Genomic DNA, 449,428 nt, shown 5'->3' on the forward strand with positions numbered 1-449,428 from the left:
TACCTGCTTCCTGGGAAACCTGTATGCAGGTAAAGAAGCAACAGTTAGAACCAGACATGGAACAATGGACTGGTCCCAAATCGGAAAAGGAGTACATCCGGTCTGTATAGTGTCACTCTGTTTATTTAACTTATATACACAGTACATCATGCGAAATGCTGGGCTGAATGAAGCCCAAGTTGGACTCAAGATTGCCAGGAGAAATATCAATAATCTCTGATTTGCAGATGACACCACCCTAATGGCAGAAAGTGAAGAGGAACTAAAGAGCCTCTTGATGAAAGTGAAGGAGGAGAGTGGAAAAAGCTGGCGTAAAACTCAACATTCAAAAAACTAAGTCATGGCATCCAGTCCCATCACTTCATGGGAAATAGATGGGCAAAAAGTGGAAACCATGACAGAGTTTACTTTCCTGGGCTCCAAAATCACTGTAGATGGTGACTTCATTGTGGATGGTGACTTCCAAGATGCTTGCTCCTTGGAAGAAAGGCTATGACAAACCTAGACAGGTATTAAAAAGCAGAGACATCACTCTACCAACAAAGGTCTGTATAGTCAAAGCTATGGTTTCTCCAGTAGTCATGTATGAATGTGAGAGTTAGACCAGAAAGAAGGCTGAGAGATGAAGAATTGATGCTTTCAAACTGTGGTGTTAGAGAAGACTCTTGAGAGTCCTTTGTACTGCAAGAAGATCAAATCAGTCAATCATAAAGGAAATCTACCCTGAATATTCATTGGAAGGACTGAAGCCGACTGAAGCTGAAACTCTAATACTTTGGCCACTTAATGTGAAGAGCCAGCTCATTGGAAAAGACCCTGATGCTGGGAGAGATTGAAGGCAGAAGAGAAGGAGATGACAGAGGATGAGATGGTTGGATGGCATCACCGACTCAATGGACATGAGTTTGAGTAAACTCCGGGAGTTGATGAAGGACAGGGAAGCCTGGCGTGCTGCAGTCCATGGTATTGCAAAGAGTCAGCCCGACTGAGCAACCGAACAACAACAGTGCTTTCTTGTTGACTGATAGAAGCCATAGTAGAGTCATTCTACAGTTCACTCAGCCTTTCCTCTTTGGATGGGCATTATCCTTTGTGTCACAGCCGACAGCAGTGTAACAAACTTTCTCAAGTGTGTATAGTCGCCTGTACTAGTGCTTTTATTTCCACGGGCTAGATGACTGGATTTCTGGGTCAAAGTCCCAGATGACTGGATTTCTGGGTCATATAGTTATTTTAATTTCATAGATATTGCCAGATTGCTTTTCAAATTGTTTTACAAAGGTACACTTTTAGCAGCAGTGCTCTAGATTCAAATGCTAGTCTGAGGACAACCACACCTCCAGAAATGTCCATTTAGTAGTCTCTCCATGTACTTTAATAGGTTCATTAATAGGTTTGCCTCCCTGCAGGATCTACCATAAGGGAGGAATAAGGGGCAGGGATTAAGAAAGTCATTCAGTGGGCAGGGATTAAGAAAGTCATTCAGAGACCCTTTCACAAAGGGTCTCTACTTTAGACATTACATGTTATAAAGAGTAATATGTAACAAAGGTACCCTGATAGGACTAAAAAAGAAAATATTTATAATTCAACCTTAAATTTATATTTTGTTATTGATCATCCTCACTGGCAATATTTATATTTTAATAAATTTTTGTCATCAGCACGATTATATTACAATACTGCCATCTGTGATGGAACATTTTAAATTCAGTTAAGTCTATACCTTAGGTATGACATGTGGTCATTATTCAAATGATAAATTAGAATTTTTCAATACTATTTTTCTGTAAAAAAATATCTACCCTTTTTATAAATCAAAAATATTTCAATGTGCTAATGTTTCAATGAACAATGCAAAGAAATAGAGGAAAACAACAGAAAAAGTAAGACTAGAGATCTCTTCAAGAAAATTGGAAATATCAAAGGAACATTTCATCCAAAGATGGGCACAATAAAGGGCAGAAACAGTTAAGACCTAATGGAAGCAGAAGAGGTCAAGAAGAGATGGAAAGAATGTACAGAAGAACTGTATAATAAAGATCTTAAAGACCTGGATAACCACAATGGTGTAGTCTCTCACTCAGCCATTCTGGAATGTGAAGTCAAGAGGACTTTAGGAAGCATTGCTGTCAATAAAGCTAGTGAAGGTGATGGAATTTAAAATACAAAGAGATGATCCTATTGAAGTGCTAAACTCAATGTCAGCAAACTTGGAAAACCCAGCAGTGGCCACAGGACTAGAAAAGGTCAATCCTCATCTCAGTTCCCAAGAAGGGCAGTACTAAAGAATGTTCAAATCACAGGACAGTTGCACTCATCTTCCATGCTAGTAAGGTTATGCTCAAAATCCTCTAAGCTTCAGCATTACGTGAACCAAGAACTTCCATATGTTCAAGCTGGGTTTAGAAAAGGCAGAGGAACTAGAGATCAAATTGCCAGCATTCACTGGATCACAGGGAAAGCATGGGAATTCCAGAAAATCACCTTCCTCTGTTTCAATCTTTGGGCTCCAAAATCACTGCGGATGGTGATTGCAGCCATGAAATTAAAAGATGCTTACTCCTTGGAAGGAAAGTTATGAGCAACCTAGACAGCATATTTAAAAGCACAGACATTACTTTGCCAACAATGGTCCATCTAGTCAAGGCTATAGTTTTTCCAGTAGTCATGTATGGATGTGAGAGTTGGACTATAAAGAAAGCTGAGCGCCAAAGAATTGCTGCTTTTGAACTGTGGTGTTGGAGAAGACTCTTGAGAGTCCCTTGGACTGCAAGGAGATCCAACCAGTCCATCCTAAAGGAGATTAGTCCTGGAAGGACTGATGTTGAAGCTGAAACTCCAATACTTTGGCCAACTGATGCGAAGAGCTGACTCATTTGAAAAGACCCTGATGCTGGAAAAGATTGAGTGCAGGAGGAGAAGGGGACGATAGAGGATGATATGGTTGGATGGCATCACCGACAAAATGGAAATGAGTTTGGGTGGACTCTGGGAGTTGGTGATGGACAGGGAGGCCTGGCATGCTGTGATTCATGGGGTCACAAAGAGTCGGACATGACTGAGTGGCTGAACTGAACTGAAAGCTTTTAACTACATTGATCATAACGAACTGTGGAAAATTCTTAAAGAGATAGAGATGGGAATACCAGACCATCTTACCTGTTTCCTGAGAAACCTGTATGTGGGTCAAGAAGCAAAAGTTAGAATCCTGTATGGAATACTGACTGGTTCAGGACTGAGAAAATATTACAATAAGACTGTTTATTGTCACCCTGTTTATTCAACTCATACATATTTGACTCATACACAGAGCACATCATGGGAAATACCAGGCTGGATGAGTTAAAAGCTGGAATAAGATTGCCAGGAGAAATATCAACAGCCTCAGATATGCAGATGATACCACTCTGATGGCAGAAAGCAAAGAGAAACTAAAGAGTTTTTTGATGAGGGTGAAGGAGGAGAGTGAAAAAGTCAGCTTAAATCTCAACATTCCAAAAACTAAGATCATGGCATCTGGTCCCATCACTTCATGGCAAATAGAAGGGGAAAAGTTGGAAGCATTGACAGATTTCCTCTTCTTGGGCTCTAAAATCACTGTGGATGGTGACTGCAGCCATGAAATCAGAATCTGATTGCTTCTTGGCAGGAAAGCTATGACAAATCTAGATTATGTGTTAAAAAGCAAAGACATCACTTTGCTGACAAAGGTCCATACAGTCAGGGTTATGGTCATTTCAGCATTCACATATGGATGCGAGAGCTGGACAATAAAGAAGGCAGAGCACTGAAGAATTGATGCTTTCGAGCTGTGGTACTGGAGAAGATTTTTGAGAGTCCCGTGGAAAACAAGGACATCAAACCAGTCAATCTTAAAGGAAATCAACCCAGAATATTCTTTGAAAGGACTGATGCTGAAGCTGAAGCTCCAGTACTTTGGCCACTTGATTTATACAGCTGACTCACTGGGAAAGACCATGATGCTAGGAAAGATTGAAGGCAGAAGGAGAAGAGGGTGATAGAGGATGATGGGATGGTTGGATGGCATCACGGATTCACTGGACATGAACCTGGGCAAACTCTGGGAGATTGTTAGGGACATAGAAGCCTGGGGTGCTGTAATCCATGGGGTCGAGAAGAGTTGGACAAGACTAGATGACTGAACAACAACAATTTTCCTGGATAGAGAAACAAGTTAGCACAATACTTGGAGAAGATAATTAAAACTATTTATTTACTAAAAATAACTACTGAATATAGCATATGTTTTATAAGCCTGTACTGGCATTTCTTCATCTTTTCTTCTCTTTTCTATTCTTGGTGCCCTCCCTCCCAGTCTCCCTCCCAGGCTCTCCCTCTCTGCTTTCTTCCCTCTCTCCCTGTCCCTTTCTCTCCCTTCCCTCTACTCCTGACCCTCCCAACATCCCTCTAATCCTTTACAAACACCAGATCTGGCTCCAAGCCCACCAGGTCTCAGGCAGGGGTTACTGCAGATCCATCATTGGCCACTAGGGGTCCCCTGCGCCCCTGGCCTGAGGGAAGAGAAACACCTTGACTCTTTTCCAATTTTCTTAATAGAAATACGTCTCACAGGTATTTTCAAAAGACTGTCCCAGAACAAACCCAGGGAAAATAAAAAGAATAAAGAAAAGATGCTTCAAACAGTAAATGTGGTTTCTGAGTTTAAGCTGTCTAAAACCTACTCTTCTCTGCTTTGCCTACCAAGTCGTGTCTAACCCTAAGCAACCCCCACAGTAGCCTGCCAGGCTTCTCTGTCCATGGAATTTTCCAGGCAAGAATACAGGACCAGGCTGCCACTTCCTCCTCCAGGGGATCTTCCCGACCCAGGGATCAAAGCCAAATCTCTTGTGTCCCCTGCAATGGCAGGCAGATTTTTTACCAATGTGCCACCGGGGAAGCCCCAAAACCTACTCTTAGCTGTCTGATTGAGACAACTGATTGGAACCAGGCTTCATTCCTCTCCTTCCATACTGAGAAAACAGACCAAAGATAAAATTAAATTGACCATGATGTGAAAGTTAGCAGGCAGCTTACTGCCTCCAACACTTCACTCTTAACCATCTCTCTTAGCATGAATTTAGGCGGATCCTCCCTGCTCCTGCCTCTTCATCCTGGGGAGATTTCCCTCTGGAGCAATCCTGATCTCTGACTCTGTCTCCAGTGGCCCAGAGGGAACATCACTGGTCTTGCACCTGCCTCACAGGTGTTTCTTTAGCTCTCTTAGAGGTCACTAGGACTGTCGGCATTGGAAATCTTGGTCCCTTCAACTGCTTCCCTTGCTAGCCTCTGACTTGACTCTTCATCCCATCTCACTGTGAAGACACCACTATCAGCAAGTTGGGGGGCAGAGTCAGGATCAGAACCCAGGTCTTTTGACTCCCAACATGTGGACTGCCATTTACACTATCATATCTCTTTCAAGGGCCATATGTGGAGGTGACATATATATATGTGTGTGTGTCATATATATACACACACACATATATATGACAATGACAATAAGAATAAAAAGGTAAGCATTTAATATTCTAGCAACACTAGTGAATCTTGAGGGTTTTTTATTTTGTTTGGCTTTTGTTGGCCACAAAGACCTTAATTTCCCAACCCAGGATGGAACCCCTGTCCCCTGAAGTGGAAGAACAGAGTCTTAACTACTAGACCACCAAGGAAGTTCCCATCTTGAGTTCTAAAACTGAACAAATTAAGTATGCAGAATAAAATACATCCATGCCTTCTCAGCTAGTTCATATTTTCATTGGGAGAAAAAATAATTTTCTCTACCCTGCAGTGTACTGATTCTCAAAGACTCGTGTTTTAATCTGAGAGGATGCTTTCAGTGTAGTAAGGATTTATATTCCATTGCTGCTGCTGCTGCTGTGTCACTTCATGCTAGCCAAAGCCAATTTTTACGAGGCAACTTGGAATTAGCACTGCAACAAACTGACAGTAAGTGGCTAGAAAACCTACTCAGGGTAAAAATCATAAGGCAGGTGGGAAAATGTTGGTAATGTTCCTAACTTTGTCTCCTATTCTTTGGGGCCTTTTTTCTCAGCTGGCAATCAGCAAAATGAGTAATTATTGCTTTCAGTTTAGCATTGCCAGTTTTTTGTCCTCTTTACCCCTGCTCAGCATCTATCCCCCATCATAATATTATACCAGAATAGTTCTATATGGGGCTTTGTGCTTCTTATTGCATATTGCATCTCATTTTTTATGTGACATTAAGATCAATCAGTTGTCCATCAACCTTTCCCTAATGACTGTGCCCTGAAAGCACCGACTGTCCTGCCACCAGCCCCTCTTCTGAGATGCCTTTTGCACCCCTCCAATTAGGATAATAGTCCCCTCTGCTTTAGGAGCTCCCGTTTCTTTCTCTCCCTTAGTCCCTCCAGGCACCCAGCCATTTGCTCAGATGTGTCCCCTCCCCTCCCACCCCTCCCACCCTTGTAGCCAGCCCAGCTGGATTTGTAAGATACTAGGTTGGTGCACAGTGATTTATTTCTTATAAAACAGGCCCAGCACTGTTGGTTCTATCTAGTGGACACAGATAATGTTACAGATTTTGAAGTGATTAAACGTGCAGACTATGCAAACCAAAAAAAAATTAAATAAAATTCTATCCTTTCTTGGGTATTTATTTGCTGGAATTTTACTATTAAGAAAAACTTCTCTCACCTACTCTTGGGTTAAACTGAAATACAATTCTTACAGAAAAGTAGAATCAGTGTTTGATTTCTTCCTCATATTTATTAATTTTTCAGAGGAATGAGTTGGCTATGTAGAAATCACCAATGGTGACCAATAGATTTAAAAAAAACCTACAAACTCAGACTTTTATATGTTTGGCTATGTTCCAACCCATTGCAATTATTTTTCTTTCTGATGCTCAAACTGTCTCTTTAGATTGACCCTTGTATTTTTTTGAAGCGGGTTTATCAATCTTTGATAGCTCTTTTCTTTTCCTCTTCAAGATGTTCCAGACCCATTTTATACATTATCTGATCCAGAACAGTCATTTCTGCAAAGAGCCTCCAGTTCAGTTCAGTTCAGTTCAGTCACTCAGTCGTGTCTGATTCTTTCTTTTCTGTCTATCACCAACTCCCAAAGCTTGCTCATACTCAAGTCCATTGAGTCAGTGATGCCATCCAACCATCTCATCCCCTGTCGTCCCCTTCTCTTCCTGCCTTCAATCTTTCCCAGCATCAGAGTCTTTTCCAATAAGTCAGCTCTTCACATCAGGTGGCCAAAGTATTGGAGTTTCAGCTTCAGCATCAGTCCTTCCAATGAATATTCAGGACTGATTTCCTTTAGGACTGACTGGTTGGATCTCCTTGCAGTGCAAGGGACTCTCAAGAGTCTTCTCCAACACCACAATTCAAAAGAAGCAGTTCTTTGGCGCTCAGCTATCTTTATAGTCCAACTCTCACATCCATACATAACTACTGGAAGAGCCATAGCTTTGACTATATGGACCTTTGTTGGCAAAGTGATGTCTCTGCTTTTTAATATGCTGTCTAGGTTGGTCATAACTTTTCTCCCAAGGAGCAAGCATCTTTTAATTTCATGGCTGCAAGCACCATCCACAGTGATTTCTGAGCCCAAGAAAATAAAGTCTGTCACTGTTTCCATTTTTTGCCCATTTATTTGCCATGAAGTGATGGGACCAGATGCCAGGATCTTAATTTTTTGAATGTTGAGTTTTAAGCCAGCTTTTTCACTCTTATCTTTCACTTTCATCAAGAGGTTCTTTAGTTCCTCTTCACTTTCTGCCGTAAGGAAGGTGTCATCTGTATATCTGAGGTTATTGATGTTTCTCCAAGCAATCTTGATTCGAATTTGTGATTCTTTCAACCCACTTTTGCATGATGTATTCTGCATATAAGTTAAATAAGCAGGATGACAGTGTACAGCCTTGATGTACTCTTTTCCCAATTTGGAACCAGTCTGTTGTTCCATGTCCAGTTCTAGTTGTTGCTTCTTGACCTGGATACAGACTTCTCAGGAAGCAGGTAAGGCGGTCTGTCATTCCCATTTCTTCAAGAATTTTCTACCATTTGTAATGATCCACACAGTGAATGGCTTTAGGGTAGTCAATGAAAGAAGTTGATGTTTTTCTGGAATTTTCTTGCTTTTCCTATGATCCAATGAATGTTGGCAATTTAATCTCTTGTTCCTCTGCCTTTTCTAATACAGCTTGTACATCTGGAAGTTCTTGGTTCACATACTGTTGAAGCCTAGCTTGGAGAATTTTGAGCATTACTTTGCTAACATGTGAGATGAGTGCAGTTGCACGGTAGTTTGAGCATTCTTTGGCATTGCCATCTTTGGGATTGGAATGAAAACTGACCATTTCCAGTCCTGTGGCTACTGCTGAGATTTCCAAATTTGCTGGCATATCGAGTGCAGCATAGCATCATCTTTTAGGATTTGAAATAGCTCAACTGGAATTCTATCACCTCCACTAGCTTTGTTCCTAGTGATGTTTCCTAAGGCCCACTTGACTTTGCAGTCCTGGATGTCTGGCTCTAAGTGGTTGATCACACCATGAACAGTAAGAAGAGTATGAAAAGGCAAAGAGTGTTAGTTCTCCTTAATGAGGAATGGTATTCTGAGACCCCATCTTGTTGCCAGGGTATTCATTATTCAAAAGTGCTCATTGCTTCTGGGTTGTCAGGGTTTTTTTGCCTTTTGAATAGGAAGAGCTAGAAAATACACCTTTTAAGAGGAAAAAGTTATAAATTCATGCTAACATTTCCAATTAAAGTTGCTCTTTTAAGGTTTTTGCTTAACCTTTTCAAGTTTTTACTTAATCTCTTTCTTTTTATCACTAAAAAATCTCGTTTCATAATATAAACATAATTACTTATTTGCTTTTTCCTACATGATAGGTATAATTGTTTCAAACAATACCAAATTACTATCGACAGAATATGATTAAAGTAAGTTAAATTTTTATAAGATTTTTTTTATCCTTAGAGCTTATCCCACTAGGGAAGTACAGTCAAAATATTCTAAACTCACTTGAAACTCTTTCTCTACTTTGTTGTGGTAGAATTTGAAGGAAGAGGGCTTCACAAAGGTGTCCTGCCATAATCCCTAAGCCTTTGGATATGATAAGATATCATGTCCATGATTATGTTGTTATACGGCACAGGAGACTTTAAAATAGGAATATTATCCAGGTAACCTGACCTAATCAATAAAGGACAGAAATGGTTTGGACCTAACAGAAGCAGAAGATATTAAGAAGAGGTGGCAAGAATACACAGAAGAACTGTGCAAAAAAGATTTTCACGACCCAGATAATCACAAAGGTGTGATCACTCACACTCACCTAAAGCCAGACATCCTAGAATGTGAAGTCAGGTGAGCATTAGGAAGCATCACTACAAGCAAAGCTAGTGGAGTCCGTGGAATTCCAGTTCAGCTATTTCAAGTTCTAAAAGATGATTCTGTGAAAGTGCTGCACTCAATATGTCAGCAAATTTGGAAAACTCAGCAGTGGCCATAGGACTGGAAAAGGTCAGTTTTCATTCCAATCCCAAAGAAAGGCAATGCCAAAGAATGCTCAAACTACCACACAATTGCACTCATCTCACATGCTAGTAAAGTAATGCTCAAAATTCTCCAAGCCAGGCTTCAGCAATATGTGAACCGTGAACTCCTTGATGTTCAAGCTGGTTTTAGAAAAGGCAGAGCAACCAGAGATCAAATTGCCAACATCCGCTGGATCATGGAAAAGGAAGAGAGTTCCAGAAAAACATCTATTTCTGCTTTATTGACTATGCCGAAGCCCTTGACTCTGTGGATCACAATAAACTGTGGAAAATTCTGAAAGAGATGGGAATACCAGACCACCTAACCTGCCTCTTGAGCAAGCTGTATGCAGGTCAGGAAGCAACAGTTAGAACGGAACATGGAACAACAGACTGGTTCCAAATAGGAAAAGGAGTACATCAAGGCTGTACATTGTCACCCTGCTTATTTAACTTACATGCAGAGTACATCATGCGAAATGCCAGGCTGGATGAAGCACAAGCTGGAATCAAGATTGCCGGCAGAAATAATAATAACATCAGATATGCAGATGACACCACCCTTATGGCAGAAAGTGAAGAGGAACTAAAAAGCCTCTTGATGAAAGTGAAAGAGGAGAGTGAAAAGTTTGGCTTAAAGCTCAACATTCAGAAAACGAAGATCATGGCATCTGGTCCCATCACTTCATGGGAAATAGATGGGGAAACAGTGAAAACAGGGGCTGACTTTATTTTTCTGGGCTCCAAAATCACAGCAGATGGTGATTGCAGCCATGAAATTGAATGATGCTTGCTCCTTGGAGGAAGTTATGACCAACCTAGACAGCATATTAAAAAGCAGAAACGTTACTTTGCCAACAATGGTCCATCTAGTCAAGGCTGTGGTTTTTCCAGTAGTCATGTATGGATGTGAGAGTTGGACTGTGAAGAAGGCTGAGCGCCGAAGAATTGATGCTTTTGAACTGTGGTGTTGGAGAAGACTCTTGAGAGTCTTCTTGGACTCTCTTGGAGTCCCTTGGACTGCAAGGAGATCCAACCAGTCCATCCTAAAGGAGATTAGTCCTGGGTGTTCATTGGAAGGACTGATGTTGAAGGTAAAACTCCAGTACTTTGGCCACCTGATGCAGAGAGCTGACTCATCTGAAAAGACCCTGATGCTGAGAAAGATTGAGGACAGGAGAAGAAGGGGACGACAGAGGATGAAATGGTTGGATGGCCTCACTGACACAGTGGACATGGGTTTGGGTAAACTCCAGGAGTTGGTGATGGGCAGGGAGGCCTGGCATGCTGTTGTTCACGGGGTCGCAAAAAGTCGGACATGACTGAGTAATTGAACTGAACTGAACTGAACTGACCTAATCACGTGTGCCCTGAAAAGCAATGATCTGTGTGGCAGAATGGGGTTTAAAGGGATACCTTAGAGTGTGAGGAGGACTTGACATGCCTTGGCTGACTTTAAAGATGCAGGATGCAGGCAGCCTCTGCAAACAAAGTGTGGCGCTTAGTTCACAGCCAGAAAGGAAATGGGGACATGAGTCCCCAAACTATAAGGAGCTGAATTCTGCCAAAAACCTGAATGAGCTTGGAAGCAAATTTTTGCCCAAAGCCTCTAATAGATCCCAACTTAGCTAACATCTTTATCTTGACATTGTGAGCCCATGAGCATAGAAACCAGCTGATTCACCTGTGTTTCTTCCTGAACTGTGAGATAATATATAGGTGTTGTTTTAAGTTGCTAAATGTGTGGTAATCTGTTATGCAATGATTTGTTGAAGGAAGTTCAGTTCAGTTCAGTTCAGTCGCTCAGTCTCATCCTCTGTCGTCCCCTTCTCCTCCTGCCCCCAATCCCTCCCAGCATCAGAGTCTTTTCCAATGAGTCAACTCTTCGCATGAGGTGGCCAAAGTACTGGAATTTCAGCTTTAGCATCATTCCTTCCAAAGAAATTCCAGGGCTGATCTACTTCAGAATGGACTGGTTGGATCTCCTTGCAGTCCAAGGGATTCTCAAGAGTCTTCTCCAACACCACAGTTCAAAAGCATCAATTCTTCGGCATTCAGCCTTCTTCACAGTCCAACTCTCACATCCATACATGACCACTGGAAAAACCATAGCCTTGAGTAGACGGACCTTAGTCGGCAAAGTAATGTCTCTGCTTTTGAATATGCTATCTAGGTTGGTCATAACTTTCCTTCCAAGGAGTAAGTGTCTTTTAATTTCATGGCTGCAGTCATCATCTGCAGTGATTTTGGAGCCCCCCCAAAATAAAGTCTGACACTATTTCCACTGTTTCCCCATCTATTAGCCATGAAGTGATGGGACCAGATGCCATGATCTTCGTTTTCTGAATGTTGAGCTTTAAGCCAACTTTTTCACTCTCCTCTTTCACTTTCATCAAGAGGCTTTTTAGTTCCTCTTCACTTTCTGCCACAATGGTGATGTCATCTTCATATTTGATGTTATTGATATTTCTCCCAGCAATCTTGATTCCAGCTTGTGCTTCTTCCAGCCCAGTGTTTCTCATGATGTACTCTGCATATAAATTAGATAAGCAGGGTGACAATGTACAGCCTTGACGTACTCCTTTTCCTATTTGGAAGCAGTCTGTTGTTCCATGTCCAGTTCTAACTGTTGCTTCCTGACCTGCATACAGCTTGCTCAAGAGGCAGGTCAGGTGGTCTGGTATTCCCATCTCTTTCAGAATTTTCCACAGTTTATCGTGATCCACACAGTCAAAGGCTTTGGCATAGTCAATAAAGAAGAAATAGATGTTTTTCTGGAACTCTCTTGCTTTTCCATGATCCAGCGGATGTTGGCAATTTGATCTCTGGTTGCTCTGCCTTTTCTAAAACCAGTTTGAACATCAGGGAGTTCACGGTTCATGTATTGCTGAAGCCTGGCTTGGAGAATTTTGAGCATTACTTTACTAGCATGTGAGATGAGTGCAATTGTGTGGTAGTTTGAGCATTCTTTGGCATTGCCTTTCTTTGGGATTGGAATGAAAACTGACCTTTTCCAGTCCTGTGGCCACTGCTGAGTTTTCCGAATTTGCTGGCATATTGAATGCAGCACTTTCACAGCGTCATCTTTCAGGATTTGAAACAGCTCAACTGGAATTCCATCACCTCCACTAGCCTTGTTTGTAGCGATGCTTTCCAAGGCCCACTTGACTTCACATTGCTGCCTGCCTACCTACCTAACCTACCTGCCTGGCCTGGGATTCAAACTCCTGACCTACGGACCCTAGCCTGCCTAAAAATACCTGCCTGCCTAATCACTACACTATGGAAGCTTGCTTGTTGAGGAAGAACTCTTCACAAAGGTGTCCTGCCATAATCCCTTAATCTCTGAATATGATAAGATATCATGTCTGTGATTATACTGTTATATGGCACAGCTGACATTAAAATAGGGATACTATTATCCCTTTAAAATAGGCCACTCTGTAATGGTTTATTGAGATTTTCCTCATTCTTTTGTACTGCCAAATCATAACTTATTCAATCAGTCCCCCTATTGACAGACATCCAGAACATTTTGATGTTTAAATGCATCATTTTAAAGGCAACATTTTATATTTTGGCTAGATTCCTTGAAGCGCAACAGTTTTGGCTAGATTCCTTGAAATGGGACTGTTGTAGATCAAAGAGTAAAGTATATGTAATTGAAGGTCTCTCCCCCACCCCAATACCAAATACATGATATCTTTTCCACCACCAACAATTCTCTGATTTTCTGGCTCCAGACTGGGTATCTGAGAATTCAATTCAATGCTGACAGTAACATCTGGACTTAGCCAGATCCTGCAGGATTGCCTTCGCTTCAGACGTAAATGATGTGTCCAGGCCACCTACAGTTCTGTCTAGCAATTATAAATTCAGGGGTTTCCATGATTCTCCTTCAGGTTTGATAATTTGCTATAATACCTCACAGAACTCAGGAAAGTGTTTTCTTACCATTACTGATGTTCAAGCTGGTTTTAGAAAAGGCCGAGGAATCAGAGATCAAATTGCCAATATCCGCTGGATCATTGAAAAAGCAAGAGAGTTCCAGAAAAACATCTATTTCTGCTTTATTGACTATGCCAAAGCATTTGACTGTGTGGATCACAATAAACTGTGGAAAATTCTGAGAGAGATGGGAATACCAGACCACCTAACCTGCCTCTTGAGCAAGCTGTATGCAGGTCAGGAAGCAGCAGTTAGAACTGAACATGGAACAACAGACTGGTTCCAAATAGGAAAAGGAATGCATCAAGGCTGTATATTGTCACCCTGCTTATTTAGCTTATATGCAGAGTACATCATGAGAAACGCTGGACTGGAAGAAACACAAGCTGGAATCAAGTTTGCTGGGAGAAATATCAATAACATCAAATATGAAGATGACACCACCCTTATGGCAGAAAGTGAAGAGGAACTAAAAAGCCTCTTGATGAAAGTGAAAGAGGAGAGCGAAAAAGTTGGCTTAAAGCTCAACATTCAGAAAACGAAGATCATGGCATCTGGTCCCATCACTTCATGGCAAATAGATGGGGAAACAGTGGAAACAGTGTCAGACTTTATTTTTGGGGGCTCCAAAATCACTGCAGATGGTGATTGCAGCCAGGAAATTAAAAGACACTTCCTCCTTGGAAGGAAAGTTATGACCAACCTAGATAGTATATTCAAAAGCAGAGACCTTACTTTGCCGACTAAGGTCTGTCTAGTCAAGGCTATGGTTTTTCCAGTGGTCATGTATGGATGTGAGAGTTGGACTGTGAAGAAGGCTGAATGCCGAAGAATTGATGCTTTTGAACTGTGGTGTTGGAGAAGACTCTTGAGAATCCCTTGGACTACAAGGAGATCCAACCAGCCCGTTCTGAAGGAGATCAGCCCTGGGATTTCTTTGGAAGGAATGATGCTAAAGCTGAAACTCCAGTACTTTGGCCACCTCATGAGAAGAGTTGACTCATTGGAAAACACTCTGATGCTGGGAGGGATTGGGGACAGGAGGAGAAGGGGACGACAGAGGATGAGATGGCTGGATGGCATCACTGACTCTATGGACATGAGTCTGAGTGAACTCCGGGAGTTGGTGATGGACAGGGAGGCCTGGCGTGCTGCGATTCATGGGGTCGCAAAGAGTCAGGCATGACTGAGTGACTGAACTGAACTGAACTCTCATTCCTGCCAGGATCCTGATGGTCACCTATTGGTTTTTATGTGACATGAGTTGCAAATATTTTTTCCCCAGTTTGTCATTCTTTTCTTTGACTTTGCTTACGGTGATTTTTCACACACACAAAGCATTTTTTAAATTCTGTAATAAAATTTATTTTTATTATTATTATTTCTGGATATGGTGTCCTAGGAAAGTTTTTCCTATTATACATAATTATAAAGAAATTAATCCTCATTTTCTTCTAGAATTTATTTGGATTTCATTTCTGACATTTAGATCTCAGATCTATTTGGGATTTTCCCTTTACATAAACTCTTGAATTATTTCCTGGGCAAAAACTTTTTGGTTTGAAAATCCCATGGATGGAGGAGCCTGGTGGGCTGCAGTCCATGGGGTTGCTGAGAGTTGGACATGACTCAGTGACTTAACTTTCACTTTTCACTTTCATGCTTTGGAGAAGGAAATGGCAACCCACTCCAGTGTTCTTGCTCAGAGAACCCCAAGGACGGGGGAGCCTGATGGGCTGCCGTCTATGGGGTCACACAGAATTGGACACGACTAAAGCGACTTAGCAACAGCAGCAGCAGCAGCATATGCTATTTGGGGGGGAGAGTTATAATAATAGTAAGAATTATTGTAATCGTTTATATTCCTGTTCAGTTCTTATAGTTTAAAACAGCTTCTAATATAGCAATAATAATGATAATAAAATAGGTGGTAATAGCTAAGCCTAACAAACTAGTTTTAACTAGCTAGAACTTGCAAAGGCATCTTACAAACATATAATTTAATCCTTAGCACGACTCTGTGAAATAGGTCTTATTATCAAACCCATTTTTCACGGGAGGAAAATAAGGCTGAGGAAGAGTAAAAGGGAGTAACTTGCCCTGATACTCAGTCACTGAATGCTGGTGACGGGGTTTCAACCTAGGTAGTCTAACTCCACAGTTTTCAGGTTTTAAACCACTGTGTGTATGACAACGCTTAACTCCCAGGAGAAATCCTCAAGCTACTTTATTACTATTTCCATATTGCAGTGGAGAAAACTGAAGTGAGGAAACACTAACTAAATTGCCCAAAATTTGCATTTTGTAAATGGGAGCCCAGATTTGGAGCTGAGAAACCTGGGCTTTTTTACCCCTCTACATCGCTGCCTCTCACACCTGTGCAGAATTAGGTCCAGCAGAATCCTTCAGATTTAAGTGGGGCGGGAGTGGTGGCTGGGGAGGGGGAGAGGGCCGGCAGACTGAACAGGGTGGACACAGTTAATCCTGGTTATCTTCAGCAGTTGCCAAAGACTCTCTGGCTGGATCTTAAAGGTCATTTACTGACCGGCAATCTAGAATTCCACTCTACTTGTAACCAGAGTGATGACTGATAACATCTTAATAGGGACTTCCTATGGAAAACTAATGAAATATGTGGCAGAAAAAAATTTTACTTACCAATATGGCGGAAATTTGTCTGAAAGAACAAAAAGACCTCAGCATTTTAAATCAGGATATTCAAGGCGGACGCAGAGTATCCTTAGTAAAAGGGTTCAGAAAATTGATTTGGAATAGAGCTGGGATATACGTATATTATTTGTGTGTTGGTATTGCTATGTGTCCATGTATATGCATATTGGCATATGTTAATACATATAAATATACAAACATACCCGCATATATTAGCATATATGAAATGTTTCATCAGTTTTTTTAATATTCTAAAAATTTCTTTTTTAAAACTCCACCTTTAAATATCTTCAAAATCATGACATATCTTATCTTACATCAGTGACATCTTGGATTTGATGAAATACTTTATATCCACACCTGAATAAAAACAGCTGCCCTGATAGGTCCTGCTTTATTTTTTAAATTCATTTATTTATTTCTGACTGTGCTGGGTCTTTGCTGCTGTGTGGGGGCTTTCTCTAGTTGCAGTGTGCAGGCTTCTCATTTTGGTGGCTTGTTTTGTTGCTGAGCATAGAGTCTGGGGTATGAGAGCCTCATTAGATGTTGTTCAAGGGCTCAGTTCCCCCTGGGCATGTGGGATCTTACCAGACCAGAGAACAAGCCGGTGTCCCCTGCATTGCAAGGTGGATTGTGGATTCTTAACCACTGAACCACCAGGGAAGACCTAGGTCCCACTTTTAATTCCCACTAAAACTCAATTAGTATCCTGAAACTAATTGACTTTTGAGGCTGACCCACAATTATACACCAGAGTGTTTGATCACATACACTCCTGAATGACATTTTTACAACTTCTCATTCTCAGTTTCAGCTTTTTTTTTACCTTGCTTCCTTCTTCATTAAGAAAATTTAATCACTCGGAACAAAATGTCTGTGGACTCTTACCATCACTTCCCACCACTTCCAAGGATGACCCATTCCAGGCATTGCCTAAGTCAATGGATGCCCTGGATCCCATCCCTCCTGCCACTCAAGGATGTTTCTTGAGCAATTCTACCTCTGTCTCCAATATCAGTTTTTTTCATTCTATCTGATTGATTATTCCTATCAATATAAAATATGCTCTTTCTGCTTTATTTAATAAAACAACAGGAAAAAAAACTTTTCTTGAAATCATTTCCCATGTCAAGCAACATGATATCTTTGCTTCAAAACTCTTCAAATGAGTTTCTATACTCATCTAATTTCTCTCCTCCATTTTTCTTGAACTCACTTCAGTCAGGCTTTGGCTCACACACTCCTCCAAAATGCTTTGTCAAGGTCAAGAGGAACCTCTAAGCAATGCACAGATGAATTCTCAAGGCTTCTTGTCCTTGACCTGTGTTCTATTGATTGCTTGACACATGCTTCCTTCTCTTGTCTTTCAAGACATCTCCTATCTCAGACTCCCTGAACAGGTCTCCCATTTCTCAACCCCTCAGTGTTGCAGTGTTCAGTCCTAGGTCCTCTTCTTTTCTATATTGTCACTCACATCCACAGTATAACGGGTTGAATTGCGTTTCCCAAAAGGTATGTCGAAGTCCATTACTTCAGAATGTGACTTTATTTGGAAATAAGGTTCAGTTCAGTTCAGTTCAGTCGCTCAGTCGTGTACGACTCTTGGCGAGCCCATGAATTGCAGCACGCCAGGCCTCCCTGTTCATCACCAACTCCCAGAGTTCACTCAGACTCAAGATCATCTAGTCGGTGATGCCATCCAGCCATCCCATCCTCTGTTGTCCCCTTCTCCTCCTGGCCCCAATCCCTCCTAGCATCAGAGTCTTTTCCAATGAGTCAACTCTTCTCATGAGGTGGCCAAAGTACTGGAGTTTTATCTTTAGCATCATTCCTTCCAAAGAACACCCAGGGCTGATCTCCTTTAGGATGGACTGGTTGGATCGCCTTGCCGTCCAAGGGACTCTCAAGAGTCTTCTCCAACACCACAGTTCAAAAGCATCAATTCTTCGGCATTCAGCCTTCTTCACAATCCAACTCTCACATCCTTACATGACCACTGGAATAACCACAGCTTTGACTAGACAGACCTTAGTCGGCAAAGTAATGTCTCTGCTTTTGAATATGCTATCTAGGTTGGTCATAACTTTCCTTCCAAGGAGTAAGTGTCTTTTAATTTCATGGCTGCAATCACCATCTGCAGTGATTTTGGAGCCCAGAAAAATAAAGCCTGACACTGTTTCCACTGTTTCCCCATCTATTTGCCATGAAGTGATGGGACCAGATGCCATGATCTTCGTTTTCTGAATGTTGAGCTTTAAGCCAACCTTTTCACTCTCCTCTTTCACTTACATCAAGAGGCTTTTTAGTTCCTCTTCACTTTCTGCCATAAGGGTGGAGTCATCTGCATGTCTGATGTTATTGATATTTCTCCCAGCAATCTTGATTCCAGCTTGTGCTTCTTCCAGCCCAGAGTTTCTCATGATGTACTCTGCATATAAGTTAAATAAGCAGGGTGACAGTATACAGCCTTGACGTACTCCTTTTCCTATTTGGAAGCAGTCTGTTGTTCCATGTCCAGTTCTAACTGCTGCTTCCTGACCTGCATACAGGTTTCTCAAGAGGCAGGTCAGGTGGTCTTGTATTCCCATCTCTTTCAGAATTTTCCACAGTTTGTCGTGATCCACACAGTCAAAGGCTTTGGCATAGTCAATAAAGCAGAAATAGATGTTTTTCTGGAACTCTCTTGCTTTTTCAATGATCCAGTGGATATTGGCAATTTGATCTCTGATTCCTCTGCCTTTTCAAAACCAGCTTGAACATCTGGAAGTTCACGGTTCACATATTGCTGAAGCCTGGCTTGGAGAATCTTGAGCATTACTTTACTAGCATGTGCTGCTGCTGCTGCTGCTGCTAAGTCGCTTCAGTCATGTCCGACTCTGTGCGACCCCATAGACAACAGCCCACCAGGCTCCCCCGTCCCTGGGATTCTCCAGGCAAGAACACTGGAGTGGGTTGCCATTTCCTTCTCCAATGCATGAAAGTGAAAGTGAAGTCATTCAGTCGTGTCCGACTCTTCGCGACCCCATGGACTGCAGCCTACCAGGCTCCTCCATCCATGGGATTTTCCAGGCAAGAGTACTGGAGTGGGGTGCCACGTGAGATGAGTGCAATTGTGCGGTAGTTTGAGCATTCTTTGGCATTGCCTTTCTTTGGGATTGGAATGAAAATGGACCTTTTCCAGTCCTGTGACCACTGCTGAGTTTTCCAAATTTCCTGGCATATGGAGTGCAGCACTTTCACAGCATCATCTTTCAGGATTTAAAGTAGCTCAACTGGAATTCCATCACCTCCACTAGCTTTGTTTATAGTGATGCTTTCTAAGGCCCACTTGACTTCACATTCCAGGATGTCTGGCTCACAATCACCATTGTGATTATCTGGGTCGTGAAGAGCTTTTTTGTACAGTTCTTCTGTGTATTCTTGCCACCTCTTCTTAATATCTTCTGCTTCTGTTAGGTCCATACCATTTCTGTCCTTTATCGAGCCCATCTTTGCATGAAATGTTCCCTTGGTATCTCTAATTTTCTTGAAGAGATCTCTAGTCTTTGCCAGTCTGTTGTTTTCTTCTATTTCTTGGATTGACCACTGAAGAAGGCTTTCTTATCTCTCCTTGCTATTCTTTGGAACTCTGCATTCAGATGCTTATATCTTTCCTTTTCTCCGTTGTTTTTCGCTTCTCTTCTTTTATTTCAGATGTAATAAAAAGATCTTCAGTTAAGATGAAGATGAGATCCTGCTAGAATATGGTGGGTCCTTAATTCAATGTGACCATCTTCCTTTGAGGAAGAGAAGAGACATAGAGATAGAGATACCATGGGAGAGAGCATAATGTGATGACATCAGGAGAGATTGAAATGCTGCAGCTGCAAGCCAAGGAATGTCGAGGAGGGCCAGCAAACCCCCAGAAGCTAGGAAGAGGCAAGGAAGCATTCTCCTCTACAGGGGTCACAAAGAACATGGCCTTGCTGACATTTTGTTCAGGGATACCTAACCTCTAAAACTGTGAGTCAACAATTACTTTTTGTTTTAAATCACCCAATTTGTGGCAATTTATCACAACAGACCTAGGAAACTAACATACCCAATCTTGTAGCCCTAAAAACCATCTATATGTGAAGATTTCCAAATTTATGTCTGTGGCTCACACTTCTCTTTAATTGTTAATTTAAAACCCTGTTTGGAAAACCAACAGACATCTCAAACTCAATGTGTCCAGACTGTGTTTCTGGCCTCCATCACTTACCTTCACTTCCAGGCTTCTCCATCTCCATTGATGGCAACTCCATCCTTCCTGCTGCTCAGCACAATAGCCCTAGAGTTAACCTTGACACTTTTTCCTTTTCTTAAACTCTACATCCAATAGATTAAGAATTCATATTACCTCTGCTTATAAAATGGGCTTCCCTGGTGGCTCAGACAGTAAAGAATCTGCCTACCAATGCAGGAGACCTGGGTTCAATCCTTGGATCGGAAAGATCCCCTGGAGAAGGGAATGGCAACCCACTTCAATATTCTTGCCTGGAGAATTTCATGGACAGAGGAGCCTGGTGGGCTACATGTAGTCCATGGGGTCGCAAAGAGTCAGACACAACTGAGCAACTTTCATGTACTACTTATAAAATACAGCCAGAATCCAACTCTTTCTTACTTCCTTCGCTGATAGCATCCTGGTCCAAGACACATCATCCTCTGTTCAGATTTTTCCCAATTTCATTCCTAGTAGAAGTCAAAGTCCTCACCATGAGCTGTGATGTCCTATAAAAATACCTCCTTCTCTTTTATCTCTTTCTTGTCTGACCCTGTCTGCTACTGCTCCCCTGGCTTGCTCAACTTACAATTCTCTGCTAGTCCCGAATAAGCTTGTTTTTGCTGGTAAAATAACCCACTATTTCATTTTTAAGGTCAACAGGTGTATACTCTTCCTGCTCTTCAGACAATAGCAATAAGACTCCTTTTAGTACACATACAAACATGCACACAGACACAAACATGTTTACAAAAAATGGAATCTTACTACTTGTATATTTTCTGGAAGTTTTAAATTTACTACTTGGCATGGGCAACTTCCCATGTCAGCAAAGATAGACTTATTTCCTTGTTTTTGTCTTGTGTATTCTACTACATTGATAGCTAGAGATACTTTTATTGGCTTGTGGAGAGGATTGTTACCTGAAGTTTTATTCTAGCAAAATATCACCAATCTTAAATTGAGATATTTAGCAAAGAGACTGTCCCAGTTTAGCATTATCTATAAATAAATAAATTGTAAAAACAAAAAGATCATTAGTAAATAATATTACTAATGAACAGATAATTCAGAAAATAAGTATTTTAATATTACAATCTAATTAAGGTCATACTAGAGAAGGCTCACTTATTTTGAAACTATATACTATATATTAACCAGAAATCTTTTTTACCATTTACTAAACTGGTTTGGGACTGGAATATCAGAGCTCTTTGGATGCTTCTCTGTTCTACTACACCTGGAGATAGACCCTGTGGATACAGTTTCGACTGAAAGATGCTGAAGCTGCAGAGGCAGCAGGGTGGAACATAGTTCATATAATATTTATTGAGTGGCTGGGAGGTCCAAGATCAAGGTATCAGAAGATCTTGTGTCTATGAGGATCTGCTTTCTGGTTTGCATATGACTATCTTTTTGTATCTTTGCTAGGTGGAGAGGAGAGAGAGAAAGAAGCAAGTTCTCTTGTGTCTCTTTTATAGGGGCACTAATCCCATTCATAAGGGTTCCATCCTCTTGACCTAACTACCTCTCAAAGGCACCACATCCAAATACCATAATATTGAGGGTTGTTGTTCAGTCACTAACTCGTGTCTAACTCTTTTGTGACTTCATGGATTATAGCCCTTCAGCCTCCTCTGTTATGGGATTTCCCACACAAGAATATTGGAGCAGGTTGCCATTTCCTTCTCCAATACTGGCGATTAGGCTCCCACAAATGAATTTTGGGGAACACAAACATTCAGTCCATAGCAGTGTGTGTGAGTGTGTATGCATTTGGATGGCTTCACTCACAGGTAGATGCCACCAGAATAAAGCCTGCCCCTGTGAAACCGATTTCTGGGGACATTTGCTCTCTGTTCCTTTCCTCGCTTTCAGTTTGCTAGAGCTATTTTATCAGTCATATTGTGTTCATGTCTACTTTTGTAAGACTCCTCCAACATTTTCTGTAAGCATACACAATTCAAAGGCAGAAAAGAAAACTACTTACGTATAAGATATCACAAAAGAAGAAGTAAGCTGTAGGTTTGAAGGCTTGTTCCCCAACTTATGGGTCCTACTTGTATGCATCAGGATGACCTGGGGGTATCTGACAAGATATAGAATCCTGGAGTCCAATCCCAGAACTGCCAATTTGTTAGAGGAACATTTCTCAAATCTAACACACCTTTTTACACAAATAACAAATATTTGATTATAACCTTTTAGTATCCTGAAATGAAATTTATAATAACATAATCTACTTACATACAGAATTTTGAAACTTTAAAATGATGCTCTTAATGTTAACAAGAGGGCTTCACTTGTGGCTCAGCTGGTAAAGAATCCGCCTGCAATGCAATAAACCTGGGTTCGATCCCTGGATTGGGACGATCCCCTGGAGAAGGGAAGGGCTACCCATTCCAGTACTCTGGCTTGGAAAATTCCATGAACTGTATAGTCCCAGCAGGTCACAAAGAGTTGGACATGACTGAGCGACTTCCACTTTCATTGTTAACAATGATAATGAGTGATTATATCATATTTCTATCCATAACTTTCCTCACCCAGAGAAAAGCCGAAGCATCTGTAAGATGCTGTGCCATCTGGCCTCCTATTTCCTCTGTGAACTCAGATTCTATTTTTCTACTCTAAATCATGCTTCTCAAGCTACACTAGTCTCACTTTCCTTTTAACCGCCTAAGGATGTTTGCATCTTTAGGGCCTTTGCACTGAAACACTCCATGCCTGAAACACTCTTTCCCAGATGTCCACTTGGCTGACTCCCTCACTTCCTTCAAGTCTTTTTCTCAAGAGATGCCTTCTAAGTGAAATTTTCCATAACCAACTTATTCATGCCCCATCCCTACTCCTGAGACTTCAGTTTCCCTTCTCTGCTTTATTCCCTTTCTGAGCACTTATCATTACTGAAAACAGAATATATTTTATTTTTCTATAGTGTCTTCTCCATCCAAATATTAGCTCCATGAACTCAAGGATTTTTGTCTTTCTTGTTTACTGACATAAAGTGGGTACTCAGAAAACAGTTGTTGAACGAATGAATAAACAAACAACAAAACTCTACTCATTTCAATATGTTAACCCTACTAGATGACGCCATGAAGTGGTCAGACACTTGCAATTATAGATAGGATCTCTGTGAATCTGAGGTACAAAAATGCAGAATTGGTCACCTAACTTGCACTGGTAAACCCAATACCATGAGTAGCAGTGATTTTCCAAACTGATGAAGAAGTCTTGGTGACATCTGAAGAACTCAAAGTACACTCTTCCCTCAACTTACACAGTAATGGTATGTGTGCACGTGTGCTCAGTTGCCTCAGTCGTGTCCGACTCTTTGTAACCCTATGAACTAGAGCCCACCAGGTTCCTCTGTCCATGGAATTCTCCAGGCAAGAATACTGGAGTGGGTTGCTGTGCCCAAGATTCCAAGGGATCTTCCTGCATTTCCTGCAATGCAGGCTGAGCTATGGGGGAGGCGCATACAGTACACCATTTCTGAACAAACTGGTGTATAACAAAACCATGCAAAAACAAAAAAGCAAATACACCTTCATGCTCAGATTAAAATAGTCTAATTCTAGACACAGAAAATGATGTGAAAGAGGTTTTTTTTGGTTTTTTATCATTTGTGGGTCCTTCAAAAATCACAGGTGAGAGGAATTGTTCTTTTTGCCTAGGTTGGTCCCATGTACTGCAAGATGTTTAGTATCCTTGACCCCATTCACTAAATGCCAGGAGTGCCCTCTAATCATTGTGTCAACTCCCAAACGCTCCCATGATTTCTAAAATGTCATATTAAGAACCACATATTGAGTTATATGCTTTTTGTTCCAAGTAACAGAGGAATTTAACCCATATAGACTTAATTAAAAAATATTTATTGGGTCCTGTAAATGATGGGTTCAAGGCTACATCAACTTCAGGGAAGGCCTCATCCAGGATCTAATAGGTTAGTCATGACCTAAATTCTCCTAATTTCTCATCCCTTAGCACATGCTAATCAGTACTCCATTTCCTAAGTTTTGGTTCCACCCGGTATTCTTAGCAAAATGTCCTTGAGGCTTCCTTTTTAGCAAAATGTCCTTGAGGCTTCATTCTGACTGGTCTCCATGCTTGAACCAATCATGTGGTTGAGAAGGATGGAAGTCCACCCCTGGAGCTGGAGGAGAGGTCAATCCTTATATAAAACCCCTGGCTGACCCCAGGAAGAAGCAATGGTTTTCCAAAGGAAATTTGAGGGTATACTGCCTGCAGGAGAGGGACTGGATGCTAAACAGGAAACAGCAGCTACCCACAACTCCTGAAGAGTCTATCTTTGGGAATGCAGCCTGCAACTCAGCAGCTTAACAAATTCCCCAAGGGATTCTTTTGATTTCTAAAAGAGCTTTATTGAGACATAATTTACATACCATAATTTTCATGCATTTAAAATGCAGAATTCACTCTTTTAATATATTCACAGTTTTGCAAGTATCACATGATCAAACTTTAAAACATTTTCATCATCTCCAAAAGATACCTTGAACCCCTTTAGCAGTCACTGCTAAACCACTCCACCTCTAGTCCTAGGCAATAACTAATTTCTTTATCACTTTAGACTTACCTATTTCAGCTATTGCATTTGAATGGAATCACACAATATGTGGCCTTTTGTGTCTGGCTTCTTTCACTTAGCATGTCAGCACTTCATTCCTTGTTATGGCTGAATAATATTCCATTGTATGAATAGGCCACATTCTGTCTATATGTTCATCCATTAACAGACTTTTGGGTTGTTCCCACTTTTTGGCTATTATGAATAATGCTGCTATGAATGTTCATATATTTTTGTGTGGCTGTATGTTTTTATTTATCTTGGTTAGATATCCAGAAGTGAACTTACTGGGTCATAAGGTAACTTCATGTTTACCACCCTGAGGAACAAACTGTTTTCTAAACTGATTGCATCATTTGACAATCCCATCAGTAATGTACAAGTGTTCTAATTTCTCTATATCTTGCACAATACTTATTGTGTTTCTCATCATAGCTATCCTGGTGAGTGGAAGGTGGAAGCTTGATGTTTTGATATTCATTCCCCTAATGACTAATGATGTCCAGTAGCTTTTTATGTGATTATTGACCATTTACATATCTTCTTCAGAGAAATGTAAGTTCTGATGCTTCACCCATTTAAAACATGGATATGTTTACCATCTTATTATTGAGTTGTAGAAGTTCTTTATATATTCTGGATACATGTCCTTTGTTAGATATATGATTTGAAAATAATTTATCCCATTCTGTGAGCTATCTTTTTGTTTTCTTGATGGTGTTCTAGGAAGCATAAAGCTTTAAAATTTTTTTGAAATCCAACATATCAAACTTCTGTCACTTGAGCTTTTGGTGTTGTATAAAAAATCTCCAGGGGATCCTTCCTTATATATCCCAAAGTTTGAGAACCAAGGCCCCTGAAGGCATACTTTATTTTTATTTTTTCATTGATATATTTTAAATGTTTTATTGGGTTAGGCCCTGGTCCTAGAGTGGTAAATAAACAGGTAAATAACAGGGCTCCTGACATCATGGAATTTATGTCTACAAGTGTAGCTATATTATAAACAAATAAGTAGAAATGTATATATATAATAATTGGGATAGATTTTAAATTGTGGCTCTGAGAGCAGAGGTTAGAAAATGTTATTTAGACTGATCAGGAAAGACATTTAAACTGAGATGTCAAGGGTAAAAAGAATTTGGTGTAAAGACTGAGGGAATAATACTCCACATGGAACACACGATATATTTCCCAGTTTTGTTCTGACTAGCTTTATGTAAAGTGCTGTCTTGAAAAAATATTATAAGGACTTCCCTGGAGCTACAGTGGTAAAATATCCACCTTCCAATGCAGGGGACGCACATCTGATCCCTGGATAGGGAACTGAGATCCCACATGCCACCGGGCAGCTAAGCCCATATGTCACAACTTGAGAAGCCTGTGCACCGCAACTAGAGAAATCTGTGCACTACAATGAAGGCCCAGCACAGCCAAAAATAAAAATAAACGAAATTCTATAAAAAAGGAAATTTTATATCATTGATGAGTCATCATAGGTAGATTCTTCAGTCAGCATTTAAGATTCACTTAAATGAGGCCTCTCATTATCTTAGTTCAGAAGTCTTTCAGTTCAGTTCAGTTCAGTTGCTCAGTAGTGTCCGACTCTTTGCGACCCCATGAATCGTAGCACGCCAGGCCTCCCTGTCCATCACCATTTCCCGGAGTTCACTCAGACTCACGTCCACCGAGTCCGTGATGCCATCCAGCCATCTCATCCTCTGTCGTCCCCTTCTCCTCCTGCCCCCAATCCCTCCCAGCATCAGAGTCTTTTCCAATGAGTCAACTCTTCGCATGAGGTGGCCAAAGTACTGGAGCTTCAGCTTTAGCATCATTCCTTCCAAAGAAATCCCAGGGCTGATCTCCTTCAGAATGGACTAGTTGGATCTCCCTGCAGTCCAAGGGACTCTCAAGAGTCTTCTCCAACACCACAGTTCAAAAGCATCAATTCTTCGGCGCTCAGAAGTCTTTGAGGAACCCCAAATGAAATGGCTAATGAAACTGATGGAGGAAGAAAATTATTATATATCTTTTGTTTAAAAATTAATCCTTGCACAAAATCAATGTCATGTTTTTCACATGACTGTAATCTATACAGTGATATATAGTGAAATAATATTTTTTCCATTTTGCTGTGTTTGAATACTGCGAATAGCTCAATATTAGCTTTAGAAGAAGGAAAACATCTTGAGAGAGCAATTGAAAAAATGCATTTGTCAGTAGCAGTTTCTATTCTTGAATGCACAGTAAGTTCTCAGTTTATGAGCTATGGTAGGAAAAGCCTTTGTGATAAATAACATAGTTGATAATGAGCAGCAGGAGAAAAAAACTGTTTTCAGTTGAGAGTTCAAAATGAAATAGAGTAAGTCTGAGAAGGACATCTTTTGCATCATGGGTGGATGCAGAGCTGAAAGAGCCATAACTGTTTCTGATTCTCATTGTCTCCATGCCAGTATATGGCATATATTACCAGATCTTTCTTGAATGCCAACTTTCAAAAGGGTTTAGCTCTCTATAGCACTGAGGATTTACTTCCATTATCTCATTTCGTCTTTCTAACTCTACAGATAGGCAGGTGTGAGTAGGCCTATTTTATATATGATGAATAAGCTGAGAGCTGAGATTCGGGAAGGTTAAATGACTCTCCAGGTCACAGTGCTTAGCCAGTGCCTGAGTCAATGCAAATTAAAAAAATAAACAGGGATTTCAGAATAAAAGTCTAAAATACTCTCAAGAACAGACTGCTTTAAGGTCTTTCAAGCATCTGGCTTGCTGGTGACCTAGATTCTGTGTGGAGTTTCAGCTTCCAGTTTTTGACCAAATAAAGCAGCCGTCCCATAGGAATATTCAGGCATCCATGTGCTTTTTGTGTCCCTATTATCTCCTTTGTCCCTGAAGACAAGCTGGGTGTTTGGCAGGTGTTAGATAGTAAATTATAATTCTAAAATGGTACTCAGTGGCCTAATATTAATAAGGAAGCAGCTCCCACAGTGCCAACTTGTAGACGAGGGAATAACTAATACATTTATCAAAGTGGATGGATTTCAGTTATTTGAATCCTGTTCTGGGCATAGCATCAGTTTTTTGCTGGAGTTTGGTGAACCGGGCTTTATAACTACTTACCTGATTCATTTGCCACCCCTTTCCTCTCCCTTTCGTTTCTTTCTTCCTTCCCTACCTTCATTTTTAAAGCAGTTTTATTGTATGCTTCAACTTTTTGTCCTTTTATTAAGACTGCTGCACAGAAAACGCATGAGGCTAGAGATGCTACAGAACATGGGAACTGAGAAAGGCGGGGCGCGGGGGGGGGGGGGGGGAGGGAACCACATATGAGAAGAACTGTTTTGTCCCCTGAACCGGCAGCGCCCTGGTCTGTGTATTGTAGTTACTGCTCCCTGGCCTTGGCTCAGAGGTAGAGTAGCCTTGAAAAGGTCTGTTTACATTCACCCTCCCACTCTCAGGAGTTGTGGGATCCTCAAAGGCTGGTTTCGCGGGTGGATTCACTGTGATATTCCCAGGGTGCGGGACAGTGCCTGGCAGCAGGCAGATGCTCAGGCACGTTCGCTGGATGAACGAAAGGTGAGCAGGAAAGGCGATGCCAGGAGTCGTCCACGGCGAGGCTGGAGGAGGAGAATGGGACTGTGCGGAGCCTACGGGAAGAATCCGAAAGTATAAGTGCAATGCAGAGAGAATGGCAAAGGCGACGTCCTAACAGCTGGAACTGGGACGGAGGAACGGGATGCAGGGAGGGCCTGAAGAGGGACCACAAAGGTTTACGGGCCGAGAGGGTAGGGGCGAGACAAAGAGCAGCAGCTGAGGCCGACCGTGGGAAGAAATGGAAAAGTGGCCGGGAGGGAGGGCAGAGGCGAAAGGAAGGGGTGTGAGGGATGGGAAGCGGCGGCTCCGGGGCGGGCAGGGGCGGCGGCGCGCGGAGCCCGGGCGGGGCCGTGCGGGGCGCGAGGGATTCGGAGGGCCCGCGGGCGGAGGGGCTCGGGACGGCGGAGAAGGGGCGGGCGGCGCGAGCGCCGCCAAGTTACTCGGTCTGTGCTCTGGCCGGGTACGCGTGCTGGCGGCGGGGCGGCGGGAGGAGCGAAGCGGGGCTCCGCGGGCTGAAACCCGAAACCTCCGGCCCCCGAGCGCGGCCGGGAGGAAGGAAGCTGCTGCCGCGGCGGCGACGGAGGCGGGGAGGCGGCTCGGGCCGACCCGGCCCAGAGCGGCCGCGGCGGCCTCCGGGTGAGGGCCCGCCGGGGCGCGGGCGGGAAGCGGGGCGCTGGCAGGGATGGAGCGGGGCCGAGTTCTCGGTGCCGTGCGGGCGGGCGCGGGGGTGCAGGCCAGACGGGTCTCCGCGCCCCCTGCCCCCACGCCGCCCCGCCCCCACGGCGCTTTTTTTCCCTCCGCGCCCCGTGGAGGTAGGGAGTTATCGTCCCCGCGCACGCCGCTTGCCTTCGAGGATCCGGGACTCTTTGTGGGAAGCTCTTGAGGGCGCGCCCTGCCCTGAGGCCGGGGCTTCTGAGAGGCCCTTCCCACTAGCCCGCCTGGCTTCTGCCTCGCTGCCGGAAGCCCCTTTCTCAGACCCCCGGAAAGGGAGGACGGCGGTGCGGCCCCGTGCGCCCTGGACCGAGGGGCTTGAGGGTCCCCTCCGGGACGGGTGTGCGGGGCGAAGCGGCTTCGACCCTTAGCCGAAATCCGTGAGGACCAGGTGAGCCGCATCCTCGGTCGGGGCTCTGGGCGCTGTCTCCCGAGCTGGGCGGAAGGTGCGCCCAGAGGTCGCCCGGCCCACTTGGGCGCCGCCGGGTAGGCGTCTCTGCTCTCCAGGTCTGCCCGCAGAGATTCGGTTAGTTTGGGGGTACTTGGCCCGCCTTCTGGACCAGAGCTTAGCCCTGGTCCAAACCTTTTGACAGAGGCATGTGGGATAAGAATGTCTACGGGTCTGCTCTGGTAACCACACAGCGATGCGTTATCAGTTTATCTCACATCTTTCAGACTGTTTTGTTTTGTTTTTTTTAATTGTAGCTTTCATCCGTTTTGTCAGTGCTCTCAAGAGCCCTGAAAGCACCTCCTCCCTGTGAAGGTGGTGTGGTTTTGGAGGGAAAGGTTCCTTGATGTATCCAGTTGAGATAATGAGAGCGTTAGTGTTTGAGGGGAGGCTCAAGGTGGTGGCGATGGTGGTGGAGTGAGCATCACTGTGCTTCCTCCCCATCCAGCCAACAGTGACTCAGCCCAGCGTCTTTTCCACCTGTGACCTGGACCCAGAAATGAGCTTTGGAGAGCTGCTGCATCGAAAAATATTAGATGGCTTTCCCTCATAATCCCTCGTGGCTACTGAGATGGGTGAGGAAAGGCATTTCCCAGGCCCCCAGCAGAGAGAGGTGGTGGGAAGTACCTCAGGTCGCACAGACAGGAGCTCTTCATCCAACTCTCTTTAACTGAGATTCAACCACCCATTTCAGTCACTTCTTCCATAGTGCCTCTCTTCTCCTGTCTTAATCTACACTCGTTTTATACTTCTAAGATGCTTCCAAGCACTTTAATACACACTTTTAAATTTCATTCATGTAACAGCCCTCTGGAGTGTTATTAGCAGCTTTTACAGGTGAGGAAACTGAGACTCAAGAAAAGTACTCTGCTCAGCAAGTAAGGAGCCAAGATTGTACTCAGGTCTTTTGACTTAGCAGTACTTTTCACATGGGCTCCAGCACAGGTGGGTCCTTGAACTCAGGATTTTCCTTGCCTTACAACACCACCACCTTGATGGGAAAAATAGGAACTTTTCACAAGGAGGCCTGCTTGGCATTTAGAAACTAAGTCCAAGCCTCAAGTAGTCAAATCATTTTCTTTATGTTGCAGCCCTATGCAGGGGGAGTCAGAAATGAGGCCTGGCCATGTGATTAGAGGGTTGGAGTTCATTGCTTGGGTTCTGTGAAAGACAGAATAGGGTGAACTGGAGCTGATCTAAATCCCACCCAAAGGAGGTACAGTTCTGTGATGTAAACTCTGCTGGGACCAGTCAGGAAGCCTGAGTGCAGAATGGCTATGTGGGGGCTGTGTGTAGAACATACCTGCTGTAAAGAGATAGCAGGTGTGACAAGGTTCTAGCATTTTGCTTAATCTGAATTAGGGGAGGGGGCGGTGGAAAGTTACAAATTTTTAAGGAAGAAAGCTCCATGTTTTTAAAATTGGCAACTAATTCAAAACAGTTTTCAAAGTATGCTGGGCAACTAAATCATGTATGTAAGCTGGTTGTAGCCTGCAGACTGCCAGCTTGCAACCTTAGGAAGTACTTGCTGTCATTCAGAGATGCAATAAAGGGTAACTGGAGGGCAGAAGTGATGTTTTCTTGCTGTGTTTCTTTGAGAGCAACAAACAGCAACAAAGTTGGAGGTAGTGCTACCTGGAATTTGGAGTAAGGATTGACTTTATGACTCAATACTTCATTCATTCAGCCAGTACTAGTACTGATCTCCTCTGTGATTCTAGTCCTGCACCAAAAGAATACTTCCAACTAGTTTTTGTTAGCCAGTTTAACAAACCTGGAAACAGAGGTGAATATGAATGCATAATATATAGTTTATTGATATTATATTATAAAACATGGTAAAGTACTATTTGCATTTCCAACTTTAGGACCAACCTTAGTATATTGGATATGCCTTTAAAAATACATAAATGGGGATCATATATAATTATATGCTCCATGACTTAATTTTTTGACTTAGTAATCAGACTTGGATGTCTTCTAATGCCAATAGCATAGATATACTTCATTCTTTTAAATGACTACATAGTATTTTATAGTATAGATTCACCAGAATTCATTTAAACATTTCCCTATTGAGGGGCTTTGAGATTTTTTTCTAGCTTCATCTATTATCAGTGCTATAGTAGTAAACATATTGAATGGTTTGCCTTGGAGATGAACAGAGATCATTCTGTCCTATGCAGTATTGTTGTTTGCAGCATTGGACTTTACTTCTATCACCAGTCACATCCACAACTGGGCGTTGTTTTGCTTTGGCTCTGCCTCTTTACTTTCTGGGGTTATTTCTCCACTCTTCTCAGGTAGCATATTGGGCACCTACTGACCTGGGGAGTTCATCTTTCAGTATCATATCTTTTTGCCTTTTCATACTGTTCATGGAGTTCTCAAGGCAAGAATACTGAACTGGTTTGCCATTTCAGTCCCTTCTCCAGTGGACCACATTTTGGTCTTCATGACCCAGATCTTCACGAAAAGATCTTTGGGACCCAGATAACCACAATGGCATGATCACTCACCTAGCGCCAGACATCCTGGAATGCGAAGTCAAGTGGGCATAAGGAAGCATCACTAGGAACAAACCTAGTGGAATTCTGGTAGAGCTATTTCAAATCCTAAAAATGATAGTATGGAAGTGCTATATTTAATATGCCAGCAAAATTGGAAAACTCAGCAGTGGCCACAGGACTGGAAAAGGTCAGTTTTCATTCCAATCACAAAGAAAGACAATGCCAAAGAATGTTTAAACCATAGCACAGTTGCAGTCATCTCACATGCTAGCAAAGTAATGCTCATAATTCTCCAAGCCAGACTTCAACAGTACATGAACCGTGAACTTCCAGATGTTCAAGCTCAATTTAGAAAAGGCAGAGGAACCAGAGGTCAAATTGCCAACATCTGTTGGATCATAGAAAGAGCAAAAGAGTTCCAGAAAAGCATCTACTTCTGCTTTATTGGCTATGCGAAAGCCTTTGACTGTGTGGGTCACGACAAACTGTGGAAAATTCTGAGAGAGATGGGAATACCAGACCACCTGACCTACCTCCTGAGAAATCTGTATGTAGGTCAAGAAGCAACAGTTAGAACTGGACATGGAACAAACAGAGTGGTTCCAAATCACGAAAGGAGTACATCAAGGCTGTATATTGTCACCGTGCTTATTTAACTTCTGTGCAGAATACATCATGTGAAATGCCGGGTTGGATGAAGCACAAGCTGGAGTCAAGATGGCCGGAAGAAATATCGATAACCTCAGATACGCAGATGACACCACCATTATGGCAGAAAGTGAAGAAGAACTAAAGAGCCTCTTAATGAAGGTGAAAGAGGAGAGTGAAATAGTTGGCTTATAACTCAGCATTCAGAAAACTAAGATCATGGCATCTGGTCCCATCACTTCATGGCAAATAGGTGGGGAAATGAAACAGTGAGAGACTTTATTTTGGGGGGCTCCAAAATCACCGCAGATGGTGACTGCAGCCATGCAATTAAAAGACTCACTACTTGGAAGCAAAGCTATAACCAACCTATACAGTGTATTAAAATGCAGAGATATTACTTTGCCAACAAAGGTCTGTCTAGTCAAAGCTGTAGTTTTTCAAGTAGTCATTTATGGATGTGAGAGTTGGACTATAAAGAAAGCTGAGTGCCAAAGAATTAATGCTTTTGAACTGTGGTGTTGGAGAAGACTCTTGAGAGTCCCTTGGAGTGCAAGGAGATCCAACCAGTCCATCCCAAAGGAAATCAGTCCTGAATATTCATTGGAAGGACTGATGCTGAAGCTGAAACTCCAATACTTTGGCCACCTGATGCGAAGAGCTTACTCATTTGAAAAGACCCTGATGCTGGGAAAGATTGAAGACAGGAGAAGGGGGTGACAGAGGATGACATGGTTGGATGGCATCACTATCTCGATGGACATGAGTTTGAGCAAGCTCCGAGAGTTGGTGATGGACAGGAAAGCCTGGCGGGCTGCAGTCCATGGGATCACAAAGAATTGGACACGACTGAGTGACTGAACTGATAGTGAACATGCTTATACATAAGGCTCTATGTTTGTAGAGTATTTCTGGATAAAAGTTATTCTTAGAAGTGAAGTTGTTGGGTCAGAGGAAGTATATATTTTAAACATTTATTTAAGCAAAATTCCTTTTGTATATTGGGATCTGGGGATTATGCAGAAAAAGAGATTGAGTTTATTTAATTACTTTTAGGTTTACTTGTTTGGAGATAGATGTATACATAAGACAACAGTTCAGTTCAGTTCAGTTGCTCAGTCGTGTCTGACTCTTTGCGACCCCATGAATGGCAGCACGCCAGGCCTCCCTGTGCATCACCAACTCCCAGAGTTCACTCAGACTCATGTCCATAGAGTCAGTGATGCCATCCAGCCATCTCATCCTCTGTCGTCGCCTTCTCCTCCTGACCCCAGTCCCTCCCAGCATCAGAGTCTTTTCCAATGAGTCAACTCTTCGCATGAGGTGGCCAAAGCACTGGAGTTTCAGCTTTAGCATCACTCCTTCCAAAGAAATCCCAGGGCTGATCTCCTTCAGAATGGACTGGTTGGATCTCCTTGCAGTCCAAGGGACTCTCAAGAGTCTTCTCCAACACCACAGTTCAAAAGCATAAATTCTTCAGTGCTCAGCCTTCTTCACAGTCCAACTCTCCCATCCATACATGACCACTGGAAAAACCATAGCCTTGATTAGACGGACCTTAGTCGGCAGAGTAATGTCTCTGTTTTGAATATACTATCTAGGTTGGTCATAACTTTTCTGCCAAGGAGTAAGTGTCTCTTAATTTCATGGCTGCAGTCACCATCTGCAGTGATTTTGGAGCCCCCAAAAATAAAGTCTGACACTGTTTCCACTGTTTCCCCATCTATTAGCCATGAAGTGATGGGACCAGATGCCATGATCTTCGTTTTCTGAATGTTGAGCTTTAAGCCAACTTTTTCACTCTCCTCTTTCACTTTCATCAAGAGGCTTTTTAGTTCCTCTTCACTTTCTGCCATAATGGTGGTGTCATCTGCATATCTGAGATTATTGATATTTCTCCTGGCAATCTTGATTCCAGCTTGTGTTTCTTCCAGTCCAGCGTTTCTCATGATGTACTCTGCATATAAGTTAAATAAGCAGGGTGACAATGTACAGCCTTGATGTACTCCTTTTCCTATTTGGAACCAGTCTGTTGTTCCATGTCCAGTTCTAACTGTTGCTTCCTGACCTGCATACAGATTTATCAAGAGGCAGGTCAGGTGGTCTAGGTATTCCCATCTCTCTCAGAATTTTCCACAGTTTATTGTGATCCACACAGTCAAAGGCTTTGGCATAGTCAATAAAGCAGAAGTAGATGTTTTTCTGGAACTCTTGCTTTTTCCATGGTCCAGCGGATGTTGGCAATTTGATCTCTGGTTGCTCTGCCTTTTCTAAAACCAGCTTGGACCTCAGGAAGTTCATGGTTCACGTATTGCTGAAGCCTGGCTTGGAGAATTTTGAGCATTACTTTACTAGCATGTGAGATGAGTGCAATTGTGCAGTAGTTTGAGCATTCTTTTGCACTGCCTGCCTTTGGAAATGGAATGAAAACTGATCTTTTCCAGTCCTGTGGCCACTGCTGAGTTTTCCAAATTTGCTGGCATATGGAGTGCAGCACTTTCATAGCATCATCTTTTAGGATTTGAAACAGTTCAACTGGAATTCCATCACCTCCACTAGCTTTGTTCATAGTGATGCTTTCTAAGGCCGACTTGACTTCACATTCCAGGATGTCTGGCTCTAGATGAGTGATCATACCTTTGTGATTATCTGGGTTGTGAAGATCTTTTTTGTACAGTTCTTCCGTGTATTCTTGCCACCTCTTCTTAATATCTTCTGCTTCTGTTAGGTCCAGACCATTTCTGTCCTTTATCGAGCCCATCTTTGCATGAAATGTTCCCTTGGTATCTCTAATTTTCTTGAAGAGATCTCTAGTCTTTCCCATTCTGTTCTTTTCCTCTATTTCTTTGCATTGATTGCTGAAGAAGGCTTTCTTATCCCTTCTTGCTCTCTGAAACTCTGCATTCAGATGCTTATATCTTTCCTTTTCTCCTTTGCTTTTCGCCTTTCTTCTCACAGCTATTTGTAAGGCCTCCCCAGATAGCCATTTTGCTTTTTTGCATTTCTTTTCCATGGGGATGGTCTTGATCCCTGTCTCCTGTACAATGTTATGAACCTCATTCCATACTTCATCAAGCACTCTATCTATCAGATCTACGCCCTTAAATCTATTTCTCATTTCCACTGTGTAATCATAAGGGATTTGATTGAGGTCATACCTGAATGGTCTAGCGGTTTTCCCTACTTTGTTCAATTTGAGTCTGAATTTGGTAATAAGGAGTTCATGATCTGAGCCACAGTCAGCTCCTGGTCTTGTTTTTGTTGACTGTATAGAGCTTCTCTATCTTTGGCTGCAAAGAATATAATCAATCTGATTTTGGTGTTGACCATCTGGTGATGTCCATGTGTAGAGTCTTCTCTTGTGTTGTTGGAAGAGGGTGTTTGCTATGACCAGTGTATTATCTTGGCAAAACTCTACTAGTCTTTGCCCTGCTTCATTCCACATTCCAAGGCCAAATTTGCCTGTTACTCCAGGTGTTTCTTGACTTCCTACTTTTACATTCCAGTCCGCTATAATGAAAAGGACATCTTTTTTGGGTGTTAGTTTTAAAAGGTCTTGTATGTCTTCATAAAACCGTTCAACTTCAGCTTCTTCAGTGTTACTGGTTATGGCATAGACTTGGATTACTGTGATATTGAATGGTTTGCCTTGGAGATGAACAGAGATCATTCTGTCATCTTTGAGATTGCATCCAAGTACTGCATTTTGGATTCTTTTGTTGACCATGATGGCTACTCCATTTCTTCTGAGGGATTCCTGCCCACAGTAGTAGATATAATGGTCATCTGAGTTATATTCACCCATTCCAGTCCATTTTAGTTCGCTGATTCCTAGAATGTCAACGTTCACTCTTGCCATCTCTTGTTTGACCACTTCCAGTTTGCCTTGATTCATGGACCTGACATTCCAGGTTCCTATGCAATATTGCTCTTTACAGCATCGGACCTTGCTTCTATCACCAGTCACATCCACAGCTGGGTATTGTTTTTGCTTTGGCTCCATCTCTTCATTCTTTCTGGAGTTATTTCTCCACTGACCTCCAGTAGCATATTGGGCACCTACTGACCTGGGGAGTTCCTCTTTCAGTATCCTGTCATTTTGCCTTTTCATACTGTACATGGGGTTCTCAAGGCAAGAATACTGAAGTGGTTTGCCATCCATTCCCTTCTCCAGTGGACCACATTCTGTCAGCTCTCTCCACCATGACCCGCCCGTAGGTAGTATTCAAAGGCTATAAATGGTAATACCTCCCTTCTACTCTGGCCCTCTATTTCCCTTTCATGGAAGAACTAATTTTGCCACTTTTTTTGTGTTCTTCTATACACATGCATTTATAGATAAATAAAATATTCAATTTTATTATCAATTTTCTTTCCCTAAAAAAATTATTATAGTAACATACTAAATACCCCATTCTGCTTATAGAATTTTAAAAATTTAATGTATATCTTGGAGACTACTCCATATCAAAGTTGTGTGCATTTTAAATGCTGATAGATTCTTCTTAGTCTACTCTTAAAACACACATTAATGGATTTATACTTCTTCAGATCCCTTAACAATTTTTCCATTCAATTGTTGGTGATTTCATCAATTTGTGAGGGTCTTTTAAAATGTTAATCCTTTTCTTGTTAATAAATCAAGTATCTTGCCTTTTTTGTCTTCCTGGGTTTGCTTATTGTACCTTTGGTTGTTTAATGTTTATGAGTTTGTGTTCAGAGAAGGCACTGGCACCCCACTCCAGTACTCTTGCCTGGAAAATCCCATGGATAGTGGAGCCTGGTGGGCTGCAGTCCATGGGGTCGCTAAGAGTCAGATGCGACTGAGTGACTTCACTTTCACTTTTCACTTTCATGCAATGGAGAAGGAAATGGCAACCCACTCCATTGGTCTTGCCTGGAGACTCGCAGGGACTGGGGAGCCTGGTGGGCTGCTGTCTATGGGGTCGCACAGAGTCAGACACGACTGAAGTGACTTAGCAGCAGCAGCAGCAGCAGCAGCATGAGTTAGTGTTGGTTGCTCAGTTGTGTCTGACTCTTTGTGACCCCATGGACTGTAGCCCACCAGGCTCCTCTGTCCATGGGATTTTTTCAGGCAAGAATACTGGAGTGGGTTGCCATTTCCTTCTCCAGTGTTTATGTGGTTAAGTCTATAAGACTTTTCACTATGGCTTCAAGTTTTCTGTCTTTTAGGAAGCCTTCTCCTATCTCAAAATTAATTTTCCCTAAATTCTCTCTTTCATCTCCATTTTTCTTTGCTTTTTTCATCTAAAATTATTGAAAATTATTGTATCTTTTACTTTTCTTCAGTGTCTTTCCTTTCTGACACCAGGGAGGTCAGGGTTTGAATTTGACATCAAGGTTGAAGGTCAAGGTTTGCTGGTAAGCCTCTTTAGCTAATGTAGCATGTCTGTGAGAAACTCACGTCACCTCTTTGGGCCTTCCAGTCCATCGTCTGTAAAATAACACATTAGAATGAGTTACTTCGAAAGCTTCTTTCAGCTCTCAAGTGTTGGAGATGAGTGAACCTGATCCCTTCTTGACACCTGTTACCACAACCTTGGTCCAAGCTTTTATCTCTCACTAGGGATATAGCAGCAGCCTCAGACTTGTGTCTCTGCCTCCATGCATGGGCCCTATAGTCCGTTCTTCACCCAGCAGCAGAATAACCCTTCTAAAACATGAATCAGATGCATCATTCCAGGGGCCTCTGTTCCCACATGGAGTCTCATCCACACTCCTTACCACGACCCACAGTGCCCTGTGTAATCTGGCCCCTTGCCGTTTCCACAGCCTGCCTCTCCCTCACTCCTCTCCAGCTTCCTTGCTATTCCTCAAGCATCCCAAGCTCATTCTGACTCAGGGACTTTGGAAGGGCTCTTCCCGTGACCTGAAATTCCCTTCCATCATTTTTTGGTCTCTGCTCAAATCCTTAGCTCTTTGGAGAGACTTCGCTGACTCCTCGCTCCCACCTCATCCACCGTTAGTCCATTTTGCTTATCCTTATAGCACCCACCACTCTTTGGCATTATTCTGTGTATTTTTTAATATTTTTATTTGTTTTTTTAATCAAGTTATTTTTTTTCTGTTCCTGTTTTTCCAGATTGATTGAGATATAATTGACATGTAGCACAGTACGAGTTTAAGGTATACAGCATAATGATTTGACTTGCATGCACCATGAAATGATTATCACAATAAGTTTAATGAATGTCCATCATCTCATACAGATTCAAAATTAAAGAAATGAAACAATTTTTTTCCTTGTGCTGAGAACTCAGAATTTACTCTTGACAATTTTCATATATAACATATGGCCATGTTAATTATACTTATTATGTTGGACATTATCCCTAGTATTTATGAACATTATAACTGGAAATTTCTACTATTCATTATTTATTTATTTGCCGTCTATGTCCCCTGTTCCCTGAATGTAAGCTCCAGGAGAGGAGAGGTTTTTAGCATCTTGCTCAGTGCTATGTGCAGCTGCAAAGTCGAGCTTAGCTCTCAATAGGTATGAAGTAAACATTTTTTCGAGGTAGCTGAGGGAGGAATGAGAAGGGGGAAGTTAGGAGTGTCTCGGAACAAGTGGCAGTGTGGTAAGGAAGGAAAGGGGCCTCCTCTGTTCCTCAGGGCTTTATATTATAGCCTATGTCTCAGATACAGTCAGCAGAAAAATATATTCAGAAGGAATACCATTTTAAGCCATAATCTCAGTTTTAGCATTATGAGCTTAGTTTGCTGGGCTTTTAAGATCTTCACGACCCAGATAATCACTATGCTGTGATCACTCATCTAGAACCAGACATCCTGGAATGTGAAGTCAAATGGGCCTTAGGAAGCATCACTATGAACAAAGCTAGTGGAGGTGATGGAATTCCAGTTGAACTGTTTCAAATCCTAAAAGATGATGCTGTGAAAGTGCTGCACTCAATATGCCAGCAAATTTGGAAAACTCAGCAGTGGCCACAGGACTGGAAAAAGTCCGTTTTCATTCCAATCCAAAGAAAGGCAGTACAAAAGAATGCTCAAACTGCCGCACAATTGCACTCATCTCACACGCTAGTAAAGTAATGCTCAAAGTTCTCCAAGCCAGGCTTCAGCAATACGTGAACCATGAACTTCCAGATGTTCAAGCTGGTTTTAGAAAAGGCAGAGGAACCAGAGATGGAACTGCCAACATCCACTGGATCATGGAAAAAGCAAGAGAGTTCCAGAAAAACATCTATTTCTTCTTTATTGACTATGCCAAAGCCTTTGACTGTGTGGATCACAATTAACTGTGGAAAATTCTGAAAGAGATGGGAATACCAGACCACCTGACCTGCCTCTTGAGCAAGCTGTATGCAGGTCAGGAAGCAACAGTTAGAACTGGACATGGAACAACAGACTGCTTCCAAATAGGAAAAGGAGTACGTCAAGGCTGTACATTGTCACCCTGCTTATTTAACTTATATGCAGAATACATCATGAGAAACGCTGGGCTGGAGGAAGCACAGGCTGGAATCAAGATTGCCGGGAGAAATATCAATGACCTCAGATATGCAGATGACACCATCCTTATGGCATAAAGTGAAGAAGAACTAAAGAGCCTCTTGATGAAGGTGAAAGAGGAGAGTGAAAAAGTTGGCTTAAAGCTCAACATTCAGAAAACGAAGATCGTGGCATCTGGTCCTGTCACTTCATGGCTAATAGATGGGGAAACAGTGGAAACAGTATCAGACTTTATTTTTCCGGGCTCCAGAATCACTGCAGATGGTGATTGCAGCCATGAAATTAAAAGACACTTACTCCTTGGAGGAAAAGTTATGACCAACCTAGATAGCATATTGAAAAGCAGAGACATTACTTTGTCAACAAAGGTCTGTCTAGTCAAGGCTATGCTTTTTCCAGTGGTCATGTATGGATGTGAGAGTTGGATTATAAAGAAAGGTGAGTGCTGAAGAATTGATGCTTTTGAACTGTGGTGTTGGAGGAAACTCTTGAGAGTCCCTTGGAGTGCAAGGAGATCCAACCAGTCCATTCTAAAGGAAATCAGTCCTGAATATTCATTGGAAAGACTGATGCTGAAGCTGAAACTCCAATACTTTGGCCACCTGATGCAAAGAGCTGACTCATTTGAAAACCCTGATACTGGGAAGGATTGAGGGGAGGAGGAGAAGGGGACGACAGAGGATGAGATGGCTGGATAGCATCACCAGTTCGATTGACATGGGTTTGAGTGAACTCTGGGAGTTGGTGATGGACAGGGAGGCCTGGTGTGCTGCGGTTCATGGGGTCACAAAGAGTCAGACACGACTGACCGACTGAACTGAACTGGAATGAAGATAATAAGTAAAACAAATAATAAAGGGTAAAACCAATTAGCATAGGAATCATTAGTTATCTTGTGACAGAAGTAATCAACTCAGCCTTATTCTCAACATAGCTTCTGTCTCTTGTCTTCTTGGAGCATGTATGTAAATTTGTTTATGGAGGGAGTTTTATTTTTCTTGATCTGTTCGTTAGTATACGTAGGAACAAGTAGAATGAACCCAGTTACTCCTATAGAACAGGCTTTCCTAACCTCAGCCCCACTGACATATTGGGCTGGATAATTCTTTGTTGGAGGTGAGCAAGAGGCTTCCCAGTGCATTATGGGATGTTTAGCAGCATCTTTGGCCTTAGATGCTAGTAGCATCCCCTGAGATGTGACAACCGAAGACGTCTCCAGAAATTGCCAGATATCCCTTGAAGTGGAAATGGAGGCAAAATCACCCCTCCTTGAGAACCACTCTTGTGAAATATTGGGGTAGTAACTGAGTTTGATTATGATCTAGAGTCTTCTAATTAGACATTTTCAGACCCTCCCAGCCATCTTGACTCTATCTTTAGCTTTAAAAGATGAGATTTGCTCTCTCAGGGAAGGGGTTGTGGCCTGGAATATCAGTACCCCTCACCACAGATGTAGGTAAATTAAAATTGCCTGTTTTTCAGTCAGCTGGTCACCTGGGTGCCTGAGAGCCTGACTCAGCTGGAACTGAGCCTTAGTGGTTACCAAGCAGCTGAGTTCTTGGCTGAGTGCTTTCCTGCTGACTGAGCTGTCAGCCCTGAGCCCCCAGTGGAGTCAGACGTGTTTCCATTTTTCAGTCTTTCTCAACAGCCTTTCTCTCCTCTCTTTTATTCACTTAGTGGTCAAATGAAACCTCTTTGGTTTTAATTAAAATTTGAATGGGAAAAGGAGAATTGCGTTTTCTTTTCATGTCTTAAGTAGCTTTCTTAAACATTTTTTGAAGTCCATCTCCTGACAGTCACTCCACTAGCTGCTTTCACACATGTTATCATATATTCTTGTTGGTAATCATATGAAGTTGGTTAATTCCACTGTTTTGATCTTTTTGGAAAAATTGAGGCTCAGAGAATTAGGAGACAGCATGTAGTCATATGAAATTCAAACCGAGGTTTAGTTAAGATTCTGAAAAACATATTCTTTCTATTGAATATCAGGTCAAAATAGATATTACTATGAGTAGGGGGGATATAAAATCCCACATTCAGAGTACTGTTGGGAATTCAAAGGGGAAACTGAGGAGGATTTATAATCCATCTGCAAGGGAAAGCATACTCACCTAAAATAAAAATTTTTGCTAAGACAAGCATGTCTGAAAAGATAATATTAAAGAACTAGATGTAAAGGGTGATCAGCGTCACTGTGAGGTTGGGATATTCCAGAAAGGCTTCTTGAGACTTTTGCTGCTAAGGTCGATGTAAGCACCCTCAGATGCTGTTTGTATAAATGTCAGCAAGGGCTTATGATAGTGATCACCAAGCTCTGCCAGGCTGTGTGGATCCACCTGTGCTTTTGGTACCACTTCAGTCGGAAAAAAGAAAATGCTTAATTACAGAGAGCTCATGTGAATCAATAACAGTGTAAAAGATGAATTCAAATGTTATTGACCACAATAGCATATTTATTGTGAAGAATTTATTATTGAAGAATAATAGTTCACATATGTGCACAGCATCATTTATTTGGCCTACAGATAGTAACAGCCACCCAGAGTTTGGGAATGCATGACTTAGACAATGTGTGATAGGATAGTTTATAGAGGAAATAAAAATAAGAGGGAAGCAAGGTAACCAAAAAATAATCTCTACCTTGCTATGCAGATCTGTGCAAATATCATCTGCAATATAGCTATAGTCTCTTCAAGAAATTCATGTTTTTTAGATTTTGCCTTTTGGAAAATTCTAATATAAGTCATTCAGTATATAACATTTATCTGCACTTATCTATTTGTCTTTCTGGTGGCATAAAATCCAGTAGGACTTGACAATCTTTTTTAAAAATTCAGCAGTTTCCCTTTTATCATTTTTTAAAATATTAAAGTTAAATGGAAAGCTCTGAGCTATTTCAAGGGCCTTTTTCTTTTGGGGGGGGGCCTTTGTTTTTCTTACTCATTTGGGCCATATAAATACAGTTAGCATGTCACTTATCTGGCAAAATGCTGAGAAGTAGAAAATCGACCTTCCCCAAAGGTGCAGAAGGGAATGGCATCTGTCTGACAGAAGCCATACCTGGAGAACTTTGCACTGAGGCTCTTCCTCAATATATCAGCTTCTAGTTTACATAGACCTTTAATAAGCTTGACAAGAAAAGCTACAGGTAAATAGTCTCTGTATAGGGAAAACGGCAGCCAAAGTTTGAATAAATTACAGAGAAAGTTTCAAAAGGAAACAGAATATGCAAGGCACACTTGGTACTGAGTTGACCAAAAAGTTCATTCTAGGGGACTTCCCTGGGGGTCCAGTCATTAAGAATCCATCTTGCAGTGAAGGGGTCACAAATTGGAACCATGGTCAGGGAACTAAGAACCCTCATGCCACAGAGCAGCTAAGCCCTTGTGCCACAACTAGAGAATCTGTGTGCCGCAGCGGAGATCCCATGTGCCAAAACTAAGACCCGACTCAGCCAAATAAGTTTGTTGCTGTTCATTTGTTCTGTCTTGTGACTTTTTGTGACCCCACAAAAAGGCTACAGTCTGGACTGCAGCACACCAGGCTTCCTTGTCCTTTACTGTCTCCCAAAGTTTGCTCAAACTCATGTCCACTGAATTGACAATGCCATCCAACCATCTCCTCCATCACCCTCTTCTGCTGCCCTCAGTCTTTCACAGCATCAGGGTCTTTTTCAAAGAGGTGGCTCTTCGTATCAGGTGGCCAAAGTATTGGAGCTTCAGCTTCAGCATCAGTCCTTCCAGTGAATATTCAGGACTGATTTCCTTTAGGATTGACTGGTTTGATTTCCTTGAAGTCCTGTCAAGAGTCTTCTCCTTCTCTGACACCGCAGTTCGAAAGCATCAGTTCTTTGGTGCTCAGCCTTCTTTATGGTCCAGCTCTCATATCCGGACATGACTACTGGAGAAACCATAGCTTTGGCTGTACGGATCTTTGTCGACAGAGTGATGTCTCTGCTTTTTAATATGCTGTATAGGTTTATCATAGCTTTTCTTCCAAGGAGCAAGCAGCTTTTAATATGGCTACAGTCACCATCCGCAGTGATTTTTAGAGCCCCCCAAAATAAAGTCTGTCATTGTCTCCATTGTTTCTCCATCTATTTGCCATGAAGTGATGAGACAGAATGACATGATTTTAGTTTTCTGAATGTTGAGTTTTAAGCCAACTTTTTCATTCTCCTCTTTCACTTTCATCAAGAGGCTTTTTAGTTCTTCTTCACTTTCTGCCATAGGGTGGTGTCATCTGCATATCTGAGGTTATTGATATTTCTCCTGGCAATCTTGATTCCAGCTTGTGCTTCATCCAGCCCAGCATTTCTCATAATATACTCTGCATATAAGTTAAATAAGCAGGGTGACAATATATATATAGCCTTGATATACTCCTTTCCTGATTTGGAACTAGTCTACTGTTCCACGTCCAGTTCTGACTGTTGCTTCTTGACTTGCATTCAGATTTCTCAGGAGGCAGGTCAGGTGGTCTGGTATTCTCATCTGCTGAAGAATTTTCCACAGTTTGTTGTGGTCCACACAGTCAAAGGCTTTGGCATAGTCAATAAACAGAAGTAGATGTTTTTCTGGAACTCTCTTGCTTTTTCGATGATCCAAAGGATGTTGGCAATTTGATTTCTGGTTCCTCTGCCTTTTCTAAATCCAGCTTGAACATCTCGAAGTTCATGGTTCATGTACAGCCTTGATGTGCTCCTTTCCCAATCTTGAACCAGTTCATTGTTCCACGTCCTATTGGGATTGTTGCTTCTTGACCTACATACAGATTTCTTAGGATGCCGATAAGATGGTCTGGTATTCCCATCGCTTTAAGCCAAATAAATAAATTGATTAAAAGAGATTTGTTTTTGTTTTTTTTTAAGTTCAGGTTTTTCTGTAAGATGTTTTGAAAAAAGCTGAACAGACTTTTTGGCCAACCCAATATAAAAGGAAATCACATTGCCCTTACCCAGCTTGAGGGAATCAACTGTGTTTTCAATTATGTAATAAAGATTCACAGGGATAAACCCATAGCTGAGTAACTGGGAAGCTGAGCAGTCTTCTCTAAAATTTCTAAAGAGAGCATTCCATTAGCACTGAAATCTGAGGTCAGAATTCCATTTATCTTGGTATTTAATGACTTTGAGTCATGATGAAAATCATTATGATCTGTATACCTTATTTTCAAATATAGGAAAATGTGTGATAGATTTTCATGAATTTTGCCTAAAAAGGTTTGAAACAGAGGTTTGACATTTTAAGGTGATAAAACCCCACCAACTCATAAAACTCATGTTTCTAGAATGAGGCATTTCCAAGGATCAGCTTGGGTTGTGGTGCATTTTTGAAGGGGAAATTGTTACTGGAGGTCCTGTCTCTCTCGCTCTTTTTTTTGTGAGTATGTGTGCATTTTAAAAAAAATTGAAGTCAAGCTGATTTACAATATTGTGTTAGTTTCAGGCGTATAGCAAAGTGGTTCAGTTATACAGACATGTTTTGCGTCTTCCCTGCAAAAAGTTGTTGAGATGCTCAGAGAAGTGGTAGTCAGTTGGTGAGAGATCAGGTGAATATGGTGAGTGAGGCAAAAGTTCCTAGCCCAATTCAGTCAACTTTCCGAGTGTTGGTTGTGAGACCTGCAGTCCGGTGTTGTGGGGAAGGACGGGCCCTTCCTGTTGACCAGTGCTGGCTGAGGGTGTTGCAGTTTTCGGTGCATCGCATCAATTTGCTGAACTGATGTCATGGTTTCTCTGGGATTCAGAAAGTTGTAGTGGATCAGATGGGCAGCAGACCACCAAACAGTGACCATGAGCTGTTTTGGGGGCAATTTTGGCTTTGGGAAGTGCGTTGGAGCTTCTTCTCAGTTGAATCACTGAGCTGGTCTTTGTATACAAGCTACTTTTCATCGCACATCACAACCCAGTAGAGAAAGGGTTCATTGTTGCGTAGAATAAGAGAAGACAGCCCTTCAAAAAGAACAGCTTTTTTCATTTGAGGTCCATTCCCCTCCTCATTTGAGGAGGGCATGGTAACCCACTCCAGTATTCTTGCCCTGGAGAATCCCATGGACAGAGGAGCCTGGCAGGCTACAGTCGCTAGGGTCACACAGAGCTGGACATGGCTGAAGCAACGGAGCTTGCATGTGCAGCTCAGGAGGCACCCACTTGTTGAGCTCTTTCCCCTTTCCAGTTTGCTTCGAACACTGAGCAACTGTAAAACGGTCGACGTTGACTTCTTCGACAACTTCTCGTGTAGCTGTACGAGGATCAGCTTCGATGGTCCTCTCGGTTGTTGTCAACTTCTGGTGGCTGGCCACTGTGCTTCTCGTCTTCAAGCCTCTTGTCTCCTTTGCAAAACTTCTTGTACCACCACTGCACTGTGCATTCATTAGCAGTTCCTGGGCCAAATATGTTGTTGATGTGAGTTTTCTCTGCCGCTTTATGACCCATTTTGAACTCAAATAAGAAAATCCTTCAAATTTGTTTTTTGTTTAACATGAGTTCCATAGTCTAAAATAAAGATAAAATCATCAGCAACTGATAAGTCATTAGCAAAAAAAAAAGAAAGATAAAAGCACATTAAAATCATGTATAATATGACTTATTTAGAATGTATTTTAATATCAAAAGATACATTTTAACAATGCAAAAACCACAATTACTTTTGCATCAAACTAATAGTACACCACATCAAGTCAGGCATCTGTTGACAGGAGAAAGGGGAGGATGGTTATTGACTGGATAATGAATAGTGTTTGCCACATCTGCAAAAGTAATTCTCTAAAGGTAAGATAACGCGTTGTGTGCAAAGGTGTCCAGTGTTCCACTGTTAATTCACACTTTCATTTATCACATATATTGGGCACCTGTCATTTGGCAGGTGCTGTTCTAGGTGCTGACCCAAAAATGTACAGACCCAAGATTTCTTACTGTCTTGGAGCATACAGTCTGGTGTGAGAGAGATACAGTAACGAGATAAGTAAATAAGTACATACACGTGCAGTAAGGAGGAAAAGTAAAGAAAAGGAATGGGGCCGTGAAATGTTAGAGAGGGGTATGAAATGTTAGGTTGTGTGGATGGGGAAGGTTTTGCTGAAAAGGTGGCTTGAAGACTGAAAGGAAGTGAGAGAGCAACCTACAATGATACCTTGGATAAAGGCAGGCGTTCCAGACATAGGAAGCAGCAAGTGCAAAGGCCCTTAGGTGGACACATGCTTGATATGTTTGACAAATAGTAATAGCAGTTAAAAAGTAATTTTTATTATGAAATTGGACCAGTAGTGGAGAGCCAGATGATGCAGGGCCTATTCTAAGTGATAGGGGAATACTTTTGGGGTTTTGAATAAGCAGTGACTTGTTCATGTGTTTTGACTTCCATTTTAACAGGCTTACTCTGGTTGCTGTGTTGAGGGTGGGGACAATGGCGGATGCAGATGCTTTCTCTTTAGTGAGAAAGTGATTTTAATAATGCAGAGAAGACATAACGTAACCTGGACTAGAGTGATGGTAGCAGAGATAGAAAGACAGAGTTGAATACTAGATACATTGCAAAAGTAGATCCATTAGCCAGTAGATTTGCCAATGGATCAGGCAGGAGATGTGAGAGAAAGTAAGGAGTCAGGAGTGAACTCAGAGTTTAGGGTCTGAGCAACTGGAAGGATGAAGATACCACAACTTGAGTTGAAGAGACATGGGAAGAACAGATTTGAGAGGCAAAGGATTTGAAGTCTGATTTTGGACATGTTAGGCTTGTGGTACCTGTGCCACTCCAGTAGAGATATTGAGTAACCAGTCAGGAACTCCAGGGAGCGGTATTGGCTTCTCTCTGCCTGAGACCCAGCTCCTGACCAGAGCCTTGGTCCATTTGCCCTGGGAATCACCACGGGAACATCTAGCAGCAGCATCAGGTTGACTTGGACCAAGTTGAGCAGGCCTGACCTGACCTGACCCAGCTTTGCCCTTGGGGTTTGCTGGGGTCCCAGCTCCAGGCAGGATGGCCTTGGCCAGCATCTGTGGAGGCTTTCCTGAGCCTGCCCTGGGAAAGCTGGCATTTCTGCTCTTCTGCCACCTGGGGAAGTAGTGTGGTCCAGGCTGGGTGTCCAGCTCAGAAAGCTATTTCCGTAGTGAGGTCTTGCTTGACCTTCAGTCTGCTAAGGCCTCCCCAGAGAGCTGTGGTCAACCCGCCACTGGTTTCTCTCCCTTTTCCTAAAGCGCCTTTCTGTTGTCTTCATCATGACTTCAGCTGGTTGTTTGTGGATTTTCTGCGAGGCTGAAGTGAACCCTCCCCATCTGTGTTGGCCAGCATACACGAGGACGATGATGGCCGCTTTCAGTGTTGCTGGGGCAGGCTTGGGAGGGAGGCCAGTGGCCCTTTGAAAACATTCAACAGTCCATGGCTCAGAGTCCAGCTTGGCTTAGTACTGAGTGTTGCTCACATTCTCTAACATGCGTAACAAAAACTGCACCAGAGAAGCTTGATGAACAAACAGTGAGTTTTGCTTTATGTGATCTGGGGACAGTGCAACATGATGAATTGTTTCACTCAGTGAGTTTACCTTGGAAGTCGCTGCTGGACTCGTTCCTAGTGAGGAATAATATGGTGCAGACATAGCTTGTGTTTCCTCCTCTACTGCAGGAGCAGTTTATATACTGTCTGAAGTTCTTTTCATCAGTGGTTGAGACATCAGGAAGATAGCCGACTTCCTTCATTTCATGACTCTCTAAATCCCATGAGGAGAGAAGTTAAAAAGAAGATACCCTGGTATATTTTTTCCAACTTTTTAATAGCTGTAAAATAAATATACCTAACATAATTAATGTATCATCTGAGCCATTTTTAAGTGTACAGTTCAGTAATACTGGGGGCTTCCCTGGTGGCTCAGAGGGTAAAGCATCTGCCTGCAATGCAGGAGACCGGGGTTTGATCCCTGGGTCAGGAAGATCCCCTGGAGGAGGAAATGGCTACCCCTCCAGTATTCTTGCCTGGAGAATCCCAAAGATGGAAGAGCCTGGTAGGCTACAGTCCATGGGGTCGCAAAGAGTCGGACACGACTGAGTGACTTCACTTTTCACTTTCTTTCAGTAGTATTTAGTACATTTATATGGCATAGTCATTGTCACCATCTATCTCCAGAACACTTTTCACCTTACAAAACTAAACCCATTAAACAACTCTCCTGTCTCCCTCTTACCAGCCCCTGGCAACCACCATTCTACTTTCTGTCTCTGTGATTCTGACTACTCTTAAGTACCTCATACTAGTAGAATCATACAATATTTGTCTTTTTGTGGCTGGTTTATTTCACTTAGCATAATGTCCTCAAAGTTTATCCATGTCGTAGCATACGTCAAAGTTTCTCTCCTCTTTAAGGCTGAATAATGTTCTTTTCTGTGGATATGCCATATTATGCTTATCATTTCACTGTCAGTGGACACTTGGATTTCTTCCACATTTTAGCTACCACGAATAATGCTGCTATGAACCATGGTGTACAGATATCTCTGAGGTCTTTTTACAATGAGTCGCTTTTTCTGTTTGTTTGTATATTTATTTGGGGCTGCAGTGCATGTCTGTGCAGCCTTTCTCTAGTGGTGGTCTGTGGGCTTCTCCTGGTGGTGGCTTCTGTGTCACAGAGCGCGGGATTAGGGCTCCTGGGCTTACTTGCCCCACGGCATGTGGGGTCTTCCGAAACCAGGGATCAAACCCATGTCCCCTGCATTGGCAGGCAGATTCTTAACTACTGGACCACCAGCGGAGTCCCTCTCTTTGAGATCTTGCTTTCAGTTATTTGGGGTATATATCCAGAAGCAGAATTGCTGGATCATATGGTAATTCTGTGTTTATTTTTTTAAGAAATTGCTGTAATGTTTTCCGCAGTAGCTGTACCATTTTGCATTCCCGTCAACAGTCTACAAGGGTTCTGGATTCTCTACATTCTCATCAGCACTTATTATTTTCTGGGTTTTGTTTGGACAGTAGCCATTCTAATGAGTGTGAGGTGATACCTCATAGTTTTGCTTTGCTTTTGCTAAGGATCAGTGAAGTTGAGCATCTTGTCATGTGCTTATTGGCTAGTCATGTATCTTTTTTGAATATGGAGACTTTTGTTGTTGAATTTCAGAAGTTCTTAATATATGCTGAATATTAATTTATAGTCCTATATATGATTTGCAAATATTTTCTCTCAACCTGTATGTTGCTCTGTCCCTGGTATCTTTTTCTTTCTTTTTTTTTTTAATTTAAATTTTATTTTTTTACTTTACAGTACTGTATTGGTTTTGCCATACATTGACATGAATCCACCACAGGTGTACATGAGTTCCCAACCCTGAACCCCCCTCCCACCATCCTCGCCATATCATCTCTCTGGGTCATCCCAGTGCACCAGCCCCAAGCATCCTGTATCCTGTCTAGACTGGTGATTCGTTTCTTACGTATTCGTTTCTTAGTATACATGTTTCAATGCCATTCTCCCAATTCATCCCACCCTCTCCCTCTCCCACAGAGTCCAAAAGTCTGTCCTGGTATCTTTTGATATACACATTTTTAAAATTTTCATAAAGTTCAGTTTGTCAATTTTTCTTTTGTGCTTGTACCTTTGGCATCATATCCAAGAAATCATTGCCAAATTCAAGGTTGTAACTTGGTATATTTTTGAATCTCTTTAAAGCCTCACCCCCCCCATATTTATTTGTTTATTTCTTTCTTTCAATCAAGTTATTAGACCAATAGATCAGTAACACATTTTATAATTCATAAATTTTTATTAATTCATTCTGCAAGCAGGGAGAGCATTCCAACTCGAGGCAGAAGCCAGAGCAAATTGGAAATGGCAGCATGTAAGCATAGCTGGCTGGAGCAGAATGCATAAAAAGGGGTTGGTGGGTGAAAAGACTGGAATTTAGACGAGGCCACACCATGTTGAATCTTACCTGCTGTGGTGAGTAGATAAATTGAAAGTAGTCTCATAGCCATAGGACCAACTTGGAGAGCTGTTATCAAATATTCTCTTGAACTGGGCACTTAACCTTTCTGAGCCTCAATTTCCCCACTGTATTCATTTAACAAACACTTATGTGGTACCAAATTCTATTTTAAGCACTCTGCAAATACTAACTCATTGATTTTTGTCCATCAACCATATGAGGTACTTACCCCTAAGCAAGGAGTATTATCTCCATTTGACAAAGTGGGGAATTGATGCCCAGAGAGGTCAGATAACATGTCAAGATCATAGAGCCATTAGGCAGTGGAGCCGGGATGTGAGCCCAGGCTCTCTGGTTTAGCTCATGCTCTTAACCATATGTCGTGCTGCTTCTCTGAAACAGGGAGAAGGACAGTTCCTACCTCTAAAAGTTATTCCAGAGGTGAAATGATGTATGTAAAATTACATTGTCTGTTGCACATTGTTTTGCCAATACTGATTGTTATTAGTTAATAATAACTAAGGAACACTTTTGAAATGGGTAAGATTCTCAAGGGCATAGAGAGAAAGGAATGGATCAAGTACTGAGCCTTGGGAAATGTTTTTGCTGAGAAACAAGAGCTTAGTTTTGGAAAGACATCAGACAGAGTTTTGGCTGACACCTTTGTGGAGAGGGTCATGGTCAGTGAAGAGCCCTAGACTCCGGACTTTCAATCCCTACAAAGGAAATTGTTGGAGTTGGTGATGTTGTTTGATGTATATACAGAGGAGACCAAAGCCAGGTCTTTCCCACTGGCAAACCAAGAATTCAGCCAAGGACCACAGGGTCACTGGGGTTCGGACTCTAGCTTCTTTTCCATCTTCTGGTACATGCTCCCAAACAGCCCAGGGTTCAGACCTGCTTTACAGGTGAAGTGGGATGTTTTGGAAGAGGAAATTGCTAGGTTTATGGTGCCCTTGTGGGGACAATAACAAAGCACTGTGCATTGTAACAGACCCTGGGCTGGCTGGGTGGACACATTCCTCTGGGGCTGCAGAGGTCAAGTCATCAACCCACCGTCTTTGGAACAACTTTCATGTGTGTGCCAGGGAAGGACAAAAGAATGCAGGGAAGGAGACCCAGGGATCCTGGGATCTCTTTCTGGCTATCAACGAGTTGTGTGGTCTGGTTTGTGGGTGGGATGGGGGTGGGGGTTCACTGTCTAGCTCAGTTGCCTCAGTGGAAGACAGGGTTGTTAATATTAATATTTTCCCCACCTCCACCCCCTCAACTGCTCCAGTTGGTGATTGATGTGTAAAATGCTTTGAGGTGCTGAGTTGAAGATCTGAAAATATAGCCAAAATAACATCACAGTGATTTCACTTGAGTTTATTTGAAGTGGTGTTTGGAAACATTTCCTTCCCTGGAGGGTTGTTTATTTGAACCTATCATACACCTACCTATTGGCATTTGATTTCTTTAGATGAGGGCATCTGGCAGTCCCATAGGCTGCTGCTCACCTCTTCATAAAAATGGGAAGCCGCAGAATGAGCTACAGCCCCAGTTGTGTTTGTTTAAGCATATCAGAAGAGATACCCTAAAAGAAACTGTTTTCTCTGGAGAAGACTTTCAAAGAGGTCAGGTGTATCTTGTCATGTCCATTACCCTTGTTAGAGCGGTGCCAGGAGTCTGCCTGCTACTGACCAGCATGATCTCACAACACTCGCCTGAGCCTTGGCCTTGGCCTGTGGAATCTCAGGCTGTCGCTTAGATGGCCCCATTTGTAATGGATATTTTAGAGGTGAATGAGGCCTCCTTTTCCTTGTAGTGGCTTGTGGACTGGATCACGGATCTCCTGGGAGGTGAAAAACTTACTTACGCTTCCATATGAAGAAACTCCATGATACTAGGGTCCATGGGTCTGTGGCATGGTCTGTGACAAGAAGAAAATTTCTCAAGAAAGAGACTGAGGTAGGCAGAGCTGTGCCTGAGGAGTCGGCCTAACCGTGAGAAAGGGAAGGTTCCTGGTATCACTGTCCAGAGAGGTGGAGTCTTGATGGGCTGTATCAGATCATGGTGTATCAGAGTACCAGTCAGGATTCTTCAAGTTGCAAGTGACAGAAACCTAGTCAAATTGGCATAAGTGAAGGAGAAAATCACTGGCTCGTATAACTGAGAAGAACGAAAAGATTCAGAATCGCATGTTATTTCACCAGCATTTGTGAATGGACTGACTCAGTGTTCTCCCCATCTTCCTCTTTCTCTCTCCCTTTCGTTCTCATTCTCTTACCCTTTTTTGTCTGTGAGCTGTTTCCTTGTAGTGTCCAAGATGGCCAGCAATGCTAGGCCCACAGGCTAGGCCGTGCTCCAGCTGTTCCAGCCAGTGTCCCAGGTCCTGTGACCGTGGCCTCAAAGTATGGGAAGGTCCTTTCCCAAAGCAGAGTCAGGGCGAACTCTTTAAGTAGAGCCATAATATGAAGTGAAGGCTCACTGTGTGCCAGATCCTGTCCTAGGTACTTGATGTAAATGAGCTCACTTGGTCCTCACGACTATTTGGTGAGGAAGATAGTGCTCTTGTAAAATTCCTTCATATTTATTTTTCTTCTTTTTGGCCGTGCTCGGTCTTCATTGTGGCGTGTGGGCTCTTCACTGTCGTGCACGGTCTCCTCTGGCTGCGGCGTGCGGGCTCCTTATGTTGTGGAGCACGGGCTGCAGACCTCGCAGGCCCCTCTGGTTGCAGCGCGTGGGCTTTATTGCCCTGCTGCAGATGGGCGCTTAGTTCCCCAACCAGGGAACCCACATCCCCTGCATTGGCAGACGGATTCTTAAGCCCCTCAGAAAGGTAACATTCTTTCTTACAGGGGCTGAGCTTCAGTCCTAGGTAGTCTTTAGAGTCTGTACATTTAACCATCATGCCACACAACCTCTAACAAGTACAGGGCCACTATAGGTTGATGAAAATCAGAATTCTAGGTAAAAATATGAGATGGAACCAGAACATATCTATATTTATCCAGTTAAATAAGGGAAAGCAAGAGAATCCACCTTTATATTGTAGTAATTCTGTTTTTGCAATGCAAGACATTTCTGAGTTATTTCGTGGGAATTAGCATGCAGGCTGGTCTATAAAACACAATAGATACCTGTCTCAATATCCTATAGTGTTGCCTTGTTTATTAACCCAAAAGGTTTTTGATCTCTCCCTCGGGTGACAAGATTTGGCTTTGAATGATTTGAGGTTGTTGTCAGTAATCTAACCCAGCAGATGTATGTCTCTGGGAATATTCAAGAAAACCAAAGGCGGTTCCCAAAGAGGACTGGCTGTGACGCTTGGAGCCATGACAGTAAAGACAAGGACATATCCAGCCTTTCTTGGTGACGTGGCTCAGTGGGCTAGCTCTCTTTCCCAGGGATGATTTTCGATACGTTTATTCAAGCCTCAGCTGTGTTCTAGTCATATTGTTTCTTGGAGTTGCAGCCCAAAGTGATTTATTTGCTCAGGGCAGGACGTAGGAAGAGTGGGAGTCAGAAACACCTTTGCATCTGGCAGCATCACTGGCCAGGAGAGTGGTGATGTGAGTCACTCTTGAGTTTGCTTACATTCAATATGCCCTGGCTTGTTGAGCCCTGAGTAGGCTGGTCGCCTGCCAGGAAGCCTTCCCTGGCTGGGATATTCCCAATCCTCTGTCTTGTTAAAGTACACTCTTGGGGGATTTGCTGGGGCTTGTGCCAGAGGCTAGGGTTTTGGATTTTCCTGGGCAGCTCTTTGACCACATTCCCCTTCTGCCTTCTAGGGTGAACTGGACCAGATGATCTCAAGGATGGCCGCCAACCCTGGGTTCTCTGATTCTGAGTTCGCTAGTGTCCCTGCTAATAGGGCCACTGGGGGGGAACCATGTCAAACAGTACTTTCTCCTTTTTTCCACCTATCTTTTGGATTGGAAGCTTTAACAATCTTTTGGATTGTAGCTTTTTTTAGTGGCTACATTTATTATGCTAACACTCATATTTAACAATGACAAACTTTTGAAGGTTAGTCATTTATCAACAAATGATGTACCTACTATGTGCCAGGCACTTGTCCAGGTGTTGGGGAACAGCCATAACTAAGTCTCTGGCCTGAGTATAAACTAACTTGTTAGGAATATTTTTAGTATAATCATACCTTTAAGAGCTTCCATTTTGTTTAGAGTTTTAATTTCATCTTGGTTTTAAAGCTCCCAAGTTAGCTATTTTTATAAAGCTTGGTGTTGATGTTTAACTTTTTAAATTTCACTTTTTTGCTGTTCTTATTTTAGATTCATCCATGTATTTACCATTCTCCATTCTAACAGTTGATTCTTATACCCTACTTCTTATTTCTGGATTCAATTTCCTTCATGAAATGTATTTTTAAAGGGATTACAAGGCATAATCAGTAAACATTCAGTCTCTGTTTGCCTGAAAAGAATATTGTGCCCCCTTTTGAATGGTATTATAGAACCATAAGGCAAAAGTTCTTTTCTTTAGCACTTCTGTGATTATTCCACTGTTTTCTGGCCTCTATTTTCTGTTTTCTTCTAAAGAAGAGTCTGCTGTTTATCTAATTATTACTTCTTTATAGGGAAATTTGCTTTTACCATTTTCTCTGTATCTTGGTGTCATTTTTCACTGTGATGTTCCTTGATGTAAACTTTTTCTAATTTATCCTTAGAACTTGATATGCTCTTTTGTGCTAAGGACTCATGTGTTTCTTTAATTCTAGAAAATGTTCAATTAAACCTCTAAATAATACATCAACCTTGAGGTAGACAGTGTCTGTCTACCCTAATGTTAGTTGGATGCTTTTGAATCAATTAACAGAAACCTAACTGAAAATAGCTTTAAATATAATTTTATAATTGTATTACTTTGCATAATTAGAAACCAAGGTGAAGGTGACTTCAGGATTTGATTAAACAATTCCGGATCAAGCCTTTCTTACTTGCCATGCTCAGCATTTTGGCCCAGCGCCTGTAATAATCCCACGGTGGCTGTCACAGCTCTGCTCTCCTGGCCATTAGGAAAAGACTTCTCTTCTAGGGTCTTTGTGAGATCAAAGCAGCTTTTCCCAGATATCCACTGACTTTCAAGAAGAAAGGGAGAACAATGATAGTTTAGACCACTCAAGATCTGACTTTCAGAACCAGGGATCCGGTCCACCTTCTCTGAGTCACTTGGGGGAGGACTGGACACTGAAACAAAGACAGAGGTCGGCTAGTAAGGTTGAAGCCCTGAAGCTGGTTTCTGGGTAGACACCCAAGAGTATCTGCTCCCTTTCTCTCTAATCTCTCCAGATCCTGCTTCTTTTGAACATATGTTGAATCTGCTTATCCTGTTCTTCATGCGTGTTGACTTTGGTTGGATATTTTTGTTTTTTAAGCTTTTTTTGTTGCCTTCTGGGTAGTTCCCTCAGAGCTGTCTTCCAGGTCACCATCTTTCTCTTTAGCTGAATCTGTTGTTCAGCATACTCTGAGTATTTAATTTTGTTAGTAAAACTCTGATTTCTAGAATTTCTATTTGGTTCTTTTTCACAATTATTATTAGTTTTTCATGATGTCGTATTTTTTCACTATGGTTTCTACCTCTTTTTCTTTTAAAGATTTTAATTGTGTTTATTTTATGGTCTCCTTTATATTTTTCTATTAATTCAAGTTCATGGAATATCAGTTCCCCTGGTTTTTGTTTTGTGGACTCTCCTTAAAGGCAAATGCTATGCATTCACTGTCATTAAATGTTTATTTTGTGAGTGTGGAAATTCACTACAGTGGCATTTTATGTCCATTTCTGCTAGCATTAATTTTTATAAGAATTTGTTAGCTTGCACAGTACATACATGGAACAACAGACTGGTTCCAAATGGGAAAAGGAGTACATCAAGGCTGTATATTGTCACCCTGCTTATTTAACTTATATGCAGAGTACATCATGAGAAACGCTGGGCTGGAAGAAGCACAAGCTAGAATCAAGATTGCCAGGAGAAATACCAATAACCTCAGATATGCAGATGACACCACGCTTATGGCAGAAAGTGAAGAGGAACTAAAAAGCCTCTTGATGAAAGTGAAAGAAGAGAGTGAAAAGTTGGCTTAAAGCTCAACATTCAGAAAATGAAGATCATAGCATCTAGTCCCATCACTTCATGGCAAATAGATGGGGAAACAGTGGAAACAGTGTCAGACTTTATTTTGGGGGGCTCCAAAATCACTGCAGATGGTGATTGTAGCCATGAAATTAAAAGACGCTTACTCCTTGGAAGGGAAGTTATGACCAACCTAGATAGCATATTCAAAAGCAGAGACATTACTTTGCCAACCAAGGTCCGTCTAGTCAAGGCTGTGGTTTTTCCATTGGTCATGTATGGATATGAGAGTTGGACTGTGAAGAAAGCTGAGCACCGAAGAATTGATGCTTTTGAATTGTTCCGTTGGAGAAGACTCTTGAGAGTCCCTTGGACTGCAAGGAGATCCAGCCAGTCCATTCTAAAGGAGACCAGTCCTGGGTGTTCTTTGGAAGGACTGATGCTGAAGCTGAAACTCCAGTACTTTGGCCACCTCATGCGAAGCGTTGACTCATTGGAAAAGACCCTGATGGTGGGAGGAATTGGGGGCAGGAGGAAAAGGAGATGACAGAGGATGAGATGGCTGGGTGGCATCACCGACTCGATGGACGTGAGTTTGGGTGAACTCCGGGAGATGGTGATAGACAGGGAGGCCTGGCGTGCTGTGATTCATGGGGTTGCAAAGAGTCGGACACGACTGAGTGACTGAACTGAATTGATAGTACATAATTTATAAATTTGGCACATGACTCAGTGTATGATTTCTCATGGAAAAAGCTTCAGTCTCCACCCAGAGCTTCAGATAAATGACTATTTTTGCCACTTTCCTTTGCTAACAAGAGGATTTTTTCTAATCCCTTTTTCATGGAGGAGGCAGCCCTTCTAGAACCCACTCTTTATGCAGGGTACTGGTTTCAGTTCTCTGCCTTGTGACCCACAGTCATTCTCTGACATAAAAAAAACCTCAGCCGTAGGGGTTTTGAACTAGGTCTAATAGGCTTTTGGCTACAGTTGTGAGATTACAACACTGACTTCGAGTTTTCTCTCTGTTTTCTGTCACCTATGGATTTCCCTTTCTTTTTTCAAATTTGGCTTTTTTAAAACTTTTGGATCATATTTAACCCAACATTTCCATGGATTTGGAGCAGGAAAGATGTTCACATCAGCTGAGTTCATCACGTTTCCAGAAATGATTTCCATAATGAGTGAAAAACACTACGCTTTGCTCAAGTAAAGTAATTATACTTATCAAGTGCTTCCTGTTCATTCCCTCATTTGCCCTTTTCATTTAAAACATTTGTGTTTTATTCATGTTTATTCTATTTTACTGAAGGATAATTGCTGTACAGTATTATGTGTTATAGGTGTACAAAATAGTGATTCATGATTTTTAAAGGTTATACTCCATTCATAGTTATTTTAAAATACTGGATATTTTCCCCATATTGTACAGTATATCCTTGTAGCTAGTTTTATACCAAATAGTTTGTACCTCTTAATTCCCTACCCCTTTGTACTCCTCCCCTCATTGTGTGTGTTAATCTCTCAGTCGTGTCCAGCTCTTTGTGATCCCATGGACTGTATCCCACCAGGCTCCCCTGTCCTGGAATTTTCCGGGCAAGAATACTGGAATGGGTTGCCATGCCCTCCTTCAGGGAATCTTACTGACCTAGGGATCAAACCTGGGTCTCCCACATTGCAGGTAGATTCTTTACCATTTGAGCCACAATTTATACTTTATTGAAGAGCTTAAAAAAATAGTGACGGAATCCAGGTGGGTGAACCTGTGATGATGGAAAGACAAGAGTGGAACATACCTGAAAAAGGGCACTTGTGCTGCGACCTGAGCCGTCTCCACTCTCATCACCCCATTCTGCACGGTCAGGAGATAAACACAGGCATTGCTTGTATTTGCACCCCTCATTGTAGCTTATTTTATACCTAATAGTTTGTACCTCTTAATTAATTCCCTCTCATATGCCTTTGGTAGCTACTAGTTCTCTATATCTGTCAGCTTCTTTTTTATTATATTCATTAGTTTCATGTTTTAGATTGCACATATAAGTGATAACACACAGTAATTGTCTGGTTTATTTCACTTAGCATAATACTCTCCATGTCCATTCATGTTGTTGCCAATGAGAAAAAGTACTGTGTTTTTATGAAAAGTGTGGTTTATCCTCACTCCCAGGGAGCAAACAGTTTAGTGGGAATTGAACTGATACATTTACTTTCTATATACATTTTTATTTAACTTAGTATGTAAAATATTTACATGGTTCAAAAATCAAAACTGTGGGACTTCACTGGTGGCTCAGTGGTAAAGAATGCAGGAGACACTAGTTCGATCTCTGATATGGAAAGATCCCGCACGCTGCACACAACTATGGAGCCTGTGCTCTAGCGCCCAGGAGCCCACGTGACCCGCTGCTGAAGTCCGAGCACCCTAGAGTCTGTGCTCCGCAACAAGAGAAGCCACCTCAATGAGAAGCCCACACCCCGCAACGAAAAATTTAAAAATTTTTTGCATAATCTACCTTTCAAGAGAAAAATCAAAAGTGTAAAAACATACTTAGAGAAGTCTACTTCCATGTGTATCTTAGTTTCTGGTTATCTTTCCTACTTTTCTTTTCGCATAATTAAATATGATGAGTGAAAATGTGTTAAGTTGCTCAGTCGTGTCCAACTCTTTGCAGCCCCACGGCTCCTCTGTCCATGGAATTCTCCAGGCGAGAATACTGGAGTGGGTTGCCATTTCCTTCTCCACGGATCTTCCCGACCCAGGGATCGAACCCAGGTCTCCTGCATTACAGGCAGATTCTTTACTGTCTGAGTCACATATATTTATGTATATTTAATGTGCAAATCTGTTGTCTCTCCCCTTTTCTCAAACATTTTCTTTTTTTAATAACTGCCTTAATGAATAAAATAACCCTGTGTTTCTATTATTTTATATTATGAACCTATATCTTTAGAATCAATATCTAGAAATGGAATTGCTAGATCAAAGGTCAGGGGCCTGTGTAGCTTTGTTAGGTATTGCCAGATCCTCCTCCCTTCAATTCTTATACTTGCATTCCCGCGTGGAGGGTAGGAGAATGCCTGCTTCCCCGTAGCCTCCCCAGCAGAGAGTGCTGCCAAACTTTTGAATTTTTACTGGCCTGAAAGGAAAGAAATAGTACTTCAGTGTAATTTTAGTGTCCATTCCTGTTATTTTGAATGAAACGGAACATCTTTTCATGCATTTAAGTACAATTAGTGTACCTTTTTCTGTGAACTCTCTGTGTATGTCTTTTTTCAAGCTTTATTGAGATATATTTGACACATAATACTGATAAGTTTCAGATGTACATGATGATTTGACGAATGTGCATATTGCAAAACGATTGCCACCATAAATTTAGTTAACATCCATTATCTCATATAGTTGCCATTTAAAAAAAATGTCTTTTACCCACTTTTCTACCTTTTTGTTTTTAGGAATTCCTTATAAATTAGAATGATTAGTCCTCTGTGATATACGTTTTAAGTATTTTCTCCCATTTTGTCATTTGTCTAATGACTCAGAATTTGTTTTCTTTACCGCAGTGTTATCACTTATACAGTTAAGTATAACATGCTTATAGGACCTTTATTTGAGATGTGCTTAGTTGCTCAGTCATGTCTGACTCTTCGCGACACTATGGACTGCAGCCTACCAGGCTTCTCTGTCCATGGGATTTTCCAGGCGAGAATATTGGAATGGGTTGCATTTCCTTCTCCGGGGGATCTTCTCAACCCAGGGATTGAACCAGTTAATAATTTACTTTTAAGAATGAACAAAATTTAGAACTCAAGGAATAAAATCCCAAAATAAGCTAACAAAGAAACAGAAGGTGTAATTATAAAGTATATTTATCACACAAAACTGGAGTACCTAACATATTGCATAGCTGAATCAAAATTCAGAATATTTTAGCAGCCTGGAAATATGAACCAAAATGCATAAAATGATGTTTTGTACTTAGGCTTAAAAACACTAATTCCATAAGTTCAAGCCTGGGGACACCTGCCTTTACATAAACTCATATGTGTATAAGCAAACCTTGGGTTTTAATTGACCACACATTTGTCTAAGTCCAACAGGGTGATAACAGTTGCTAAAAGAAAATGCACTCTTAGAATGAACAATAGTAGAAGATTATCCTGATGATGGAGAAAATTTTCCCTTTATACTCACCATTTACCAGATATCCAGAATGGTATGTTCAATTCAGAGGACCACAAATCAATAGGGTCATTGAAATTGGTGAGACACTGAGGAAGTCTGGCTTAGTAGAGTCCAGAAGTCACATCAGGACCCTAGAGATTTAATCTGGAGAAAAGAAAGCAAGTCGTGTGTGAAGTATCTGAAGGCCGTCAAGGGTAGGTGGGATGAGAACTACTTGGATGCTATTCAAGCTGGCAGGACCTGTGGTTGTGACCTATGAATGAGGCTTGCTGTGAAGGGAGACTTTTTAAACTGACCTTTCAGGCTGCTGGGAAGGGGAAGCACTGCCTTCCTTACCTGCCAGCTCCCTATGGCCAAAGGTGTCTGGACAGAGGGTTCTGGTCAAGCAGAGACCGTGGGCCGCTGCTGTGTAGGCAGTCTAGGCACCAGGGTTCTTGCTGTCTGGCTCGTGGAAAGTGATCTTTCCTTCCCTTCTGGTGTCTTCTCTTTGTCAGGAATAAAAGCAGGTGGGGAAAATGATCTGTGGGATTTTTTGGCTGATTAAAGTAGATGAAAATTTTGGAGAAACATTTGTCTGTAGGATTTGATGTTAAAATATGTCAACCTTGAGTTTTTACCGAAATCTGAGCCAGCATCCTGAGAGCAGGGACTGCCCCTTGTCGAGAATGGTATTTGTGGGCAAAGACCTCAAACTCTTATCCTCTTATCCATGTATCTTTATTGTTGGCTCCTTGCCCTTTATCCCCACGACTGATGAGAACAGCAGCAATGTCTCGGTATGAACTGTGCTTGTTAAATCCCTGCTTAAAGACCGCAGACTAATCCCTATGATAATTTTATTGTCCAACTTTAATGGGCCCAGGAATCAAACCAGGAGTGGGATTAACACACAGGTTCTGATTTGGTAGTTCAGAGGTGGGCCTGAGATTCTGCATCTCTAGTAAGCACCAGATGATGTTGACGCTGCTGGTTCAGGGTCCACACTGCATTGCAGGGGTCCAGAAGCAATAGTCTACATAAACCACATGGACTGAGTCAGGATCACCTGTCCCGTGCTTGCCTAAAATGCAGGCTCCTAGGCTGTACCTCTTTCTCTGGGACTAGAATCTTTAGTGGGGGAGCCCAAGAATCAGCTCTTTGAGCTGGTACTGCAGGAGATTCTTGAGTACACTAAACGTTTTTAACCGCTGGTCCTGGGGAGAATGGATACGAGGTTTTAGACTGGGGGAATGCATTGTTCCAGGGGATACAGTGAGTCACATGAAGAGTTGGTTGTAGGAAACTGGCTGCCTCTGTAGAGCTTGCATGAGGACAACTGACGAGGATCCGGGGGGCCTTGGCTTCCCTCTGTAAAGTGCACATGCTGTGGTTTGATGACTCCTCTTCTGCCCCCGGGGCTTGTCTTTCCAGTCGTCCAGCATGCTCTGCCCACCCCCTGCTGAGGTACACTGACCATGAGCCTCAACTCCTCCCTCGGCCACAGGAAGGAGCTGAGTAACCTCACCGAGGAGGCCAGTGACCAAGGGGGCGGCGGCGTCACAGAGTTCATCGCCATCGTCATCATCACCGTTTTTGTCTGCCTGGGCAACCTGGTCATCGTGATCACCTTGTACAGGAAGTCCTATCTCCTTACCCTCAGCAACAAGTTTGTCTTCAGCCTGACCCTATCCAACTTCCTGCTGTCTGTACTGGTGCTGCCTTTCGTGGTGACCAGCTCCATTCGGAAGGAATGGATCTTCGGTGTGGTCTGGTGCAATTTCTCAGCCCTCCTCTACCTGCTCATCAGCTCAGCCAGCATGCTCACCCTTGGGATCATCGCTGTCGACCGGTAAGCTTGCCTCACAGAGAACTGAAGGATTTAGGAGTATGGGCCAAGGGGGATCCTCAGAGATCATGCCTTCCAAGCTGCTTCAGTTCCTCTGGAGGGTGCCAGGGGCTGTGCTGGAGAGGGTAAGAAAGCAGAGTTTTTCCTCTTCTTTCATCCCCTCAACCAAAGCACCTCTGATTTTATCTGATCTAGCATGCATATAGTTTTATTTTTAAAAGAAGTTCCAATACTTAAAAAAGTTCTGGAAACCTCTGCTTTTCAGCAGATAGATGAGACAGAAACTGAGGAAGGTGGCGTGGCAGGGGAGGCCCCAAATCAGTTCTTCCCCAAAGTGCTGCCTGCTTGCTTTAGCTCAGGCTGGGCCAGAGCTGCACCAGGGCAGCCTCAAGAGGAAATATCCTCCATCCTCTGCAGTGCCGGGGCCTGTCCTAGATGGAAATGAGAGCAGGGGAGGGAAGACAACTGAGGGAATAAAGACAGTGCTACCCAGGAGAAACAGTGAAAATCTGAGCTTTCCCTTCCTGTGGCATGGATGGCTCTAAAAGCAAGAAACAGCCCTCAGCTCTACCTAGAAGGTTCTTCCAGATAGTAAGTTGGTCTGTCAGATTTGGTTGTGCAAGTCCTACAGGGTTTGACAAGTTTCCAACCCATAGAGTCATCATCTTTCTTAGGATTTTGCCACTGGGCACTTCGTTCATCCCAGGCAAGGGTTCAACTGCACAGAAACAAAGGGGGGGAGATTCAGATTCTGTTTGATTTACAGAATTGGGGCTAGAGCTAGCAGTGGAGTCAGGGGAAACACAGAGGTTGCTCACCAGGGCTGTCATCACTGGGTAACCCAAGTCCCCTGGCTCCCTTAGAATCATCAGGTTTTGAACCAATAAGTGGTGCCTGGATGGTCCACCCAAGGTGCAGGCCTCCACTAGGCCCAAGGCCAGACTTCTGCTGGTTCTCTGTAACTGCAGGGGTTAGAATGAAGGAAGCCATCAGGTGCCTTCTCCAAGTATGTTCTTTCCCCACCAACAATAAAAATAATACTGAAAATATAAAGAGCAAAATAAGACATACCATGCAGAGTTGTATATACATTCTATGCAGAGTACCAAAGAATAGCAAGGAGAGATAAGAAAGCCTTCTTAAGTGAACAGTGCAAAAAGTCGAGGAAAACAATAGAATGGGAAAGACTAGAGATCTCTTCAAGAAAATTAGAGATAACAAGAGAACATTTCCTGCAAAGATGGGCACAATAAAGGATAGAAATAGTATGGACCTAACAGAAGCAGAAGATAAGAAAAGGTGGCAGGAATACATAGAAGAACTATACAAAAAAGTCTTAATGGCCTAGATAACCACGATGGTGTAATCACTTTCCTAGAGCCAGACATCCTGGAGTTTGAAGTCAAGAGGGCCTTAGGAAGCACTACAAACAAAGCTAGTGGAGGTGATGGAATTCCAGCTGACCGATTTTAAAACCTAAAAGATGATGCTGTGAAAGTGCTGTACTCAATATGCCAGCAAATTTGGAAAATTCAGCAGTGGCCACAGGACTGGAAAAGGTCAGTTTTCATTCCAATCCCAAAGAAGGGCAATACCAAAGAATATTCAAACTACCACACAGTTGTACTCATTTCACATGCTAGCAAGGTAATACTCAAAATCCTTCAAGCTAGGCTTTAACAGTATGTGAACTGACAGTTTCCATATGTACAAGCTGGATTTAGAAAAAGTAGAGGAACCAGAGATTAAATTGCCAACATCTGTTGGATCATAGAAAAAGCAAGAGAATTCCAGAAAAACATCTACTTCTGCTTCATTAACTATGCTAAAGCCTTTCACTGGGGGGATCACAACAAACTGAGGAAAATTCTTAAGGAGATGGGAATACCAGACTACCTTACTACCTGCCTCCTGAGAAACCTGTATGCAGGTCAGGAAGCAACAGTTAGAACTGGACATGGAATGATGGACCGGTTCAAAACTGGAAAAGGAATATGTCAAGGCTGTATATTGCACTCTGCTTATTTAACTTTTATGCAGAGCACATCATGCGAAATTCCAGGCTGGATGAAGCTTGAGCTGGAATCAGTATTGCCAGAAGAAATATCAATAACCTCAGATATGCAGATGACACCATCCTAATGACAGAAAGTGAAGAGGAACTAAAGAACCTCTTGATGAAAGTGAAAGAGGAGAGTGAAAAAGCTGGCTTAAAACTCACCATTCAAAAAACTAAGGTCATGGCATCTAATCCCGTCACTACACGGCACATAGATGGGTAAAAAGTCGAAACAGTGACAGACTTTATTTTCTTGGACTCCAAAATCACTGTGGGTTGTGTCTCCAGCCATGAAATTAAAAGATGCTTGCTCCTTGGAAGGAAAGCTATGACAAACCTAGACAGCATATTAAAAAGCAGAGACGTGACCTTGCTGACAAAGGTCTCTATAGTCAGAGCTATGGTTTTTCTAGTAGTCATGTATGGCTGTGACAGTAAAGAAAGCTGAGTGCTGAAGAATTGATGCTTTTGAACTGTGGTGCTGGAGAAGACTCGAGGATCCCTTGGACTGCAAGGAGACCCAACCAGTCAGTCCTAAAGGAAGTCAGTCCTGAATGTTCATTGGAAGGACTGATGCTGAAGCTGAAACTCCAATACTTTGGCCACCTGAAGCCTCATCGGAAGAGCTACCTCTTTGGAAAAGACCCTGATGCTCAGAAAGATTGAAGGCAGGAGGAGAAGGGGATAACGGAGGATACGATGGTTGGATGGCATCACCGATTCAATGGACGTGAGTTTGAGCAAACTCTAGGAGATTGTGCAGGACAGGGAAGCCTGGCATGCTGCAGTTTATGGGATCGCAAAGAGTCAGACACAACTGAGTGACTGAATAGCAACAAGACATATCCATAGACATAGACATATCCATAATCCTACTAATAAGCGATCAATCAATCACTGTTTACATTTTTAGCATATTTGCCTCCAGGGATTTTTGGCTGTATGCTATAAATTTAGAAAATAGGCTCAAGGCACTGTGGTTTTGTGACCTGCCTTTTTCACTTAACATGTGATTGTGAGCACTTTTCCCATGTGCAAATGTCCTTTGAGAACATGGTTACATGGTATTCCATCCCCTGGGTGGACTATAGTTTATTTTTACAGTCCCCTGTTAGCTTTCCATTTTATATAATAGCACTTTTGAAGAAGACGTATGTTTGTGAAATTGTGTTTTCAAAGGAAACACACTTTCAAGATTTTTGATGTGTGAAAGGCAGGCTCCCCTTCAGAAGGCTGTATGGATCTTCACTCCAGTAGCCACTTGTCAGCATCCTAATCAAGACTGATGATCAGCATTACAGACATAAATGAGATTTTGTTGGCAGTGGGATGGAATGGGATCTCACTATTGTTTGAATTTCTTTTTTTTTTTTAAATCATTACTTTTAGAATATCCATTTCTGGGTCCTGGGTCCTGTGGAAGGTGGAGTGGGGGCCAACAGCTCAAGAGCAAAGTAGGGGAATTAGTTTTCAGTGCCTCTCACAGAGCTCTGTGTACATAGATGTTCAGTAAATAGTGGCAGCTCTTCAAGGCTGTAAGCTGCTTACTTGGATCTGAGACCTAAATAAGCTAAGAGTGAAACGTTTTTTCACCAGCAGGCAAATCGTGATTCTCAAATCATGTCATCCAAATGCATCAAATGAGAGAAAATTTGCCTCTTTCAATGCTTTATTCTTTGATGCTGGGAATATTTGCTGGATATCTACTTTGTGAAAGGGTCTGTACTAAATCTCCAGGTAGTAGGATACAGCAAGACTAGGATGTAGCTTCTGCCGACCAGGAGTCCCTGGGTTTTTGGCAGAGGCTGACCCACAGGTGCTGATGTAAACACAGAGCAGAAATAAGTGCTGTCACAGCTCCCGCTGCCACTGCTTAAAAAAAAAAAAAAAAATTTATGTATTTGGCTGTGTTGGGTCTTATTTGCTGCTTTCAAAATCTTTAGTTGTGGCACACGAACTCTTTAGTTGTGGCGTGAGGACTCTTAGTGGCAGTCCAGTGGCTAAGACTCTGCCCTTCCCATGCAGGGGGCTTGGATTCAATCCCTGGTCAGGAAACTAGATCACATATCCTGCCGCTGAATCTGATGGTAGGTTCTGGAGCCCACGGGTGGGGAAAAGATGGCATTTGAGCTAAGTTCTAACAGTGAGTCGGATTGCAAGGGCCCCTTCCATTTTTCTCATACTCTTGTCTGTTTTTCTCCCACCCTACCCCCGCCCACACACTGTCACATACACAAGAGCTGCATCATTAGGTTTCCTACATAAAAGACTCCATTTATTCATTTGATAAACAATTTATTGAGTACCTAATGTATGCCTGACACAGTTGGTGCTGGGAATATGCAGCTGAAGAAGCACATGGAGGATTTCACAGTGTAGGAGGAGAGACATGTGGCCAGGTAATTTCGGGACCATATGATGTATATATAATGCCAGCGTGTTTAACATACTGTGAGAACACAGAGGAAGGAGCAAGGCAGAACATGGTGAAAAAGCATGGTCTGTGTTACATAGCCGGAGATCAGAGGAAGTATACGAACAAATTGACATCACGGTCACCCCACTAGAGCTTTAATCCAGGCGCCTCAGACCCTACAACCTGGCCCCCCTGTCACTCAGGGACAGAACTATGAATTAAGAAAGGACTTCTGCCTCACTATGATAACAAGTCACCAAGGCCTGGTTGTCTTTGGAAAATAGTTCATTTCCTTCTGCAGGCACAGCAAGATGGATTTGGCCAGCACAGTGCTTTGCCCAGATCTTTGACTATAATATATTTATATATAGTGCTATAAATTGTGATGTCTTCAAATGTTTTCTTGGCAGGTGCAATTTATTTTTTATTATTGGCCACTTGTGTGGCTGAAAGTACAAATTGACTGGACTGGCTAATTGATCTTTTCATATAAATGATTGCCATCTGATCAGGATTTCAAATACCCCTTCTAACACCCCTGGATGTTAGTAGTTTTGGAGGTTGCACATTTGCCTTTTATGTAGGAAACCTAATGATGCGGCTCTTGTGTATATGACAGTGTGTTTGGGGAGTAGGGTGAGAGAGAAAAAAGAGAGCGCGAGAAAGGGAGAAAGAGGTGGAGGGACGGGGAGTGAGAGGGAGAGAGGGAAACCGGCAAGAGGAGGTGGTAGGAAAAGACAGGTGAAGAGAGAGGAGAGAGAGAGGATGGGGAGAAGAAAGAGATGGGGGCAACGTACGAAAGCCGAAGAAAACAAGGGTAAGGAGCATGCACCCAACTGAAATGTTGTTAGTCACGAGCCAGGCACTGCACCCTGCTGTTAACATTTATCCCAGCTAATCTTCAACAGCTCTACCAGACTCCCTTTGCAGATGAGCAAAGTGCAGTTTTGCGAACTGGCCCAAGTCCTCATGGCTGTTAAGTGACTTGTCCAGTTCCAAGGTGCCAGAGGTTGGGCTCTTAACCATTAGTACAGTATGCAATCAATTGTCCATCATCTCTTCCAACCACTATATTTAGTTCAAGGTTTGTCAGTCTCAGCTCGGTTGACACGTCGCACCAGATAATTCTTTGTTGTGACAAACTGTTCTGTGTAGGGTGTTGAGGGGAACCCCTGGCCTCTGCTCAGTAAATGCCAGTAACACCTCCAGGTTGTGACAACCCCCATCGTCTCCAGACATTGACATGTCCTCAGTTAGGAACCCTACGAACTGTACCTAAAGAAATCCATGAGCCTGGTTGGCAGATGAGCCAAAAAAGTCCATCTTGTAGCTCCATGATGAGAGAGCGAAGGTAGAGCATAAAAAGAATAGTTGGCTGGAGTGAAATTCACCATTGAGATGTCAGTGTCCTAAACCTGCAGTGTGGATGCAGACCCAGGTGGGGAACGTCATTCGACCTGGGAAGATTTTCCCTATGAATAAGTCCAATGTGGTCACCTCTGGCTTAGCCTTGAAGTTGTCAGGGTTTAAGGTCCTGTTAGGATATTTATGTTTTCATTCTGGACTGGAGTGAATGAAACTTCAGCTCTAAAATAGTATTTTAAAAGAAAGTAACTAGCATTGTGGGAGGGTTACTTACAGTGCTGTCAGGAGATTTTTCAACATAATACAACGTGTTCACTCCAAGGTAGCTGTAGTTGGCTTAGATTTGTGTTTGTGTTTTTAGTGAAGCCATCTTATAAAAACAGGGGTTGTTTTCTAAGTGATTGGTCTAGTTGTAAGAGAGCTAAGCATTGGAGCCCCTATGGTCATTACAACTTTTGAGTTACACATGACATCACAAAAGCCTCTTTTGGGACCAAGAGTGGTGCTTGGGCTCATGTCTAAAGATGAGTTGTTGGAGAAAAGATAGAGCATTTCAGAAGACAGTTAAGAGTATGAGAAACAAAGGAAAAAACCCTCCATTTTGGCCTATATTAACCTGCAGAGTATAGGGAGTTGCCTTTGTTCTATATTTTCCTTTGAGCTTGCAAACTAGGCCTAAATGAAGCTTAAGTTTAAAAAATGAAGTTTCAAATCAGTGAAACCCATTTTTTGTGTATTTGTGGACAGATGTTGGCATGTGTATATCTTGATGAAGGTGTAGTAGATTTGTGCATTTCAATGTATATAAATTTTGCCCCCCCAAACCTTAAAACCAAAGCAACCCCTGGAGGGTGTGGGTCTATACAGGCATCACTGTGGCCTTTCAAGGGCTCTTCTGATTCTAGGGGACTGACCCCTCAGGAGCCAGCACCAACCCCCTGCCTGGGCACCCTGAGGGGCCTCTGGGATTCAGCTGGGAGAAATCGTTGGTACATCCTAGTGGAATGGCTCATGCTCCACACTGTAGATAGTCTGTGATACAAAGACATTTTACCATTGAATAATAATCCTGACTGGTGTTGAGAACAGCCAGAGGACATGTTCAGAGGGCAGTCTATTAATTGTAATGATTTTTATGACTGGTTGAACAGGGTTCATCTGAGGAGCCCGGGACAGCTCACATTCCTCAGGCCTGGCCTCCCACACCCAGGTATTGCCCCTGAAGTATTGCCTGAGGTCAGAGGGCCTGCATGATTTTTAAATGGGCAGAGGAAAGTAGAAATCCCTGCTCTGTTTCTTTTTTTAAAGTGAAGAAAACCTTCCTGGAAGTGCCCCCAATCCTACCCTTGCAAACTCCCCTCACATTTCATTTGCCAGATGTTGTTACACAGGTCAGTGCCCCAGCTGGTCACCTGGCAAGGGGTAGGATACCATCAGTATGGCCTGATTCATCCCCTGGTGCTCAGAAAAGCCACAGGTCCTCTGTGGTCACAGCAGTTTTGCAGGAACAGAATGAAGATTCTGTCTTCAAGAAGGAAAGGGGTTCTTCCCTAATGATCTAGGGGTTAAGAATCTGCCTTACAATGCAGGGGACGTAGGTTCAATCCTTGGCCAGGAAATGAAGACCCCATGTGCCACGGGCAACTAAGCTCCTGTGCCATAGTTACTGAGCCCACCTACTTCAACTAGAGTCCATGTACCATAATGAAAAATCCCGCACGACTCAGTGAAGATCCCATGTGCTGCAACTAAGACCTGACCCAGCCAAAGAATTAATTAATTTTTCAAAAAGGAGGAAGAGGGAAAGGTCAGTGGACAAAGACCCAGCTTTGTCCCTATTGCCGTTTAAGGAGAGGCCCCACCCAGCTCTTTCCCCCATTCTAGCACATCCTGTCCTTGAACCAGACTTGCATCCACAATTTATTTGAAGACTTTAACAGGATAGCAGGACCTCCCAATCTCTCTTGGAGACTAATTACTGACAACCTCTCTCTCTTAGTGTTAAGACCTGATTCCCATCCTAAGTGTTTCCCATTTTACAGGTGAAGGAACTGAAGCTCTGAGAGGTTAGATAACTCCCAGGGACACACAGCTAGTAGACAGCAGAATCACCATCTGAACCCAGGAATTTCAGCTCCAAAGGCATGCTTCTTTCATGTGGCTTCAGGGCCTTTGCAAGATGCAAACCCAGATGTCAGTGTGACAGAACTTGCTTTACCATAGCCGGCATGCAGAGTTTCTGTGATCGATCCCATAATTACAGTCTCCTCTCCTCAGGTCTCACACTCAGAAGCACTCTTTCCAGGCTAGACCTTGGCAGGGCCTCGAGGCTTGAGACCGGCAGCCTGTCTTGCCACTGATTATACAGTCTACACGGAGGTGTCGACTGAGGCAGCAGCTCCTCCACGGAAGTTCATCTAGGCAGCTGGTGGCATTCAGGCTGTGGCCCCTGTTGCTGAGCTGCTAGTGCCTAGGGGTGACTCAGGAAGGTCCTGGTGGAAAAAGTGGCTTCACAGGCCATGTGTGGCCATTTCCTGTGGTCCTGCCTATACCAGGTGGCGTCAGTGTGGTCACCCCTGCCCCTCCACACGGTGCCTCATGCAGAAGCCCCATCAATAAACAGCATTTGTTTTGGATAAAAAGAGTCAGGAGGGTGGTGATCTACTTTCAACCCCATGGTCTTAATACTCCCACTCATCCCGGTTAAAGCATCAGTACTCAGCCGGCCAGCGAGGCTTAGTGCTCCCCAGCCCCCTGGCTCCTTGTCTCCCTGCTCCGCCTTCACTCCTTGCCTGCCTGGTTGAGCTACCAGCAGCCTCCCTGTTGAGCCAGTGCACGCGTGCAAAGTCACCTCAGTCTTGTCTGACTCTCTGTGACCCCATGGACGGAGGCCTGCCAGGCTCCTCTCTCCATGGCAAAACTACATGTCATTCTCTCGTCCAAGGACTCTCCCTGACCCAGGGATCAAACCCACATCTCTTATGTCTCTTGCATTGACAGGCGGTGCTCACGTGCATCTCTGCACCTTGCCAAGGCTCGCCTCTTCTGCTCCTGGACCAGTGCCTCTGATCTCTTAAGACCTGTGTTTATGTGCCATCTCCTCCAAGAAGTCTGCCCTTATTCTGCACTCTGGATCCAAGGCCCCATCAGTATGAATCAGTAACTCTCTAGGCCTCCCTCCTTCACAGAGCTAAGGGCTTAGCAACCACCCCTGGTTTGTGGATTCCAGAACAAGAGGATTTGCAGGAAATTGCTGCCTTGTGCGTTGGGGACTATAGAGTCAGGTTGCCTGGATTTTTGTCTTGTTTCTTCCTCTTCCTTATCTGGGACAGATTATCTTTTCGGGTCCTGAACTGTAAGATGAAGATAACGATACTGTCTAGCACAAACATTTGTGAGGATTAAATGTAGCCCTTTCCACTCTAGAGCCTCATACTCTGCTTCTGTGCCTACCTCCCTCTGCGTCTTTTCACCTGTATTTCCAGTGCATAGCCAGGAGGAAAATGGCAACCCACTCCAGTATTCTTGCCTGGAGAATCCCATGGACAGAGGAGGTTAATAGGCTCTGCTCCACGGGGTCACAGAGAGTCAGACGCAACTTAGTAAGTGAGCGCACACACACCAGTGCATAGCGCAAGGCTTGGCATGTGGCAGGCCTTCAGTTTGTTGAATGAATGAACCCCATAATGCTTAGAAGTTATTCTGGTTTCTGAGAACCCTCTGAAAACTGATCTAAAAGGATTAATGTTAGAAACACAAAAGTGATTTGCTTCGAGGCATGACTCCTTAGAACTCCTGCAGATGCCTCATGACTAGCCACACCCCCAAAATGAATGGGCTTGCGTGGCGGCTTGGAGGCAGGGCTGCCTGAGCTCTGTGTCCTTCCTGGCACACAGTCATTCTCTGATGAAGAGTCCCACGGGGCTGCCTGATGTGGCCAGTCTGTGACTTGTCCAGGGGAGTTGGGAGAAGGTGCTACTTTTAGAAGTATTCACCCTGTGGCTGACTGGAGTGAGAGAAATCCAACAAACTCCCTACCTAGGAAAGCAGTGCACATCCATCCTGGTGTGTTTCTCCTGTTTTGCCTCTTCTCACCTCCCTCCATCCCTTTTCCAGCTACTATGCTGTCCTGTATCCCATGGCGTACCCGATGAAGATCACAGGCAACCGGGCTGTGATGGTGCTTGCCTACATCTGGCTTCACTCCCTCATCGGCTGCCTGCCACCTCTGTTTGGCTGGTCATCGGTGGAGTTTGACGAGTTCAAGTGGATGTGTGTGGCCGCGTGGCACCGGGAGCCTGGCTATACCGCGTTCTGGCAGATCTGGTGTGCCCTGCTCCCCTTCTTGGTCATGTTGGTGTGCTATGGCTTCATCTTCCGAGTGGCCAGGATCAAAGCACGCAAGGTACACTGTGGCGCTGTGGTCACTGTGGAGGTGGGCGTGCAGAGGACTGGGAGGAAGAACTCCAGCACCTCTACCTCCTCCTCGGGCAGCAGGAAGAGCACCTTGCAGGGCGTGGTCTATTCAGCCAACCAGTGCAAAGCCCTCGTCACCATCCTGGTGGTCATCGGTGCCTTCATGGTCACCTGGGGCCCCTACATGGTTGTCATCACCTCTGAGGCCCTCTGGGGGAAGAACTGTGTCTCCCCAACCCTGGAGACCTGGGCCACTTGGCTGTCCTTTACCAGCGCCATCTGCCACCCTCTGATCTATGGACTCTGGAACAAGACGGTGCGCAAGGAACTCCTGGGCATGTGCTTTGGGGATCGGTATTACCGGGAACCATTTGTACAGCGGCAGAGGACGTCTAGGCTCTTCAGCATTTCCAATAGGATCACAGGTAACTTGGAAACTTGTCAGCAAAGGGATGCCGCCTCTCCCATAGGTGTAGCCTATGGTCCTCTTGGACACTCTGGCAGGTTGATGGGTGAGGTCTCAGACTGACTGCAGCCTCGGGGCTTAAAGCACAGGTTTCCTTTGGGGAAGGAGCATCCCAGTGATTCCCAAGCAGGTTTCCCAAGCTGGGCAGGGCAGAGGACACGAGTTCTGTGACCCCAGCCATGACCCACTGGCCTGGAAAATACAGTTAGTTCTATCTAGAAAAAAAAGAATTCCAGCATTGAACTAGGCTACCTTCTTTCAGTGTTCCTTGAAGCAGAGTCCTTTTGGAAGTGCTCCTTTCCCTCCTCGGCTGCTCCTACTGGACATACTCCCCCTTGAGCCCTTTCCTCACAGGAAGCCCTTTCCTTACTGGACCATCCCTAGTAATTCAGGATGTCTTCAGGGCAAGCCCCTACTCTGTCACTGAAATGTTGCTATCTGATATGTGTTAAAGCTGCTCCTCCATCTGATAATTGATTTCAGAGCTAAGTTTCTGGACACAATCCCATGCCCTTTGATGAGATCCAAAGGAATTACTCTAGTTGGGATAAATTTTTTTAAGCTTTTTTCTTTTGAGATAATTTTAGACTCAGTGAAGATTTGGAAAGAGAATTCCCATCCCCTCAGCTTCTCCTTATGCTAACATCTTGCCTAACCATAGCACCATGAGTGCGTGGCTATTAACAACTACAAGCTTGACTCAGATTTCACCTATATTCCCAGTGATATCCTTCTTCTGTTCCAGGATCCAGTTCAGGATCCCATGTTGTATTCAGTCATGACATCTCCTTTGTCGTCTTCAATCTTTAACAAGTCTTTGTTCTTTCCTTGTCTTCCCTGACTTGACACTTTTATAGAGTTCTGTTCAGGGAGTTTGTAGATGGCCCCTCAATCTGTGTTTAGCTGATGTGTTCTCAAGGTTACCGTTTTGGCAGGATGCTGGGCAGGTGATGTGCTCTTCCTAGTAAGCATACCAGGGGCACATATATCTGTAGGTCTTATTACTAGCTAATCTTATTCTTGATCTCTTGGTTGATGCCTTAGCTTGGGCTGCTACAGCAAAATACCAGAGAATGCATGGCTTAAACCGAAGGCATTCATGTTTCCACAGCTCAGCAGGCTGGAGTCTGAAGTTAAGAGTGGCACATGGTTGAGTTTTGGTGGGGCTTTCTCCCTGGCTGTCCTCTTGCTCTGTGCTGCCGTGGTGGAGGGTTAGGAGAGAGCAAGCTCTCTGGTCTTCCCACCCTCATGACCTCTTCTAAACCTAATTATCTCCCCAAGAACCCACTGCCGAATACTATCACACTGGGAGTTCGGGCGTCGGTATAGAAATTTGGGGGAATACTTTCAGTCCATACGGTCAGGTTGATGTCTGGCAGGCTTCCCCACTGTAGATTCACTACTTTTTCCATTGTCATTAATAAGTACAGCAGAGGAGACACTTAGAGGTTATGAAAATATCCTATTTCCCCTTCAGCCTTCACCCACTGTTTGTAGCATGCGTTGGTGGATCTTGCCTCCAAAGTTACCACTCTGTTGTTTGAGGGAGATTGTCACCTGGATGGGCTATCGGAAGGGAGACCCTGAGGGCACTTATCAGATCATATTAATGAAAAGAGCCACGTGGCTCAGAGTGCAGTTCCAGTCTCTTGCCAGATGACTTTGGGCAACTCACTGCTTGAGTTAATTTTTCATTTCCAGGAAATAGGCTTTCCACCTCCCCTCCCAAGAGAGTGAACATTACAGCTCTTAATTATGAGTACTCTGGAGTAGTGAGGATAGGAGATCTGTTCCATGTGGCAGCAAACCAACATCACTAATTTACCTCATGGACCAACGGAGTGTTTTTTCTTGAGAAAGGAAGAAATTCTGGGACTTTGAAAAAATTTATTTATTTTTTAATTGAAGGATAATTGCTTTATAGACTTTCGTTGTTTTATGTCAAACCTCAACATATATATAGGTATACATATATGCTCTCCCTTTTTGAACCTCCCTCCTTATTTTGACCATAGGAGAAAAAAACATCTCTCGGGATCCCAGTATTTTAGTTCCTGAATTTCTCACCCCTTGCTACTGGGAAGACTGTGATTCCAAGTATGACTTGTGAGCCAGGAGGAATACATTCAGGGTTTGGTTTCATTTCACTGATTAACCTATTCGTTCAGATTTTGTAAAATCAATTATCTTCTAGGCAAAAAAAAAAAAATAAACATTTTCGATCCCAATGACGTTAAGAATGAGGAAAGAGAATGGAGGAGGAGAGGGTAGATGGAATAAAAAGAAACATCTGTTTTTGGGGCCAAGATTTTCTGTGCGAGCCACTTGGGATTATCCTAGACGAGCTTGTCAGGCTGTGCGTACAGATGGGAAACACCAGCTGTGGTTGCATTGGCAAGCTCAAGGCAGTGAGCGGTCTCTTCACTGAGAAGCAGTCTTGTGGGTTGTTTTTGGGCTGAAGAGCGTTTGGGATGATGGGTTCTGAATTGTTGGTCTTCCCTTGAATCAGAGCTGGGGGCATCCCTGCTGTCTCTTCCCCAGATGTCCTGGCTTTAGGAGGTGGGCAACAGCATTGGCAAGAGTCTTTAAAAAAAAAAGCAGAATGCAGTGCCCATTCCATCCCTGAACCCTACTCTGGTCATACCAGGAAAACCCATGGCCTTTCTGATTAGGAGGGAGAACCCTGGCCTCAACCTCGCGTCCCTGTCCTCTGGCTGAGCCAGGGCTGTGACCAGACCCTGGTCTGGCACCCTCTGCAGGCATGACTTGCATCTGCAGCAGATGCCTAAACCCCAGTGGGCTTTCCCTGCCCCAGCCTGCTTCAGGCTACCTCTCCTATACTCAGAGAAGGAACTTGCTCTCTCCTGTTAGCACAGCATTAGAAGGGTGATAAGATTCGTTCCAAAGCCAGCAAGGAAAGACTCAGAAGCCCTCTCTCGGTTGTGTTCCTCTCTATTTGCATGAGCACCTGGAAAGTTCTCACCAAAGGATTCAGTACCTGGAATTATAAGCTTTCCTCACAGTGCTTGTGAGCAGGTGTAGTGGCATTCCACAAACACCTGGAGTTTTCTACTGCCCCTGAGATGCCAGGAGTTCTACATAGGCAGTCATGTTTATTAAGATTTCATATGTGGATTTTACCCATAATCCATGAGTTTTGGTTTTCTCATGCTATTAGCCCCAAACTGAAAAAGTGCATCAGTTTGGGTTTTCCCTAGGTACCACTCTCACCAGGCCACTACAATACTTTCTGCCTGCGAAGGCTCGTTAGCAGATTACCATGGCGCTCCCTGAGGTATTGAGATCTCTGGCCTCCCTGAGGGTTGCCAGGCAGGGTCACCTCATGGTGGGTAGGTCAGCTCTGGAGTGGACATTGATTCTAGTGCTGAAAAGTGCTGCTGCTGCCGCTGCTAAGTCACTTCAGTCATGTCCGACTCTGTGCGACCCCATAGACAGCAGCCCACCAGGCTCCCCCGTCCCTGGGATTCTCCAGGCAAGAACACTGGAGTGGGTTGCCATTTCCTTCTCCAGTGCATGAAAGTGAAAAGTGGAAGTGAAGTCGCTCAGTCATGTCCAACTCTTAGCGACCCCATGGACTGCAGCCTACCAGGCTCCTCTGTCCATGGGATTTTCTAGGCAAGAATACTGGAGTGGGGTGCCATTGCCTTCTCCAGCTGAAAGGTGCACTAAATGCTGACATTTGGTCTTAGGAGTTCAGTTCAGTTGCTCAGCCGTGTCCGACTCTTTGCGACCCCATGAACTGCAGCACGCCAGGCCTCCCTGTCCGTCACCAACTCCCGGAGTTCACCCAAACTGAGTTGGTGATGCCATCCAACCATCACATCCTCTGTCATCCCCTTCTTCTGCCCTCAATCTTTCCCAGCATCAGGGTCTTTTCCAATGGGTCAACTCTTTGCATCAGGTGGCCAAAGTATTGGAGTTTCAGCTTCAACATGAGTCCTTCCAGTGAAGGCCGCACTACAAATCCAAAGCTGATAGGTGGCTGCAGGCGTTGGAGCAAAGATGAGGATTTCAGGAGAAAGGGCCAGCAGCTCATCTGGCAGCACTGCCACCAGGCCCGACACACAGGCGTGGAGGGAGGCCCCTCCAGATGCCACTCCCACCTGGTGCTCGAAGCTCCTGAAACGGGATAGAGCCTTCCCAGTTATCTTGTGGAGAAAAGGACACTGGCTTCCATTTGCTGGAGGAAATGGCCCACCTCACGGCCTTCGTGAGGTTTGGACTGGAGGGTGAGAGGCCCGGGGCCTGTGAATTTCCCCCCGCTTGCTTCTCCAGGTTCCTTTCCTGAGCCACCGCGAGGGCTTCTGGTTGCTTCAGTGCCAGCTCCACCCCAGAATGGCACTCCTGCTCCTGTGGCCTCTGCAAGGCGCTCATGGTGCTCTCAGCAGCGCCAGGCTTCTGATCCGACCTCTGTCACTTTGTGCCTGTTCCTTTCTTTCTTTAAGAAATTTTTTTGTCTTTTAAAAAGGTCTGGACGGGGCCCAGTCTAGTGTGTTGTTGCTTCATGTGAAGAAACTCCGGGGTGCTGCGCCCATTCTCTAGTGATAAATGCTGGATAAACAGAATAGAGTCACCACTTGGCTGCCCTGTTTCCAGAGCTCTTAGCTGAGCCACACTGGCCTGGTTCCAGTGAGTCCTCCCACTGGTGGAGACCGGGACTTGTGTTTAGCTTTCACCGCAGCCTCAGAGATGTGTCCAAAGCCCGCTGTGGCCTCAGCTGTCCCAGTTGGCAGTGGGTGTTCCCCCACAGGCCGCCCTCCTCAAGCCAGGCTTCCTGCTGAGACATAGTCATATTCTGAGGCCAAGACCCTGCAGGTGGATGATCACGTTTGGAATCTTCTCTGGATCCAGCCCCCTATACCAACCCCTAGGAGAGGGGACAGCTCCTTGCAAAAATGTTTTCCACACGTTTCATGAAAAGAGAAGCTCTGTCTGCATGGGCTGCCCACCCCAAACCCCACTATCTCCTCCTTGGCTCTGAAAGAGGAGAGTCACCTTGTTCCCTTGAAGAACTCTGATGACAGCATAGGCTGAGGCCTCTCCTATCTGTAAGCGTGCTGTGGGGAGACTCAGGTGGTCTGCCGTGGCAGGGCCTTCCTGGCAGGGAGGTCTTTCTCAGGAGATGGGAGGAGTCTGACTTTTTGTGCTGGTTTTTTAATTGCTGGGAGCGCCTTTTGTTACCTCCATGGTCCTTGTGGCCTCCAGCTCTTTTGTTCATAGATTGATTATTGTCTTAATTTTCTGAGGACACCTAATTGGAATTTTGTTTTCTTAAGACAAACTCCCTGCATCCCCAGACAACTCCCTGCATTGTCTCCTGCAGATCCTTTTTTTATTCCTTCCTTTTTTGTTCCCCCATCTCTGTTAGTGCTTTTCCTTAAATGTCTCCTGTTCTTCACTGTCCCTCGTGGTTAATAAGGCAGCCCTGGAAAGGGATCGGGAAACCCTGGGCAGTGGGGCAGATGGCACGTACACTGAGGGCTGGAGGGGCTGGGCCGTTTTACAGGGTGCCCTGCTCTTGGGGTCTGTGGGGCTTTTCTCTCTGACGGGTTGGATTTCCCTGGGGACGAGATCTCTGGCCTCCTGCCCAGGTTGAGTAAGGCAGTGGGGTGGGGGTCCCACTGTTAACTAGGCAGCCTCTCATTGTTCCCTCAGTTTTGCCACGTGGCCATGTGCCTGGTGTCACTAAGGCCAGAGTCCCCCAGTTCACTCTGTCTGCTCTCCTGCCAGCATGGAGGGCAGGTGCCTGGAGCCTGAGTTGGGACTAGCCATAGAGGGGACCCCCTGCTTCCTGTAGAGTCTTTCCACTGAACCCTGCCTGCCCAGAGACTCCGAGCCTTCAGTCCTTAAGCTTTTGGGGGTCTCCTTCCAGGCTTCCCCTGTTGCCAGCCTCAGCCCTTTCTTGGGTCAGTGTCATTGCCCACCCCCTACCTTCCAACGTACAAACATCCTCTCTGCTTGGGGGTTTCAGCCTCTTCTGAAAAAACTACCTCCTGGTCTTTGGGTAGGCTTGGAAGTTAAAGGAGCGCCCGCATGCTGTGTCACGGAAAGATCTCCTGGGACTGCTCACTGTTTTCTCTCCCACCCGCCTTGTTGGTGTTTGACCTTTGTCACGAGCTCTTCCCCTCTGGCAGGACCCAGTGAATGCTGTCACAGACTCCCTGGGATGAGAACAAGGGGTGAAGTCGGGGAAAGGCCGCCAAGAGCTTGGGGTCTTCAGTGAACGCAGAGCACCCTCTGCAGGGAGGACAGGGTGGACAGGAGAGAGGGATGTGTGTGGTCAATGCCGACCTTGCTTTGCAGACCTGGGCCTGTCCCCACACCTCACGGCCCTCATGGCAGGCGAGCAACCCCTGGGGAACAGCAGCAGCACCGGGGACACTGGCTTCAGCTGCTCTCAGGACTCAGGTAAGCGTCTCGCCTGCTGCATTTCCCCGGTTCCAGGTAGGAGCATGTGGGCGGGCGGAACGCCTCCCAGGGTGCACGGGGTGAGAGTCAAGGGTCTGGGTTTCCAGTCATGGCTTTTTGCTTTTCTGCACCTCTGTGCCCCAGTTTCTTGCTCTGTATAATGGGAATCTCAGCTCCTGTTCTCTCTGCCAGGCAGGGTTGTTGTGAGATTCAAATTGAGTGAAAGCTTTCAAAGTTAAAATGCCAGATGATCATGAATTGTTATGTGAGTTATAATAACCCCCAGCCAGGGCAGGCTCCAGAGTCCACCTGCCTGGTTTTCAGTCTTGAATTGGCTTTTTGAGAGCTGTGTTATCTCAGACAAGCTATTGAATTTTTTATAAACTTTTGAAGCTCCCCATTTGCCCCAGAACTTGGCACTGTCCCTCTATCCCTTGTCATGTCTTTACATGCCCTGAGATCTACCTGTGGGGAACTTGATCTCTCTGATGAAATGTATCTCCATCAATATCCTCCAGACCCTCCCTTCAGCTGCTGCCCAGGGGATGGTGCCAGCCCAGGGCTCTTCCCCTCAGCACTGGGCTTTGTGAGATCACAGTCTGCTGCTGTGCTCCCCAGCACATACCTGGGGCGCTGCACGAGGTGAGAGGCTCATGGCGGGGAGGGGCCGTGTCCCTCCATCTGTCATTCACAGAGCTGATGAAGCACCACCTCCCAGGGTGGCATCTGTCCACGTGCTGGGCATGAACCCAGGGTTCTACAGCCCGGACCTCAACACAGCAGGCTAGCCATATTTCCCTCCCTGCTCTTCCATCTCCCCAACAGGAACCTTTTGGAAACTCCTCTCTGCTTTGATCTGTGTTTCCTCATCTGAGCCTGTATCGCGGAATTCTAGGGTAAAGGGCCACGGGCAGGGACCCAGACCAGGCCTCCTGTCTTGGAGCATTTCCCCTGGAGGTAGAACATTCCCTGAAAATGCACCCCCACTGGCAGCCCAGAGGGTTAAACAACTGGTCACAGCCTCCCTTGTAGACCAAAGTCCCTCTTGTAACTTGAAGGAGAGGAAGGTCGCTGTTGCTCCTCAGGCCCTCTTCAACCTCTTCTCAGACAACCAGTAGGGATCCAGAGGCAGGGACATTTATTCACTAAACAGATTTTTACTTGGCAAGCCCCTGCCTTGAGCAGATACTGCCCTATGTTCTAGAGATGTGCTGGTGAATGGCCCTCATGCGGCTTTAAATAGGCAAATTGTGTGGGTGCAAATTATACCTCAGTAGTTCTGCTATTTAAAAAGGTCATAACAGTGATGAGCGCTGTGGGAGGGGAAGCCGAGTGCCGTGAGGACACAGAGCGGACAGGTATGTGTCCCTGCTGGGGGGAGAGCACTTGGGGATGGGCGCGTGAGAAAAGTTTCTCTGGGGGAGTGATGTTAAAACCTATAGAGTGAATAGGAGGTGACCAGCCGAAAAGGAGTAAGAGAACATGCAGTCAGAAGAAAGAGCTTGGGTTCGGGGGCCACGCAGATTGGAATGTGAGCTCCAGCCTCCCTGCTCTCAGCCGCATGGACTAGGCACCTGCTGTGTTCCAGGAGCTGCGTCACAGCTTCACGGGCCCCAACTCATAATTCTCATGGCAATTCTATGAGGTAGACAGAATTATCCCCACTTTATACACCTTGGAGGCTGCTGAGGGACTAAGCAACCTGAGATCTCTCCACCTCGGGAGCCCGTGTGCGGAACCACCATATTGTGAAGTCCGCCAGAGGAGCCCATCTGTGCAGCTTGTTCTGGGAGGACATGTGGAGCTCCTGGCTCTGCTTTCTTCCTAATGTGCTGAGCACCAGGCTTTGAAGGGTTGAAAGCTGGAGACTAAGACAGAGGAGGGCTGGTCCCAACATCTGCCCCAGTGTGGGGTCAGGGTTCTGCTCAGCCCTGCTCCCCCTCCCCAGCCCTCCCCACCTGTCTACCCAGGTCTAACAGAGCTTCCTTCCTCTCTGCCTTCCCCCTACTTTTTGAGGGGCATATTTTTCAATCCCTTTTTGATCCCTAAAGAACTTTACACATTCAGCATTTATATGTTTATTTAGCCCAGCATATTTTAACTAGAATGATAGAAATTCAAACTGTAAGAAAAATCACTCTGAACGGAAAGCCCTTTAATAATACCTCCCTCCTCCACTCAGCCTGACTCCCCTTCCCCAATCCAGGTCTGGCTGACTCAGCACTTCCTGAGTATGTTAGTTCTGGCTGTAACCCATCCACTTGGATAACATTGCTGTTTTTGGTGTGCCTGAAAAGCAGCCCCAGTGGCTGGCTGCAAACTCCCTGAAATGGGACGAGAGACACTGTGTGTCCTGGACAAAGCTGCAAGGCAGTTGGATGCGCCTGGTTGTGGGTTGGAATAAATGGGAGAGGAATGCAAGGGATGTTTAGAGAGAGTGGGAAAGAACATGAGAGGACTTGGTTTTGCCAGTTAGAGGTGCACAGTTTGCCCTTGGTTTTAGGAACAGATGTCATGCTGCTTGAAGACTACACATCGGATGACAACCCTCTCTCCCATGGCACGTGCCCACCCAAGAGGAGGAGCTCAGTGACATTTGAAGATGAAGTGGAACAAATCAAAGGTTTGGTTTCTGTGGCTGATGGCTTCAGGGAAATGGGGAAGTGAAAGAGCTTAGGAAACTTCCTCAGCTGAGCCTGCCCCCATGCCCAGCACACTAGGGGCTCCACCTTTGCCCATTTCCAAGTCACTCCTGACCTGACCTCTCTCACCTGAGTCCTTAGGCTTCTAACTCTCAGAGCAAACAGGGTCTAAGGCTGGGCAAGCAGAGGGCTACACACACACACATGCACACGCACACGCGCATGCACGCACGCACGCACACGCGCACACACACACACGCGCGCGCGTGCGCACACACACACACCTGATTCCTATGTCCTCCCTCAGGAAGTTACCTGACTAGATACACCAGTTTCTGGGCCTCCAAAGTTTCTTTCCCTTATGGATGCTGTGTGTCTATGAATCTGAACTTGGTCTCTCTGAGCCTCAGCTTCCATGTGTGGAAGATGAAAATAACGGCCCAATAAGTGCTCCAACTTCACGGCAGGGGAAGCTGCCACCTCCGTGGTCTTGCCCTCTTGAGGGTGCTGGGGCACTTGGGTCCTGTGAGAGGAATGAGTTCTGCTATAATCCAGCTCCTGCATTGTTGGCTCCACCTGTTCTGAATTCAACCCTCAGCACTCTAGTTGCCTCTGGAACCTGGGGTCTAGTTTCCCTTCCAGATTTTCTGACTAGAAGTGCCCTCCAGGCTGCCCACAGATGGAAGAATCTCTTTTCCTCTGAATGAGATGTGATGGAGGGGTCTGGGACTTTGATGTAATTTCTTCAGAAATGCTATGAAAATAAATACTGGCCATACCAGAGTTTATGTTCATAATTCATCCTATCTTTTCTACCACTCCTCACCCCGATTCCAGATGAATGGAAGGGCTCATGACGGATGTCAAGGAGGCAGACATCAAATCGTCTGTTTTATGGGGAAAGTAGATTCAAGAACAGAGCTTGGATTAGCAGCCTCATGAGTCTTATGTTACTCCCAAATTAAAAAAAAAAAGAAAATAATGGATTGAAGCCTTCCCCAATCCACCCAGCCCACATATGGCCAAGCTAGCTCCATCAGCCTCCATGTTGGAGGACGGTATACCGAAGGCACTCTTCTTTGCAGACAGGGCGAGGAGCAGGCACTTTTAAGACCACATCAGTCCTCCCGGGAGCGAGTGGCAGGGCAGGGAGAGGTCACGTGTTCCTCCCTTCTTCTCCTCTTGGAGTGTGGCGTGGAAGTTGCCTACTCCAAGCAACATGAGGATTAGGGGATAAGCTGTTCCCTCCAGAATGTCAGGAGGAAAACAGGCAGTGAAGTTAAAAGCCATCAGGATGTGAAATTGAAGGCCACCCCCCCCCCCCGCCCCCTACCTGTTCACTGAAGTTGTCAGGGATCTTAGTCCCGGGGGAAAGGGCACCTGACTTCTAATGTCCTTCAAACCCTGAGGTTCTCTATGGCTCTGAGGAACGTCTGAGCGGGTGTGGAAAGGCCAGAGGCAACATTCAGGCTTGTGGAAGTTATAGGCAAAACCGCTACACATTCCAGGGAGCTGAAAGACCAGAGAACTCCTTTACAGATGTAAATTAAGTGTACAACTCTTTGGGACCCCGTGAACTAACTACACAGTCCGTGGAATTCCCCACAGAATACTGGAGTGGGTAGCCTTTCCCTTCTCTAGGGGATCTTCCCAACCCAGGGATCAAACCCAGGTCTCCTGCATTGCAGGCAGATTACCAACTGAGCCACCAGGCAGATTCTTTACCAATTGAGCTATCAAGGAAGCCCAATAGAAAGTATTTATGAAGCCTTTCCTACGAGCCAGACCTAACTGTTTAATTAACACAAGAAACCTATGACATAAGGAGTGTGCCATGACCTCTTTACAGATTAGGAAACTGAAATTAGATTAAATGACTTCTAAGATTTCTCAAATATTAAGTAGGGAATTGTCACCTAGGGACTCTAAACTCCAGAACCCACAGCCTTCAGCTGTTTGTCTCCCCTTCCCAGGTCAGTAAAGCAACAGCAGGCCAGTCCTGGGGAGCCATCCATCCTGGCCCCTCACTAACCTTCTTTCTGCCTTCTCTCTTAGAAGCTGCCAAGAACCCTATTCTTCACGTGAAAGCTGATGTGCACAAGTCCTTGGACAGTTACGCAACCAGCTTGGCCAAAGCCATAGAGGCTGAAGCCAAAATCAACTTATTTGGGGAGGAGGCTTTGCCTGGGGTCTTGCTTACAGCTCGGACTGTCCCTGGAATTGGCTTTGGGGGCCGCCGCGGCAGCAGAACTCTCGCAGGTCAGAGGCTGCAGCTTCAGAGCATTGAAGAGGGGGATGTTTTAGCTGCAGAGCAGAGATGAGGGTGGACTCCTGTTACCATCTGTGCCAGGGCCCTGGGAGCAACATCTGATACGCAGTCATCTGAAAAAACGCCCAAAACAGTGTCTGTAAGTGACTTCCGTGTCTGTGCGAGACCACACAAGGGCTTCCTGTGGATCCCAGGGATGGGACCAGAGGCATCGAGAGCACAAAACAAAGCAGATGGAGGTGCGGCTGAGACTCTGTGGGAGGTGGGGTTTAGAGGGGTCTAGAGGCCTCGGCTGGGCAGGAAAGCACCACGGGGCCACTTCCTCTTCTTCACAACCTGTGTCCTTGGGAGTCCAGCCATGCACTCTACCAGAGGCCTCGGGACACTTTGGAGGATGGCGCTTCCTGTGTGGCTGATGGGGGCTGTGTGGGGCCATTGGTTCTACCCTAAATGGTCCCCAGAGAACCCAGGAGCACAATGCCCCAGACCCATGCGTCCTGGTTACAGCCTTGCCTCCAGGCCATCTGCTGATTCTAGTAGGGACTGTTCCCTGGCTGCTGGGCAGAGGCAGCAGGTCTGGGTCTGTGGTTGCTGAGGATAGGCCTCCCTATGGACTGGTTCCTTAGTATTTTAAAAGAAGGGAGAAACCACTGTAAACGACAGGAGCAAGGAACAGATACCGGATGTTTCATTTCTAGAAAGAAAACCCGTTTGGTTAGGAAGCACCTTCATCTTCCTCACCTGAACAGGGCCTCGGGGCCAAGCACTGCCGGGAAGCAGAGTTACTGCTGTCGTTCGAGGGAATCCCGTTCACACAGGGAAATCCCATGGGATAGGTTCCGTATGTGATGCCTGATGTACTGTTTAGATTAGCTGGCCTCCAGGGAAAACCCCCACGCCCAGCAGCTACTACTTCCCTGCCCTGAATGTTTTAAGGAAGACTTGAAGGAACTCTGGACCTGGCATCAGGAACTGTGTGCCGGCCTGGCTCTGCCTTACATTACTCGGGACACTGGGACTCCCTGTCACCTCCGGGTCATCTGGAAAATGAGATGGGGGTTGTGGAGTTGGCCTGAATGGTGTGTGTGTGCTTAGTCATCCAGTTGTGTCTGAGTCTTTGTGGTCCCATGGACTGAGTGGTGGCCAGGGTCCTTTCTAACCCTGATCTTTGAGGTTCTCTAAATTTGTTAGGGGGGAACAAAGTGACCCATGGATCAATATCTGCACAGCTTCTGGGTGTCATGTCTGATGGGCATGTGAAACACTTCAGGCCTGATGTGTGGGCTGATCCAGTGTGTCTGTTTAGAGCACAGTCCTGACAGGATGCCGACCAGCAGGACACATAAATGGGTGCGGAGGGCGTGTCCTCAGAGGTGGAAAGTGGGGCCACGGACTGACACGCATGTGAGATCTCTCCCCGCCCCCTTTGAGACGGGATGGCAGCTGAATGTGTGGGCTTGCAACAGTGGCTGTGGTGACTTGAACCACCTGTTCCTGCCCTTCAGCCTAGATGATAGCAGCCAAGTACAGGTCTTTCCCTACTTCTGAATTCCAGGTGGTCAGCAGAGGATACATTCTGAGCAGATCTCCCACATCTGTTATGAGGCAGCCATTCCAGAAAGTGCATCACCTTTGCAGTGTTTCACTGTGGTCTAACTAGTTCTCCAGGAGGCAGTCTGTCTTTGCTGCGTGACTGAGACCAGTGGTTGGCTGGTCCCTTTGTCTGCAGTTTACAAAAGACTTTTCCTTAGACCCGGGGGCTGCTACCTTCACAGTGATCAAATTCATCCAGTCTGCATTCTGGATGGAAGAGGGAAGAAGCAGAGGGCAGTTTCACCTGTGGGTTCTGCTGAGGTGATGTGCAGATCAGTCAAGATTCTGCTCTCACTACTGGCTGGCATTCGTAAATCTGAGGGCATTTTTGCTTTCTGTATTTTTTCCTACCACTTGTCCTTATCCAGTTTCTAGAGGGACCATATTCTAGTATGCTCTGGGGGGGAACAGGGCAGGAACCTAGGATGAGCACCCCCCCAAACCCCATCTACCCCATCAGACCATTTGAATGCAACGAAGCAGCCAGGAGTTGGAAAGTGCCTTCCCTGGACTGTACTTGGCTGGGCTCAAAGGAGCATCCTGAGACCTCCCAAGTCCTCATAGGCTGATCCCAGACTAGCTGGGATACACTAGATTTCATCTAAGTCAATCTAGAAATACTGTACTTCCCAAAAGCATTCTCTGCGTTTCCTCTTTTGTACTGAAGTCCATTCATCTACCAAGCAGTGCACATCTAGCGTGTGCAAGGCATCAAGCTAGGCTCTGTAATAACATTAAAGTGTTTTCACTCTAATGTAGGAAGAGACCTAGAGGAGACTGAGGCTAATAAACAGCAAAGTCAAGTAATGTTTCTAGAAAGAACTGCCGGCTCTATAGGGAGGTGAATATTCCCAATTAGAAGGAGTTAGCAGTAGCACCCTATAGGAGGTGACTGGGCCAAGACTTGGAGGATGTCTAGCAGCTAGAACCATATTCTGCATATTTAGGAGTTCAAATACTCCTTATTCAGCCTGAGTGAGAAGGGAGTGCAAAAGGAGGCAAGTGGGGAGAGGACAAAAATACACTCCCTGTACACTGAGGTTTCTGGGAGGCAGTTTTGGGGACACTTGTCCTTAGTGCACAAAGTCAAAACCCCAGCTGCCCTTGCTGAACGCTGGCCCATTAGCTTTATTCAGCTGTGCAGCAGCAATCTAAGGCCTTCCTGAGGGGGCAGTGTGGGGAGTGATAGGTGGGACACTTGGCCACTTAACATAAAAACCTCAGTTCTGCATCTTCTAGTTTTGACAGGACCACCTGTAGGACTGTTGCCCATCTCTGCTTCTTTCATCGAGGTTACCACTTGACTAAGTACCCCCCATGCTATCTCCCAGATACCAGGTCTGGGGGCTAGTATGACCTGGAAGGCACGAAGTCCCACACTGCCAAGCACACAGGTCACTGCCGAGGCCTTTCCCAGGCATCGATTCAGGGCCTTCGACGCCAGGTGGCAGCAGTGTGGCTGTGGTGCCACTGGCCGTTCCCAGCGGCAAAGAGTCGAGGATAAAGCTGAAGGCTTGTTTGCTCCTGGCTTAGAACACCTCCTGAACTCCGGGTCTCCACTGCTCTCTGCCTTTAAGGACCACCCAGCTAGCTTGCTTACACTGCTCAGCTGTGTGATCTTAAATCCCTGCTGTAGAAATGGGGTTGAGGAATGTAAGAGAAGGGCCATCTGGTGCTAATGTTGCTAATGTTATTTGATTCTCATTTAAGGAGCTGCTGTGTAGTCTGAGCAACTGGCGAGACTAACTCAAGTATTTGCAATAGGACAAGGAATCCTGGGGTGGACAGGACAGGAGAGGGAGGAAAAGGGCTTTGATACCGTGAGAGATAAGAAAGCTCTCTTAAAAGTGAACAATGCAAAGAAATAGAGGAAAACAATAGAACAGGAAAGACTGGAAATCTCTTCAAGAAAATTAGCGATACCAAGGGAACAATTCATGCAAAGATGGGCTCAATAAAGGACAGAAACAGTATGGACCTAACAGAAGAAGAGATTAAGAAGAGGTGGCAAGAATACACAGAACTGTACAAAAAAGGCTTTAATGGCCAGGATAACCAAGATTGTGTGGTCACTCATCTACAGCCAGACATCCTGGAGCGTAGTGCGTAGTTTGTTACTACGAACAAAACTAGTGGAGCTGATGAATTCCAGCTGAGCTATTTCAGATCCTAAAAGATGATGCTGTTAAAGTCCTGCACTCAACATGCCAGCAAATTTGGAAAACTCAGTAGTGGCCACAGGACTGGAAAAGGTCAATTTTCATTCCAGTCCCAAAGAAGGGCAATGCCAGAGAATGTTCAAACCACCACACAATTGCACTCCTTTTACATGCTAGCAAGGTAATGCCCCAAATCCTTCAAAGTTAGACTTCAACAATATGTAGACTGAGAATTTCCATATGTACAAGCTTGATTTAGAAAAGGCAGAGGAACCAGAGATGAAATTGCCACCATCCACTTGATCATAGCAAAAGCAAGGGAATTCAGAAAAACACATACTTCTGCTTCATTAACTATGCTAAAGCCTTTGATGGTATGGATCACAACAAACTGTGGAAAATTCTTAAAGAGATAGGAATACCAGACCATCTTACTTGCCTCCTGGGATACCTGTATGCAGGTCAAAAAGCAACAGGTAGAACTAGACATGGACAGCGGATTGATTCCAGATTGGGAGAGGAGTACATCAAGGCTGTATATTGTCACCCTGCTTATTTAACTTGTATGCAGAGTACATCATGCAAAATGCCAGGCTGGATGAAGCACAAGCTTCAGGATTGCTGGGAAAAATATCAATAACCTCAGATATGCAGATGACACCATCCTAATGGCAAAAAGTGATGAGGAACTAAAAGCCTCTTGATGAAAGTGAAAGAAGAGAGTGGAAAAAGCTGGCTTAAAACACAACATTCCAAAAACTAAGATCATGGCATCTGGTCCCATCACTTCATGGCAAGTAGATGGGGAAACAGTGGCTGACTTTATTTTTGGGGGTGGCTGACTTTATTTTTGGGGGCTCCAAAATCACTGCAGATGACTGCAGCCATGAAATTAAAAGATGCTTGCTCCTTGGAAGGAAAGCTAAGACAAACCTAGACAGCACATTAAAAAGCAGAGACTCTGTCAACAAAGGTACATATAGTCAAAGCTATGGTTTTTCCAGTAGTCATTTTTGGATGTGAGAGTTGGATCATAAAGAAGCTTGAGCACCGAAGAACTGATGCTTTTGAACTGTGGTGTTGGAGAAGGCTCTTGAGAGTCCCTTGGACTCCAAGGAGATCAAACCAGTCAATGGTAAAGTATATGAATATTCATTGGAAAGACTGATGCTGAAGCTCCAATACTTTGGCCACCTGATGCAGAGAGTCAACTCACTGGAAAAGACCCCGATGCTAGGAAAGACCGAAGCAGGAGACAGGGATGACGGAGTATGAGATGGTTGAATGGCACCATTGACTCAATGGACATGAGTTTGAGCAAACTCCTAGGAGACAGTGAAGGACAGGGAAGCCTGGCACGCTGCAGTTCATGGGCTTGCGAAAAGTGGGACATGACTGAGCAGCTGAACAACAGCAACAGTGGGAGACCTTACTGGCTTGCTCAGGTTTGATGAGGTGAGTCTTCTTCTGTCCTGACAGTTGGTCCGTGAAATACGTATAGATGAGACAGGTCTCTGGATGGACCACAGGATATATTCGTGACAAGGGTTCAGCTTGAGCCCCAGCTATCTCCAGTCTAGAAAGAACTGTGGAGGTGATGTGGCTACAAAGGTTGAAGAAGGAAACTAGCGTGTACTGAGTTACTCCTGTGAATCTGACATGTGAAGATACTTGAGTGCCTGTTGGGTGCTGGACATTATTAGGCACTTGCAAATGTTTTATCTCATTGCCTATCAGCTCAAATGTGATATAATGGGGATAACACAGGATTTGCTATGGGAAGTTCTGGATTCAGATTCCACACTGTCACTGGCTTAGTAAGTGTCCTTGGGCCAACTACTCAATCTTTGTGTATCGCAGTTTTCTCATCTATAAAATGAACTTTGTATTCATTTTATATGTGGTATTTAGATATATTTATGTGGGGACACAGAATCCAAGAGGGTCTCCCTCCTAGGTGATAATGTGGATTAAGGCATCTAGCATAGTACCTGGGGCATAGCTGATACTGAGCCACTGCTATTTTTTCTCCACTCTGCAGGTGGGTGTAGTACTTGTGCTTTACAGGGCTCTCGATGACAAGACTTGAGAACCTTGAAAAGACAGCAGTTACCCTACATAAGCGGTGTTGAAGGTTGTTGCCATGTTTGCTGAACAGCACAGAGGGGCACGGTGAGAAAGGGGAAGGCATCTGAGGTGAGGGAGCAGAGGGTAGCTAGCATTTGGGGTTCAGATCAGGAGTGGAACTGAGCTTTCCTGTTAATGGCCAGTGAGGATGATGGAGTCCCGGGCTGGTGTGGCATCTGAAATCAAAGTGCAAGCTCAGCTCTGACCTGCCTTAAGGGACAGTCAGAAGGGACACTCTGCTGAGCTGTGCCCAGGCATCCTGCAGTGACAGTGACTGGTTGGCAGTGGCCTTGGCACTTGGGTTCAGACTCTGTGGCCCTCAGAGTCCCGGAGGGAAGAGGCAGTACAGGGGCAGGAGACCGTGCTATCACCCACAGGATACAGTGAACCCCAGGTAAACTCCACGGGAGAGTGAGGAGAAATCAGTTTTCACCCTGAAGCAAAGGAAGGTGGCTGTGAGTACAGTCGTGTGTGATTACAAGAAGGGACAGAGCTGGATCATCCTTCTGATTTGGGAAGGGGGACACACAATCCAAGGAGGCCTCAGGAAGTACAGGGAATTGCCCAAAGTCTCAAAGCATCCTTGGCCATGTGACTGAGAGAAGGAAAAAGCCAGCTCTGCAGCTTGAGGAAGACGAGGGATAGTTGGCAGTCATCATTAATAGGACAGGCCAGTGGGGCTTTCTTGGGTCGGTAGAAAAAACTATTGTAAATCAAGGAATCTGGGGATTAGAATATCTGCTTGCCAGAACTATAAAAAACTGCAGGCCTAAGGAAAGTGATCAGATTTCACTGGAAGGAATTCAAAAAACAAACTGCATGATTACCAAGAACACAGTTCTGTTCATTGTTATTTTTAGAACAAAACAAAGCTGTTTTCATTTCCCTCAGAGAGCAATTCCCTGAGCAGTATTAATAGCTTAAGAATTAAAAGCCACTTATGTTTTTCCTTTTGACACCACCATTTTGAAATATCACTAATCATAGGTGAGTCAGACTTTCCCAAAGGAAAAGACAGTCCTGGGGAGGATCACAGGCCTGAGCAGGCAAGGCCACACTGAGGGTGCAGGGCAAAGAGCCTGTGTGGCTGGAAACAGGTCAGTCAGTGATGCTTAAGGAGCAGAGTCCTATGCTGCGTTCTGATAATGGACTCCTGGATGCAAAGGTGGTTAAAATCCAACCTTCAAGACAAAAGCATGCTGATTCAGAAGTACAGTTCACTTGAAGTTTTTGGATTTTTTTTTTAAGGTTAAAAAAATGCTTAGTGTTAGTTGCTGAGTCATATCAGACTCTGTGTCCCCATGGACTGCAGCCCACCAGGCTCCTCTGTTCATGGAATTCTCCAGGCAAGAATACTAGAGTGGGTTGCCATTCCTTTCTCCAGAGGATCTTCCCAACCCAGGGATTGAACCTGAGTTTCCTGCAAGGTGCAGATTCTTCACTGTCTGAGCCGTCAGGGAAGCACCCCCCTCCCCCGCCCAGTGCTTAGGATCATTAGAAATCAATATTGATAAACAAGTAAAAGCGTATTTAGAATAATTTTGTTTACCTGATTAAATATCTGGTTTTTGGCTTGTGTAGAGCTGTGCAAATTGTGAATTTGTACTTATTGACTGTGGACTTTTCTGGGTGTCTCCTCCTTTACCTGTACCCTTTTTCTGCAGACGTGTCCTTTTCTCAAGCTTCCCTTCCCACAGGCTGAAAAGAGGAAGGAGGCTGAGCCAGCTGTGGCACAGTCCATACCACAGTCATGTAGGGACAGTTATCCATGTATTTTTAATAAACTGCAAGAAAACTAGATTCATGGAATACTCCTAAATGACTGGGAAGTGACCAGGAAATACACAACAAACACTGTAATTCTAAGTTTTAAAGGAGGATTAATGAAGAGCAGTGCTCTCTTGCTTGGTCTACCCCACAACCAAAGTCAAAGGGTGGATGATAGAGATGATCAGACTTGGTACAACCTCAAGGCACAGAGTCCAGCACCTTTATCTGACCCTGTACCTGCCAGCCCCAAAGTCATACTTTTTCTGAGTGGTTCAGTGGAACACTGAGAGCCAGAGTCTAACTTGCGATCTTGGCATCCCCCACACCCCAGCAAACAGTGGATCATGGGAGTGGCCAGGACCCATCAACTCTGTCTCTGTAATCCTCTCTTTGCTGTCTTCTTGGCTACTTGTCTGGCCTGCCCTGCTCCTTTATAACCAATTGGTGATACGTGCTCAATTGTGTCTGACTCTTTGTGACCCCACAGACTGTGGCCCACCAGGCTCCTCTGTTGGGGGGAATTCTCTCAGCAAGAATACTGGAGTGGGGTCCCATTTCCCTCTCCCAGGGGACCTCCTCAACCCAAGGACTGAACCTGCATCTCCTGCATTGACAGGCAGACTCTGAGCCACCACAGAAGCCCTTTGTAACATACAGCACTAAACTACAAAATCAATAAAACTAAGGCATCTAATTCCTTGGACAAATACCACTTTTTAATGTTTGGGTTGCAGTTTTAGGTTCCTAGCAAAATTGAACCAGAAGTTCAGAATTCCTTCATCCCCAGCTGCCCAGCCTCCTTCACTGTCAATATCCTGCGCCAAGTGAACACACTGAAGTGAAGTCATTGATTCTCTCCTGTTGCTTTTCATACCAGTCACCCTTGACCCCACTGAGTACTCCAGTCTGCTCTATTAGTTTTCCAGCCTTTCTCTGTTCCTGTTTTAGTAGAAGAAACTGTTATTTTGTGTGCTGCAGTTATCTTTTCAGTTATTCTGTAAAGCCCTCCGACCTTTCATGTGTTCCTAACACAGCCCCTGGGACTTACGGGGTGAAACAGGACTACCTCCATGTTCAGTTCAGTTCACTTCAGTCGGTCAGTCGTGTCTGACTCTTTACGACCCCATGAATCGCAGCATGCCAGGCTTCCCTGTCCATCACCAACTCCCAGAGTTCACTCAGACTCATGTCCATCGAGTCAGTGATGCCACCCAGCCATCTCATCCTCTGTCGTCCCCTTCTCCTGCCCCCAATCCCTCCCAGCATCAGGGTCTTTTCCACTGAGTCAACTCTTCACATGAGGTGGCCAAAGTATTGGAGTTGCAGCTTTAGCATCAGTCTTTCCAAAGAACACCCAGGACTGATCTCCTTTAGAATGGACTGGTTGAATCTCCTTGCAGTCCAAGGGACTCTCAAAGAGTTTTCTCCAACACCACAGTTCAAAAGCATCAATTCTTCGGCGCTCAGCCTTCTTCACAGTCCAACTCTCACATCCATACGTGACCACTGGAAAAACCATAGCCTTGACTAGACGGACCTTAGTCGGCAAAGTAATGTCTCTTTTGAATATGCTATCTAGGTTGGTCCTAACTTTGTTTCCAGGGAGTAAGCATCTTTTAATTTCATGGTTGCAGTCACCATCTGCAGTGATTTTGGGACCCAAAAAAATAAAAGTCTGACACTGTTTCCACTGTTTCCCCATCTATTTCCCATGAAGTGATGGGACCAGATACCATGATTTTTGTTTTCTGAATGTTGAGCTTTAAGCCAACTTTTTCACTCTCCTCTTTCACTTTGATCAAAAAACAGAAGCCCATAGACATTTTGAGGAGGAGGACACAGAAGCCTAGAGAAATCAGATGGCTTGCGCAGGTCACGTAACTATTTGCGAACCAGGAATAGACCCTAATTGTTTTTGAAAACCATGCAGCTGCCCTGTTTAGAGACCAGTTCCTTTCCCTTTTGAGCATTTAGCATGTTCCTAATACAGATGCATATGTGTCCTGCCCAGACCGAGAGACACTGAAGTCCAACTGAAGTTACTGAGCCAACTAGAGTTTTTTTTCCTCTATCCAAAAAGCCATCTGTCTTCTCTTAGCAACACGTGTCCTTGCGTCTGCAGTCATCTGGGAGGAGCCATCCCTGATCTCCACATGGGAATCTGGCTACACCTGTGAGTCTATTTGTGGCTCAGAGACAGCAGCATGACAGTTTAGGGGATAGGAGAGAGAATTACTGAAGGGTTAAGTCTATAGGAACAGCTTCAGGTCATAACCTGTAAGACAGACCTGGGTGTAGATGCTTAAGTTGGGTGAAGGTGGACAGCAGCGAGGAGGAGGACCAGGAATTAGGAGACTGGATGGTCAGCATTTTCAGCTGAAATCTAGAAGGTGGAGACAGGAAGGCCAGAAGCCAGAACTCTTTAGAACAAGCTTGTGCTAATATGTTATGTGAGTATCCATGACGCTCTGAGACTGCACAGGAACTAACCCCTGTACTTGGGTAATGACGGACCACTAATCATGAAAGATGATCACTGGAGATAAAGCACTTTGGAAGGAGAGATGAAAAAAAGGTCTTGTATGTAATTCTGTCAAAGAGAAGTCAAAACAGAAAAGGTTATTAAATCTAGAAGAGATTTGGAAAATGGGTCAAGACAGCAAGGCATCAAATAAAAAGTCAAATTCAGGATATCGTAAAACAACCAACTTCTTTAATTAGAAGGCAATAAACATGCAAATGGCAAGTAAAGACATTTCTTTGAACCAATATTTTCACTATAATGAAAATTCCTCTTCCACATTGATCCAAGCTCCCACATCTGAAGGTTAGGGAAAATATTGCACTTTGCATTTTCTACCACTCCTCACACATGGCAAAAAGTTTTTAAAACATTTTGCTAGTTTTGTTTTACACACACTCCCAAATTCATGCACACAATCATTCCAAACCAATGTTAGGTTATCCCCCCAAAAGGGAAAAACTCAAAAAAACCACAACCTTAAAATTGCACTAAAGCTCTGTAAAGGAAAAATATATATAATAAATGTCTTATGCAAATCTCAGACCATCTAAGTGCTTGCCAGTAAGAGCTGATTACTCATCCTCGTTCTCATTCTCCTGACCAGAGCCTTCGGATCTGTCACTCTCCAGCCGGTCTGGAAACGCAGACAGAAGACAAAAAAAAAACCTTTAGTATTACAATCAAAATAGCTGTCAACGCCTTAAATAAAACCGATTGAAGTGTGTATAATTCAAAATATCATCATGTAAAGATCAGCTCACAGTGATGTGTAGAAGTTATTTTTGCCTCTAGAGGCAAAGAATAAAGGAAACATAGTACTATTAACTTAGAATATTCACGTAATTCTAAAGATAAAAAAGATTACAAAGTAAAAACCGTAAATACCTAGATCTATAGTGGTCGACTGCAATGATTTCAAACTGTGTTCTAGGAGTCAGGATGTCACCAAAGGGAGTGAGAGGGAAGCTGTGCAAGAGAATCGGGAATCATTCCCTAGTGGCTCAGACGGTAAAGAATCTGTCTGCAATGCAGAAGACCCAGGTTCAATCCCTGGGTCAGAAAGATCCCCTGGAGAGGGAAATGGCAAGCCACTCCAGTATTTCTGCCTGGAGAACCCCATGGGCAGAGGAGCCTGGTGGGCTGCAGAGGCGGACACAACTGAAGCGACTTAGCACACAACACACGTATTTCTGGTTATAAAAATATTTCTTCAATATCTGCTATGTTCCAGGATACAGTGGTGACCAAAACAGCCACAGTCTCTTCTCTGTCCTCAAGGAGCTTATCTAGGGAGTGCACAATTACAGACTGGTGAGCCAGCATGGCATGTCCTCTCAAGTTCCATGATTTACATTTGCTATCCCTCTGCTTGGGACACTTTCACCTAGTTTTCAGCTACAAAGGTTATGCTTACTCATCTCAATACAACTATTTTTCCCTTTGTGAAACTGCCCAGACTTTCTCAGATACCCAACTTGCAGAATTATGAACTCATTCCTTCAGGTTCCAGAATATTTTATATGTACCATATAATGATGATTCCAGTTACAGTACTAGTCTGTCTGCACATCTTCTTGCAGACTGAGCTCCTGGGAAGGTAGGAGTATTTCTTTTTATCTTTTATCCTCAGGGCCTAGTACAAGAGGTTCAATGAAGGCTTATCAAATAAATGAATGGAAGTTTTACTAAGATAAGATATATTACATTAGGGTGTATAAAGAAGGCAACACTATCAAGTCACTACTGCCACTAGAAAGGAACCCTTTCTATCACAGAAACACTTCTCCAGGGTAACCTGGGAGGGGTGAAGGTTAGACACAGTAGAAATAATTCAGGCTTCTCTACACCAAGAGAAGATGGAATCCTGGGATTTTATTATTCACAGGGGCTTAAATACTCCCAGTGAATTCTAAATTGTCAACACCAGTATACAGAAGGGATGTATGTTTAATTGTCCAAGTAAATTAAGATTAAATCCCCTCTATACCAACTGCATTTTGATGTCAAACTAAGGAGATAATATATGTGTATATGATTTGTAACCTGAGTTATACAAGTTTTAGTTATTAATATAAAAGTGTTCAATATACATTAGTAAAAGATAAAATAAGACTATAATAAATCTTCACAGGTCACTAAGGAATCTAAACACAGTGGAAGACTTTCTGATCAATAAAAAGTTACCTAAGGGATGTGAGTATAAAAGACATTATGCTGTATTTATTGTGTGATATACTTTCATGGGAGAGAACAAAACATGAACCTGCTGTTCTGCTTGCCTACAGTACCCTAAGTGAGATACCGGTCGTACTAGTGGAACGTGCTCAGACAGCCGCCGCATATTGTAAAATGTGCAGGATGACCCAGTTCTTTTTGGCTGTCACGTTATGAATGAAGAGGGGAAATGGAGGGTTAAGATGAAATGTCACAGTCTTCAAATCAGGGAGTTTACAGCAGACATCAGAATTCTACAGAGTCCAAAGCAAGCAACATGAAGTCCAATGAGGGCCTAGGGTCTCTTACATAGTCACAGAGTGACTTCTGGAACGAGGAAGGAGGCAGAATGGTTGTTTTTTTTTCTCCAGATCTTTCTCACACAACTGCAGAATCATCTCTCTCAGAATATAAACCCAATTTTTAAAAACAAAATTAAATAAAATCTTTTTGTCCACAGAGTACTACTGAAGTAATAAAACTGCAAAGCAGTTCAACACTTTGACAAATCTCTGGTTGGCAATTACAGGCCAAGGAGGGCTGAGAACACTGTGTTCTTTAAAATGAGAACTAGAAATAATGACAAAGAAAGCCACTGTTTTCAAAAGCAAGACAACACCAAGTTGCTACTGTAAATAAGGGTTACATTTGTGGTAAGGCTCCTTTAATTCTCTTTTAGAAATACTTCTTTCTGAAATTATTTTTGATCAGGAAAAATATGAGATACTATTAATAAGCTGGCTGGGGCTGGAGGGAGGGGACAACAGAGATATGAAAACAATTACCTGAAGGAAACCTGTGTTCCATAAAAAATCAATACAGTGCTCCTGGTTAGCTAGAGATTTGATACTAAAAGTTTATTCATTCACTCACCCATTCACTCAAAAAAAAAAAAAACACTGACTGTTGCTAGGCACTGTTGTTCTAGGAACTAGCTCTCCAGATGTGAATAAGACAAACTAGGTCTCTGGTCTTAATGAACTCACTTTCTAGAAAAGAAAAGCAGAAAACAAGACAATGTATTTTTCTCCTTTAATCTGTGTAACAAGGCAACAAATAAATGAAGTTAGAATAAGTACTTGAGGAAAAACAGGGAATGACCAGAGAGTAACTGGCGAGGAGGGTGTGCACATCAAGCGACTTCACGTCTAGGGAGCACTTTCCTAAGGAGGTGACCTGGAGCTGAGGCCTCAACTGTATGTCCCAGTATTAGTGAAGTTGATGGAACACAGCTGCCTAAAAGGCAGAGAAACAGCCAGTGAAAAGGTCCTAAATATGCTAATAAGCTTTATGAGTTTGAGGAGGAAAGCAGTCACTTATGGCTAAAATGTAGCAAGCAAAAAACCAATGCAGAATACATCGACTCAGTGGCTGGCAGGTCTATCTCTTGTAAACCAGAGTATGAAGTCTAGGTTTTATTTTATGAGCAGTGGGAAGCCCCTGAGAATTTTAAGCAAGGGTGACATAACCTAACGTACTTCTTAAAAAAGGGAGTCAGCAAACTATGGCCCCTGAGCAAACCCTCCCTTAGCCTATTTCTGTAAATAAAGTTGTATTAGGGCCCACCCATGCCCTCCATCTATAATTATCTATGGCTGCTTTTGCAACACAGTGTCAGAAATGAGCAGCTGCAACAGAAACCACATGGCCCACAAAGCCTATTTATCTCTGGCCATTTACAGAAAAGGTTTATTAAGCCACAAGCAAGGAGGGCTAAGAAAGCCTTCCTCAGGGATCAATGCAAAGAAATAGAGGAAAACAACAGAATGAGAAAGAGGAGAGATCTCGTCAAGAAAATTAGAGATACCAAGGGAACATTTCATGCAAAGATGGGCACAATAAAGGACAGAAATAGTATGGACCGAACAGAAGCTGAAGACATTAAGAGTTGGCAAGAATACTCAGAACTATACAAAAAAGATCTTCACGACCCAGATAACCACGATGGTATGATCACTCAGCTAGACCCAGACATCCTGGAGTGTGAAGTCAAGGGGGCCTTGGGAAGCATCACTACAAACAAAGCTAGTGGAGGTGATGGACTTCCAGTAGAGATATTTCAAATCCTAAAAGATGATGCTGTAAAAGTGCTGCACTCAATATGCCAGCTAACTGGGAAAACTCAGCAGTGGCCACAGGACTGGAAAAGGTCAGTTTTCATTGCAATGCCAAAGAATGCTCAAACTACTGCACATTTGCACTCATCTCACACTCTAGTAATGTTCAAAATTCTCTAAGCCAGGCTTCAATAGTACATGAACCGTGAACTTCCAGATGTTCAAGCTCAATTTAGAAAAGGCAGACGAACCAGAGATCAAACTGCCAACATTCACTGGATCATCGAAAAAGCAAGAGAGTTCCAGAAAAACATCTACTACTGCTTTATTGACTATGCCAAAGCCTTGGACTATGGATCACACAAACTGTGGAAAATTCTGAAAGAGGTGGGAATAATAGACCACCTGACCTGCCTCTTGAGAAATCTAAATACAGGTCAAGAAGCAACAATTAGAACTGGACATGGAACAACAGACTGGTTCCAAATAGCAAAAGGAGTATGTCAAGGCTGTATACTGTCACTCTGCTTATTTAATTTAAATGCAGAGTACATAATGCGAAATGCTGGGCTGGAAGAAGCACAAGCTGGAATCAACATTGCTGGCAGAAATATCAATAACCTCAGATATGCAGATGACACCACTCTTACGGCAGAAAGCAAAGAAGAACTAAAAAGCCTCTTGATGAAAGTAAAAGAGGAGAATGAAAAAGTTGGCTTAAAGCTCAACAGTCAGAAAACTAAGATCATGGCATCCGGTCCCATCACTTCATGGCAAATGGATGGGGAAACAATGGAAACAGTGACAGACTTTATTTCCTTGGGTTCCAACATCACTGCAGATGGTGACTCCAGCCATGAAATTAAAAGATGCTTACTGCTTGGAAGAAAAGCTATGACCAACCTAGACAGCACATTAAAACGCAGAGACATTACTCTGCCTACAAAGGTCCGTCTAGTCAAAGCTATGGTTTTTCTAGTAGTCATGTATGGATGTAAGAGTTGGACTATGAAGAAAGCTGAGTGCCGAAGAACTGATGCTTCTGAACTGTGGTATTGGAGAAGACTCTTGAGAGTCCCTTGGACTGCAAGGAGATCAAAGCAGTCCATCCTAAAAGAAATCAGTCCTGAATATTCCTTGGAAGTACCGATGCTGAAGCTGAAACTCCAATAGTTTGGCCACCTGATGCAAAGAACTGACTCATTGGAAAAGACCCTGATGCTGGGAAAGACTGATGGCAGAAGGAAAGGGTATGACAGAACATGAGATGGTTGGATGGCATCACTAACTCAATGGACATGAATCTGAGTAAGCTCCAGGAATTGGTGACGGACAGGGAAGCCTGACATGGGGTCGCAAAGAGTCGGACACAACTGAGCGACTGAACTTACTGACCCACATTTTAAAAAAGCCTCCTCTGACTGCTGTGAAAATCAGACTATACGAAAGTGAGAGCGGAAGCGGGGAGGCCAAGATAGATGAATATGGACTGTATTCTGGAGTGAAGCTGCCCTAATTGATGGAGTGAACTTGTACATGAATGGGTTAGTGCCTGTACGTTCAGTGTGATGTTAGCTCTACAGATATGGCTATCTAATGCTTCAGGGTTTTATAAACCATGTTAACACTTTGGACTTTATCCTAAGAGCATGGGGAGGCACAGGGGAATTTTAAAGAAGAGAGTAAACTGAGTAGATTGTAACATATTCTAGAAGAGTTTGGAATGGTTCACACACCATCTCTCCAAAGCCTGTCAAAGCTTCTAGGAATCTCAGAACTGCCTTTATCTCTCATGAAATTGCCTAAACTAAAAGCCTTTAGTACAGCATTCATGAGAAAATTTTGGGTGCTTTTTTGAAATACAGAAGCTCAAATCCTATTCAGATAAAATGAATCAGGATCTTTAGTGCATAGGAACCAGGTATTTGTAGTTTTGAAAAGGAGATTTAAAGCATACATCACTGTACTTGGAATACAGGACAATGAAGAAAAGGAGAGGAAAGGAGTAGCTGACTCATCAAATAACTAGATACCTTAAGAATAAAAGCAGCAGAAATATCAACTCTTGGTTACCTTTTCCTATCTAGGATTTTGCTTAAGAGAAACAAGAGGGTGAATTAGGTTGACTAAGCCAACTACAAAGTGTCTCCCTTTGATTGCTGGCAAAAAAAGAAAACAAAAAACAAAAAGCAGAAGAAAGAGAACCTTTATAAGCATCTAATTCTAAAATCAAAGGATAGTAATAACTGAGTTAACAAACCATTGATACATCAGCACGCATTTAAAATAGATTCTTGCACAAATGAAAGGAGAAACAGTTTCCTATAGGCAAACTCAGAAAGAGCCATTCACCAGATGAACTCTTTATATGAACAAGCGAATTTAGCTATCGTGATCAGCGAATGTTTCCCCTGCTCTATAGAATGGTGCCTCCTCAAATCTGAAGTCCAGTGACTTTTAAGAGCGCTGATTCTTATTGAAGAAAACAGACCAAAAGATGGCACAGCGAATAACACGGGGGTCAAAAGAAGTACTGTGATAATATGCTGTTGGACTGCAAACATTTTCTGTTTTCGTTTTAGGTTCATTTTTTGTGTTGCTTTGACCATTTGAAATTTTTACTCCTTCCTTTTTTCTGCATCAATAGTTGATGTTGACAATTTAAGAGTTTTCTTTCCAGCTCCTTTAATTGCAGACGTAAGGAGCTGCTTTCAGTTTTTAGATGCACCACAGTCTCTTCCAGGACTGAAGACAAATGCTATGCACTCTTTTTTTCTGCCAGGTTACTTATGTCTCCCTTCCCCACTCTCTGAGGAAATGATATGCAGTCTGCCGTTTATATAGACCTGAAGGTCTGAAACAGAAAGGCCAAAGTGAAAGTCACTCAGTCATGTCTGACCCTTTGTGACCCCAAGGACCCCACCAGGCTCTTCTGTCCATGGAATTCTCTATGCCAGACTACTAGAGCGGGTAGCCATTCCCTCTCCAGAGGATCTTCCCAACCCAGGGATCAAACCCACGACGGAAGTTATCCTAACAAAGAGTGAGGCTGGGAGGGGCAGCATGACTGTAAAGATTCTGAGGCAGGAAAGAGTTTGAGGTACCCGCAGATTTAGAGAGGGCCAGAGAGGATGGAGAAGCAGCTGGCACCCCACTCCAGTGTTCCTGCCTGGAGAATGCCAGGGACGGGGGAGCCTGGCGGGCTGCTGTCTATGGGTCGCACAATCGGACACAACTGAAGCGACTCAGCAGCAGCAGCACAGAGAATGGAGAGGACAGAGAAGGAAGCAATGGACTAGAAAAGCAGTTTAAATCAGCTTATCCAGAGGACTGCATGTCTTCTTCATGACTTGAATATGTTCCTGCAACTGAAATTTGTAGGTAAAAGGGGAATAAGTGCTTGGAAGCTAGTTTCAAATTCAGGCTTTACCGTTTATCAGTTGTGTGACCTGCAGTGAGTGATTAAAAATAACCTACTATGTAGAGGGCTGAAACTAACTGAGGATAAATTTGTGAAATGATTGGTATGCTGCCTGATTCATTAAAGGTACTCTATACATGATTCATTAAAGGTACTCTATACATGTTATTAAACAGTACTCAACATATAAAGAAATTTGTGTTATCAGTGAAGTGATAAAACATTTTGTTTCTAATGGATACTGGATACTTTCTATTATTATGAACACAGGTTATTCCATTCCTTCTTGAAAATTAGTTGTAATATAATGTAATTAATTGTAATGTGAAGTTTTTTATCTGAAGCACCGAACCCCATGGTTTATCATTTAAAACAAACAAAAATTTGAAAAATACACTGAGCTATTATTTCAAATCTTTGTAGTAATACATTTATTTTTGTCTGGGCTGTGATTGATTTTGGTCAAATGTATCATCAAAAGGTACTTACTATAACACATCTTACGGTTTATGGTATGATATTCCACTCTGAGAAGAAAACCATAGCTGATAGAAGTTTTGAAGTGATGTCATCTTTTCATTATGACAGTTCAAGAAAGTTGGCTCATGGGGATACAAATTACTATACTAAAACCAAGAATTCATACCACTCAGTTCAAAAGTTAAGCTGCCTTCTATGTAGTCTGAGAGGACCTAACGCCAGCAAGAAATAAACTTCTTGTGTTTAAGAAAAAAAAAGTTAAAAAGGCTAAAAAACAGTTGGCCTTGATTTTGCAATTTAAGGAAATTAATAAAATCTCTTTATTTTTTGGCTGCACCATGCAGCATGTGGGGTCTTACGTTTCCCAACCAGGTACCAAAACCCTGCCCCTGCAGTGGAAGTGCAAGCGCTAGCTACTAGACTGCCAGGAAAATCCCCTTTTCCCCCTTAAATATAAACCCCTTTAACGTCGATCTTAAATAATGTTTTTTCAAATATAATAATGATTTTAATAGCACACCGACAGTTCTTACCAGCTCGAATATGGTTCAGTGAAGCCAACATCCTCAACATGAAAGAGGCTGGAACTGTAATGGTATTTCTAGTCTCTTCCAGCATGAGTTCATTTCGAGTTATAACCTATGAGGCAAGTTAAATAACCATGTCAAAGATCATAGAGTAACTGTATGTTTTGCTTAGATACTAGGAGAACTGTAAAGAATTAACAGGAATTACTTCATTCTTCACATATATCTATATGGGTCTATATTACCATCTTAAGGCTGCTCAATGCCAAATAATTACTTTAGCTTGTAATCAACAGAGTAAGATCAGAGAACACTAACTGGAAGAAAGACAAAGGTCAAACCCTGAGGCTACCTGAAACATGTAAGAATTCAATTTACTTTTACTTATAATTTGTTTATAAAAGCAAAGCAGTCTACTTTGTGTCCGCTTATTATTTTTTTCCCTCTAGTGGAACTGATATTTTTAGTGACAGCACTGTTAAATTATTATCCCTGGGTCATTTGGGCCCCTCAAGGAAAATGTTACATTAACTTCAAAGTTAACTTCAATAATAAACCTTTGGATGAGAGTTACCAGTGAACTGTGTTTTAAATACAGAGAATAGGACTAAAGAACATCCATGAACATCTAGGGATTTAATGTATAATTATAGGCAAAGGAAAAAAGAGGAAACCAAAGGGAGTGGCAAAGGAAAAACAGAAAGGAAGGAAGGAAAGCAGCAGAGGAAGACAAGACACTAACCTGATCAGCAGTCCCCCAGTGACATGACATTGTCAACTCACGAGGGTGCCCCCAGGGCCCTGTACAGCCCGGCCTCACTTACGAGGCCCGCCGAGCTGCCTTATGCGTCCTCTGGGTGTCAGCACGCGGATGGCTCACCCACCTTACAGCAACTTGAAACACGCTGATCTTCTCTCTCAGATGTTCCTTTGGTCCTGGTCTACCTGGTAAACTCAGTTCAATTCTGATTTCCTCTGTGAAGACCTTCCCATCCCATTTACTCCAACTGAAAATTCCTTTCTACGAGTTTCCAGAAGACTACGTGTACATTTCTGACACTGACCACACTGTATTCTAGTTCTTCGTATGTCTTTTTCCCACTAGTCTTTGGGTTCTGAACGAAAGGGTTTATCTTTTAAAATCCAGGATTCTACCTGATATAGGGGCTTCCTATGTGGCACCTGCTTGCTGATAAAGGAGACAAAAAGAGACCTGGGTTCGATAGCTGGGTTGAGAAGACCGCCTAGAATAGGAAATAGCAACCCACTCCAGTATTCTTGCTTGGAAAATTCCATGAACAAAGGGGCCTTAAGTGTTTGATATAGGTCTATTGACATAATGAGTAAAAATACATGTGGGAATCTCACAATGAACTGTCAACCGTGGTCTAGAGAATGAGTTTTTCTCTTTACTAATATTTCTAGCAATGCACCCCTTATTGTTTTCAGAGAGGGCTGTTGTTGTTCAGTTGCCAAATCCTGTCCAACTTTTTGCAACCCATGGACTACAGCATGCCAGGCTCCTTCACTATCTCCCAGAGTTTGTTCAAATACACGTCCACTGAGTCGGTGATGATATCAATCTCATACTCTGCCTCCTCCTTCTCCTCCTATCTTCAACTTTCGCCAGCATCAGAGTCTTTTCCAATGAGTCAGCTCTTCACCTCAGGTGGCCAAAGTATTGGAGTTTCAGCTTCAGTATCAGTCCTTCCTGTGAATAGTCAGGACTGGTATCCTTAAGGGTTAACTGGTGTGATTTCCTTGCAGTCCAAGGGACTCTCAAGTGTCTTCTCCAACACCACAGTTGAAAAGCATTACTTCTTTGGTGCTCAGCCTTCTTTATAGTTCAACACTCATATCAGTACATGACAACTGGAAAAACCATAGCTCTGATTATACGGACCTTTGTCAGCAAAGTGATGTCTCTACTTTTTAATACACTGTCTAGGTTTGTTACTGCTTTCTTTCCAAGGAGCAAGCATCTTTTAATTTTATGGCTGCAGTCACTGTCCACAGTGATTTTGGAGCCAAAGGAAATAAAATTTGTCACTGCTTCCACTTTTCTCCATTAAGCTGCCATGAAATGATGGGACTGGATGCCATAATCTGTTTTTTGAATGCTGAGTTTTAAGCCAGCTTTTTCATTCTCCTCTTTTATCCTCATCAATAGGCTCTTTAGTTCCTCTTTCAGTTCAGTTCAGTCACTCAGTCATTTCTGATTCTTTACGACCCCATGGACTGCAACACACCAGGCTTCCTCATTCATCACCAAATCCTGGAGCTTATTCAAACTCATGTCCAAGAAGTTGGTGATGCCATCCAATCTTCTCATCCTCTGTCATCCCTTCTCCTCCCGCCTTCAATCTTTCCAAGCATCACGGTCTTTTCCAATGAGTCAGTTCTTCGCATCAGGTGGCCAAAGTATTGGAGTTTCAGACTCAGCATCAGTACTTCCAATGAACATTCAGGACTGATTTCCTTTAGGATTGACTGGCTGGATCTCCTTGCAGTCCAAGGAACTCTCAAGAGTCTTTTCCAACATCATAGTTCAAAAGCATCAGTTCTTCAGCACTCTGCTTTCTTTATAGTCCAACTCTCACATCCATACATGACTACTGGAAAAACCATAGCTTTGACTAGACGGACCTTTGTAGGCAGAGCAATGTTTCTGCATTTTAATGTGCTGTCTAGGTTGGTCATAGCTTTTCTTCCAAGGAGCAAGCATCTTTTAATTTCATGGTTGCAGTCACCATCTGCAGTGATTTCTGAGCCCAAGAAAATAAAGCCTGTCACTGTTTCCATTTTTTGCCCATCTACTGGCCATGAAGTGATGGGACTGGATTCCATGATCTTAGTTTTCTGAATGTGGAGTTTTAAGCCAACTTTTTCACTCTCCTCTTTCACTTTCATCAAGAGGCTCTTCAGTTCTTCTTTGCTTTCTGCCATAAAGTGGTGTCATCTGCATATCTGAGGTTATTGATATTTCTCCCAGCAATGTTGATTCCAGCTTGTGTTTCATCAGGCCCGGCATTTCACATGATGCACTCTGCATATAAGTTAAATAAGCAGAGTGACAATATACAGCCTTGACAAACTCCTTTCCTGATTTGGAACCAGTCTGTTGTCCCATGTCCAGTTCTACCTGTTGTTTCTTGACCTGGATACAGATTTCTCAGGAGGCAGGTCAGGGGGTTCATTTCACATTACAGAATTCCCATCTCTGTAAGAATCTTCCACAGTTTGTTGTGATCCACAACAGATTCGTGCCTGGAGAATTCCATGGACATAGACAGTCCATGGGGTGGGGGGGGGGGGGGGACACACAACTGAGCAACTAACACTTTCACTTTACCTAATGGAGGAAAGTAGAGTGGTATCACCTGCATATCTGAGGTTGTTATTTCTCCTGGCATTCTTGATTCCAGCTTGTGAGTCATCCAGCCTGGCTTTTTGCATGAGGAACTCTGAATATAAGTTAAATAAACAAGGTGAGATCTCTAGTCTTTCCCATTCTATTGTTTTCCTCTATTTCTCTGCACTGATCACAGAGGAAGGCTTTCTTTTCTTTCCTTTTCTCCTTTGCTTTTAGCTTCTCTTCTTTTTTCAGCTATTTGTAAGACCTCCTCAGACACTGTGCCTTTTTGCATTTCTTTTTCTCGGGGATGGTCTTGATCACCGCCACCTGTACAATGCCATGAATTTCCGTAAATAGTTCACCACACACTCTATCAGATCTAATCCCTTGAATCCACTTCTCACTTTCACTATGTAATCGTAAGGGATTTGATTTAGGTCATACCTGAATGGTCTGGTGGTTTTCCCTACATTCTTCAATATGAGTCTGAATTTGGCAATAACGAGTTCATGATCTGAGCCACAATCAGCTCCCCGTCTTGTTTTTGCTGACTGTATAGAGCTTTTCCATCTTTGGCTGCAAAGAATATGATCATTCTGATTTCAGAATTGACCATCTGGTGATGTCTATGTGTAGAATCGTCTCTTGTGTTGTTGGAAGAGGGTGTTTGCTATGACCAGTACATTCTCTTGGCAAAGCTCTGTTAGCCTTTGCCCTGCTTCATTCTGTACTCCAAGGCCAAATTTGCCTGTTACTCCAGGTGTTTCTTGACTTCCTACTTTCACATTCCAGTCCCCTATAATGAAAAGGACATCTTATTTGGGTGTAAGTTCTAAAAGATCTTGTAGGTCTTCACAGAACTGTTCAACTTCAGCTTCTTCAGCGTTACTGGTTGGGGCATAGGCTTGGATTACCGTGATATCGAATGGTTTGCCTTGGAAATGAACAGAGATCACTCTGTCGTTTTTGAGACTGCATCCAAGTACTGCACTTCGGACTCTCTTGTTGACCATGATGGTAGCTACTCCATTTCTTCTGAGGGATTCCTGCCCACAGTAGTAGATATAACGGTCATCTGAGTTATATTCACCCATTCCAGTCCATTTTAGTTCGCTGATTCCTAGAATGTCAACGTTCACTCTTGCCATCTCCTGTCTGACCACTTCTAATTTGCCTTAATTCATGGGCCCAGAATTGAGCCACAGTGGGTGGGGGCTATCCTTTTGTGATCAGAAAGCTTTGAGGAGCAGGCATCAATCAGCAGAGTGGAGAAAGTGGGGACGGGGGGGTAGGGGGCAGCTGGCACTGCCATATATCTGAGGCTGGAGCCCACAGCATCACCGCTTCTTCCCACCAAGAGGCAAATAAACTCCAATTAGCTCTTTCCAGGCTGCAGTCCACGGGATCGCTAGGAGTCGGACACGAGTGAGTGAGTTGACTTTCACTTTTCACTTTCATCCACTGGAAAAGGAAATGGCAACCCACTCCAGTGTTCTTGCCTGGAGAATCCCAGGGATGGGGGTGCCTGGTGGGCTGCCATCTATGGGGTTGCACAGAGTCGGACACGACTGAAGTGACTTAGCAGCAGCAGCACCAGCAGTAGCAGCATGGGCCCAACATTCCAGATTCCTATGCAATATTGCTCTTTACAGCATTGGACTTAACTTCCATCACTAGTTACATCCACAACTGGGTGTTGTTTTTGCTTTGGCTCCATCTCTTCATTCTTTCTAGAGTTATTTCTCCACTGATCTCCAATAGCATACTGGGCACTTACCGACCTGGGGAGTTCATCTTTCAGTGTCCTGTCTTTTTGCCTTTTCATACTGTTCATGGGGTTCTCAAGGCAAGAAAACTGAAGTGGCTTGCCATTCCCTTCTCCAGTGTTACTTCCTCTTTACTTTCGTCCATTAGAGGGGTAACACCTGCTGTTATTTCTCCTGGAAATCTTGATTCCAGCTTGTGCTTCATCCTGCCCAGCATTTTACATGATAAACTCTGCATATAAGTTAAATAAGTAAGCCTTGATGTATTCCTTTCCTAATTTTGAACCCATCAGTTGTTCCACGTCTGGTCCTAACTATTGCTTCTTGAATCGCATATTGATTTCTTAGGAGACAGGTACCAAGTGTTAGTTGCTCAGTTGTGTCCATCACTTTTGTGACCCCTTGGACTATAGCCTACCATGATCCTCTGTCCATGGAATTCTCCAGGCAAGAATACTGGAGTGGGTTGCCATTCCCTTCTCAGGGTATCTTCCCAACCCAGGTATCAAACCTGGGTCTCCTGCACTGCACGTGGATCCTTTACCATTGAGCCATCAGGAAAGCCCAGAAGCAGGTAGCGTGGTCCATCTCTTTAAGAATTTTCCACTACTTGTTGTGATTCATAACAACCTACAGTTTAGCATAGTTAATGAAGCAGAAGTAAATGTTTTCTTGGAATTCTCTTGATTTCTCTGTGATTCAACAAATGTTGGCAATTTGATCTCTAATTTCTCTCTGCCTTTTCTAAATCTAGCTTGTACATCTGGAAGTTCTTGGTTCACATACCGCTGAACCCTAGCTAGAAGGATTTTGAGCATAACCTTACTAGCATGTGCAATGAGTGCAACTGTGAGGTAGTTTGAACATTTTTTCACATTGCCTTTCTTTGAGATTAGAATGAAGATTGATCTTTTCCAGTCTTGTGGCCACTGCTAAATTTTCCAAATTTCCTTACATAGTGAGTGCAGCACTTTAACAGAATTATCCTATTTTAGGATTTTAAATAGCTGAGTTGGAATTCCATCACCTCCACTAGCTTTGTTTGTAGTGATGCTTCCTAAGGCCCACTTGACTTCACACTCCAGGATGTCTGGGGCTCTAGGTGAATGACCACATCATTGTTGTTATCTGGGTTATTAAGACCTTTTTGTATAGTTCTTCTGTGTATTCTTGCCACCTCTTCTTAATATCTTCTGCTTCTCTTAGGTCCTTACCATTTCTGTTCTTTATTGTGCCCATCCTTACATGAAATGTTCCCATGTTATCTCCAATTTTCTTGAAAAGTTCTCTAGTCTGTCCCATTCTACTGTTTTCCTCTATATCTTTGCATTGTTCATTTAAGAAGGCCTTCTTATCCCTCCTTGCTATTCTCTAGAACTCTGCATTCAGTTGGGTATATCTTTCCCTTTCTCCCTTGCCCTTCACTTCTATTTTCTCAGCTATTTGTAAAGCCTCCTCAGGCAACCACTTTGCCTTCCTGCATTTCTTTTTCCTTGGGGATGGTTTTGGTCACTGCTTCTCGTATGTTACAAACCTCTGTCCATAGTTCTTCAGGCACATGCTACCAGATCTAATCTCTTGAATCTATTCATCACCTCCACTGTATAATAATAAGGGATTTGATTAAGGTCACACCTGAAAAGCTTAGTGATTTTCCCTACTTTCTTCAACTTAAGCCTGAATTTTGCAATAAGGAGCTCATGATCTGAGCCACAGTCAGCGCCAGGTCTTATTTTTGCTGACTGTCAAGAGCTTCTCCATTTTCAGCTGCAAAAAATATCAATCTGATTTTACTATAGACCACCTGGTGATGTTCACGTGTAGAGTCTTCTACTGTATTGTTGAAAAAAGGTGTCTTTGTGACCAGCGTGGTCTCTTGACAAAACTCTGTTAGCCTTTGCCCTGTTTCATTTTGTATTCCAAGGCAAAACTTGCATGTTACTCCAGGTATCTCCTGACTTCCTACTTTTGCAATCCAATCCCCTATGAAGAAAAGGACATCTTTTTTTGGTGTTAGTTCTAGAAGGTCTTGTAGGTCTTCACAGAACCATTCAACTTCAGCTTCTTTGGCATTAATGGTTAGGGTATAGGCTTGGATTACTGTGATACTGAATGGTTTGCCTTGGGGACAAACCAAGATCATTTTGTAGTTTTTGAGGTTGTACCCAAGTACTGCATGTCAGACTCGTGTTGACTATGATCGCTACTCCATTTCTTATAAGGGATTCTTGCCCACAGTAGTAGATACAAAGGTCATCTGAATTAAATGTGCCCATTCCTGTTCATCTTAATTCACTGATTCCTAAGATGCTGATGTTTATTCTTGTCTCTCCTGCTTGACCCAGTCCAATTTACCTTGATTCATGAACCTAACATTCCTATGCAATATTGTTCTTTACAACACTGGACTTTATTTTCACCACCAGACACATCCACAACTGAGTGACATTTCTGCTTTGGCTCAGCCACTTCATTCTTTCTGGAGCTATTAGTAATTGCCCTCTGCTCTTCCCCTGTAGCACCTTATGACATGGGGGCTCATCTTCCTGTGTCATATCCTTTTGCCTTTTTATACTGTTCATAAGATTCCTGCAGCAAGGATAGTGGAGTGCTTTGCCATCTCCTCCTCCAGTGGACCACGTTTTGTCAGAACTCTTTTTCTCTCTCGGGTGGCTGTCACAGCATGGCTCAGAGCTTTACGGAGTTATGGAAGCCCCTTTGCCATGACAAGGCTGAGGTCCATGAAGGGCTAAGAGGTAGCAGTATCAACCTTAGCTGCACTTACCTCCTCACAGAAGCTCAGTAATTCCTTAGTAGCTGATTAATGCAATGGATCTTTATTTTCCTTGTAAGAAATACTTGTATGAAATCTTAAACGAAACCCATAAATGGAAACTCTGTTTGGAGTTGAGGAAATACCCAGAGTTTAGCTTTCATATCATACATCTTCCTGCTTCCAATCCTGCAAAAAACCTACAGCTTCTGATGTAGGTTTCAAAACTACTGATGTAACAGCAGCTTCAGAAGCTGAGGAAACCTTAAAATAAAATCATAAAGTAAAAGATTCTCTGATTATTTTTTCTGTTACCCATTTGGCTATGATTATGGAGAAAAGTTATAGTAAAACTACTTTCTTAAAAGGGCACAGGTTTTTTCTTTTTAAAAAATTATTCTTCATTGCATCAAGCCAAAATAGTCAATCTAGTCTACTATAATAAACTTTATCTGTTACTATCGATAATCAACATTCTAATTATCAAAATAGTATTTCAGTTTTTATCTCTCTAGTATTGTGGGCATGTTTTATTCTTTTCTTTTTCTTAAAATTTGACCTCATTAAGTGAATTAACTTGCTTTGGTTCTTCTTAAAACAGCATTTCAGGGGCCTCCCTGATGGCTCAATGATAAACAATCTGCCTGCCAATGAAGGAGACGTGGGTTTGATCTCTGACCTGGGAAGATCCCACATGCCGTGGAGCCACCAACCGTTTGTGCCACAACTATTGAGCCTGTGCTCAAGAGCCCAGGAGCTGCAACTACTAAGCCCTCATGCCACAGCCACTGAAGCCCACGTGCCTAGAGCTCAAGCTCTGCAATGAGAAGCCTACCCCGCAACTACAGAGTAACTCCCATTTGCTGCAGCTAGAGAAAGCCCACCCAGCAATGAAGGCACAGCACAACCAAGAAATATACACATACATAAATAAAATTATTACACATTTCAGGAACAAGGTGAAATATATTCTATAATAAATATGACAAAAATCTTACTTCATCAGCAAGTTTTCGGTTAAAAATCCTTGATTCCTCTAGTGGTGACCAGATTTTTATGTCATAATCTATGCCAGATGAGGCGAGAACTAGAAAAAATCGTTCACATTAATATAAAGCTTAGAAACAGCGTTAATTCACATAAATGTATAATGTATATATGCATGGATGTATATGTTCAGCAAAATTGAGTTAGAATGGACATTGTACTGATACATTTAACTGTTAACTGAAAATACTGTTTTGAAGATTTCATAAATACAATATAATACAATTTTAAGGCCATCTTGAAATCACTCAAATTTTTTTCCTATTTACTGTTCTTTTATGAGAAACATGGGAATTTCAAATGGAAGGCAAGAACAAGTCATTGCTCTTTTGTTCTGGTAAATTAATTCTGATATGTAAAGACTAACAGGCATGGAAGTTCAATTTGGTTAAGCAGGGAAAAGTCCAATCAACTGAAGCTCTTATAGCTGATAAAACTTAGAAGAACTATTAGGAGAATAAACTTTTTAATCTATTTCCCTCTATTTTCAGTCAAAAGCAAGTTGTAAACATTTTTTGTTTTAAACCCAAGAAGAGCAATACTTGACCCTAGTAGCTGCCTACTAGGATAATTTGGATTATTCTTATGTATTTAATCTTACAACTAGAAAAAAGTTGAAGCTGATTAATCATACTAATGATTTTGAACCCTTGCCTTATAAAAGGTCATCTTACTTGGGTCAAACGGGTGTGGCTGCAGGCAGTTTACCACATGATTATCAGCCTCCAGAAGCATTAAATGCTCAGCAGTGTGACGATCCCAGATGAAGATATGGCCACAGTCAGAACCACTCATTACAAAGTTTGCACCCCAGAAATTGGCTTCTTTTATCTAAGGGTTAAGAAAAACAGAAAATTATAAGAGATTTCAAATCAAAATTATTAAAAAAGATTTTTCTATTCTCAAATTTTAAAAACTAATTGGCTTAGAAAATAAAACATTGAAGAGAGTCTTTGTCTTCTAGTATATTGACCATGACCGAGATTTATTAGTAGGGATAAAATGGAAGAAAATAAAGTCCCCCATGATGAAAGGTATTTTATTTTGTTCAATATTATATTTATAGTGCTTGAAGCGTACCTGGGCACACAGTAGATGCTGAGTTAATAACTGCTAAATGAATGAATGAGATTTCTGGGTTATGGACAATATAATGAAAATTTATATATAGATGTCACTGAACTTTCCAAAACTGGTTCCATTTTAGCTTTAAAAGATAATAAAAACAATTCATAGAAAAAAATGAATTTTTCCCCCTGGTATTTTGCTTTATGCCAAAAGAACAAAATTACCAGCCTTTTTATTAGCTATCAGAAGTTCTCACAATCAAGAAGGAAAGATATAAACACATATTTACTTTCATGAAGCAATGAAACAAAGGAAATGTTAAGATGATTATGATGGAGTTTTTCAGCAGATGCACAAAATGAACCATCAAAAATCTTTGTATTTCAGATCAGAATTTTTGAAATCATATTATGTGCAGCTGTGACTTTGATTATTTTGACAAAGCAAAGGAGGGGAGCCAATTTTCTTGTTACCTGGAACTACTATTCTATTTATTTGTCTTCTATTTTTTTCCATTCCTATCCCTAGTTATTCCCATCGAAAATTTTAACCATAAAAACACAAGAAATATAAATTGATTGCTTCTATTAATAATGAGTGAAAGTGAAAGTGAAGTTGCTCAGTTGTGCCCGACTCTTTGCGACCCCATGGACTGTAGCCTACCAGGCTCCTCTGTCCATGGGATTTTCCAACCAATAGTACTGGAGTGGATTGCCATTTCCTTCTCCAGGGGATCTTCCTGACCCAGGGATCGAACCCGGGTCTCCCTCATTGTAGACAGACGCTTAACCGTCTGAGCCACCAGGGAAGTCCTCTTTATTTATAATAATGAGCAGTCCTTGTAAAATGATTAATTTGTACTACATGATATCTATAAAAAGAGCTAATTTTCTCCTCATCCCAAAGTTAACTTTTTCCCTCTACCCTAAAGAAAGTAGATTGAAATTGATTCTGTACATACTTTTTGAAAACTCAATGAATATATGAGAACACTTTCAGATATGAATGGTTCAGAGTGACAGTTGTTAATCATCTCACAAGATTTTTCTCAGTAAATAATTAAAATTGCATTAGTTAGACAGACTTCTGGGTTATAAACTCTTGAAGAGATCTCAGATATCATCTGGTCTGTTTTTACTTCATAGATGAAGAAATTAAAGTTTAGAAAGACAAGGTGACTAAATCAAATCTTTGTCCATCTTTTAAAAAGTTATAATTAATCTGACTATATTTGGTAATGAACCTGGATTTCATATATCCAAAGTTTTCTCTTTGCAACCCAACAAAAGAAACTAATATGAACTAAAAAAAAACCTACTAGGAAAGTAGATAGCAAGTGTGAGAGAGCAAAAAAGAAGCAATGGTTACCTATACAAGCTAACATTTTTAAAGTTCTGTAATAGTTCCTCAGTATGGTAGAGTTTTCTTATAAAAAATAATGCTCTTTCACAACATATTATAGGACAAAAAGAACTATGTTTGAGGTAAAGAGGTAACCGGGAAGGTTCAATAAATGTTATGTACAGAGATAATTATATAGAATATAGTAGAATCACACTGGCATATATAAAAACAAGCATTATGGAAAAAAATTCATATTATCAAACTGCAGTTCTTCCAAACAATGTCATGAGTATATGGTACCATTGTCCTTGAGTTGCGATGGCCCTTATAAACCATCTTTACTAGTGGCCTTCTAATGTTCAAAGTATCCAATTCCTCCATTTCTTTCCTTTCTTTTCTCCGCCTGAAGAACTCCTGAATGCGGGCAACAGCAGAGCGTCTATGAATTACATATTAAAAGAAAAATACAGAAATAAGTATAAAACATTCACAGGTCACTACAGAATGAAAGTGAGCAACATTAAAATCGAGTGAAATCTAGAAATTATTTAAACTCAACATTATTTCAATAAGGCATCCCCAATCAAAAGCATAAAAAGGCAGACAAAACAGTAAGACTACATCAAACTAGCTGAGTTACTAAAACACAATGTTTCAGTTAAGAGATCATTTAGAAATTGGTACTGGTTGAGAGTAAAGGAAACAGCATGCGGCACACTATTTAAACAGCTATTTTATAAAAATATAATACAGACAAAATTAATATACAATTTACTATAAATAAAACAAAACCTATTCAATACTATTTGTCTTCTCCATATTAGGTAATACAAAGGCATAAAGAGAAACCAAAAAGAGAACTAAAGGTAACAGATAATTGCAGTGGATGTTTTGAAATTTTGTTTAAAGGTGTTTGTTCTCAGCAAAGAACAAACTAGTCAAGGAAAGAATACTGATAACTATGAATAAAACAAGGATCTTCTAATAGAATCTATTCTACATGAACTTCATATTAGAGTACAGAATGGAGCTAACGAGGCTGATTTTCACTCTTCTAAGAACCCAGCTGGGTCACAGAGCTAGAGAGAGAAGAACAATGGACCCTCTTTGAGATTGATTTCATTACTAGAAGAAACTTTCCCCTAAATAACTGTTAGTTTGAACTTGTTATTTAAAACATTATATTCTGCAATATAACAGACAAAAATCCAAAATATATCAAGTGTCTACAAATCAGTATGAAAAATAAGTACTATAATAGAAAAATAATAACATGAACAAGGAAATTACACAAGAGACTGTTAATAAATATATAAAAAGATGCTTAGCCTCATTAATAATAAAACAAATTCATCTTTTTGTATTGTCTATCATATTAAAAATTTTTTTACATCTATCAGAGTGCCAAGAGCACCGGAAAACCGGCACTACTGGTAGGAGTTTGAAGGTTTTATATATTTTTTAAAAAGCACTCTTTGGCTATAAATTTTCACTTAAGTAGAAACATATACAGGAAGGTATAAGTCAAAAAGGTGTAGCTCACTGCATGTAAAATAGGCCCACGTAAGCAGCACAAGTCCTGAGAAACAGAGAATAAACAGAATTCAGAAGTCTCCTCATTCTCCATTTCTACTATTATGCTCCACTATTCTGACTTCTAACATGATGGGTTAATTTTTGCCTGTTTCATTAATTAAACAAAATCATATGATGTATTTTGTGTCTAGCTTCTTTAACTCAACATTATATTTGTAAGATTCATCCATGTTGCTGTATTTAGCTGTAGTTCATTCATTCTCTTTGCTGTACAATACTACTTTACATAAATACATTATAATTTATGTGTCCATACAACTGTTGGTAGACACTGAGTTGTTTACAGGATTTGATGACAAAAATAGTGCTCTGATGAACATATGTACGTATTTATCTTGAGCATATATTCAGAAGTAGATATGCTGGACCACAGTATATGCATATGATTATCCTTAATAGCTACTCTCAAACACAACTTTCCAAAGTGGTTACAGCAGTTTATAATCCCACTGGCAGTATATTACTGTTCCAGTACAATATATCTTTGAGGAGAAATTAAATAATATCCATTAAAACCTAAAATATGTATTTGTTTTGATGTAGTGATCTTATCTTTTAATAAATGCATGCTATAAAAAATATATGCAAATGTTTTTTCACAATATATATATACACATACACACATATTTTCACTGCAGCAGTTTGAGAAACACTGGAATAATCTAAGTGTTTTATACACAGAAAGGATAGGTTAAATAAATTATGGCACATCTGTACATTGGAATACTTATGTCATTAAAAATGATAAGACCCATAAGCAAGAATATGGAAAATATCAGCATTATCTTAAAGAATCTATAATATAGGTTAAAAAATAATTCAGAGGAAAAATGTATATATACATAGAAAGAATCCAGAAAAACAGACACTAAACTGTTAATAATACTTTCTAAAACAATTCTATAACAATTATGTAGTCTGATAACATAAAGTTTTCTTTTTCATAAAATGGTATATTATAAAACTCTATAGGCTATTTAGAAAGTGTTTTAAAAATTTTATCCTATGTTACACATATTTTAAAAAGGGGGGGATCCAAAAATTTAAGCTAGACATAATTAGAAACTTCCACAGAGAAAGCTGCATGTTCAGTTATTTCTCTGATTGGGAAGTGATAAATGGGAAGGGTTGAGAGTTCAAATGCTCTCAAATGAAACAATGAATATGACTGAAATGCTCTTTTTTCTAAAGTAGACAAAAAAAGGACTCTCAATCAGTTAAAAATATGTGAATAGCAAGAAACCGAAAAGAAAAATCTCTTGCTAAGAAAGTAGGGTATCTAGAGACTAATGCAACATTGTAAATCAACTATACTTCAATAAAATAAACTAAAAAAAAAAAAAAAGAATAAGTAGAGTATCAGGTAGCAGAAGAAACAGAAATAACCTTGCTGATGAAGCAGAGGCCTTAGGAGCTATAAAGGGAAAAAGACACAACTGTGCTCCGTAACAGGAGAAGTCACCATAATGAAGAAGCCTGCATACTCGAACAAAGGGCAGCCCCTGCCTGCAGCAAAGAAAGAAAGTCCTTACACAGCAACGAAGACTGAGTGCAACCGAAAGTGACTAAAGTGAATTTTAAAAAAGTTTGCTCTACAATATGGTCTAATTTCCTGCTTAATGTTTGCTTGACTTACCCATCCTGATAAAGAATAATTGTGAAATCTAGATCTCAAGTAATGTAGCTTGTACTGTTACAATTTAGGTCAAAGATTAGGGTACCTACCACTGTAGGAAATGATCTAAAACAGAAAAAAAGCTTAAAGTGCACAAATATCAAGTTAGAAGATAAAAAGTGACAGTAAATGCTACACTTGTATATATAATCAGATAATGTCCAACACAGCAAACAGTTCTAAAGAAATGAATAAACTCAGAATGAAAACATTGAAGGGAATTCCCTGGCAGTCTAGTGGTTAGGACTCTGCATTTTCACTGTCAAGAGCCTGGGTTCAGTCCCTGGTCAGGGAGCTAATATCCCCACATGCTGTGTGGCATACATATATACACCCATCACACATACATCACACACATCATACATAACACATGTGTGCACCACATATAAAACACATGCATGTATCATACAGATGGGCTACATATCTTCCAACCCAGTGAACCAGAAAAATGAAAAAAAAAAAAAGGATAAAAATCTTAATCCTAAAAATGACAGGAAAGTTTAAAAAAAAAATGGTGTAACAGGAAAATTATTAGTAAAAAGTTGGAAAATGAGAAGTGAAAAGTGAAAGGTTCTCAGTCATGTCTGATTCTTTGCAACCCCATGGACTATATATAGTCCATGGAATTCTCCAGGCCAGAATACTGGAGTGGGTAACCTATTCCTTCTCCAAGGGGATCTTCCCAAACCAGGAATCGAACCAGGGTCTCCCAGATTGCAGGCAGATTCTTTACCAACTGAGCTATCAGGGAAGCCCCACTCTGCTCCCCAAAAAAGCTGGAAAACAAGTCCAAAAATAGCCATAATAATAAACTTAAAGAGACTAAATTGACCGACAGAGCGAAAAAGAAACTGTTTCAGACATACCTAAAGTATGAGAACAAGGAAAGGGTTTCAGGCAAAAGGATATCGTGCAAATAGAAATCAAATGAAAAAAGGAATAGCTATATTAATATCAGATAAAATAGACTAATATAAAAAGTAATGTCAGGGTAGAAAGGATTACTACATATATAATAAGTTCAGTTTACCAGGAAGAAATAACAATTTAATATATATACACCCAATAAAATGCCTCAAACCTTGTTGAAAAAAGAAATGATAGAACTATAAGGACATAATGACTTCAATACATCTCTCTCTCTGTTTTATACGTCGAGCACCAAACAACAGAGATAATTAGAACAGCACAACTAACAGCCTTAATCTAATGGCGAGCCTTAAGTCAGAAGTGGCCGCAGGTCTGGAAAAAGTGTTCTCATTTCAGTCCCAAAGAAACGCAATGCCAAACAGTGTTCAAATAGCCATACAATTTCACTCATTTCACATGCTAGCAAAATTATGATCAAAATCCTTCAGGCTAGGCTTCAGCAGTACGTGAACCAAAAACTTGCAGATATACAAACTGGATTTAGAAATGGCAGAGGAACCAGAGACCAAATTGCCAACATCTGCTGGATCATAGTAAAGTGAAAGCAAAGTCACTCCGTGGTGTTCGACTCTTTGCGACCCCATGGACTGTAGCCTACCAGGCTCCTCTGTCCATGGGATTTTCCAACCAATAGTACTGGAGTGGATTGCCATTTCCTTCTCCAGGGGATCTTCCTGACCCAGGGATCGAACCCGGGTCTCCCTCATTGTAGACAGACGCTTAACCGTCTGAGCCACCAGGGAAGTCCTCTTTATTTATAATAATGAGCAGTCCTTGTAAAATGATTAATTTGTACTACATGATATCTATAAAAAGAGCTAATTTTCTCCTCATCCCAAAGTTAACTTTTTCCCTCTACCCTAAAGAAAGTAGATTGAAATTTACTCTGCACATACTTTTTGAAAACTCAATGAGTATATGAGAACACTTTCAGATATGAATGGTTCAGAGCGACAGTTGTTAATCATCTCACAAGCTTTTCTCAGTAAATAATTAAAATTGCATTAGCTAGATAGACTTCTGGGTTATAAACACTTGAAGAGATCTCAGATATCATCTGGTCTGTTTTTACTTCATAGATGAGGAAATTAAAGTTTAGAAAGACAAGGTGACTAAATCAAATCTTTGTCCATCTTTTAAAAAGTTATAATTAATCTGACTATATTTGGTAATGAACCTGGATTTCATATATCCAAATCTTTCTCTTTACAACCAACAAAAGAAACTAATATAGTAAAAGCAAGGGAATTCCAAAACACAATCTATTTCATTGACTATGCTAAAGCCTTTCACTGGGTGGATCAAAACAAACTGTGGAAAATTCTGAAGGAGATGGGAATACCAGATCACCTTTACCTGTCTCCTGAGAAACCTGTATGCAGAACAAGAAACAACAGTTAGTACTGAACATGCAACTGGTTCAAAACTGGGAAAGGAGTATGTCAACACTGCATACAGTCACCCTGCTTATCTAAATTATGTGCGGAGTATATCATGCAAAATGCTGCGCTGGATAACTCAAAGCTACAATCAAGATTACTGGGAGAAATATCAACAACCTCAGATAATGCAGATGATAACACTTTAAGCAGAAAGTGAAGAGGAACTAAAGAACCTCTTGATGAAGGTGAAAGAGGAAAGTGAAAAAAGCTGGCTTAAAACTCAACATTCAAAATACGAAGTTCATGGCATTCAGTCCCATGACTTCATGGCAAACAGACGGGGGGAATGTGGAAACAGTGACAAGATTTCATTTTCCTGGGCTCCAAAATCATTGTAGATGGTGACTGCAGCCATGAAATTAAAAGACACGTGCTCCTTGGAAGAAAAGATATGATGAACTTAGACAGCATATTAAAAAGCAGAGACATCACTTGCCGACAAAGATCCATACAGTCAACGACATGGTTTTTCCAGCAGTCATGTACAGACATGAGAGTTGGACTATAAAGAAAGCTGAGTGCTGAAGAAGATGATTGAAGCTCCTAGGACAGCAAAGAGATCCAACCAATCAACCCTGAATATTCACTGGAAGGACTGATGTTGAAGCTGAAGCTCCAATACTTTGACCACCTGATGCGAAGAGTTGACTCATTTGAAAGACCTTGATGCTGGGAAAGATAGAAGGCAGAAGAAGGGGGCAACAGAGGATGAGATGGTTGGATTCAATGAACACAATATCGAGCAAACTCCAGGAGACAGTGGACACAGAAGCCTGGCATGCTGCAGTACATGGGCTGCAAAGAGCTGGACACGGCATAGCAACTGAACAACATAATATCATGGTCACATATAAAATACTACATTAAAAATTAAAGTCACATGCTTTTCAATCACACATGAAACATTTACAAATTTATAACATAATAGGCCACAAGGCCAGTTTCTATGAATTTCAAAATATAGGTCTAAATCAACCATGTTCTCTGACTGCAAATTAAACGTTAATGAAAAAAAGGCTGAATGCTAAATGTATACAAATAACAAAGTTAAAATGCAAAAAAGCAAAATGGCTGTCTGAGGCGGCCTTACAAATACCTGTGAAGAGAAGAGAAGCAAAAAGCAAAGGAGAAAAGGAAAGATATAAGCATCTGAATGCAGAGTTCCAAAGAATAGCAAGGAGAGATAAGAAAGCCTTCCTCGGTGATCAATGCAAAGAAATAGAGGAAAACAACAGAATGGGAAAGACTAGAGATCTCTTCAAGAAAATCAGAGATACCAAGGGAACATTTCATGCAAAGATGGGCTCGATAAAGGACAGAAATGGTATGGACCTAACAGAAGCAGAAGATATTAAGAAGAGGTGGCAAAATTACATAGAAGAATTATACAAAAAAGATCTTCATGACCCAGATAATCAAAATGATGTGATCACTCTCCTACAGCCAGACATCCTGGAATGTGAAGTCAAGTGGGCCTTAGAAAGCATCACTACGAACAAAGCTAGTGGAGGTAATGGAATTCCAGTTGAGCTACTTCAAATCCTGGAAGATGATGCTGTGAAAGTGTTGCACTGATATGCCAGCAAATTTGGAAAACTCAGCAGTGGCCACAGGACTGGAAAAGGTCAGTTTTCGTTCCAATCCCAAAGGAAGCCAATCCCAAAGAATGCTCAAACTACCACACAATTGCACTCATCTCACACGCTAGTAAAGTAATGCTCAAAATTCTCCAAGCCAGGCTTCAGCAATACGTGAACTGTGAACTTCCAGATGTTCAAGCTGGTTTTAGAAAAGGCAGAGGAAACAGAGATTGAATTGAAAACATCCACTGGATCATGGAAAAAGCAAGAGAGTTCCAGAGAAACATCTATTTCTGCTTTATTGACTATGTCAAAGCCTTTGACTGTGTGGATCACAATAAACTGTGGAAAATTCTGAAAGAGATGGGAATACCAGAGCACATGACTTGCCTCTTGAGAAACCTGTATGCAGGTCAGGAAGCAACAGTTAGAACTGGACACGGAATAACAGACTGGTTCCAAATAGGGAAAGGAGTACATCAAGGCTGCATATTGTCACCCTGCTTATTTAACTTATATGCAGAGTACATCATGAGAAACTCTGGGCTGGAAGAAGCACAAGCTGAAATCAAGATTGCCGGGAGAAATATCAATAACCTCAGATATGCAGATGACACCACCCTTATGGCACAAAGTGAAGAGGAACTAAAAAGCCTCTTGATGAAAGTGAAAGTGGAGAGTAAAAAGTTGACTTAAAGCTCAACATTCAGAAAACGAAGATCATGGCATCTGGCCCCATCACTTCATGGCAAATAGATGGGGAAACAGTGGAAACAGTGTCAAACTTTATCTTTTCGGGCTCCAAAATCACTGCAGATGGTGACTTCAGCCATGAAATTAAAAGATGCTTACTCCTTGGAAGAAAAGTTATGACCAACCTAGACAGTATATTCAAAAGCAGAGACATTACTTTGCCGACTAAGGTCCATCTAGTCAAGGCTATGGTTTTTCCAGTGGTCATGTATGGATGTGAGAGTTGGACTGTGAAGAAGGCTGAGTGCCGAAGAATTGATGCTTTTGAACTGTGGTGTTGGAGAAGACTCTTGAGAGTCCCTTGGACTGCAAGGAGATCCAACCAGTCCATTCTGAAGGAGATCAGCCCTGGGATTTCTTTGGAAGGAATGATGCTGAAGCTGAAGCTCCAGTACTTTGGCCACCTCATGCGAAGAACTGACTCATTGGAAAAGACTCTGATGCTGGGAGGGATTGGGGGCACGAGGAGAAGGGGACGACAGAGGATGAGATGGCTGGATGGCACCACGGACTCGATGGACGTAAGTCTGAGTGAACTCCGGGAGATGGTGATGGACAGGGAGGCCTGGCGTACTGCGATTCATGGGGTCGCAAAGAGTCGGACACGACTGAGCGACTGAACTGAACTGAACTGAAAATCACTGCAGATGGTGATTGCAGCCATGAAATTAAAAGACGCTTCCTCCTTGGAAGGAAAGTTATGACCAACCTAGACAGCATATTAAAAAGCAGAGACGTTACTTTGTCAACAAAGGTCCACCTAGTGAAGGCTATGGTTTTTCCAGTGGTCATGTGTGGATGTGAGAGTTGGACTATAAAGAAAGCAGAGTGCCAAAGAATTGATGCTTTTGAACTAAGGTGTTTCAGAAGACTCTTGAGACTCCCTTGGACTGCCAGAAGACCCAACTAGTCCATCCTAAAGGAAATCAATCCTGAATATTCATTGGAAGGCCTGATGCTAAAGCTGAAACTCCAACACTTTGGCCACCTGAAGCAAGAACTGACTCATTGGAAAAGACCCTGATGCTGGGCAAGATTGAAGGCAGGAGGAGAAGGGGACAACAGAGGATGAGATGGTTGGATGGCGTCACCGACTGGATGGACATGAGTTTGAGTAAGCTCCAGGAGTTGGTAATGGACAGCTGCTGCAGTCCATGGGGTTGGCAAAGAGTCGGACACAACTGAGCAACTGAACTGTAGACTGTAGATTGTAAATTGGAATGATCTGAAAAGCATTTTCCAAGTTGTGGGATTTTTGGAGGCTTTTCACATAACAGGTTTGTGTTCAAATAAATACATAAAAAATGAATTAAGAACAGCTAAAATGGTTTCCTTTTTGCAGGTTTTCTTACAGGCTTTATTGTACTAATGTGGTTTATAAGTTTCAGAGAGAGGTATCGACAATGTAGGACTTTCCAAACTTTGTGATGTCACTGTAGGGTATCGGAATGCTTAAGGCAACAGTAACCTCCATCTTCCTAATTTATAACTAAATTCTTCCATCTTAAAATAAACTGAGTATGCATTTACTTACAAAACTTGAGACTGAGTTTCCCATTCAAAGATCAAAATATTAGGTTTTTATAAACACACAGATACTATTCTCAGTCCCTATCTCCTATGCTGTCCTCTGCAACAGGAGAGTTTATGTAACAAACACTACATTTCTATGTCTCTATTTTCAGAGCAGCTATAAAACGTTGGCATGAGATCCAAATTTGCTATGGTATATGCCAAGGAAACATTCCTAGGCAAATGATATTATAACAAAAAAAATAAGTTAAATTTCACTTATTTATGTCTCACTGAATGGTCACTCTAAATACCAGTATATGAAGTCTACTATATACACACTTTTCTCATATTTACTTAGTGGTTTTTAGAGAGAAAACCTCACTGGCTTGAACCTCCAAATTTAGAGTCTCGGATTTTTCAGAGTTAAGCTCAAATTTACCTTTAAATTATCAACTAAAAAAAAAAAGTTTGATGGCCATATGAGTCTATGAATAAAAACTTGGAAAAGATGCTACTTGGGTTTTTTAAAAATGATACTTTTAAGTGTTTTAGAGCCCTTATTTATAGGTTGTCTACTGTTACCAATAAGAAAGGTCTCTGGATTAGAATCTCAGTCACTATCTTTTACAGATACCAGATATAAGAGACATGGATGAGCTACTGGAGAGTACCTTGCTGTTTCTACTCCTCTTGTGTCTGTGGTGTGTGTTTGGAGGTGGGTTGGTGGGGGAGACTTTCAATTCTTTGCCTCAAAGTGCATCAGTAAATAAAAGTAAAGGATAGCAGGCCCAATGCTGCTATCTTTAGAGAGTCTGTTTCCAAGGCTGGCCCTTGGCTGGTGCCTGGAAACTTGACTTTATAACGTTTCCTCCATTGTTCTGCCTGCCTGGGACAATGAACCCTGACGTACCTGGCTGCCAAGATGGTCTGTACAAATAATGTGATTTATGGTGAACATCTACTTTCCTTCAGGGTCTGGAAGTCAGGTGGTTGTGGTTTTGGTGCAGAGGGTGCCTATATGACTTGCCTCCAACAAAACTGGTGGATTTTGAGTCTTAAGCAGGCTTCTTTGGGCAGAAACACTACACTAGTGTCAAATGCCTTTTACTGCTGGAAAAAGGAGCCCGTTGTATGGACCATCCTGGGTGGGAGAGCACTGGAAGCTTGTGCCTGGATACTTCTAGATTCTCTCTGATGTGTTTTTCCCTCTTCATAATAAACTGTAGCCATGATTAAAAGTGACACTCAGTTCTTTCTAGCAAGTAATCAAATGTGTGCAAACGCTGTCAGACCCCTAAAAAAGTAATTTATAGATTTTCATTTATTTCACATTTTAGGAAGCAGAGGAAGAAAATAAGCCAGATCATTTAAGGAAATATGAATAAAAATTCAGTAGCTAGAATTTTAGATAAAAAGAGAATCTTCTTAGCCAACTTTCATTTATGTATGCATGTATGTCGTATGCTGGCCTTAAAAGGAACTTACATCTTACACGGGGAAACATACACATACACATATGCAATAAAGTGTTATAGGTAGCATAATACATATAACGGCATACAGAAGAAACGTTCAGTCCTACTTGGAATTATGCAAGGTATAGGCTAAGGAAAGTTTCAAAAAAAGCAGCTTAAGATGCATGTTGAAAGATGAAATGGCCATAATGATGATGATGGTAATAGATTATTTCAGTTAGAGGGGCACAGAGTAAGTAAAGATATGGAGACATGAGTTGCATTTGGAGATACTCTGAATATGGCTGAAGTAGGGAGTATAAGCAATTCTTGGCAACAGTCATAACACAGAGTGCTCTCACCCAATGTTTTAGCTTTTAGAGTGACATGGTACTTTTAAGTTGCAATCTTCCCTGTAAAATCAGATTGAGTGCTTAGGATTCAAATTATAAATCAGAAAACCAAACAGGCCTGAAACAAATCCTATTCTACTATTATATAATTAGAAAGTAGTAATTACCAATAGAATAATTTGCAAAAAGTTACATTTATATATATTTTATGTTAAAACCTAGAAACACTAATACAAAAGTAAAAATAATTTTGAGATGTTTATATGAGGCTCCTCATGAGAATAGGACTTAACCAAGGATTTCTATATACTTAAAATAGTTTTGGCTTATTCCATCAATTCTGTATTCCCCAAGAGGAACTCTAATTTTACATTTCCGATGGTCGCTATATATTATGTTTTATGTTTTAGAAACATATGATAAATAACATACATGTGCCACTAGAATTATTAGGTTAGTGCAAAAGTAATTGTGGTTTTACACTACTGAACTTTGCCATTTGATATTGGAATACATTCTTCTGCAGGGTTATGTTACACGTCATTTTAATGAACATCTCTCACTTTATTTTTTTTTTGCTAATAACTTATTACTTGCTGTTGATTTTATATTTATTTTAGACTAGGGAAATGATGTTAGACAAAAAGCAAATTCAAACGATTTTTTTATTCAAGTTCAAAATATGTCATATAGCAGCGGAGATAACCTGCCACATCAACAACACATCTGGCCCAGGAACTGCTAACCAAAATACAAAGTAGCAGTAGTTCAAGAAATTTTGCAAAGGAGATGAAAGCCAAAGATGAGGACTGCAGTGGCCAGCTGTCGAAAGCTGACAACAACTAATTGAGAGCATCATCAAAGTTGATCCTCTTAAAAACTACATGAGAAGCTGCTGAAGAAGTCAGTGCTGACCATTCTACACTCATTAGGCATTTGAAGCAAACTGGAATGGTGAAAAGGCTTGGTAAGTGGCTGCCTTGGTAAGTGACTGAAAATTTTTAAAAAATCGTCCTTTTAAAGTGGTGTCTTCTCTTATTCTATGCAACAATGACAAACCATTTCTTGATTAGACTGTGACATGCGATGAAAAGTGGACTTTAAACAACAACCCGTGACAACCAGCCGAGTGGCTGGACAAAGAAGCAGCTCCAAAGCACTTCCCAAATCCAAACCGGCACCAAAAAAAAGGTCTCGGTTGCTGTTTGATGGTCTACAGCCAATCTGATCCACTACACCTTTCTGAATCCCTGCAAAATCATTACATCTGAGAAGTCTGCTCAGCAAATCAATGAGATGCACTGAAAACTGCAGAGCCTGCAGCCGGCACTGGTCAACAGACTCAGTCCAGTTCTTCTCCACAGCAACGCCTGACTGCACGATGCACGACCAACGCTTCAAAAGCGGAATAAACTGGGCTATGAAGTTTTGCCTCATCCACCATATTCACCTGACTGCTCACCAAACAACTATCAACTTCAAGCAGCTCAACTTTTTCTAGGCAACATGCTTCCACAACCAGCAGGTGGCAGAAAATGCTTTACAAGAGTCTGTCGAATTCCAAGGCACAATTTTTATGCTACAAGAACAAACTTAGTTCTCATCGGCAAAAATGTGTTTGGTTTAATGGTTCCCATTTTGATTAATAAAGATGTGTTTGAGCTTAGTTATAATGATTTAAATTCTTGGTTTGAAACTACAATTACTTTTGTAACAACCTAATGAGTACAAGCTGGAATCAAGATTGCCGGGAGAAATATCAATAACCTCAGATATCCAGATGACACCACCCTTATGGCAGAAAGTGAAGAGGAACTAAAAAGCCTCTTGATGAAAGTGAAAGAGGAGAGTAAAAAAGTTGGCTTAAAGCTCAACATTCAGAAAATGAAGATCATGGCATCTGGTCCCATCACTTCATGGGAAATAGATGGGGAAACAGTGGAAACAGTGTCAGACTTTATGTTTTTGGGCTCCAAAATCACTGCAGATGGTGACTGCAGCCATGAAATTAAAAGACGATTACTCCTTGGAAGGAAAGTTATGACCAACCTAGACAGTATATTCAAAAGCAGAGGCATTACTTTGCCGACGAAGGTGGTCATGTATTGATGTGAGAGTTGGACTGTGAAGAAGGCTGAGTGCCGAAGAATTGATGCTTTTGAACTGTGGTGTTAGAGAAGACTCTTGAGAGTCCCTTGGACTGCAAGGAGATCCAACCAGTCCATTCTGAAAGAGATCAGCCCTGGGATTTCTTTGGAGGAAATGATGCTAAAGCTGAAACTCTAGTACTTTGGCCACCTCATGCAAAGAGTTGACTCACTGGAAAAGACTCTGATGCTGGGAAGGATTGGAGGCAGGAGAAAAAGGGGATGACAGAGGATGAGATGCCTGGATGGCATCACCGACTGGGTGGACATGAGTGGGTAAACTCCAGGAGTTGGTGATAGACAGGGAGGCCTGGCGTGCTGCAGTTCATGGGGTTGCAAAGCGTCGGACACAACTGAGCGACTTAACTGAACTGAATAAGTACAAGTTGATTTCGTCAGTAAATCAGGTTTTGGGTACATGAATAATGGAACCGAAACTTAAACTTTTTAACATTTTACAATGTATCCCCCTGTTAGTCTTCAAACTGCAGAAGTCTTTGAGGGCTAGGTATCACTTGATGTGTGATACTAAGTTACCAAGTTATTCATGTGAGAGTCCCTTTCTTAAAAAAAAAAAATCATCAGAATTTTAAACCTATGAAGAGACTTAGATTCGAGTCCATCTTTGTTACTGATTTCAAGCAAAAAAGGTGCTAAATGCTACCCCAACTGAGGTTTTAAAAAACACAAATTGCATTCTTCAACAGATTAGTTAATATTAGCTGCTTGCTTTGAATATTTTCTTGAAGAATGCAGTGCAGTAACTTAGCGTCACACATCAGTATCAGCTAATATTTAAAGTACATCATTTTAGATTATGGGCTTCCCTGGTGTCTCAGCAGTAAAGGATCCGCCTGCAGGAAACGTGGCTTCAACCCTGGGTTGGGAAGATCCCTTGGAGAAGGAAATGGCAACCCATTTCAGTATTCTTGCCTGGGAAATCCCATGGACAGAGGAGCCTGCAGTCAGTCCATGGGATCACAAAAGATTAGGACACAACCGAACCACAAAACAACAATTTCAGATTACAGTTACTTTATCATATGACACACTTGAAGTGAACATCAATTACATCTGCACACAAGAAATTTCTTTTCATTCTATTCCCATGCAGTGCATGCAGCTAAATATAGTTTCTGAAAAGCAACCCAATTTATAATGCTTAGCACTTAGAGTTCAGTTAAGTTCAAAGAATTATTAACTGTTAATAGGAAAAGTGGTTAGCTGTGGAAAAAAGAAGACCTAGCATATACATCATAAAGTAAAATAATGAAGGAACATACTGAATTACCTCATTATTCTATCACCTATTGTGGTTCCTCTGATATTAAATCTAGTGAAGGGAACACAATAACTAAAGTCACTCACAAAGACTTCACTTCAAAGAACCAAATATTTAAAGCATGAAGGCCACTACTTTTATCATTTATCATATAAATCTAAAATACTTTTGTTACCCTTTGTGACTCAGGGTATTATGTGAGAATATGTCATTCAACTAAATGTATATGAGGAAATTAAAGACAAATAGCTCACTGAAGATAGACTGGAAGGAAAACATTGTACTTAATTCCTTTTATCTTACAAAAAGATTAGAACCTAACCTCGTTACAGAATGCAGGGAACTTGCAGAGAGTCATATTATCAGTACCATCCACTGGAACACCTACATTAGCTCCCAGGGCTGAGCTGCTCTTTAGCAACTAAGTAATTAAGCCCCGAGCTGATTCATTTGTCCTAACTGTAAGACTGGATAACAAGCAAGTAAAGAATAACAGAGCTTTTAACTCCCTAGGAGTTCAGTTCTCTATGATTATTTTTTTCTCTGCAATTTTAATAAAGAATAAATTTGTATCACTAGAAATACTGAAAAAGTGATTATAATGATGATTCATTAGATGACAGCAAATTTACAGTATACAAAGAATTTTGGCTTTAAAGAAGGCCATGTTCCATAGTCCAAAATAGGTAAATAGAACTGAATATGCAAATAAGAAACATATTTTTAAAAAGTGGTATCTTTAATCTTTATAGAAAAAAATTTTTAGAGCATCTTAACTGAGTCTATAAAAACTATCCAAGACTATTTGAGAACTTCTTCATAAAGCTTACTTAGATTCTTGTCTCTTTTTAGAGAGTAAAAACCTCTTGGGTTTGTCAAGAGGATGAACTGTCAGGCCATCCTATCATTTACTAGAAGTTGGATTTGGTGTGCTGAAAACAGTTTACATGAAGACCATCTAAACAATAAACTCCTAAACAAAAAACCACTTTTCTTTCATTCCAAGAGCATCTGTTTATGTCTCTAAATCCAATACATAAAATCCCTAAGAGATGTACATACTACTTTTATTTTTTTAAACCATATTAGAAAGTAGATATGTTTGATTAGTTCTTTCTTCAATTTAGTTTCCATTTACTGTTCTGTGTTCCTGCTATAAACAAAGTTAAAGGAGATCTAACGTGGTGATTCACAGATTTGTTTCAAACTTTGATAATCTGTCAACAGAGGAATTTTACCATATACTATAGCTTGGTTTCCTTCTCTAAGACTGATCTGCTATAAAGCAGGGATCAGCAAACTACAGCTCTTTGGCCAAATCTGACCAGCTGCCTATTTTTGTAATGAACCACTAGAGACCAGTGGTTTTTATAAATGATTACATCTTATATGGTTATGTAAGTGCTTACATAACAGCCTCCATTTTGCCTCCTGGCCAGTAAAGCCTAAAATATTTCCTCTTTCGCTTTTTAGGAAAAAGTCTGCTAGCCTCTGCTATAGAGAGTCCCAGTTATATTTAGACTGAGACTAGCTATATTTAATAAGAAGAGATTTTAAAATACCTATGTTAGTCGTTAAGGCTAACATTTTACTTTCTAAGACATTTCCTTCTCATGCTTGATCTCAGCTCAAAAGTGAAAACCTGGGTCATATTTATTTAACCAAGTTATAAGAATACAAATCTTTATTAAAAAAAATTGTAACTTTGTATTGCTAAGAACTGTTTTGATATTTTCATTAAACGTGTCAAAAATGGCTTAGCTACAAACTTTTTAGGTTTCATTTAAAAATTAAATGCGTGGCAAAAAGTTTATGAGATCCACTATGTAATTCTTCATCAAATTAAAGTACAAATCTAAGTATATACTCTTTAACCATTTAAAAATTTTGGGATCATCTCTCTGGCCTAACCAAACTAATCTTGACTGGGTTTCTCAAATGGCAGCAAGAGGGGACATGCGTCCTTTTAATTTGGCATTTCATCCAAGTGAGATGTTTACTTAGACTCTAAGAACCAAATGGTGTGATTTTTACAGCAGAGCTTTGGAATTCTTTATTCCTTTCGAAATAGAAATTCTCAAAAACAAAAATCATACGCTTATTCTTAAGCTGTTGAATGATTCTTTTCATGTTCTTAAGAAGTAAACTTTCTTAAACTTTCTATCTTTAGAACAAAAAAGTCAGCATACTCATTCCTCCAAATTTTGGAAGTAAGATAAATGGCCAGGGATGAAGAGCCCTTAGAAAGGTACAGAAATAAAAAGTATACTTTATATAGATAGTTCAAATTTTAATCAATTTGGTACTCAGGAAGTTAGGAATTACCAAAATTATTTACAGAAAAGTCAGAAGGAAGATCTTACACCATTTGAAACTTTTTTTGGTAAATAGCTAGGAAAGAATAATGCAAATTTTAAAGGAAAACTGATGTAATTATGCAACAGCCACTTTAATCACCTCAGCATTATCTCAGTACGTACAACTTTGTGTGTGTGCGTATACACACTGATATATATAATACTGTATCTAATTTCATGTATTTATTAAAACTGTTTTCTATTTATAAATGGCTTGCGTACTTGTCCTCTTCAACAAATTAATTCTCTCAAAAGGAAGAATTTTATTATCTTTCTATTACTGTTAAGTAAGTTTACTGCTATGTGCTATAGAATAACATACAGGACAAATAACTAAATAATATATAGGACAAAAAAGGCTACATACCTAAACTGACTACATAGAATATTAAATAATAGTTAAAAAGAAAAGCAGGGATGCAAATACAGACCAAGAGGTGGTTTCAAATCTGGATCTAACCATGAGAGCACAAATCTAAGAGTACATGCGTGAAGTGGGGTTGCTTTCAGGCTGTTGAACCTGATCATCTCTCCTCTAAAAGATTCTACTAGTCTAGTTCAGCAAATGGGTTTCTCGGGTCAATGAAGCTATCAGGTGTCAATTCTATGGCATGTCTAAATCTCAGGAGAGTCCCTAAAATATACAAATCATGTAAGTATTACAAAAATGGTAAGTAAATGATAAAGCTCAACAGAAAGATAATATAGTTCCTAGTAAGACATCCAAAGTAAGGACAAGATGCTGCAAGGTGTTCTGCATTCTCTAGGACCATTCTCCCCACAAATCCTCCTTTCTCATTCATGTTATACTACCATGTTAAGAAAAATGTTTTCCTTAGGTCTAGAATATACAAAATCTCTGCTTAGCACCTCAAGTTTCCTCATCTATAATGCAGGCCAGGTAAAAGTGTTATATAATTAGCCTGAATACAAGATGTTAAATAATCACTATTTTTTGCAAGTGTCTAATATTTACCAAAAATATATAATTTCTATTTAAACAAACAGACCTGGTAAGTGACATGGTACATTTTACTAGAAGCGGATACTTAAATTTCATTTTTAATTACGACCTTAGTATCATTTAAGCTATGTAAGTATAGATAAAAAATGAAGGACCTATGTTTGCTTATATAATTTGAAAGCCAAAAATGTACAAGCATAAAATAGTTATAGTCTCTGGCTCTCCATCCTAGGTTTTAAAAACCATCAGTTTAATGTTCAAATTGTGCCATGCTTGCCAACCTTATTTGCATACATCAAGTGGTTAATAATACTCTATGGGACTCCCTCTGAGTATGGAAAGAAATGAAACTAAGTTTTACTTGTCTAAAATAAATACTAAGAATTTGAAGACTAATGTGTGTTAGTTGAAGACAAAATGTTTAAAAGTCACTGCGAAGTAAACACTTTGACCAAATATGACTAAAGGCAGATACTTATCCATCTTTTCATAGTTAAGAAAAGGCAGCTAAACTGAACTTCAAGTTATTATATCAGGAATTTTGCTTGTCCTCTCTAGAGCCATTCTTATTATAATTGCTTTTTAAAGTCTAAGCAGCTACATGGAATGTCTTGGTTATTTAATACACCTATCATTTATTTAGTGCTTTCAAAGTGAGACAAGTCCTTTGACTGATTTTTTTCTGAATTCTGACAACAATTCTAAACAATTATAATCTCATTTTATAGATAAGGAAACCGAGCCTTTAAAAGATACCAAGTAATTTGAATGAGGAAACAGCTAGTAAATGACACTCTTGATCATTATATAACATTGCCACTCTTTAATGGTAAATTAATATTTTCGTTGTATTTTTCACTTGACAGAAATGTCAGAACATTTTATAAATAGCAGTACATTGAGCATAAATACAAGTGATACAATTCTTCATGCCTGTGAAAGCTAAGATTTTAAAGGTAAAATTTGATTCTCTAGAATAGGACAGAACTTACAATGAGATATGATGGCACTAATTATAGAAATAGTTTTAGGAATGTATGAAATGCAACATACTTTAAAGATTTACTTTATCCACTAAAAATTAAAATATATCCTTATGAACACATAAAATCAAAAGTGGAAAAGCTATGAACATGTAAAGCAATTTAATTCTTTACTGCAGTTAAAATATTTGTTACTTGGTATGACTTTTCGTTTCTGAAACTGAGTTACTTAGTAAAAGTCAGAGAAAAACACAGTGTTCTCAAAAAGAGAACTTTATCACACTACCTTAATCCAGGGTTAAGAGAAAAGCAGAAAAATTAAGCGCTAAAAAAACCCCAAACTGATAAAAGGCCAAGCTCTCTATGAGGCAATCTGACAACTAAAGATAAGCCTAACTCGGTAAATGACCTGTTGGTCATCCTCAATATTCCTTCCTCTGACTCTGTAAACTGAAGACCAGGCCTTTGTGCTGAAGATAAACAGCAATTCTTTGTATCTTCTTTATATTCTTTTGCTCAAAGAATGCAATATGTAATATGTGAAATTACTTATAGTTCACAAAATTCTATGAGTTTATATGCCTGAGACACATTTAGAGGAAGTAACTGTCAAAAATGGAGAGATTCTTTTAACTTCAAAGAAAGAAATAAAGCCTTGTGAATTATATTTTTATAGTTCATGTTAATTAAAAATTTACCAACCTATCACCAGGTCCTGCTCGGTACCTTGCACCTGGGATCAGGACCGGGTCGTCGTCACTGTCATCTGTGTCCTGGAGAGCAGAGTCCCTGGTCAACGTCTCCTCATGGGCCGAAGGCCCGATAGCTTCTGTTTGTGACTGAGGCTCAGGATTGCTGGTACTATGTCTGGAAGCACTTGTAGTGCTAGTTTGATCTGAAGTTCCTGGTTCTTTGCCTTTTTCAGACAAAGTGGATTCTTCTGCAACCCCACAAGGGCTATCAAGATTGAAGTCATTCCTTTCTCCTGAGCCAGAATCCAATGACTCAGAAGTAAACTTATCTGCTTGTGCTGTCAGAAAATAAAGTAGTAACAACTGGTCATGTCAGCAACACTACTTACTTAATCTAACTTCAGACATTTTCTAATATAAACCTAATTCCCCTACATGAAGAACAAAATCCCACAATACATCTATTTGGAAGCGGTCTCTAACTCTGGAGAGACTAACACAGAGTACGGCTTCCTGTTTTCCTACATGAAGGGATCACCTACAGAGAACAGAGCGACTCACCTGTGTCTATGTGGCTTTGAGCTGCGCTTTCTGTAGACGCACCTTCCTGCAGTGTCACATCCTCTGACGACTCTTCAGGAGTTTCTGGGAATTAAACCAAATCATCTTTAAATCCTAACTTTTTTTTTTTTTTTTTAAGAAAAATAAACACTAATTTAATTAATATTCTAGGTGTCCTATACATAAGCAGTTCTTAACCCTTTTAGGGTCATAGAAACCTCTGACACTCAGATAAAAACTCCCCAGAGTATAGTGCAAATACTATGTTTGTACCCACAAAACTGTAAAATACCATCAGGAACAGATGTGGGTATTTGCTATTTGTTTATCACTTTTGCCCACTGCCTCTTCCCAAAGTCTATGCATGGACCTTCATGAACTCTATGTGAAGAATCCTGCTTGAGATTATTCCTCCCAACTGACATTCCTCAATTTTGATTTTATTTTCTCCTAAATGTCAAAGAATATAAACTTAAAAACTGAGTATTTTTCTTCCTTTTGTCATATACTTGGTCTAATTTGAACTATCATGAGCAAAGAGTAAAGTTAGCCTCACCATAAATTCTATTCGGCTACTGAAAATATTTATTTCTGGGATTTAATTCCATAGACCTATGAAGGATCAGGTTTTTTTGATCCTAATTGTACATCTGCTTGCTAGATAGTCATCTTATATGTATTTAATTCTTGTTAGCTGTGTTACGCTGAAGTATGTATTCATTTAATGAAAAACAATTCATGACTTCATTTATCAACTATGTACTGAAAATCTACTGTGTTCTAAGGCTGTGAAGTTGCTCAGTCGTGTCCAACTCTTTGCAACCTGATGGACTGTAAGCTATCAGCTCCTCCATCCATAGGATTTTCCAGGCAAGAGTGCTCGAGTGGATTGCCATTTCCTTCTCCAAGGCTGTACTAATCCCTAAATTTCATATGATGATCACATAAAAATATTCCAGGAAAGCGTTCTAAAAACATTCTCCAAATGGCTCTTCTTATATGAAACAGGATTCACTCATAACTTGTTTAGATTTTACTCTTTTTTCTTTCCCTCCATAAACAACCTATATTCTTTGAAAAAAATCAAGATAGATACTCTGGATTTCACTGCTAGGTATAAAAACGGTAATGATAACTCAAACCAACATCTGTATCTAATGTACTGTCAGTATGGTGACCATCTATCCTGGCCCCTGTACCCGCAGAGGGCAACTACACTTCCCTGTGATGCCTCATCTTAAATGCTTAAGGTCCCTATCTTTTGCATTTGCTATTGATTCAACTGCAGTAAGTGGACTATTGATGCAAAAGTTAAAAAACAAAACTGTAGCCCTGATGTATCAGAAAAATAGGTAAACAAACATCCAACATCGGGTTTTGTCAGGACAAAATATCACCTTACTTGCTTCACTCTCTCCTTCTGGTGGCTGCACTGGGCTCTGTGGGGCCAAGGATTCCTCCTGATCCTCAGATTTGCAGTGGCTCCCATTTCCTCTGGAACTTGAGGCAGTACTGCTCCTACAATCAAGACAAGCTATGTCACCAAGAAGTTAATATATGTCAACTTTTAGGATAATTTTTGTAATTTACAACTAGAGAAGCTGATCAAAAAAATTCAGACTGTAATATTTTACAACTAGAGAAGCTGACTAAAAAAAATCAGGATACAAATAAAACACAAGGTTTACATTAGCAGTACTTGTGAAACATCACTTAAAAAAAAATCAAGGTGATTATTCCAATCCACTTTTAATATTAAAGAGAGATTTAAAAATATAAATTCTTCACTGACTGATGCTCCTACGATCTGGTATATATTTTTACAAGTCTCTCTATTGAATTTTAACTTAATTACATAATCTCTGTTCTTGTCCTCACTACAGATGTTTCAACATATTAAAATTCCTACTGATTTTACAAACTTTGATGATACACCCTTTTAGACTTTGTTGTTCTAGGCTACTTTTAAATTGCTACTTGAAAAGAGGCCTGGAAGTTTCTTTGGTCTTTGAATTGCCCTTTGTAGATCACTGCCAGTTCTAGACTGCTGTTCAAATATGGCAAGTGATCGACACCATAGTTTTGTAGAAGGAGAGAATGATGTTTTCTATTTTAATTTTAATACCTACCTGATGATAACCATAATTCTGTTAGAATTTCTGGCTAGAGAAGAACACCATACCAAGTTAAATAAATAATTTTCAATGAACATTCTGTGACAAATCATGACATATGTGTAAAAAGGGAATTGAGTGGGAAAGAAAATAGAAGAAAATGTATAACAATCTTATTAAGGTTAAAATTAAATTCAGAAAAATGGAACAATTTCTTAAATTTAGTAAAGATGTGAACAAGAAAAAACTGAACGGCTACAACAACTTAAAAAACGTTAATCATAGACAAATAGCAGTGACTCAATAAACAATGCAAATTATCATGGAATGTTTGTCAAAATTTTACAAAAGCTTTTTTTGGCTAATTATGGAAGTTAATTTAATTTTTTTAATGGCATCCATATATATTTTTAAGAAAAATGCATATCTACATGGGTATATACACAGAGGAAAAGATCAGAAAGAATATTTATCAGAAAAATATCAGAAAGATGACACCAATGTTAACTGTCATCTCAGTTGGGTTACTGTTAATTTTTTTTTCAACTTTTCTTTAGATTCTTATTTCTTTTGCAATGAACGTGTATTTCTTTTCAACCAAAAAGTTGAGTATAGCAATTCTGATAAAGATAAGCCAATGTGATATATAAATATTTTTTTTCCCCCGTTGAGAAAGCTATGATCCAGGCTTAAAGAGAATGCTCAGTGTAGACGTTATGATAGGGCACTGATGTAAGAAGACAGAGCCATTAGTGGAAAAGACAAATAATCCAGTAAATACATTCAGCATGTGTGAATATGGTAGTTTAAAATCACAGATAAATGACTAACTAGATCGTTCAATAAAAGTTACTGGGAAAAAGGAAAAGCCATGTGGAAGAATTGAGCTATAAGCCCTACATCATACTTTATGGTAAAATAAACTATAAAAAGATTAAACATATTTTTGATATAAAAGCACAGAACTATAAAAGGAAATCAAGAAGAAATCTTCCCCTAATTCTGAGAAGGACAAGGAGCATTAATTAGCTCACAGGCTGAAACCATAAAGTGAAACTACCGTAAGCAAACTTAAAGACAAACAATAAACTGGGGAAAATATCTCCAACAAATGAAGACAAATGATATTACCCTCACTTAATTCTATACAGCTCTTATAAGTCAGTAAGAAAAACATAAACACCACAGTAAAAAACTGGGCCAAGGATTTAAAAGGCAATTTATAAAAGATGACAATTGTAGCTAACAATATTTAAAGCTTATCATGGGCCAGTCAATGAGCTAAGTTAGCGCTGTGTACTTTTTTGGCATGGTCTCATTAAATCTTCCCAATAAACCCTGAGGAAGGTTGTATTAAATATTCCCATTTTCAGACGAAAAAACTAGTATTTACAGAGGTCCAACAGCTAGTCAGGTTCAGAGTCCCAACTATTTGTCTGTGTACTCTATTGCCTTCCTGTCATCAAAGAAACTAAAATAAAAGCAAGACATCATACTGGCATAGATGAAAAAGAATGCATTTTTTAAATCTTTTTTATAATGAATACAGAATATTTTTATAACCAGAAAAAAAGGCTACCTACTTTTTTGATAAAGAAATAAGAAACTAGTGAGTAAGAGAATATAATTCATGGTTAGTTTTCAAAGAAGAAAAAGTACCATTCAAAAGAAGAGTGGGACTAAAGATGTTTGGTTAAAATATGCTCAGATGAGATTCTTGATAAGAAATCAGTCCCTTCTGTACAGAAACATGAGAAAAGACTTAAGAATAAATACGATAATCTTTTGTGGTCTTAAATTATATACTAAGAAAAAGAGCCATGGATATCATAATTTTTAAAAGCTGAGGTCCAACAGTAGAGATCATAAAGAAACTCTATTGGCCATGCCTTCAAATATACACCTAGAATCCAATCTCTCTTTACTGCCTCCACTGCCCCCATCCTGGTCCAAGACACCACCTCAGCCTAGCATGCTGCAGTCCCTGGGGTCTCAAAGAGCCAGATACAACTAAGCGACTGAACACCACCTCTCACCCTGCTTACTGCCAAAGCCTTCTAACTGGTCTTTCGGTTTCTGCCGAAGGCCTATTCTCTACACAGCAGCCAGAGATATCCTTCCTCCTTTTAAGACCCTCCTCACTTCCCTGACTGGCCTTATCTGTTACTACTCTCTCCTTTGGTCACTCCACTCTAGCTACACTGTTTTGCTTTGTTTTCTTTTTCAGATCTTTGAACATACTAAGACTGCTCCTACTTCAGTGCCATTGTACTGGCTTTCTCTCTGCATAGGATGCTCTTCCCCCAGATATGCATAGCTCACTCCTCCTTACCCTTTAAACTGCCCAAATGTCATCTTCTCAACGATGCCTACGCTTTCCTGGGGTTTTCCAATCAGCTTTACCTGGTCTATTTTCTTCCAAAGCACTTAATACCATTTAATAGGCTTTTGTTATACAATTCATTATTTATTATGTTTATTGTCTGCCTCCCATACCTAAAGAGTAAGCTCAAATAGGGCAGGGAATTTTTTTTGTCTATTTTTTTCATCAGTGTATTCCCAAAGTCTAGAGCAGTCTCTGAAACACAGAAGGTATTCAATAATAATAATATATGAAAATCCTATTTAATCAAAGATTTTAATATAAAGAAACACACAGAAACACAAATGGAAACCTGTGAATTAGAACAAATATTATAATATACCAACATATAATTAATTATATATTAATAAACAATATATAACTATATTATATATCATTTATATACAACATATTATATATTATACTAACATATAATATATAATAACATACAATTTAATATATCAATTATCTGGAATAATTAATATATTGGTTATTAAATGATTAACATAACCACCATATATTAATCACATATAATTATATTAATATATAATTAATTGTGTTAAGAAAGATTACATTGCCTACATGTTAATTTATATAATAACAGAAATAAACTTAAATACAGTATTTTGGATGCTGTCTCTCATGATAAAGGCAATGAGACAATGGCAAAGAATTTAGGAAGTTCACATAGCTCATTTTTTAAATATCATATTTAACTAGATTAATGAGTAATAAAAATAATCAGAAATGCCATCAAAAAGAATCTATACAACCACTGAAGTTCAAACTCACTAGTAATAAACTAAATAAAAATTACTGAAAAATCAAATACATAAGTTACAAATAAATGAATATACTGATATTGAATACTGGCCTGGAGACAGCAAAACATGTACTTTCATATGCTGTTGGGAGAAATGTAATGACAGATGATCCTTTTGAAAATAATTTTTCAATATCTTTTAATCTAGATACAGTTTTATTTCTGGAAAAAGTACCCCAAATCAATCACCTTAAAAGTAGAAAAAAGCTTGTAAACAAAGATATTCATAGTCTTATTTGGTAAAAATAAGTAACTTCACCCTAACTAAAAGGAAATGGATAAGTAAAACTATGGTATGTCCTTTTGATGGATTCTATTAGCTGACAAGATAATATTTGCGAAAACTAAGTAGTAATATGGGAATATTTATTATAAAGTTAACTCTAAGTGTAGGGGAGAATTAAATATATTCAGTATCATTAAAATAATGTCAAACCAAAAATATATATGTATATATACATAAACATACATCTTTTACATTGGACCAAGCCTGCAAAAAGCTCCAAAATGTTAGGCTTCTTAATTTTTGCACTATTAGTATACTGGTGACTGATCATCTTCTGCATTTTCTATCAGAAAAATATCCCAGGACCAGCAATATCAGTATCACCTGGGAATTTTTTAGAAATGCAAATTCTCTGACTCCACCTCAAACTCTGAGAGTGGGGTCTAGTAATCTGTGTTTTAAGAAGCTCTCCAAGTGATCCTGAAGCATGCTAAAGTTTGAGAACCAATACATTATTGCAAAACAAAGATGAACTGTTAAAAATAACATCTAACACAATCCTACAGAGTGGCTAAGAACACCGGCACGAAAGCAGCAACTTACCATTCATCTGTAAAGTTCAGTTTTATTGTGCTTGCAGTTGTTCCTTCTGTGCTGTAGTGCAAACTTAAAACTGGTTCACCTGTCCCTGGTTTGGGGCTCAGCTTTTCATTATTGTTATCTGAAAATTGTGTTTAAAACATTTGAAAAAAGTCTCTGAAATCAATAAAAAGATGACATTTCCTAAAATTTCTAAAACTTAAATTAGGCTGTCCTTGTCATAACTCTTTCTCACATCTGTTATGGTTCTCACTTAAAGTTCAAAAGCAAGTGTTATAGAAATACTCTATATTTCAAAGTGGCATTGAATCAAATTCTAGCTTTGAAACATGACTCCCTTTGATTCAGATGAAAATCACACACATTTGAGAACCATATTTAGTTGTTAGGGAATCAAAGAACATTAACATGAAATGACATACTTTATAAACTGGTATTTTTATTTAATGGAATTCTCAGGACTTTTTTTCTTCAGTTGCTAGAGCATTAAGAATAATTATCATTGGCTCCTTCAGAAATTCTGAGAAGATGCAAGGGCTCCAAAAGAAGCTGTTTAGTAAAAAATTTTGCTGCGATTAACTGCTGTCAAATTCTTTCTGTTCTTTCAAATTCATAGACTCACAATCTAGGGAGGGATTACAGCCTGTACTCTATTGGGAAGGAGGGGGGAGAAAAATTTAGTTATTTTCTAAAACTCTGTTACAAGATCATAGCTTTTGATATACTCCATTCTCCCCTTCCTGACTAATCCTGAAAGAAATTTGTTTTCTAAATTATGGGGAGGCAACTCCATCTTGAGTCCATAGCTAATACTCATAATACATGTCTATCTCAACATATAAAATCTTTATAAAATGGTAAATAAAAATTAAGAAACTCAGAAATCAATACAAATCATTTTAAAGCCACCTGTTCCCTCCTCTCCAAAAGGAGTACTCAGATATTCAAAGACAAATTTGAACAGGGCTTTACAAATTTTTCATTTTATGATGAATAACAGCTTGGGGGGACATCAAAATGTATAGAGAATAAAAACTGCTATATAACCAAACATGTAATATTTCTGCCAGTTCCTTGCAGAAAGAAAACTCATCTGTAACATAATTATTTTTTGGATACTATTTCAAGGACTTGATACAGTACCTGATGGTACTAAAAAGCAGCTTTCTGTCATGAAAACCGTATCAACCTAAGCAGTAACAACTTGATGAAATCAAAATTACTCAAGATTTTCGGTTACTGGGCCCACTTTTTATTGCAATAAGGAACGTTTATCTTTCTGCATTCCTTTGAACACGCTAGAGCATTTACTAAAAGAGAACCTGACAGAAACTCTGCTCTAGCTTTTATCCTGTGAGAGGACAATTAACAAGACTTAAGAATACAGAACAGTAGCAGAAAGGAAAAAGGATTGCTCTCCAAGAGAGGAGAAGCCAAGCTGATAAAATTCAGGAGTATCCATTCTTACATCTTCACTTCCAACTCACGTGACATCCTCTCCTATAATATTAATTGCTTTTTGAAAGTAAAAGTTTTAATCAGTTATAAAGCTGGCCTACCAAACGGTATTCATTCTGTTTCTGTACTACTTCTGTTGACTATGTTCTTGATATAAACAGTTGCTGAGAAAAAAAAAATTAACCATCCATTACAACTTTCAAAGATATGATAATTCAGTGTTTTAGAGGAGGTATTTTACCAAATGGCTCTCTTATAAAATGACCAAATTAACCTATCTTGAGCTTATGTGAAATTATCAAGAACAGGGCTTTTTTTCGGTCCACATCATGAGGCCTGCAGGATCTTAGTTCCCTGACCAGGGACTCAACTTGCACCCTTGGCAGTGAAAGCCAGAGTCCTAAGCACTGGACCCCCAGGGATTTCCAAATGGCACGTCTAACGCATCTGTCCCGCCCTTGCCAGCCTTTGACATATGCGCTGTCAGTCACTTGTCCACACACAGCCTTCCCTTACTCTTTAGTTATGTTGCTGAAATTTCTGTTCCACTAATGCCACAACCACAGTCATTCTTAAGATATGGAATTGGTGATGACAGCCAAAAAGCTGAATGATAAGATTAAGAGGTTAGTTAAGAGGTAGAGTTGGGGCTATTTTTTTCATTATCTCTCAAACATTTTATAAACTGCCTTGCTATTATTTTCCTTTTAAAGTAAAGAAGAAATGGAGACGGGGGGAAGCACGTGTGAGAGAACTGTAGGAAGATTTAACATGACAACACTGTAAATTCAACTATGCTACAATACAAAATTTTTTTAAAAAAGCCATTTACTGATTCATGTTGATGTTTGGTAGAAACCAATGCAATACCATAAAGAAATTATCCTTCAATTAAAAAAAGTTTTAAAAAAGAAGCCATTTAAATGCTTTATCAAAACTTCCTTTTTGAGTAAAATTAGAGGCAGCTATGGAGCCTGGTAGGCTGCAGTCCATGGGGTTGCTAAGAGTTGGAGCCTGGTAGGCTGCAGTCCACGGGGTCGCTAAGAGTCGGACACGACTGAGCAACTTCACTTTCACTTTTCACTTTCATGCATTGAAGGACATGGCAACCCACTCCAGTATTCTTGCCTGGAGAATCCCAGGGATGGAGGAGCCTGGTGGGCTGCCGTCTATGGGGTTGCACAGAGTCGGACACAACTGAAGCGACTTAGCAGTATAGATATTTGGATGCTATGACTAAAGGAATATAGTAGACAACGAGCTAGCTGTTGAGAGGTCAAAAGGGTGTAGAAAATATCTACCAACCTCCAAGACCACCTCCAACCTCCAAAAGCAAGAAGTATCCTTAAGATGATCAGTGGGAATTAATACTTTCTTCCGAGGTTACCAACCCACTCCAGCATTCTTGCCTGGAGAATCCCATGGACAGAGGAGCCTGGTAGGCTACAGTCCACAGGGCCGCAAAGAGTCGGACACGACTGAGTGACTTCACTTTCACTTTACCTCTTACCAAGTTATTATTTAATCTCTCTGGAATATAACCCACACATTATAAAAATACATGCAAAGCACAGCAGTACTCATTTAATTTACAAAATGACTACAGTTGACAGATTTTGTTCATTTAAACTGTCAATGAAGTCATCAGCCTGGAGTAAAATGGGCCCATCATTGTATCTCTGTTAGTTACAAATATTTCAGACCACCCCCTGCCCCCATCTAGTTCTCTCTTTGTAGCGTTAAATATAAATAACATCTCAGGCAGAAACACTGCACAACACAGAACCTGGTTTCTTCAACTGAAGCAATGATGCAAGTATATATCTGAAATTTAAACATTTATTTCCTAGCCTTGTTCATTCTAATCTTCCTAATTTAATACTCCTCTTCTTGATGTATACAACCTATCAGATTGAAATGTAGATAAATTAATAAACAAAGTTTCTAATAAAGTGCACATTTTAAGCTAAAAAGGTCTATAAAAATCTAAAGAACCAAGAAATTAATTTTATTATTACCTTATTTGAAAAAATACTTGTAAACATTTTAATTTTCAATAACTTTGCTGTCTGTTAGAATCTGGATCAGCAAATACATCTTAAAAACTGCATTATTTGCATGCTTACTTAGAAATATATTACTGAAATTAAAAAGTAGAGATTTTAATCTAGGAGGAGTCTTGGCGTTGAGAACTTAATCAAATCCAATGACTACATAGAACGCACCATCATAAAAATAACTAAATTTTGTTGAACATTACTATGTCCCAGGGTATGTATAACCTTTGTAGCACATACTTTTATCCCCATTTTATAGATGATGAAACTGATAATAATGTGGTAGATTCTTTTTCTCTAAGTTTCTTTCTACATGAAGTTCTTACTTACTATACTATCTTGGAAAAAATTTGAATACTAAGTAGAAAATAAGATTCCTCAACACATTTTAATTAAGAAATATCAACTGTCGGTATTATTTCTCAGAAATGATATATAAATCAACAACTTTGACAAAGTTCTGGTAATGCAAACTGTCACATTGGCATCAGACTACTGAAAAACTACCCTGTATCTTTTCCAGGGCACTAAGAGATTAAACTGTCAATAAAATTGTGGTGCACTCAGCACAAGGACAGTGTGAGGGGAAAAAACCACTTTAAATTTGTTCAACCCTGTTAAGGCGGCCATACATATTGCTTTGAGTTCAACTATTAAGAACAACAGATGATGTTAGTAGCTTAGAGTTATCTCTATCCAGGCAAAGTACCACCCATTCAAACATATGCTTCAGAAGCACAGTCATAACAACATAAAAATCAAGACAATGTACTGTAAAAGACTTCATTCTTTGGAGTTAGAAGTGAATAGTCAGTAACGTGAGATTCTAGAAAGCAAATTTAAAATAAAAGATCCTTTCCAGAAAGAGCCCTTTGCAGATTAATGCACTGGCTCAGAAAAAAAAATTATAGAATGGGCTGGAATATAATTTGAAAGGAACTTCTTTGACCTTTACTTAATTAGGTAGCTTCCAAGCCTTTCACAGTCATAACCACAAATAAACTTTTGTTGTTGTTGTTTAATATACGTTTTCAAATCATTCAGTCTGTGCATTTTGACTATAAACATTTGTGGCTCTAAAAAAAAACATGCTCAAAGTAGATAACAAAATATTCTATCTTGGTAACTAGGTTTGTATATCATCTAAATATTGTTTGGTCTTTTAGCCAGGATGTCCCTGGAGACCTATCCTATGTATAAATTTAAACAAAGTTATCAAAATTATGATAATTAAGTAGAATATTGCCACAATAATTAGTTCAGAACCACTATGCCCAACATTTTCTCTGCTGCTAGGTCACTATTCTAACTGTACAATCACCCATTAATCATGTATAGTAGATAAGTTGTGGATCATGTAGAAATAATCTATTCCTTGCCTCAGGGATTTTCTATTACACAAAGAACTTGCCAATATTTTCCCTTTTGTTATGCCCAATGTTTAAAATAAAAATCAATTTACAAGGAAACAAAATGTATGATGAAATCCTCTGAAAAAAATATTGATACATCAATAATTAAGCTCAACTTTCTCCACAAATTTTACACCCCCAACTTGCTTGACATACATAGAAAGGGCAAACATCTCAAGTATAATTTCTAGGCTAAGGTAAAATTTCCATTTTTATATGTCAGGAACCTATAACTTTTCTGCATAACACAAGACTACTGGATATCCAAATCTTCAATCATTTGTATAAGGAAGCATATTCTGATTCAAAGTGGAGAAACTGTTTCTAGGAGTAGATTCTAAACAGAGAACTCCTATCTACCACATAGATGACTGTGAGGCAAGGCTCTCATTTTGAAACTCAACATTCTCACTAGTGTAATCTGACTTTATACAGAAATGAACTATTTTATGAAAGCCAAAAACAAAGTACAACTTTATCACTCATATTTTACTAGGAAATCTCTCCTATATAATCTTTTGGAAGTAATAGTCTATAGAGTCAAATCTTACTTCTGGCAATCAAAATCCACCTGTATATCAGTAACGATCATTTTAATCCAATATACTTTTTTCATGACATAACACAAAAAAGTGAATTAAACTTAAAACATGGGGTTGGGATACATATAGAATCAGACTGTGCCTGGTTCCATTTTCCCTCTGATATTTAAAATTTATGGATTGAAATACAGTTGTCATTCCATCTATGTGACATAGCCTTTCTTTCCCTGTACTCCAGAACTGTTAAGTCTTATACCCCTCTGTTCATAAAAGTCTTCTATTCCTATTTCACTTACAGTTTTGAGGGAGAACAGATAGTAAGAAAATAAGCAAAAATGCATACCCCATGTGGCACATAAACCCTACCAAAATTCTCATCCAGTGTTTTTCTTTTCATGACTCTTTCTTAAGCTACATTCTATTTTTTTTTAAAATCCAATCTGTCTGTCCCTCTGATTGATCAGATTACTTAGCATGGTAAAATGTGACTTCCAGATGAAAATGAACAGATTAGAAGAACTCTCTCTATAACCACTTTCCCCTCCAGCTACCATTCTCCTTGCTTATTGAACTTTTCTTACTTCTCATCTCTACTTTTTCTCCTAAATCTGCCCTCTATCAATCCAGTGAAACTGCTCTCACTAATGAGACTGACCACCTCTGAATTTACTAATCTAGTGGGAGAATTTTTAGAACTCTTCTGTGTCTGCTACACAAGAGAGCAGACAACTCTCATTTGAAAATTCTCTTCTCCTGGCCTCATGCTCTGTAATACCTTCCCTATTACCTCTCGGTGTGGTTGTCGCTTCTCCATCCCCTTTATCAGCTCTCCTCTAGCAAAACATTTAATTCTAGAATTTTTTCTGATTATTTTTTCAGATGTTTTAGACTTCTCAGGTTTTACTTTCTTCCTAGATGACTTCACCTACTTCCATTTATCATCTACATGCATAATATTCTCTGATTCACTTCTCCAGCTCTGCCACCTTTTTTAAACTCCATAACCTACAATCAATTGCCCAACAGATTTTTCTACTTTGATGCCTCACAGAGATTAGTCAAATTCAGTTCAGTTCAGTTGCTCAGTCGTGTCCAACTCTTTGCAACCCCATGAATCGCAGCACGCCAGGCCTCCCTGTCCATCACCAACTCCCGGAGTTCACTCAAACTTACATCCATCGAGTCGGTGATGCCATCCAGCCATCTCATCCTCTGTTGTCCCCTTTTCCTCCTGCCCCCAATCTCTCCCAGCATCAGAGTCTTTTCCAATGAGTCAACTCTTCGCATGAGGTGGCCAAAGTACTGGAGCTTCAGCTTTAGCATCATTCCTTCCAAAGAACACCCAGGGCTGATCTCCTTTAGAATGGACTGATTGGATCTCCTTGCAGTCCAAGGGACTCTCAAGAGTGTTCTCCAACACCACAGTTCAAAAGCATCAATTCTTCAGCGCTCAGCTTTCTTCACAGTCCAACTCTCACATCCATACATGACCACTGGAAAAACCATAGCCTTGACTAGATGGACCTTTGTTGGAAAAGTAATGTCTCTGCTTTTCAGTATGCCATCTAGGTTGGTCATAACTTTCCTTCCAAGGAGCAAGCGTCTTTTAATTTCATGGCTGCAATCACCATCTGCAGTGATTTTGGAGCCCCCAAAAATAAAGTCTGACACTGTTTCCCCATGTATTTGCCATGAAGTGATGGGGCCAGATGCCATGATCTTCGTTTTCTGAATGTTGAGCTTTAAGCCAACTTTTTCACTCTCCTCTTTCGCTTTCATCAAGAGGCTTTTTAGTTCCTCTTCACTTTCTGCCATAAGGGTGGTGTCATCTGCATATCTGAGGTTATTGATATTTCTCCCGGCAATCTTGATTCTAGCTTGTGCTTCTTCCAGCCCAAGGTTTCTCATGATGTCCTCTGCATAAAAGTTAAATAAGCAGGGTGACAATATACAGCCTTGACGCACTCCTTTTCCTATTTGGAACCAGTCTGTTGTTCCATGTCCAGTGCTAACTGTTGCTTCCTGACCTGCATACAGGTTTCTCAAGAGGCAGGTCAGGTGGTCTGGTATTCCTGAAGCATATTCAAAACTAAGTTTGTGATCTCTACCTCCTTCTACACATCCTCCTCCATATGTTCTTCCTTTTCCAGGGTTACCTATTTTAGGAAGTGGACGCTCATTTAATTATAGTCAGTCAAAACTTGGGAGTTACCCTTGGAGCGCTAGAAATGTCACCTAATCTCTATTATTATCTTGCCCAAACCATCACAAATAAATGTATAATCTAAGTCAAAAACACTGCATTTACTGTATAAAAGCAGGTTTAAGACACATCCTCACCCTTCTCTCTCCAAACAGGTTTTCACTGCTAAACCATCTCCCAGATAGAAATTCTGGAGTTGTTAGTGCAGTTTATACTGTGGACTCCTCTTCAATTATTTGCCTCATTCATCAAATCCTATATACTCTACATTCTAAATATTTCTTGACTCTCTCCACATTTCCACCTTATTTCTATCATCAGGTTAAAACCCTTATTGGAGATAAGAGTTTTAAGGAGAGCCTCCTAAGTGATTTAGTCTCTAGACAATTCTTCATATTCTATTCAGAACAAATGAGATCAGGCCATATGTCCTATTTTTAATTCTTCACCACTTCCTATTGCTCTTAAAATCTAAAACCCTAAAAAGTTCAAAAGGTCCTTCTCAATACAGACTCTACCTATCTCTTGAAGCCACAGCACACCCCAGTCATACTGGGATTCTTCTAGTCATTCTAATGTGATCTTCTCAGAGCCTCTGCAAATGCTATTAATATCCATTATCTCCTTTACTCCTTCTCTTTGACCTAACTGACTCATATAATCATCTTTCAGACTGCAACTAAGACGCCTCGTTCTCAGGAATACCTTACTTGAGCCTGTGCCAGAAGAAACAAAGACTCACTCGTGTGTTCCCCACTAACCTTGTTTCCTCTTTTAAAGCTCATATGATGCTTGTATTTAGTTTTTACATCATCTGTCCTTACTGTCAGATGAGGCCAAGGGTACTGGTTATGATCACAGACACTGGAACCAGACTGCTTGTATTTGAACCACATTCCTAACACAGACACACAATGTGTGACTTTAGACAAGTTTCTTAACCTCTCTTTACCTCAGTTTCCTTATTTGAAAATGGGGATAATAATGATACCTGCTGTATAAGACTGTGATGAGGATTAAGTAAATTAACATATAAAAATTGCTCAAAGTAATGTTTGACACACACAAAAAATGCAATATAAGTGTCTATGTTATTATTATGGTTGATAACTATTATTATTACTATTATTAAGTAACTCTATGTTCCAAGCACAGGGAGCATTAGCTTTATTATTCGTGCATCCTGGTGCCAGGCCTAGTATTTGCCACAAGGTAACAGGCATTTAATATGAGTTGAATTAATGAAACAGATACACAGATAACAACTCTACTACTTATTTCACTTGTCTTTACATATCTCTTGGAGTCTTGGCTTCTTCATCAGTAAAATGAGGATGGTATTACCTCACTAAACTGCAACAAATGGGATAATAGATACAAAATTCTTAACACAGTGCCAGTTACATACTTAAAACTCAATGAGAGCTATTTTTATCATAGACAATTCTGAATTAGAAAACAATTTAACTAAAAATGTAGATAATGACTTGGGTAGCAAGAGGTGGAACAAGTGAGCACAAGCAAATGAATTATCTCATCTCCTTTTCCCCAACTTCCAAAAAATGAAATATATCACTAATTGTTAGAATCTAAACTAGTAGTTGGGGAAAAGGAGATGACCTACCTCATTCTAAGAAACTAAGTGATAACTAGTTCTAGAGAATACAAAAAAATAAATAAATAAACTTTCAACTTGGTGACAGTATATAATCTTAAAGGAATAATACTTAACAAGACACATTCAGTTTTTCCATTCCCAATCTACCCTAGTAGAATTAGTAAAATCTGTTTTACTGGTTTCTGACCATTCACAAGTCTCTTTCTGTAAGTAAACATTTCATTAATGTCAAAAGCAGTCTGCTTATTAAAATAATGGATAATCAGTATTTGTTTCTAATGTCCCAAATTAGCATTTTTATTTCTTTAAATCTAGAATAGAAAATGAGTGTCTGCCACATGCATAATTGCCTACAAATATAAGTTTTAAACTTAATGGCATTATCAACTTCCACTTAATGATTATCACTGTAATGAATATAAAACAACTTACTATAATCATGGCCATAATTTAAAACTCAGGCAAAATTATTTCCTTATACCCTCTGAAAAATTAAATGTTAAGATTATACATTTCTTTTGTTATTGTTGTTACTGTTACTAAAAGAAGGGAGAATTTCTGGCCTAAATATTTTTAACAGGAAAAAACTGCTAGTTTTATTAATAGGCAAGAGCAGTACATGTCAGAAGAGGCTTTTTCCCCTTATAGTAAGCATAAAAGAGACATAAATAAAAGGAAAATAAAAACTACTCATTAGAATATATTATTCAAACTAAATGCAGGACAAATGTAACTGTGCTTAAATAGTTTCTAATTAGCACATAAGGGTTGTTAATGTGTGTACATACAGCTCTAAGTTTTACAGCAAAGTACTTCACAACAGGAGAAAAACAACATATATGCTGTACACTTATTTCTTTAAAAAACAGTTTAATAAAACAAAAACTATTGAGGCAGCCAGATAGCTGCATTTATGGTCTTAAGGTTTAAACTAAATATATTAGACTAAGCTTTTTTAAAAAATTCAAAATTAAATACATGAAAACACTGACTGCAATCAATCAGTTCAATAATGTATACATAATTAGTGAAAGAAAATAAATCTTTGCAGTGAAACATGTCAATTACTATGTCAATTAAAATTTTTTTATTAGTAACATTTTTATCCTGGTAATCCCTAAATCAAAATAAAGAAAATCTATGAACTCTTTGGGAAATTAAATTAAGCAACATGTAAAAGCACCTGGACATCTGGAAGATGAACACTGTCAGGTAAGTATAAAACTGAATTATCAATAAAAAATGTATTAGTGTCTCTTGAAAGAAAAAAGAAATTTAAAATATGCTTAATTATTATATATTCAGGAAAAACCTTATTTAATGTACTAATTTTTCCACTCTACAAGGTAAAATGGAGAACAAGGGTCTCGTCAAAGATTAAAATAGCTTATCTGAGGATATCAATTATTCCCTATACATACTCATCTACAAAGATTCTTTACTTTTATAAACATACTCAGTTTTGAAATTGTAACTCCCTCCTAGACATTACCTTTTCTCTGTCTTTTCATTTGTAATGAAAAGCTTACTGAGAAAGTCATCTACATAACAATGTCTCCACTTAAAAAAAAATCTTTCTCCTCCAACCACTACTATCTGGTTTCTGCCTCCACATAATAACTGCAATGCCAAAGCACTGCCAAATTCAAGAAAATGTCTCTGTCCTTTTTATACCTGACAGCCCTATGTCACAATGCACTTACTGACGAGTTCCTCCCTGAACCTTACTTTTCCTGTGACTTTGGATACAGCATTCTTTCTGCCCTGTTTCTCAGATCACTCTTTTTCTGTCTCCTCAGCCAGGTCCTTTTCTCGGCTTGCTCTTTGTAGTGTAGACTTTCCTCTTTTCACTTAATCCTCTCTTCCTAGACCATTTTATCCACTCTCACCATTTCAACTGTTATCTGTAAGTTGACAATTCCTATTTTTATCTCCACCTCAGACTTCTCTGGTGACTTCCAGAAACTATGATATTTCTCCATCTGATGTCCAAAGGTAATCCAGACTAAACATATCAAGAAGATCTCATGTATCTTTTTTCCCCTGTAACTGGAAGTTTCTCTTGAAATCCCTATCCTAGTTGACAGCATTACTATCTGCTGCCCCATTGAGACACCTGGGTATCACTCTCTCATTTTTAAAAACTAATCTTTCTCAAAGTCCCATCAATTCTAGCTCTTAAATATTAAAAAAAAAAAAAAAAAAAAAAAAAACCTGCCCATTCTTCTCCTTTCCAGCTGCTATACTTTTGAGATCGAATTACTCATTCCCTCATCATCTCTCACTTGGCCTACTGCAACAGGTCATGTGACCTTTTACATGGTCTTGCTCTTTTCAATTTTACTCCCTTCCAATCAACCATCTACACAGATGCCAAAATGATCCAACACGTAAACCTGGTCATGTTTCTCCCAAGCTAGAATAATTCCCAGGGCATCTCACTGCTTAAACAATTGTTTTATTCACTCATTCAACAAATCTCTACTGTTTAATGAAAACAGATATGGTGTTAGGCATTGAATATACTATAATGAATGAAAACATTCAGAGAATATACAGAAAGACACGTATCAAACAATCCCTTAAATAAAGGTATGATTATGAATTTTGACAAATGTGATGAAGGACAGCAGGTCACAAAGAGATTAAGAGAGGAGAACTACTTTAGATTAAAATGTCATTCTACTTTTGGAAAACTAGTATCTAAGTGAGTTTTGATGAGTACAACTTGCTGAAGACAAAAACATTTTGGTAGAGACAACAGCATTCACAAGAGATTTAAGAGGGAAATGAGCTTAGAGTGTTAGAAAAACTGAAAGAAGGCCAAATTGTCAAGAGCCGAGTGAGTGAGAGAATGGGCCAGGAGTGTAGGGCCTTGCAAGCCAAGGCATGGATTTAGATTGCCTTAAGGGCAAACTAAATTCTCCAGCGTCCTTGCCTGGAGAATCCCAGGGACGGGGGAGCCTGGTGGGCTGCCGTCTATGGGGTCGCACAGAGTCGGACATGACTGAAGTGACTTAGCAGCAGCAAGGGCAAACAGTTTAAAAGTTTTAGGCAAGTGAATAACAATATGCTTAGATTTACATTTTTAAAACTTTACTCTGCCTGGAGATAACAGATGCAGCCTGACAGGACGTGAGGAGACCAGTTAAGAGGTTACTGTATTAGTCCAGGTGAGAAAGACAGCAGTGGGGAGTTTCAGTTCACTTTTTTAGTAGACGTTACCTCTAGGTGATAAAACCCTGTAATGTAGAAGTCCCCAGGACATTAAAAGATGTACTGCTGAATAAAAAGGCATGTAAAACCTCAGGACTTAATTCATTTGGATATGGTGTCATTTGAACATTTCTGCTCAGAGAACTTCTTACCAAGTTACATTGATGATGGTCTGTCACCATGCAGCTTCTGCCAAGCCTACTCAATATCTGACCTTTTATATAACATCTCCACTCATAACTAAAAGGCAAATATGCTTTACATGGCCCCCAAAATACTCCTGATTTCTGCCCCCGAACTAGCTTACCCTAGTAAATGGAATCGTTTACCCAGGCATTGATGGCAAAAATCTGGGAGCTATCCTTTATTCTCATTTCTTTCTGTCATATGTCATAACATATATAAATTAATTACAACATAAATATAATATTCGACATAATTCCATGGAAATTTTTCTGTAAGATTAAATAAAATATGAATTTGGCTACAAACTCTTCAGTAGTATTTACATTCATATAGCCTTACCCAAAAAAAGATTATTTGATTAGAGAGCAATTCTAAACAGTAGTACAATATATTATATATAATATTATAATTGTGTTTTACACTTTAATCATTCTTTACTGTTAATACCTCTGCAATAAATGTATAAAGATAAAACACCATAATTTCTTAGTTCTCAAATTCACTTATGAATTCATTCATTCTCAAGAACAGAAAAACCTATAGCAAATATTTGCCATCTCAGGTCTATAAACAACAATTTAAGATCAGATGTACAGGAGTTTTCTAATTTGTTCCAGAATTAGTTTTTGAATAATTCTCCAAGAAGACAGTTAAAATTAGATCTATTTCATACTAAATAGGTACTTCAGCAGTATTTCATTTCCCCAATGACAAATGAGTCACCCTACATATGTAAACTTTTAGCCAACTAAAAGTTTATGGCTTTGGGGCTAAGTTACTTTCACATTCTTGAAAAATATTTGTAAAATCTACTTCATCAACTCTGCTCAAGGCTCCAAAGTGGACTATATACCTCTCCTACTTCAGAAGGCAAGTGGACGTGGAAGTTATTTTCCCTTCTGATTGGTGACTTTGGAGCTTATCTCTGCATTGATAATCATATTTCTTAAAGTTAAAGCTACCTAGAGTTCAAGCATCAGACAAGTGAGACAAAACCAAGTATTATGACAGCAATGTAGTAATACAGAACATTTTTATGCTCAAATAACTTTTCTAAAAGTAGCCACTAGGTAATATGCTAACCTCACACCCACAGTTATACAATTTTATGACAGCTAGAATTTGTAAAAAGGGATCTTTTTTATATACATATAATACTGTTATAGGAAGAGATTTCAAAGAAATTAGCTTACACAGAAAATAATTTGTATAGGCCAAGGAGGCCCTTTGGGCATAATACCACCTAAGATAATTTAACCGACAAAATACTGACTATCAGACCATAGATCACAATGAAATGATATGAAAAAGTGAAAGAGAGCTTGGTTTATGCATTGCAATAAAACTATGGATGGATGGGCATAGCGCATCTCCTGTTGCACGCACCCTGTTGCTCGTCAAGTGACATGGATCCAAGCTGTTTGTTAACCACAGAAGAAGGAGAATCTGAAACAAAAATGAGATTTTAACTTAAAAGTAAGCAGCAGAAAACTGCACAGCAATGTCATGATCATCTCTAAGCTTAAGAAACAAATGTATAATGGTGGGGAATAGAAGTAAGTACTGTGGTGTATTTCCCAAGCAGTGAGTAAGCAAGGCCATGTGCTTAAGATATGTTATTTCAGGCAAGCATTTAGTAACTTTGAGAATGAGAAAATGTTCTTCTACTTCCATGCATATACTTTTTATCAAATTCATTTAGCACAGGCACAAGGTGCAAGGTAGATAAAACAGAAACAGAGTATCTCCCTCACCAAAAGAAAGACTCCTTGTCTTTCTCAAACCTTCTTTCCAGCTCCTTAAGATGGCTTTATTTTGGATTGGAGGATTCAAAGCATGAAATGAAATGCTCACTACACTTAGCTAGATGTTATCTTGAGTTGAAAAAGGAACTCAAAGACATAAGACAAGGAAAATGGTTTATGAGAAATATTTAATGAAGTAATTACCATTACAGAAACATAGTAACTTTTAAAAACTCTATGGTATGTGGTGAATATTAAAACTGCACTGTGAAGCCTTTGGTTTCTTTAGGTGCCTGGTGAGAAAAGGAAAAGAAAGGCAATGAAAAGGCTTACACTTTGGGCTTCACGCTTTCTACCGTGGCTTCAAACATAATGTTTTATTTTTACCCTTTGGATACACTGAGTTTCTATGTAAAAGAATTTGTTTTATAAATAAATAGGTTCTACTGTTTGAAAAACACTCCTATAAAGTAAGGCAGCATGATGAAATGGAAAAAGCACCAGTCTAGAATTAGTCAGTGTTGATTCCAACTTTGGTTTTGACAATAACCTAGCTGTGTGACAGAGGACAAGTCACAATATTTTTAAGTCTAACACTCTCCTTTCTTCCTGGTCATTCCAGAGATCTGGTAACTAAGAAAGGCATGAGGGAACAGAAGGAGGTGGCTACTATTACTGGCTTGGGTTCCAGCGTCCTAGTAGAGCTACAGGAAAAGAGAAAATGTGGATAGCAAGCATACAGAGCTCTCCACTAAATGTAAGAATAATTCCTAGTTTCTACCAGCCTATGCTCCAGTTCTTAGCAAATGTTGTTCATAGAAACTCTGCACTTTTGACTGATCAGTAGCTATTTATAATGACACGTTATTCTTCCAATGGTAAGTATTTTGATTTATGAGTGACCATAACTCAATAGCTAAGTTTTCTAATATATCCTTGATTCTTAGCAATTTTATACCACTTGACTGCTTGTACACTTAAAACTCTGAACCCCGCTACCAGGACTACTTGTATCAATTTCAAACTGTCTACCTTTTGAGGTAACCAGTTTGGTCATAAATTTTTATACTACTAGATTTTCATAAAGCATGATCATCATTTAAATAATAGTATCCTTATCATTGCTTCATTAGAATATTCAGGTCAACAAATCTGTTGCTATTGTTTAGTCACTAAGTTGTGTCCAACTCTTTTGTGATCCCATAGACTGTAGTCCACCAGACTCCTCTGCCCATGGGATTCTCCAGGCAAGAATAGTGGAGTGGGTTGCCATTTCCTTCTCCAGGGGATCTTTCTAACCCAGGGATCAAAGCCACACCTCCTGCAAAGGCGGGCATTCTTTACCTCTGAGCCACCAGGGAAGCACCACCAGATCTGTGCTAAACAAAAAAGAAAATGGAATGATGGTAATTTAATTGGTTCCCTAATCTAGCCATGCTTTACTTTCCTTTATAAGACTTCTCAAATATCAATTTCTGAGTTAGCAGATGAGTCAATCTTTGGAAAAAAACAAAATTATATTCTTTAAGAAAAACAAAAAAAGTGAGTCAGTGAAATAAATATTGGGAAGTCTTCCTAGAAAGCCTCTTATGAAATATTTTTTATCCCTTTGGATCCATTATACATTCCATTATACTCTTCTTAAGAACCTGAGAACAACTTTCCATGCAATCTTTTTTCAAATATTTCATTTTTTCACGAATATTATGGAATGCACAAATCTTTTGAAATAAAGTGCATCTTATGCAAGTTTTTAAATAAAACACATTGAGAAAGGTTCTACAATGCTGTCATCTCAAAGAATTGTGTATTTTCAAACTCTTGAAGTATTTAATTAATGAAACTTAGGTTAAGGCAGAAAGATAATGTTAAACTAAAAGGTCTTCCTTCTGGGTTTTACAGTCTGTCCAGATGTTATATGTATCTGGGGAATAATCTTTCTTCACATGTTGAAGACCAATTTTTAAGAAGAAATCCTTCTTGATCATTGCTTCCATTCTATTTTTAATTTTGGGTACTATGCAACTGTTTTTGAAAGGATTACTTTCCTGTTACATAAACATTTGAAGTAAAATGTTTCTGTATCACTAGATATTCATAAATATAATACCTATAACTTCTAATTTACAGAAATGCTTCCAAATATTAATATAATAATCAGAATATCTAATATTTTTAAAAAATAAGTGTTAATTCAATGCTGATTGCTTCAATGTTTGCATACTCTACTCCAACTCTCTGTGAAATATCTTCTAGAAAGCACTATCACAAAAGAAAAATTCACTATATGGTCCCATGATAATTTATTACAACATGCAGTACAGTTGGTCAGCTTATTGCCAGTCTCTTAAATTATTATTTTTAAAGTAGAGATAAGCTTTAAGCAAAAGCTCCTTCAGTCTAAGCCAAAGTGCCTCATGCCTAATTACTATATATCTCCAAACATTTCATGTTCTAGTTTTGAGAAAATTCTTTAGCCCTTTGACATTCAAACTTTCTTAACTGTATGAAAAAATAAAAAATTATAATTTAAATAACAAAGACTCTAGTCAGACTCCCTGGGTTCAAATCTGGCTTTTCTACTCAGTAATATTGTAATCATGGGCAAGTTATTTAACGTCTGTAAGTCTCAGTTTCTCCATCTGTAGAATGGGGATAATTATGGTATCTACCACATACTGTTCTTGTGAGGATTTAATGAGATAATCTATGTAAACTACTTCAACAGCACATAGGACAGGGTCAACTAATGTTACTACTTGCTTGTTTTTCTCAAACATAGTGTTGAATGAAAAATAATAATTAAAGGACAAAGAAAAGAAAAATGATGATAGGATGCTGTTCTGAAAAACATGGAGCACAGTCCCATGTTTAAAGTCCTAAGCGACCCATCACTGTGTTGCTTAAGACCCTATCATTTGAAGTTGTTGAAAAGTACTTGCAGAACTAAGTCAATATCACATCTGATTTACTAAACGCTCACGTTATAAACACTAAAATCGTGGGTCAAATGCATCCACTTAAGAAGTGCTACATGTAACTGACATCATGGACACTGTGGGGAACTGGATGTTGTACAGAAGACTGTTTTCAGAGGACTGGGTAAATGCTGATTTTTTCCAATATGGCTCAGTTTTGAAAAGCCCTTTAAAATATTCACCAATGTTTCATACCCTTTATGGGGTATAAAAATTACTTTTTTCTTTTCCAATTGGCAAAACCGTGCCATAAAGTGAAAAAACAGTTCCTACCTGACACCCTCTCTAGGCTGGCTCCATGCTCCAGTGGGGCTCTGTGGTGGTTGGGCCAGTACCAGCAGACTCCACAGGGTGTTGTCACTCTGAGCAGGAGCCAGCAACCCATGACTTCAGGGGACCTGAAATGGAAAAAAAGAGTCGGGTTTAAAATCAGCCATATGCTGAATGCCTTTGCCACAGCTGTTTATGGCATTCATCTGAAAAACATACATACAGCTCATTCAAAACCCTGAATACTATCAACCTTTCACGGTTGGAATATGAGGATATCTTTAGGTATTAACAGTAAGTTAAAGCTATTATAATTAAGATAGTCCAATATTATGTGTACTTTTCTATATAGGAGTATAAAAACTTTATACAGTATTCTCTATCCCATCCTTATGCCACGCTAACTAAATAAATCAATAATTGGGAAACTGAGGCATAAAGCAGCCAAATGACCCGCCCAAGGTCATTTTTCATAAGGCCAGGAATAAGAACTCAGCCAGTCTAACACCTAGACAAGTGATCTGATAAAAGTAAATTCATCTCTTTATGATTAAAAAAAAAATCACTGAAAGATTAGAAACGAGTTGTGATGTATTTCCTATAAGTCTAAAAAAAGTGCACTTTTTTAAAACTAAAAATGTGAATATTTTATAGAAATATACACTAATTTTGAAAAATAAAATATTAGAAATTAGCTATGAATAATTATCATTTACAGGTGTCAAAACTTGTTTTAAGGCAGTGGTTTTTGAATTGTGCTTCTGAGAGCAGAGGCGGCTTGGGGGTGGCAAGAGGGACAAGGAATTAAGCTGGCATTTCTTAACACTCTTCTTTATGTTCAATCTCAACAGTGTCATTTATGTATTTTACATTAGAACTTCCCCATGAAATTCTAATTTCACAGCTGAAAAAATGGGAGGGGAGAATTGTTTAAAATGTATATTAACATCTATCTTATACAGCCCATTTTAAATACTGCTTGGTGCCTTGGAGAACTGTTTAAAACATATGTTACAATCTGTCTTATACAGCTCATTTTACTGTTTGATGCCTTAGAATGGTGTTTTAGTCTTCAACTGCCAAGAAAAATTGGCATCAGACACGTTCTCATTTGACCCCATTAAAATGTAGACTCTATAAAATGGCTTGAGGGTTTGATGCCATTTTCCTACAGAAATTAAGTATTAGGTAGCTTCATCTAACACTTATCCTGTCACAAAATATTCTCATGAGTCCTATACTTTGAAAAGAGAATAAAATATTTACCAGACAATGTAGTCACTCAGAAATTCTGCATTTGTTAAAATTTCTTGGTTTCCGAAATTACATTAATGTCTCCTTTGAGTATCTTATACCTAAAAGGCTTAAACAGGTGAGATGATGATAGAAATATAATTTACTGATAGTATCATCATTTGCTGACACTATGAGATATCAAGACATAATGGGAAAATGTTTTATGAGAACTGAGCATTCGTCTATCGTTAAAAAGTTAAAATATAGAATGCTAATTTTCTGCTAACTATATTCATGATTTTAGTAGTAATATCTAGTATGAGTGAATGGATCAACTAATGCCCATAATATACACATCCAAACTTGTATTCATACATCATGAAATGTAGGAAAATGTTTCGTGAGTTGTTGTTCAAATACAACCAATCTCCCTGCTGAATTTCATAAATTTAATTTCTACTCTGTATTTCTATAACTTGGATGTTCCAAAATGAAGAATTTTACATTAAGTCAACTCATCTTTCCTCCTTTTCAAGATTTACTAAATGGACAAGATATTCCTTGTAACAAACTAACAATACATTATTCAGCTCAGTTCTTAAAGTTTTTAGCTACCAGACAGTGTTCCTGACATGTGAAGAAAGAACAAGATAAAAGTAACGCTAGCAAATGAACCTAGGGCATGTTACAGGTTAGATTACTAGTGGTCTTATATGAATGCTATGTCTAAAGGCATATGGCATATACATATAGAGCATATAGACAAAAAGCATACAGACGTATACAATCCATCTCACACTGTACCGGAAGAGAGCAAACATACATTGTAGCACTAAGGGCTTCTAATATTGGTCCATGTGGGCAGCCTCAGGGACCCGAGCAATTTGTTCAATAACAAAAAATAAGATTAATGTGTTTCTCAGCTTCAAAACTGGCAAGGTGTCTAACTCAACACTGGTTTTTCAAAAATCACCACAAATGCACTGGTTATCAAACTACTTATTATTTAATAAGAATGATGCTAAGAGTGGGGAAAACAGCATCTTATTTCACAAAAAACATTTAACCACCCTAAAACTTTTTGATTCTTAAAAGAACTGGTCTCAATTCAAATTGATGAATTAGATATAAAGACTCAGTGTCAATATTTTCCTAATGTCCACAGTGTACATTTCTCTACCAATAATGTAGGCAGTTTTGTTCTATAATCCCTCTAATACTTGGTTTGTTATCTGCTGAATTTCAGCGTTTTAAAAGCACTTATACATGCAGAGACATTTTCTCTTCCTCATTGTTTTCCGTGCTGTACGTCTCACTCCTAAAGCCCCTGTGCTAAGCGTGTGTGCGCTCAGTCGTGTCCCTCCCGCTCCCTAACCCCGTGGACTGCAGCCCACCAGGCTCCTCTGTTCATGAGACTTCCCAGGCAAGAATGCCGGAGTGGCCTGCCACTTCCTTCTCCAGGGGATCTTCCTGACCCAGGGATCAAGCCCACGTCTCTGGCACGGGCAGCTGAGTTCTTCACCACTGAGCCGCCAGGGAAGCCCTGTGCTATACAGCACAGAATCATAGCGAAATGTCTTGATACTAAATGTTACAGCTCCAATCTATTCAAACTTTCTTATTAATATATGGGAAAAGATTGCTCTATGGGTAAAAAAATGGGTGAGAGAAAAATATCTTTGCTTCACTGATATTCTATTTATATAACAGCAAGTTAAACATCAGGTCCATAATTTGTTCCAAACATCACATCTATACTGCAGTTATTTAAATCTATTTTATTTCACCATGGTATTGTATAATATGCTTTTTGTTACCACAGCACTTAGTGGAAACAGATATTTATTTGTATAGAAGAGGTTATCCAGTTCTAACAATATACAGATTAATTCCAAGTAATTTAGTCAGAGTTCTCAAAGTAATTAACTCCCAACTCATCACTCCTTAGAGTGGCAAAATAAAGTATGTCAAAGTAGTAAATTTCATTAGTATGACAGCACCTACTACAGAAACTATAGTATAGGATGTATATTTATTATCCTTCTTGAAAGAATTAGGTTGACAAATAATTTTATGCTGTGTCTTTCACTAATTCTTTCAACAGATGTTTACTGAGCATCATGAGCTTTTTGGCTACTAAAAAAAAGTGAGCCACTAAAATACTCAATGAATTATTACTGTCTTATCAGAGTTTTATATATTAAGAACAGGAACATAAAACCAGAATATTTTTCCTGTCCCACATATGAGAAAGTTGATTATGTGTCGGAGGACTACGAAAGCAAATACTGAAAATTTTCAAATGACTACAGAAGCAGATTATTGGCCAAAATCTAGCATTACTATGTTTATGTGGTAATAGAAGTACTGGTTAACTCTTAAAGCAAAAAAAAAAAAAAGAAGAAAAAAAAAACAGAGGAGGAGCTAGGAGCCATAAGCACAGATATCATTTGGACATACAGAAAATATCAATAGAAATATCAATGCAGGCTCCAAATTCACTAGATTATTAGATGGGGTAGCTCATTAACTGTAGAAGTAATAAATATTTGTCCTTCTCTAAAATTACAAATAAAATAAGAGATTATTTTATATTCGCCTCGCTAGCAAGTGCTGTTGGCAATCTGTCCTTCTAGCCACATGATGATAAATTTCACCATATACTAGAAATGAAGGGAAAAGCTTCAGGCGCATCAGCTTTCTTTGGAAGGGGAAAAGAGAAGCATCTTATACACAGCAGCAGTGTTAAAAACAAACAAACAAAAAAACTCTACCAGCTGCTTAAGGACACTTGATATTAATAACCTGAAGTCTGAGGGTCCTGTGAAGAGCCCTCATGAGAAGACTGATCAGAAGTGGAAGGCTGTTGCTGGGTACGCGCAGCTAGCTCCTGCTGCCTCTGCTGCTCAGCCCTCTTAAGCCTCAGTTGTTGCAGGCGCTTACGGAGCAAAGCTATCTCAGGCCCCCTTAGAAATTCTGATACAGATAGGAAAAGAAAGATGAAAAGATAGTAATAAAACAGAAAATAGTAAGAATACAATCATACTTTAAAGAGAGAAAGGTATAAATAAAACACATCTCACAGAGGAATACTAAAAGCAAACTACTCATAAAAAATTACTGATCATTAAATTTTGATACACTATACACACTTATATACCCAAATGCTTCTGTTTAACTACGATGAAGAAGACAGAGTTCTCTAAGAATATTTATGTAGTTATACAGAGTGTAAGTAAAATCTTTCATAGCAAAACATTTAAAAGTGAACATTCCTTTCCAGATTGCATCTCCTTGTACAACAATTAGAAACTATCAGTTATCTCATTTAACCTATATACAAAAGCTACTTTACAAATTTCAACCAGATAATAATTAAGATTATGAAAAAGTTACTACAGTTGGAAACAATTCTTGAAATTTATTAGTAGAGAGCCCTTTAAAAAGTAAAAGCTACATATTTTTTAGCGAAAATGTTTTTTATGCTGGAATTATTTACTTTTTAAGATGAATAATATTTACATAATCTTTAACATTTTCTTACACTTCATCTGAAGCAGTGGCCATAGCTAAAAAATAGTATAACATGAAATTGTGCAGAGAATGTTGAATACCTAACTAAGTATGAGGCATTGTTTTAGGTTCTTGGGATAAGTAAAAATTGAACCAAAAAACAGTCCCTACTGGTGTGTTCTGAGAAAAAAACATACAACAGTGTATTTGTATGTGTTTCTATGTGTCAAATGGGGATAAGCGCCATCAAGTAAACTGGGCAGGGTAAGATAGGTGTGATGAAGATAGAGGGGGACTGGCTGCTGTTTCATATATGGTCATCATGGAAGGATTATTCTCCTAAAATGACTTTTGAATAAAGACCTCAAGGATGTAAGGGAGTAACCCACATGGCTATCTGGAGGAAAACTGTTCCAGGCAAAGAAAAAAGTACAAATGCTCAGAAGGGGAAGTGTATCTGGATGTGGAATATATATATGTTACAGGTTATGGAAGAAAAACTTGCTGATAGCTTGGATGTAGAGTGATCCCAACATTTTCAGTGTAGATAACAGGAAAAATCAAGTTGCCATTTATTGTGACAGGGAAGAGCAGAGGAGGAGGAAGTCGTACTTAAGAAAAAAATTAGTATCCAAATGGAGAAACTGAGTAGCAACTCACTATATTATATACTGTGTATATACACAGTATATATATATATATACACACACACATATATATGTATATAATATATACAGTATAATATATATATACTGGCTAGAATTCACCAGTAAATCTGGATGTCAATGATGATGTTGGGAGAAGGAAATGGCAACCCACTCCAGTGTTCTTGCCTGGAGAATCCCAAGGACAGAGGAGCCTGGTGGGCGGCCATCTATGGGGTCGCACAGAGTCCGACACAACTAAAGCGACTTAGCAGCAGCAATGAACATGTTACTTTCAGTCACTGAAAGAGTAAGTAAAAATAAAGAAGTCTAAGAACTAAACTGAAGGGAAGAACACCAAGAATAAGGAGAATGCAAAAAGGAGATTGGAGGAGTGAGTGAACCAAGTTCTGTAAGTTCAAGGATCAAAGTATTTCAAGAAGGATAAAGTTAGCAGCTGTGCCTGCTGATACAATGAAAAAGACACTAACCAAGAAATAACCACAAAGAAAATGGCTTGAGAAGAGCCATTTCAGTGAAGTCACAGAGGCCAAAATTTGACTGGAACAGGTTCAAGAGAAAAGGGAAGTAAAGAAGGAGAGGGACAAAGCGTATGCACTTTCCCCAGAAGTTTTGCTTTGAGTGGGGAAAAGAGAAACTGGCTGACCGTTGGTGGGAGAATAGAATCAAGGGAGGTTTGCTTTAGTTTGAGACAGACTACATATGTTTCTATACTGACGGAATTGGCAAGAGGAGAGAAGATAAGAAGAAGTGGGCAAATGCAGGAATGATGTCCTTAAGTAGACCAAAAGAAATGAGCTGCAGTAGCTAAGAGGAGGAATTGGCTTTAGACATGTACATAAAAATTTCATCCACTCTAACAAAGCGGATGTACTACCAAGTGTAGGGGTAGAAATTAGTTGTAGATTTGATGTAGGGAGTAGATGGAATTTCTCTCAGTGACACAGCACATTATATGAATTACCAAATAACTTTCAGTTAGTCAGTTCAGTTCACTCACTCAGTCGGGTTGAACTCTTTGCGACCCCATGGACTGCAGCATGTCAGGCTGCCTTCTCTATCACCAACTCCCGGAGCTTGCTCAAACTCATGTCCATTGAGTCAGTGATGCCATCCAACTATCTCATCCTCTGTCATCCCCTTCTCCTCCTGCCTTCAATCTTTCCCAGCATCAAGGTCTTTTCAAATGAGTCAGTTCTTCGCATCAGGTGGCCAAAGTATTGTAGCTTCAGCTTCAAAATCAGTCCTACCAATGAACACCCAGGACTGGTCTCCTTTAGGATGGACTGGTTGAATCTCCTTGCTGTCCAAGGGACTCTCAAGAGTCTTCTTCAACACCACAGTTCAAAAGCATCACTTCTTTGGCGCTCAGCTTTCTTTATGGTCCAACTCTCACATCCATACATGACTACTGGAAAAACCATAGCTTTGACTAGACGGACCTTTGTTGGCAAAGTAATGTCTCTGCTTTTTAATGTGCTATCTCGGTTGGTCGTGGCTTTTCTTCCAAGGAGCAAGGGTCTTTTAATTTCATGGCTGCAGTCACCATCTGTAGTGATTTTGGAGCCCAAGAAAATAAAGTCTGACACTGTTTCCATTGTTTCCCCATCTATTTGCCATGAAGTGATGGGACTGGATCTTAGTTTTTTGAATGTTGAATTTTAAGTCAGAGTTTTCACTCTTCAGCTTCTTTTATATAGATTATAAGACTGCAAATTTGGTTTATTGTTTCAGAATCAATCATGCCAGAGATACTAACCTTTGTTCCCATGTCCTCTATTTATAAAGAATTTTATTCAATTGGCAGTTAAGATTTCACAATTCAAGTATCATCGGTCTTTTACTGCCAGTTCCTCCTAGAAAATTCTCCATATCAAGTAGAATAGTATTCACGAACAAATAAATTGTAATGCTCAATATTATTGTCTTCTTTTTAAGTTTATACATATTCTATAGTTATTGTCAGCATAGTAGTAACACTTTTAGCAATATAAAACAAAGCATTATTATGCAGCCATGAAGTTTGTCATTTTACTTCAAAAGAAATTACTATAAAGAAAGAGATAACAGATACATCAAGTTATGCTTAAAAAAAAAATCACAAAATATTTATCCAACTTCATGGCTGTTTCAAACCATCTCTCTTGCACTGACAAATGTTTTATGGGGATATGAGTCTCCATCCTTGACCCACAAGACGATGACAGTGTAGCAAATCTATTGTAGCAGGCTCTAAGTACAAGCAGTAATGTTCTGTAACTTGGAAAATTAAGATTTAGTTATGATAATGTCATAATTCAATGCTCCCAGTGCCTTTCAAAGAAGGATTTGTTTGCTTACTTACAAGGCTGGTTGTATGTTTAAAAGTTCAAAAAAAAAAAAAAAATGAGGCTAGGGAAAGAAGTCATCACAGAACTAAATAGGAAAGCCAAATTTTGAATTAAAATTCCAAGCAGAAATACCAGTCTGAGCAAATAGTACTGTTAGCAGTTTGAAATATTAAAGGCATGAAAGATAGATATATATTACATTCTTTTAAAAATGTATAAACAAACATATACTATCTGTGATATGAATAAATGCTTGGAGACTTAGTCTTTGCTAACATTAACCAAAATCAAAAGTGAATACAACAAGTATCTTTGGGCTTAATATTAAAAAAAATAACAACAGCAACAAAATGCTCAACAATGAGCCAGGAACTGCTAATGGGAAATTCGTACTTCCATCTCCTGATATTACTAACTCTACTCTTCTTGTTTTTGAAGAATCTAGGCAAGTCTCCATAATGACAATTCCTACTGATGTGAAACAACAATGAACTATAGGCAATCTCAGCCGGTAAAGAATCCACCTGCAATGTGGGAGGACCTGGGTTTGACTCGCGGGTTGGGAAGACGCCCTGGAGGAGGTCACGGCAACCCACTCCAGTGTTCTTGCCTGGAGAACGCCACGGACAGAGGAGCCTGGCGGGCTACAAACATGCCATGGGGTCGCAAAGAGTCAGAGACGACTAAGCAACTAAACAGAGCACAGCACAGACCCGACGAAGTCCATCTGGTTGTAACCTCCAGTCCTGCCTCTCTTCCAATACATAGGTTCTTTTGTCCTGGACACTGGATTATTTTTACATGTAATTTGGTGGTACTTTATCTGCTTGCTATCACTCCCAACTTGCTCCTTTGTCCAGGTGATCCTTGGGTATTTTTCCTCCTAGAACAGAGGCAGGAAATAGATGGGTTCCAGGCTAGGTATTCGGAGAAGGCGATGGCACCCCACTCCAGTACTCTTGCCTGGAAAATCCCATGGACGGAGGAGCCTGGTAGGCTGCAGTCCATGGGGTCACTACGAGTCCGACACGACTGAGCGACTTCACTTTCACTTTTCACTTTCATGCATTGGAGAAGGAAATGGCAACCCACTCCAGTGTTCTTGCCTGGAGAATCCCAGGGATGGGGGAGCCTGGTGGGCTGCCGTCTATGGGGTTGCACAGAGTCAGACACGACTGAAGCGACTTAGCAGCAGCAGCAGCAGGCTAGGTATTTACAACTGGCCTCATGTTTACGTTTCTTGGGGCTAAAAAGATGGGCTTCAGGCCGGACACTTACAACTGGACTCCTGTTTGCATCTCCTGAGACAGGAGGTAGGTTAGATATTTACAACCAGCCTCCTTCAGAAACAGATATAACAACAGAAATTGGGTAAATAGCCTGACTTTGTCTCCTTTAGCCATGGCAGAAACAGAGAAGGGCTAAACTCTGTTGAGGAAAAGATCAAGAGATCGAGTATTATCTATCCTTGGGGCAAGGGAGACATTGCGCATGTTCAAAAAAGCTCCTCAGGGGTCAAAAGGAGGGGGTACCAACCCATAATGTGTGATGCCACAGGTGACCCACTGGCCTCTGGGCTAGAAATCATTTTGGAAAAAACTGTGCATGTGTGTTGGAGAGGGTCCTAAAGAAGGTCAGATGTGGAAAAAGAAACCAGGTAATTGGCCAAAGATAAAGACCCGGAAGAACTGCTCTATATAAATGATTTAACTCCCCCTTTAGGAAGTTAAATGTGCCCCTCCACATTAGGGAGGATGCCCACACCCCTTCTCTCAGGGTGTGCATCTCTGCCTTACTTCTATTTTAACTAAACCATTTCTCTGCCTGCTCTCTCACTTATTGTGCTGTGTCTCTAATAATAAACTTTGTACCTGTTTTAACAGTTTTGCCTCCATGAGAAATGCATTTTTCAATGGGGGCAAGAGCCAGGGAAACCTTGCTTCTAGCCAGTAGCCCTTTGCTGGTCTGATGGTTGGGATTTCTGGTTTTCATCCAGGCTTTTTGTTGTTGTTGTTTAATCATTAAGTTGTATCCAACTCTTTTATGTGTAGCCAGGCTCCTCTGTCCACAGGATTTCCCAGGCAAGAATACTGGAGTGGGGTGCCATCACCTCCTCCAGGGGATCTTCCTGACCCAGGAATCAAGCCTGCGTCTCCTGCACTGCAGATGGATTATCTACCACTGAGTTACCAGGGAGGCCAGGCTACACACATTCAATTCCTGGGCAAGGAACTAAGATCTCACTTCATGTCACCATTCACTGCTACCTCCGAAATCAGAATTGGTCATTCCTTTACTGATTTACAAGTTCCTCTGATCTCCTCTTTAGCTTCCCCAAAGTGTTCATTAACCTAATATTTCCACTTTTTTCTACTCTCTAAATTGCACATATCTCATCTGACTAGACCCTGACCCTTTAAAGGAAACTGTAAACTGGATTATCTGAGCTTTGAAAAGTTTGCTTTGCTATGCCATACAACAGAGTTTTTACTTTCCCAGGAATTTTTCAACAGAGCTCAATTCTGCCATAAAGATCCTGAATAGACCTAAATAAATGTCAAAACCTGAGCCAACACAGAAATCTGTAAATAAGCAGGAATCCACACATAAGTCATTATGTACTATCATAAAAAAATTCAGTTCTCATGGTCTGCTGCTGCTAAGTGGCATCAGTCATGTCCGACTCTATGCGACCCCACAGATGGCAGCCACCAGGCTCCCCCATCCCTGGGATTCTCCAGGCAAGAACACTGGAGTGGGTTGCCATTTCCTTCTCCAATGCATGAAAGTGAAAAGTGAAAGTGAAGTCGCTCAGTCGTGTCCAACTCTTAGCAGTGGTCCATTAATTAGAAACACATGGATCCTCTAGGTGACACACTTCTCAAGGTGAGCCCCTCCAAACTAAACTTTTTACGCACTGATATTCCTTACCCAATCCAAAGAAACTACCTTCTCTTTCTTAAATTAAAATAAGACCAAAGGAGGTAATTAGAGTATAACACATTGGAATGGCTGTCTCATTTAACACTCTCTCATTACAAGAAGCTCCTTACTTACCATGGAAAAAAATTACATACAACACACAAAGGCTTAGTTTGAGGAAAAACTAAAACTGATGTCTCACAGGCATTACTGAGAAAGAAAAAAATATTTTGTAGTTACTTTTAAATACTTTTTATAAATAAAATTATGAAGATATCATTTTAACCTTATATAATTTCAGCTCATATTCATATCTTGCTGGTCTTCAAATAGGTAATCTAATAACCATATTTCCAAAAGCACCATCTTTTGTTAAACATTCAAGAAAAGACCATGAATGCGAATCAAAATGTCTAATCAGATTCTATGTATATAGAATGTAGTTTCAAACAGTCTATGTGAATAAAAATAAAATTCAAGAATACAGAGAGTGAAGAAATTCGAATTTTAAAAAGAGAGTGACCAACTGACTTCAAATTCCCTTTGAGTATATTATCTTCCTAATTCAGCTACAAAACTCAAAGCCCATTCAGCGGCCCCCTCTAGATACACTATTCTTCAGGTATGCACTTCATATATTCATGTCACTGGGGCTCCATTTTTTCTTCTACCCGTATTTATTTTTACCTGTCCTGATTTCATCATGTACCAAAATGATTTTTTACAAGTATTTCCATAAGTTAACACAGAATATTTCTGGAATAAAGTAAGAAAAAAGTATCCAGTTTTATGTTGTCTGGACAGCCAAGGGCAAATAATGAATTCAAAAACAATAAATAACTGGATATCTATTCAGAGCAGCTTCCCTAGATATCATCAAATCTGTGAAGCCTACTGGAAACATCCAGAATGAATGAAATGGAACTGAAACTATAAAGACTATCAAATAGCTAAATATATCTTACACAGGTTATACCAGCTTAAGGGACTTAACAGTACCTTTAAGAGGCTTATGATAGACAAAATCTGTCTTTATGAGAGCATATTCAAATGAGCAAATAGTCATAAACAAATCAATAAAAAATAATTACAAATTCTAATAACTTTTCAGGAGATAAGCAGGGCTATTCAAGACACAATAAAATTCTGGGGCAGGAAGAAAAGGAAGATGAATCTAGCTATGAGAGTTATGCAAGACCTCCCTTGGGTGACATTTGAGCTGAGAACCAAAAAAAAAGGAAGAGCCAAGGGAAGAGCTTCTCAAATACAGAGATCAGTGAGTTTGTTACAAAGACTCAAAATCCAAAAGAAAGAGGCAGAAGAAATGTTGGAATATTCAAGGAACTGAACTGAAATCAGCACAGCTACAGTGTAATGATCATTAGGAAGACAGAGTATGGCATGAAATGTGCCTAGAAAGGCAAACAAGGCACCAGCCATAAAGATTCAGTTCTTTTTCCTCTTTTATTTATATTTATAAATGCAATCAAAAGTCTTTGAGGAGTCTGAGATGGCAAAGTTACATAATCTGATCTACTATTTTAAAATACTCATTTTGGCTGCTGGATGGACAACAAAGTATAAGGGAATAAGAGTACTGGGTTGGCCAAAAAGTTCATTCAGGTTTTTCCATAACATCTTATGCAAAAAACATGAGAGAACTCTTTGGCCAATCCAGTAAGATGAAAAGAAGTAAAGGGTATCTTAGATACGGAGAAAACAGATGATGAAATGGGTGAGGGACATGAAGGAAAGCAAGGAATCAGTAACCCATAGTCTGTTAAAATAAGTAAATATGCAGTAATTATAATTTACTAAGATATGATATTATCAAGATTAAAGAGATCAGGGAGATAGGAAGGGTAGGAAGATAAATTATAGTTGGACATATTAGACCCAAGATGTCCAAAGATAACCAAAACAAAGTGTTAAATAATCAGTTGGACAGAGGAGTATGTAACTCAGGGTAGAAGATCAGATTATCAGTATACATTTGGAGATTATTAAATGCTCCAGGAATTGATACAATTTTATGAGGGACAGGGTGCATGCAGAGAAGACAGCACAGGCTATGGGGTTCCACTAAAACATTGACAAGTAATTATAGAATAAGAAATATCAACAATGGTTGATGAAAACCAGCCAGAGATGCTAATAAGAGTTAAGTAGGCAAAAGTGGTATCACAGATAACAAAAAAGAAAAGTGCTTCAAGAAAAAGTGACACACTATGCTAAATGCAACTGGGTTAAAAGAAAGAGGTATCCTTTTGAGGCAAAATGGAAGTCACTAGTGACTTTGACAAAAAGTTTCAGTGAAAAAGGAAGTCAAAAGGCAGATTAGGCTTGGTAGGTAAGTAAGTGGAGCATGGTAAGAAAAAAGAGACAGTATATGTCAGCTACTCTTATGTAGAGTCTGGTTGTAAAAGGAGCAAAGACATGAGTCTGGAGGGGAATGTGGGACAATTAAGAGATTTTTTAAAGTCAAGATAATAATAGAGCATGTTTGAGGTGGAAAGGAACAATTCAGTAGGAAAGGTAGTAATAAAGATGCAGGACAAGGAGCAAACTCCTTGAAAAGATGAAAAGAGATGGAAACTGCACTGGTTAGCTTCTGTTAGGAGCAGATACACTTCTTCCCACAATGTGACCACTTCTGTCATAGACAATGTGAGTACAGACACTGGAAAGTTGAGAGATTCAAAAGTAGGGAAGTGAATGCTTTCTCCCCCTACTATGAATGAAAGAAGGTTTTCAGCGAGGGAGTAGGATGAGGACAAAGTGTAGTGCTAAAAGTCTGAGAGACATAAGGCGTGAACCTGACACCTGCAGACTGTTCTAACACAGTGCGGAGCGCCCAATGAAGTCTGTGGTCACAAATTTCCTCACTAACATTTAGGGACTCAGTTGCAGACTAAGAGAAGGCAAATAATTTGGTTCAATGAGATGGGAGTGCTGCCCAGCAAGTCCTCACATTCCCACTGTGCCTCTCCTTCACCCCAGCAAACATGACAGAAGAAAAGAAAGGGACAGAAATGAAAGATACAAACATTTACAACAGATATTCACAGCAAAAGCAAGAAGCATATGTTTTCATTTTCTCTATTTCTATGCAAGACAATAACAGAAATCATGGTTCTAAGATGACACTCCCACCAATACAGGCAGTTCCTACTACCCAAAAACCCATCTGGACTTAGAACTGAATAAGAGATTGAGAAAACAAAACATAACATAAAGAGCATTAAGTCCTTATTTTTAAAATGCTAAGGCCTATTGATCAAAACAATCAGAGACATAATCTTTAGATGTTACATCTAACATCAAATCATTTTCCTCAGTAGCAATACTATCTTGGTAACATGGAAACATTCCCATTTTCCATAGTTTAGCCAGCCAAAATTCTTTCCATAATCTACCAGTTAAAAGTCTTTCTTATCTTTCTTTGAAAACTTATAGACAAAAGTGCTAAGTAATGTTCGATGTCACAGGATCATCACAAAAATGTTTTTTTTCTCTTCAATGATTCAATGACTACAGCATCTAATACTCACATCAAATATTAAAAAGGATTTAATAATCTGAAATGCAGTACTAGAATGTGTTAAGAATCTACGACAAAAAGGAAAAATGGAATTCCCCACGAAGTAGTATACTCAGAAATGTGTTTAAGAAACAACTGGAATCAGTTAAGATTCAGTGGAACATGAAAATGAGATGGACAATCTTCTTGCTAAGCTGTGATCAAACTTACAATTGATCACTCTCTAAGATTATTTCCAAGAATGTTATCACTTTAAAAACTGTTATTTTTACCAATTTTACTTGTTTTGGAAAGCAAACTTTTAGCTGATTTTGTCCCAGCTTCCCAAACCCTCCAAAATATGTTATTTTCCCATAACTTGAAATATTGTATCAATGAGAATGTGGAAAACCTAATGGTATAGCTCATCTTTAGCTTATTTTTATGGGTAAATTATACTCATCTATTATTTAATGGTCATATAACTGACTCTGGCTTCTATTCCCATAGAAACTGAAAATAAATTACCAAAACTGGGATATCCTGATAAAAGTGCTTAATTTAAAACACCTCATACTTGGTGAGCTGGCATCAGATTTCAGAGAAGCAAGAATAAACTGCCAATCTGGCAGCTAGGAAAGCTGTTAGGAGTTTTTTTATAGGTTTTAGCTTAGGCCTCCCAGCTGTATCTTTAGTTGCTAATATTTTTAATTATATATGAGTAAAATACTTCCTTAAAAATCCCCAAGAAAAATATGAACGAACTTCCATCTTATTGGTTATTATAATTACATTTATACAGTTAAAATGCCAAGTAAACTACAGACATATATGCTAGATTACTGATGTAAACAGTAGTACATTCCATGGAGGAGGGATGTGTGAACATGAGGAATACTGAAAAGAAAATACAATTTTAGTAGAATTTAGAAATTGATTTTTTTTCATTAACATCAAATACCAAGAAGACAAAGACCTGTTAAAATTTTTTTCATGTAAATAAAGGAGAAATAATTCTTTTGGTAAACTGCATATATAGATGACAAAAGACCATATAAAATTCACCATAAAGAACATACTGAAAGTATTTCATGATTTGAAGAAAAATAATAAAAAAATAAATAAATACAAAGCAACTAATAATAGTCAGGGCTATATTTTCACTAAAGCCAATAATTATTAAGTCAATACATTACACTGTGTCTAAACACTATCTTCTGATACTTACATTTTATAAAGAATTGTCTTGGGTAAACTGTAGTTTCCTGCTGCATGATAAAATTCATTCAAGTGAGGCACACTTGAATTCTGTAAGTTACATATTCATATATTACATGTCATTTTGATCATTTTTTCCAGTAAGAATAAGTTGATATAATTCAGTTTCTTTCAAAATAACCCATTAAAAATTTTTCATTATCAAAAATCACCAGATGAATCACAGCCTATTTAAAGAATAACATCCTCACCAGACTGATGACGTGTATGGCGTCCAGATGCCTCAACAGACTGCCTTTGTTCACTGTCTGGAGAAGACAGCAAAGCAGCAGAATGAGGGCTTTCTGTAGAAGATGAGGCCAAATGACCCTGAGTTGACACAGTAGAGGATGTAGAAGGCTGAAGAAACTGTTCATCTGGAGTATCTACTTCCATTGCAGTTTCACCCACTTCCAAATCAGTACTTGATGGGACCGTAGGAAGAGTTGAAACATCTGACTGATTCGTCCCACCTTCAAAAAACACATTGTAGTACAAATTGAAATACTAAATGCTTTCCAAAACTAACTCCTCTGAAGAGATATGTTCAAGAAATATATGTGCATACACATACACAGAGAAATAGATAATTTCAGGATATCAAAAGCACCCACTGGTGGTTTGGTACCTTAACCAAACATGCTAATTAATAGGGGTAAAAAACCTACCTATGGCACATTCCTGTTACAATAATCAACCTTCCAAGCAAAATGCTCAATATCGTAGCTTGACTTAGACAATGCTAAATAACAGCTTGCAAGATGCCTATAAATAATGTCTTGTTCCTTAAGTTTGAAGATGATAATTCTGATTTAATAGATGGACAGGGAAACCTGGCGTGTGGCAGTCCACAGGGTCACAAAGAGTTGGACACGACTTGGTGACTGAACAACAACAATAAAAGGATAAGGGACTTATATTAATATATTTGCACTCTGTAACATAATAATATCCTTAGGAAAATATTCAATGAAAAATTTTGCTAACAAGAGTAAAGCTACAATCAGGTCAGAATGGGATTAAGTTCCCAATTCCCATTTCATTAGCAGTAGTGCTTTCACCACTGAGCTAACATGATGCAATCATGGTTTTAAAAGGCTTGAATGGCTGCTATGTGTTGTGGCAGGCCTTGTGCTAGCGGCAACAGAATAATTAAGAATACTGAATAAATGTTAAAAACTTCCCTGATTTTGCTTCAAATCTATTATTAAAAGAAAGATACAGAATGAATTAATCAAGTTTATGTCTTCAAGATGCTACTACAGAATATAAATTTTTTTCCTTTAATTATCCTGATTTAAATATATCTTAGTTTAAATTTAAGCACAAATGTGATAACCTTTAAGCAAATCTATAGTCTAAGAAACTTTTTTAAGTTTATATATGCAGAATTTGATAAGAACCATTTATAAATGAAATTCAATAGAAATTTTCATTTTGGGACTTAAAGCATATAGGAATTAACTTTCATATTCCTGATTTTTGACAGAGATAGGTAACTTGCCAAAGATCATAAAGCTGGAAAGTAGTGAACCAAAATATGAAAACAGGTCAGCTAATACCAGAAATAGCAATTAATAACCATTGTATATAAATAACCAAACGAAGAAACTATTCAATTACATAAAACTTACTTATCCACAGAGTTTAATCTACATCCACTCTCAGAGTACATACAAATGGACTTACAAGGCAGAATATCAGATTCTCTTACTTGAGAAAAGCAAACAATGAGGGCTATGTCAAGAGGAACCCAAAGGAACAAATTATACCCAACACCCCTTGTCCTCTATTGTTCCACACAATACAGTAAGAACTTTATGATCACTAAGGATATAAAATATGGTATACATTGCTGGTAAGTCGCTTCAGTCGTGTCCGACTCTGTGCGACCCCATAGACGGCATTAGAGAATATAAATAAAATTGACTTCAAAAACTAGTTTTTGCAAGCTCTCTGGTAGCTTTAACTAATAATGAAAATCACCTCTGGGTCGAGATCTTCCTCGTCCTCTATTGCTTTGTGCAACTTCGCTTGCTTCTTCAAACCACCTTGATAACATGTCAGACATTCTCTGCATCAATGACACATTGGGACTTTGCTCTCCTATGATAACAAAACAGGTCTTATCAGTGAACTTAGTAATAAGTCAGGATCTTTCATTAATGTAAAAACCTATATTGGAAGGCCTTTAAAGTGAAAGCAATTTTTAAAAATCAAATTGCTTAAATAAATTATATGAATGCATATGTAAACCTACTAGGGCTGTCATCACATTTTATAGTAAATGCACACATGAGTCACTCTCATCTGCATTTTGAGTTCCTCCTACATCTCTGCCAATCCTTAGGTACTTCCACACTCCTACCCCAACCCACATCTTTGGGCCTAAGAGTACACAGATAGGAAGAGCTCATGAAGTTTAAGTTGAACAGATTAAAAACAAAGTATGACCTCTCTCTTAAATTTCCCTAAACTGAAGGTCTGCTCTCTAACTTAAATTTCCTTAAACTGAATTTATTTTCATCATCATTTATTGCAAATTACATACAGTTGAAATTAACTGAAACCAGAAAATGTTTTATCTTTTTCCTTCCCCCCTTTTCTTCCTTCAAATACTTGAGTAGTCTTAACGGCATTTTCGAATTAAGTATCCCATCAAATTAAAACTGTGATAATTCTATTTTACAATCATATAATTTAAAATAAAAACTGTTTTTGTCTTTTCTATGAAAGTAGAATTTATTGTTTTATTACCTTTATATAATGTAGCTTTATATTTTAAAATATGATGTCAAATAATACAAACACTAATATATTGGAAAATATGCATTTGATCTTAATAGATTTCAGAAATTAGAATAAGACTTTGGCTATAGACCCATTTATTACATAAAATCACAAACATTACTTTTATTTTAAATGTGCCATCTTAACACTCCCAAATAGCAGTTTCTTATGCTTATCAAAGGCATCTGATAGGAGGGGAAAAAAAATTTTTTTTATGTGCTCTTATAAAACTCTCAGATTGGAAACTGGGAGTTTTCAATTCTCTCTATATCAAATACAAAGGCAAAAATTATAAAGTTTGATAATACCCAATCCTGCTGTGGCAAAAATGTATTCTTAGACTTTCAGTGGGAATGCAAAATAGTATATCCTTTTCAGAGGGTAATTTGATAACTATCAATATTAAATTCACTTATTCAGTGACCCACACATTCCACTTTTAGGATTTCACCCTAAGACACTTGCACAAGTACATGTACAAAGATATATGTACAAAGATGTCTGTTACAATATCACTTATAAAGCAAAAAAATGGAAACAAGCTAAAATATTAATGTTTAAAAAGCTGACCAAAGTATAGTTACCATCTCGTTCTCGTTCACTCTCAGGCCTTGCTCGGGGTCCAGTATCTGACCAATCACCACGAAGTCTCAAACGTTTAACTGGAGGCTGTCGTAACTTAAAGAAGAGAAGAAAACTCATTTGCTGAATTCTTAAAGCACACTGTAAGTCTAATAGATTCTTTCCTTTTTTTTTTTTTTACTTTCTTTATCGAGATGCTAAATCAAAATACGGAGCTTCCCTGGTGGCTCCGTGGTAAATAATCCACCTGCCAATGCATGAGACATGGTTCAATCCCTGGATTGAGGAGATCCCATGGAGAAGGAAATGGCAACCCACGTCAGTATTTTTGCCTCAGAAATCCCATGGACAGAGGAGCCTGGCAGGCTATAGTCCAAGGGGTTAAAAAAGAGTTGGACACAACTTAGCGACTAAACAACAAAAAAAAATCAAAGTATGAAAAAGAGCCATAAATATCCATTGATGTTGACAGCCTATACTTAATATCTTCAACCTAAAGACTGAATGCAACTTTAAAATCGTGTAAATGTGATATCAAATCCCATCATCTTTCAACTGATAAGAGAAAAGTTATCTAACTACATTAAGCCTAAGTTTTCTATTATGATGATATAGGTAAAGTAGCTACACACCTAGTTGGCAATAGGAGTAACCATTATTTTATTATTATTACTGACAATTTGCTCTCTGGTTCTCCCGCCAGCATCTACTCCAACATGCATTACTCACCTTAGTGTCTTTACTCTACCTGTTGCTCTCATTCTCAGCTACTAACTTTTCCTACTACTTCAGAAAAAATTAAAGTCAGTTCTATAGAAATGATATCAATTTCCTCAATTTCATTCCATAAACTTATCTATATCTACTTCTTAATTTCTTCCAATCTTTCTCAGGAGATGGATCATTTGTTTTAAGCCTAATCTCTATGTGTGCTTTTTATTTCATTCCTTGAATAATTATTCTATTTCTATACCTACATTCCTCTCTTCTTTCTTGATTCTTCCTCACAATGTACTAAAGGTTCTTATCATTTTTAATAGGTAAAGCACTGCAATTTCCTATTTCTATTCAGCATCTATTCTTTTCTCATGCTTTCTGAAGCTTTACTGTCAAGCTTCTTTTAAAAAGTCTGTATTCATTCTATTTTTATCTACCATTCTTCACTCAATTCACTGAAGTCAACTCATTTTTCCGCTGAATTCTCACCCATATCACCAGTGAATGATCAATTCCTAAGTTCACTGATCAATGATAAAATGATCAAAAATCAATTTCCAATTTGAATGGCACCTTTTAGAGATTCTTCTATCTGATATTGATGGTATCTGACACTCTTAATCACTCCCTTTAACTATCACATTTTTAACATCTTTTTATTGATGTATAATTTACATAGCATAATATTTACCCTTTTAAAAATATTTATACTTTTAAAGCAGACAAATCAGTGGTATATATTCACAAAAGCTATGCAGTTACTTGTATCTCACTAATCCAGATCATTTTCATCACTTCCCACTTGCCCCTCAACTCACCTCCTGACAACCACTCATCTAACTCTGCCTCTTATGGATATGCTTATTCTGGACACATCATGTAAGTGTAACAATATAATATAATATGTGGTCATCATGTATTACTTCTTTCACTTAGCAGAATATTTTTCAAGGTGCATCCACACTGCAGCATGTATCAGTATTTCATCGCTATTTTTATGGCTCAATACTATTCTACTTTTTAAATATACCACATTTTGTTTATTCATTCATCAGCTGATGAAAACTGAGCTCTTTCCACTTTTTGGCTATTGTAACTAATGCTGCTATGAACATACACGCAAGTTTTTATGGGGACATGTTTTCAATTTTCTTGGGTATATAATCTAGCATGGGATTGCCAAATCATGATAGCTTCCATGTTTAAATTTTGAGGAACTGCCAAGCTGTTTTCCAAGGCACCTGTACTGTTTCATACTCCTGCCAGTAATGTATGAGGTCACTGATTTCTCTACACTTTCATGAACGTTTACACTCGTCACTGGCTCTTTCAGTCAATCTAGTAAGTATGAAGTGGCACCTCACTTGTGGCTTTCATCAGTGATGTTGAACATCTCCATATATGCTTAATGGCCATTTGCATATCTTTTTTGGAGAAATGTCTATTCAAATCCTTTATCAATTTTTTAATTAAGATATTTATCTTTTCCCATTGTTGAGTAGCAAGTGTTCTTTATATAACATATTCTGGATACTAGATTCTAAATCATAAACCAGATGTATGATTTGCAAATATTTTCTCCAATGTGTGGGTCACTCCCTTATATTTTAACATAATATTCACTTTTTCCTCCTCATAATTTAGCAAGTTTTGATAGAAATTTAGTGATAGCTTAGTGGTAAATTTTCTATTTTCTCCTGGAAACTATACTGAGCAACGAGGAGAATGGGCGCGGGGCCAAGGTGGGGGGAATGGGAGACTTTCCATCCTCAGCAAAGGAAACAGAAACCCCTCTAAAATACTGCATATTATACATAAGTACGGTTAAAAGCAACTGAGAATAACAAAACCTGCAGAGGAAGTCACAAGTGTGAAAAGGAATAATCAGACGATGCCTAGTGTGGTAGTTGTTTAAATGTCAGACAAATAATCATTTCCAGAGAGAGCCTCATCCTGTATAAAAATTGTACTTAGAATAACAAACTAGAGCTCTTTTCCATGGTTACAAGAGAGAAATTTCTATATTATACAGGCAAAGAACTGATGTTATACTCTCACCAAGTATATCTGGAACAAGATCTTCAAGTTAAAAACAGTCTCAAGTTTGATTTTTTGAGATATGTGAAATAATCTAGTCTAGAGTCCTGAAAATGGTACAGTCATTCCATAAAAAATCCTGAAAATGATAGTCAGTCATTCCATAAAAAATTTTTCAGCACCTTTTATGTGTCAGCCACTACACTTCGTATCAGGGAAAGATCAACAGACAAAACATACAAAAATTCTCAATGTAACAGAGTTTACAAAATACGTGAAATTAAACAAGTAAAATATACAGAGAAAGTTTTAAGTGTTATAGAATAAAATTAGGTAGAAAAGGGAGATAGGCAGTACCAGAGAATTAAGGAATACAGTTCTAAATAATGTGGTATGTTAGTGTCTAATGGAGAGAAAAACAAGTGCAAAGCACTGTAAGAGGTAAAGGAAGAAGAAATCCAGATAATCCGGAGGTCATTTCAGGCAAAGTAAATGCAAAAACTGTAAGGCATAAGCACACTTAGCCTGCCTGAGTAAATAAGTAACCAGATGTGGCTGCTGCTGCTGCTGCTGCTGCTAAGTCGCCTCAGTTGTGTCCGACTCTGTGCGACCCCATAGATGGCAGCCCATCAGGCTCCCCCGTCCCTGGGATTTTCCAGGCAAGAGTACTGGAGTGGGGTGCCATTGCCTTCTCCGAGATGTGGCTAGTGCAGACCAAACAAAGGAGAGAGCCGTAGAAGTGACAAGAACCAGGTAACATAAGATCTTGAAGCCACTGTATGGACCTCAGTTTTGAGTGAGGTGGTGAGCAATTTTGGAGTGTGAATCAGAACAGTGGTATGATTTTGACTTATGTTTTAAAAGATTACTTTGGCTACTGTGTACCTAAAGGATTGGAGAGGGTGGTATGAAAGCAGGGACCTAGTAAGAAAGCTGTCATAATAATCCAGGAGAGGTGCTGATGCCTTGGATCAGTGTTAGTGGTAGAATGGGAAGTAATATTAACACATTTTAGTTACAGGTTCCCACTGCTATCTGAAAGCAGAATGTTCCTATGAAACCCTTCATAAGTGAAAATGGAGTAACACAAAGAAGCAATTACATTAAGACACATCTTGCTAACTGATGCACAAAATAAATCAAGACAAGGCACAGATGTTTACTGACACAATTCAATACTCAGAGCTTAATGCTGAGATATAAATGCAACTCAAAGCCAGGGCAACTCAAAGCCAGGGCAGCTTGACACTGAAATGCCAAGCGTAGTTCCCTGGGAAGGGGTGTGGTGGTACCACGTGCTGCTCAGGGTGCGCACTGCAAACAATCACTAGGTGCTGTTTTCACTTTTCACCTTTCTTTTCTGTAAAAGTAAAAATCCTCTTTGGATTTTTCAGTCAGTGAAATCAAGTACTGATGCAGGTCTCCAGTAAAAGCAAAGCTATATAGAAGCAAACTTTCAAAAAGCTGGAGATACGTGTAAAACTTTTAGGAATAAATCATGAGGAACAGGAGAAAATGAGAGATGGGATTCAACAAAGCAGTCCAATAATGTACTAGGTAGGTGGGGGAAAAAGTGTCAAAAAGATATGAGAGAAAAAGAAAGAAAAAAGAAAAAGAAAAAAAGGAATACCAAAATAAAAGAAAATGAGAAGTGGAAAAAAAATTTTGAATAAGACAAAAGAATATGGTAAAATAAAGAAGCGCAACATGAACTCCCTGGTGGTCCAGTGCCTTGGGCGCCATGCTTTCACTGTGGGAGCCAAGATTCAGTCCCTGGTGGGGAACTGAGACCCCACATGCTGTGCAACATGGCCAAAAAAAAGGGAGCAGGAGCAAAAGGGAAATTATTAGAGGTTATAGGAAATAATCCTGGAGAAGGGAAAGGCTAGCCACTATAGTATTCTGGCCTGGAGAATTCCATGGACTGTATAGTCCGTGGGGTTACAAAGAGCTGGACACGACACGACTGAGCAACTTTCACTCAAAGGAAATAATATAGAAAAGAGACCCCTACGAATTAAGAAAATATAAAAATATGGAAACACAAGAAAAAATCATATATTAAAATTTTATTCATACTTTAAAAACCTGCTCAACAGTTTCTTATGCTCCCAATTAAAAACAATTATTCTGTCTTTGGTCTACTTATATGGAACACTAATTCTTACATATAATTATGTTACTTTAACTTTCACACATTTATTTATAAATCTTACTCTTTTATCTATTTATTTGCAAACTCCTGAATGACAGGTCATATCTTTGTCACAGTCAGCCTTGATTTTCTCAAGTTTAGTAGATAGTACAGTAGATACCAAATAACTATTTGGTGAGCTGAGAAGAGCTTGTCTGAACATTACTACAAAGAATTTAACATAAAACACTGAAAAAGATAATTATATTAAGAGGAAGACAGTTTATTAATTTCTTTTCCTAGACAGACCTGTATATTGTTTCATTTATTACAATAAGCATAATTTTTATACTTTTAATACATTTTCAGAATTATTTTTCTTAACTTAGTTAATTCAACGAAGAACACTGAGAAAAACATGTTAAAAAAAACAACTGCTCATGACTCAACCTCATTCACTCTGATTATATAAACATCCTTTGGCTAAGTTTTCTATGGCGTAAAAGCTAGTTGGCTCACTTAAAATGTTCCTGCATTTCCAACTCTTTCAGTATGTAACAACATTCACAAAGTTTGACTGTAACATTACTACAGCTCATTCTTTCAAGAGGAAATTACATAGTAACAACAGAACAGATTTTACATTTTCAATCAGACCTATAATCTCAAAAATAGCTTTCATTAGCAACATACTCTCTTCATAAATTTCTTAATTCAGTTAAATACAGTGCCACATGTAATCTTCATTTTTTTTAATTTTATAACCCTATCAACCTGCAAATATAAGAACTGGATTTAGTTTTGCATCTCATAGGAATTACAAAATCATTGTTGTTCTTTAGTACCTTTAAAATGTATTTATTATTAAGAGGTGAACCAATACTTAAACAGTCACTGATAATTAATAAAAAGCAAAGGTTTACTTCAAAAGACATTAACAATCCAAAGAATAGAATGGTTAAACACAGGACATGTTTAAAAAAAAAAAAAACCCAAAGTGAAAAACAGAAGGCAAAAGAAGCTTAAGAGGCAAACATTATTCTACTGCTGTGTACTGTCAATGACATATTATTTCTGGTTTCTGCTTTTCCCCAGGTTCAATCCCTGTGTTAGGAAGATCCCCTGGAGAAGGAAATGGCAACCCACTCCAGTACTCTTGCCTGGAAAATTCCATGGACTGAGGAGCCTGGTAGGCTACAGTCCATGGGTCGCAAAGAGTCGGACATGACTGAGCAACTTCACTTTCACTTTTCTGCTTTTCCTAAGAAAATGACTGACTATTTTAAAGACATTTTAGGAACAATAATTCTTTCACCTATCTTTCAAAACATAATATATCTGTATCTAGAAATTGATGAAGAAAAGGGTATCTATAGATACCAGTTCAGTTCAGTTCAGTTCAGTCACTCAGTTGTGTCCAACTCTTTTCAACCCCATGGACTGCAGCATGGCAGGTTTCCCTGTCCATCACCAACTCTCAGAGCCTGCTTGATATAGGTATGCATATAGATACATATATATATATAATGTAATATATCAACTTCCAAGGCACTAAATGTTTATATACACCTACCAACAGGAGTTTTACCTATTGCCACATACTCTTCATATATAGACAACAAGCTCCTCCTCTCCTGATTCTGTGTATGTGTTGTGCTGTGTGCGAATGTCACTAGCTCATAACTGTGACCAAGGCAGAATCAGAAGAGAGGAAGGACCACTATCCACCTGTGAACAGTAAATACTTTTTGCATAAATATAAACAGTAAGTTTCTTGGAAGCTTATACATCACATTGTTTTAATTACCTTTTCTGCAACTGTCAGAACTGTTACTATTTCTTGGTGCTGCTATACATCCATAAACTTGGAGAAACATTTTGCTAATAGACATTTACTCTTTAAAATATTATACAATACTTTCATTGGGTACCTTTTCCTTATTTGTTACTCCCATTCTTTCATGCATGTTTCACGTCTTTGCTCCACAGACTATAAATGCCATGAAAACTCACTCTATTTTTTGAAGCCCTTAAGGCTTCAAATTTAGGACTTACTGAATTAATGCCCCAAAAGTTAGTGAATTAATGTTTTCTGAATCAAATAAAAGAACATAGTTTTGAGTAAATTTACCTCTTCTCTTCTCTCTTCTGCAGAAGGAGTTTTAAGTTCTCGTGCTGTATCATCTTTTGGGTCAAAAAGATATATATAATCTGAAGAGTAACTAACAAGAATCTCTTGACCATCTTCACTGTAACACAGAGATGTCACCCTGCATGACTTATTATTAAGATGAGAAGGGATAAAACGAGCAACCATTCCAGTAGTTCCTCGGCCTGCATAATTCCCTAATAAAAAAGAAATTGTTTAAAATTCATAATGTTTTTCAAGAAAAACACTTTAAAAACTCATCTGAATTATAAGATATGTATTTAATGTAGCAAAGTAAATCCAAGCTATCATATTCTATTTCTGGAAAAGACTCTGTAATCAATAGTCAGATTTTGTAACAAAATGAAAAAGAATATAGCATAAAGGTTATATTATCTTCCAAAAAGAATTCATGATTTTCTAGAATTCCAGATTAAGTCAATATGTTTTTTTCCCCAAAATATTAGCTATTTAATAATTTTAAATGCTCTATAATTAGAGTCATACTAAATCATCTTTGAAAATTCTCCAAATTAAGATAATATAATTTTCATAAGGTAAATCAGAAAGTTGACATTTACTAATATACTAGATAAAACAGTATAGTATCTATTTAATAAGATTTATCTTTTACTTTATATCATTAAAAGATTTTTTATTGCTGTGAAATTCTCCTCATAAAATAACAGAGTGGGAATATTACTTTAATCTTAATTAATTCTGACAGTCACCAATATAACGCAACATGACACGGAGAGGTACAGTTGGCACTCGGTGCTCTGAAGGCCCAGACATGCTAAATTTCCACAAAGCTGCATTATCTTGCACTCTGAGGTTTTGCCTTGCCCAAAACAGCAATCATGTCTCATCCACTGAGATATGATAGTTGGGCCTACAGTGTCATATTATATTACTACTGTTCCCATTAAGTATGCATATTCAGATAGATAAGACTTCTCAATCACAGTGCAAAAAATGAAAAAAGATCCCGTCTGGTTTTCCCATTTCAATACTGTAGGTCCATTTTCACTGGACATAAACTAACATTGAGATAAACACTGTTAATTTATGATCAAGTCCACTTTTATTTTTATTTATAAATCTTTATATATATATGGGGTGTGTATGTGTGTCTGTGAGAGAGAGGAAATCGTGACATTCCTTGGCAGAAAATCTTGACCTTCCTAACAAAAGTTGGCTTTGAAGTGAATATTTCAGAAGTAGTTTGATCTCAAACCAAATAAGGAACAAATAAGAGTTTAAGGCAAATTCAAATTCAGTACTGCAGCACCATTTACAGTACTTTAGATAGGCTACAAGAGATGATTAGATAGCATTACCGACTCAATGGACATGAGTTTGCGCAAACGCCAGGAGATAGTGGAGGGCAGAGAAGCCTGGTGTGCTGCAATCCATGGGATCACAAAGAGTTGGACAGGACTTAGCAACTGAATAAGAAGCAGCTAGGCTACGAAGTAAGCATGAACATATGATACACACACACAAGTCATTGTTCTTTCCTAAACTTTTCTCCCCACCACGCTTACTATTATCCTCTTGATTAAAAAGATGGCAAAGAGAAATCAAGAGAGCTGAATGTTGTGGGCTGAAGTGTGTCCCCTGAAAATTTCATGTATACCAAGAACCACAGAATGTGATCTTATTTAGAAATAAGGTCTTTGTAGATGTCCTAATTATCAAGATGAGGTCATAGTGGATTACAGTGGACCTTAAATACAACTTAACTAGTGTCCTTATGACGGGGAAATGTAGACAGACATACACACAGGAGAGAATGGCATGTCAACGGAAGCAGAAATTCAACTGATACATTTAAAAGCCGAGGGATGCTAAAGATTGTCAGCAACCTCCAGAATATAAGAAAAAAGCAGGCAAAATATTTTTCCAGACAGCCTCCAACAGAAAACCACCCTGCAACACCTTGATTTCAGACATTAAGCCTCCAGATATGTGAGAGAATAAATTTGTTATTTTAAGTCACCCAATTTACAATAATTTGTTACAACAGCTTCAGGAAACTAATACATGTAGTGCTACAACATTCTAAAGTGATAAACTGCAAAAGTGTCACCTTGACGGGGTCATAAAAACTTGGTGAAATGCTATTTTTTATAATAATCCATAATATTTAAATAAATTCTATATACTGAATTTTATACCAAACTAAAGAAATTGTAAAATCGTAACAGGTGAAAAAGACTTATCCTTTGAATTGACAGCCTCATATTTTCTCTAATCTAAGTCTTTACCTGTAGCTCTTGTGCCCAGCATTCGCCGATCATATATACGTACTGAGCTATCAGAACAACCAACAGCAAGAGAATATGGTACTGGTGGACAAATAGCTACTGATGTGGCAGCACGTCGGCAGTTAATTAAAATATCCTACAAAAGATAAAAGAATATCAGTTACATAAGTTGTACAACAGATAATAATCTACTTAAAACATTTTCCCTTCAATTGGAAGGAAATCTTTCTCAGAAATCCTAATTCAGCCAGCATGACAATGAAGCAGAAAAAACAACAGGCTTCCTAAATATTCCCATACTCAAGAATAAAATGAACATTATCTTTAAAAATACTAAAAATTGCAAATATTTCCTATGTAGTATGTCATTACATTAATATCATTAAAAATGCCTGCTATTATTGGTCCACTGGACAGTAAAGATAGAGGTATAATCCACCTTTGTCTATGGTAAGTATATTGATTATATTATATGGTACTCATGATACCTTAATTTTAATTAGTTATTAAAATATAACAAAAGTATTATGACCTGATTTTTAAAAATCAGGACCTTATACAACCATCCTCCTCCTTACCAGTTCAAAAACAAAGTACGTACACACATATATACAAACTATGTCAAAGACAGGCTTTTTATGATAATGTCACTACTTCTCCCTACACAAGCATTAGAAAATGTAAGGGCTCTCATCCCAAAGATATAGTCTTAAGGTATTCTGTTAATATACTCTTTTGTCTATAAGCTAATCCCTCACTCCTCTCAGAAAAGCCCAGTTTTTAAGTTACATTTATGCTGTTTTATGTATTTAATTATTGACCTCAGAACTTTATTCCTATCACAAAGAACTCACTCATCAAATTCCATACATCATTCTAAATTTTTAGTACCTAAGAATTACCCTACTTACCTGCTTTTTTTATATTCTATCTATTTGCTTTTACATATAGAGACTTCAGAAGTATTACTGAGGAAAAATACAACAATATTTTACTGTTGCTATTTTAGTTACTAAGTAGTGTCTGACTCTTTTGTGATCCCATGGACTGTACCCCACCAAGCTCCTCTGTCCATGAGATTTCCCAGGCAAGAATATGGGAATGAGTTACCATTTCCTTCTCCAGGAGATCTTCCTGACCCAGGGATCAAACTCACATTTCCACGTATTATCAGGTGGATTCTTTACCACTGAGCCGCCAGGGAAGCCCTTATTAGTTTTATTTATTCTTTCGTTTTACAACAAAGTTTCTGATTATAAACACAAAATTAAATCCAACTACACTGTACAATATTGCTTAAAAGAATCTGACTTAACAAACTTTAGGACTTATTATTTAACAAAAAACAGGCATACCAAATGCCCCTCATAAACGACCGGCTATTTCAAACTTGTTTCTGCCTTCAGTTCAACACTCCTAGTTGTGTATGTGTACACATATACAACAAAAAAACTAACAAAAACTTTTTATTTCTATTTTTTTCTTTTTCTTCTCTGTTTTGAAGTATAAAATAATCTCTTCTCCTAAGGCATGTTAACAACAACAACTAGTTTCATTAGCGAACACTCAACCTGATTACGGCAACCCATTCCAGGATTCTTGCCTGGAACATCCCATGGACAGAGGATCCTGGAGGGCGGGTTACAGTCCATAGGGTCACAAAGAGTCAGACACGACTGAGTGACTAACACTAACAACCTGGTTACTAGTATTCTTTTTTTTTTTGGTAATTGTCAAGAAAAATGTATTTAGAGTACTTAAATTTTTTTTTAATTGGAAGATAACTGTTTTACAATATTGTATTGGTTTCTGCCATACATCTCAGCTGGCAGTATTTTCTTATTTCATTTACAACTCCAAAACGATCCAAGACAAAAGCTACTGTCTCTGAGTAACGTTCAGGGTTAGTATTAGTAGTCTGGGGCCTTAGACTGACTGATTTCACAGGTGTTTTTCAAGTTTAAAATACCATTTTAAAAAATACAAAACTAAGGCCACTCTCAACTTCTGACACGGCCCACACTCTAAATAAATCCACTTCTTATTCAACTCCCCTGCAAAATACAAAATTGACAGTGAAGCTCTATGTTTAGAGAAATGAGCTAAATCAACAATGAACATGTTGATAAAATGGTACCTAATTGTCTAAAACAAAAGATATATTAATAAATCTTGAATTACAGGACAGGGTAAAAAGAGAAGACATCAAACTACTACATGCTTTTATCACTGCTACTGGTAAAGCCAAATCTGCCTCCATACGTAAATAAAATACTTCAAGTTTTTACAGTGCCATGGTATATACTGAACAATTACATAAATCTTCATAAATGTATTTGAATTTCCCAGTTTAATATACATTCCTTAACTTCACTACTAACATTTTAATTATGAACAAATTTAATAAAAAAATAAAAATAATTTATAAAATAATTTTAATTATTTTATAATTAAAATATATTTATTATTTTTTAAATTAAAAAATTTAAATTTACCGATAAGCTCATAACCCAGAGAAAACTTACTGTCCAACCTTAACTTCAATCTTAATTTTTTTCATTATTTATATAAAAACTTGATTCTTACATCTTTGCAATCTTCTTTCGTACAGCTAGTTTTGATGCGTGTATCAAACCACCTAACAGTTCCATCTTCACCACAAGACAGAAAGGTATATGGGTCATTAGGTACAGTCATAATCTGAAGATAGAAAGGTAATTGTACAGGAAATGTTAGTGAACATTTAAACAGATGGCTTTGAAAAATATTACTGCTATATTACAAAATGAAAGGTAAAGGCAACTAAGAACCATTTACTGGAATTATTTATGACTTACCCATACCATAATGCAAAACAGTGCTATACATATAGATATATGCAAAACGTAACTGCTGAATTAATGTGATTCATTTACTTTCATTTGAAATTAATGCACCTCCAGATTCAAAATTCTTTAAAATTATAAACACCTTACAACCTAACAAGAAAAATCCTACCCTTGGAAGCCTGTTCAAACTGTTATGTTTGAACAGTCAAAATTTTATGTTTTTTTGGATGTGACTTTACACTTGCTTTAGAAACAAAGTATAAAATTTTCTTCTCTGACATCGTTATAAAACCCTGTAGTGCCAAATCAAGCACTCAAATTAACCTCTCAAAAAACTTTTGAGCGATGGTAATGGTTCTATAACCACATAAAAGTACTAAATTTTCATGAAGTGTACAGTTAAAAATGGCAGGAATGGCAAATGTTACATTATGCATATTTTATAAAAAATTAAAATTTTTTAAAGAAATGAAACATTTTAGATATTCCTATATCTATTACTGGTTTAGCAATAAGACTGTAAATTGAGGCTCTGTGTACCCTCCTATCCAACATATTCCCTCCACCCTTCTCTGTCCCAAGAAATAGAAACTACCAAAATTGGGTATTTAGCAATTCCACAGAGATTTTTATGCACCCCTAAACAATGGAAAGTAGGTTCCCGTGTTTTAAAACTTTATATACTCAAAAAGGTATTTAGATTAACGAGTCTTCAAAGAAATACAAATTATATTTGCATTAATTAGGTATTTATTAGGATTTGTATTTATTAGGACTAAATATAAATTATAATCCTAAGTAAATATCACTAGACATCACTGGAATGACCAGACGAAAGGGATTTGGTAATATCAACTGTCACTGAGGATACAGAACTACTAGAGCTCTCATACATCACTGATGAGACGGTAAAATGGTATCATCACTTTGAAAAACCATGTGTTAGTATCTACTGAAGTTGGTAATATGCTTCTTCTATGACCCAGCAATTCCACTACAAATAAATGTTATGAAGTCATCTAAAGATGTGTACTACAATGTTCAAGGCAGCACAATTCATATTAAATACTTGAAAGAACTCAAATAACCAGAAGGACAATAAGAATAGAAATTTTGATTTATTCTTAAAATAAAATACTAAAGCAATAACAATAAACAAACACGTTATTCTCAAGTTACATAAAACCAGTGACTAAACGTAAGAAAATTTCTTGCCAGAAACGAGTGGAGTAACATCTTTAAAGCAGCTAAAGAAAAATAACATCAAAGTAGAATTCTATATCCACAGAAATATCTTTCTAAAACAAAAATAAAATAGACTTTTTCAAAAATAAAAAAGCTGAAAGATTATTCAATAACATAGAAGTTAGCAAAGGATACCTCTTACCTATCAATCACTATTTTTATAAAAGTTTATATGAAACTCAGCCATATCAAGTCATTTACGTATTATCCAAGTCTGTTTTCCTGATGACATATTTGAATAGTTGTGATAGATTATATGGCTCCCAAAGCCTAAAATATATACTATATACTATCCTGTTACAGGATAATTTTCTGTAAAACCCTTTCATTAACAGGCCAGCACAATATAACTGTATTTTTTTTAATTCTTTATGTAAAAAGAAAATAATACCAGTAGTAATCTGGATCTATGCAAAGGAATAAAAGATTGGAAATAATAAATATGTAAGTAAATATAACATATTTTTTGTTTTAAAATATGTTTAAAGATAATTAACTATTAAAGGAAGAATATTAACAATGTATTAAAGAGTTTATAAAATATGTAAGAATAAAAGGTTAAAAAAAAAAACGAATTTCTAGGAGAGGAAAAATGGGAGCAGAGTGTTGTAAGATTCTTATACCATATTGAAGTGGTACAATATTACTTGATGGTACACTGTGATAAAGTTTATGATGTATAATTCCTAAAGCATACACTAAAACAACAACAAAGCATCACAGCTAATATATCAACAAAGGAGATAAAGCAGAATCACAAAAATACTCAGTTCTTCTAGAAGAGGGGAAAATTGATGGAACAGGAAAAGAGAAAAAACAAAAACCAAGACACAAAATTTAAATTCAGCAACTTCTACATCAATTATATGAACTGTAAATGATTAAATACAGCCCAATTAAAAAGCAGACATTGCTAGATTGGATTAAGAAATATGTAAGTTGATTATGAGAATGAAATATAAAACCACAGACAGGCAGACTAAAAGTACAAGGACAGAGGAAAGAAACACTGCAATAACTGTAAAGATGAGAAAGCTAGATGTGCTGCGTGTGTATGTGTGTTCGTCGCTCAGCAGTGTCCAACTCTTTGTGATTCGATGGACTGTAGCCCACCAGGCTCCTCTGTCCGTGGAGTTCTCCCGGCAAGAATACTAGAGCGGGTAGCCAATCCCTTTATCAGGGGATCTTCCCGACCCTGGGGTCAAGCCCAAGTCTCCTGCATTACAGGCAGATTCTTTACCATCCAAGCCACCAGGAAGTCCCAGATCTGCTATATAAACAGGAAATTTCAAAGCAGAGTATAACGGGAATAAAGAGAATCATTTTACAATTACAAATGAGTCAATCCATGAACAGAAACATTAAAATACTGAATGTTTAGGTACTTAAAAACAGATCTTCAAAATATATGAAGCAAAAACTGAGGACTGAGAGGAGAAATCAACAATATTAAAATATTAGATTTGAACGGTCATCTTTCAATAATTGATAGAACAAGTGATCAGAAAATCAATAACTACATAGAAGAACTGAACATGGTTATCAGCCACTTTGACATAATTGATATTTCTGGAACATTCCACAAACAAAAAAATAAACTTTTTTTTTTAATACATAAGATAAATTTACCAACAGACTATATTCTGGGACATAAAACCAGACTGATTAAAATTTAAAAGATTCACATCATGCAAAGTACGTATTTAACTATAAATTAAACATGAGAAATCAGTCCATACAAAAACAGTTAAACAAATGATTAAAACACCTTCAACTGCAATAACCCAAAGGGGAAAAATTAATGTTCAAATATTTCCAGTATTTGGAAACTAAATGACACACTTCTCAATAAACAATGAATCAAGAAAGAAATCACAATAGAAATTAGAAAATACATTTAATACAAGAGAAATGAAAGTTCAGTATATCAAAATTAGGGAAACCTAAGGAAACACTCCAACCAGCCCATTCTAAAGGAGATCAGCCCTGGGTGTTCTTTGGAAGGAATGATGCTAAAGCTGAAACTCCAGTACTTTGGCCACCTCATGCGAAGAGTTGACTCACTGGAAAAGACTGATGCTGGCAGGGATTGGGGGCAGGAGGAGAAGGGGACGGCAGAGGATGAGACGGCTGGATGGCATCACCAACTCGATGGACGTGAGTTTGGGTGAACTCCAGGAGTTGGTGATGGACAGGGAGGCCTGGAGTGCTGCGATTCATGGGGTCGCAAAGAGTCGGACACGACTGAGCGACTGAACTGAACTGAACTGAAGGAAACACTCAGATTTCCCCAGTGGCTCAGCAGTAAAGAAACCGCCTGCAATGCAGGAGACGCAGGTTTGATCAATCCCTGGGTGGGGAAGATACCCTGGAGGAGGGAATGGCAACCCACTGCAGTAACCTTGCCTGGAAAAGCCCATGGACAGAGGAGCCTGGTGGGCTACAGTTCATGAAGGGTCAGACACTATTGAGCAACTAAAAAACAACAAAGAAACTACCCACCAACTAAAAACAACAAAGAAATACTCAGTGGAAATTTTGTTTTACTAATTGCCTCTATTGGAAAGGATAAAGGTCTTAAATCAGTCACTTCAGCCTCTACTTTAAGAAACTAGAAGAAAAACAATGAAACCCACCACAGTAAACAGAGAAGAAAGGAAAAAGCAGAGATTAAAAAAAAAAACTAAAACAGGAAAATAGAGAAAATCATGGAAACCAAAGTTGGTTCTTAGAGATATCATTAAAATCAATTGAATCTCTTATCAGGCTGATAAGAAAAATAAAAAGAGAGAGAAGACAAACTATCAATATCAAGAATGTTGGAGGTGGTATCACTATAGATTCTACAGATGTTAAAAAGATAAAGGGACTTTTCCTGGTGTCCAATGGCTAACACTCCCTACTCAGGGAGCCCAGGTCCAATCCTTAGTAGTGAGCTAGATCCCACATGCTACAATTAAGACCCAGCACAGACTGGGATTCCCTGGTAGCTCAGCTGGTAAACAATCTACCTGCAAAGCAGGAGACCTGGGTTCAAACAGTGGGTGGGGAAGATTCCCCTGGAGGAGGGCACTCCATATTCTTGCCTGGAGAATCCCTAGGGACAGAAGAGCCTGGCAGGCTACAATCCATGGGGTTGCAAAGCGTCGGACAGGACTAAGTGACTAAGCACAGCAGACAAATAAATTAAAAAAAAATTTCTTTTTAAAGTATAGTGAGTATTGTGAACAACTAATACCCACGAATTCGGCAATATAGGTGAAAGACAGGTTCCTTAAAATGGATAAAATACTGAAGCTATTAAAGCATAAAGATACAGCCTGAATAACCAAATATTCATTTTAAGAATTAAATATGTAGTTATGAACATCCTACAAAGAAAACTCCAGGATCAGATGGCTTTATTGGTAAATGTTCCCAAAGGTATAGAACAAATACTACCACTTCTATAAAAACTCTTTCAGGAAAATGAAAAGGGACAAACATTGCAAGTTACTCCAAGGGATCAGCATTATGCTGACAATAAAACCATATAGTGCTTAGGAACACATCTGCCAAAACAAAAAACAAAAAACAAAAAAAAAAACAACCCTTAACAAACACAACAACACAGAAAATGGGTAATATATAAAATATGACTATGTGAGGTTCATCTCTAGAATGCTAAATTGATATTAACATTTGAAAAATAAATGTAGTTCACTGTGTTAAGAAACTAAAAGAAAAAATATATAATTTTTTTCAAATAATGCAGAGAAAAACATTTGACAAAATCCAACATCCATTCCTGGTAAGTTTAATATACAAATAGAAAGGAATTAATTGGATAAAAAAGCATTACTAAAATACACTTGCTGTTATACTTAACAGTGAAACATCAAAGATCAGGAAGAATGTTTAGTCTTACTATTTTTATTCAATATTGAACTGAAAATTCTAATAAGTGTAATAACAAAAAGAAATGAAGTTCAGATGGGGAAAAAAAAAAAAGTAAAAGTGTCTCTATATTCACAGATGGCATAATCATCTAAGGAGAAAATTTCTATGTGATTTTCTTTCCTAAAAAGTTATTGGAACCAGTAAGTGAATATAGTAAAACAGGGGGAATATAAGATTGAACATGAAAATACTAGCAACAAAACCATGAGAAATTGAAATTTTTAAAATAGTACCATTTATAATAATATGAAAAATATGAAATATTTAAGAATAAATCTTAAGACACAACAAACTTAAAATTATAAAACATTGCCAAGTAAACTTAAAGTCCTAAATAAGGGAGATATACTGTAATCATAGATTAGAAGATTTAACACTTGTCAATGCTTCTTAAACTGATATATAGATTCAAATAAATCACAGGAAAAACTGTAGTAAAAATTGACAATCTGATTATCAAAGTCATGTGGAAATACAAAAATCTAAAATACCTTAAACAATTTCAAAAAAGAAGACAGGACTTATCCTACCTGGTTTTAGGAGTTAATATTAAGTTACAGTAATAAAAGCAGGGTGGTATAAGCACAGTGATGAATCATGGGAAGAGAAAAAGATACTGCCCAGAAAGAGGCAAAAGTAGATATGGTCAATGACCTATGATAATGACGCAAAAAAAAAAGTTCAGAGGCAAGAAACAATGTTGGAAAGCTGGATATCCACATGCAAAATAATGAACTTAAAGCAGATCTCAGACTTTACTAAAAAAACTAATACAAAATGGAAAACATAAAACTATAGAACTTTTAGGAGAAAATTACTGTGACATTTGGTGAAATAAAGATTTTTACTCATGACATTGCTTCTGGACTTCTTGGCCCGGTGTCTAAGACACTGCCCTAACAGTACATCGCTGAACGGGGAACTAGATTCTACATGCTGCAACTAAGAGGTCACATGCCGCTGCAACTTCAAAGATCCTGCATGCCACAACTAACACCCAGAGCGGCCACATAAAGAAATAAAAATATATTTTTTAAAATGGGTAAAAGATTGAACAGACAATTCACCAAAGAAGCACATGAAGAAATGGGAAAACATGACTCAAACGACAGAACAAAGTAAATCTCCAGAAACTGACCCTAACAAAATGGAGATGTATGAATTACCTAAAAAAGAACAGAAAGTAATGGTAATAAACAAATTCAATACGTTATGTGCGTGCGAGTGTGTGCACCAGGTCGCTTCAGGCATTTCTGACTCTGCAATCCCATGGATTGTAGCCAGCCAGGCTCCTCTGTCCATGGGATTCTCCAGGCAAAAATACTGGAGGGGGTTGTCATGTCCTTCTCCAGGGGATGTTCCTGACCCAGGGATTGAACCCAGGTCTCTTATGTCTCCTGAATTTGCAGGTGGGTTCTTTACTACTAATGCCACCTGGGAAGCCCCAATATGCTACAAGGGAATACAAATAGATAACTCAACAAATCAGGAAAACAATGCATGAACAAAATGAGAGTATTACCAGGGAGAAAGAAAATGGAAAAATGAGAGAAACAGAAATGACAGAGTTGAAGAATGTAACTAAATTCACTAGAGGAGGATCAACAACAGGCTCAATCAGGCAGAAAAAAGAAACAGCAAATTCAAAAACTGCCATTTGAAATTACCAAGTCAAGAACAAAAGAAGAATGAAGAAAAGTAAAAAGATCCTAAGGGAACTTAGAGGATATCACTAAGGTGACAAATATCTCCACTATGGGATTTTCAGAAGGAAAAGGGGGGAGTGGATGGAGAGCTTTGTAAGGCTGGACCCCAGGGGTCATGATGGGCCATCCCTCCTCTCCCTCCAGCCGGCTGGGTAAGGAGCCTCCCAGATCCCGGGGACCAATGACAGCACACTTCACCCGCTAAAGCCGCTCCACCCCAGCCACGCAAAAGGACCTGTCAGCCTGCAATGCCTCGGCCTGGCGATCTAGCTGAACCCCCGTCCATCTAGTCTGACCACCCCTCGCAATGAACGTATAAAAACCACCCCCAACAGGGTCCCAGCGCAGACTTCGGGTCCAGGAACCCCGCCCGGGGGCGCTTCGCCTTTAAAAAGCCTGTCAGACACTCTTTCGGTGTCCTGGTCGTCTTTACCTAACAAGCTTACCTGAGGAAAAAAAGGCCAAAAACTTCTCAAATCTGAGGGGAAAAAAAGAACATCCAGATTCAAGAAACTCAGGAACTTCAACTAGGATGGACCCAAAGAGGCCCAAATCAAGACACACTATAAACTACTTGTCAAAAGTGAGTTAATCTTAAAAGCTGCAAGAGTAACATGAACCGTTACATAAAGGAGCTCCCATTAGATCAGTGGGATTTCTCAACAGAAACATTGCCTGTCAGAAGGGAGTAGGATAAAAAGTGCTGAAAGAAAAAACCTGCAAACCAAGAATACTATATCCACCAAAACTGTCCACTACAACTGAAAGGGAAATAAAGACCTTCTCAGATAAAAAGTATAGAAGGTTATCACAAGGACTGTCTTACAAGAACTGCTAAATAAAGTCTTTCAAGTTGAAATGAAAGACATTAGACAGCAACACACAGCATATGGTAATATAAAGATTGTCACAAATGTAAATATACAAATACAGAAATCTGTAATATTGTACGGGTGGTACAAAATCACTTTTAATTTGAATATAGAATTTAAAAAATAGAAGCATTAAAAGTTATTATGCTTTTATGGTATTTGTGACACTGATAACAAAGTGGGGGAAGGATGTAAAGGAACAGAATTTTTGTATGTGATTTAAGTTAAACTGTTCTCAGTGCAAGACAAATTTTGTAACTATGTTTCATGCAGTCCTCATAATAAACACAATGAAAAAACTCTATAAAAGATGCCCCTAAAAAAGGAGCTAAAGCATGTCACTACAAAAGAAAGAGCAACAACAACAATAAAGCACAAGAGAAAGCAGCCAAGAGAGAAAAAGAGTGAACAAATATTTGTAGGACATACAGAAAAAAAATTTTTAATTCTAGGAGTATTTTCCTATAAGTAACTACTTTAAATGTAAATGTTACAGTACTAAGGGGGAAGTTTATAGTAATTATCTACATTTAAAAAGATCTGAAATCAACAACCTAACTTTACACTTCAAAAAACTGAAAAATAACAAATTAAAGCCAAAGTTAACAGAGAAAGGAAATAATAAAGATTAGAGCAGAAATAAATGATACAGAGAAAAAAAAAGTAAGGTTTATTAAAGGGCATCAAAATCAACAAACCCTCACTGAGAATAACAAGAAAAAAGTAATATGATTCAACAAAAATCAGATATAAAAGAGGAGATATTATACTTATACCACAGAAATAAAAAGCATCCGAAGAGACTATGAACACCACAATTGGCAGGAAAGAAGAAATTAATAAACTTTTAGAAATATACAGCTTACCAAAATTAAAAGATAGATAAACATAGGGACAAACCAAACAAACCAACACTACACTAAGGAGACTGAATTAGTAACCAGAAACATCCAGAGAAAGGAAAGCTCAAACCAGATGCCTTGAGAACATTACGCATATTTAAAAATTTTTCTTCCAAGGAGTAAGCGTCTTTTAATTTCATGGCTGCAGTCACCTTCTGCAGTGATTCTGGAGCCCCTCCAAAATGAAGTCTGTCACTGTTTCCATTGCTTCCCCATCTATCTGCCATGAAGTGATGGGACCGGATGCCATGATCTTCATTTTCTGAATGTTGAGTTTTAAGTCGACCTTTTCACTCTCCTCCTTCACTGTCATCAAGAGGCTCTTCAGTACTTCTTCGATTTCTGCCATAAAGGTGGTGTCATCTACATGTCTGAGGTTACTGATATTTCTCCTGGCAATCTTGATTCCAGCTTGTGCTTCATCCAGCCATGTATGAATTCATTAATCCATGAAATTAAAAGACGCTTGATCCTTGGAGAAAAGTTATGAACAACCAAGACAGCATATTAAAAAGGACAGACATTACTTTCCCAACTAAGTTCTGTCTAATCAAAGCTACGGTTTTTCCAGTAGTCATGTATGGATATGAGAGTTGGACTATTAAGAAGGCTGAGCACCAAAGAATTGATGCTTTTGAACTGTGGGGTTGGAGAAGACTCTTGAGAGTCCCTTGGACTGCAAGGAGATAAAACCAGTCCATCCTAAAGGAAATCAGTCTTGAATATTCATTGGAAGGATTCATGCTGAAGCTGAAACTCCAATACTTTTGCCACCTGATACAAAGAACCGACTCACTGGAAAAGACCCTAATATTGGAAAAGACTGAAGGTGGGAGAAGGGGACAACAGAGGATAAAATGGTTGGATGCCATCACTAACTCAATAGACATGAGTTTGAGTAAGCTCCAGGAGTTTGTGATGGACAAGGAAGCCTGGTGTGCTACAGTCCATGCAGTCACAAAAAGGAGACATGACTGAGTGACTGAACTGAACTGATATTTAAAAATTTATACCTGTCCTCTCAAACTCTTCCAAAATACTGAAGAGGAGGGAATGCTTTCAAACTTATTCTATGAAAACAGCGTGATCATGGTACCAAAATCCAGACAAAAATACTAAAAGAAAGTGAAACTACAGACCTGTATATTATGGATGAGTACTGATACCAGACCACCTGACGTGCCTCTTAAGAAACCTGTATGCAGGTCAGGAAGCAACAGTTAGAACTGGACATGGAACAACAGACTGGTTCCAAATAGGAAAAGGAGTACGTCAAGGCTGTATATTGTCACCCTGCTTATTTAACTTCTATGCAGAGTATATCATGAGAAATGCTGGGCTGGAAGAAGCACAAGATGGAATCAAGATTGCCGGGAGAAATATCAATAACCTCAGATATGCAGATGACACCACCCTTATGGCAGAAATTGAAGAACTAAAGAGCCTCTTGATTAAAGTGAAAGAGGAGGGTGAAAAACTTGGCTTAAGCTCAACATTCAGAAAATTAAGATCATGGCATCTGGTCCCATCACTTCATGGCAAATAGATGGGGAACCAGTGGAACAGGGGCTCACTTCATTTTTAGGGGCTCCAAAATCACTGCAGACAGTGATTGCAGCCATGAAATTAAAAGACACTTACTCCTTGGAAGGAAAGTTATGACCAACCTAGACAGCATATTAAAAAGCAGAGACATTACTTTGTCAAAAAAGGTCCACCTAGTGAAGGCTATGGTTTTTCCAGTAGTCATGTGTGGATGTGAGAGTTGGACTATAAAGAAAGCTGACGGCCGAAGAACTGATGCTTTTGAACTGTGGTGTTGGAGAAGACTCTTGAGAGTCCGTTGGACTGCAAGGAGATAAAACCAGTCCATCCTAACGGAGATCAGTCCTGGGTGTTCATTGGAAGGACTGATGCTGAAGCTGAAACTCCAATACTTTGGCCACCTGATGCAAAGAACTGACTCATTGGGAAATACCCTGATGCTGGGAAAGACTGGAGGCAGATGGAGAAGGGGATGACAGAGGATGAGATGGTTGGATGGCATTACCAACTCAAGGGACATGAGTTGGGATAAACTCCAGGAGTTGGTAATGGACAGGGAGGTTGGCGTGCTGCGGTTCATGGGGTTACAAAGAGTTGGACACGACTGACAGATTGAACTGAAATAAAAATCCTCCAGAAAATGCTAAAAAAAAAAAAAAAAAAAAAAAGAAAAGAAAAGAAAAGAAAACCTCTAAAACAGTACCAAACTAACAAGATTATTCATCTTGATCAAGTGGAACTTACTTCTGGAACCCAAAGATGGTTCAACATACACAAGTTAATCAACGTAATTTCATCATAATAAAAAAATGAACAAAGCCAGTGGAGGAGAGGGAATTTCAGCTGAGCTATTTCAAATCCTAAAAGATGATACTGTTCAAGTGCTGAACTCAATATGTCAGAAAATCTGGAAAACTCAGCAGTAGCCAGAGGACTAGAAAATGTCAGTCTTCATTCCAATCCCAAAGAAAGGCAATGTCAAGAATGTTTAAACTACCATACATTTGCCCTCGTTTCACACGTTAGTAAGGTTATGCTCAAGACACTGCAAGCTAGGCTTCAGCAGTACATGAACCAAGAACTTTCACATGTAAAAGCAGGACTTAGGAAAAACAGAAGAACCAAAGATCAAATTGCCAACATTCACTGGATCATAGAGAAAGCAGAAAATTCCAGAAAAACATCTAGACCTGTTTCAATGATGAAGCTAAAGCCTTTGACTGTGTGGATCACAACAAACTTGAAAATCTTAAAATAATGGGAATACCAGGCCCCTTTACTGTCTCCTGAGAAACCTGTACGTGGTCAAGAAGCAAAAATTTAGAGCCTTGGTTCACAATTGGGAAACAATTATGACAAGACGGTATACTGTCAACCTATTTATTTAAACTCATATGAAGAGTTCAGTTCAGGTCAGTTGCTCAGTCTTTGCAACCCCATGAATCGCAGCAAGCCAGGCCTCCCTGCCCATCACCATCTCCCGGAGACAACCCAAACTCATGTCCATCAAGTCAGTGATGCCATCCAGCCATCTCATCCTCTCTCGTCCCCATCTCCTCCTGCCCCCAATCCCTCACAGCATCAGGGTCTTTTCCAATGAGTCAACTCTTCGCATTAGGTGGCCAAAGTATTGGAGTTTCAGCTTTAGCATCAGTCCTTCCAATGAACACTCAGGACTGATCTCTTTTAGGATGGACTGGTTGGATTTCCTTGCAGTCCAAAAGACTCTCAAGAGTCTTCTCAAACATCACAGTTCAAAAGCATGAATTCTCTGGCACTCAGCTTTCTTCACAGTCCAACTTTCCCATATACATGACTACTGGAAAAACCATAGCCTTGACTAGACGGACCTTTGTTGGCAAAGTAATGTCGCTGCTTCTCAATATGCTATCTAGGTTGGTCATAACTTTTCTTTCAAGGAGTAAGCGTCTTTTCATTTCATGGCTGGAATCACCATCTGCAATGATTCTGGAGCCCCCAAAAACTAAGTCTGTCACTGTTTCCACTGTTTCCCCATCTATTTGCCATGAAGTGATGGGACTATATGCCATGATCTTCGTTTTCTGAATGTTGAGCTTTGAGCCAACTTTTTCATTCTCCTCTTTCATTTTCATCAAGAGGTTCTTTAGTTCTTCTTCACCCTCTGCCATAAGGGTGTTGTCATCTGCATATCTGAGGTTATTGATATTTCTCCCGGCAATCTTGATTCCAGCTTGTGTTTCTTCCAGTCCAGCATTTCTGATGATGTACTCTGCATATAAGTTAAACAAGCAGGGTGACAATATACAGCCTTGACGTACTCCCTTTCCTATTTGAAAGCAGTCTGTTGTTCCATGTCCAGTTCTAACTGTTGCTTCCTGACCTGCATACAGGTTTCTCAAGAGGCAGGTCAGGTGGTCTGGTATTCCCATCTCTTTCAGAATTTTCCACAGTTTATTGTGATCCACACAGTCAAAGGCTTTGGCATAGTCAATAAAGCAGAAATAGATGTTTTTCTGGAACTCTCTTGCTTTTTCCATGATCCAGCAGATGTTGGCAATTTGATCTCTGGTTCCTCTGCCTTTTCTAAAATCAGCTTGCACATCTGGAAGTTCACAGTTCACGTATTGCTGAAGCCTGGATTGGAGAATTTTGAGCATTACTTTACTATCATGTGAGATGAGTACAATTGTGCGGTAGTTTGAGCATTCTTTGGCATTGCCTTTCTTTGGGATTGGAATGAAAACTGAGCTTTTCCAGTCCTGTGGCCACTGCTGAGTTTTCCAAATTTGCTGGCATATTGAGTGCAGCACTTTCACAGCATCATCTTTGAGGATTTGAAACAGCTCCACTGGAATTCCATCACCTCCACTAGCTTTGTTCATAGTGATGCTTTCTAAGGCCCACTTGACTTCACATTCCAGGATGTCTGGCTCTAGGTGAGTGATCACACCATCATGATTATCTGGGTCGTGAAGATCTTTTTTGTACTGTTCTGTGTGTTCTTGCCACCTCTTCTTAATATCTTCTGCTTCTGTTATGTCCATACCATTTCTGTCCTTTATCGAGCCCATCTTTGCATGAAATGTTCCCTTGGTATCTCTAATTTTATTGAAGCAATCTCTAATCTTTCCCATTCTGTTGTTTTCCTCTATTTCTTTGCATTGATCGCTGAGGAAGGCTTTCTTATCTCTTCTTGCTATTCTTTGGAATTCTGCATTTCAGATGCTTATATCTTTCCTTTTTTCCTTTGCTTTTTGCTTCTCTCCTTTTCACAGCTATTTGTAAGGCCTCCCCAGACAGCCATTTGCTTTTTTGCATTTCTTTTCCATGGGGATGGTCTTGAGCCCTGTCTCCTGTACAATGTCATGAACCTCTGTCCATAGTTCATCAGGCACTCTGTCTATCAGATCCATTCCCTTAAATCTATTTCTCACTTCCACTGTATAATCATAAGGGATTTGATTTAGGTCATACCTGAATGGTCTAGTGGTTTTCCCTATTTTCTTCAATTTACGTCTGAATTTGGCAATAAGGAGCTCATGATCTGAGCCACAGTCAGCTCCTGGTCTTGTTTTTGTTGACTGTATAGAGTGTCTCCATCTTTGGCTGCAAAGAATATAATCAATCTGATTTTGGTGTGGACCATCTGGTGATGTCCATGTGTGGAGTTTTCTCTTGTGTTGTTGGAAGAGGGTGTTTGCTATGACCAGTGCATTCTCTTGACAAAATTCTATTAGCCTTTGCCCTGCTTCATTCTGTACTCCAAGGCCAAATTTGCCTGTTACTCCAGGTGTTTCTTGACTTCCTACTTTTGCATTCCAGTCCCCTTTAATTGAAAAGGACATCTTATTTGGGTGTTAGTTCTAAAAGGTCTTGTATGTCTTCATAGAACCGTTCAACTTCAGCTTCGTCAGCATTACTGGTTGGGGCATAGACTTGGATTACCATGATAGTGAATGGCTTGCCTTGGAAATGAACAGAGATCATTCTGTTGCTTTTGAGACTGCATCAAAGTACTGCATTTCAGACTCTCTTGTTGACTGTGATGGCTACTCCATTTCTTCTAAGGGATTCCTGCCCATAGTAGTAGATATAATGGTCATCTGAGTTAAATTCACCCATTCCCATCCATTTTAGTTCACTGATTCCTAGAATGTCGACGTTCACTCTTGCCATCTCCTGTTAGACCACTTCCAATTTGCCTTGATTCATGGACCTGACATTCCAGGTTCCTATGCAACCTCGCTCTTCACAGCATCACACCTTGCTTCTATCACCAGTCACATCCACAACTGGGTATTCTTTTTGCTTTGGCTCCATCCCTTCATTCTTTCTGGAGTAATTTCTCCACTGATCTCCAATAGCATATTGGGCATCTACCAACCCAGGGAGTTTCCCTTCAGTATCCTATCATTTTGCCTTTTCATACTGTTCATCAGGTTCTCAAGGCAAGAATACTGAAGTGGTTTGCCATTCCCTTGTCCAGTGGACCACATTCTGTCATATAAAGAGTGTATCATGCTAAATGCTGAGCTGGATGAATCACAAGGTGGAATCAAGATTGCCAGGAGAAACATCAATAACCTCAGATATGAAGATGATGTCACTCTAGCAGCAGAAAGTGAAGAGAAATAAAGAGCCTCTGGATGATGGTGAATGTGGAGAGTGAAAAAGCTGGCTTAAACTCTACATTCAAAAAACTAAATAAGATTATGGTATCCAGTCCTATCACTTCATGGCAAATAGAAGGGTGAAAAGTGGAAATATTAACAGATTTCATTTTCCTGGGCTCCAAAATCACTGTGTACAGTGATTGTAGCCATGGTAATGATAACCCTGTATGTGAGACAGCAAAAGAGACACAGATGTATAGAACAGTCTTTTGGACTCTGTGGGAGAGGGAAAGGTCGGGATGATTTGGGAGAATGGCACTGAAACATGTATAATATCATATATGAAACAAATAGCCAGTCCAGGTTCGATGCATGATACTGGATGCTTGGGGCTGTTGCACTGAGACGACCCAGAGGGATGGTACGGGGAAGGAGGAGGGAGGGGGGTTCAGGATGGAGAACACGTGTATACCTGTGGCAGATTCATGTTGATGTATGGCAAAACCAGTACAATATTGTAAATTAATTAACCTCCAATGAAAATGAATAAATTTATATTAAAAAAATAATAAATAAAAGATGATTACTCCTTGAAAGGAAAGCTATGACAAACCTAGGCAGTGTATTAGAAAGCAAAGATCAACAAAGGTACATATAATCAAAAATATTGTTTTTCCAGGAGTCACGTACGTATGTGAGCGCTGGAGCATAATGAAGGTTGAGCACCAAAGAACTGAATGCTGGTGGTGCTGGAAAAGACTCTTGAGAGTCCCTTGGGATGCAAAGAGATCAAACCAGTCACTCCTAAAGGAAATCAATCCTGAATATTCCCTGGAAGATTAGATGCTGGAGCTGAAGCTCCAATACTTTGGCCACCTGAAGAGCACACTCACTGGAAAACATTCTGATACTGGGAAAGACTGAAGGCAAGATGAGAAGGGGGCGGCAGAGGATGAGATGGTTATACAGCATCACCGAATCAATGGACAGGGGTCCATTTGAGAAAATTTAGGAAATAGTGATTTTGAGAAAACTCTGGAAAATAGTGAAGGACAGACAAGCCTGCTAAGTCACTCCAGTCGTGTCTGACTCTGTGCGACCCCATAGACGGCAGCCCACCAGGCTCTCCCGTCCCTGGGATTCTCCAGGCAAGAACACTGGAGTGGGTTGCCATTTCCTTCTCCAATGCATGAAAGTGAAAAGTGAAAGGGAAGTCGCTCAGTTGTGTCTGACCCTTAGCATGGACTGCAGACTACCAGGCTTCTCCATCCATGGGATTTTCCAGGCAAGAGTACTGGAGTGGGGTGCCACTGCCTTCTATCCATGGGGTCACAAACAGTCAGACAGGACTTAGCGCCTGAACAAGAGCAAAACAAGATCTAAATGCAAAAGACAAAACAATAATCTTTCTAAAAGAGAATCTAAACCAGAAGAATGTCTCCATAACCTTCAGAAAGGAAAAGACTTTTTTGAGCAGGATAGAGAAAGCAGGTAAAAATTTAAAAAAAAGAGAGAGGAAAAAAAAAGACCAATACATTAAGACAACACAGAGAACTTCTGTTCATGAAAAGACACCATTAGGAGAGTGAAAATACAACCACAGAGTTGGAAGAGATAGTGTCACATGCTGAAGATAAAAGAAATTCCTATAAATCAACAGTAATAATGAAATCAAATGGACAACCTAATAGAAAGATTAGGAAAGAATTCTGAATAGGCACTTGACAAAGCAGTGTATCTAAATAACCAATGAACTATGCAGTAACCTCAGCAGTAACAACAGTAAAAGACATTTAAATAAGCCTGTTCAGAATTAGAGATTATATATCCTGTTGGCAAAGATGAGAAGCAAAAGGAATTCTTATTATATGCTATTGGTGGGAATGCAGGCTGTTACACTTTGGGAAAATATCTGGCACTATCTCTAAAATAAACAAATACATATCCTATGACAGAAAAAGTTTACTTCTAAACATAAATATACTGAAAGTCATGTAAAGTATGTTCTCCAAATTGGAAATCAAGTTTAAAATTTTCATCAGCAGTAGAACAGCTGTGGTTTATTCACACAATCGAACACTAAAAAGCAGTGAAAATAAACACACTATAGTGGTACCCAACATGGATGAGTTTCACAAATGTAAGGTAAGACTTTGTTCAGCAAACGATAACAAATTTAAAAATAAACAAAAGACCATTTAATATGACTCACTGCATATAATGTTCAAAAACAAAAAAAACTAAAGTGGTTGGAAAAATACGATGACGGAAATCAGGATAAAGCAGTTTCGGGGGAAGTCCTTAGTGCCTTACATTTCTTGATCTTTGTGGCTGTTACATGAACAAATTCACTTTGTGATAATTTACTGAGATATACTCAGTGTTTTGTACTTTTCCTTTATGTTTTGTACTTCAATGGGGGAAAAAAGTTTAATGCTAGATGGAACAAGAAGGTCTTAACATATATCTAATCAGAATTCCAGAATAAAAAATACAGAGACTGGTAAAGAACTAAAAACTTATTATCTATAAATTTCCCTCGTTTTTCAAGATTCCAATTTCTCATACTAAGAACACATATAAATTCCAAGAAAAATCAAAAGGAAATCCATACCTCGACACACTGTTGTGACATCAATGAAGGAAAAAAAAAAAAAACCACAAAGAAAAACAGAATTAAATTCAGTTAAGGAAGAGATAACAAATACAAAGGAATCACAATTAAACTGCTGATTGACTGCTCAACTTCAAAAGTCAAGTCAGAATATAGCGAAATATCACCTGAAATAGAGTAACTGTCAAACTAGAAACCTGTATCTAGTAAGACTACCTCGGAAGAACTGACATAAAAAAGATATTTTCTAGAGAAGGATGAAAAGGGAAGAAGTAAATGATATAAAAGGAAAATAGGACTAAAGTTGTTTTATATCCGCAAACTCTGACTTAAAGGAGCTGGTAAAGAATGTACTTTAGCTCTGGAGCACTAGCCCGATGGCATCTGGCTGCAAAACTGGCCCATCCATCCACAACAGTGACGTGGCCAGTTTAGGGGCTGAGTACCTACCTCCAGATGTTGGACTCTGAGGCTGATTATCTGCACCTGGATGTAATAAATGGGTATTTTGTTCCCAACATCACCTTTGGTCCCCCTGTGGCAGAAAGCCTCCAAAAGCAGCTAGGCCAGGACCCTTCCTTTGACATGCACATGATGGTCTCCAGGCCAGAAGAGTGGGTAAAACCAATGGCTGCAGCAGGAGCCAGTCAACATCTGGAGGCTTTCATCTGGAGGCTACTGACAACCCAGGAGCTTTGACCAGACATTCGAGAAACCAGCAACTACAGGTGAGTATTTGACACCATGGGCTAGTCAATCAGATAGATACAGCCTTGGTTATGACAGTGAAACATGGGCTTGTAGGGCAGAAACTCATGAAAGATAGGCCGCGAAAGGCTCACTGGTTGAGGACCCAGTTCCCATCTTTGGACACTGCGGCTGATGGCGGAGTGGGTCCAGACGCCATCCATAAATGTGCAGGGGCAGGAGCTAACACAACTGTGTCTGGCAGTGCCATTACGAAGAGTGAAGACCCCAGATCTGTGATCAACCTGTTAAGGACTGTTCGCTCAGATGCTCAGAAGCTGCTCAGAAATGTTTTCTTGATCGATGAAATCACAAGGAACCCAGTGTTCCTGCTTATGAGATCTTTACTAGAAAACAAGAATACTGATCACCAAATCACACCACACTTGAGGCAATGCCGCTTTTCTGAGAAATTAGTCATTCCAGTGACTAAAATCCATCATGAAGAGTGTTCCAAGAGGCTAGAAACTGTTGTGTATAACTACATTTTTAGTGATGGAATTGAAAGATTAGTGTGGTAAAATGCCATTTTTACTGAGAGACTTGATTTTTATAGAGAGTAAAAATATGGATGTATTAAGGTTACAAGCAGAAAAAAGTATCTTAATGCCTAAAGAAGGCATGTTAGCTACTACAAAAAAAAAATTTTTTTTTAATTTATAAAAAGAATTGTCTTCAGTTTCTTGGCTGTTTTCTGAAAGCAAAAGAAGTTCTTCTGTTTTTCCTGTTTCATGCCATTTTTGATTTGTGTACGTGTGTGATAACTAAGTTTGTATCTGACTAGGAATAGCATACTTACTCTCCTAGCTTCAGAAACATTTATTTTTTACTTTGCACCTTGTATTTGATACATTTAAAACAAACTGTATAATGGGAAAAAAGAAAAAAAGAATGTGCTTAAGGTACCAAATGACCCCACACAGAAAACCTGTAACAGAAAAGGCAAAAGTGCAAGCAAAAATGTAGGTAAATCTAATAATAATAGTAAACACTAACAAAACAATAATAATATTTTTGATTCAGAAGAAGATAGACTATAACTACACTCTGAACAATATAAGCATATAAAATTAGACAAGGGATGGAAAGATTATAATGAGCTAAGGTATACATTCAGGAGAAAGGCAAAGGTGCTTATTGACTTTAGACTTTGTTAACTACTCCTGTAAAATACGAATGTCTATCTTCCTTGCAATAGCAGAAACAAAATGGGCCAAATGCAAAACCTTCAAGAAATTCAAAAGAATGTCAAAAACAGGATGGGGAAATCAATAACAGAAAATATTTTCAAATAAAAAACTTACAATAAGATATATAAATAGATCTAAATATATCAGCACTCACAATAAACATAAATTGACTGAAATCTCCAATTAAAAGCCAAATTTGTGAGAAACAGATTTAAAAAAATCCAGCTATAGAACACTACTTTTGTAAGGATGTATCATAACATGAGGGTACAGAAGAACTGAAATTCAAGTAGTGAAAAAAATATACCATGTCAGCACCATATGGGAAAACAATGAATCATCTGATACAAAGAAATGAAATGACAAGATTATAAAAGAGCTTTTTGAAGAACAAGCAGTTTTTCTGAACCAAAGCAGTATAACTAAGTCTCAGATTCATTTCACCTCATTTTAATTCAGCTCAGGGCTTGAGCTTATTAATAACCTTTAGAAATCAGATTCTTTTAAGTGTACTAGCATCTCTTCTGACATTTTGATAACCATGCCAGCAATGATGTCATATAAAACAGTGAGAAAGTGGTAACGAGATTAAAGCCTAGTACAGAGCCCTATAGCACAATAAAGAAGCATTTTTAAAGTCTGATATCTGTTTTCTTATAGTTGCTCAAGGAATTACAAACCCCATTACTATTATTCACATCTTATTCCTTAACTTTATTCACAATCCTATCAAGGTACATTTTCTCAATATAGACATTTTGTCAATAATACCTTATTTATGCATGAATATGTACATACACACACCTATCTGCACATACATACACACTTATACAAAGCATATGCACATATATATATCATATAGATAAATCACAGTAATACTGTACCTCATAGGTAGTTCCATAATGGCATGTAAATTGGCACTGTCTGTTAGTTTCTGCATCTTGCTCAACATTGGTATAAAATATTACTCCATCTCCAGAGCAGGATACAATCTGCTTATCATTGGTGCATGGTAAGAACTTTGCACTAAATATATTTGCTCGGTGCCCTGAACGAATTGTTGTCAAAACCTAAAACACAGAGAGGAGTTTTTAGTAATTTATTGCTAAATTACTAAAGAGTAAATTTATTACTAATTACTAAATTACTAAGAGTAATTTTTAGTAATTTATTATTTCCTAAAAAGAAGCATTCAAATTCAAACTTAATATAATCCTAGCCAGGAATAAATTCTCATTAACACTCTCAGCTCAAATGAAAAATTATCATTTGAGTCCAAGCTATTGGCTTGGCTAAAAAGTTTGTTCAAGTTTTTGCATAACATGGAAAATCCCAAATGAACTTTTTGCTTAACCCAATATCATAATTAGAAAAAAAATCAGAATCTCACATGTTTTATTTCCCTCTGAGAGGTAAAGAAGATTAAGAATATCAACAGGAATAGTGCTGAAACAGAGTCCCCCTAAAACTAAGTTCCTCTGCAGAGTTTATGATTAACTTCTCTAACCAATTTTTATTTCCTGTCTAGTCCAATATCTGTTTCTCTCATGACTGAGGAGAGTAAAAGAAAATGGGACTGAAACCAAGCAGGAACCTGTGAGGCCATCCCAGGCATAAAAGTCTTTCAGTGTCTTCGGTTTCTTGTTTGTAGGAAAACGGCTTTCAGCCTCACAGACCTTCCCTGAGTTCCAAAAGGCAGATTCAGTTACTAATTAGGAGACTAAGGAAATGTAGAAAGGGCAAGGGAACTTGGTTCTGGTTCTTTGCAGGGGAGGAGAAGGGGTTGTGAATAACAGTTTGATATACATCTCTGAGTTCTACAAGAACTTAAGGCCCCTAGCCAGAAGGAGGATGGTAACTTTAGGCTGAGCATGTGGACCGCAGGCTGGAGATCCCTAGAACAATGTTACCTTACCACCAGCCAACCAGCAGGGGTTACACACCTGGTAGCCCTCCCCTCAAATTCTGTTTGTAAAAATTTCTTTCCTGAAAACCAAGGAGAGTTTGGGTCTCTTAAGCAGGAGCCTACCTGTTCCTTTTGCATGATCCTTGCAATAAACCTTGCTCTGCTCCAAATTCTAAAATTTCTGTTTGTCTGGCCTCATTGTGCATCAGGCACACAAACGGGTTCAACAGCAGTGCCTTGAGAATTAAATATGTGTATTTCTACCTATTTGGAATATGTGGACTCATTCATAAACTTAAAATAAATATGAAAAGATTATCTTGATTGACTTTTGAAATTGCTTCCTAAATGATTATTAAGTCATTCCCTTTCAGGATGAAAAAATTAAAACAAACTAAATCTTAAATAATCATAAAAGTAAAGTAATAAAATGGTACCGAAGTTCCTACTTCTGTAAAGAACAAAGAAGTTCCTACACCTAAATCCTTAATAATTTAAAAGATCAGAATTCCTGTGACAGAAGTATGGTTTAAAATAAACATTGCAATATTTGTAACAAACATAGCAGATAAAAGATCAAATCCCCCTACAGTGCTTAAAAATTGAGAGGGAAAAAATAAAGGGCAAAAATCTGAATATAGTCCAAGATAAACAAATGGGCCTTAAAATTTTGAAAAAGCATCAACTTCATATAGGAAATGCAAATTGAAACTACATTAAGATCACCAATTTCCACTTTTTAGATTAGCAAAAATCAAAAGCTTGACAACATACTATATAAGTGAGTGTGGTGGGGAGAGGGACACCAGGCTCCTTAAACAGTTCTGGTGGGATGCTAAATGGTGCAAACCAATAGAAAGGAATTTAGCAATCCCTCACAAAACTACATATGCATTAAACCTTTGATCAAGCAAGTCTATTTCTAAGAATTTAATCTGAAGGTATACATCCAACAATATTAAAAAAAAAAAGCAGTTATTTACTGAGTCATTCATAATAGCAAACAAAACACAGGAGACTGGCTGAATAAATTCCAGTACATCCCCACAATGTATATACAATGGAGATTTAGCACAACGGAAATATCTGTTGTGGTTTTTGATTTTAAAAATGTGCTTTAAAAAAAGGGAGAGTATGTCAAAACAGAAACACAAAGTTTCTTTAGTTTACTTTAAATGTCTTACGGAACAAAATTAACATACTACTGTGAATCAACTATACTCCAATAAAATTATTTTAATAAATAAAAGAAAAATGAAAAATGTCTTACTGAACAAACTGGAGCAATTTGAGCATCCAAAAGATTATCAGTGATAGATTATAATTTATTAAATAAAAATCTATAATCCCACTGTAATTTTTTCAAAATGATGGCAAAGACAAAGGAAATGCTCATATTTAACAAATAATGTCAATTAGTAAATGTGGAAGAAATGATAGAATTAAAAAACACTATTTGTAATGACATTATGACAACTGATTAAGGCAAGAATCAATGAATACTGAAACCACTTTATGAAAGATTGTTATGAAAAAGAATATTTACACAATCTCAACACACTACTCCATAGATAGCTTATAATCACAAAGGATAAATGTACCCTCACAATGGAAAGATCAAATTTAACATCACCAGTCAGGGAACAAATTAATATCATGTACCACAACATCATCCATAGAAAATTCTTAGCAAAAATAATTTTAATCAACTCATGAAGAAACAATAAGACAAATCCAAATGGAGGGACATTCTATGAAATGACTTGATAGTCAATATAACAATGAAACAACATATCAAAGTCATGAAAGACCAAGAAGTTGCATGAACTATTCTCAAGCAAATAAAGGAAATATGACAACTAAATGAAATGTGTGATGCTGCATTGGGGGCTAGATTAAGAGAGGCATGGCAGTGCTAAAGAACATTACTGAAACAAATGGAAAAATTTGAATATATACAGGTATATATGTACATGTACTATGTGTGGATATATGTAATATACTATAGATATATTGTAATATATATATAATATGCTGGTTTGGTCGCTAAGCCGTGTCCAACTCTTGCGACCCCATGGACTGTATGTAGCCTGCCAGGCTCCTCTGTCCGTAAGATTCTCCAGGCAAGGATACTGCAGTGGGTTGCCATTTCCTTCTCCAGGGGATCTTCCCAACCCAGGAATCAAGCCCAGGTCTCCTGCACTGCAGGCAGATTCTCTCCCAATTGAGCTATAAGGGAAGCTATATAATATACTACAGATACTATGTACACTATAGATATGGCAGGCATATACTGGGATACGCCTGCATAACACTGAAGAGAGGATGTTACATTCAACAATCACTGCAGTTACCCCCAGTGGTTAACCCTGAGGGGAACTTAGAACAGCGATAAATAGGCTGCCAGTCATCAAGCCATCAGTCTCTGCAGACACCCCCAGTGGTGTACCCTGAGGGGATTCAGGATGGAGAAAAAAAGGACCTTAGATATTACACAGTTAAGGGACAGAACAAAGGAACAATTTCATTAAGCCCAGATTCCAGTATCTTCCCCAAGAAAAGATAAAATTTATTCTCCTGAATTTATCAACTTGAGATGTCTGGGTTTTCTTAAATTAGCACTAATCTTTTGATGTTCTGATTACCTGGAGTTTTGTGGATTGTTTTTTTTCTTTTGCAGAAACTCTTATACTTAACCTGGCTCCCCTTTACCTCTTCAGAACAGTTCCTCAGAGCTATCTGAGAGGCTGTCTCCCTGGCTTAAGTCCTCAGTATGACTACTGAATAAAAAACAATTCTCAACATTTAGGATGTGCATTTTTTTAGTTGATAGTATAAAATCATATATATTATATATATAGCATACAGGCAATTCTCATTACTACTAGTACTTATGTTCTATAAAGTCACCACTAAAGCTGAAACTCCAGTACTTTGGCCACCTCATGCGAAGAGTTGACTCATTGGAAAAGACTTTGATGCTGGGAGGGATTGGGGGCAGGAGGAGAAAGGGACGACAGAGGATGAAATGGCTGGATGGCATCACTGACTCGATGGATGTTAAGTCTGAGTGAACTCCGGGAGTTGGTGATGGACAGGGAGGCCTGGCGTGCTGTGATTCATGGGGTTGCAAAGAGTCGGACACGACTGAGCGACTGAACTGAACTGAAGATTACATTGTTTTTTAATCAATAAGTTGTGTCTGACTCTTTTGTGACTCCATGGACTATAGCCCACTGGGCTCCTCTGTCCAAAGGATTTCCCAGGCAAAAATACTGGAGTGGGCTGCCGTTTCCTTCTCCGAGGGATCTCCCCAACCCAGTTATCGACCTAAGACTCCTGAATTGGCAGTGGATTCTTCACCACTGAGCCACCACGGAAGCCTAGCACTGCCTTAGCAAGTGCTGTATCCATTAGCAACTGCTCCTATGGAAGTGCAGGGTTAGGTTTCTGTGAGGCTCTGGTCACAAACTTTTCACTAACAAATCAGTAAGTAACTCTGCTGTATGTGTTTGTTTAAAGACACTTTATTTAATACATATTGTTGATTCATTAACAATGAACTTAGGGGAAAGAGTACTATAATTCATATCTAACTATTCACTGGAAGGACTGATGCTGAAGGGGAAGCTACAATACTTCAGCCACTTGATGTGAAGAAACGAATTATTAGAAAAGACCTTGTGGCTGAGAAAGACTGAAGGCAAAAAGAAAAGGGAGTGGCAGAGGATGAGACAGTGTCACTGACTCAATGAACATGAATCTGAGAGAATTACAGGAGATAATGAAGAACAGGCAAGCCTGGTGGGCTGTAGTCCACGGGGTCACAGAGTTGGACACGACTAGTGACTGGACAACAAACAGTAACAAATGGAGCTCATCTAACATATTTTATCTACAAAGTATATTCCAGGTTTCTTATACTTAGGAAGACTAGACAGTACTCAGCAAGATAACTGGGGACCCTTTTAACCACTGAAGTCATGAACAAAAAGCACAAAAATGCAAAACATGTGACATTCAACATATCACAGAAAGGATGCATATGCTTACAGTATTCAATGTGAAACAAGAAGTATCGAGCAGCACCCTGTTTGATCTCATCTGAGAAACGTGTATTGATGAATGAGTTAGGCAGTTCAAATTTTTTTGCCGCTCTGTACATGTGAATGGTCATCAATGACCAGAAAAGCACTGAAAGTTATTGATATGGAAGGGTAAAAATAAATTCAATGAATTGATAAATTTGCAAACAGAATCTGTAAGTAAAGAGGATCAACTCAATATTCAATATTACACATCCTGACCATGGTAACTGCATTACAGTTATACAAGATAATGTTCTTGTTCTTAGTAGACAGATGTCAGAGCGTTCATGAAATGCATGACACCTCCAAACTGTTCTGAAATACTTTTTTCAAGTCTATTTGTGGATGTTGATTGTACTACCTTTTCAACTTATCGATCAGTTTTCAAATTAAAAAAAAAATTTAGGAACAACTTTATTTTTGGTTTGGTTTCAAGTAACTACTTACAACATAAGACTAACTGCTAAATTCATTAACTGACAGTAAGACACCAAGCCAGAACACAGATATATATTAGCAGTTAATTACCTTTACAACTGAAATGAAGTAAATACTTAAATTTAAATACTTAAATATTACAAGTCACTTCATCTAAGTCCTGGGGTCACAAACAAAACAAGGGTGTGCTGAGTACCACACAGTACTCCACTGTAAGTCTTATCTGCTGTTGATCAGTCACTCAGTCCTGTCCTACTCTCTGCAGGACCCCAGGCTTCCCTGGCCATTGACGCACATGTCAGATCAGTTCAGTCGCTCAGTCCTGTCCAACTCTTTGCAACCCCATGAATCGCAGCACGCCAGGCCTCCCTGTCCATCACCAACTCCCGGAGTTCACTCAGACTGATGTCCATTGAGTCTGTGATGCCATCCAGCCATCTCATCCTCTGTCGTCCCTTTCTCCTCCTGCCCCCAATCCCTCCCAGCATCAAAGTCTTTTCCAATGAGTCAACTCTTCGCATGAGGTGGCCAAAGTACTGGAGTTTCAGCTTTGGCATCATTCCCTCCGAAGAAATCCCAGGACTGATCTTCAGAATGGACTGGTTGGATCTCCTTGCAGTCCAAGGGACTCTCAAGAGTCTTCTCCAACACCACACTTCAAAAGCATCAATTCTTTGGCGTTCAGCTTTCTTCACAGTCCAACTCTCACATCCATACATGACCACTGGGAAAACCATAGCCTTGCCTAGACGGACCTTTGTTGGCAAAGTCATGTCTCTGCTTTTCAATATGCTATCTAGGTTGGTCATAACTTCTCTTCCAAGGATTAAGTGTCTTTTAATTCCATGGCTGCAGTCACCATCTGCAGTAATTTTGGAGCCCAAAAAGATAAAGTCTGACACTGTTTCCACTGTTTCCCTATGTATTTCCCATGAAGTGATGGGACCAGATGCCATGATCTTCGTTTTCTGAAAGTACATTTAATTAGGGTCAAATAAAAAAAGAGGAGAGTCTTTGTACCTACATTAACCAAAGCCAATGGACAATAAAAATTGTCTGTAAAACATGTTAAACTTTTTCATTCCTCTCTCCAAGTATAAGACACTGAGATCTGCTCAATTAAAGTATAAGAAATAACATAGAGAATAATTAATCTAAAGCTTTTAAACAAGGCAGAATCATAGACTTTAATGTCAACATATATTTCAGCATAATTTACCAAGTAGCATATATTTCAGCATGGTTTACCAAGTAGTTAAGTACATATAAGTACACACAATGTATGCTAGGTCTTTCACAGTTTTAATCTGATAGGTCTTTGACTTTAGTCACCTTCAGCAGACATTATTAACAATTTGATTTATCTCCATTCGACAGGTTTATTAGTGCTAATTGCTCAGTCATGCCCAACTCTTTGCGACCCCAGGGACTGCAGTCCACCAGGCTCCTCTGTCCATAAAATTTTCCAGGCAAGGATACTGAAATGGGTTGCCATTTCCTTCTCCAGGGGATCTTCCCAACCCAGGGATCAAACCTGGGTCTCCTGCACTGCAGGCAGATTCTCTACCGACTGAGCTACAAGGGAAGCCCAATGCATAGCTTCAAAAATAAAAGCAGGAATCTTGTTAAATATACTAATATGAGTTGGCAAATCACATATCACTCAAAAATGGAAAGAAATTTCTTTATTAATCAGAGTAACTATTAATTAGTAAAAACTGAAGTCCTTTCCACTGAACAAATCTGTTCTCTTTGAAAAAATCTCGTTTCAGATGTCCCACTCCAAATTTATACCGTCTCTAGTATTCCACACCTTAATAACATCCGTATCCACCCACACCTAGTTGATCACTATCCACCACAACTTGATCACCTAGTTTATCAAGTCCAAAACTAACATTTCTCACTCCTTAATCCACTATATAAGAAAGTGGAAATACTAACAAAGGTAATGCCAAAGAATGCTCAAACTACCTCACAATTGCACTCATCTCACATGTTAGCCAAGTAATGCTCAAAATTCTCCAAGCCACGCCTCAACAATACATGAACTGTGAACTTCCAGATGTTTAAGCTGGTTTTAGAAAAGGCAGAGGAACCAGAGATCAAATTGCCAACATCTGCTGATCATTGAAAAAGCAAGAAAGTTCCAGAATAACATCTATTTCTACTTTATTGACTATGCCAAAGCCTTTGACTGTGTGGATCACAATAAACTGTGGAAAATTCTGAAAGAGATGGGAATACCAGACCACCTGACCTGCCTCTTGAAAAACCTGTATGCAGGTCAGGAAGCAACAGTTAGAACTGGACATGGAACAACAGACTGGTTCCAAATAGGAAAAGAAGTACGTCAAGGCTATCGTCGTCACCCTGCTTATTTAACTTATACACAGAGTACATCACGAGGAACGCTGGACTGGATGAACCACAAGCTGGAATCAAGATTGCCGGGAGAAATATCAATAACCTCAGATATGCAGATGACACCACCCTTATAGAAGAAAGTGAAGAAGAACTAAAGAACCTCCTGATGAAAGTGAAAGAGGAGAGTGAAAAAATTGGCTTAAACCTCAACATTCAGAAAACGAAGATCATGGCATCTGATCCCATCACTTCATGGCAAATAGATGGAGAAGCAGTGGAAACAGTGGCAGATTTTATTTTTCTGGGCTCCAAAATCACTGCAGATGGTGACTGCAGCCATGAAATTAAAAGACGCTTACTCCTTGGGAGAAAAGTTATTAATAACCTAGCTGCTGCTGCTGCTGCTGCTAAGTTGCTTCAGTCGTGTCCGACTCTGTGCGACCCCAGAGACGGCAGCCCACCAGGCTTCCCTGTCCCTGGGATTCTCCAGGTAAGAACATTGGAGTGGGTTGCCATGTCCTTCTCCAAAGCATGAAAGCGAAAAGTGAAAGTGAAGCTGCTCAATCACACCTGACCCTCAGCGACGCCCTGGCCTGCAGCCTTCCAGGCTCCTCCGTCCATGGGATTTTCCAGGCAAGAGTACTGGAGTGGGGTGCCATTGCCTTCTCCGATTAATAACCTAGACAGCATATTAAAAAGCAGAGACATTACTTTGTCCACAAAGGTCTGTCTAGTCAAGGCTATGGTTTTTCCAGTAGTCATGTATGGATATGTGAGTTGGACTATAAAGAAAGCTGAGCACCGAAAAATTGATACTTTTGACATGTAGTGTTGGAGAAGACTCTTGAGAATCCCCTGGACTGCAAGGCGATCCAACCAGTCCATCCTAAAGGAAATCAGTCCTGAATGTGCATTAGAAGGCCTGATGTTGAAGCTGAAACTCCAATACTTTGGCCACCTGATGCAAACATACAACTCACTGGAAAAGATCCTGATACTAGAGAAGACTGAAGGCAGGAGGAGCAGGGGTGACAGGATGAGATGATTGGATGGCATCATCAACTCAATGTACATGATTTTCTGCAAACTCCAGGAGATGGTGAAGGACAAGGAAGCCTAGTATGCTGTAGTCCATGGCATCGCAGTGTCGGACAGGACTTAGTGTCTGAACTGAACTTCCCTGATTAACAGATAATTGTTGGATGAATTGTATTTATGTATATACAGTTAGTAATTTTACCAAAGGATGGAATTTGTTTTTAATGTGGAAATGGGTCAGTGCAATCAATAGAGAGGCATGCTACTGGAGGTAGCATGCTTACTGGAGGTAAACAGCAATAAGTGTCAATTTAAGAAAAAATAGATGCACAGGTGCAAACATTTATACATTTTAAAAACTGGAAATATTTTCCTATGTATACTTTCCTTGGATTAATGGTAAACACCATTCTGAAAATGGATTTCCATTCTTGGATTTCAGAAAACACCTAAAACTAATGGCCAACAGAGATGGAAGTTGGCAGAGTAACAATACGAAATGAATATAACATATTGTAAAATATAACCAGCAACAAATGTGAAAGTGAACTAGCCATAACTTCTATCACTTTGCTAATAATCAGGTTACTGTCACTAATCTAGCTGGCCAAGCAGGTATCGCTTTCTTCGTGCATCATGTTATAGACAACACTTCTAAAACTTCAAGCTTGGTCCAGGAGTGTCCAGATAGAAAATGTTAGCTCTTCAATCTCTTAGTAAAAATCACCCCTCCCCGAATTCACCCCTACTCCTGTCTAAGGCATTGAATACAGAAACTTCTTGCCTTCTTTTACTCATACCTATTGAGCACCTACTATGTAACAGGTAATTTACTAAAAGTTAAAGAAACTAAAATGAAATTGTCATTGTCCCAAATAAGTTAGAATCTAGTAGTGAGCAACATGCAAACACAAACACAGTAATCACTGCTGCTGCTGCGTCGCTTTAGTCATGTGCGACTCTGTGCGACCCCATCGACAGCAGCCCACCAGGTTCCCCCAGCCCTGGGAATCTCCAGGCAAGAAAACTGGAGTGGGTTGCCATTTCCTTCTCCAATGCATGAAAGGAAAAGTGAAAGTGAAGTCGCTCAGTCATGTCTGACTCTTAGCAACGCCATGGACTACAGCCTACCAGGCTCCTCCGTCCATGGGATTTTCCAGGCGAGAGTACCAGAGTGGGTTGCCATTACCTTCTCCACATAGTAATTGAGTTATCCATAAAATACAAGAACATGGGGAAGGAATGCCTACATTCACCTAGAGGAAATTAGATATTATTACAGATTATTTCAGATGAAGATGAAGATCCAATACTTTGGCCACCTGATGCAAAGAACTGACTCACTGGGAAAGACCCTGATGCTGGGAAAGACTGAGGGCAGGAGGAGAAGGGGGGACAGAGGATGAGATGGTTGGATGGCATCACCAACTCAACAGACATGAGTTTGAGCAGGCTCCGGGAGTTGGTGATATACAGGGAAGCCTGGCATGCTGCAGTGCACGGGGTCTCAAAAGAGTTGGACACAACTGAGCAACTGAACTGAACAGATAAGAGCTGAGGATCAAAGGATGAAATTAAACTTGCCAAGTAGGTAGGAGGTGCATGGGAAAGAACACACCACTAACCGAGAAAAGAAGAAAAGCACAGAAGAAACAAATAACATTTTATGCTCTAAGAACCAAAGGTAGCTGGATGAAGCCAAAACAAACATTTGCATATATTCAGGATTTCTTTAACAGAGGATGCTCCAAGGCTACCAGAGGACTAACTTCCTTCTGTTTCATCTACACCATGAGAAGGACTTTTGGGAGTCCTCATGGTATAGTCAGTCCCAGAATATTGTATAAAGTCTCTTATAGGAATCCATACATGATTGGGATCCTGAGCTTTGTTTCTATTTACCTTGACCTTCAAGGCCACCAAAACTGAAGTTTAGATATAAGACTGACAAATGTCTTCAGGGCAAAAGCTATCATGCTCACTTCTCTGGATTCACCGTTTTCCCTTCCTTTTGTATAATTTTATATATTTACTTTGGCTGTGCTGGGTCTTCGTTCCTGGGTGGGCTTTTCTCTAGTTGTGGAGCACAAGGACTACTGTCTAGTTGCAACGCACAGGCTTCTCACTGTGGTGGCCTCTCTTCTTGTGGAGCACAGGCTCTGGCGTGTGTGGGCTCAGTGCTGCCACTCCCAGGCTCAAGAGTTGTGGTTCAAGGGCTTAGTTGCTCCACAGCACATGGAATCCTCCCAGATCAGGGACTGAACTCATGTCTCCTGCACTGGCAGGTGGATTCTTTACCACTGAGCCACTAGGGAAGACTTCCCTTCTATTTTAGACTGACAATTCTTTACTATCAAAATAGTCTTTTGTTACTTTTAGTATAATTTTTTAATCAAGTATTTCTGAGTTCATTTCAGTAGGAGAATTGGTCCAAAGAAACTAGCCTGTAACTTTAAGGGGGAAAGCTTTTATATATATATAATACATATAGCTTTTATATATATCATATATATATATTTGAGATCTATGATATATATAATTAAGATATGATGCCATTAATAAGGAACACTTAAATCTATTTTTTTAAAGTTTTAAAAATTTTATATGCCATAAATTAATTTTCCCATCAACTCACAGGATCTAAAAATAGAGTGGGACTATAAGAACAGGTAATATCTGACTCAAGATCAAAAAACTTTACTTTCCTATGTAATGAATTACCAGTGCTTCAAAACAATAAATATATATGACAGCAAATTTTGACCTATTAAAACCATTCTAAGAAAACTATAGTTTTTTTATACTTAAAATCTATTAAAGTATTATCTGTTAGTCATTTCTCAAATTAAAAAGAGTAATCACTTTAAAGGGAAAATAAAATCTTAAAAATTACTCCAATAGGTATATTCACAAAATAATTGAAAGCAGGGGCTTGGAGAGAGATTTGTACTGTTATGCTCATAGCAGCATTATTCACAATAGCCAAAAAGGTGGAAATAACCCAAGTGTCCACTGGCAGATGAAAGCATAAGCAAAATATGATATATACATACAATGTCAGCTTTAAAAAGAAAAGAAATCCTGACACATGAATGAACCTTAAGGACCTTATTCTAAGTAAAATAAGCCAGTCATATAAGGACAAATACTGTATACAAACACTTATATGAGCTACCTGGAATAGACAAATTCAAGGAGATAGAAAACAGAATAATGGTTGCCATGCGCTGGAGAAGGGAAGAATGGAGCGTTACTGCTTAATGAGCAGGGTCAGCTTTGCAAGACTGGAGTTTTGTGGCTCAATGATGGTGATGATATCACAACAATATGAATCAACTTAATGCTGGTGCACTGAACTCTAGAAAATGGTTAACAAGCTGAATTTTATGTAATGTGTATTTTCACAATTTTTATTTTAAAAAGTAAAGCTCTATATTAAAAAAATTATTCCATTGGTATCTAGATATTTAAATTCTATAAACATTAAACTTCTGATGTGTGCTGCATGCTGTCACTTCACTTGTGTCTGACTCTGTGCGACCCCATGGACTGTGGCCCACCAGGCTCCTCTGTCAATGCTCCAGGCAGGAATACTAGAGTGGGTAGCCATTCCCTTCTCCAGAGGATCTTCCTGCCCTAGGAACTGAACCTGGGTCTCCCTCATTGCAGGCAGATTCTTTATCTGAGTCACCAGGGAAGGCCCAATTTCTGATTGTGATAATCCTAAAGTATTCCACATATACATTATTCTAGGAAGTTTTCTCTGTTGTAAGAAAAAGGTTCTTTGAGTAATTGCAAACTAAGACAATCAGGATTTGGAAACAACAACTTTCCCTCTGCTAAGTCAGGACAGATAAGTAAAGCTATCTCTCCTTTAATGAAGAAGAGCCTCAATATAAACCTCTTTTTAGGCTGTAGAACCACAAACATTTATTTAATTATCTAAACTATTTAAATGCAGAAATTTTTTTTTAAATGAACCATTTATTCTGTAAGATTGCTAATATTAAAACTTTAGTCTGATAATCTACAATGTCCTCATTCACATGAAAGTATATGTATACCTACTTACTTATATAAAGTCAGAAAAAGAGCCAATAAAAATTAGAACATAATCCTAATTAAAACTCAGTATGATATCCCAGTTTACTGAATTGGATGTTATGAGCATTTTATTAGAACCTACCCACTGTGTGTAAACTGATAAAATTCAGTTTCTTAAAATGCTTGGCTAATTCTGTGATTATAAGATTAGATTCTGTGAGCATAAAAGAAAAAAAAATCACAGTTTTCCCCACAAAGAACGGTTTATTGAGATATCATTTTTTGCAATTTTATCCCCATGAATAAATGAAGCATATTTAAATTTTCTAGAGTTGAATAAAATCTAATGTTTTCCTAAAGAAATTAAGTAACTGCATGCAATAACTTCCAAATTATATAATAAACTTTAGCAAAATAACAACATTCTTTGCAAATGCCCACTTTATGATTATGCACTATTTGATTTCTAGCTTCTTTTTTCTCATTAAGTTGTAGATTTTTAAAAACCACTTTACCTTTCTGCTGTAAGGATTACTAATTACTAGCTTGGTGTCATCTGAGCCAGATAAAATATATTCTCCAGTCTCATTCCAACAGATTGTATTAACCTAAGAAGAAAGCAAAAGAAGAAATTTAAGCAGACTTAAAGTAATAATAAGTATGCCATCTTCAATTAACTGATGGTTCAGAATTTTATATCACTAGACAGCATATTCAAAAGCAGAGACATTACTTTGCCAACAAAGGTCCATCTAGTCAAGGCTATGGTTTTTCCAATGGTCATGTATGGATGTGAAAGTTGGACTGTGAAGAAAGCTGAGCGCCAAAGAATTGATGCTTTGGAACTGTGGTGTTGGAGAAGACTCTTGCGAGTCCCTTGGACTGCAAGGAGATCCAACCAGTACAATCTAAAGGAGATCAGTCCTGGGTGTTCTTTGGAAGGAATGATGCTGAAGCTGAAACTCCAGTACCTTGGCCACCTCATGCAAAGAGTTGACTCACTGGAAAAGACCCTGACTCTGGGAGGGATTGGGGGCAGGAGGAGAAGGGGACAACAGAGGATGAGATGGCTGGATGGTATCACCAACTCGATTGATATGAGTTTGGGTGAATTCCGGGAGTTGGTGATGGACGGGGAGGCCTGGCGTGCTGCAATTCATGGGGTCGCAAAGAGTCGGACACGACTGAGCGACTGAACTGAACTGAATGAGATTACATCTATGGTAAATAATATACCAGTTTACTTAGTGAAAATATATACTGAGTACCATTTAGCAAACACAATGCTCCATTAATTTATAAAGACTCATAAATTAAGTATGAGTCTTTCTTAAGTTCTATTTAAATTTATTTTAAATAGTCCATTTTATATACAGGGATATAAAACCAAGTCACCTAAAAAGGAATTAGAAAAACTCACTAAAGAGCTTTAGCAATTAAGGCTGTGTGGTACTGTCATGATCACAAACATATATATAAATCAATGGCATAGAACTGAGTCCAAAAATAACCCATATATTTATGGTTCAGATAATTCTTCACAAGGGGGCTAACTAAGACAATTGAATGGAGAAAGAATAATCTTTTCAACAAATGGTGCAGTAACCACTAGATATACACAAGGAAAAGAACAAATCTGGATCCCTACTTCACATCATATGTGTGTTAGTTGCTCAGTCATGCCCGACTCTTTGTGACCCCATGGACTGCAATCCACCAGGTTCCTCTGTCCATGAGATTTTCCAGGCAAGGATACTGGAGTGGGTTGCCATTTCCTTCTCCAGGGGATCTTCCCAACCCAGGGATCGAACCCAGGTCTCCTGCACTGCAGGCAAATTCTTTACCGACTGAGCTACAAGGGAAGCCCTAAGTAACTAAAAATGATCAAAGATTTAAATGTAAGAACCAAAACTTTAAAACTCTTAGAAGGAAACAGATCTCAATCTTCATGAAAACTAGAACCACAATAACCACTTCACATTCATTACGATGGCTATAGTAATTTAAGAAAAAACACAGCATATAAGAAGAAAATGCTAAGAAATTGGAACTCTGATACATTTCTGGTAGGGATGCATTACAGTACAACTATTTGGAAAGCAGTTTGGAAGTATGTCAAAAACTGAAACAGTTACCCTGAAGTAAAGTTGCTCAGTCGTGTCCGACTCTTTGTGACCTCATGGACTGTGGCCTACCAGGCTCCTCAGTCCATGGGATTTTCCAGGCAAGAGTACTGGAGTGGGTTGCCATTTCCTTCTCCAGAGGATCTTCCCAACCCAGGGACTGAACCCGGGTCTCCCGCACTGCAGGCAGACGCTTTACCGCCTGAGCCACCAGAGAAGCCCTTAGCTGAAATAGTAACCCTGTGAGCCAGCAATTCTACAACAAAATGTAGAGTTTTCAGAGAACTGAAAACATACCACATAAAATCTTGTACACAAAAGTTCATAGCTGCATTACTGACAACAGGCAGAAAGGGAAGGGAAGTAATTCAAATGTCTACCAACTCATACTGAGTGAAGTAAGTCAGACAGAGAAGGAGAAATATCTTATGATATCCCTTATATGTGGAATCTAAAAAGAAATGATACAAATGAACTTACAAAACAGAGATTCACAGACTTAGAAAATAAACTTGTGGTTGCCAGGAGGAAGGGAGTTTCACAAGGTCATGTACAGGTTGCTATACTCAAAATGTATAACCAACAAGAACCTTCTGTATAGCACATGGAAGTCTATTCAATGTTATGTGCCAGCCTGGATAGGACGGGAGTATGGGGGTGAACGGATACACGTGTATGTATGGCTGAGTCCCTCTGTTATTCAACTGAAACTACCACAACATTGTTAATCAACTATAACCCAATGCAAATAAAAAGTTTTGAAGTTTAGGGAAAAAAGATATTTTCCCCTCTGCCAAAAAAGTGACTAATTCATTTCTTCATAATAAAATATCCATACAATGAAGTATTATTCAGGCATAAAAAGAAATAATAATACATGGTGCAACATGGATGAACCTTAAAACTATTACAGTAAGCAAAAGAAGCCAGTCTGAAAGGCTACATATTATATGGTTCATTTACATTAAAATTACAAAATAAGCTTATCTAGAGAGACCAGAAAGCAGATGTAGTGACTGCCAAGAGCTGGCAGAGGGGGAATGGGTGTGACTGATAACTGGTATGGGCTTTCTCTTTTGGATGGTGAAAATATACTGGAATTAGGTAGTGGTGACTGGTATACAACTTTATGAATATAGTAAAAAAGCAATGAACCAAACACTTAAAACAGATGAATTTTTATGAAATGTGAACTGTATCTAAGTAGTTTCAAAAACCTACTGACTTCCACTTTTTAGTCAAGATGGAATAAGAAGAACCAGATTTACTATCACATCTGAACCACCAAAAAACAGCAGAATATACATTCTTTTTAAGTACACATGATATATTTACCAATACAGAAAACATTTACTTAGGGGACATAAAATAAGTCTCAATATATTTAAAAGACTTCAAGTTCCACATAAATATGCTCTGTGTCTGAAACAGAATTAAATTAGAAATCACTAACACAAAGAAATATTTGAAAACTATAAAATAACAGATGGTCAAAAAAGAAATCACAGAATTACAAAATATTTTTAACTTGTTTTTTCCTTTTATTAAAGCAAAATATATCTTGATTTATGCACTGCAGGTAACACCGTGCTTAAAAACAAATTTATAGCACAAAACACCTATATTAGAAAGATAAAGGTACCATAACAATGACTTTCGCTTCCACTCTAAAAGCTATAACAAGGAGACCAATGAAATCAAAAGTCAAAAGACAGCTGGAAATAATGAATGTAAGAGCAGAAATCAATGAAAAAGAAAACAGGAAAACACAGAAAACTGATAAAACCAGAAACTGGTGCTTTGAAAAAACAAATAAAATTAATGCACCTCTACTCAGATTAATCAAGAAAAAGAAGGGGTGGAGGAACTTATTATCAATATCAAAAATGAGAGCAGTTAACACATAACATCATTATGACTACTTGAGCATGTAATATAATACTGTGAACAACTTTATACAATAAATTCAATGATAGAGAGAGCTAACAAAAGCCTTGAAATATAAATACTAAACAAAATTTACTCAATACGTTTTCCATTTTTCTTAAACTGTAGTTAGAATTTTCACCAAAGAAAACTCCAGGCCCAGACTGCTCTACTGGTGAAATCTGCTGAATATTTATTTCAAATAATGAAAATTTTGTACCAACTCTTTCAGAAAATTAAAGAGAATAGTACACTTCCAAACTCACTGGCACAAGATGATGGATCGATATCCTTAATGTACACACAAAAATTCTAAAACAATTTTAGCAAACTGAATAAATCAGTGTAAGAAAACAGATAATACATCACGACTCAAGGAGATTTATTTCTGAAATGCAAAAACAGTTTGACACTCAAATCAATACAATCCATGATATTAACAAACAGAAACAGAAAATCATATGATCACTGCAATAAATGCAAAATAGACATTTGAAAAATAACCAAGTAACAGTTCACAATAAGAGCTCTCAGAAAAATTGAAAGGAACTTTCTTCAATCTGACAATGAATATTTATTAAAAAAAAAAATCATACTAAATAATGAAAGCCTGGATGCTTTCCCTCTACGATTAGAGTAAAAAAAGGAAGTTGGCTCTCTCACCACTTCTGTTCAACACTGTCTAGAATTTTAGAGTACAATAAGATAAGAAAAAGAAATAAAAGGAAATCAGACAGAAAAGAAGTAAAATGTCTCAGATGACATGACTGTTTATGTAGAATAATAAAGTTGGCTTAAAGCTCAACATTTGGAAAACAAAGACCATGGCATCTGGTCCCATCACTATATGGCAAATAGATGGAGATCCAACAGTGGAAACAGTGGCAGACTTTATTTTGGGGGGCTCCAAAATCACTGCAGATGGTGATTGCAGCCATGAAATTAAAAGACACTTACTCCTTGGGGGAAAAGTTATGACCAACCTAGACGGCATATTAAAAAGTAGAGACGTTACTTTGCCAACAAAGATCCATCTAGTCAAGGCTATGGTTTTTCCAGTAGTCATGTATGGATATGAGAGTTGGAGTATAAAGAAAGCTGGGCACTGAAGAATTGATGCTTTTGAACTATGGTGTTGGAGAAGACTCTTGAGAGTCCCTCGGACTGCAAGGAGATCCAACCAGTCCATCCTAAAGAAATCAGTCCTGAATATTCATTGGCAGGACTGATGTTGAAGCTGAAACTCCAGTACTCTGGCCACCTGATGCAAAGAGCTGACTCATTTGAAAAGACCCTGATGCTGGGAAAGATTGAAAGTGGGAGAAGGGGATGACAGAGGATGAGATGGTTGGATGGCATCACTGACTCAATGGACATGGGCTCCGGGAGTTGGTGATGGACAGGGACGCCTAGCCTGCTGCAGCCCATAGGGTCACAAAGAGTCGGACATGACTGAGCGACTGAACTGAGAGAATCATAAAAAAGGGGAATGGACTAACATTTAGGAAGTTTGATGGACACAGATGAACACAATACTCCCTTGGTAACCATGAGGATGAGTTCCAGGAGAACCTAACAAATATAAATCTGTGGATGTTCAAGTCCCTTACACAAAATGCAACATTTCAGTCAACCCTCAGTAGCCATAAACGAGAAACTTGCGGACATGGAGGGACGACCATATGTAAAAACAGACAACATGAGGGATTAAAACCACATTTTAGGGACCTGGCCTGGCAATCCAGTGATTAAGATTTTGCCTTCCAATGCAGGAGGCATGGGTTTGATCCCTGGTCGGGAAGCTAAGATTCTACATGCCTCACAGCCAAAACATCAAAATATAAAACAGAAGCAATATTATAACAAATTGAATAAAGATTTTTTTAAATGGTCTACATCAAAATAAAAAAAAACTTAAAAAAAAACACATTTTGATATCTACTTGTTGTTCAGTCAGTAAGTCATGTCCAACTCTTTGCAACCCCATGAACTGCAGCACACCAGGCTTCCCTGTCCTTCACTATCTCCCAGAGTTTGCTCAAACTCATATTCTTTGAGTTGGTGATGCCATTCAGCCATCTCAGCCTCTGTTACTCCCTTCTCCCCTTGCCTTCAATCTTTCCCAGCATCAGTCTTTCCCAACCAGTTGGCTCTTTGCATCAGGTGGCCAAAGTATTGGAGCTTCAGCTTCAGCATCAGTCCTTTCAATGAATATTCTGGGTTGATGTCCATTACAATTGACTGGTTTTAGGTCTCCGTGCTGTCCAAGGAACTCCCAAGTCTTCTCTAGCACCACAATTTGAAAGCACTCAGCATTCAATTCTTCAGCATTCAGCTTTCTTTAGGGTCCTACTCTCACATCCATGTATGACTACTGAAAAAACATAGCTTTGATTACACAGTCCTTTGCCAGCAAGGTGATGTCTCTGCTTTCTAATATAGTGTCTAGGTTTGGGATAGCTTTTCTTCCAAGGAGCAAGTGCCTTTTAATTTCATAGCTGCAGTCACCATCCGTAGTGACTTTGGAGCCCAAGAAAGTAGTCTCACTACTTCCTTTTTTTTCCCATCTATTTGCCATGAAGTGACAGGACTATTGAGCTTAAAGCCCACTTTTTCACTCTTCTTTCACCACCATCAACAGGCTCTTTATTCCTCTTTGCTTTCTGCCATTAGAGTGGCATCATCTGCATATCTGAGGTTGTTGGTATTTCTCCCGGCAATTTTGATTCCAGCTTGTGAGTCTGCCAACCCGACATTTTGCATGACGTACTCTGCGTATAAGTTGAGTAAGCAGGGTGACAATATACAGCCTTGATGTACTCCTTTCCCAATCTGGAACCAGTTCCTTATTCATGTCTGGTCCTAATTGTTGTTTCTTGTCCTGAATATAGGTTTCTCAGGAGGCAGATAAAGTGGTCTGATATTCTCATCTCTTTAAGAATTTTCCAGTTTGTTGTGATTCACATAGTCAAAGGCTTTAGTGCAGTCAATGAAACAAATGTAGATGTGTTTTGGAATTCCCTTGCTTCTTCTATGAGATCCAGTGGACTTTGGCAATTTGATCTCTGGTTCCTCTGCATTTTCTAAAACCAGGTTTTACATGTGGAAGTTCTCAGTTTATATACTACTCTTGAAGCCTAATTGAAGGATTTGAGCACTACCTTGCTAGTATGTGATCTGAGTGCAACTGTACAGTAGTTTGAACATTCTTTGGCATTGCCTTTCTTTGGGATTGGAATGAAAACTGATCTTTTCCAGTTCTGTGGCCATTGTTGAGTTTTCCAAGTTTGCTGGCATATTGAATGTAGCACTTTAACAGCATTATCTTTTAGGATTTTAAATAGCTCAGCTAGAAATCCATCATCTCCTCTAGCTTTGTTCGTAGTAATGCTTCCTAAGATGCACTTGACTTCACACTCCAGGATGTCTGCCTCTAGTATCTACTAGAATGCCTAAAATTTTTAAAACAATGAATGTATCAGGTTTGAAGGAAGAAAGCTACAACAGTGTAACAGTAGCAAACTTCAACATACCACATAAACAATGGATAAATCATACTGACAGAAAGTCAACAAGGAAACATTAGACTTGACATATTTAGACCAAATGAATCTAATACATATAGAGAGAATATTCGATCCAACGGCAACAGAACACCCTTCTTAAGTGCACATAGAACATTCTCCAAGATAAATCATATTACATCAAAGAACACATATTAGCAAATTTCAAAGAATAAATCATACCAAGTATCTTTTCTGACCACAGTGCTATGAAAATAGAAATCAATAGGAAGAAAACTGAAAATCTGACCAACATGTGGAAGTTAAATAACACATTCCTGGACAACCAAATCATTAAAGAAAAAAAAGAATCAAAAATATCTTGATACAAGTGAAAATAGAAATAAAACATATGGGATGCAGCAAAAGTAGTTCTAAGCAGGAAGTTCACAGCAATCATTGCCTACATTAGAAAAAAAAAGATCTCAAATAAACCACCTAAATTTACACACTGAACAACTAGAAAAGAAACACAAAGTCCAAAGTTGGCAGAAGGAAAGAGATGATAAATATCAGAGCAGAGAGGGCTGCTGTTTCCAGCGACCCCGTCCCCTCTGTGAGCCACTGTTGACCCATGCCTCCACAGGAGACCCTCCAACACTAGCAGAGGATGCTATAATATCCTTCATGGTATCCATGGCAACTGTACTTGTAACCGGAGGATTTATTTGAGCTTTGTCACAAAGAAGAGCCAACACCCTCATCTCACAGTAGAGTTCAGGCCAGAGATCTAGGGCTTCTTATACCATGGCCTCAACAGAACTGGATTTTACCGTCACGGTGCCTGTGAACATCAAAGCAACCTCAGCCTGGCGAGCCTCAGTTTTCAGCCACAAGCTTCATTGGAACAAGCCGATTCCTTTCCAAGAAAATCAACCTTGGAACTCAACTTTCCATCCTTTCCTACAAAATCCACCACTTCCCACGGAAACTGAGTCATCTGGTGACTCTCCCTTCTTCCAATATCTCCTTCACCATCAAAACTTTCCACAGTCTGGGCCATCCTGATTTCCAACGGTACAATAAGAGTCTTCGGATTGGCCTTTCAACACCACCCTCACCTAAATCAATCATTAAGGTTTTCCTGGAATCCTAAGTACGATTTCTTATCTTTCTTACCTTTTACTGAAAGGGAATCACAAATAGGCTAAACAGAATTTTGAGGATATAGCCTAACTGTGTAATGAGTTTCCAAGCTAAAACTTGCACACACTAGTTGAAATTAAGTGAAAGCTAAAGTCACTTAGTCATGTCCAACTCTCTGTAACTTCAAGGACTACAAGTCCATGGAATTCTCCAGGACAGAATACTGGAGTGGGTATTCCTTTCTCTAGGGGATCTTCCCAACCCAGCGATCAAACCCAGGTCTCCTGCATTGCAGGCAGATTCTTTACCAGCTGAGCCACCAGGGAAGTCCAGGAATACTGGAGTGAGTAGCCTATCCCGTCTCCAAGGGATTTTCCTGACCCAGGAATTAAACGGGGGTGTTCTACATTGCAGGTGGATTCTTTACCAACTGAGCTACAGGGAAGCCCTAACTGAATATTACAATGTAAAAAATACTTTCTTTGTCTCAGAAAAAAATAGTATTTTTCCAAACAGCTACATATTTATGTATTTTTCTATTCAATGTGGGAATTATTAAAGATAGTGATTTTTACCTACAAATTTCTCATGTTTCAGTGGTTTCAGTTGTAATGTCTTCTTTCATCTATATCTTTATAATCTTGTTAAGTCTAGCACAAAGTTTGTCAATTTTGCTAATCTTTTCAAAAAACCAACCATTAGTTTCACTAATCTTTTATTTTTCTATTCTCTATTTTATTCATTTCTTCTCTGATCTTTTTTTTTAACCACAAATTATCTAAAGTTTTTATTTTAGCCTAAAATGGGCTGTGCTAAGTCACTTCAGTCGTGTCTGACTCTATGGACCACAGCCCACCAGGTTCCTTCATGGTAGTCTCCAGGCAAGAACACTGGAGCAGGTTGCCATGCCCTCCTCCAGGGGATCTTGCTGACCCAGGAATTGAACCTCTCTGAGGTTTCCTGCAAAGGTAGGCCTGCTCTTACCTACAAATTACCCTGGGATTCCCAGGTTGTGCAAGTGGTAAAGAGACAATGCAGGAAACCTCAAAGAAACAGGTTCAAAAAAAAGATAAGAGCAGAAATGAACAAAATTAAAAAATCAGAGCAGAAATGAATAAAATAGAGAACAGGAAAATAATAGAAAAAGATCAGTGAAACTAAGAGTTGGTTTTTTGAAAAGATTAACAAAATTGACAAACTTTGTGTTAGACTTAACAAGATTATAAAATATAGATGAAAGAAAAGACGTTACAGCCAAAACCACTGAAACATATAAGATACTAATATGAAAATTATACAGCAACTAATTACATAATCATCAATAAATTCAGAGGAACACATATCTGACCAAGACTGAATCATGAGAAGAGAAATCTGAAAAGACAAACAATGAGTAAAGAGATTAAATTAAAAACTTCCCAACAACAACAGAAAAGCCTTTGGCCAGATAGCATCACAGGCTTTAAATGTTTTCCACACGTTTAAAGAAGAATTAATAGCAATCCTTCTCAAACTCTTCCAAAAAACTGAAAAGAAGAGAACACTCCCAAATTCATTTTCTGAGGTAAGCCTCAGAAAGGTTACCCTCACATCAAGGCCAGATAAGGATACTACAAGAAAACCACAAGCCAACATTTCTGATGAATACATAGGCAAAAATTCTCAACAAAATACTAGCAAATCAAATTCAAAAGCACATTAAAAGTATCATACACCATAATCATGTGGGACTTATCACCTGGATGCAAGGATGATTCAATATAAAGAAATCAATAATTGTAATACACCTCATTACTGGAATGAAAGGTAAAAATCATATGATTGTCTCAAAAGATGCAGAAAAAGCATCTAATTCAACATCTTTCAAGATAAAAATTCTTAGCAAACTAGGTATAGAAGGAATATACCTCAACATAATAAAGGCCATACATGACAAGTCCACAGGTAACATCATACTCAATGGTGAAGTTGAAGAAAGCTTTTCCTCTACAACCAAGAGCAAGACAAGGAAGTTCAGTTTTCATCACTTTTATTCAACACAGTACAGGAAGTTCAGTCAGAGTAATAATTGGACAGGAAAAGGAAATAGAAGGCATCTAAACTGGAAATGAAAAGTAAAATTCTCTCCAATTGAAGTTGACCTCATCTTATATACAGAATATTCTGAAGACTCCACCAAAAATTTGTCAGTGCTAACAAGTGAATTGAGTAGCTTTAAGATATAACATAAACAAAGAACAGTTTCATTTCTATACAATAAAACAATGAACTATCTGAAAAAGAAACAAAGAAAATGGCCCATTAGCATCAAAAACATCAAAATATATTTAGGAATAAATTTAATCAGGGAGCTGAAAGATCTATCTGGTATTTATATGACACAAAGATGAGAAATACTGATGGCACAAACAAACGGAAAGACAGGTTTCCTCATGTATGAGAATAGTTAATATTATACCATACTGCCAAACAGCCATATTCATGGCAATCCCCATCAAAACGCCAAAGGCATTTTTTCACAGAAATAGAATTCTAAGAAATCCAAAATTTGTATGGAATCACCAAAGACTCCAAATAGCCAAAGCAATCTTAAAAAATTAAAATAAGGCTGAAGGCATCAAATGTCTTGATCTCAGACTATATTACAAAATTGTTTAATCAAAACATTATGGTATTGTCTTACGAACAGACACATAGACCAATGAAACAGAAGAGCCCAGAAAATAACCCATGCATATACAGTAAATTAATTTACAACAAAGGAGCAAAGACTACCCAATGGGGAAAGAACAGTCTCTTCACTAAATGGTGCTGGAAAAACTGGATGTTCACATGCCAAAGAAAATTACCATGAAATGGATTAAGGACTTATGTTTAAGATCTGAAGGCAATAAAATTCCTAGGGGGGAAATGTGAAAAGCTCTTGACCTTGATCTTGGCAAAGGTATTTTTGGACATGACAAAAACAAAAGCAAAAATCAACAATCAACAACTGATAACTGCATCACACTTAAAGCTCTGAATAGCAACAGAAGCAACCAACAACATTAAGAAGCAACTTACAGGAGAGGAGAAAAATATATGCAAACCTTCTATTTGATAAGGGATTAACATTAAAAATATATAAGGAGCTCATCTAACTAAATAGCAAAAAAAAAAAAAAAAAAAGTAATCCAATTAAAAAATGGGCAAAGGCCCTGAATAAACATTTTTCCAAAGAAAATATACAAATGGCCAAAAAGGTGTTCAGCACCACAAATCATCAGAAAAATGCAAATCAAAACCACAATAAGGGAGGTCCCTTGTGGTCCCATGGTTAGGACTTGGTGCTTTCAATGCTGTGCCATCAGTTCAACCCGGAAGATGTGCAAAATGGACCAAAAATAAATAAATAAATAGAGCACAATGAAATATTTTCTCACACTGTTTAGAATGAAGTGAAATGAAGTTGCTCAATCATGTCCGACTCTTTGCGACCCTGTGGACTGTAGCTTATCAGGCTCCTCTGTCCATGGGATTTTCCAGGCAAGAGTGCTGGAGTGGATTGCCATTGTTTAGAAGGACTATCACCAAAAATATGAGATAAGAAGTACTGATAAAGGCATGGAGAAAAGGGAACCCTTGTGCACCATTTGTGGTAAGGAAAACTGATACAGTCAACTACGGGAAACAGTATGGAGGTTCCCCAAAAACTTTTAACCAGAACTATCGTATAATCCAGCAATCCCACTCTCAGGTACATATCTGAAGGAAATGAAAATACTATCTTACAGCAGACATTATCCTCAATGGTGAAAAACTGAAAGCATTTCCCCTAACATCAGCAACAAGACAAGGGTGCCCACTCTCACCACTACTATTCAACATAGTTTTGTAAGGTTTGGCCACAGCAATCAGAGCAGAAAAAGAAATAAAAAGGATCCAGACTGGAAAAAAGTAAAATTCTCACTGTCTGCAGATGATATGATCCTCTACATAGAAAACCCTAAAGACTCCACCAGAAAATTACTAGAGCTAATCAATGAATATAGTTAAGTTGCAGGATATAAAATTAACACACAGAAATCCCATGCATTCCTATACACTAACAATGAGAAAACAGAAACAGAAATTAAGGAAACAATTCCATTCACCATTGCAAGAAAAGAATAAAATAATTAGGAATACATCTACGTAGAACAAAAGACCTATATATAGAAAACTATAAAACACTGGTGAAAGAGATCAAAGAGGACACTAATAGATGGAGAAATATACCATGTTCATGGATCAGAAGAATCGATATAGTGAAAATGAGTATACTACCCAAAGCAATCTATATTCAATGCAATCCCTATCAAGCTACCAACGGTATTTTTCACAGAACTAGAATAAATAATTTCACAATTTGTATAGAAATACGAAAAACCTCGAACAGCCAAAACAATCTTGAAACAGAAGAATGGACCTGGAGGAATCAACCTGCCTGACTTCAGTCTCTACTACAAAGCCACAGTCATCGAGATAGTATGGTACTGGCACAAAGACAGAAATATAGATCAATGGAACAAAACAGAAAGCCCAGATATAAATCCATGCACCTATGGACACCTTATCTTCAACAAAGGAGGCAAGAATATACAATGGAGAAAAGACAATCTCTTTAACAAATGACACTGGGAAAACTGGTCAACCACTTATAAAAGAATGAAACTAGAACACTTTCTAACACCATACCACCATACACAAAAATAAATTCAAAATGGATTAAAGATCTAAACATAAGACCAGAAACTATAAAACTCCCAGAGGAGAACATAGGCAAAACACTCTCTGACATGAATCACAGCAGAATCCTCTATGACCCACCTCCCAGAATACTGGAAATAAAAGCAAAAATAAACAAATCGGACCTAATTAAAATTAAAAGCTTTTGCACAACAAAGGAAACTATAAGCAAGGTGAAAAGACAGCCTTCAGAATGGGAGAAAATAATAGCAAATGAAGCAACTGACAAACAACTAATCTCAAAAATATACAAGCAGCTCCTGTAGCTCAAGTCCAGAAAAATAAACGACCCAATCAAAATATGGGCCAAAGAACTAAATAGACATTTCTCCAAAGAAGACATGCAAATGGTAACAAACACATGAAAAGATGCTCAACATCACTCATTATCAGAGAAATGCAAATCACAACCACAATGAGGTACCATCTCACGCAGGTCAGAATGGCTGCGATCCAAAAGTCTACAAGCAATAAACGCTAGAGAGGGTGCGGAGAAAAGGGAACCAACCCTCTTACACTGTTGGTGGGAATGCAAACTAGTACAGCCACTAAGGAGAACAGTGTGGAGGTTCCTTAAAAAACTGGAAATAGAACTGCCATTGACCCAGCAATCCCACTGCTGGAAACCAGAACTGAAACCAGAATTGGAAGAGACACGGCGTACCCCAGCGTTCATCGCAGCACTATTTACAATAGCCAGGACATGGAAGCAACCTATATGCCCATCGACAGATGAATGGATAAGAAAGCTGTGGTACATATACACAATGGAATATTACTCAGCTATTAAAGAGAATGCATTTGAATCAGTTCTAATGAGGTGGATGAAACTGGAGCCTATTATACAGAGTAAATCAGAAAGAAAATACAGAAAGTATTTTCTGTATAAATACAGAAAATCAGAAAGTTAACACAGAAGTAAATCAGAAAGAAAAACACCAATATAGGTGTTTGTCAATGGATTAATGCATAAAGAAAATATGATAAACATACATACACACACACAATGGAATATTAGCCATAAAAACGAAGGAAATCCTGACATTTGCAACACAAAAATGAACACTGAAGGCAAGATAGAGAATGACAAATACTTTGTAAGATCACTTATATGTGGACTCTAAAAATGTTCCACTAACAGAAACAGAGAAGACTGGTAGCAGAGGTTGGAAGATGGAGGAAATGAGATGTTCAGAAAAACATAAACTTCCAGTTATAAGATGAGTAAGTTCTGGAATCTAATCTACAGCATGTTGGTTACAGTTAACGTTACTGTGCTATATACTTGAAAGATACTGAGAGAGTATGTATTAAATGTTCTCACAATCATCACAACAACAAAATGCCAATTATGTGACATGATAAATGTGATGACTAAGCTTATTGCAGTAATCATTTTGAAATACATATACATATCAAATTATTCTATTTTACACATTAAATTTATATAATGATATATGTAAAGTATATCACAACAAAGGCGGGAAAAAAAGAGAGTAAAAGGATATCCATGAAACTAAAACAAGTGGTTATATGCTTCAGGGAGCAGAAAGAAATGGAGAAGACAGAAACAGAAGTGGAAGCCATATATACTTTATTTTTATACCATGAGAAGTTCAGTTCAGTTACTTAGTTGTGGCCGACTCTTTGCGAGCCCATGGACTGCAGCACGCCAGGCTTCCCTGTCCATCACCAACTCCCAGAGCTTGCTCAAACTCACGTCCATCAAGTCAGTGATGCCATCCAACTATCTCATCCTCTGTCATCTACTTCTCTTCCTGTCTTCAATCTTTCCCAGCATCGGGGTCTTTTCCAATGAGTCAGTTCTTCGCATCAGGTGGCCAAAGTATTGGGACTTCAGCATCAGTCCTTCAAGTGAATATTCAGGACTGATTTCCTTTAAGGTTGACTGACTGGATCTCTTTGCAGTCCAAGGGATTCACAAGAGTCTTCTCCAACACCACAGTTCAAAAGCATCAATTCTTCAGCACTAAGCTTTCTTTGTAAGTCCAACTCTCACATCCATGACTACTGGAAAAAACAAAGCTTTGACTAGATGGACCTTTGCTGGCAATGTTGTGTCTCTGCTTTTTAATTTACTATGCTGTCTAGGTCTGTCACAGCTCTTCTTCCAAGAAGCAAGTGTCTTTTAATTTTGTGGCTTTAGTCACTGTCCACAGTGATTCTGGAGACCAAGAAAATGAAATCTGACACTGTTTCCACTTTTTCTCCCATCAGTTTGCCATAAGCATATATGGCATTTTGATTCATTCCCCTTAAGAATGGTTTTAAGTTTTAAAATAAATAATACATTTCTAAGCTGTATTTATACATTATTCCACAATCAAAGACAGAAAAAAAAAATTGTAGCTTAGTAGTCACGGTGCACAAGCTTAGCTGCTCTGCAGCATGTAGGACCCTCCCGGATCAGGGATGGAACCCACGCTGCCTGCAATAGCAGGAGTATTCTTTACCACTTTACCACTGTGCCACCAGGGAAGCCCAACACAAAGGATACAGAAACAAGGTAAATGACATCACAAGGAAATAAACCACTATTTAGAATGAGGGCCAATGTTTAGGAAATTTGACTCAGTTTCTAAAACAAGCCAATGGCAGGGACAAAACAGGGAAAGACTCTTCTACATTAATAGGGATTAAGAGGTACAGCCATCAAAGTATGGATGTCACCTGGATCCTCTTTTGAACAAACAGCTATTAAAAAAATATATTTTTAAACAATGGGAAAATTTTTATTTTGGACTGTGTATTAGATGATATCAAAAATATACATACATTAAATTATATAATGCCATTTTGATTACATAGGAGAAATGTCCATTACTCTAGCACATGAGAATGAATGACCCATCAACAACCAGCAATGAAATGGAGATCCTGTTATGATAACTGTATAGCACCAATGGAACCAGAGTAGCAACAATTTTCATGGATTCAGATCTATAGAACATTAGCTAATAAATTTCAGGTGTCTGAAGCTGCTTAAAAAGAAAAAAAAGAAAGAAAAATGCCCATTATTGTTAGGTTACATATAAAAGTGAAATGCTATATCTGAGATTTGCTTTAAAACAATTCAGCAAGGAAAAAACATGAACTGGAAAATGTGCCAAAATCTTAACTGCTAAATCCAAGTGCTGAGTATATAAGAAGCAGGACTCAAGTTTTCGTAACAAAAATTTTTAAAGACTTTTATTTTTATCTTATCAATGTCAGGGTGCTATTAGACATGCGACTGGGAATGTTTAGTACAGAATTTTATACATAAATTGAGCTCTGGGAAGAAGTAGAAAATTAGAAGTTATGTGTTCTAGCCATGGGACTGAGCAGAATCACTTAGAAAAGTGGAAGGGTGGGAGGAGGCAAGATAGAGTGTTGGTGTATCTAACATTTGAAGGTGGAGAAGTAGAGAAGTCGGGGAAGAAGACGGAGAAGATGCAGGAAGTCACTGAGAGAGGAAGAAAACCAAGAGAGTGTGGTGTTACCAGAAACCAAGAGAAAAGCATTTCAAAAAAGAAAACGTATTCAATGAATGTCTAAAAGCTTCTGGAAAGTTTGGAACTTTCCTAGAAGTCCAGCGGTTGGTGGTCTGCCTTGCAATGAGGGAGATGTGGGTTCAACCCCTGGTGGGGAACTAAGATCCCATATGCCACAGAGCAGCAAGGCTCACGTGCTGCAACTAAGATCCAGTACAGCCCAATAACGAAATACTTAAAAAGTTTCTGAGAAGTGACTAATAGATCTGGAGACATGAAGACCACCAGTGACCCCTCACAAAAGCAGCACCAAAAGTGAAAGAGATGAAAGCCTTTTGATCATCCTTCTTCAAAAAAATCTCCCATATATTTTCCTAAATTCAAAATATGTTTTAATGTAAAACAATTCTCCCATTTTAATTACAGTTAGTCCAATCTCTTCTGGAAGCATTAGGGCATTTCCTCAAAAATCTGAATACTTAGTATTACAGTTCTCCACAGTTGAGAATTAACTATTACTTACACAGCCATCATGCACATTCAAGGTTGCTTCAAGTTTTAATCTTTGGATAAATTCTCTTCTTCCTGTTTAAAAAGAAAGAACTAAATAAATCAAACAATTTAATGCTTAGAAAAGTGTAACACTGTTAAGAGCCCAGCAACTGACCTGAGGTAGATTCAAGCTCTAATTTTAACTCCTCCATTTATAGGCTGAGTGACACTGGGCAAATTTAACCCCTCCTTAGCCCTAGTTTCCTCATTAGAGTACCTGCCTACCTCATGTGGTTACTGTTAAGAATTAAGTGACTCAAGGAGAGAAAGGGCTTGGCACATTATCTGGAACCACAATAAACACTCAAATGTTCCCTTCATTCATTCATTCACCAAATATATTACCTGCTTACTGCATTTCGGGTGGTGTTATAGGAGCTAGGGATACAACAGTAAAATAAAAAAGATCCCTGACTCTAGTTAGCTTAACAAAAGACAATATACAATATGTGACAATACACAAAATGGTATAAAGAAGACTGGAGGGGGGTAATAGAGTTTTCAATTTTAAAGTGGGTGGCAAACAGTGTTTTATAAGATGCCACCTATTTTTAAACACATCTCAATTTCAGAAATGCTAAAATACTTAAAACTTCATTTCACAATGATGGAATATGACAGGAAAAAAATAAAATCAGCCTCACTGTCCATCAGGAGCAGAACATTTTTAATACTTCAAAAGCAGAATAAGTTACTCCTTTGAAAAACAGAAATATATTTCTTTAGGAACGAATCATCTTTACCAAAAATGGACCAAGAAAGCTTCATGTTTATTCAGAAGCTGTAATGAAAAGAAGCTGAATATATGACAAAGAGTGGTAATTAGCTAAGAAATCAGGCTGCTGAAATTTCAAAATTAAATTTGACTATGCTCTCTGTATACTATCACAAGGGACAGATTTCTCTACTACAGTTTTCTTGTGTTCAGTGTGAAGAGCAAGATCTTGAAGCCAAACTGTTTTCTTTGTCCTTGCCTATAACTGGTTAAGATGGCTATATAATGGATGTACATGCGGTTAAAAATTCTATGTGTGGGGAAGGTGGGAAAAGGGGGGTATGGTTCTTATTAGAATAAACCTATTAAAATAAAACAACCTGCAGAAATTCAGCAAAGTATTTTCACAAATTATGTTATACTTTATATATAATCAACTTTCCACACACCTGATTTTCAGTTTTGTTTTTTTCTTTTTCTCATTGACTTTATCATTTATTTAGTTGCCCTATTGTCTATTTCGGCCAGTTTTAAAACATTTCCTTTACACTGGATATCTGATATGATTCATTCTATTTTTTACCAAGTTTAATTTTCTATCAGATCCATTACGCACTATAATAGTGAAGTGAAAGTCGCTCAGTCGTGTTCAACTCTTTATGACCCAATGGACTATACAGACCACGGAATTCTCTAGGCCAGAATACTGGAACGGGCAGCCATTACCTTCTCCAGGGGACTCTTCCCAGGTCTTATATGAACCCAGATCTATCATACGGTCTACATAAATAGACAAAGGTACTGATTTGTCTCTTCAAATTGGTAGCAAATTAAAATTATAACTTCTACTGGATTTGTAACTGTCTCTTTCCACTGGCTCGCTGCTTCTCGGTTATTACTGTTTTCTCTTATCCAAATCTGTCCCACAAAATGTCTTAAAAAATGCTAACTGTGGTAAACAGATAAAATTTTTAGAAATCTTTCTTTTGGCTGTCAGCATGTGTGGTAATGTTAATGAGCTGCAAATTAAGAGTTCAGAAATAAAGTATTCAAATTAACATGACGGTAACTAAAATTCATTAAAATGCTAAGAAAAAAGTATTAAAAACTTTTTTCCAAATTTCTAAACATCTGGGTTTGAAAACATGGCTCTAGCCATTTCCAACTAGAGGAAATGGTAGTGCAACATGAGAGAATAGAAGACGAAGTGAGTGACTTGAGCAAGAACTCTTATATATGAACCTGTACATAAAACTGCCCTAAGACATGCACCGAGACAAGACAGCTCCTGAATGATATTTCTGTGTGTGACTGAGGAGCTCAAAATGACTGCTGTCCACACGTTCCATAAAAAGGGCTTTGAGAACAACCTAGGATAAACCTCCTCAACCCTTCTGATAATTAAATGCACTACACCAAGAAACAGAAGCTGAAAGCTAGGGTAAAAGAAGAACTGTAAGTTAAAAAACTGAGTCCTCTCAAATTAAAACAAAAATAAAATTATTACCTATTATCAAGAACTTTGGCCTAGCTGTAAGCTAACAAGTTACCTGCCACCATCTTAGGGATGCTAGCAGAAGACACAAGACTCCAGTCAGAGGCAAAGAACCATTCTACTCCAGCAGAATGAGCTTCAGGATCAATGGTTCCTCTTGTCCAATTCCCACAGGGCAATGCAGAGAGGGGCCGGGGGGATACTGCACATGCAATGGGTCTGAATCACAGCTGGAGTACCCTGAACTGAGGGGACCCAAATCTCATATCAAGCAAATCTACCTAACCTTTGCCCAAAAGACATTATCTTTATTATTTTGGACAATAAACAAATCTGCCTTCTGCTTCACAGAGAGATACTGAATGCTCTATCTCCCAAGGCTGTTCCCTAAAAAAAAAAAATCCTTGTAAAGACAGTCCAGAGCAAAGAAGCCACTGCCTCTGCTCAAAAGATGTACAGAAATACAAAGGAGACATGGAGAACTGTCTCCCAGCTATTACACATTTATTACGGATGAATGTAGCTACCATTGTGGCTTTCTATTCAAGTGTTTCTGTAGCCCAAGCTGCCTCATTTAATTCCGTCTCTTTTACATTCTATTCTACGTGATAGACTGTAAGCTCCATTTAAAAAAAAGGAACACTCTTTTGTTGACCAAAGTATCCTAAACGCCTAAAACAGTGCTTAAGACAAAGTAGAAACTGAACATAGGTTTTCTGAATCAGTGAGTAAAATAATAGGATCATAATACTTATTCTGCTCTTTAACATGTTTCCTCTCAAAAAGGTGAACATCTTTCATTGCAATACAGGCATACTGCTCATATTTAATGGTTTTGTAACTTACTAAACTGTTTCGTAACTTATTTATTCATGTACCTATCCCTGTTATTAGACCATGAGTTACTTGGGACAAGAAATGTTAGGCTTAAATATCTAACTTGGATCATTATACACGTACATGGGGCAAAACTTAACAACTCAGGGCCTTAGTACTACATTTGTAAAAATTTTATATTTGATGGGAAAATTACCATCAACTTCATATGCTTATTGTCATAAGCAAATTAATCAGCATATGCATAACTCATAGATATGTCTGATCCACTAGAGACACTTAAGACTAGTTCTCTCCTGAAGGGAGCCCTCCTACACTATTGGCAGGAACGTAAATTAGTTCAGCCATTATGGAGAAAAGAATGGAGGTTCCTTAAAAAACTAAACACAGAGCTACCATATGGCCCTGCAATCCAATTTCTGGGCATAGAGCCTGAGAAAAACACGATCTGAAATGATACGTGCACCCCAATGTTCACTGCACCAATGTTTCCAATAGCCAAGACATGGAAGCAACCTAAACGTCCATCCACAGATGAATGGATAGAGAAGATGTGGTACAATGGAATATTACTCTCCTAGTAATTCTGCCTCTTTGACTGAACTCATTTATGATTAACACTTTCAGCAAACTAGCAACAGAGGGAAACTTCCTCAATCTGACAGCAAGCACCAGTAAAAGACCTAAAACTTGTATTTAATGGTGAAAGACTGAACGCTTCCCATTTAAGGCCAGGACAAGACAAGGAAGTTTCCCTCTCACCACTACTATTAAACCCGTTCCTGGAAGTTTTAGAGATAGAGATAACGTAAGAAAGAAAAAAAAGATATACATAGTTTGGAAAGTAAGAAATATGAGAGTCCCTACTGAAAGATGATATTATTTTCCAGGTAAAAAGTCTCCTGGCATATACCTCAAAACCTCAAAAGATATATATGCAGAGTACATCATGCGAAATACCAGACTGGATGAAGCACAAGCTGTAATCAAGACTGCTGGGAGTAATATCAATAACCTCAGACACGCAGATGACACCACCATTATGGTAGAAAGCGAAGAACTAAAGAACCTCTTGACGAAAGTACAAGAACAGAGTGAAAAAGCTGTTAAAACTCAACATTCAAAAAACTAAGGTCATGGCATCCAGTCCCATCACTTCATGGCAAATAGATGGGCAAACAATGGAAAGAGTGATAGACTTTTATTTTCTTGGGCTTCAGAATCACTGCAGATGGTGACTGCAGCCATGAAATTAAAAGACACTTGCTCCTTCGAAGAAAAGCTATAACCAACCTAGACAAAGCAGAGACATTACTTTGCCAACAAAAGTCCGTCTAGTCAAAGCTATGGTTTTTCCAGTAGTCAGGTATGGATCTGAGTTGGACTATAAAGAAAGCTGAGCACCGAAGAATTGATGCTTTTGAACTGTGGTGCTGGAGAAGACTCCTGAGAGTCACTTGGACTGCAAGGAGATCAAACAGCAAGGAGTCAATCCTAAAGGAAATCAACCCTGAATATTCATTGGAAGGACTCATGCTGAAGCTGAAGCTCCAATATTTTGGCCACCTGATGCAAAGAGCTGCTGCTGCTGCTAAGTTACTTCAGTCATGTCCGACTCTGTGCGACCCCATAGACAGCAGCCCACTAGGCTCCCCCATCCCTGGGATTCTCCAGGCAAGAGCACTGGAGTGGGTTGCTATTTCCTTCTCCAATGCATGAAAGTGAAAAGTGAAAGAGCTAAGTCACTGTAAAAGACCCTGATGCTGGGAAAGATTGAAGGCAGGAGGAGAAGGGGACAACAGTGAATGAGATGGCTGGATAGCATCACTGACTCAATGGACATGAGTTTGAACAAGCTCTGGGTGTTGGTGATAGATAGAGAAGCCTGGCATGCTGCAGTCCAAGGGGTCACAGAGTCAGACAAGACTGAGTAACTGAACTGAACTGAGCAAGATTACAGGATATAAGACCAACACAGACCAAAAAAGAAAAACATTCTGTTTTATACTAATAATGAATGGGCAGAAGTTAAACTTTAACACAGTATACTTAAAACTACTCTTAATTAAAAGAAAATTAAACATAAGTATAACCAATTATACTGAGGATCTGTATCCTGATCATTACTGGTTGGCCAAAACGTTCAAATAAACTTGTAGGCCAATCCAATACAAAATGCTGCCGAAAGAAACCAAAGAATTAAATAAATGTAGCAATGTCCTGTGTCTATGGATCAGAAGACTCAACACAGTAAAGACGTCAGTTCTTTCCAAACTGATATGTAAGTCCAATGCAATTCCTATCAAAATTCCAACAAGGTATTTTGTAGATAAAGACAAGCTTACTATAAAATTCATATAAAAAGGCAAAAGACCTAGAAAAGCTAAAACAATTTTGAAAAAGAAGAGCTGAAGGGGGAAACATCATTCAACCTGATGTAAAAACTTTTTATATAGCTACAATAAGCAAACAGTATGATATTTACAGAGAGAAAGATATACATACCAATGAAAGAGAATAGATAACACAGATTAGACACACACAAATATGCCCAAAAGGTACAAAAGCAATTCAACGGAGACAGTTTTTTAAATAGTGCTAGAGCAAGTGGACATTCATAAGCACAAAAATGAACTTCAAGTTAAATCACATACCTCATACAAAAATTCACACATCATCAACAAGAAACACATTAATGTATCTTTTGTTACCTTAAAGTATTGACCTGAAATGTTCACTATTCACTTATATAACAAATTGCCAGCCACAGGAGTTAGTTTCTGTAAAAATCCCCCAGTCAGTAATGTGACAACACAAAATGGACCCTGAAATTAAATGCAAAAATGTAAGATTATAAAACTTCAGAGAAAACACACAGGAGGTGATCTTTAGGACCTGGGGCTAAGTTAAGAGTTTTTAAAAATGATACCAAAAGCAAAGGCCATAAAAGAAAAACACTGATAAATCGAACCTCACCAAAGTTTAAAACCTTTACTCTGCAAAAGACTCTGTTAAGAGAAGAAAAAGACAACTACATGTTGGGAGAAAATATTTGCCAATGGCATATCCAACAAAGGACTAGTACCTAGAGTATATAAGTAAGTCTCTTAACAGTGAAGAAAATAATACTCCAAACAGAAAGTGAGCAAGAGACAGGAAAGGACAAGCCACTGGAACTAGCAAGACGGCAGGACTCCTCCAAGCACCAACAACCAGCTACCGTAGGACCTGGTCTTACCTGCCAGCAGGCAAGAACCAGACTCAGGATTCCTTCACTGCACAGCCAGCCATACCATGACCTGGCTCCAGCCACAAGCTGGAAGCCTCTGCACTATGAAAAGCCTGCAAGCTGGCCTCATGTACCAGACTGCCACAGCAGTCAACTTTGCTACATCAAAAGGGCCCCGTACAGTTCACACAAGGGATACCCCAAGATCACACAATTCTAGCAACCTGAGAGGAGTGTACTTACTGACTCACCAAGGTATCTCCTATATTAGGCCACTTATCCAACATCAGGAAATACAATGGGCCCATCTAATACACAGAAATAGAAATAGATAATTAAGCAAAATGAGACGACAGACATTCCAACTGAAGGAACAGAATAAAAATCCCAGAAGAGAAACTAAATTGGAGACAAGCAATTTATCTGACAGAGTTCAAGACAATGCTCAAAAGGATGCTCAATGAACTTGGGAGAAGGAAGAACACAGTGACAAGCTTAATAAAGAGTTAGGAAATATAAAGAAGAACCAAACAAAGCTGAAGAATACAAAAGCTGAAATTAAAAATACACTAGAAGTAAATAAGATGGCAGTGAGAAAAGAATCAACCAACTGGATGATAGAGTAGTGGAGATCACACAAGCTGAACAAAAAAAGGGAAAAAAATCTTATAAAGTAAGGATAGTTTAAGAAATCCCAAGGTTTTCCCTCATAGTCCACTCGTCAAGATTCTGCGCTTCCACTGCAGGGGACACAGGTCTGATTCCTGGTCAAGGTACTAAGATCCCATACGCTATAAGGTATGGTCAAAGAAACAAAAAAAAGAAAGACTTTGGAAACAACATCAAGCACACGAAATTTCACATTATGGAAGTTCCGAAAAAGAAAAAAGGACACAGGACTTATTTGAAGAAATAATAACTGAAAACTTTCCTGTGCATGTGTGCTAAGTCTTATCAATTGTGTCTGACTCTGTGTGACCCTAAGGACTACAGCCCACCAGGCTCCTCTATCCATGACATTCTCCAGGCAAGCACACTGGAGTGTGTGGCCATTCCCTTCTCCAGGGGATCTTCCCAACCCATGAATCAAACCCGAGTCTCTTACGTCTCCCTGCAGTGGCAGGTGGGTTCTTTACCTCTAGCGTCATCTGGGAAGCCCTAACCTGCCTACACTTCCCTAACCTGGGTGAAAACAAAAGACATCCAGGTCACAAAACTGATTGTCCCAAAAATATCCACACTGAGACAAAATATAATGAAAAAGGCAAAACTGAAAGAAAAACAATCTTCCAAGCAATTGAAAAGGAAAAACAATCAGTTACCTACAAGGAAACGCCCAAAAGACTACTAGATCACTTCTTAACAAAAACTTTGCAGGTCAGAAAGGAGTGGTATGATATATTTTAAGTGATGAAAGGGAAAAAACCTACAGCCAAAAATACTCTACCCAGCAAGGCATTCAGATTTGATGACGAATTCATTTTACAAATAAAAGCTAGAAGAATTCAGCACAAGTAAACTAGCTTTACAGTAAAATTTAAAAGTAAGCAAAAAAAGAAAAGATTAAAACTAGAAAAATGAAAATTACAAAACAAAAAATTTTACCAGTAAAGGCAAATATACAGTAAAGGTAACAGATCAACCACTTCTAAAGCTAGTAGGAATGTTAAATGACAAAGGCAGTAAAATCATGTCAACAAGAAGTAATCAAGAGAAATACAAAACAAAAAATGTAAAATAGGATGTCAAAAACATTAAACAAGAGACTTCCCCAGTGGTGCAGTAGTTAAGACTCCACCTGTCAAAGGAGGGGGCAGAGGTTCAACCCCTGGTCCCTGAAGACCCCACAAGCCATGGAGCAACACAGCCAGCACGTCACGGCTGCTGAGCCCACGCACCTAGAGCCCACGCTCTGCAGCACAGGAAGCTGCCACAGTGAGGCCTGCACGCCATCATCTAGCGCAGCCCCCTCTTGCCACAACTAGAGAAAGCCTGCAAGCAGCAATGAATACCCAGCACAGTCAAAAGAAAAAAAAAAAAAAATGAAAGAAGTAAAAATTCAGGGTTGTAGGAATGCATTTGAACTTAAAATCATCAACTTAAAATAAGCACACACATATGAAGGTGCTACATATAAACTTTATAGTAGCCAAAACCCAAAAAATGTATAATACACACATATACCAAAAAAGGGCTTCTCAGGTGGCTCAGTGGTATAGAATCTGCCTGCCACTGCAGGAGCCTCAGGAGACACAGGTTCAATTCTTGGATCAGGAAAATCCCCTAGAGATGCAAATGGCAATCCACTCCATTTTTTTCCTGGAAAGGCCCATGGACAGAAGAGCCTGGTGAGCTACTGTACTTAAGGTCACAAAGGGTTGAACATGACTGAGCATACACACACATACATAGCAAAAAAACTGACATTAAACACTAAAGATGGTCATCAAATCATAAGAGAGCAAAAGAAGAACACAACTATAAAAACCTCAAAACAATTAACAAAACTACAATAAGTGCAAATTTATCGATAATTGCTTTCAATGTAAATAGACTAAATGCTCTAATTAAAGACAAAGAATACCTGAATGGATGAAAAAAGAAGACCCATAAAAATGCTCTCCACAAGAGACTCACTTCAGGATGAAAGATACAAAAAGACTGAAAGTGAGAGGATGGAAAAGGTATTCAACACAAATGAAAACAAAAAGAAAGTTGGGGCAGCAATACTTACATTAGAGAAATCAGACTTTATAACAAAGACTGTAACAAGAGACAAAGAAGGAAATTACATAATGATAAAATGATCGATAAAAAAAGATACAGGGAATTCCTTGGTTCTCCAGTGGTTAGTTCATGGGGTTTTCACTGCTGAAGCCCAAGTTCAGTCTCTGGTAGGGGTCCCACAAGCTGCATGATACAGCCAAAAGAGCCAAAAGAAGAAATATAATAACTGTAAATATATATGCACCTAACACAGGAGCACACACACACATAACACAAACATTAACAAAGAAACCGACAGCAACATAATAACACTAGGGAACTTTAACACTCCACTAACATCAATAGATGGATCATCCAAACAGAACCAATAAGGAAACACTGGCCTTAAAACAACACGTCACACCACTCCTGGGTGTTTATCATGAGAAGACCAGAACAGAAAACAACTCATGTGACCCAACAATCACTGCAGCACTATTACATTAGCCAAGACATGGAAGCAAGCGGCATGTCCACTGACAGAGGGATTAAAAAAAGTTGTGCTACATATATACAATGGAATATTAGTCATAAAAATGAATGCATCTGAGTCAGTTCTAATAAGGCTGGATGAACCTCGAGCCCACTATAATTAATAAAGTCAGAAAGAGAAAACCAAATCGGTGTATTAATACATATAGAGAGAGAACCTAGAAAGATGGTACTGATGAACCTATGTGCGTGGCAGCAACAGAGAAGCAGACGCAGAGAACAGACCTAAGGGTGTGGCAGGAGAAGGGAAAGGAGAGGGTGGGAGGAACGGAGAGAGCAGCGTGCAAACACACACATTACCACATGTAACACAGAGAGCCGGCGGGAATCCGCTGTATGACTCAGGGAGCTCAGTCTGTACTCGGTGACAACCCAGAGGGGTGGGATGAGGTGGGAGGTTCAAGATGAAGGGGACGTACGCATACCCATGGCTGATTCATGCTGATGTATGGCAGAAATCACGACAATATTGTGACACAAATATACCTTGATTAAAAAATAAATTGTAAAAAAGTAACTCCCCAAGAAGAACAGACTCTTCTGTTCATCAGTTCAGTCACTCAGTTGGGTGCAACTCTTTGTGACCCCATGCACTGCAGCACTGAGTTGGTGACACCATCCAATCACCTCATCCTCTGTTGTCCCTGTTGTTCAAAAGCATCAGAATACACATTCTCCTCAAGTGCACAAGGAATATCTCAATGACAGATCATAAGCTGGGTGACAAAGCTGGTCACTATAAATCTTAAGACTGAAATCAGCTGTTGAGAACAAGATAGAGGAGGAGCAGGTGGACGTGGAGTACACCTCTCTCCACGGATACACCAGGAATACACCTCACACACAGACGTGCATGTGCAACACCAGCTGAGAGTGGGCAGGAGTACCTGACCAGCGGGAAAGAATACATAGAGCCACGCAAAACTTGGTAGGATGAAGGAACTAGGGGGAAAAACTGGAGTGTTACCAGGACTGGACCTGCCCTTGGCGGATGGGGGAACTGAAGCAGGTGTCCGATTCCCACACTGGAGCAACTGTCTGAGTCAGAGGAGAAACATTTAAGGCTGAGAGTGAAAAAGATGATCTGTGGCAGCCTAAACGGGATGAGAATCAGACAGTCCTTGCCGCAGCCATACATACCCTGGATACCGACGCAGGTCCCCAGGAAGGTGCAGCGGCTGGGAGCTGTCTGTAGTTTAGGGATTGTGGAGCAATCCCAGGGCGAGGGCTGCAGAGAGACTGCGGAGAGAAGTATGTGAGGGCAGAGCCTGTGGTGGGAAATGCCTGTGAAGTAAAGCTGGGCAGCCATGGAAGCAAGGCAATACTGCTGAGTCAAGCGTAAGGGGTGGGACCAGCACCATGGCCTCTCTCCCAACAGGCCAGCATCGGCAGCTGAACAACGGGAAGACTGGCCCACCAAATGCCTGACACACTGAACTACAGCATAGGACCCCACCCACAGTGCCGCTTTAAGTGCCTGACACACTAATCTACAGAGTAGGACTCCAGCCAGGGGGGCCCCCTCTATGTGCCTGATGCCCCGAACAACAGAGAAGGACTCCAAGCAAGAGAGCTCTTTAAGTGCCTGAACGGGCAGAGCTACGAAGAAAGAATGGCCAAAGAGGCCTTCTGATCGCGAGTTACAAGAAGCTCCAAAAGAGACTCTGATAGGGCCATAACTGCCGTGGCTGGGGCAGTCCACTTTGCACTGCCAGGGTCCCCGCAAGCCAAGCAGCTGCACCACCTTCATGCTCAACTCTCATTGGGGCAGAGCTGCCACAGGCAAGAAAAATCTTGCATCTATGCATGCAGGGTTGCTTCGGTCATTTCCAACTCTGTGACCTGGTAGATTGTGGCCTGCCAGGCTCCTCTGTCAAGGGGGTTCTCCAGGCAAGAAGACTGGAGCGTATTGGCCAATACTGGTTGCCATGCCCTTCTAGGGCACTATATTTCCTGCTGCCCTACCCGTCAACCCCCCTGAGGACCTGGTGCTGCCAGAACCCCTGCGACCCAAGCAGCTGCACCACCTCCTCACCTGGCCCTCACAGAGCAAACCCAAGCCCTCCAGGGCAGCCTCAGGAGCAAACCCCAGTGGACGACCCACATGTAGAGGTGGAAATAAAACCGCAATTGAAACCCAGGGCAGTGTGGCTAAGGAAGAAGACCCAAAACCTTCCCACCAGCTGTACAAGCTGCAGATGAAATCCACACGACAACTAGACAGACTCTGTGTCTATGGAATATATAAAAGAACAATAATCTCCCACAAAAGAAAATGCACTAGTTCTGAAAGCTGTGGATATTGGAGGCAAGAACACACAGAAGGACCAGATTAGAACCTGAGCTGCCCCCACAACAGGTCCAGAGATCAGCAGTGTTGGAGGGCATCCTAGGGGGGTGAGGTGGACTGTCACTCCCAGCGAGGGAAAGGACTGTGACAGCAGTGACTCAAGAAAAACATTCATTATTCTTATGCTTTGGCTTGTTCTACAGATTCTTTTTGATTTTTGTTCTTTGTCCTTATTCCCCGCTGTTGTAGTGGTCGATTTTATCGGCACTATGAAATCTAATTAAGCTTTTGGGCTTTTTTTTTCCTTCCTCAGTCACATTTTTTATTATTGTAATAAACCTAAATATTGGGCTTTTGCAGTTCTGTGGAGTTTTCCTTTTTCTTTTCTCTCTAATTTTAATTTTTAATTTCTTAAACCTATTAATTTTTCTACATTTATTCCTTTGTTTGCTTTTCCTACTGTTCTTTTCCCCTTGCAGTTAATCTTTAATGTATATAAATCTTCTTCATCTACCTCTATTTAACTGTTCTTTCTTTTCTTTCGTCTCAACATATTTTTTTGTTTTGTTTTCATTACTTTATTCCCCACTTGGCAGCTTGCTTTAGTTTTGTTTTCCGGTATGTGCTTTAGCTAGTCTTGTTCTTAACTGGTAAATATAATTTTTTATTTCCTTTGTTCGCAGGCTCAACCTACTGTGCACTTTGTTTTAGTTGCACTGTCTTCATTTTGCTTATGGGTGTATATGTATATATGCATATTCCATTATTTTAATTATTATTTGCCTGATTTTATAACTATCATTTGTCTGGGGTTCCTCTTTGGTATCTCGTTTTTGGGTATTTCTTTTAATATCACTTAATGCCCTAACAAACCACTTGTAGAATCTTCGTTCCTGACCAGAGATCAAGCCCTGAGCCTTTGGAGAGGGAGTACTGACGCCAAGACCCTAGACTAACTAATAATAGTGAGAAGTCTTACAAAGGAAACCACTTGAATACAAGACCCGGCATCACCCAACCAACAGTAGCACTCTGTGCAGGATGCCTCATCTAAACAAAAAACAAAACAAAAATACATACCCAACCATCAGCAGACAGGAATATTACCTCATTCAGCCTTGCCCACCAGAGGAAAAACAAACAAACAAAAAAACTCAGCACAAATCTCACCCTAGACAAACCTTACACAGACCACTGAACCAACCTTACGAGGGTAGAAACCAAAAGGAAGAAAGGATTCAACCTTGAAACCTGGGAAAAGGAGATCTCAAACACAATAAGTTTCAAAAAAAAATGAAAAGGTAGAAAAATACTACACAAATGAAGGAACAAACTAGAAACACAGAAGTCCAAATAAATGAAGAGGAAATATGCAAACTACCTGAAAAAGAATTCAAAATAATGATAGTAAAAATGATTAAAAACCCTGAAAACAAAATGGAGAAAATGCAAGAATCAATTAACAAACACCTAGAAGAATTAAAGAATAAACATACAGAGACAACATAATTACTGAAATTAAAAATACTCTGGAAGGAATCTATAGCAGAATATCTGAAGAAGAAGAACAAATCAGTGAGCAGGAACATAAAATGGTGGAAATAACTTCTGAAGAGCAGAATAAAGTAAAAAGAATGAAAAGTACCAAGGACAGTCTCAGAGACCTCTGGGACAATATCAAACGCACCAACATTCAAATTATAGGGCTCCCAGAAAAAGAGAAGAAGGGTATGAGAAAAATTTTTAAGAGATTATAGTTGAAAATTTCCCCAACATGGAAAACAAAATAGTCAATTAAGTCCAAGAGGCACAAACAGTGCCATACAGGATAAACCCAAGGAGAAACATGCCGAGACACATACTAATCAAACTAAGACTAAACACAGAGTAAGAATGTTAAAAGCAGCAAGGGAAAAGCAACAAATAACACACAAGGGAAACCCCACACATTTAACAGCTGATCTTTCAGCACAAATTCTGCAGGCCAGAAGGGAATGGCAGGATATATTTCAAGTACTGAAAGGGAAAAATCTACAACCAAGATTACTGTACCCAGCAAGGATCTCATTTAAAACTGATCTAGAAACAAAAAGCTTTTCAGACAAGCAACAGTTACAAGAATTCAGCACCACCAAAACAGCTTTAAAACAAATGTTAAAGGAACTTATATAAGTCAACAAACACAAGAGAAGGAAGAAGATCTACAAAATCAACCCCAAACAATTAAGGAAATGGCAATGGGAACATATGTATCAATACTTACTTTAAACGTAAATAGATTAAATGGTCCAACCAAAAGACACAGACTGGCTGAATGGATACAAAAACAAGACCCATATATATGCTATCTACAAGAAACCCACTTCAGACCTAAAGACACATATAGACTGAAAGTGAGAGAATGGAAAAATATATTCCAGGCAAATGGGAAGCAACAGAAAGCTGGAGTAGCAATCCTCCTATCAGACAAAATAGACCTTAAAATAAAGAAGATAATAAGAGATAAGGAAGGAAACTACATAATGATCAAGGGATCAATCCAAGAGGAAGACATAACAACTGTAAATATCTATGTACCCAACATAAGAGCACCTCAATACATAAGACAAACACTAACAGACATAAAAGGAGAAACTGACAGGAACACAATAATAGTAGGAGACTTTAACGCCCCACTCACACCAATGGACACAGCATCAAAACAGAAAATAAGGAAACACAAGTCTCAAAGACGTAGATGGGATGGATCTCATCGATATCTTGAGGCCATTCCATCCAAATGCAAAGGAATACACCTTCTTCTCAAGTGCACATGGAACATTCTCCAGGACAGATCACATCTTGGGTCACAAATCAAACCTCAGTAAATATAAGAAAATTAAAATCGTATCAAGCATCTTCTCTGACCACATCGCTATGAGACTAGGTAACAATTACAAGAAAAAGCTGTAAGAAACACAAAGACATGGAGATTAAACAATACATTTCTAAATAACCAACAGGTTACTTAAGAAATCAAAAGGGAAATCAAAAACTTTCAAGAAACAAATGACAATGAAAACACGACAACTGAAAACCTATGGGATGCAGCAAAAGCAGTTCTAAGAGGGAAGCTTATAGCAATACAATCCTACCTCAAGAAACAAGAAAAACAAGGAATAAACAACCTAACTTTATACCTACAACAACTGGAAAAAGAACAAAAAAAAACCCACAAAATTAGCAGAAGAAAAGAAATCATAAAGACCCTAGCAGAAACAAATGGAAAGAAATGAAAGAAACAATAGTAAAGATTAATAAAACTAAAAGCTGGTTCTTTGAGAAGATAAACAAAATTGAGAAACCTTAGGCCAGATTCATCAAGAAAAAAAGGATCAAATCAACAAAATTAGAAATGAAAAAAGAGAGGTTACAACGGACAATGCAGAAATACAAAAGATTATGAGACTAACTATACGGCAATAAAATGCATAACCTGGAAGAAATGCACAGAGTCTTAGAAAAGTTCAATCTTCCAAGGCTGAACCAGGAAGATATAGAAATTATGAACAACCCAACTACAAGGACTGAAATTGAAGCTGTGATCAAAAATCTCCCCCAAAACAAAAGCCCAGGACCAGATGGCTTCACAGGAGAATTCTATCAAACATTTAGAGAAGAGCTAATACCTATCCTTCTAAAACTCTTTCAAAAACCTGCAGAGGAAGGAACACTTCTAAACTCATTCTATGAGGCCACCGTCACCCTGATACCAAAACCAGACAAAGACAACACAAAAAAAGAAAATAACGGGCCAGTATCTCTGATGAACAGAGATGCAAAAATCCTCAACAAAATTTTAGCAAACACAATTCAGCAACATATCAAACAGCTCATACACCATGATCAAGTTGGGTTTATTCCAGGGATGCAAGGATTCTTCAATATATGCAAATCAATCAATGTAACACACCATATTAAATTCAAAGATAAAAACCATATGATAATTTCAATAGATGCAGAAAAAGCCTTTGACAAAACTCAGTACCCATTTATGATTAAAACTCTTCAAAAAATGGGCATAGAAGGAATCTACCTCAACATAGTAAAGCCCATATAAGTCTACAGCAAACATTTTTCTCAATGGTGAAAAACTGAAAGGAATCCCCCTACGATCAGGAACAAGACAAGGGTGTCCACTTTCGCCACTATTAGTCAACATAGTTCTGGGATTCCTAGCTATCGCAATCAGAGAAGAAATAGAAATAAAAGGAATCCAGATCGGAAGAGAAGTAAAGCTCTCACTGTTTACAGATGACATGATACTGTACATAGAAGACCCTAGAGATAAGAGTCAGAAAATTACTAGATCTAATCAGTGAATTTTGCAAAGTTGCAGGATACAAAATCAATACATGCATTTCTACACACTAACAATGAAAAATTAGAAAGAGAAATTAAGGAAACAATCGAATTCACCACTGCAACAAAAAGAATTAAATATCAAGGAATAAACCTACATAAAGAGAAAAAAGAGCTGTACACAGAAAATTATAAGATACTGATGAAAGAAATCAAAGATGACATAAACAGATGGAGAGACATTCCATTTTCCTGGGTAGGAAGAATCAATATTGTGAAAATGACAATACTACCAAACGCAATCTCCAGATTCAATGTGATCCCTACCAAATTACCAATGGCATTTTCACACAACTAGAACAAATAATTTCACAATTCATATGGAAACACAAAAGACCCCTAATAGCCAATGCAGTCTTGAGAAAGAAGAATGGAGCTGGAGGAATAAACCTTCCTGACTTCAGATTATATTTCAAAGCTACAGTCATCAAGACAGTATGGTACTGGCCCAAACACAGAAATATAAGACCAACGTAACAAGACAGAAAGCCCAAAAACAAACCCATGCCCTGTGGGTACCTTATTTTTGACAAAAGAGGCAAGAACATACAGTGGGGCAAAGACAGCCTCTTCAATAAATGGGAAAACTGGACAGCTACATGTTAAACAATGAAATTAGAACACTTCCTAACACCATACACAAAGATAAACTCAAAATGGATTAAAGACATAAATCTAAGACCAGAAACTGTAAACTCTTAGAGAAAAACATAGGCAGAACACTCAATGGCATAAATCAAAGCAAAACCCTCTCTGACCCACCTCCAAGAGTAACGGAAATAAAAACAAAAGTAAACAAGTGGGACCTAATCAAACTTAAAAACTTTTGCACAGCAAAGGAACCGATAAGCAAGGTGAAAAGACAACCCTCAGAATGGGAGAAAATAATAGCAAATGAAACAACTGACATAGGATTAATTTTGAAAATATACAAGTAGCTCATACAACTCAATACCAGAAAAATAACCAACGCAATCAAAAAGTATGAAAAAAGGCATTTCTCCAAAGAAGACATACAGATGTCTAACAAACACATTAAAGTATGCTCAACATCACTCATTATCACAGAAATGCAAATCAAACCTACAATGAGACATCACCTCACACTGGTCAGAATGGCCATCATCAAACGTCTGCCAACAGTGAATGATGGAGAGGGTGTGGAGGAGAGTGCACTCTCGCGCTCTTGGTGGGAATGTAAACTGACACAGCCACTATGGAAGACGGCATGGAGATTCCGTTTAACGCGAGGAGTAAAAGCAGCATATGACCCAGCAATCCCACTGGGAGGCATACACCGTGAGGAAACCCAAAGTGAAATGCACATATGTGTCCCACTGTTCACTGCAGCCCTATTTACAATAGCTAGAACCGGGAAGAAACCTAGATGTCCACTGACAGATGAATGGATAAAGAAGTGGTGGTATATGTACACAATGGAATATTACTCAGTCATAAAAAGAAACACATCTGAATCAGTTCTAATGAGCTGGATGAACCTAGAATTTATTATACAGAGTGAAGTAAGTCAGAAAGAGAACCATAAATATTGCATTCTAATGCATATATCAATATCAATAACCTCAGATATGCAAGGGACACCATCCTTATGGCAGAAAGTGAAGAGGAACTAAAAAGCCTCTTGATTAAAGTGAAAGAAGAGCGTGAAAAAGTTGGCTTAAAGCTCAACGTTCAGAAAACGAAGATCATGGCATCTGGTCTCATCACTTTATGGGAAACAGATGGGGAAACAGTGGAAACAGTGGCTGACTTTATTTTGGGGGGCTCCAAAATCACTGCAGATGGTGACTGCAGCCATGAAATTAAAAGACGCTTACTCCTTGGAAGAAAAGTTATGACCAACCTACATAGCATATTCAAAAGCAGAGATATTACTTTGCCAACTAAGGTCTGTCTAGTCAAGGCTATGGTTTTTCCTGTGGTCATGTATGGATGTGAGAGCTGGACTGTGAAGAAGGCTGAGCACTGAAGAATTGATGCTTTTGAACTGTGGTGTTGGAGAAGACTCTTGAGAGTCCCTTGGACTGTAAGGAGGTCCAACCAGTCCATTCTAAAGGAGATCAGTCCAGGGTGTTCATTCGAAGGACTGATGCTGAAGCTCCAATACTTCGGCCACCTGATTTGACGAGCTGACTCATTGGAAAAGACCCTAATGCTGGGAGGGATTGGGGGCAGGAGGAGAAGGGGATGACAGAGGATGAGATGGCTGGATGGCATCACTGACTCGAGGGACATGAGTTTGGGTGGACTCCGGAAGTTGGTGAAGGACAGGGAGGCATGGCGTGCCGTGATTCATGGGGTCGCAAAGAGTCGTGCACAACTTAGCAACTGGACTGAACCGACTGAGTGCATATATATGAAAACTAAAATAACGTTGCTGAAGCATGTACTTCCAGGGCAGCACTGGAGACAGACATAGAGAGCAGGGAAGAGGAGGGGAAGGTGCAGCTCTTGCAGAGAGGAACATGGAAACTTACCTTACTGTGTGTAAAAGAGACAGCCAGCGGGAATGTGCTATACGGCTAAGGAAACTCAAACAGGGGCTCTGTATCAACCTAGAGGGGTGGGGTAGGGTGGAAGATGGGAGGGAGCTTCAAAAGGGAGGGGATATATGTATACCTATGGCTGATTCATGTTTAATAGAAAACAATAAAATTATGTAAAGCAATTATTCTTCAATTAAAAAGTTAATTAGAAAAAGACTGAAGTCATATCAAACATCTTTTCCGAACACAGTGCTATGAGACTAGAAACCGACTATAAAGAGTAGAACCCCAGACACCACAAATACGTGACAGCTAAACCTGCTACTAAACCGCCAATGGAAGCACTGATGAAATCACAGAGAAAATCAAAAACACCTGAAGACAAATGAAAGTGGAAACACAACAACCAGAAATTTATCGAACTCAACACAAGTAGTTCTAACAGGTGAGTTTATAATGATACAAGCCTAACTCAGGAAACAAGAAAAAACCCACACAGCCTAACTTTACATCTAAAAGATACTAAAGAAAAGAACAAACAAAACCCGTTAGCAGAAAGGGCTAACAAATAATAAAATCAGTGAAATAAAGACTAGAAAATGAATAGAAAAGATCAATGAAACTAAGAGCTGGTTTGTTGAAAAGACAGACCAAACCCACACATAACAAAGGAGTGTCAAGCACCAGGAAAGAAAGAGACACTCCAGATCAATAAAATCAGAAATGAAAAAGGAGAATACAAAGGATCATAAGAGTCTACTCTGAAAAACTATACAGGAATAAAACGGACAATCTAAAAGAAACAGAAAAATTCCTAGAAATGTACAATCTCCCAAGATTGAATCAGGAAGAAAAAGAAAACTTGAACAGACCAATTATCAGTAATGAAATTGAGTCAACAATCAAAAAACTAAGAATTAGCAAATCTATAGGATCAGACAAAAAACAACATCCAGTTCTGGATGTGACTGGTGATAGAAGCAAGGTCCAATGCTGTAAAGAGCAATACTGCATAGGAACCTGGAATGTCAGGTCCATGAATCAAGGCAAATTGGAAGTGGTCAAACAGGAGATGGCAAGAGTGAACGTCGACATTCTAGCAATCAGTGAACAAAGATAGACTGGAATGGGTGGATTTAACTCAGATAACCATTATATATACTACTGCGGGCAAGAACCCCTTAGAAGAAATGGAGTAGCCCTCATAGTCAATGTAAGAGTCTGAAATGCAGTACCTGGATGTAATCTCAAAAGCAACAGGATGATCTCTGTTCATTTCCAAGGCAAACCATTCAATATCACGGTAATCCAAGTCTATACCCCAACCAGTAACGCTGACGAAGCTGAAGTTGAACAGTTCTATGAAGACCTATAAGACCTTTTAGAACTAACACCCAAATAAGATGTCCTTTTCATTATAGGGGACTGGACTGCAAAAGTAGGAAGTCAAGAAACACCTGGAGTAACAGGCAAATTTGGCCTTGGAGTACAGAATGAAGCAGGGTAAGCACTAGTAGAGTTTGGCCAAGAGAATGCACTGGTCATTGCAAACACCCTCTTCCAACAACACAAGAGAAGACTCTACACATGGACATCACCAGATGGTCAACACCAAAATCAGACTGATCATATTCTTTGCAGCCAAAGATGGAGAAGCTCTACAAACTCAGCAAAAACAAGATCAGGAGCTGACTGTGGCTCAGATCATGAACTCCTTATTGCCAAGTTCAGACTCAAATTGAAGAAAGTGGGGAAAACCAAAAGACCATTCAGGTATGACCTAAATCAAATCCCTTATGATTATACAGTGGAAGTGAGAAATAGATTTAAGAGACTAGATCTCACAAACAGAGTACCTGATGAACTATGGACTGAGGTTCATGACACTGTACAGGAGACAGGGATCAAGACCATCCCCAAGAAAAAGAAATGCAAAAAAGCAAAATAGCTGTCTGGGGAGGCCTTACAAATAGCTGTGAAAAGAAGAGGGGAGAAAAGCAAAGGAGAAAAGCAAAGATATACCCATGTGAATACAGAGTTCCAAAGAACAGCAAGGAGAAATAAGAAAGCCTTCCTCAGCAATCAATGCAAAGAAATAGAGGAAAACAACAGAATGGGAAAGACTAGAGATCTCTTTAAGAAAATCAGAGATACCAAGGAACATTTCATGCAAAGATGGGCTTGATAAAGGACAGAAATGGTATGGACCTAACAGAAGCAGAAGATATTAAGAAGAGGTGGCAAGAATACACAGAATTACACAAAAAAGATCTTCACGACCCAGATAATCATGATGGTGTGATCACTCACCTAGAGCCAGACATCCTGGAATGTGAAGTCAAGTGGGCCTTAGGAAGTATCACTACAAACAAAGCTAGTGGAGGTGATGGAATTCCAGTTGAGCTAAATCTGAAAAAAATCCCAAAAAATGATGCTGTGAAAGTGCTGCACCCAATACGTCAGTCAGCAAATTTGGAAAACTCAGCAGTGGCCACAGGACGGGAAAAGGTCAGTTTTCATTCCAATCTCAAAGAAAGGCAATTCCAAAGAAGGCTTAAACTATCGAATTGCACTCATCTCTCATGCTAGTAAAGTAATCCTCAAAATTCTCCAAGCCAGGCTTCAGCAGTACATGAACCATGAACTTCCAGATGTTCAAACTGGTTTTAGAAAAGGCAGAGCAACCAGAGATCAAGTTTCCAACATTCTCTGGATAATCGAAAAAGCAAGAGAGTTCCGGAAAAACATCTATTTCTGCTTTATTGACTATGCCAAAGGCTTTAAGTGTGTGGATCACAATAAACTGTGGAAAATTCTGAAAGAGATGGGAATACCAGGCCACCTAACCTGCCTCTTGAGGAACCTATATGCAGGTCAGGAAGCAACACTTAGAACTGGACACGGAACAACAGACTGGTTCCAAATAGGAAAAGCAGTACGTCAAGGCTATATATTGTCACCCTGCTTATTACATCATGAGAAACGCTGGGCTGGACGAAGCACAAGCTGGAATCAATATTGCCAGGAGAAATGTCAATAACCTCAGGTATGCAGATGACACCACCCTTATGACAGAAAGTGAAGAACTAAAGAGCTTCTTGATGAAAGTGAAAGAGGAGTGAAAAAGTTGGCTTAAAGCTCAACATTCAGAAAACGAAGATCATGGCATCTGGTCCCATCACTTCATGGCAAATAGATGGGGAAACTGTGGAAACAGTGACTGACTTCATTTTTAGGGGCTCCAAAATCACTGCAGATGGTGACTGCAGCCATGAAATTAAAAGACACTTACTCCTTGGGAGAAAAGTTATGATCAACCTAGAGAGCACATTAAAAAACGGAGACATTACTTTGTCAACAAAGGTCCATCTAGTCAAGGCTACAGTTTTCCTGTGGTCATGTATGGATGTGAAAGTTGGACTATAAAGAAAGCTGAGCACAGACGAATTGTTGCTTCTAAACTGTGGTGTTGGAGAAGACTCTTGAGAGTCCCTTGGACTACAAGGAGATCCAGCTGGTCCATCCTAAAGGAAATCAGTCCTGAGTGTTCATTCGAAGGACTGATGTTGAAGCTGAAACCCCAGTACTTTGGCCACCTGATGCGAAGAGCTGACTCATTTGAAAAGACCCTGACATTGGGAAAGATTGAAGGTAGGAGGAGAAGGGGATGACATAAGATGAGATGGTTGGATGGCATCACTGACTCAATGGACATGAGCTTGGGTAAACTTCAGGTGTTGGTGATGGACAGGGAGACCTGGTGTGCTGCAGTCCATGGTGTCGCAAAGAGTCGGACACGACTGAGAGACTGAACTGAACTGAGGATCAGACAGGTAATTTCCACCATTTAAAAAAGAGCTAATAATCATTCTTAAGCTATTCAAAAAAACTAAACAGGAAGAACTTCTGAACTCATTCTATGAAGCCAGTGGCACCTTCATACCTAAACCTAATAAACACAATACAAAAATAAAAAAGGAAATTATAGGCCCATATGACTGATGAACACAAAAGCGAAAAATCCTCAACAAAATATTAGCACATCAAACTCAACAACACATTATAAGGATCATACACCATATTCAAGTTGCATCTATACCAGGAATGCAAGCATGATTCAATATCTGCAAATCAATCAATGTGAGAGGCCAAGCCACGTGTTACAAGCTGACCAGCTCATGCCACCTCAGGCTGAAGAAGGCTCTCTAGGCTTGCCCGTAGCGTGCCACACCATTTATTCATTTACTGAGTACCTTCTGAGTGTTGACAATACCAGGAATCAAACCCTACTCTCTTTCCTAGCCCCTGTTCCTAGCCCTGGATAGGAGTAAGGCCCTGGTGGAGATGGGGGATACACCATATTAACCAATTTAAAAATAAAAACCATGTCATCATGTGGTCATCTTCACAGATGCAGAGAAAGATTGTGACTCAATTTAATAATGACTTATTATTTTAAAAAAATGGGTATAAAGAGAACACACCTCAATGTAATAAAAGCCCACTGCACTGACAAGTCCACAGCTAACATCATACTCAATAGAGGAAACCTAAAATCATTTCCCCTAAATTCAAGAATGAGACAAGGATACTCACTCTTGATATTTTTATTCAACACAGGACATACTAGACAAAGCAACAAGACAAGAAAAATAAAAGGAATCTAAATAAAAGAAAGAAGTAAAACCATCACCATTTGCTAATGACATGATACTATACAAAAAAAGTTTTAAAGATGCCATCAAAAAACTCAGAATAAATGAATTCAATAAAGTAACAGGACTCAAAATTAATATACAGAAACCCATTGTTCTTAAATACTCAATGAACTATCAGAGAAAGAAATTAAGAAGATAACCTCATTTACAACTGCATCAAAAAGAATAAAACACTTAGGAATATATCTAACCAAGGAGGTAAAAGACTCAAAAAACTATACAACACTGACAGAAGAAACTGAAGATGACACAATTGGAATTATAATGATTTCGTGACCTGAAAGAATTAAATATCATTAAAATGTTCATACTACCCAAGGCAAGCTACAGATTTTATCCAATGGCTATCAAAATACAAATGGCATTTTTCACAGAAGAAATAATTTCAAAATTTGTACGGAAACACAAAACATCCCAAATAATCAAAACAATCTTTATTAAGAAGCTGAAACTATCACACTCTGATTTCAAACTATGCTACAAGCTAATGCAATAATAGTATTGTACTGGCATAAAAACAGATACAATGAAACAAAATAGAAAACCTGGAAAAGAATGCACACATAGGTAGAGTCAATCTATCTACGACAAAGGAGGCTAGAGTATACAAGGAGGGTAAAACCCTCTTCAATAAATGGTGTGGTAAACTGCTATATTTAAATGGATAACCAACAAAACCCTACTGAATAGCGCATGGAAGTCTGTTCAATGTTAAGGGCCAGTTTGGATGGGAGGGGCTTTTGGGGAAGAATGGATGCATGTTTCTAGATGGCTGAGTCCCTTCACTGTTCACCTGAAACTATCACAACGTTGTTAATTGGCTATACCCCAAAGCAAAATGTCTTTGGTATTAAAAAATACTAAAAACTTTTTTAAAAGGAAGAAAAAATGGAGTGGTAAAATTGGACAGCTACATGCAAAAGTATCAAACTGAACGAATCTTCTCACATTATATGCAAAAATTTAAAATGAATTAAAGACTTACATGTCAGACTTGAAACCATAAAACTTCTAGAAGAAAACATAGGCAGTATGCTCTTCAACATCAGTCTTAGTAATTTTCTTATGTTTCCTCAGCAAGAAAAACAAAAGCAAAAATAAACGGTTTTGTCAAACTAAAAAGTTTCTGCACAATACAGAAATCTATCTATAAGACTAAGAGGCCACCAACTGAATGTGAGAAAATTTTTGCAAACAATGTATTTTATAAAGGGTTAATATCCAAAATATACCAACAACTCATGCAACATAATATCAAGATAAAGCCCAATTACAAAATGAGAAGACCTAAATATGCATTTTCTTTTTTTCTTTTAATAGACCCTTTTCCCAAGGAAGACATATAGATGGCCAACTCACACATGAAAAGATGCTCAACATCAATACACATCAGAGAAATGCAAGTCAAAATCACATGAGGTATCATCTCACACCTGTCAGAATGGCTATTATTAAAAAGATAACAAATAAGTGTGTGAGAGGATGTGAAAGAGAGGAAGCCACACTGTTGGTGGGAATGTAAACTGGCACAGTCACTATGGAAAATGATGTGCTGGTTTCTCAAAAAACTAAAAAGAGGACTACCTTACTATCCAGCGATTTCACTTCTGGGTATCTTCCAGAAGAAAACAAAAGCAGTAACTAAAACAATATATTCTCCCATTTTCTTGGCTGCATTATTTATACTAGTCAAGATGTAAAAGCAGCCTAACTGACCAGCAACACATATTTTGATGTGGAGGAATTCCAGTTGAGCAATTTCAAATCCTGAAAGATGATGCTGTGAAAGTGCTGCACACAATATGCCAGCAAATTGGGAAAACTCAGCCGTGGCCACAGGACTGGAAAAGGTCCGTTTTCATTCCAATCCCAAAGAAAGGCAATGCCAAAAAATGCTCAAACTACCACACAATTGCACTCATCTCACATGCAAGCAAAGTAATGCTCAAAATTCTCCAAGCCAGGCTTCAGCAATACGTGAACCGTGAACTTCCTGATGTTCAAGCTGGTTTTAGAAAAGGCAGAGGAACCAGAGATCAAATGGCCAACATCCGCTGGATCATCGAAAAAGCAGGAGAGTTCCAGAAAAGCATCTATTTCTGTTTTATTGACTATGCCAAAGCCTTTGACCGTGTGGATCACAATAAACTGTGGAAAATTCTGAGACGGGAATACCAGAACACCTAACCTGCCTCTTGAGAAATCTGTATGCAAGTCAGGAAGCAACAGTTAGAACTGGGCATGAACAACAGACTGGTTCCAAATAGGAAAAGGAGTACATCAAGGCTGTATATTGTCACCCTGCTTATTTAACTTATATGCAGAGTACATCATGAGAAACACTGGACTGGAAGAAACACAAGCTGGAATCAAGATTGCCGGGAGAAATATCAATCACCTCAGATACGCAGATGACACCACCCTTATGACAGAAAGTGAAGAGGAACTAAAAAGCCTCTTGATGAAAATGAAAGAGGAGAGTGAAAAAGTTGGCTTAAAGCTCAACATTCAGAAAACGAAGATAATGGCATCCGGTCCCATCACTTCATGGCAAGTAGATGGGGAAACAGTGGAAACAGTGTCAGACTTTATTTCTGGGGGCTCCAAAATCACTGCAGATGGTGACTGCAGCCATGGCATTAAAAGACGCTTACTCCTTGGAAGAAAAGTTATGACCAACCTAGATAGCACATTCAAAAGCAGAGACATTACTTTGCCAACAAAGGTCCATCTAGTCAAGGCTATGGTTTTTCCTGTGGTCATGTATGGATGTGAGAGTTGGACTGTGAAGAAGGCTGAGCGCTGAAGAATTGATGCTTTTGAACTGTGGTGTTGGAGAAGACTCTTGAGAGTCCCTTGGACTGCAAGGAGATCCAACCAGTCCATTCTGAAGGAGATCAGCCCTGGGATTTCTTAGGAAGGAATGATGCTGAAGCTGAACTCCAGTACTTTGGCCACCTCATGCGAAGAGCTGACTCATTGGAAAAGACTTTGATGCTGGGAGGGATTGAGGGCAGGAGGAGAAGGGGACAACAGAGGATGAGATGGCTGGATGGCATCACTGACTCAAAGAATGTGAATCTGAGTGAACTCTGGGAGTTGGTGATGGACAGGGAGGCCTGGCGTGCTGCGATTCATGGGGTTGCAAAGAGTTGGACATGACCGAGCGACTGAACTGAACTGAACTTTTTGTTCAGTAGCTCAGTTCTGTCCAACTCTCTGCAACCCCATAGACTGCAACATGCCAGGCTCCTCTGTCCTCCACTATCCCCCAATGTTTGCTCAAATTCATATCCAATGAGTCAGTGATGCTATGCAACAATAACATCCTCTGCTTCCCCGTTCTCCTTTTGCCCTCATCTTTCCCAGCATCAAGATCTTTTCCAATGAGTCGGCTCTTTGCATCCTGTGCCCAAAGTATTTGACCTTCAGCTTCAGCGTCAGTGCTACCAATGAATATTCAGACTTTATTTCTTTTAGGATTGACTGGTTTGATCTCCCTGCTGTCCAAGGGACTCTCAAGAGTCTTCTCCAGCACCACAGCTCTAATCCATACATGACTATCAGAAAAACCACGGCTTTGACTATACAGACCTGTGTCAACAAAGTGATGTCTCTGCTTTTGAATACACTGTCTAGGTATATCATAGCTTTTCTTTCAAGGAGTGTCTTTCAATTTCATGGCTGCAGTCACTGTCCACAGTGACTTTTGGAAGCCAAGTCTGTCATTGTTTCCATTTTTCACCCATCTATTTGCCATGAAGTGATGGGACTAGATGCCATGATCTTAAGTATTTTGAATATTGAGTATTAAGCCAGCTTTTTCACTCTCCTCTTTCACTTTCAAGAAGCTCTTTAGTTCCTCCTTGCTTTCTGCCATTAGAGTGCTATCATCTGTATATCTGAGGTTACTGATATTTCTCCCGGCAATCTTGATTTCAGCTTGTGATTCATCTAGCCCAACATTCTGCAAGATGTACTCTGCATATAAGTTAAACAAGTAAGGTGACAATGTACAGCCTTGATGTACTCTTCCCAATATGGAACCAGTTTGTTGTTCCATGTCTGGTTCTAATTGTTGCTTCTTGACCTGTATACACGTTTCTCAGAAGACAAGTAAGGTGATCTGGTATTTCCATCTCTAAGAATTTTCCAGTTTGTTGTGATTCAAACAGTCAAAGGCTGTTTTCTTTTCATAGCAATGAAGCACAAATAGACATTTTTCTGGAATTCTCTTGCTTTCTCTATGGTGCAACAAACGTTGGCAATTTGGTTCCTCTGCCTCTCTGAATCCCAGCTTGTACATATGGAAGTTCCCAGTTCACATACTGCTGAAGCCGAGCTCGAAAGATTTTGAGCATTACCTTGCTAGCGTGTGAAATGAGAGCTAGTACAATATTTTGAACATTCTTTAGCATTGCCATTCTTTTGGACTGGAATGAAAACTGACCTTTTCCAGTCCTTTGGCCACTGCTGAGTTTTCCAAACTTGCTGACATATTGAGTACATCATCTTTTAGGATTTGAAATAGCTCAGCTGGAACTCTAGCACCTCCACTAGCTTTGTTCTTAGTAATGCTTCGTAAGGCTCACTTGACTTCATGCTCCAGGATGTCTGGCCCTAGGTGAGTGACCATACCATTGTGGTTATCCTGGTCATTAAGACTTTTTTTTGTATAGTTCTGTGTATTCTTGCCACCTCTTCTTAATCTCTTCTGCTTCTCCTAGGTCCTTGCTGTTTCTGTTTTTTATTGTGCCCATCTTGGCATGAAATGTTCTCTTGTTATCTCCAATTTTCTTGAAGAGACCTCTAGTCTTTCCCATTCTACTGTTTTCCTCTAATTCTTTGCATTGTTACTTAAGGCGGCTTTCTTATATCTTCCCATTATTCTCTGGAACTCTGCATTCAGTTATGTATATCTTTGCCTTTCTCCTTTGCCTTCTGCTTCACTTCTTTTTCAGTTCCTTGTAAGACCTCCTCAGACAACCATTTTGCCTTTTTGTATTCCCTTCTCTTGGGGATGGTTTTGGTCACCACCTCCATTGTTACAAACCTCCATCTTTAGTTCTTTAGGTACTGTCTACCAGATCTAATCCCTTGAATCTGTTTGTCACTCCCACTGTATAACTGCAATGGATTTGATCTAGGTCATATCAAAAGGCCTAGTGGTTTTTCCTACTTTCTTCAATTTAAGCCTGAATTTTGCAATAAGGAGCTCAAGATCTGGGCCACAGTCAGCTCCCGATCTTGTTTTCGCTAACTGTACAGAGCTTCTTCATCTTTGACAGCACAGAATATAATCAATCTGATCTTGGTATTGACCATCTGGTGATGTCCATGTGTGGAGTCACTTCTTGTGTCGTTGACAGAGGCTGTTTGCTATGACCAGAGTGTTCTCTTGGCAAAACTGTTAAGACTTTGCCCTGCTTCATTTTGTACTCCAAGGCCAAACTTGCCTGTTACTCCAGGTACCTCTTGACTTCCTACTCTTCCATTCCAGTCCTCTATGATGAAAAAGACATCTTTTCTGGTGTTAGTTCTAGAAGGTATTGTAGGTCTTTATAGAATCATTCAACTTTAGCTTCTTCAGCATTAGTGGTGGGGCACAGACTTGGATTACTGTGATGCTGAATGCTTTGAGATCATTTTGTAGTTTTTGAGATTGCACCCAAGTACTGCATTTCAGACTCTTTTGCTGACTATGGCTACTTCATCTCTTCTCCGGGATTCTTGCCCACAGCAGTAGATATAATGGTCATCTGAATTAAATTCACCCATTCCTATCCATTTTAGTCACTGATTCCTAAAATATTTACTCTTCCCATCTCCTGTATGACCACATCCAAGTTATCTTGATTCATGGACCTAACATTCCAGGTTCTATGCAATATTGTTCTTTACAGCATCAGACTACTTTCACCACCAGACACATCCACAGCTGAGCGACATTTCCATTTTGGCCCAGCCTCAGTAACATATTGGACACCTACCAGGGCTTCCCTCTTGGCTCAGCCAGTAAACAACCTGCCTACAATACAGAAGACCTGGGTTCAATCCACGGATCCAGAAGACCCCTGGAGAAGGGAATGGCAACTCACTCCACCATTCTTGCCTGGAGAATCTCATGGACAGAGGAGCCTGGCAGGCTATAGTCCATGGTATTGCAAAAAGTCAGACATGACTGAGCGACTAACACCTTCACGAACCTGGGGGTCTCATCTTCCAGTGTCATACCTTTTTGCCTTTTCATACTGTTCACAGGGTTCTTAAGGCAAGAATACTGAAGTGTTCTGCCATTCCCCTCTCCAGTGGGCCTTGTTTTGTCATACTTAAATTTTAAATATTAGGTTGGTGCAAAAGTAATGGAGGTTTTGAATCATGGACGTTTGCTGTTTGATATGGAAATACATTCTTAAATAAATGTGATTATGTTACACATTACTTAATGCACACTTCTCACTTCATGTTGTTTTGCTAATGGCATTACTTGCTGTTTATTTTATATTTATTTTAGACTATAGACAAATGACATTAGACAAAAAGCAAATCTGAGTGATTTTTTTTTTTACCCAAGTTCAAAATGGGTCATAAAGCAGTGGCAACAACTCACAACGTCAACAGTGCACTTTGCCCAGGAACTGCTAACAAAAATATACATGCACTGCACTACAGTGCAGTGGTGGTTCAAGAAATTTTGCAAAGGAGATGAGAGCCCTGAATATGAGAAGCACAGTGGTTGGCCACTGGAAGCTGACAATGGCCAACTGAGTGGATTATCGAAGCTGATCCTCTTACAACTTCACAAGAAATGGCTGAAGAACTCAATGCCAATCCTTCTAAGCGGTGAACCATTTGCACTCGAAGCAAATTGGAAAGGTGAAAAAACTCCACAAGTGGGTGCCTCATGAGCTGACCACAAATCCAAAGTTCATCATTTTGAAGTGTCATCTTCTCTTATTCTATGCAACAATGAACCATTTCTCGATCAAACCGTGACATGAGGTGAAAAGTGCATTTTATCCGACAACCAGCAATGGTTGGATTGCAGCTCGGTGGTTGGACCAAAAAGCTCCAAAGCACTTCCAAAACCCAAACTTGTACCAAAAAAAGGCCAGGGTCACTGTTTGGCGGTCTGCTGCCAGTCTGATCAACTACAGATTTCTGAATCCTGACGAAACCATTACATCTGAGAAGGATACTCAGCAGCAGATAGATGAGATGCACCAAAAACTGCACTTCCTACAGCCAACACTGGTTAACAGAAAAGACCCAATTCTTCTCTACTCCAACATCCAACCAAACCTCGCACAACCAATGCTTTAAAAGTTAATGAACTGGGCTTCCAAGTTTTGCCTCATATGCCATTTTCACCTGACCTCTTGCCAACCAATCAGCACTTCTTCAAGCATCCCAAATTTTTGCAGGGAAAATGCTTCCACAACCAACAGGATGCAGAATATGCTTTCCAAGAGTCAGAGTTTTATGCTACAAGATTAACTTATTTCTCATCAGCAAAAATATGTTGATTGTAATGGTTCCTATTTTGATTAATAAAGATGTGCTGAGACTTTGGACCAAAACAATTACATTTGCCCTAAAACTTCTATTTTGAAAAAGTAGAAAAAAATATAAAGATTGTAAAAAAGGAAAAGCATATGAAGAAATGTTCAATTCAGCCTTTAAGGAAATTATGACTTTAAACCACAATTTATTACTACATACTTATGAGAATTACTAAATAAAAAACAACAGCAACACCAAATGCTGGTGATGATGCAGAGAAAACAGATTACTCATACGTGGGTGACAGGAACATAAAATGGTTCAGCCATACTGGAAAAAAATATGGCAGTTTCTTACAAAAGTAAACAATGTGCTTATCATATAGTGCAATAACTACAATTCTTGGACATTTATCCCAGAAATGAGAATTTATGTTCATACAAAAACCCGCATATGGATACTCTTAACAGCTCTCTAATAGTCAAAACCTGAAAACAAAATACAAACATCAGTCAACAAATGAATGATTAGTCATATATCCATATCACGAAATAATAATCGACAATAGAAAGAAAAAAACTATTGACACACACAACTTGGATGGATCTTAATGGAATTATATGCAGAGTGAAAACTCAACCTCAAAAGTTTACATGCTGTTATTTAAAACATTTGTTACTGTTTAGTCACCAAGTCAGGTCTGATTCTTTGCAACCCCATAAACTGTAGCCCTCTAGGCTCCTCTGTCCATGAGATTTCCCAGGTAAGAATACTGGAGTGGGTCACCATTTCCTTCTCCACAGGATCTTCCCAAACCCAGGGACTGAACCTATGTCTCCTACATTGACAGGCAGATTCTTTACCACTGAGCCACCAGGGAAGTCCCCAATTTATAATATTACATAACAACATGTTATTTATATAACATTCTTGAAATGACAAAATTATAGAAATAGAGATTAGTAGTTACCAGGGGTTAGCAGTCAGGAGAAAGGGATGTAGCTGTGATTAAAAATGGTATCACAAAGAATTATTGTGATAGAACTGTTCCATGTCTTAAACATGCTGGTAACCACTTTAATCTATTAACATTAATTGACAATTTATTAAAATTAATTAAAACCAATATTAAAATTGCATGGTACAAAATACACAAACGCACACATAAAACTGGGGAAATGGGAAAGATTTCTCAATTTATGTCAATTTCAAGATTGTGATACATTAATATATCAATAGTTGTACAAGATATTACCATTGGGGCATTGATTGAAAGGTATATGGGCTCTCTCTGTATTATTTCTAACAACTGCATATGCACCCACAGTTATCTCAAAATTAGAAGTACCAAACAAAACAAAACCTTCCCACAAAGAAAACTCCAAGCCCAGATGGCTTCAATGATGAAATCTATCAAACATTTAAGGAAAGAGTAATTTCAAGTCTACACAAACTCTTCAGAAAAAAAGAATACATCCAACTCACTTATGAGGCCAGCATTATCCGGACACCCAAAGCAGGCAAAAATATAACAAGAAAACTGTAGGCTAATAGCCTTAATGAACAAAAACAGCCAATTGTTACCAAAAGTGAAACCAGCAATACATAAAGATGTATAGCCCACAAATTGAATGTTGCTTCAACATTCAAAGACAAATCACTGTTAATGTATTAATATAATCTATGAAAAAGAAATCACATAATCAACTCAATAGAATAAATCTTGACAAAATTCAACAGCTAGTCATGATAAACACTCTCAGCAATTTAGGAGCAGAAAGGGATTTCTTCAATGGATACCTACAAAAACCTACAGTCAACAACGTATTTATTAGTTAAAGACTGAATTCTTGCTAGGACAAGGAATGAAGCAATGATCTCCACTCTTACTACTTCAAGACTCTACTGGAACCCTAAGTACAATTAAGCAATAAAATTGTAAAAAGGAAGAAAATAATAACAGAGGTGAAAAAGAGGAAATCTTTTTTTTTTTTTTTTTTGGCCACACCACATGGCTTGTGGGAGCTCAGTTCCCTAACCTTGGATTGAACCCAAGCCCTCAGCAGTGAGAGCATGGAGTTCTAACCACTGTACTGCCAGGGAATTCCCAGGAAGAAATCTCAATACACAATGACATAATCATCCACATAAAATCCAGGCTCATGGCTCAGTGGTAAAGAATCGACATGTCAATGCAGGAGACGTGGGTTCAGTCCCTGACCCAGGAAGATCCCACATGCCATGAAGCAACCAAGCCTGTGCTCCACCATTACTGAGCTTATGCTCTAGAGCCACGGAGCCAAAACTGCTGAGCTCACATGCCAGGAGCCTGTGCTCAGTAACAAGAGAAGCCACCACAACGTAAGAGTCAAAAATAGAAGACTTCTAGAAAAAAAGCATAGTATATCTCTGTCACCTTGGATTAGGTAAAGATTAAAGGTAAAGATTAATCTTTACTTAGGTAAAGATTAAATAGCACACAAAAAAGCATGAACTATAAAAGAAGCTGTCAAGAAAAAGATAAGACACAAGGAGAAAATACCTGCAAAATACATTATCTGGTTAAGGATTTGTATCAAAGGCTATATAAAGCATTACAATATTAAGAAAGTAAATCAGAATATTTAACCAAAGCATATGGATGGCAAATAAGCCATGAAAATATACTCAAAATCATTAATCATGAGGATTAAATCAAGTGCAAATTAAAATAATAATGGTATCAGTATACCTACATATCTATTTAAAAAGCTAAAAGTAAAAAAAAAAAAAAAAAAAAAGCTAAAATTAAGACATAATGCCAAGTGTTGATGAGAAGAACAACTAGAACTCTCAAACATTACTGATGTGAATGCCATATGGTATGATTATTTTGAAAAAGTTTCTTACAGAGTTAAACACACTTACCACACAACTCAGAAATCCCATAGTAAGTATTACTCAAGAAACAAGAATTTAGGAATTCTCCGGCAGTCCAGTGGTTACAACTCTGGGCTTTGACTGCCAAGGCTCTGGGTTCAATCTCTGGTTGGGGAACTAAGACCCCACAGGCCTCAGGACATAGGGGGAAAAAAAGAAAAAAGCCAAGAATTTAAGTGTCCTACCCTACTTATTCTTTGCCAAAGTATAAATTTAAAGTTTTATTATCTGTATCTTCACTAGTTATCAGCAGTATTCAAAAAAAATTTTTTTTAATCTGCCACCCTAAATCAGTCACCCTAACATTCAGTTACAATTATAAAAAACACACACCACCTAGTAGTTTTGCAAACCTCAAGCCAAAATTCATTAGTGGATATTCTACTGGGTAAACACCAACATTTTTTAACAACATTATATGAAAGCAGAATGCACCACACCTGCTGCTGCTGTTGCTACATCACTTCAGTCGTGTCTGACTCTGTACAACCCCATTGACAGCAGCCCACCAGAGTCCATCCCTGGGATTCTCCAGGCAAGAATACTGGAGTGGGTTGCCATTTCCTTCTCCAACGCATGCATGCATACTAAGTCGCTTCAGTCGTATCCGACTCTATGCGACCCCATGGACAGCAGCCCACCAGGCTCCTCCGTCCACAGGACTCTCCAGGCAAGAACACTGGAGTGGGTTGCCATTTCCTGCTCCAGCACAATACCTAGTAAGGCTAAATGTCATTTGGGAAATCTTTTTAGTTATGTGTGTATCACAAATTGCCATGTAAATGTATTATTACTCTGGATAATGGTCAAAACATTTGAAAAACAGACATAAAACATACCTGTAATATAAATTCCATGCTATCAGAAGTTCCTATCCCTTTTAAACAATTTAATTCTATACCAGGTAGGAATGAAATCTACAACAGAGCCAGTCAATGGTCTGCCATTGCTATGATTAACAATATGCATTTGGTGGCCTAATCTTCAGGAATTATCAGTATATTCTGTAACATATATTTGTCATACCTGTCATTCACTATTGAAATCAGACATTTTTCAGCTTTCATTGAGATTTTTTTTTTTAAGACTAAGGAAACAAAATACAAATATTTCACTTACTTTTCCCAGTAGCTAACAAAGGGGCAAAACTCAAAATTTTCTGACCCTTATAAAATATATTGTAACTTTGCAACACTTTATGCAGAACTTTGTAAGTTGGAATATAGATGTACTCAAGATACACTACAAGACTAATCTAAATGCAAAATTAACCATTTCAATACATACTGACTCATGATATTCAAAGGACAGAGACATTCTAATCCCCTTACAAGAGATATTTCAACCTTCACGATAAAGTTGTCACTGGCTTAGTGGTTCCTATTCCCCCAACCCCCTCCTCCGGACAAATTTCTCTGCTGAAACTCTAATCCCCAAGGTATTAGTATTAGGAGACAGGAATTTTGGGGAGGTGATTAGGCTTGGGTGTGTGCATGCTCAGTCGTGTCAGACTCTTTGCAACCCCATGGACTGTAACCCAACAGGCTCCTCTGTCCATGGGATTTTCCAGGCAAGAATTTTGGAGTGGGTTGCCATTTCCTTCTCCAAGACTTGGATTAGGGCCCTTATAAAAAAGACCCCAGAGAATTAGCTCACCTCTTCTGCCTTGTGAGGTTACAGTGAAAAGATGGTTATGAACCAGGAAGCAGGCCCCCACCAGACTTAGAACCTGACCATGTGAACACACATGGTGTGTTCCAGCTTCCCAAATTTTGAAACATAAATTTCTGTTGAAATAATTTTCTTTGATAGGAGGAAAAGAGATAATTAACCAAATTTAAATAAAATCACCTGTAATGTTTCAATACTACTATTCAAAAGAAACATGCTATGATTAATTTGAAATGCATATGTTACCAAAAAAAAATGTCAGTGGCTTCTATCCCATTTTACTGTTATTTAGAAGTAATTCATTATTAGAAATACATATAATGGATAATTAGAGAAATATTTAACCTATGATATAAACAATCAAAATGTTTAAATACTGAAGTCTCCAAAAAAAGAGAATCCACTTACTTTTTAAAACCCTTTTTAAAAGGGGGCTTTTAAAAAAGATTTTATGAGTACTTCAAAATATCATTGCTGGGGGACTTCCCTGGTGGTCCCGTGGCTAAGACTCCAAGCTCCCAATGCAGGTGGACCAGGTAACAATCACTGACCAGTCAGAGAACTAGATCCCATGTGCAGCAACTAAGAGCTTGCAGGCCACAGCTAAGGAATCATCATACTGCAACAAAGACAGAAGATCCCTCATGCCACAACTAAGGCCCTGTGCACCAAATAAATAAATTTTTTAAAATTATTTTTAGAAAATCTCATTAATTCAGACAGTGCTAATGTGGATTTTGCTGTTTCCTGAATGCTAAGCCAAGATTAGCACTGGAGTGTGGATGAGCTAGATAAACCAAAAGTATAAAGAAAGTCTCCTAAGGCCAAGAAATTACTTTTCAAACTATTTAATACTTAAAAAAACCCACTTTTAAAGGAAGCCGTTTCAAGAATGCGATAATTATAAAGTATATATTACTAGCACATTTAAAATATTATGTAAGATATGGAATTCATTGTACAAATATACATGTTTGAAAATCTGCAATTTAGACTTTCTACGAAAGACAGTGAAGTCACATTCTTCAATTTCCCTCCACCCAAGACAAACTTCACTTCCATTATGGAGCTAGAAGAGGAAGGGAAAAAGAAAATTTATGATCTTACTATATTTTAATTGACTCTATCATAGATACAATTGAACTGAGCCAGCAGAAAACATTAATAATAAAACTAAATATAATTACTATTCATTCAAATGCTCCAACTAATTGAAATAAAGGACCACATATAAATTCATTCATGTAGAACATGTATTCTTTTTATTAAACTAAAATTAAGTTATTTCTCAGCAAGTAAATATTAAAAGAAATACTGCACATCTTTTAGGTTAATGATTTAAACCAGCACTCTCTATTCATATTAAATTTTAAAAAGATTAATCACCACTCCATGTACTTATCCTAGAACAAATGCACAAAAACCACGTACTGATACAAGGATGTTCACTGTTAATAACAGCAAACGTACAGGAAAAAAAAGAAGGCTGAGTCAACCTTGACACCTTCATACTGTTAAATACTACGCAACAGTTTAAAAGACTGTACAGATAGATTTATTTCTACGACCATGCAAAGCTCTCCAAGATGTAATGTAAAAGCAAGCTGCAAAACAATATTTACAATATGACATCATACATGCCGGTCACACATACACACTCCTACAGCATTTCTATACGTACACATGTGCTTGTGAGAATTCAAAGGAAAAGGTCTAGAAGAATATTCAGGAAACAGAACATGTTACCTCTCTAAGGGTGTGTGTGTGAGACGAATGAGAGGACTCATAAGAATTTGTGCTTCATTTTTACAAGGATAATGTACTCATGTCACTTGAGACACTAAAAAGCAGGAGGAAAAGAAAAAAATACCTGTTAACTTCTCTCAAATAATCACAAACCCGAACTATGAGGTGTAACGAGATTTCAATTTCTTTCATTGATTTTTAAGTCAAAACCATTTGACTTAAAATCATTTAAATGACATTTAAAGCATTTAAATGACATCAACAAATACCTAAGATAAAAGTGACAAAATTGGTAAGAAAATAATTTTAATGATGTTGTCTTGCCTTCAAATTAAAAATAAAAAAGAAAGAATAAAGACTAACGATAAGACTGCAGAGGAAGGAAGAAAAAGACTCTTACTAAATCCATCCACTTTTAGCTCAGGCGTGACCCAGAATCCTCACAAATCCACTTATACAAAACGAAAAAAAAAAAAAAAACTGGACTACCGTTCCCTCAAGTATCGAAGGTTGTTTTTAGAAAGCTTAACTAAGAAACAGTAAATGCCAAGTGCTTCGCCGGTGTGGGAATGGGAACGCGAAACCCTACACCTCCTTAAAGCAGTCTAAACGACTGAACAGCAGAGTCCAACTGGGAAAGCGCGCGGGGGTGGGGACAGCTCAGCTATCACTTTTAGGTTTTGGCTCGGAGCCGCAGAACAGTTTACCCCCGGCCTGTTTGGAGCGTGGCGTCCCCGAGGGTGGTCAACGCGTCGCCGCCGACACCTAAGCCCAGCCGAGACTTCAGAGGAGGGGCGGCCAACACAAACTTAGGTCCTTCGGCGGAGCCGGGAGAGCGCTGAAGAGCAAAAGCGCCAACTTTTGCTCTAAACGCGGCAGCTCCGGGAGGTTCGACAAGTCTTCCCCCAAGTCCCACTCCTGAAACGATGCCAACACCTTTCCCGGCCAATACTGTCCGCCCCAGGTCCGGCCCCCGGAGGAAAACCCGACCAGGGCGGCGGCTGGCAGCATGAAAGAGTGACTTAGCCACGGGAGGACGACAAGGGCGCGGGGTCCGTGGGCTGAGGGCCAGCCGGCACCGCAGAGCCTCCGGGACGCCCCCGCCCCGAAGCGGCCCCGTCTCCCACAGCCCCCGCGGCGCGGCCCCCTCCCCCACCCCTGGGCGGCCACCTCCGCGCCCCCGCCCCGGGGCCCCCGCTCACCGAGGTAGCGGCTCCGCAGCCGGGACGGGTCCTCCAGCCCGAGGGACCGTTTCCTCACGTCCCACAACAGGTGTGGGCAGGAGCCACCCCGAGACATGGCTCTGCCAGGGGAGCAGGGGAGACCACCGCGTGGGGGAGGGGAGGAGGGGAAGAGACACGCGGATCACCACCCGAGCCGCAACGGCACCATCCACGAGCCGGGGCTCTCAGGCGCAGCGAGTTAGATGGCAGCGGCGGTGGCGGCAGCAGCGCCTTCGCCTGAGAAGTCCGGCCGTACCCGGGCTGGAGCTCGCCTCATACTCCTTCTCAGACTACCCAGAACAAGCAGAGATCAGCCACAGTCCCCTCCCTCGGCACCCCCTCCTAAAGGAGGAGGCGGAGGCGGCCTCGACTCCTCCCTCTCCTCGTTCTCTACACCCGCCCTTCCAAGCCTTTCTCGCGAGATGACGACCCCTGGGCACTGAGGCAGGTGTGTGCCATGGCCGCCCTTACCCTAGAAAAATGGGATCAGGCCATTCTAGTTAAATCCTCAGTACTCTATGGATAAATGAGGAATAGAGAAGTAGCTGAAGTCGTAAGTCTCGCGCTCACGAGTCTCATTCCAAAGGAAGCAAGAGAGTTGTGCGGCGTCATCTTTAGTCGGGGCACGGAAGGCCCCAATAGTCCATTTTATCTGGGGACCTCCTTAACCAAAGTGAAAGGGTATCCGCCGATGCAACTTCACTTTCCCTTCTCCAACATGGCTTCCAGAGCAGGAAGAAGAAATTGGAGGCTTGCGTTGGGGGACGGGCCAATCAGTGCGGGCAGCTCTGCCTGCGCAAGCGCGCTGCCGGTCGGCCTCTGGGTTGACTCGGTGAGGCTACCCTTTAACCACCTGTTTTAGCCCCTCCTCCCGGGTCCCGGAGGAGAGAAGCCAGTAGGCGGGCTCGGGGCGGGCCGTCGCAGAGTCTCCGCCCCCACAACCTTCTCTGAGCGCGGGCCAAAGGGTGGTTCGCTGGGGGTCAGGCTCAGCAGCGGGAAGGGCAGGCACCCACGGAGAGAGGGCGAGAGACGTTGATACAGGGGAGAGTGACGAGCTGCCCTGCATTGCCTGCCAGGGACGAGCACGCGGCCGCTCTACCACCCGGCTGCCCACGATCACTCGTCCGCAGGAATGTCAGCCGCCGGCGTCCGGGGCCTGCGGGCCACCTACCATCGGGTCCTTGATAAAGTGGAGCTCCTGCTGCCTGAGAAATTGAGGCCGTTGTACAACCACCCGGCAGGTAATGAACCCAGTGGCTCCCACCGAGACCTCCCTTCCTGTCCCTTTCCTCTCTTTACCGATCCACTGACAACTCTGCCAGTGGACAATTCACCCACAACCCCAACCCCCGTTCCTCAAGTGAATCTGTGTACTTTCGCATGCTCCTTGTTTTTCACATTTTCTTTTCCAACATGTCTAAAACTCGTGATTTTCATGACTGCGCCCTTTGCGACCTTTGTTGCACTGCTTCTCTTAGGCACCACTCAGATCCGGACCAGGCCTTTTGGTTTGACCCTTCTTTATTTCTGCAGCCAAGAAAGGGTCTGGGCCACCAGGAAACCTCATTCTCTCCCCTTTCCTTCCATGAGTAGTGATATATTGACCCACGCGTCGAAGAGCTGTCTTACCGCCCTCGAGTGTTTGGAGTAAAGGTCATACTTCCTTCAGCTCCAGCTGACAGGCCTGCAGAAGCGTTGGCCAGTTTCTGAGTCAGTGTCATTCCTTGCCCCATAGGTCTAGTTTGTTTTAGTCTATCCTAAATTACTACTGAACAAGCTCCTCCTGAACCTTTTTGTGTGGACAGACCTGGATTTAAATTCTGTTCTGCTGCTAATTACAGATGTGACCTTGGGTAAAATCCTAGATCTTAGTTTCTGTAAAATGTGGTCCATGTGAGAGTTAAAGATAACATATGTGTTTGATTATTCGTTAATCCTCAATAAATATTAGCTCTCTCTTTAACCTATTGGAAAACAGTGTTCTTGTAGTTGAAAAAATAATTCTGTAAGAAACTGGAAGATCCCAGTGCCTCCAACTCTTTATTTAAGGTCTAAAATCCTGTTACCTGTTGTACAAACGTTAGTAATAGTACTTACTTGGCTGGGAACTCAAACCAGATACATTCTGAAGTCACTTTCAAGCCTAAGACTTAGCAAAGGAGAAAGTGTGTTATAAATGGAAAGATTGAAGTGCAACCCCCCTATGGCCATTTTCTCTGCATAGTTAAATCTATCTCTGTGGCTGGTGTCATTAGGAAAGTTGTATATCTCCCCACATATCTGACTATGAAGCAGCTCTTGGGAATCTATGATTACTAAATCTGATTTCCAAATTTGATAATGGATTAGTCTGTGTCTTGGAATTAGGCTTTAGTATAATATTATTTATTGCAGTAGTTTACCCTTTATAAAATTGACCTCTAAGGAGAGGTTTTTATTAATGAAGATTAGTTTATTTGCTTTTTGGTTCTTTAGGACACAGTTTTTGGAAATTGTCCTCTGTTTTGTGGCAGAGATTTTCAGGAGGAAGAGTTGAGCAATGCTTCTGTAATAATCTGGGCTTTTTTTTTTTTTTTTTTTTTTAGCTGCGTTGTGTGGCGTGATTATGGCCTGTATGGCATGATTTTGGCCAACTGTGTGGCATGTGGGGAATCTTAGTTCCCCAACCAGGAATTGAACGCACACTCCCCGCATTGGAAGCTCAAGAGTTTTAACCACTGGGCCACCAGGGAAGTCCCTGGGCTTTAGTCTCAACTGAATTCTTGCGGTCAGTGCTGACCCTCTTAAGCTTTGTATTTGGTCTGTAGGATAAAGACAGGCTAGAGGAGGAACAATTTTAAACTACTTAAAACAAAATTGGAGGGTAGTTTTATAGTGATCTTTTCCAAGGTCTTGGCTTTAACCGCTTGTAGTCATTGTTTATTAGTTTATTGGTTATTATTTAATAGTTTATTCAACTTTTAGAATGAAAGGGAATTATCTTTCATTTGAGATTGGTTTGTAGATCATGTATTTTATCTAGATGCTCTTGGACTAGTTCAGTTACTGTAACCCTTTTTTCAATGTGATGGAAGGAGCATAGGCTTTGAAGCCAGATTGACCTGGATTTGAAACTTGGCTGTGTGACCTTGATCTTAAATCCCTTAACCTTTAGTCCTAATATATAAAATGGGAATAATAATTATCTCCAAAATAATGGACGTGAATTTGAGCAAGCTTCGGTAGTTGGCAATAGACAGCGAAGCCTGGCATGCTGCGGTCCATGGGGTCACAAAGAGTCGGACATGACTAAGCTGAGCTGAACTGAATTATCACCATTTAAGGATTGTTGTGAAAGTTAAGTGATATATTGTCTATAAAATGTAGCTGTGTTTGCCCATAGACTTTCAACAAATGTTAGTGTTAGTTCACTCTATACAGAGTAAGAGTACCCATCACTGCAAAATTGTGATTAAAAACTTGTCGGCACACCAATGCAGAAATGAAGAAACATGAAAAATATAACTTGTTGATTGTCACAAGTATTGAATAAAATCTGAGGAAACTATTGCTCTAAGACTTAACAGGGAATATTCAAGGTTTTTGTGTACTATTTTACATAATAGTGTGTTTTTGAATCATTATATTAGATGATATATCTAATCATCATTAGACTGGATTCACATATTGGAGATTTTCACAGTAATATACAAGGCTGTATTCTACATTTTTGAGATTTAATTGTATCATTGACAAATATGTCTAGACAAGTCACAAGAATATGTCTTTATATAAATATTTATTAGACTTAGAATATTGCATTCTATATATATATAGTTAGACCTGTGGTCTTCATCATTCATTTCTACATATTGTCTATGGCACAAAATGATCTGCTTCTTTAGAGTAAGAATAGAGTTCTATCCATATGTGTGTCCTGGCAAGTTCAGTTCTCAGTGCCCCCCGTCTCCTGACTTGAAAGTATGCTGTCCAGTGTTTACTGTGAAATCATGCTGCCCAATGTTTACTTAAAAGCTTCAGTTCAGTTCAGTCGCTCAGTCGTGTCCGACTCTTTGCAACCCCATGATTCACAGCACGCCAGGCCTCCCTGTCCATCACCAACTCCTGGAGTTCACCCAAACTCAAGTCCATTGAGTCGGTGATGCCATCCAGCCATCTTGTCCTCTGTCGTCCCCTTCTCCTCCTGCCCCCAATCCCTCCCAGCATCAGAGTCTTTTCCAATGAGTCAACTCTTCACATCAGGTGGCCAAAGTATTGGAGTTTTCAGCTTCAGCAACAGTCCTTCCAATGAACACCCAGGACTGGTCTCCTTTAGAATGGACTAGTTGGATCTCCTTGCAGTCCAAGGGACTCTCAAGAGTCTTCTCCAACACCACAGTTCAAAAGCATCAATTCTTCAGCGCTCAGCTTTCTTCACAGTCCAACTCTCACATCCATACATGACCACAGGAAAAACCATAACCTTGATTAGACGGACCTTTGTTGGCAGAGTGATGTCTCTGCTTTTGAATATGCTGTCTAGGTTGGTCATGGCACCCCACTGCAGTACTCTTGCCTGGAAAATCCCATGGACGGAGGAGCCTGGAAGGCTGCAGTCCATGGGGTCGCAAAGAGTCAGACACGACTGAGCGACTTCACTTCCACTTTTCAGTTTCATGCATTGGAGAAGGAAATGGCAACCCACTCCAGTGTTCATGCCTGGAGAGTCCCAGGGATGGGGGAGCCTGGTGGGCTGCCGTCTATGGGGTCACACAGAGTCGGACACGACTGAAGCAACTTAGCAGCAGCAGCAGCAGTTTGGTCATAACTTTCCTTCCAAGGAGTAAGCATCTTTTAATTTCATGGCTGCCGTCACCATCTGCAGTGATTTTGGAGCCCAAAAATATAAAGTCTGACACTGTTTCCACTGTTTCCCTATTTCCCATGAAGTGATGGGACTAGATGCCATGATCTTCATTTTCTGAATGTTGAGCTTTAAGTCAACTTTTTCACTTTCTTTCACTTTCATCAAGAGGCTCTTTAGTTCCTCTTCACTTTCTGCCATAAGGGTGGTGTCATCTGCATATCTGAGGTTATTGATATTTCTCCCGGCAATCTTAATTCCAGCTTGTGCTTCTTGCAGCCCAGCATTTCTCATGATGTACTCTATATAAGTTAAATAAGCAAAATGACAATATACAGCCTTGACGTACTCCTTTTCCTATTTGGAACCAGTCTGTTGTTCCATGTCCACTTCTAACTGTTGCTTCCTGACCTGCATACAGATTTCTCAAGAGGCAGGTCAGGTGGTCTGGTATTCCCATCTCTTTCAGAATTTTCCACAGTTTATTGTGATCCACACAGTCAAAGGCAAGCTTAGTTTGGAAAAAAAAAAAATTATTAGTGGAAGAGTGTCTTTCATTTGTATTTATGAGCTCCAGAATGGGGTGAATTGTCCCAAAGGATGCACAAAATGAAACTTTGGAATATAGGAAGAAAACAGTAGAACTTCTATTAGTACTGTATCTTTTTAAAGTTTCCATTTTGTGTATATTTTATAAGATAAAATATATTAGTGCACATATACATATATGTGGATGTGTAAATAGACAGTCCCTCTCTTAGGATGTTTCAACTTAAGATTTTTCAGCTCTACAAGATGGTTCAAAAGCCGTATAAATCAGTAGAAATCCTAATTTTGATCTTTTCCTGGGCTAGTGATATGTGGTACAATGCTCTTAGAGGTGGCAGCAACAAACCACAACTCCCAGTTACATAGGATAAGCAACCGTTGCATCTCTTCTGCACCCGTATGACCGTTTGTTTTCTCTTGCAGTCCGTGTGTGCTGCGTTCTTTGTCTCTCAGTTGCGTCTCTTTATGACCCCATGGCTGCTTCTGTTCATGGCTCTTCCGTTGCTGTTTCCTCCTCCAGGAGAGCTTCCCTGCCCAAGCATTGAACCTGCATTTCCTGTGTCTCCTGCGCTGGCAGGTAGAATCTTTACCACTGTGCCACCTGGGAAGCCCCAGTGTTCTATAAGTTGGATGAGATATTCAGTAACTTATTATAAGCTTTATTCATTTATTATATATTAACAATTTGTTATAAATAAGCTTTGTGTTAGATGATTTTGCCCAATTTAAGTGTAGGTTAGGCTAAGCTAGGTATATTAAATAAATTTTCAATTTATGATCTTTTCAACCTTCAGTGGATTTATTGGGGTTTAACCCCATCATAAATTGAGGAAAATCTGTACACACCTGAATTCCATGGAGTCAACATGTATATATAAGGGTGTGTGCTCACACATATTTTAAACTGATGGGGCAGTATGTTCAAAAGAAGTTGGGAAAGGACTTCTCTGGTGGTCCAGTGGTTAAGAATCCACCTGCCAATGCAAGGGACACAAGTTCAGTCCTTGCTCCTGGAAGATCCCACATGCCTTGGACAACTAAACCCACATGCCACACCTACTCTAGAGCTGTAGAGCCTATGTTCCACAACTAGGGAGTAGCCCCCGCTCACCTCAACTGGAGAAAGCCTGCATGCGACAAAGACCCAGTACAGCCATAAATAAATACATATGTAAAAATTTAAAAAAGAAAAAGAAAAAAAGGAGACCACAGCTCTAAAGAGTTATACCTTAGAAATTACCTGGTTAGGACTCTGCACTTTCACTGCTGTGGCCCAGGTTCATTCCCTGCTTAGGGAACTAAGATCCCACAAGCGGTGAGGTGCAGCCAAAAAAAAAAGTTATGTCTGACTAAAACTGAGGAAACAATTAAATGAGAAATAAATAAATAATAAAAATAAATAAAAACTATCCTTCAATTAAGTCAGCACATAAAATAACTATCTTAACTGTATATATAATTTTTGCTTACCATAGCTTTGCTTATAATGAGTTATATTTTGGCTTGAGTGGAAGAACTTTTGGAAAAATATTTCTGCAAAATGTGTTGCTGTGTTTAGCTTACTATTGCTAAGAATATTCTCTACATTCCATGATGTCCTCTCTGTGAAAGCTGATGAGAAAAGTACGTTAAGATGTTCACAACAGGAATATTTGCATTTTTTCCTAGACCAGAGAACTAGTTTTTCCTTTCTATCTTATAGACCTAGAGAATATTTTTAAAATAAAAACATACTAAATGAACTATTATTAGCAGTGTTTAGTATATATTATGATTAACTATATAGTAAATATATAAGTATACATATATTATTTATTATAGTATTAACTTCTATTAGCTTAAAATTAGGAATGAGAACCAAAAGGGAAAGTTGGGATTTCAAATATTTAAGTTATTGATGTCAAATAGAATATCTTTAAACTAGTTAGCTCCAATAAAGTTGAATTGTTTAATATTTATTGAGGGCCTGCTGTATATTGGATACTGTTTTGGCATTTGAGTTATTTTAATGAATAAAATAAAAATCCCTGGCCACAGAGATTGTGTATCCTCAGAAGAAATCATAAAAGTAATACAATACTTGCTATAATATGTCAATTTGACACTTAACGTAACCTTTGATTTTAAACTAGTTTTAAGCGGTTAAGGCTGTTTATGCCTCATCTAATTTGATTCATTAGATATACTAAAGGAGAAGCAAGCCCTTGGAGAAGCTATAAATAGTTTGTTATATACATGTTACTGATTTATAAAATAGATAACCAACTGTATAGCACAGGGAACTATACTCAGTATTTTGTAATAACCTATAATGGAAAACAATCTGAAAAAGTGTTTACATATATATATATATATATATATATATATATATATATATATAAATCACTGAATAATTTTGCCGTACACCTGAAATTAATGCAACATTATGAGTCAACTACACATCAATAAATAATAGTTTATTATTTCTAAGACAGATAAGAATATTAATTTTGGCTATAAAAGATGGAAATATGTTTAAACTATGGTATGGCATAGTAGAAAGACGACTGGGGTCAAAGAAGCCTGTATTCTGGTTCTTACTCTATCTGGAGCTATATGAATATGAGACAAATTAACTTTGAAGAAGTGCCTTTTCTTTTTCATCTATAAAAATAAGAGGGTTTGTATTTTCTTTAAGGTCCTTTCCAGCTGTAACAGTTTACAATTTGGTATTTCTGCTGTGACTTTTCTTAGTTTTAGAGGCTTCAGGAAACTCAGATTACATCAGGGAATACTATATTATTATTGTTAGATTAGGTTTTAGGGACCTAATTTTTTATCCTTGCTGTGCTATGTATTTTATATAAGTAATTTTACCTTTCTGGACCTCATATACCTGGCTTATAAGATGAATGCCTGAACTAGATAATTTAAACAATCTTTCTAAATCTAAAATTCATTGAGTCTGTTATTGAAGAAATGTATAATTTTAAAATGTATCAACCCTAAAATGCATATTACCTATCATAGCTAGTCACTTCACCTGTTATTTTCTTTGGCATTTTCACCAAAGCCTGTTTTCATTCAGCATTTTAAAAGTCATTATTCACCCATGATGTTCTGGGTACTATTTCAGTAAGCTCTCTCCAAGGCTTACAGAAGACAGAAAGATTGCTTGACTCTGAAATGGTAGCCCCATCATGTTCTCCTTGTGAAATCAGAACTAGCTTTAGTACAAATAAAAACGGGTAATTTTTGGCAGTCAGTATCTGTGTCAAAGAATAATAACATGTATGAATTCTAAGAATTTGTAAGTAGCTGGTTCCATGATAGCAAAAAGGTAGACTTGATTGATACAAGGAACTTCAGAGGAAAGTTCAGGGATGTTGAAAGCAATAAACTGTAAAGAAATGTTATGAAAGGATTTAGGTGGGGTAGTGGACGGCTTTCAATAAGAATTTTATTTTCAACATTGGGAGCACCTCTATTCAGTATTTGTATATGTGTACATTTCCATGTGTGTAAAAGTCACTTATTCTGTTCCAGGAAGGAAATCTTTCCCTAGGAAGAGAATTATACAATAAATGACATTCATTCTAGGTAGAATTTATGAAGTATTTCATTAGCAGAAATTCGTCTCAGATAAGGAAATTAGGAAATAAAATAACCAATGTGTCATTGTTTTATTAACAAGTTCATCAAGGCAACTAGATTTGTTAATTTGTTTGAAAATATATGTCTCTTACATATTTGGTTGTATTATTCTCTTGCAGAATTCCTCAAATTCTTCCATAAAAATTTGAACTTGAAAGAGCATCAGTTTCACTTTAAAAATCAGTCAAAATTTAACAACACAAGAGAAAATGACCATTATGTTATTCTTTGTAATTTTTTTGTTATGCTTAAAAATAGTTCATAGTTTTATAGTAAACCCTTGTTGCGGCTCTAGTTTATGTATAATAGTTTGTATCTGTTAATCCTATACTCCTAATTTGTCCCTCCCCACCTTCCTTTTCCCCTTTTGTAACCATACGTTTGTTTTACATTACAGTTCATAGTTTTAAGTAGTCAGCATTTGACATCTTTTTCAACTTCCAAAAGTGGACTTGTAAGAAACAAGATGAAAATGTGTTGTTAGTTAATTGTTTGTCTAAAAGAATGTACGTTTACATCTGATGGGAAAACATTTTTCTTATCTTGGACTTCAGGTTAAATTTCTTAAGAGCTGCTTTTTATTCAGTATATTTTCAGCAATTTAAAATTTCTGCCTAATCAAGTTTTTTCGTTCATCATAAGGATTGTTAGCTAGATACTCTAGTTATGCTTATCTTGATTTTAAGGTATTATAATTACTTCCAGTATCATGATTATTTAATTACTTTATTATTTAATGCTCTTCAGTGAGAACAGCTGTGTCACTGCAGAACATAAACCAGTTTTTCCCAGATCTAGGAAAGATAGTGTAACATTGTATTCTCACTCTTTGAGTGGTACCTGTTTGCAAAACATTTTTGTCTAAGCTTCATGTTTTAGGTAAATAGCAAGGACCTATTGTATACTTCAAGGACCAACTGTGAAGGTGAAAGTCGCTCAGTTGTGTCAGACCACAGAGTCCATGGAATTCTCCAGGCCAGGATACTGGAGTGGGTAGCCTTTCCCTTCTCCAGATCCCAACCCAGGGATCGAACCCAGGTCTCTCACACTGCAGGCAGATTCCTTACCAGCTGAGCCACCAGGGAAGCAAAGCTTTCACTTTCACATATTCAACATCTTGTAATAACCTATAATGGAACAGAATCCGAAAAAGAAAAAAAAATTATATATATATATATATACATTTGTATATGTATGACTGAATCACTTTGCTGTACACCTGGAACTAACACAACATTGTAAATCAACCATACTTCAGTAAAAAAATTGTTTTAACTTGTTTCATGTTTTAAATGTCAAAATCACTTGGAATGTTTCCTCATTACCATTTTTATTATTGATTGACTGCTGTTTTTAAGAAAATAGCCTCTATACCTAAATTAATACATGTCTACATTTATTTGACTTATTTACTTTTAAGGTAGAAAATGACTACTTAAAAAGTGGAAGGATGAAATAAAATAAGTTTTCTTTAAAAATTTTTGTTTACTTATTGTATGATCATGGGTATTGCTATTTCCCCCCTTTTTTTAAACAATGAAGAAAACACTACTTGTTTGCACTTACACATTTCTAATTATTTGCTTCAGTTGTCAGCATCCTCTGACATTTAAGAAAAATTAGAAATTTAGAATGTCTTATTTTTACAATATATATATATGCTACTGATGTTTTTAAATTCAGTGCTTAGCTGTCGTTGAACTAATTCAGGCTTTGTTTTGTAGTTTAAAATTATTCCCTAAATAAAATATTTAAACTTCTCTTGACCTTTGTTCTAGCAACCATAATTTACTGTTTGACGTTTTTGTTTAGTTTTGTTATGTGGGAGAAGGACAGTTGATATTTTAAAACTACCACCAAGCACAGGGCAGTCGAGTAAATCAGTTACCAGGCAAAGCTACTGAAAAGCTTGACTGTTCATTAACCCTGAAAGGTCAACCATTTCAGCTCGTAAAGAAACTAGAACCCTAGAGGAAACAGTTTTTTGGGTAACAGAAGAGGAAGCGTCAGTTTTGAAACAGAAGAATGGTGTCTGTTTGGGAATCCAAAGCCAGAGACCAAAACAATGTATTGGCTTATCCTGGAGTGATGAAGCCAAGCCTCATTCAGGAGTAAAAAATAAACTTGGTAATTGACACTGCATATGACCCCGAGACTTTGTATATGACAAAGAAAAATAAACCAAGTGTGATGATAGGAATCTCAGAAGCTCAAGCTAAATAAAGTAACCAGAGAGTTTGAAAAGATTGACTTATAGGATTAGTACATTATGGCATCAGACTCATGGAAAGAATTTTCAAGAGCCAAAACAGGGAGTATGATGGCGTAACAGTTGAGTACCTAATGAGTCAACGTCTAGTACAGCCCTAATGTACAGAGAACCTGGTGTCCTGAAGTTCATCCTTGAAGAAGCAGCAGTATCAAGGCAAATATTCAAATTTCCTAAAATTTGAATATCTTTGATTAGCATCTCTCCTGGATATGGTTCATCTAGTTCAATTCTGTTCAAAAGTATTATTTGTCTAGGAAAACTAAGAAACAGGCTTTAACTTCAAGACTTTGTCTAATTAATAGATGCATAAGCAGTTCAGTTTAATTGTTATGTGCGGAAAACAGTAGAAGAATAGACAGGCTGCTGCTTTGGGAGTTCAGAGAAGGAGCATTTAATCTACTCCTTGAGGAGACAAAAGCTGCAATGAGTTTTAGAAGGATACTGGAGTTAGCCAGATGAAGACAAGGCCAGATATTGGGAGGAGGCTGTATGAACTAAGATTTAGAGGCATGAAACTGGTTGCATGTTTGCCTAGCTTGTCAGTCCACCTAGACCAAGGTTTCCTAACCTTGCACAATAGTTATTTGGGGGCTGGAGTATTGTAGGGGGTTGTCCTTTGCATTGTGAATGTCTCTTGAGGAGCAGAATCACCTCTGGTTGAGAACTAGTGTCCTGGGCTAAAATTTAGTTAACTTAGGCTTCCCTGGTGGCTCAGGAGTAAAGAACCTGCCTACCAATGCAGGAGATGTGGGCTCAAGCCCTGGGTTGAGAAGATCCCCTGGAGAAGGAAACAGTAGCCCACTCCAGTATTCTTGCCTGGGAAATCCCATGGACAGAGGAACCTGGCAGCTACAGTCCACAGGATCGCAAAGAGTCAGACACAAGTTAACGACTAAACAACAAGTTAGGATTAGGAATTTATATTTTGAAACTCAATGCCTTCATGTTTTCTATCCTTTAAACATTTCTTTCAAAATGCCAACCTGATCTACTAAAGAGTTCCATATTTTGTTCAAATATTGAGAAGAAGGAATCATTATGTGCCAGAGTTCTAGAAGTGTAATAGTGGCTGTGATCAGAACAGTACAAAGTTTAGGACACTAGATTAAAGATTAATAACTCAGGAATTAAATACAGATTTTCACTCAGTTATAAGAACATTAAAATTTGGAATTCCTTACTAGTTTTAACTCTCCCAGCAACCACTTCTGTACTATCTAGATTTGCTCTAATTTAAGATATAGAAAACTTACAGTACATAGTCAAGCATAAAAATGACTAGCTGCCCATATGTATGTAAGAAGATGAATAATTATTCTGGCCCATAAGGAAAGACAGGGGCTATGCCATGATATTCTAGTGTTCGAAGAATTATTAGTTTAAAGATGGTATCCAGCTCCCTGAAGACTGAGAAAGTAAGATAAACTACAGAGGAACTTTAGGATTAAGTTTAAAAGTTCTAGGAGCAAGACGGGGAGGCCCAATGCCCCTAGCCATCCCAGCTGAGCAGGAAGTAGCCAGAGAGACCTCGACACCCCTATTCCCAAAGAATTGGGCCTCCCATCTCTTGAGGAGGGGAATGTTAGGTAGTTAGAATAGGAAAAAGGAGCCCCAAATGGTGGTGGCTAAAAGACAAAGGAAAAAGCCTGCAAAAACGGAACAAAGGAAAATCCACTGACAGGAGTGAGAACTTCAGGTGAAACAGCCAGGCCCCCTTCTTGGCCAGCCCCTTTTGCCTAGGGCAGGCTCAAGGCCAGAAGGAGACAAACATAAAAGGAGAAAGCCAAGAGGGATTGAGGCCCCTCTCCTTTCGGGTTGCCCCACCCTCATGCCTGGAGAGTGTGCTATCCTTTGCTTGCCGATAAAACTGAGTTGTAACTGGAAAAAAATTTAGTGTTCTAGGGTTTCAGTAAGCTTACTTAGAAACTCATATGTATAAGCCAGATTTATCAATGTAAGTAAGTTCAGTTCAGTCGCTCAGGGCAGCCCACCAGGCTCCCCCGTCCCTGGGATTCTCCAGGCAAGAACACTGGAGTGGGTTGCCATTTCCTTCTCCAGTGCATGAAAGTGAAAAGCGAAAGTGAAGTCGCTCAGTCGTGTCTGACTCTTCGCAACCCCACGGACTGCAGCCCACCAGGCTCCTCCATCATGGGATTTTCCAGGCAAGACTACTGGAGTGGACTGCCATCGCCTTCCCTGCAATATAAGTAAATACACATCTCATTACAGTAGATTATTGGTAAACTATTACTAGTAATACATTCAGGAAATTAAGATCATGGCATCTGGTCCCATCACTTCATGGGAAATAGATGGGGAAACAGTGTCAGACTATTTTGAGGGGCTCCAAAATCACTGCAGATGGTGACTGCAGCCATGAAATTAAAAGACGCTTACTCCTTGGAAGGAAAGTTATGACCAACCTAGATAGTATATTAAAAAGCAGAGGCATTACTTTGCCAGCAAAAGTCCGTCTAGTCAAGGCTATGGTTTTTCCCGTGGTCATGTATGGATGTGAGAGTTGGACTGTGAAGAAGGCTGAGCGCCGAAGAATTGATGCATTTGAACTGTGGTGTTGGAGAAGACTCTTGAGAGTCCCTTGGACTGCAAGGAGATCCGACCAGTCCATCCTAAAGGAGATAAGTTCTGGGTGTTCATTGGAAGGACTGATGCTGAAGCTGAAGCTCCAATACTTTGGCCACCTGATGTGAAGAGCTGACTCATTTGAAAACACGCTGATGTTGGAAAGGATTGAAGGCAGGAGGAGAAGAGGACGACAGAGGATAAGATGGCTGGATGGCCTCACTGACTCGATGGACATGAGTTTGAGTCAACTCTGGGAATTGGTGATGGACAGGGAGGCCTGGTTTGTCGCAATTCATGGGGTCACAAAGAATCAGACACGACTGAATGACTGAACTGAACTGAATAGTACATCTGATTTTTAAATCCCATTATATTTTAAATCACGTTGAACAATGTGAATTAGTTTGAGAGGACTACAAAAATATACCAATGATATGTTGAACAGTGGCATAGTCCAAACTGTAACATTACAGTCACTTAATATTGCTAAAGGTAAGCAATGGTTTATACTGTTTGATACTTTTTTAGAACTAATTAATAAGCAAAAGTTACACAAGGATCAAATACCATTTTTTATATTTTTCAAATTTCTCTCCTTATTGTTAACATGAACCAACTACTTTTGATAGTAATTCAGCCAAAATGCACCCCAGAAAGGAGTATTATCACTGCTTTAATTTTCACTTTTGATTGGTGGTATATAACTGAAACTAGAGTGGTTTTCCTGAAAAGCACTTTAGAATTGTTTCCCTTAAATGTTTTTATACAGCTTACAGATATGATTTTACTTAACCTGCCTGTGCTTAAGTTATTAAAAGCCAGCACTGTGTTTTATTTGGCAATGTATCCTTAGTGCCTAGGAGACTATAAAGCATGAGGTAATTACTATGAGTGAATGAATGAATGAATGATCTCTGCAACAAATTAAAGTCACAACTACAACTAAATCTATATTAAATCCCTGCGTTTTCTTTAGCTCCATGCTTTTTCAGTTTCACCATCTGTTATTTTTAAATAATAGGTTTAATTCAATTTTATCTTCTAAATGTTATTTATGTATGTGATTGGAAACATTTCTTTATTAATGACAGTGAATAGTCACCTTGTTGTTGTTCAGTTGCTCAGTCGTGTCCAACTCTTTGTGACCATGTGGACTGTAGCACACATCTTCTCTGTCCTTCACCATCTCCTGGTGAAACTCATGTCCATCGAGTCGGTGATACCATCCAAACATCTCATCCTCTGTTGTCCCCTTCTCCTCCTGCCTTCAATCTTTCCCAGCATCAGGGTCTTTTTCAATGAGTCAGTTCTTTGCATCAGGTAGCCAAAGTATTAGAGCTTCAGCATCAGCCCTTCCAGTGAATATTCAGGGTTGATTTCCTTTAGGAATGACCGGTGTGATCTCCTTGCTGTCCACAGGGCTCTCAAGAGTTCTCCAGCACCACAGTTTGAAAGCATCAATTCTTTGTTATTCAGCCTTCTTTATGGTCCTACACTCACATCCATAGCTGACCATAGCTTTGACTGTATGGACCTTTGTGGCAAAGTAATGTCTCTGCTTTAGAATGCACTGTCTAGGTTTGTCATAGCTTTTCTACAGGAAGTGTCTTTTGATTTCATGGCTGCAGTCACTGTCCATAGTGACTTTTGGAGCCCCCAAAAACAAAGTCTGTCACTGTTTCCATTGTTTCCCCATCTATTTGCCATGAAGGAATGGGACCAGATACGATGATCTTATTTTTTTGAATGTTGAAATTTAAACCAGCTTTTAGACTCTCCTCTTTCACCTTCATTAAGAGGCTCCTTAGTTCCTCTTTGCTTTCTGCCGTAAGCGTATTGTCATCTGCATATCTGAGGTTATTGATGTTTCTCTCGGCAGTCTTGATTCCAGCTTGTGCTTCATCTAACCCGGCATTTTGCCTGTTGTCTCTGCATATAAGTTAAATAATCAGGGTAACAATATACAGCCTTGACGTATTCGTTTTCCAGTTTTGAACCAGTCTGTTGTTCTAAGTCCGGTTCTAACTGTTGCTTCTTGACCTCCTTATAGGTTTCTCAGGAGGCAAGTGAGGTGGTCTGGTATTCCCATGCTCATCTACTAGGGGTAAAATTGGAAAAAAAAAATCATCTTTACATGATAGTGCTATTGAGAAATATTACTGGAGTAGATGAAGAGAAATAAATGTGTTACCTTTGGGTGATTACACCCTTTTAGATGTGATTTATTTATTTTTACTAAGTAAAGTAGAATATTAAGGTAGAAATAATAATCATGAATATAATTAGACTTAAAATTTTGAGTTGGTTTAAAAATCTTATGTGCAATTATGTTAAGAAATAAATGTCTTTTGTTGATCCAGCGTGTAGAGAACATACATACAATATTAAGTGCTTTGATGTGTATTGGATTTAGCTTTTGATTTACCATGGACAAATCTGTTTTTTTACTGTCACTGTATACCCTGAAAGGTTAAAAGAGATGTGTATTTGGAAGAGTAAGAACTTATGTTATTCGTTATTGGTTAAAGAGCACAAGTTTGAGAGTTAGAACATTTAGTTTCTAGTTACAATGCTGGGCTTACTACCCACATGACTTGAGTAGGTCATGGAACTTCTCGGAGCCTTTTTGGTAAAAATGAAGGATGATCTGTGAGTTTACTTCCAGCTCTGAAACAAATTGCTTATTTGTTTCTGAAATTCACAATGCTTCTCAAATTCCAGGTTATCTGGAAAACCAGAGTTGTTTTTCAAAATGCTATCACTATTTTGAAATTCAAATATATTCAAAATACAGTATTTCAAAAATACTGTCAGCGTTTATTGAACATTTTGCATGAGGTGGATGAGTACCAGAATAACTAAAACAAGGACTTTTCCCTTGTGTGCCCTTTAAAGTTAGGTTAAATTAATTTTAAGTTAGGTTCATTAATTTTTTACTAGGATAAACAGAATTTTTGTAAGAACTTTTATTAGAATACATGTGGTGACATCATTTATAATAATAAATATTAATAGAATTAGTGAATATATATATATCTACTGAGGCTTATATCACAAAAATTCCATAATTTATCATTTCCTCAAATTGAAGATTATCCTTAAATAAAATGATATTAAGTTCCATGTTCAAAGCAAAATACACTGAGAATAGTTTCCAAAACTACCTCTATTATACTTTAGCTAATTTTGATAGTTCTCAAAAATACAGAGAATTGACAAGGAAATCAAAACAACTTGTATGAAAAATTGATACCATGGTGATTCTCTAAATTTTAACTTAAATACAAAGCATGCAGAAAGCACAGTAATAATTATTAGAAATAGAATGATAAATCTTTGAGTTTTTGAAATGTGGTGATGGCTGTTTAAAAGGCATATAGAAAATAGTTGGTTAATTGCTAAATTTTTCCTTCTTTTTTTTCTCCAGGTCCCAGAACAGTATTTTTCTGGGCTCCAATTATGAAATGGGTAAGTCTTGGGTTTTGGCTGACGCACTGAAAAAGATATTCTTTTTTTTTTTTTTTTAATAGTTTTTTATTTTTTTAATTTTAAAATCTTTAATTCTTACATGTGTGCATGGGGATGACCCACAGAGATGTTATGGGGAGGGAGGTGGGAGGAGGGTTCATGTTTGGGAACACATGTAAAAGATATTCTTTAAAAGAGCTTATTAATTTGAAGTAACTTTTCTGAAGGATGTACTTTAAGTATTCATGGTATGGCTTGAAATAATTTCATACAAATACTCTCAGATGTATCATTTTGCTCTATAAGCATACTACCTACTTGGGGTCTTTTGAACTCCTTAGATAAGGAGCCCTTTGGGGAACTAATTATCATCAAAAAGATTATAATTGTGGGCCCTAAGAACATGAAACTTCATTCTAAAATTTTGTGACTATGTAAAACATTAAATTGGTTTGAACTCCCCCCTCCCCCTGCCCAAAATTAACTTTTGTTATTAACTTACTTTGAGAACTTAAGATACTAACATCAAAATAGAGGTGAGGAAAATTAGTCTCAAAAAGCAGAAGAATTTATCCAGTTATATATATATAAACATTTGATAAATGATAGACTCTGGAACTTCTGACTCCACAGTAAATGCTTTTATCCTATGCCAGAGTTTCCATTCATAAAGTTCTCATTTAGCTGAAAAGAAGTAATTGTAATGGCTATTAATAACAAATCATTGATTTTATGTTGGAAGCGCCAATTTTGGCTTGATGCAGTGCTTCTCAAAATGTCATCCCCGGACCTGCAACCTTGGCATCATCCAGGAACATGTTAGAAACACAAATTTTCAGGCCCCATTGCAGATTTACTAAATTTGAAACTATGGGGATGGAGCCCAGTATTTTGTGTTTTAATAATAGGCCCTACAGGTGATTCTGATGACTCTTAAAGTTTGAAAACTACTGGTCTATAGGCTTTCTTTTTTTTATTGTAATAAAATGCACATAAATTTAACATCTTAACCTCTTTTTTATTTTATTTTTTTTAATTTTTTATTTCTTTGGCTGTGTCAGGTCTTAGTTGGGGCATTCAGGCATTCTTTAGTTATAACATGCAAGTTCTTAGTTGCAGCACGTGGAATCTTTAGTTGCGGCATGTGGGATCTAGTTCCCTGACCAGGGATTGATCCCAGGCCCCCTGCACTGGCAGCACGGAGTCTCAGCCACTGGACCACCAGGGAAGTCCCTTAACCTCTTATTTAGAGTTGAGTATATCACTATTCAATCAATCTCCTGTACTCTTCTTTTAATTTATTTTTAATTGTAGGATAATTGTTCCACAGTGTTGTGATCTAGTACTCTTGATCTTGCAGAACTAAAACGATGAACCCGTTAAACCATAGCTCTTCCTTTCCCTCTTCCCCAGCCCCTGGCAACTAGCATTCTACTTTGTCTGTGAATTTGACTACTCTGGGTATCTTCTATAAATGAAATCATACAGTATTTCAGTATTTGTCTTTTTGTGCCTGGCGTTTTTCACTTAGCATAATATCCTAAGGTTCATGTGTCAGAATTCCCTTCCTCTTCAAGTCTGAATAATATTTCATTGTATGTATATATCACATTTTGTTTTTTCAGTTTTCTGTTGATAGACACCTGGTTGTCCATACAATATCTGTTCCAGACCCTGCTTTCTGTTATTTTGTGTATATAACTACGAATAGAATTATTGAATCATATGGTAATTCTATGTTTAATCTTTTAATGAACTGCTTTACTACATTCCAAAGCGGCTGCACTGTTCTAAGTTTCCACCAGCAATCACAAGGTTTCCAGTTTCCATTCATGCCTGCCAACACTTGTTACTTTCATTGTTGTTTTATAATACCCTTCCTAATGGCTGTGAAGTGGTGCATTGTTTTGATGTGCATTTCCATAATATTATTAGCTGTGCTAAGCATCTTTTCATGTGCTTATTGACCATTTTTACCTTTTCTTTGGAAAAGTATTTAACCTCTTTGCCCAAGTTTTAATAAAGTTGTTTTTTGTTGTTGGGTTGTAGGATATTTTAATTCTTTTAAATGTGTAGTTTTAAATTGTTAGAACAGTTCAGAAACTCAGTTGTAAATCTAAGTAGTTAAGAATGTTAGAACTGGAATTAGCTATCCCTCAATTTTATGGCCTTACACAAGTTCTATCTGTGCCCTTTTGTCTTACCTATAGAACAGGACTAGAGTAAATTAGTGATTGGGGACTATATTTACAGAGAACTAGGGAGCACTTCTTTGTTTAGATTTGTATATTGCAAAAAGGCTCTATCAGTTTAAAAAAGAAATTACAGAATATCAGCTTTAATGATTCTGCTCATACTCTAAGCAGTTAAAAGCAGTGTAGTATTAAAAAAAAATACTATAAAAGGTGTATTAGTAGTTCCTTCCTCTTCTCTCCCTACCAACACTTAAAATTATGCATCTACAAAGTGGAATTCATTTCTGAAATATTGTTTCTAGAAACATTATTTTAAAAGTAAGAATGGTAAAATAGATAACTAGGGAACTACTGTATAGCAATAGGGAACTTTATTCAATACCTTGTAATGACCTATATGGGAAAAGTATCTAAAAAGAGTGGATACATGTGTATGTATAACTGATTCACTTTGCTATACACTTGAACTAATACAACATTGTAAATCAACTATACTCCAATAAAAATTTACCCAAAAAAATGTTTTGATTTACTGTATTTACAGTAAATTTGTGAGGGGTCCTCTGATCACAAATTTGCCACAATTTAGATGTTTCTTTATTTTACCAATAGCTTTGGACTTCCCTGGTGGCTCAGACGGTAAAACGTCTATCTAAAATGAGGGAGACCTGGGTTCGATCCCTGGGTCGGGAAGATTCCCTGGAGAAGGAAATGGCAACCCACTCCAGTACTCTTGCCTAGAAAATCCCATGGACAGAGTAGCTTGGTGCAGGCTACTGTCCGTGGGGTCGCAAAGAGTCGGGCACGACTGAGCGGCTTCACTTTGGTGGTTCTTTGATCTGGTCTATCAGTGTTTTGAAACATTAACGGTATTATATACTCATAAGTGCTTTCTCCACTATCTCCTTTAAAAATATCTATTTTAAGTTCATGTTGACATCCTGCATAGTCTCCTGATGACAGCACAACCATAGAAACTCCTGTGTCTTGTTCTCACCTAAGTTCCACCTTAAGAATTTTAGACTGTGCTTCTTTAGATATTTAACTATGGTTGAATCCTTCTTAGCCACTTTAGTTGAAATCAAACAATCATAAAGGTCAAACTGGATAATTCTCAAAAATAATATTACTTACTTTTAACTATTTTAACCCTAAGACTACAAACACATATTCATTTATCGATCATTTACTATAATGCCAGGGCTTTGTGTGTGGATCCCCTGATTTTGAGTTCCAATCATTTATCATGGAAGATATAGCCACAGTGCATCCTGTATAATTTTAGTTTAGTTTTCTTTAAATCAGAGCAAGTTTATAGACTCTTTCATAATAGTCTGGTAATAGAAACCTGCTAGATTTCTATGTTTCCCCCTACCAATCTTTTTGTATCTGTCTTGTTTACACCAAATTTGATAGCAAGTTTAACAACTTACCTCTATTCAGTCTTTCCAAAGCAATCACTTTGGTTCATAGAAATAGCAACCCTCTTTTTGTATATCAGCTATTTACCTAGTTCATTAAATTAGATAAATTACATTAAATAAAACTGTTACCGAGTCCAAACTTGCTCTGCCCTGCTCGCTGCACAACAGGCCAGTGAATCCAAGAGACGGGGGACTGGGGCAAGGAAGGCTTTGATTGAGGAGCTGGCTGACCAAGAAGATGGCAGCCTAATGCCTCAAAATAACTGTCTTATCGGAATCTGGATGCCAGGTTCTTTTATAGATCAGACATGGGGAAGGTGAGGAAGCAAAGTAAAAAGACCATTAATCTTGCCAATCTCCTGGAATGGCAAGCCTCAGGCAGGGGATGTGTTGATTTCTTCCCTCCTGCCATCTACAGGTGCACAAGGTTCTGAACAAAGGCACTTTATAGTCAGGCAGAGGGGCAGGATTCTGAGGCAGGCTGTTCTGTATAATTATAATAACAAAAGCAGCAAAAAGCAAGTCAAAGAAACAGTTCCAACATGGAGTCAGAATTGGCTTCTCTGCAACAAAACTGGTATAAACAGGTCTGAGGACAGCTTCAGTGACTTGAAATACAGAATAATTAGCCCACTATACAGTCTATGGAATTCTGCAGGCCAGAATACTGGAATGGGTAGCCTCCAGGGATCGAACCCAGGTCTCCCGCACTGCAGGCGGTTCTTTATCAGCTGAACCACAAGGGAAGCCTAAGAATACTGGAGTGGGTAGCCTATCCCTTCTCCAGGGATCTTCCTGACCTAGGAATCGAACCAGGGTTTCCTGCATTGCAGGCTGATTCTTTACCAACTGAGCTATCAGGGAAGCCCCTTGGCTAACCTGGGGAAACTATTATGTGAAGGTCAATTCAGAGCTTTTTTTTCTTTCTGCTCATAGTCTTTTTGCACAGACTAGGTTATATTTAACTCTTGAACAGTGTACCATATTGTGTAGCTAATTTTTTTTTCTTTCTGTTCTTAGGAATAAGTCAAACTGTTTTAAGATTATCTATGCTAATTTTTAGTATCTAACTACTTTCACTTTTCCAGCTGTAACTCCTAACATAGGCTAATTCACAGTTTAGAATCTTGAGAACTTTGCTGTCTCTTAAGTGTTTGGAATTGGAATATTATATAGTGGTTTTTCACTGTTTTTTACACTCCTCTAAAAGTGTTATATGAGTTGTTTTATTTTAACTAGAGAAGAAAATATTGGAAGAAAAGAAGGAAAAAAATGTTTTACACTATCTGATGAGTATTTAGTCCACCCAGTGGAGATAACCAGGTGCCAAAAAGAATCACACACATTTGAAAACCAGTTTTTAATTGATGGAAGCAGAGAAATAACTTGAATCTGCTAGATGCCAAACTGTCTATACTGGGTTATTTAATACACTCTCTCATATTTAATCTTCACCAGAAAAAATCTGAGATGTAAAGATACCAAGGTTCAAAGAACTAAAACTGTTGTTAAGTGATGACAGACTCAGGATGTGAGCCGTCAGGTCTAATATGACTTCAAAGCCTAGGCTCTTAACACTTACAAGACCCCCTTTAAAAGTCACTTTGGACCTTTCTATAATTGGTACTTTCTTCTTATGTTAGGGAGTAATTTACACAATCTTTCGGTATACTCCATGCACTCTCTGACTCTACAGTTCTATTATTTGAGTAAAGTTCATAATAAAGAAGTGGAACATCGACCTTCTAGCCCCTGAGGCTAGAAATACAGAAAAGGGTACAGAGGCTAATATTCCATTACCTCTGTTCCTCTAAAAATGTAAACTACTGTTTGTCGTTGCTAACAGTAATATTTTCCAGACACTATGCTAAATATCTTTAAATCATATTATCTCATTTAATCATCTATCACTGTTGCAAGGGTAGCTATTAATACTGTCATTCTATACATGAAGAATATAAGACAAGTGTTATGGGGAATTCCATGGCTGTCCAGTGGCTAGGATTCAGCACTTCCTCTGCAGGATGCCCAAATTCAATCCTTTGTCAGGGAGCTAAGATCCAATAAACTGCATGGCCAAAAAAAAGAGAGAGAGAGAGTATTGTGTAACTTGACCAAAGTCATCAAGCTAGTAAATGATAGAGATAAGTAAATTCACTATAAGATTTTCTAAGATAATTTACATGAGATTACAGTGGTATAGAAATAAGGATTTTTAGAAATTCAGGAAAGGAAACTAACTAATATTGTATAATAAAACAACTATACTTCAGTTTCAGAAGAAGACTAAAAGGTTTAACATCCAAATGCAGTGTATTCTTCTGACCTAACTACTCTAGACAAGAAAAAAAATTTTTTTAAGACTTTTTGGGGCAGTTTTAACTGTGTCAAAATTTGACTGTGAACTGTATATTAGACAACAATGTCTTGTCCATGTTAAATTTTGTGATCAGATTATGAATATTTAAGAAAATGGGAAGAAAGTCTTGTTCTTAGCAAATATACACTAAAATACTAGAGAGTCAAAGGGCATGATTTCTACAACGTCTTTGTAAATGGATCAGAAAATATATATATACATATTAAGAGAGAAGATGATTTCAAGAAGAAAAGAAAAAGAACTGTGGGAGAGGGCACTCAGGACCTTTGTGAGAGAGAATGATTACTAACATGTCCTAGAAATGAAATGTATACTCTGAGCATGAACAAAATCATGGCTGCTACGTTCTTCCAAAAGACAATACTAGAATATAGCCTCTAGTCATCATAAATCTGTTTGAAAAGCCACAGTGTAGTAATACATGGATCGAGTAGAATAATGGTAGAAACCAGTCCCCTACTTCCCCTATACAAGGGCAGTATTCCACCCTGCCAAAGTGGAACAAATATGCAAGAGAGAAAATGTATATTAGGACCTGGAAGAAGAATGTAAGAGTGGTGATTTGGAGATATTTGAGAAGAAAATCACATGACTATGGATGAAAATTATGAAGAAAAGTAGTGTTAGTCATGATATACCTCTATTTCCACTTCTGTATTTAACCATTTGCCACTTTTTGAGCCAGAATCACTGCTTTCTTGAACCACTGACTTTATTAAATAAAAATCATTTTAATTTGGTTTAAATTTGTGTATATATTCACAAGTATGCATGTGTTCTATTTAGGAGGAAAAAACCTTTTTAAAAAAAAAAGTTTCATGCATCTTTTAGGAATTCAGTAAAACCTGAAAATGAACTTACTTGTTTGTTCATTTTTGGCTTTCTTGGGTCTTCGTTGCTGCACACAGGCTTTCTCTAGTTGCAGTGAGCCATGGCTTCTCTTGTTGCAGAGCACCACCTCTAGAGCACTCAGGCTTCAGTAGCTGCAGCACGTGGGCTCAGTAGTTGCTGAACTCGGACTCTAGAACACCCAAGCTTCAGTAGTTGTGGCTCCAGGCTTAGCTGCTCCTTGGCAGCTGGGATCTTCCCAGACCAGGGATCCAGTTCATGTCCTCCGCATTGGCATGCGTACGCCTAACCTCTGGACCCCAAGGGAAGTCCTGAAAATGAATTTCTTAAGACCATATTGTCTAATGACATGTTTAGAATTTGATTTAAAATACTTAAAGAAAAAAGGAGAAAGGGAGGAGGAAAGGTAAATATGGCAGAATCTCAATAATTGTTGACTGGGTGATGGATATGTAGGGGTTCATTGTCCTAGTATCTCTTTATTTTGTGTAGGAGTGAATTTTTCATCAATAAAAATCATTCTATTATGTATTCTAATCTGTGCGGTAGAGTAGCATAACTAATTTTCTTTTAGGACTCATTACTAAACTTTCTGACTGATGCTGGTGGTGGAGTATGAGTAGAATGATTCTGTAAAAGACAGTATTAAAAATATGCCAGAGAAGAAATGACCGTGTATACTTCAACATTAAGGAAAAATTATCTAACCAAGAAATTTAAAATTATAACAGCTTTCTGATACTTCCACTTCTAAAAAAGAGTAACAATGAAAAAAAATGTTCATTTCCAGGGCCTGGTGTGTGCTGGATTGGCTGACATGGCCAGACCTGCAGAAAAACTCAGCACGGCTCAATCTGCTGTTTTGATGGCTACAGGTACATTAAATGAACATCTTCCACATAGGACATTCAATAATTAGTTTTACATCAATTTACTTGATTGTTTAACATTTGAAATACATACACACACACTCACACACAAAGAAACTAATGGTATTACCTTTAAGCAGTTATTAGACTATAGCAGAAGAAGGCAGAAGGAGGGTTATAAAAATTTTTCTTTGATGTAATAACTGAGTATTTTGTGTAATGCTGAATTATACCAACTTCATTAAATCTCAGATTATAACCTTTTTTCCCTATTTTTCAGTCGCTAAGTTGTGTCTGACTCTTTGCGACCCCATGGACTGAAGCACACCAGGCTACTCTGCTTCACTATCTCCCCGAGTTTGCTCAAACTCATGTCTATTGAGTTGGTGATGCCATCCAACCATCTTATCCTCTGTTGCCCCATTCTCCTCCTCCTCTCAATCTTTCCCAGCATTAGGATCTTTTCCAGTGAGTCAGGTCTATAGCCATAGTACTGAAACTTCAGCTTTAGCATCAGTCCTTCCAATGAATATTCTGAGTTGATTTCCTTTAGGATTGACTGGTTTGTTCTTCTTGCTGTCCAAGGGACTCTCAAGAGTCTTCTCCAAAAATAAAAAGAGTCTTCTCCCGCACCACAATTTGAAAACATCAGTTCTTCTGCACTCAGCCTTCTTTATGGTCCAACTCTCATATCCATACATGACTACTGGAAAAACCATACTTTTGACTATTGTTGGCAAAGGGATCTCTCTACTTTTTAATATCCTCACTAGGTTTGTCATAGCTTTTACTCCAAGGAACAAGCATCTATTAATTTCATGGCTGCAGTCACCATCTGCAGTGATTTTGGAGCCCAAGAAAATAAAATCATAGTCTAATTATTTTACTCTAATACTAAATGTTTAGATAAGATTGCAGCAATACCTATGCTGTTTTTTAAAAATATTTTATTCCAACAGGCTTTATTTGGTCAAGATATTCACTTGTAATTATTCCAAAAAACTGGAGTCTATTTGCTGTTAATTTCTTTGTTGGGACAGCAGGAGCCTCTCAGCTCTTTCGTATTTGGAGGTAAGCTCACCATGTTTTTGTTGTCGTTCAGTCATTCAGTCGTGTCTGACTCTTTGTGACCCCATGAACTGTAGCCCACCAGGCTCTTCTGTCCATGGGATTTCCCAGGCAAGAATACTGGAGTGGGTTGCCATTTCCTTATTCAGAGAAATGTCCCCACCCAGAGATCAAACCCGCATCTCCTATATTGCAGGCAGATTCTTTACCACTGAGCTACCTGCGAAGCCCTTGAAACTGTTTATTCAGTAATTAATATTATTTGTCAGTGACTAGCTAACACTCTGGAATGAGCTTAGAATGAGGCTCTGGCTTTGTTTAAACCATAGGACCTTCCTAAATTACAAAAAAGTGTTATGAATAACAGCTTTCTTTGGCTAAAAAAATGGAATGATCTCAATAAAAAATTAGAAAACATTGAGCTATATAATATACCTTCTTTTCAGAAAGCATTCTATTCTGTAGTGTATAGTACATTTAATTTCATTCATCTGTAACATACCTAGCTTTACTTGCAGCTTAATTAATAATCTAGCACATAACAGATAGATGAATACTCATTCATTCAACAAATGCCTGATAACCATTTTTAGGCCTTAACTTATATCTATATAAACTTCAGTTTGTACAGTGATTTTATTCACAGAGTACTTTTCTCATACACCATCTTATTTTAACCTGATATTAACTCATGATAGTAAAACTATGAGAACACTAAGTGCCACGTTCAGAAATGTAATTTCTAGTATCAGAAATTCAGATACAGTTTAACAAAAGGATATTTAGCCTTACAATTAAAATAGCAGATTGAGAGATTTAGTTAGAAATAAAAATGTTGGACTCTCTGGAGCACTCAGGAAAATATGGTTGAATATTTGAAATCAGGACCTTTTGAGAAATACAGGAGGTAAGATAGACTTCATAGAATAGCTTCCTTTTTGTGCTTGTTCAGTTTTCCACTCTGTTTTCAGCTGAGAAGATTAGTAAATGAAGCCCAGGGTGTTGTAAAATGGAAAGTCTCTGTTGCTTTGTGATTAATTCTTTGAATTAATGAGAATTGAGAATTAATGAGAACTGAAGAAACTGTCCTTAGTTTCAACAAACTTAAATGTTACACCTCCTAACCCAGTAGCCAGCCTGTGTCACAGAATTATATTTTTAGTGACTAGACAGGCCCATTGCCAACTGATTTTATTCTCAGGGAAGATGCTTTGTGAGTATAAAATTAAAAGCTCTAGGTGACTACATTTTGGTAAATTTTATACATATGTTCACATTTGTCATACTCTTATATAGTTCAAGAATGAAAATACTCTTACATTAAATTAATACTTTTGTACAACAAACTGTAAGTCAGTTAAGACTTTTTGACAGTTTCAAGCCAGATTCAAATAAAGTCCTTAGGTTATTCTCCTTCCTGCATACTTCTACCTACAAGCCCCCGGGAAGATTGTATTTCCAACTGTGTAGTCTCTTGACTAGTGAAAAAGAAGAGATGGAATATGATTCTCATTCCCTTCTTATTATAAATATTATCTAGGGACGTCCCTGGTGGTCCAGTGGTTAAGATTCCACATTTCTACCGCAGGGGGCATGGATTCTATCCCTGGTCAGGGAATTAAGATCCCACATGCTATGCAATGCAACCACAAAAAGAAAAAAAAAATTTTAGTTAAGAAATGAATGTGTTTATTCTGATTCATGATTTTTTTTCTTTCTGTTTTCTTTATAGATATAACCAAGAACTAAAAGCTAAAGCAAACAAATAAGAGTTCCTGATCACCCTGGCTATCTAGATGTGGACATAACCACCGGGACCTAGTTTGATTTATTATTTGGTTGTTGATGAGGTGATACTAACTGTGCTAAGGTTTGTAAGGCATAAAATGTAATTGGGAGATAGTATTGATACTCGATTCAACAGAAAAATAAAGCAAACTTTTAATAATATTGTCTCTTTACATATGACTTGAGGAACTTACCTGTGGATATTAGTAGCATTTTTCTACTATTTGTCCATAATAAATCATATTGCTCATACATACCACTGGCCTCCTTCTGTTCTAGTCAGCCCAAGTGTGTGCATAGAAGAGCACACATATTCCAGTGAGTCAAAAGATAGTTGGAAGGTTTAATAGCTTGTATAGTGAAGGATAATGAAGTAGCTAATGGTGAAAGGAAATAAACCTAAAGAGAGTAAGAAATGGGTCATGGAATGTCCAGCAACATGACCTCAAACTGTCTTAACATATTTTAAGTTGAAAAGAAGAATATACTTTTTTATGTATTTGTTGCAGGAAGGGTGACCCATGGGGGCTCCTGTCTAATGCTCAGAAATGAATTGTTCAAGGAGACACGTATTGACAAAGCAAGAGATTTTATTAAGCAAGGGGCACTTAGGTGAAGAGCAGGAGGACTCTGTTGCATGACTCGAAGTCTCGGGTTTCATGATGATGGGATTAGTTTCCAGATTGTCTCTGGCCAATCATTCTGACTCAGGGTCCTTCCTGGTGACTCAGCCATTGCTCAGCCAAAATGGATTTCAATGAGGAGGATTCTGGAAAATCAGTAAGACAGGTGGCATCTCCTTTTGACCTTTCCCGAATTTTTCTGGTTGGTGGTCACTTGTTCTGTACTCTTTACCTGGACCACCTGTCAAAAAATAATTCATGCAAATGGTTGCTATGGTACCCAGCCAGGGCAGGCAGTTTCAGTCAGTGTTTTCCCTAACATATTGTGTGAAATTCTTTTACAGCTACAGATTAAAAATGGATTTATAAATTTTTGAAATACATTCAATAATCAATGTGATGTGGCAGAAAAGCTCTACAGTCAGGCAGACCTGAATATGAATCCTAGCTCTGTGACATAATCTCTGACTTTGGGCAAGTTAAAGTGTCCTGCCGAGTACCTGGGACATAAGTCAGTTTTCTGTAAATGTGACCTTTGTCCCATTATGAAGGTTCATATTTGATTCAAAAACCCATTTGTAGTACTGAGCTTTCTTTTGAAAATCCTAGTAAAACCAGTCCTGTTAGAACTGCAGTCAGAGGAATGAACAAAGCCAGTTATTTCTAAATTGGAAGAAGCAAGTGACAAAGAGCTTTTTGAATAATAATATTCTATAAACAAAATTTGGGAATTAACAACTGAAAATTTTATCTTTTCTCCTTTCAGCATTCTATATACTTGAAGAGGAAGGATTAAAAAATTTGACACAAGCAAAAGGTCCTGAAGGGACAAATTATTACTGCTTTCTCTATTCAAGCCACCCTGTTAAATTTGTTTGGCATAGGAGTGCACCTGTGTAGACATGTTTTCTAGGGTTAAGCATTGAGGATAAAACTTACTATGAACATTGGCCTAATACAAAAAGTTTATTAAAATGCATGTATTGAATTGGTATTTCACTTACTTTCCTTAAAACCTGCTCTTTCCTATATGGGTTCTCTAACGCCCAATTGTTAGTCAAATTAATTGTAGTATTTAGAGCAATCACTTACTCTTCGTTCTCAAAAATTCTGACAGACTACATCATGCTTCTTTTCTACCCCAAAATTTTAATCCATTCTATTATTGAATCTTCAGTTCAGTTCAGTCACTCAGTAGTGTCCAACTCTTTGTGACCACATGGACTGCAGCACACCAGACTTCCCTATCTGTCACCACTCCCAGAGCTTGCGCAAACTCATGTCCATTGAGTTGGTGATGCCATCTAACCATCTCATCCTCTGTCGTCCAATTCTCCTGCCTTCAATCTTTCCCAGCATCAGTGTCTTTTCTGAGTCAGTTCTTCACATCAGGTAGCAAAAGTATTGAAGCTTCAGTTCAGCATCTGTCCTTCCAAAAAATATTCAGGACTAATTTCCCTTAGGATGGACTGGTTTGAGCTCCTTGCAGTCCAAGGGACTCTCAAGAGTCTTCTCCAAACCACAGTTCAAAAGCATCAATTCTTCAGCACTCAGCTTTCTTTCTAATCCAGTTCTCACATCCATACATGACCACTGGAAAAACCATAGCTTTGACTATATTAGTCAGCAAACTAATGTCTCTGCTTTTTAATATGCTGTCTGGATTGGTCATAGCTTTTCTTCCAAGGAGCAAGCATCTTTTAACTTCATGACTGCAGTCTCCATCCCCAGTGATTTTCAAGCCAAAGAAAAAGAGTCTGTCACTATTTCCACTGTTTCCTCATCTATTTGCCATGAAGTGATAGGATCGGATGCCATGATCTTCGTTTTTTGAATGTTGAGTTTTAAGCCAGCTCTTCCACTCTCCTCTTTCACTTTCATCAAGAGGGTCTTTATTTCCTCTTCACTTTCTTCAATAAGGGTGGTGTCATCTGCATATCTGAAGTTGTTGACATTTCTCCCAGCAATCTTGATTCCAACTTGTGCTTCATCCAGGTACAGCATTTCGCATGATGTACTCTGCATTTAAGTTAAATAAGCAGGGTGACAATCTACAGCCTTGATGCATTCCTTTCCCAATTTGGAACCAGACTGTTGTTCTATATCTGGTTCTAACTGTTGCTTCTTGATGTGCATACAGATTTCTCAGGAGGCAGGGAAGTTGATCTGCTATTCCCATGTCTTGGACAATTTCCCACAGTTTGTTGTGATCGACACAAAGGCTTTAGCATAGTCAATAAAGCAGAAGTAGATGTACTTCTGGAATTCTCAGGCTTTTTCTTTGATCCAACAGATACTGGCAACTTGATCTCTGGTTCCTCTGCCTTTTCTGTATCCAGCTTGAACATCAGGAAGTTCTCAGTTCACATAATGTTGAAGCCTGGCTTCGAGAATTTTCAGCATTACTTTGCTAGCATGTGAGAAGAGTGCAGTTGTGCAGTAGTTTGATCATTCTTTGGCATTTCCTTTCTTTGGGGTTGGAATGAGAACTGACCTTTTCCAGTCCTGTGGCCACTGCTGAGTTTTCCCAATTTGCTGGCATATTGAGTGCAGCACTTTCACAGCATTATCTTTTAGGATTTGAAATAGTTCAACTGGAATTCCATTACCTCCACTATCTTTGTCCATAGTAATGCCTCCTAAGGCCCACTTGACTTCACATTCCAGGATGTCTGGCTCTAAGTGAGTGATCTCATCATCATGGTTATCTGGGTCATGAAGATCTGTTTTGTACAGTTCTTCTGTGTATTCTTGCCACTCTTCTTAATATCTTCTGCTTCTGTTAGGTGCATACCATTTCTGTCCTTTGTTGTACCCATCTTTGCATGAAATGTTCCCTTGGTATCTCTAATTTTCTTGTGGCATAAGATGGCAGAGTAGAAGGACATGTGCTCGTCTTCTCCTGCATGAACTCTAAAACTGCAACTCGCTGCTGAACCACCGTCAACTGGAGAATGTTGGATCCCACCAAAAAGAGATACTCCATGTCCAAAGGCAAAGGAGAAGCCCCAACAAGATGGTAGGAAGGGCAAAATCATGCTTAGACTCAAACCACTTCCCTGCCACAGATGCTCAGAGGGCTCAAAGAAACCTTGTGCACACCAGGACAAGAAGACCACACAGAAACTTAGCCAGAACTGTGTTTGAGTGTCTCCTGCCAAGATAGCAGGAGTGGCCTGCTGCAGGGGGCAGGGGCTCTGGGTGCAACTGACTTGGGTATGGCATAAGCCCTCTTGGAGGAGGTTGCCATTAATCCCAACTCACACAGGACTGGAGAAACAGACTCTTGGAGGGCACAAGCAGAACCTTGTGAGCACCAGGACCGAAGAGAAAGGAGCAGTGACCCCACAAGAGGTTGACCCAGTCTTGCCCATGAGTTTTCAGGAGTCTCCAGCTGAGGCATGGGATGATGGTGGCCTACTGCAGGATTGGGGGCACTGAGTGTAGCAGTGCTTGCATGGCACCTTTTGAAGGAGGTCTCCATTATCTTCATTACCTCCACCATAGTTTAGCTTCAGGTCAAACAACAGGGAGGGAACACAGCCCTGCCCATCAACAGAAAATTGGATTAAAGATTTACTGAGCATGGCCCTACCCATCAGAACAAGACCCAGTTTCCCCCTCAGTCAGTCTCTTTCATCAGAAAGCTTCCATAAGCCTCTTATCCTTCTCCATCAGAGGACAGACTGAAAGCCACAATCAGAGAAAACTAACCAATCTGATTACATGGACCATAGCCTTGTCTAACTCAATGAAACTATGAGCCATGCTGTGTAGGGCCACCCAAGATGGACGGGTCATGGTGGAGAGTTCTGACAAAATGTGGTCCACTGAAGAACGGAATAGCAAACCACTTGAGTATTCTTGCCTTGTGAACCCCGTGAACAGCATGAAAAGGCAAAAAGATAGGACACTGAAAGAAGAACTCCCCAGGTCGGTAGGTGCCCAATATGCTACTGGAGGTAAGTGGAGAAATAGCTCCAGAAAGAATGAAGAGACGGAGCCAAAGTGAAAACAGCACCCAGTTGTGGATATGACTGGTGATGGAAGTAAAGTCCAATGCTGTAAAGAGCAATATTGCATAGGAACCTGAATTGTTAGGTCCATGAATCAAGGCAAATTGGAAATGGTCAAACAGGAGATGGCAAGAGTGAACATCAACATTCTAGGAATCAGCAAACTAAAATGGACTGGAATGGGTGAATTTAACTCAGATGACCATTTTGTCTACTACATGCAGAGTACATCATGAGAAACGCTGGACTGGAAGAAGCACAAGCTGGAATCAAGATTGCCAGGAGAAATATCAATAACCTCAGATATGCAGATGACACCACCCTTATGACAGAAAGTGAAGAACTAAAAAGCCTCTTGATGAAAGTGAAAGAGGAGAGTGAAAAAATTGGCTTAAAGCTCAACATTCAGAAAACGAAGATCATGGCATCTGGTCCCATCACTTCATGGGAAATAGATGGGGGAACAATGGAAACAGTGTCAGACTTTATTTTTTGGGGCTCCAAAATCACTGCAGATGGTGACTGCAGCCATGGAATTAAAAGACGCTTACTCCTTGGAAGGAAAGTTATGACCAACCTAGATAGCATATTCAAAAGTAGAGACATGACTTTGCCAACAAAGGTCCATCTAATCAAGGCTATGGTTTTTCGAGTGGTCATGTACAGATGTGAGAGTTGGACTGTGAAGAAAGCTGAGCGCCGAAGAATTGATGCTTTTGAACTGTGGTGTTGGAGAAGACTCTTGAGAGTCCCTTGGACAGCAAGGAGATCCAACCAGTCCATTCTAAAGGAGATCAGCCCTGGCTGTTCTTTGGAAGGAATGATGCTGAAGCTGAAACTCCTGTACTTTGACCACCTCATGTGAAGAGTTGACTCATTGGAAAAGACTCTGATGCTGGGAGGGATTGGGGGCAGGAGAAGAAGGGGATGACAGAGGATGAGATGACTGGATGGCATCACTGACTCGATGAACGTGAGTTTGAACTCTGGAAGTTGGTGATGGACAGGGAGGCCTGGCGTGCTGCGATTCATGGGGTTGCAAAGAGTCAGACACAACTGAGCGACTGAATGAACTGAACTGAACTGAACTGTGGGCAAAAATCCCTTAGAAGAAATGGAATAGCCATCATAGTAAACAAAAGAGTCCAAAATGCAGTACTTGAATGCAATTTCAAAAGTGACAGAATGATCTCTGTTCATTTCCAAGGCAATCCATTCAATATCACAGGAATCCAAGTCTATGCCCCACAAGTAATGCTGAAAGAGCTGACGTTGAACAGTTCTATGAAGACCTACAAGGTCTTCTAGAACTAACACCCAAAAAAGATGTCCTTTTCATTATAGGGGTCTGGAATGCAAAAGTAGGAAGTCAAGAGATACCTGGAGTAACAGGCAAGTTTGGCACAAAATGAAGCAGGGCAAAGGCTAACAGAATTTGGCCAAGAGAACACACCTGTCATAGCAAACACCCTCTTCCAACAACACAAGAGAAGACTCTACACATGGACATCACCAGATGATCAATACTGAAATCAGATTGATTATATTCTTTGCAACCAAAGATGGAGAAGCTCTATACAGTCAGCAAAAACAAGACCAGGAGCTGACTGTGGCTCAGATCGTGAATTCCTTATTGCCAAATTCAGACTTAAACTGAAGAAAACCACTAGACCATTGAGGTATGACTTGAATCAAATCCCTTATGATTATACAGTGGAGGTGACAAATAGATTCAAGGGATTAAATCTGATAGACAGAGTATCTGAAGAAGTATGGACAGAGGTTCATGACATTGCACAAGAGGCAGTGATCAAAACCATCCCCAAGAAAAACAAATGCAAAAAGGCAAAATGGTTGTCTGAGGAGGCTATACAAATAGCTGAGAAAAGAAGAGAAGCTAAAGGCAAAGGATAAAAGGAAACATATACCCATTTGAATGCAAAGTTCCAAAGAATAGCAAGGAGAGAAAAGAAAGACTTCCTGAGTGATCAAAACAAAGAAATAGAGGAAAATAACAGAATGGGAAAGACTAGAGATCTCTTCAAGAAAATTAGAGATACCAAGGGAACATTTCATGCAAAGATGGTAGGTGTAATGGTGCTTCAAAAGGACTTATGCCAACACTGTTTTATTCCATACCCCTGACCCTGCAGCAGGCCACTGTCAACCCATGCCTCCACCAGAGATTCTTGGACAGTCACAGGCAAGTCTGGCCCAGTCTCTTGTTGGGGTCACTGCTCCTTTTTCCTGGGTCCTGGTGCACATTTTGTTTGTACCCTGCAAGAGTCTGTTTCCCAAAAATCTTAAAGATTCTTACGTGTCGACTAAAAAAGATGCACAACTTGAGAGCTGCAAGTTAAGTTTTGTTGAGGGTGAAATAAGGACTGAAACCCAGTAGGCAGCACCTCACTGAGAAACTGCTCCAAAGAAGTAGTGGGGGAAGATCAATATATAAGGTTTGGGTGAAGGGAGATTTCAGTGCAATCAAGCACTTACTTTACAAGAAGTTTTCTCCAAGTCATGAGGATCTGATATCACCATGAACAGATTTACCGCTTTTCCGGACATGAGGAGATGCAGAGATATAATCTGTGCATAAAAATATCCAACTATCTAAAGACCTTCCCACCAGATTCCCTGAAGCACAGAGTGCCTCACTTCACCCTGAACTTCCTCAGGGGGTGGTGAAGGTCAGAAGAAGCAGCAGCACAGGGTCAGTCTCTGTGCTGAAGCAAACAGCAAATAGCAGCAGACAGCAAATACCATTGTTGTTGCTGTTGTCTAGTCATTAGCAGACGTTCATGGCAAGTGCCAGTTTGTAGCTGATATATGTATCCAATCGAAAGCCCTAGCTTCCAGGGATCCATGTCACAACTACTCTCAGAAATTTAGAAAAAAGAAATTGTATACTAGAAGTCCTTACTATCAGTATAGCTACTAAACTTCATGAAAGAACATTGCACAATGGTAAAAATCAATCAGTCTAGTTGAGTTTAATTCTATATCAAAATTTTTAACAAATCCTTATTGATCACTTCATTAGGTATGTTTTCTCAAGGCAAGGTCTGGTGGGCCTGTGTTTCAACCTAACTCTGCCACATATCAACTGCGCATGCGTACTCAGTCCTATCTATTTGTGACCCCACGGAATATAGCTCACCAGTCTCCTTCTGTCTATGGGATTATCCTGGCAAGAACACTGGAGTGGGTTGCCACTTCCTTCGGGGGATCTTCCTGACCCAGGGATCAAACTTGCATCTCCTATGGCTCTTTCATTGCAGGCAGATAGATTCTTTACCCTGAGCCATTGGGGAAACCCTTTCATAACTGTGAGATGTAATGTTTGTTTCTGGGTTTTAGTATTTTCAAGAGTAAAATGGGGAAAATATAGTACTCCACGGGATTGTCATAGAGATAACTGAGAACATGTTTTAATACAGTGCCTGGTGTGTGATGGGCTTCCCTGGTGACTCAGACACTTAAGAGTCCACCTGCAATGCAGGAGACCCGCATTCGATCCCTAAGTCAGGAAGATCCCGTGGAGGAGGAAATGGCTACCCACCCGTTTTTTGCCTGGAGAATTCCATGGACAGAGGAGCCTGGTGGGCTACAGTGCATGAGGTTGCATACAGTAAACATGACTGAGCACCTAACACTTTCACTTTCTGGTGCGTGATGGGTGTTAAATAAAATGTAGAAAATTTCAGGAAATGGTAAGCCTATTAATTGACAATAGAACCAAAACAAGACCCCAAAAGTACTTTATTAGACAAAGAGTTTTAATTTAGCTGCAAAAAGGATATAGTTTACCTATTTGCAGACCTTCTGAGGCAATAACTGTTGAAATTCTTGAGACTTTCACTGCTTGGGGGGGTAGGCTAGAGGTGGGGTACAGTGCATTGTCCAGTTACTAAGTCATGTCCAGCTCTTTGTGACCCCATGGACTATAGCCTGCAAGGCTCCTCTGTCCATGGGATTTTCCAGGCAAGAAATACTGGAGTGAGTTGCCATTTCCTCCTCCAGGGGAAGAGGTGGGGTAGAGAGGTTCAGTAAGAGATTAACTCTTAATCTAATGTGTTTTGTGGATTGGCATTCATTTCAAAGAAACATTGATCCAAAATACATCAATACTGTTGTTTCTCCATAGTAAACAGATTGTTTTTTAAGTTGTTATAGCAGTGAAAGGTTGGATCATAACAAGGATTGCCCTCAAAGCCCAAGTTCCTCTCATTAAAACCAGTTTCTATTGGAGCTTGTTTATATAATGAAACAGAAAGCACTGGTACTTATTAGGACTGCCTTTCACCCTAAGGAGTATGTTTAATTATATGAGGTATGATTATACTTTTGTTAAGGCCAGTTTCTACAATACTAGAAAATTCATTCAACAAACATAATTAAATGAGTTTCTTTTTCTCCTTCCTTAACACAACTGCATTTTACAACATTTTGAAACAATAAATTTCATTATAGGGCTGGGCTTTATTTGAGAATATTGGCTTGTTGTTCAGTTCAACTTTTTAAAATTCAGATTTTTACAAATGTGTCACTAAGTAGCAGTTGTAGTTGTGACATACATAAGAAGAGCTAGAAAATCAAAATTGATTTATGCTGTTAGAAAATATGCCACCCACTTAAAATATATTTTACCAGTGTCCATGGAATGAAGAAACTCAAATCCAGTGCCACATTGGGTTGTAAGTTATCTCTGTGGTGAATTTGATCTATATGAATTTGAATCCTTAATTTGGAATTTGAATTCTGTGGTGAATCTAAAAGATAGGACACTGAAAGATGAACTCTCCAGGTCAGTAGGTGCCCAGTATGCTACTGGAGATAAGTGGAGAAATCACTCCAGAAAGAATGAAGAGACGGAGCCAAAGTGAAAACAACACCCAGTTGTGGATGTGACTGGTGATGGAAGCAAAGTCTGATGCTGTAAAGAGCAATATTGCATAGGAACCTGGAATGTTAAGTCCATGAATCAAGGTAAATGGGAAGTGGTCAAATAGGAGATGGCAAGAGTGAACATCGACATTTTAGGAATCAGTGAATAAAATGGACTGGATGGGTGAATTTAACTCAGATGACCATTTTATCTACTACTGTTGGCAAGAATCCCTTAGAAGAAATGGAGTACCCTCATAGTCAACAAAAGAGTCTGAAATCCAGTACTTGGATGAAACCTCAAAAACAACAGAATGATCTCTGTTCATTTCCAAGGCAAACCATTCAATATCACAGTATTCCAAGTCTATGCCCCAACCAGTAATGCTGAAGAAGCTGAAGTTGAACAGTTCTATGAAGACCTACAAGGCCTTCTAGAACTAACACCCAAAAAGATGTCCTTTTCATTATAGGGGACTGGAATGCAAAAGTAGGAAGTCAAGAAACACCTGGAGTAACAGGCAAGTTTGGCCTTGGAGTACAGAATGAAGCAGGGCAAAGGCCAACAGAGTTTGGCCAAGAGAACGCACCTGTCATAGCAAACACCCTCTTCCAGCAACACAAGAGATGACTCTACACATGGACATCACCAGATGGTCAATACTGAAATTAGATTGATTATATTCTTTGCAGCCAAAGATGGTGAACTTCTGTACAGACAGCAAAAATAAAACTGGGAGCTGAGTGTGGCTCAGATCATAAACTCCTTATTATAAAATTCAGACTTAAATGAAGAAAGTAGAGAAAACCAAACCACTAGATCATTCAGGTATGACCTAAATCAAATCCATACAGTGTTACAGTGGAAGTGACAAACGGATTCAAGGGATTAGATCTGATCGACAGAGTGCCTGAAGAACTATGGACAGAAGTTCGTGACATTGTACAGGAGGCAATAACCAAGACCATCCCCAAGAAAAAGAAATGCAAAATGGTTGTCTAAGGAGGCCTTACAAACAGCTGAGAAAAGAAGAGAAGCTAATGGCAAAAGGGAAAAGGAAAGATATACCCATTTGAATGCAGAGTTCCAAAGAATAGCAAGGAGACAAAAGAAAGCCTTTCTCAATGATCAATGCAAAGAAATAGAGGAAAATAAGAATGTGAAAGACTAGAATTCTCTTCAAGAAAATTGGAGCTACCAAGGTAATATTTCATTGCAAAGATGGGCACAATAAAGGAAAGAAATGGTACGGACCTAACAGAAGCAGACAATATTAAGTAGAGTTGGCAAGAATACACAGAACTACACAAAAGAGATCTTCATGACCCAGATAACCATGATAGTGTGATTACTCACCTAGAGCCAGACATCCTGAAATGGAAAGTCAAGTGGACCTTAGGAAGCATCACTACAAACAAAGCTAGTGGAGGTAATGAAATTCCAGTTGAGCTATTTCAAATCCTGAAAGATGATGCTATGAAAGTGCTGCATTCAACATGCCAGCAAATTGGGAAAACTCAGCAGTGGCCACAGGACTGGAGAATGTCAGTTTTCATTCCAATCCCAAAGAAAGGCAATGCCAAAGAATGTTCAAACTACCACACAACTGCACTCATCTCACACACTAGCAAAGAAATGCTCAAAATTCTCCAAGCCAGGCTTCAACAATACATGAACCATGAACTTCCAAATGTTCAAGCTGGATTTAGAAAAGGCAGAGGAACCAGAGATCAAATTGCCAACATCCACTGGATCATCGAACAAGCAAGAAAGTTCTGGAAAAACACCTATTTCTACTTTATTGACTATGCCAAAGCCTTTGACTATGTGGACCATAACAAACTATGGAAAATTTTTTAGAGATAGGAATACCAGACCACCTGACCTGCCTCCTGAGAAATCTGTATGCAGGTCAGGAAGCAACAGTTAGAACTGGACATGGAACAACAGACTGGTTCCAAATCAGCAAAGCAGTATATCAAGGCTGTATATTGTCACTCTGCTCATTTAACTTAAATGCAGAGTACATTATACGAAATGCTGGGTTGGATGAAGCACAAGCTGGAATCAAGATTGCCAGGAGAAATATCAGTAACCTCAGATATGCAGATGGCACACTTTTATGGCAGAAAGGGAAGAAGAACTAAAGAGCCTCTTGGTGAAAGTGAAAGAGGAGAGTGAAAAAGTTGACTTAAAAACTCAATGTTCAAAAAACTAAGGTCATGGCATCCAGTCCCATCACTTCATGGCAAATAGATGGGGAAACAATGGAAACAGTGAGAGGCTTTATTTTCCTGGGCTCCAAAATCACTGCAGATGGTGACCACAGCCATGAAATTACTCCTTGGAAGTAAAGATATGAGCAACCTAGACAGCATATTAAAAAGCAGAGACATTACTTTACCAACAAAGGTCTGTGTCATCAAAGCTATGGTTTTTTCCAGTAGTCATGTATGGATGTGAGAGTTGGACTATAAAGAAAGTTGAGCACCGAAAAATTGATGCTTTTGAACTCTGGTGTTGGACCCTTTGAGAGTCCCTTGGCCTGCAAGGAGATCCAACCAGTCAGTCCTAAAGAAAATCAATCCTGAATATTCATTGGAAGGACTGATGCTGAAGCTAAAACTTCATTACTCTGGCTACATAATGCGGAGAACTGACTCACTGGAAAAGACCCTGATGCTGGGAAAGATTGAAGGCAGGAGGAGAAGGGGACAACAGTGGATGAGATGGTTGGATGGCATCACCAGCTCTATGGACATGAGTTTGAGTAAGCTCTGCAAGTTGGTGATGGACAGGGTAGCCTGGCATACTGCAGTGCATGGGGTTGCAAAGAGTAGGACACGATTGAGCGACTTAAATGAGCTGAATGATGGGCTTGACCAGTCAGAAAAGACAGGTCAAAAATTCACCTCACAAAAATCTCTGAAGATAAGTATTGTAGTGTAAATTTCATAGTTCTGGTAGAAGTCACAATCATTATTAACCAAAAATGGGTGTTTACTCAGGAAAAACTTGTCTTTATAATCACCTGCCAACTATTGACTAAGTTCAACCATCCTCCACATAGTCAAGGACTACTTTGGAGTCATATCAGTCTCTCTGACCCTTGCCCCAAATCTCCATCTAGGGACCCTGAAACCATCCTTCTGTGAGCCATGGGGCCACTGGGGCTGGTGGGGGGAGGGGATGGCAGTGCCAGCCAATCAGAAGCACAGTCCGTGCCCGTGAAACAATGAGCTACTGATGAGGGTGTGGCCAGGAGAACGGCTTTTAGAGAAAACTGTCATTTTATGGGTCAGCTTTAGACCGACACGGCACTTCTGCTGTCTTCCGAATAATGTCATCCAGGCTCCTTTCCTGTCTTCTGCACTCCTGACTAGGTCCTGAAAGATCTAGTCCCTAATCTAGGCCCTGATTTTCCTCAGCCTTGAAGAAAGAAGAGGTATGTGACTATAGGAGCAGAAACAGCAGTTGCAGAGCTAAGATGAGGGCTGCCCTTGGGGAGGTAGGTTTGGGAGCTTAAGGAGCGTGGGGAAGCCTTGGGCTAGGAATGGAAGTTCACCTTGTATATATCTGTGTCAATCCTTTAAGTGAGATTAGAAGTTTGAACGTTTCAGTGTTACCTCATCCTGTTTACCCTAGATGTTCTATTTTTCTAGATTACTATCTATTTACCTCTCTCCTGCAACTTCTCAAATGATACCCTTATGAGTCATCAAATAGCAAATGCCTACCATGTAAAGGGGCTCTAGAAAGATGCTGTGGAGCAAACACACATATACACAGAATGTGATCTCTAAAACAGAGAAGCTTCAATTCAGAGAAGACATAAACAGATCAAAAGATAACCAAGGATTTTAAAAATAGATAATAAGGCACTTAAATTTATAGACACTAAATGCCCTCATAGCTTAGAGGAAAAATTGCCTTGACTAGAGTGGTCTGGCAAGCTTTCTTGACAGATAACATCCCTTTATGTTCAGAGTATCTCCTTTGGATTCATGTAAAATCTGATTTTACATATTGATGAAAAATGGGATGGAAACTAAAATCTATTAGATATTTAGAGAAACAGTAATGAATATAATTGATCTTTAGCTTCATTTTCCTTTGAGGGTATTGCTGAGTTTTCTTTAGGCAAATTAAAATTGGACACACACTCTTCTTCATTCAGGAAAATCTGTCTTGGTATGTCATCGAGTCCTTGCTCTTTCACTCTGTTGGATATCCTCATTCCTAGATGCTTTCATGCTTTCTCAGTGGCCACACTCTGTTCAAGCTCTACTCTTGATTTAACTGGACAAATAATTGATGAGGGTACATCAGTAGACATTAAAAGTGCTCTAAAATTAAATATTTTTTCTAGGTTGTAAACATCCCCAAAGTGTCATAAAATGGGATGTACCATGGTATACTAGAACGAATAGGGACTTTGAAATTCCACAAACCTGGGCTTGCTTTCCAGCTGTGTGATCTAAGGCAAATTCATCTGGACTGCTGTTTCTATATTTATAAAATGGGGATGAAGCCTACTTCACAGCGCTGTTTTGAGGATTAAATGAGATAACCCATGTAAAATACTTCATATAAAAAGGCCTTAATAGGGACTTCCCTGGTGGTCCAGTGGTTAAAATTCAGTGCTTTCACTTCAGGGGGCATGGGTTCAATCCCTGGCCAGGGAACCAAGATCTTACAGGCCGTGTGGCAGGGCTGGGGAAAAAAAAAATTTGCCGTAACAGTAATCATTTTCTGATGTTGCAGAACTTAAAGCAGAAAAAGTAAGTCTTCTAAAGCAGAAAAGCTCAGGTATTGATTTTAGATGTCTTTGCCTCTTCAGTCCATTAAGAGATAATTTTGTTATTCTAGTTCCCTTCTATATTTCTCATCTCCATCTCCAAATACACCTACTTTCCTTACCTGATAATCATAAACTTAGAAAAATCTGTCCAGATCTTCAAATCACCTTATTTAAAACAATACACATCTGAAACATTGTAAATACTACAATTTAAAAAATATATATGTAATTCATCTTTCCACTAAAGACAAGAATCACCTCTACAACCTTGCAGACATACAGTCTCTCACTCCAATATTCCAATACTAAGACTAACCCGGTACAACGTTAAATTTGCCTCCCACGTATCGCTAGCCATTGACCCTACTTGATCCTTTCAAAGCAAAAAATAAATCTAACCCATTTTAGTTTTAGAGTTTAAAGCAAAACAGTCTGTACTGTACATATGAAGAGGGTGTGGTATTGCCAAGATTGACGAGGCTGGTAGTAGCAAGCAATCTGATATATTTATACTAAAAAAATTATTCACTGTCTCTTTAAAATTCAAATTTAACTGGATGTCCTATATTGTTACTTATGAAAACTGACATTCTTACAAGTGACAGCCAAAGAAAGCAAAGTTGAGACAGTCAACGAATGGGGTAGGAGCTACACCCTAACTCTGCTCATGACTGCTCAGCACCTCTGCAGAAGCCTCTTCAGAGCATCCATTCCTACAGAAATCATACTACTAATGGCTACCAATTCTCTGATAAACTAGCTCCCTCCACTGAGGAAAAAGAATACCAAATTTCCTTTCCTTCCTCAACCCTCCCATGCACTTTATTCTTGTTTAACCAAATCCAATCTCTACCTGAGGGAGAAAGTAGGGGAATTCTTTTGTTAAATTCAGGGGTCTAATTAGACTTTGCCCATATATCTCCTGGTTACTCCAGACCTTTCACAGTTCAGTTTAAACATCCAAAGGCAATGACCATTTTTATGCAAGTGTCATCGCCTGACAGTGTTTCCAATGTCTCCCATCATTCCTCAGATTTCATAGTAGGTGAACTTCAAATGAAGTAAGTAGAACTAAACCCAATATTCTGAGTCAAATTTGAACACTGCTTACTACCTTAAGATTTGCATGGCATCCAAAAGGTCCATGCTTAATTTCTCTAGTACCTTCAGGGAAACAAACCCACAGATATCACCACTCACCTACCAAGAAGTCCAAAATTTTAAAATACTGACAATAGCAAATGTTAACTGGGATACAGACCTCTCACATTTTGCTTAGGGGGTATAAACTAACTCAGCAATTCCACTTTTAGGTATATGCCCAAGTGAAATGCATATATGTGTTCTCCAAAATACATGTACAAGAATGCTCTTAAGCACTTCCTTTGCTGTCCAGTGATTAAGATTCTGAGCTTCCAGTGCAGGGGTCATGGGTTCAATCCTTGGTGGAGGAACTAATCCCAAATGCCATGTGGCATGGCCAAAAACAACAATAAATAAATTTTTTTTACAAAAAGAATGCTCTTAGCAGCATTATTCCTAATAGCCTCAAACTGGAAAAACAACCCATAGGTCAATAGTAGAAGGGATAAATAATTTGTGTATAACCAAATGATACATACAGCACTGAAAATAAATGATTACTAATTACACACAACAACATGGATAAATATCACAACCATTTGAGAAAAAATAAGAAAGTATATATAATATTCCACTTACACAAAGTTAAAAATAAGATAAAACTTATCTATGATATTCGAAATCAGGAGATAGACTAACTTTGGGGAGGTGTAGGGGGAGTGAATGGGAGATAGCATGAAACTGGTTTCTGTAGTGCCGGTTCTTTTTTTTTTTTACAAAGCGTATAATAAGTGCTTCACTTTTTATAATCAGTTAGTTTTCGATTGCACTGGGTCATCATTGCTGCATGTGGGCTTCCTCTACTTGGGGTGCGCGGGCTTCTCATCGCTGTGGCTTCTCTCATTGTGGAGCACGGGCTCAGGGCACACGGGCTCAGGAGCTGCCGCTCACGGGGCCTAGAGCTCAGACTCAGTAGTTGTGGGTACATGGGCTTAGCTGCCCAGAGCATGTGAAATCTGCCTGGACCAGGGATCAAATCCATGTACCTTGCTTTGGCCGGCAGATTCTTAACCACTGGACCACCAGGGAAGTCCACCTGTTCTTTCTTGATAAGAGTAGAGAACATGGATTGGTTAACTTTATAATTCATCAAGCTATCCACTTAGAAATTTTGCCTTTTCTGTACATGTTATATACTTCAATAAGTTTTTTGAAAGACAGCGTTGAATTTGCAGTAAATCTAGTCTTTTACGCTACATGCTTATGGGTTTGATATTGTTAAAGTTATAAGCACAGTACTTATTTGCATTCATTCTTCTGAAATTTCATTGTTATTTCAGTCAATTAAGATATTTTAAGATTCTATCATTCAATATATTAGCTTTCCTTCCAACTGTATCTTTATCTGAGTCCTCTAGCACACTTGTGGAGGCTCCATCTGAGTGGACACTAGAACACAAATCAATATCATTTAGGTCTAACTGTTATCCTGCTAGGGACATTTTCATCTCTCCTATAATTTAGTATGTTACCCACAAAGATGTGAGAAACTTGGCCAAACGCCTTGTTAAATCCAAGATACGCTTTGTAGACAGCATTCTCTTGATTTAAAAGTTTAATAAATCAAAAAAAGGAAATAAGGCCAGTTTGTTCTCAGCTCTGAGTCCATTTTAATTCCTTTTCATCACCTCTTACTGATGCAAGTGCTCATGTATTATGCAGCGTGCTCTGTGCTCAGCTCTGTATGACTCCTTGCAGCCCTCTGGACTGTAGCCTACCAGACTCCTCTATCCGTGGGACTTTTCTGGCAAGAATACTTGAGTGGATTGCCATTTCCTCCTCCATGGATCTTCCTGACCCAGGCATAGAACCGGAGTCTCCTGCGACTCCTGCCTTGCAGGCAAATTCTTTACCACTGAGTCCCTGGGGAAACCCTATTACTGAATATGGTAACTCACAAATATCCCAGCTCTCTCTCCCCCTGCACTCACAGTAGGATTGCACCTTCCTGCTTTGGCCAACCAATATCACTTCAGTGGAAGTGAAGTCACTTCTGGGAGGACACTTTAAGAAGGAGTCTACAGTGGAATCCTCTGTTGCCACTGTGTCTGGGAAACTGACATGTCCCAGCCTGGGTCCCAGAATGAAGGCAACAATAGAGTCGGGCGTCAGCCTACCTATAAAGGACATGGGGTGGTGGTTTAGTCACTAAGTCTTTCCGACTCTTTGCGACCCCGTGGACTGTAGGCCACCAGGCTCCTCTGTCCATGGGATTTCTGAGGCAAGAACACTGGAATAGTTTCCCATTTCCTTCTTCAGGGAATCTTCCCAATCCGGGGATTGAACCCTTGTCTCCTGCATTGCAGGCAAATTCTTTACCACCTGGGAAGCCCACAGTGGATATGTGGCATGAGTAAGACATGTGCCATTGTTATTTCCAGCCACTGAGATTTTGGAGTTTTCCATTGATGAAGCAAAACTAGCTTGTATTGACTGATAGTGCCATGTTGACCAAACTATGTTTTCTGGAATCCACACATAGTCTCATCTTTTGAAGTTCAGAAGAAAATGTACCAGCCTCTAATTTTCCAGCCCTTCTCACATTCTCCATTTTTCAAAAATGATTTTATTTTATTTTTAAATTTTTGGCCATTCTGTGTCCTTGTCGCTGCATGGGCTTTTCCAGCTGCAGCAAACGAGGGCTGCTCTCCAGCTGCGGCGGGCAGGCTTCTCATTGCAGTGGCTTCTCTTGTTGCACAGGCTCTAGGGCGTGCAGTCTTCAGTAGCTGCGGCATGTGGGCTCAGAGGTTGCAGCTCCTGGGCACTAGAGCACTGGCTCAGTAATTGTAGTATTAACATACGGGCTTAGCTGCTCATCAGCATGTGGACCCTTCCAGCCTAGGGATCACACCTGTCTCTTGCATTGGCAGGTGGATTCTTTACCATTGGGCCATCAGGGAAGCCCTCACTGAGCCACCAGGAAAGGCCTTTCCATTATTTTTTGAGATTACTGAAATTACATCTGTCAATTCTTTCCATGTATTTCAGTGGATATGGGTTATCTGGGGATGGCTGTGGCTGTGATGGTGGTTTAGTCACTAACTCATGTGCAGCTCTTTCGACCCCATGGACTGTAGCCCACCAGGCTCCTCTGTCCATGGGATTGCCCAGGCAAGAATACTGGAGTGGGTTGCCATTTCCTTCCCTGGGGGATCTTCCTAACCCAGGGGTTGAACCTGAGTATCCTACAATGCAGGCAGATTCTTTACTGCTGAACCACCAGAGAAGCCCTGGGGATGGCTGCTTGAATTTAAATGACTCGGTACTTTAACACTGTTTTCTTAGCTTGGACTTCAATTCTTTCTTATCAATATTTGTTATATTTTCAATTCTCCGTAATGGAGAAGACAGAAACAAACAAGTGTTGTGTAGTACATCGAGTTAAGCTTTGTCCTTATTCTTCCTTTATTAATCGCCTTTCTGTCAATAAAGCCTAAAAGCCCCTCTAGGTTTTCTTAACTTCAACATCTTCCTAAGTCTCAGCTCATTCTGGTCATTCTCATACCCTTCTTATAAGTTCATACAGCACTTATCAAATTTACTATCTGAAAATATTTATCTGATGTATTTATTATCTATTGACTGTTCCTAGCATATGCAGTGATACTCCTTTAAAAAAAAAAAAACTTAGTTATATACTTCTCCTACCTTTTGTTTATTTCTTAACATTTGTATCTACGAAGTTTTTCCTTTTAAAGATTATCTAATACCTAATATTTAGCGCCTATTTTTAAAGGTTTCTGTCTTTTAAGGGTTTTTTTGTAAAATATGCCAATATACTAATGTTTTTCTTGACTTTAAAAAAATGCTATATGTAAAAAAGATATATGTAAACTGTCTCAATTTTTCTAATACTCTTATGTACCTCAACATGACTTACGTCTCGTTGAAATTACTAACAACTTCCTTCATGTTGGTGAGTATCAGTCCCTCCTTTTTTTTTAAAACTCCCTCATTATCTGTATCATTTATTCCAGGAACTTGAATTGCTCTGAAAATATTGGCTATGTTATTTCAGGGTGGTTCAGCATGATTTTCACCACATTCAGGTGTGAGCATTTCATTAACCCCAGCAGTCAAAGAAATGCCTTAGGGAATCCTAGTTTTCTCAGAACTAACTGGGTAACAAATCAACATTTCCACGTTTCCTTCCATTTACAGTTTAAAGTCTTACACATACACACACCTTTTAATTCTTTTTCTCTACTTCTTTATATCTATACCTTAAAATACTTCATCTCTTGTTTGTATATGACCCTCCACTTTGCTATTTACCTTTCTATCAATTGGGATTCCCTGGTGACTCAGCTGGTAAAGAATCCGGCTGCAATGAGGGAGACTTGGGTTCGATCCCTGGGTTGGGAAGATCCCCTGGAGAAGGGAACGAATGGCTACTCACTCCAGTATTCTGGCCTGGAGAATTCCACGGACTATACAGTCCATGGTGTCACAAAGAGCCGAACATGACTGAGCGACTTTCACTTTCACTTTTCTATAAATATTCACACACATAAACTCATGTTTATGCTTTCTTTTTTAGTTTTCAAAAAAGAGAAAAAATAAGAGACCAAAAGGGAAGGGGGAATGAAAGAGGGAACGTAAGGACAGAAGGGGAAGGGCCTGGACCGAAGCACTAGTGCCTCTGGTCCCTGTGCCTCAGCGCTTGCACCCTGAGGGCTCACCTTTTCATGCAAATGATGGTCAACAACTCAGCCATTATCACATCAGCCGCTTAAAAGAGCATTTTGCAGGTTAGAGCAGATGGGGAAAAAGAAATAGGAAAGTGAGTGAATGAATATAAGTCAGACTGCCTCCAATCTCAGCTTTTTTTTCTAGAAGGTCCATTCTGGACTGTTCGTGGTGATCATACAATCCTGAATATTTGCCTTGAACATGAACACTCGAAGAGAACTTGAATCACAGGACCGGGCCATCGTCAAAATAGCAGCTCATCTACCAGACCTCATTGTCTATGGAGATTTCTCTCCAGAGAGACCTTCTGTGGATAATTTTGATGGAGTCTTGATGTTTGTTGATATTTCAGGCAAGCACAAAAGGGATGTTTAATGTGGGTGAACAATAGGTTTGCATCAAAATCACACACAGTGCTTGACCGCAGAGTACGGGTGCTGTTTCAGAGTTTTTGTGCTGTTATTGCAACTATTCCCACTGAGAAGACAGGAGGGATGACCTGGCTTGTGGACCTGGCTCCCTCTCATCTTCCTTTGCATGGCATGTCCAGTGATGGGCAAATCTTTAAGATGCCTAAGTCCTGGGCCTGGTACTTCAGGCTCCAGTGTCCCTGTCCCAACTTCAGACTCAGCCTCCAAGTCCTACACAATCCCAGGCAAAACTGACCTCTGGAAATGATCTCTCCAGTGTTATTTACAGCTTAAGAGGAAATTGACCATCTCTTCAGAAGTCATTGAATTTTATGTGTTTTCATTACCATGAAATGGAAGTTCTATACCTAGTTAAAACTGAAGTCACCCCTGTTCAAGTTGGAAAGTTAGGAAGAAAGAGTTATCTGGTGCCTTTCCTTGACCCCTAAGATAATAAATATAGATAGAGGAGACCCACTATCTGACACTTGGCCTGCCACAAAAATCATTTAAAAGAAACACTGCCAGTTCTTACAAGCTGAGGCCCATTGCTAGTGAGTGTGGTCCTCTTCTCCTGACACTGTTTGGTTCCTCCAAGCACCCAAGGAAATGAGCTGCACAATTGTTACAGGTTTTACTGCAATGACTGAGAAGTTCAGCACAGCCATGTACATGGACCGAGGGGCTGAGCAGCTGGTGGAGATCCTCAACCACTACATAAGTGCAATAGTGGAGAGTAAGTGTTTCTGACTTAAGCATATTCATTGTTTTCTGTATTTGGTGGTTACAACCTGAGAGAGTACTGTTGCTTAGTACTCTTCATTGTCTCCATGAAATGCGTGTGAAACCAGTCTTTTTTGAAATATAATATAGTACAAGTGAAGGAATGTAATCAAACCTCACTAATACAGATTGCAGGATTAGTTTTGTGTTAGTCACAAGACTGCTACTGCTAAGTCACTTTAGTCGTGTCCGACTCTGTGCGACCCCATAGACGGCAGCCCACCAGGCTCCCCCGTCCCTGGGATTCTCCAGGCAAGAACACTGGAGTGGGTTGCCATTTCCTTCTCCAATGCATGAAAGTGAAAAGTGAAAGGGAAGTCGCTCAGTCGTGTCTGACCCTCAGCGACTCCATGGACTGCAGCCTTCCAGGCTCCTCCGTCCAGGGGTTTTCCTGGCAAGAGTACTGGAGTGGGGTGCCATTGCCTTTTCCATGACAAGACTAAATTAGAGATTACTTTGAAAAGAAGTGTAGTAGTAATACTTTTAGTTAAGTTCAATAACTCCAAAAAGCTAGCATCAGTATAACTCAAACAGTCGTTAAAAGGATATGTTATATATGCTGTTGTTGTGCAGTCACTACATTGTATCAGACTCTTTGTGACCTCATGGACTGCACCACATCAGGCTTTCCTGTCCTTCACTATCTCCTGGAATTTGCTCACACTCATGTCCATTGAGTTGGTCTAGCCATCCAACTGTCTCATCTTCTGTTACCTGCTTCTCCTCCTGCCTTCACTCTTTCCCAGCATTAGGATCTTTTCCAATGACTCAACTCTTTGCATCAGGTGGCCAAAGTATTGGAGCTTCAGCTTCAGCATCAGTCCCTCCAGTGAATATTCAAGGTTGATTTTTCTTTACAATTGACTAGTTTGATCTCCTTGCAGTCCAAAGGACTTTGAAGAATCTTCTCCAGCACCATCAGAGAAGGCAATGGCACCCCACTCCAGTACTCTTGCCTGGAAAATCCCATGGGTGGAGGAGCCTGGTGGGCTGCAGTCCATGGGGTTGCTAAGAGTAGGACACAACTGAGCGACTTCACTTTCACTTTTCACTTTCATGCATTGGAGAAGGAAATGGCAACCCACTCCAGTGTTCTTGCCTGGAGAATCCCAGAGACGGGAGAGCCTGGTGGGCTGCCGTGTATGGGGTCGCACAGAGTTGGACACGACTGAAGAGACTTAGCAGCAGCAGCAGCTCCAGCACCATAATTCGAAAGCATCAATTCTTCAACACTCAGCCTTCTTTATGGTCCAACTTTCACACTGGTACATGACTATTGGAAAAACCATAGCTTTGACTGTATGATCCTTTGTTGGTGAAATGATGTCTCTGCTTTTTAATATGCTATCTAGGTTTGTCATAGCTTTTCTTCCAAGGAGCAAGCATCTTTTAATTTCATTGTATGAATAGATGAATGATTTATAATCCACGTGTCAGTAATTTATGTCCTAATAATGGGTTCTGAAGTACTCACTGATGACTGAAAAGTGTGGTCTCCTTTTCAACCTCTGCCTACCAACTTGTTTGCATGATTAATTTGAACTATTCATGAAGAAAAGGATTTATCCTTTTAAGGTAAGTCCTAGGTCTAGTCTATTATCAAGGTCTGAGTTTCCTAGTAATACCTTAATATCACCCACTAGACAACTCACAGTGTCCCTGTGAGGGACAGGCAGGCCTGGTGTGCTGCAGTCCATGGGGTCGCGAAGAGTCGGACACGACTGAGCGACTGAACAACAGCAGCAGACAACACTTCAGTTCAGTTCAGTTCAGTCACTCAGTCGTGTCCGACTCTTTGCGACCCCATGAGTCGCAGCACGCCAGGCCTCCCTGTCCATCACCAACTCCGGAGCTCACTCAGATTCACGTCCATCGAGTCACTGATGCCATCCAGCCATCTCATCCTCGGTCGTCCCCTTCTCCTCCTGCCCCCAGTCCCTCCCAGCATCAGGGTCTTTTCCAATGAGTCAACTCTTCACATCAGGTGGCCAAAGTATTGGAGTTTCAGCTTCAGCATCAGTCCTTCCAATGAACACCCAGGACTGATATCCTTCAGAATGGACTGGTTGGATCTCCTTGCAGTCCAAGGGGCTCTCAAGAGTCTTCTCCAACACCACAGTTCAAAAGCAGCAATTCTTTGGCTCTCAGCTTTCTTCACAGTCCAACTCTCACATCCATACATGACCACTGGAAAAACCATAGCCTTGACTAGACAGATCTTTGTTGGCAAAGTAATGTCTCTGCTTTTGAATATGCTGTCTAGGTTGGTCATAACTTTTCTTCCAAGGAGTAAGCGTCTTTTAGTTTCATGGTTGCAATCACCATCTGCAGTGATTTTGGAGTCCCCCAAAATAAAAAGTCTGACACTGTTTCCACTGTTTCCCCATCTATTTCCCATGAAGTGATGGGACCAGATGCCATGACACTTAATCCTCATTAAAAGCAGAAATCTACAGTTTTCTAGTTCCTCTTTGCATTGCATTTAGCACATTTTCAATGTTGCAAAAATAAGAGGAGAAATATCAGTATATGTCATAAAGCCTAAATAAACAAAATGCAAGTTGGTAGTAAAATTCAAGTTGACCATAGCTGTGGTTTTTTCTGTTTTTCAGTTCTATGGAGTCCTGTCATTCATGCACTCACCCACACTCACTCAAGCCCTGACTCATAACATACACAGATCAACAAAGAACATTTCATTATCATGGGAGTAGGGTAGCTGTCCTCAGGCCTCATGAGAAATCCTAACTTCTACTTTCCATTCACAGAAACAGAGCAGGTACATAATCCAGTTCCCTGTTCTCATTCTTGTCTGAGCCTTGGGTTTAAATGCCTTGTCTGAGAAGACATCTGTAGTATAAACCTATCTCTGGATCGCTCTTCTCTTGACCTAATTTCTGCCCCACTGTTGAAGGGTAGATTCTTTTTATTGGCTTTAAGAAATCAAAGTTATGCTGTACACATGAAACTTTCATAAATTAAGAGAAAAAAAAACAGAGTTTAATTTCATCTTATTTTCTTTTTTTCCCTCAGAAGTATTGATTTTTGGAGGAGACATCTTAAAATTTGCAGGTATGGGGGCTTACTGAGATGGCAGGGGTAAGAAAGGAGTGCCAAGGTTCCTGTACTCTGACAAAGGAGACATCTCAGAGAGAGCAGCAGGTTGCAGACTGGGTAGAGGAATGTTTGAAGAATAAGTTTCTGTGTGGATTTCATACAAAACAGAGTGGAACCCCAGGGCAGGCTAGGAGCCCCCAGTGTGTCTGTCTTTTCAAGGTGATGCACTGCTAGCCCTGTGGAAGGTGGAGCGGAAGCAGCTGAAAAACATCATCACAGTGGTAATTAAATGTAGTCTGGAGATTCATGGATTGTTTGAGACCCAGGAGTCTGAAGAAGGCCTGGATATCCGAGTCAAGATAGGTAAGCTCTGGTTGTCCAGTAGTTAAGACACTTTCTTAGCAGTCCAGTAGTTAAGACACTGTACTCTCCATGCAGGGAGGACTGGTTTGATCCCTGATCTAGGAATTAAGGATCTCTCTCTATATATACATTCATATATATAGAGAGAGACATATATGTGAGCTTTTGAGAAAGAAGAGATGCTATAGCAGTTTGAGTATGGGTCCTATCTCCTGAGGAATCTCCCCTCTAAAGAGAAAACGTTGGAACATCATGACTCAGACCCACCATCAGGTCATGAACTTTGACTAACCAGAAGGCGAATTTTGGTTTCCTCATTTACCAGTTAAGAGAACTCCTAATATCCACCTCATAACTCTTATAAAAAGTAAAATTGAATGGTTAGAATAGTACCCGGCACAACCACTCCACAAAATACTCTTTATCATTACTATTGCTGTTATTATTATTAGGTCTTGCTGCTGTCAACAATGCTTATTATTAAGCACAGTAGGGAGCAGCTTGTGATTATATAGACTCAACAATGTATTAGGACTAGTCCTCCTTTACTTCATAAGAATCATGTGCAAGAAAAGCTTAAAACACACCTGTGTCAGCCTGCAACACAGCTCCACTTAATAGAGGGCTTCCTAAATTCACACATACAATAACCATCACCTGTATTTCCATATTGTATTGCAGACATTACACAGTGTCATTTCTGCTTTACCACAGTCCTGAGGTATATATTGGCAGTGTGGGATCTATTTCACAGGTGGGAAATGAAATTCTGATAGGTATGAATGATGAGTTACAACTGGTGCTATTGGTATTCATGTCTACCTAACTGTAAACTTTAGAATTCTTGATCAGAGGTGATAAGAAAATGGATCAGGGGTTATCCAATTAACTGCTCTCAGCTTTCTTTAGGTCAGCAGTCCCAAAATTTTTAGCACCAGGGACTGGTTTTGCGAAAGACAATTTTTCCACGGACTGGCGTGGGGGGACAGTGGTTTCGGGATGATTCAATCGCATTACATTTATTGTGCACTTTATTTCTATTATTATTATATCAGCTCCACCTCAGATCATCAGGCTTTAGATCCTAGAGGTTGAGGACCCTTGCTTTAGGTTATTCAAATTTTCCAAGATTTTTAAATCTTCTGTTAAAAAAAAAATCAAATTTGTTCTAATACTAAATATTTCTTTCGAACTTACTACCTAGAGAGTTTTGATGTATTATTCTTCTTTAAAAATGATGGGGACCCTTCAGGTGCATACTTAATGGCTATTAAAGAAGTACCAGTATCTTTTAACCAGCCTAGGCATCCATGTACTTCAGAGGGAAAACAGACCCCCTGTATATGTATATATCAGGGGGATTCAGTCTTGACAAAGTAGCACATCAGAGAGCAAAGATAAAAAACAACCTTTGATTATGTTAATTATGGTAATTTGAAAGAACTGTGTATCACAGCTCATTTACACATACATTTTTCACACATCATATTTTAAAACATTCTGTCTTCTGTTGTTTTGGTACCAAAATCTTCAGCTCTCAACTTAAAAACAACTAGAAGCCACATTCTTGGGATGGAACACTTGACAGTCAAAATACCTGCTCATTTTTCCAACCTTTTCTTGCCTATCTGTTGCCTGAAATTTCACCCTGTTACTTTTTAACTAGAACCTCATCTCTGATAAAATGCAAATCTTTCCCAAACAGAAGTCATTAAAATTGTCCTCGGTATAAATAAGAAGTAGTTTGAAGTATAAATAAATTGAAGAAAAAATAAAATAACTTCGAGGAGTGATAGGGCCATCTAGGGAGCTAACTGTCAGAAAAAGGTGGAAAATAAGTAGCGAACTTTCTAGATTCCGGAGCAAAGCCGTCTGGGAAGGCCTGGGCCCAGAAGAGACATTCATTGATTTCTATGCAAAATTTTAGAGACTAGACTTTTCTCTGAGATGCTCAAGATTCTGAATGTCCAAAAAGCCATGCTGCTGGGGACTAAGCCAAAACTTCTCATGCAAACCCTTGCTTCCCTTCCTGCCAGGACTGGCTGCTGGCCACATCAGCATGTTGGTCTTTGGAGACGAAACTCGAAACTACTTTCTGGTGATTGGTCAGGCCGTAGATGACGTCCGCCTCGCGCAGAACATGGCACAGGTGAATGACGTCATTCTATCCCCAAACTGCTGGCAGCTCTGTGACAGGAGCATGATTGAAATTGAGAGGATTCCAGATCAGAGAGCAGTTAAGGTAGGTGTGATGCTGCTACTTGTCTATAAAGTTATGCCAGTCCATGCCAGGGCTCTCCTGTCAGAAAAGCCACTGGTTCTATGAGGCTGGCGATTTGGATGGGGTCAGTCTGGGTTAGATTAAAAAGTATTAGCCCAGGACATTTCCTCTGGGAGGAACCAAGTCTGGTGAGTTCAAGAGGAAGTGATCAGGCTTTTCTGTGGTAACTAAGGATGTGGAATTTGGGTATGGAGGCCTTTGGTGGGACGAGTGCCCTTGTTTAATGAAAAATTTCCTGGCTATTCCCTGGGAGCAGAGGGTTGTACAATAGTTTGGGGGGCTGCCATTGGCCCTCAAGTTCTCTCCTCAACACTCCTAACTCAAGGCAAGTGATCACGGAGCATGAGAACTGGAGGCGAGCAGGGACAGCAAAGACTATGGAGGGAAAAGAATTTTCCCTGAGCCCTGCCTAGCAGAAATCACTGTAGTTAAGTTGAAGCTGGACTGTAAGCAGAACTGTCCCTGGGATATAGCCGATTAGAGAAAGGAAGGAGAGCTCTGCTGCTAATTGAACCAGGAACAGGACTGCTTGGCAGATGGAAAGAAAAGATGGTGAATGCATGAAGTTGCTGGCAAAGATGAGAACCCCACCCCATGCCCTGTGCGTCAGTCTACACCCCTCCTAGCCTCCCCGACTCACTCTTCCAGTAATACACATCATGGCTGCATGACCTAGCTGGCTGATAGCAATGCCCCTGCTCCCCCATCTTCTTTGATCATTACTTATATCTTTAAAATTTGTTTTTAATTTTTAAATTTAGACTCACAGAAAAGTTCAGAAACAATAGCGTTTTTCCATATATCCATTAGCCAGCTTCCACAAATGTTAACATTCTTCATAACCAGAGTGCAATAGTCAAAACCTGAAAACTGACATTGGTAAAGTATACTATTCACTAATTAAAGGCCTTGTGTGGATTTCACCTGTTTTCCCACTAATGTCCTTAGTGAGTTTTCCAGGATTCTATCCATGATCTCACACTGCACTGTTATTTTTAACTTAGTCTCCTGCAATCTGTAAAACAGTTTTTCCTTATTTTTTATGACCTTGACACTTAACATTTATCAGTTATTTTGGTGTATGTTCCTTGATGTTGTTTTGCCCGATAGTTTCTCATTATTAGACTAAAAGTTGTCCATTTTTGGAGGCAAAAATATTAAGGAAATAAGATTGTGCCATTCTCTATGTATCATATCTTGGAGTTCATGATCTTGAATCGAATTTTATTACTGGCGATGTTCCTAATACCTTTTGGGGCATCAGCACCTTTTGTCCTTTTACACTTGTAAGAAATATATGGTATGCAGTTTAACCAAGTATTATTTCAATTAAAATGTTGTAAAGTAATAAGAAAAAAAAAAGAAAGTTATAAGAGTGAAAGAGTATACAGGTTTGTTCCCTGGAATGGCCTGCTGTGTATATACTGAAGATTGAGATCTTAATGACTAGTCAGAGATATTTTTAATGTAATTACATGCAAATTAAAGCTCTTCACTGTTTTAGTATGCCAGTGTCTGATTATCATGTCTGGGACATTCAAAACCCTGCCCTTTCTGTTGAGAAATTATATTCAAAGGACCAGGCAACCCTCAGAATAACCAAAAACTTCTCCCTTTCTCTCTTTTTTTAAATTTAGGTTATTTTCTTAAAACCACCCCCTTCTTTTAACTTTGATGAATTTTTCACAAAGTGTATGGCTTTCATGGATTATTATCCTTCTGGTGACCACAAAAGTAAGTACCTTCTATACTCAAGAGCTGTTGCCTCTGCCAGTGGTCTGTAGGGTCTTACACCAATGCCCAGGGCTCCATTACAAGTGCCTGGTTTCTTCAGTTCAGCTCACAGTCCCGCAGCAAACAAAGGGGCCTCCTTCCCATCCCCACAATAGCTGTTCTAAGTAAAGCCGTCCTTCGGTCCTTGGCCTCTCTCTTGGCAGTGACTCCTTCCCCTCATCTTCCAAGCATTTGCAAGTCTTCTCCATGATAAAAGGAAAAAAACACCTATGACTCCTACTTTTCCCTTCTAACATTCAGCACCAGACTTCTCAAGGGTAATCTGTATGTCTCTACCTCTTCTTCTATCCTCTCTTTTATTTATTCACTCAATAAGCATTGATTACATGCACCTTGAGGTGAGGGTGGAGAGCATATATTCACCTACTTGTCAGTCTCGAGTCCCTGACATCTAGCTTCTGTTCATTTTTCCCCCTGTCTCCTGGGACCATTTATGTCAAGGTGTTAATAGCCATCAGCTTACCAAACCAGCTGACCTCTCTTCAGGCCTCATAACTAGGTGATTGGCTTTAGATCACTCTCTTTTCTAGGTATTATCTTCTCCTCGTTCCTTGAGTTCAAGAATATTATTTCCTAGTTTTGCTTTTACCCCTCAAACTACCCATTTTCAGTTCCCTTTCTATTCCTTGAATGTTGATGATTCCAGGAATCTGTCCTGGACTGTCTGGTCTTCTCTACCCACATTTTGTGGAACCATTAATCTATGCTGGATTTCCCTATGACTGCCGGAAGGGCTGGGACTAGCATGAGGAATGCAGGACAATTAGGTGATAACAACCTTTAGTACTTCATGAAGTAGACAGTCGCTTGCAAAATGGTGTGGAAGGCAAGAAGTAAAGAGTAAATAACAAGGAAAGGCTGAAGAGTAAAGAACAAGGAAGAGACAAAGTATCGGATTGGCTGGGGTCATATAGTCAGTCTTGTTTGCGGGAAGAAGGCTGGGAGTTGGCTAGGCATTTAGGGATTGGCTGACTATGATTATTGCATTTCTGGTTAAGTGGAGCATTTACTGGGACACAAAAATTAATCTAAGTCTTGGTTTGCTGACATGGCATGCTGGATAGGGAGCAGCTTATCTTGGGCCTAGAAATTTATTTCAACAATGTCTCAGTTCTATGCTACTTATCTTTCTCTGAAACTGTTCCTTTATCCAGACTAGAAACTTCAGAAACATCTTTGAATCGTTCTTCTTTGTCACCATTTTTGTGTAGGTCTTTAATATTTTGAACATCACAAATTTAGACTGTAATTTTACAAAACTGCAGTAGGTAATGGGATGAGAGGGGTGCTCAGGGGAACTGTAGGCAAATTGACCAGGAAAGGCCAAGAACCCAAAAGCTCCAAGGATGGAGAAAATCTAGTGATACACTCCTTGAACTATACCTCATCTCATCTCCTAGATCTTAATCATACCTTCAATAACTTATTTTGGGCTCTGCAGTACAGTGCAATTCTGTTGCTAACTATCTGGAGTTAGCACAGAGAGGTGGAGTCTTTCATAAGACTTCTCTTATCACCAGCTACAAGCTCTGAGATTAGTAAGTCACCTGCAATTATGACCAACTGGCTACAAATCCAAGGGTTCTCACAATGCTCTCAAGTTCAATAATTAACTATAATAACTCACAGAACTCAGGAAAGTACATGCTTATAATTATGGCTTTATTGTGAAGAATACAAATGAGGACCAGTATTGTATTGGTCTCTGAACACACAGGATGAGGTCTGGGAGAGTCCCAAACATGAAGCTCCTTGATTGTCAGGACACATCATGCTCCTTGCACATCAAAGTATTTACCAGCCAGGGAAGCAAAGGTTCATATATTTTATTGGTGGTTTATTAAGTAGGCATGTACTGTGAAAAGTGAACATAGATGTTCAGTCCTGTCTGTCTCTTTTCGACCCCATGGACTGCCTGACAGGTTTCTCTGTCCATTTAATTCTCCAGGCAAGAATACTGGAATGCGTAGCCATTCCCTTCCCTGGGGGATCTTCCAGACCCAGGGACTGAACTTGGGTCTCCTGCGTTGCAGACAGATTCTTTACCATCTGAACCACCAGGGAAGCCCTATTGGGCTTATAATTGAACTAAATCTCCAGCCCCTTTTCCCTCCTCAGATGTCATGAAGGTTGGCTCTTAACACCTAGTTCAAAGCCACAATCCTCTTATCACATGCTTGGTCTTTGCCAATAGACCCTTATCCTGAGTCATCTCATTAGCATAAATTCAGGTGTGGTCCAAAGGGCCCACCATGAATAACAGAGACAGTTTCATTATCTGGGAAATTCCAAAGATTTAGAAGTTACTCTGGTATCAGAAGCAAAGACCGGCCAAATTCCTTATTATTTGTCTCTTCCCTGGTAGCTTGGACGGTAAAGCGTCTGCCTACAATGTGGGAGACCTGGGTTCGGTCCCTGGGTCAGGAAGACCCCCTGGAGAAGGAAATGGCAACCCACTCTAGTATTCATGCCTGGAAAATCCCATGGACAGAGGAGCCTGGTGGGCTACAGTCCATGGGGTCGCAAAGAGTCGGACACGACTGAGCGACTTCTCTTCACTTCATGAGTCCCTTGGATAACAAGGAGATCAAACCAGTCAATTGTAAAGGAAATCAACCCTGACTATCCATTGAAAGGACTGATGCTGAAGCTGCCACCTGATGTGAAAACCCTGATACTGGGAAAAGATTGCAGGCAGGAGAAGCGGGTGATAGAAGACAAGATGATTGGATGGCAGCACCAATTCAATGGACATGAGTTTGAGCAAACTGCAGGAGATGGTGAAGGACAGAGAAGCCTGGCATACTGCAATCCATGGGACTGCAAATAGTCATACAACTGAGCAACTGAACAACAAACAACCTTTGTTGCCATAACCGTCTAGACCTTTACAATGCTTGCTCTCTTCCTGAGCTCTTTGCTTCTCTCCACAGTCTGCTCAGCATCATTTCTTATTAATCTCCAATACTCACATGGGGCTCATGCCAGTTTAGTCTTTACCAATGCTTTAACATATTCTGCTCATTCTTGACTTTAATCTACATCTGCTGGGCATGCATCCTTCTAGTAAAAAGCCACAAGTTATTCAAGATTCAGTAAAATTCCTAGTTCTCCTTTTAACCATTTTCTGATTAAACCAGTTTATCTAGACCACTGATTTCTCTGAATGTCTCTGGTCTTTATAATCTATTAGACCATTTGGTCTTTTTTGTATTTAACTTTTCTATACATATTATAGAATGTGAATGTGCATAAGTGCCTCCAGGAAAAACTCAGTTTCCTAAGAACTTTTTATTCCCACACAGTGCCTAGCACAGTATTTAAAATATACTAGGTTTTGAATACATTCAAGACAAACATTTGCTCCCCAATTTGTATCCTTTTCAGACTCCACCGTTATTTTTCATCTTTTTCACATTATTATCATTATTGTATTCCCTGCTGAAAACCTATCATAATTTCTTTCCATTATTTTTTGATTTCTTCAAATTCATTCTTACCACCTCCTAACAGTCTATTTTGTAGAGTATGGAACAACAATCAACCATTATAGTGAAAATAATCATAGAGATGATGAAAGCCTAGTGCTTTTTTCCTGGATGAGGAAGTAAGAGTCAACCAGGGCAGTGAAGTGACTTGTCCAGAGTCACACAGCAAGTTGGTATCAAACTTAGGATCAGAAGCCAGTCTCCTAAATCTGACTCATGCGGCTCTTTCAACTCGATCAACCCCTGCATTCTGTCAGCATTGTCCTCCGTTATCATCCCCTCATCTGTTTATTCCCATTACCTATGACAATACTTTTAGCTCAAGTATAGAGGTGAAAGTCTCCTTAAGTTCTGAAGTGTGATGACATTTAGAACAGGGTTTTGAGCTACACGCAACTGAATTTTGGGAAACCCTCAACTTCTGAGAACGTCTCATTGGCTTTCCCTTGGCCCTCTTTGGCCATGAAGTAGCCCAGAGTTTTCTGACTGAACGGTGAAGACCACTGCCCAAGGGAATGGGGACTGGGAGGCACCTCTCTCCCACATTACAGAGCCAAGCTTCCCTTTCTGATCCTACTTCTCCTGCCCTCTTAGACCTCCTGAGGCTTGCTTGCATGCTAGAGTCTGATCCTGACCTGGAGTTGTCCCTACAAAAGTATGTGATGGAAAGCATATTGAAGCAGGTATTTTAATAATTTAATTTATTGACTTTTAGAGTGTCAGGGATCTTGGACAGCTGCTAAGATTAAGAAAATCAGCAGCTTGTAAAATGTTTCCTTGAAATAGAAAGAGGTGGGACTGACATTCCCTGTGTGTTCAAATCAGAATGTTTGTAAGAATTAAAAGGGGCATCACTCATAATTACACTGTGACAACAGGGGTAAACTAGGCCTCATACAACTGGGCAAACTGAAAGTGTCTCAAGCGTGTAAGAACATGTCACACACACATGAAAAAAAGCATGTCACGTGTCCTTTCTACATGTCACATAGCAAGTGAATGATACTGTTTCTCTTGTCACTTGAATTATATCTGAAGCTTTGAAAGTTAATACAGATAATTAGAACTCTCAGAAGTACCTCCAGCCTAAGAGTTTTCTCTTTTCATTTGCTTAGATCTAGGTTTTTTCAAATGCATTAACTGTTCAAATTATAACTATTTCTCAGCACTCACCATATACCAGACACTCTGCTCATTCATGTATTTATTCTTCGCAATCCTTAGCAGATGTGCTTATCCCTTATATATGAGAAAACAGAGACAGAATGATACCATGAACTTTCCTGAGATTATAAAGTAAGAAATGTAGCTAGGATTTGAACCCTGTTCTCTCTGAACCCTGCATTTTTTTCAGAGGCTGTATACATCTTCTCTAATATAATGCCTATTTTAATTCTTAATCCTGTCAAAATGCAATTAGGTCCTAAAGGAAATATTTGTGGGACAAGCCTCATCTGTGGGCAGCTGCCTTCACAGTGTGGGTTGAGGAGCTGCCAGAATGCCCCCCTGTACCTTTCATTCAATTGAGAAACACTCCCTCTGCTGCTGCTGCTGCTAAGTCGCTTCAGTCGTGTCCGACTCCGTGCAACCCCATAGACAGCAGCCCACCAGGCTTCCCGGTCCCTGGGATTCTCCAAGCAAGAACACTGGAGTGGGTTGCCATTTCCTTCTCCAATGCATGAAAGTGAAAAGGGAAAGTGAAGTCACTCAGTGGTGTCCTACTCTTAGCAACTCCAGGGACTGCAGCCTACCAGGCTCCTCCGCCCATGGGATTTTCCAGACACTCCCTCTAGTGCCTGCAACTGTTGGATTCTTTAAGATTTTTGAAGCTCAAGAGAGCCATCCCACTCTTCCCCTCCCTCCCTCTAAGAGATAATGTTATGCTTCTTCAGCTGCTACTAGTGGAGAGCAAGGTCTACAGGAAAGGGATATAAGAGAGGTTCTGTGAGTCACTGTGAAAATTGTGAGTAGGAATGACAAACACGCACTAAGCAACAATAGCCAGGAGCTGAAAGGAGGCAAAAGACAAACGCTTCACAGCTTTACCAAGGTCTGTCCTTGCACTTAACAAACAAAGATGTGGTTGGATTTTTCAAACCAAAACTCAGCATACATGGCCTGATGGAATAATTTAATTTCTTTAACATGTTTAGTATTATGTATTTAATATTAATTACTTAAATCATTTGAAAAATCAAAGAAAATGATCATGTTGCCTAGTTAGAAATTATTAAGTCATCTTTTATGAAAAGTACATGAAACCTCAGCTAGATAGGAAGCATGATTCCAAGATTCCCTATACACAATTTCCTTTTGTGTTGTCTGGGGGAGAAAAATGCAATGCTTCTCCCCCATTGTTTTCTTATGTACTTAAATTTAACAAAATTCAGAGCTGATGATATAGGCAGGGATAATTTGGGAAAGACTCACCTTTCCTTTCCTTGTGCCTGTTTTGGATAGAACTTAGAGTGAAGATGGGAGCTGAATGAAATACCACACCAAAGAGAGGCATGGGGGTGCTACAAATAGAAGTCCATAGATTTGGATTTTGTTTGCTACTGTTTTCCCATATGACTTGGAAAATTTTCTTATCTCTCCATCCCTCAGTTATCCAGTTAGTAAAATGAGGATAATGTAATTTTATTTCACTTGAGGATAAAGGAGGATGGAATGTGGAAATATTCTGAAAAGTATCTTGCTATGAAAATATTAGGTTGAATTATGCAGCATGCTATTCTTATTCCTGAATTGTTGGAGAGCCGAAAGAAACAGCAGTTCTTTTATTGTGATGGCTCATATTGGCTGAGGGAGCTAGCAGCTGGGGCACGGGAGTGGTGGCTGGCCAAAAATGAGCAGGCTTGTAAGTTCCTATTGGAAGAGATTTTGACAGTCCATTCCATTTCCGTCTTTTTGACTTTAAGCTGGCTCTGCTGTGTTCTATCTCCCAACTTTGATAACTGCAGTTTCCCTAGAGAATCTCAAAAGGCTAGTTCCCTCCCAGTGATAATTTTGGGTGTGGTGGTGATGATATTGGGAGGAAAGATCCATTGCCAAGGACGCATGTTAAGGAAAGCTTCCCTCTAAATTACAGATTGATGACAAACAGCTTCGGGGTTATTTGTCTGAGCTTCGCCCAGTGACAGTCATGTTTGTGAACCTGATGTTTAAGGACCAAGATAAAGCAGAAGTTATAGGCTCAGCTATTCAGGATGCCTGCGTGCACATTAATTCTGTCCTGAGGGTCTTCCAAGGCCAAATCAACAAAGTCTTCATGTTTGATAAGGTAAATTTCCCACACTAAAGATGTGGAAACCTACCAATAATTTAAGATTAGCATTATGTCCATGGACAGGGGAGAAAGAGAAGGAATGGACACATTTAACCTAGAACCATCAGTCTTTATTTGTAGGATAATAACAGTAGATGTGGCGCTCAATGTGTGCTAGGCATTGTTCTCTGCACTTTTCCATATATTACTTCTTTCTTCACATGCCTGCTCTAAGTGATAGGTATTGTTGTTATTGTCCCCATTTTACAGATGAGGGTGTTTAGGTAAAGCTAAGGATAGTGAGACAGAATAAGATTAAGTGGCGGACTGGATTTCAAACCCAGGTATTGTGCCTTCTTGGTCTGTGCTCTTAACCATTGTATTCAACTAGCTTTCACTATATGTACATACATCTGGAATCCAGGGTATAATCAGTCTCCCAGAGATTTTTAGGTCAGTCTTCTAGTAACCATCATACCCTAGAAGCTGAAATTTCCTATCATCTCCATCTGCCTTATGTACACTTCCAGTTCCCCTTTCAGTTCCTTAATTGAGATGGGGTGGGGGTGTCACCTTTAGCGCTCAGTGTTTTCAACCTGCTCTTCATCTGTTCAGAGAAAAATGATGTGATAAATTATCATAGTAGTGCTCATGAGAATTGATTTCACCATCTCAGGTGTTTCTGTATTGTAAGAGCAGACCACTTAATTACTGCTCCACACTCATTCACTCACTAATAAAAAAAACACAGTGAGCATTGGTAGCGACGGAAAGCTAGGGCTGGGCTGCAGAGGTGAGAAACTCTCACAGGTTGTCACAGAGCCAGGCAGAAATAATTAATTTTTGTACAAAAAATACTCTGTTCTGTGGGAGTTCTGAGGCAACGGAGACCCCCAGTCCTGTGTAGTCTGATACTTTCTTCCATATTCATTCATGAGTATCAACAGAAAAGAGCATAGACCCAAGAGAACAGTGTTTAGTGTCTTGCAGATACTCCAGACCATTCCTGGAGAGACAGTTCCTGGCTCCCACAGTTCCCAGCTGTGTGTCCTTAGCAAGCCATTGAACTTCTCTGAGACTTAGTTTGTTCCTATTTATTTTGTATAAAAATAGGGACGTTATTTAAATGAGGATAGCATTTGCCTAAAATGATTGTTGAAAGTTTTAAAAAAATATGTGTGTGAAGCGCCTGTTGTGATGCCTAGTTCAAGGCAGCACGGGCTGCTGGTCTCACTGCAGCATGAGATCTTGCCAAGCCACCAGGCAGAATTTCCAGGCAAAGCAAACCCACCAGTGCCCCAAAGGGGCTCCCCTCTAGTCTGTTCGCAGACCTGGATTCAGGGCTATGCCCCCCAACCCCCTGTCCCACCAATGTCACAACAGAACCTAGTGCCAGTTAGAATCTGACTCTTAGATTGGAGAAGGAAATGGCAACCCACTTTAGTATTCTTGCCTAGAAAATTCCATGGACTGAGGATCCTGGTGGGCTACAGTCCATGGGGTCACAAAGGGTCAGACACGAGTGTGCAGCTGAGCACACTTAGTCAGCTGGGCTTCCCAGGCGGCTCAGTGGTAAACAGTCTGCCTGCTAAAGCAGGAGATACAGGAGACGCAGGTTTGGTCCCCCCTCGAAGAGGAAATGCAACTCACTCCAGTATTCTTGCCTGGAAAATCCTGTGGACAGAGGAGCCTGGCAGGCAAAGAGTCAGACATGACTTAGTGACTAAGCATGTACTTGGTCAGATTCTTTTTGGAGAGGGTTGAAGAAACTGAGGCATTTTACTGTTCTTTTGCATTTTATCAGGATATAACATACATAGACTCAAATTTTTACCCCATTGACTTTTATTCACTATGCACTATTTTCTTACAGAAAACAGCATCTGAAGTCATTTTTTAAGGGACTAATAGTGAAAGGGCCAAACTTCAGAGTTTACTGTCTCTTTGAAAGAGTTGACTTTTTGCCAAGAAAAAATACTCCCAGCTTAAGCCTTTATCCTCAAGAAAAATGAATAATAACAATATCTGAAGAGAACTTTGAGTTAATGAGGTGCCTGTGTATATATGTAAATATAACATACTAATTTTTCAGTAACATAACCAACCTCAGCAAGTCTCAGTTTTACCTGTATTTAGATTGATAAACTGAAGTTCATAGAGTGTGATTGACTTGTCCAAGCTTCCACACTTGGGAAGTGGCATGAGAACACATATTTTCTGATCCCAGAACTGGTACCTTTTGCTCTGTGCTGCTTTTGGACTTAAACTTAGGACTTTGCAACCTAAGACCTTGGCTACAGTAGAGAGTAGACAGGAAGGTACACTCTCAGGTTCTAACCTTACTGTTGATGATGCAAGAGAAGTTATATAATGTGTGAAAGTGAAAGTGAAGTCGCTCAGTCATGTCCGACTCTCTGCAACCCCATGGACTGTAGCCTACCAGGCTCCTCTGTCCATGGGATTTTCCAGGCAAGAGTACTGGAGTGGGGTGCCATTTCCTTCTCCAGGGGATCTTCCCGACCCAGGGACTGAACCCAGGTCTCCCGCATTGTAGGCAGACGCTTTACCATCTGAGCTACCAGGGAAGACATTGAAATAGGTGTATATTTGATGAAATTTGTTTCAGAGAGTGAAAATTGCTGCCCATCCTCCACTGGGCCATCTAAATGGTCCAGCTTAAAACTATCTGTCCACCGGTTGTGTTTGCTGCCTCTCTCCCTCACAGGGCTGCTCTTTTCTCTGTGTCTTTGGTTTTCCTGGGGAAAAGGCACCTGATGAAGTCACTCATGCCTTGGAGAGCGCTGTGGATATATTTGACTTCTGCTCTCAGGTCCACAAAATCCGGTAAGTGTTGACCTGATTCCATCTGATTCCTGACTCTGTTGTAGCATATGGGGAGACAGGACAAGGGTCAGGGAAGAGGAAGGTGGGAGGCTGTCTTTCTGTCTACATTCATTATTTATTGAATGTACAGGTAGGTTGAGCAAACCCAGCCCTGATGCAGTCAGACAGGGGGATGGTCAAGGCCAGGTAGAGAAAGGATACTCCTAAAAAATTCAAGTGTACCACAGAGGGTCTAACTGGGTTGTCTCTCTATGCTTCTGACCTGCTTCCTGGGAGAGGTCATATTCCAAACTATGTTGGAGACCTGAGATGATTTTTAATAACTAGGAGATAAAGTAAGTACTAGGGCTTCCTCATAGCTCAGTCGGTAAAGAGTCTGCCTGCAGTGCAGGAGACCCAGGTTTGACTCCTGGATTGGGAAGATCCCCTGGAGAAGGAAATGGCAACCCACTCCAGTATTCTTGCCTGAAGAATCCCCTGGGTAGAGGAGCCTGGCAGGCTACAGTCCATGGGGTTGCAAGAGTCGGACATGACTTAGTGACTAAACCGCCACCACCACCAAAGTAAATACTAGTATTGGAAATTTATATATTGATCTGGTCTCAAGATGATCCACTAAGTAAAATTATTAAGATGATGTTTACATTTTTGGCCCTGGCTGTCCAAGAGCCCAGTGCCCTCAGGCGCCCCCTGTATACCCCAATAATCCTGACTTGTGGCCCACTCTGGTCTACTCCAACAGGTACCACTCTTTGCCCTGAATATTCCATCTTCTCAGCCTCTAGTCATCTGTATATGCAACCATCTTCATGCATTAGAAAAGTTAGTTTTTGATGCCACCCAGTTATTTCCTTTCGAAAAAATGACTTAGTTCTTTCTAGCAATCACAAAAGATAGTTAATTTTTTTTTTTTTAACAACTACAATCATTCTACATTGAAAGTCCATTGGGGTGATGAGATTATTTTCCAGAAAAATAGCTCAGATGAATACTTAAAAGTAGCAGAAAAGTGAACTGAGTTATCACTTCTAAGAACTTAGTTCTCTGTCTCAAACTGCCCTTCCTTTTTCCCTCCAGGCCGTGTACAATGGCCCTAACCTAACTACAAAGGGAAGAGTGTTCTTTTTTGAAAACTCTTTCCTACCCCTCCCCCACCCCATTCTTCACCCTGTCCCCACCCTCCCTGCCTTCTGTGTGTTCATTGTCTTTATCTCTTTCCCCACAACTCTCTTTCTCTTTCTCCCCGGAGCCAGCACTGTTTCCATTGGCGTGACCAGCGGGATTGTCTTCTGTGGAATCGTTGGACACTCTGTGAGGCACGAGTATACAGGTGTGCTGAACTAGCTTATGTAGATCTTCCTTTCAGCAGGCATTGTGCCTTGCCGCTGAACTGGGTGGGAGGAAGGACAAAAATTAGCCAGACGTGGACCCTGTGCTCAAAGGTTTACAGTCTTCCAGGTGAAACCAAGCCATATCTGTTGGCCCCTGGACAGCTCAATGAGTAAAAAATGTGTATTTCTGAGTCTATGATTGAGTATAAGAAATATGCAGTCTTTAGAGGGGAACTGTGGTAGGCCATGCTTCCCTGGTGGCTCAGATCGTAAAGAATCCACCTGCAATGAGGGAAACCTGGGTTCGATCCCTAGGTTGGGAAGATCCCCTGGAGGAGGGCATAGCAACCCACTCCAATATTCTTGCCTGGAGAATCCTCATGGACAGAGGAGCCTGGTAGGTTACAATTCATGGGGTCACAAAAGAGTTGGACACAACTGAGTGACTAAGCACACACACACAAATGGGAGGCCATAAGCTCAGGGAATGATGGGCCTTTATGTTGATTTCCTGTTAACATTAAACGATTACTCCTTTTAATTCCTGGGATAGATGAGGACTGATTCTTAAAATTATGAATATTGGCATTACTGAAAAATGGCACTAATCTCAAAAGTAAGTAGGTGTTATCTCAAGATTTCACTGCTCTTTCCTGTTCAATCCTATTAGGGTTTTAAATGCTCAGAAATAATACATTTAAAATACTGCATATATATAAAACACTGAAACAATTATGTCTGAAGTATTACAACTCTGAGATTTTCTTCAAAATAATACAAGGTGGAGAGTAGATGGTTAATGGTTTGGGGGCCTGGGTAATAGATGTATAGACTCATGATACCATGCTTTATTGTATGGTCAAATTTCCCCATAATAAACTGGCTTTAAAAAAATGAATATCTTAATCAGGGGTATTCAAGTTTATCTCAAAGTACAACATTTAATACTTAATTGAGGGCTTACTAGCAGCCCAGCACTTCACAAAGTTCTTTATGTGTATTAACTTATTAATCTCCATAAACTACCCTCTGAAAGAAGTACTGTTATCAACCCCGCTTTACAAATTAGAAAACTAAGGCATGGAAGAGTTTGAATATTTTGCCTGAGTAATTTACGCATAGTAGAGGTAGAGCTTAGATCCAAACCTGCACAGCCTGGTTGCAGAGTCTGTGCACCTTTAGAAATATCCCCTAAATGAATCCTACAGTTCACACCCCTTCCAGCCTTATTTACTTACTCTTACAAAATCAAATGAAAGCTCATGCACAGAACATACAGACCCAATTTTGTGCCTCCTTTGGAGGTCAGGAGTCCTTGTCCAAGCTAACGTATATCTATCTGAAATAGCAGAAGACCAACTGTACCTCATCTGAGAGCCCTCAGGCCCTGCTCACCATCCCGCTTAAGAGATCCTCTCCATATTCAAGGCCCTTCTAATCCTTGAGCAGATCATCCCCTTAACCTCTCAGATGGCTAGTTAACTCCTGGTATATTCTAAAATGGGGTTTAGTCTCTAAGTTATGTTATCCAACGCTTATAGCTGTTGGATATATGCTATATATATCCATGGGCTATAGCCGGCCAGACTCCTGTCCATGGGATTTCCTAGGCAAAAATACTGGAGTGGATTGCCATTTCCTTCTCCAGGGGATCTTCCAAACCTAGGAATTGAATCCAGATCTTCTACATTGCAGGCAGATTCTTTACTGACTGAGCTATGAGGGAAGCCATTGGCTAAACCTGGGTAGTTGAAGGTGAGATTGCTGTGTCATCTGTGAAGGCAAATGGAGTAAAGGGTAAAAATGCCATCTGAGGACGATATGCCTTGGATTACACTGAGTTCAATGGCTGTTTTCTCCTTGTTCTTTGCCTTTCTCTCTTCTTCCTATTATAGTCATTGGTCAGAAAGTCAACATAGCTGCCAGAATGATGATGTACTATCCAGGAATCGTGACCTGTGACTCTGTCACCTACAATGGCAGCAACCTACCAGCCTACTTTTTTAAAGAGCTTCCAAAGAAAGTCATGAAAGGTGTTGCAGATTCTGGACCAGTGTATCAGTGTTTGGGCCTTAATGAGAAAGTGTGAGTGTGGGACATTGACCTTGCAGTACTTTTTAGTAAAGAAGTGGGAGAATTATGATAGCAAAAACAGTAGGTCACCAATTTCAGATTTGAAGCTATTTCAGAAAATTAAAATCTAGTCCTTCCCAGGCCAAAACCGAGATTTCAAATTCCTTCATCTTCCTTCTTCCCACTGATAGTGTAACATGCTGGAAGATGCCAGTCTACTGTCAGTTTTCAGACTATGATGGTTATTTATCAAAGGTTGTACAAAAAGAAGAGAGAGTCTTCTCATTTGAGTATCTCTTTGGACTCAGAAGAACCCAATCACCAACCATTAACTATTGATCACTTCAACTGTGCGTTCAGGCATTGATAGGGATTACTCCTCTTCCAGGTGCTTAGTGACACACATTCTCCCAAAGCCCAGTTTGGGCTCACTTAGGAAGTGAAAATCCCTCAGTATCTGCCAGTCATTTTCACGATATGTTCAAATTCCTTGCAATGACACACAAAGTAACCACCGGCCTTTCCTACCTTATCTCCTCCTATGTCCCTTCCTCTGGGGGTGTCTAAGGGGATTCGCCTCTCTTTCATTCATTCCATCCCCAGTCTACTAGGAAAACCGCAGTCAATTTTTGAAATCCAGCTCAAGGATCTATTCCTTTCTAAAGCTGCCTCTGAAAGCTACCCAATCCCAAGTCCAACAGTTTAACTCTTTCCTCCTCTGTGTAACTCTGTAGCACATTAGAACACTCAAAATAACCACTGACTCAGTGTGCTTTTCACTTCCTACACTGGGAGCTTTTTGAGGATAGTGATTATTTTTTGTTCATTCTTATATCCCCAGTGCTTGGTAGGCATCAATAATGATGAATAAATGAATGACCAGCATGGGAAGCTCTATATAGTAGTGCTTGGTGGATGGAAAGTGAAAAGGTATTATTCCTTACATTAGCAAGCTAGAATCTAGGTCTTAAAGGGTCAGATAATAGAATTAGGGCTGTAATTGGTTCAGTGAGTCTTTACTATTCATCTTTGTATTCCTAGGGCTCAGCACTGTTCTTGGCATGTGTAGATCATCAATAAAATGCTGTTTGAATAAATAAATGAATAATAATATTTTGTGAGCCCTTATTAAATATTAGGGACTTTACCTCAATATCAACTATATGAGGTAGAAACAAACTAATATTAATTCCATTTTATAAATTTAAAAATGGAGACTCAGAGATTTGTTAGATGACTTGTCCATAGTCATACATCTAGTAATTTGTGGAGCCACATTGCTTTCAGATGCCACAGTAATGCTGCATTATAGTTAACCTGGAGAAGGAAATGGCAGTCCACTCCAGTACTCTTGCCGGGAGAATCCCATGGACAGAGGAGCCTGGTGGGCTACAGTCCCTGGAATCACAAAGAGTCAGACATGACTGAGCGCCTAAGTGCATAGTCAACCACAAAATCTCAGTGGTATACAATAGTACATTTTTATTTATCTCATGAATATGTGGGGTTCAATTGCTCTTGGCTGGATTTGGCTGATCTTGCCTAGGCTTGTTCATATGCCTGGGGTTGAGCAAGTTATCATCCAGGATGGCTTCAGACAGGATAACTGGGAATTGTGGCTGACATAACTGGGACAGTGACTCTATGTACCTTATATTGGGCTAGCCCAGGCAATATCAGAAGAGCAAGAAAGAGCAAGTCCAATGCACAAACATTTTTCAAACCTCTGTGTCATGTTTGTTAGCATCCCATGGGCCAAAACGTCCACAAGGATGAGCCCAGCATGGGAGGACACTGCAAGGGCATAGATGCAAGTAGGGTTGAAGAAGTGGAGCCATTAATGCAGTCAGTCTACCATAGAAACACTGTTTCTGAACTACCAGGACTATGTGATCCTGAAACCTGCCCTCTTTTTCGTTTCTCTATACCATCTCTGAAAATAAGAGACTATAGAAATACACATACAAATATGAACAGGGCCTGTTTCCTGTCCTGAAATCCAATGGGGAAGACAATGTACACAAAATTAGCGCTATTGGAGACTTCAGTATGTGCTATAATACAAAGGCGTAACAAAATATTTAGTATGATCGTATAGACAAGGGAATGAGTCATTTGTTGAAAAAGTCATTTGTTTAAGAGATGATATAATGCAGTGGACAAGCATATGCCCCGATCCTAGTTTTAGATATTGACTCTGTCAGTATCCTCTGTCACCACTAACCATGGGATCTTGTTCATGTTAAAGTCTCTGTACCTCAGTTTTCTCATTTGTAAAATGGACATAATAATAGTAATACCTTTTAATCAGCTTTTTGTCTGGAGTAAAGAAAATGATTATGTAAAGCACTTGAAAGTGCCAGGCACATAGCATGTGTTCCACAAAGATGCGCTGTTATTGTTTGAGCAATTGGTAGACTCTTTCTGTGCTGGGAGACACAGCACATCTAACTTTATTGGGTCCCCTACGGAGTGTCTGGTTTCCCTGGAAGAGGGTCAGTTCTACCAATGCAGACTCAACAACCTTTTTTTGAACAACATATCAGGCTCTGTGGTAAAGGCAGCTACGTAAGTTGTTTGGAGACTCTATTACCAGGTAAGAGCTTCTTTGTTCCCTTCCTCTTGGCATCTGCACCCCTTGAGTCAGGGGACAGACTCCTGGTAGAGATTGGAAAGGAGGCTTTCTGGGAACTAAGAGCTAGTCCCTCTGGCTTTCAATATTTCCCTATTTTGACACTAACATCTTTTTTTTTTCCTTCTCTTCAGCATGTTTGGGATGGCATACCTCATCTGCAACAGAAATGAGCGTTACCCTTTGCTGGGTAGGTAGTGGGCCTTGATTTTTAAACCTCTTTATTGAACTATAACATGACATACAGAAAAGTACACCAATAATAAATCCTCAGCTTAGTGAATTTTCACAAAATGAACACATAATCGCCATCCAGGCCAAGGAATTAACAAAGGAAAAAAAAAAATAGCAGTACTCTGGAAGCCCTCAAATGCTTTATTCCTCTCCCTTTAAATTACTTCAGTTCAGTTCAGTTCAGTTCAGTTGCTCAGTTGTGTCTGACTCCTTACAACCCCATGGGCTGCAGCACGCCAGGCTTCCCTGTCCATCACCCACTCACCACCACCATCACCTAAATTACTTAGGCCTGTTCTTAAAATTTATATGAATGAAATCCTACATTGCATAGTTACATAAGCCTTCTTTTAGTCAACATTATGTTGTGAAATTCACCCATATTATTGGCTGTATCTATAATTCATTCATTTTCATTGCTATGTAGTAGAGTTGGCCCTCTGTATCGGCAGTGTCAGCATCCACGGATTCAAACAACCACAAAGCAAAAATACCTTTTTTAAGAAAATTCCAAAAAGCTAAACTTGAATTTGTTGCACACAAGCAACTATTCATGTTGCATTTACATTGTATTTGCTATTACAATTCATCTAGAGATGATTTAAAATATACAGAGGATATGTGTAGATTATATGCAAATATGCCATTTTCTATAAGAGACTTGAGCATCTGTGGATTTTGTATCCTTGGGGGTCCTGGAACCAATTTCCTGTGGGATACAGAGAGATGACTATATTCCATTTTATAAATATACAACAATGTATTCCTTCTGTATTTGTACATTTGAGTTGTTTCCAGTTTGGGTTCTTATGAATAATACTGCCATAAAAAGTTTTGTACAAGTCTTATGATGAACATATGTTTGCATTTCTGCTGTTGGGTATATATATGTATGCTGCTGCTAAGTCGCTTTAGTCGTGTCCGACTCTGTGCGACCCCATAGAGGGCAGCCCACCAGGCTGCCCCGTCCCTGGGATTCTCCAGGCAAGAACACTGGAGTGGGTTGCCATTTCCTTCTCCAATGCATGAAAGTGAAAAGTGAAAGTGAAGTCGCTCAGTCGTGTCCGACTCGTAGAAACCCCATGGACTGCAGCCTACCAGGCTCCTCCGTCCATGGGATTTTCCAGGCAAGAGCACTGGAGTGGGCTGCCATCTCCTTCTCCGATATACATGTATATACAGGTGATGTTGTTGCAAAAGGTACAGTTTTGGTCGATGACGCCAAATAATTTTCTAAAATGGTTGTTTGATTATACTCTGACCGATAGTATTACAAATGTTCTATTTGTTTTTCATTCTTACCAACAACTTCGTTTTATCAGTCTTTGTACTTTTAATAATTCTTTTGGTATTATAGTGGTGTATCATGTGGTTTGCATCTATTCCAACCCTGATGTGGTTGAGCGCCTTTTCCAAATATTTATTGGCCGTTTGGAAATCATCTTTTATAAAACAGACACTTTTGTCTGTATAAGATCTTTTGTTTATTTTTCAATTGGGTTGTATGTTTTTATAGATGTGTTGGAATTATATATTCTGAAAATAAGTCCATTTGTTTTTACTCTATGTAACTTTTCCCATTCTGTACTTGCCTTTTTATTCTATTAGTGATATAATTAATGAACACAATTTTTTTTATTTTAATGAAATCCATCTTACTAGTCTTTCCCTCTGTAGTTAGTGCTCTTGTACACTGTTTGTGAAATCTTTCCTCACCCACAAATCATGAAGATACTTTCCTACATTCTCTTCTAGAAATTTTGTTTTAGCTTTTACTTTTAGAGCTGTGACCCAACTGGCAGTGATGTTTTTGTAATTCTTGGTAAAAGGGACCCTATCATAAGAAAGCTAACTCAAGACTAGACAGGGAAGTAGACATAAAATGAGGTAAAGAGACTGACGTGCGCCTTGGCCTGCGGATGCTGAAGGCCGCCGTTTCTAATAATGGCTTGTAGTTTCCTTCTGTCAGAAGGAATAATGGTTTGTAATTTCCTTCTGTTAGACCTGAGCATACCTAAAAGTATCATTATAAATTAAATCCTGGTCATATCTGTGTTAGGGGAATTAAGAGGAGGCTCTGCCCCACACTTTGGTGGGGTGGGGGTGAGGGGCGGTATTAGGCCAGAATCTTGATGTCAGCATAGTCTAAAAGAAAGCAACAGTTCCAGAACAGCAAAGAGCACCCAAACCAGCAGTAATGCCTCACTTTCAGTGCATTCAGGTAGTTTTCAGAGTTTGCATGCACATCATTTCTTCCAAGTCCAGACCCCCAAACTCCTGAAGGCTAGAAAGGAGAGGGTGTGTCTACTCTCACCTTTCTCCAAGGCCTTACTTTCCATCCTAGGATATGCTTGTTGTGATCATGACTGATAGCAAATGGAAATCTTAACCCCCTTTCTACAAGGTTGAGGACTCAGTATGATGGACATACTAGAACACATTGGTATAATATATATATATTTTGCAGCTGGTCTAGTTGCCTTTTTGCCCTGATTTCACCAGACTAAGATAAAAACCAGGCCTATATATCATTCCTTAAAGCTGTAAGCAAAAACAGACTGTCTGAGGTTAGCAGGATGGAAAGTACTCTTAGGAGAGCTCCTGTACAAGAACTTCTATATGCACACTGACAACAAAACTAACATGAACAAAAAGTGTTTTTTCAAGGGTCAAAAATGCATACAGTACTCTCAGATATTAGGACTTTGTTTAAATAGAAACAAGGCACGCATACTTCAAGTCAAGAGGTCCTCATTTCAGAACCCAACTAAAGAAAGAATTCAGAAGTTCTTACCTCTCTGTATTGTATACAAATAGAACACAAAAGGCTAGAAGAGTCTGCTCTGAGGCCTTCTGGGCCTTATCTTCTGAGTTCTTGTGTAAACTTTAAGCCAAAGAAGTGAAGTGAAAGTGAAGTCGCTCAGTCGTGTCCGACTCTTTTGCGACCCCATGGACTGTAGCCTACCAGGCTCCAAGGAAGAGTACTACACATCTCACAAAACCAAATTCAAATGCATTTTCAGAAAGGAAATATTTCATCTAAAAGAAGCATGGTCTACAGAGTAGTTCTCACTAAATCTTACCCAGAAATTTACATTACCAAGTAAACATGTAAGCTTCTTTGTATGAAATTCTAAACTTAGAGTAGTGGTCTTGGTTTTCAATAGATTTTAAATAACACTTGGGTATGTATTAATTCTATCAATGGGGGGAAAAAAGGGCACTCCACAGTAGTCAGTCCATCAAAGAAGGAAGAGTCAGCTCTTATTGGTTCTCTAGCTCTTTTGACAGGAACAACCCCACAAGAGACTGAGCCAGACTTGCCTGTAACTGTGCAGGAGTCTCCAATGGAGGCATGGATTGACAGTGGCCTGCTGCAGGGCCAGGGGCACTGAGTCCTGGGAGCAGGGGCATACTGACATAAGTCCTTTTGAAGGAGGTTGCCATTACCACCATTACCCCTACGATAGTTTGGCCTCAGGCCAAACTACAGGGAGGGAACATAGTCCCACCCATCAGCAGAAAATTAGAGTAAAGATTTACCAAGCAAGGCCCCACATGTCAGAGCAAGACCCAGTTTGCCCCTCAGCCAGTCCCTCACATCAGGAAGCTTCCGTAAGCCTCTTATCCTTCTCCATCAGAGGGCAGATAGAATGAAAACCACAATCACAGAAAACTAACCAAACTGATCACATGGATCACAGCCTTGTCTAACTCAGTGAAACTATGAGCTATGCTGTGTAGGGCCACCTAAGATGGACAGGTCATGGTGGAGAGTTTTGATGAAACGTGGTCCACTGGAAAAGGGAATGGCAAACTACTTCAGCATTCTTGCCTTGAGAACCCCATGAACAGTATGAAAAGGGAAAAATATATGACACTGAAAGATGAACTCCCCAGGTTGGTAGGTGCCCAATGTGCTACTGGAGAAGAGTGAAGAAAAGCTCCAGAGGAATGAAGAGGCTAAACCAATGTGGAAACAACGCCCAGATGTGGATCTGTCTAGTAGTGAAAGTAAAGTCCAATGCCGTAAAGAACAATATTGCATATTAGGTCTATCAAGATAAATTGGAAGTGGCCAAACAGGAGATGGCAAGAGTGAACATCAGAAATTTTAGGAGTCAGTGAACTAAAATGGACCGGAATGGGCAAATTTAATTCAGAGACCATTATATCTACTACTGTGGGCAAGAATCTTTTAGAAGATATGGAGTAGCCCTCAGAGTCAATAAAAGAGTTTGAAATGCTGTACTTGGGTGCAGTCTCAAAAATGACGGAATGATCTCTGCTCGTTTCCAAGGCAAACCATTCAATATAACAGTAATCCCCATCTATGCCCCAACCACTAATGCCAAAAAAGCTGAAGTTGAACGGTTCTATGAAGACCTGTGAGACCTTCTAGAACTAACACCAAAAAAGATGTCCTTTTCATCATAGGGAACTGGAATGCAAATGTAGGAAGTCAAGAGATACCTGAAGTAACAGGCAAGTTTGGCCTTGGAATACAAAATGAAGCAGGGCAAAGGCTAACAGTTTTGCCAAGAGGATGCACATGTCATAGCAAACACCCTCTTCCAGCAACACAAGAGATGGCTCTACACATGGACATCACCAGATGGTCAATACTGAAATCAAATTGATTCTATTATTTGCAGCTGAGGATGGAGAAATTCTACATAAGAAGCTAAAACAACATTGGGAGCTTACTGTTGCTCAGATCATGAACTCTTTATTGTAAATTCAGATTTAAATTGAACAAAGTAGAGAAAACCATTAGACCATTCAGTTCAGTTCAGTTGCTCAGTTGTACCCAACTCTCTGCGACCCCATGGACTGCAGCATGCCAGGCCTCCCTGTCCATCACCAACTCCTGGAGTTTACTCAAACTCATGTCCATTGAGTCGGTGAGGCCATCCAACCATCTCATTCTCTGTTGTACCCTTCTCCTCTTGCCTTCAATCTTTCCCAACATCAAGGTCTTTTCAAATGAGTCAGTTCTTTGCATCAGGTGGCTAAAGTATTGGAGTTTCACCTTCAACATCAGTCCTTCCAATAAACATTCAGGATTGATCTCCTTTAGGATGGACTGGTTGGATCTCCTTGCAGTCCAAGGCACTCTCAAGAGTCTTCTCCAACACCACAGTTCAAAAGCTCAATTCTTCAGTGCTCAGCTTTCTTTATAGTCCAACTCTCCCATCCATACATGACTACTGAAAAAACCATAGCCTTGACTAGACGGACCTTTGTTGGCAAAGTAATGTCTCTACTTTTTAATATGCCGTCTAGTTTGGTCATAACTTTCCGTCCAAGGACCAAGCATCTTTTGATTGCATGGCTACAGTCACCATCTCCAGTGATTTTGAAGCCCAAGAAAGTAAAGTCTGACACTGTTTCCACTGTTTCCCCATCTATTTCCCATGAAGTGATGGGACCAGATGCCATTGTCTTAGTTTTCTGAATGTTGAGCTTTAAGCCAACTTTTTCACTCTCCACTTTCACTTCCATCAAGAGGCTCTTTAGTTCTTCTTCACTTTCTGCCATAAGGGTAGTGTCATCTGCATATCTGAGGTTATTGATATTTCTCCCAGCAATCTTGATTCCAGCTTGTGCTTTATCCAGCCCAGCGTTTCTCATGATGTACTCTGCGTATAAGTTAAATAAGCAGGGTGACAATATACAGCCTTGACATACTCCTTTTCCAATTTGGAACCAGTCTGATGTTCCATGTCCAGTTCTAACTCTTGCTTCTTGACCTGCATACACATTTCTCAAGAGACAGGTCAGGTGGTCTGGTATGCCCATCTCTTTCAGAATTTTCCACTGGAGAAGGGAATGGCAAACCACTTCAGTTATCTTGCCTTGAGAATCCCATGAACAGATCATTCAGGTATGACCTAAATCAAATCCCTTATGATTCTACAGTGGAAGTCACAAATAGATTCAATGGATTAGATCTGATAGAGTGCCTGAAGAACTATGGATGGAGGTTCATGACATTGTATCGAAGGTGGTAATCAAAACCATCCTCAGGAAAGAGAAATGCAAAAAGGCAAAATGGTTGTTTGAGGAGGCCTTACAAATAGCTAAGAAAAGAAGAGAAAGGCAAAGAGAAAAGGAAAGATATACCCATTTGAATGCAGAGTTCCAAAGAACAAAAGGAGAGACGAGAAAGTCTTCTCAGTGATCAGTGCAAAGAAATAGAGGAAAACAATAGAATGGGAAAGACTAGAGACCTCTTCAAGAAAACTAGAGATACTAAGGGAATATTTCATGCAAAGATGGGCACAATAAAGGACAGAAACAGTATGGACCTAACAGAAGCAGAATATATTAAGATGTGGCAAGAATAACAGAAGAACTATACAAAAAATATCTTCATTACCCAGATAACTACAATGGTGTGATCACTCACCTAGAACCAGACATCCTGGAGTGTGAAGTCAAGTGGGCCTTAGGAAGCCACACTGTGAACAAAGCTAGTGGGGTTGATGGAATTCCAGCTGAGTGGTTTCAATCCTAAAAAAATGAGGCTGTGAAAGTGCTGCACTCAATATACCAGCAAATTTGGAAAACTCAGCAGTGGCCACAGGACTGGAAAATGTGAAAAATTTTCATTCCAATCCCAAAGAAGGGCAATGCCAAAGAGTGTTCAAACTACCACACAATTGCACTCATGTCACGCTCTAGCAAAGTGATGCTCAAAATTCTTCAAGTAAGGCTTCATGAACAGAGAAATTCCAGATGTTCAAGCTAGATTTGGAAAAAGAAGAGGAACCAGAGATCAAATGCCAACATCCATTGGATCACAAGAAAAAAAAAAGAATTCTGGAAAAACATCTACTTGTGCTTCATTGACTACACTAAAGCCTTTGACTCTGTGGATCACAACAAACTGTGGAAAATTCTTTAAAAAATGGGAATACCAGACCACCTTACCTGCCTTCTGCAAAACCTGTATATAGGTCAAGAAGCAACAGCTAGAACGGGACATGGAACAATGGACTGGTTCAAAATTGAAAAAAGAGTACGTCAAGGTTGTCTATTGTCACTCTGCTTATTTAACTTCAAAGCAGAATACATCATGCGAAATGCTGGACTGGAAGAAACAAAAGCTGAAATCAAGATTGCTGGGAGAAATATTAATAACCTCAGATATGCAGATGACACCTCCCTTATGGCAGAAAGCAAAGAGGAACTGAAGAGCCTTTTGATGAAAGTGAAAGAGGAGAATGAAAAAGCTGGCTTAAAACTCAACGTTCAGAAAACTAAGATCGTGGCATCCAGTCCCATCACTTCATGGCAAATAGATGGGGAAGCAATGGAAACAGTAACAGACTATTTTCTTGGGATCTAAAATCACTGCAGATGGTGACTGTAGCCATGAAATTAAAAGATGCTTGCTCCTTGAAAGAAAAGCTATGAGCAACCTAGACAGTATATTAAATAGCAGAGACATTACTTTGCCAACAAAGATCTGTCTAGTGAAGGCTATGGTTTTTCCAGTAGTCATGTATGAATGTGAGAGCTGGACCATAAAGAATGCTGAGCGCTGAAGAACTAATGCTTTTGAACTGTGGTGTTGGAGAAGACTCTTGAGAGTCCCTTGGACTGCAAGGAGATCAAACCAGTCAATCCTAAAGGGCATCAATCCTGAACATTCATTGGAAGGACCAATGCTGAAGCTGAAGCTCCATCAGCTTCACCACCTGATGAAAAGAACTGACTCATTAGAAAAAGACCCTGATGCTGGGAAGGACTGAAGGCAGGAGGAGAAGGGGACGACAGAGGACGAGATGGTTGGATGGCGTCATCGACTTGATGGACTTGAGTTTGAGCAATCTCCAGGAGTTGGTGGTGGACAGGCAAGAGTGGAGTGCTGCAATCCGTGGGGTTGCAAAGAATTGGACATGACTGAGCAACTGAACAACAGCAGCATGTTTCTGTGACTCCTTCTGTCCACCGAGGTTTCAAAGATGGTAGGCTGAGTTTGAGATTTCAGTCAGGGTATCCTGTTATTCATATTTAAAAACATAAGAAAAATAAGAGTGATAGGGTTGTAACCCAAGCTGACTTATTTTCCTTTTTTCTTTTTCTAATTTTTCTCTATTGTCTACAGTGAGCTTATGTTCATTTTATAATCAGAAAAATGATATAATTTATTTTTAAAATTTATGTTGTTCTTATGATTAATCATATATATGAGGTTTTTTAAAAAAAACAAATTGATTTTTTTTATCACTGTTAACTCTTCTTGTAGCCCTGAGTAAGTATAGTTTCTCATTTACAAAGAGTAAGTTTCCTTCACAGAATTAAAAGTAAAAATATTTTATCCATCCTGTACAACATGAGAACCTTAACTTTATAAATTGATTTCTTCATATAATAAGCTGTAGTTACTTCTAATGTGTTATAGAAAAAAATAGGAAAAGGAAAAGAAAACAAGCATTAGGGTCAGATAACCCTGATTTAATTCCTGATTGTATATTCTAAGCAAATCTCAGTTTGCTACACTAAAATTAAATTGACATCATAGTGAGCATTATGAGAATCCTTTCCCTCACAGCTTAGGGGCATCAAAAAAAAACAAAACAAAACAAACAAACAAACCAACCTGTAAAACCACACTACTAACTGTAAAGTTCTAGCTGAAGATTAAAAAAAAATTTTAAAGTGCACAGGACCTCAAGAAACTCCATGGGTATTCTTAGAAGCAGTATCACTGTGTGCTTTTTTATATCTCTAGACACTTTTATGTTGATTGGGTTTGCTCCCTTTTTGAAAAACAAAAATAACAGGACGTGAGGAGGAGATCAAATACTTCATGTGTACTATGAAGAAATTTTTGATGTCTAACTGCAGTCAAGTCCTGATGTATGAAGGAATAGCGGGATATGGAAAAAGTCAGATACTTGTGGAAATTGAGTACCTGGCCCAAGGTGAGAACCACAGGTGAGTGTCTTGCAATGACCACTTTTTTGTGGATCCAGAGAATCCTGACATCCTTAAGAATTTCATGTGTTTTAATGTTCCTCTCCTTTTATAGGTTGCCTCTTATAAACTACCCACAATCTATCAGTTATTATTGGGTATCATGCCCCTTATGCTAAATAAGTAATTAATGAGAAACATATTGAAGTGAGAAAATAAAAAGCTGGGTTGACCCCTTGAGATCCTAATTTAATGCCTGGAGGGGCTTGGATATTGATATTTTAAGTTTCCTAATGCTCAGACAGTTTGAGAACAAATGGTATAGATGCTGAAACCAAAGCTAGATTTGGTCTGAAGCAAATACATAAGTTTATCCTGTAGTTGACAGGGAATCACTAGTTCAAATCACTGAGCCCTGAGAATGTGGTTAGAGAACGGAAGGCCTCTGGATTTTCCCTTGAAAGGCAGAGCTAATGTACTTGCCTCTTGCTATTTGTCTCTTTTCAAAGAAGGAATGTCATGGGGGCTGTCTGGGACAGCCTGTCTCATGGAGGTGAACAGTGTGGTATTCAATAACAGTGATGATAACCAAGACAATGGTAATTGTGTCACACATCCTCTCACCATCTAACATAAAGGCTTTATGGGGAAATTCTTATTAGTCTTAGTTTAGGCTATGTTTCTACTCTCTTTAAATGTCAGGCCTGAGAGAGGCTAGTTTTTGAATGTATTTAACATTCCTGAGGGAATAATTCAAAATAACCAAAGACATTTTATTTATTCCATCACTTACTGAGTATTTATAGTACCAAAGTGTTGTATTAGTTTGCTAGAGCTACCGTGACAAAGCACCACAAACTAGATGGCTTTAACAACAGAAGTATATTGTCTCTGTATATAGGAGGAGAGAAGTCTTAAGATCCTGGTGTCGTAAAGTTGGTTCCTTCCATTAGCTGTGAGGGACAGTCCGTTTTGTCCCTCTTTCCTAGCTTCTGGTGGCTGGCTGGCGGTCACTGGTATTCCTTGGCTTGTGGGAGCACTGCGCCAATCTCTGCCTGCATTTTCACGTGATACTCTCCATGTGTGTTGTCTGTGTCCAAATTTCCCCCTTCCCCAAAAATACATTTAAAAACTCCCTCTGATTCCTGACTTTCTTATAAACAGGACTATTGCTATTGTGTTGACTAAGATCAGCTTCAATCAAAATTTTTATACCATCCAGATACTCATGGCCAATGTACTAGGTCTGGATACTTGCAAACATTATAAAGAGCGACAGACTAACCTTCAAAGTAAAGTCAAGTCACTGTTGGATGAAAAGTTCCATTGTCTTCTTAATGACATTTTCCATGTGCAGGTAACAAGCTGGTGTTTAGACTCCTGTGAGAAGTTGTTAAGGGGCAGTGGGGCCACCCCTCTGTCATGCTTTATGACACTGCATCTCTTTGGCTTTCATGATACTTTCCTTTTCTTATCTAGGGCATCCAAGGTGGTAAGGAAATGGCTCCCAATCCTTGAATGAACACCCACCTTCCTAAGATATATTGGTACCAGACTCAAGAAAATCCAGATAAACACCCGCTGATGCTTTTTTTTTTTTTTTTCCCTCACCTTCCCATCCTAGGTATACTATACTAGCTAGTCAAGGGTGCAGAATCCCTCTGCTCCCAAAGGTGATTGCCAATGCAAAGATAAGAGTGTGCCGTGTTTTTTCTCGTATCTATTAGATTCAATGACATAGAGTATTAGAGCTGGAAGAGATGTTATGAATTATCTAACATATGAGGATTTTAAGGCACAGGACAGTAAAGTGAATTGCCAAAGACATTCAACTAGTAGTTCCCTCTGCTATTTTCCAATACTAATATTCTTATAATTTTTTATATAGTTCCCTATTTCACGAGAGGTTTCCAAGATGAGCACCATGAGAAAGCAAAAGCAGTTGGAGGCGTTGTTTATGAAGATCTTGGAGCAAGTAAGAGCGTCTATGGGTCAGATAATGGAGGGGAGGGGAGAAACTGGGCGTCTCACCACAAAGCCAGGTTGCCTCAAGAGTTCGGATTCCAATGACAAGAAGCTGTGAATTATGTGAAAGCTTTAACCCAAAGTGTTTCATTGTCCTCCATCCTTCGAAACCTCAAGGTGAGAGTCTATTCAGAATTTAGTTGTATTTGAAAGGAGTCCTTTAACATTACTCCTGAGAGTTTGGCCTCTTCTTAAAACCAGTCCTCTTTTTTTCCCTCCCTCTGTATAAGAAGCAATCTATTAAACCAGATATGTATACAGGCTCTGCAGTCAGACTATAAGAGCTTGAGCCCTTAGGCCTATCATTTGCTACCTAGGTAAGCTTGATCAAATGACTCCACCTGTCCATGCTTTTACTTTATCTTCTATAAAGTGAAGAAATAATAGTACCCAGCTCACAGGGTTATAAAGTTTAAATGACTAGATTATGTGTAAAACACTTAGAATAGAGTCTCTTTTATTGAAGCCACTCAGCCAATGTTAACTTTTTCTCTCTGAGTAATATCATGACTGTGCATTATATGCGGGTGATCACCAACTTTGTATCCCATTCCCTAGCTCTCTTATAAGCACCAGAACCATATTTCGAAGAAACTTCTGTGTATTCCACTTGGATATGGGGAATCATACCCAGTTCAGTGTCTAACACTAAATTCATTTTTTTCCCCTACTTCAGTACCCGATCTTCCTCATCCTGATCCTGACCTTTGATTTAGTTAATAACAAGCTCATTCACACATCATTCAAGTTACCTTTGCTACCTTCCTCACTATTTGCCACATCTGCATCTACTCTGTGGCCAAGTCCTACATGTCGACCTCAGACCGACTCTGAAAGCCTTCCATCCTGGGTTCCCCGCTAGAGTTCAGGCTCTTTCTCTTCTGTTACTATAGCTTTCCAGCTCATCTCTGTGCATCACACCTCTCCACGGCAATTCATCCTCCATATAACTGCCAGAGTGTATGCAAATTGCTCCAGCCTCTGCTTTATACTAGTCAAACAAATCTCAATACTAATGAGATAAAAGCCAAAAGACTTTTTTTAACCTTGGAGAAATGCTACTCGTCGTTCAGTGTCACCTCTTCAGTGAGAACTCCCCCAAATCACAAGGCATGACTAATTCCTCTCCCACTCTGCCTCTGTAACACTGTGAACATACTTCTTATTATGTTTTCCATACTGTATTGCAATTTGCTACTTAAATCTGTGTCTCTCTCCCTCAGGAGATTGTGGACTTCTTAAGGAGAGGGAGCCTCTTGTACATTTTTGTATCGCTACTGACCAGAAGAATGTTTGGCACATAATAAACAATTCAAGTTTGTGGTAATAAATGTACAGTAGAACTTCCTTCTTCTCCACTGCAGGCAAATAAGGCCATATCAGTAACTTCTAAATGTCAGATTTTGAGGACTGTTTGCTGAAACTGAAAAAGGCTTGGTTTGAGCCTAGGAATCTGTTTAGTTTGTTTTTAAAATTCCTCAGTGGTTCTGATCCAAATCTAGTTGGAAACTGTGACTAAAGCTGTGCTTTGACTCAGTACTATGATGACAATCTTTGGACCATTTACTATCAGTGTGATCTTGGGCAAGTGGCTTAACTTTTCTGTGCCTTAATTTTCTCAGTAAATAGAGTCAAAAGTGCCACCTCTGTAAACATTATGAAGATTTTTAATGAATTAATTTATGGAAGTGCATCACACAGTGCTGGGAACATAGTAGGTGCAGTGTAAATATTGGCTTTTATTCACATTAGATATGACCCAACTCAATCTATTAAAATTTTTTTAAAAATTTATTTGGCTGTTCTGTGTCTTAGTTGCAGCACACAGGATCTTCAGTCTTCACTGTGGCATGCAAGATCTTATAGTTGTGGCATGTGGGATCTAGTTCCCTGGCCAGGGATCAAACTGGGGCCCCTTGCATTGGGAGCAGAGAGTCTCAGCTGCTGGACCACCAGGGAGTCTTCGGTCTTCTTACTTTAAATCTATGGAAGCTGGGGCCAATGATGTACTGTTGAATTCATGTGGGGATTTTGATTCTTGCTTTACTCTCCTCAATTCACAAATAATTCACTGATAAGACCATTCTATGACTAAAACTCACATTCCTCTCTGCCCATAGATATTTTTAAAGATATGAGTTTTAAAGATATTAGTCAAATACAAAACAAAGCAATGGGATGCTAACCCCTATTCATTAAAATGTTCTCAGAGTCAGTGAAGAGCTTACAAGTGACAGAATGTGTATGTGATAAGATAGGCTATATAATATTTCAGAATGTGTATGTGATAAGACAGGCTATATAATACTTCAGAATGTGTATGTGATATGACAGGCTTCGTCTTCTGAAATTTGGAAGTACCCTTCACTGCTTTGGTTTATAAAAACACATAGAGGGAAAGAATTGCTTAACAATCACTTCTCAGAGGGAACCAAGAGAAGCCAAGAGTAGTCTGGAGCAGTAAGAATGGGAGAAGTTTTCTCCATTTAGATATCTTACACTATGGAAATACAGAGCCCACTACACAAGGGCTCACACTAAAATGTGAGCTCTATGTTTTGTCTAATACTGCATCCCCAGTGCTTAGAACAGCACCTGACACTAAGCGATGCACGGTCAATGCTTAATGAGTAAATAAATAATTCAGACTAGTTAGGGAAAAGTAGTCTACAAAAAGGACACTGGATCTGTTGTTAAGTGTAACGTGCTATAATTCAAGCTAGAACAGCATAAACTGCTGCCAGGGCAAAGACCAGATCAATTCCTCTCAGCACTTTGCCTCCAGCACCCAGCCCAGTGAATGCTTGGTAAAGACGTATTGAATAGATGTTGGCTGAATAAATGTCAAATAGGTATTTCCAGGAGACCTGCATTTTTCAATAAATTAGAATGACTTGAAGTAAATCTCAGTTATTTTTATGTGATGGGTATTCAACTTGACTACAACCCATCTATCCTATACATCATCTTGTCACAAAGATCTGACCAAGTATGAGTTTATTCCAGCCAGTTCAGTCCCGGTGGTCACAAATTCCAAGTTAGAAGAATCTAAATTATCACAAAGATACTGGAAAGAAAAGATTTAACTTAGCTTCGCAAAACTCAGTGGAAACACATGTATACCCATACATATGTATAAAAAACTGAACTCATGGGAGTTCCCTGGTGGTCCAACTAGGATTCAGTGCTCTCACTGCTGTGGCCCAAGTTCAGTTCCTTGTCGGGGAACTGAGATCCCGCAAGTCTGGTGGTGCAGCCAAAAAACAAAACAAAACCAAAAAAACCCTGAAGTCCTACAGCATTTTTCCTTCTATTTCTTCACCTTGTTTAGACAGTGAAAGAGGAAAGGATTATTTTCATCATTGACGAGGGCCAGTTTATCGATTCAGCCTCCTGGACCTTTATGGAAAAGCTGATCCGGTCTGTTCCCATCTTCATCATCATGTCCCTGTCCCCCTTTGTCAACACGCCCTGTGCAGCTGCCAGTGCCATAATGAAGAACAGGAACACCACCTATGTCACCCTGGGGCCTGTGCAGCCTAAGGACATCCTCAACAAAGTCTGCCTAGACCTCAGTGTCAGGGGCATCCCCAAAGAACTGGACACGTGAGTAACCCATTTATTCTAAGGCCCTGACAGCTGCACTTATTCACCAGGTCCAAACTTCATCAGAGTCCTTAGGTTGTGTCTGAGAGCACCCATTTCAGTATTCTTGCTGGTCCTGCCTTTCACAGAGGCCATTGAACGTGCTTGATAGGATGGATGCTGCTCACCTTTTCTTTTTGTGGTCCCTGTTACATTACGTTCAACTTTGCTTAGAGGCATGAGTTTTGTTTCCCCTTCATCAAGCTGGGATTAGGTACACTCAACTCTAACCTACAGTGACTAAGGTCACAGTCATGGGCAAGTGACATGAAAGGCAAATTGGTAAACATTGAAGACCACAACCCACAACTGAGCCAGGCCTTAGTCACCAGTAATAACACGGTCTGCTACTGGTGTTCCTTTTCATGGTAGACGTTGCTATCTTCTCAGTGACTCCTCTGCTGGGTCTTGTCAGCAGTCCCCTTAACAACATAGACAGTGCCCCTTCCTTAGCTGTCTGTTTACAACTCACCATGATATCTGTTCTTTATAATGAGGTTATCTTGCTTCTGGAAGAGCAATGTCTCAGACACCAGGCATGAATTTGCCATGTTCTCTCCCTTTGACTCCCTGTCTCTCCCTCTTTATCTCTGTATTTATTTATTTAATATGTATATATTTATTATATACATGCATTACCTTTTGATCTAGCCTTCCTAATTCTAGGACTGTGTCTCAAAGATATATTTACAGGGAACTATACTCAAAATTTTGTAATAACCTATAAGGAAAAAGAATCTGAACATATATATAACACAGTTATATGTATGTGTGTGTGTATATATAATCACTGTGCTGTATACCTGAAAATAATACAACATTGTATATATATTGACAAAAATATGAACACGGTTGGACATATGGACACGGTTTTTATTGAGGCATTATTTATACTAGTAAAAGACAGAGAACAATCCAAATGTCCATCTCTAAGAGGACAGAGTAAAGTAGGATGCATCCACCAAATGGAGGCCTACATAGCTACAAAAAGAAAAAAGAAAGTTCTACTGACATAGAGGGATGACCAAGATACATGACCGAGGGAAAAACAAGGGGAAGCCTAGTGTGCAGTGTGTACAAAGTGGTGTTTTTTAATCTAAGGAAGGGAGTGAAATATATATGTGCATTTTCTATAGGTTTTGAAAGAAACCTTGAAAAGATAAGCCAGAAACTAATTTAAATGGTTACTTATAAGGTGAGGTAGGGAAGCAAGACTGAGGGTGTACCTTATTACATAGTCCTGAATTTGGAAAGATTTAAATGTTTATGTAATTTCAAAAATGAAAGAAAAAGAAGCAAAGGCAATCCCTAAAAATGGAAAACAAACCAAAACAAATGGAGAAAGAAATGTGATTATTTTTGAGTGATTGAGAAGATTCAAATATTTTTCCTTCCTAAAACATAGTTCTTTGATATAAATAGGTTGCCTCATTTTCACTACAGGTATCTGGCAGAGGGAAGCTGTGGAATTCCGTTTTACTGTGAAGAATTGCTTAAAAACCTAGACCATCACAGGGTACTTGTTTTCCAAGCAATGGAGTCTGAGGAAAAGACAAATGTGACCTGGAATAACCTGTTCAGTAAGTCCTGTAATGATGGTTCTTTCTCTCACTCTCCTTCTGAAGAGAGGGTGGCAAGAGTAGGCTTTTCTGTAGGCTTCTTGCTGAAAGGGTTTGAGGAGGCAGTGAATGCTGGACTTGATATCCCAGACTGTGAGAGAACTTAACATTGCCTGGGACTCACTGAACTGAGAGGAAGAATGTAGACCTGTAATCGAAATGAAAGAACGGAGAATCTTAAAGCCCAGAATCAGAAGTGGTGAGGGATGTGGGTGTTATCAGGGGGAAAGAATAACTTGTTTCCCAGAGGTAAAATGATTATCTCAAAGTGAATTGTCAACAAGGTTTTCATGGTACTGAGACATGCAGAAGGATGAACTTTGAGATAATGGCACAAAGAGGCCAGGTGGAATTTTTAAGAAAATGGTTTTGTTGAAGGGAGAAGGGTGGGGGTTGGGGAAGGGGTACAGATGCAAGCTGGGGTGTAGACGATTAGGGTTAATGTGAATGACAGGAAAATGTCTTGGGTGGGTATGCTAGTTATTCAGGGAGGTGGCAGTGATAAGAAGAAAAAATAATATGCTAGCAAAAAAGGAAGGAAGAACTATATTTAGAAGAAAGAAAGAAACTATTTAGAAGAAAGAAAGAAACTATATTTAGAAGAAAGAAAGAAACTATATTTAGACACAAAGGTTTAAGAGACAGCATCTATGCTATGAAACAAGAGTTAGAACAGTGCAATCAAAAGAAAACTTTAGCTTTGAAGTTAGGAGTCCAGATTTCAGTTCTCCATATGACATTTAATAGCTGATATTTAGGGATTAGTCACAACCTTTATTGCCAGCTACTTGCTCTATAATGTAGAATAAAGGAACTCAAATCTTCTCGCATTTATTCACTCAACAAAGGTCTACTGAGCACCTTTCCTGTGTCTTACACCACAGTAGGCATTCTGGGGATCTCTTTGAATATAAACGAAGTGACTGAATACAATAATACTTTGTTGCCTCGATGAGTTTCTTTAATTAAACTTTTTGAGGTGATCATAAATTTACATACAGTTGTAACAAGTATTGGGTTTCCCATAACGTGTTATGGGAAAACTCAAACTCAAATGAACTTTCTGGCTAAAACAATAATATGGAGAGATTCTATTAATATATACTCTTTGCCTGGTTTTCCCTCATAGTAACATCAGCAAAACTCTACAGTATAATATCACAACCAGTATATTAATATTGATACAGTCAAGATACATAATACTTTCATCACCACGAGGATCCCTCATGTTGCCGTTACAATCACTCCACTTCTTTCCCACCCATACTTCCTTCCCTGGTAATCACGAATCAGTTCTTCATATCTATAATTTTGTGACTTTAAGGAATTTTTATAAATGGAATAATACAGTATATGTAATCTTTTGAGATTGTTTTTCACTCAGCATAACTCTCTGAAGATTATCTGTTGTGTGTATTGGTAGTTTGGTCTTAGCAGTTGCTGAGTAGTGTTCCATGGTATGGACATACCATAGGTTGTTTAGCCACTCACCTATTGGAGGACACCTGGGCTGTATACAAAAAAAAGAATGCTAAAAAACACTATTGAGTCAACTGACAAAACTGGAATATGAACAGTAAAAGATGATAAGTATATTCTACTTACGTAAGAGAATTGTTATTCTTGGGGAATTCAGAGTAAAGTATTTGGGAGTAAAAGGGCATAATTTATGCAACTTAATACTCAAATGAAATGCTTCTGAAAAATATATACACAGAGAACAAAGGGTATAGCAAATGGGGCAAAATGTTAACAATAGATGAATTTCAATAAAGATTAATAGTGTTATTCTTACAACTTTTGATAAATTTGAAACTTACCAAATAAACAAATTTTTTAAAAACCAAACAACTTTTACTGGTTTCCTATTGAGTTTACAATGAAATCCACACTCCCTACCTTGGACTGGAGATCCTTGTGGAGCTGCCTTCCACCCGCTCTGTGGTCTCACCAACATTCTGAAATATGCTCCAGCCACAATTCTGCTCTTCTGACACCCCGAGCTCCTGGTTGCTCCCTCTCCTCAGGTGTTTTGCATACCTACTTCCTCTTGCCCTTATCTCAGGTGTTATCTCCTCACAGTCACTTTCTCTGACATGGCTTGCTTAAGGAAGACCTTCCCTACTCTGAGCTTTTTCATTAGTCTCTATCACCGTGTTTCTTTCTTTCACAAAACTGAGTCACATTATGAGGTTACCCTATTAATGTATTTATCTGTTGGTTATTATTTGTCTTCCACTGTGAGAATGTCAGCTCCCTGAGGCAGGAAGTCTTATACACTCCTGAATGTCCAGTCTTAGGATGGCCTGTACCTAAAGGTCTTGTACCTACAGTGATAAAAGAATGGTCATCACAGTGCTAGGTCCTGGAAAGGGAAATTAAAAAGCGTAGAAGAGCATGGATCAAGTCGTGTTCTTTATATATTTTTGGCTGTGCGGCTTGTAAGATCTCAATTCTGTGACCAGGAGTTGAACCTGAGCTACAGTAGAGAAAATGCTGAATCTGGAGGCCTGGCGTGCTGCGATTCATGGGGTCGCAAAGAGTCGGACACGACTGAGTGATTGAACTGAACTGAACTGAACCACTAGACTTACCAGGGGACTCCCTGTCAAGTCAAATTCTTCATCCCTATTCTCCTACCCCCATGACACACGCACACCTGGTCCCTCTTCTGGTATGCTACCCTTTGTTTGCTGCCCCGATCCTGAACTCTTCCTTTGCCCCACTTGCCTCGCTGACCAGTCCTCAGATTGGCTCCTGCCCCGGGTCTATATTCTGAGGAGGGCATTCTTCACATTCCATTCTCAGTCTTTCTCTTTGCTAACTTAGTACTCTCTCTCCACTTGTTTTCAGTTATTCATTAATTTTCCAACCTTCTATGTGTAAAGTGCACATGTGAGTGAGTATGTGTGTGTTTGTATACATAATATCCAACCTTAATTTCATTCTTAATTCCAGACCCATATTTCCAATTGCCCATTGGACTGTCCTATACATCCCGCCAAACTCAACAAATATAAAATGTAACGCATTACCTCCCTCTCATACTGCATCTCCTCTTGTATTTCCCAGCTGGATTATTGGCAACGCTCATGTTTCTCTCACCTTCATCACTATCTTGCCTAGGTCTCATTTTCTCAATAGCGTTAGTATTCTTTGCATTCAGTTCAGTTCAGTTCAGTTCAGTTCAGTCACTCAGTCGTGTCCGACTCTCTGTGACCCCATGAATCACAGCATGCCAGGCCTCCCTGTCCATCACCATCTCCCGGAGTTCACTCAGACTCACGTCCATCTAGTCCGTGATGCCATCCAGCCATCTCATCCTCGGTCGTCCCCTTCTCCTCCTGCCTCCAATCCCTCCCAGCATCAGAGTCTTTTCCAATGGGTCAATGCTTCGCGTGAGGTGTCCAAAGTACTGGAGCTTCAGCTTTAGCATCATTCCTTCCAAAGAAATCCCAGGGTTGATCTCCTTCAGAATGGACTGGTTGGATCTCCTTGCAGTCCAAGGCACTCTCAAGAGTCTTCTCCAACACCACAGTTCAAAAGCATCAATTCTTCGGTGCTCAGCCTTCTTCACAGTCCAACACTCACATCCATACATGACCACAGGAAAAACCATAGCCTTGACTAGACGGACCTTAGTCAGCAAAGTAATCTCTCTGCTTTTGAATATACTATCTAGGTTGGTCATAACTTTTCTTCCAAGGACTAAGCGTCTTTCAATTTTCTGGCTGCAGTCACCATCTGCAGTGATTTTGGAGCCCCCAAAAATGAAGTCTGACACTGTTTCCACTGTTTCCCCATCTATTTCCCATGAAGTGATGGGACCAGATGCCATGATCTTTGTTTTCTGAATGTTGAGCTTTAAGCCAACTTTTTCACTCTCCTCTTTTCACTTTCATCAATAGGCTTTTTAGTTCCTCTTCACTTTCTGCCATAAGGGTGGTGTCATCTGCATATCTGAGGTGAGTGATATTTCTCCCGGCAATCTTGATTCCAGCTTGTGTTTCTTCCAGTCCAGCATTTCTGATGATGTACTCTGCATATAAGTTAAATAAGCAGGGTGACAATATACAGCCTTGATGTACTCCTTTTCCTATTTGGAACCAGTCAGTTGTTCCATGTCCAGTTCTAACTGTTGCTTCCTGACCTGCATACAGATTTCTCAAGAGGCAGGTCAGGTGGTCTGGTATTCCCATCTCTTTCAGAATTTTCCACAGTTTCTTGTGATCCACACAGTCAAAGGCTTTGGCATAGTCAAAGCAGAAATAGATGTTTTTCTGGAACTCTCTTGCTTTTTCGATGATCCAGCGGATATTGGCAATTTGATCTCTGGTTCCTCTGCCTTTTCTAAAACCAGCTTGAACATCAGGAAGTTCACAGTTCACGTATTGCTGAAGTCTGGCTTGGAGAATTTTGAGCATTATTTACTAGCATGTGAGATGAGTGCAACTGTGTGGTAGTTTAAGCATTCTTTGGCATTGCCTTTCTTTGGGGTTGGAATGAAAACTGACCTTTTCCAGTCCTGTGGCCACTGCTGAGTTTTCCAAATTTGCTGGCATATTGAGTGCAGCACTTTCACAGCATCATCTTTCAGGATTTGAAACAGCTCCACTGGAATTCCATCACCTCCACTAGCTTTGTTTGTAGTGATGCTTTATAAGGCCCACTTGACTTCACATTCCAAGATGTCTGGCTCTAGATTAGTGATCACATCATCATGATTATCTGGATCGTGAAGATCTTTTTTGTACAGTTCTTCTGTGTATTCTTTCCACCTCTTCTTAATATCTTCTGCTTCTGTTAGGTCCATACCATTTCCGTCCTTTATCAAGCCCATCTTTGCATGAAATGTTCCCTTGGTATCTCTAGTTTTCTTAAAGAGATCCCTAGTCTTTCCCATTCTGTTGTTTTGCTCTATTTCTTTGCATTGATTGCTGAAGAAGGCTTTCTTATCTCTTCTTGCTATTCTTTGGAACTCTGCATTCAGATGCTTATATCTTTCCTTTTCTCCTTTGCTTTTCTCCCCTCTTCTTTTCACAGCTATTTGTAAGGCCTCCCCAGACAGCCATTTTACAGTATCGCTTGCATAATCCTACCCATCTTCTCTTCCTGATATTCCATTGTCATAGTTGGAATTCCATTGGAATTCCACAGTCACATTCCGTTGACTAGAAAGGTCATACTGCAGTGTTATCTTCCTAAAAATAGTTGGTTGGATCACTACTATCCAACTTGGGATGTTTCCCCGTTGTCTATGGAATAAAGTCCAAACTTCATAGTGTGGTATTGAATGCACTGCATACTCTGCTCTCAAACTTTCAGTCTAAGTACATACATCTCCTGCGGTAAGTAGCACTGCAGCACTTCACCCACTGTGGTTTAGTCACACTGGCCTCTTTACATTTCCCTAAATTGCAAAGTGCTCATGGCTTCTGTGCTTTTGCATTGATCACCCTTCTATTTTCTACTTGGAATATCCCTTCATTCTTTAAGGTTCAACCAAAATATTTCTTCCTCTATGAAGCCTTCCTGAATCTACTGACTGAATTAGTTGTCCTTTATTCTCTATTCCTCTTTGCTCTTTAGCTCTTAATTCACTTTTACTGTATTATGATTAGTTACCTAAATATCAGTTTCCATAAATTTTGAGATCCTTGAGGGCTAGAAGCATGCACTAGCCACGTTTATAGCCTTCACAGGTTCTGATGCATAAAGAGTCTATACTGTGTTATGAACTCTCCAACACTTACCATCTGTGCCTACTCATGTAGCACTTGTTTACTGTCTGGTTATCTGACTCCCTCCGTATATACCTTTTCTTTCCAGGAGTTCAGGAACTTAGTTATGGTCACCCTCATATTTCCACATTGCCTGTCTCAGTGTCTTGTATGTGGTGACTCAAGGACGAAAGAGTAGATAAAACCAAGGAGGGTCCTGGAAGGCAGGAATGGAAAAACCATACCCTTATCATCCTTCATACTGTTCATACTGTTCATGGGAGATCAAATTGCCAGCATCCACTGGATCATCGAAAAAGCAAGAGAGTTCCAGAAAAACGTCTATTTCTGCTTTATTGACTATGCCAAAGCCTTGACTGTGTAGATCACAATAAACTGTGGAAAATTCTGAAAGAGATGGGAATACCAGACCACCTAACCTGCCTCTTGAGAAATCTGTATGCAGGTCAGGAACCAACAGTTAGAACTGGACATGGAACAACTGACTGGTTCCAAATAGGAAAAGGAGTACATCAAGGCTGTATATTGTCACCCTGCTTATTTAACTTATATGCAGAGTACATCATGAGAAACGCTGGACTGGAAGAAACACAAGCTGGAATCAAGATTGCCGGGAGAAATATCAATTACCTCAGATATGCAGATGACACCACCCTTATGGCAGAAAGTGAAGAGGAGCTAAAGAGCCTTTTGATGAAAGTGAAAGAGGAGAGTGAAAAAGTTGGCTTAAAGCTCAACATTCAGAAAACAAAGATCATGGCATCTGGTCCCATCACTTCATGGGAAATAGATGGGGAAACAGTGGAAACAGTGTCACATTTTATTTTTGGGGGGCTCCAAAATCACTACAGATGGTGACTGCAGCCATGGAATTAAAAAGATGCTTACTCCTTGGAAGGAAAGTTATGACCAACCTAGATAGTATATTCAAAAGCAGAGACATTACTTTGCTAGTCAAGGCTATGGTTTTTCCTGTGGTCATGTATGGATGTGAGAGTTGGACTGTGAAGAAGGCTGAGCGCCGAAGAATTGATGCTTTTGAACTGTGGTGTTGGAGAAGACTCTTGAGAGTGCCTTGGACTGCAAGGAGATCCAACCAGTCCATTCTGAAGGAGATCAACCCTGGGATTTCTTTGGAAGGAATGATGCTAGAGCTGAAGCTCCAGTACTTTGGCCACCTCATGCGAAGAGTTGACTCATTGGAAAAGACTGGTGCTGGGAGGGATTGGGGGCAGGAGGAGAAGGGGACGACCAAGGATGAGATGGCTGGATGGCATAATGGACTCGATGGACGTGAGTTTGAGTGAACTCCAGGAGTTGGTGATGGACAGGGAGGCCTGGCATGCTGCGATTCGTGGGGTCGCAAAGAGTCGGACACGACTGAGTGACTGAACTGAACTGAACTGAACTGAACTATCATCCTTCTCTCCCCTATGTTGTAACTATCAACAGATTTCAGGTCTTCCTAAGCATGACCTGTCTCCTCTCCTACCCCATAGGGAGAAGATATTTGCCTTACTGTTCCCACACCCCACCCAGTTTATGTGCCTCATCCAATCAGCAAAAGACCTGCAAGACCCCTATCCCACTCCTTGTACCCTGGGTATGAAAGTGGACTGAGGACTTCTATTCAACGTCAGTTCTCGCTTGAGCTGGCGTGCTGTTCTAACAGCTTCTCCCACTCTAATAAACTTTATTTCCCTCTCATTCTGTCTCATGTCTGGAAATTCTTTTCCAACCTTTGCCCAGACCATGACATTGCAACTCAAGTGTTAATGAATGACTGGAGGAACAAATAAGAAATACATTTTGGAGTGCCAGGAGAAAAAATTACTATGCAAGCTTATATTCAAACTTCATTTTTAATATCTTTCTTTTATTAAAAAATGAGTTCTTAAAAATTTTTTTAAATTAATTTTTGGCTACACTTGGTCTTTCTTACTGGAGAAGGCAATGGCACCCCACTCCAGTGCTCTTGCCTGGAAAATCCCAGGGATGGAGGAGCCTGGTAGGCTACAGTCCATGGTGTCGCTAAGAGTCAGACACGACTGAGCGACTTCACTTTCTCTTTTCACCTTCATGCATTGGAAAAGGGAATGGCAACCCACTCCAGTGTTCTTGCTTGGAGAATCCCAGGGATGGGGGAGCCTGGTGGGCTGCCGTCTATGGGGTCACACAGAGTCGGACACGACTGAAGTGACTTAGCTGCAGCAGCAGCAGTAGCAGCAGTCTTTCTTGCTTTGTGCAGGCTTTCTCTTGTTGTGGCAAGTGGAGCTGCTCAGTTGTGGTTTGTGGGCTTCTTGTTGTGGTGGCTTTTCTTGTTGCAGCACCCAGACTCTAGAGTACAGGCTCAGTAGTCTGGCAAGTGGGCTTAGTTGCTCCAAGGTATGTGTTGTCTTAGTTCCCAGACCAGAGATCAAACCCATGTTCCCTGCATTGGCAGGTGGAGTCTTAACCATTGCACCACCAAGGAAGTCCCTAATATCTCTTTCTGACAATAACCAATCTTAAGTAGAGTAGTCTTCTACAGAATGTGCTTGCCTCTGAGTGTGGGTATTTCAGTGTGCATACAAGTATATTCTGTAAGTATACATATAGGTATATCGTATATAGTAAGTATGGGCTCCCCAGGTGGTGTTAGTGGTCAAGAACCTGCCTGCCAACGCAAGAGGCATGAGACACCAGTTCTATCCCTGGGCCATGAAGATCCCCTGGAGAAGGGCATGGCAATGCTTGCCTGGAGAATCTTCAGAGATAGAGAAGCTAGTGGGCTGTGGTCTATTCGGTTGCAAAGAGTCAGATGTGACTGAAGTGATTTAGTATGCATGCACATATAGAAAGTATAAACTGTAAGATACATCCTGATAATCTTTGAATCAAATTTTTGTAAAACTGCATGTATTATGGAAGACATTCAGTTGTTATTACCAGTCCTTTTTTTCTTGGGCAGGGGAGGGAAAGAAAAACATGTTTTGAGTAAATTTTGATTTTCATATGTCAGCTTTACTTAAAACAGTATTCCAGAATACTTTAGGGGCTGACACACGTCTCTGCCTGCTCATTCTCATGTGAGACCCATATCTAAGTTTATTGGAAAACCCAGATAATAATAGGACAATGACTCAACTTTTCTTCCCTTTACCTCTCTACAGAGAACTTTGCTAAGCCAACAGAGGACTTAAAAACGTTTACTTTCGGTGTTGAGGAGGAAAATGAAGAAGTCTGTAACCTCGCTAGTGGTGTCAGATTGAAAAACTTGTCACCACCAGCATCATTAAAAGGTAAAGAAAATGTGACCTGGTGTTCGTTTTCTTTTTGTTCTTTTTAAAAATTATTTATTTATTATTATTATTATTTTTTAACTTTACAATACTGTATTGGTTTTGCCATACATTGACGTGAATCCACCTCAAGTGTACATGAGTTCCCAACCCTGAACCCCCCTCCCACCTCCCTCCCCATATCATCTCTCTGGGTCATCCCAGTGCACCAGCCCCAAGCATCCTGTATCCTGTATCAAACCTAGACTAGCGATCCGTTTCTTACATGATAGTATACATGTTTCAATGCCATTCTCCCAAATCATCCCACCCTCTCCCTCTCCCACAGAGTCCAAGAGTCTGTTTTTTACATCTGTGTCTCTTTTGCTGTCTCGCGTACAGGGTTGTTATTACCATCTTTCTAAATTCCATGTATATGCATTAGTATACTGTATTGGTGTTTTTCTTTCTGGCTTACTTCACTCCGTATAATCGGCTCCAGTTTCATCCACCTCATTAGAATGGATTCAAATGTATTGTTTTTAATGGCTGAGTAATACTCCATTGTGTATATGTACCACAGCTTTCTTATCCATTCGTCTGCTGATGGACATCTAGGTTGCTTCCATGTCCTGGCTATTATAAACAGTGCTGCAGTGAACATTGGGGTACACGTCTCTTTTAATTCTTGGTTCCTCGGTGTGTATGCCCAGCAATGAGATTGCTGGGTCATAAGGCAGTTCTATTTGCAGTTTTTTAAGGAATCTCCACACTGTTCTCCATAGTGGCTGTACTAGTTTGCATTCCCACCAACAGTGTAAGAGGGTTCCCTTTTCTCCACACCCTCTCCAGCATTTATTGCTTGCAGACTTTTGGATCGCAGCCATTCTGACTAGTGTGAAATGGTACCTCACTGTGGTCTTGATTTGCATTTCTCTGATAATGAGTGATGTTGAGCATCTTTTCATGTGTTTGTTAGCCATCTGTATGTCTTCTTTGGAGAAATGTCTATTTAGTTCTTTGGCCCATTTTTTGATTGGGTCATTTATTTTTCTGGAATTGAGCTGCATGAGTTGCTTGTATATTTTTGAGATTAGTTGTTTGTCAGTTGCTTCATTTGCTATTATTTTCTCCCATTCCAAAGGCTGTCTTTTCACCTTGCTTATAGTTTCTTTGGTTGTGCAGAAGCTTTTAATTTTAATTAGATCCCATTTGTTTATTTTTGCTTTTATTTCCAGTATTCTGGGAGGTATTCCAGTATTCATAGAGGATCCTGCTGTGATTTATGTCGGAGAGTGTTTTGCCTATGTTCTCCTCTAGGAGTTTTATAGTTTCTGGTCTTACGTTTAGATCTTTAATCCATTTTGAGTTTATTTTTGTGAATGGTGTTAGAAAGTGTTCTAGTTTCATTCTTTTACAAGTGGTTGACCAGTTTTCCCAGCACCACTTGTTAAAGAGATTGTCTTTACTCCATTGTATATTCTTGCCTCCTTTGTTGAATTTAAGGTGTCCATAGGTGCGTGGATTTATCTCTGGGCTTTCTATTTTGTTCCATTGATCTATATTTCTGTCCTTGTGCCAGCACCATACTGTCTTGATGACTGTGGCTTTGTAGTAGAGCCTGAAGTCAGGCAGGTTGATTCCTCCAGTTCCATTCTTCTTTCTCAAGATTGCTTTGGCTATTCGAGGTCTTTTGTATTTCCATACAAATTGTGAAATTATTTGTTCTAGCTCTGGGAAAAAATCTGCTGGTAGCTTGATAGGGATTGCATTGAATCTGTAGATGCTTTGGGTAGTATACTCATTTTCATTATATTGATTCTTCTGATCCATGAACATGGTATATTTCTCCATCTATTAGTGTCCTCTTTGATTTCTTTCATCAGTGTTTTATAGTTTTCTATATATAGGTCTTAATTTCTTTAGGTAGATATATTCCCAAGTATTTTATTCTTTTTGTTGCAATGGTGAATGAAATTGTTTCCTTAATTTCTTTTTGTACTCTTTCATTATTAGTGTATAGGACTGCAACGGATTTCTGTGAGTTGATTTTATATCCCGCAACTTTACTATATTCATTGATTAGCTCTAATAATTTTCTAGTGGAGTCTTTAGGGTTTTCTATGTAGAGGATCATGTCATCTGCAAACAGTGAGAGTTTTACTTCTTCTTTTCCAATTTGGATTCCTTTTATTTCTTTTTCTGCTCTGATTGCTGTGGCCAAAACTTCCAGAACTATGTTGAATAGTAAGCAGTGAAAGTGGGCACCCTTGTCTTGTTCCTGACTTTAGGGGAAATGCTTTCAATTTTTCACCATTGAGGATAATGTTTGCTGTGGGTTTGTCATATATAGCTTTTATTATGTTGAGGTATGTTCCTTCTATTCCTGCTTTCTGGAGAGTTTTTATCATAAATGGACATTGAATTTTGTCAAAGGCTTTCTCTGCATCTATTGAGATAATATGGCTTTTATTTTTCAATTTGTTAATGTGGTGAATTACACTGGTTGATTTGCGGATATTGAAGAATCCTTGCATCCCTGGGATAAAGCCCACTTGGTCATGGTGTATGATCTTTTTAATGTGTTGTTGGGTTCTGATTGCTAGAATTTTGTTAAGGATTTTTGCATCTATGTTCATCAGTGATATTGGCCTGTAGTTTTCTTTTCTTGTGGCATCTTTGTCAGGTTTTGGTATTAGGGTGATGGTGGCCTCATAGAATGAGTTTGGAAGTTTACCTTCCTCTGCAATGTTCTGGAAGAGTTTCCGTAGGATAGGTGTTAGCTCTTCTTGAAATTCTTGGTAGAATTCAGCTGTGAAGCCATCTGGACCTGGGCTTTCGTTTGCTGGAAGATTTCTGATTACAGTTTCAATTTCCGTGCTTGTGATGTGTCTGTTAAGATTTTCTATTTCTTCCTGATTCAGTTTTGGAAAGTTGTACTTTTCTAAGAATTTGTCCATTTCTTCCACGTTGTCCATTTTATTGGCGTATAATTGCTGATAGCAGTCTCTTATGATCCTTTGTGTTTCTGTGTTGTCTGTTGTAATCTCTCCATTTTCATTTCTAATTTTATTGATTTGATTTTTCTCCCTTTGTTTCTTGATGAGTCTGGCTAATGGTTTGTCAATTTTATTTATCCTTTCAAAGAACCAGCTTTTTGCTTCGTTGATTTTTGCTATGGTCTCTTTTGTTTCTTTTGCATTTATTTCTGCCCTAATTTTTAAGATTTCTTTCCTTCTACTAACCCTGGGGTTCTCCATTTCTTCCTTTTTTCGTTGCTTTAGGTGTAGAGTTAGGTTATTTATTTGACTTTTTTCTTGTTTCTTGAGGTATGCCTGTATTGCTATGAACTCAACCATTAGCACTGCTTTTATAGTGTCCCACAGGTTTTGGGTTGTTGTGTTTTCATTTTCATTCGTTTCTATGCATATATTGATTTCTTTTTTGATTTCTTCTGTGATTTGTTGGTTATTCAGAAGTGTGTTGTTCAGCCTCCATATGTTGGAATTTTTAATAGTTTTTCTCCTGTAATTGAGACCTAATCTTAATGCATTATGGTCAGAAAAGATGCTTGGAATGATTTCAATTTTTTTGAATTTATCAAGGCTAGATTTATGGCCCAGGATGTGATCTATCCTGGAGAAGCTTCCGTGAGCACTTGAGAAAAAGGTGAAATTCATTGTTTTAGGGTGAAATGTCCTATAGATATCAATTAGGTCCAACTGGTCTATTGTATCATTGAAAGTTTGTGTTTCTTTGTTAATTTTCTGTTTAGTTGATCTGTTCATAGGTGTGAGTGGGGTATTAAAGTCTCCCACTATTATTGTGTTATTGTTAATTTCCCCTTTCTTACTTGTTAACATTTGTCTTACATATTGCGGTGCTCCTATGTTGGGTACATATATATTTATAATTGTTATATCTTCTTCTTGGATTGATCCTTTTTTTAAATTAAATTTTTATTTTTACTTTATTTTACTTTACAATACTGTATTGGTTTTGCCATACATTGACATGAATCCACCACGGGTGTACATGCGTTCCCAAATAAGATTGATCCTTTGATCATTATGTAGTGGCCTTCTTTGTCTCTTTTCACAGCCTTTGTTTTAAAGTCTATTTTATCTGATATGAGTATAGCTACTCCTGCTTTCTTTTGGTCTCTGCATGGACTATCTTTTTCCAGCCCTTCACTTTCAGTCTGTATGTGTCCCTTGTTTTGAGGTGGGTCTCTTGTAGACAACATATATAGGGGTCTTGTTTTTGTATCCATTCAGCCAGTCTTTGCCTTTTGGTTGGGGCATTCAACCCATTTACGTTTAAGGTAATTATTGATAAGTATGATCCCGTTGCCATTTACTTTATTGTTTTGGGTTTGGGTTTATATACCCTTTTTGTGTTTCCTGTCTAGAGAATATCCTTTAGCAATTGTTGGGGAGCTGGTTTGGTGGTGCTGAATTCTCTCAGCTTTTGCTTGTCTGTAAAGCTTTTGATTTCTCCTTCATATTTGAATGAGATCCTTGCTGGGTACAGTATTCTGGACGGTAGGTTATTTTCTTTCATCACTTTAAGTATGTCTTGCCATTCCCTTCTGGCCTGAAGAGTTTCTATTGAAAGATCAGCTGTTATCCCCTTGTGTGTTATTTGTTGTTTTTCCCTTGCTGCTTTTAATATTGTTCTTTATGTTTGATCTTTGTTAATTTGATTAATATGTGTCTTGAGGTGTTTCGCCTTGGGTTTATCCTGTTTGGGACTCTCTGGGTTTCTTGGACTTGGGTGATTATTTCCTTCCCCAATTTAGGGAAGTTTTCAACTATTATCTCCTCAAGTATTTTCTCATGGTCTTTCTTTTTGTCTTCTTCATCTGTGACTCCTATAATTCAAATGTTGGAGCATTGCATATTGTCCTGGAGGTCTCTGAGATTGTCCTCATTTCTTTTAATTCGTTTTTCTTTTTTCCTCTCTGATTCATTTATTTCTACCATTCTATCTTCTATTTCACTAATCCTATCTCCTGCCTCCGTTATTCTACTATTTGTCACCTCTAAAGTGTTTCTGATCTCATTTATTGCATTATTCATTATATATTGACTCTTTTATTTCTTCTAGGTCCTTGTTAAACCTTTCTTGCATCTTCTCAATCCTTGTCTCCAGACTATTTATCTGTGATTCCATTTTGATTTCAAGATTTTGGATCATTTTCACTATCATTATTTGGAATTCTTTATCAGGTAGATTCCCTATCTCTTCCTCTTTTGTTTGGTTTGGTGGGCATTTCTCCTGTTCCTTTACCTGCTGGGTATTCCTCTGTCTCTTCATCTTGTTTATATTGCTGCATTTGGGGTGGCCTTTCTGTATTCTGGCAGTTTGTGGAGTTCTCTTTATTATGGAGTTTCCTCACTGTGGGTGGGGTTGTATCAGTGGCTTGTCAAGGTTTCTTGGTTAGGGAGGCTTGTGTCGGAGTTCTGGTGGCTGGAGCTGGATTTCTTCTCTCTGGAGTGCAATGAAGTGTCCAGTAATGAGTTATGAGATGTCAATGGTTTTGGAGTAACTTGAGCTGCCTGTATATTGAAGCTCAGGGTTGTGTTCCTGTGTTGCTGGAGAATTTGCGTGGTATGTCTTGCTCTGGAACTTGTTGGCCCTTGGGTGGTGCTTGGTTTCAGTGTAGGTATGGAGGCGTTTGATGAGCTATTGACTAATGTTCCCTGGAGTCAGGAGTTCTCTGATGTTCTCAGGATTTGGACTTAAGCCTCCTGCTTCTGGTTTTCAGTTTTATTTTTACAGTAGCCTCAAGACTTCTCCATCTATACAGCACCAATGATAAAACATCTAGGTTAGAGATGAAAAGTTTCTCCACATTGAGGGACACCCAGAGAGGTTCACTGAGTTACGTGGAGAAGAGAAGAGGGAGGGGGGATTTAGAGGTGACTGGAATGAGATGAGGTGGGATCAGAAGAGGAGAGAGCAAGCTAGCCAGTAATCACTTCTTTATGTGAGCTCCACTGTCTGGACCGCTCAGGGATGTTCACGGAGTTATACAGGGAAGAGGAGAGGGAGGAAGGAGACAGAGGTGGCCAGGAGGGTAAAAGAGGGAAATGAAAAGGAGAGAGACAGATCCAGCCAGTAAACAGTTCCCTAAATGTTCTCCACCATCAAACACACAGAGATTCACAGAGTTGGGTAGAGAAGAGAAGGGGGAGGGAGGAGACAGAGGCAACCTGGTGGAGAAAAAGGAGAGTCCAAAGGAGAAGAGAGCAGTCAAGCCAGTAATCTCGCTCTCAAGTAAAAATGGGTACCAAAGATTGGGTTTTTAAAGGTACAAAATTGATAACAAATACCAAAAAGCAGAGATTATAAGTCTAGAGTAGAGGTTGGATTTTCAAAAATACAATTTTAAAGAAAAGAAGAAGAGGAAAGAAAAAACAAACAAAAAAAAGTCACAAGAATTATTTAAAAAAACAACAACCACACAAAAAAATATATATGGCATTTGCTTTAAGAACTTAAAAATTAAAAAATGTTAAAGTGAAAAAAAAAAAAAGAATGATCGTAAAAATAGTAAAGGTATACCTGGGACTTTCTCTGGTGTTATTGTGGGCAGTGTGGGGTCAGTTCATTTTTGGATAGTTCCTTGGTCTGGCTTATATTTCTCAAGATCTATACATCCAAGGCGGTTCCCTCTGTTTTAGCTTCTTCTGTTTGCTGGTCTCTTCAGTGTCTGTTTTCCACTCTGACACAAGGGGACGGTGGTAGACGCTTTTTTATTTTATTTTTTTAGGCTCACTTGTTCAATCGCGCTGTGGGGAGGGAGGGATGCTGCAAACAAATAACACTGGCGTGTGCTCCTAGTGTCTCAGCCACGCTGGGCCTGCGCCCGCTCACGGCGCACACTGCTCAGGCTCTAGGTTGCTCTGCTGGGAACCGTCTGAGGCCGGCCCTGGGCTGCATGCACCTCCCTGGTCTAAGCCGCTCAGGCTCAGGCACTCAGGTAGTCCTCAGAGGCGCAGACTCGTTGGGCCTGTGTATTGTGCCCTTCCCAGGTCTGAGCAGCTCGGGTGTTTGGCGAGCGCGGTCGCTGCGACTTATCGCCTTTCCCGTCCCTGCTGCTCAGTTTTCTGGGTGTACAACTGGCGCCCCTTCTTAGGCAGATAGTGACTGTCCAGAACCCCAAGAAGTCTTAGCAAAGAAGCTTGCTTGCAGTTTGGAAGTTAATGTTTCTCTGGGGCTGTGATTGCCCCCTTCCAGCCCTTCTGGCTCTGGCTGCCTGTCACCAGAGGGGGATGGTCTGCAGCCGGCTAATTCTGTTCCATCCTTTGTTCTGTGTGTGGTCCTGGCGGTGTCTTATGTTAGAGGTTTTTGCGTGGTAGCTATCCCACAGTCTGGTTTGCTAGCCCAAGTTAGTTCACTCTGATTACGCTCGGGGCATTCGGGCCGATCCTTACTCTAAGCAATGCAGCCTGCGCCTCCCTGCCCAGCCCTCGCTTGCTAGTGGTGGATGCAGGTGTCTGTGCTGCTTCTCCGCTGGGGGAGTTACCATTGGGCTTGTAATCTGTTGCTTTTAATTATTTATTTATTTTTCCTCCCTGTTATGTTGCCCTCTGTGCTTCCAAGGCTCGCCACAGACTTGGCAGTGAGAGTGTTTCCTGGTGTTTGGAAACTTCTCTCTTTTTAAGATTCCCTTCCTGGGACGGAGCTCCCTCCCTACCTCTTTTGTCTCTTTTTTCCATCTTTTATATTTTTTCCTACCTGTTTTTGAAGACAATGTTCTGCTTTTCTGGGTGCCTGATGTCCTCTGCCAGCATTCAGAAGTTGTTCTGTGAAGTTTACTCAGCGTTGAAATGTTCTTTTGATGAATTTGCGAGGGAGAAAGTGGTCTCCCCGTCCTATTCCTCCACCATGTTAGGACCACCCCACCCTGGTGTTCATTTTCTAGGACCTAGATCTTCCCCTTGCTTTCTTTAGGATGCTTCAACAAAGGAGAAAGTGAGAGGGTAACAGACAGGAAGGCCAGGGGTCTCCAAACAGAGGAAATAGGCTGCAATGTCAGACATTTTTTCTCTCTCTCTTAAGTGGCAGGAGGAAACAAACTACAAGTGTTAGATATTTTTCCCCTTCTCTGTACAAATTTAAAAGGAGGTTTCTTTTAAAATTCTGTGTTGCCATGACAACACCTGGTTCTACCTGAACTTAACTTTTCTCAAACCTTGAGCCAACCAATGCATTTTTCTTATGGAGATGTTTTTCTTAAGCTATGTTAATGAACTATGTAAGTGAGTAAGTAAGTGAAGTCGCTCAGTCGTGTCTGACTCTTTGCGACCCCATGGACTGTAGCCTACCAGGCTCTTCTGTTCATGAGATTTTCCAGGCAGTAGTACTGGAGTGGATTGCCATTTCCTTCTCCCGTGGATCTTCCCGACCCAGGGGTCGAACCTGGGTCTCCCACAGTGTAGACAGACGCTTTACTGTCTGAGCCACCAGGGAAGTCCCAATGAACTATGTATTTATCCTAAACTGTCTTCAAGTTGGTTCTGCCTAAGACTCAAAACTGACTTGACAAACGAGTATGTTTTACTCATGCAAATATTCTCTTAAGCTATGTTAATAAGGGGCTTCCCTGGTGGCTCAGAGGTTAAAGCATCTGCTCTGCAATGAGGGAGACCTGGGTTTGATGCCTGGGTCAGGAAGATCCCCTGGAGAAGGAAATGGCAATCCAATCCAGTATTCTTGCCTGAAGATTTCCATGGCCAGAGAAGCCCGGTGGGCTACAGTTTGTGGGGTCACAAAGAGTCGGACATGACTGAGCAACTAACAGACACACAGAGTAGCTACTTTACATCTGGCTGAAGACTAGCAGGAGAGGCAGTCTTTCTGCCCCCTTCTGATGTCTATGTCAGAAGCTTTCTCTATCACTTTTATACTTTAATAAAACTTTATTACACGAAAGCTCTGAGCGATCAAGCCTCATCACTGGCCCTGGATTGAATTCTTCTCCTCCGAAGGCCAAGAATCCCGGCATCTTGCACAGCTCAGCAACAACCTTTCAAAAGGAAGATAGAAGACTGCCTTTATCAGTTTCATGTTACCTAGGCAATGGGAAGGCTCCATGGTAGGCTTGCTTTTCCTTTTCTAAATAGAAGCCACCTTCCCCCTGTGCATATTCTGGAGTTTGATTTGAACAAGGTTGTATTCAACTGCATAGAAGAATGATGTATAGTACATTTGCAATTAGCAGAAATCAAATAATGAGAGAGAAAATCTAACACTGATACTTTTTCTCGTTATCTACTTCTAAAATGACAAACAAGGGAATTTATAACACGGATGTACTGTTATTCATTTCAATAGAAACTAATTTCAAGCAGTGTTCTAGTATACATTGAGCTCAGGTGCATGCAATCTATGGAATGTTCAAATGTTTAGTAGAAGGATGAGACCTCAAGTTCTCAGTCTTCAAAACAGCATGATTTGTGTTTCATTCACTATGTCTACTAAAGTAGCAACGTAGACTAGTTTGGTTTCTTTTAACCAGTATTTTTTTATTGAAGAAGTTGATTTACATATAATATGTGTTAATTTCTACTGTACAACAAAGTGATTTTTGTTATATATATACATTTATATACAAAGTATATATATATATGTGTGTATATATATATTTATATACATGCTAAGTGCTAAGTTGCTTCAGTCGTGTCCAACTGTGTGACCCCATGGACAGCAGCCCACCAGGCTCCTCCGTCCACAGGATTCTCCAGGCAAGAATACTGGAGTGGGGTGCCATTTCCTTCTCCAATTTATGTACATATAAATACACAACTATAGCCGCATAATACAGCTTTTAAAAAGTATATAATTGTTTTTATTTATATACATATATATACACCCCACTCCAGTATTCTTGCCTGGAAAATCCCATGGATGGAGGAGCCTGGTAGGCTGCAGTTCATGGGGTCGCTAGGAGTCGGACAGGACTGAGCGACTTCACTTTCACTTTTCACTTTCATGCATTGGCGAAGGAAATGGCAACCCATTCCAGTGTTCTTGCCTGGAGAATCTCAGGGATGGGGGAGCCTGGTGGGCTGCCGTCTCTGGGGTCGCACAGAGTCAGACACAACTGAGGCGACTTAGCAGTAGCAGTAGCATGTGGCTTGCAGGATATTAGTTCCCCAACCAGGGATTTAACCCAAGCCATTTCAGTGAAAACCCAGAAACCTAACAAGTAGACTTCGAGGGAATTTCCACATTATTTTTTCTATTATGGTTTAATCAGTCAGTTCAGTTCAGTTCAGTTCAGTCGCTCAGTCGTGTCCGACTCTTTGCGACCCCATGAATCGCAGCACACCAGGCCTCCCTGTCCATCACCTACTCCCGGAATTCACTCAGACTCACATCCATCGAGTCGGAGATGCCATCCAGCCATCTCATCCTCTGTCATCCCCTTTTCCTCCTGCGCCCAATCCCTCCCAGCACCGGTCTTTTCCAATGAGTCAACTCTTCGCATGAGGTGGCCAAAGTACTGGAGTTTCACCTTTAGCATCATTCCTTCCAAGGAACACCCAGGGCTGATCTCCTTTATAATGGACTGGTTGGATCTCCTTGCAGCCCCAGGGACTCTCAACAGTCTTCTCCAACACCACAGGTCAAAAGCATCAATTCTTCGGCACTCAGCTTTCTTCACAGTCCAACTCTCCCATCCATACATGACCACAGGAAAAACCATAGCCTTGACTAGATGGACCTTTGTTGGCAAAGTCATGTCTCTGCTTTTGAATATGCTATCTAGGTTGGTCATAACTTTCCTTCCAAGGAGTAAGCGTCTTTTAATTCCATGGCTGCAGTCACCATCTGCGGTGATTTTGGAGCCCCCCCAAAATAAAGTCTGACACTGTTTCCACTGTTCCCCCATCTATTTCTCATGAAGTGATGGGACCAGATGCCATGATCTTTGTTTTCTGAATGTTGAGTTTTAAGCCAACTTTTTCACTCTCCTCTTTCACTTTCATCAAGAGGCTTTTTAGTTCCTCTTCACTTTCTGCCATAAGGGTGGTGTCATCTGCATATCTGAAGTTATTGATATTTCTCCTGGCAATCTTGATTCCAGCTTGTGCTTCTTCCAGTCCAGCATTTCTCGTTTCTCATGATGTACTCTGCATATAAGTTAAATGAGCAGGGTGACAATATACAGCCTTGACGTACTTCTTTTCCTATTTGGAACCAGTCTGTTGTTCCATGTCCAGTTCGAACTGTTGCTTCCTGACCTGCATATAGGTTTCTCAAGAGGCAGGTCAGGTGGTCTGGTATTCCCATCTCTCTCAGAATTTTCCACAGTTTATTGTGATCCACACAGTCAAAGGCTTTGGCATGACATAGTCTCTGAACTTGGCAAGAATGCACAGAAGAACTGTACAAAAAACGTCTTCATGATCAAGATAATCATGATGGTGTGATCACTCACCTAGAGCCAGATGTCCTGGAATGTGAAGTCAAGTGGGCCTTAGAAAGCATCACTACGAACAAAGCTAGTGGAGGTGATGGAATTCCAGTTGAGCTATTTCAAATCCTGAAAGATGATGCTGTGAAAGTGCTGCACTCAATATGCCAGCAAATTTGGAAAACTCAGCAGTGACCACAGGACTGGAAAAGGTCCGTTTTCATTCCAATCTCAAAGAAAGGCAATGCCAAAGAATGCTCAAACTACCGCACAATTGCACTCATCTCATACACTAGTAAAGTAATGCTCAAAATTCTCCAAGCCAGGCTTCAGCAGTACGTGAACTGTGAACTTCTAGATGTTCAAGCTGGTTTTAGAAAAGGCAGAGGAACCAGAGATCAAGGTGCCAACATCTGCTGGATCATTGAAAAAGCAAGAGAGTTCCAGAGAAACATCTATTTCTGCTTTATTGACTATGCCAAAGCCTTTGACTGTGTGGATCACAATAAACTGTGGAAAATCATGGTTTATTACAGGATATTAAATATAGTTCTCTGTGCTATACAGTAGGACCTTGTTGTTTATTCGTTCTCCATATAAAAGCTTACACCTGCTGTCCCTACTCACATCTGGACCAGCTTGGTTTCTGCAGTGCTCTGTAGACAGGTTGAAGAGCTCATATTTTGTCCTGATGTGGGTGATGCAATAGGACATACCGGTCAAAATTCCAGGAAGCTATGTGAGTTCTGATATGCAAGCTTAGATAAGAAGATGCAATTGGAGCTAGGAGCTCTCTGCCACTTGGTCTTGATCATAGAGCTAATAATGAGTTGTCACAAGAATAAATGAATGCTGGAGCAGATAGAGAAGTTTTATTGCCAGGAAGTTCCAGGAGAAAGGGTAGCTAGCGAAGAAGATAGAGAATAACCTGCTGGAGAAGTCATGATAGAACATGGAAGTCAGGCCCTGCTCCTTTTTATTTTTGGGGGTGCACTGTGCAGTTCGTAGGATCTTAATTCCCCAACCAGGGATTGAACCCAGGCTTTTGGCAGTGAAAGCCCGGAAACCTAACCACTGAACTGACAGGGAATTCCTGGGTCCTGCTCCTTCTGACCACTGTGGCCTACCATCACCTCTCCTCTTCTCACACACCCCTGTCACATTTTAACACAAAATCAGAACACCTTGAAATTGATCTTATTGCCATGGCCAATGGGACATGCATATTTTTAGGTCATAGCATCACCATCTTTTGTACTCCTGAGTGCTATCTGCTAAGTAGTACTAAGCAAATACTTCTTTTGGCTCAGCTCAACTGGGTATAGTTTTGTGAACAAGAACTGTAGAGCCGGACAGTTGTCCATCTCTAGAATGCATTTGATAAAGACAGATGACTAATTCCCTATTTGTGTGGCTTTCTACCTGCAGAAATCTCTCTGGTCCAGCTGGACAGCATGAGCCTGTCCCACCAGATGTTGGTGAGATGTGCTGCCATCATTGGCCTAACTTTCACTACAGAGCTGTTGTTTGAGATTCTCCCTTGTTGGGACATGAAGATGATGATCAATGCCCTGGCAACCCTTGTGGAATCCAACGTCTTTGATTGTTTCCAGAATGGCAAGGAGCTCCGAATGGCCCTAGAAAAGAACGCAGCTTCATTTGAGGCGAATTATCGATCCCTTTCTCTGAAGCCACTCATTGAAGGAATGGGTGAGTAGAGCCTGGAAATGAACCATAGTTCCTTCAGTTTAAGGCACATCTTGATAAAGAAATGGTCTGTGTTTTGTAGCAGAGGCTGACGTATTGTCTACGGTGTCTCTGTCCTCTCTAGACCATGGTGAGGAGGAAGAGCTCCGTGAGCTGGAAAGTGAGGTGATTCAGTGCCACATCATTCGATTCTGCAGCCCAGTGATGCAGAAAACAGCCTATGAGCTGTGGTTGAAGGACCAGAAGAAAGCAATGCACTTGAAATGTGCCCGCTTTCTGGAAGAAAACGCCCACAGGTGTGACCCCTGCCGAAGTGGAGACTTCGTCCCCTTTCATCACTTTGCAGTGGATATCCGGCTCAACACTTTGGACTTGGATACCATTAGGAAGATGGTTAAGTCCCATGGATTTCGAAGTAAACTTTTTTCGTTCCTAATTCGTCCTAATTATGGAGAAGGCAATGGTATCCCACACCAGTACCCTTGCCTGGAAAATCCCATGGGCAAGGGAGCCTGGTGGACTGCAGTCCATGGGGTCGCTAAGAGTCGGACATGACTGAGCGACTTCACTTTCACTTTTCACTTTCATGCATTGGAGAAGGAAATGGCAACCCGCTCCAGTGTTCTTGCCTGGAGAATCCCAGGGACGGGGGAGCCTGGCGGGCTGCTGTCTATGGGGTCACACAGAGTCGGACACAACTAAAGTGACTTAGCAGCAGCAGCATTCCTGGGGAAAACAAAGGCAAGACCTAGAAGGAGCAGATCTAGACCATGAGGGTTTCAAGCCCTCTTCTGGCTCAGACACCACAAATGATGAGACTTAAGCAGTGTAGGCCAGTGAGGCAGGGCAAGTTGAGGAGTGTACGTGCAACTGAGTTGGCAGACCCAGTCTCACTGTGAGACTGTCAGGAGGGATATGGGGGTAAGGACTCTGGTAGAAATGAGGTAGGCCTGGAGCTCAAAGTATAATCTCCAAAGGGGTAAAACAGACAATCACATCAAGGGGTGAAACCCAAGGAGGGGAGCATGACCCAAGAGGGAGTAACGTTTCTTGGCAGAAAAGAATGCTGTTGCTCTGTGTAGTTTGAAACAAGGTTCCAGTAGAAAAAGAGTATGAGTGGGAGAGAATTAGCCAGGACTAAACAGGTCAGGGTCCCAGAAAAGAGGGCTTGGGTTCAGAACAGGGATTCATGATGTTAAAATTTGTACCAAGTACCTAGATACAATAAATGTTGCAATCTAAAGTGAGGCAAATAGATGAATGTGCTGACAAATAAAATGTACAGACAAAGGAAATAGTTGAGAGTCAGTTATTATCTTGGATCCTTCACCCACATTCAAGACATGAAATGAGGAAGAGTGTGGAGAGGGCTAGGATTTGTGGGGAGATTTGGCAAGAACTGAGGAGTAACTTTTTCACTCTCCTCTTTGACTTTCATCAAGAGGCTTTTTAGTTCCTCTTCACTTTCTGCCATAAGGGTGGTGTCATCTGCATATCTGAGGTTATTGATATTTCTCCCGGCAATCTTGATTCCAGCTTGTGCTTCTTCCAGCCCAGCGTTTCTCATGATGTACTCTGCATATAAGTTAAATAAGCAGGGTGACAATATACAGCCTTGATGTACTCCTTTTCCTATTTGGAACCAGTCTGTTGTTCCATGTCCAGTTCTAACTGTTGCTTCCTGACCTGCATACAGGTTTCTCAAGAGGCAGGTCAGGTGGTCTGGAAATAGATGGGAAACAGTGTCAGACTTTATCTTTTTGGGCTCCAGAATCACTGCAGATGGTGACTGCAGCCATGAAATTAAAAGACGCTTACTCCTTGGAAGAAAAGTTATGACCAACCTAGATAGTATATTGAAAAGCAGAGACATGACTTTGCCAACAAAGGTCCGTCTAGTCAAGGCTATGGTTTTCCCAGTGGTGATGTATGGATGTGAGAGTTGGACTGTGAAGAAAGCTGAGCGCCGAAGAATTGATGCTTTTGAACTGTGGTGTTGCAGAAGACTCTTGAGAGTCCCTTGGTCTGCAAGGAGATCCAACCAGTCCATTCTAACCAGGGCCATTCTTCAGCCCTGGGTGTTCTTTGGAAGGAATGATGCTAAAGGTGAAACTCCAGTACTTTGGCCACCTCATGCGAAGAGTTGACTCATTGGAAAAGACTCTGATGCTGGGAGGGATTGGGGGCAGGAGGAGAAGGGGACGACAGAGGATGAGATGGCTGGATGGCATCACCAACTTGATGGACGTGAGTCTGAGTGAACTTCGGGAGATGGTGATGGACAGGGAGGCCTGGTGTGCTGCAATTCATGGGGTCGCAAAGAGTCGGACATGACTGAGTGACTGAACTGAACTGAGCTGAACTGAGGAGTAACTACGTACCCCCAAGTGTAGGAAGGTGTCTCCTTTGAAGTTAGTTGGAGGACACAGAACACCTAATGAAGCCAAAGTGCCCTGTGGCTGAAACAGGATCAACTTTCCCTCCCAGAGTTTGGGAAAGGATATATTTATCCCATAAATCAGATATAACTCACCTGGGAGAAAAAGTCAGCCTGCTGCCATTTTAAGTTGCTCCCAAGAGTACCCCTAAGAGTGTGAGAAGACCCCTAGTAGTGGAGTGCTGGAATAAAACAAACATTAAGAGAGCAGGCAATGGAGAGCTAAAGAAGATGCATGACCAGATCAAGGTAGCTTCAGTGAAGGGTCCCAACGTAGGGCTACAGTCAAAGCACCAGAGAAAGTATTCATAGGAAAGAGTTGACTGACAGAGATAAAAGGGAAAGAATATTCCAGACTCTATGGAATCAGTGAGTCTTACTTTACAAATACATATATAATATAAATATGTATGTTTTACTTAATTTACTTATTTGGTGAGGAGTAAAATCAGCTGGCAGCTAGCAGACAGGTCAATTGAAGCAAAGCTGATCTTCAGCAGGCTGGCTAAGGCCACCAGAGAAAACAATTTGAGTTATTTCAGGTTCTCCAATGTACCTTAACTTTCACTCTGGAGCATATATGGTGGGATGTCTCTGAGAAATGTTTGCTGATGTCCATTCATCAGTACCTTCAGCTGAGTGAGGCTCAGTTCAGTTCAGTTCAGTCGCTCACTCATGTCCGACTCTTTGCGATCCCATGAAACGCAGCACGCCAGGCCTCCCTGTCCGTCACCATCTCCCGAAGTTCACTCAGACTCACGTCCATCGAGTCCGTGATGCCATCCAGCCATCTCATCCTCGGTCGTCCCCTTCTCCTCCTGCCCCCAATCCTTCCCAGCATCAGAGTCTTTTCCAATGAGTCAACTCTTCGCATGAGGTGTCCAAAGTACTGGAGCTTCAGCTTTAGCATCATTCCTTCCAAAGAAATCCCAGGGTTGATCTCCTTCAGAATGGACTGGTTGGATCTCCTTGCAGTCCAAGGCACTCTCAAGAGTCTTCTCCAACAAAACAGTTCAAAAGCATCAATTCTTCGGCGCTCAGCCTTCTTCACGGTCCAACTCTCACATCCATACATGACCACTGGAAAAACCATAGCCTTGACTAGATGGACCTTAGTCGGCAAAGTCATGTCTCTGCTTTTCAATATACTATCTAGATTGGTCATAACTTTTCTTCCAAGGAGTAAGCGTCTTTTAATTTCACGGCTGCAGTCACTATCTGCAGTGACTTTCGAGCCACAAAAAATAAAGTCTGACACTGTTTCTACTGTTTCCCCATCTATTTGCCATGAAGTGATGGGACCAGATGCCATGATCTTTGTTTTCTGAATGTTGAGCTTTAAGCCAACTTTTTCACTCTCCTCTTTCACTTTCATCAAGAGGCTTTTTAGCTCCTCTTCACTGAGTCTAGGGCTCAACTATCTCCCTTATCAGAATTTTTCACCTATTTAGAAGGATATCAACTAGATATCTGTAAATAGAGACATTTTTTAGATTTCCTGAAAGCTTCACCATAAAAACAATAGTCCCAAGACCTACTGTCCTGCATTCGTACGTTCAGTAGTTCTTCTCATTTTTTTTAAGATTTTTTTTTTTTTTTGGTGTAGACCATTTTCAGTGGTTATATATGGATATGAAAGTTGGACCATAAAGAAGATTGAGCACCAAAGAATTGATGCTTTCAAATTGTGGTGCTGGAGAAGACTCTTGAGAGTCCTTGGAGTGCAAGGAGATCAAACCAGTCAATCCTAAAGGAAATTACCCTGAATATTCATCAAAAGGACATCAGTGATACTAAGCTCCAATACTTAGTCCATGTGATGCAAAGAGCCAACTCACTGGAAGAAACGTTGATGCCGGGAAAGATTGAGGGCAGGAGGAGAAGGGGGCGACAGAGGATGAGATGGTTGGATGGCATCACCAACTCAATGAACATGAGTTTGAGCAAAATCTGGGAGATAGTGAAGGACAGTCCATAGGGTCACAAAAAGTCAGAGAGGACTTAGCCACTAAATAACAACAAAATTTTAAAAATCTTGTATTGAATATTGCAATATTGCTTATGTTGTTTTTGTTGGCCATGAGGCATGTGAGATCTTAGCTCCCCAACCAGGGATGGAACCTGTACCCTCTGCTTTGGAAGGTGAAGTCTTAACTGCTGGACCATGAGGGAAGTCACAAGGACAAATATTTTTAACTTAGCTCTTCTTTCTCGTCATTACCTCCAAATGCTAAGTGATATGTTAATGCTGCTTTTAAAAAAATCAGATTCTGACATCACCTTTTTTAGTCTTGCTATGGTAGGTGAAAATCTAACTATATTACACCACTCTTGGGCACCTCTCTCCCAATATTGTTATACTATCATTAGATAAATGAATCAGGTATCTACATTATTAAGACTATGTAACTGCTATTATAGAACTAAGTAATATACTGTGAATAGCTTTCTTAACAAAAGTTTATTTTTCCTAGAGTTTTTATGAAATTTTCTTTTTGCAATGTCTTTGCTATAATATCCTGTTTCAGTCTTAGCTGAAAGACAAAAACAAAGACATTTGTTATCTCCAAATATCCCCTAAGTGTGAGGTATGCTTTTAAGTAATACTGGAAAAGGGCATGTTAATATCATACAAGTTTCAAGAACACAGCACTAGGTATGAATCAGACAGTGAAGAAGTTGATTCCCTTTTCAATTCTTTGTCAATCCTGACGTCCTTCCTAAAAACTTATTTTCTAAGTTTTGATCCATTCTAAGGATGGACAACCCACAGGCCCCCTGCTGGGTTCTTTCCTTCCGCTTGCTCCACCTAATTCTTCAGGGACCTCTCCTCTCATTCCTTTGATCTTCTCAATATGCGATTTTCTCATTCAACATTTCATTTACTCATTTCGTAAATATTTATTGAGTTTCTTATATGTGCCAGAAGTTGTTCTAGGCACAGCGATAGAGCAGAAGGAGCCAGCAAAATGGGCAGTGGGCAGCCAGTGAGGAAAGAAATCAAGGGAATGGGTATTACAGAAGCTGGTAAAAGCAAGGAGAGGTCAGTTGCAAATGCTGCCAAGAGGTATAATGAGATGCAGACAAAAATGCAATGTTTGGATTTGGCAACTTGTTTTTACTGGTAGCTCTAACAAGGAAGTTTTAGAGGAGTAGGAGGATAGAGGCATAATTCAGTTTATTCAGGTTCTATTCACTAGAGATGAACTAGACAGCAGACTAGGAAAGTGAAAGTCGCTCAGTCGTGTCCGATTCTTTGCAACCCCATGGACTATACAGTCCATGAAATTCTCCAGGCCAGAATACTGGAGTGGGTAGCCTTTCCCTTCTCTGGGGATCTTCCCACCCCAGGAATGGAACTGGGGTCTCCTGCATTGCAGACAGACTCTTTACCAACTGAGCTACAGGGAAGCCAGACAGCAGACTAGGAGAGGTAGACAAATCAATCCTTACACAGTATGATAAAGGATGATGATAGAGGCTGAATGGGGTCATTGGACACACAAGTTGGGGCACTAACTCTAAGGGGCAAAAGCAGAGAAGGCTTTCAGAAGAAGGTGGTAGTAGATGCTCAGACTGCACTTTATAAATTAAAAGATCTGTGGAGTAGTGCATTTATCTTGGAGTCCAGAGACCTCTATCACCAACAGATGTATGATCTGAGACAAGTCCCTTCTGCTGTCTCTAGGATTCTTCCTTCTCCTCGAATGGAGAAGTGGCTGGATTCAACAATCCTCATTTGTTTTCTGTTTAAAGATCTTTATGGAATTTTCTAACCTATATGCAGTCTGGATAGACTGAAGGTTTTAAATTCAAGGCTCTCTGCCCTTAAGTAATTCCCCTTTGGGGGGTATTCCATTAAATGTCTATTTCTCTTATAGAAGCTGACATCATTTTCTTCAGCATCATTAATTTATACTTTGAGTTGTGCTTAGTCGCTTCAGTTGTGTCCAACTCTTTGTGACCCCATGGGATGCAGCCTGCTAGGTTCCTCTGTCCATGGGGATTCTCCAGGCAAGAATACAGGAGTGGGTTGCCATGCCCTCTTCCAGGATACTTTTAGTAAATTATGATTGTGTTATCATCTAAAACAAACCCCAATATTTCAGTGGGTTAGCACAATAGAATGATAGTTTTTCCCTGTCCAGGTAATGATCCAATGAGCATTTTGACAATGAGCCTTGTTCACAGTCAGTCAGGGACCCAGGCTCCTTCTGTGTTGTGGGTTTGCTTTCCCTTAGATCTCCACAATTAATTTGTTTTCCTGTGAAAGGAGAAGGTGGTGAAGATATCTAACCATCTCAGTTCAGAGGTGACATATATTATTTTTGATGGAATCCTATTTTTAAACTTAACACATGGCTTCACTTAAGAGTGAATGGAGAGTGAATGTAATAGGAGGAAATTCCGTGGTGGCCCAGTGGTTAGGACTCACTCAGTGCTTTCACTGCCATGGGCTGGGAACGGAGACTCTGCAAGCTGCACAGCATGACAGGGATCAAAAAGGAAAAAGAAAAAGATGCAAAAGGGACTGAGAAATGTAGATCCTGGCTAGGCAACAACAGTTTTATTGTGGAAGGGGAACAGGAAGCTTCAGTATACCCCAGACATCTCTGCCACATGATCATGTCAATGATTGATACAACTCACTTGTTTGTTTATTTTCCAGCTGAAGAAGAGACCACTTTTTCAAGAACAGAGACTTCTAAGAAATCTGAAATAGTTTCTGAAAATCTCAGGTACAGTCATCTATAATTGTTTAGAAAGTAGAGCATGAACAATTGGCATTAAATTTGGACCGTTGTTAGAATCATTTGTTTGGTCAGTACTCTGGCTCTTTAAGGCACAAGTCAGAGGGTGATGTTTGAAGTCTAATCAGTCATTATGTAACTGAGCAGGATCCTGGTGGGCCCTTCCCAAGACAGACCGCAGCACCCCACCCCAGCCCATGTCCTCTGCTGTATGTAACTGCTCTCTGAAAATACGTAGATAGTAGTATCTGATTCATACTTCCTGAGTTATTTGACAGATGCTAAAACCTACCAAATGGAGGAAATCTACATTAGATTTTCTTTTTTTTTTTTTTTCTGTCCACACTGTGTGGCATGTGGGATCTTGTTTTCCTGACTAGGGATGGAACTTGAGCTCCCTGCAGTGGAAGCTCGGAGTCTAAACCACTATACCACCAGGGAAGTCCCTACATTAGGTTTTCTTATCTTGCTCTTTTATTAGTTTTAAAAACTATTTTCATATCAAATCCTATCTATATCTACAAGTTATTACTCCTATTTATTTCTGCATTTGGACAGTTCTGAAGAAATAAGAGAAAAGATCTTGAGTTTCTTTGATATCATTATAACAAAAATGAGGACATCTGAAGATGACGTCATCCCTTTGGAATCTTGCCAGTGTGAGGAGATCCTAGAGATTGTCATCATGCCTCTGGCTCACCATTTTCTTGCTTTGGGAGAAAACAACAAAGCCTTATATTACTTCCTAGAACTTGTGTCTGCTTATCTTGTCTTGGGTGACAATTATATGGTAAGCTGTTTCTACTCAGATCACCTCCATCCTTGAGACAACTTACAGACCAGAGAGCCAGAAGGGAAGCTCTAGTGTTTTTTTTTGTCTTGTTTTGTTTATTGCTTCGTGTTCTTGATTCCTGCCAGTACCCTCTTCCTTTGAAAATCAAATTGCTCAGAAGGCAAATGACCTGAGATTGAAAAAAGTCAGAACAAACTGCAACTACCATTATACATTATATTCCCACCTTGAAAAATTTGCTATGGATTGTCTACCTATATGAGACTCTGGTCTCAACTATTCAGTTTCAGTAGAGACTTCCTCAGTAATGTCCCAGTTGCATTTGCCCTCTGTCTTCCCCAAATATCTGTCAGCACAATACCTGTAGGTCTTTGAATAAGAACAAATCTAGTTTTACTCTTGTGATTTCTGAAGGGGCTCACTCACTTTGGTCTTCAGGTAATTTGTGCTAAATTATCATACATACCTTTAGGCTACTAGTGAATGTTTCTCCAGGATAAATGTAAATAAGTTTCAGGGCAATACGCCCTTAGAAATGTGGGGATTTGATACATATAATTAAATGAAAGAATTCATTGTTAAGTTGGGAAGCCTGGAACTGAATAAGGATAAACAGGTTTCTGTACTACAGATACTCAGAACCTTTATATGCTAAGATACACAGAAATCTCCTGAGGGTTGGGCTAGGACTGGGATGTACTATTTCTCTTAAACTTATTTGACCTTAGATCACTTTTCATAGAGTAGCTGGCTGGACTAAGCTTCCATGAACTCATTTGAGGAAATGTCTTTCTGGGCCTTGCTTCATCAGACTTCCAGCCAGCTTCAGGAAGAGCTTCCCACACCTGAGCAGCCATGGTTGCCACCCTTCATGCCTGCACTGGTGGACCAATCCAGATTTTATAGTTGTGGCTTAATTAATCCCTACATCTCAGATTTATATAAGATTTTTAAATTAAACTATTAAAAATGTCAGTAAGCTCTGGTTCTCTCAAGTATTTTGAAGGAAAGCCTCCTGTATGTATTTTATACACATATGTGAAGAAGAGGGTGATGTGGCCAGTGAATCCCAGAAAGAGAAGGTTTAGGTAGCCTCGGGGGCCAACTTGCTGAGGCTGTGCTTACCCGCATCTCTCTACAGGGAGTGATGAATGTTCAGGAAAACAATGATTGGAAGCAGAGCCTAGGGCAGGGTCCTGCAATGTGCCATTTGCATCCCACTCTCCCAGCAAAGAAACCTTGTCCCCCTCTTTCAGCCTTCTGCACACACCACTTAGACTGGTTGAGACTTGGGGACATTGTCTCACCTTATTTCACTCTTCAAGTCTGAGCTTGCCTTTGTGTTCACATGTGCCAAGACTGTTAATGATGTTCCATTAAAGATGAAGAGACAAAGATTGTTCAGGGCCTTAACTTTCTCTTCTACCTCCCAAAGATGGCTCTGACCAGAAAAAAATGGAAACAGTTCATGATTCATTCGTAAGTAGAGACTGGCCTTCATGGATGTGGCGATGGTCTCAGAAGCCATGAGTACATAGCTGGAAATAGGGAAGCTGGGGATGGAAGTACTCAAAGAGGGAAACTGCCCTGGGGAAAACTTCAGGTAAGATATCTTACATGACAACATGAGGAAAGGAGGTGATTTCTAGATTCATGAGAGATTCAGTGACCAAGATGAATGTGAAGGTGATATGTATCATCAGCAGGAACTTTCTCCACCCCTCCTTTCTGATCAGGGGCTAAAGGTAGAGATGGAATCAGGAGCTGGAGGGGTCCTGACTCTCTTCCTTCAGTAGAGTCTGGGGCAATGGCCCCTGTGGTCCTGATCCCTGTTGACGCAACACTTTCTGCTCCTTGTGCTGGTTGCAGGCTTACCTATATTTGAACGAGGGAGAGAGGTTGCTGAAAATTCTCAAGAAGGACAAATCTTGGAGTAAGACTTTTGAATGGGCTACCTTTTTTACCCTCAAAGGTCAGGTAAGAAATCATTAGAAACATGATTAATCTGTTACTTATCACTGGGACTTTATATAGAAGTAATAGAAGTCATCCCTATACTTTCTGCATCCTCCTCCCATCCTCTGCCACAGATCTTTTCCAAGACTCCAGGATCCCAAGCCCTGGGACTCAAACCTCCTCACCATCAATTTCTGCAGCAAGAGCTTCCTTAGCCTCTCAGTGACAGCTTTATGAAATATTTTTTGTAACGACCTCCAAAAAAGGGACAGGAATAAGTAAACATTTTCTCAGAGGTAGATTATGAAGGATGAGGATGCACAATCCTAGTCATTCAACCATCCTTCCACAGATATATCCAAGAAACATTTCAGATTATGCCAAGCTCAGGGGGATTTTGTTCCTAGGCTTTACATTACTTAAAAAAGAAAAAAAAAAAGATTCCTAAATTACTTATTTTTGGAACATATAAACCAAGCTTGGAATCATCGCCTTTTTATTTCCTTTCTTCCCCTTTCTTCTTCTTCTAGGTCTGTTTCAACATGGGCCAGATGGTGCTTGCCAAAAAAATGCTGAGGAAGGCTCTGAAGTTCCTCAATAGAATCTTTCCTTACAACTTAATCTCCTTGTTTCTCCAGACTCGGGTTGAAAAAAACAGACACTTTCATTATGTGAATCAGAATCAACAGGCCCAAGAGAGCTCCCCTCCAGGGTAAGGAAAGAACTGCAGAGAGCTAGGGGTCATCTCACTCCCCAAAAGGAGAGAGACCTACACATAGTCCAACAGTCCCCAAAGAGTGGGCCTCTAACAGGTGCAAGGAGTCCAAGTGGCTCACTAGTGAGGGAAAGGTGGTGGGGCTCCCAGGCCAGGGCTGGGTTGCCTCAGAACAACTTAATAGGCAGCTTTTGCCAAAAGGAGTTCAGGTGACAAAGACTTAAAGGAGCCCTTTGCAAGATGGGCTCCAGTGCCTCCCCTACTCATCTCACCCACTAACCCCTTGGCCATCCATGTTTCAGTGGGAATCTGCACCCCCTGCTCCTAGAACCTCAGTCAAAAGTCATCTTCCAATTCAGTGCTAAAACCCTGGGTATTGTCCCCGCCCCAGAGAAAGATGGCAGGTCCTGCAGACATCTGCTAAAAGACAAAATGGCCCACCCATTTTTGTATCTCCATAGATAGAAAAATCTGTGGGTTACAGAGGGTATCTATCGATCAAGATTATACCATTAAGACCTGTACATTTCAACATGTAAATTTTATCTATAAAAGAACTACAAAGAATAATGTGGTGGCGTAGGGGAGGGATACAGTGAGTAAAAGAACAGATGCAATGATAATGTTGATAGTTGTTGAAGCTGAATGCTGGGTACATGTACCTCATATTTTTTTGTTTTATTGTGTATGTTTAAAATTTTCCACATCAAACTTTTTATAATATATTCTACCCACCTAGGAATTCATACCAAAAGAGGTGTCACCTAGTTGGGGATCTGGAGAACTGACAGATGATCTGTTCCACCGTGGGAGAGGCCAGTAGCAATATTCCTACAGGTTCTGCCAGAGATACAAATATCTATGTCTATGAGCCAATGGCTGCAATCCTTTTGAAACCTCACCAAAAACTGCCTTCCCCAGTTTCCTGAAAGTCCCCTCTTGACTGGAGTAGGGTGGAGGGGGACAGGGTTGGAAATGAGGTGGAGCTGAGCCCCTTTGCAGGATGGGGTCAGGCTCCTGAGAATCTAAAGCCTGCTGCCTCAGAGGATGCCAGGAGACAGGCAGGGAGAGGCTCAGCAGAGATCTCTCTGAGAGATAAGAGAGAACTGAAGTTTGGGTCACAGAGAGTTGTCAGATGAAATAAAGGATGCCTAGTTAAATTTGAAGTTCAGATCAATAATGAATGATTTTTTTGTTTAGTATACATTGTATCACACAAGATATTTAAGGCATATGCACTTTAAAAGAATTATTTTGAAATTCAGATTTAACTCAGCATCCTATATTTTCATTCCCTAAATCCAAAAAGCCTAATATACAGCCCCATTTTGTAAAGGATTAAGAAGTACCTGCACAAGAGGAGAAGGTGAAAAATTGATGATCAGGAAGAAAGTACAGAGCTTAAAACACTCTCCAGTCAAAAGGTTCTCATCTCAAAAATAAGGACACAAAGAAATACCTTTGATGTCAGAGTTTCCATAGCTTCATGAACTCCCTGTTATAAGGGATTTTACGTGACTGGAAAAGGTCAGTTTTCATTCCAATTCCAAAGAAAGGCAATGCAAAAGAATGCTCAAACTACCGCACAATTGCACTCATCTCACATGCTAGTAAAGTAATGCTCAAAATTCTCCAAGCCAGGCTTCAGCAATCCGTGAACCGTGAACTCCCTGATGTTCAAGCTGGTTTTAGAAAAGGCAGAGGAACCAGAGATCAAATTGCCAACATCCGCTGGATCATGGAAAAAGCCAGAGAGTTCCAGAAAAACATCTATTTCTGCTTTATTGACTATGCCAAAGCCTTTGACTGTGTGGATCACAATAAACTGTGGAAAATTCTGAAAGAGATGGGAATACCAGACCACCTAACCTGTCTCTTAAGAAATCTGTATGCAGGTCAGGAAGCAACAGTTAGAACTGGACATGGAACAACAGACTGGTTCCAAATAGGAAAAGGAGTACGCCAAGGCTGTATATTGTCACCCTGCTTATTTAACTTCTATGCAGAGTACATCATGAGAAACGCTGGACTGGAAGAAGCACAAGCTGGAATCAAGATTGCCAGGAGAAATATCAATCACCTCAGATATGCAGATGACACCACCCTTATGGCAGAAAGTGAAGAGGAGCTAAAAAGCCTCTTGATGAAAGTGAAAGAGGAGAGTGAAAAAGTTGGCTTAACACTCGACATTCGGAAAACGAAGATCATGGCATCCAGTCCCATCACTTCATGGGAAATCGATGGGGAGACAGTGGAAACAGTGTCAGACTTTATTTTGGGGGCTCCAAAATCACTGCAGATGGTGACTGCAGCCATGAAATTAAAAGAAAATTAAAAGTCCTTGGAAGAAAAGTTATGAGCAACCTAGATAGCATATTCAAAAGCAGAGACATTACTTTGCCGACTAAGGTCCTTCTAGTCAAGGCTATGCTTTTTCCTGTGGTCATGTATGGATGTGAGAGTTGGACTGTGAAGAAAGCTGAATGCTGAAGAATTGATGCTTTTGAACTGTTTTGTTGGAGAAGACTCTTGAGAGTGCCTTGGACTGCAAGGAGATCCAACCAGTCCATTCTGAAGGAGATCAGCCCTGGGATTTCTTTGGAAGGAGTGATGCTAAAGCTGAAGCTCCAGTACTTTGGCCACCTGATGCGAAGAGTTGACTCATTGGAAAAGACTCTGATGCTGGGAGAGATTGGGGGCAGGAGGAGAAGGGGACAACCGAGGATGAGATGGCTGGATGGCATCACGGACTCGATGGATGTGAGTCTGAGTGAACTCCAGGAGATGGTGATGGACAGGGAGGCCTGGCGTGCTGCGATTCATGGGGTCACAAAGAGTCGGAAACGACTGAGCGACTGAACTGAACTGAGCTGATGTTTCCTTAGAACCTTTAAAAAATAATTTCCACAACAGAATGAATGTTGTCAGTGTCTGAACTGAGAGTACCTGGAGTTCTTCATTACGAATTTCTAGGATAGGGACTTCCCTGCTGATCCAGTGTCTAAGACCCTGTATCCCAATGCAGCGGGGGCCTGAGTTTGATCCCTTGTCAGGGAACTAGATTCCATATTCTGCAACTACACTGAGACCCTGTACAGCCAAATAAATAAATATTCTTAAAAAAAAAAAAACAACTCTCTAGGATATCTTTCTTCCTTCTCAATTTTATTTAAAGTATCTTTCTCAATAGCTATTTATAATTATATTTTGTTTTCTTGGCTTTGTTAAATTACTAATACTGTAGGCAGTTTAGGGTCCCATTTTTAACACAAACAGAAAAGATTGGGGGCTACATTATCAATTAAATGATTTGTGGAGGCTGAGACTGTCCCCAAACATTCTCGGTAGGTGGTCAGTCATCCTTTTCTTGAATAATTCCAGCACAGAAAGTTCATCTCCTGCGACATTCCATCCCATAGTCAGAATGTGGTTTAGTCTGTTTGGATTGCTATGACAAAATGCCACAGGCTCGGTAGCTTATTAACAGAAGATTATTGCTCACGGTTGTGGAGACTGGAAGTCTGAGGTCCTAGTGTCAGTATAGTGAGGCCAGGGCCCTCTTAAGACTTTTTGTCATATCCACACTTGGGGGAAAGGGGCCAGGAAGTTTTATAAGAGCTCTAATCTCATTCAAGAAGGTTCCACTAATCATAACCTAATCGTGTCCTAAAGTCCCCACTACTAATCCTGTCACTTTTCAGTTCAGTCAGTTCAGTCAGTCGCTCAGTCATGTCCAACTCTTTGCGACCCCAGGAATCGCAGCACACGTCGCCTCCCTGTCCATCACCAGCTCCCGGAGTTCACCCAAACTCATGTCCATTGAGTCGGTGATGCCATCCAGCCATCTCATCCTCTGTCGTCCCCTTCTTCTCCTGCCACCAATCCCTCCCAGCATCAGAGTCTTTTCCAATGAGTCAACTCTTCGCATGAGGTGGCCAAAGTACTGGAGTTTCACCTTCAGCATCATTCCCTCCAAAGAAATACCAGGGCTGATCTCCTTCAGAATGGACTGGTTGGATCTCCTTGCAGTCCAAGGCACTCTCAAGAGTCTTCTCAAACACCACAGTCCAAAAGCATCAATTCTTCGGCACTCAGCTTTCCTCACAGTCCAACCCTCACATCCAAACATGACCACTGGAAAAACCATAGCCTTGACTAGATGGACCTTAGTTGGCAAAGTAATGTCTCTGCTTTTGAATGTGCTATCTAGGTTGATCATAACTTTTCTTCCAAGGAGTAAGCGTCTTTCAATTTCATGGCTGCAGTCACCATCAGCAGTGATTTTGGAGCCCCCAAAATAAAGTCTGACACTGTTTCCACTGTCTCCCCATCTATTTCCCATGAAATGATGGGACCAGATGCCATGATCTTGATTTTCTGAATGTTGAGTTTTAAGCCAACTTTTTCACTCTCCTCTTTCACTTTCATCAAGAGGTTCTTTAGTTCTTCTTCACTTTCTCCTATAAGGGTGGTGTCATCTGCATATCTGAGGTTATTGATATTTCTCCCGGCAATCTTGATTCCAGCTTGTGCTTCATCCAGTCTGGCATTTCCCATGATGTACTCTGCATAGAAGTTAAATAAGCAGGGTGACAATATACAGCCTTGATGTACTCCTTTTCCTATTTGGAACCAGTCTGTTGTTCCATGTCCAATTCTAACTGTTGCTTCCTGACCTGCATACAGGTTTCTCAAGAGGCAGGTTAGGTGGTCTGGTATTCCCATCTCTTTCAGAATTTTCCACAGTTGATTGTGATCCACACAGTCAAAGGCTTTGGCATAGTCAATAAAGCAGAAATAGATGTTTCTCTGGAACTCTCTTGCTTTTTCCATGATCCAGCGGATGTTGGCAATTTGATCTCTGATTCCTCTGCTTTTTCTAAAACCAGCTTGAACATCTGGAAGTTCGTGATTCACATATTGCTGAAGCCTGGCTTGGAGAATTTTGAGCATTACTTTACTAGCATGTGAGATGAATGCAATTGTGCGGTAGTTTGAGCATTCTTTGGCATTACCTTTCTTTCGGATTAGAATGAAAATGGACTTTTCCAGTCCTGTGGCCACTGCTGAGTTTTCCAAATTTGCTGGCATATTGAGTGCAGCACTTTCACAGCATCATCTTTCAGGAAGGAATTCCATCAACTGGAATTCTATCACCTCCACTAGCTTTATTTGTAGTGATGCTTTCTAAGGCCCACTTGACTTCACACTCCAGGATATCTGGCTCTAGGTGAGTGACCACACCATCGTGATTATCTTGGTCGTGAAGCTCTTTTTTGTACAGTTCTTCTGTGTATTCTTGCCACCTGTTCTGAATATCTTCTGCTTCTGTTAGGTCCATACCATTTCCGTCCTTTGTCAAGCCCATCTTTGCATGAAATGTTCCTTTGGTATCTCTAATGTTCTCGAAGAGATCTCTAGTCTTTCCCATTCTGTTGTTTTCCTCTATTTCTTTGCATTGATCGCTGAGGAAGGCTTTCTTATCTCTTCTTGTTATTCTTTGGAACTCTGCATTCAGATGCTTATATCTTTCCTTTTCTCCTTTGCTTTTCGCCTCTCTTCTTTTCACAGCTATTTGTAAGGCCTCCCCAGACAGCCATTTTGCTTTTTTGCATTTCTTTTCCATGGGGGTGGTCTTGATCCCTGTCTCCTGTACAATGTCACGAATCTCAGTCCATAGTTCATCAGGCACTCTGTCTATCAGATCTAGTCCCTTAAATCTATTTCTCACTTCCACTGTATAATCATAAGGGATTTGATTTAGGTCATACCTGAATGGTCTAGTGGTTTTCCCTACTTTCTTCAATTTAAGTCTGAATTTGGCAATAAGGAGCTCATGATCTGAGCCAGAGTCAGTCACTTTTAGGAGTTAGAATTCAAACTTGAGGGGATGAATTCAGACCACAGCAGAATGGATTTGTTTAAAGTACTCATTTCGTTTGTTGAGCTAAGACCTAGGTCCTGACAGCAATGTATATACGAAATGACACCCTGGACTAGCTAGGCTGGAGGTGGCCAGGACTGGAGTCCTGGCACTGTTACATTCTAGCTCTGTTACTTTTACTTAATTACTTAACCTGAGTCTCACTCTCTGCTTATGTAAAATGGGGTTAATTATTCCTTCCTTTCCTATGGGGTTGTCCTCAGACTCAAATGAGATAACATTATATAAATGTGCTTTTTAAATAATTTCACTTAAATGGTAGTGACCTGACAGGGACAGGTCTTATATATAAATAAATTGTAAATAAATTTATAGATGTAAATAAAATGATTTACATCTGTGCTTTTAGATAAAAATAAATTATCTTAATTAATCATCACAAAGCATTATGGTTTCCATTGTGCAGTGGAGAAAATGGGCTTCATAAAAACTAATATGCATGTACAACAAGGTCCTATTGTATAGCACAAGGAACTATATTCAATATTCTGTGATGTATCACAATGGAAAAGAATATTTTTAAAAATAATGTATATATGTGTGTGTGTGTGTAATTGAATCAGTGCTATACAGCAGATATTAACACAACATTTGTAAATCAACTGTATATCAATAAAAAATATTGCTTGCTAAAACTGAAAAAAAATTAATGTGCATGTTAATTTACATGTAGGGCTTCCCTGATAGCTCAGTTGGTGAAGAATCTGCTGGCAACGCACGAGACCCTGGTCCGATTCCTGGGTGGGGAAGATCCGCTGGAGAAGGGATAGGCTACCCACTCCAGTATTCTTAGGCTTCCCTGGGGGCTCAGCTTGTAAAAAATATGCCTGCAATGCGGGAGACGTGGGTTCCATCCCTGGGTTGGGAAGATCCCCTGGAGAAGGGAAAGGCTACTCACTGCAGTGTTGGACCTGGAGAATTCCATGGACAGTACAGTCCATGGGGTTGCAAAGAGTCGGACACAACGTGTAAACTTAATTTACATGTAAGGGAAACAGGCCTCAAACTCGTCTATTCAGACCCCCAAGCTGGTACTGAGGACTCTGCACCTGTGCTTCCCTCAAGTATGTTGGTGATGATACCTTTTTCTTTTGTCCCGTGTGTATCCTTTAATAGGAAGAAGAGGCTGGCACAGCTTTACCAGCAAACCACTTGTTTCTCCTTGCTGTGGCAAATCTATAGCTTAAATTATTTTTTCCACTACAAGTATTATTGTCACCTGGCAGCTCTGATGCAAGTGAATACTGCACTGGAAACTCAAGATGATTTCCAGGTAGGGTATTTTTCTAGTTGCTTTTTATATATCTGAGTCTCATTTGGAGAGAAAAGCCTGATGAAATCCAATCAATATTCAAAATCATAAAAGCCTTCCAGGCTGAATTGTTCTGCTGAGGCCCACAGTTGTCAAACATTTTGATCCCAGAATCCCCTTATACTTTTAATAATTGAGAACCTCCAATAGCTTTTTATGGGCTTCCCAGGTCGCTCAGTGGTTAAAGAATACGCCTGCAATGCAGGAGATGCAGGAGACATAGGTTTAATCCCTGGGTCGGAAACATCCCCTGGAGAAGGGCATGGTAACGCACTCCAGTATTCTTGCCTGGAGAATCCCATGGAGAGAGGAGCCTGGTGAACTGCAGTCCACAGGGTCATAAAGAGTCGGAAGTGACTGAGCATGCATGCAATAGCTTTGTATATTTCTATGGGCTTGTATACTTTTATATGGGTTCATACATTTATATAGGTTGTATCTACTGATATTGCCATATATGAAACAAAAACTGAGGTACTTTAAAAATATTTGGGGGGGACTTCCCTGGCAGTCCAGTGGTTAAGACTCCATGCTTCCACTGCAGGAGGCACAGGTACCATCCCTGGTCAAGGAACTGGGATCCTACTTAAAAAAAAAATAAAGAAAATAAACCAATGACATATGAATATCATTAACATTTTCATTGGAAAAAAATGCTATTTCCCCAAACAAAAAATTTAGTGAGAATGGCATGTGTTACATTTTGCAAATACCTTAATGTCTGATTTCACAGAAGACAGGCAAAAATCTCAACCTGCTTCTATCCTCACTTCCTTGTAATGTCACCTGATTCTCTCCTGGAAAACTCCACATTGTACACATAAGAGGATGAAGGTGAAAAAGAAAATGTAAAAGGATAATTCTTTTTATAAAAGATAAAATCATTCCCTGCTCGTCCAAATGTTAGGACTCTGTGCTCGCACCTCTCACTGCCTCAGCTCAATCCTTGGTCAAGGAACTAAAATCCCATAAGCTGCACAAAATGGCCAAAATGAAAAAATGTAAAAGAGCACACATCAAAGATTTTACTGAGCTCATTAAAATTAGTGAGAGAACTAGTAAGATGTTACAACTGGTTGCCAGGAGAATTTAATTTATGACTGTATGCAAAACTAGTCAAGTCACAGAGCAAGAATAAAATCACTTATATTGCACTGAACATTTGTATTTCTATGAAAAAGAAGCATTTACATCATTACCAGGTTTCTATAGTATCCAGAATTTTAAAGTAGCCCAGTGACAGTGAAAAGCAGAGATTACCTTGGCAAGGAAGCTGGACAGGACACATTTTGATTTTGTTTTGTTTAATTTTGGCCCATTTCAAATTCTTTCACTATTTTTCCTGACCCAAATCTCTTGATGTTATGCAATTAGCTTTGATCTCTTCACACCCTGAGTTCCTAGAATGGTGTCTGCCATGTAGTAGCTACTCAACAAATATTTTTTTCAATGAAATGCTTTACTTCTCCTTCATCCTTGGGGCTAGCTCCTAAAAATGTGGTGGAGTAAGGGGCAGGGAAGACATAAAAGGGAAAAGTCGAAATGGGAAAGTGAATCAAAAGATGTTTGTTAACAAGATGGCTGTGACTGAGGCCAGAAGAGGAGGGAAAATCTCCCCTGTGTGTTCAAAGCAGGTGAGCTGCTCTGTGTAGGATAACAGTGAGAAACAGAATGGGCACCAGGAGAGTAGTTTCCAGGCCTTCCCCAGTGGTCCAGTGGCTAAGAATCTGCCTGCCAGTGCCGGGGACACGGGTTCAATCCCTGGTCTGGGAGGAGTCCACATGGTGCAGAGCCACTAAAAGCCCGTGGGCCACAGCTCCTGGAGCCTGTGTTCCTAGAGCTTGGACTCCACACGAGAAGCACCGGCAACAGAAGCCAGTCCACCGCAACATGGAGTAGCCCCTGCTCACAACTAGAGAAAGTGCACACACGGCAATGAAGCCCCAGTGCAACCAAAGGTTAATAAAGACAGAAAATAGTAATAAAGAATAAAATAATTATTTTTAGAAAGACCGAGAGAGAAGTTTCTAGGACTCTACATCTATCTGTGGTGTGACTACTAGCAAATCACATAACTTGTAGCTTTATATTTTCCCCACAAAGTGAAGCAGTTGGCCTCAATTCTCTTGGTCCAAATCTGAGAAGAACTAGGCTTTATTATAGATGTGATTTTTCATTTGCCCAACAATTCTCTTTCTCTCACCCCCTGTTTCCTCCCTACTGGCCGCATTATCTTGAAACACGTTCTAAACAAGGAGTAAAGGAATTCCCTAAATGCCTCCAGACCATTCTACCATGCGAGGTTCTGTCTTTCTTCTGTTTGTATTTTTCAAAATAGTTTATATGTAGTCTGAGCTTTGTGGGAGTTTTGGTGTTTTTCTTTTTAGTAGTAAACTGTGTCTGTAGCAGGGACTCTTTTCGGCCTTCTCTAAACATTCCTATCTTGGAGCAACTTTATCATTTTTAAAGAGCTGTTTAAACAGTAACAAACTTTTCATAAATCTCCCAATTAAGTTTAGACCTAATCCTTACTTTTTTTTTTAAAGCAAACAAAACCAAATCAACCTTTCTTTATTGTTAAATAAAGAAAGTAATACATGCTTGTTATAACACTAAATTCAACATCCCAGAAATGCATAAAATTAAAAGTTCCTCAGATTTTTCCTCCAACTGCAACAAATAGGTAAACTGCTTTTTACAGTTTGGAATAAATCCTTCCAGGCCTTCTGGTATGCAGTCATATATCCACATATATAAGCTACTGCTTTTATTTTTCACAAAAATTCAGGTTCTTAGATTTTGTCAAGGACTCTCTATGGGCCAAAGCGGCCATTGAGCTTGTCTTATATAGTTCTTGTTTAATGCATGAACTCATGCATTAAACTGCAGGAACTCAGCTTAGTTTCTGTATCTAAGCCCATGGTTTGGTCAAATGTCCAGCTCCATTCCAAAGCTCAATGAATCCATGTTTACTGGCAGATATTGGGTGATATCCTGGTCTTTCTGCTTTGGGTTCCATCTAAGTCTTGCCCCATCTCTCTTCCTTTCCTCCACTGCTGCCATTTCAGATCATTAAGGCCTACCTGGACTATTCGCTGTATCAACATCTAGCTGGCTACGAGGACGTGTGGTTCAAATACGAGGTCATGGCCATGAAGCAGATCTTCAACCTGCCCCTGAAACGCGAGAGCGTTGAAATCATGACCTATGTGGCCGATAGGCTTGGTTATATCAAGCTCCTAATGGGTCACTTGGACTTGGCCATTGACTTAGGTAAGGGCTGGCTGGTCAAGAAAGGGCATGCAAATACAAGTAATAAGCAGAACTATACTGGAATTGTTTTGTTCCCAGGTTCTCGAGCCCACAAGATGTGGTCATTGCTTCGGAATCCCAGTAAACACTATCTGGTCCTCTGCTGGCTTTGTAAATCCCTCTTCTTGAAAAACAGGTATTTATCTCGAGGAACTTTCCAAAATGAGAGGAAGAAAGATATACTTACGGAATGTTCTGGATTTACTTAACCCTGGCCGTAGGATGGGGAAGGGAGTAGAGTTTACCAAAAGCTGGTGTAACCAATGATCACCACCCTTTGGATGTCACTGCTCTCTCACAGAACTCGTTCCCAGGCACCATATCTACCCTGGTTGCTCTGGCCAGCAACTGGAAGAGGGCCAGACAGTCAACCCCTGTGTGTGGGGATCAGGCCTCCACCGCTGCCAGGGGGCAGAAAGGGAATGCGCTCATAGGAGAGGCAAATGCCCAGAGAATAGCAACCAAGACCAGAGGCCCAGGACAAGTTGGTCTGATTCTGGCCACCTACATAGAGACGTCTATGAAAGAACAATTGAACAGAGTCAATTTGAGATTTAAGAGTAGGTTTGAAGTCTCTTTCAGGATTGTATTTGGTTCTGCATTACTGGGCAGGACTGAGACTAGAACTGAACATCCTTCTCTCCCCCTACCATTTTTTAATCCTACCACCTTTTTTTTTTTTTTCATAGATACAAGCAGCTGATCCAGGTTCTGGGGTGGCTGTGGGATCTTTCTGTAGCAGAAGAGCACATCTTCAGCAGGGCGTTTTTCTATTTTATTTGCTTGGATATCATGCTTTATTCTGGTGAGCATGACCTTGGAATTTATGAGAACTGGGGGTCCACGGCACTTGTGTTGGTGTGGTGTGGCAGTGGTCAGGGCAGGGGTATTGAGACCTGTGGGTTTCTGGCTAGAAAGACATACAGGAAAGGGAAGGAGAGAGCCTGGCGTTATGAGATAAGGAGCCATCTAAAAAGTGCAAGAATTATAAAGGCCTGAGAAGAAAGAAAGTTTAGAATGTAAGCTGCCAGTTAATGTATCAGATCATTTGTCACACTGTGATAGTGATCGTGACTGATGATGTCTTGCTATGTACCTTCCACTAGGGCATTTAATTTTTAGCAGGATATACTTGGAGATTTCATGCTTTGAAGTGAAGGACAGGGATGCTAATACTAAGGGTTTCATTGACTGGTAGCTGTTGGTGATTTGGAAAACTAGTTCTTTCCTGATAGTCTTCAGGTTATACCAGGCAGGCAGGCCTCAGTGTGCATATTAAACCAGAGCTGCCAACCTGGGCACTCTTTTTCCCGCCTGTATTTTCAAGTCCCAGGCTACACTGAGGCTGATTCCTTAGATGCAAGCAGGGAGGTTGGTTTAACCCCCACTTCTGCCTGGTTGACACTATGTACTTGTAAGTTACATGCATAAACTTCCACAAGAGCAGAAACTCAGCAAACACAGGGCAGTGCAGCCACCTGGTTGTTGCAACCTACGGGGCCCTTTGGACTGATAGAGTCACAGAGACTGAGGCCTCCCCTCAGAGTGGGAGCTATTCTGGGAGTTACTAGGCCAGAAAGATGATGATATCCCTCCACTCTCAATCTACCAGCCAAGCTCTCCTGTTTCTCTTTTATTTAAGGCTTTGTTTATAGACCCTTTGAAGAGTGTTTGCAATTCATACACCAAAATGAAGACAACAGAATCCTCAAATTCCAAAGTGGAATGCTCCTGGGACTTTACTCATGTATCGCTATCTGGTAACACTGTGTTGCATAACACTAAATTCCCAAATTTGAAAATGTTGAATCCTGGAAGAGTTCTATGAGATTTTCTTAAAAGGAAGGAAAGAAAGGGACAGTAATTTTTAAGACAGATTGAAGGTGACAGAGCAGATTTACTCAGAAAGGCACCTTGGGGATTACCTAGTTCATCCCCCTCAACCAAGGCCAGAACAGTGATGCTACTTAAATTGTATTCAGGGCAACAAGCATTTATCTCACACAAAGCATGTTGTGTTAGTACAGAGAGGGATAAGAAAAGAGTACTTGCTTCTGAGAAGTGTTGGGATTTGAGGGAGACTAATATATAGCACACTCGCCCCCTCCCCACCCCCAAGATGGAATCGTAATCACTGTTGATAGAGTCCATGTTCGGTAAAGGTGATGGCACCCCACTCCAGTACTCTTGCCTGGAAGATTCCATGGACAGAGGAGCCTGGTAGGCTGCGGTCCATGGGGTCGCAAAAAGCTGGACACGACTGAGCGACTTCCCTTTCACTTTTCACTTTCATGCATTGGAGAAGGAATGGCAACCCACTCCAGTGTTCTTGCCTGGAGAAGCCCAGGGACGGGGGAGCCTGGTGGGCTGCCATCTATGGGGTCGCACAGAGTCGGACGCGACTGAAGCAATTTAGCAGCAGCAGAGTCCATGTTGGTAGACATGGCTTATATCTGCAGAGAAGTGAGCTTCTTGATATTGAACCTCAGGATTAGACTTCCCTATCAGCAGCAAGAAGTTCTAGAAAACTCTGCCCTTTCTCCACCCCATTAAGGCAGGTAGTACCATGCTCCCTGTGAGGGCCCCAGGCTCTCACTGGCTTTCAGGATGAAAGAGAGCTACACCTGCCTAATTCCTCTCCCAAAGTCACCAGCCAACCAAGTCACTCCTTACCACTGGAGGTGTGAGTGAGGCAGGGAAAGAAATGGAGAGTTTTACACCAGTGGAGCTCCCTCACATAGAAGGAAGCTACAGGAGGGTGGAATAAGCAGCCCTCCTGCCCCATTAACCCATTAAGCCATTAACCCACTAAAGCTTCATCTTTTAACCCATACATTTTCAACTCAGTAAGGCTGCAACTATGACCTTAGCTTCAAGGAAGTAGGTTAATAGTAAGGCTCCAGAACATTAACTAAATTACTGCTACAGCCATCCCCAAGACTTGAAAGTTATTCTCTATTCCATTTCCCATCTCAAATTATATAAGCAGTCATGTGGGCTTCCCTCATAGCTCAGTTGGTAAAGAATCTGCCTGCAATGCAGGAGGCCCCAGTTTGATTCCTGGGTTGGGAAGATCCGCTGGAGAAGGGATAGGTTACCCACTCCAGTACTCTTGGGTTTCCCTTGTGGCTCAGCAGGTAAAGAATCAGCCTGCAATGCAGGAGACTTGGGTTCAATCACTGCATTGGGAAAATCCCCTGGAGAAAGGACAGGCTACCCACTCCAGCAGTCTGGCCAGGAGAATTCCATGGACAGGATCCTGGCAGGCTGCAGTCCATGAGGTTGTAAAGAGTCAGACATACTGAGCGACTTTCACACACACTTCCCATCTCAAATTACATATGCAGTCATGTAGTCTAATATTTAGAGATTTTATAATGTTAAATGACAATGCAAAGACATTCCGATATAAAGTGCCACAGACTAGAGCAGTTTCATATTCAAATAGAAATCTCCTCTTATTATAAAACTCATTGGGAGAAATTAAAGTCTAAAAATTTGGATTTAAAAGTTAATTTAGTTTATGTTTTGCTAGCTAAAGTCTAAAGAAATAGAAGTCCAAAGTCAAATTAGTTTGCACATATGAGTTAAAGTTCAAGAATCTAAAATTCAAAAATCACCTTAATTTCTTATTCTACTCTATCTTCCCTGAGGAGCTCTTGCAACAACTGTAGCTTAAGACAAAACTACTCCCACTTTATGGGCATAGGAATCATCTGGAGAGTCCATTAACTCAGATTTCTGGTCCCATCCCCAGAGTGTCTGATTCAGCAGATCTAGATTGGACCAGAGAGCTTGCATGTCTAAGAAGCACTCAGATGATGCTGACAATTCCTTTCTATGGTCCACACTTTGAGTAGTATTAGCCTGGGCTCTCTCTCTTTGGAATCAGCCTGCTCTGTTTCACTTTGTAATTTTTTCCCTTGGCCATATTGCACAGCTCGCAGGATCTTAATTCCCTGACCAGGGATTGAACTGGGGCCCTCAGTAGTGGAAGCACAGAGTCCTAACCACTGGACCACCAGGGAGTTCCCTCATTTTTTAGAGTGAGAGAGTTAAATGGTACCTAATATTATCCAAGTATTCCCCCCAATTCTATTAATTTCAAATTATCAAAAAAGTTCTATTCTGTCCTTGTTCCGTATCAGATATTTCCCATGAATAGGCCAGTGGCAGGCTTCCAGAGACCCACATTCTTGCAGCTACACCTCTAGAGAGACTCATTTCAGAAAACCAGCCCATTCTAAGGGTGATATGGATTTTTCTTATTCTTCTGTGGTAATATAGGTATGCCAGACTTCAAGAATGGAACAGCTTTCATGTATTTTCCAATAGAGCCAAAAATCTTGTGTCAAGAAGAACCCCAACAGCTCTTTACTGCATAAGTATCAGTAGGTACATGGAAGGTCAAGTTCTTTACCTTCAAAAGCAAATTGAAGAACAGTCAGAGAACGCTCAAGACAGTGGAGTCGACCTGCTCAAGGTGAGGCCTCTTCTTTGGTTTCCAGGGGACTTCATACCTTAAATGGCTTTTTCTCTACCTTCTGTGATAATTATTTTCTCTGACTGTAGAAGTTCTGCCTGTTTGTAGGGTAAGTTTTTGAAGGTAATTCTATCGCCATAATTAGAACATGAATTGCCTTACTTACCTTACTACTGAGAGATAACCACTTTATGCATGTTGAGAAATCAATTTCCAAATTTTCTTCTATATATGTGCATGCATTTCCATTTTTTTAAACTTACTACTAAATAAGATATTTTATGAATCGTGCTCCTGCTCACGCTCAGTCACATCAGTCATATCTGACTCTTTGCAACCCTATGGACTGTTGTCTGCTAGGTTCCTCTGTCCATGGGCTTCTCCAGGCAAGAATACTGGAGTGGGTTGCCATGCCCTCCTCCAGGAGATCTTCCTGACCCAGGGATCAAACCCGCATCTCCTGCATTGGCAGGCAGATTCTTTACCACTGAGTCACCTGGGAATCCCATCCCAAAGACAGAACAGGCTAAAAACACAATAGTTGCTATTGGGATCGCAGCAAAGATGAGTAAAGCCTTCTCTTTGTACTTTAGGAGTTTGTGATTTCAAGGTGATGGAGGTGGGAAGCCCAGGATTGGGAGGGAGTTGTAGAGGCGGGGAGTAGACAAAATAAGAGAGCCCCAAAGAACACAAAATCAAACCTGGTATTTCCCGCTAAACATAGAGCAATACCTTTTACATATGTTACTGAACCAAACTTGGGTTCATTCTCTCAAGTACTGTAAAGCCGATCTAGTGATACTGGGTTGTGATGAGGAAAAGTACACCCTTTACTGTAAGGTGCCAGATGAGGAGTCCATTTCCTTCTCCAGGGGATCTTCCCAACCCAGGGATCGAACCCAGGTCTCCCACATTGCAGGCAGATGCTTTAACCTCTGAGCCACCAGGGAAGCCCAGATGAGGAGTCCAGGGCAGCTAATACGCAAAAAACCTGAACTCCCCAATAGGTTTCAAGGAAGCATTTTTAAAGGCAAGAAGGAGAGAAGGCACAGGGTATGTGATTAGCTCATGCACAGTTCTCTGATTGGCTGACAGTGAGGAAGCAGAGCAGTGTCCCAGCGGTTACCATGATCAATCCTCAGGTTCTGGTAGGTCTGGGGCTACATCTTGGGGTCATTAAGTAGTTAACTTCTTCCATCTGGTGGGAGTTTCAGCATCTATAAAACAACTCAGGACAAGTATAACAGGTACTGTTATCTAGTTACTGCAGGGAGGAACTAGAGTCTCGGCTGCCATATGGCTGATGTACTGTTTAAATTGTTGTCAATTCTCCTGGCCTAACTGCTCTTCTTGTCACTACACAGTCCTATCCCTTCAGCCATTGATTCTGGAGCCAGTCTTCTCTGACTCACTGGAGGCCTGGGAGATAGACTATATAGCTTTTGTACAAACAAGCGGAAGGCAGAGGATGTGGTGTGAATGGTTTGTTCTGGGAATGTCCTATAGGGTTGATTACATACAGTAGATGTTTAATTTCTGGAATAAAGAATTGATAGATGAAAACATGTAACAGTTTAGTCAGGAAAAATCTATGGTTCAATCCATTTCTATGATATTGAAGTTTGTTGTTGCTGTTATTCACCGTGTCTGACTCTGTGACCCCGTGGACTGCAGCACTCCAGGCCTCCCTGTCCTTCACTATCTCCTGCACTTTGCTCAAACTCACATCCACTGAGTCGCTGATGCCATCCAACTGTCTCATTCTCTGTCATCCCCTTCCCCTCCTGCTTTTAGTCTTTCCCAGCATCAGGGTGTTTTCCAGTGGGTCAGCTCTTCCCATTAGATGGCCAAAGTAAAGCTTCAGCTTCAGCATCGATCCTTCCAATGAACATTCAGGGGTGATTTCCTTTAGGATTGATTGGTTGGATCTCCTTCTAGTCCAAGGGACTCTCAAGAGTCTTCTCCAACACCACAGTTTGAAAGTAGCAATTCTTCAGTACTCAGCCTTCTTTACGGTCCAACTGTCACATCTGTACATGACTACTGGGAAAACCCTAGCTTTGACTAGACAGACCTTTGACTGCTAAGTGATGTCTCTGCTTTTTAATATGTTGTCTAGGTTTGTCAATGCTTTTCTTCCAAGGAGCAAGTGTCTTTTAACTTCAAGCCTATAATCTCTGTCCCCAGTAATTTTGGAGCCCAAGAAAATAAAGTCTATACTGTTTTCATTTTTTCCCCATCTATTTACCATGAAGTGATGGGACTGGATGCCATGATCTTAGTTCTTTGAATGTTGAGTTTTAAGCCAGCTTTTTCACTCTCCTCTTTCACCTTCCTCAAGAGGCTCTTTAGTTCCTCTTTATTTTCTGCCATTAGGGTGGTGTCATCTGCATATCTGAGGTTATTGATATTTCTCACAGCAATCTTGATTCCAGCTTGTGATTCATCCAACCTGGCATTTCACATGATGTACTCTGCATATAGATTAAATAAGCAGAGTGACAATATACAGCCTTGATGTACTCCTTTCCAAATTTTGAACCAGTTCATTGTTCCATGTCCAGTTCTACCCATTGCTTCTTGACCTGCATACAGGTTTCTCAGGAGGCAGGTAAGGTGGTCTGGTATTCCCATCTCTTGAAGAATTTTCCAGTTTGTTGTGATCCACATGATCAAAGGCTTTAGTCAATGAAGCAGAAGTAGAAGCTTTTCTGGAATTCCCTTGCTTTTTCTATGATCCAACGGATGTTGGCAATTTGATCTCTGGTTCCTTTGCTTTCAATGATATTGAAGTAAATGAAATAAAATAATAAGACATTGTCTTGCTGATGGTCAAATTAGCAGACAACAGAGAAGACATTAATACTCTGAAGGACTCTCATAAACTTTCTAGACAGCATTCTGGCAAAATGCATAAATATCTTTAAAATATGCACATCATTTAATTCTCCTCCTAGGAATGACCCTAAGGAGATAATCAGATGGTAAACAAAAATTATATATATAAAGATGTTGATCTCAGATTTATAGTATTAAAAAACTAGGGGGAAAAAAGTGATATGCCTTTCAAAATGCTGGTTATCTCTGCAGGAGGAAATGGCAACCCACTCCATCATTCTTGCCAGGGAAGTCCAACAGAAAGAGGAGCCCGGCAGGCTACAGTCCACGGGTTCACAAAAGCACTGGACACAACTTAAAAAAATATATATATATACATATATTAGTCAGAAATCATATATTTAAATATTAAGACATTTTCACATTAAAAAATCTGAATTTCTGACTCTTCTTTTAACAATTGCAGTATCTGGTGACTCTAAGCCCCAATTCTAAAGGGCAGCTATTGGCTGGAACTGATGAAGGGTGGCATTTAGGTCATACTCTCTCCCATATGACATAATCTCCTTGCTTCTTGTCTTATCTTATCTTACCTCTTATTTATGTTTCTTTCATGACTCTGTCAGCATTTGGATTTGTGAGATCTGATGTTAAAGAATCATGTCACTGGAAAAAGTTCATAATGTTGTGCTAAACGAGAAAAAAATATTTTGAATTGCTGTTTAGTATGATACCAGTTGTGGTGAGTATGAGTGTGTGTGTGTGTGTGTGTGTGTGTGTGTGTGTGTGTGATAGTGCCAAGTGACATTGCAAGTTAGATTTTGTTCAGGGTTCTTCAGTTCAGTCGCTCAGTCGTGTCCGACTCTTTGCAACCCCATGAATCGCAGCACACCTGGCCTCCCTGTCCATCACCAACTCCCGGAGTTCACCCAAACTCATGTGTATCAAGTCGGTGATGCCATCCAGCCATCTCATCCTCTGTCGTCCTCTTCTCTTCCTGCCCCCTGCCCCCAATCCCTCCCAGCATCAGGGGCTTTTCCAATGAGTCAACTTTTCTCATGAGGTGGCCAAAGTATTGGAGTTTCAGCCTTAGCATCAGTCCTTCCAATGAACACCCAGGACTGGTCTCCTTTAGAATGGACTGGTTGGATCTCCTTGCAGTCCAAGGGACTCTCAAGAGTCTTCTCCAACACCACAGTTCAAAAGCATCAATTCTTCAGTGCTCAGCTTTCTTTACAGTCCAACTCTCACATCCATACATGACCACTGGAAAAACCATAGCCTTGACTAGATGGACCTTTGTTGACAAAGTAATAACTCTGCTTTTGAATATGCTATCTAGGTTGGTCATAACTTTCCTTCCAAGGAGTAAGTGTCTTTTAATTTCCTGGCTGCAGTCACCATCTGCAGTGATTTTGGAGCCCGAAAAAATAAAGTCTGACTCTGTTTCCACTGTTTCCCCATCGAATTCCCATGAAGTGATGGGACCAGATGCCATGATCTTCGTTTTCTGAATGTTGAGTTTTAAGCCAACTCAGGGTTCTTACTGAGGATTATAGCTGTAGCTTGGAGAACAGCCTCCCTGATAGCTTTTGAGTAACTGCTCTGAGGAAGTAAGGAAGGGGTTTTTTCCTGGGAAAAACATCAAAAGATTACTGCTAATCACAAAGAATGACATCACAAGTTAATGATTTTAACATTAACATTTTAACATTTTGCATTCTATGTATAGAAGATCCAAGGATTTGGATTCACTGAAATTATTTCTTAAATATGCATCTTAACTATCTATGACCAATATCCAAAGCACAGGACACTTCCTGTTTTTCTCGGGCACACCATTGGTGGGTGGCTACAGTGACTAATGGCTTGATTCTTGTAGATCTGGGATGGTGGGCAACATTCCCTGTCCATAGCAAAGAAATAAAAATGGTATCAAATGTCAAAGTGTACATCCAAATGTCAAAATAATTTTTTTTAGGTGTTAGGGTTATGAATGATTCTTTTTTTTTCCTCTTTTTTTTTTTTAATTCTGTGCTGTTTGTTTTTCCCCTTTTCAGTGTTTACATTTTTTTTCAGTTGAGGTATAATTCTTTAAATTTTAAAAATTATATTGCTTTGGTAAACAAAAGAAAGTGTTGCTAATGTTACTGAACTGAACTTGGGTCTGCTCGCTGGCCACATAGCAAAGTCAATTTACTGACACCAGGTAGTGGTGAAGGAAAGTACAGCATTTATTGTCAGGCCCAGCAATGAGAATGGGTGGCTCATATTAAAAAAACCCAAACTCCCCATTGACTTTCAAGGAAAGGTTTTTAAAGGCAACATTTGGAGCAAAGGCTGCGTGTCCATGACTTTATTCTGATTGGCTGGTGGTGAGGTAACAAGGTGGTGTTTCACAAATCTTAATCATCAATCTCCCGGTTCTAACCAGTCTGGGGTCTATGTCTTATAGTCAGCATGGAGTCAGCATCCTGTAGCTGGGTGAGGGTCTTAGTTCCTGCAGAAGAACTCAAATATATGAATCAGATTGTCATGTATTTTCCTTGGGGACGAGCTCAGACTCTCTTTTTATCACTGAACTATAGTTTCTTGACTGGTTTTTTCCTACATTCCCTTACTTCCCTAATTAGTAACTGCTTGAATTTGCCCTTTGGAACTCAGGGAAGAGCTAGGAGACTGAAGCCTTTTTCTACAAACAAGAAACACGGGACGTGGAAGGGCTTTTGTACACGGGAGGGCCCTGCGGAGTTCACTCAGTTCCAGTCCCCTGCTTTCTTCGATACTCCTCAAGTCAAAGTCTTGAGGGGAATGGGGCAAGACAAGAAAGAGAATAAGGTTTTGGGTAAAGAAGTTAATCATAAACTCAGCAGGGGAACTGAGTTTCAGAGGGACTCAGTTTCATTTTTTAAGAATGGTTGCCAAAAAGGGTTAATGAGCAGACCCATATCACATGCTTGGTTGGGGTCGGCCACTGGGGCCACTCTACTTGACTCTTATCATCTAATCTCCACTACTTTCTATGTATGTTTCTGTAATGTGTTTTTTTACTTGATTGCTTATACCCTTGAAATGATCCCAAATGATCTGAGATGGAAAAATCCTTTCAGCCAAGGATCCCTTTCTGATTCTGTTATGTTGCTTTTTCCTTTAGAACTTGGAGTATCTGGTGGCTCAAAACACCACTGGGCCTGTCTTCTACCCAAGGCTTTACCATCTGATGGCCTATGTCTGTATACTAATGGGAGAGGGGCAGAATTGTGACCTCTTCCTGAACACAGCCCTACAGCTCTGTGAAACTCAAGGGAATGTGCTGGAGAAATGCTGGCTGAACATGAGCAAAGTACGAAGCATCAGCTAGCAAGCTGGGGAGACACTCACAGGGGATATTAAGGAGCCCAGGAAGCCCGTTCCCTGCTTTGGATTTCACTGGGTGTGGAAGGCCGGCAGAGGCCTTTCGGGACTCTTACTGAGAGCGATGACATATCCATAGGTTTGGCATTTGCACCTCCTCTTCCCCTTTGAGTTCTCATGAGATCCTCCCATCCTTCAAATCCCCTTTAGCAAGATCTCTACCTTTTCATGGGGCTTCCCAGTTGGCTCATTGGTAAAGAATCTGCCTGCCAATCCAGGAAATGCAGGAGACATGGGTTTGATCCCTGGTTCAGAAAGATCTCTTATAAGAGGAAACGGCAACCCTGGTATTCTTGCCTAGAAAATCCCATGTACGGAGGAACCTGGCAGGCAGCAGTCCGTGGGGTCGCAAAGAGTCAGACACAACTGAGAAACTAAACACCACCACCTTTATTCATGTGCATGTCTTGCCTCTCCTCGAGAATGTGAACAGTTAGAACACAAAAATCATTTGGTCTCCAACACAGTGCCTTATACTCAGTATTTGTTGAATAAGTAAATGAATTTTCTCCTCTATGTGTTAGAGTTATCCTAGTTTGGGGAGTAAAAGTCACTGTCCATTTTAAAAACTCAGGTACATTTGACCATTTCTGTTAGACCACTCTTGACCATACAAGCTGAGGAGCAGTAATGAATTCTGTGTTCTCTTTTTCTCCTCTCAGGAATGGTGGTACTCAAACTCTGAGTTAACAGAAGACCAATGGCTTCAAACACTCTTGAATCTCCCATCGTGGGAGAAAGTTGTATCAGGCAAGGTAAACATGCAGGATGTTCAGAAAAACAAATTCCTGATGAAAGTTAATATTCTGGACAATCCTTTCTAACCTTTCATGAAAGAGAACAAAGATTTTAATGACTCATTCTCTTGCGATTATCCATTATTAACCTTTCTGTATAGGCAGCACCATCCAGGTTCCTGCATACTTCCTTCTGTTCAGACACAGAACCAGACCTCTGGTTTCTCCTCTGTCTGGAGGGTCAGAGAGGGTTGGCAGTGTCATGCTTTCTTTTCTTCCAGCTTTGCACAAATTCCCTTTGCCTTTAATACTGTTTTAGCTTATCTTGTTTATTTTCAGCCCATGCAGAATTGTATCAGATCGAAAAATTTAGTATCAAAATGATACATTTTGTGGCAGATAGGCTTATATATAATCTATTAAACTGAAAATGGTTATTTTTAAATGTCCAGTGTTATGTCTTTTGTATGTTGCCCAGGATTAAAAGATAGCGACTTCTCTTCATGGCTGTAAAGTCAAAGTTTGAAAAGACATGTCTTTGCTGTGCCTGACTGCAGCCTCCAAAGCCCCTCTGACTGCATGCATCAAGTATCTGTGGAAACAAATGTTTCAAAATCAAAATATTAGCAATTTTGAGGTGGGTGTCTTTACGTGCTTAGAGTTTACATATTTCTGTATTTAGCAAAGTCATAGCATTTCACTTCACTTCCCAGATGTTGGAGAAGCCATCTGTGGTCACTGTCTCTCTTTGGCAGACAGAGCAATTGGCACAGGCACTCTGCGCTCCGATGGTGCGCCAGGAACCCGTGGAGACCCTGCCTCTCTCTGTGCTGCGGCAGTCCCCTCCTGTGGTTCACTTCACAAACCCAGGTGGCCTCCACAAGTAGGTGCCCGAGCAGATTTGTTGACTCGCTTCACCTTTCGGTCCTGGAAGGAGGTTTTCCATGTCTGACTTTAATGGCCACCTCAAATTCTCATAGGGATTTCCAAAGGTAGTGTGCCATCTGAGCCTTCTTTTAACAGGCTAACGTTTCATTGTCCTTTAGCAAAAGGCAAAGCCGTGTTTTCCCTCCTGGTGATATAACTGAATTATAACCACTTAAGGAGGTTGGATAATGCCAGTTGGTACTAGAAGTTTAGCCACAGAGGCTGGGCCCTGGCCTGGTGTAAAGGACAACAGCCTGGGAGGTCAGAGCATTAGGTTCCAACATAAGCTCTGCTTTAAGCATACTTTACTGCTGGGGCTCATCACCTAACTTCTCTATTTCAGCACATGAGTATGAGTATCAAGTAAGACAGTAAAGACGAAAAGGCATTGAAAATCATAACATGCTCTATGAGTGAAAAAAAAATTAGTATCATACATGGCTGATTTTAAATAAATGCATCAAATATTAAGCTCATGTAAATATTGTCCCCTTCAAAGCTATCATCTTGAAAGTTGTGTCAACTAAAAAGATGCAGAACATGAGAGTTTAAAGTTAAGTTTTATTTGGGGCAAAATGAGAACTGCAGCCTGAAAGACAGCACCTCAAGTAGCTCTGAGGAACTGTTCCAAAGCAGCAGTGAAGGAAAGTCAATATATAAGATTTTGGTGAAGGGGAGTTCAGTGCAATAAAGTGCTTACTTTAAACGGGATTTTCTGCTAGTCACGAGGAGCTGATGTCACCATGAAGGATTTAGTGCTTTTCTAGATAAGAGGAGATACAAGGATTGGGATCCTGAAATCAGTTCCCCAAAATACCTCTCTAAAGCCCTGTTCCACCAGTTTCTCTCGCGCACAGAGTGCCTCACTCTCCACCCTGAGTTCCCTTCAGCGGGTGTTGAAGGTCAGCAGATACAGCAGCGCAGGCAGATGGCGAATGCTCATGGTTTTGTTGTTCCCTTGCTGGCGAGTGTTCTTGGCACGGGCCAGTTTGTAGTTGACTTTTGCATACTTGTCCCGTGTGCTCTCTTATCACCTCCATTATTTTATGTATCATTCATCTTAATCATTCACTTATATACTCATCCAGCTAACTTTTTTTTTTTTTTGGACTAATCACTGTGCATTGGGCATGGATTAAATACCAGAGATTAAAATACAAAGATGTAAAAGACACAATTCTTGAGCTTGGTGAGCTCACACATCCAGTAGAGGAAACAGACACACAAGTCAAACTCAGCCCGTGTTAGTCCCTCAGTCATGTCTGACTCTTTGCAACCACATGGACCGTAGCCCACCAGGCTTATCTGTCCATGGGATTCTCCAAGCAAGAATATCAGAATAGGTTGCCATTCCCTTCTCCAGAGGATCTTCCCAACCCAGGGACTGAGCCCAGGTCTCCTGTACTGCTGACAGATTCTTTACTGTCTGAGTCACCAGAGAAGTCTGTATTTCACTGTAGTTATACTACAGGTGTGTACACAGTCAACGGCATGGTGGAGAGAGTTGTTTTTGTTCAGTCACTCAGTCGTGTCTGACTCTTTGTGACCCCACAGACCCCATGGAAGCACACCAGGCTTCCTTGTCCTTCACCATCTCCCAAGTTCGAGTTTGCTCAAACTCACGTCCATTGAGTTGGTGATTTCATCCAACCATCTCGTCCTCTGTCATCCCCTTCTCCTCCTGCCTTCAGTCTTTCCCAGCATCAGGGTCTTTTCTAATGAGTCAGTTCTTCACATCGGGTGGCCAAAGTATCGGAGCTTCAACTTCAGCATCAGTCCTTCCAATGAATATTCAGGACAGATTTCCTTTAGGATTGACTTGTTTGATCTCCTTGCAGTCCAAGGGACTCTCAAAAGTCTTCTCCAACACCACAGTTCAAAAGCATCAATCCTTTGGCGCTCAGCCTTCATTGTGATCCAATTCTTACATCCATACATGACTACTGGAAAAATTGTAGCTTTGACTACATGGACTTTTGTCAGCAAAGTAATGTCTCTGTTTTTTAATATGCTGTCTTAGGTCTGTCATCACTGGAGAAGGGATAGCCTACCCACTCCAGCATTCTGGCCTAGAGAATTCTATGGATTGTGTAGTCCATGGGATCGCGAAGAGTCGGACATGACTGAGAGACTTGCACTTCACTTTCACTTTTTAGGTCTGTCATAGCTTTTCTTCCAAGGAGCAAGCAATTTCATGGCTACAATCACTATCTGCCATGATTTTGGAATCCAAGTCTCTCATCATTTCCCTTGTTTCCCCGTCTATTTGCCATGAAGTGATGGGACTGGATTCCATGATCTTCGTTTTTTGCATGCTGAATTTTAAGCCAGCTTTTTCACTTTCCTCTTTCACCATCAAGAGGCTCTTTAGTTCCTCTTTGCTTTCTGCCATAAGGGTGGTATCATCTGCATATCTGAGGTTATTTATATTTCTCCTGGCACCCTTGATTCCAGCTAGTGATTCATCCAGCCAGGCATTTCACATGATGTAATCTGCATGTAAGTTAAATAAGCAGGGTGACAATATACAGCCTTGAGGTACTCCTTTCCCAATTTGGCACCAGTCCATTGTTCCATGTCAAGTTCTAACTGTTGTTTCTTGACCTGCGTATAGATTTCTCAGGAGGCAGATGTGATGGTCTGGTATTCCCATCTCTTGAAGAATTTTCCAGTTTGTTGTGGAGAGAGTAACACACACACAATCCAGATGACTTGTAAGACTTAGCTGAACTGCCTCTGACACAAAGTCATGTTGATTACCCTGGCCCTTCCAGAGGAGGGCAGAGGGCGAATGTGGGTGAAGACAGGTGAGTGTGCTAGAGCAGGTGCACACAGAGACAAGCATGAGCAATGCTGGCCTACAGCAGAGAGATGTTTGGCCTGGAGCTTATTGGAGAGGTAAGCCCCGCAGCTGGGGGTCTGCTCTGCAGATGTCGCGCTGGACTAGAAGTGAAGTGTTGTCCTCCCAATCCCCAGCACATGCCTCTTCCTTCCCATTAAATTTACCAGCACCTCCCAGATGAAGTCCTCCAGTGAAAAGCTGGATGCTGGGTTCACCCACCATCTTTCATCCTCCAAAACTTCAAAAACGTCTTTTACTTTATTTTATTGGCTTGCCACTAAGCCAAAGCAAGACTGGAGGAGGTGGACAAGGGGAGGGTAGTCTGTTACTGGAAGTGTAGCGACTTCCCCAAGGACTGATGAAAGAAATCGAGAAGAACCAGGAAAAGACCAAAGTGCAAATGAGGGGTTTTACATTTCATGTATCTCAATCCAGAGGAGCAGGCATCAGGCTCTACAGGCATCTCGAACTTGCCTTCTGGCCCCAGACTACACCAAAGACTGACCATGTGACCTTTTCGTTAGTTTCCTCACCTCCAAACTAAACAGGTTGTGACAGGTTCCCACCCCTCCCAGTCTGCCATTCCCAGCTCCTATAAACAGGCTGGGCGCAGGTCCATCTTCTCTGCAGCCAGCAGATGGCAACATGAGCTCTTTGCTCTGGAGGAGGCCCAGGGAACCGTTTTCTGGTCAAGAGCCAAGCTTTTGTGTTCCAACCCACAGCCTCATCCTGAACACTTAGAACCATGTCAGCTTCCATGGTAGCTCTCTTCAGTATCTATAAGAAGTTTCCAGCATGTGGTTCTCAGGAACATCACTTGAGAAAGTAGATTCTGGCTAGAATTCTTTTTAGGAGAAGGCAGATAATTTCATGAAGCTTCCAGGAAGACAGTAATGAATAAGTGAAGATCTACCTTTTCTTTCTTTCTTTCTCCTTCCTTCCTTCCTTCCTTCCTTCCTTCCCATGAGCTTGTGAACTCTTCTCCCCACGTCTATGGCTTCTTACAGGGCAGAGGCCCTGTCCTCACTCCCTGTCTTCAGCACCATTCTCGGTGCCTGGACACAGAATTAGTGCTCAGAAAGCGTGAATTAGTGAATTAATATTTTCATTTGATCATTTTGAATTAATTCTTGCAGGCACTCTTAGAAAGAGGAACCTAATATTTATTGAATTTATTGTTTTTTATGTATGGGAAGATGCAAGAATCTGGGGTCTCTGAAAATTTTCCATAGATAAGTTTCTTAACTATCTAGGGGCTGATATCCAAAGCACAGAATGCTTCCTGTTTTCCTCCACCCTGAATTCCCCAGAGGCGACTACAATGTCTAACGGCTTGATCCTTGTACAACTGGAATGGCAGGCAATATTTTTTTTTCCACAAATGTGGACCTGGGGCCTCACTGGATTGGTTCTCCATACTGCCAGTTGCTAGCTTTGTGTCCATGGGCAATTTATTAAACCTCTTTGTGTCTCAGTTCCCTTGTTTATAAGTTGAGCGTGATGTTAGTATGCACCTTATAGGGTTGTTATGAGTTAATTCAGATGTGTGCACCCAGCATGTTGTTGTGTTAGTTGCTCAACCATGTCCGACTCCGCAACCTCATGGATTGTAGCCCACCAGGCTCCTCCGCCCATGGAATTCTCCAGGCAGCCATACTGGAATGGGTTGCCTTTGCCTTCTCTCGGGGATCTTCCCTACTCAGGGATCGAACCCAAGTCTTCTGTATCATCTGAGCCACCAGGGAAGCCCCAGTTCTGTTGAGAGAACAGACAGTCAGTTAAATTCAGAGCAATGAGGAACACTGCACAGAGTTTGCTGGAGAGGAAAAATAGAGGCGCATATGCTAGCATGTCTTTAGAAGGTTCTAGGAGGCTTCCTGGGAGAGGAGATTGGATTTAGCCAGGTAAAGACATTTCACATCAGAACTGGTGCTGGAGAAGCTTGGAGGCCATGGAGAGCCTGGGTACTTCCACTCGGTCTGCAGCAAGGGGAGGTGTGTGCGTGAGCCGTAAGAGGCAGGCAGGATCTAAGGCCTTTTGGGCCGGGCAGTTTAGAGGCTGAGACTTTAGCCTGCCAGCTATATGTCACTGAATGGCTTTATTGAAGATGCGCATGGACCGCACTTCTGCTTCAGAAAGACCACCCTCTTGGTGGAGAATGGATTGGAAGCAAGCTAGGCCAACATGAAGGCTGGGAGATGGTTCTTATTGCAAGCCTGGGATAGGATGTCCTGCAGTAATGAAAGGACAGTGGAGACAGAGATAAGGGCTCTGACTTGAAAGATATTAGAATAGTAGATACTGAAATCAGAGACTGGCTTTTCAAGGAGAACATTCAAAATGAACAAATAAATAGAGAGAGGCTGCATAAACTGTTTGAAAAGTTTCAAACACTTGCATGTTTCCTGTTACTTACTGGAAGAGTATTATATTCACTTCCTGTTCCCTCCCACCCATCCCCAGCCTTGCAGCTCCAGCTTTTCAACCCCAGCTAAGGTCACCCATGACACAGTGTGTCATCTCTATTGATGGTCCCAGCCACTGATCATCATGACTCTTCTGTCTTTAATTCATCAGCTCGTCATATCCTACCAATGTCCTTTAATGTTCTGCCTAATACCTCTCAGATGCCTCCTTCTCATCTCTTCTCTATTACCAAGTTTGAACTCACTCTGCTCACTGTACGATAGGCCAATAAATCTGAGATGAGGTATTGGGATGAAGAAGGGACTTTATTGGTGAGCCGGCTGACCAAGAAGATGGCAGGCTAGTTCCTCAAAATAACCATCTTGTTAGGCCTGATTGCCAGTTTCTTTTATGTATCACAGATGAGGGGAAGTGAGGAAACAAAGTAAAAAGACTATTTAATCCTTGCAAATGTCCTCTAGAATGGCAAACCTCAGGCTGAGGAGTGTGTTAGTTTTACTTCCTTACAGTCCTTCACATTAGGTATGCCTACAATAAGAAAAACGGCAAGATGAGGGTTAAAGTCACAGAAGTAGATCCAGCATGAAGTGAAGCGAAGTCGCTCAGTTGTGTCCGACTCTTTGCAACCCCATGGACTGTAGCCTACCAGGCTCCTCTGTCCATGGAATTTTCCAGGCAATAGTTCTGGAGTGGATTGCCATTTCCTTCTCCAGGGGATCTTTCCAACCCAGGGATCGAACCCGGGTCTCCCGCATTGTAGACAGACGCTTTACCGTCTGAGCCATAAATTCAAAATTAACCTTTCCCAGTTACAGTCCCACCACTGCTGAAAATCTGGTTCTGTCATCTCTGATGAAGCTCTGTAATAGCCACATAATTCACTGGCCTCTTAATTTCAGATTTCTATCCTCCACCAACTGGCAGCATAAGCTTGCTAAAAAGCAAATCCTCGTTTGTTACTCCTCTACTTAAAATCCTATTTGCCTTCAGGACTACTTTCCAATTTCTTAGCCTAGAATGAGGGGCTTTCAAGACCTGTGCTTAGTCATTCGACTCCTTGTGACCCCATGGACTATAGTCTGCTAGGCTTCTCTGTCCATGGGATTTTCCTGGCAAGAATACTGGAGTGGGTTGCCACTTCCTTCATCAGGGAGTCTTCCTGACTCAGGGATTGAACCCACGAACCTGCATCTCCTGAGTCTCCTGCATTGCAGGCAGATTCTTTACTGCTGAGCCACTGGGGAATCACTGCACATTTATGCATGACTGACACAGGCGTTTCCTTAACATTGTTATTTCAATAGCCTAAAGCTATTCTGTTCAAGACCTGGTTCTTTGCCAAATCTGATGCTGCAATCACATGGGCCTCACTCCCACCTTGAAACTTTGGGTTGGTCCCTCCAACTGGAATGGTCTTTACCCAAGTCTCTCAGGATTCTCCCAGCTTGCTTTCGAGTGTTTGTGGCCTTGAGCTGGGCTTATCAGTTCATCCTTATTGCCCAGACATTTATCCTTTCTCCTTGGAGCCGCTCGCACGTGACTGCCTAGAGCTCACTGTGACTGTGGGGCTGTCTCCTCTGAGCTTGTCAAGGGCAGGGATTCTGTCTCCCTCATCTTTCTATCCCCTTGGGGGTACACTTGGTGTAGGGTCAAACATTAGAAGCCTGTCAGCATGCTCTGTCTTCACAGTTGCATCCTACACGCCCCCAGTGTGTGGGACACAGTAGGCGCTAGTGAGCTCCATCTATCCACTGCAGAGTGGCAACCACCAGGACCGCCACTGTGAGGCATATTCGTATTCCCACCCACCACACCTGGTAAGGAATCCGCCTGCAATGCAGGAGACCTGGGTTTGACCCCTGGATTGGAAAGATCCCCTGGAGAAGGGAAAGGCTACCCACTTCAGTATTCTGGCCTGGAGAATTCCATGAGCTGTATAGTCCACAGAGCCAGGCACGACTTTCACTTTCACTTTCACTTCACTTTCACTCCTCTATAGGAAGAGAAGAGAGGAGTGTGGGGAGATGATGTGAGCGTGTATGTGTGTGTGTGTGTGTATAATCTGGCACAACTATTCAAAACGATAACTCTGGCGTGGTCTGCACTATCACCGTCCAACAGAATTTTCTGTGATGAAGGAAATGTTCTCTCCCTGCACTGTCCTTCGCCACATGTAACTAGTGAGCACTTGAGACTGAGGATCTGAATTTTAAATTTAATTTTAATTAATTTAAATTAATGGTCTCATGTGGCCTGTAGCTATTATCTAGGACAGTGCTATAAGAGCGTTAACCTTAAAATGCCAGAACAGAACCACTGGCGATGGAGCTGGGACATGTCTATGACAGAGAATAACACCAGCTTCGATCAGAGGGTAATTATTACTACATAAGAGAAAAGGTATCACACCAGTTAAGCTAAACCTTTTATCAATATGTATTGGGTTGGCCAAAGAATTTTGTTCAGGTTTTTGTAACATCTTATGGAAAACCTTGAACAAAGTTTTTGGCCAACCCAATATTTCTCCATTTAATGTGATTCCAGGATGCCAAACTAATGCTTAGTAAGAGATCACATGTTAGTCTAATGCCCAAGTCATACAGTGGTGAGGTTGCTTTACTGGGCCTTCGCCTCTGCAGGAAGGGCTGGCATTCTGCAATGACTTTAATGCATGCTGGCCATAGGGAGGAGGAGGCCTGAAGGGTGGCCCTTGGAGAGTCACAGTCTACAAGCTTGAAGTTAATTGAAATAGAAAATTCATAATGAACCTAAATCTTTCACTTTCTCTCATGGTATTTTCGAGGGAGGACATGAAAGGAGGCCAGTTATTTCCAGCCAAGTGCTAGCTCTCCTCCTAAGTTTGCTTCACTTTTCTCCCTTGGGCTGTTTTCTCTCTTGCCCAAGCCCATTTAGCCAACATTCAGTCATGAGCTGAGCCTCCTGTCTGAGCCTGGCGTGTCCCGAGGGTCCTGTGCTCAGGAGCCACGCTGCACCCTCTGTGGTGCGTGCGCCTTCCTGATGACGCAGTGCTGGCTCATATCCTTTCACATGGGACCTTGGTTTAGCTGCTTCAACTGCTGCAGGATACAGGCGGCGTGGCACTTGCTGTCTGCCAGCAGCCCCATGCTCCACAGATGTTTCACATTCTTTGGGACCAAGATCCTTGAACATACTTTTCAGAGCCATTTCCCCCCCTGCCAGATCCACTTCCTTCAGCAATGACTTACATGTAAAAAAGATCAGGGCTTTTAACCAGATAGGAACACTCAGATATGTTATAAACAAAGTCTCCGGGGTTCTTCTGGGCCAGTAAGAGCAAGGACATCTCTTTGCAAAATGATCCATATTCCTCTGAGCCTATTGTACATTCTAAGAGAGGCCCTACAAAATAAGTTTAGATTTTATATTTCATTTATCTAATTGAAATAAACTGTAATTAAAAAACAAAACGTGGTTAAGATTCTACACTTCCACTGCAGGGGGTTTGGGCTTCATCTCGGGTCAGGGAACTAAGATCCCACGTGCCATGTGATGAGACCAAAAAATAAAAAATAAAAAGCTTATGCAAAACACAAAGTCCTCCCCTTCCCACAACCAATTTTATTCAAAGCAAGAGAAAGAACCTAGGCTGAATCTAGTTTCAAAACTCAGTCTCCATGGAGTCCTTATCAGGGGAAGGGCAACCTCAGGTCTTAAGCTAGTTAACCTCAGCTATGTTATTCCTCCCTTACCCTGTCCCCACCCCAACCCGTGCCCACAGCAGAGCAGTGATTCAGGTATGCATGCCTGAAATTACTTAATGCCCCAAAGGGAGAAGTAACCACAAATGTATCAGACACATAGCACTGGAAGGCAGGAATTGAAAACAAATGTGAGAATATGAAACCTGTCCAACTTCCTCTTCCCAGATGTTGGGAGATTAGAAAAAAAAAAAAAATCCCTTTCTTACATTCTGGAATAAAAAAGACCAGACCCATAAAGCCCACAGTGAAGGAATGGATGGATTATTAAATCCAAACCCTGAGCCAAAAAGAGACAATAGTTTAACATCCTATTTTCAGAAGGAAACAGATGCTGGAAGCAGCTGCTCTCCTAGGACTCTCAGAACTTGAAAGATTTGTACTTCCTTCTTGTAAACGCAGCCATGTCTCCCGGAGGTTCTAGAGCTCCTTCCTGCCTTCTGCCCCAGTTGTTTTCCTTGTAACCAGACTCAGTCTGACTTGAGAGCAGCCTTCTGCCAGGATGTGAGGAGGGGGAGGGGAGATGATCACCTCTTTGGGCATTTTTTTTTAAAGAGTACATATGGACAAACACAATTATGTTACCACATATGATAGACAAAACAAGACAACTGGTTTTACAACTGTTTTTTTTTTTGGCCACACAGCAAGCAGGCCAACAACTGAAACCATGCCTCCTGAAGTACACAGAGTCTTACTCACAGGACCACAAGGGAAGTTTCAAAACAAGACAACTGGAAACAACCTACATATCCAGAAACAAGTTACAGCTTTATGGTACAACTGTTACCCCCAAACTGGTTTTGCCTCTTGTTGGATGTCAAACCAATAGTTACAAACAAGCCAAAGATCAGGAGGAGGAAAGATTTATTATTACTTGCAGCAAGTAAGGAGAACATCGAGAATATTTCCCAAAGCAGCATTTCCCCACTAGCAAAACTGGGGAAGTTTTAAGTGAAGAATACATACATATGTATGAAGGGGCTTGAGCAGAGGGGAGTTCAGCATAGAATTCAGGCATGGAGGTTGACAGAGTCCAAGCTTTAGCTGATTGAAGTCAGGAGGGTCGACATCCTTCACCTGAGTGGGGACCTTACTTCCGCAGAACTCAAAGGTATAGTGTTATGTAGGAGGAGGAACAAGACCTCCCCTGGTGGCTCAACAGTGAAGAATCCACCCCCTGTGCGCGAGATGCTGGTTCAATCCCTGATCTGCAAAGATTCCGCCGGAGAAGGAAATGGCAACCCACTCCAGTATTCTTGCCTGGGAAATTTTTCCAGGGGCAGAGGAGCCTGGTGGGCTACAGTCCGTGAGGCTGCAGAGATTCAGACACATGTGAGCACAACTACAACCATGATAATAAATGACACACTCACAGGCACCAAGACAGTCCTAGGCCAACCATAATTCGTGGGCTTTAAGATCACTGCGTGTGGTGACTGCAGCCATGAAATTAAAAGACCTTCCATAGCTCCTTGGAGGAAAAGCTATGACAAACCTAGACAGCATATTGAAAAGCAGAGACATCACTTTGCCAACAAAGCTCTGTATGGTCAAAGCTATGGTTTTTCCAATAGTCATGTACGGATGTGAGTTGGACCGTGAAGAAGGCTGAGCACCAAAGAATTGATGCTTTTGAACTGTAGTGCTGGAGAAGGCTCTTGAGAAACCCCTTGGACAGCAAGGAGATCCAACCAGTCAATCCTAAGGGACATCACCCTGAATATGCACTGGAAGGACTGATGCTGAAGTTGAAGCTCCAATACTTTGGCCACCTGATGCAAAGGGCCAACTCATTGGAAAAGACCCTGACGCTGGGAAAGATTGAAGGCCAGGAGAAGAAGGGGATGACAGAGGATGAGATGGCTGGATGGCATCACCAACTTAACGGACATGATTTTAAGCAAATTGCAGAAAATAGTGGAGGACAGGGAAGCGTGCTGCAGTCCACGGGGTCTCAAAGAGTTGAACAAACTCAGTGCCTGAACAACAACCATCACAACAGGCCAAAAAGTGGACAGTGGTCCAATTTCTGGAAGTCCCCACCCCTTCCCCCAAATAGAATAATCCTCCCACTCATCAGCCGATAAAAATACCCAGCCCTCTAAAAACTGACAGCCCCGTACCCTGGAATCTCTCATCTTCTGAGATGGCCCGTATTCTGTCTGTGGAGCATGTATCTCCCTGAATAAACCTTTCATTTTACTATGACCTGCTCTTGAATTATTTCCTGCACAAAGTTAAGAACCCACACATGACTGCTGTCCCAGGGACTCGCTGAGCCCTGGGATGTGACCATCCTCTTGCACCCCATTCTCTTTCCTGAAACATTTGAAATTCTTCTTTAAAAAAATCTTGAATATACAGGAAAACAGGTGTTGCGGAATCTGCTATATGACTAGGCCATGCAAGACTGCTGTTCTCTTGCTCTCCGCACATCCCCTGCCCCAGTCCCTGCCTCATCTATACCCTACTCACCTGACTGATGTTACCTCAGAGCCCAAGTGGAATTGCCTGAGTACATAGTTCCCACCCACTCTTCCTCTCCCCAACCCCCAGCTTGTGATTGTTTTAATCCTTAGGCCAGAATGGCTCCATCCAGCTGGGAAATATCTGCCCCAGGAGGCTATGAGGGACTTGCTCCTCCCCTGTTTTCCCTGGTAACCAATGAGCCAACTTGATGTCAATCCCCCTATAACCGGGTGTAGTCTCCCCTCCCTCCTGGTAGGAGATGGCTGCCTCATTCTGCCTGCAGGTTGGCTCCAGGACCTTGCTTTGGATGTGTCTAATTTCCTGTGTGATCCCCTCTCCCATAAACCACTGACATCTCTGTCGGCAGCTCCAGGCTGTTTCTTTGGTCTCGAGACTAAGTTCAGCTCAGTCGCTCAGTCGTGTCCGACTCTTTGCGACCCCATGAATCACAGCACGCCAGCCTCCCTGTCCATCACCACCTCTCGGAGTTCACTCAGACTCACGTCCATCAAGTCCGTGATGCCACCCAGCCATCTCATCCTCGGTCATCCCCTTCTCCTCCTGCCACCAATCCCTCCCAGCATCAGAGTCTTTTCCAATGAGTCAACTCTTCGCATGAGGTGGCCAAAGTACTGGAGCTTCAGCTTCAGCATCATTCCTTCCAAAGAAATCCTAGGGTTGAGCTTCTTCAGAATAGACTGGTTGGATCTCCTTGCAGTCCAAGGGATTCTCAAGAGTCTTCTCCAACAAAACAGTTCAAAGGCATCAATTCTTCGGCGCTCAGCCTTCTTCACAGTCCAACTCTCCCATGCATACATGACCACTGGAAAAACCATAGCCTTGACTAGACGGACCTTAGTCAGCAAAGTAATGTCTCTGCTTTGGAATATACTGTCTAGGTTGGTCATAACTTTTCTTCCAAGGAGTAAGCATCTTTTAATTTCATGGCTGCAGTCACCATCTGCAGTGATTTTGGAGCCCCTAAAAATAAAGTCTGACACTGTTTCCACTGTTTCCCCATCTATTTGCCATGAAGTGATGGGACCAGATGCCATGATCTTCGTTTTCTGAATGTTGAGCTTTAAGCCAACTTTTTCGCTCTCCTCTTTCACTTTCATCAAGAGGCTTTTTAGCTTCTCTTCACTTTCTGCCATAAGGGTGGTGTCATCTGCATATCTGAGGTGATTGATATTTCTCCCGGCAATCTTGATTCCAGCTTGTGCTTCTTCCAGTCCAGCATTTCTCATGATGTACTCTGCATAGAAGTTAAATAAGCAGGGTGACAATATACAGCCTTGACATACTCCTTTTCCTATTTGGAACCAGTCTGTTGTTCCATGTCCAGGTCTAACTGTTGCTTCCTGACCTGCATACAGATTTCTCAAGAGGCAGGTCAGGTGGTCTGGTATTCCCATCTCTTTCAGAATTTTCCACAGTTGATTGTGATCCACACAGTCAAAGGCTTTGGCATAGTCAATAAAGCAGAAATAGATGTTTTTCTGGAACTCTCTTGCTTTTTCGATGATCCAGCGGATTTTGGCAATTTGATCTCTGGTTCCTCTGCCTTTTCTAAAACTAGCTTGAACATCAGGGAGTTCACGGTTCACGGATTGCTGAAGCCTGGCTTGGAGAATTTTGAGCATTACTTTAGACTGGGCCACTACAAACCTTGCAGGCCTGCGAGGTGCACCCAACAACTCTCAAGCCAACCAGGAGGCCAGGGAAACTCTCATGAGTGCTGAGATGTCAGGAAATAGGGCAGGGAGTGGATAGTTGCCAGTAAAATCCTGGGGTGGTCGCGCACTTGCATGTGGGGCCCTGTGGTGGTTGTCCTTGATGAATGGGGGCTTCCAATAGAATACCAGAACTTACAGACACTGCTAAGCGTATTGCAAAGCTATGGGCCTCCATTACAGTGGGAGGAAAGAAGTTAGATGATAGGGCAGTGGCTGCAGCTGTGCGCTGGCTGTTCCTCACTGTGGCAGAAAGCCCACAGACGCTGAGCTAGCAGCCAAGGCTGAGGTTAGGCATCCAGACGAGGAGTCAAAACACAGGAGAAATGCTGCTGCTGCTGCTGCTGCTGCTAAGTCGCTTCAGTTGTGTTCGACTCAGTGCGACCCCAGAGACGGCAGCCCACCAGGCTCCCCTGTCCCTGGGATTCTCCAGGCAAGAGCACTGGAGTGGCTCGCCATTTCCTTCTCCAATGCACGAAAGTGGAAAGTGAAAGTGAAGTCGCTCAGTCGTGTCCGACTCTTAGCAACCCCATGGACTGCAGCCCGCCAGGCTCCCCTGTCCCTGGGATTCTCCAGGCAAGAGTACTGGAGTGGGGTGCCATTGTCTTCTCCGAGACAAATGCTAGACTGGCCCAAACCGAAACTACAGACACATGAGTCAGTTGAGGGAACAAGACGGGAAGTTAGAGACATTAGTCTGCCACATGGCCTAGCTGAGAGGAGGCAGCTTCCCCAGGTCAGATGCTCACAGCCCGTCCGATCTGGGACCTCACAGTGTGAGACTCCACTGAGGGCGCTGGTGAGGAAGAAGGCTGGGGTGAGGCCACGGAAGTCTCTGTCTCAGTGAGGCTATAGGTAGCCCTGTGCTGACAGCCAAATATGAACCAGATCAGCTTAGAGCACGGTGTGCAGGCAATGGCTTGCCCCCACCCCTAGAGAGGGGCAAACCCACCCTCAGAGGCTGCACTCGGACTGAGCGAGTTGAACTGGGTGACAAATTTAGGCCAGTCATTGCTTGGTTGCTGTGTGTCTGGGATGTCAGTGGGGAAGGCACGATGTTAACCGACCAGGGTATGTTAGTGATGGCCTCAGAGACTAAGCATCCGGCCTTTTAGCAGCACTTACACAGAGCCATCAATGAGGGCAAAGTAATTTTCCTGCTTTCTTGGGTAATGGCTGGCTGCCAGGCCGCCTGGCCCAATGCAGGGGATGTACCTCCTACTCCTCTCTGTTGGTACATCATGGAAAATCTATAGGATTCATTAAGAGAACCAGGCGTGAGACACGCCATAGATGGCCAGCACTATGGGGCCCAGGTGATGAGCTATTTACATCAGGCATGAAAAACATGGTCCTCCAGTCTGCTGCTGGGCAACGGTCTGGGGCGCCAGTTTTCATCCTTAGTCCCTTAGTAGAGCACCCAGTTGCTAGGTGGTGCAAAAACTAGTAGAGTTCCGAGAAATGGAAAAGATATAGCACCAGGGGATCAGAACCATACTCCCTAAAAGGGAGAAGGAAGCACGGCTCCTCCTTGCTCTTTCTGGGGACTCACCTGAGTAGAAAACAGAGGTGGTAGGACCTAGAAGTGGCGGGGCCCCTATAACCAAGACAGATAAGCAACCTGGTGCTGCATTAGCGGAGCTATGGCAGAAGCTAAAACCTGAACGGGTACCAACTGAGCTACTGAACAACAAGGCCCTCCTACTCCTCCAGAGGAAGAGGCCTGCCATCAGTGGTGGAAGGAATGTGTCAGCCCCAAGGCTACTGGATTAGGGGGATATGGTCAAGGTCCCAGAAAATCACAGGTCACAGAAATGTAGGCTTCAGGGGAAGGCCCCGGTAATGTGGGTTTCGGCGAACCAGACGCCTCAAGTAGAATTAACCATTTATTGGCTTCATGCGAAGAGTTGACTCATTGGAAAAGACTCTGATGCTGGGAGGGATTGGGGGCAGGAGGAGAAGGGGACGACAGAGGATGAGATGGCTGAATGGCATCACCGACTCGATGGACGTGAGTTTGAGTGAACTCTGGGAGTTGGTGAGGGACAGGGAGGCCTGGCGTGCTGCGATTCATGGGGTCGCAGAGTTGGACATGACTGAGCGACTGAACTGAACTGAACTGAAAGAATAGAAAGATTGTTTAGTCATGGTAAACACCAGGGCTGAACGGACATTAATATATAGAAATGTCCACTGGCTCCATGGCCCCCTCTCTATTGTTGACTGGTATGGGGGTGGAATGGTAGAGCAAAAAGAACATCACTGATGCCACAAACTAGGTAGCTGCCCCCACCCCTAATATGAAGTGTTCATAGTCCCAATCCCACAATATACTTGGGATTGATGTGGTAGCAGGTCTCACCTTACAAACCAGTGTGGGGGAGTATTTCCTATGAGTGCAAATGATAAAACAGATTAACAGAAACTTTGTCAAAAGGACCCTTATCAGATATTCTTAAGTATACAATAGAACTGGAGGAAACTAAGTCTTGAAATCATACTCCCACTTGAGAAGGGCCTCTCCATTGGACTGACCTACAGAAGAGACTGCTACCCGCAAATGACACCCGCGCTAGCACAAGGAAAAGTGGCAGCTGCTGCTGCTGCTGCTAAGTCGCTTCAGCCGTGTCCGACTCTGTGCGACACCAGAGACGGCAGCCCACCAGGCTCCCCCGTCCCTGGGCTTCTCCAGGCAAGAACACTGGAGTGGGGTGCCATTTCCTTCTCCAATGCGTGAAAGTGAAGTCGCTCAGTCGTGTCCTACCCTCAGCAACCCCATGGACTGCAGCCCACCAGGCTCCTCTGTCCATGGGATTTTCCAGGCAAGCGTACTGGAGTGGGGTGCCATCGCCTTCTCCGAAAGATGACAGCAGTGACAGGCAACTGACCCAAAAATCCGGGCCCAGCTTGTTAAGGCCCATCCTACGAATTCAACTGAACTTTTGAACCAATGTTTTTCTCCCTATCGACACTGAAAGTTAGTGTTCACTGCTAACTGTACTGTTGCCCTCAATGTTCAGGACAGAGAGAGAACTCACTAGTGAAGCTGTCGCAGAGTAGATCTACTGTGTAGCACTGCTTGCCTTAAGGCTGCTGCTAACCGCACGTGTACAGCGTGGAACAGTTCAGTGTGATTAATTAAATGTTTCTCCATTGACACATCTCTGAGCTTGTCTGATTAGTTTTACACCCACATGGTAACTAGGTATTTATGTGTGTGTGTAATATACAAAGGAGGCCGAGCACCACAGGACTTGGTGGACCCAGGGCAGGCAGCAACCATCAGGGGACAAATATTTTGATCATCAATGCTTTCCATCAGAAGATTTGCAATCCAAAGGAGAAAATGATAGAAATATTCACATATTAAGAGAAGTCATTCTGATCTTTACATAATTAAACTTTCGGCTAACCAAAATAGCCAGTTTGTGGCCTACTAAACATTCATTGTACATATGCTTTAAGCATTAAAAAAAAGTACATTTAAAATTCAAAATTATGCTATAAAAATCTTTGAGTGATATATAATTATTTGGCAAGGGATGTTATCCATTGGGTCATACAACACTTACGTAGGGCAAACATCTGTCTCCTTCAGATGCAACCATTGTGGAGCACGCTGAAGTTTTTCTGCTCAGGTCAAGGTGATTGTGCGTCATCTGTAGCCAATAGTGTTGCGTCCCCAAAATGACAAAATCACAAACTAAAGCCAACATTGTATTTTTAAAGTTCAGGTTGTATCCAAGTTCCCTGACTTTTCCTCCCTCCCTTATTTTTTTCTATCCTTCCTTTTAAATAATTAAATCAAAGCTATTGCCAGAAAAATATAAAATCAAAATTAACTACAGTTCAGGCATCCAAAATAGAGCAGGATGGCTATATAGATGTTCTTTTAGACATATTTCTGTATAACTGAAAACTTGTCTTATCTGAACTGTATTATAGGCCAGAAAAAACCACAGACAGGAGGGTGTCATTTCAGAATATGGTTTCTACTTGCATTTTGCTTAACAGTCATGATCTCCCCTGTGCTATGCCTGTTAGAGGTCTTAACTTGAGCAGAGAAAATCTGTTCATGGAGTGGGCAGCAACAATGGCCTCGCTGCAAAATGAGTCTAATTGCTGGGTCTGCAGCAAGCTGCCCTTGGTGTCCACCTCTGGACTTCCATGGAAAATGGCCCTAGGTAATGCAACCATGTGGGGACAGCTCACCATCTTCCTGTCCCAGAGCATACCACTATGTCAGAAGCGCACTTGTCAGTGAACATTACTGTATAACAATTTTACACGTTGCCAGGATTACTGCTCATGAAGGACGCCTCAGGTTATGTTGTGTGGAGTGGAGTCGCCTGGCTCCCAGCCACACAAATCTAACTAGTGGGATTAACTGCTTTTTGTTTGGAAACACCTAATCAGTCCACTACTAATGGCACCCAACCTAATGTGGGGTGGCAGACCTGCACTGTGACTGCTGACACCTGGCCAGGCCACCAGAACGCTTCCTTTAAAGCCAAGGCCTTCCTCCCTGCTCCACAGGGGTGGCTCTGGGTTTGCAGGGGCCAGAGTGGTCTTCCCTTATAGCTAGATAGGACGTCACTGCCCTGGACTTCCTCCCCAGTGGCGACATGAGCACTTAGCTCCAAACTTCGCCCACTTCCAAGAGAGCCATCATGCTTAGCATGTCGGGTGTTTCCTGTTAACCTGCGTTAGCTTCTGTTGTCTGTATTGTATCTGTGGGGCCTAGCTGCAGTGCACCTCCAATACCTGGCTCCAGGGATGTCGCAGATGATGGGTGGGCCAAGATTTTGAGTGTCTAGCAGGGTGTGTAGAGATGGGGAGTATAATCCGTTCAGACCACTCAAGACGACTGTCCTTTCGCTCTCTGTACACCCTCTGTTGAACCAGTCCCTGCCTCACCTACCCCCTAACTCACCTGTTAACTCACCCTAACTCTTTTTTAAAAGGAGAGGGTCTTTTTGGTCATCCCTCGCAGCATGTGGGACCTTAATTCCCCAACCAGGGGCTGAACTCACGCCCCCTGCATTGGAAGGTGGAGTCTTAACCACCGGACTCCCAAATAATTCCCCCGACTCCTCCTCCATCGTAGACCCTAAACAGTAACTGCCCACACGCTTGCCCAGCCCCCATCCCCCGACTCCTGCCCCGAGCTAGTGATTGTTCTAATCCTTAGGTTAGAACAGTTCCACCCTGCTAGTTATCAAAGGGAAACACCTGTCTGTGACAGTCAACCTGAGGGGCTAGACGGGACCTGCTTCTCTGCTGGTTTAACCAGTGAGCAAACCTGAAGTCAATTTCCCCTATAACCTATAAAGGTTATTTTTTCTTTGTTTAAAAAATGAATTAATTTATTTTAATTGGAGGCTAATTACTTTACAATATTGTGGTGGTTTTTGCCATACATTGACATGAATCAGCCACGGGTATACACGTGTCCCCCATCCTGAACCCCCCTCCCACCTCCCTCCCCATCCCATCCCTCTGGGTCATCCCAGTGCACCAGCCCTGAGCACCCTGCCTCATGCATTGAACCTGGACTGGCGATCTATTTCACATATGGTAATGTACATATTTCAATACTATTCTCTCAGATCATCCCACCCTTGCCTTCTACAGAGTCCAATAGTCTGTTCTTTACATCTGTGTCTCTTTTGCTGTCTCACATATAGGGTCATCGTTACCATCTTTCTAAATTCCATATATATGTGTTAATATATGGTATTGGTGTTTTTCTTTCTGACTTACTTCACTCTGTTTAATAGGGTCCAGTTTCATCCACCTCATTAGAACTGATTGAAATGCTTTCTTTTTAATAGCTGAGTAGTATTCCATTGTGTTATATAAGCACCCCCCCTGCTATGAAGTTCCCACCCTTTCCCCCTGGTAGCCACAGCTGCTGCCCTGCCACTTGTTCCTAAATGCAGTTATCGATGTAATCACCCAGAGGAGCCAGAAGGGGGCCTGAGCCTGGAAGCGGGCAAGAGAGTGCGTGAGGTTCCCTTTCTAACACTAAGCCCGCCCCCTCAGGGCTGTCATCACCCTCAGGAATATGTATACATGTGTTTGGTCGGTATGTTCTTGTGCAGCTTGGAAGTCAGAGACCCAGAAGAAGGAGGAAACTCAGCAGTACCTAATTCTACTGTGGGAGGAACAAAGGGAACCTCATTTTATTACTGCTGCCCTTGCACGCTTGGGAAGCATCTGTTCTTTTTCTGCCACATCACACATGATGCATTCATTTCACAGGAGATTCACCCCTACAGGTGACCTTGCCTGTTCAAAAAAGCATCACGTTATGCAAGCCAGGAGCTCGTTGTGAATCCATGGTGATTTATAAGTCACCTGGTGGGCTGCCGTCTATGGGGTCGCACAGAGTCGGACGCGACTGAAGCGACTGAGCAGCAGCAGCAGCAGCAGAAAATGTCAACGCTTTATTCAGTTCAGTTCAGTTGCTCAGTCGTGTCCGACTCTTTGCGACCCCATGAATCGCAGCACGCCAGGCCTCCCTGTCCATCACCAACCCCCGGAGTTCACTCAGACTCGTGTCCATCGAGTCAGTGATGCCACCCAGCCATCTCATCCTCGGTCGTCCCCTTCTCCTCCTGCCCCCAACCCCTCCCAGCATCAGAGTCTTTTCCAATGAGTCAACTCGTCGCATGAGGTGGCCAGAGTACTGGAGTTTCAGCTTTGGCATCATTCCTTCCAAAGAAATCCCAGGGCTGATCTCCTTCAGAAGAGACTGGTTGGATCTCCATGCAGTCCAAGGGATTCTCAAGAGTCTTCTCCAACACCACAGTTCAAAAGCATCAATTCTTCAGCGCTCAGCTTTCCTCACAGTCCAACTCTCACATCCATACATGACCACAGGAAAAACCATAGCCTCGACTAGACGGACCGTAGTCGGCTAAGTAATGTCTCTGCTTTTGAATGTGCTATCTAGGTTGGTCATAACTTTTCTTCCAAGGAGTAAGCGTCTTTTAATTTCATGGCTGCAATCACCATCTGCAGTGATTTTGGAGCCCCAAATAAAGTCTGATACTGTTTCCACTGTTAGTAAGGTTATTTGTGACACAGCTCTCAACAGATAAGGTCACCATATTGTCTTCCAAACTGAAATTAAGGTCCCTGGGCATTTTTCTACCACCTATACAACCACCTCCCTTATTTCAATGACATAACGCCTTTATCTGAATAAGTAAGTTAGATTGCTTTTGGTGAGAAAAGTTCCAGTGCAGAGTGACAGAGAAACAAGTCTGGATCAAATGGTGCCAGCCCCAGCCCTGTCTCTCTGGACCTTATTAGCTGAGTGACCTTGGGCAAGTTATATACCCTAAACCTGACACTGTCTTTTTTTTTTTTTTTTTTAATGGTAGTATAGTTGATTACAATAGCTAATTTCTACCATACAGCAAAATGGTTCACTTATATATTTAATTTCTTTTCCATTATGGCTTATCACAGGATATTGAGTATAGTTCTCTGTGCTATCCAGTAGGATCTTGTTATTTATCCATTCTATATACACTAGTGCACATCTGCTAACCCCGAACCCCCTCCAACCCTCCCACACTCCTCCTCCCCCTTGGCAACGACACGTCTGCTCTCTGTAAGTCTGTTTCTGTCTTGTACATAAGCTCGCTTGTGTCATATTTTAGATTCCATATGTAAGTGATATCATGTGGTATTTGTCTTTTTCTGACTTCACTTAGTATAATATCTAGGTTCATTCATGTTGCTATAAATGGCATTATTTCATTCATTTGTATGGCTGAGTAGTATTCCATTGTGTATTTGTACTACATCTTCTTTATCCATTCATCTGTCAAGGGATATTTAGGTTGTTTCCATGTCTGGCTATTATGAATAGTGCTGCTATGGACATAAGGATGAATGTATCTTCTAAAATTATAGTTTCATCTGGGTATATGCCTAGGAGTGAGATTGCTGGACCATATGGCAACTCTATTTTTAGTTATTTGAGTAACCTCCATACTGTTTTCCATAGTGGCTGCACAAATTTATGTTGCCACCAACAGTGTGAGAGGGTTCCCTTTTCGCCACACTCTCTCCAGAATTTTTTATTTGTAGTCTTTTTAATGAAGGCCATTCTGATTGATGTGAGGTGGTATCTCATAGTTTTGATCTGGAGTTCTCTATGAAGAGTTGACTCATTGGAAAAGACCCTGATGCTGGGAAAGATTGAGGGCAGGAGAAGGGGGTGACAGAGGATGAGATGGTTGGATGGCATCATCGACACATCGGACATGAGTTTGAGCTACTCTGGGAAATGGTGAAGGATAGGGAAGCCTGGCATGCACCAGTCCATGGGGTTGCAAAGATTTAGATACAATTTAGCAACTGAACAACATTTAGCAATACTAAGTATTTTTTCATGTACCTATTGGCCATCTATATGTCTTCCTTGGCATCACCAACTCAATGGACATGAGTTTTAGCAAACTGTGGAAGATAGTGAAGGTCAGGGAAGCCTGGCGTGCTGCAGTCCATGGGGTCACAAAGAGTTGAACACAACTCAGTGACTGAACAAGAACCAAAAAAGGCCAAAAAGTGGACAGCGGTCCAATTCCTGGAAATCCCCACCCCTTCCCCAAATTAGTTGGAATAATCCACCCACTCATTGGCCTATGAAAATATCCAACCCTATAAAAACTGACAACCCTGTACCCTGACCGTCTTCTGGGATGGTCCATACTCTGTGGAGTGTGTGTCCCCCTGAATAAGCAGTGTTTCATTTTACTATGATTCACTCTTTAATTCCTTCCAGTACAGGAAATGTGGGTTTGATCTCTGGGTCTGGAATATCCCCTGGAAAAGGGGATGGCTACCCACTCCAGTATTCTTGCCTGGAGAATCCCATGGACAGAGGAGCCTGGCAGGCTACAGTTCAGGCAGTTTTAGAGTCAGACATGACTGAGCAACTGAGCACAGCATGTCTTCTTTGGAGAAATGTCTAATTAGGTCTTCTGTCCATTTTGCAAATGGATTGTTTTTTGTTGTTGGGTTGTATGAGTTCTTTGTATATTTTGGAAATTAAGCCCTTGTTGGTCACAGAGTTTGCAAATATTTTCTCCCACTCTGTAGGTTGTCTTTTAGTTTTATTTATGGTTTCCTTTGTGGTGCAAAAGCTTGTTAGTTTGATTAGGTCCCATTTGTTTGTTTTTATTTCTTTTGCCTTGGGAGTCTGATTTGTGTCAGAATGATTTGCTTATGTTCTAAGAGTTTTATGGTGTCCTGTTTTTAAGTCTTTAAGCCATTTTGAGTTCATTTCTGTGTATAGTGTGAGAGTATTCTAACTTCATTTATTTACATGCAACTGTCCAATTTTCCCAACAGCACTTGCTAAAGAGACTGTCCTTTCCCCATTGTATATTCTTGCCTCCTTTGTCAAAGATTAATTAACTGTAGGTGTGTGGGTTTATTTCTGAGCTCTGTATTCTGCTCCATTTATTCATGTCTATTTTTGTGCCCAAACCATGCTGTTTTGATTACTGTAGCTTTGTAGTATTGTCTGAAGTCTGGGAGGGTTATGACTCCTGCTTTGTTCTTTTTCCTCAGGATTGCTTTGGCAATTCTGGGTCTTTCCTGGCTCCATAAAAAGTTTAGGATTATTTGCTCTAGTTCTGTGAAAAATGTCATGGGTAATTTGATGGGGATTGTATTTGTCTTTCTTATTTCATGTGTGGCCTTGCTGCACAGCATGTAGGATCTCAGTTCCCTAACCAGGGGTGAAACTCCCAACCCTGCAGTTGAAGCACTAAGTCTTATCTACTAGACCACCAGGGAAGTACTGTTATTCAAAACTAATTTACCCTGCTCCCCACCTTTCTTTGGTAACCATAAGTTTGCTTTCTGAGTCTATTTCTGCTTTATAAATAAGTTCATTTGTATCATTTTTTAAGATTCCATATATAAGTGGTATTATATTTTTCCCTGACTTACTTCACTTAGTAATGATAATCTCTATGTCCATCCATGTTGCTACAAATGGCATTTTATCATTCATTTTTATGGCTGGCTAGTATTTCATTGTTTATTTGTACCACATCTTCTTTATCCATTCATTTGTCAGTAGACATTTAGGCCACTTCTGTGAACTGGCTCTTGTAACTAACACTGCAAGGAACACTAGGGTGCACGTACCCTTTTTAATTAGTTTTCTCCTTTTGCAGACATACGTCCAGGACTCAAGTTGCTGGGTCATGGATCTGACTTTAGATTTTAAGGGACCCTCGTACGGTTCACCAATTTATGTTCCCACCAACAGTGTAGGAGGGCTCCCTTTTCTCCATACCTGTTCCAGCATTCATTATTTGTAGACTTTTTGATGATGGCCATTCTGACTGGTGTGAGGTGATACCTCATTGCAGTTTTTTCATTTCTCTAATAATTAGCAATGTTGAACATCTTTTCATGTGCTTGTTGGCTATCAGTATGTCTTATCTGGAGAAATGTCTACTTAAGTTGCGCCCATTTTTGGACTGGGTTTTTTTTTTAATATATTGATCTATGTGAGATGTTTATATATATTAGAAATTCAGCCCTATCAGTCGTGTCTTTGCAGACATTTCCTCCTATTCCATAGGTTGTCTTTTTGTTTTTAGTTACCTTTGTTGTGCAAAAGCTTGTAAGTTTGATTAGGTCCAATTAGTTTACTTTTGCTTTTGATTGTATTACTCTTAGAGATGTATCCAAAAAAATACTGCTGTAATATACTGACTTTATCTTTCTAAAATTGAGTTTGAGATTAGTACAACTAGGATTGACTCATAGTGCTAAACAGAGCAAGAAATTTTTGGCATACAGAAAGTACTAATATCTAGTAGCTATTATTACTACCATGTCATCTTCTCTCACCTCTACTGTGGCAAGATCCTTGAGAAGCTGTGTGTTCCTAATGCTTAGCACAGTGCCTGGCATATGATAGGATATAGATTTGTTGAATAGATAAATCCATCTATCCATCATCCATCTAGTCAACATTTATCGAGCAATTGCTAATTGCCAGATAATGTACTGCACACTAAAGATGCAACAGTGAACAAAACAGCAAAATTCTGGCCTCTTAGTGCTTACGTTCTGGTAGGGAAAACAGATCAACACATGTATGGTTTGACAGGGAGAAAAACAGCAGGGTTAAGGGCTTAGAGAGAGCCAGGGGTGGTCGAGGTTGCGTTTTTACATATCACAGAAGGTCTCTCTGAGACGGTGATATGTGAGCAGACACTTAAAGTAAGTGAAGAAGCAAACCACACAAATGTGCAGGACGTGTATTCTAGGCTGAAGGTGCAAAGGGCCTGAGGTAGGCACATGGGGGGGCATTTCTGAAGAAGAAGCCTGTGTGGCTGGAGAGAGATTAAGGAAAGGGCTTTGATCTCTTCTTCACTTGATCTAAATTGAGCACACAACACAATCCAGTAATTGAAAAAGATGTATTAAAATATTCATAAAACAACTGAAAAATTAATGAACATGATGGGGTTTTTACCTGGCTGAATACAGTTCCATTGAAAAACTACAGAGAGGAAATT

The 449,428-nt window shown here is 40.3% G+C and overlaps 4 protein-coding genes and 1 pseudogene across 9 annotated transcripts; 4 read left to right on the forward strand and 1 right to left on the reverse strand.

Annotated features, from left to right (window-relative positions):
* Positions 1 to 63,027: 63,027 nt before the first annotated feature.
* On the forward strand, positions 63,028 to 85,551 carry GPR161 (G protein-coupled receptor 161). Its single transcript, XM_052637646.1, has 5 exons — positions 63,028 to 63,440; positions 73,394 to 74,118; positions 80,484 to 80,588; positions 83,092 to 83,211; positions 85,286 to 85,551. Exons 1-5 carry the CDS (start codon positions 63,067 to 63,069, stop codon positions 85,549 to 85,551), a joined length of 1,590 nt encoding a protein of 529 aa, XP_052493606.1. The 5' UTR covers positions 63,028 to 63,066.
* Positions 85,552 to 95,841: 10,290 nt separating this feature from the next.
* Positions 95,842 to 280,359, reverse strand: DCAF6 (DDB1 and CUL4 associated factor 6). Of its 6 annotated transcripts, XM_052636542.1 has the most exons (22): positions 280,007 to 280,359; positions 241,487 to 241,548; positions 224,520 to 224,612; positions 211,008 to 211,193; positions 190,527 to 190,640; positions 187,941 to 188,076; positions 185,653 to 185,867; positions 178,636 to 178,729; positions 177,248 to 177,367; positions 175,474 to 175,734; positions 163,860 to 164,030; positions 156,212 to 156,271; positions 142,137 to 142,254; positions 137,411 to 137,526; positions 136,009 to 136,092; positions 135,458 to 135,785; positions 130,461 to 130,502; positions 116,025 to 116,163; positions 113,987 to 114,143; positions 113,264 to 113,352; positions 104,378 to 104,483; positions 95,842 to 96,306 (listed from the first exon to the last, which is right to left on the reverse strand). In XM_052636542.1, the coding sequence occupies exons 1-22, from the start codon at positions 280,101 to 280,103 to the stop codon at positions 96,245 to 96,247; spliced, it is 2,850 nt and encodes a 949-aa protein (XP_052492502.1). In that variant the 5' UTR covers positions 280,104 to 280,359; the 3' UTR covers positions 95,842 to 96,244. The 6 variants fall into 6 exon arrangements, with proteins under 6 accessions (XP_052492502.1, XP_052492505.1, XP_052492503.1 ...); XM_052636545.1 differs by lacking the exon at positions 156,212 to 156,271; XM_052636543.1 differs by lacking the exon at positions 130,461 to 130,502.
* LOC128044368 (ribulose-phosphate 3-epimerase-like) lies at positions 208,564 to 209,240 on the forward strand (annotated as a pseudogene).
* Positions 280,360 to 280,965: 606 nt separating the features above from the next.
* MPC2 (mitochondrial pyruvate carrier 2) lies at positions 280,966 to 308,111 on the forward strand. Its single transcript, XM_052637478.1, has 5 exons — positions 280,966 to 281,268; positions 297,338 to 297,378; positions 305,017 to 305,101; positions 306,055 to 306,166; positions 307,896 to 308,111. Exons 1-5 carry the CDS (start codon positions 281,160 to 281,162, stop codon positions 307,930 to 307,932), a joined length of 384 nt encoding a protein of 127 aa, XP_052493438.1. The 5' UTR covers positions 280,966 to 281,159; the 3' UTR covers positions 307,933 to 308,111.
* Positions 308,112 to 328,315: 20,204 nt separating this feature from the next.
* ADCY10 (adenylate cyclase 10) lies at positions 328,316 to 423,807 on the forward strand. The gene is made up of 32 exons (XM_052637766.1): positions 328,316 to 328,466; positions 329,156 to 329,260; positions 332,341 to 332,379; positions 332,584 to 332,727; positions 334,764 to 334,969; positions 336,646 to 336,742; positions 340,885 to 340,973; positions 343,382 to 343,573; positions 346,284 to 346,402; positions 347,656 to 347,732; positions 349,629 to 349,818; positions 352,573 to 352,628; positions 361,468 to 361,621; positions 362,765 to 362,957; positions 363,489 to 363,575; positions 366,957 to 367,231; positions 368,714 to 368,850; positions 377,783 to 377,911; positions 390,750 to 391,031; positions 391,153 to 391,443; positions 398,135 to 398,204; positions 398,775 to 399,006; positions 400,879 to 400,986; positions 401,496 to 401,677; positions 408,741 to 408,897; positions 412,005 to 412,209; positions 412,288 to 412,384; positions 412,938 to 413,053; positions 413,891 to 414,008; positions 416,536 to 416,731; positions 422,724 to 422,912; positions 423,646 to 423,807. The coding sequence occupies exons 1-32, from the start codon at positions 328,316 to 328,318 to the stop codon at positions 423,805 to 423,807; spliced, it is 4,845 nt and encodes a 1,614-aa protein (XP_052493726.1).
* The last annotated feature ends 25,621 nt before the right edge of the window (positions 423,808 to 449,428 follow it).

This window comes from Budorcas taxicolor, chromosome 3 (genome assembly GCF_023091745.1).
Source record: "Budorcas taxicolor isolate Tak-1 chromosome 3, Takin1.1, whole genome shotgun sequence".
Lineage (NCBI taxonomy): Eukaryota > Metazoa > Chordata > Mammalia > Artiodactyla > Bovidae > Budorcas > Budorcas taxicolor.

What these genes read in the sequence shown, in the direction of transcription:
- MPC2 (XM_052637478.1), top strand. Translation starts at nt 281,160, where the DNA reads ATGTCAGCCGCCGGCGTCCGGGGCCTGCGGGCCACCTACCATCGGGTC. An exon ending in GGGCTCCAATTATGAAATGG is followed by an intron (nt 297,379 to 305,016) that starts GTAAGTCTTGGG and finishes GTTCATTTCCAG; the next exon opens with GGCCTGGTGTGTGCTGGATT. An exon ending in TGCTGTTTTGATGGCTACAG is followed by an intron (nt 305,102 to 306,054) that starts GTACATTAAATG and finishes TTATTCCAACAG; the next exon opens with GCTTTATTTGGTCAAGATAT.
- ADCY10 (XM_052637766.1), top strand. Translation starts at nt 328,316, where the DNA reads ATGAACACTCGAAGAGAACTTGAATCACAGGACCGGGCCATCGTCAAA. An exon ending in GATGTTTGTTGATATTTCAG is followed by an intron (nt 328,467 to 329,155) that starts GCAAGCACAAAA and finishes CAATTGTTACAG; the next exon opens with GTTTTACTGCAATGACTGAG. An exon ending in AGACATCTTAAAATTTGCAG is followed by an intron (nt 332,380 to 332,583) that starts GTATGGGGGCTT and finishes TGTCTTTTCAAG; the next exon opens with GTGATGCACTGCTAGCCCTG.
- GPR161 (XM_052637646.1), top strand. Translation starts at nt 63,067, where the DNA reads ATGAGCCTCAACTCCTCCCTCGGCCACAGGAAGGAGCTGAGTAACCTC. An exon ending in CATTTCCAATAGGATCACAG is followed by an intron (nt 74,119 to 80,483) that starts GTAACTTGGAAA and finishes CTTGCTTTGCAG; the next exon opens with ACCTGGGCCTGTCCCCACAC. An exon ending in TGAAGTGGAACAAATCAAAG is followed by an intron (nt 83,212 to 85,285) that starts GTTTGGTTTCTG and finishes CTTCTCTCTTAG; the next exon opens with AAGCTGCCAAGAACCCTATT.
- DCAF6 (XM_052636542.1), bottom strand. Translation starts at nt 280,103, where the DNA reads ATGTCTCGGGGTGGCTCCTGCCCACACCTGTTGTGGGACGTGAGGAAA. An exon ending in GTAATCCTTACAGCAGAAAG is followed by an intron (nt 211,194 to 224,519) that starts GTAAAGTGGTTT and finishes TCTGTGTTTTAG; the next exon opens with GTTTTGACAACAATTCGTTC. An exon ending in ACTGAACCATATTCGAGCTG is followed by an intron (nt 96,307 to 104,377) that starts GTAAGAACTGTC and finishes CTGCGTTTCCAG; the next exon opens with ACCGGCTGGAGAGTGACAGA.